Here is a 576716-nt window from a genome sequence, read left to right as displayed (position 1 = left end):
TCTGGGAAGCAGTCCTCTTCAAAGCATTGATTTATTATTTTAGCTAGTAAGTTTGTCATTTTATTGTGTACTACTTCAATAACTTTAGTGGGTATTTCATCCCAACCTGCAGAGTTTTAGTGTTTTAATGCTAGGATTGCATTCTCTACCTGCTTCATAGAAACTTTTAAAAAATTTTGTAAACCTCCCAGAGTTTTCTTGAAGGCCAAAGAGGTTTACTTTGCTGTGCTGATCTACACCCAAGTGCCTGGCAGAGGGTCCATCAAACAACATTCAAGCTAATTCTCTAATGTTGCACTCTTGAACAGTGCACAGGAAAAATAAACAGTAACTCCTTCTGTGTGTACTCAGATTTCTCATATTTTGTTATGATACTCATTCCTCTCTATGTAGATGGGTGCTAACAAAATACTTTCACACTCTGAAGAGAAAGTTAGTGACTGAAATTGTATAAGAAGATCTCGCTAGAAAGAAAACCCATTTGTATTAATGATTACCACTCCAATTCATGTATCGTATCCATAGCACTGTCACCTGTTTCACTGTAGTACAAAATGAGCTGCCCTTCTTTGAACTTACGTGAGGTCTTCTGTCAATCCTATCTGATGCGGATCTCACACTGCACAGCAATACTCCAGCAGAAGATATACAAGTGTGGTATAGGCAGTTTAGTACATCTGTCACATTTCCTCAGTATTCGGCTAATAAATCATAGTCTTCGGTTTGCCTTCCCCATTACGTTATCTAAGTGATCATTCCAACTTAAGTTATTCATAATTTTAATCCGTAACTATTTCGTTGAAACTTCAAACCTTTATATTTTTGTGACTTATCATGTAACCAAAATGTAATGGAGACATTTTAGTATTCATGTGGAGGACCATGTGACTTTTCCTTATTTAGTCAATTCCACTTTTCACACCATACCAATATTGTGTCTAAATATTTTCAATTTGTTTGGCGTCTCTCTCAATAGCTGTCAATACTATTACTTTGAATACAAACCACATTTGGTCTATGCTTACACAGTCAGATTGGAAGATGTGGAGACTTGTCTCTAGGGAAGGCCTCAAGCAAGTTTTTATCTGCTTTTCTAAATAGATATATTGTGCTTTCATTTTTGGTGGGTTTGGATGTTATGGCATTCAGTCTCACTACAGCAACCTTTTGGTCACTAATCCCTGTATCTATCATGATACTCCCTGCTTGCTCAGGATTATTTGTTGTTTAGAAGACAGGTATATTTTTGCAACCATTTACACTTAGTGGGCTTCTGAACTAATTGTTCAAAATAATTTTTTGAGAACACATTCAGATGACATTTTATGGTGACTTCTGACTTTGAGCATGTATTTTTTCACCAACATACAGTATCAAGGGTAGATTGAAGCCACTGCCATCTAGGGTAACTATTTGAAATGAGACTCAAGTCCTCCTCCCCCCCCCCCCCCCCCCCTCCTGTGTTCATGCAAATATTCAAATGTAGTTATTTAAATTATTGCAAGGCTGTAACAATGTGTCACTGTGTGCATGTTTGGGGGGGGCAGAATGTTGTCTGCGCCATTAGTGGAAATTGCAGTTTTAAGAGTGAAAAAAGAGACAACAGGGGTGCTGCTGGTTCTGGATGCTCACCGCTGGACAAAGGGCCAGGCAGTAGAGAATATAATATGCATACAGAATTTATACAAAAATGATCTTTTTTTTATTATGCAAAAAATGTATCCTAACTTTTAAATTTTTGGTGCTTATCTTTGAAAGTTCACTTTTAATTATAGTGTGCGTTCTTTACATGTACATCTGCTGTGTACTTATTTTAACTACAAATTCTGGGACCACCTCTTTTGTGTGATTTTTGGCATAACGCGTGATGTGTTCCATGACACACATTTGTAAAGTGAGGGTATATGGGACTAGAACTGGTTGTGTCTACATTTCAGGCAGACTGTAAATCTGTAATAAACTTTTTACGACAACCTAGAAGACTGAAAGGTGCTTATGGGATTTAAAATAAACATTCAGGACACTGTATTCATTTTTCTCACTGCTCTCATTAGTAACGAAAGCAGTTGATCTATGTTGCAAAAAAGAATTAATCATTACCTTTTGATGTAAGGAGAGCATTTTTCAGAAACATTTAAGTTGGTGTACTGTTCATGTGATTTTGTGATGAAAACATATAATTGGACTAAGAGCACTAATTTAAGAAACATTTGTGGAAACTGTAGAGCTCCATGTGCCATTGATATTAGGCATTTATGTTGACTGTGATGCTGCAGAGAAATCATCAGAAATGCTACACTGGAAACCTGTCTATATAAATCAGGAGATAGCAGTACCCACCCATCACAACAGTTCAGCGTGTTTTGCAGCAGATGATGGTTTGATGAAGAGAGAAGCTATTTTCATCAATCTAATAATAGGACTTCAATGGAAGGAAAAGCTCCATATTGTAAAAACTTTACAGACTACAGTATTTACTCAAATCTAAGCCACAGTTTTTTTCCGATTTTTGTAATCCAAAAAACCGCCTGCAGCTTAGAATCGAGTGTAAAGTAAGCAGAAGTTCTGAAAATTGTTGGTAGGTGCTGCTACAATTAACTTCTGCCGTCAAATATATGTAGCACTACACAAGCACACTTTGCAGGCACAAAGATAAATACTGGCGCCAAAACCTCTGCGGCAGTAAACAAAATTTTAAAAAAATGTGGAAGACGAGCTTTTTTTTTCTCCACCCCGAGTTTTGAACATTGCATTTTCATACATTATCCAATGAAGTAAATACAACTTCCATATTGTTCATCTTCAAATGTAGCAGAATTTCAATGTACTACGAAAATCCAACTGGCAAGACTGTTTGGGATATTTGTCAATATGGCCAACTCTACGTTCTGAATTGTTTCCTACCTGTGAGAAGAGATGGTTGCTAATAGGAGCTTTTATGAATCGTGAATCACTTGCAGTACTCTCTTCACCATAAAAATAATACGAATATAAACATTTTGCCATGCACTCTTTCGTGTTTGCTGCTATCTCATTTAAATCCTGTCTGCCTAATGAACTAGAGCAAAACAACAGCAAATGTGGAAGAATATACATATCATGTCATGTTTATATTCGTATTATTCTTATGCCTAATAGTGATACAATCAGAAATGAAGCACAGCAACTGACTAGATTTTTAAATCTAAGATGACATTAATTTCTGTGAAGAATGTAATGTACTAAAGAGGCGTCTGCAAAGATTTTCAAATGGAGAAAATTTTTCGCTAAACTCTCATGCAGAACATATTTTATCATACGCAGTCTATTATTTGGTTCTTGTTGATCATAATCAAGGAAAGCAGCAGTGTAAGTAACAACAAATAGCAGTCTCTTGCCAGTGTTTCGCTAATGAGACGATTCCCCCCCCCCCCCCCCCCTCTCTCTCTCTCTCTCTCTCTCTCTCTCTCTCTCTCTCTCTCTCTCTCTCTCTGTGTGTGTGTGTGTGTGTGTGTGTGTGTGTGTGTGTGTGTGTGTGTGTGTGTGTGTGTGTGCGCATGTGTAAGCTGCGGTAGCGCGCACAAAAGCAAGCCATGCCGCGTGCGGCAACAGGCCATAAACACTCATTATCAGAATGCGACAAACAATGCATGACCCAATACAGTAATGCATTTTCAGCTTAGAGTGACGTGAACACTTATAACAAAGAGAACGGCACCTATCAGATCAAAGAAAAATAAGCAATCCATTCAAACCAGACGAAGCACATGAAAAAAAGGAGCGCCTGACGCGTAGCATTGGCTACATGGTAAAGCTTAACTGCTAAGCTTATGACTACTGTAGCTGTATCGTAATTCATTCGATCTAAATTGTGTCTCATATTACAATGGACCAACTTTGTTTCACTTTGGAGGTGCGGCCTAAAACTTTTCTCTCCCCTTGAATTTTGGGTCTCAAGTTTCAGGTGCAGCTTAGATTCGGGAAAATTTGTTTTCCTTGATTTCGAATCTCATTTTTCAGTTGCGGTTTAGATTCGAGTAAATACGGTATGCTGTTACTGTTTATGAAAGAACATAATATGGTTTGGAAAGAGAGTTGGAACATTTTTCTGTCTCTATGGAAGAACTACTCCTCTTTTCTGATTTGGTTACCAATCAGTCTCAAGAGCTGTACACTATCATCTTCCCTGAGGTGAGGGATCTGTTAGAAAAACAATACACATTGCCCCATGACTAAAGATGACCACAAAAAGCTGGAAGACATATTCCTCTGGCCCCTGAATTACCTGGTTCTTAACCAAACTAAAAGCTGTGGTACCACCTTGATTGTCATGTTTACTGAATAGATCCTTTTCCACATTGTCTTCAACATCTTTGGGAAACAAAGCAAACATCGCAGGACATGGGATATCCATAAATGTTTGTTTGAGTCTCTACCATCTCATCTAGCTGCACTGTGTGCTGCAAATAATTTTTATTCCAAGTACAAACAGGAATATGTAATTATTTGACCAGTGTTGTGTGAAGTTTCAGTGATAGGAAAGTACATGAGTGTTCTAAAGATTATTTTAAGATTACTTGTAGAGTTGTAGTTAAAAGTTTTTAATCGTTGCAGGAACCAAAATTGATCTCCGTGATGATCGTGAAACTCTGACAGCTCTTGCAGAGCAGGGCCTGTCACCTATTAAGAGGGAACAGGGACAGAAATTAGCAAATAAGATCAGAGCAGTAAAATACATGGAATGCTCAGCTCTAACGCAGCGTGGACTCAAACAGGTATTGATTTTGTCCTTATTTACTGCATGTATACTCTGTGATGTTAAAGAGCATTTTTACAAAGTTGTTCGAGGCTGTTCTGTGTTTTGAAGACCCAACCAGGTAGCCGTGCGTGTTAAAGCGCCACTCCTGGGGCGGGGAGGTGCACCAGCCGTTAATTGAATCCAACCAGCAGATTAATGACAAAGGTTGGTGTGTAGACCATTCCAGAAGTGGTTTTCAGGCAGTTTCCCACTAGTCTACTACCCAAGTCAGTTACACAATCCACAAACATTTCTCAAACTTTCATTCAGTTTCACATGATTAACACTGGACGTAGACAGTTGGGGTACACAGATTGTCGTAGAGAGTAGTGGAGTGGCGACAGAAAGGGCATCTGGCCACGTCGTAAACTACCTATCCCAAATTCGTTAAAAACCGTGTGACCTTGCACCAGTGCAGGACAAAGGGGACAAGAAACAGAAGTTCTTCTGTGTTTGGAAGAGAATTTTTTCATTGTAGTGCATATAAATTGCCGAAAAGGTGTTCTCCACATTCTTCTTAACTTGCATACTTTTTTTTATTTAATACTACTTAAATCACAATGTTAGAGAGGAGATTACTTGCAATTTCCATGTGGAATGATAATTCTGTGCCATGCAGAAAGTAACAGAGTTGTCAAACATCCAGCATTGTTGGCAAGATTGTTGTACTACCTACACGAAGGATACCAGCAGATCTGTTCCTTGAGTCGTCTGCGAAGTGTGTATAAATTCTGCCTCAAAGATGCCAGTTATACGTCTTCAGTGTACTGAAAACTAAAATACTCATCAGACATAATTCATATTTCTGAAGCATCTCCAGTGTTTATATTGTCAAAGTTGTAAGTAAACAAAACATCTTTTTTCATAATTATAGTATTAGAAAATATTTTTCGAAGATTGCTATCATTCGCACAATCCCGAAAAGAGAGGAATGAAGAGAGAACACAACATTTCAAAATGTTAATATCCACAGGCCACTTCACTTCATAAGCTACGAAGAACCAAGTTCCAGTCCAGAAAGGCTACTGGTAGGAAACCATATGCAGTGACAGAAAACGTGGACTCAAAAAGCCATTGAAACTTAAACCAGACACAGCTAGTGAGGCATCAAGAATGTTCACATTGTCTTGCTGTAGTTGAGGCAAAGGTAGAAAGAAGCAGGTTTCCCGCCATGTAAATGACAGAAGCATTGGAATTTACTTGTAAAATAATCTTGTTGCAGTTGAAAACACCTTTTTCCAACTCGCTGCCAACTATTTACACATGGATTGTTTGGCATATTTCATCAAAGTTACACATAAATATCTAGCGAACATAGTAGGATAATCCAGCTCCAATCCTGGAAGTCTGTCGACTATCACTCAGTCACCAAATATTTTCTGGATAGCATTTTACATATAATTGGTGGTGGTGTTTTTTTGACAACACTAGTTATTTGTGGGCATTTGTTTGGCGGTGTCTTGACTGTCATGGAGCAAAACCCTCAGAAAACTTCTCACAAATTCATTTATTTCGTGAATGCAAAACAAAACAGATGTAACTTAAACAAGGGAAACACATTTTATAGATGTGCTCTGCACTACAATAACATAAAGCCAGTTTTGTCTAAGCATTTGCATTTATTACCATCTTGTTCTTCTGCAGTTCAAGGTGTGGGCACTTCTGTGTGTCCAGTCTTCACTTTTCAGTGCCATCTTATTCTGTATCTTTCTGTGTCCCTCCTCCTTGGCTGGGCTTATGCGGGAGTCTCTCTGCACTTATTCTTTGTTGGTGATGTTTTCATAATGTTTTATGTAGTTCAATCTTTTAATTAATATTAAAATTATCTAGTTCATTCCTAATGTCATCATTTCTTGGAGACAACATAGGCAAGTCAAGGATTATGTATGACAGCTAGATGAAAATTGCTATGTGGAGTGCTAGAGGGAATGAAAACAAAGAAATAGAGCTAGACCATAAATTAAGAGATAAACAAATTAATTGCATTTACAATACTATACACAATCAATCTATTGATATCTCACCTGAAATGGCTCATTAGTAATGACAGCAAATGTTTCCCAGTCAGAAAATATGGCTCTGCACCAGTCAGTCATTATGCAAAAGACATTTGATAGACAGTCAAGCATTGCTTTATAGAACTATTTGGCATAAAAGTTTCATTGTTGTTTAGTCTACTACTCAGAGTTCTTGCACTTCTAGAAAACCGAGAAATCTATCCCATTTGATGGCAATTGAGAATTGGATTGGCACTATGTTGTCGAACAGACATTGGTTTTCTCTCTCACTGGAAACACGGGGTTCCACACTGCCATTTTTTCGTCTGGTAGGTCCTGTTTCAACATAACCACTTGACTTATGCCTAGCTATCCTTTTTGGTCTGCCGCATCTTCATACGGATGGTATCAACTCAGGTGTGCACAGTTTTATGACAGTACACTGCCATGTCTGAGGCTTTTTCCTTTCAAGCATTAATGCCGCACTCCGACTCATAGTTAAGGACTTCGGCACATTGAGTTTTCCAGCAGAATGAGTCTTTGTTATTTCTCTAATTTCTTTGCACATACCTATATTCAGCACTGACTGCCAGATATCACAATTTCTTTTAAAATTCAGGTGACAGGCAACACAACTTTCAGAGCAGTTCAAACATCGTCAGGAGAGCGACCAATTGCCAAATTAATGTCGCATTCAGAATCATATTCAATCCAGAATGGAGTATTGCTTAAGGTAATCAAGTGTTACAGTGATTAAACTTCGATAATACCATATGATTATTTCGATAGCCAAAAGACCTGATAGTGCTCAGCTATCAAGAATTAATTAAGATTGAACAGCAAGAACTCTAGAACATAAGTAGAGGCCCTGCCCTTCACACAATTTTGTTAACTTGTTATTGTTATTTTTGAACTCAGTCTTAGGCGTAAAGCAATTAGAAGTTCTCATTCATAAGGCACTTTTTGCATTTCTTGGCAAAGCGTCAGTAGCAGTTATATTGCAGTATTAACAAGTAAGTGATAAAGTATGATCAGAATGGCATGAGTGCTCAGTGAATATGGTGGTGTTACACTGTCAGGGTGTATACGACCCGGGACAACCGGGAGATTTTTATGATTTTGACTGGTAAGAACCAATACTCTTAACAAAGGATATTACTGTATCACGCTACTGCAGAAAAAGAAAAACCTGAAGTTGCAAAGTAAATGCGCTGTATACAACAACAAAACAGTGCTCATACAAGTGTGTGCCAACAGCAAAGTGTGTCAAAGGCTTTATGAAGACTATGTAATGCTTTATAACAACAAATTGCCTCCGATGAGCGTGATGTGACAACTGTTTAAATTAGATTTGTTTGACCTGTTGCGGGCAGGCTCCTGAGCATGCGCAGTTAAGTCGCGTATGAGTAGTACCTTCTCCCACTTCTGGTTAAGTAGTGTGGCTGGGCGTATTATTGCCCCGTTTTGGAAATATAGTAAATCTGGGGCTGATGCACAGAGCAGTCCGAGTTGAGGTGGGTAGTCTCCATGTGACCTGTGTTTATGTTCATTAATTTTGTTGTTTCCTCTTCATTTATTGCTCTCACGTTAAATGATAAAAAACAGCTTTTTGTGGCCAGGAGCTATCAGATGAATTAAAATACGTTCGCATAATTACGGAAGGCTAAAATATGTAATTAGTTTCAAATTTTATTTACACCTTTCTGACAGTCAAGCATTAATCACCTTACAGAACAATGAAGTTATCTTTGCTGGTTTGCTAAAGAGATTTGGCTTAAAATTAATCTTTTCTGCTGAGGCAGTCAATTTATTTGAAACAAAGTGTTTAATTTCACACTAATGACTAGTTTCAGCTGTTCGCTGCATTTCAAGTGCACATATGACACTATGCCATAATAAATAACCAAACATGAGATAATACAGTACTGGTACTCCAAGAAAGTTTAGATACGAATGTGCATTTTAAGCCAAATTATGCATTTTAGTATGGTTAATGAAATTTCAACACTCTTGAAGTATCGTCTGATATCTTGTTTCTTTTATGACATATGTAAGATCTTTTAATGTTTTACATGTACAAACATATGGGCTTCCTGTGTCATCTTAGTTGCACAAGCGCGGTGACGCTCGTTACCTGGCGCTCTTTTGCAACTGCTGAAACAAACCTATTTCTAACAGGTCGCGGGAAAATATTGCGAATGGTGGTTTGAAAAGTGTTACATTCAAAGCAGATTTCCTTTTTTCAAGATGAACTATGTACGAGAATGTACGATGAATTTCTTAAATCACAAAGTGTTTGACTCTGATTTAAAAATCAGCTCTTGAGTACGACCATTTAGAAGAATTTCGAGCCCAGAAGATCAGACATTTACATCGTTATTAAAAATTTTGCTGGAACATTTGTGTGATGTATCTTTCAAGTGTAACACACGAAAGAAAGATCAACATTATATGTGGAAGCTTAGCTTCTCTTCCAGCTTATTAATCTTCGAGACCAATATCATATGTGAATGCTATGTATATTAATTTAAACCATTAACTTTTCTTACTTGTGTGTGCGCGCTACTTAAGAGTGATCTTGCTATTGGATCACTACATCACGTGACCTATGCTGCCATCAGCTGGCGAGATCACATGACATGAGCTATTATTGTCTTACAAAAACACATCACAATCTTGATTTCAATGTTTTGGAAAGGAACATGCTGTGTTGGGTGGAATTCAAATTTATACCTTTGTAATACGAAAATATGCAGCATACATGTTGCTGCACATCAAAGGTATTGCAAAACATGTTTTTCCCTCCTGAGGTTCGTTAACTAAAGTGCAAGTAAATTCTACTCCGGTATATAAAACCATAAACATTCAAACGATTGATGAGTTTTACAGTGCCGAGGAAGAGTATACTGTCACTTAATATGGAAAAAGTGTATTTTCGCCTGGGTGAAAGTTTATTTTTAACCAGGAAATCCGGGAAAAATCCATAATTTTTTTTTTCCTTGTCCATGTATACACCCTGACTGTCCACCTGGTTTGAAAGATGTTAGTGGTGACACACTTACTTTAGCACTGACTACCTGTGTAAGGATAGTTTTGGGGGCATTGGTGCTTCTTACGGGCAACAACTCTGATGAAGCTCTACTTACTTCGTCCTGCTATGCGAGCAAGCATATGCTGTACACAGACTTGAGACTAGGAACACCTGCCTTGCTACAAATTTTCACATTTCCATCCAGAGCAAGCAGAGAATGGAACCAAAACCTCCTAATGTCTGGAAGGAAACACTGGTCCATCTGCTCAATATAATATACGAAGCACATGACTCTTTAGCACCAAGTAGACACAGAGTTGGTTCTTGCGATAACTACATTAATTATATTGAAAGCTCCATATCAGATATTACCGTCTGCTGTGCAGCTGAAATGGCAGTCACTACACGTTACAATTAGTTAGGTAATAAGCTTGCTGCATTCCTGCTTCCATTGCTTTGGCCATTAGTTACTTGACTATATAGGTGTTACACTTTGATTCATGTGTATCTGGTATGAGTTAGAGGCATCACAAAACAATGACTAAGGATGTAGTTAAAGTGTTATCACACAGAAAGCAAGACAAATGTTCACATATTACTATTATATAAATTTCTGTCCAGAAAATGTTCGGTAACTTACAAGAGAAACTCTCCATCGCCCCCCACTCCCCTCATATTTAGTGGTATAAGGGCCCAGTAGATGGCATCAAAAACTGACCATGGATCAAGCATGAAAGCAGGAAGAAGGTGTACTGAACTGTAAAATAGACGCGAAATAGAAAGAGTGAACGATCCAAGCTCAAGACCTGAAACATCGAGCAGGTTCCAAGAATGATGGCTTCATGGTTGAGTGGTTGTGGTGTTGCACTGTAAAGCGGGAGATCCATGTTTGAATCTACCTTGTGCTCCATTTTTTTTCCTCGCAGAATTATCAACTTTCCATCCAGTCATTGATTTGTCCATTCTCCTTCTGTAGACTTAACAATTGTCATACTATACATTAGTTATAGACTATGAGTTATGTGGTAAGACTATTTCCAGTGTCCGTCGCAAGTAAATGTAATGAATGGTGAGAGGTGGCGAGATGCTGCATAGACATCTCACAGAAATGAAAGCAACAAATAAACTGGTGTGGACGATATTGCAACAAAGAAATTCTGGAATCAAAACTTCCAAAATGGGATGCAAGAGTTGTAACATATGGTACTTATGTTGAACAAATAGGAGGTGCGTACATCTGGGGTCCCTTCGTTACTCCTCGCTGTTGCAGACAGACATTGCATTATGGCACAGGCACAAATTTGAATACAATGAACATACATGTTAATGGCCAGAGCGGACAGTTCATAATTTTTTGTGTGTGTGCGTGGGGGGGGGGGGGGGGGGGGGGGGGGGGGGGGGGGGGGGGGGGGGGGGGGGGGGGGGGGGGGGGGCAATACAAACTACGCGATCTAGTGTACAGAGCTATTCATGTTCACTCAATGTGGCATATCTTGAGCTTGGACCGTTCACTGTTTCTATTTTACTTCTTTTTTCACTGTTCAGTACACCTTCTACCTGCTTTCATGCTTGATACATATCCAATTGCCACTAAATCTAAGGGGGGTGCAATGGGGAATTTCCCTTGTGAGTGACAGTTGATGGACTTTCAGGACTGGAACTGTGTTATCCTACTACGTTCGCTAGATATTTATGTGTAAATATTCCAAACAGTCAATGTATAAATAGGTGACAGTGAGTTGGAAAAAGGTGTTTTCAACTGCAAGAAGATTATTTTACAAGTAAACTCCAATGCATCTATCTTTACATGGCAGGAAACCTGCTTCTTTCTACCTTTGCCTCAACTACAGCAATGAGACAATGTGAACATTCTTGATGCCTCGCTAGCTGTGACTGGTTTAATTTTCAACTGCTTTTTGAGTCCACGTTTTCTGTCACTGCATATGGTTTCCTGCACAGTAGCCTTTCTTGACTGGGACTTGGTTCTTCGTAGCTTATGAAGTGAAGTATCCTGTGGGCATTAACATTTTGCAGTGTTGTGTTGTTGTGTTCTCTCTTCAGTCCTCTCTTTTCGGGATTGTGCCAATGATAGCAATCATCGAAAAATATTTTCTAATACTATAATTATAAAAAAGATGTTTTGTCTACTTATAACTTCAGCAATATAAACACTGGAGATGCTCCAGATATGTGGGTCATACCTGATGATGAGTTTTTTAGTTTTCAGTACACTGAAGGCTGAAAAACACAAATAATTGTGACTGTTCTTGATATAGTTATTGTTAATAATTACACTGCACTCCCTAAGCCTAGTAACAGAAATGTGTACATAGTATTCTAAGCAGTTTTCTGCACAGTAGCCTTTCATGATTGGAATTTTGTTCTTTGTTGTGTATGAAGTGTCCCTGTAGATGTTAACATTTTGCAATAAATGCTTTACTGTTGTCTCTTCGTCTCTTTGTTTTAGGGATAGTGCCAATAATAGCAATCTTATAAAAATATTTTCCAATACTAAAATTTTGTAAAAACATGTATTGCGTACTTATAACATTGACAGTGTAAACACTGGAGGTGCTCCAGAAATGTGAATCACATTTGGTGATGAACTACCTATAATCTGTTCATCATAAGAATAAACCCAATGTAAACATTGCACTATGTATTCTTCCACGTTTGCTGGAACGCCATTGGATTTCCATTTCACATGAGACTGCAGCCAAGCTCTCTAGAGTACTGTCAAGTATGATAATAATGGTACATTTTGCACTGTGCGTTACTTACACATTGACTTAGTGATAATATGGGGCAACAGCTTTACCGGTGCAGTTAACTTGGGCAACACTGGTGGTCAACTGGTAAAAGCTAGCCTGCAGTGACGTGGCCAGCTGCAGGTCACATGTAAAAAGAGATGAGCACAGGAGCAACACAGCTTCAAATGTCATCTAATTTTTAGGAAGAATGAAATAATACGCTGCAAATCTCCCACAATACGCTCCTTAGACTAATAGAGGAAAACTGCAACACTTAATCGTTTTTAGCTAATGTATTATTGTAATCAAAAACAAGAATGATCAAAATTCCTGACTTAACCACCAATGCACGAATAACGGTAGGTTCACATTCCATTACGCTACTGACGGCACTACTTGTTCAACATGTAAAGGATTGTCAACTGCATAGTATACAAGGCTGGAAAACTTCGAAGCTGATTATCTCCATAAATTTATGAAAAACATTAAGAACAGCCTATTTCTCGGCACTTTGTGACCATGATGCACCCACGTGTTTCACTACGTTACAGAAAGCAGCCTCAGCCATTTTGATAATGCATATTAACGGCACGACAATCAGAGCACAATGCTGCAGAGCCTGTGACTGTACATGATTCTTGAAATAAAAACTACGTAGTTAAAGCGTGATTAAGAAAACTTTGATGACTTTTAATACACTTGAATATCTTAAAGTTTCATTTAACGTAACTTAGTAATTAGATATCTAATACTTAAGTAGGGCCTGCTTCCAAGAGCGTAACAACACGAGTGCATGTGTGCTACGGCTTCTGACCAGTCATCGTGTTTATGTTTGTTTACATAAAGTTTATGCTTGTAGAAAAACGTAAACAATTGTGACAGTTTTTGATGTATGATGATTAGTTTGCAGTTGATGTATCTGAGTATTTAATAACTGTGCTCTGCTCCCTAAACCTAGTTACAGAAATGCGACTAAGGTTCAGTGGCGTACATTTTTGGTATTTCAGCCCTCAGCAGCTATGTGTTGGAGACAGAATCTGTAGTCACATCACAACTGACTCAAGGAACGTCTCTGATGGTATTCTTCATGCTCATAGTATAACTGAATTAGGCAGTAGTGCTGGGATATGTTTGGCAAGTCTGTAAACAGTGAGTTACTTCCTGAATAACCTGAGTGTTTGTTTCATAAGGTGTGAAATAAAGTTATCAATTACTTTCTAGTTCCACATCTTTTACATCGTGATTTAGCTGTCATAGCCACAACTGGGGCAATAAGGGAGAGAGTAATGCTATAGCTCTTCCCTAACACACCTGTGAAGGAGAGGCTGCTCTGGTTCGCGTTTCCGGTTCCACTGATGGCCTTATTTGTATCGGTTTTGTGACAGAGCTACAGGCAACCAGATCTAAAATTAACAAGAAAACTTTATTTTATTTATTAACTGTGTCATTTCTGTACTATTTAATAGCAACATGGGACAAAAAGTAAACATGGAACGTTTCAAATTTCAGTGTGAGTAATACCTTGCTAATTCCTGATGATATAGGCTCGTTCATGTTACAGATACGTTATATTTTTACAGTGGACTTCTTTTTGAGCCACCAGATGGAAAACGCTGTGTTGAGACTGCCTTTTGCTCAAGTATGTTTCTTTTGTTGGGGCTCGGAGATTAATTTCTTGTTAAGAAGTTAACATAAAGGTATCTTAACACATCACAAGTAACAATATTACTTTGGAATTTTTGGTGAGCGAACTGGTGTTCAAGGAAAAATGCAGCAATAGTCATTCCTTTGACTTTTGTTGCTTTCTAAGTTAGAGCATCCAGTACTCCTACTCCAGACTCCTGAACCTTGCCTATTGAATGCAAATGTAGCAAGACATTTAAATGGTCACAATTCACCACGTAATTCTGTTAGCGAGGCTTCCTGAATGGGGAAAAATCATTCATGCCAGAACAATATTTCTAGAAAGAAGAAAACCACTTTCTGACGTGCTTTTTCCCAAAAGCACTCACCCCACACACAATATAAAGGTTCCAAGCTGCCTCTATTGCCTTAACCCTTTTATTAGACCCATAGCAAATAGTACGTCTCAGATGTTAGGCCTTTTTCCACTTTGACTATTTTGCAATTCTTGAACAACATTTATAAGTTTCTTCTTTGCACAATCCCATATTTGACTGCAAGATAAATACTAGAACTGCAAATAAGAAAATGACAGTTGATAATACAATCGAAGCACCATGCTGCATTAGGCTGGTTGGATGGCACCTGGCATTAGGCGGCAGATGGCATTCAGCTGGTAGCCAGTGCCCGCTGTAGGGAGAGGGAGCTCTTGAATGTAAACTTTCCTCTTCTTGATGCAGCCACAAACCATTTGGTGGAATTGTTTTTTGAATTTTTTGCTATTATTGGTGTGTTAAAAAAAGACTAAGGTCTTCATCCTGCTGCTGTTGGGCTGTTAAGTAGTTAAATGTACAACTTCTTATGTTCTCCACACATCAGTTATGAAGCTGAAGAGGTGTTATAATTTGATTATTCTTGGCTCGCTGAAGACGCATGTGCAACCAATCGCTTAACTGTTTCTGTTACACCATTGCATGGACCTGTCCCATGAGATGTGCATTTTGGTGGAGTTTTGATTTCAGTTCAGTCTGGAAAATTGCCTGTTGTTCTGCAGTGAATGAATGGTGTAACTGAGCTTTTAGTTTTTCAATTAAAATGTCAAGAGATTGTTCTGCTGAATGGGTTATTGTTTTTAAGATTGATCTGTCCGTATGAATCTATTGTTTGTAACATATCGTGAATCAAATTCAGTTCAAACAGTTCATAAATATAATGGAAAATCCATGATGGAATGCATCTACAAACAAATCCGGGGTATGGCCTTGGGCACCCACATGACACCATCCTATGCTAACCTATTCATGGGCTATCTAGAGGAAACCTTCGTAAACACCTAGAGTCCCTTACCTGGTTCAGATTCATTGATGAGAACTTTGCCATCTGGATCGAGGGTGAGGACACCCTATTCACTTTCCTCCAGAACCTCAACAATTTCTCCTACGTTTGCTTCACCTGATCCTACTCAACCTTCCTAGATGTTGACTTCCACCTCAAAGATGGCTACATCAGTACCTCCATCCATATCAAACCTACTAACCATCAGCAATGTCTCCACTTTGACAGCTGCCCACCTGTTCCATACCAAGAAGTTCCTTCCATACAGCCTAGCCACCCGTTGTCATCGCATCTGCAGTGACGAGCAGTCCCTCTTGAAATATACTGAGGGTCTCACTGAAGCCTTGACAGACTGTAATTATCCTTCCACCCTTGTACCAAAATAAATCTCCCGTGCCTTATCTTTTCAGTCTCTCACCACCTCCCAAAATCCCACCGTCCGGCCACAGAGAAGCATTCCCCTCGTAACTCAGTACCACACTGAACTAAAGTTCTGTGTACTGACTTGGCAGAAAATCCTAAGAAATTTTGGTCTTATATCAAAGCGGTAGGTGGATCAAATCAAAATGTCCAGACACTCTGTGACCAAAATGGCACTGAAACAGAGGATGACAGACTAAAGGCCGAAATACTAAATGTCTTTTTCCAAAATTGTTTCACAGAGGAAGACTGCACTGTAGTTCTTTCTCTAAATTGTCGCACAGATGACAAAATGGTAGATATCGAAATAGACGACAGAGGGATAGAGAAACAATTAAAATCGCTCAAAAGAAGAAAGGTCGCTGGAACTGATGGGATACCAGTTCGATTTTACACAGAGTACATGAAGGAGCTTGCCCCTTCTTGCATTTGTGTACCGTAGGTCTCTAGAAGAGCGTAGCGTTCCAAAGGATTGGAAAAGGGCACAGGTCATCCCAGTTTTCAAGAAGGGATGTCAAACAGATGTGCAGAACTATAGACCTATATCTCTAACGTCGATCAGTTGTAGAATTTTGGAACAAGTGATATGTTAGAGTATAATGACTTTTCTGGAGACTAGAAATTTACTATGTAGGAATCAGCATGGGTTTCGAAAAAGACGATCGTGTGAAACACAGCTTGCGCTATTCGTCCACGAGACTCAGAGGGCCATAGACACGAGTTCCCAGGTAGATGCCGTGTTTCTTGACTTCTGCAAGGCATTTGTTACAGTTCCCTACAGTCGTTTAATGAACAAAGTAAGAGCATATGGACTGTCAGACCAATTGTGTGATTGGATTGAAGAGTTCCTAGATAACAGAACACAGCATGTCATTCTCAATGGAGAGAAGTCTTCCGAAGTAAGAGTGATTTCAGGTGTGCCGCAGGAGAGAGTCATAGAACCGTTGCTATTCACGATGTACATAAATGACCTTGTGGATTACATCGGAAGTTCACTGAGGCTTTTTGTAGATGATGCTGTGGTGTATCGAGAGGTTGTAACAATGGATAACTGTACTGAAATGCAGGAGGATCTGCAGCGAATTGAAGCATGGTACAGGGAATGGCAATTGAATCTCAATGTAGACAAGTGTAATGTGCTGCGAATACATAGAAAGATAGATCATATAAAGTTGATCGTCAGTAAAGCAGATGCCAGACTAGATTCATTGGAAGAATACTAAGGAAATACAATCCGAAAACAAAGAAAGTAGGTTACAGTATGCTTGTTCGCCCACTGCTTGAATACTGCTCAACAGTGTGGGATCCGTACCAGATAGGGTTGATAGAAGAGAGAGAGAAGATCCAACGGAGAACAGCGTGCTTCGTTACAGGATCATTTAATAATTGTGAAAGTGCTACGGAGATGATAGATAAACTACAGTGGAAGACTCTGCAGGAGAGAGGCCTTAGTAGCTCGGTACATGCTTTTGTTAAAGTTTCGAAAACATACCTTCACCGAAGAGTCAAGCAGTATATTGCTCCCTCCTACGTATATCTTGCGAAGAGACCATGAGGGTAAAATCAGAGAGATTAGAGCCCACACAGAAGCATACCGACAATCCTTCTTTCCACAAACAATACAAGACTGGAATAGAAGGGAGAACCGATAGAGGTACTCAAGGTACCCTCCGCCACACACCGTTAGGTGGCTTACGGAGTATGGATATAGATGTAGATATATTTTAGGGTTATGAGTATAACACTGGATAAAACTAATAACAACTTGAGAGCTATTTTGAGTTACAGCTTGAAACTTTCATGTTGTATTAAACACACACGGACTAATATTACATTAATTTATCAAAATTTTAAATATGTGGGTTTTTCACAAAAAGTAATTCAAAATTTTGAAAACAAAACTTTTGGTCAAAAATTTGTTTTTGTGAAATTTGAAACAAGCATATAGTTAAAATATATTAAATGCATGTTTGACTATCAGCTCAGTTTTAATTTAAAACTGAAATGTCGACCAGTTTCAGTCACTGACCATCTTCACGGATTATGGTTAAAACAGTTTAGCCCACATCCCATATGTTGTTACTTAAATAACGAGTACGTCTCGTGTATAGGGCCAGGAATTCTAGTATAATACACAGAACTTTGAAGAGCAAATGTATAGTGTTTAATTCTTTGGAATCAGACAATGTACACACACTCACTGTGTGGCTGCCAAGACCAGACTCTTTGAGTCCAGCCTCGGCAGCCAGAAACTCACACTCTCTCTCTCTCTCTCTCTCTCTCTCTCTCTCTCTCTCTCTCTCTCTCTGTGTGTGTGTGTGTGTGTGTGTGTGTGGGGGGGGGGGGGGGGGGGGGGGGTCTAGTTCTGAGAAGGCATTTTTGGCCGAAAGCTTACTCCGCTATATGGTAGAGTGGCTGTCCTTTTCGTAATATTGTCAGTATTCAGTCCTAGATTTTCCATTGTTCTGTTAAGAAAGACGATAGAAGAGATTTCGGTTACTATTGATCAGTTTCACTGCCGATATCATTTTCCAAAATTATTGAGATGATGTTTTCTAGAATAGTATCCCACCTGAGTGACAGTAATGTTCTCAGTAAATCACAGTTTAGACTTCAGAAAAGCTACTCAACCAAGAAGGCCATTTACACATTCATTTGCCAAATTTTACAGGTATTAAATAACAAAATAGTTATGCTTGGTAGGTTGTGTGGCCTACATAGTGCGGCAAATAAACGTGGGCAGTGGGACAAATAAAAGTTGCCCGAAGAATAGAGTTCCAGGGTACAAAGAAATACAGTAGACAAAAGGAAATGCAGTGCTAAGCTGACTTGAGCAGATGTTGAAAGTGACCACCATTTACCCCTTGGCCCTGGTCAGCGAGATACTGAAGTTGGACTGATGGAATTGCTGCAATCTCATTCAAAATGTTCTGCTGCAGTCTTGAAGATTATGAGGGCTGTTGCAATATGCCTTAAGCCTGAGAGCTCCCCACCCAAAGTAATTGCACACTGACAGATCCGGTGACCTGGGTGGCCAGATAGGGCTGCGACCAAACTGATGTCTGTTAACATCTCTGCCACGTGTGAAGACTGTGTAAATATGCTCCCAGATTTGGCTGGCTGTATGAGCAGTTGCATCATCCTGCTTGAAGTGTAACTGTAGGTCTTTTCATCCCCTTTTTTTAAAGCTGGTTATGTGGGTAAATTCATGTGTGATCATATCCACTCATCTGGTTCACTTTTATTTGCCCCACCTCGTATCAAAGACGTCTGACTGTATTGCAGAATTAGTGGAATAGCCAAACAATGGATAATGTCATATCTAACCAAAAGAATACAGGAAGTTATACTTAGTAATTCATCCAGAGTTATCAGGAAAGCTGTTTCCGATTGAGGAGAAATCACTTATGAGGTTCCCTAAGGCTCTACCTTAGGTCCACTATTGCTCCTCGTATAGGTAACAACCTTCCACTAATATGCAACAAGCAGAACTACACTGAAGAGCCAAAGAAACTGGTGCACCTGCCTAATATCGTGAAACACCCCCCCCCCCCCCCCCCCACACACACACACACACACACACACACACACACACACACACACACACACACAACCTCCGAGAGCATGCAGAAGTGCCACAACACGACGTGGCGTGGACTCAGCTAATGTCTGAGTGCTGGAGGGAATTGACACCATGAATCCTGCAGGGCTATCCATAAATTCATAAGAGTACTAATGGGCGGAGATCTCTTCTGAACCATATGTTGCAAGGCATCCCAGATGTGCTCAATAGTGTTCATGTCTTGGGAGTTTGGTGGTCAGCGGAAGTGTTTAAAATCAGAAGAGTGTTCCTGGACCCACTCTATAGCAATTCTGGATGTGTGGGGTGATGCATTGTCCTCCTGGAATTGCCCTAGTCCATTGGAATGCACAGTGGACATGAATGGATACAGGTAATCAGACAGGGTGTTTATGTACGTGTCACCGGTCAGAGTCGTATCTAGATGTATCTGGGGTCCCATATCACTCCAGCTGCACACGCCCCACACCATTACAGAGCTTCCACCAGCTTGATCAATCCGCTACTGACATGCAAGGTCCATGGATTCATGAGGTTGTCTCCATACCTGTACAAGGTCATCCGTTCAATACAATTTGAATTGAGACTCGTCCGACCAGGCAACTGTTTCCAGTCATCAACAGTCCATTGATGGTGTTGATGGGTCCAGATGAGGCGTAAAGTGTGTTGTGCAGTCATAAAGGGTACACTAGTGGGCCTTCGGCTCCAAATCCCTGCTTGTTGATGGCCCAGCATTGAAGTCTGCAGCAATTTGTGAAAGGGTTGCACTTCTGTCATGCTGAACGATTCTCTTCAGTCATCGTTGGTCCTGTTCTTGCAGAATCTTTTTCCGGCCGCATCCGTGTTGCAGACTTGATGTTTTGCTGGATTCCTGATATTCGTGGTACACTTGTGAAATGATTGTATGGGAAATTCTCCACTCCATCACTACCTCAGAGATGTTGTGTCCCATTGCTCTTGCACCAACAACAACACCATGTTCAAAGTCATTTAAATCTTGATAACCTGGCATTGTAGCAGCAGTAACCAATCTAACAACTGCACCAGACACTTGTTGTCTTATAGAGGCATTGCCGACTGCAGCGCTGTACTCTGCCTGTTTACATATGTTTATAATTGAATACACATGCCTATATCAGTTTCTTTGGTACTTCAGCGTTGTTCTTTTTGCAGATGACACTAACATTGTAATCAGTCGAAAAGTACATGTGGCAACAGAAGAAATGGTTAAGAATATCCTTGAAAGTTATTGAGGGTTGTCTTTTTTTTTTTTTTTTTTTCAAAACGGCACAACATACTCAGTTCTGCACATCTATTTTTTGTGCACTAATGGGTACCCTCTTAGTTCCAAAATGACATAACGTATTCATTGCAGCACATCTAGAGATACTACGCTAATGATAAGTTTAACACGTAGTAATGAAATAATGATCAAGTTGAGAACTTCAAAATAGTTAGGTCTTCATCCTGAATGAGAATTTGAACTGGAAAAAACACATTTTGGAACAATTTAGTTCAGTTACATTTGCACTTCAAATCCTTGCAAATCTTTGGGAGAGGCAAATCAGTAAACTGAATATTTTGCATATTTTCATTCAATAGTGTCTTATGGAAATTTGACACAGCAAGTAAACCAAGAACTCTTTATCCAAACACACCATTGTGAAAGACTTTAGAACCATTTGTTTAAGGAGTTAGGTACTTCAGCTATTGTTTCACAGTATATTTATTCCCTCATTAAGCTTGTAAATAATCAATTATAGTTCAGAAGTTACAATGAACCAGAAGAAAAAATGACATTCAGTACTCCATACTAAGCTTGTTGTTAGCACAAAAAAGGGTGCCAAAGCTGCAACAAAATGTTTGATTGCTTACCTAGTGATATAAAATGTCAGAGAATGAAATTAGCTTTGAAAACAAGCAGAAAACATATCTCCTTGACAACTGCTTCTATTCTGTAAGATAATTTCTATATTTGTATTCTATAAAACTTGGTGGGGAGGAGTTACTAACTTACATTTGTAAAAATGGCCAGCATATAGCCATATTTACAAATTAATATGTAATGTGAATGAAAAATGACTTGTTCCACAGCATTACACTCAGTCATACAAATTATCCATGGAACATGAAGAGGAACAAAAATTACTACATTGTTCTTTGAGTCTGAGGGTATTTCACCTGTCATATATCTTGCATACCAGGTGGTATAGTTTTGTCATGACTGGCTCTCCCTAGGATGTTGAAGGAATGTCATGTGTGCCAGGGCATTTTTTCAACTTAGATCCTTCAGTATTCTGTAAGATTCTTCTTGCAGGAACACAGTTCCAATGCCCTTTTCATCTACTTCCTTTTCAATTTGTGTAATTGATGGTTAGAGGAATTGTTCTACCTTGGTTTAGTTACTTTATTTGCAAGTATTTTTATTTATTGCATTTTGCGCCGTTGGTCAAATTCAACTTTGCAGACCATTCTCAAGTGATATAGGTGGCATTACACAAGCAGCATGGCGGCATATCATAGCTCTCATATCAATCTTGGCAGGAGGAACCTTGTCTTCTGCTGGTTTTATGATTTGCTCTCTTTACTGTAGCATTTTACAAAGTTACACATTTAACTTCTAGTATAGTACTGTCCTGTGTCTCAGTCAATAACTGTCTAATGCTCTCTTTGAAACTGTTGACAATTTCTGGTTCTGTTAATGTACCCAGGTCCTATCTCCTTAATTTTCTCCCTTTCTACTCTTTCTTCAGTTTTGATCTGCCAATCTTAAACAATAAATTAAGGCCAGAGATCACAACTGTCTCAGGAAGTGTTTTGCAGAGTTTTTTTCCTTGTCTTGCTCTTCCTACTGTTGATTTCCTGTGCCCCATCAAAATTAAATTTTCATAGTGATTTGAATAATTTCTTTTATTTCAAGGTTAAATAAGAAGGAGTCACTTTGTGGGCTTGGGTTAAGGGAGGAACAGTAGGTAGGATATAGTCAACAGTGATTTTGATTGATTGTCATGGCCCCCTTTCTTGCCTTTCCGTCTTACTTCCTGAATTGTCTTGTCCATCCAATACTCTCCAGATGAAACTGGACTCAAATTTGGGAGGATGATGGTTCAGACCAGCATTCAGCTATACAAATTTAGGTTTTCTGTGATTCCCCTAAATCGCTCCAGGCAAGTGACATGATAGTTCCTTTGCAAGGGCGTGGCTGATTTCACTTCCCCCTCCTTGACACAATCCGAGCTTGTGCTCTGTCTGTAATGATCTCGACATCAACGGGACATTAAAGCCAATCTTTGTTTCTTCTTTCCTTACTTGTTGTATTGTTGTTCTTGTTGTGGTCTTCAGGCCAGAGACTGGTTTGATGCAGCTCTCCATGTTACTCTATCCTGTGCAAGCTTCTTCATCTCTGAGTAATTAATGCAACCTAGGTCCTTCTGAATCTGCTTAGTGTATTCATCTCTTGGTCTACCTCTACTATTTTAACCCTCCACGATACCCTCCAATACTAAATTGGTGATCCCTTGATGCCTCAGTACGTGTCCTACCAACCAGTCCCTTCTTTTAGTCAGGTTGTGCCACAAATTCCTCTTCTCCCCAATTTTATTCAGTAACTTCTCATTACTTACATGATCTACCCATCTAATATTCAGTATTCTTCTGTAGCACCACATTTCAAAAGCTTCTATTCTCTTCTTGTCCAAACTATTTATCGTTCACGTTTCACTTCCATAGATGGCTACACTCCATACAAATACTTTCAGAAATGACTTCCTGACACTTAAATCTATACTCAATGTTAACAAATTTCTCTTCTTCAGAAACGCTTTCCTTGCCATTGCCAGTCTACATTTTATATCCTCCCTACTTCGACCATCATCAGTTATTTTGCTCCCCAAATAGCAAAACTCCTTTACTACCTTAAGTGTCTCACTTCCTAATCTAATCCCCTCAGCATCACCTGACTTCATTTGACTACATTCCATTATCCTCGTTTTGCTTTTGTTGATGTTCATGTTATATCCTCCTTTCAAGACACTGTCCATTCCATTCAGTTGCTCTTACAGGTCCTTTGCTGTCTCTGACAGAATTACAGTGACATCTGCAAACCTTAAAGTTTTTATTACTTCTCCATGGATTTTAATTCCTGCTCCGAATTTTTCTTTTGTGTCCTTTACTGCTTGCTCAATATACAAATTGAATAACATAAGGGAAAAGCTTAAACTCTGTCTTACTCCCTTCTCCACGACTGCATTCCTTTCATGCCCCTCTACCCTCATAACTACCATCTGGTTTCTGTACAAATTGTAAATAGCCTTTTGCTCCCTGTATTTTACCCCTGCCACCTTCAGAATTTGAAGGAGAGTATTCCAGTCAACATTGTCAAAAGCTTTCTCTAAGTCTACAAATGCTAGAAACGTAGGTTTGCCTTCTTTAATCTTTCTTCTAAGGTAAGTCAAAGGGTCAGTATTGCCTCGCGTGTTCCAACATTTATACGGAATCCAAACTGATCTTCCCCAAGGTCAGCTTCTACCAGTTTTTCCATTAGTCTGTAAAGAATTCGTGTTAATATTTTGCAGCCATGACTTTTTAAACTGATAGTTCGGTAATTTTAACATTTGTCAACACCTGCTTTCTTTGGAATTGGAATTATTTTATTCTTCTTGAAGTCTGAGGGTATATCGCCTGTCTCATACATCTTGCTCACCAAATGGTAGAATTTTGTTAGGCCTGGCTCTCCCAAGGCTGTTAGTAGTTCTAATGGAATGTTGTCTACTCCCAGGGCCTTTTTTCGACTTAGGTCTTTCAGTGCTCTGTCAAACTCTTCACGCAGTATCATATCTCCGATTTCATCTTCATCTACGTCCATTTCCATAATATTGTCCCAAGTACATCACCCTTATATAGACCCTCTGTATACTCTTCCACCTTTCTGCTTTCCCATCTTCGCTTAGGACTGGTTTGCCATCTGAGCCCTTGATATACATACAAGTGGTTTTCTTTTCTCCAAAGGTCTCTAATTTTCCTGTAGGTAGTATCTATCTTACCCTTAGTGATATACGCTTGTTTCTCCTTACATTTGTCCTCTAGTCATCTTTGCTTGGCGATTTTGCACTTCATGTCAATCTCATTTTTGAGATGTCTGTATTCCTTTTTGCCTGCTTCATTTACTGTATTTTTATATTTTCTCCTTTCATCAATTAAATTCAATATTTCTTCTGTTACCCAAGGATTTCTACTAGCCCTTCTCTTTTTACCAACTTAATCCTCTGTGGTCTTCATTATTTCATCTCTCAAAGCTTCCCATTCTTATTCTACAGTATCTCTTTCCCCTGTATTTGTCAATCATTCCCTAATGCTATCTCTGAAACTCTCTGCAACCTCGGTTCTTTCAGTTTATGCAGGTCCCATCTCTTTAAATTCCCACCTTTCTGCTGTTTCTTCAGTTTTAATGTACAGTTCATAACCAATAAGTTGTGGTCAGAGTTCACATCTGCCCCTGGAAAAGTATTACAATTTAAAACCTAAATCTCTACCTTACCATTATATAATCTATCTGAAATCTTCCAGTGTCTCCAGGCCTCTTCCATGTGTTACGACTTCTGCACCATTTTTTTAGCAGCAGGCAGAGTGATTGCGCCCAAGACTGATACGGCGTGGAGTTTTACAATTATTTATTGAACTTTCTTTACAATTTATCCCTCATCGTCACTGCCCAGCCCTGCAGATCCCTCCGCCTGGCTGCTGCTGTGTAGATTCTCCAGCAATGCACGCAACACGTGCCGCTGATCGCACTCAGGAGCCTCAGGCCACCAGTGCTCCGCTGACACCAGGATGCCCTGTGGTTGAGGTGAACTCGTCGCTGCTTGGCGCCCCATTACGGGCATGCCCACGGACCTGCGTTACCGTGAGGTCAGCTGCCAACGCCTGCTGCACCGGCGGCTGGGAAGCCGTCAGTCATGGTGTAATACAATGCTGTTAACCAGTTCCTGCAGCAATTTAGCCATTTCCAACTTCCTTTCCACTATAACCATTCGCGTTTGTACCTGTTCCAGATCCGTATTCAATAATTTCTGTGTTTGTTCTATATATGCTCGTAACCCTGTAGCCAACTCACACACCACGCATGTCACATTCAACAACTCTGTACCTAATCCCTGTATCTCTGTTCTATGTATATCCACTAATTTCCCTATACTTTCCTCCCTGTCATGTATAACTGTTAAAGAATTGTTCAAACACTCAATATCGTCTCTATCCGCTGTTCCAAAAATTGTTTTCAGCAGCTTCCCACCTGCATTTTTTACTCTCTTTCTCCTCCCTGGAATCATACTTACGACTTGGCGCAGTTGTTCCCTTATTTCCTTACATGACCTATCCAAAGCCTTGTGCTCTTCTTGCACATCCTGTAATATTTTGTTCTTAGATGCAACCGTTTCCAAACCTCCTGTAGCTGCCGCATCTCGTTCCTTGGCTGTAGGATGTTGAATGCCAGCCGAAGCGTCCCCTCGTGACTCGTGAGGACCACATCTGGTTGTTTCCCGAACAACACCCCACTTCACAACGGCATATTCTGTACCTGGCCAGCTTGTGTCAGCTGCCAGAGGACTACGCCCCATACTATCCACTTGTACCCCATCCTGCATCACCTACAGAATGGACCCCTTAATACCAATAAAATAACTCTAGTCCGTGCGCGAAAATAATACACACATGATAATTACTGCTAACTTCACATCCGTCAAATGAAACTTATATCTAATACCCGGTTTGCCGTCTGCCTCTGGCGCTTCTTTTCGCTTTCTGCCAGAAGGAGAAGTACATATACATGGATCTACTACACCCTGGAATGGCTTAACTCTATTAACGTGAACCACCGTTGTCTTGGGAGGCAATTGTAATTTTACACTGACAGGTGATGTCATTTCCACTACCTGGTAAAGTCCCTGGAACTTGTTTGTGAAAGTCTTGGTTCTCCCTTTTGGAACATACGGATTAGCTAGTAGCACCCATTGGCCTACTCTGTACGGTGGCAACTTCCTCGTTGTACCTCCCATCTGTTCTTGTTGTTCCAATGCTTTCGTGTTAGCTCGTCTAACTCTCTGCCATACTTCCTTAATGGTTTTCACAAATTGCCTTACATGCTTTCCCTCCGCTCCCAGCCTTGAACGAAGCATGCGAAAAGGTGATGGCATCTTCCGCCCATACACCACTTAGTACGTCGACAATCCTATCGACATGCGTACCTTACTATTATATGCACTGGTTACAAATTGCAAGTACACATCCCAGTCGGTGTGTTTACTACTTACATAGAGACTCAACATCTTAGCGATCGTGTGATGCACTCTCTCCGTTTGTCCGTTTGCTTGCGGATGGAATGGACTAGTCCATAGTTACTTTACCTTCAGTAACTTACACAGTTGCTTCATCAGATCAGACGTGAAATTAGTACCTTGATCCAAGATTAAGGACTGAGGTATCCTATACCTGAGTAATCAATTATTAACTAAAGCTTTTGCCACCGCACTTGCTTTCTGATCTGGTAATGGGACCATGACTAAATACCTAGAAAAGTGGTCAGTCACTGTTAACACATACTTATTCCTTGCTGTACTCCTATAAATGGGCCTGCTACATCAATTCTGATTTGTTGCAAAAGTCTGCCTGGCTCTGGTAATCTTTGAAGCTGAATCTTTTGATAGCTCAAGTCCGCACACTGTGGGCATGGCACACTATTCCTGGTGTACTCGTCCATGTCTTGATGTTGTGTCCTCCACCAAAACTTTTCCACTATCCGCCTATCTGTAGGTCTTCTCCCACCATGTCCTGAAAGAAAATCGTCATGTGCCTGTTGCAAAACTTCAGATCTTAACGTTGTTGGTACAACGACGCGCGGGCCGCATTTCATTGACCTGCAAAGTAACCTGTCCTCTACTAGGAACTGCGGTTGCTTTCTGAACAGTTGGGAATCACTATCCATGGCTTGTGCCCTTTTCCACTCATCTTCAGTCACCACTGTTACTTGTAATACTGCCACTTTCCTACTCAATGCGTCAGCATTGACATGTTTCACACCTGGCTTGAGTATCACCCTATAATCGAACTCACTAACAATTCCTTCTCCGTCGTGGAGTAATTTTGTTCCGCCTTGTTAAGTTGATGAGACATGAAAGCAATCAGATGTTCTTTGCCATCAATTTCTTGCCCAATTACAACCCCAAGAGTGTGATTAGATGCGTCACATTGTAGTATAAACTCCTTCGAAAAGTCTGGAAACTTCAAAACTGGATCTGATGTCAGTATCCATTTCAACTCTTGAAATGCTTTCTCCCACTCAGACATCCACTGGAAGGTAACACCTTTTCTTAGCAACTTAGTCAGTGGCCTCGCTATTTCTGCGAACCCCTGTACGAATTTTCGATAATAGCTCGCAAGACCAATATACGATTGCAGTTGTTTAACTGTTGCGGAACTGGAAAATCTCATAGTGCAGAAGTGAGACGAGGGTCTGTCCTTACCCCGTCCTGACTGATAACATGCACGAGATAATTTACTTGTGCTTGCGCAAAATGGCTTTTGTCCAAACTTAATGTTAGCCATGCTGCCTCTAATCTTTTAAACACCTCCTCTAACCGTTCCACATGCTGCTCTATATCTCTTGAAAAATCTATAATGTCATCCAGATACACCATGCATTTTTCCGGTTTCAGCCTGCGGAGGACTCCATCCAACAATCTCTGAAATGTTGCTGGAGCATTTTTTAGTCCAAACGGCATTTTTTTATACTCGAAGTGACCACAATGCATCGTAAATGCTACTTTTTGCCAGTTCTCCGGATATACTTCAATCTGGTGATAACTGCTTCGCAAATCCATAGCAAAGAAAAATTTACACTGCCCTAGGTTGTCTATTGTTTCTGTGATATTCGGAATCAGATATACGTCCGCCACTGTCCATTCATTCAGATGTCTGTAATCGCAACAAAAGTGAAATTTTTTTGACCCGTCCAGTGTCTTCTTCGGGACTAGGACCACGCTACTAGACCAAGGACTATTACTGTGTTGGATTAGCCCATCTTCCAGTTGTTGCTCTACTAATTGCTCTTCTACTGGTTGTAATTGTTTCAGTAGTCTGTATATTTTACGATACACTGGAGCGTGATCCCCAGTCGGAATACGATGCTGTGTTATCGGTGTAGCAGGTAACGCACCCTGTGCTTCAAACAATGCTTTATACTTTAGTAATAATGTTTCCATACCCGGACGATCATTTCCCCTCAAATGATTTACCTTGTCACAAAGTGCAGAAGTGCTGATGGTTTGCTTTACATCATAGTCTAGCCTCGAACTATTGATGTCCTCTTCATCCATTAACTCTACTGTGGCTATTACTAATCCCTTCGGCAGATCGACATCATCCCGCCCAAAGTTATCTAAACTCACCGGAACCATAAACTGCCCGTTAATGTCCGTTACCTGTGATACACTCCTACGAATAAAGCAGTGCTTTTCATCTAAAACCTCATTACTCGGTAGTAGCTCTATCAAGAATAACCCCCTGCTGTGGCTCATCGACATCCACTGGTACCCAGATCAACTGTACCAGTTCATACTTTGTCACACGAAATCATCTTTAATGCACTTGTATGCAGTTTAGTTGGTATCACCTTAGCTATCAGTGCACCTTGCAACTCCGAAACATTTGCAACGGCTGTACCCATTGAGAACAAGTTCCCATAGAGTTCCAGCGTATGTTGCGAAAGGTCAATTTTGGCGTGATGTTGAATCATAAAGTCCAACCCAAGTATCGCTGAAAATCCCTGTCCCACAGTTGACACCACCTCCATTTGCTACTGGAACCACACGTTTCCTATCTTAAACTTGAGCTGTGCTGTCCCTAGCGAATCTAATTTTTTTATCACCTACTGCGCGCAATCTGTATCTCAGAACTTCCAATCCTTTCTTGCCCACGAGGTCCACACTGACAACTGATACATGCGCTCCAGTATCCACAAAAACTCTTTGCCACTTGTATTTTATCCAGACCATCAAACTACAATCCATCTCTTCGTGCACTCTTTGAGTACCTCTTTTCACTGGGAATGCCTCCCGACAGCTGGAACAATCCCTTTTTCATTTAACAGTTTTTTGCCTGCTGTATCATTAACCCGTTTCTTGGCTTTACACTGCCGTGCCTTATGTCCTATTTTCTGACAATTGAAACCCTCCGGTTCCCGACATTGTCCCTTAAAATGACCTTGCTTCCCTCAACAGTACCACTCTTTGGAATTTTCTTGTCATTGCGACTTGTAGTGGTGCTATCCACTTCCTGCAAATGTGTAGTTACACGCAATGCTGCTGCTAAGTCACTTGGATTTTCCATCCGTATCCAGTGTGAAAAATCTGTGTGACCCCTCGCAAAAATGCATCTAAAGCTCTATTCTCTGTTTCTGTCAATAGAACTTCATTTGCACTCGCATCTTGCGTTAACTCATACGTGTGCACATTCATTCTCTTAATTATGTCTGAAAATACTTCTACCGTTTCACCCGTTTTTTACATCATCCTCCCCAATTTTTCTCTAAAAAATCTGGCACTGTTTTGTTTCCTAAACCTTTTAAATAATCCCCCAGCCAACTCTGTGAACGTAGTAGCATCCTTTAACCCTTCGTGGTATGCCACATAAGTCTTTGCGTCTCCTACTAACCGTAACCTCACCATTTGCGAACACATTTCATCCGACCAGCCACACAGTTTAGCCGTACAATGTACGTCACCAATGAAAACATTCACATCCTCTGATGTTTTACCCAAGAAGGAAGGCATCAAATTAGCCCCTGAACAATCTGCCACACCGGAAAAGACAGTACCCTTGTATTGTCCACTATCGCTTCCCGAGCCTGATTGAGTATTTTGCAACAATTGTTGCTCCATCCTCTGCATGTGCTGCTTTTGCAACTTATTTTCTTCAATCATTTTCTTAACTTGCTCTGTCAATGCGAGTATGGCATCACTTGTCCCGGTTGCACGTGTCTCTGGCATTTTCTGTGTGGTATACCTCACCTCACAAAAATAAAATTGTATTACCCAGATGCAAGTTAATTCCTAGCACGTCTAATGGCAAGCCATCTAGACTTACTACATTGCCCCGTTACATGACCATAGAAGCCACACACATCACAAGTGCTTGGTACAAATTTATCGCAAGGAACGACGTGACCTGTTAATCCACACACTACACATTTAGTTGGTACTAAGTTAACGTGATTATCATTCCCTCAAAACTGTCCACAGGGCTGCTAGGCCTTTCAAATGACACTCTCACATCCCGTAATGATACCCTCAACATGTCTAGTTACACAGAAAACATAGAGAGAAGGCAGTTGCTGGACTCACCGTATTCGGTGTTTCTTGGTTGCTCGGCACAGTGCTAGTCAAAGTCGTGGCATGGGTGCACCTGACACCACTTGTTTCGACTTCTGCACCACTTGTTAGCAGCAGACACAGTAGCTGCACCAAGGGCTGAGATGGCGTGGAGTTTTACAATTATTTATTGAACTTTCTTTACAATATCTCCCTCGTTGTCGTTGCCCAGCCCTGCAGATCCCTCCGCCTGACTGCTGCTCCGACAATGCACGCAACGCGTGCCGCTGATAGCACTCGGGAGCCTCAGGCCACCAGTGTTCTGCTGCCCTGTGGTTGAGATGAACTCGGCGCTCCAGTACAGGCACGCCCACGGAGCCGCGTCACCATGTGGTCAGCTGCCCACGCCTGCTGCACCAGTGTCTGGGGAGCCATCAGTCGCGATGTCCGCGAGGCCCCACCATGGACGGACCATGCGCCGTGGGGCCGGGTTGCCCTGAAGTCCGGGCGTCAGTCCCCGGTGGCGCATGTGACCAAGAAAAAACTGGTAGAAGCTGACCTCGGGGAATATAAGTTTGGATTCCGTATAAATGTTGGAACACGTGAGGCAATACTGACCCTACGACTTATCTTAGAAGCTAGATTAAGGAAGGGCAAACCTACGTTTCTAGCATTTCTAGACTTAGAGTAAGCTTTTGACAATGTTGATTGGAATACTCTCCTTCAAATTCTAAAGGTGGCAGGGGTAAAATACAGGGAGAGAAAGGCTATTTACAATTTGTACAGAAATCAGATGGCAGTTATTAGTCGAGCGGTATGAAAGGGAAGCAGTGGTTGAGAAGGGAGTGAGACAGGGTTGTTTCCTATCCCCGATGTTATTCAATCTGTATATTGAGCACGCAATAATGAAAACAAAAGAAAAATTCAGAGTAGGTATTAAAATCGATGGAGAAGAAATAAAAACTTTGAGGTTCGCCGATGACATTGTAATTCTGTCAGAGACAGCAAAGGACTTGGAAGAGCAGTTGAACAGAATGGATAGTGTCTTGAAAGGAGGATATAACATGAACATCAACAAAAGCAAAACGAGGATAATGGAATGTAGTCGAATTAAGTCAGGTGATGCTGAGGGAATTAAATTAGGAAATGAGACACTTAAGGCAGTAAAGGAGTTTTGCTATTTGGGGAGCAAAACAACTGATGATGGTCGAAGTAGAGAGGATATAAAATGTAGACTGGCAATGGCAAGGAAAGCGTTTCTGAAGAAGAGAAATTTGTTAACATTGAGTATAGATTTAAGTGTCGGGAAGTCATTTGTGTAAGTACTTGTATGGAGTGTAGCCATGTATGGAAGTGAAACATGGACGATAAATAGTTTGGACAAGAAGAGAATAGAAGCTTTCGAAATGTGGTGCTACAGAAGAATGCTGAAGGTTAGATGGGTAGATCACATAACTAATGAGGAAGTATTGAAGAGGATTGGGGAGAAGAGAAGTTTGTGGCACAACTTGACTAGAAGAAGGGATCGGTTGGTAGGACATGTTATGAGGCATCAAGGGATCACCAATTTAGTATTTGAGGGCAGCGTGGAGGGTAAAAATCATAGAGGAAGACCAAGATATGAATACACTAAGCAGATTCAGAAGGATGTAGGTTGCAGTAGGTACTGGGAGATGAAGAAGCTTGCACAGGATAGAGTAGCATGGAGAGCTGCATCAAGCCAGTCTCAGGACTGAATACCACAACAACAACAACAACAACAACAACAACAAACCCACTTCTGCATTACCCCTATTTGAGTTTGTATTTATAGCCCTGTATTCACCTGACCAGAAGTCTTGTGCCTCCAGCCACTGAACTTTACTAATTCCCACTATATCTAGCTTTAAACTATCCATTCCCATTTTTAAATTTTCTAATCTACCTGCCCGATTAAGGGATCTGACATTCAACACTCTGATACATAGAACGCCAGTGTTCTTTCTCCTGATAACGATGTTCTCTTGAATAGTACCCGCCTAGAGATCCGAATGTGGGACTATTTTACTTACGGAATATTTTATCCGAGAGGACGCCATCATCATTTAACCATACCGTAAAGCTGCATGCCCTCAGGAAAAATTACGGCTGTAGTTTCCCCTAGCTTTCAGCCATTCATAGTACCAGTGCAGCAAGGCCATTTTGGTTAATGTTACAATGCCAGATCAGTCAATCATCCAGGCTGTTGCCCCTGCAACTACTGAAAAGGCTGCTACCCCTCATCAGGAACCACATGTTTGTCTGGCCTCTCAACAGAAACCCTTCTTTTTGTGGTTGCACCAACGGTTTGGCCATCTGTATCTCTAAGGCACACAAGCCTCCCCACCAACGGTGAGGTCCATGGTTCATGGGGGGGGGGGGGGGGGGCTTTCTTTCCTTATCAGATGAAAAAGTCTAGTTTTACAAAGTCAACGACTTCTGTCAACTTTTGTGAGTTTTTGTGCTTGCCTCTAACTGGTAAGTAAAAAATTGGTCTTGTCTATATTTGATTGAAGTTTCATTTCCAATATTTTTGCTATAGATTTTTATGCTATAATATAAAAAATTTAGTTTAAGGACTACACAGAATATGATAATTTTGTTATTATTTATTTGCAAATGATAATTTAAATGTATGTTTGCGATTTAGCTATACATTAGCCAGGTCAGACCCACATTGTGTGGATCTGTAACTTTTCAAGGGCAGTCATTGGATTTATATAGTACTTGTTTAACACTGGCTATGTGTATCATGTTTTGAAAGTAGGTTACTACTAGTTTATTGTTTCAAAAGAAATTATGGCGGAGAAATTGACTGATTGGGTTGCAGTTTGTCAAACAGCTTGCAGTAATGTACAATTTAGAATGACTCATAAGAAGGGTGTTTATTCTGGAAAATATGTTCCAAAGTGTATGAAGAGAGTAAAGATTCTTATTATTTGGCTTACTATAATATCTATTGTAGCTATAAAATTAATCAGAGTAACTTAGATCATTCTGTGCTATATTTTTCGCATGTATGAATCTCAGTTAAATAATTATGTAATTGAACAGTTGAAAATCCATGATGGAATGTAAGAATATTGTGAAAAGGAAAGTTGCCATTCACCATATAGCAGAGATGCTGAGTCGCAGGTAGACAAACAAAAAGACTGAAGTCATGTGTGCGCGAGTTGCTTTTGCTTGAGTGTGTTTGTCTTCTAATCTTCACTAAGCGCTTACTGGCCAAAAGCTTTATTTGTGACAGTCTTGTTGTTGTGCCTGTTTGCGACTCAGCATCTCTGCTGTATGGTGAGCAGCAACTTCCCTTTTCACAATATAATTATTTAATTTGATAGATAAAATCTACTCACCAAGCAGCGGCAGAACACACACACATAAAAGATGGTTATAATTCGCTGCTTTTGGAGCCAGTGGCTGCTTCTTCAGGCAGAAGGGATGAAGGGGAAGGAAGAGGAGTGAAGGAAAAGGACTGGAGGAGAGATCTAGGAAAATGGATAGATATCGGGAAGGTCACCCAGAACTGCGGGTCAGGGGAGACTTACCGTACAGAATGAGAAGGAAAGACTGATTGTTGGAAACTGCATCAGACGAGATTTGAAAACCTGAGAGATTAAAGGTGGAAGACAGTGTAATATGCAGACAGAGATTACTGCTTAAATATCATGCATGAGTTAGTAAGAGTGAAAAGCTAAGTGCATTGTATGTGACCCGAGGTGGGAGGGGGTCGTTGAAAAAAGATAGATGGGAAAGACAATGAAAGATGTAGAAAACTAAAACAGAGTTAAGCAAAGAGCAGTTACAGTGAAGAAACACTTAAACAGAAAAACATAATGTAAATTAAGGCCATGTGGATGGCTAGAACCAGGTGCATGGTGTAGTACTAGTTCCCACTGCGGGGTTATGAAAAACTTGTCAGGGATGAATCCAGATGGCGCATGTGGTGAAACGGGCACCAAGGTCATGAATGTTATGTTGCAGAGCATGCTCTGCAGCAGGATATTGTGAGTTGCCAGTGTACACCTCTGCCTATGCCCATCATCCTAATTGATAATTTGGTGGTAGTCATGCCGATGTAGAAGACCAAGCAGTGTTTACATAACAGCTGATATAATACATGTAGTTTCGCTGTTGGCTCTCTCTTTGATAGTATATGTTTTGCCAGTTACAGGGCTATTATAGGAGGTGGTACGAGGGGCATAGGCAAGTCTTGTAGCGGGGACAGTCACAGGGGTAGGAGCCATGTGGTAGGGAGATGGGTGCAGAAGGATCATAGGATGTTACAAGAATATTGCAGAGATTGGGAGGGCAGTGGAAAGATTTTCTAGGTATGGTGAGGAAAATTTCAGATAGAACGGATCTCATTTCAGGGCATGATTTTTAGGACGTCATACCCCTGTCGAAGTAGCTGATTAACATATTCCAGACCAGGATAATACTGAGTCACCAATGGTGTGCTCCGAAGTTATTTTTTGGCGGGATCTGCAGTACCAGGATTGGATGTGATGGCCCAGGAAATTTACTTTTTAACTAGGATGGTGCGGTAATTATGTGCAGTGAAGGCTGAGATGAGAATGGTGGGGAATTACAGTAAAGAGTCTGCTTTTGAACAAATACATTTTCCTCTGATGCCAAGGCTATATAGAGGGAACGTTTAACATGGAAAGAATGGCAATTGTCAAAATGTAAATATTGTTGTTTGTTGGTAGGTTTAATGTGGATGGAAGTATGTAGCTGGCCTTTGGTGAGGATGAGATCAACATCATGGAAAGTGGCATGGAATTCGAAATAGGACCATGGGAAATTTAATTGGGAGAGGGTATTCACAGTTTGCAGGAATTTTGGCAGGTCAGCCATACCAAGAATCTATGTGCTAAAGATTTCATCAATGTATTTAAACCAGACCAGGGGCTGAAGACTTATAGATCCCAGGAATGCCCCCTCCAAGCAACCCATGAAAAGGCTGGCATAGAAAGGAGCCATCCTGGTTCCCATGGCCGTACCCCTGATCTGTTTGTATGTCTGCCCCTCAAAGGTGAAGGAGTTGTTGGTAAGTATAAAGTTGATTAATGTAAGTAGGAATGATGTCGTAAGTTTGGAATCAAGTGGACACTGACTGAGAAAATGTCCAGAGCAGACAGACCATGTATGTGGGGGATGTTGGTGTAGATGGAGGTTGCATCAATGGTGACAAGCAAGGTGTGTGGTGGGAGTGGGACAGGCCCGGATTTCAGATGTTCTAGGAAATGGTTGGTATCTTTGATGAATGAGGGGATAATTTTGTCAATAATTGATTGTTTTCTCAGTTAAATAATCGTTGTATTACTCATTATGAAACATGTAACTCAGTGAATGAAATGCTGTGCCTCATACATGAAGGTTAGAATGTTCTAAGTGGATCTGAAAATTTGTGAAGACAATATAGCACTTTTATAACCACAGAAATGAAATTTTACAGAAGTTATGCTAATGATGGCAGGACAAATTACCATGATTTTGCTGTATTTCTGTATGAGTTCCATGCCTTTTCATAACACTAATACACATCATAGTATTTTTCTTTACATTATGACATCTGATGGATTAAGCTGTAAGGATGCCAATGCCGACAGACAGATGCATGCATGTGGTATGAAATGTAGGAAAGAAGTGGCTGCAATTGACTACTGCTTAATATAAAAGTGAAGAGAAACATCAGTGTTAAGAATTTCGTTGAAGTTTTCCATGTTTTGACGTTATGTTTAAACTCTAATGCTGGAATGATTTATAAGGGAACCAGAAGTTATTAGACATAAAACAGTGAGTTTTCTTTGGATTAGGAAATAGGGAATTCAGAGGGCACTGCATGTACACACTTTATTTCTTAGCCACACTTTGCTGTTTATAGTATTACTCATTGTTAATAATTATACATTTTCAGGGAAGCTTACAACCACCTTGCTTGTAAGTCCTCAAATATTTTTGCAGTTACCTTGTACATGTGCATATAGCACTGCAAATTTTTGCAGTGATAATATTATATATCGATACATGAAATTCATTATCATACAACTAAAAATCAGTATACACCCTTTATGATACACTTAGTATTGCTAGAATAACTCATACATATTTTACTAATTCATGACATGCTGTCCGCAGGTATTTGATGAGGCAGTCCGTGCTGTATTACGACCAGAACCTCAGAAAAGACGCCAAAGAAAATGTGCTATACTGTAAAAATTAAGAACAAAAGAACTATATATACAGAAGTGTGTAACTCGATTACACTTAACGGTAAGAGTGTGATAAACGTTTTTAAGGGAAGTAGTTATGTGTTTTAGTTTAAGTGTGCTCTAGAGAACTGAAATGACTTCTAAACAGTTATGGTACTTACAGGAAAAAAGGGAGCAGAGCTTGGCATTCAAACTTGGTCAGTTAGTACAGGAGATTTCATGTGTAAAATTGTTGTGGCCTAGCCCCCGCAGTCTTGAGCTTAGATTTGTTTGAGTGCAAAGTTTATATTGGTGGCCAGTTTGTTGTTCTGTGGCAAAATAAGATTAAACTACTGAATTTAAAAAAAAAAAAATTGTGGTTCACACATATATTAGGGCATGCAGCAGATATGGTAAATCAGGATTAGAATACATTTTTCATGCTAGCAGTGGCATGTTTTCAGGGATTCCTTTGATGGATTTTATTTATAAACTGATGACTGATATATACATAAATATGACTTAAGTAAGTACTGCAAAATGCTATTTGATTATATCTGAAAATAGAATCTAAACACTTTTCACAGCAGGGGACTTCAAAAAGTAAGTTACACACTACCATTGCAGTCACGTAACTTTCATTGAATGCTGTGCTACACACACAAGTGACACAGATACACAACATTATTTTTCAACATAGTCACCAAGTGTGTATAAGCAATGGTCTGAACGTTCTACCAATTGCTCAGTTTCTCAGTGATAGCTACCAGCTTCTTGAACATTTCCCATGTCTGCGTGGCTTTGATCGAATTATTGGCACCATTTCCCTACAGCTCTATGCGACATTGCCTTTGGTCCATTACCCCACCAGAAATTTATGGGGAATCTGTGCAATTTAGATACTTTCCCACAAAAATTGTACTGCCCCTCTTACTTCGACTATGAAGCATGTTTCCTGTTGCTGTTCCATTTATTTCCCATACTGTGATGCATCTGTTGTCCATATGGCATTGTGTATGCAGGAAAAGCAGAACATCTCATCTAACAATGCACAACTCTTGTTATGCAGTGATTTTAGCTTGGGAAGACAAGCATAACTTATTTTTTGAAGTCACTAAGTATATTGTCCATTCTACAAGTTTTCTATGACATTGTAAAAAAAGATACTTTTTTCTGCAAAACAGTGACGTATTTGGCATTCAGCAATCTGCGCAAATGTGAAACTCCTATGTCCAGGAAACACACACGTGAAACAACTTGCTGCGTTTTATTCTTCATCTCGGGTAGATGGCATGGAACAACATTGCAGTTGGTGGTGGCAAAGGCTTTATCTACTGGAGAATTTCCTTGCATTGTCTTTGTCAACACATTCCTCCTCCTCTTCTTCTTCACTCTCTTGTTCCTCTTTTATTCTCTCATCTGTATGTGAAATTACAGGTTATTGTTGAATGCAGACCTAGTGTTGCATTGAAAGTACGTATTGCCACATTGTTGTGAGGAAATAAAAGTAATATAAGATACATTAACTTATTACATCCTATTCTTAACACCTTCTGCTTCATAATTATGAAAAATAAGTAGGTATTACCTTTATTTCTCAAAGCCACGCTAACACTGCAAAAAACAGGTTTCTTCCATCAGATGTGGAAACTTGCTGGGAAATTGCAGAAATGAAAACAAGTGTTGCACAGAAAGCACATAGCGTAAAGTACAAGCTGCTAACAGACACAGTAAGTTTAGTTATGAGTCCGAGCTGGTTGGGGGAATTTGATGTAGCTTATATGCTACATGAGGACTGAGGAGGCTAGACAGAGAAATGTAGAATCCACAAGAAAAGTAATTTTACTTCTTGAATTTTGGAAGTGTGTGTTATGTTTAATTTTTTAATTGTTCATTCTTGTAGAACAAATACTTTCTATGAGGTTATTTGCACAACCCCAAAAGATTATACCATAAGAAATCAAGGTGTAGCGGTATGCAGAGTATATCAACATTTCTCTGTGGGTAATAAGACAATGACATATACTTAAAATTGCAAAACAAGCTAAACAGATGTTTTGGTCAACATATGTACATTTGGTGGACATACGTTCAGTAAAAGGTAATAGCCATTGTGGAGATGCTGATTCGTTTATTCCAATCCAAGTGGCTCATGAAATGTATTTATTGTCTCTTTGCTTACAGATTTGTTAAATTTGTGGGCAATAGTGACAAGAGTATTGTGTTACACAGTTTCCTTACATTCAGATATATTTGTATTGGTGTTGCAGAAGTCAGGACTATTGCACAGCTGGCCACAGAGAGATTTGTTGACCATGGAGACAGAATTAATTTGTCGACCAGGTCAAAGTTCAGAATACAAACAAGGTTATTTGTCATTTAGTGGTAACTTTGCTCAGAAAAAAAGTTTAAATCTGTGCTAGTGCCATAGGTATAAACTTTGATGGAGTAGAAACTAACAGGTTGTTTCAATTCATATTATGCCTGACTTGTAACTAAAAGGCTTGAATGTGTCCAGTTGGTATTAAGAAGCTTATCATTTGTGCATTGTAGGCCAGTTTTTGTTTCTTGAACCTAATCCTAATAGCGTACACTTTCTGAATTGTGGCTCCTCCAAATTTGTTCAGGGCAAGGTGTACTACATAGAAGAAACTGGAGTTAGCAAAAACAGCACCTTTGCTTATGACTGATATTGTCATACCAAATCCAGACTTTTCAGAAATAAGTGGATTATTTCTTATTTGTTATTTTCTTTTAGTCTGTTATCTAGAAGCAAAACAGACCAAATGATGGAGACAAATTAGAATAACTAAGCAATTCAGTGTTTAAATAAAAAATCACACAAAAGTATCTACTTAAAAAATATAAAAATAATTTAAAAGATGGCGGTGGCCATTTATCCTGGTGTACATCTGGTTGGCAGTCATACTGGTGTAAAAAGGTGTGCAATGCTTGCAGCAGAGCTGGTATATGACATGGCTGCTTTCCAATCTGAACTTCCCCTTGTTTGAAACCACAAATTTTGTAAGTTATAATTCTAGACCACCACATAACATCTCACTATATAGCACTACACTACATTCCTGTATTTGGCATCAGAAAAAAACCTACACTTCCTCATTTGTCAGGGTAGTTAGCCTCTGGTATGCTGAGGTGCAACTCAGGGTTCACAGGAGTCGTACTGCAGTGCTACTCAAGGTTGAAAGGGTTGGGGGTAGCTGTAGGAAATCCTTCCTCATTCTTCTCGAGGCTTGTTTCCTGGTTGCCTCTGGAAGGTTGTCGAGATGGATCTTCTCTGGCATTACGTCTCGTTGTCATGATGTGTGGCCTCTTCTTGGCTGTCTCTCGGCTGTGTGGGCTTGCAGCTTGTAAGCTGTCAGCAATTTCAGCTTGTGCCAAAGCTCTACATTCTGTATTATGTTATGCACAGGTGTATTACCAAAGACATCCCTATGTTGGTGTGTAACATGTTGGCTAATGGCACACTACCGAACAATGTGACCCCTGTGTACTGATTACTCCACATTCACAAGTGTTTGTGGTATGCTGTCATATTTTTATCAAGTACCTGGAGAGTGTACCATGGCCTGAATGGTTCTGTGTAGCTTCCTTGATCAAAGGAAGTATGAAATTGTTGATTCTTCTTTAACATTAGGAAGGAACAGGTAGGTTCTCCTTTCTGTTTCTGCCCTATCCCAGATTTCCTGCTTTTCTTTATCAATGCATGCCTTTATTTTGTTATTTTATGCAGCTTTTGTGTCTATTATCTAAGTCATCATATTCAGCCTTCTTGATTTATGGCTGTATGAGCCCCAAATGTTCAACCTTATCCCACAATAGTGATTAAGATTGCATTTTGGTACATTCTTTTTGCACTTAGAGACAACTGGAAGCTTCTTTGGCCATTTTTGCTATTTTGTTCACTTTAATGCCTATCTGGCAAACAATTTCTGTTTGTTTGGATTTTGTCAATACTCGTACCTAGGTACCTATAAACTTGTTTTCTCTTCTTAGAACGGCCATTTAGTCTGATTGTGTGATCTCTTTATCATGATAATACATATAAACTGTTTCGCGTGTTGCTGCTGTTAATTTATTTTGCGCACACCAATTGCAAAGTTATGCAAGAACTTCCCCCCACTATTTTCCCCTAATTTAGCTCTTATGTTGTCAGATTCTATAATTAGTATATTGTCTGCATAGGCTATGCAGCCTCTAGTGTATGTCATAATCTACAGCTGATTCAGTGAAAGCTCTATGCCAATACCCCAGAATTATGGACCACAAACAGAGCCCTGTGGGCAGCCTTTGGTGATGTTTTTCGCAGTTTTCTTTCCGGAATGTTCCAGTTTCACCTGCCTGTCTGTGCAGTAATCTCATATGCTGTTGCAGAAATTCCTGTGACAGTCCATCTGTCTCGGTCAGTGCGGGCCACCATGTGTTATCGAATTCCCCAACTGTTTCAGTCATTATGACTACAGTGAATACTTGTCATCTGATGTGTTCAAAGTATGCATTGTGTGATGTACTGCATCCTTAGTGGGTTTCCCTTTCTTGAAACAGTTTTGCTGGGGGCTCATGCCAGTTACCCATCTGTGATACCTCGGGCGGCAGCACAGAAAATTTTCCTGTGCTTTGGCTAGGGCATTCAGCAGACAATCATTTCAGTTCTTGTGAGTCTTTATTGTACCCCCTTTTTTTAGTATAATGATATTTGAAATTTCACATATTCTGGGCACCCGTCCCTGCAAAAGACTCTCATTTAGCAGCATTGTTAGGTATGAGACAATTTGGTTTACTAGCTGTTGCAACACTCTGCCATAATTCTAACTGGCCAAAGTGCTTTCTTCTTCTTTAACTTCATTATTGCCAGCTCACTTCTTCGTGGACAAATGGAATTTCAATTCTATTGTTCACAAGCTGCTGTAGTAGTCAGAGTGAAGATACTGATGGTACTCTGTGTCTTTCATCATCATATTGCATGGCAATCTCATTAGGCACTCCTCTGGTGTATCCCAGTCTGTCATTGTCATCCCATTGGAGTACCTCAATCTTAATAATACAGTGGGTAATCAAACCTTGTTTGTTGGAAGTTTGTCTGGAAAACCTCATATTTCTGTTACCATTTGTGCTTGATGTATGCCTCCCATTTTTCTACTCTGGTTTGGTGTAACAGTTCTCCATATTGCTGCTTAACTGCTCGATAGAAAGCTGTCTTTGTCATTCTGTTTCCCCTAAGGATCTATGATAATATCTCCTCATCTGCCTCGCTTTGCATCTGAATGACTGAAGGGCCGCACTTTTATACCCCCCTTGCCAGCCGCTGTGGCCGAGCGGTTCTAGGCACTTCAGTCCGGAACCGCACTGCTGCTACGGTTGCATGTTCGAATCCTGCCTCGGGCATGGATGTGTGTGATGTGTCCTTAGGTTAGTTAGGTTTAAGTAGTTCTAAGTCTAGTGGACTGATGACCTCAGATGTTAAGTGTCATAGTGCTTAGAGCTATTTGAACCATTTTTTATACCCTTTTGAGTTCCAAACAAATGCTGGAAGCGCTTTGTTTTAAGCAGTCTGCAACACTTGCACCCAGGTATTGACTATGGCTTCAGCATCAGATCCACTTCCTTGACGTGATTGCCTCTTGAATTCTCCCTTTAAAAGTTCCCAGTTCGCTTTGCATAGATTGTATATTCACTCAGCTGGATGTTAGCATCTTAAGTCATTATCTGCATCTGTAACGGTGAAATAATTGAGATGATTGTCACCTGTTGTAAGTTTGTTATGGACGTCCCAGTTTGCAGTGTAGTCACTGACTTTCAAGTTTGCAAGGATTATATCTATATTTGTTATCACACCTGCAGCATGAGTTTGGTAAGTGATATGTAGCCCAAATTCTTGTATAGACAATCAGATGGTGCACAGTGAGAGCATGTTGGTTACCGAGCGAGATGGCGCAATGATCAGCACACTGCACTTGCACTTGGAGGACGACAGTTCAAACCCATGTCCAGCCATTCAGATTTAAGTTTTCCATGAATTCACTAAATTGCTCCGCGAAAATGCGGGGATGGTTGCTCTGAAAGGGCACACCTGATTTTCTTCCCCATCTTGACACAATCTGCGCTCATGCTCAGTCTCTAATGACCTCAATGTGGATGGGACTTTGAACCCAATCTTCCTTCCTTTTTTCCTTCAGGATATCAGTTTCTTTTCTTTATGGTTCTTTGCAGTGTGTCCATAGTCATGACAGTTGTAGCATTTGATGACAACAAGGTAGTCCTGCACCCTGATTGACTAAAACCCAATGTATATTCTGTTCCGTGTAACCTACTGTGCACTGACCTTTGGATTTACTTACAGTACATATTTTACTCTCAGCTTCCCCCGTGGCTCTGTTTTAAATTTGACTTTTGTTTCTTGTAAGAATCGCTCACGATCTATAGTTATCTTCAAGTTCTGTTTATCTTTTTTTAGCTCTGAAATTTTTGTCAGCTTTCTACTTTCCTTTTCTGTTTCAGATATGAGTATATTGTTTGACATCTTTGTTTTCTCATTTCTGATCTCTTTTTTTTTTTTTTTTTTCAGATCAATTAGCCCTATGAGGTGCACGTGTATTTCCTTTGCATCTTTTTTTGTTCTTAGATTTGATGAATAGTGTGCTACATTGCTTGGCTTGTGCACTTTGTCTTTGATTTTGTGGTGGCCACTTGAGTGAATGGAGCCGTGGCTGCCACACTAATGAATGACCAGACTGTCTTGTCTATATTTTCCTTGCTGAGCCTACGATTTTCTTTTTCAAATTTTTTATATGCTCGGTCAGTTTTGCTGGTGATATTGCCCGATGGGTGAGTTTGTATTTTAACTCTAGTATTTTTGTGGCAGTAACCTTCACATTTACACAGAATTCCTCATCAGTGTATTTATATTATGTCCTCAGGTTTGTCTGATCTACTAGTTTCTGAGTACTCAGAAGCTTTTGTTTTCGTGAAGGGCTTTGCTGCACTATGTGTCACTTTTTGCATCATTCATTTTGCATGGATGAGATGCCAAGGTGTTTTTGTGGAATCACTTAGCTTATTAGTGCTCATGTATATGTATAAACACTATTGTTGCTGAAGCGTCTACTCTGTACACAATCGCTGATGTCTCATGTCTCGTCCATCTGTAAAGGTGATGTCTCCAGTATATGGTAGTATGTCAGCGGTGTGTCAGCCCAGTACTGTTATTAGCCTCCACTCTTTGCTCCATTACTAAATTGGTGATTGATTGATGCCTAAGGATGTGTTCTGACAGCTCATCCCTTCTTTTAGACAAGTTGTGCCATAAATTTCATTTTCCCCAGTTTGATTCTTTGGTGTCACCACCAGACACCACACTTGCTAGGTGGTAGCCTTTAAATCGGCCGCGGTCCGTTAGTATATGTTGGTCCCACATGTCACCACTATCAGTGATTGCAGTCCGAGGTCCGCCACACGGCACGTCTAGTCTAGAGAGACTCCCTAGCACTCGCCCCAGTTGTACAGCCGACTTTGCTAACGATGGTTCACTGTCTACATATGCTCTCATTTGCAGAGATGACAGTTTAGCAGCTACGTCATTTGCTACGACCTAGCAAGGTGCAATATTCAGTTAGTATAATTCATATCTTCAGGAATGTATTCTGAACGGATAATATTGTGAATCTTGTACCGTCAAGAGCAATGTTCATCATTAATGGATTAAAGTTAAGTATCAAACTAATTATGTCCGCTTTCGGAATTCTCCTTCCTTGTCATGTTCCAGACCTCACGTCGGTATAGTTCTTCCCTCCTCACGCCAGCCTGCGTGAGCTAAAACGCGTGCATTTTGGCCTCCACTCGTAACACGGTGTTGGCTCTTCTGCTAACACAAAAGATTCAGTATCGCTTCATTAGTTATTCAATCTACCTGTCTAATCTTCAGCATTCTTCAATAGTGCCACACTTCAAAGGCTTTTATTCTTTTCTTGTCCGAATAACTTATTGTCTATGTTTCACTTTTGTACAAGGCTACACTTCAAACAAATAGCTTCAGAAAAGACTTCTTAATACTTAAATTTATATCATTAACAAATTATTCTTCCTCAAAATTGCTTTCTTGCTATAGCAAGTCTGCTTTTTAAATCCTCTTCACTTTAGACATATGCTAACCAAATAATTCAGCTACTGCTTTTAGTGTTTAGTTTTTTACTGTAATTCCTCAGCATTGCCTGATTTATTTCGATCACATTCCATTACCTTTGTTCTACATTGGTTGATTTCATCATACGACTTGTTTCCAAGATTCTTTCTATTCCATTCAACTTTTATTCAATAGTCCTCTGGACATGTCCAATGAACAGACACCACACATTCATATAAGTTCTGTCTTTTGATTTTCCGTATCAAATGACACTCAGTCTTTCTTCTCCAATGGAAAATCCATGATGGAATGTAACAAAATGTAACATTCTTCTCCAGCCATTCTACAGTGTCATTCTCCCTTCTGGTGCATGTTGGGGCTTTGTTTCACTGATTAATGTAATATGGTACATTATCGAATATCATTGCTGAATTCTTGTCTGTGTTTTGAAGCAAAAAGTGTGTTGATAACTGTTCAAATTTCATTTGATTTGAACAACAATAAGGCATTTGCAACAAACCCACTGTTTGTTCCAACATATGAAAGAATGAGGCTAAGGCCTTTTCTTTCTGGAGCTTTCATTGTTCCTCGTGCAGTCTCATCAGCCCATGGAGTTGGTCTGTAATAACCAACAGTTACCCACATTTTTTCCAACCAGACGATTCTGTGAGCTTCGCACGTAGATACTGCCCTCAAAAAATGGACTAGGCAATGATATCCTCCAGTTCAGGCAGAACTCTTCTTCCAGAAAATGTCTTCCATCAAAACACTATCTTCTTTAGTACCACTGAAGGGACATTTTCCCTACCAAAAACAACTCACTATCTCATAGTGAGAGAAGCAGTTGCTTCTAGGTGCTATATTCTTTCCTTGTGCAACTTGTTCGACAACTTGATAAGAGGCCCATAATTGTCCCTTTCTTCATAAGAATAGCAGCATACATTAAATACAAGCTCAAGATATTGGCTCCTTGTTAGTGCCCCTACTTACTTTCCTGCAGTTTGAGGAAAAGGCCATATCACATAAGTTTGAAATGAACAATATGAGACTAAATCAATTGGTAATTCACAATTGGTGTCAAATGCTTTGCAACCACACAGAAAGTGTAGCACCAGGTGCGACCAAGAGTTGTACAAGTGGCTGGCAACACTGTCACCAAGCCAATGTTTAAGAATTCCAGAGATCAGTTTGGTGCTAAATCGTCCCCTCCATACAATGCACTCCACATGTGTGAAGTGTCAGGAACCTTCTTTTAGCGGCCTAACTAAAGTGTCCAATAATTCTACTGTGGATAGTGGTTGTTACAATGGAATTTCAGGCATGATACTGAAAGCAGATACAGAATACATATTACGTAAATTCAAGGAAAGGCAATTGCTCACCTATAGCTGATTGATGTGTGGTGCATAGAAACACACAATAGAAAGCAGTATTCACATTAGCTTTCAAGCTCTTGCCCTTCCTTTAACAAAAGTGCGATTCACATGAACAACCACATAGACACCCAAACAAACACATGAATAAGTATTAGTTATTGTTTCTTTCAAAAATGATGGATATTATATAGTTCCAAATATCTAATAGTATTATGGTTTGAGGATTAATAATCTGTTAGTACCCCGGGAAAGGAAATTGCTTATATCAATAAAATCTGATATGGAAATTTTAGGATTCAAACCAACTTCTGTTTCCTGAACTCATTTCAGGTGAATGTGCAATTTTTCCTTATTCCTTGGCCAACATGCTTCCCCATCAATTTCCCTGTAATGATTTGATGGTAGATGAGGCAATCCTAAAACTAAATTGTGTCCTTCATAACGTAAATGGTGAATGTTCAAGCACCAAAAATATAAGTTTGCAAATAAATACTAAGGAGGAAAGTTATATTATCACCTCAGACTATAAGGCATGTAAAAATTTCACACCGCTGTTTTTCCTCATTAATGCTGTTAGCTCATCTTGGTTTCTATAGAATTCAAAGCTTCTGAACTGCAGATGAGCTCTAAAAAATTTGGAAACAGAACATCACAGCAACCAAAAAATACATCTCAAGAAGCATTAATACATTTGAAGAAACACAGCTGTTATATGAAACTTGTTAGCAATTTCGTATAACATCTGTGCTTTAGGATCCAGAAATGAAAGTTTGCAATATATTTAAGCATTTTAGAGATGTTCTTACTTTTACTAATGTCAGATCTGGCCTGTGTGACGAGATACACTTTGTCAACAAGAACTTGTACTTCAAACCAATCTGATGTCTCTTGACATATAAATAAGTTTTTGTACTTTAAAATGGCCCAAGACTGAAATTTGGCTTGTATGGCAATAAAATGAAAATTATTACAATCAAATGGTGGCAGCATCATTAAAAAAAAGTGGCTGTCTGTTTCCTTACACCATTAATTATGATTTACCCATGTGTCTGGCAATACCTCATCTTCCTCATTTTTGTGGTCTTCTCCATGGTTTCCTATTACTGTTTCATAGCCTCTTCTATCATTCCCAGCTCTAGCGTTAGAGTCTCCTATAATCACAGACTTATTAGATGTTTCACCATCTTCCAGTTTAGTGATAAACTCGTCCTACTCATCTGTTTCACATCGTATTTGAGAAGCATAAACATGGAGTACATTAAGAATATTTCCTTCTTACCTCGCTTAGTCCGGTTATCAGTATGTTCCTTTCTGTCATCAACTGTCTGATTTCGTGTATTCTTGCATCTTTGTCTAAGGATACAACATTAATAGTGTCAATTCTTTTATGTTTCTTCAGACAGCTCTGTGTTTCACTGGGACGCTGGCAGAGCTGTTCAAAAGCTTTGTCACTTTTGGTATTAGTTTTGGTCCGAGGCTCATTTGATTGTTGAAAGCAGATTGGTTATCCACTTCCGGCTTGCTGGGTCTAACATAGCTTCACCAGAGCCCCGCTGGCTGGCACTTTTCAGGATTCCTGTAGGGCGTTCACAGCTACCATAGCAGTCCTGAGACACACACACAGTCCCCAGATGGAGTGAATGAGGGGTTGGACTTGTGGGAGAATAACTCATGGGCAGAATGGTTCAAAAACAGAACAGAAAGGTGCATAGCAGAGACAGATGGAAATGACTAATCAGGGCAGCAAGGAAAATGATAGCATTGGCTAAGAAAATTTTTGGGGGAAAAAGAGAATTTTAAGGATGAAAAGAAGATATTATACCACACATTAACCAACAGAAGGAAGCAAAAAGAAAATACTTCATAAGTCATCGACCAAGAAGGAAAACCCATGCGGGAAGTTTTGAAAGTTCGGAAAGAATATTTGCAAAAACCATATGAAGGACAGGATGAAACAAATACATGTGATAAAGTAGAGGGTGATGAAAGAAATATGACCATCACAGATGAAATAGAAACAGAAGATCTGCAGATGATGGATGTAGAGAAAGCTTTATTAAAAATGAAAATTGGGAAAGGAATAGATGACATCACAGTGGGAATGATCAAAGCCACAGGACCCTTCGAAATTCAGTGACTATATAGAATAATGAGGATAGTATAGACATACGGAAAGACTGCTCATGATTGGACAAAACCATTTATTGTACCTATCTTTAAGAAGGGTAACAAGATGCTCTGTGAGCATTATGGAGGAATAGCACTACTGTGCCACTACCCGAAGATTTACGAAAAGATATTTTTACAGAAAATCGGGAATAAGATAGGACCACAATTAAGAGAGGAACAACAAGAATTTCAACCTCGTAAGATCAACTGTAGATGCCTTATTTACAGCCAGACAGTTGTAGAAAAGAAATGGGAGTTTGGGAAAGACATCACAATTGCATTCATAGATAATAAAGAAGGCATATGACACTGCTAGAAGGAAAGAGATATGGCAAAGTCAAAGTAGACTGAAGCTGTCAAAAGGAATGTGACTGAAAATAGGAAACATGCACAAGAAATGTCAGAATATGCAGCATGTTAGTTAGGTATTTTATTCCTGACAGAGTTCTGAGTGAGTGAACTGTGCAAATAGTGGGATGGTGGTGGACATTATATAAAAATCTGCTTTCAAGTTCTCAAGAGCTATAGATGAAAAGCACGAGTTGTTTAAATTGCAGGGAAATCAGATTTCTTGTGATATCTTCCAGAATTATAGCAGTAGCACCATTCTACTCTAAATATGAATCACAATTAATTGTAGCTGTTGTATTAAATCATTTAATTCATGTGGAAAATGAGGTTTGTCATTTGATTTTCTCCAGGATATCCTTTGTCTTGGGGAGTAATTGGTAGATGCAAGCTTGCAGGTGTGTGCAATAAGTCTCTGAGATAGTGGATGGTCAGGGTAGTCAAACCCACTTGCAATTTTCAAGTGATGTAGCGTTTCATTCACTGAAGTACGCTGAACTTCATCCTCCTATTCTCTCTCATGGAACAATATTATGAAAAGGGTAGTTGCTACTCACTGTATAGCAGAGGTGCTGAGCCACAGGCAGGCACAATAAAAAGACTGTCAAACAAGTATGCTTTTGCCCAAAAAGGTGTGTATGTGTTGCAGTTTTGTGTGTGTGTGTGGGGGGGGGGGGGGGGGGTGCTGTTGTCTATTTTTGACAAAGGCCTTGTTGACCAAAAACTTATTTTGTGGCAATCTTTTTGTTGTGCCTGTCTGCGACTCAGCACCTCCACTACATGGAGAGTAGTAGCAGCTATCCTTTTCATAATACTGTTACATTCCATCCTGTATTTTCAACTATTCTTTCTCAAGTGCCATAAATTTATTTATATTGCAAGTAGCTGCTTGAAAGTGGGTCTGCGTCATCCACAAACCATATCGAGTACTTGTTTTGTGTCGTGATTAATCAGATATGTTCCAAAGTAGTCCTTGCAGGTGTTGAGAAACTGTTGGTTCCTGAATTTCTATTTTGACTCTTTTACAGCTGCAAAAAAACTCTACATGAACTTCCTGGATGGTGTTTGCAGGAAAGAAAGAAAAGAGAGACTGTAAAATTGTAATTATTTAAAAATAACATTTCATAGCTATTTAAAATGTCTGAATGAAGACTTTTATGCAATTTTGCATTGTTCACGAACATTCTAAAATTTGTTCTTCCTTTCAAAAATAATATTGCCTATGTGTTAATATTGTCTTGTAGTTTAAGATTAAAAGAATCTGTACTTGTAAAATATTCACTTAAATATATATTTCAATTAGGTGATGATTACAATTAAAAGCCTTTGAGTTTTCATCAGACTGTTAAAAACCAAACAGTTTTCTACAGTACTCATTTAGAACAGAGTATGTAATTGTCAAATTCAAATCATTTCCCTTAAAGACTTTAAATGTGATAGAAAATATAAATATGTGGAGTGAGTTCAGTGAACACTGACTCAAAAAGTCACATGGTGATTTAGTGGCAGTTGGTGTATGTAAAATGGAGGTTGAATTCTTTTGCATTGATCTGTTTTTCAGTCACTGAAGTCTGCCACTGGAAGACTGCCTCTTCATCCAGCACCTGCATTTTAAAAATATGTGAAGAGTATGACTGAATTATATGACCAGTGGGACAAAAAAACCATTGTGTTCAGAAACAACTTTTTGGTTTATACAAGTGATTTGTATTTGCAAAACTTGAACTGCTTAGACTAAAGTTTTATTTTTGCTGTTTTACAGGGTGATCTTCTCTGTAGCTCAGGAATTTTAAAGTGAATGTAATACTTATAGGTTAGTGAAAACTGTTTGAAACGCAAAACTACAAGCTTTGCATGTTCATTAATTCTCTCTCTTTTTTTTTTTTTTTTTGGTGCTCTATTCCTTTTTGTATGGGTGAAGAAGAGTGATGCATAGCTGTTACAAGGAGTAGTAAATCATTATTTACATAAATGAATTACTGTGCCTCACACCAGCATCAAGATTGTGACAAATAAATTTCCACAATAACTTGTGTAATGTTTCAACTACTACTTTAAATTAGATGATTGATTGAAGTCAGTATTTAAGTGATAGGTGATCACTGCTGTTGTATAGTTACAGAAATTTTGTAAAGAAAATGTGTTTGATATGCCACTGGCAGTTCTTTCCTCCGATTACAGTAAGTTCTTTGTGAACCAGATGTCATTGTTTTCATGATGGATCACTCTTTTGGATGGCTTACATTACAGATTAGATTATCATCATGAAAGTCGTATTTTCTCTTACTAAGCTTGTTAATTGCAGATAAGAGTGACAATAGATCTCACAGTTTTTATTCTCTTTAAACCCTTTGCATGAGATGTTCAATAATAAATTTCTCAGTTCCATTTTTACGCAATGGGACTTGATGTTTACCACTGTTTGCCGTCCGTGATCACTGTACCTAATTTGGCACCCAAATTGATTAGAGTACACATTATTTCAAATAATCTTTTCATATGATGGAAATTTCTATTGTAAATCGTATATCACATTGGCATTTGGGAGTTTTGTCACACAATATGTGACGCTGTGGCCAGTGCAATAGAAACATTAGCAGAATCTCACTTCATGTATTGTCTTCATGATAATTGTCTGTGTCATGTCTCAATATCTTTGTTTCTTACTTTTTGAAGTCTGAATCATATTGTCAAATTATTGAAGAAATTCGCGCAACATCAAAGATGGAAGGAGTAGAGGAACATATGTGACCTCTTTTCATGAAGTCATTATAGTAGGTCTTCTAAAGTTTAGGAACAGAAACAGTGTGGCAATGAAAGTATTCTAAGAAATTTTATGTGCCTAATGTTTTGAATTTCTTTACTTTTGTTATTGAAGATGTCATTGTTGAAGTAGTAAAGAAAACCTTGTGGCTGAATTATTATTGTATTGTAGTTATTGAAGACAAAGATCTGTAACTATTTGTAGTGTCATACCTTTGTATAAATAAAGATGAATCTCCTTGTGTATGCCGCAGTAGCGTAAATTCATCAAAAATATTTTTCAGTAATGTTTTTACAATTACTTTTGAAACAGTAGTGATCATGTATTACGTTGTGTATAGCACTATTTAAACTCTAATGGGTGATCAACATCAGAACAAAAAGTATTATGAAATATTTGGAATGTGTAAGAATGTTTGTGATCATGTATGGACAGTTACCTTCATTATATGTGCTGCTAAAAAAACTTTTCTTTTCATATTGATGCTTGTTTTTTGGTAAACTTTTCCAGTAAAAAAATTATGCTCTGTTCATTCTTTTAACACAAATTTGGGATATCACTCATGTTAACTTTTTGTGAACAACAAATATAAATCTAAATGTAAAAGTGATCTTGCAGGTTATATGCAGAAATGAAAACTAAATTCTCAGGTCTTGGAATGAAGGCCCCTTTCATTCAAAATGAAATTTTTGAATAAAATTCCTACATAGTTTCTTTCCATTTTGTTTCCTGTATGATGATTTTTATGAAATAAAATGTCATTCAGTATATTTCAAGTTCCCAAAATCTTGTTGCAGTTTCAACAATGCTTAACTTCCTTGAATACAAAATAGAAAAAAAATGTATGGAAGAAATCCATTGTATGGATTTCCTTTTACATGGCTCTCTGATTTTTGTGAGCTTTTTGTGTCATGTTAATTATATATATGTATGTCACACACAGATTTTTTTTTTTTCGTTTATCATTAAGTAAAAAGTAAACAATGGAAAGTTCATGTATAGGGTAAGAATAATAATAATGGTAAGGATAGATTGCAGCTTACCACTTAGAGGAGATGTTGATTTGCAGACAGGCGCAAGAATACTAGGAAAATTTAATCTTTTCGGCAAAGTCCTTCCTCAGAAGCAGAATTCTCACACATTCAAGAAGCAGCAGCAGCAGCAGCAACAAGAACAACTAACAAGTGCTGCTCGAGAGAATGTGGAGATACATGGAGGGGAGGTATAGCATTTGCTGGGGTTGGAGTGGGAGAGGAGAAAAGGGAAGAAAGTAGAAAAGAGGAAAGGACTTGTAGGCACATTGGTAGGATAGAAAGTGAGTGCGTGTACTGTAGCAGGAGTAGGAAAGGGGATAGGGAGGTGGAGGACAGGGACAGCCAAGGTTGAAGCTGTGGGGGCTACGGGAACAAACGATACGTTGTAAGGATATTTTTCACCTGCGCAATTTAGAAAAGCTGGTGTTGATGGGAAAAACCCAGATGCACAGGCTTTGAAACAGTCATTAGTGACTAGCATCTTCCCCCCATCCCTACCCTGCTATTGCCCCACAACCCTTCCTTACTTGCACCACCCCCCTAGCAGATTGCTACTTACATCAGATGCAGTTGTAGCTGGGCCCTAGTGGCCAGAGACAGTACCACGTGTCTGAATAGTTGAGTGAATGTCAAGAATTCTACTTCTGGGGCAGGACTTCGTCCAAAAGCGTAAATGTTTTTAGTATTCTTTTCACTGTGCCTGTGTGCAACTCAACAACGCCTCATCTATGTGGTAAGCAGCACTCTGTCTTTTCCATTGTTATTGTAACAAGCAAATTATTCACTGTCCATGGATTGTGAAACTGTTAATATGTAAAATATAAATAATGTTTGAAAGGTGCATCAGTGTGCTGTTCTTAAACAGCTAAGTTTTGTGTTCAGGTGGTAGGAGTGTTACTGCTGAAATATATAAAGTGAAGAAGGGATACAGTGCACCTTATCTCATAAATAATGTGGCTAACAAGGTCTGATGTGAAAAAGTCTCAAGTTTCATGGAACATCTTGTTGTGCATAACAACTAGGTTTTGAATTTACATTGTTTCTGCCATGACAACCTCCCAACGACTGTATCTCTCCAGTTTGTGAGAACTTGTTGTGAGACACGATTTTAGCCCACTCTGCTTAGATATACTTTATTAATATTGAGTAAACTTTCATGCTGTGACTGTCTTTTCTGAGACTTGTTTGTTAATACTTTTCATATTTCTGTTTTATAGTACACATTACAAATTTATTAGTACAAAGTGCATGTAAAGATGTTTGTATTGTCATTCTCCGTTGAGTCTTGCCAGATTGCAAATCTTGTGATTTTCATGCTCATGAGCCATTCTTGTTGCTATCCATAATCACAAATTGACATTAGCTACAATATGTCCATCTCATGAAAGGAATGGTCTCAGTATCATTTAAGTCTTTTAAGTTACATCATGTAATTCACATAAACTGTTTTTGAAGACTTGTCAACATTACTCCTCATGTCTGCTGTCTCTACGCCATTCTGTTGTTATTGAATACCATTATGTTATTCTGTGAGAGATGTATTGAATTATATATCATACATTTGAAACTGTGTATTGTAGCTTGCTTGTTGTAAGAAAATTCTGTTCATTTCCCTATTGCAAATGGTGCAGAATGCTGTTATGAAGTAGGTTATGGTGTATATTTGATACTGTTTCTTACCTTTCCTAACATAACTATTGGGGACATAAATGTGTGTGTAGTTTTTTTTTCCATGCAACATTGTAATTTTTGTATACAAGAAACCAGAACTATAACATAATCTGGAGGTGCTCTGTTTCGTGCATTAGCAGGGTAATTGACAATTCCATTTGTGCTGTAGTTTATGTGGACTCTGTCTTTAATAATAGCATTTGTGTTTTTGAGTACTTGTGGCCTTAAAAAAGAACTCAATGCATTTATCCAAGTGTACATGACACTGAGCAAAAATATTGATTTTAGTATTATAATCCACCTAGGCAAGAATGAAGCAAGAAAGTATTTGATCTTACTTCATGAACATTATATTCTCGGGCAGCTGTCTTGAATCAGTAATAAGAGTACTAAAAGTGTGCTTGTTACTAATACAGAAATAATTCTTGAGGTGTAAGCAAAACTCTGGAAAATGTTCAAAAAGGGCTACCTAAAAATTGAGAATATTACCAGGAAATTTAAGCCTGTCATGTGACTGATTCTGTGTTTTCATTGCCTTACGAAAGCATTTACATAAACTCTTGAAACGCTTTGTGCCATAGGGCATATAAAAAAATGTCATTTGTAGTAGATAATTCATCTGCAAACACCTGTGTACTTCAGAACACACTTAATATTGAGATTATGGAACAGATATTGTCATTCTTATAAAAAACTGTTTTTGTGTTTTCTTTGCACTAATATCTTGGCATATTTGTTGAAATTTATGCTAAAATCTTGGCTATTGTAATAACAGTGCTATTTAACCAAAGTCGTAATGCCAGACATGGTTGCTGGTGCATTTTTAATATTCTAGTCAGAGATAATTTGCAAGATATATTCTGTAGTGATATTTATCTAGTTTGTGATTTTTTTAAAAGAGGGAGTTGTTTTAAGGTTTGTCATACTATATTAATATTTTTTTATTATTTAAGTTTCGGCTTTCATTATGTAGTGTTTTGTACTCAAGGCCAGAAGAAGAAAGTGATGAATGTTGTACATTTACTTTCATAAATTTTATATGAAACCTTGAGATAATAGTTATTTGTCTGACAAATTTATAACATACAACTGTTTTAGTTTGTGATGTGTTAAAGCAAAAAGAACTAGCAGTCACAAAGCAGCACAAAGTGTAATTATTTTCTTTGTAATTGTATGTGTATGTAAACAAAAAAAAATAGTTACAGCACAAAATTTAATTAGACTGAAGGGCCATTGTTTTTGTTTGTGATGACTTTACTTCTTAGTGGATGATGTTTTTATGGAGAATAGAAAATCTGTTTCAGTGTATAATATCTTAAATATTAAAATTTGCCAGCTCTGTTCCAAAATACATTGAGAGAGGGAGAAAAGAGCATTTAAACTCAATTGTATGGAGAAGTAACCATTCATTTTGTTCAGCAAGTGACACAGTTTGACAGATGTTGGGCCTCATCGTGGAGTTAAGACATTTTCTTTATGTCAGTAGCTCATATTATCTGTAATTGTATGTTATTGACCAAGTGTTTCCAGTTTCCAGTTGGTGGTGGTGCACTAATGTTTGTGAATGTCTGTAAAAAGTGTCCCTTAAACTAATATGTATTTCAGAATATTGAAATTTGAGGAGTATAAAGACAGAATTTGGCCCTGGCACTCAACTTACTTCTGTTAATTGTTTCTGAGCCTTGTGTGGTTCATTCTGAATGGAGCAAAGGACCCCCATGTGCATGAACCAAGCTTATTCTTTCACTTTAATATGAGAGGATTATTTCATAACTAAAATAATAGTAAATTCAGACATCTAATCCTTTCCATTGTAGTGTTTGTGGTTAATGTGCTTCTTGCTTAATTTAAAAACAAATTTGACTGCTCACTCAAGTGGTCTGAACATTGCCTGTTTGACTATTATTCTGTGGTATCTAGAATCAAATTGATCTGTTAATTTATGGCTGCCTTTCTGTTCTTATTGTACACTGTAAATATGCTATAGAGAATTTTGTAATACATATATCCTGATCCCAGTTGACATGTGTTTGCAGTAATTTAATATGAATCTGAAGGACAGGAAAAATGCCAAGAATACTTTACAGCTAAAATCACTCCATTTTCTGTTATTGGGAATAAAATCTTTGTTCTTTATATGGGAACATAAAATGTCAGTTCTTCAATTATCAGGGGTATTTAAATTTTCAAATATATTTCCCAGTAAAATAGACAGCATCACAGTTGCTGCCTCATGTTCTATTTGCTATCCCAATTAGATGGAGTTTGAATTTTCATTCGTCAGTAAATGATGGTCTGCCAGTTGCAACTAGCATATTTTTATAATTCCTTTCTGTTGCCTTTGCATTGAGGTGTAACATTACTCTTTTTGTGTTATCAACTATATAATTGCTACAATAATCAGTTCTATAATGCTGTTAATTTTTGAGTGAAGATGAAGATCAAACTATTTTCCTTCGCATGCATCAAATGGAAACTGGATATAGACATTATTGTCCCCTTTGCGATAAACCCTGTTTTTTCCTTATAGTTAATTCATGTCCTGAAAGTGTCACAGACATAGACAATGGCTCTGTGGAATACCTATGTAGAAAATATAAGTCCTCTCAGTTAAACTTTTCAGATGTTGTTTCTCTGAAAGTAAAATGACTGTTCTGAGTCATCACTGATATTATATATATATGTATATTAAGTTTTGCCAAATTATTTTGTATGATTAAGAAATAAAATTTAAAAAGTTATACTTGCAGTCTTTTATTCAACCATATTTTCTTAACATTCCTTCCGTCCTAGTCAGAACTCAGTGACAGAGATTTTTATGTCTGAAGCTTTTATTTTCTGAGAATTTATGTACACATTTTTACATTCTACAAAATTTTGAAAATATTTTGTATGTCAAGGTGTACACCTGATCATAATTATTAAATCAGAGCTGAGCTCATGACCACATGATTTCCATTATACATCCAGTTGAATGATATCAAGTATTGTTCATGAGAAATCTACGTGGCACCGTAAGGCAGAGCAGCACTGAAGGAGATCTTTAATTTTGAAAGTGGGGTGGGCTGTAAGGTCTTTGGTGGTAGTATGCATACAACATGACAATGCAGATAAAAATGGTCACCTTTAGAGGAGTAAAAATGAGATTAACCCCAATAATGTCCACAGATTTCTAATGTTAAAAGAAGGCAATGTCCATTACATCTGATACTTGATCAGTGGTAGACTGACAATAGACTGAACACTTCAATATGACTTAAGAGTAATGGACATTCCTGGATGGAACAACACACAAAACAAGAGAAAGGTAACCACTCATGTGTAGTGGACTGATATGAAACACACAACAGAAAACTATTCATACTACCTTTCAAACTCTTGCTCTTTGCATAATGAAAGTACACACAGACACCCAAAAATACACTCCTGCGGAGAGACTCTAGTAGAAGTGCATGTTTGTCTGTCTTTATTGTTGTGTGTGAATGTGTACTTTTACATGAAAAAGAGCAAGAGTTTGAAAGGTAGTGTGAATACTGAATAAAATGTTCCCAGGTTTCCAGTCGTGTCAGGTAATTAAAATTGTATGAACTTTCGGCCAAGCACTCCTTGGCCATCCTCAAGTGGTGTGACTGCTGGTACGCCCCTTATATACACTAGCTGGTGGCTGTAATGTTACTGATGCCCATGGCATTGCCATATATGAGCATATGTTCACTGCATTCAAGGCAGCTGCTTCAACCACGCACTCACTAATCCCTACCTGAGCTGCAGGCCACTGTCTCTATTTAGGATGTTTCTGGTCATTTTTAATTCAATGGCTTCGTTAACTACAGAAACCATTTGTGTGAGTCATAGTGGATATTTTGTCAAATTTTATCCAGTGTCTGTTTTCTAAACGATAAAAACCTCTCATGCTTCTTCCTGCATTGTTCCAAGGTGCTTACTGTTTGTCAGATGTAAGGCTGGCCACACATGCAAGGTATCTTGTTGACCCCGGGTGTTCTGAGACCTGCTGCATCTTTTACTGATGTCAGTAACAGGCGGATTTTTATAAACAATCGTGTTGGAAGAACATTCACAACTGCACATGTTACTAGAGGCTGAAAATCTGCTTCAGTTATAAATTTCTTTTATTATCACGACCAGTTTTGCACTCTTATAAGGCTATCCTGATGTGCAACAACTGTGCTGTGGCCTCAAGTGCCATGGTGGACGTGTACTAGGTGTGGTGTGCTACCTATGTGTGCAGAACAGGGAACTCCCTTGATATACATTTGAAAGTTTTGAACAGTCTGAGAGATCGGCAGCATTATTTGCTGATGGCAATCATGACTGTTTGCAATGCTGGTATCATTTTCTTTGTTTGAGAGTAGGGCCAAATCCTTTCAAGGGTTGATTTACATGGTAAGCCTAATATGTAGAGTGATTCTTGAAGAGCATTGTTTAGTTGCTGAAGAGGTAATTCTCAGCATTGTTAATGTGGCAACTTGATCCAACAAACAGTAAAAGTAGAAAACTCTCACATGTATCCCTGGCTTCACAAAAAAAAAAGTGTGCCACCCAGTTACTGCCTAGTGGAGAGTATGAAGAATTACACACCCATTCATTAGATTAAAAAATTTGTACCATTTCACAGCCTTACAACGTAATTCAGTGAGGCTAAGTGGCCTGTATTTGAATTTTAATCAACAAATTACTGCTCTGTGATTTCGTTTTTTACACTTTGCTTTATGCCAGTCATTTCCATCTCAAGTATGTCTACGGGCAGTGCCCCAAATTTGGGTCCGTTGAGCCCCCAGGCGTAGCAAAAATTTTGGATCCCACAAAAAAGTGTGTGTTGTTGCTGTTGTGGTCTTCTGTCCAAAGACTGATTTGATGCAGCTCTCCATGCTACTCTGTCCTGTGAAAGCCTCTTCATCTCTGAATAACTACTGCAACTTACATCCTTCTGAAGCTGCTTACTGTACTCATCTCTTGGTCTCCCTCTACAATCCCCCCCTCCCCTCCTCAAACACTTTCTGCCAGTATTAAACTGGTGATCCCTTGATGTCTCAGAATGTGTCCTGCCAACCGATTCCTTCTTCCAGTTTGATTGCGCCACAGATTTCTTTTCTCCTCAATTCTATTCAGTACCTTCTCATTAGTTATGTGATCGACCCATCTAAACTTCTGTAGCACCATATTTCAGAAGCTTCTTGTCTAAACAGTTTATTGTCCATGTTTCACTCCCTTACATGGCTAAACTCCATACAAATACTTTCAGAAAAGACTTCCTGGCACTTAAATCTATATTCGATGTTAGCAATTTTCTCTTCAGAAATGCTTTTCTTGCCATTGCCAGTCTGCATTTTATATCATTTCTCCTTTGCCCATCATCCATTATTTTCCTGCCCAAATAGTAAAACCCATGTACTACTTTAAGTGTCTTGTCTCCTAATCTAGTTCCCTGAGTTTCACCGGATTTAAATCGACTAGAATCCATTGTCCATGTTGACATTCATCTTATATCCACCTTTCAAGACACTGTCCATTCTGATCAACTGCTCTTCCAAGTCCTTTGCTGTCCCTGACAGAATTAAGATGTCATTGGCAAACCTCAAAGCATTTATTTCTTCTCCCTGATGTCTAATCCCTTCTCTAAATTTTTCTTTGGTTTCCTTCACTGCTTGCTCAATGTACAGATTGAACAACATCAGATATATGCTACAAGCCTGTCTCACTCACTTCTCCATTACTACTTCCTTTTCATTCTCCTCGACTCTCATAACTGCTGTCTGTTTTCTGTGCAAGTTGTAAATAGCCCTTTTCTCCCTATATTTTACCCCTGTTATCTTCAGAATTTCAAAGAGAGTATTCCAGTCAATATTATAAAATTCTCTCTCTAAGTCTACGAATGATAGTAATGTAGGTTTGCCTTTCCTTGTTCAATGTTCTCAGATAAGTAGTTGTGTCAGTACTGCCTAGCACTTTTCTCCAGAATCCAAACTGATCTTCCCCGAGGTTGGTTTCTACCAGTTTTTCTATTCTTCTGTAAAGAATTCATGTTAGTATTTTGCAACCTTGACGTATTAAACTGATACTTCGGCAATATTCAACCCTGTCACTGCCAGCTTTCTTTTAGGATTTTGTATTATTATACTCCTCTTGAAGTCTGAGGGTATTTGGCTCTCTCATATATCTTGCATACCAGCTGGAAGAGTTTTGTCATGGCTGGCTCTCCCAAGGCTATCAGTAGGTCTGACTGAAGGTTGTCTACTCCTGGGGCCTTGTTTTGATTTAGGTCTTTCAGAGCTTTGTCCATTTCTTCTCGCAGTGTCATATGTCCCATCGCATCATCTACGTTCTCTTCCATTTCTATAATACAGCTTCAAAGGTCATCTCACTTGTACAAACCCTGTATATACTTTTGCACATTTCAGCTTTCCCTTCTTTGCTTAGGACTAGTTTTCCATATGAGCTCTTCATATTCATTCAGGTGATCATCATTCCTCCAGAGGTCTCTCTAATTTTCCTGTATGAAGTTTCTATCTTTCCCCGAGTGATATTTGCTTGTAAATCCTTACATTTGTCCTCTAGCCATTTTACAATTCCTGTCAATCTCATTTTTTAGACTTTTGTATTCCATTTTGCCTTCTTCATTTGCTCTATTTTTGTATTTCCTCCTTTCATTAGTTAATTTCAGTACCTCCCCTGTTACCCAAGGATTTCTGCTAGGACTTGTCTTCTCACCTATTTGATCCTCAGTTGCTTTTACTGTTTCATCTCTCAAAGCCACCCATTCATATTCTGTATCCCTTTCTCCTGTTCTGGTCAATTGTTCCTTAATGCTCCCTCTGAAACTCTATAACCTCTGGTTCATTCAAATTATTCCGGTACCATCTCCTTAATTTCTCACTTTTTTTCAATATCTTTAGTTTTAGTCTACAGTTCATTACCAATAAATTGTTCTCAGAGTCCACATGTGCCCTGGAAATGACATAGAATTTAACATCTGGTTTCTGAAATCTCTGTCTTACCCTTATATAATCAATCTGAAATCTTCTGGTGTCTCAGGTCTCTTTCATGTATATAATCTTCTGTCATAATTCCTAAACCCAGTGTTAGTGCTCTGTGTAAAATTCTAGCAGGTGCATGCCACCAAAATCCAGCAACTCCCACTATATCTAATTTCAGCCTATCCATTTCCATTTTTAAAGTTTCTAACATACCTACCCAAGTAAGGGCTCTTAACAGTCCACAGGCCTATCTGCAGAATGCCAGTTTTGTTTCTCCCAATGACAACATTCTCCTAAAAAGTCCCCCACCCGGAGATCTGAATGTGGGACTATCTTTCCTCCAGAATATTTCACCCAAGAGGATGCCATCATCTTTTAACCACACAGTAGAGCTGCATGCCCCAGGAAAAATTACAGATGTAGTTTCCCCTTGCTTTCAACCATTTGCAGTACCACCCCAGTAAGTTTGTTTTTGTTGATGTTACTAGGCCAGATCACTCAGTCATCCTGACTATTGTCCCTGCATCTACTGAAAAGGCTGCTGTCTCTCTTCAGTAACACCATGTTTGTCTGGCATCTCAACAGATTCCCCTCCATTGTGGTTGAACCTACAGACAGCTATCTGTATCCGTAAGACGTGCAAGTCACTCCACCAACCAATGGCAAGGTCCATGGTTCATGTGTAGTAGTAGTAGTAGTAGTAGTAGTTTTATTCATCCGTAGATCTCTTTTTACAAGGATATAGGACATGTCAAAGTATTTACAAGCTTATAAAACAGAAAGAAACTTCCACATGGGAAAAATATATTAAAAACAAAGATTCCAAGACTTACCAAGCGGGAAAGCGCCGGCAGACAGGCACATGAACAAAACACACAAACACACACACAGAATTACGAGCTTTCGCAACTGGCAGTTGCTTCGTCAGGAAGGAAGGAAGGAAGAAGAGGGAAAAATGAAAGGGTGTGGGTTTTAAGGGAGAGGGTAAGGAGTCATTCCAATCCCGGGAGCGGAAAGACTTCCCTTAGGGGAAAAAAAGGACAGGTGTACACTCGCGCACACACACACACACACACATATCCATCCGCACATACCAGGTGTCTGTGTATGTGCGGATGGATATGTGTGTGTGTGTGTGTGCGCGAGTGTACACCTGTCCTTTTTTTCCCCTAAGGGAAGTCTTTCCGCTCCCGGGATTGGAATGACTCCTTACCCTCTCCCTTAAAACCCACACCCTTTCATTTTTCCCTCTCCTTCCTTCCTTCCTGACGAAGCAACTGCCAGTTGCGAAAGCTCGTAATTCTGTGTGTGTGTTTGTGTGTTTTGTTCATGTGCCTGTCTGCCGGCGCTTTCCCGCTTGGTAAGTCTTGGAATCTTTGTTTTTAATATATTTACAAGCTTAGATCAATTTACAATAAGCTAATTCGTATACACATATATTTACAGACTTCTAGTTAGAGACAATCATTAGATTTTACTCCTGGTATACAATAATTTATTTACAAATAACTCATTAAATAATGTAATGCCACACTATTCACTCATATTTCACTATCAGTCACTGCACACACTATACACACATTGTTTCATAACACTTCACTCACTACATACACACACACACACACACACACACACACACACACACACACACACACACACAGGTGATCCTTGGGCCATTTTCTGTACTGCAAGTTCCCATTTGCTATCCTGAAAAACTGAGTCAGCATCCCTTCATAATGAGTGAGATGTTGAGCTCAGAAAGAGGAAGAGGTGTTAGTATTGTGCTATGCATAGCTCGAGGGGAGAGTGTCTCTAGAAAGGAAAAAGAAGAAAAATAATAAAGTGAAGGTGTTATGTGGAATATTGGATGTTTTATAATCATCATTATTATTATTATTATTTGTTTGTATAACATTTTTTTATCAAACCCCTACTCTGCTTTATCTAAGTAATCCTTCAATGTATAAAATGTATTGCATAACAGGTACTTTTTAGCTGCCTTCTTAAATAAGTGTATTTTTGAAATTTCTTTAATCTCTTTTGGTAATTTATTGTACAGTTTTATTCCTTGGTAGAAAATGCTGTTTTGAGTTTTATGTTTATTTTTTCTTGGTAAATGTAAGTTGAGTCTATCTCTTGTTGCATGGTTATGGACAGAGCTGTTTGTGCAGTAATTGCCAATGTTACTTTTGATGTGTACAACTGACTGATAAATGTGTTCACATGGAGCAGTTAAAATTCCCAGTGTTTTGAACAGATCTTTACAATGAGCTCTACTATTTCTGGTTATTATTCTTAAGGCTCTTTTCTGGAGTTTGAAAATTGTGTTCATATTTTGTGGATTTGTTCACCAAAAAAGAATGCCATAGCTAAGAATTGAGTGTACATATGAATAATATGTAACTAAAAGACACTGCATGTTACACACAGATGATAGAATTCTAAGGGCATAACATGCTGATGACATTCTGTTTGCAAGTACCTTTGTGTGTTCGCACCACTTCAGCTGAGAGTCAATATTCATTCCTAGAAATTTTGCATTTGTTACACAGTCTATAGAGGTGCCATCTACATTTAATTTAACATTGTAATTTTTCCTCTTCAAACTGAAGTTCATGGCATTAGTTTTCTTTATGTTTAATGTCAATTTGTTGCTTATTGACCAATCGTAAACTTCCTTGAGAGTTTCATTTGCTTTCTCGGTAAGGAGTTCTCTTGTTCTCTCAGTGACTATAATATTGCTGTCATCAGCGAAGAGAATTTTCTCACCATGAGTAACACTACTGGGAAAGTCATTGATATATATATATATATATATATATATATATATATATATATATATATATATATATATATATATATATATATATATATATATATCAGGAATAGTATTGGTCCTAATATGCTACCTTGTGGAACCCCTATATTAATATGTTTTGGTTCTGATAAGTATTTTACTAAATGTTTAGATCTATTTGAAGTATGTGTTATCTCTACTCTTTGTACCCTATCTGTTAGGTATGATCGAAACCAGTCATTAGCTACCCCTCTTATTCCTAATGCTTCTAATTTATTTAATAGAATCTTGTGGTCGACTGTATCAAAAGCCTTAGAAAGATCCAAAAATATGCCTGTGACACACTCATCTTTATCAAGAGCATTAAGTACAACTTTTGTGAATTCTACTATGGCTGACTCCGTATTTTTGCCACTTCGAAAACCAAACTGTGATTTGCTTAAAAGATTGTATTTATTCAGATAATTCATTAATCTGTCTTTCATAATTGCTTCTATTATTTTTGAGAATGCTGACAGCAGGGAAATGGGCCGGTAATTTTCTATGTCTTCTGCATTACCTTTCTTAAGCAAAGGTACAACTCTTGCCTGTTTTAGCTGCTCTGGAAATGTCCCTGATGTGAAGGATTCATTTATTATATTTGTTAATGGGCCTTGTATAATCCCTATGCATTGTTTCAGTACACACATTGGTACATCATCTAAGCCTTCTGACTTTTTATTTTTTAGCTTTTGAACAGTTTTATTGACTTCATTCTCTGTGGTTGGAAGTAACATCATTGTATCTAGTGCAACAATTTTTGCAGGTGTTATATTTGTTTTGGGGAGTTTTTGCTGTAACTTCTCTGCAATACTTGAAAAATGCTCGTTTACATAGTTTGCTAAGTGTTGTGGATCATTTATTACCTTATCCCCCTCCCTTAGCAGTATGTTATTCTGCGTTTGTTTGCCTCTCCCCGTTTCCTTTTTTATAACATCCCAGACTGCTTTGCTTTTATTCTCTGCATTATATATTATTTTGTCATTAAATGACTTTTTTGCAGCAATCAGCACCTTCCTATAAATCTTTTTGTATCTATGATAGAAATTTAAGAATTCTGGATCATTGTGAATCTTTTTCATGGAACTGAGGTGTTTAAGTGTTTGGGAGGACTTCTTAATACCTGCTGTTATCCATCTGTTTTTGTGAGATGTTGATACAGTCATGCATACTTTTGGAAATGCTGTTTCAAAGTTCAATTTAAACAATGTGGAGAATTTGGAGAATTTCATATTCACATTGGTTTCCTTATACACTTCATCCCAGCTTTGTTTTTCTAGTTCTTTTGAAAAATCTTTTATTTTGATTTCTGATAGATGTCGTTTATAGGCTTGTAGTTTAGGGAATGATTCGATGCCTGATTTTACTGTTGTTATTTGACAGAGATGGTCTGATAGTCCGAGATCTTTTACAGCTACATCACATTTTTCCCTGTCTATATTTGTGGCCACATGGTCAATTACTGATGCAGTCATTGTAGTAACCCTTGTTGCACTATTGACCAATAGGGACATGCCAAAACTTTGAAGGATATTTATGAAGGTGCTGCTGGATTCATTTATGATATTAGTGTTGATGTTTATGTCCCCACACAGAATTATGTTGACCTTTGTACTTGAGACTTTATCTAGAACTTCTGTTAATTTATTGAAAAAAGTGTCCACACTACCACTGGGAGATCTATACACACACAAAATGATTAATTTCTTGGTGATATCGAGCCCTGATAATTCAATAGCTGATATTTCAATGTGTTTGTCTTCACTTACTGTACTGAGGTCATGTCTAGATTTGAACTGTGTTCCTTTTCTGATATAAATGCATGATCCTCCATCCCTTGAAGTAGTTCTGCAGTAAGAGTTTGCCCTTTCATACAATGATAATACTATATGTTGGATTTCTGTGTCTCTACACCAGTGCTCAGTAATACAAACTACTGTGCAGTTCAAAGATTGGAGCTCAACTTCTAATGCTTGTATTTTATTTTTTATTGATTGCATGTTTTGATGGAGGATTGTTAAGTCTGTGAAATGCCCCATGTTACTCTTTCCGATGGTTTGTTTTTCTTTGTGACATCTGGTATGTGTGATTTTTGAAGTGTTATAATCTGTCTTGTGAGTGATTGTTTCAGTATTTTTTGAACTGCTAGAGATACTCTTTAGGCAGGGGAACCTGTTGTCTGGATTTATCCTAAAAAAGACCTACTTTTCCTACCTATGACAACAGGTATTTGACCATGTGTGGCCCGAGATCCACCCCCTATACTTTCATGAATCAGCTGTACCAATCTTCCCTTCCCAGTCCTGTTTAGGTGTAGGCCATGCCTAGTGAAACCCCATCTGTTGATAGTCCCGACGAGCACCAGAGAAACATGAGCAAAGTTGGCCGTCCTCAGAGCCATCCCCAGCCCCACATTGATTCGCCTCACAGCTCCATCAAGGCATGGCTGATCATGACGCCGGAACAGCTCAACAAAGTGTACATTGGTGCCATGAGTCAGGGAAGCTATCTTGTCCAGGTCACCACCTATTTCGTATGCCCCATCCCTGTCCAAACTGTTTCCCGCCCCACCCACTATCACTACATGGTCCTCTTTTGTAAAATCCTTACATAAAGACCCTAGGTCCTCTATCACATGACTTAGCCCTGCATTTGGTTTGAAGATACTGGTGGCCTGGTACGCTGCCCCTAAACTTTCCTGTAACTGAGGGCCTACACCTCGCCCATGGCTACTACCTAGCAGCAGCACTTTCTTCTTCCTAACACTTTGTACATTCCTAGGCTTCTTGGCCTCGGTTGAAGTGTGCTGCACATTTCCTGCTCCTCGTTCTACCTGAGGCTCTTCTCCACTTAACTCTGGCAGTGGCAGATACCTGTTTTTGGTGTTGATGATAAAACTATCAGATCGCGTTCTCTTTCTTCCTATCCTCCTACCAGCTGCCAGTTCCCAACCACCCTCCTCCCCCCTATTTCCCTTGATCCTTATCAGTTCCTTCCTTGCTTCCTCCAACTGTGCCTGAAGGGCACAGATTTTCCTTTCTTGCTCCCCAATCAAAATGTTCCTACTGCATACTCTGCAGTTCCAGGAGAGAGCCTCTTCTGTTCTCCCAACATTCTCCCCACTGCATCCCCCCCAGTGAAAATATTTCCTACAAGATTGGCAACAAATCCCTCTACTCACTACCCTATAACAGCTCCTACATTTCTCACTCATGGTCAGTTTCGAAAGAATAGTTAAGTTTAAAGAATGTTTTAAATTTGTCAAGGTCGCGAGATTGTATGTCTGCAAGCAAAAAAAAACGACACAAAGATCTTATGTGCGGTGGTTGTTGTTTTTCTACTGATTTAGAGATGCAAAAACAGAAGAATGAATTTGTAATTACTTTGCTTTTAGAGAATTTAAGTTATCAGGCGTGTTTGGTCAGGTTTTTAAACGTTTATAACTCGGAAAATTTAGACCTAGATCGCGTCTATCTAACTAGTAAACAATACGAAATGTGTTCGTTAAATACGATTTAGAAATGTTTAATTACACTTTTATTGCGACAATAGACACTGATGAAACTAGTAGCTGTCTTTTTTAAACGATTTTTGCACTATCAAGAAAACTTGAATAGAATTTGTTGTGTTTATGTCACGCAAAATTACGGGTTATGTCGCGATTATCGGGACCTCAGCTAAAGAACAAGTTTTTTCAAGGACAAGCTCTGCTTGGACGCTAATATTCAGTTGTGTGACAAGAACGGACACTACAGCAAGTAATAAAAACAAAGAATATTTAAACTTGGCACTATTTCCTCTTAAATAAGTTATTTTAGCGGACGAAGAAAATACCTGTGATCTCACTCGGCGGCCATCTTGGAAAAAAAAACAATATTTTCAAAGAAGTAAAAAATGCTATGAATTATCAATGTTTTATATTTAGTAAAATTGTAATATATGTGAATAATTTCATTTTCTTCTCAATGTCTGTACCACTTTAAAGGAAGGCCCATTTGTTCACACTTTAGTGTTTACAATCAGCGTTACAAATCTTTGGGTCTCCAGTGTGGACATGCAATTCTGTAATGTTCATTCATTCACACATTGAATTATTTCATGAATGAGAACCTTCAGGGATGGGGAAGGGGTCAGGTCATACATTAACAGGCAGAAGCACTGCTGGCATTTCTGCGAAGTCCACTAATTTCTTTTTCTTCTCAGTGTCTGTCCCACTTTAAAGGAAGGTCCATTTGTTCACACTTTAGTGTTTAGAATCAAAGTTACAAATCTTTCGGTCCCCAGTGTCGACATGTGATTCTGTAATGTTCATTCATTCATTTACACATTGAATTCTTTCATGAATGAGAGCCTTCAGGGATGGGTAATGAATGAAGTTACAAATTAACAGCTGGCTATTTCTGTAAAGTTCACTAGCAAGAAATCATGACTAGTACTAATCTAACAAAACTGATCATTATGGTAATTACTTCCAGATTATTTGACAGGCTTATGTTAGAAGAAAAAGAGCTAGGTAAAAAAAAGGCCAGTTCTCCTTCTCCTACACTACTCAGCTGCTTTTATTTTCTAATACTTCAAACAAAGCATTTTGACTTAACACAGGGCAGTATTAGCTGTCCACACAGGTAAGTCATGAAAACGTAACATCTCTTTTATTTCATGAACTGATCCAGATATTGAAATGGGGTTTTCCACAGTTGATAGTATTTTGAGGACCGCATAATGTTTTGTATGGGTAATGTTCTGAACTCTGGTATCAACCGAAATATTGGAACAAGTTTTTTTTTTATTTTTATTTACTTATTATTATTATTTTTATTGGAACCATATATTTTTCATAACTGCATTCAGTCACTCGTGGAAAGAAGATCACAGTGATGCATCATTTGTTAATATAGACATTACAACCTTTCGCAAAAGAGTCAGAGGAATGTACTAAAACTGGAAACCAATGTGGCCAGAGTTGCCTATTGCGGTGCAATCACTGCTAAGCAGAGCGCTTACGCTGGGATACAACATTATATGCAGCTAGATAGGCCTTTGCCATTAAGGTAAAATATCATTTCCTGTACAATATTGATATAGGGTCAGCTGCGATTTTTGTGTATAGAAATATGGTATTCATGGTGTGGGTTCCTGTAGCCATGTCCTAGTTCATGAACCACGGGCAACGTATGAGTGGCCAAGTGAGTGGTCCCGACAGTCGGGATACCAGTTACTTTGGAATAAGGCTGGGCATTTCGGACATATTCTGAGTCGTGGTCACCTTTGTGCTCATACGGCAAAGACTACCAAATCCACCGATAAGTCCCTCAACCGTTATGGGTAAAACTCAATGGGACTCAGGGCAAGTAAGGCTAGCAACCTGCTTCCCTGGTTCTTTAAATGTGATGCTGGCAACAATCAGAGCAAAATGCCTCGGACCTTTGGAGGTGATGGAGTCCCACCTCTAACTGACAAACCAGGGACTCCTAAGATACGACTCTGCAAACAAATGGTAATGAGATATGGAGCTATTAATATCAATGGGGGCTACTCTGGGAAGAAGGTAGAGCTGGCAGAGGCTGCAAGTAAGATGGGGCTGGACGTTTTAACTGTTAGTGACATTCGGGTAAGGGGTGAGAAAGAAGAGGAAGTGGGAGAATACAAGGTCTACCTGTCAGGAGTCAAAGCAGGAATAGCACAATGGGGTGTAGGGCTTTACGTCAGGAAAGAAATGGAACCCAGCGTAGTTGCAATAAGGTATGTAAACGAACGACTGATGTGGATACATTTGACAGTGTCTAGCAAGAAAATTAGGATTGTGTCAGTATATTCTCATTGTGAAGGGACAGATCAAGATAAGATGGATAGTTTTTATGATGCACTCAGTGATGTAGTTGTTAGAGTAAAGGACAAGGACAGTTTTCTGCTCATGGGTGATTTTAATGCCAGGATTGGAAATCTAACAGAAGGGTATGAAAAGGTTACGGGTAAATTTGGAGAGGATATGGAGGCCAACAGGAATGGGAAACAACTCTTGGATTTCTGTGCCAGTATGGGCTTAGTAATCACTAACTCCTTTTTTAAACATAAGACCATTCACTGGTACACTTGGGAAGGCAGGGGAACCAGATCTGTCATTGATTATATAATAACAGATCAGGAATTCAGGAAGGCTTTGAGGGACACACGTATATTCAGGGGATTCTTTGATGACACTGATCATTATTTAATCTGCAGTGAAATTGGGATTGTGAGGCCGAAAGAGCAGGAGGTCAGGTCCATACGTAGGAGGATGAGAGTGGAGAAACTTCAGGATAAGGAAATCGGGCACAAGTACATAACAGCGATCTCAGAAAGGTACCAGTTAGTTGAGTGTAGTCAATTACAATCATTGGAAAAGGAATGGACAAGGTACAGGGACACAGTACTAGAAGTGGCTAAAGAATGTCTTGGAACAGTAGTGTGTAAAAGTAGGACGAAGCAAACAGCTTGGTGGAAAGACACAGTCAAGGCAGCCTGTAAAAGGAAAAAGAAGGCGTATCAAAAATGGCTACATACTAGAAGTCAGGTAGACAGAGAAAGTTATGTTGAAGAAAGAAACAAAGCCAAACAGATAATTGCAGCATCCAAGAAGAAATCTTGGGAAGACTTTGGAAACAGGTTGGACACTATGGGTCAAGCTGCTGGAAAACCATCTTGGAGTGTAATTAGCAGTCTTCAAAACGGAGGTAAGAAGGAAATGACAAGTATTTTGGACAGGTCAGGAAAACTGCTTGTGAATCCTGTGGATTCCTTGGGTAGATGGAGGGAATATTTTGAAGAGTTGCTCAATGTAGGTGAAAATACGATCAGTAATGTTTCAGATTTCGATGTACAATGGGATGGGAATGATGACGGAAATAGGATCACATTTGAGGAAGTGGTGAAAATGGTCATTAGATTGCAGGGAAATAAAGCAGCTGGGGTGGATGAAATTAATTAGGAACTCATCAAATACAGTGGAATGTCAGGTCTTAAATGGCTACACAGGATAATTGAAATGGCCTGGGAGTCGGGACAGGTTCCATCAGACTGGACAAAAGCAGTAATCACACCAATCTTTAAACATGGAAACAGAAAAGATTGTAACAACTACAGAGGTATCTCTTTAATCAGCGTTGTGGGTAAAATCTTCTCAGGTATTGTTGAAAGGAAAGTGCGAGTATTAGTTGAGGACCAATTGAATGAAAATCGGTGTGGGTTTAGGTCTTTTAGAGGTTGTCAGGACCAGATCTTTTGCTTACGGCAAATAATGGAGAAGTGTTATGAATGGAACAGGGAATTGTATCTGTGCTTTATAGATCTAGAAAAGGCATATGACCGGGTTCCTAGGAGGAAGTTATTGTCTGTTCTACGAGATTATGGAATAGGAGGCAAACTTTTGCAAGCAATTAAAGGTCTTTACATGGATAGTCAGGCAGCAGTTAGAGTTGACGGTAAATTGAGTTCATGGTTCAGAGTAGCTTCAGGGGTAAGACAAGGCTGCAACCTGTCTCCACTGTTGTTCATATTATATATGGATCGTATGTTGAAAACAATAGACTGGCTGGGTGAGATTAAGATGTGTGAACACAAAATAAGCAGTCTTGCATACGCGGATGACTTAGTTGTGATGGCAGATTCGATTGAAAGTTTGCAAAGTAATATTTCAGAGCTAGATCAGAAATGTCTGGACTATGGTATGAAGATTAGCATCTCCAAAACGAAAGTAATGTCAGTGGGAAAAAGATATAAACGGATTGAATGCCAAATAGGAAGAACGAAGTTAGAACATATGGGCAGTTTCAAGTACTTAGGAAGCATATTCTCACAAGATGGCAACATAGTGAAAGAATTGGAAGTGAGGTGTAGCAAAGCTAATGTAGTGAGTGCTCAGCTACGATATACTCTCTTCTGCAAGAAGGAAGTCAGTACCAAGACTAAGTTATCTGTGCACCGTTCAATCTTTCGACCAACTTTGTTGTATGGAAGCGAAAGCTGCGTGGATTCAGGGTACCTTATCAATAAGGTTGAGGTTACGGATATGAAAGTAGCTAGGATGATTGCAGGTACTAGTAGATGGGAACAATGGCAGGAGGGTGTCCACAATGAGGAAATCAAAGAAAAACTGGGAATGAACTCTATATATGTAGCAGTCAGGGCGAATAGGCTTAGATGGTGGGGTCATGTTACACGCATGGGAGAAGCAAGGTTACCCAAGAGACTCATGGGTTCAGCAATAGAGGGTAGGAGGAGTCGGGGCAGACCAAGGAGAAGGTACCTGGATTCGGTTAAGAATGATTTTGAAGTAAAAGGCTTAACATCAGAAGAGCATCAATGTTAGTACGGAATAGGGGATCATGGAGGAATTTTATAAGGGGGACTATGCTCCAGACTGAATGCTGAAAGGCATAATCAGTCTTAAATGATGATGATGATGATGATGATGATGATGATGAATATGGTATTCACTAGCTTCTTTTGTGTCAGATGGGTCTTAGGAGAACTATTTCAAATGTTTGTACATTTCCAGATTTTTGTGGAAACAATCACAGTTTCATCAGGCAGTTTTCAATTTAAACTTTCCCTGTTGCTTCTTACTTGTCAAAGCTGAAAGAGAAATGTCAGTCATTCATATTTCAAAATGATAAACAGCCCTATTCAGGGAAAAAATAAACTACGGTATTAACATTCTGAGATTAAATATCAGCTGTCTTTGCCTGGAGATGCCTGATTGCTTAATAAACTTAAGACACTCAGAACTTTAGTTAGATGAAAGACACTTGATAAACATTTCGTTCAGAATGACTGACAATGTGTCACCCACAAATTAAATACTGTTCTTATTGAAACATAGTTTTATCTTTATTTAAGCATACACTCAAATTTTTTTAACATCAACTGCATGGCATACTTGCAGTCACCATTTGAGAGATATGTGAACAGGTGAAAGTACATTGGACGATAAGCTATTGCATGCTGTGGTGTTTCTACTACCCATATTTTCTGGAATAGTCGGGCTTCATGACAGACTGCATCTTTCATTGTTGCCCATAGACCTAAATCAAAAGAAGTCAAATTGGGGGACCTGGCTGGCCATTGTGCTGCAGCATTCTATCCTGTCAAATGTCCAGGAAACTTTTCAGTCAGTATTTGCATTGCAACACAAGAAGAGTGAGCTGAGCAGCCATCGAGCTGATACAAGAGGTAAGTCTCCTTATCACAAAACAAAAGTTTGTGCCCCTTACCACACTAGCATTTGCCGAAAACCTATTTTGATATCTCTAACTATTCACACTGAGGCTTATCCAGTGGCACCTCTTCTTGAAGAATAGGTAGAATGATCATAAGAAAGTGTGCATACATACTTCCATTTAACACCCCTGGGATGAAGTAAAGTCCCACAATGGAATTTCCTATGATGCTGCACAGTATGTGTATGCTCCACAGTCATTGGTTATGTACCTGATAAAAGTTACTATAGCGCATGTTATGTGAATTTATGTTACTGTGGTTCATAAATGTTAAACTGACAAAATTTTGTATATGCACAAAATCACATTCTCCAAGCATTTGATGCAGTGACAGATGATAATTTGTCCTTGTCCTCTGTTAGACACTGTTGACCTAAAAATTCGTGCAAGCATTTGGTGTGACAGAGAGCGATGATCGGGATAGACATCCCTATACCACTGTACCATTTCAAAAGTGCTTTTTCACTATCATCGTATAAAAGTAGCATGTCTTAACTTGTCCTCATTGGTGTACATGTCGCATGAAAGGAATGTTGAAGCTGAATTGACCTTCCAATAGACCACACAATCCCTGTCAGTTCTGCAGAGCAGACGAGTAAACAGTTGAAAGGCTTGATACAATAACATAGCCTGATATGAGCATGAAACTTCCTGGCAGATTAAAACTGTGTGCCCAACCGAGACTCGAACTCGGGACCTTTGCCTTTCGCGGGCAAGTGCTCTACCATCTGAGCTACCGAAGCATGACTCACGCCCGGTACTCACAGCTTTACTTCTGCCAGTATCCGTCTCCTACCTTCCAAACTTTACAGAAGCTCTCCTGCGAAACTTGCAGAACTAGCACTCCTGAAAGAAAGGATATTGCGGAGACATGGCTTAGCCGCAGCCTGGGGGATGTTTCCAGAATGAGATTTTCACTCTGCAGCGGAGTGTGCGCTGATATGAAACTTCCTGGCAGATTAAAACTGTGTGCCCGACCGAGACTCGAACTCGGGACCTTTGCCTTTCGCGGGCAAGTGCTCTACCATCTGAGCTACCGAAGCACGACTCACGCCCGGTACTCACAGCTTTACTTCTGCCAGTATCCGTCTCCTACCTTCCAAACTTTACAGAAGCTCTCCTGCGAAACTTGCAGAACTAGCACTCCTGAAAGAAAGGATATTGCAGAGACATGGCTTAGCCACAGCCTGGGGGATGTTTCCAGAATGGAAAGTTTGGAAGGTAGGAGACGGATACTGGCAGAAGTAAAGCTGTGAGTACCGGGCGTGAGTCGTGCTTTGGTAGCTCAGATGGTAGAGCACTTGCCCGCGAAAGGCAAAGGTCCCGAGTTCGAGTCTCGGTCGGGCACACAGTTTTAATCTGCCAGGAAGTTTCGTATCAGCGCACTCTGCTGCAGAGTGAAAATCTCATTCTGATATGAGCATGTTTAAAATGCAATAGCTGATTCCAGTGGACTTGCCTTTCAGTTTTATAGTATTTCTTATATTCTTTTGATAAGAGTTTCAACCTTAAAATTAACAAACATTATAGCACTGTACTCATCCTCTGAAGCACTTTCAGATGGCGTTAAAAAAAGTATACCATTCTAATTTTAAAAAATCATACTTTCTTCAATATCTCAACTGATACAAAAGGTAAGTCTCCTTATCACACAACAAAAGTTTGTGCCCCTAACCACACTAGCATTTGTCAAAAACCTATTTTGATATCTCTAACTATTCACAAAAGAAAAAGGGTGTTACATCTTATGTCACTCAGCCTGTATACTGGCATAATAAGGGTCTATCTTTTTCTTGTGCCTTTGTTCCACATCAGCAGAGGGTCGGCATGGTTACAAACAGATTCGGGATGGTCAATTTAATGGGTGAAAATGAGCAAAATTTTCTAAATGTTTTGAAGTCATGTAACTGAGGTGGAACTTGGATACCAGCCTGGTATTCACATAGCAGGATGCGGAAAACTGCCTAAAAACCAAATCCAACTGGCAGCACACTGGCCCTCATTCATTAATCTGCCAGGCAGATCCAATATAGGGCAGGGGCACCTCTCCATCCCAATCCTAGAGGCTTGCTTTAGCATTCAGGTCTACCTGGCTGGGTCATAATCAGAGGAAGAATTAATAGTCCTAAGGCATTCTACGGATCAGAGTGTGGAATGTGAGATCCCTTAATCGGGCAGGTAGGTTAGAAAATTTAAAAAGGGAAATGGATAGGTTAAAGTTAGGTATAGTGGCAATCAGTGAAGTTCGGTGGCAGGAGGAACAAGACTTCTGGTCAGGTGACTACAGGGTTATAAACACAAAATCAAATAGGGGTAATGCAGGAGTAGGTTTAATAATGAATAAAAAAAAAATAGGAGTGCGGGTAAGCTACTACAAACAGCATAGTGAACGCATTATTGTGGCCAAGATAGACACAAAGCCCATGCCTACTACAGTAGTACAAGTTTATATGCCAACTAGCTCTGCAGATGATGAAGAAATTGATGAAATATATGATGAGATAAAAGAAATTATTCAGCTAGTGAAGGGTGATGAAAATTTAATAGTCATGGGTGACTGGAATTCAAGAATAGGAAAAGGGACAGAAGGAAACAGTGGGTGAATATGGATTGGGGGTAAGAAATGAAAGAGGAAGCCGTCTGGTAGAATTTTGCACAGAGCATAACTTAATCATAGCTAACACTTGGTTCAAGAATCATGAAAGAGGGTTGTATACATGGAAGAATCCTGCAGATACTAAAAGGTATCAGACAGATTATATAATGGTAAGACAGAGATTTAGGAACCAGGTTTTAAATTGTAAGACATTTCCAGGGGCAGATGTGGACTCTGACCACAATCTATGGGTTATGACCTGTAGATTAAAACTGAAGAAACTGCAAAAAGGTGGGAATTTAAGAACATGGGATCTGGATAAGCTGAAAGAACTAGAGGTTGTACAGAGTTTCAAGGAGAGCATAAGGGAACAATTGACAGGAATGGGGGAAAGAAACACAGTAGAAGAAGAATGGGTAGCTCTGAGGGATGAAGTAGTGAAGGCAGCAGAGGATCAAGTAGATAAAAAGACGAGGGCTGCTAGAAATCCTTGGGTAACAGAAGAAATATTGAATTTAATTGATGAAAGGAGAAAATATAAAAATGCAGTAAATGAAGCAGGCAAAAAGGAATACAAACATCTCAAAAAAGAGATCGACAGGAAGTGCAAAATGGCTAAGCAGGGATGGCTAGAGGACAAATGTAAGGATGTAGAAGCTTATCTGACTAGGGGTAAGATAGATACTGCCTACAGGAAAATTAAAGAGACCTTTGGAGAGAAGAGAACCACTTGTATGAATATCAAGATCTCAGATGGCAACCCAGTTCTAAGCAAAGAAGGGAAGGCAGAAAGGTGGAAGGAGTATATAGAGGGTTTATACAAGGGCGATGTACTTGAGAACAATATTATGGAAATGGAAGAGGATTTAGATGAAGACGAAATGGGAGATAAGATACTGTGTGAAGAGTTTGACAGAGCACTGAAAGACCTGAGTCGAAACAAGGTCCCGGGAGTAGACAAAATTTCATTAGAACTACTGACGGCCTTGGGAGAGCCAGTCATGACAAAACTCTACCAGCTGGTGAGCAAGATGTATGAGACAGGTGAAATACCCTCAGACTTCAAGAAGAATATAGTAATTCCAATCCCAAAGAAAGCAGGTGCTGACAGATGTGAAAATTACCGAATTATCAGTTTAATAAGCCACGGCTGCAAAATACTAACGCGAATTCTTTACAGACGAATGGAAAAACTGGTAGATGCAGACCTCGGGGAGGATCAGTTTGGATTCCGTCGAAATGTTGGAACACGTGAGGCAATACTGACGTTACGATTTATCTTAGAAGAAAGATTAAGAAAAGGCAAACCTACGTTTCTAGCATTTGTAGACTTAGAGAAAGCTTTTGACAATGTTGACTGGAATACTCTTTTTCAAATTCTAAAGGTGGCAGGGGTAAAATACAGGGAGCGAAAGGTTATTTATAATTTGTACAGAAACCAGATGGCAGTCATAAGAGTCGAGGGGCATGAAAGGGAAGCAGTGGTTGGGAAAGGAGTGAGACAGGGTTGTAGCCTCTCCCCGATGTTATTCAATCTGTATATTGAGCAAGCAGTAAAGGAAACAAAAGAAAAATTTGGAGTAGGTATTAAAATTCATGGAGACGAAGTAAAAACTTTGAGGTTCGCCGATGACATTGTAATTCTGTCAGAGACGGCGAAGGACTTGGAAGAGCAGTTGAACGGAATGGACAGTGTCTTGAAAGGAGGATATAAGATGAACATTAACAAAAGCAAAACGAGGATAATGGAATGTAGTCAAATTAAGTCGGGTGATGCTGATGGAATTACATTAGGAAATGAGACACTTAAAGTAGTAAAGGAGTTTTGCTATTTAGGAAGTAAAATAACTGATGATGGTCGAAGTAGAGAGGATATCAAATGTAGACTGGCAATGGCAAGGAAAGCGTTTCTGTAGAAGAGAAATTTGTTAACATCGAGTATAGATTTATGTACCAGGAAGTCGTTTCTGAAAGTATTTGTATGGAGTGGAGCCATGTATGGAAGTGAAACATGGACAATAACTAGTTCAGACAAGAAGAGAATAGAAGCTTTCGAAATGTGGTGCTACAGAAGAATGCTGAAGATGAGGTGGATAGATCACGTAACTAATGAGGAGGTATTGAATAGGATTGGGGAGAAGAGAAGCTTGTGGCACAACTTGACTAGAAGAAGGGATCGGTTGATAGGACATGTTTTGAGGCATCAAGGGATCACAAATTTAGCATTGGAGGGCAGCGTGGAGGGTAAAAATCGTAGAGGGAGACCAAGAGATGAATACACTAAGCAGATTCAGAAGGATGTAGGTTGCAGTAGGTACTGGGAGATGAAGAAGCTTGCACAGGACAGAGTAGCACGGAGAGCTGTATCAAACCAGTCTCAGGACTGAAGACCACAACAACACAACAAGGCCATGTATCCAGTCCAAGAAAGTAAAAGGAGTCTCCTTCTTAGCTGATTTGTCAGCATGGCTGACTCCCATGCAGAGGGCCCAGTTTCAATTTACAGCTGACTTGGAGATTTTATCCACTTGGGGGCTGACTGTTGTGTTGTCATAATCATCGACACACAAGTCGATGAAGTGACATCAAATAAAAAGATATGCACAAGGTGGCCGAATAACCACAGATGGGATCCCCTGTCCATTAATGCCTTTCAATAATCTCTTTTTTTTAATGTGAAAAGAGTGGCTAATAAGATGGCCTTACTTTTGTATTCAGATATTTCAGGATTTTCAGTTGCTTGCCTGTTGTCCACTGGCAAGCTGTTATCGACTTTTGTACCAGAATATTGAACTCCATTCCGAATCCTGAGAGTACAAAGGGCTGCAAGACTACATTGAAGTTATTTCTACTTTAATATTGTGATTGTAAATTGCTGAGTTCAGCATTACAGTTTTTTAACAGTCCTCCAATGTATCCTGTAATTTGTTTACGTAGGGCAAGAACAGGAGCAGGCCAAGCACCAAACCTTGACACACCATATTCAATGTCTCCCAACTCGGAATTAAATTTTACTCCTTTTATATCATTTGTCCCATTTTCTGTTGTTGAGATTTTAAGATATGGCTCCATCCATGCAAGGGGAAGACCTTTAATGCCATGCAATTTTAGGTTTTCTAATAGACTCATCAACTGTTTACAAAAGTACCTCAAGAGTGGCACTACCAAGTCAGCACTAGGTTTTAATAATTTGGCTGAGATAGCATCATAGCCAGGATAGTTACTGTTTTTTAGTGACCTAATGATTTTTGTGATCTGTCTAATAGATGAGTTGGCACAACCGATATCCATTGGCGGAGTATACATTACTCCTCCAAGTAAGTTTATTTGATATGCTTTTGATGAGGATTATTTGTGCCCTTTTTGTTCAGCTATTGTTAGCAAGAATTCATCAAATTCAGTATACAATAGTTTTAATTTCATGCTTACTAATGATCCAAACTGTCCTTTTCTCTTTCTTAGAATTTTGAATTTTTTGTGCAGAGCTCATAGTCTTTAGCTTTTTTGTGACTCACTGAAGAATTTTGCAATAACACTTATACTGCATTTTAACTCATGATTAGAATTAGTCCTCTGTATTAAATTAAGCTCTGTTTTTGTAGCTCAAGATATTCTGATCGCAGATGTTAGCCACCCTTTTTCTCAGATTTCACTGTAAATATCCTGGAACTATTATAAAGGAAAACTGGCTTCATAATGCATAATGCATTAAGAATAATTTTAGGAAAGAATTACATCTCTCATCTACTGCATGTCCTTGATACACTTCTTCCCATTTTTCACCCTGTACATTTGCTGTAAACGGTGCAAGCGAAACAGCATTTACAATTCTGTGAATGTTTTTTTCTTCCTTAGTTAAACCGGCTTAATGAGGGTGTGTCATTGTTGCCATTTAACATCATGATCAGATAAATAATTTATTATGGGGTTCACGCCTATTTCATTAAAGACAGATGGATTTAGAAATAAATTGTCAGTTGCTGTTAAACTAGATCCTTCTATCCTTGGTAAAGATACCATGTGGATCAAACCAAAGTTGGACATCATTAACTCTAGATCTGTCAAAGATCAAATCTATTGCAATCTTCATATACAATCAGTTCCCAGTTATTTCTACTAATTCTTATTGGTACCCCTTTAATTGCTTAATGAAGCTTAAAACATTTTCTGTTGAGGGCCTACAGAATGTCAGAACTTTTATTTTGAATGGTTCCAAGTCTGTTACTTAAGTACAATAGTCAAACAGGTCAATGAGGTATTCACTTAGCTCTATTGCCTGGGACTTAACTCCTCTTCATTTGTAGCCTGTATAACTTTCCTCCTGTTATTCTATACTACTGTGGTACTTCTGTGTACCTGGCTAGATTCATCTGTTCAATTTCTGAAGTTCAACCAATGTTACGTTATGCATAGCTCATGGGTAGAAATGCCTTTAGATTTTTCAACATCTTGCATTGACATCAGAAGCTCGTTTTTCTTACTGAAAAACATTCTTACATTTTGATAGAAAAGTCCAAATTATTATGAGAATTAAACTTCCTCCTGTCCAATCTGCCACTGCAACTGAATTTATAGTTATCTGGCACCTCTGTCGGTCAGAAATATTTGCACTAAAAAGGCCTAGTGGAAATACTGGAAATTACAGGGATTGTTCACATTGAATGCTACTGGAAATTGGTTGTACAAATTATTGTTGTTGTTTTGTTTTAAGGTGCATAAACAACTAGGGTCATACGTGTCAAAGTCAAAACTGTGAAACACAAAGACAAGGCGAGGGCTTAAACACAACTACATGTAAATCCCAATCAACAGAAGACAAGACAGCTAAAAACAGGGACATGGAGAAAGCTCTATAAAATATGCCATAGAGAAATGGACCTCCAGCACTAAGAATTAAATGGCCTTCACCATACCTCTACAACAGATAAAAAGTAAAATGTGGTTGACAGGTCATACGCCATCCGCTAAAATGGCTGATAACTCAGATGGCAAACACAAACAAGAATGTAAGTGCTTAAAAGTAGAGCATTCCATCAGAAAATGGCAGATCGTCAAAGATGAGCACAATGTGCACAAAGTGTGGGAGAACACCACTTAACAAATGGTGATGGCCATAAAAACAGTGCCCAATATGGAACCTAGTTAAAATGATCTCCTCGTGGAAAGAGGGCTGAGAGGAGGTCGTTCAAGCTGCTGGGAGAGGCTTAATAACACAGAGCTTGTTCCCATAAAGGAAGGGCCCATGGTGGTGCCAAAGTGACACCACGGCAACACACAGGTCATCGGGAGGGAATGTAAGAAATAGTGGACTGAGATATGAGGAGTACAGTCTTGGCAGCAGCATTAGTGGCCTAATTTCCTGTCAGACTCATGTGACCAGGAACCCACATAAACATCACAATGGTTCCATCAAGAGTGATCGAGTAACAGCTTTCCTGTACCCATTGCACTAAGGGATGGAAGTGTACAGCATAGAAGACTTGAAGGGCAATAAGAGAGTCTGAGCAGATGACACAGCTGAAAAGCTTGTGACTCTGGATGTACTGCATGGACTAATACAGGGGGAAGAGCTCTGCTGTAAATACTGAGCATTATTCCAGAAGCCGATATAAAAAAACATCGGTACCAATGACAAAGGCAGACTCGACACCACGGTCAGTCCGAGAGCCATCAGTGTACACAAAGATATTATGTGAAGTTCCATGCAAAGATAGAGAAACTGAGGGCGATAGAGAAAGGCTGGAATAGTGTCCTTACAAAGAAAATTAAGGCCAAGGTTAACACGGGGCACTGCACAAACCCAAGGCGGTGAAGGGAAAGTTGCAGGCAGCGTGAAGTTAATCTGCCGGAGCAAGAGCTGAAAGCAAACTCCACCATACTGGTGATCAAAGGAGTCATCGAAGAAGGAAGCATAGGATGGGTGACCATACAAGGCAGACAAATGGCATGCATATCTGCTGAGGAGAAAGTCGTGGCAGTAGGACAATGGTAGTTAGGCAGCTTCTGCATACAGGCTCTCAATCGGGGTAATGTAAAAGATGTCAGTGGTCAAACGAGTGACAATATGGTGGATGATATTGAGACAGTATAAGAGGGACAGATGTGCAGATGCATAAACAAAGCACCTGTAGACTAGTTTCGAACGGACAAGGGACCATTACAAATGGAGGAGGGTAATTCGATCTGCTCCCCAGGAAGTACCATTGAGGACACACAGGACAATACGGGACTGCATACAGTGGACTGCAAGGCACATGGGAGGACCAAAAGATTTTCCTGTCAAACATGAGCCCCAAGAATTTTGCAGTTTTCATGAATGGTAGAGCAACAGGCCCAAGATGTAAACATGGTGGGAGATATCAATTGTGGCGCCAGAAATTCATGCAAACGGTTTTGTCAGAGGAAAAACAAAAGCCGCTGTTGATACTCCATGAGTAAAGATGATCAAAACATCACTGAGACTGGTCCATGGAGAACTGCAACAAAGAGGACGTTGCTCAGAGTGGAACACTTAGGCACACTGTTTTCCTGGATAAAGGTGTCTGACAAGGCACAGCCCACACATACCTTGCAAAACCAACTCTTTTAAAAATTCCTGAAAGAAATGAGCCATGCGGCCTCAGAAGCCCCACATGTAGAGAGTATGGAGGATACAGGCCTCCAGCAGGTGTCATAGGCTTTCTTCTAATTAGAAGAACAAATACGCCGGGAAAATTTCAGAAGTCACGTCGTAGGCTTTCTCCAAATTGAAAAACATGGCAACAGACTGGGATTTCCACAGAAAACCACTCATGATTTGGGTGGACAAAGTGACGAGATGGTCAACTGCAGAACGGTATGTTCAAAATCCACAATGTGCAATGGTTAGTAAATTGTAAGATTTGAGCCACCATACCAGCTGGATGAATCATGCATTCCATCATCTTGCAAACACAGCTGGTGAGAGAAATGGGGCAGTAGCTGGAAGGAAGGTGTTTATCCTTACCAGGTTTAGGATTGGTATGACAGTGGCATCATGCCAGGATCTGGGAAACGTACCCTCTGCCCAGATGCGGTTGTACATATGAAGCAAAAAATGCTTGCCCACAAGAGAAAGGTGCTGCAACATCTGAATGTGAATATTGTCTGGCTCTGGGATGGAAGAGCAGGATGAAGCGAGAGCATGATCTAGCTAACAATTCTGAGAAGAGAAGGGTATCAACCAAGCCTCCTCCACTAGTTCCCAATGGAGGATGGTAGGGTGATAGTGAGAGGAGCTCGAAATCTCTGAAAAATGGTGGCACAAGGTGTTGGAGTTCGCAATAGGATCCAAGATGACATCGTCTGCTACTGTCAGGCCAGAAATTGGGGAATGGATCTAGGTCCCACAGAGCCATTGGAGATTAGCCCACATGGTAGAAGAGGGAGTGGAACTGTTAAAAGAACTAACGAATGAAATACAGCTATCCTGAATAATGTGATGGCACTGTGCACACAACTGTTAACAATGAATGCAGTTTACCACCGTAGGATGATGGCTAAAAATGCGGAGAGCACATCTCCATGTCTGAATTGCACCATGGCACTCCTCATTCCACTAAGGAACTAGGACATGGCATGGTAAAAAAGAAGTGCGAGGAATGGAACATTCTGCAGTGGTAAGGATAAGGTCTGTAAGATAGTCTACCTGGTCATCACAAATGGGGAAGTCAAGCTTCTAGTTGCCATTACGAAGCTGCCATTTGGGTGTACACGTAGGTGGGGTAGGTGTCAGCAAACAGAAAGCACATGGGAAATGGTCAATAGAGTATGTGTCAGAGAACAGACCACTCGAGATGATGGGTAAGCTGGGCAGTGCAGAAGGATAGGTCCAAATGGGAATAGGTGTGAGTGGAGTCAGAAAGGAACATGGGTGCTCCTGCATTGAGGCAGAAGAGGTTAAGTTGATTGAGAAGGTCAGCCAAGAGAGCACCTGTTGGACATGTTCTGGGAGAACCCCAAAGGGGATGGTGTGCATTAAATTCATGAAGCAGCAGAAAGAGGTGAGGTAGCTGCCCAGTAATCTGCCCTGATGACATCGGATGATGGAGGGATGTAAGCAGTACAAAGGGAAAATGTCAAGTGAGGAAGGAAAAGGCGAGCTACAACAGCATGAAAATGGATAGTCTGGGGGATTGACTGACTATGAATGTCATCCTTTATGAGCAGCATGACTCCCCCATGAGATGGAACACCATCATCAAGGGAAGGTCAGAAAGCACAGGGAAGAAATGTGAGGGCTCATAGCAGTCATGAGGATGCAATTTTGTTTTCTGAAGGCAGAGAACAAGTGGAGACTGCATTTCTAAGAGCAGCTATAAATCCTCTTTGTTGGATTGAAGACCGCGAACGTTCCAATGGAGGAGGGTCACGATGAGGGAAATATGAAGGGACGTCACCTCGGTGGCTGCTGAGTGCCAGCCTTCGAAGACTTACTACTACAGTGCACAGAGGCAGGAGGCTTCTGCTCCATGACATCTGCAGAAGTGTTAGCATTCTTCTGACAGCCTGTGGAGTCCAGGGCAGAAATATGGTTGGTGATGTGCACCGGCAACATGGAGGTCGGTTGGGCAAGGGTAACATGTGGCAACGCCATTGAAGAGGATCGCCAAGTTATCAAATGAGAAGACCGTTGCCTTCATTTGACTTCTAGGAGCCTTTCTGGTTGGCAGAGGAAGACTAAGTTGTTGGTTGGCTGGAGGGACATAGGAAGTTCCTTCTGTCCTTTCCAGCCTGCCAGTTGTGTAGCTGGTGACTTTGCCCCGTGAGGTGAAAGTTTGGTGGCATGTTGCACAACTGGAGGAAGAGACACGGATGCTACCATGATGCTGGGCAATTTCACATCTGTGGTGCTAAATTTGAAGTTACATGTCTGCTTGGCCATGTCCTTCATGGAGCGAGATGTAGCAAGAACAGTACTGCATCCATGCAAGCACGAATGCATGGTTTCCCACTCGCCAGCAACCTACGAGCAACCAGGTAAGGCACTTTTTCCTTCACCCAGATCTCCTGGAATGCCCAGTCATTGAGATACACAGGACTATTGTGGGAGGAGGCAGCATGGTCGCCATTGCAGTATATGCAGCAGGGAGGAGGAGGCAGACAATCACCCCTGTGATCACCCCTACCACAGGTTACACATTTACCTGGGTATTGACAGGACTCTCAAATGTGATGCAACAGACACTGATAGCAGCACGTTGGGTTCAGAATATATGGTCTGACTTTGATTACTTCATAACCTGCTTTGATATTTGACAGAAGGACCACTCTATCAAAAGTGAGAAAGAGAAAGCGTGTGGGCACTAAGGAGGCACCTACTTTTTTCATCACTCGATGGTCTGCAATTACACAATGATCAGAGAGGTACATTTGGATTTCTGCCTTGGCCAAATCATCGAATAGCCTAGCATAAATAACACCACGGGAAGAAGTCAGAGTTCGATGGGCTTCGATACAAATAGGATAGCCATGGAGGAGTGGAGCTGCAAGCAGCTGCTGTGCCTGAGAATCAGAAGTAGTCACCAAAAGCAAAGTGCCATTGTGTAAATAAGAGTAGGATTTCACAGGGCCAGCAATTGCTTCAACATCTCTCTGAATAACAAACGGATTTACCATAGCAAAAGACTGTCTGTTTTCAGTACATGAAACCACGAGCAACCGTGGTGCAGGTGGGAGGCTCTTTGAATCGCTAGCCTCATTTTGTTTATGTTTCATAGCCATTGACTGTGATGATGATTGGCTCATTTTGAGAAAATCCCGTAACTCCCAGCATCTCCAAAGGCACACTACTTCCAACTGGGGGCTCACTTCAAAAGGGACGCACCCACCTTATGTGATTGTTCACACGTCAAGTCACACCTCCCGCATATCTGATAGAGGAACTACCTGGCAATTTGGGAAGGTAGCAGCTCAGGTAATCACCCTTCCCTGGGCCTGGCCTGTACCATGGGGTAAATGTGAACATTACCTGTCAACATGGGGTGGTGAATTACACATTACCCAGTCACCTGAAAAATAAGATTTTGTAGCTAAAAGAGTGGACAATAGTATGGTGTATTGGGATCCTGAGTCAAACCGACCTGCTTGGAGAAAAAAAAAGTGTTGCATTGCCTGTTGAATGCCTCTCATATGATTTTTTGATCTGACTTTAGATTCAATGAGTAGAAGTTAGATAGTGGGGCACAAAACATTGATTGACTCAGGATGATTTTCTGAAACAAGCATTAAGTTTCCTGAAATAAACATCACTCCCTACACAGATTTAAATAAAACTTTCTCTGATGCCTAGTAGAGCATAAATTGCCTATTAGAGTGACAGCATACCAAATCTGCCTACCAGGTTGTCAAAATTGTGGAATCTGAAGAAGGAGATTTGTGTGAAGCAAGCAATGAGTTGTCCTTGCACTGATATCATTTTCTTCATGCAAGTTGTGGGGAAGCATTTATAGATTTCCCTACCTAGTTTTATGACATTTACAAGGCACTCTGTATTCGTCTGCATCACCAAAGCATTTTGATTATAAGGCCAGTTGTTTCCTACTGCCATATGGACCCCATGTAGCTGCAGCAAATGACAGTTCTTGTGCAGTCATTTGACATTAATAATAATTATTTTTATTATACCTTTTCTATCATTAAGTTGTGGTAGATGGAGAGACATAGAAGCTGACCAAATTCAATGAAAGTGAAATAAGGATTTTGTAAATTATATGTTTTTTGATGTTTTTTATGACTGACAGGAAACTTAAATAGAAAGTTCAGAGTTGGTAACAATGTGAAAAAACAATTTTTCAATAGGTTTGCTCTTCTCTGTATGCAATTTGCAATGTGTAAATTTAATAAAAAATTGTGATAGCTACAGTCTAATAAAATCTGTGTAGATTAACTAACTTTCGATTTGAACTATTTTGAAATTTTAGCATGTTGTAGTTTCAGGGTGCTTGTTCTTATTTGGGTCTTTGCTGTCTGGCTTACATGTTGTTAGGTACTGTCTCATCCGCGCGCGCGCGCACACACACACACACACACACACACACACACACACACACACATACACACACACACATTGTTATTTGAAATTTCTTGACAGGAAACTGATTTTTACCTGAAACTCTGAATTACCTCACTGTCAATATAATCCAGTTAATTATGCAACAGAAATTCCAGTCATTACATACCTTCCAGTACTATTAAGTCCCTTGCTTGGGGAGAAGAGAGGGAAGCTTAAAAGTAAAAGGCAGGTCATTCGAGCTCAAGGATGTGAGAAACCCACCTGTAATGAGGGTGAATAATCCTGCAAACAGTTTGGTCTGCTATCTTAAGAAGAGATCACATGGTTTCAAATTTTAAGTCATGCAAGACCTCTAGAACACATGGTAGTACTGCCATATAGAAATTTAGCACCAACAGACTTCAATTTTTGTTTGTCATCTACTTGATTAGCAAAATCTGTGGTTTCTACCATAAATATCAGCATTTGCAGTACTTACATGAAATTTCATAATAGTCTTGCAAAAAGCAAACTCATTTTCTATAAAAATTGCATTCATAGAACATATAGCTTGCCTCCATCTAGCAACAAAAATTCATTAAGCTTATTTAGGAGGACCTAATTTAGTTTGACACCTAAAGCAACTGAAATTTTAATGTAATTGTATGGTTCAGAGTTAAGAAGACTTACTTAAATTGAAGTGTGATATTTTGTTTAGCAAATATGTCTTTAAAATTGCAGAAATGCTCCAGAAGATTGCAGCGAGCGGGTGCGGACTGCAGAGGGAGCACCTGGTAAAGGGGGAAGGCCACAAGCATAAATAGTGGACCAGGTCCACTCGAGGAATAGTCTCAGGTCACACCCGATGAAGGTAACAAGCTACGTTACTGAAAGATCGTGCAAGTACAACGCTGATATCCAACAGAACACCTGACAACCCAAGATGTCATTAGATCACCAGGAAAGCCTGAAGAATTACATTGGTTTATTTTTGTTGATATATAAGTTGTTACCAGAAGCCTTTGAACATATTACTTTGTGCTTTGGTGAGATGACACAGAACTTAATCTTTCTGATATATTCTTGTAACCTAGTGTGTCCAATAAATTGGTATGGACGCCTTCAATACTTATCCCCCACCAGTGATGCAATCTCAACAACAGTAACGCGAATATTGCTTACCACAAGGTTACACACAGCTCAAATATTGTCTTCATTGACACTGATCACACAACACCATTTTTCAACTATATGATGACCGTTTCAAAATTTCTGGACCCATCTGAACATTTAGATTTTAAAAATTTTAATTGATCTCATTTTTGTTGGCAAGCAAATGAATAATAATGTGTTGTGCAACAGACAGTGGTACCTCCCATTCACCCATAGTGATTCCAAAACTGGGAACCTGAGTTAAGACAGTTGTGCGCAAGGTTATCCCTTCCCTTCTCCATTCTCACACCCTGATTTCCCTTTTCACTAGGCTGTTCAGTCACTAAGTAAGTCAAATGAACAAGTTTACAATTTATATCTGAATGATCTTTCTAGGTGTTGGCGTGAACGCCTACTTCATTTTGAGGGAATAAATTTTTAAAAGATACCAACCTATCCATTACAAAAGTCTTCGTTGATGAAAAGCTTGATGTGGATAAAATTCTTTGTGGGAAGATTTATGAACATCACCAACATTGTGGTCATTCAGGCTATCCTGGCAAAATGATGATTTATAACTTTTTGGGTTTGCAGTCAAGCTGTTATCTCTTTACACAACATTTTGACACCTCTAGTTGTATTGAGGGTGGATTTCATTACTTGCTGTTTTGAATTCCAACCCAACTGTGGAAGTAAATGGCTAACTGATTCAAACATTATTCCTTTCTCAAGAAAATTTTTCTGAATTAAAGTTTACCAAACAAGTTGTTATGTTATGTTTGAAGCTTGGTGACTGGCATTCACTTTTTTAATGCTGTCTGATTACTTGTATAGACTTTTCTTGCATATTTCAAAGGACATAGGACATATTTTTCCCAATCTTAAGAATAATACATCTTAATTAAAGCTTCTGATCTTGATACATGTCTTCTTATTAAACTGGAGAGTTGTAAACTACATTTATGAAAAGACATCATTAACAGCTAGTGTAACATGGGAAAATGGTATTGCATTTATAAACAGATTTTCGAACTCCTTTTATAAGTCCATCACTAGTGGAATAGTGATGGTGGAGACAGGTTTTAGTTAAACCTAGGGAATTTTAATCAAAAAATGCTTGTTGGCTGCATGTATGTGAATATTGCCTACCTGTGACACCTCAGGAAACTGTCCTCCATCAGCAAATGGCCAGCCTATCCCATGTGGGGAAAGCCTTAGTAAATATGGGCTAAAGATCAGTGGTCGCTTTTAAGTCTGGCTGGGCATCTACATCCAATGGTCACTGCACTTCATAGTTAAAAACAAAAATATTTCAATGAGAATGACAACTGAACATTAGATATAATAATATGACTTGACCATAAGTTTAACAATAACAGGCCAAAAGGAATGACATCTCTTATTATCCATGATCTAGCATTCCTAACAATAATTGTCACTGCTCTGAGCAAAACCAAGTTATCCATTCATATGAAGTACAGTGGTTAGCTGACTGGACTGTCACTTCGGGAGGATGATGGTTCAAATCCTCATTCAACCATCCAGATTTAGGTATTGTCAAACAATGGAGAGTCCAGGATGAATAGCAACAATATTACAAAAAGGATTGGTACACTCTATACAGAGGAGATGTTGAGTTGCAGACAGGCACAATGAAAACACAGCTATACATTTAAGCTTTTGTCCAAAACATCTTCTTCCAAGGCAGAAAACACACAGACGTTCATACACGCAGAACTCACACATCCATGACCAATGTGTATGGCCACAGTGGCTTGACTGAGGACTGCAACTGGCCACAGCAGCCAGAGACAGTGGTGATGTATGCACGTTTTCTACTTTAAAAGAAAACACTTGGTCAAAAGCTTAAATGTATAGCAGTCTTCTTGTGTTGCCTCTCTGCGACGCAATGTCTTCTCTGTATGGGGAGTAGCAGATTTAGGTTTTCTGTGGATTCCCCAAACTGTTGAAGGCAAATGATGGGTTAGATTCTTTAACAGGGCATGAGTGATTTCCTTTCTCATCCTTCCCCAATCTGAGCTTGTGCTCCCTCTCTAGTGACGTCACTGTTAACTAGACAAGGGTAAGGTCATTACAGTGGTCACAGGTAACACCATATTTTTAAAGGCATTCAATCAATGGAAAAATCCAGGATGGAATGTTGTTTCAGTTGCCTGAGACTACAGTCGTGTGTGTGTGTGTGTGTGTGTGTGTGCGCGCACCCATGCACACATGTGTGAGTCTATTGTTGATGAAAGCCTTAATGGCTGAAAGCTATATTTGTGAGAGTTTTTATGTTATGTCTATGTGCGGATCAGCATCTCTGCTAAATGGTGAGTTTTAAAAGGACTTGTTTTGCATAATCATGTTTTCCACACTGCATGCCCACAAGTCAAAGCTGCCATGTTATAAAGCACAGAAGACTGCATCCCAGAAAACTTAGTAAAAACAACTGTAGGAAGGGTGACCTATAGACCATAAACGATTACGATAGAAATGTGGAAAGGGACAGATAATACTGTTTCACAGTTTTAGTATGGCATCACTAGGAACTTTTTTTTTTGAGGGAGCAGTGTGGATGGACATTTAATTCTATGAAATCCCACACTCATTTGTATCTGTTGTATGAGGCATGGCTGATAGATTTAACAGCAGCCCAGGATGCAGGACCTTTGGGTCCAGAATCTGATGTCCTACCACTTGAACTTTAGTTCCAAGTAAAGCTGAAATAAGAAACAATTATATAAACATAGGCAAAAAGGCTGAAAAATGTGTAAACAATGTGGAAACACCATGAGAACTAAGATAGTAAAAATAGTATTTAAGTCATTGGAGAAAGACAGAAAATGATGTGGTTAAGAGATACATTTTGGAGAGAAGAAACAGAATGAAGTACAAAAATTATGTAACCAGGTAATTGAGAGAATATACCAGCATTATTTTCAGTTGTCATTCCTGTGACAGAAAACTTTAGCTTGGAGAATAAGGAACAATGTGTTTTAGTGATAAGGCAGACTTTAAAAGTTGTAAGATGACAAAACAAAGCCTAGATTTCTTACATATTCTGCACCTCATTGCATTACAACTCATTTGCCTTTGTTTATTGTCATTTTATGTTATACAAGTGGAGAGGGGAGGAAATACAGATGAAAAAGGTTGCATGTGCGGTTTGAAAACTGGGGCAGAAAAGAATAACAAAGAATATGATAATGTAATGTGATTGGACAGATAAAGAAACTACTCACCAAGTGACGGCAGGAGAACACACACACACTTAAAAGAAGGTTATACTTATGCAAATTTTAGGAGACAGTGGCTACTTCTTCTAGCAGAACGGTTGAAGGGGAAGGAAGAGAGTTGAAGGAAAAGGACCTGTCATTCTGTGTAGCTTTCCCAAAATATAACTCTCCAGTCCTATTCCTTTGCCCCTCTTCTTTTCCCTTCTGATGGAAAAATGAACTACTGGCTCCAAAAGCTTGCATAAGTATGACCTCCTTTTATGTGTGTGTTCTCCTGCTGCCACTTCATGAGTAGTTTTTTTTATCCGTCCAGTTGCATTATATTGTCAAAAAATATTAAAAGTTATAGTATTGGAAATAATACAAAATTCCAAATAATTCAAGAGTGATTTTTTTATGCAAGTGCAAAGTAGAATAACTTCACGACTAAAAGACAGTGTCTGAGACAGTGGCTAATTTATTTGAGCATGCAGCATGTCTGTTTGGAAGAACTAGGATAGAAACTCTTGAAATGCTGATAAAACTGTTACCTTTTTGGTATCATGATAGATGTATCTAGTGAGCAATATCTTTCACATATTTGCTATTCAAACTATAACAGAAAAGAACACACACAGCAGAAAGCAACCACACTAAAAATGAATAAATGCTGTTTGTTCAACAGTACTACTAATGTGTAACCATATTTGTTTCTGTGTGAAGAATGAAACATGTTTCACTCAGAATTTCTTGTTGACCTAAACACTAGTGTACAAATATAAGCCCCGACCCCACACCATTTTTCCCCATAGACAACCACATGTATCTCCATTTCTCTCTCTTACAGAGACTTACTCTTTCAAGTAATAATTAATTCATATAAAAATCATAAACAGTTGCTGGCAAGCCGATTGAACTACTCCACTGAAAGAGATGATATCCTGCTAGAAGGAATCTTCGTCACTCAAATCAGTATTGTAACCAAGTTGTTCCAGCCACCAGTCTTTGACTTCCAGTTGCACATTGGACATCTTTGGCATTTTAGCTGTGATGTCTCGCAGCAATCTACTGGGCTCAGGACCTTCAGTCAAATGAGGCAGATTATTTTACTGCCACCTGTGAAAAAATGTGTGTGCGCACCTGTGTTTGTCTGTTGTTGTTGAAGGCCTTAACAGTTGAAAGCTATAATTGTGAGAGACTTTTTGTTATGGCTATCTGCGACTCAGCATCTCTGCTATATGGTGAGTTTTAAAAGGATTTATTTTGCATAGTTGTGTTTTCCAGTATTGTAATGAAACACTACTAGCAGAAGTAAATATGTAAGAAAATAACTTTATTTTTTTTAACAATAAACACATTTCCTTACACAGAACTATTAAACATCACAGTCATTTTTAAGAGATTAGCTATTTTAAGCATGGTCCAAACAAAGTTGTGATAAGAATGTGCATTCTTTTCTTAAAAACAGCCAAATTTGAATTCACAATTCATATAAAATAGTCTTATGATATATTAAAAAGGAAAATTTACTCCTACAGTCATGCTTATGGAGAGTTGGTGGATCTGACCCCAGCAACACCTAACAGGTGTTGGGTAAGTTTACAGACTGGGTGCCCACAAGCCAAAGCTGCCACATTATAAAGCACAGACGACTGCACCCCAGAAAACATAGTAAAAACAACTGTAGGAAGGGTGAGCTACAGACCATAAACGATTACGATAGGAACATGGAACGGGACAGATAATACTGTTTTACGGATTTAGTATGGCATCTCTAGGAACTTCCCCCCTCCCCCCGAGGGAGATGTGTGGCTGGATATTTAATTCTATGAAATCAGATACCCATTTGTATCTGTTGTATGAGGCATGGCTGGTAGGTTTAACAGCAGCCCAGGATCTGATGTCCTACCACTTGAACTTAAGTTCCAAGGAAAGCTGAAATAAGAAACAATTATATAAACATAGGCAAAAAGGCTGAAAAATGTGTAAACAATATGGACACTCCAGAAAATGATGTGGTTAAGAGACACATTTTGGAGAGAAGAAACAGAATGAAGTACAAAAATTATGTATCCAGGTAATAGAGAGAATGCACCAGCATTATTTTCAGTTGTGATTCCTGTGACAGAAAACTGTAGGTTGGAGAATAAGGAACAATGTATTTTAGTGATAATGCAGAATTTAAAAGGTGTAAGATGACAAAACAATGCCTAGATTTTTTACATACTCTGCATCTCATTGCATTACAACTCATTTGCCTTTGTTTTTTGTCATTTTATGTCATACAAGTGAAGAGGGGAGGAAATACAGATGAAAAAGACTGCATGTGGAGTTTGAACATGGGAAAGAAAAGAATAACAAAGAATGTCATAATATAATGTAATTTGACAGATAAAGAAACTACTCACCAAGTGATGGCTGGAGAACACACTCACTTAAAAGAAGGTTATACTTATGCAAGATTTTGGAGTCAGTGGCTGCTTCTTCTAGCAGAATGGTTGAAAGGGGAAGGAAGAGGGGTGAAAGAAAAGGACCTGCAGTTCTGGGTGTCTTTTCTAAAATCTATCCCTTTCCATAAAACTCTCCAGTCCTCTACCTTTACGCCCTTTCCTTTCCCTTCTGATGGAAAATGGAGCCACTGGTCCAAAAGCTTGCATAAGTATGACCTCCTTTTATGTGTTTGTTCTCCTGCTGCCGCTTCATGATTAGATTTTTTTATTGGTCCAGTTACATTATATTGTCAAAGAATATGATAAGTTATAGTATTGGAAATAATACAAAATTCCAATTAATTCAAGAGCGATTTTTTATGTGAGTGCAAAGCAGAATAACTTCGGGACTAAAAGACAGTGTCTGAGACAGTGGCTAATTTATTTGAGATATTTTGGGTGCATTTACCATGTAACATGTCTGTGTGGAAGAACGAGGATAGAAAATCTTCAAATGCTGATAAAACTGTTATCTTTTCGGCATCTTGACAGATGTATTAAGTAAGCATTATCTTTTACCTATTTGTTATTCAAACTATAACAGAAAAGAATGCACACAGTAGAAAGCAACCACACTAAAAACTAAATAAATGATTGTTGTTTAACAATAGTAATAAAGTGTAACAGTATTTGTTTCTGGGTGAAGAAGTGTTTCACTCAGAATCTCTCGTTGACCTAAAAGTGGTGTACAAATATAATTTCCCACCTCGCATCTTTTTTCCCATAGACACACACATGTATCTCTATTTCTCTCTCTTACAGAGATTTACTCTTTCAAGTAATGATTAATTCATATAAAAATCATGAACAGTTGCTGGTAACCAGACTGAACTACTACACTGAAATAGATGATATCTCACTAGAAGGAATCTTCTTCACTCGAATCAGTATTGTAACCAAGTTGTTCCAGCCACCAGTCTTTGACTTCCAGTTGCACATTGGACATCTTTGGCATGGCGGTTTTGTTAGCTGTGATGTCTCGCAGCAATCTGCTGGGCTCAGGACCTTCAGTCAAATGAGGCAGATTATTCTTACTGCCACCTGCGAAAAAATTTATTATTTTTATCTTCATTTACTGTACTATCCACTCCAACTTTTTATCTTTCTAGTAGCATAATGATGTACTGTTGTTGTTGTTGTTGTTATGACATTCTGTTTACACACAATAAAAAACACACAAACACGCACACAAATTTCAAGCTTTCGCAACCCAAGGTTGCTTCATCAGGAAAGAGGGAAGGAGAGGGAAAGACAAAATGATGTGGGTATTAAGGGAGAGGGTAAGCAGTCATTCCAATCCCGGGAGTGGAAAGAGTTACCTTAGGGGGAAAAAAATGACAGGTATACACTCACACACACACACATACACATATCCATCCCCAAATATACAGACACAGGCAGACATATGTAAATGCATTTACATATATCTGCTTGTGTCTGTATATGTTTGGATGGATATGTGTGAATGTGCGAGTGTATGCCTGTCCTTTTTTCCCCCTAAGGTAAGTCTTTCCGCTTCCAGGATTGGAATGACTCTTTATCCTCTCCCTTAAAACCCAGATCCTTTCGTCTTTCCCTCTCCTTCCCTCTTTCCTGATGAAGCAACCGTGGGTAGCGAAAGCTTGTAATTTGTGTGTGTGTTTATGTGTTTTTTGTCTCTATCAACATACCAACACTTTTGTTTGGTAAGTTTCAGTAAGAAACATTCCACATGGGATAAATATATTAAAAACAAAGATTCCATGACTCACCAAACAGGAAAGCACTGGTAGATAGACACAAATAAAAAAAAAAAAACAAAAAAACACACACACACACACACACACACACACACACACAAAAGTTCAAGCTTTTGCAACCAATGGTTGCTTTGTCAGGAAAGAGGGAAGGAGAGGGAAAGACGAAAGGATGTGGGTTTTAAGGGAGAGGGTAAGGAGTCATTCTGGGAGTGGAAAGACTTACCTTAGGGGGAAAAAAGGACAGGTATACACTCGCAGACACACACATATCCATACACACATATGCAGACACCAGCAGACATATTTAAAGGCAAAGAGTTTGGGCAGAGATGTCAGTTGAGGTATGAGTGGCGGCAACTTAAAATTAGCAGAGGTTGAGGCCTGGTGGGTCTGTGTATGTATGGTTGGATATGTGTATGTGTGCGCGCGAGTATATACCTATCCTTTTTTCCGCCTAAGGTAATAGTCCCCCATTCGGATCTCCGGGCGGGGACTACTCAGGAGGATGTCGTTATCAGGAGAAAGAAAACTGGCGTTCTACGGATCGGAGCATGGAATGTCAGATCCCTTAATCGGGCAGGTAGGTTAGAAAATTTAAAAAGGGAAATGGATAGGTTAAAGTTAGATATAGTGGGAATTAGTGAAGTTCGGTGGCAGGAGGAACAAGACTTCTGGTCAGGTGAACACATGGTTATAAACACAAAATCAAATAGGGGTAATGCAGGAGTAGGTTTAATAATGAATAGGAAAATAGGAATGCGGGTAAGCTACTACAAACAGCATAGTGAACGCATTATTGTGGGCAAGATAGATACGAAGCCCACACCTACTACAGTAGTACAAGTTTATATGCCAACTAGCTCTGCAGATGATGAAGAAATTGAAGAAATGTACGATGAAATAAAAGAAAATATTCAGATAGTGAAGGGAGACGAAAATTTAATAGTAATGGGTGACTGGAATTCGAGTGTAGGAAAAGGGAGAGAAGGAAACATAGTAGGTGAATATGGATTGGGGCTAAGAAATGAAAGAGAAAGCCGCCTAGTAGAATTTTGCACAGAGCACAACTTAATCATAGCTAACACTTGGTTTAAGAATCATGAAAGAAGGTTGTATACGTGGAAGAACCCTGGAGATACTAAAAGGTATCAGATAGATTATATAATGGTAAGACAGAGATTTAGGAACCAGGTTTTAAGTTGTAAGACATTTCCAGGGGCAGATGTGGACTCTGACCACAATCTATTGGTTATGACCTGTAGACTAAAACTGAAGAAACTGCAAAAATGTGGGAAATTAAGGAGATGGGACCTGGATAAACTGAAAGAACCAGAGGTTGTACAGAGTTTCAGGGAGAGCATAAGGGAACAATTGACAGGAATAGGGGAAAGAAATACAGTAGAAGAAGAATGGGTAGCTTTGAGGGATGTAGTAGTGAAGGCAGCAGAGGATAAAGTAGGTACAAAGACGAGGGCTGCTAGAAATCCTTGGGTAACAGAAGAAATATTGAATTTAATTGATGAAAGGAGAAAATATAAAAACGCAGTAAATGAAGCAGGCAAAAAGGAATACAAACGTCTCAAAAACGAGATCGACAGAAAGTGCAAAACGGCTAAGCAGGGATGGCTAGAGGACGAATGTAAGGATGTAGAAGCTTATCTCACTAGGGGTAAGATAGATACTGCCTACAGGAAAATTAGAGAGACCTTTGGAGAGAAGAGAACCACGTGTATGAATATCAAGAGCTCAGATGGCAGCCCAGTTCTAAGCAAAGAAGGGAAGGCAGAAAGGTGGAAGGAGTATATAGAAGGTTTATACAAGGGCGAGGTACTTGAGGACAATATTATGGAAATGGGAGAGGATGTAGATGAAGACGAAATGGGAGATAGGATACTGCGTGAAGAGTTTGACAGAGCACTGAAAGACCTGAGTCGAAACAAGGCCCCCGGAGTAGACAACATTCCATTAGAACTACTGACGGCCTTGGGACAACCAGTCCTGTCAAAACTCTACCAGCTGGTCAGCAAGATGTATGAGACTGGCGAAATACCCTCAGTCTTCAAGAAGAATATAATAATTCCAATCCCAAAGAAAGCAGGTGCTGACAGATGTGAAAATTACCGAATTATCAGTTTAATAAGCCACGGCTGCAAAATACTAACGCGAATTCTTTACAGACGAATGGAAAAACTGGTAGATGCAGACCTCGGGGAGGATCAGTTTGGATTCCGTCGAAATGTTGGAACACGTGAGGCAATACTGACGTTACGATTTATCTTAGAAGAAAGATTAAGAAAAGGCAAACCTACGTTTCTAGCATTTGTAGACTTAGAGAAAGCTTTTGACAATGTTGACTGGAATACTCTTTTTCAAATTCTAAAGGTGGCAGGGGTAAAATACAGGGAGCGAAAGGTTATTTATAATTTGTACAGAAACCAGATGGCAGTCATAAGAGTCGAGGGGCATGAAAGGGAAGCAGTGGTTGGGAAAGGAGTGAGACAGGGTTGTAGCCTCTCCCCGATGTTATTCAATCTGTATATTGAGCAAGCAGTAAAGGAAACAAAAGAAAAATTTGGAGTAGGTATTAAAATTCATGGAGACGAAGTAAAAACTTTGAGGTTCGCCGATGACATTGTAATTCTGTCAGAGACGGCGAAGGACTTGGAAGAGCAGTTGAACGGAATGGACAGTGTCTTGAAAGGAGGATATAAGATGAACATTAACAAAAGCAAAACGAGGATAATGGAATGTAGTCAAATTAAGTCGGGTGATGCTGATGGAATTACATTAGGAAATGAGACACTTAAAGTAGTAAAGGAGTTTTGCTATTTAGGAAGTAAAATAACTGATGATGGTCGAAGTAGAGAGGATATCAAATGTAGACTGGCAATGGCAAGGAAAGCGTTTCTAAAGAAGAGAAATTTGTTAACATCGAATATAGATTTATGTATCAAGAAGTCGTTTCTGAAAGTATTTGTTTGGAGTGTAGCCATGTATGGAAGTGAAACATGGACGATAACTAGTTTGGACAGGAAGAGAATAGAAGCTTTCGAAATGTGGTGCTACAGAAGAATACTGAAGATAAGGTGGATAGATCACGTAACTAATGAGGAGGTGTTGAATAGGATTGGGGAGAAGAGAAGTTTGTGGCACAACTTGACTAGAAGAAGGGATCGGTTGGTAGGACATGTTTTGAGGCATCAAGGGATCACAAATTTAGCATTGGAGGGCAGCGTGGAGGGTAAAAATCGTAGAGGGAGACCGAGAGATGAGTACACTAAGCAGATTCAGAAGGATGTAGGTTGCAGTAGGTACTGGGAGATGAAGCAGCTTGCACAGGATAGAGTAGCATGGAGAGCTGCATCAAACCAGTCTCAGGACTGAAGACAACAACAACAAGGTAAGTCTTTCCGCTCCCGGGATTGGAATGACTCCTTACCCTCTCCCTTAAAACCCACATCCTTTCATCTTTCCTTTTCCTTCCCTCTTTCCTGACGAAACAGCCGCCAGTTGCGAAAGCTCAAAATTCTGTGTGTGTGTTTGTGTGTTTTATTCATTGTGCCTATCTACTGGCGCTTTCCCGCTTGGTAAGTCTTGGAATCTTTGTTTATATATAAAATAGAAAGAAACATTCCACATGGGAAAAATATATTAAAAACAAAGATTCTATGACTTCCCAAACGGGAAAGCGCTGGTAGATAGGCACAATAAAAAAACACACAAACACACCCACAAAATTTCAAGCTTTCGCAACCCACGGTTGCTTCGTCAGGAAAGAGGGAAGGAGAGGGAAAGATGAAAGGATGTGGGTCTGCTTGTGTCTGTATATGTGTGGATGGATATGTGTGTGTGCGCGAGTGTATACCTGTCCTTTTTTCCCCCTAAGGTAAGTCTTTCCGCTCCCGGGATTGGAATGACTCCTTACCCTCTCCCTTAAAACCCACATCCTTTCATCTTTCCCTCTCCTTCCTCTTTCCTGACGAAGCAACCGTGGGTTGCGAATGCTCGAAATTTTGTGGGTGTGTTTTTTTATTGTGCCTATCTACCAGCACTTTCCTGTTTGGTAAGTCATGGAATCTTTGTTTTTAATATATATATTCTTCAGGAAATAGGGAAGGAGAGGGAAAGACGAAAGGATGCAGGTTTTAAGGGGGAGGGTAAGGAGTCATTCCAATCCCGGGAGCAGAAAGACTTACCTTAGGGGGAAGAAAGGACAGGTACACACACACACACACACACACACACACACACACACATACATATCCATCCGCACATACACAGACACAAGCAGACATTTGATAAACATATAATACTATTTGTCACAAAAAACAATACATATAGTTTCCTACTGCATTAACAGACAATAAATTAAATGAAACCAACGTGCTGATAAGATAGTTCACCCTGTTTTACACTTATAAATCTTTCTCAATGTGATGGCTCGTAAACAAAATGCTCTTGTATCTTATATCTTTGAATTCACTGTTGTCTTACAGAATAAATATCTGAGATAGTGTGGCAATATTTTTTCTGTAAAAATAAGCAGTAAGAGGGTTGTGCAAAGTCAACAGCCACACTTGACAAAGACTATTTCCAGAACTTGTAATTCTTACATCCAAATGTCAGAAAATTTACTTGTAATGGCTTTTGTGATTATTTGTGAGAGTTATTTTAGGCTGAAACATGACTTAGAAAACCATAACACAAAACACAAAAATAATTTTTATATATAACTTTTGTTACTGACAGATTCTTGGGTTCAGAATAGATTCTCGTGTTCTCGTACAAACTTTCTTACAGGTTTGTAGTATCTCCGAAAAACAAAGAAATATGGATAAGGACATTCAATTATCCATGAAAAAAGATGAGATCAGTGATTTCAGAGAAGGAAGATTCTTTATTGTATTTATGAAGCAAGGAATTAATCATGCCCAGACATTGGTCAATAATTTGAAGGTATTCCTATGTTATCATTCATGCTTGGTAATTATTCTTCAAAATTATATGAATACATGGCTTCCAGCAAAAAATGTCCCATAGAGAACAATAATCACTGTTAAAGTAATCTTCTGTATGTGTTACACTTTAATGATTAGTTTCCTTTATGTGTGTAAGAGTATTTACATGAAGCTGATGTACACAGACAACAAATGAGTAACATAACTGAATAGCTAGGAACTATTTTCAAAACTAGTGACTTTTCAATTACTTGAGTAAAAAGTTCATTCACAGTCACAGTGAGTATAAACAATCAGTATTTTTTCCCTTTGTCGTAGAATCAATATAGATAAACAAAAAGTAACATGTATGTAAAACAATGTGCGAACGAATGAATGCAATAAATATACAATTGCAAAGTTTGATATTGCAAGTTTTGTGGTAAGCATTACTGCACCTTAAAGGTGTCACGTTCATCCCACTGTTCAGTGGGAAAAGTGTACTGCTTCACCAACAGAATATGCATACTGTAAAATTACAAGGAAACAGAGTGGCTGGTCATCATCAACTTTCAGGACATCAAATTTCAGTACTGCTGAGAGACATATATGATGTGAAAGAAGTGAGTGTACATACATACATAAAAAAAAAGTTTTGAGTCACCCCAGTTCCCAGAACTCATGAAGATAGACATTAACTGTGGATATTGTATCACAGGCACAGTCCCTTTGACTGTTTAGAGATGCCACTAAATCTGCCAAAAGATGTAAACAACCATGAATGAGCAGCGCCTATTAGGCGGAGGGGGTCCGACAGCCGATCAGTTCCAGTAGTTCCATGAGGAAGGAGCTACATGGCTCGTGTTGTTTATAGTTCAACCATGCCTAGACTGTCAATACCGTGGTTTGATTGCGTCTGCATTGTTACTTTGTGCCAGGAAGGGAAGTGATATTGTTTGGACATGGAGGCGATACAGAGAGATAGGAACTGTCAATGACATGCCTCGCTCAGGCCACCCAAGGGCTAATACTGCAGTAGATGATGGCTACCTACTGATTATGGCTCGCAGGAACCCTGATAGCAATGTCACCATGTTGAATAATGCTTTTTGCACACCCACAGGACGTCCTGTTATGACTCAAACCGTGCGCAATATGGTGCACGATGTGCAACTTTACTCCCCACGTCCATGGTGAGGTCCATCCTTGCAACCACAACACCATTCAGCACAGTACAGATGGGCTCAACAACACTCTGAATGAACTGCTCAGGATTGGCACCATGTTCTCTTCACTGAAGAGTGTCACATATGCCTTCAACCAGACAATCATCGGATACGTGTTTGGTGGCAACCCGGTCAGGTTGAACGCCTTAGATACACTGTCCAGTGACTGCAAGAAGGAGGAGGTTACCTGCTACTTTGAGGTGGCATTATGTGTGGCTGATGTGGATGCTGGTGGTCATGGAAGATGCTATAATGGCTGTACAAAACGTGAATGCCATCCTCGAATGATAGTGCAACCATATCAGCAGCACATTGGCGAGGTATTCGTCTTCATGGAAAACAATTCGCACTCCCATCGTACACATCTTGTGAATTACTTCCTTCAGGATAACGACATCACTTGACTAGAGTGGCCAGCATGTTCTCGAGACATGAAACCTATCGGAAATGCCTAGAATAGATTAAAAGGGCTGTTTATGGACAATGTGACCCACCAACCACTCTGAGGGATCTAAGCCAAATTGCCACTGAGGAGTGGGACAATCTGGACCAGCAGTGCCTTGATGAACTTGTGGATAGCATGCCACAATGAATATAGGCAAGCATCAATGCAAGAGGACGTGCTACTGGGTGTCAGAGGTACAGGTGTGTATAGCAGTCTGGACCACCACCTCTGAAGGTCTCGCTGAATGGTGGTCCAACATGCAATGTGTGATTTTCATGAACTTCTATTTTGCATCAGACACATTTGTGTTGAGCTTGATATTTGGACTTGGGCTTCAAGTTCCTATGCTGACTACAGAATTTAACTATTCCTACAGCACTTTTGGAACTAGACAGCTGGACAGTTGCAGAGCTTACAATGGACTGGTTGCCCACTACACATGTCTATTGCACTTCAGTGGCATTTGTATTTGGTGTACAATAAAGGAGAATTGAGATTGACATAACAATGCAAAATATCCCAGTTATAACACAACTAAACAATTTTCTGTATGGACTTGGGAGTTTCTCATATTGTGGCAGTGGCAATCGTTTTGCAAGAATTGCAGCTTTACTCTCAGCAGCAAGAGCATTAAGAACATTGGCCATAAATCAATGGTGCCTATCTTTTCATGACTTGATTCAGATCTAAGTCATGATAAGTACAACATAGGTGATTAATTACAACATGTAATTGTAAGAGTGCAAGGAGCATCTATACTTATCATTTATTTGTGTGGTTCAGAGGCAGTATGAAGAATCAGAGAGTTTACACTGCACATACAAAATGTAGCAGACAGCTCACTGTCCCCCACCTTCCAAGTGTCGACAACATTTGGGGTTAAAACATATGTAGCACCAAAAATGAGTGCCCCAGAATCACCCACAGGTAGTGTTTCATTGTTAACTGCTGTCTCTGTACCGGTGTAGGTCTCAACTACAATAAAGACTGACTTGACTGTATCTACATATACTGGCACATAAGAGCCATTGAAGTCAACATCAAATATTTTGTTTTGGTGTGCCAATAACATGTATGGCCATTGTATGATGATTGGAGAGGTTACTGAATGGCATCATGTCAGATGAAATCTTTCTTTGGAGAACTGTAAGTTGCAGAAAACGTGTGGTTACTGGGTTGAATGTTCTTTTCAAATGGCAGGATAGTGCTTGCATATCTGTGAGTGAAAATGTTGCATAAGCCCAAGGCGTCTACAATACTGTTGGATGTATTAGTAAAGAATTCTCTTGATAGTCGAAGGGTCTGACCATACACTACTTTTGCTTTCTTTGAAAGCAACCAGGAGGCCTTGTAGAACAATAAGGATGCTGTCAGTCCAATGCTGTGTGGCATGGCAACTAGGTGAACCTTTTGATTGTCACTGGAGCCATTTCACAGGACCATTAGCAGGATAGGAGTGGGAGGGGGGAGGGGGGAGGGGGGATGGGGTGTCGGGGGAGGGGGAGGGGTAGTAGGCACAGGTTCGAATACATTTCATACTAAGCAATACTGAGGAAGCTTTGAAGAGAGATGACTTAATGTACTTCATGCTTGGTGCGTTGATATATCACAGTATACCACTACATTGGAGCCTGGTATTTGAATACGTCACTGCTATAAGCCTGACAATATTTCAAGGCATGCCTTCAATTTGTAGCCTGCTTCCTCGGCACCGCTAAGTGCTATGAAATCAAGCTCCTTCGTGATGGCGTCAATGAGAGATAATTCATCTGGTGGTCCATCCTGCTCACTATCAACAGGTATCCATAGCAAACTGTACTAAGGAGTCCAAATGCCACAATTAGCATGGTAATGGTTTGTCTCACTCCTGAAGGAAAGTGAACATAAGTAGCCTATGGCCTGTGAGAAGTGTAAAATGTCTATCTTCATGGATGTGCCAAAACGTTTTGGTTGACAAAAACTCTGCATACAGCTCACAGTCATATGTTGACCAATCTGCTAGTGAAAGTGATACTTTTTTGCTACATATAGCTACAGATTTCCAGTCAAGTTACACCGACTGCAGTCACCATGCATTCACCATATCTGCGAGACGTGTGTCCAGAACAGTGTAAGTTTACACAACAGCAGCTTTCACTCTGGTCAAGAATGCTTTTTTTCCACTAGTACACTTGGTGTGTCTCCATGTTAGGTGAATCTTTTATCATCTCATTGAGAGGTACTGCCAAAAATTCATGATTTTGGACAAAACACTGAAACCAGTTTGTGCAACCCAAGAAATGGCATAATCCTCATATTTTAGGGAGCTGGAGAAACTGAGGAATAGCTTCTACTCTGTCTTTCATTGGCAGGATTTCTTGTGCATTGATAACGTACCCTAAGAATTTTACTTCTGTTGCTCCAAAGACAATTTTTTTCAGGTTAATCACTAAACCATGTTCTTGTAGTCTAGTGAACATCTGCTGTGGGTGTATTAGATGCTCTGCCTCACTGGAAGACATTACAAGTACGTCATAAATGTAGACATAACAGAATTATAAGTTTCTAGTTACTCCCTCCATGAAGCTCTGGGAAGTTTAGGCAGCATTGCATTCACACAAATTTGTAAAGTTTAAATGGAGAGCGAACAATGGTTTAGCTGATAGTTGCCACAAGGGCATTACCTGTTACTCTTCTTGGGACAGTACGGAATGGAGATACCCAGCCAACTGTTATGTGAAGGGTGACAGATTTCTTGTGCTAACATGAAAACAACTCTTGCTTTATGGTCTTTAGTTTCTTTGGATGAAGATGGCGAGCCCGTGTGTGATGTAGCACGAAGTGTCTTACCGATGCTGGAGAAGATGATGGACAGTTGACTTTATGGAACTGACGAAGCAGGTCATTGTATGGTAAATCGCTGCAACCACTTTGATGTCAGCATGGTTGGCACTGCGTAAATGTCGATGACAGACAACTATGTTGTAGAGTCAAGCATGCTTCAACTGTGAAGATGTGGGAATATGCTTTAAAATGATAAGAAATCTGCTCCAACAATTGGGTACAGTATGTCAGCAACAACAGGCCTCCATAACGAGTTCACATTGAAGATTGAAGTTTAGATGTAAGTTGATGTAGCTGTAAGTCTTGATGGGTGATCCATTTACAGTATACAGGTAATGGCCATTGGTATTTTTCCACAGAAGACAAGAAGAATGGTAAACTGAGAGATCAGCACTTGTATTAATGAGAAATTGGAGCTTGGTAGAGGGCTCTGTTATTACAGTTGATGGCTGTCTTGGTTTGAAATCAAGTGCCATAGCTGCTGATTTCTGGCAGCATTTCCCTTTTCACAGGATGGCAACATTACTGAGCTGCAACTCCAAATTTTTTGTGATATCAGGAGATATTCTACCCAGTGGGTGACTGCCAGTGTCTGCTGGAAGGGCATTACCACCATGACGCAAGTGATTTGTGCTTGCAGTGCTTCCAGAGAAGTCTTTGTTCTGACGGAGACAGTTGTGATGTCCATTGTTGGATACATCTTGGCTATTTGGTCAGTAATTTCTGTGAAAGCATCAAGGCCACTAGTGAAAACTGTAAATATTTTCGGTGCATCCACAGCAAAGTATGTCACTCAAATATTCCACAGAATCATTAATTGTACTGTTTGTGATTATGCAAAGGTGACAAAGTTGAGACAGTATATGGTTATCAAGTTCTTCAGCGCAACACAATTTTTTAAGTTGCTTATTTCTGACTGCAACAGGTACATGCTTGATACAGATGTATTTTTCAGTGATTAGTGGCAAGGGTAGGATGACTTGTATTTCCATAGCCATATGCTCATTAAGTGCAGCTACCACGTAACTATAGGCCTATTTAGTTTCATCTGAGGCAATGTGGACGGAGACAAATTGGCCCTCAAGTTGAGTGAACCACAATATTGGGTTCTCCAACCAGAAGGGTGGGGTTTTCACTGTAATTGTACTAACGATCATGTTTGTTAATGGTAAGTCAGCTGCTTGCTAGATTCTGTGTGTTTGACACTGTAGGAACTGATTACATGAAGCTGTTGTTATGAGTGGTTCTGTGCAGTGCATTTTATGTGAGAATTTACATAAGATGTGTGTTATGATTCTGGCCTGTGATTCAATTTTTATGACATGTGATGCGATTGTTCCAGCTGTAACATTAGTAGGCATGCCGATCATTTGCCTACAATTGGTACATGATAAGTTTTCTTCCATGTTTGGTGTTTAGTGATGATGCAACTTTCCATTGAAATAGAAAGATGAACCGTCATAATGTGAGAATATGGGGTATGGAACAATCACATGAAATGGTACAACATGAGAGGGACCATCCAAATTTTAATGTGTTTTGTGCAGTTTTACGGAAAATGATGTATGGTCCACTTTTCTTGGCAGATAACACTGTTACAGGAAGCACATATCTTGATATGCTTGAGAACTTTCTTTTCTCACAGTTGGAGACTGAATCAAATGACTTCATTCACCAACAGGATGGTACACCACCACACTGGCAGCTGGATGTGCGGGAATTTTTAAATTAAAGGCTTACTGAATGATGGATCAGTCAAACCAGATCAAATGAGTCAGCCTTACATTACTGGCCTCCAAGATCACAGGAGCTGACTATTTGTGATTATTTCTTGTGGAGGTTTATAAAAGACTGTTTTTTATGAGCCCCCATTACCAACAACAATGAATGAATTGAGACCTCGCAAAACAGCAGCTGTGGAAGCTTAACTCAAGACATGTTCGCTGCAGTGTGGGAACAATTTGAATACTGACTTGACATATGCCACACTTCTAAATGAGGCATACTAAACGTTCATAAAAGTGAAAAAAAACTTTTTGAGTTTCCCATGTATCAAAAAACAAAATTCATTTTATATGTTTATTAGTTTCAGAAACAAATGCTGAACTGGATGATTCTTATTGATACATGCTGTATTTTCAATATCTTTAAAATGACAGAAATTAATATTTCACAGTGAATAAACACATTCACAGTGAACCTCTAAATTCACATCTTTTAAATGCTTTGTGTGATTTTAACATACTACATTTTAGGTGATAAAATTACACTAGAGCTATCACCTCTGAAAGCTTCATATCTGTATCTACTTTATTTCTTGATTTATTACATTTTTAAATCATTTCAGTATGCAAATGTTTGTAAGAAGACTGTCCCCCCACAATCACACAGCAAATGAATACAGCATGAATACCTCGTGTTTTGTCACATTTGTTTATTTATTTCATGAACAATTTATTATTTCACTGAAAACTGTATTTAAATATCAGTTACAACAGATAATACAAAACCATGGTAGTTTAATAAGTGAGCAATTGCATGTGTTAGGTGACACCACCTTTGTAAAAGAGTGCCAAAATATGCTTCTGACAAACAGGCCTAAATAACTGTGTAACCAATATTACCAATAATTCTGTAAACAACGTTTAATGACAATCTGTTGTCATTTATCATGAGCGTATTTGCGCAAGAACTCTGGATTATTTATTTATGAACAGAAATTCTATTTATATTTATCATGAGTGGCCTGGGTGTGACAGAATGTTAATAACATTTCTTTGTTTAAATACTGTTGTAATATATTAGTTTAGTCTGAGAAATGGTCAAGTCATGTCTGTAGAACTTATGAACAATGTATTTTTGGATGGGTCAGCCTTCAACCAGTGGAAAAGCAGACAATGGTGGTAAATTACAAGAGTCAATGGGAGAATGTGACTTTTTGAGGGAAGAGCTGAGCAATTCTTGGCTTATATGTTTGTGCTTTAAGGAGGCAGACCCATGGTAACGAGTGGTATTTGATTGTGTAGGTGATTGATTCTGGGTGATGAACGGCAGCTACCATACCTTAACTTCTGAAGGGACTTATATTTTGAGAGGTTTGAATGTGCTCTAATGTAGGGCCCTAACTTTTCTGCTTGTATAACACAACTGAAGATAGGCGGAATGTGAGTTACTATCCTTTGTACTGCATGTGTCAATTTGTGAATCATCATGCTGATGTCTGGACTGGTTTGACTGAAGAACATTTTGTGTACTGTGATCACCAAATTGACATAGTTTTCGAAACTTCCTGACAGATTACAACTTTGTGCCAGACCAAGACTCGAATTTGGACCTAGGCCTTTTGCGGGCAAGTGCTCTACTGACTGAACTACCCAAGCATGACTTACGATCTGTCCTCACAACTCTACTTCTGCAAGTACCTGGTCTCCTACCTTCAAAACTTCACAGACGTCCTCCTGTGAAACTTGCAAGACTAGCATGCTTGGAAGAAAGGATACTGCACAGACATGGGTTAGCCACAGACTTGAGGATGTTTTCAGAATGAAATTTTCACTTTGCAACAGAGTGACCTGATTTGAAACTTCCTGTTTCAAATTAATGCACACTCTGCTGCAGGGTGAAAATTTCATTCTGGAAACATTCGCAAGGCTGTGGCTAAGGCATGTGTCTGCAATATCCTATCTTCCAGGAGTTCTAGTCGTGCAAGTTTCACAGGAGAACTTCTGTAACTTTCAAAGGTAGGAGACAAGGTACTAGTGCAAGGAGAATTGTGAGAATGGGTTATGAGTGAGACTGGGTCATGAGTCATGCTTGGGTAGCTCAGGCGGTAGAGCACTTGTCCATGAAAGGCAAAGGTCCCAAGTTCAAGTCTCAATCCAGCACACAGTTTTAATCTGCTCGGAAGTTCCATTTCAATACACACTCCACTGCAGAGTGAAAATTTCACTGTGGCTAACCCATGTCTCCACAATATCCTTTCTTCCAGGAGTGCTAGTTCTTCAAGTCCTGCAGTACAGCTTCTGAGAAGTTTCAAAGGTAGGAGATGAGGTACTGGCAGAAGGAGAGCTGTGAGGATAGGTTGTGAGTCATTCTTGAGTAGGTCAGTCAGTAGAGCAAAGGCCCTGAGTTTGAGTCTCAGTCCGGCACAGTTTTAATCTGCCACAAAGTTTTATATCAGTGCGCACTCCTCTGCAGATTGAAAATTTAATTCTGGTGTTAGTATTTGTGTATCTTTGATGATTATTTAGTGTGGGTATTTTGCTACCATTCTTGTAACACTCTCAACCTAACTTTGCTGCATTCAATAAGGGTATTTTCTGTCTGTATTTTAACCGAATATTGTAGGACCACTTCACATTTATTTGAGATGTCCTCTCTTGATTAAATATTATTCAAGATAATTCTCTCTCATCTACAACAATTACAGATGTTAGAATAGAGCCCTTGTTATTAAATTATTCATTTAACTTTTATTTTGTATTCCTGTGTATTTTGTTAACTCACAATTCTAGTCAATACATAGACTCTATTTGACTGCAGGATCACAGCTACAAGTTATTATTTGCAGTGAATAGTTGCGGGGCATGAAAGCTGACATGTGCGGCTCAACCCTATGACTGCATCAAGATATTCTTATTAAACAGAGCCATGCTTAGCCCAAGTACCTAAAGCACAAGAAACACAAGTGAACAGGCAACTGGTTTGCTTGTAAGGGATGCTGTTTGGAAGAGCAACTATTCAGCAGCAACAATTGTTTACCATCACACAGAGCATGATTTGAAAACTTGGGGTCACTGAATGTAGTGCATAATTACAATGTATTTGTTCAACACAAAATAAGTGACTGATTACAATGCATAATCATAAGACTGCAGGAAACATCTATATCTATCATCTGTAGCTCAGAAGCAGCACAAAATCCAGAGTGTGTACATTGCATGTAAAAAACATAGCATATGATTCACAGTTCTTGGGGATAACGAGCTCTGCTGTCATCTATAAATCCCTTTATATATCAAACTGCTTAATGGGTCCTTGTAGAATGCCCTGCTGATACAGCTGCTGGTGATACAGGTGGTGAGCCAGACTCAGATTGAATCTGCACAGTGGATTACAAAATTGGTCTGGTACACAGACCAGCCTGAATGCAGCTTTTAGATGGGTTTCCATGCTTGTTTAGACAAATGCTGAGCTGGTCCCCAATCTACACAAAAAAAATTGATACCCTAATAGTTAAAATACAATAATAACCACAAGAAAGGTTACACATTTCACAGACAGCTCCTGCACACAACTTCCTCCCTTAGGTTAACACGTAACACAGCAAGCTGGAAATACTATACCTGCTATGGCTGCACTTCTGCCAATAGTTAATTTTTTTTAATAATTTTTCAATTTTTGTTCAAGTATTTAGGTTGCACAAATTATGTACTTGAATCTGTGAAAGCATTACTCAAACTCTGCCTCACTTAGATTTATTATTCAGACTACAATTTTTGGTATGCTAATTGCAATACGACATATAGTGTTGTCAGAAACTACATTCATTAAATGATATTAACAATTGAATTATTACTGTAGAATACAATATCTGATTTTCAGTGAGCTAGTACATGATTTTGGACACCACTCCCTAGAGTGGCATTCACACTTCACAGTAAGGCATTTTTATTTTTCCTAAACTCATCACAGAATTAATGTTAAAAGTTTGGAAGTACCTACATTTTTCCCACTGCAGATTTAGCCACTGTACTTGTTATATTCCAGCTTTTACCATTGCATTTTTGCTGCCCCAATTTTTATGAATTGAACAATATTCTTCAATACTCAATTTTCAGGTACTGTTAGCACACATTGTAATATCAAACATGATTTCTGTATGCTTGAAACCAAAGCATACATTTTTTTCATGCCCCGATTTTTGTGTCCAACAGACCATGTTAGACTAGGCGAGTTAGTCTTAAATTTTCTGAATTAATGTGAGTTGTAAAATTCTTTTCATCATTATTTTTAACAGAATGCATAAAGTTATACAAGGTGGTTAAATTTCATTTCTTTCAACAAAATATTACCCACAATACAACAACTCTGCACACAGTCACACTGGAATCAAAAAAGTGACTATATCTCCACCAGTATTCTTTCGACATATTTTAAACATTACCAATGCTCATTGGAGAGATATGAAAACTTTCACAAAAAATTTCACTGAAATCTGTGGTAGGTTAAGCAGGAAATAGGTCTGAAATTAGGCAATTTGACAAGGAGTGACTCCTAGGCTAGATATCAGTATCAAAAGAATGGTGCATGAATGCTAAGCTTGTGCACAAATCAATGTTGCACTACCAAAATCAATTTCCCTCTGCCCAAGAAATCACAACAGTTGCAAGATTGGCTATAAGTTTATTTAATGGGACATCTTTGGAGCCAATACCCTTTTGGTGATGTTCTTAGTTAGAGCAGCACAGCCACTGGTGCTAATTTCATATAGAGTAACAACAGTGAATAGTTGCAGTCTAACAGAAATTTTCTCAAGATCTCATAGCTGGACTCTGCTGGATTTTCTCTAGCCTAGCCCAGCCCACCTCACCCCACATGTCTATGTCTATATAGATATTCTGAAAGCCACAGTACAGTGCATGGCGGAGGGTACCCTGTACCACTAGCAATCAATTCCTTTCCTATTTCACTCACAAATAGAGTGAGGGAAAAATGCCTGTCTATATGCCTCCACATGAGGCCTTATTTCTCGTATCTTATCTTCATGGTACTTGCGCATGATGTAAGTTGGTGGCAGTAGAATCATGTGGCACTCAGCTTCAAATGCAGGGTCTCTAAATTTTCTCAGTAGTGTTTTTCCAGCAATTCCCCTTTGAGTTCCCAAAGCATCCCAGCAACACTTACGTGTTGTTCAAACCTACTGGTGACAAATATAGCGGCCTGACTCTGAATTGCTTCAGTGTATTCCTTAAAACTGACCTGATCCAGATCCCAAACACTCAAGCAGTACTCAAGAATAGGTCACATCAGTGTCCTATATGCGGTCTCCTTTACAGGTGAACCGCTCTTTCTTTAAAAAAAAAAAAGGGTTCAAATGGCTCTGAGCACTATGGGACTTAACTTCTGAGGTCATCAGTCCCCTAAAACTTAGAACTACTTAAACCTAACTAACCTAAGGACATCACACACATCCATGCCTCAGGCAGGATTCGAACTTGCGACCGTAGCAGTCGCGCGGTTCCAGACTCATTCCTAAAACTCTCCCAATAAAATTAATTTGACCATTTGCCTTCCCTACCACAGTTCTCACATACTCATCCCATTTCGTATGGTTTTGAAACCTTACACCTAGATACTTAAATGGCTTCACTGTGTCAAGCAGGACACTAGTAATACTGTATTGAATATTGCAGATTTGATCTTCCCACTCATCTGTTTTAACTTACATTTTTCCCCATTTAGGGATAGCTGCCATTCATCACACCAACTGGAATTTTTTTCTAATTCACCTTGTATCTTTCTGCAGTTACTCAACTTTGACACCTTACCATACACCACAGAATCATCAGCAAACAACTGCAGACTAATGCTCACCCTGCCTGCCAAATCATTTATGTACATAGAGAACAATAGCAGACCTATCACACTCCACTGGGGCACTCTTAATGATACCCTTGTCTCTGATAAACACTCACTGTCGAGGACAGTGTACTGGATTCTATTACTTAAAAAATCTTTGAGCCACTCACATATCTGTGAACTTATTCCATATGCTCGTACCTTCATTAAAAGCCTGCAATGGGGCACCGTGTCAAATGCTTTCCATAAATCTAGACATACAGAATTTACCTGTTGCCCTTCATCCATAGTTTGCAGTGAATCATATGATAAAAGGCAAACTGAGTTTTGCATTAGCAATGCTTTCTAAAACGATGCTGATCTGTGGATGTAAGCTTCTCAGTCTCAAGAAAGTTTAATATATTCAGACCAAGAATATGCTCAAAAATTCTACAGCAAACTGATGTTAGGGATATTTTGGGGTTCGTTCTTTTTCCTTCTTATATAATGGAGTCATCTGTGCTTTTTTCCAGTGGGACTTTGTGCTGGGTGAGAGATTCACAATAAATACAGGCTATGTAAGGGCCTAGTGCCATGGAGTATCTTTGCAAAACCAAACTGCTATTACATCTGAACCCAATTATTTATTTGTTTTCCAATCTTTTAGTTGTCTCTCTATGCCAGAGATGTTAATAGCTGTGTCGCCTGTACAGGAGTCCTTCCGATGATCAAATGATGGTATGTTTGCATGATTCTCGAGTGTGAATGATTTCTTGAACATGAAAGATAAAACTTAGGCTTTCATTTTGCTATCTTCAACTGCCACACCAGACTGGTCAACAAGGGACTGAATGGAAGCCTTAGACCTGCTTAGCAATTTTACATAGGACCAGAACTTGCTTGGGTTCTCTGCCAAATCTTTTGACAAGATGTGATAGTGGAAGCTGTTGTATGCTTTGTGCATAGATATTTTTACAGCACATGAATCTCTACTTATGTTCACTTGTCATTTGTGCATTCTCTTTTGAACCAAGAGTGCAAAAGTCTCTGCTTCCTCAGCATCTTACATATAACATTATTAAACCATTGTGGATCTTACTCATTCTTTATGCACTTACTGGGCACATAACTCTCCAGACCATGATTTAAAATCTGATTAAACTTTGCCCATAATTCCTCTACATCCATCTTACTGGAGCTAAGTGATGGCAGACTGTCAATAAAGTCCAGCGTATTTGTAGCTATAAGGTCTAAGGTACTTTCATTGTGTGTGGGCAGCTGAGCTAGCTGCTCAAGACAGTTTTCAGAAAATGTATTCAGATTTATTTCGCCCCCCCCCCCCTCCCCCGCTCCTTCCCAATGAATCTATAGACATCCCAGTCTATACTCAATAGGTTAAAACTGCCTACAACTAGTATTGAGTGGCCTATGTATTTATGAACTACAGACCATTTGACAGTTTAGAGTCATTGAAAGAAATTATAAACTTTCTTTGAATGACTGTAAACTGTCACAGTGGAACTGGGTGGCCAGCAAAAGCATCCAACAATCAACTTCATTTCACCTACACCTGTTCTATGTGACCAGGTAACTTCCCTCTCACACTCTAATTTCAACCCCAGCAGAGGCAAATATTTTTGTCAGCTGTAATGAACACTCTTTCTCCTATGGCCTCTAATCTGTCTTTCTGATATATGTTCCATGACCCGCTAAATATCTAAGAGCTTTCCAACTTGGGTTTCAGCCAGCTCTTGGTCCCAAGAATAATTTGAGTGCAAGAACTTTTTGGAGGGTAGTAAATTCAGGAACTTCATTACAAATACTTTGACAGTTTACTGATAAAATTTTGACTGTCGAAGTGTCTTTATTCTGAATGCCATACGACTTCCCTTGCTGCGTATCAACTGGTGAGTGTTCATCACCTCAAACCACCGTCTAGCTTAAAAAGCCCTCATGTGCACTTCATAAGTAATCTGCTACCTGAGTAGCTGCTTCCTTTGTGTACTAAAATCCTGACCTATCAAGGGGAGTCCTACAGATCAGCATACAATAAGAGGGACACTGCAGGAGCCTCCACGAAGATTGCGTTCACCACTCGAACAACAAGCAATCGGGCGTCCCCTGGAAACAACCTATTCGGCCAATCCTGCAAATACCGGAGCACCAAAACCAAAGATGACAAAACAACTCTCCGAAGAGACTCAAAAAAGGCCTTTATCAAGACCATCACTAGTGACAACTTCCTGCAATATTGAAGGCTTATCTGTAAATAAAGAAATTTTATTATCTGACATGTGCAAACGAAACAACTGTGATGTTTTAGTGTTACAAGAAACACACAGGGCACCAACTAGCCATACACCAAAAATACAGGGCATGAAATTAGTTCTTGAGAGACCACACGAAAGGTACGGAAGTGCTATATTTGTGAAACCAAACTTAGACATATGCTCCTGTGCTCTGACCTGCGAAGAAAATATAGAAATCTTAACAATTGAGCTACATTCATGTACTGTAACATCCGTGTACAAACCACCCAGTGCAAGGTTCAAATTTACGGAGCCTGGAAATTTCCATTCAAAAAACATTAAAGTTATAGTACGAGATTTTAACTGTCACGGTCTCGCATGGGGTTATAAAGAGACAAATGACGATGGTGAAATGCTGGAGATCTGTGCAGACCAGGCTAAACTGAAATTGATACATGACCCAAAGTTGCCTGCATCATTTAACAGCGGAAGATGGAAACGAGGATATAATCCAGATAACATCTTTGTCTCCGAAAAGGTATCCCTGCAAACTGTAAAGCAAATCGAGGACCCAATCCCAAGATCTCAACACAGACCAATAACTTGCTGCATTATTGCAGTAATCAAATCAGATGTAATGCCCTTCAAGAGACTCTTCAATTTCAAAAAAGCTCATTGGGAACTTTTCACAGAGGACCTTGATAAGGAGATCTTGGAAATTAAACCAGAGATACAATCATATGAAACTTTTATAGACCTTGTCAAGAAAATCTCTCGACGACGCATACCTAGAGGGTGCCGCACCCAGTATATCGCTGGACTCAATGGTAGCAGCAAGGAAGCTCTGAAAAAGTATGAAGAAATGTACAATAAGGACCCCTTCTCAGAGGAAATGATCCAGGCAGGTGAGGAACTGATGTCTGGTATATCCGAAGCGAGAAAGGAAAAGTGGTGTAACCTCCTACAAGAGACGGACATGAAGCACAGCAGTAGGAAGGCATGGAAACTGGTCAAAAGTCTCAGCAACGACCCAAGAGAACCACAACCAAATTACAGTGAAGTTACACCTGATTAGATAGCTCACCAACTACTCATGAACGGAAAAACTAAAAGGAAGATCAGGAATGGCAAAATCAAAAGAAAACTGAACGAGGAGATTAGCTTCCTAGCTAGCCCGTTCTTCATTCAGGAGCTACAAGATGCCATCAACGATTTGAAAAACAATAAGGCCGCTGGCCTTGATGATCTGAGACCTGAGCAACTTAAACATTTTGGACCGTGAGTACAAACATGGATCCTAGAGCTAATGAATCACTGTATTACAACAATGCAAATTCCTAAACTGTGGAGGAAAGCTCGGGTTATTGCGTTACTAAAACCAGGGAAAGACCCAGCTGAAGTTAAAAACTTTCGGCCTGTCTCACTGCTTTGTCATTTATTTAAAGTGCTGGAGCGAATGATCCTCAAACGCATAGCCGATTATGTGGACAAAGTTCTCATTAACGAACAAGCTGGATTTCGACCAGGAAAATCATGCTGTGGCCAAATCCTTAATCTCACACAGTACATCGAAGACGGCTATCAGAGAGGAGAAGTAACTGGGGTCGCATTCCTGGATCTCAGTGCTGCATATGACACAGTTAACCATAAGTTGCTTACCCAGAAAGTGTATAATGTCACTAAGGACTACACCCTTTCTATGTTCGTGAAAGGCATGCTACAGAACAGACGCTACTATGTAACCTTACAATCTAAAAACAGCCGATGGAGGACACAGAAAAATGGACTTGCACAGGGTAGTGTCTTGGCTCCAATATTATTTAACATCTATACCAATGATCTTCCCATCAGCCACCAGACACGAATGTTCATATATGCTGATGATGCAGCAGTGGCCACACAGGATAAAACCTTTGAACAAGTGGAGGAGAATCTCACAGGAGCCTTAACAGAACTTGCTACCTACTACGACGGCAATAATCTTAAACCAAACCCTAGTAAATCTCAAGTATCCACCTTCCATCTTAGGAACAAACAAGCCAAACGGAAACTCCGAGTCACGTGGCAAGGGGAAGAGTTGAAACATACAAACAGCCCAAAATACCTGGGAGTAACATTGGACAGAGCACTTACTTTTAAGCAGCACTGTCACAACACACAAAAAAAAAGGTCTGTGCCAGGAACAACATACTGCGGAAGCTAACAGGTTCATCGTGGGGAGCTCAACCACATGTTTTGCGCACCACGGGTCTGGTGCTGAGTATCTCAGCAGCGGAATTTGCGGCACCAGTTTGGAAGAACTCTGCTCACACTAAGCAAGTTGACGTCGCCGTAAACGAAACTGTACGTATTGCCACAGGATGCCTCAAACCAACTCCCACAGACATCATTTATCCCATCATAGGCATAGCACCACCCACTATCCACAGACAAGTAGCCGCCGAGATAGAAAGATCAAAACAAATGAATGATCCCCGACACCCGTTGCATATGCAGGAGTTTCATTGAAACTACTGAAGAGCTCGCCACCAAGCCCGCCGCAAGGTGGCTATCTCTTTGGGAAGAAATGGTGCCACGCTCCACAATGGAACTACTTGAGGAGCGATCTGCAGGATTTCAACTACCTTTTACAACTTGGAGGTCATTAAACCGGCTGCGTACTGGAGTAACTGGGTGCAAATCAAACCTATTTAAATGGGGTTACAGTGATAGCGATAGGTGTGAATGCGGAGCAATACAGGACTTGGACCACCTACTGATTTGCCCAGATATGTCTATAACATGCACTAAAGATGATATTTTGAAAGTCAATGACAAAGCAAACTACGTTGCTAATTACTGGGAAGGGAAGATATAATTGGTGCCTGGAAGAAGAAGAAGCATACAATAACACAAGTCTATAAATCTACATCCAAGACTATCACAGAGTCAACAAAGCCTATGGTTGAGACTCTCCACTAGGTTTGAAACCAAAGGAACCCAATAAAATCTGGGAAAAATGCTGCAAATTGTGAGTTCTGCTTGTGCCCCATGCATGAGGCTAACAGTCTTCATCACCTCTGTCAGCCATCTGAATGAACTGAGGATGTCCTCGGAACCCATGCGACAGTTGTTGGTGCTGATATGAGCCACATCTTGCAGACGACTGCACCATGCACGCTTCATGGCTCCAGGCAAGACCACCTCCACATCTTCGGTGAGGCCCTTCAGCAGACGTACTGAGTTTACATTGGTTTTCTTTCCAGCAAAGTCCTCAGATACAAATTCCATATTGGGTCAATACTCATGAATATATGCCATGCTAGATATTGACCACCATCACTGGAAGCGAGGCTTGAAAACTCTTAATGGTTGAAGTTGCAGCAAATCAGATGACCCACCACTGTAACCAGTTACTAATGGCATTACACAGAGAATATCTAATGCTGCCTGCCTAGCTATCAGAACTGAGAGCAAAATGATGCTGACTACCACAACATTAATTTACGGCAACCTCACTTCTGTAATATATATGTCTTTGCGCTCACCTTCGCCTGCAATCAGCATTGAACATGGACATTTGGGACACTGTCTCAGACCTAATGCAGACATAGCCTTTGCTATGCCACATCACTCGCCCACAGTGTAACAACTGTGACTCTGCAATGGCAGCCATAGGCTCACAAGATGATACTGAGCATCCTTTCACTTCAGCAGACATATCTTCAATTGCCTTCCCTCTTTCCCAATGACTCAAGCACATACCAGGGCATTACTGCCACTGTCAATCAGTTAAAGAGGGGAGAGATCTTGTCTTTTCACTACACAAAAGGCAATTGTTGAACATGAACTCAGCCTATGGTCTACAGCTGGCATTACACAACTGAGCTTTGCCAGTGGGCCACTGCTGGTATTAAATGATAACTAATCACCAGTGATACTGAAATATTTATGGGTGAGTGAAACTTTTACTTGGTGTTATAATGCTATATGTTAGGCTTGTTATTTGGACTCAATGTTGGGTTGGGTTGTTTGGGGGAGGAGATCAGAAAGTGAGGTCATCAGTCTCATCGGATTAGGGAAGGACAGGGAAGGAAGTTGGCCGTGTCCTTTCAAAGGAACCATCCTGACATTTTTTGGAAATGACTTAGGGTAATCACAGAAAACATAAATCAGGATGACCGGACGCAGGATCTAACCGTCATCCTCCCGGGACTCAATATTTTTACACTGTTTATGAAGGCTAGTTCTTCCTACAGTACTTCCTGAACAACTGTTTGGACAGGCAGCCACAACATTTGTATGAGTTCTTCACCACTTCCCTGTTGAGTTTTAGTGGAGCTAGTATTTCATGGAAAATAAAGACATGTCAAATATGATCCATGCTAACATTTAAAGATTTCAGAAAAGACTGTAGTAAAGTGGTAAATGCAGGAGTGTAAACATAAAAGCTACACTTATAGATGAAGACTATTGCTTGGTCATAATTGTGAACCATGTTATAGCGACACATAATGGTATGGCCCTCATGACTGTCAGATGGACTGCTCTTTCTGGACAGACGATGTAGTGTACTGAATGCTTCTTTCAGAAAATGTTATCAATAAAAACTGAACAGCTCATTTTCTGTCTCAGGTATGTCCAAAATTAGTCTCCATCTCCAGAGAAACCAAAGAGTCCATTCATTGTTGACTGTGTTGCTGCAGAACCTCCATAAAAATAACATTCTGGATGAATTACCAGCACCTAACTTCTTATATTATGTTGTTCAGCGGAAGAACTTAATAGATCAAGTTAGAAAATTGTACCTAAAAATCAGTCGTATTAAGACAAAAATAATATATAAACAGCATATCAAATGGAAACAATAGGAACTAACAATAAAGTCACAGAACCATTTGATGATTATTTACATTTCAGCAACTAGACAGACAACTATAGAAATAAACAGAAAAATAAAAATGGTCTAGGGTCTTCAGAATCAAGCTTCTGATGAATCACAAAATAAAAGTTTGCAATGAGTGTGTATTATCAGTTTTGACTAATGGCAATGAGAAATGGAATTTTCATACAATAACCATTCAAAAATGAATGTTATTCAGTACCCAGGTTAGAGGCAAATGATGGGAATTAATAGAAGACACAGAGAAATCAAAAACTGGATCAGAGAACAGACATAGAAACTATAACAACAACTGCAATGAAAATTAATAGGCAGTGGCAAGAAATGCAACTAGGCAAATGGAAGGTAGGTGGGTCAAAGAAGTTTTTGCTTGATTTCAAGAGCTAAGGAAAGTCAGAGAGAACCTATTGGAAGATAGGGATATAATATTTGAAAACATACAGAACCAACATGAATGTGCACAGCTAAAGACCAAAATGTGTGGAAGAGTGTAGTGGAGATCTTTATCCAGAAAGCTGATGTATCATGTAACTGGCAAGAGTTTTATTTTTAATTTATTACAATGCAAACAGAGCGTTTACTTCTTTTTTAACACTTTGTTTAAGTATTAACATTTTATCAAATAACTGAATATGATACTCTACTTGAAAGAAACTGTTATAACTGAAAGCTTTGACAGTTACAATATGCTAATAGGAAAAACTGAGCACTGATGCAGTTCCAAACATATATAACTTTATTTGGGACTTTTAGGAAGGTTACCATCTTTGATTACTAGTCCAGATTTTAATTTTTTGTTGGTGGTCTGGGAGGTAAGTGAACCAACAAGTAGAAATTACCCTTTTGCATTTATTATTTCTTAGAATATTGCACACTTTCAGCAAATTATTTCCAAAGCAAGTCTTGTCTGAGTTCATTTATTGACTCTTTCCACTACTGACATGAATTCAAATGCCACTGCAAAATGAAAGGGTAGCTACATTTTTGTATCTCTCTCTGTGACATAAACTTGTCTATTATTCTCCAGACCCAATTTGAGCTGTCAGGATAATTTGCCACTGAATATAGTTTCAAAACAATTATTATTTGATTAATTGATAACGTAGTCTAACTTTCCAAATGAGCTGAAATGAATAAAAGCAAGCAACAGTTCATGACTCTTGTGTCAATAATTTAGTGCAGTAATGTGCTGCTAAAACTTACTGTAAAGCTACAAAAATAATGTTTTTCTTACCATGAGGACGACTGTTCCTCTTCTTTGCTCCTGGGCGTTCTTTCTCAGGACGTACTGCTGGATCAGAAAGGGTTGGAGCCAGATATTTGCGACCTGAGCCACTACCAACACTGTCTGACCTTGGGATAACAACACGGTGCCCACGATGTCTAGCACCTTCTGGTTCCTAAAACAACACAAGTATAATATAAAATAATTATACAGTACCATGAATGTTGTGGTACACATCAACAACTGAGTGTAAAAACATTGTGTAGTGCCTCAAAACATTTTTCTCATTTTGTGACTTAACTAATGGGCACTGAAATTAGAGATAGTTGTCTTTTTTAATGATAAACTATCTTTTTTAGAACCTTCAAACAGTTCATTACTCATCTAACATATGAGTGCTCTCCCAGACATGTTGATCCAACTAGTATAAATGACTCTAATTTGTTGAAGATGTGAATGACTTATTCTTTAGATTTTTTTCTTTCTGCATTAAACACAGAAAGTAGATTTCAAAAATGCAAGAATCATGTTTGATTTTTGGAGCACTGCTCTTGGCCATACTCTCTATTCCCATGTACTATCTTCTCCAAAACAGACAACCACAATTATCAACTCTATTTATTTTAATAAACATATTCAGCACCAGGTTGGCAGCTCTGCAGGCAGGTGACTAGCATGAGTGTTGGTGCTCTCATAAAGATAAGTCATTTTAGATATAATAACATTTAGTTTAGTACCAATTATGTGGTAAATACATACATCAAAAAAAGTTTTGCATCACCCTGGATCCCAAAACTCCTGAAGACAGACACTGACTGTGAATATTGTATCACAGACACAGTCCCTTTGACTGTTTAGAGATGTCACTAAACCTGCCCAAAGATGTAAACCACCATGCACAAGCAGCACCTATTAGACGGAGGGGGTCCAACAGCTGATCAGCTCCAGTCATTCCACCAGGAAGGAGGTACACGGCTCCTGTTGTCTGAAGTTCACCCATGCCTAGGCTGTCAATATCACAGTTCCATTGCATCCACATTGTTACTTTGTGCCAGGAAGGGCTCTCAACAAGGGGAGTGTCCAGGCATCTCAAAGTGGACCAAAGCGATGTTGTTCAGACATGGAGGAGGTACAAAGACAGGAACTATCAATGAGATGCTTTGTTCAGGCTGCTGCAGTGGATGACCACTACCTACAGATTACGGTTCGGAGGAACCCTGACAGCAATGCCATCATGTTGAATAATGCTTTTCATGCAGCCACAGGGCATCGTATTATGACTCAAACTGTGTGCAATAGGCTGCATGATGCACAACTTCACTCCTGACGTCCATGGCGAGGTCCATCTTTGCAACTACGACACCTTGAAGCTTGTTACAGATGGGCCCAACAACATGATGAATGAATCGCTTAGGATTGGCATCACATTCTCTTCACTGATGAGTGTTGCATTTGCCTTCAACCAGACAATCGTGAGAGACATGTTTGGAGGCAACACGGCCTGGCAAAATACCTTAGACACACTGTCCAGTGAGTGCAGGAAGGAGGTGGTTTCCTGATGTTTTGGGGTGGCATTATGTTGGGCTGACGTATGCTGCTGGGGGTCATGGAAAGTGTCATAACATCTGTACGATATGTGAATACTGTCCTCCGACCAATAGTGCAACCATGACAGATGACAATTCGCGCCCTCATCATGCACATTTTGTGAATGACTTCCTTCAGGATAACAAAATTGCCTGACCAGAGCGGCTAGCGTGTTCTCCAGACATGAACATGCCTGGGATAGATTAAAAGGGCTGTTTATAGACAACGTGGCCCACCAACCAGTCTGGGGGATCTATGCTGAATCATCATTGAGAAGTGGGACAATCTGGACCAAAAGTGCCTTGATGAACTTGTGGGTGGTATGCCATGACGAATACAGGCATGCATCAGTGCAAGAGGTTGTGCTACTGGGTATTAGAGGCACCGGTATGTACAGCAATCTGGACGACCACCACCTCTGAAGGTCTCACTGTATTGTGGTCCAACATGCAATGTGTGGTTTTCATGAACAATAAAAAGGGCGGAAATGATGTTTACGTTGATCTCTGTTCCAATTTTCTGTACAGGTTTCGGAACTCTTGGTACTGAGGTGATGCAAAACTGTTTTTGATATATGTAGGTGCATTAGTGTGTCTTTTAAGTGTACCATTAAAGGTTTCACTTTTCTTCACATAACATAGCAGAAAATGTGAAAAGGTTGTACAGTCGGGTTATAGTCATATTTCCTTTTTATGTTTTGCCACTGCAAATCTATAGAATTTCATTTCATTGTTCTTACTCTCTCCAGCAATTTAACTGTAGTGTATCTCTTCATTATTTAAGTCACATTTCCGGAAAGTAGCATAAAGCTTAAGTTGTTGTTTCAGAAACTTTGTACTGTTGTTTCTGTTTACATACAGATGCATATAGGCCAAATTTGTGGAAACATAATTTCGTGTATATCTGCAATTAACTGATTTATTCTTAATAAACTATTATGTTTATCATGAGCGAAAAGTGCTTGACTTGCCACAAAACTGTTAGGTTGGGGCTTTGGTGTGACGGGTGTTGTAGTTTTTCCATGTGGGTGACTGTAGCTTAGTGGGAATAGGGGAAGTAAATGAGACTCATCAGTGGCTTTGTAGCATATGTAGTAGAGATAGGAAGATACTAGAACAGGAGGGGAAAATTGCTGCCCTTCAGGCTGAGTTTGATAAGGCCAGGTGAGATCTTGACAGGTTAAGGAGGGAGAAGGGTAAAGAATGGTGGGAAGTGGCAACAGGCAATAGGAAGAACAGACCTAGAACTTTGTCTGACAGCTTCGTGGTGAATGTGGAAAATAGATTTGACCTGTTGGTTCCGTTAGAAGCTGGTGAGCCTCAAGCAGTTGCATGTGTAGACAGGGTACAACAGACTTTCAGCGGCAAATCAAAAAGTAAGTACGTAGGGAAATCAGTAAATAGAAAGAAAGTGTTGTTGTTAGGTAGTTCCCATAAAAGATGTGTTGGCCAACTTTTGCAGGATGAACTAGGATCAGAACACTTGTCACCAAAATTTTTTTAAACATATTGCTGGTCTGGAGCAAGTGACAGAGGATTTAGGGTCATTCTGCAAATATTTCACTAAGGAAGACCCTGTGGTCGTAGTGGGTGGGCCAGGTAATAGTACTGACCGAGGTCCTTGGTACAGTATAGAGTGTGACCTGGCAAAGATTGCATCAGCATCGACGCAGACTAGTGTTGAGTTTGTATCCATGCCATGACCAACTTCATTTGAACTCTTCTGTCAGGAGAGTTAATTTGGAGTCCTCTCAATAGGTGTGATTATACTGGGCATGGCCTTCACCTCAGCAGGAAAGGGTAGGGTAAACTGGCTGGGAGAATAGCAGGAATCTTAAAGGGGGGAGGCACTGTCATGAGTAATAAAATACCACTGATTCAGAAAAGAAAAAGGGTAGGGAGGACAGAAAGAAACCAAGTTTTAAGAGAGGTTAGGATTGAGACAAACCTTCAGCTTGAGCAAGAAACCAAAAAATATAATTATAGCTTATTACATCAGCATAAACAGCTGTTGGTTAAGAATTTTCAACAATCAGAAATTTCAACTCTATCCAATTTTAACTCAGTCAATGTGAAATGTCAGCTATCTTATTCAAGGACTGAGAAATGAAATTAATGAATTAATTATCTGCATAGATGAATTAGAGTCCACAAACCCAGGTGACATAATCTGCCTATCTGAACACCATGTGACCACTGGTATAGAACTTTCACTTATTACAGGATTTAGTTTAGCACCTCACTTTTGTAGAGCAGAAATGGAGAAAGGAGGAGTTGCCACATTCATCAGGAACTGTCATAAAGTTAAGAATATAGACATTCATAAATTTTGCCTAGAACAGCATATGGAAGCATGTGCAACAGAACTAGATTTTCACAAAAAATCCTTCATAATATTAACTGTATATTGAGCAACTGCATAGACTTTAATCTGTTCGTAAACCACCTTGAAGCTGTACTGGCCCATTTAACAACCCAAAACAAAGAAATATTGGTTGCTAGTGACTTCAATGTAGATTTCCTTAAAGACTCTCCCAGTAAGATCTTATTTGAGTTAGTAACACTATCACTCAATTTAATTCCCGCTGTAAAGTTCCCAACTAAGGTAGCCAATTACTCACAAACAGACGTTGATAATATCTTTATAGAAAAATCAAATGAACAAAATTATATTACAAAACCGATAGTCAATGGCCTCTCAGGTCATGACATGCAATTCCTTCTGTTCAATGTTAATACTGAACAGGATATAAAATCTGTTATATCTGAAATCAAAAGGGTAATCAATAAGTCACAGATTGATTATTTTAGGACACTCCTCAGAGACATTCACTGGAGTGATGTTAACAGTGCTCATGGCATAAATGAAAAATATAACACTTTTGCTAATAAAGTGCTTACCTTATTTGAACACTGTTTTCCCCCAAAACTAACCAAGGTTAGAGCAGAGTCTACAAAGAAGCCATGGATTACTCAACGAAACTTGTAAAACAAAAAGAAAACTGTATCTGTCAATCTGAAACAGTTCTGATGTTAGTGCTGTAGGACATTACAAGAAACACTGCAAAATATTAAAGACTGTAATATGGACATCAAAGCAAATACACACTCCTGGAAATGGAAAAAAGAACACATTGACACCGGTGTGTCAGACCCACCATACTTGCTCCGGACACTGCGAGAGGGCTGTACAAGCAATGATCACACGCACGGCACAGCGGACACACCAGGAACCGCGGTGTTGGCCATCGAATGGTGCTAGCTGCGCAGCATTTGTGCACCGCCGCTGTCAGTGTCAGCCAGTTTGCCGTGGCATACGGAGCTCCATCGCAGTCTTTAACACTGGTAGCATGCCGCGACAGCGTGGACGTGAACCATATGTGCAGTTGACGGACTTTGAGCGAGGGCGTATAGTGGGCATGCGGGAGGCCGGGTGGACGTACCGCCGAATTGCTCAACACATGGGGCGTGAGGTCTCCACAGTACATCGATGTTGTCGCCAGTGGTCGGTGGAAGGTGCACGTGCCCGTCGACCTGGCACCGGACCGCAGCGACGCACGGATGCACGCCAAGACCGTAGGATCCTACGCAGTGCCATAGGGGACCGCACCGCCACTTCCCAGCAAATTAGGGACACTGTTGCTCCTGGGGTATCGGCAAAGACCATTCGCAACCCTCTCCATGAAGCTGGGCTACGGTCCCGCACACCGTTAGGCCGTCTTCCGCTCACGCCCCAACATCGTGCAGCCCGCCTCCAGTGGTGTCGCGACAGGCGTGAATGGAGGGACGAATGGAGACGTGTTGTCTTCAGCGATGAGAGTCGCTTCTGCCTTGGTGCCAATGATGGTCGTATGCGTGTTTGGAGCCATGCAGCTGAGCGCCACAATCAGGACTGCATACGACCAAGGCACACAGGGCCAACACCCGGCATCATGGTGTGGGGAGCGATCTCCTACACTGGCCGTACACCTCTGGTGATCGTCGAGGGGATACTGAATAGTGCACAGTACATCCAAACCGTCATCGAACCCATCGTTCTACCATTCCTAGACCGGCAAGGGAACTTGCTGTTCCAACAGGACAATGCACGTCTGCATGTATCCCGTGCCACCCAATGTGCTCTAGAAGGTGTAACTCAACTACCCTGGCCAGCAAGATCTCCGGATCTGTCCCCCATTGAGCATGTTTGGGGCTGGATGAAGCGTCGTCTCACGCGGTCTGCACGTCCAGCACGAACGCTGGTCCAACTGAGGCGCCAGGTGGAAATGGCATGGTAAGCCGTTCCACAGGACTACATCCAACATCTCTACGATCGTCTCCATGGGAGAATAGCAGCCTGCATTGATGCGAAAGGTGGATATACACTGTACTAGTGCCGACATTGTGCATGCTCTGTTGCCTGTGTCTATGTGCCTGTGGTTCTGTCAGTGTGATCATGTGATGTATCTGACCCCAGGAATGTGTCAATAAAGTTTCCCCTTCCTGGGACAATGAATTCACGGTGTTCTTATTTCAATTTCCAGGAGTGTATTACAAGTAAAAGATAGTCATATCAGATAACAAAATAAAGACAATATGGGATATAGCAAAGGAGGAGACCAGTAGAACCAGACACGAAGGGGGGCAAATAGCATTAAGAGTACATGATACATTGGTGACAGATGGTTATAGTGTTGGAAAACTTTTTAACAAACATTTTATAATTGTTACTGAAACTATAGGGTTGTCAGGTTCTGTAGATGCTGCCATGGGATACCTCAGACCACACATTTCAAGTAACTTTCATAATATGAATTTGACCTTCACTACCCCAGCAGATGTAATACCCATCATAAAATCTTTAAAATCAAAGACATCTAGCGGGTATGATGAAATATCAACAAAGTTAATTAAAGAATGTGATTCTGAGTTAAGTAACACATTAAGCTATCTGTGTAACCAGTTGTTTATCAGTGGAATATTTCTTGAATGGTTGAAATTTGCTGAAGTTTAAGAAGGGAGATAAAGAATTAGCACCAGACTTCTGTCCAACTTTACTTTTGCCAGCGCTCTCAAAAATTTTAGAAAAGGTAATGTACAATTGGCTATATAACCATATCACAAATAAAATACTGTCAAACTCACAGTTCGGATCTGAGGGGTTCTGATACTGAGAAGGCTATCGACACTTACAGTGAAAATGTACTCAACTCAATAGACAAAACAGTGCAGGCAACTGGTTTGCTTTGTGATCTGCCAAAGGCATTTGACTGTGTAAATCACAATATGCTTTTACGTAAATTAGAATATTATGGTGTAAGAGGAAATGCTGCAAACTGGTTTAATCTTATATCTCTGGCAGGAAACAAAGAATGTTATTAGGAAAGAGAGATGTAGTAAGCTATCAGGCATCATCCAACTGGGAACTAATTGCATGTGGGGTCCCACAAGGTTCCACCTTAGGGGCCTTACTTTTTCTTGTGTATATCAATGACCTTTCATCATTAACATTACCAGATGCCAAGTTTGCTTTGTTTGCCAATGATACAAACATTGCAATAAATAGCGAATCAACTGTAGTCTTAGAAAGATCAGCTAATGAAATATTTGTGGACATTAACCACTGGTTCCTAGCCAATTGTTGGTCACTAAAGATTGAAGAAACACACTACATGCAGTTCAGAGCATGTAAGGGGTGTGCCATGGGTATATGCCTAACATATGTGGACAAGCATATAGAAGAAGTGGACAGTTAAATTCTTGGGATTACAGCTTGATAATAAATTCAACTGGGAGGAGCACACCCCAGAAATGCTGAAGTGTCTAAACAAATCTCTATTTGCAATGCAAATTTTGTCAGACATAGGAGATACTATGGTTAATTTCACTCTAAAATGTCATACGGGATTATTTTTTGGGGTAATTCATCAAGCCAAGCTAAAGTTTTCCAAGCACTAAAATGTGCAATAAGAGTTATATGTAGTGTGAAATCAAGAACATCCTGCAGAGGTCTGTTTAGGGAACTAGGGATACTAATTACTGCTTCCCAATATATTTATTTTATTAATGAAATTTGTCATTAAAATATATCACTTTTTCAAATCAGCAGCTCAGTTCATGGAATCAATAGTAGAAATAGGAATAATATTCACAAAGATTTAAAGTCACTTACTCTTGCACTAAAAGGTGTGCATTATTCAGGAACAGACATTTTCAATAAATTGCCAGCAGCCATAAAAAGTTTAACAACCAATGAAATTCAGTTTAAGAGAAGCCTAAAGGATTTACTGGTGGCCAACTTCTTCTCCATTGATGAATTTCTCAGTAGAACCTACTGATTTTTATAAAGTACGATCTAACTTCTGCACCATTTCAGTGCAGTAATGTGTTCATTGTAAATAAGTATTGTAGGAGTTCTATTATATGTTTATTACCTTATAAATAAATAAAAATTAAATTTTAAATTCAGTGCAGTAATGCGATCTTAGTAAATGAGTGTTTAAAGTGATCCTTTCATATAGTGCTCATTAAAAGAGAGAGAGAGAGAGAGAGAGAGAGAGAGAGAGAGAGAGAGAGAGAGAGAGAGAGAGAATCATTCCACTTGGGACCTGAGAAAGGTATATTTGCTTATTTGTTTTAATTGTAAATATTTATCATGTATTACTGTTTTTTTGACACGTCATACATCCTGGAGGACCTCCTCACTATGGATCAATTGGAATGAAAGTAAATGTAATCTAATCTAGTTTAAAAATTCAAAAGTTCACCTTCAGAAAGTGTACACATTTCAGATAATTTGTTTCACATTTGGTTGGTGGTGGCAACTTCTGGGATGCTACTGTAATCATCTCTTACACAACAGCAATTTTGTGATTATTTATTAAAAAAGATGATGACTAATGGTGCCTTGAAAAATTTTGTCATGTTGTCAGAAAACTGAAGACTGTTACAAGTGGTACATGACATCAAACGAAAGTTGATAGCTTCACTACACTTTGTTAAGTAAATATGACGGAGAGCACCTGTTGCTATGTGGGGCCATTACACTGCTATTTCTTCAGTTTAAAAACGCCTGCTTTATAAAATTTCTATTATGGTTTGTCTTTGGAACATCCTGTATTAAATATCAATACTGGCAGCAGTTTCTCACATAGTAAGGGCATGTAATATTGTTAATGGTGAATAGTCTGTTGGATAGAGACAATAAGCTTAGCAGCTCCCTTTCTGCTATTCTCAAGAAGAGTAGGATAGGGGACAGCACTGGGTCCCCCCACTCCCTTTTTTCTTTCAACCGTGATAATACAAACATAGCATACACTGCACAAGCACTCATCACATTCATACGACTCAGGTACACAGTTTGACAATTCATGACAGAATGGGGGAAAGCACTTCATTAAGAGTTGGTCCAAGATGGAAAAGTGGGATTTACACACCTGCCACCAACATTCTTTTAATAAGTATGGGCTTGACTTGTAATTTGATTACTGCCTGTAACTTCTCAATTTATTTACAGTTTCTCATTTTAGCATTGTTTGATAATAGTTGGGTTTATAAGTTCTAAAAATATGGCAGTCTCATTATCATAATGAATGATAATTTACCTTAGAGTCTCCTTCACTGTCCCTGTCAACACTGTTCTCTTTTATTTTGTCTTCTGGGTGGTCCTGCACTGGGGCTGTTTCATTGGTGGCTCTTAGACCAGCTATCAGACTGTTCTGTTGTTTCTGAAAATAAATAATCAACCATAGAAATTTGGTATACATACAACAGATACCACTTAAATTCTCTCTCTCTCTCTCTCTCTCTCTCTCTCTCTCTCTCTCTCTCTCTCTCTCAACACACACACACACACACACACACACACACACACACACACACACACACACACACCTTGGCTTAAAAAAATTTAAACTGCTTGCATTAGTAAGGAACTGTTTGTTTGGGAATATTTGTGCTAGAGTATTTTCAGTATTTAACTGATACTTTAAGCATTGATAGCCTCTGCAAAATTTAGTCAACTCAGTGACAGTGGGCTAGCAAATTAATACAGATAGGTCCTTATGCACTAATAAAGTATGAAAAATAGCTCCTCATCAAATATCTGAGCAGCATTGTTCATTTTGTGTGTTTGTGTGATTATTATTATTACCATCATCGTGAAACTCTCACTGAAGTCGAGCCAAGACATAGATTCTCAAAACCATGCAGCTACATTAACAGCTAGCATCAATACCTAATGGTGGTGGTTGTTGTGGTCTTCAATGTGAAGACTCTCTCCACAGAAATCTCTCTTGTGCAAGTCTTTTTATCTCTGAATAACTACTGCATATTACATCCATAATGAGAGGCAAAAGTTAGTACAAATTTGTGTGTGTGTAAAAACTCAATGTGTGAAGCACACAACAACTACCACCGTGTTATCTTAGTGAAAGAGCTTGCTAAGAACCCAAGAAAATTCTGGTCCTATGCAAAATTTCTGAGCAGGTCAAAGGCTTATATCCAGTCACTCATTGACCAGTTCACTGTGACAATAGAAGACAGCAAAAGCAAAGCTGAAGCTTTAGATTTTGGAAAGGACGATCACACAAATGTACCATCATCTGAGCATCACACAGACTCCTGTATGGGGGAGATAGTAATAGGCATCCATGGTGTAGAGAAGCAACTGAAAGAGTTGAAAATGAATAAGACACCAGGTCTGAATGGAATCCCCAGATTTACTGAGCATACTCTATGGCATTGGCCCCTTACTTAACCTGCATTTATCGTGACTCTCTCACCCAGTGCAGAGTCCCAAGTGACTGGAAAGAAGCACAGGTGACTCCTACACAAAAGAAGAGTGAAAGAACGGATCTGCAAAGTTACAGACTAGTTTCCTTAACACTGGCTTGTGGCAGAGATCTTGAACATATTCTCAGTCTGTTTATAATAAATTTCATTGAGACAGAAAGGCCTCTGCCCACAAATCAGCACAGATTTAGAAAGCTTCATTCATGCAAAACTCAATTTGCCCTTTTCCCATGTGATAAACAGCTCATGCAAAACTCATCTTGCCCTTTTCTCACGTGAAATTGCTAACAATGAATGAAGGGCAACAGGCTTATTACATACTCCTAGACTTCTGGAAACTGTTCGACAGGATGCTTCACTGCAGACTATAAATGAAGATAGAAGCATACATCATACACAAGTGGCTCAAAGACTTCTTAAGTAATAAAACCCAGTACAGAGTTCTTGATAGCAACATGTGGGTATTGTTAGGGTGCCCCAGGGAAGTGCGATAGGACTGCTCTTATTCTCCATATACAGGGCGGTTATAATTAAAGTCCCAGATTCAAAACAATGCAAAAAATGAATCACTGTAAAGAATTAAGTCAAAGTTGAATTGAACATTATTGTGGAAGAGGAAAACGTTATGTAAAAAAAAAAAAAAAAAAAAAAAAAAAAATTAATGAAAATTTTACCATTATGTGGCACTGTAAGCGGCAGAATATGAAAAATAAAAGAGGTGGGGTATATGGCTGTGCCTCATTTGCATTGAGATTCTTAGCATGACTGTCTCGATGCAGGATCATGTGCTGCCGGTAAAACTCTAAAGAAGTTATGGACACACTAGGGTACGAAAAAAAGGGTTGTCTGCCATGGGTCTGGAGAAAATGATAGCAACATTTGGAAAGACAGTTTCTTTTGAAGTGTAATGTGCCAGAGAGAGGTAAACAGTTTATCTGATACCAGCAGAAGATGTGGCCACAGTACAACATCAGGGGGCAATGCAATGGCGTGTGAACACTCATTGAATGGGGAATTGTCTGAACTTTGGACATGGCCTGTGTGCACAGCACATAAAATTCTACCAAACATCTTGCACTGCTATCCATACAAAAGTATCCACATTCAGGAGTCGCTTCATGCTGATCTGTCAGTAAGACAAATGTTTGCTCTAGAATTACTTGCTCGAATGGAAGTGAACATTCAGCCATGGGAGATTCTATGGACAGACTAAGCTCATTTCCATCTTTAAGGACATGTCAATACAAAGGATTGCGGAATATGGGCAACGGAAAATCCACCTGCACATCAACTGGTTCTGCTTCATTCTGCAAACGTAACTGTGTGGTGTGAATTTGTCATAGGACCATATACTTTTGACACGATGATTCCTGTGTGTCTTGTCACCTGGTAAATGCCATTATAGTCTTTTGCACACTAATGTCATTCCAACCCTTCAACACTGTGGATATGTGAGTAAGATCATTTTTATGCAAGATGGAACTCCTCTGCACATTGCACAGCCAGGAAGCAGCTGCTGCACTGACATTTTGGAAATGCTGCAATTATCAGCTGCCATTTCCCTACAGCCTGTCATTCAGATCACTTGTTCTTAATCTATGTGACTTCATGCTGTGTGGTTTTCTGAAAGATATTGGTTTAATGCTCTGATTACAAACATAGATGAATTGAAGGCACGCATTGCACAGCACATTTTTGAGCACCACCCTTGAGATACTCCAATCTTTTGTGGAACATGCTGTTCCTCAATTTCAACTTTTGGATGAAACTGGGGGACAGCATATTCAACATGCCTTGTGCCAATCTCACAACAATTAAAAACTGATTTAATTGTTGCTTTTTATGTGATTTTTGGTCTTAGGGCAGTTGAAAACCAACTTTCCCCCATCCAGTGTGGTACGACCTTTCCATAGTAGATGGGATTACCTAACAGTGCCATAACTGTTGAATACCAAACTGGTGAGGTCAAGCACATTGTACAGTACAATTGGTTTAATGTACAACTCACTTATGTTATGATTCTTACAGTGGCACTTAGTGGGAAAAGTCTTGCTAAACTTTTTCTGTTTCCATAACATTTGCCACTTTTTTGATAATATTCTTTTCAGATTTGACATCAGTATGAGGAGTGGTTTTTTTTCAGCATTGTGGAACTGGAACTTTAACTATAATCATACTGTACATACATGATCTGATGGACAGGATGAGCAGCCATCTGAGGTTGCTTGCTGATAATGATGTCGTGTATTTGCAATGTGTCATCATTGAGTGACTGTAGAAGTATACACAATGACGTAGACGACATTTCTAGTTGACACGATGAACAGTAGCTGGCTCAGATAAGTAGGAAAAACAAACTTATAACATTAGAATACAGCATAAATAATGTGTTGCTTGACACAGTCACCTCGATTAAGTAGCTAGAGTAGCACTGCAAAGCAATATTAAATGGAAAAAGCAAATAAGGATTGTAGTAGGGAAGGCGAATGGTTGACTTCTGTTTAATGGGTGAATTTTTTTTTTTTTTTTTTGTGTGTGTGTGTGTGGGGGGGGGGGGGGGGAGGGGGGGTTGGTTCACCTGTAAAAGAGAACATGTGCACAACATTAATGTGATCCACACTTGATACTGCTTGAGTGTTTGGGGTCGCCATCAGGTCAGATTAAAGGACAACATTGAGGCAGTTCAGAGGTGGACGGCTAGAATTATTACCGGTATATTGCGGCAACACAAGAGTATTACAGAGATGGTTTGTGAACTCAAATGGGAATCCCTGGTGGAGCACTACTGAGGAAATTTGAAGAAGTGGCATCTGAAGCTGACTGCAAAACAAATCCACTGCTGCCAATGTACATTTTGCCTAAGAACTGTGAAGATAAGATAAGAGCAATTAGGTCTCTTACAAAGGTATATAGGCAGTTGCTTTTCCCTCACTCAGTTTGCAAGTGGAACAGGAAAGGAAATGATTAGTAATGGCAGAATATATTCTCCACCACTTCCCTTACGGTAACTTGAAGTATGTATGTATGTAGAGGTGGATTTGAATCTGCTACAATATTCAAGCCTTGATCTCTCTCTACAATTTTTACCCCCACACTGAGCTGAATTACCAAAGTGATGGTTCCTAGATGCCTTTAAGATTTGTCCTAACAATCAATCCTTTTTTTTCCAGTAAGATTGCACCTTAAATTTGTTTTATCCCCAATTGATATGGTTCCTTCTTATTAGTCATTCAATCTATCCATCTAATCTTAAGGATTCTTCTGTACCATAACATTTCAAAAGCTTCTATTCTCTTCTTGCCTGGACTGTTTATTGTCAGTCTTTCACTTCCATGCAAGGCTACAGTTCAGGCAAATACTTTCAGGAAAGACTTTGTAATATTGAAATTTATATCTGATGTTAACAAATTTCTCTCTTTCAGAATTGTTTTCCTTATTATTGTCAATTTGCATTTCATATCCTCTCTACCTTGGATATCATCAGTTACTTTACTACTCTACTACTTTTAGTATCACAGTTCCTTATCTACTTTCTTCAGCAGCACTTGATATAATATGACTTTATTCCTTTCTCATTGTTTTATTTTTGTTGGTGTTCATTTTATAACCACTTTTCAAGACACAGTCCATCCTGTTCAACTGTTCTTATAAGTCTATGATATAATTGCAATGTTATTGGCAAACTTCAAAGTTTTTATTTCTCATTTTGTCAATTACTGCTTCCCTTTCATGTCTTTTGATTCACATAACTGAAGTTCAATTTCTGTACAAACCGTGAATAATAGTTCAACACTACCACAACTTTTATCTAGAAGGGGCAGACAATAAAAAAAGACAGAAAAAGTAAGTAAACTGTTCATTATTTCAAAAGTAATTACCATGACTGTTAATAAATCTATCCCACTGTGAAACAAGACAGTCCGTGTCTTGATGTACAAATGTTTGCAGAACCAGGATTGTACCCAGGCTTGCATCTCTTCATCCAAAGCAAATTGATGGCCAAAGATGTTTTTCCTCTGATCTCAAAACATACAGGTATCACATGGGGAGAGATTGATACTGTGTGGAGAATGTGTAAGGGCTTCTCAGTGAAATTTCCACAACATAATTGAAAAAACTGTGGCAACTTGTGAACCTACCCACATGTTCCCAAGGTTGTTTTGACTACATTGCAGAAGTTTTGCTGGGAAGCCCTTACACATCCTCCATACAGTTCCAATCTCTGCCCATGCAATTTCCATACATTTGGAGACCTGAAGAAAGGCATTTGTGGCCACTGATTTGCTACAGATGAAGAGGTACATACATGGATACAATCATGGTCCCACAGGCAGTTGCACACATTTTTCTATGAAGGCACTGACCATCTTGTCACACAGTGGAATAAATGTATTGGCATTTATGGAAATTACTTTTGAATTAATAAACAGTTTACTTATTTTATTCCACATGTCTCATTTTCATGTAATTTCCTCTAATAAATCTACAACTGCTACAGACATAGTTTTACTTTCTTTCACTCATCTTCTAAGATAAGTTGTTGGGCCAGTATTGCTTAACATTTTCTTGTATTTCTGTGGAAGCCAACCAAACTGATCTTTCCTAGGGTTGTCCTGTATCAGTTTTTCCAATCTTCTGTTAATAATTCCTATTAATATTTTGCAACTATGCCTACTTAAACTGATAGTTCAATAACATTGACACCTGTCGCAATCTGTTCTTTTTGGTATTGGCATTACTGCATTCTTCTTGAAGTATGAGGCCATTCTGACTATCTCATATATCCTACATACCAGTTGGCATTGTTTTGTCTTCCAAGGATTTCAATCATTTTGAGGGGATGTCATCTGCTTCAGGAACTTTATTTCAGTTTAGGTTTTCGTTACTTCCTTTTCCCTTTCTACAGCATTGTCTTCATGTTCCATTTCCATTGTATCTGAGCTATATATTCCTTCCATTTCTCAAATTTACCTTCTTTGCTCAGTACTGGCTTGCCATCTGACCTCTTGATATTCATATAGTTGCTTCCCTTTCCCCAAACATCTCTTTACTTTTTCTGTGGGTAGCATCTATCTTTCCTGTAACCAAGCATGCTTCTACAACTTTAATCAATGCACTCTACCACACCTGCCCAGCCACTTTGTTCTTTCTGTCAATCTCATTTTTAGACTTCTGTATTCCTTTTGCCTGCTTCATATGCTTTATTTTTGTATTTTCTCTTTTTTTCAATTAAATTCAGTATCTAGTGTGCTACTCAAGGATTTCTATAGGGCCTTGTCTTTTTACCCATTTGATCCTCTGCAGTCTTCACTGTTTTATTTCTCAGCACTACCTATTTGTCTCCTATTGTATACCATTATATACTGAAGAGCCATAGAAACTGGTACACCTGCCTAATATCATGTAGTGCCCTCTTGAGCATGGAGAAGTGCTGCAACATGACACAGTATGGACTTGACTAAAGTCTGAAGAAGTGCTGGAGGGAATTGACACCACGAATCCCACACAGCTGTCCATAAATCCGTAAGGTTTGAGGGGGTGGAGATCTCTTCAGAACTGCATGTTGCTATATATCCCAGATATGCTCAATAATGTTCATGTCTGGGGAGTTTGGTAGCCAGAGGAAGTGTTTCAACCCAGAAGAGTGTTCCTGGAGCCACTCTGTAGCAATTATGAACATGCGGGGTGTTGCATTGTCCTGCTGAAATTGCACAAAGACACGAATGGATGCAGGTACTCAGACAGCTGACACTATTGTGCATTTCGTGCAACTGTTTCAGCATCATGATTGGCCTCACCTTCATGCTGCTGTTAGGCATGTTAACACACGGCTGGTGAAGACACTGATGGTGGAGGGCATGGCTCACATTGTATTGGTGCCAGTTTCTATCAATATACTGGGTTCCATTAAGCTTGGCCTGCATCTCAGTAGGTATGGGAAGAGCGAGGCTGCAAAGCTTATAAGTGACAATGTAGTGGGTGGTGGTGGGATCGCTCATGAAAAAATTCCTGTAGTAGTTGGTGTTAGAGCTGCACCTTTTTTAGATTGAACTCAGCTGCTTAAAGGAAGTCCCCTTAACAAAGGAATCACTTTCAAAGGAGGCCAGATATCCAAGTAGTACAGGAATTAGCATATTTTATCAAAACATAAGAGGGATTAGAGATAAAGTTAGTGAACTGCTTATAGATATTGGCTCTGACATTATTGGTATATCAGGGCACCACTTAAATGAGGCTTCCTTTACCAGGATACAGATCAGCTGACTGTTTTTCAATGTGTTCTTTGTGGAGCGGGGGTGGCCACTTATGTAAAAAATAGTATTTCATTTCAGTCCATAGATGTATCATGGCACTGCACTGAACAGTAATTTGAATGTTGCACATGGGCAGTTAAATTTATTGAAACTAAACTTCTAATTGTTGTTGTTTATAGGTCCCCTAACTCTTGACTTCAGAGCATTTCTGCTCAAGCTAGAGAGGGTTCTCGGTTCAATTTATTGGAAGTACCAAAAATTAGTTATATATGGTGACTGCAATATTAATTTCGTATCTCATTGTGCAAGAAAAAGGATGCTGGTAGATATCCCAAACTCGTATGATCTTATGCAGACTGTGTTTTTTTTCCAACCAGGATACAGGGGAACAGTAGCACAGCCACAGCCAATATTATTATTCATTCTTCATTACTAGATGAGCATTCAGTCAGTAAAGGAGTAAATGGCCTTACAGACCATGATGTGCAAATTTTAACACTAAAAGGCTTTTGTACACAAACAAATGTTATATATAATTACATAATATATAGGAGGGCAGTGTGGAGGGTAAAAATCGTAGAGGGAGACCAAGAGATGAATACACTAAGCAGATTCAGAAGGATGTAGGTTGCTGTAGGTACTGTGAGATGAAGAAGCTTGCACAGGATAGAGTAGCATGGAGAGCTGCATCAAACCAGTCTCAGGACTGAAGACAACAACAACAACAACAACAACAACAATATATAGGAAAGCTAATCTAATGGCAATAAAGGGTTTTTTAAACCTTATTAAGGAATGAGAGTGGCAGGATTTTTATAGTGCCAATAACAAAAATGACAAATTTAATGCTTTCCTTAGCAGTTTTCTCATGCCCTTTGAGGACTGCCTTCCCTTGGAATGTACTAAACAGTGTACTAGCAGTAAAAGGCAGCCTGGGTGGATGACTAATGGGACAAGGATATCATGTAGAACAAAGCAGGAATTATATCAAAATGTTAGAAGTAGTCACAATCAAGCTATAGTAGCCCATTACAAATAGTGCTGTACAATGCTTAAAAATGTTATTAGGAAGGCAAAGAGTATGTGTATGCAAATAGAATAGCTAATTCACAGGATAAAATTAAAACCATATGGTCAGTTGTGAAGGAAGTATCTGGGCAGCAGCACTAGGTCAATGATATAAAGTCAGTTCGTAGTAAAAATATTTCTGTTACTGATAAGTCAGATATATGTACAGTATTTAACAATCATTTTCTGAGCACTGCTGGTGCATTAAATGTAAACTTAGTTTCTACAGGAAATACTCCTCTATGATATTGACAAGGGGGAGATTGAATCAATAATTAAATCACTGTAGACTAAGTACCCTCATGGATATGATGGAGTGCCTAGCAGAATATTACAGTACTGCACATGTTAGCCCTTTACTTAGCCATATTTGTACTTTTCCTTCAAGAATGGTCAGTTTCCTGAACGATTAAAGTACTGAGTAGTAAAGCTGCTTTATAAGAAGGGTGAAAAGGATAATATCAACAATTTTAGACATTTTTCTATGCCACAAGTGTTTGATAAAGTTATTGAAAAGGTTGTGTTTGTAAGGATAATTGAGCATTTTATATCACATAATTTGCTGTCAAATGTACAGTTCAGCTTTAGAAGTGGTTTAACAACTGAAAATACTATATTCTTTTTTCTATGTGAGGTACTGGGTGGATTAAACAAAAGGTTTTGAAGCTATATTTTTTTATTCAACTAAGGTGTTTGATTGTGTTGACCACAAGATATTTCTCCAGAAGTTGGACCATTATGGAATACGGGGAGTAGCTCACAATTGGTTCACCTCTTACTTTAACAACAGACAGCAAAAGGTCATTATAATGGGTGTGATGTGGGAGGCACAGTCAAACGGGGCAGGGGAATTGTCCCAGGGATCAGTGTTGGGGCCACTCCTGTTCGTTATTAATATAAATCATATGCCCTCTACTATTACAGATAATTCTAAAATATTTCTGTTTGCTGATGGCACTAGCTTGTTAGTAAAGGACGTTGTGTGCAACATTGACTCTGTTTCAAACAGTGAAGTTCATGACAAAAGTTCATGGCTTGTAGAAAATAAAGTAACGCTATATCACATTAAGACTCAGTTTTTATGGTTTCTAACGCATATTTCAACAAAACACGGTTTTAATTTCACATAATGGGCATAAAAATAGTGAAACTGAATAGTTCAAATTTCTAGATGTTCAGATAGATAGTAAACTCTCGTGGAAAGCTCACATTCAGGATCTTGTTCAAAGACTTCATGCTGCCATTTTTACTATTCGAACAGTATCCAAAATAAGTGATCATTTGACATGAAAATTAATCTACTTTGCTTATTTTCATTAGCTTATGTTGTATGGTATTATATTTTGGGATAACTTGGCCCATTCTCAAAGGATTTTTTTGGCTCAGAAATGGGCAGTTCGGGCAATAAGTGGTGTAAGTTCGCAAACCTCTTGTTGAATCCTGTTCACTAGTCTTGGTATACTGACTTCGGCCTCTCAATATATATATATATATTTTGTCTGCTTGTGTCTGTGTATGTGCGGATGGATATGTGTGCGTGTACGAGTGTACACCTGTCCTTTTTTCCCCCTAAGGGAAGTCTTTCCGCTCCCGGGATTGGAATGACTCCTTACCCTCTCCCTTAAAACCCACATCCTTTTGTCTTTCCCTCTTTCCTGAAGAAGCAACCATCGGTTGCGAAAGCTAGTAATTCTGTGTGTGTGTTTGTGTGTTTTGTTCATTGTGCCTGTCTGCCGGCGCTTTCCCACTTGGTAAGTCTTGGAATCTTTGTTTTTAATATATTTTTCCCATGTGGAAGTTTCTTTCTAATTATATATATATATATATATATATATATATATATATATATATATATATATATATATATATATATATATATATATATATATAAAACAAAGATTCCAAGACTTACCACCAAGAGGGAAAGCGCCGGCAGACAGGCACATAAACAAAACACACAAACACACACACAGAATTACTAGCTTTCGCAACCGATGGTTGCTTCTTCAGGAAGGTTCCGATAGTGAAAGCTAGTAATTCTGTGTGTGTGTTTGTGTGTTTTGTTCATGTGCCTGTCTGCCGGCGCTTTCCCGCTTGGTAAGTCTTGGAATCTTTGTTTTTAATATATTTTTCCCATGTGGAAGTTTCTTTCTATTAAAAACAAAGATTCTAAGACTTACCAAGCAGGAAAGCGCCGACAGACAGGCACAATGAACAAACACACAAACACACACACAGAATTACTAGCTTTCGCAACCGATGGTTGCTTCTTCAGGAAGGAGAGGGAAAGACGAAAGGATGTGGGTTTTAAGGGAGAGGGTAAGGAGTCATTCCAATCCCGGGAGCGGAAAGACTTCCCTTAGGGGAAAAAAAGGACAGGTGTACACTGGTGTGCGCGCGCGCGCGCGCGCGCGCGTGCACACACGCGCACACACACACACACACACACACACACACACACACACACACACACACACACACACACACACACACACACATATCCATCCGCACATACACAGACACAAGCTGCTTGAGACTTACAGTAATTTGCGGAAGGGTTGCACTTCTGTCATGTTGAATCATTCTCATCATTCGTCATTTGTCCTGTTGTTGCATAAACGTTTTCCAGACTCAGTGATGCCAGAGATTTCATCTTTTACCAGATTCTTGAAATTCACGATACACATGTGAAATGTGTCACATGGGAAAATCCTCACTTCATCGCAGCCTCGGAGATGATGAATCCCATCGCTCATGCACCGACAACACCACCACGTTCAAACTCGCTTCATTCTTCATAACCTGCCAATGCAGCAGCAGCAATAACTAAACTAACAACCGCACCAGACACTTGTTTTATATAGGTGTTGCCGACCACAGTGCCATATTCTGCTGGTTTACATATCTCTGTATTTGAATATGCACGTCTATAGCAGATTCTTTGGCGGTTCAGTGTATAATCTATCTGAAGCTTTCTGGTGTCCCCAAGTTCTCTTACATATCCCTTCTTCACAATATTTAAACAAGTAGTTAATGTAATTTAATCAGAGCACTGGAGCTCATTGGTGGGGTTTTTATAGCGCCCGTGATTTTGACAGTACAGGGTGTTTAAAAATGAATGGCCTGATTTCAAAACTCAATATTTATTGATAAAAACATACTAGGAACATGGGATTAATTGAAAAATACTAACAAAATCTTAGTTTTAACTACACTGTTACAAATGCTCTGTGTGTTCACTAACAGACTGTAGCGCCTAGAACTGCTTGGCCACTCCGACCGGCTATCTGCTATTATAGAAGTTACAGCAGCCTTTATTCTGTTCTTGACTTCTTCTGTGTCAGAAGGTAAAGGCAAGATTAATGCACTTCCCTTCATATGCCTCCCCCCCCCCCCCCCCTCCCAAGCCCCACACACAATCACATGGGGTCATGTCTGGTGATCTTGGAGGCCAAGAATGGAGGGCAGTCTTGGATTCCCGTGCACCCTGTCCAGCACTGAGGCAGATAGTCATAGGGAAACTGATGTATATTGTTGTGCTAGAGTGGTGGAACTTCATCACATTGAGAAAGAAAGTCTTCAGAGTCCTCTTGAAGTTGTGGGAAAAGCCAATTCATTCCGGTCATTGTGTTTTCCTCAAAAAGAAGGGATCATACACTTTTTTATGAGAAATGGGGCAAAAAATGTCCACTTTAGAAGAGTCTCTTTTTATGCTCAATAATGTCATGGGGGTTCTGGAGTCCCCACAAGTGATTGACCAAAATCACTGACTCAATCTTTGCAAACTACAGCACATGAAACAACTTCTGTTGAGTGGATGCCATCTTACTTCTGACTGATTGGAAAATGAGAAGATGCATTGACTGATATCTAAGGGCAATTTTCTGAAACTCTATACCACAAACTTTCAAACAACACACATTTCCCTGCTGGTACATCCAATGTTTCATAATTATTACCATCCAAAAGCACGTCATTCTGTTTGAAACACTTTGTAAGGTGGACGTATTGACAAGTACATGAAGACACTATTATAAAGTAGGACTTCCAATCGATTTTACATCAGCACAACATCTATGCAAATAATCTAGTCATAAATGGTTAAATTTAGGAATACACGTCTCTCGGGGGTGGGGGTGGGGGTGGGGGTGGGGGTGGGGGGTGGGAACAGAACTAAAGACAATAAGTTATTTTGTGGGCTCTATAAAAAAAAAATTCTCAACAATGTTATTCACAAATGTTTTAGAAACAGCCTTGTTCACAATAAAATATTTATTTACAGTAACTAATGGTTTTGGTCAGATTGTGACCATCTTCAAACCATTTAAGTAGACTTGAGTGTGAATTTACAATATAATTCCTTACACTAACTGCGCGGATTTTTTTAAGACATCCTTCCAACCAAGTTCTTATTGTCTGCTTTGCAACTTCTTCTTCGATGATGTACTCAAATTCTTCACGAGCCAATAGCTCCTCTAACTGCAGAGCTTTTCGTATATCCACAGAACGATAGGACAGCATGCTGTAAAAAAAAGAAAAAAAAAAAGAAAGAAAGAAAGGCAAGGTTTGTTATATTAGAAATAAAAAAAATTGATGCCAAATAAATAAAAATTAGTTAAAATTCAATAATATATGTTTAATTTCAGTTTACAGTCTTACTGGACTGTTATAATGCATTTCTTTGAAGTGTGATGACAGTCCCTTCATTTCTAATAATTGAAACATCCAAGATCCTCAACAAGATCAATTAGTGAGACACACATCATGGATGTGGGATGAGTCAAAGGATAATTTAACAAAAGACATACAACATATAGAAACTTAGTCTTTGAACTGTACTAATAATAAACAGTTGACAATATTGCTTACTGCTATTAGTACTTTAAATATTTAATATCCTTAGTGGTGAAGGATACTGATAACGGATCTGAGGCACTACATTCAGCATCTGTCCAGCACCACCAGAGGCACGATCACAGGTCACGTGAATTGAATTGATAACTGCATGGAGCAAAGTGAGGGCCAATCTTGTTTAGTATGCTGCTTGAGTTCCGTTAAATCTAGCTGCTATTCAGATATCGGCCCTGCTTTGGACACCAACTTCCTGGCTTATTTTCTTGATGTTTATACAGTGCTTCCCTCACAACAGATTTGGATTTGTTCCCAGATTAAGCACTCATGCTCACTGGGGACATTTTAGTAACAACGAGTTATTACCCTACCGTGTTTATGGCAATGTTTTCACCACCGCTTCTTGTGTTATGGACCTCAAGTTCATGGAACTTTGGCAGCAACAGCTGTCACAGCAAGATCAACTACAAGAGCAACAATTTGCAGCTCAAGAGCAATGGTAGAAAGAGCAGCAGGCTGCTCTATTCCATCTCGTGTCTCAGCAGCAACAAATGCAACAGTCAGTGGTCATGGCTATGGCCTCACTGCTGTTCCCTACATTCAACATGTCATTGAAGAGTTGGGAAGTCTACTGCAGTTATTTTGAATTCCACTGTTTTGATTTTATACAAAGTGGTTCAAAAACTGAAATTGCTCTCAGACCCTACTGAACTGTCTTTCAATGATCCCTGTTCTCAGTTAGCCAAACACTGCAGTCAGCATACATACCTTGTTGCAACTAGGCTCCAGTTAAAGCAGTGTCATAAACAACATGGACAGCCATGTGCAGTTTGGGCTGCTGACTTGCAGAATACCACATGAAAATGCAGTTTCATGTGTCAGAACTGTAAAGTCTCCTATGCGGAATCACTGATTTGAGATGTGGCTCTGCACCTCACCCATGCCAGGGATGTTGCCATAAAAGCTTTAGCTATATCTGTTCCTAGTCTTCATGAAATACTTCAGACTGCTAAATCTTCTAGATTGCATCAGAAGCTCAGTAAGGTTTTAAAAACAACACTCATGTCTCCAAGCTTTTAGTCACCCTTACAAGCACATGTCTAATGATTCAAACTCATCATCTTCTACTCCTGCCCCCAAGTCTCACCCAAGTTCATGGACATTTGGAACACCGGTGATACTCGTGGATCCTTAGTAGTTTTTTCATGTATCTTAGAGTTTCTGAGCTCTGCATGGAGCTAAGTTACATAAAGTGACTAACTGTTGATCATAATCTGACAATTGGTTAGCCACCAGCTATGTATGTGTGTGTTTAACTTTGGCATCTTGAATGAATATATTATCTATAAGGGTCTACTATTTTGAGCAACTTGGGCAGGAAAATTTATCTCTGATACCAAATTATAAATGGCTAAAGCACCTGCAGATTATTTTTCCTGCCAGATTCCTTAAAGAAATTTACATTAAAATCAATAAAAATTAATAATTACTAGATTAGATTAATACTTGTTCCATAGATCATGAATACGACACTTCGTAATGATATGGAACATGCCAGGTTAATAAAAGATGTCTGTACAGGATATTACATTACACAAAATATTGCATGACACTAATGTTTAAGTTGGTTTTTTTCCCCTCACTTCTTTATATCTAAAAATTCAGCCAATGAGTAGAAGCAGCTGTCATCTAGAAATTCTTTTAATTTATTTTTAAATGTCAAAAAAATGGCTCTGAGCACTATGGGACTCAACTGCTGTGGTTATCAGTCCCCTAGAACTTAGAACTACTTAAACCTAACTAACCTAAGGACATCACACACATCCAAGCCCGAGGCAGGATTTGAACCTGCAACCGTAGCAGTCGCACGATTCCGGACTGCGCACCTAGAACCGCGAGACCACCGCGGCCGGCATTTAAATGTTGGTTGGCTATCTGTCAGGCTATTGATGCTGTTTGGTAGGTGACCAAAGACTTTTGTGGCAGCATAATTTACCCCTTTCTGTGCCAAAGTCAGATTTAACCCTGCATAGTGAAGATAATCCTTTCTCCTGGTGTTATAGCTATGCACACTTCCTTCTGTTTGGCAGCGAGCACAATAGTTCATCAAACTGTTTCATGGGCATTTGTTGTGTGTTCATCATTTCATCATCATTGACTCACAAGTCACCGAAGTGGCGTCAACTAAAAAGGACTTGCAATATGGCGGCCGAACTTCCCCGCATGGGGCCTCCCGGCCAACAATGCCATACGATCATTTCATTTCATTTTCATGGACATTAATGAGGACATCTGCATGGTTACATGACATTTAAATTTATTTTTAGCTTTATTCAGCATCTGATGTACGTAAACTGCAAAAACTGACAGTTGATATATAATTGTTCCAAAATGTTTGTATACTGGTAAGTATCAAAAAAGCTAGATGAACTATGGTTACTATTTGAAAATTTTGAAATTCATACAATGTGTTGATTCAATCAAGGCCCTGGGTAACATAAATTTTTCTCCCCTGTCCCAACCCGAATGTCTCTTGAAAGACCATTCTCTGCCTCTATTAGCTATGAAAACCGGATCTGAAGGAGGAATAACACTATGGTTGGTAGTCTATTGCAAGGGCATCTTTCCAGAGGAGTAGAAAAGACTACAGTTGTTTATGAACAACTATGGAAAGGATAGATTGCTACTCACCATAAAGATGAGACACTGAGATGCAGACAGGCATAACCACTAATACTCTATTTTTGGTTTTAACCATACTGTTTCCAAGTATTCTTAGAAAAATCTCAGTCATTATTAAGACATCAAGCAGACAACAAGAAGTAAATAACAGTGTGTGATTTTGATATTAATTTTCTGAAAGATACAAATAAAGGAAACATTTTGGAAATGTTACTCAACAAATAACCAGAGTTTTTTCATTAATTTGCTCAAAAGCCTTACAAAAGGAATAAGAACACTAATAGACAACATAACTCTAGATGAACACTTAATTGATGAACCTAAATATTTATCCAGTAGTGAATGGCCTCTATGACTACAGCACACAGCTAACCATATTAAATAAAGTGTATGTGTCTGTGTGTTGTGTTAGTTATCTCTGAAGAAGCAAATTGTCTGAGAGGTTAGGAATGTTTTCTATCTTGTTTATGTGCTTATCACCCACTCATCGCCTCAATTATTTTGGTTGATTAGTACTGTGAATGGTTTGATGCAGCCAAGCATAACTTCCTCTTCTGTGCCAACCTTTTCATCTCAAAGTAGCAGTTACACCCAATATTTTCCATTATTTGTTGGATGTATTCCAATCTCAATCTTGTCCTATAGTTTTTGACCTTTATGGTTACTGCTATGGCTATCTCTAGCACCAATGAATTTCCTATCATCCAATTCGTTCTTCTATTCAGTTTTTTCCACTTATTGATTTCTTCACCAATTCTGTAGAGGACCACTTCATTTATCATCTTATCAGTCCACTCAAATTCCTGAAACCTTTATGCAACACCAATCTCAAATGCTTTCATTTTATCCTTTTCTGTATTTCCCACAGTCCATGATTCACTTCCAGACAATGCTGTGTTCCAGGCAGACATTCTCAGAAATTTCTTCCTCACATTGAGGTCTATGTTTGATAGCAGTGGACTTCTTTCAGTGACAAATGCTCTCTTTGACTACGTTACTCTGCTTCTTATGTCCTCTTTACTTGCTCTGTCACAGGTATCAGAACTTCTTCACTAATTTATTATGTGGTTCCTAATTTTGATGTAAAGTTGTATAAATCATTCTCTTACATTACACATAACAAAGAATTCAAAGAGTTTATATGTATAAGAAGATCTCTAACATATGACATGTGTGTGTGTTGGTCTTCAGTCCTGAGACTGGTTTGATGCAGCTCTCCATGCTACTCTATCCTGTGCAAGCTTCTTCATCTTCCAGTACCTACTGCAAACCTACATCCTTCTCAATCTGCTTAGTGTATTCATCTCTTGGTCTCCCTCTACGATTTTTACCCTCCACGCTGCACTCCAATACTAAATTTGTGATCCCTTGATGCCTCAGAACAAGTCATACCAACCAACCCTTCTTCTGGTCAAGTTGTGCCACAAACTTCTCTTCTCCCCAATCCTATTCAATACTTCCTCATTAGTTATGTGATCTACCCATTTGATCTTCAGCATTCTTCTGTAGCACCACATTCTCTTCTTGTCTAAACTATTTATCGTCCATGTTTCACTTCCATACATGGCTACACTTCATACAAATACTTTCAGAAATGACTTCCTCACACTTCAATCAATACTCGATGTTAACAAATTTCTCTTCTTCAGAAACGATTTCCTTGCCATTGCCAGTCTACATTTTATATCCTCTCTACTTCGACCAACATCAGTTATTTTGCTCCCCAAACAGCAAAACTCCTTTACTACTTTAAGTGTCTCATTTCCTACTCTAATTCCTTCAGCATCACCCGACTTAATTCGACTACATTCCATTATCCTCGTTTTGCTTTTGTTGATGTTCATCTTATATCTTCCTTTCAAGACACTGTCCATTCCATTCAACTGCTCTTCCAAGTCCTTTGCTGTCTCTGACAGAATTACAATGTCATCGGCAAACCTCAAAGTTTTTATTTTTTCTCCATGGACTTTAATACCTACTCCAAAACTTTCTTTTGTTTCCTTTACTGCTTGCTCAATATAAAGATTGAATAACATCGGGGAGAGGCTACAACCCTGTCTCACTCCCTTACCAACCACTGCCTCCCTTTCATGCCCCTCTACTCTTATAACTGCCATCTGGTTTCTGTACAAATTGTAAATAGCCTTTCGCTCCCTGTATTTTACCCCTGCCACCTTTAGAATTTGAAATAGAGTATTCCAGTCAACATTGTCAAACGCTTTCTCTAAGTCTACAAATGCTAGAAAAGTAGGTTTGCCTTTCCTTAATCTTTCTTCTAAGATAAGTCGTTAAGGTCAGTATTGCCTCGCGTGTTCCAACATTTCTATGGAATCCAAACTGATCTTCCCCGAGGTCGGCTTCTACTAGTTTTTCCATTCGTCTGTAAATAATTTGTGTTAGTATTTTGCAGCTGTGGCTTTTTAAACTGATTGTTCGGTAATTTTCACATCTGTCAACACCTGGTTTCTTTGGGATTGGAATTATTATATTCTTCTTGAAGTCTGAGGGTATTTCACCTGTTTCGTACATCTTGCTCACCAGATGGTTGAGTTTTGTCAGGACTGGCTCTCCCAAGGCCGTCAGTAGTTCCAATGGAATGTTGTCTACTCCGGGGGCCTTGTTTCGACTCAGGTCTTCCAGTGCTCTGTCAAATTCTTCACGCAGTATCGTATCTTCAATTTCATCTTCATCTACATCCTCTTCCATTTCCATAATATTGTCCTCAAGTACATCGCCGTTGTATAAACCCTCTATATACTCCTTCCACCTTTCTGCTTTCCCTTCTTTGCTTAGAACTGGGTTTCCATCTGAGCTCTTGATGTTCATACAAGTGGTTCTCTTTTCTCCAAAGGTCTCTTTAATTTCCCTGTAGACAGTATCTATCTTACCCCTAGTGAGATAAGCCTCTACATCCTTACATTTGTCCTCTAGCCATCCCTGCTTAGCCACTTTGCATTTCCTGTCAATATCATTTTTGAGACGTTTGTATTCCTTTTTGCCTGATTCATTTACGGTATTTTTATATTTTCTCCTTTCATCAATTAAATTCAATATTTCTTCTGTTACCCAAGGATTTCTACTACCCTCGTCTTTTTACCTACTTGATACTCTGCTGCCTTCACTACTACATCCCTCAAAGCTTCCCATTCTTCTTCTACTGTTTTTGTTTCCCCCATTCCTGTCAATTGTTCCCTTATGCTCTCCCTGAAACTCTGTACAGCCTCTGGTACTTTCAGTTTATCCAGGTCCCATCTCCTTAAATTCCCACCTTTTTGCAGTTTCTTCAGTTTTAATCTACAGGTCATAATCAATAGATTGTGGTCAGAGTGCACATCTGCCCCCTGGAAATGTCTTACAGTTTAAAAGCTGGTTCCTAAATCTCTGTCTTACCATCATATAATCTATCTGATACCTTTTAGTATCTTCAGGGTTCTTCCATGTATACAACCTTCTTTCTTGATTCTTAAACCAAGTGTCAGCTATGATTAAGTTGTGCTCTGTGCAAAATTCTACCAGGCGGCTTTCTCTTTTCATTTCTTAGCCCCAATCCATATTCACCTAATATGTTTCCTCCTCTCCCTTTTCCTACACTCGAATTCCAGTCACCCATGACTATTAAATTTTCGTCTCCCTTCACTATCTGAATAATTTCTTTTATTTCATCATACATTTCTTCAATTTCTTCATCATCTGCAGAGCTAGTTGGCATATAAACTTGTACTACTGTAGTAGGTGTGGGCTTCGTATCTATCTTTGCCACAATAATGCATTCACTATGCTGTTTGTAGTAGCTTACCCGCATTCCTATTTTCCTATTCATTATTAAAGCTAATCCTGCAGTACCCCTATTTGATTTTGTGTTTATAACCCTGTAGTCACCTGACCAGAAGTTTTGTTCCTCTTGCCACTGAACTTCACTAATTCCCATTATATCTAACTTTAACCTTCCATTTCCCTTTTTAAATTTTCTAACCTACCTGCCTGATTAAGGGATCTGATATTCCACGCTCCAATCCGTAGAACGCCAGTTTTCTTTCTCCTGATAATGACATCCTCTTGAGTAGTCCCCGCCCAGAGATCCGAATGGGGGACTATTTTACCTGCGGAATATTTTACCCAAGAGGACGCCATCATCATTTAATCATACAGTAAAGCTGCATGCCCTCAGGAAAAATTACGGCCATAGTTGCCCTTGCATTCAGCCGTTTGCAGTACCAGCACAGCAAGGCCGTTTTGGTTATTGTTACAAGGCCAGATCAGTCAATCATCCAGAATGTTGCCCTTGCAACTACTAAAAAGGCTGCTGCCCATCTTCAGGAACCACATGTTTGTCTGGCCTCTCAACAGATACCCCTCCGTTGTGGTTGTACCTACGGAACGGCTATCTGCATCGCTGAGGCACGCAAGCCTCCCCACCAACGGGAAGGTCCATGCAGCAATGCCACCAGGTTGAATAATGCATTTTGTGCAGCCACAGGACGTCATGCTACGAGTCAAACTGTGCACAGTAGGGTGCCCAAGTTCACTCCCGACATCCATGGAGAGATCCATCTTTGCATCCATGATAGCACGCAATGCTGTACAGATGGGCCCAATAACATGCCGAATGGACCACTCACAATTGGCATAACATTCTCTTAGCTGATGAGTGTCGCATATGCCTTCAATCAGATAATCGTCGGATACATGTTTAGAGGCAACCCAGTCAGGCTGAATGCCTTAGGCACACTGTCCAGCGAGTGCAGGAAGGTGGAGGTTCGCTGCTGTTTTGGGGTAGCATTATGTAGGGTGTGCTTCTGATGGTCATGGAAGATGCCATAATGGCTGTACGATACGTGAATGCCACCCTCGACTGATAGTGCTTTTGTTAAAGTTTCGAGAACATACCTTCACCGAAGAGTCAAGCAGTATATTGCTCCCTCCTACGTATATCTCGCGAAGAGACCATGAGGATAAAATCAGAGAGATTAGAGCCCACACAGAAGCATACCGACAATCCTTCTTTCCACGTACAATACGAGACTGGAATAGAAGGGAGAACCGATAGAGGTACTCAGGGTACCCTCCGCCACACACCGTCAGGTGGCTTGCGGAGTATGGATGTAGATGTAGATGTAGATATCAGCAGCATATTGGTGAAGCACTCGTCTTCATGGTCGACAATTCGCGCACAGTCTTCATGGACGTCAATTTGCTCCCACATCATGCACTTCTTGTGAATGACTTCCATGAGGATAACAACATTGATTGATTAGAGTGGCCAGCATGTTGTGCAGACATGAACCTTATCACACATGCCTGGGATAGATTGAAAAGGGCTGTTTATGGATGAAGTGACCCACCAACCACTCCAAGCGATCTACGTCAAATTGCCATTGAGGAGTGGGACAATCTGGACCATCAGTACCTTGATGAACTTGTGGATAATATGCCACATTGAATACAGGCATGCATCAAATCAAGAGTATGTACTACAGGGTATTAGGGGAATCGGAGTGTACAGCAATCTGTGGACGACCACCTGTGAAGGTCTCATTCTATGGTGATACAAGATGCAATGTTTGGTTTCATGAGCAGTAAAAATGGCGGAAATGATGTTTATGTTCATCTCTATTCCAATTGTCTGTACAGGTTCTGGAACACTCAGAACTGAGGTAATGCAAAACTTTTTTTGATGTGTGTATATTTCTCAGTATTCAGTAAAATATCTTTTGATGTGACATTCTATATGAAAGATACAGAAAATATTCTCTTTGCAGAATTTTTAAATATTGTAATCAAACATGCTGTTTTCGCATCCCGCAACTACCCTCCCGACCTGGTGCAGAAGCAAATAACCAGAGCCACTTCCTCATCCCCTGAAACCCAGAACCTCCCACAGAAGAACCACAAAAGTGCCCCACTTGTGACAGGATACTTTCCGGGACTGGATCAGACTCTGAATGTGGCTCTCCAGCAGGGATACGACATCCTCAAATCCTGCCCTGAAATGAGATCCATCCTTCGTGAAATCCTCCCCACTCCACCTAACCTTCATAACCTCATAATTCATCCCTATTAAATTCCCAAACCACCTTCCATACCCTCTGGCTCCTACCCTTGTAACCGGCCCCGGTGTAAAACCTGTCCCATGCACCCTCCCACCACCACCTACTCCAGTCCTGTAACCCGGAAGGTGTACACGACAAAGGCAGAGCCACGTGTGAAAGCACCCACGTGATTTACCAACTGACCTGCCTACACTGTGAACCTTTCTATGTGGGAATGACCAGCAACAAACTGTCCATGGACACAGGCAGTCAGTGTTTGTTGGTAATGAGGATCACCCTATGGCTAAACATGCCCTGGTGCACGGCCAGTACATCTTGGCAGAGTGTTACACCGTCTGAGTTGTCTGGATACTTCCCACCAACACCAACCTGTCAGAACTCCGGAGATGGGAACTTGCCCTTCAGTATATCCTCTCTTCTCGATATCCGCGAAGCCTCAACCTCCGCTAATTTCAAGTTGCCGCTGCTCATACCTCACCTGTCTTTCAACAACTTCTTTGCCTCTGTACTTCCGCCTCGACTGACATCTCTGCCCAAACTCTTTGTCTTTACAAATGTCTGCTTGTGTCTGTGTATGTGCGGATGGATATGTGTGTGTGTGTGTGTGTGTGTGTGTGTGTGTGTGTGTGTGAGTGTATACCTATCCTTTTTTCCCCCTAAGGTAAGTCTTTCCGCTCCCGGGATTGGAATGACTCCTTACCCTCTCCCTTAAAACCCACATCCTTTCGTCTTTCTCTCTCCTTCCCTCTTTCCTGACGAAGCAACCGCTGGTTGCGAAAGTTCGAATTTTGTGTGTATGTTTGTGTTTGTTTGTGTGTCTATCGACCTTTTGTCTGGTAAGTCACATCATCTTTGTTTTTAGATATATTTTTCCCACGTGGAATGTTTCCCTCTATTATATTGATATCATTAGTTTTTATATTGAAACAGACATCATACACAGACATGTTCATGCAAATGCAACTCACACACATGACCACTGTCTCTGGGCACCAGGGCCAGACCCGACAACCAGAGACAGTGGTCATGGTGTGTGAGTTGCATTTGTGTGTGTGTATGTTATCTATTTCAGAAGAAGGTCGTTTGGCCGAAAGCTTATGTGTGTAGCAATCTTTCTGTTGTGCCTGTCTGAGAGGCAACATCTCTGCTATATGGTGAGCAGCAATCTATCCTTTTCATAAAATTGTCAGTATTCCATCCTGGATTTTCCATTGCTTAGTTTTTATATTAATAATTTCTTGAATTATACTAAAAACGTCACAGAAACTGTGAAACTTAAGTGTGAGCAAACAGATGGCTCAGTTCCCAGGCCTACTGAGTTTCTTACTTTAGAACATCATGGAAAGTCACATCTTCCCCATTGTGAAGACGGTCCAATTCATAACACATATGCTTGAAGAGGAGTCGATCTTTCTGTGGATCAACCTCAAGCCGGCCTTTCAGCAATCTCAAAATAAATTTCACCTGAAAATAAATGTTACTCATGTTACAACTGCAATTCATGGAAATTAATATGCAAGTCTGTGCTTTTATGACATTTAAATTTATTTTTAACTTTATTCATCTTTTGCCATAAGAAAGGTGCAAAAACTGACACTTGATATCTAATTGTTCTACTACCTCTTCAAACTAAAATTGGTCAGCAACACAGAATGCATATGAACTATGGTTACTATTTTGAAAATTTTGAAATTCATACAATGCTTTGATACAATCAAGGCACCATGTAATTTTCTAAAAATGTGATGAAATTTACAGAATTTTCTAGTAACAAGCATAAATGCTAACAGTAAAACTACAGAGAAGAGTGGAGATGTTTTTATTACTCTCACATTTACAGATTGCAGATTAATATTAATACTGATATTATAAAAAATATTTAGGGAAGAAAAATTTAATAAGGAGCAGAAGGGAAAGCTGGAGATGGAGCAGAATATTCACAATCTATTGCAAAGTGAAACATGCACCCCACCCCCTCGCCACTCCCAACCTGAATGCCTCTTCTGCGAGCACACTCTGCCTCTACTAGCTACAAAAATATGGATGTGAAAGAGAAATAACCACTATAGTTGGTAGTCTATTGCAAGGATCTCTTTCCAGAGGTATGGAAAAGACTACAATTGTGTATGAACAGTAATAGGAAGGGTTGACTGACACTCACCATAAAGATAACCACTGAGATGCAGACAGCACAATGAAAAGACTGTTACACATTAAGCCTTCAGCCAAAGATTTCATCGGAAAAGAAAAACTTGCACACATTCACACAAGCTAGCAAACCTAATACACAAATTACCACTATCTCTGGTACCCCAGGCCTGAGCAGCCAGAGGTAGCAGTCATGTGTGTGGGGGGTGTGCTTGCTTGTAAGAATGTGTGTGTGTTTTTCTTTTCTGATGATGGTTTTGGCTAAAAATTTAACGTGTAACAGTCTTTTCATTGTCCCTGTCTGCAGCTCAGTGTAAAACACACATGCACTGACACAAGAAGCAAGCCAATCCCCCCCCCGACACACACACACATTTTCACTATCCCTGGCAACTCAGGCCTGAGCAGCCAGAGATAGCAGTAGTGTGTGTGTGTGTGTGTGTGTGTGTGTGAGAGAGAGAGAGAGAGAGAGAGAGAGAGAGAGAGAGAGAGAGAGAGAGAGGTGTGCTTCCTTGTGTGACTGCATATGTGTTTTACTTTTCTGATGAAGATTTCGGATAAATGCTAAATGTGTAAAAGTCTCTTCAATGTACCTATCTGCCACTAAGCATGCCATCTTTATGGTGAATAGCAATATACCCCTCCCATAACTGTTGACATTCCAATCTGGACTTCCCACTGTTTGCGAATTGTCTATGAGGTTACTGAAAAAAGATCATCAATGTGACTCAATGATATAAAATAAAGAAAGATTGTGAGTTTATCAGAGACAGAGCTAATGCTCATAGTGTGGAAGGAAATCAGTTGCGTCCTTTTGAATACAAGCATCCATCCCAAGATTTATGGTAAGCTCTTTTTTGGAAACCTAAATTTGACACCCTGATGGAGATTTTAACCAGTATCCTTCTCAATGATAGTTCAAGTCCTTACCACATGGCTAGTAAGCGTGGAGAATCAGTAATGATCTCTGTTGTTACTGATACATAGGAAAACTTTATCCTGGAAGGCAGCAGCAGTTCCTCCAGTAGCCACAGTTTGTAGAAATAAAGGAGAGTGGTACAGAAACTGTGGTGGTACCTGCTAATGTTGTTAAGATGAGAATGACTTTAATGACCAAAAAATTGTGATGTGAATCACCACATTACTTCTCCCTAATAGATGCAATTTTATGTTAAAAGAGTCAACAAGGCCTCATCGTTGGAAAAATATTTAAGAAATCAAATACAGTAATCTACCACATGGATCATCAGATATGAACTACTAAGAAGGAGTTATCAACAGAAAAAAAGAATGTTAATTATGGTGGGCAATATGTGAGTAAATCTCAAAGATAAAAACTGAAAGCAAACAGTTGGAGATTTTAGGAATCAGTGAAACACAAGCATCTGAAAACGTGTTTTTGGAAGGGATATCATAGGCTAATTGATACTGGGCTAGATAACGGTAAAATATGACTAGCAGTTATATGGAAATTGGTAACAGAGAAAAGGGTTATCTGCAACAAATAGAGTGAAGCACCAAATGAATCTTAGCTTTGATGGTCAAAACAAAGGAAGTAAAACTTACTCTTCTTACAGGAATAACCCCTCTCTGATGTATATCAACCACATTCCAAGTGTTCTGAAAATTACGGATGTCGGCGTATGACAAAAGGGCATCTTCTTCATTTGAATAAAACAGTGAGAAATTCTCCATGATGATGGCTGTAAAAGAAAGCTAGTTACCTGTGTGTATCACATTTCAGATTCTAATATCAATCACAAAATATATAATGTCGGCTCTCACCCACCAACTAATAAGTTAAGAACAATGTATGTGATAATAACGTAGAAAGAACAAAAGTAAATGAGAGATGCTGTAAAATTTCCACAGTCAGTTTCCCAATAATTGTCTGCAGGTGTGCAATATGGTGGCTGCACCATGCAATCATGCATTATTTTGTTCCAATCTTCACCAGTGACAATGCGAAATAACATTGCCACACCAGTCACAGGTGAGCCAAAATTTGCTCTTCTGAAAAGATAAAGATGACTTGTAAGATAGACAGTCTTGTTGTATAAATGATTCAAATATTATAATGCAACCATAAATTATTTTTCATTTTAAATTCATGCAGTAAGTAGAATAAATTCTTATTTCTGTCCTTTAATTATTTATTTACTTACTAACATTAATTTTACACAACAACGTCAAATGATACATACATATATATTGCCATTTACACTCCAAGATTATTTATACTACTAAACAATATTTAGTCTATAGTCAGTGTATCACACAACCGCATCAGAATTCATTTGTTTGTAAGCTTTACATTACTGTATTTGGAGCTCTGACAAAACTGTTGCTACAATTTATTTTGATGTCAGTTCTAAAGTGTAGGTTCCTTTAAGAATTGCCCACTGGTGTAGCTACTTTTTAAACATTTGTGAATCAAAATTTTAAGCCAATTTGGTAGTAATTTATGAACTTGGAAAATTTATCATTTACTATTAATGCCAAGTGTGTTAACCACACAAAAATCTCTTCTACGCCCTGTGTGAAAGTAAATTATTTTTCTACAGAATGGTGTGAGTCTGCTTAACATCCTTAGATGGTATCTGATTTAGCCAGAATTCAGTGATTGACTAGGGCTACAATAAATGCAGAAAGTAAAATTTAAGAAAAAATCTGAATGAGTGGAATTAATACAACTTTAATATGCTTCTGTATATGGAAAGTTTAAGATCAAAAACCACTAATAATTAAGGCAAACTTTCTCTGTGCATAAATACAAGCAGTTCTTTTCATTGTAATATATGGAATGATCCCATACTGGTATCCAGACAATTTGCATGAAAATAAATAATGGAAGGAATAAGGACAACAACCAATCATATAGTTGAATTGTTGACAGGCATGACTGAGAACATGGCTCAGATTCCACACAAATCCTTCTTCAGAGCAAACAGAATACACATACATACACACACATACACCTGCACAACTGTATTGTCCAGGCTGCCTACACTGTGCTGGTAACACAGCTAAGTATGCTGGAGAACTTCTGTGGAGTTTGGGGTGTAAGAGAGAGGTACTATCAAAAGTGGAGCTTTGAGGTCTAGTCATGAATTGTGGCTGGATAGCTCTGATGGTAAAACCACACCCCATGAAAGGCAAGTATCCAGGTTTAAGTCCCAGTTGACACACAGTTATGATCTGCTAGCTAGTTTCATTTATTAACCAGTTTCAAGTCAGCTCAGTTCCTACAGATGTGCTGCTCTAGCTTATAACCAGTTATATGGAATAATAAATAAAAATCAGTATTAAATAAATATCAATCTACAGCAAATAATTTCATTTATAAACTGCCTGACAAAAAAAGTGAAGTGCTCAGAAGGCATAGTCAGATATCAATGTAACATTGCACATGTACACGCCACCAGCAGGTATGTAAATAATTAAAGTTGCAATCCTCTGTGAAAGGTAGAATAGCCACCAGAATGTGTTAGTGTTTTAATGTTTAGTGCTGTTACTACGTCTGAATGGGTAACTGAGGGACTGAAGAGCATTAGAAGTTGTGTAATCACTGTGAAGTGATATAGACATGTTGCATACTGTGAGACAGTGTTATCAGCATCTGACAAAGTTTGGAAGGGGCATCATAGTAGGTATCCATTTGGCCAGATGGTCTGTTTGTGCAATATCCAGAATTATGAGGCATTTAGATGTGGCAGTGGCCCAATGCTGGACCACATGGGAATGTGAGTGCAGACACATTCATCATTGACATTCCGGTTGACCACCTATGATCACCACATCATCATTATAGAACATGTTGACCAGCTCAGACATCAACGCTGTCCCTGTGCCAATGTGTAGAATGTCATGGACTGGTTACAAAAATTGTGAGCCAGCTTGCCTCAGTAGATGATACAAGGGATTTATAACAACACAACCAACTCACTGCATGCAACCCTGCCACAAGGGGCACAATGTATTACTGATAAATGGGCTCACACTGACAAGTTGTAAATTTGATTTGATTTTGTAACCACTGCAGTAACATCACATACCCTTTGAACCCACAAAGTTTAATTTCATTTCCTCCTCCCCTTCTGAATGCTCCACATTTTTGTCAAGCAATGCATATTTTTTAAAAATATTACTACAATAAAAACTCCAGGTAGGTATATTAGCAATGCAGGAAAAGAGAGATTTCCACATACAGTAAAGAAGATACATCAGTTTGCAGACAGGCATAATTGTGAGTTCTTAATTGTGCCTGTCTGCAACTTGACATGTCTTCTTCACCATAAGTAGTAATCTGTCTTGTCCTACATTGTTAGTACAGTTTACTTATTATAAAATAATTTTTTTTAAATATTCACTGTTACATTAATTTAAAAGAATACTTGAAACTTGCTGGCAGATTAAAATTGTGTGCCAACTCAGGACTCAAATTTAGAATCTCACTTACATGAGTAATGCTCTCCTCAATTGGGTTATCCAGGCACAACTTAAGATCTGGCCTCACAGTTGCAAATCAGCCAGAACCTCTCTCCTAAATTTGAGAAGTTAACAATCAATTTGATTGTAAACAATATTTTCAGTTTCTTCACCAAAAGTAAGAAAACATAATTATTCTTGAGTAATAACATAAAGTTATGGGTAAATGAAACATGGAATTCTTAAATGAGCTCTACAGTTCATAATAGCCATTTCTTACGATCTGTTGATTTTGACTGAGAAGACACATCTCATCAGAAATTACAGTCTATTAATGTTAAAAAAGTGAGCCATGGGAACAAATGGTCCCCTTGGATAAACAGTAATTCATCTCTTCATTTTCTACAGAAGCGATTGTTCCAGATATATTGATCATTATTTTCACCCTGGTGCTAGTAGCACAGCTGAGAGAGACAGGGGTGAAGAACTACATCAAATGACTGGAAGTCCCATTTAAAGTCAAATATGATGTGGACACACTTGGATCAGACCTTATGTGCTTAGTTACTTCTAAAATGTTTTATAGTGTGTTCTTCTTTCTAAAAACCTCAAAAAGGCTCCACAGAGTTCTGTTCAACTAAAATTGGGATTAGGTGATCTTGGGGCAGCTGCCAAGCAGCCCAGAAGTCCCGAAATCTACTGATTTCAAACTTATATGGACCATGTTTAATTATTATTAGATGATATCTCCTTTACATTCCTTGCACTGTTAGGGTTGTCTCACTCTCAATTTTTTCCAAATAGTGTATTGTGTATATGACATTTTGGTGAAAAAGCTACAGACATTCCAGAGTTGTAGAACTTATACACATACATCCATTAACATACAGGATAAAGCCCACTTATTTAATTAAGATGATGAACATCTATTAAGCATTTTTCTGATATAAACTTGCTGTGGCTATGGAAATGTGTGTACAGGTGTCTGTGTGTGCGAAAGTGTGTACTGTTGCTGGAAAAAGAGCTAGTACTTGAAAGCTAGTGTGAATGCTGTTTTCTGTTACATGTTACTGTGCTCCAAGTATCGATCTGCTGTACGTGAGTGGTTGCCTTTTACTTTAATGTATAGCTCTATCCAGGAATTTCCATTATTGTGATATAAACTTAAAATATAGACTCTTACCTTCCAATCCCTTCTCCATACTTCACAGTGCCAAACAGAATGGTCCCAGCAAGGGCGTAAAAGAATACTAAAAGAAACATGCCAAAGATGATAAAGAAGCTTTTACACACTGAGACTCCCACAGTGAGCATCAGCATTTTCAGTGTCGCATGCTTCCCAGTTATTGTAAAAAACCGAAGAATGACAACCATGAATCCGATTGAGTATGATAAGTCATTCTGAAACGAAAGGGAAAGTTGGAAAAAGAGACAGTTATTTGAAAATAAGCTTCTGTATGCAGAATTAATTTCTACAGGTGGTACAATGGACATAGATGTAGCTGTAACACAGGAAAGTTTTTATGGATTAATCAGATCAGGAGAAACAAAGAGAATTTCTTATTTTCACAATAACTGATATGTGTTCATAGAAAGACAGCACAAAAATAGTGAATCAATAACTATTTTAGGAAAATGTCAAATGGAACAGTCTCAAATATAATTATAAAACATAGATTTCTACTCACATGAAAGAAAACGTAAGCACCAGAATACAAAGGGAAGTGGTAGCTGGGAACAGGGGCCACAGAAAGGGGACAGTGTCTGACAGTTTCCCAATTGGCACAACCAATAGATTTGCCTTGCTGCCACAGTTAAGTAAGGAAGAGGCTCTAGTAGAAGTAGATGTAGTTGAAAGGCAACAGTTTCTCACTAGGAAACCAACTGTCTCGAAAAAAGTAGAAAGTAAGAGGAAAGTTCTGTTGCTAGATAGCAGCCATGGAAGAGGTGTGGGCCACATTTTGCAGGAAAAATTAGGTGACAGGTACCAGGTCACAAACTTTTTCAAGCCAAGTGCAAGTCTTAGCCAGGTGGTAGAGGATATAGGTTCCTTGTGCAAGGGATTCACAAAGCAGGATCATGTGATGATAGTGGTTGGAGTGGGAAACAGTGTTCATAGGGGTCAGAGCTATAGTATTGAGTGTGACCTGGTGAAAATAGCATCGGCAACGACCAATAACAAAGTTGGGCTGGTGCCTGCTTTCGTGTGACATGATCAGCTCCAGTTGAACCGCTCTGTCAGGAGGGTAAATATGGAGTTGGATCAGTTGTGTAGGGCGGCCGTTCTGTCAGACATTGGATTGGTTCCTGTCGAGGCTATTGATGGGGGGATCTCAATAGGAAAGGGAAGGGTAAACTGGCAGGGTTGTTAGCGAAATCCATAAGGGTGGACACTAGTACTCATGGATGTACTTCTTTTTTAGACTAATATCAGTGTCCAATGAGAAGTTCAGGCAGGCAGGTGCTAAAGATATCCAAAACTCACTAAATTCTCACAACAGGAAAGTAAATAATAATGTTACCGTATTTAACCAAAATATTGATGGATTAAAGAAAAAAGTAGATTCTCACAAAAGTAAAGTAAAAAATAATGTTACCATTTTTCACCAAAATATTCCGGAATTGAAGAATAAAGTAGATGAGCTCCTGATTTGTTTAGATGACATTGAATATGATAATGTAATAGATATACTATGCCTGTCTGAGCATCACATTGTGTCTGATATGGAAAAGGTAAATATCAGTGGTTATAAACTAGCTGCACATATGAGTAGAGAGAATAAAGTGGGAGGAGGAGTTTCCATATATGTCAAAAGTTATCACTGTGTAGAAAGCTTAGATATAAAAAAGTTTTGTCTAGAGCAACATATAGAAGCATGTGCCTATCAACTTAAACTGAAGGAGGGCTCTTTTATAATTGTAACAGTATATAAGTCCCCTTCAGGAAACTCTAATTTATTCCGGGAAAAATTGGATGCCTTGTTGTTCTATCAGTCAGATAGGAGAAAGCAAATTATTATTTGTGGGGACTTCAATGTTGATTCACTGAAACAGTATAATAGGAAGAATGACCTGGAAGTCTTGCTCGGTTCTTTCAATTTGACATCTGTCATTAATTTTCCTACTCGGGCAGTGAAGGACAGCAGCACATTGATAGATAACTGTTTTATAGACCAAGATAGGTTTAAAAACATAAATTCTTGTCCTGTTGAGAATGGCCTTTCTGATCATGATGATCAGCTAGTTACAGTATATGACATAGCTCCATTCAGTAATTCAAAACCACCCTCCAAAGTTGTGCGTTCAATTAATGACTCAACAATTAGAAAGTTCAGAGAAAATCTTCAGCAGTTAGACTGGTATGAGATGTACAAGGAACCCGATGCTAATTTAAAATATAACTTATTTCATGATACACTTGTAAGAGAATTTGAAAGCTGTTTCCCAAGAAAGTAGTTAAATCTAATTATAAGAAACCATGCAAAAAACCTTGGCTTACTAAAGGAATAAAAATATCTTGACACCACAAAAGGGAACTGTACCTAACAATAAAAAAGAGTAATGACCCAGAAACAGCCAAATATTATAAAAACTACTGTGCTACATTAAGAAAGGTTATTAGAAAGTCCAGAAGCATGTGCATCATGTCTGAGATTAATACCTCTGATATCAAAATCAAAAAAATTTGGAATATTATTACAAGGGGGACAGGGCAACCAAGAGTACAGGATGACAGCATCACCATCAAAACGAATGGAAACTTGATAAACAACAAGCCGGAAGTCAAAAACATTTTGAATAATCATTTTTTAAATGTTGTAGAGAAAATAGGATCTAAATCTTCATTAGAAGAAGCAAGGCAGTTAATGGAAGAGGCCTTACCCACGCCATTTGATACAATTGAAATCCACCCACCTCTCCTTCTGAAATTAGGAAGATAATAAACTCTCTCAAGAATAAAAGCTCACACGGAATTGATGGCATTTCCAGCAGGATAATAAAAGCTTGTTCCCAAGAAATAAGTGGGATTCTTAGCCACATATGTAATAGCTCTCTGAAGCAGGGTATTTTCCCAGATAGACTGAATTGCCATTGTTAAACCACTGCATAAAAAAGGGGATATGTCTGATGTCAAAAACTACCGCCCAATCTCTCTTCTGACTGCCTTCTCCAAAATTCTTGAAAAAGTAATGTATTGTAGAGTAGCTTCACACCTTTGTAAAAATAAAGTTTTAACAAAATGTCAGTTTAGTTTTCAGAAGGATTTTTCAATGGAAAATGCTATATATACTTTCACTAATGAAATATTAAATCCTCTGAGTAACCGAAAGTCACCCGTTGGGATATTTTGTGATCAATCAAAGGCTTTTGATTGTGTAAATATGGAATACTTCTAGATAAGCTCAAATACTGTGGTATGAATGGGACAGTGCTCAAATGGTTTAAATCATACCTAACTGGAAGAGTGCAGAAAGTTGAAATAAACAGTCCACAGAATATGCAAAATATGGTGATTTCTCAAACTGGCGAACAATCAAGCATGGGGTGCCACAAGGTTTGGTCTTGGGTCCTCTGCTGTTCTTAATATATATTAATGACTTGCCATTCTATATTCACAAAGATGCAAAGCTGGTACTTTTTGCCGATGATACAAGTATAGCTATCACACCCAACAGACAAGAATTAACTGGTGAAATTGTAAACGATGTTTTTCAGAAAATCATTAAGTGGTTCTCTGCAAATGAGCTCTCATTAAACTTTGACAAAACACAGTATATACAGTTCCACACTCTAAATGGAATGACACCATTAATAAATATAGGCTTCGATCAGAAATCGGTAGCTAAGGTAGAATATTCATAATTTCTAGGTGTATGCATTGATGAGGGGTTGAACTGGAAAAAACACACTGAGGATCTGCTGAAACGTTTGAGTTCAGCTAATTATGGTATTAGGGTCATTGCAAATTTTGGAGATATGCATCTGAGTAAATTAGCTTACCATGCCTATTTTCATTCTCTGCTTTCGTATGGCATCATATTCTGGGGTAACTCATCATTGAGTAAAAGAGTATTCATTGCACAAAAGCGTGTAATCAGAATAATTGCTGGAGCCCATCCAAGATCATCCTGCAGACATTTATTTAAAGAGCTACAGATCTTCACTGTAGCCTCACAATATATATATTCACTTATGAAATTTGTTATTAACAATCTGAACGAATTCAAAAGTAAAAGCAGTGTACATGGCTACAACAGTAGGAGAAAGGATGATCTTCACTACTCAAGGTTAAATCTAACTTTGGCTCAGAAGGAGGTAAATTATGCTGCCACAAAAGTCTAATAGCATCAAAAGTCTGACAGATAGCTATATGTATATAAAAACGAAGATGATGTAACTTACCAAACGAAATTTGTTGACATATTGATAGACACACAAACAAACACAAACACACACACAAAATTCAAGCTTTTGCAACAAACAGTTGCTTTGTCAGGAATGAGAGAAGAAGAGGGAAAGACAAAATGATGTGGGTTTTAAGGGAGAGGGTAATGAGTCATTCCAATTCCACACACACACACACACACACACACACACACACACACACACACACACACACGCACACACACACACACACATCCATCCGACACATCCGCACATATTCAGACACAAGCAGACATTCGTACAGGCAAAAAGTTTTGAAAATGTCTGCTTGTGTCTGTATATGTGCGGATGGATATGTGTGTGTGTGTGTGTGTGTGTGTGTGTGTGCGCAAGTGTATACCTGTCCTTTAATCCCCCTAAGGTAAGCCTTTCCACTCCCAGGATTGGAATGACTCCTTAGCCTCTCCCTTAAAACCCACATCATTTCGTCTTTCCCTCTCCTTCCCTCTTTCCTGACGAAAAAAAGCAAAAGCTTGAATTTTGTGTGTGTGTTTGTGTTTTTTTGTGTGTCTATCAACATGGCAACACTTTCGTTTGGTAAGTTACATCTTCTTTGTTTTTAGATATATTTTTCCCGCGTGGAATGTTTCCCCAAAGATGATGTGACTTACCAAACAAAAGCGCTGGCAGGTTGATAGACACACAAACAAACACAAACATACGCACCAAATTCTAGCTTTCGCAACCAACGGTTGCTTCATCAGGAAAGAGGGAAGAACGAAAAGATGTGGGTTTTAAGGGAGAGGGTAAGGAGTCATTCCAATCCTGGGAGTGGAAAGACTTACCTTAGGGGGAAAAAGGGCAGGCACACAAACAAACACACACACACACACACACACACACACACACACACACACATACACAGACACAAGCGGACGGCACAGCCATGGGATCACCACTGTCTCCAGCAGTCGCTAATTTCTTTATCGAGCACTTTGAGGAGCATGCTCTGCAAACTGCGACAATATGCTCGTATTGCTTTCTACGATACGTTGATGACACCTTCCTGATATGGCCTCATGGTGAAGATACACTACAGCAGCTCATTGATCAAAGGAATGGTCTTCATCCCAACATTAAATTTACTGTTGAGATGGAGAAGCAAGTCAAGCTACCATTCTTAGATATTTTTGTTGAGTGGAAGGCAGGAGGCCAGCTTGGTCATTCAGCGTACCGGATATCAACCCACACTGATCGGTATTTGAACGGCAATATTTTCCACCAACCTGTACACAAGAAAGCGGTCCTGATCACGTTGGTAAATAGAGCCAAGATTATCTCTGACAATGACCACCTACAGTCTGAACTGAAGAATTTAAAACCTGTTTTCTGGGAAAATGGATACAGCAAAACAGACATCGCAAACACTTTCAAAGACCACCGATGAAAATGTCTTCTTGTGACTGTGTATGTGCGGATGTATATGTGTGTGTGCGCGAGTGTATACCTGTCCTTTTTTCCCCATAAGGTATGTCTTTCCGCTCCCGGGATTGGAATGACTCCTTACCCTCTCCCTTAAAACCCACATCCTTTCATCTTTCCCTCTCCTTCCCTCTTTCCTGATGAAGCAGCCGTTGATTGTAAAAACTTGATATATATATTAACCTGATGCGTTCCACATCATTAAGAAGTGTCATATTCATGATCTATGGAACTAGTACTAATCTAATCTAATGGAAAAAAATCCAGATAAGTGTCAGAATGACTCATGCACCAAGAGTTCTGTACAAACTTAAGAATATGTACAGATAGTTCAACCATGGCAGGAACTGAAAATATGTGACATAAATGGCTGTATTTTTGATTGCAATGATATAGAAGCTTAAATTTCTTACACTACCAAGGGACCACAGACTTTAGTATGTGACATAAATTTCAACTTGATATGTCTACCTATTATTGAGGAAAAGAGGTTTAACAGATACACAGACAGACAGTTGGATAACATGACAAAAAATTTACTTATTTATTTTTATGTGACATTTACAAATTAGCAATTTCCAGATTTTTTCCTTTGCTTGTACTGTGAAACCTTGCTTCTTGCCAAATTTCATGATTCTAGGACAATGAGAAGTACCCTACAGGTTCTCATGAATACATTTGCAAATATGAAATAAGTGACATACATAGCCATATCTTTTGACTGTGTTGACTTGGAATCTTAAAGGTTTCACACTGCCAGGGAACCATAGATTTTAGTATTGTCATATGTTTCAAAATGAAACATCCACACATCCCTGAGAAAAAGGGGTCTTACGAGAAGGATGGACAGACAGGCTGACAGATAACAAATGACAATTTTTTTTTTTGGTCATGCTACATAATTACAAATTAATAATTTTCAAACTTTTTTCTTTAATTGTACTGTGCAACTTTGCTTCTTGTCAAATTTCATGATTTTATGTCAATGCACAGTACCTTACTGATTCTTATAAGTGTGCTTGTGAGTATCAAAAAATGTAACGTTAATGACCATACCTCTTGAATGTATTGACTTAGAACCTTAAATGTTTTACACCACAGTGGGTCTGTAGACTTGAGTATGTGACATACATGTAAACTGCCCATTCCCGAGGAAAGGGTTCTTAACAGTCAGTCAGACAGACAGACCAGTCAGTCAGTCAGTCAGTCAGTCAGAAGACAGTATGGAATCCTAAAAATGCCATGAGGTTTAATTTTCTGTTCTTTCTTATTAAAACTAGCAGCAGATAAATTTGAGTGATTACCTGTATTCACAGAATGTCCTTGACAGTTAAGAGAAGGTAATTTTCCTTTCACAAAATCGTAGGTGATTGTCAAAACATTATCAGTAAGTAACTAATGGCTTACAAGATCTTTGAGAAAAGTAATGAGACTTACTTGCTGCAGCATACACTTATTTGCAATCTCTGGTCTAACTAGATTCATCTTTTTCCTGAAACTTTCCAGGGCACCCTTGTAAAACACTTGGTTAACAGTTAGTTCTGGAGGAACAAATTCTTTATGCACAATATACCTACTATCAAAAAAGTAAACCAGTACTGTTTCAATCTTTGATTTGCTCAATCGAGGTTTTTTTGATCAAGGAGATGTCTCAGTGTGCCACTCCTCACTTTGCTGCTTTTCTCAGGACCATACTCAGAAAGGATTCATCACCAGTGATCACATGACTGAACCATTCATGGTCATTGCCAGTTCTCTCAAGAAGATCAATGCCCAATTTTCTTTGATTGTCCTTCTGCTCAATTGTGAAGTTTTTCGGCACAGTTTTGGCACAAACCTTCTGTTTGTGCAAACCTTTGGTCAAAATTTGACGTCTGGTGAAAGTGTTTAAGCTCAAAAAATCACTCTTCATCCTCATTGTTAAACATCAGTCTAATCTCACAAGAGCACGTATATATTCAATGTTTTCATCAGTTTTTGAAGTTGAAGCTTTCCCTGAGTGAGATTCATCTTCAACATGTTCTGAGCCTTCCAAAAATGATGTTTTCCAGCGAAAAACTTATTCCCTTGATGAGGAATGTTTTACATAGGCCTTTATCAAAATTTTACAGGTCACACTCACGGATTCCCGAAGTTTAACACAAAACTTGGTGGTATAAAGTTGCTCTAAATTCCGCTATTCCTTTTCAAAACACACACACACACACACACACACACACACACACACACACACACACACACACAACTTAAATGACAGTGCTATCAAAAATGATGTGATGACTATATAGAACTGAAAATTGAACTGAGCATCTGGAAGGGATAAACATACGAGTCTACACAAGTAGAAAAACACAGCATTACCAAGTTTCTTGTAGTGTTGTCAGTCTCATTACTTTTCCCACACAACTCATATACTGCACAGGGCACAGTGGTTTCAAACAGCAAAAATTTCAAGTATGTCATGTTCCACTCTCCAATGGAAGGTCAAATAAACAATGAAAGTAGTTTCCCATGTCACTGTGTATATGAGTTGCTACTTCACTGCTACATCATATTACGGGTTCATAAATACTGTTTCCAAATTGTGAAGGAATAGGTGATAAAACCTTTCTGCTCTTGGATCTCAAATTCTTATTAACTTCACCTAGCCATGGCATTTGAATAATTGGGTTGTCACATGTTGTGATTTAAGATCATTTATTAACAAATTTATTGTATAAATATCCATACTATGTGACACTTTACAACCCTCAAACTTGTCTGTTAAAATCCACACATTGGAAAATCTATTGAGCTTAATGATTAAGGCTTACTGGAAAAGTATTTTCACACTGCAAATATGCTTCTTGGGTTTGCCGCCAGATTGTATTGTGTAACTCGCACGATATTTCATCGCTGCAAATGCTCAACATTATCAGGTGGTGGTAGCTCCTGATGTCACTGCTGCAAGCTGCAAATGAAGATAATCATGTGGCGTCGTCGAAATTTATCATGCCAGGAGCGGAGAATACGCGTGCATCGGAAGACGCTCATAGTTGGAGGAAAGTGATGCTCCTAGAGCCCCCTCCTGGCTGCTGCAGGAAGGCCGTCCACGCATGCTCTATGGGCAATGATTGTGCTGCTGGATGCTCCTGTGGATAGAGGCTGAATTAAATCTCAGTAGTAGGTTGAGTCGCGTGATGAATCGGAAGTTCTTGTTTTCTCTGTCTTGATTTAATGGGACCCAGTGCAGGATTCCAAGCAGTGATTAGTTGAAAACCTGCATCCCTATTGATGAGATTGTCTGCCGTATGGATATGTATGGCCTCCTTAACAACACAGTCCCAAAAAAAGGATGCGGGGATAAAATTTATCTCTTTTCGTAAAACATACGATGTCCCGTGCCCAGGCAAGCTCCGCTTCTTCAGAAATACTCCAGAACTGCAAATTTATCAGGTTGCCCCACGTGTGTATGATGATTGTATTCAACGTAACATTCTTGCATGGATTGGCACGTCTGCCCAATATAAGATTTTCCATAATGGCATAGGATTTCACACATGCCACATTTCCTAAGGCCGTGGTCGTCTTTGACCGAGCACAATAAATTCCTCAGTTTTGCTGGTGGCTGAAAAATGCAATTGATGTCATGCTTTTTGAGCATTTTTTCTATTCTAGAAGACATGCCATTAAAAAACGACAAGAACACCGTTGCAGTGGGTGCCTCCACATCTTACGTCCCACCTTCAAATTTGCTTAGAATGGAATGCATGGCCTATCTGCCTATCGGAATAGCCATTCTGTTGCAATACCATTCTTAGGTGTTATAGCACACCACGTAGACTGTTGGCATCTGGGACCACATGTGTTCTATGCACCAAAGAGTGTACGACACTACCTCATTGTGCAGGGTGATGACAACTTGTGGCCTGCAAATATAGCTCTGTATGAGTTGATTTGCAATAGATGCTATGTCCCACAGTAACATCAGCTTTTCTTCTGACTATGACATCCAGGAATGGTAAAATGCCATTCTTTTCCACTTACATTGTTAACTGTTGAACTTTCTCAGTGAAGCTCATGTTAAAATTCGGAAGGTTCCATACTAATCTCTTCTGCAAAGTCACTGGGAAGCTACAAAATTGCCTGTTTTATGCTAGCTATGATATCTTGGATTGGAGCTGTCTGTGGTGTTGATGCATCTTTCAAACCTTTCTCGAGCACTGCAATAGCTGCGTCATCCAGGATTCTATACGTGAGATTAAACATGGTGCCTTCCCTTCTTACAGTTGGGCCTTGAGATGAGAATACTTTGACATTTGGCAAACCTTTGTCTTGACCAGTCAGCTAGCACGCAGGACAGTTTGCTTGTCACGGCATCTCATCCGTTGTGCCTTTCAGCAATGACAGCAGCAACTACCACCACATGATGATGTCGAGCAGTTACATCGATGAAATATTGTGCAAGTTACACAATATGATCTGGTGGCAAATACGGGAAGTGTGTTGGCAACAGATCTGTTGGGGAAGCATGAAAAGTCATATCTGGTACCTCTATGGGGAGAAGATGGCCAATGACATATGTGAACTTGAAAAGTTATGTAACAAAAGAGGTAGACTGTTGTGCACCATGGCGTTTTTATTGTGATGCCATGACAAACAAACTGTGCCAATGTTTGCTAAATTTAAACGTCATACTAAATCTGCAGCTGCTGTTAGAATTAAATGACAGGTGAGTGCAACCCTAGTGAGAGAGAGGGTAAATCATACAAATCATGAACTGCACATGGTGTCCACAAAATTACTATCACTGTATCTGAAGATCTCTTTGAAACTCTCAGTGTTATCCTGGGATTGGTTAGATAGCACTACCTGGATGCTAGCTGACCGGTCAAAACAACATGCCAAGGTTCGCCAAATGTCAAAGTATTCTCATCTCAAGGCATAACCATCTCGGTGCAACATGTTCAGTCTCACAGATAGAATCCTGAATGATGCAGCTGTTGCAGTGCTTGAGAAAGGTTTGAGCTATGCACCAACACCACGGACAGCTCCAATCCGAGATGTCACGGCTGGCATATAACAGGCAATTTTGAAGCTTCCTAGTGATGTTGCAGAAGAGATTAGGAGGGACACTGCCAAATTTTAACACAGGCCCCACTGAGAAAGTTCAACATCAGCTCAGCAGTAAGGAAGTCTCTGCGAGACTTGAGAGCGAACAAAGTCCTTGTCATTTTTCCTGTCGACAAGGAGAACGCCATCGTCGTTCTCTCACGAACTGAATACGACAGCAAGATGGAGGCCCTGCTCAACGAACTTGCCTATTGAAAGCTAAGAGAGGATCCAACTGGAACAATTCAGAGAAAAACCTTAGATCTTCTCCAGGACAGTTCTATTCCTTCTAAAGTGACTAAGAGCCTATGGCAACAGGCTGCAGTTCCCACAAGATTGTATGGCCTACTCCTCTTGGCCCAATAGTGAGCAACATTGGAGCTCCTACCTATTTTCTTGCCAAGCATCTTTCTACACTGTTGGAACCTCTCATAGGCAAATGTGGTAATCATATCTGGAATTCAGAGGACTTCATAGGACGCCTGGAGACCCTTAAGCTACAAGTGTCGATGTTTTGGTTTGATTTAGCATTGAATCATTAGTTATGAAAGTGCCTCTACAGGACTCATTAGCACTTATCAGTAGCAAGTTTGAGAAAGACATAGTTGGCATTATTTAAACATGTGCTTACCTCAACTTATTTCTTATTCAATGACCAGTATTTATAACAAGTGGATGGTGTTGCCATGGGAAGTCCTCTGTCTCCCATGGTGGCCAACTATTTTATGGAAGACTTTGAGGAAAAAGCACTACAGTCAGCAAGTCTCAAACCTTCCAGCATCTGGTGGTATGTAGACGATACTTTTGTGGTGTGGCCCAACCGAATAGTGACATTACCTGTGTTTCTCTGGCATCTGAACTCTCACCATCCAAATATACAATTAACAATGTAAGTGGAAAAGGATGGCATTTTACTATTCCTGGATGCCATAGTCAGAATAAAAGCTCATGGTACACTGGGACATAGCATCTATTGCAAGTCAACTCATACAGAGCTATATTTGCAAGAACAATCCCCTGCGCAATGTGATAGTGTCTTAAGCTCTTTGGTGCATAGAGCACATATGGTTTCAGATGCTGACAGTCTACCTGGTGAGCTACAACACCCTAGAACAGTATTCCAACAGAATGGCTATTGCGATAGGCAGATATGCTGTGCATTCTGTTCTAAGCAAATTCAATGCAGGGATGTAAATGAAGATGTGGAGGCACCCACTGCAACTGCGTTCTTGTCCTTTTTCACAGCATGTCTTCAAGAATAGAAAGAATCATCAAAAAGCATGAAATCAAGTGCTTTTTTCTGCCACTAGTAAAATGTAGGAATTTACTGTGCTTGGTCAAAGACGACTGTGGCCTTAGGAAATGTGATGCTTATAAAATCCCATGCCATTGTGGAAAAGCTTATATTGGGCAGATCGCCAAACCGTGCAAGAACATTGCATTGAACACCATCATCATATGCACCTGGGGCAACTTGATAAATCTGCAGTGGTGAAGCATTGCCTGGACATGGGACATCATATGTTTTACAAAAAGAAGGAAATTTTATCCCCAGCATCATCTTTCTGGGACTATGTTGTTAAGGAGGCCTTACATATCCATACAGTGGACAATCGTATCAACAGGATGCAGGTTTTCAACTATGTGCACCTGGAATCCACCACTGGCTGCCATTAAATCAAGACAGGGAAAAACAAGAACTTCTGATTCATCATGTGACATAACGGACTACTGAGATTTATTTCAGCCTTTAACCACAGGAACATCTGGGAGTACAGTCACTACCCATAGCGCATCAGCGGATGGCTTTTCTGGAGCACTAGGAGTGCTGCTTTCCTCCAACTATGAGCATCTTCCTGCATACATGTATTTCCTGCTCCCGGCATGATAAATTTCAATGCCACTTGTAGTGCTTCGAGAATTTTGGGGTAAATTCTAGAAACACTTGGCTCCCCACCGTCTCGAACACCAGATATTTTAATGACAAGGGTGAGAGAGCCTTTTTTACTGCATCACACATGTCTGTGTGAACAGGAAGGACAGTTGTCATGCAGAGCCACAAGCTGTGTCAGACAAGTTGTTACAAGCAGCACCCTACAAGTTATATAAAAAAGTCAAAGAGTATTTGGATAATGTTCCATGGTGTGTGGTATCATGAGGATTGTTACAGAGACAGATGAAGCATGTGTTATATAGAGAATTTACTTTATGTCTTGGCTCTTCATTACACAGAACATATGTAACTGTACAAATGTTTAGTAGATTCTGACATTTACCTTGGAACCAGTTGGCTTGCAGGAGTTAGTACAGAATAATTGTTACTTTGACAGAATCAAAAATATATTGTTGTTGAACTGATAAGAGCCTATGAGTACATAATTTATTTCAAGAATATAGAGCTCATTAATAATATTCCCCTTAACCTGATACAGTCTTCAGAGATGAAATGAATGGTGAGAGCAATGTAGCTGATAACCCAAGCAAGAGGATCGGCTGCACGCACGATGTGTAAGTCAACTGGAAGAGACGTGTGAGTCATGCAACCCAACACTGCACTGTCTCTTGTCATCTAATAAAGCATTAGATGCTGTGTGATTATCATCAGTCGCACCTCGCAGCAGTGAAAGCAGCAGCTACCACCACCTGACGATGTTGAGCAGTTGCATCGATGAAATATTGCGCGAGTTACACAATATGATAGGGCAGTAAACCAAATAAGTGTATTTGTAACAGACCTTTCAGGAAAGCACAAAAAGTCATATTTTCACACTGATAAAAACCCTTGAAATGATCAGACCTTGCATAAATTTCTTATTTGCTCCGATGTTAGTTCAGAAGATCTCATTCTCAAGCATTTGGGGTATCAAAGAACTACTGTAGATGACTTGGAGATCTATATTTCCTTCAATGGTGATTTCTGCCCACATAATTGACACAGATACAACAATTAGGATTAGACACACTGTGGTAAGAATTTTCTCAGAAGATGATATGTTGCTAAACTGTACACTATGATTCACCTACGAAGGAAAGACAATGTCATGGGGTAGTCAGTTGATGCTGTGTAGGACATCCTGTATTCTGATAAGTGCAACTTTATTAGAAACTGAACAATTTGGGCACATGACCTCTGAGAAATGTCAAGTCATGTCATTTCAATAGCCCTCACCATTTCTTCATATTTGAATGCACACATTCAAAATCACCCTTCAGGTCAACCCTTCTGTCATCTACTTTACACTGCTGGAATTTCCACATTTTGGAGTCTGTAAATTACCTGGAGCAGTTAAAATGAACTTCATATATCCTTTTGCACTGGTGAACACAGATTCATATGAGATTTTGAAACATTCCATCTATACCATCAGGAGACACAGCCACCACATATAGAATGGGTATCAGTTGCAAAGTGTCTTGATGGAGAACCTTGGCCACATGTCATGTGCACCATAATCATATTTCATCATTAGTTCAAAACAAATAATGTAAGAATTTTTTATGAATAAGTTGCATGTATTACAAAGAGTGAGAGTTGTGTCAATGTGATGGATTGTCAGTTCATCCTTTCACTCACAGTGTGAACAGATATAAATGTGTCATTCCACAATGTCTAAAGAAGTAATGATGTTCATGTGATTATATGGAAATGAACAGTGTTTCAGACAGGGGTTGTGCACCAGCTTACCAACTGATGAAGCAAAACCATAACACATGGATAAGACGGAGGGACAGGCATAAGAGGGAGGGAAGGAGTGAGTGAGTGAGTGAGTGAGTGAGTGAGTGAGTGAGTGAGTGAGGGAGGGAGGGAGGGAGGGAGGGAGGGAGGGAGGGAGGGAGGGAGGGGTGGTAGAGGGAGGGAGGGGTGGTAGAGGGAGGGAGGGGTGGTAGAGCGAGGGAGGGGTGGTAGAGGGAAGGAGGGGTGATGGAGGGAGGGGCTGGTGGTAGAGGGAGGAGGTGGAAGTAGAAGTAGACGAGAGGGAGGGGAAGAGGGAGATGGGGCAGAGATAGATAGATAGATAGAGAGAGAGAGAGAGAGAGAGAGAGAGAGAGAGAGAGAGATGGCACACTGAAGTGTGTCAAGCACAAGAAACCCTATGACACAGGCCTACGATCGGAACATTAAGATATAGGGCTCCCTCAATATAAGATTGACATAGTTATTCCATCTTAAATACTTTATATCGGTAACTCCAGTAAATATAGTGAGTGTTACCGTCTCCAGTTCTTATCGCTATACTCAAACAATACTGGCGATATTCACCTAATTACAATAAGTATATTACATTTACTTATGTTAGAGTCATCTGTCCATCACAGTAATCATCTGCAGGAGTTCCTGCATTTAATATATATTTTCTTGGGCTACCTGCTATGTGCAGATGATGGGATGAAACATAAACATTACTGAAGAGTGACTGACATCATTAATTATACCTATGGATAGCTGCAGTATCATCATATTTTACTACAGAATTTTTAACCATACATTCATTTCCAAGAACAACACACTTTTCTGAATGTTAATGCAGATCTACAAACTATTATAACAATTTATGGATGTGCAGTAGATTACACATGGACTTGAAAATTCATAGCAAATTTTAAGGTTGGGAGACAACATGCTGAAATCAAAATGGTTTAAAACATTGCACTTCCAAGCAGAATTTGGAAACAGCCCCAGATATATTGCACTGCATCAATATTTGTATTGTTTTCCAGTACCAGCAATATCTGTCCCTCTCCTGTTCTTTTTATCATTTCACCTCACTGTTTGCTGCCACTTGCAATAATATTGGAGTGAGTGACAGTTAAATCAACATACTTCACAGAAATTGAGCAGTGTTGACTCCACTTCCTTTTACAAACTGCCTGCTTCACCTGCAGTGTAGAGTGAGCTGTTTACTAGGGGGTGTGGTGGTGGTTGTGTTACAATTGGAGAAGTGAGGTGTTGGCATGTGACCAGGAGTGCTTGGGTGGCAACATCCTCCTCGTCCAATGTCAAGGGGTCAACTGACTTGAATTTGCAATGAGGCATAGTGACTTTGGCAGTGGGAAGTTTACGGAAGTACAATGGCTTTAGTGTAGAGCACACTCAGGTTGTCTGGAACTGATTATTTTGCCATGTGGTAATCCAGCTGTGTGTGGTAGCTGATTCTTGGACAGGGGATTAAGCCCTGTTGTTGGTTGTTTGCCTGGTGTGAATTTTGGATCCGAGAATCCCACTTCTTGTCTGAAAGGGTAGACTGAACTTTCACATGTGAGTGTAATTGTTCCAGCCATGTAAGAGTCTCCCTGCCCCACCCCTCTCATTCTCCATGTCTATGTAAATCAGTGAGGAGCCTAGTTGAGTTGCAAATTTATGGCTATTTAGTTTCTTTGTCCATGCTCAGCAATATTTCTGGGATTATCTTTTTATTCTATCATTTTTTGTGATACCCGCAGTGCTTACATACTATAATGTTACTCAACTGTAGCCTTCTCACTGAGTGCTGAACCTGTGGCAGAGTTGAGAATGCAGTGGTGGCCCGGACTTGGACGCACCTTTAGTCTGTTACAACATCACAAACAGTGTGGTAAGGCACCTTATTGGGCTTTTGGATGATAGTGCCTTCGAAGCTGTGCTTTTACACGCCATGACGGCCTGCACCATCTTTGCTGAGGAGGTCACTGCTCACCACGATATGTAATTTTAATCCATTATTGTTTCATATAATTGCTGTTTTCCTCATTCTAAAGGCCTGAGTGGTCATGGTGGTCACCACACGCTAACTTGCATGACTGTAATCTAGTAACTCTTTTGTGTAACTATTCTATGCAAATTTGGTACCCCTTGTTTTAACAGTGCAGTATTTTTAGACTTGGCAAGATGTTTTAATTATTATGGGAAGTTACTCCTGTCATAACAGCTCATTATTTTGGTTTAGTAGTTTATTTAATGTGGAAGGCCCCTCCCCCCCCCCCCCCCCCCACCCCCACCCCACACTGCCCCATTTTTTTCTTTTAATGTCAGTGGCTTTGATGGCACTGGCTTTGTGGACCTCATTCTTGGTTTGGCCACAGCTGAGTGTATTGCACATGCATGGTGCCTACATGCAAACAGATTGTTTTTAGTTATTCTTTATTTTGTCAGGTCATCGCCCTGTTGTGTTTGTTTATTGTGTTTGGTGTTATCAGTCAAATCGTGTAAAGGGGAAAAGCATATAATCTACATTGCGTGGCTTAAACCTCATGGTGAAGCAATTTATCTCTGCTGAACACTCTGGTCATGCGTTGTTAACTGTGACAGATCTTGTGTGGGGTAGAGTTGCTTGATACTGTGCTCTATTTTTTATCACTGTTCTTCGCAATCCCACATGACCATCATCAGTGAGTATGACTGTGATCTGGGGAGATGTCCCATTCTTCCAATGTTTTTGAGAGGCACATTGGTGTTACTCCTGGCATCATGGTGTGGGGAGCCATTGGTATGACTTCAAATCAGAGCAGGTAGTGATTGAGTGAGTTATGCCGCCACACAAAAGTTATGTCATGGACGTCCTGTGAATCATTTGTCACCTCTCACGTGACAGTACTGAGGTGCAATTTTCCAACATGATAAATCTTGTCCACAAACGGCATGTGCCTCCATGAGCTGTCTGTGTGATGTTGAAGTATTCCTATAGCCAGAAAGCTCCCTAGATCTGTCCCAAATAGAACCAGCTTAGACATCAACTCTGTTCCTGTGCCAACATCTTGGGTATCAAGGACACAGTTGCAGTCCAGCTTGGCTCAGGAGAGGATACAACAGCTTTAAGAAACCTTACCTAAATGAATCAGTGTCTGCATCCAAACAAGGATGGGTGCATCTGATAAGTGTGGCCATAATTCCAAGTTCTTTGTAAATCTGACTTGATTTTGTAATCACAGAAATAAATTCACTTACCCTCTCAATCTGTGAAGTTTCACTTCATTTTCTCCTCCCCTTCTGGTTTCTTTCTTCCCCCCCCCCCCACCCCCCCCTCAGGCAGATTAGTTAGTCTGATCTAGTTTTTGTGGTCCTTACAGGCACATCATGTAGTGTGTTGTGGTATACTTCTAGATTCCACACTACATATTTTTTTCTTCAAACTTTGTATGTAGGCTTCCATGGTATAGTTAGTGCCACTCTTCTAGAACGTTTCAGCTCAAGTTTTACATCATTTACGTAATTTTCTAATGTGAATCAGACAACAAGACAGTCACCTTTTCCCCCTGTAACTAGTCTTTCACAATATCTACATCTTCAGCCATACTCTGCAAACTAGTGTTGAGTGAATGACAGAGGGTACTTCCCATTGCACCAATTATTAGAGCTTATTCCTACGCCATTCATGTATGGATTATGAGAATAATGCCTGTCTGAACACCTCTGTGCAATTGTAGTTAATCTAATCTTGTCCTCACGATCTCGATGGGAGCAGTTTCTAGGCAGTTGTAATATATCTCTGACATTGTTGTTGTGGTCCTCAGTCTGCAGACTGGTTTGATGCAGGTCTCCATCCTACTCTATCCTGTGCCAGTCTCATCACCTCCAAATAACTACTGCAAGCTACATGCTTTTGAACCTGTTTTCTGTATTCACTTCTTGGCCTCCCTCTATAATTTCTTGGTCGCCCTCTAGAATTTTTACCCCCCACGCTACTCTCCAACACTGAACTGGTGATCCCTTGATCTCTCAGAATAACTATCAACCAGTCGCTCCTTTAAAAATGTATGCCACAAATTACCTTTCCCCCAATTCTATTTCACATCACACATTGATTACATGATCTACTCATCTAATCTTCAGTGTTTATCTGCAGCACCACATTTCAAAAGCTTCTGTTCTCTTCTTGTCTGAACTGCTTATAATTCACATTTTACTTCAATACAAGGCTACACTCCAGACAAATACCCACAGAAAAGACTTCCTCACACTTACATCTACATTCAGTGCCAACAATTTTCTATTCTCCAGAAAGGTTTTTCTGGCCATTGCCAGTCTACATTTTACAACTTCTCTGCTTCGGCCATCAACAGTTATTCTGATATCAACAAATAGTACAGATGGTCCAGTCATGCAACAAATGTGCAGAATAGCAAGCGGCTCATAAGAACGCTTTCTTTTCATGGCGTAGCACCGCACAATAATGAGACAGGGTCTGCTTTGATTTTGCTGGCCCTGTTCTCAGAACACATTGGATCGCTGTGATGACAGCATACTCCTGCTTACTTGATACAGGGTGAACAGTAATAAAACCGACAAAGCACAGGGACAGATTCCTGACCAGAAATGGAGGAAAAAAAGGTCCTATGAATGTACGTCCAGAAACAGATGGTATGCATGCAATGACAACAAACCATCCTGTAACACAATACAGAGGTGCATTGCATCCACCTCACAACAGATGTTTGAAGTGGCCTCTAAGGCATTTCAGGTGATAGAGGTGGTAGTGGCTGCAATGCAGGATACATATAACCATACTTTGGCTTACACCATTTTGATGGGCCACTTGTCTGGAGCTTGTACTAGGGTTTGTCTCCATATGCTGTAGAACCTGGTCCTCAAAATCTGATGTATACACACTCCACCACCTCACTGCACGTTCGTCTGTCTGAAAGGACCCATGATCACACAAACACTCAAAAACAGCTTGAAATGTTGTGTGATGTGGTTAGTGTCTGTGAAAGTACTTGTTTTGGTGTAGTCATGCTGCCTCTGAACCATTTTCATCTGCTTGGCTGTATGCAAACACCATCTTGGCTTGTTCTGACATGAACACCACCATCTCTGCTTGTTCCTGACATGAATACTGGACTATTCTGCTGCTTACAGTATGCTGCATCAATTGCACAGCCTGTAACACACAAGGAACACGCAGCATGAGGTCAGAGGAACTGTTATTCGTCAGAGCCACCTACCACGGCAATAAAGCGTTTCTGGACATATGTACATATGATTTCTTTCTTTCATTTCCAGTCAGGAATCCATCCCTTCAGTTTGTCGAATTTTTTAATGTTCTCCCTGTATAGTCAGTCTCAGGTTTACAACATGGAAAAGCACCATTATGGCCTTACAAAAAACGTTTTCCATTGAAGGTCTTCCCCAGAATTTAGTGATGGACAATGGTACTCAGTTTCTACTGCAAACTTCTATGTGACAAATACATCCAAAATGTTTGGCCCCCATCTTTTCTAACGGTGAAGTTGAGTGCCTGGTGCACGCCTTTAAATTTCAAATGTTAAAATACATCTATGACAGTCTGGCCTGTGATGTTTTAACTTGATTTTCAAGTCTGTTACTATTGGTTATCTGCCTTCAGCTGATTGCAGTTTAATTAAAAAGAATTACACCACATGCATATCACATCACTGTTATTTATAAATCATCTTCTATGGTTATTCTGCAAACTGGATACATACATTTGTACATTTTTGGTTGTTTTAGGTTAAAAACAGCAATTTGTTTATAAAGTGTGTGTGCAAGTTACTTACGGTGTTTCTTTACATGTTCTGCTTCTTCCCTCCTTGCTACCAGTGGTTGACATCTAAAGACTTTGACTCACATTTGCACTCGGCAGTTGGCAACGTTTGTCATTCTGCAGGAGTTCTTGTGTTGAATTATTTATACTTCAATTTGGTAAACTGTTTTTTCATTCCACACTGTAACAATTTTGGTGTCTATTCATTTTTTGCCTTCATGTTGTGAGTGTTGCCAACCTGTGAAACTAATGTGTGTGTGTCTCTGGCTCTAATTTTATGTTGGTGTTGGTGTAAGTATTCTGCATAAGTTGAATGATTTGTCCTACATATTCATGCTCTTAAACGTTCTTTGTCTCTGGTATCAAATGTCCTCCTGGTTTGACCCATGTATGTTCCCATCACAAGTATTACATTTCAGTTGGTATATTCCTGATTTCTGAAATAGATCAGTTTTATCTATTGTTTTTGGGAAGTATTTCTGAATCGAGTTGTTGGCTTGGTGGGCTATTTTTATGCCTTGTTTATTGAAAACATTGGATATTCTGTGTGTTTATTTGTAATTGTATGTCACTGTGTATGAACTTTTACTTTCTGTTTCTTTCACATTTTGTGTTGCTCCTATTTTTGTATTTTTTGTGTTTGTTTGTGTGTGATTTTGTCCTTGTGTTGATGACGGCTGGCTGGGTGTTTGTTCTTTTGTGTGTTTTGATTTTCTTGTTCAGCTTTGTTACTAAATTATCTTTGTATCCATTGTTTTTGGCTATTTGTATTATGGTATTCATTTCTTTTCTGTAATTATCTGTACGTAGTGTACATAGTGTTTAGTCTGTGCAGCATGTATCTAAGTGCTGCCTACTTTTAAGAACTGGGGTGTTGTGATGTCTCATGTACAATTGTGTCTGTTTCATTGGTTTTCAGTATATGTCAAATGTGTGTTGGTTGTTTTGGATCTTTATGGTGATGTTCGAGAAATTTAACTGTCTACTTTTCCCTTTTTCTATTGTAAAATGTATCTAATCATGAACAGAATTTATGTCAGTGTATAACTGGTCAATTTTATTGCTTGGTTCATCTATCAGGCACAAGATGTCATCCATATATTTAATCCAGTACAGGATGTTGTACCTCTTTGGAACTAATTTGTTAAATATAGTCTGTTCAAAGTGGTTCATAAATATACTTGTTGTGGTTCCAGAGACTTGGGATCCCATTGGTAATCCTTCACTCTGTAAATAGAATTCATTATTGAACTAAAAATAGTTTCGTTCTGTTACTGGTTCTAGAAGCCTGACTGTTCCTTTGATGTATTTGTGTGTAAGTGTATTGTATGCTTAGGATTTTGTTCTATAATGTTTATTGTTTCAGTTATTGGTGTATTGGAATACATACTGTCTACAGCAAATGACTGGAGGGTGTCTGTAACTTGTGTCTTTTATGTACTGAATCAATTATGTGGCATTTATTATAGTTCTGTCCTCTTTATCAGAAAACTACAAACTACAAGAGGACAGAACTATAAGAAATAACACAAAATTGATTCGGTGCATCAAAGACATACAAATTCCAGACACAGCCATCCTCCTGTCATTTGATCCAAACAATATGTAATCCAATACAACAATAACTGAAACAATAAACATTATAGAACAAAATCTTAAGACACACAGTACACTTACACATGAATACATCAAAGGAATAGTCAGGCTTCTAGAACTGACAACAGAACATAACTATTTTCAATTCAATAATGACTTCTATATTCACAAAAAGTGAAGGATTAGCAATGGGATTCCCAGTGCCTGGAACCATAGCAAATATATTTATGAACCACACATAACAGACTATATTTAACAAAACAGTGTCAAAAAGGTACAACAAACATCCTATACTGGGTTAGACACATGGACAACATCTTGTGCCTCATACATGAACCAAGCAATAAAATTGACCAGTTACACACAGACATAAATTCTGTTCATGATAAGATGCATTTTACAATAGAGAAACAGCAAATTAGACAAATGTCTTGGACATCACAATGAAGATTCAAAACAACCAACACACATTTGACGTATACCAAAAAACAACAAAAAAAGAGACAGTTATACACGAGACATCACAATACTCCAGTTCTCAGAAGCAGGAAGCACTTAGCTACATGTTCCACAGACTAAACACACCAGCTGTGCACTTTCACCTACTGATGCCAGCCCCACACCTGGTGCTAGCACTGCTGGCACCGAAGTTCCATCCAGACACCCTAGTCTGGGCATCTGCTTTTGGTAATTGGAACAGACGGGTCCCGACAGTCATTCAGCAGCAATGGGGTTGCAAGTAGTGTATGCTGAAATTGAGAGACAGGCAAGCTGCCCGGCATCTCAACCAGTTCTGCCTGCACATCGCCGAGCAGCCACTGCCATCAATTGCTCCAGCTGCTACAGCATTCCCCAGCAGATCATTTCTCTCTTGCCCATTTTTACTCGCCTCCAGTCACAATCGTCCAGGAATTCCCTCTTCTCCTCACCTGGCACTGACTGCATATTCTGAAGAGAGATACCTACAAACATGTTCTAGGACTCAGCGGGAGACAATTGACTCAGCTCAGCAGCTCAAAGGGGCCCGACTGCGGCCACCCAACAGCCCTGTGTTGCTGCCTTATACTTTCCATCGACCACGCACAGCGCTACAGTACCTTGGATCTCTGCCTCATGAACCGTTCCTGGCAGCACTGGTGATTTACCCGCTCCGTGGTGCTTTGGGGGTCCCGGTGCACACTCTGTGGTGTTTTGGGTGTCCCAGATGCTCAGAAAGTGTCACTACTGCCAGTGACCCAGCAGGCATCCCACTTTGAGCTCCACACTTGTGTCCTCACAGAGCTTGCCTCCACCTGGGTCACTTATGGCCCTACAGCCTACAGCCTGCAACCTGCAAGCATGGGGCTGCTGGTGGCTCTGATAGCTGACAGTGTCATGTTCATCGTGTTCATGGAAGGCTACCAGCACATAAAGAGTCTCGCAGCTTTTACAGCCATCAACAAGCCTCTCCTCAGGAAGGAAAAATGTGTTAACACTCATATTTTACTGCATTGCTGACACTACTAGGCATCCATATCTTGAGCAGTGACTCCTCCACCAGGGGCTACTGCTGCCTATCTACTCACCCCTCAAAATTCGTGCAATTTACATGTGGCTGCTATTACAGCTGTGCACCAGTTTTGTCTTTTGTGACACTGTGCTAAGTCATCATGACTGGTTAGCTACCCCATGGCATTCATTCTGGAGATGGCCATCAGGAGCAGCACCTGCTTCCCTGTTGTGAGTGTGCAGCACATGTGCACACGAAGATTCTCACAACACGCCTTCTATCACTCATCTGAACTATGGTGGCTTACTTAGTTTGTGGCCAAATCTCCACACTTCACTTCATTTCTGAACCACAGTGATCATATTGTTGTGCTCTGTCCTGTAATTACCTTGGTTCTACTACTGGACTTTGTTTCAGGATTACTCTGCTCAGATTAATTGTTTCACCAATGAGTGCACTTATGGAGTCAATAAATCAGAATTTAACTGTCTTCAAATTATTTCACTGTGCAGTAGTCACTAGAATAAAAAATGGTTTTTAAAACTGACATTATTTTGCAAACAAAAAAATATGTTATAAACTTACCCTGAGAGTTGCATTGATAAACATCCAAATTACTCCAAGAACTGTGACTAGTAGATCATAACGATTTCTTCTCGACTGCCAGTAACCTCTTGGGGTGAAGGCAATATTTTTCATCACAACCTCTACCACAAAAATTAATGTCAGAACTGTACTAACTGTTGCCAGTGGGTCTGTGTGAGATTCTTCTTCCCTCCACTGTGAAGAAGGCATAACAGAGATACTGCAGATAACAGTTACCAACAAAAATTCTAACATATGATTATCAATAAAGAAAAACATGAAATTTAAACTTACAGACACACAAAGTAAACTGCTGTTGAGGAGAACCATGAGAGCAATAAAACGTTTGAAGTATATATTTTGTGTAATATCATAGATGAATGCTCGAAATTTCTTTCCATCAGGTCTTGGAGGTAAATGAAGTGGTTGAGCAATTTTCAATCTTTTCTTCAAATCACACCTATCAGAAATTTATCAGTTGAATGTGAATATATGAATGAAAAATCCTGGCATACTTTTCAAACTACATAGCTACAAATGCTATTACCATCTCCTCTGATCAACTGTAAGCAAGGCAGTCCCCTTATTTTCTGAGTAATTTGCAATTACGACACCAACAAAAAGTGTCAGTCCAATCATACAGCCAAGAAAGATGTAAATGTGAATGTATATTGCATGGACCTGGAACAAAATAACAAAACTGATATACAATCATGAATAAATTCTTCAATTAATGTCTTGACTTTTCGATCTAACATGTTTATTTCATTCAATATAAGTGCTTAATACATTTAACATCAGACACTCACTTCTAATAATATTATAAAATTATCAGCAATGAAGAAACCAACAAAACACACAAAAGTGATAACATGCAACATATGTGTCTTAAATATAGTACATAAGGGCACTTTGATCTGAATACAGAGTATGTTGGTATGTACTGATAGGGGAATCTAAGGGACAGCTGATAACTGATTAAATATCATATGTCCAGCTATAATACCAACTGGGCCAAGGAAATGCATTGAGTAAAGAATAAAACTATGGCCTTTATGACTCAACTAAGATAGTGTCTGGTTGTGAGCACCCAGTATTTAAAGGCAAAGGACTTGTAATAATATCTCTGTAGTTACAGAGTAAATGTCAGCTCAATAAGTCTTGAATCGAGAGGGAGGCAACAACTGATCTTAGAACTGATTCCCTTACTCTATGAACTGATTCCCTTACTCTATGCACAGTATTACTCAGTTTCAACTTGTCACACGCAACCAACCATGGAAAGAACTTGCTTCTCTGGCATATGAGTTCAACATCTAACATAAGTTACATTCAAACAATGAAAAATCCAGGATGGAATGTAACAATATTATGAAAAGGTAAGTTGTGCAAATATCCTTGCTGTTGCCTGAGACAGTAGTCGTGTGTGTGTGTGTGTGTGTGTGTGTGTGTGTGTGTTTGTGTGTGTGTGAGAGAGAGAGAGAGAGAGAGAGATCTATTTTTGATGAAGAGCTTACTGGCCAAAAGCTTTATTTGGGACAGTCTTTATGTTGTGCCTATTTTCGACTCAGCATCTCTGCTATATGGTGAGTGGCAACTTTCTTTTTCATAATAAGTTTACATTCTTAGCTGTTAAAATTGTCAGTTGTATTCCAATACGTGAAAACTATGATAATTAGCACTTTGTTAGGGTCTCTCACCAATTTTTGTTGATGACATTCTTGTGTTTATATATGGTCATACTGTATACTTTTTTTGATATAAAACAGACAGTGATTTTTGTTGGGTGTGCAACAGTGTTTTTGTCTGTTCAAAACATGATAAGAGGGTGCACAATCGCCTCTGATAATGTCAGGATATAAACATTACTCATAGACAGTTAATAATAGTAATGGAACAGCCTACAAGTTACAGTTGATATTGAAATTCTGAGAATGCATAGCCGAGTTGCTTTCAAGCCCCAAAAATGGTTTAATGTAGGACTGAAATTGATTATGTTTAATAAATAATGGTAGTACAGCTGTGTATTTTATAACGCAATTTTTAAACTAAGTTATATTTCCTGTCTGAATTTATTCTAAAATAAGATCTAGAGTATCTGTATATGAAAAAAGAAGTTTGATAATATGGGAAGCAAGCCTCAACCTTGCACTCTTACTAATTAGCATAAATAACATTTTCTTCTCGTTTTTCCCTGGGATATCAGTCTTACACAGTAAAATGTCATTCACAGGCAGCCCCAACTGGAACAAAGGCTGTTTATAGAAGGTCATAAACGTCCACAAGAAAGTGTCAGCCAGGTAGGGGATGGTGCAGGCCTTCTGTAACTATACCAAGACGTAGATTTAGAACTGCTGAAAGTGACAGGATATATTGTGGCGCTTGTAATCACTATATAACTTGGCTTCCTTTGATTTTTAGTCAGTTAATGGAAAATTATGCATTTTCTTGTCGTGGCAGTGGTTTTAGCACTGCCCTGCAGCCAAGGCAGATGTGAAGCTTTACAGTTCCTCTGTGCTTCATATATAAACCCAAATGTGTGAGCTGAAAAGAGAAAATATTTTCTGGACTAGAGGAGAGGAAGAAGGGCCTGAAATTTAAAACATAAGTAGACCTATCAGCAGCAAAGTCAGTGCGATTTTAAATAGTTCTGCAGATGGTAGGATACATTGTGTAAGCAATATAACACAACAACCTGTTCTACAAGTATCAATGCTACTGCACAGTGTAAGGCACAAGACAAGACATTACACTAAATAAGTTTGACCCCAGGGCCACCAGTTATGTGGTGCATCCTTAGAACTGGGCCAGATAAAATACTGGAAATCAAAACTGTTTCAGACAGTGCTTGGGGCTCTCCACTACATTTGGACAGGAAGAAAGTTGGTACATTGTGTCCTTGAAGGTATTACCCAAGCTCAAATGCCAGGACCATTCTAGATACATATCCTATTCCACCTCTTTAAGGATCCCCGTATGCTTTGAGTGGTACAACAGTTTTACGTACCTCGATTGCCACAAGGTCTATAGCCAAATTCCTGTGATATCGCCTTTTGGCTTATTACAGTCCTGCATTCCTGCAAGCCCTATAGCTAGATTTCTGTAGCACTTACGGATGTTCCCAAGACAGCAGTGATCACGTCTTTTGGCCTATTCAAGTTTTTGCACATGATTTTCAAACTTAAAAATGTGGCACAGACATGGCAAAGGCTCACTGACAAAGTGCTGCAGAGACTGATTTTTTTTTATCTCGGCGATATTTTGGTATACTCTGCTGAGGCACAATCACATCTATGGTAGGAAATTGTTGCAATTTTATGAGAGTGTGAAGCACCTCTGTCCTCATGTCAAAGCTTGTCCAGTGACAATTTACATAAACTATAAGCATTCTGGAACACAAGCAGTGCTCACCTTGACAGTTCGGGTACTTCGAGTTTGTTATCCAGTTCACAATGCATGTTCAACATATTGAAGGTGCTGAAAACATAGTGGCCAACTACCTCTCTCATGCATGTTATGCGGTTGCAACTCTGAAGTATGAGGACCTTGCCAAAGCACAAATGGCATATAATCAGCTGCAAGACTTACTGATGGGTCAGCCTATGAGTCTGTGATACCAACAGGTTGAGGTACTAGGTTGTGATGTCAAGTTATGGTGTGACATTTCTCGGCAGGCACTATGGCTCCAATCACACCAAAATTTCACAAGATAGCATTTGACAGTGTGCACAACCTGGTACATCCAGGGGTGAACACCATTGTCAAGGTAATAATAGAATTTTTGTATGGTCTTCAGTTAAGTAAGATGTTTGCAACTGGATCTGCACCTGCCCCCACTGTCAACAGTGTAAAGTGGGAACTCATATCCTTGCTGAGGTTGGGCATTTTTCAGGTATACTGCTGAGATTTTGATGTACCCACCTTGACATCATGGGTCCCCTACTGTCTTTGAAGGTTACAGATGATTGCTTATACTGGTAGACAGATGCACAAGATAGGATGAGGCCATATCACTACTGTAGATATTAGCTGAGTAAAGGTATCTGTCACACACTGGTTGGCATGCTTCAGCTGTCTGCAGCACATTACGACAGACCAAGGCAGGCAGTTTGAATCTACCCTGTACAGTGAACTGGCTAAACAGTGCAGACCCTGTACAGTGAGCTGGCTAAACAGTGCAGATTCCAGTACCACCAATACCAGTTTGAATCTGCCCTGTTCAGTAATCTGGTTACACAGTCCGGATTCCAGTACCACCAAACCACCAGTTACGTCCCAGCTAGCAGTCATATGGTGGAGAGGTGGCATTACATGCTGAAAGTGGTTCTCATCTGGTAAGAAAGTTGAACTGAAGCACTCCCTCTCGTACTATTTGGGTTACAAATAGCTTGCAAGGCTGATATTGGCATCTCAGTGGCTGAGATGATATACAAAGAGTGTTAAGGATCCCAGCGGAGTTTTTCACCTCTGCACTAATGCTAGATCAAATGGACGTGGACAAGATTTGACAAGCACCAGCTGTGAATCATGGCTCACACCCTGTTTTCTCACAAGAAGGCTCTAACAGATTGTTCGCATATCATGCAGTGCACTGATTCTGTGCGGATGCCTCTTCAGCTGCCATATATGGGACCCTACCAGGTTTTGCAGTAAACACACATTTGAGATTCTGCAAATCTAGAAGGCCAGCAAAGTGTCAGTGTAAAGACTGACACAGTATGGGTAATGCTGGCTCCAGCTTCAGACCATGTGGTGAGCAACATAGTCGGAGGGGGGCATGGGGATGATGCTTCCACAACCACACAGCCAGCAGACAACAAAACTAGTTCTGGACAACTCACACTGGCCACACAGAGAGGACCGCTCCACTTTCCAAGTCATTGCACCCAAAGATAGACTGCACAAGAGCTGGCACAACTGTCAAGTTCAAGTATCACTACAGGTGCTCCACACTTTAGGAGGAGGGCTATGTGGGAATGCATATCTCCGCAAGTGAAGTGCAGTAGATACTCTTTGGAGTGTGTGAACAGTGAACTATAATTGTTCTTCGATTGTGTTGTTGTTCCAGATTGCTTTCTGTTGATAATTAAGTCAAGCTCTCTGATACATGGGTATTGTAATTTGTCTACAAACTGTACAGATGAGGCTTCAATAGAGGAAACTGGACTGGGAATTAAATGGAGTATTTGCAGTTTTACTGAAACTCCCCTGAGCTAACATCACTTAAATTAATATTTTTTAATAACTTAATTATAAGAATGCAGATGAAAGAAAATACCTATCTTCATCACATAATCAAGTTAAGATGTTCAAAATTGTTGTGTTCATCCCTTTTTTTATTTAAGAATCCTGTAAACCATCAAAAATCAAGTCCACAGATTTATTCACTTACTTTTACTTTTCATCAATATATAAGCATCATTTCCTACTTTTTTAAAATTCTTTCCATCTTGGACATCAGTATCACTTTTATGAGTGCTGAATTACTAACAAAAACAGCAAAAACATAGAACTGACACTTTCAAATAAGTATAGAGACTTAATACTTGTAATGATGGAAGTCCTTGGAAGTGAGAGCTAACTGATCATACAAAGTGCAGAAAAGTGTCATTTTTGCAGTGTTCACATTGGTAGTAACTGCAAAAATTTAGCATGATGCCTCCAGTATGACCAATAAGAACTACACCTCACAAATACTGCATACAGAGTTCAGCACTTAGCAGGACATTGATGTGTAGTCACTTCAGCCATGGTCAGTGCCATGTCAACCCAATATTAACAGAGAAATTAAGATGTGATGCTGTTACAGGTCACCAACATCATACCACTTGTCCCTATGCTGACTGTTCATCACATCCAGTGTTTCTTCCAATGACTGAAATGCAGTTATGTTGTTAACATATCACACATAATGTGGGTAAATTTTACAACCTAAACAGAAACTATGTATATGAGATAACATGAAAGAGAAATAAAAAGCACAAAAACACAAACCATTTTCTTCCAGAAGTGATGGGTAATATATACTAAAACATAAACAGTACACAACTCTATTATTTTTAACAGTAAGCTCCACAACATGCTATATTAGCATAAACGCTTGAACAGAAATGAACTTACACTCACATATTAAACACTGCATCACACATGCATTATTATTCTCATAATATAATATTAACCAAGCCTTGCACTTTCAAGAACACTTTCTGTTGTTGAAAAGAGCAAATAATAATATGAAAAAATACATTAAATTAAAATTTCAGGAAATATTTAAACATTCTGAAAAAAATCTGCGCATAAAGGCATCTGCAAATAAGGCTCACAGGTTTATTTTCAGTATATCTGTTATTATGTGATGGCAGCAATTTCACAGTGAACTGATTTTGACTGATACAGTTGCCACTAGTTATCATTTAGATATTGCTCTCAAAAAATAAATCATGTGTTCCTCACCCTCCTCTACAGCGTGCATTGCTCTTTCAGAATCTAAATGTGGTAACACATTTCACAGTTGTGACACCTTCTTCGTGTTCTTCTTCCCACTCTTCAGGCAGTCAGTAAATAATAATAATAATAATAAGCTACACATCTTTCACAGAAACCAATCAGCAGTTCTTGTTTATCAAGACAGCTTATGGACCATAGCACCAAGTCTCACAACTTACAAGGACTAGGTCTCCCATAACCATGCCTCTAGTCAGGGGTAAACTTACCTGCAGTAACCAAGCATTTTGCCGAACTTGTGTTCCAAATATCACATGTCAATGCACATGATAGAAAGTTTTCTCTATTATCAGGTTAATTATTTAATTATTGGCTTAGACACACTATCAAGACTTATACAGTTACATGCTTTCTAGGGTGTTTTTGCATTTTACTTAACATGTATCAATATTCTCACTTCCACAGTTTTACTCTTGAAATAAATCAACACTACACTATAAATTTCTTTCACATATTTTTAAAATATTTTTAAATTAATTCTATTTTATCCAGGTGAAAATGATGCTGGCTTTTATTCAAATTGGTTCTGTGTTTCATACAGTCATATAAATAACTTCATACACATCCACTTACAAAAAATAAATAAATAAATAAATAAAATTAGATAATGTCTAAATACCTCACAGAATATATAACACGAAAAAATAGGAGCAAGGGGGGGGAATAACAGAGAGGGTAGAGAAGATGAGGTCAGCCTTCTGAATGACCAGAGGTATATACAATAAAAATGTATATATTTACAGATGCAAAAAACCAGACACTACAAGGAAATAGTGAGTAATGTGGATTTATATGCTGCTAAGACAATAACAGTAGGAAGAAATGAGCACGATTAACTAGAGAGAAGAAGAGAGAAAAGTATTGATGAAAATGCTAGGCCCTAAAAGAGATAGCAAAAGATGGATGCGAAGACTTATGGAAGAACAGTACCGGAGTGTGAGAACAGAAGAAGCATGACTGAAAAGGGCAAGATTTGCAGGACATGAACCAGGATATGATGGACAGAGTAATGACAAGAGAATGGGAAACTATACGGAAAAAAGAGGAAAGACAGGAGGCAGTTGAACTCCAGAATGATTGGTCAGAATGGGGATCAAGGTGGGAGGAAAGGAAAAATGAAGAAGCAAGTACACATCAGCAATTATGCCAAAGATTGATGACAGGAGGACACAGGAGAAGGATACAGAATCACCAGTGGAGCAGACAGAAGAAGAGGATACTGAAGATCTGAAAGAGAGTGGGAGAGAAGAAGAGAAAGAGATTTTGGGAGGAAAAGAGGAAAATTCAATCCATGAATGGGTTAAATGTGATCCTATAGAGATTGTAATGCAAGAAGAAGAAGAAGAAGAAGAAGAAGAAGAAGAAATTAAGATTTTTTTTCTAGTGTAGATAAGGTTTACTTTATTAAACTAGTCATCAGTGAGAATGCCAATGTTACATAAAACATTCTGTACAAACATTACTCAATTTTTTACATTTAGATGATGACAACATGACTGGCAATTACAATCAGAAAATTGCCTCTACTGGTAATACAAAAGAACTCATTGTTGACAAAAACATAAAGTAAGTATGGCTTCTTGGGTGGGTAACACTGGGGATAAGTTAAGCCAAATAATTGGAAAGGTTTCCTTTCGTTGTCTTTGTTAGCACTTTTCCTTATTGAAACAGTTTTGTACTGTAAGAGCATATACCAAGTGTGAGATGCTGTGGTGTGTGTGTGTGTGTGTGTGTGTGTGTGTGTGTGTGTGTGTGTGTGTGTGTGTGTGTGTCTACTTTTAATTATTGCTTATGTTGTCAATGGCAAAGAGAGAAGTGAGAGAGTGAACCCCAGCATCAGTATTTACCTTATTCCTCTTGAATAACACCAAGGGGACTGGCGAGGTTAATGGCCTTATCTGATGGGCAGATCAACATCAACAGTGTCACACATACTTGCTCTTGCCCTACGAGACACTGTGAAGAGACTTGGAATTTATCTCAGGACATTGGTGCAAGTCTGGTGATGATGAACTGCACAGAACCACATCTCCTCCATTTGGAACCCAAATATTTGTGAAGGAAATTCCTTCTGCCACCGAGATTCAAACCAGCTATCTCTGAGTTGAACATCAACACACCAGCATGCATTAGCAATTCTGAATATACAGGACCCACTTCATTCAATCCACTTCATTCCTAACACTATCATCTCCTACTTCATTAACAACAGGGCTACATGTGAAAGCAGACATATAACCTACAAACTTAGCTGCAACTACTAAGCTGCATTCAATGAGAACATGACAACTAAGAATCTGTCCATCCATATGAACGACCACTGCCAACCTGTGGTCAAGAGACAGATAGTCCATAAACTTGGCTGAACATGCTGCCCAATGTGATGTGCCTTGTTTAATGATTGCTTCACAGCCTGTGCCATCTGGATTCTTCACACCAACACTAGCTTTCCTGAATTGCGCAGGTGGGAGCTCTCCCTAAAACATATAATTTGTTCTCGTAATCCCCCTTGCCTCAAGCTTTGCTGGTCCCTGTCTTCCACCTGCCTAGCCCCTATCCTGCCCATACTCCAGTGTACACATGACTTTTGTTCTGCCAACCTATAAGTCCTTTCCTCTTCTCTACTCTACTCCTCTACTCTCGCTCTCTCCTCCCCAACATAGCATAGCCGCCTAATGCTGCACCTAGAACTATCCGGTCCCCACCATGTCCCTGCACATTCCCACAGACAGCACTAGCATCTTCCTCGAGCCTTACTTTGCTATCCCTCCCCCTCTGCACCCAATGCCTCCTCCTTGACTCCCAGTACTCACCCCAGCTGTATTGCTGCTCACATCAGATGCAGCTGCAGTCAGACCTTGGCACCCAGAGACAGTGGTCAAGTGTGTGTCTGTGAGTTGTTGTTGTGTGAATGCTGAGACTTCTACTTCTGAAGAAGGATTTTGTCCTAAAGCTGAAAATATTTTAGTATTGTTTTCATTGTGCCTGTCTGTGACTCAATGCTTCATCTGGGTGGTGAGTAGCAGTCTATCCTTTCCATATTGTTGTTATTCAACCCTGGACTTTGCACTGTTTGTTTTAACACTCACCTGGTTTGATACAATACTTCCAAGATAACAACCTTTCTACACATTCAATTCTTTCTCCATACGGATCGAGGTCTCACTGGCTCAGTGCTCTGATCAATTTCATTATTACTATTTTGTTATTACTTATAATTAATAATAATAATAATAATAAGAATAAGAATAATAATAATTTCATGTACCATAAGCACCAATCACCATCAATAATTTCATGTAGTTCAACAGCCTAATGCAAGTCTTTCAATGGGCGGCATTTGTGTGTCCCTAACTAACCCCAGTAATCCGGACGAGGATATAAAGTTTAACTTGGAATCTGAAACATGTATAATTTCTGGTGAATCTTCACATTATTGATAGTTGGAGGCTAAGTTAAAGGCAGACTAAAAAGAATCTGAGGTCCTGCGACCTATTGGTTTCCAGGCAAATACTTTACCACTAGACCACCAGCCAAATTAACTTGTACTCATTAAATTTATTTGTCCAGCAATGTAATTTTTTCTAAACCTTTTCTTCTGTCTCACCAGATGGCAACATCATTTGCAAAAACTAATTCATTCAAATCTCCAGATTATACAGCTTTAATTTATTTAATAACAACATCCAAGAGTGCAATGAGAAGCAGTGGAGATATGTATGCCTCTCTTTGTTTGGAACCATTCTGATCTACAATTTTCTTTGTTCATTTCTTTCACAATTTTCATACAGCAACTGAATGTTTCGAATCAGAGAACTTGGAACTTCTAGTTTATGCAGACACACTCATATTTTGCTCTTTTTAACACTGTTTTAAGCTTTTTCTATTTCTAAAAGCACTACAATCAGATCTTTCAATTTTTTCCCAGCACTTTTCCATTTGTTGTCTCATGGCAACTAGATCAACTGTTCACCTGTTGCCCCTAAAGCCATGTCATTGTTCTTCAAACTGATACTCTATCCTTGTTCTTAGTCTCTTCAGAATAATCATTTCTTAATCTTGAAACAGCATGATAGCAGGACAATTCCATTATAGCCTGTACAGTTTCCTCTGTTCCTTTTCTTAAACAATGATATGATCAATCCCCTCTTCCACTCATTTAGTATCTTATTTTCTTTCCAAATTATCCTAGTGTACACTGTAGCCACTGAAGACTACACAGATAATCTGGATCCTAATTATCAGTACCACCATTACAGACAGATCTTCACATGACAAAAATTTGCTATCCAGCCATACATGAAAATACTTTTGTTTTCGAGCAATGTCATAATGAATTTTGCACAAATTTAATGAGCAAAGAATACCTAGGCAGTTTCACAAATGGATGACACTGCTACAAATTCATCCTCACTTGCTCTCCACCAAGCTACTGTATCTTTGCAGATACTTAACTCAAACTCACACCACTGTCTCCTATTGTAGCCTTCCCCTTCTCACCCCTCCCCCCATTTCCCATTCTGCTATTTACCAATTTAATGCACATATATACTGTCATAAGGCACATATAATTTCATTTATTTGATTACAGCATTCTCACATATTCATCAGACTGGAGGTAAACCACTAAAAGTTTAAAGGAGCATTTATGAACAATCTATGGTAAAAGTACACAGTTAAAAAATTCTTTCACCACTCATTCACTGACATAAAATACTGCTATGGCATACCCTCTGCCATTTTAAATTCTAGAATATTTATGTGGATGTAGATGTGGACATTGAATATATAGTTAAAAGACATTAACATTATCTGTCCATAAAATTTCTATGATCCACTGCCTCTATTTTATGCAAATTGTTTATATTTGTTTGGAATGTCACCCCAAATAATTGCGACATTTGAGCTGTGCACACTGATAACAAAATCATCATATCAGAGAAACATTTTTGATTAAAATATGGGCATAAAGATGCTTCTCACTGATGTATTGTTGGCCGAATATTGGATGCTAAATGTCAGTAGTTACTTCAGACATTTTTGATTGGTGATTAGTTAATACCATATTACGTCCTTTCTCATTTTCTTTGACTGCAGTTTCTGTTTTGAGGCAGCTTCTCCTATGACAAATCTCCAAGAGAAGTATAACAAGTACAAAAACTCCTAGTTTCTGAACAGTAGTCACTGTTACTGTAAGCTGAAGTTTAAATTCTGAAGAACCTGTCGTTATTTAGTAAAGTCCAAATACAGAATGAGAGTGGAACAGTTTTTGTGCTGAGCAGTGTATGCAGCTTTCACTTCCAATGTAACCAACATGTAGCTTCACAGAAATAACAGTCATGCATGGTTACAAGTACAAACAAATGCATTAACATTACACAATTTTTTTTCATATTTACATAAAAATTGGTATCCTGCCGATGCCAATATCAACCATCCTGAAGTAATCAATGGCTCAGGCTTAGTAAAAGTACTGAATGGTATTGTTCATAATTCCACCAAACTATCCTTTCATTCAGTTGAAGTGTTTTAAGGTGACCATGGTAGTCATAAAATGGGACGACTTTATTAGCTTTTAATTTGCGGAATACCAGCAGATGTGTCCAGTGATATAGATCAGGTATCAGGGAAAGGGATTCTAAAGCTCACATGATAATTTTTAAGTTGTTAAGGCGTTAGAATGAAACTTTTAGTTTTGAAGACTGCTGATTGGTAGGAGAATTGTCACAGTGAAAATCTTTTGTACAAGGACACCAGTGTAAAATGCATCATGTATATAATAATCATACTAGTACCGCAATATTAAACAAATAGTTGTGTGTGAAGTAGGGCCATGTGAATAAATCTAGCCGCCACAGAACAGTCTTCACTTTGTAGGAATGTGGTTTCAGCACAAACCTCAGCTAATAATAATAACAATAACATACATGAATGATTATTTTTTCTGTCTCCTGGGTAGAATCTATCACAACTGTAACACTTTAAATGCAAACTTTTCTTGGTTTTACCAGCTACTCTATTTACAACATTGTTTTACTCATGAGGTATCTTCTTATCAAGGATAAGTAAAAACACATACACATGTTCCTAAATGCTTCAGCGCAGAACAATTAAAGCATGGCTTCTGTATGTCATGCCAATGTATATGATTATTATGCCACACAGATTAAGCACTACAAATGTCAGTTTCTATGGAACATCATGCTCTCATGCCAGGGACCACTACTCTCAGGGAGATTTCCATTTACATGTTACTATTTAACTTACTGGTCCTAACTGTTTAATAAGAACATCTCGGACATCCAACCAGCCTTTAAATGATAAAACTTCAAACAATGCCAACATGGCATCACCTATGTTATCAAAATTGAAGCGTCGAGGGTTTGCCCTAATGAAGAAAAAGAGCAACACACAATATTACAGATTAAAAGAGTCACAAAAAGGAAAGAAATACATAGTTTGCAAGTCTGAGAAATGTCATTATTATCTGCAGCATTTAAAAACAGTCAAGATTAGTTCCTATATTTCAATGAGGTCCACAATTCTTCATCTAAATAACATGATTTATTTTACTATTTACAGCTGAAAGTTTAAATTAACTATTTAAAAAAAATATGTTAAAAATGACGAAATTCCTCCAGCTGTATTAAGGTGTTGGTTTTATTGGCGACTAGTTTCGATGTTGTTACATCATCATCTTCATGCCCATACTTGTTGACAGCAACTGTATGTGTCTAACACTAGTAGTCAGTGGTAGATAGGTGTATTCCATGCGGAAGGCAGGTAGTAACTAATATCAATTCATATCATATCAGTTACTACCTGCCTTCCGCATGGGACACACCTATCTCACCACTGACTACTAGTGTTAGACACATACAGTTGCTGTCAACAAGTATGCGCCTGAAGATGATGATGTAACAACATCGAAACTAGTCGTCAATAAAACCAACACCTTAATACAGCTGGAGGAATTTCATCATTTTTTAACATATATTATACTAACTGACAACCCAAACCATCCATTTCAATTATGGATATACGAAGATTTAAAAAAAAAAGGTTTTGAAGCAGAAATCTACTAACCAGACTCGAGGTACCAGAATAGATGGATATGACTCATTAGCACCAGGCTGCAATTTCATTTTTGTGACAAATACTCTTCTCATAAACACACCAACACAATCTTCACGCTTAGTGATTGTAGGATCATTACATCTTGCTAATCTTCCTCCAAACAGCTGAACACCATAACTTGCAAATACAAACATCAGCACTATAAGAAGAATTGATACCTGAAACAATTACAAAACTTTCTTTACAGTGAAGTACACATGGACAACTTCAAAATGTAACAAATGTAAGAAGTAAAACATGAACAGGTAATATGGACAAAATAGCAAAACAAAACCCGCTGCAGTCATCACTGGGCTGTAGAAACACAAATTAAATTTTAAAGTTCACAAATACAATTAGCAAAAAAGTTATTCTCTCTATCTTTACTTCTTTTGAGATGTCCAAAAAGATGTTCAAATGAATTTAATAATTATATACTTTCCTTTGCCCTTATTACTACTTCAATTTTTAAATGGGAAATATACTATTTTTTAAAGATTATCATTTTTCTTCCCCTATACTTTCAACAAATGTATGTATCCACAGACAGACAGACAGATCAAGTTATACATTTTTTAAACTAGATGGCAATAAACTTCAGGGTGTACAATACTTTTACAATCATTACTGTCAAATAATTCTGAGCCTACCTTTTGTAATTTGTCAGACCAACAAAGTTTCTGATGATAATGCAGTGAAATTAAATTTTTCAGTTCTTGAAGAGTTGTGAACAGTTTATATTAAGCATATTTAAGAGTACACTTTTTTGCCTTTACATCTAAACCTAGAATGTATTGCATTAAAATCCAGCACAACATTGTCAGTATATGGGAGAAGAATGCTGGTGAGAAACAGACAATGTGAGGTATAAAGACAGAATTACAAGTAACAACACATGAAGATCATTCAAACATAAATCAGAATATAGTTGTTCTTCTTGTTGTGGTCTTCAGTCTGAAGACTTGTTTTGATGCAGCTCTCCATGGTACTCTATAGTGTACAAGCCTCTTCATTTCTGAATAACTAATGCAACTTACATCCTTTGGAATCTGCTTACTGTGCTCACCTCTTGCTCTCCCTCTATGATTTTTATGTCCCATATTCCTCTCCAACATTAAACTGGTGATCACTTGATGCCTCAGAATGTTCCCCATCAATCCGTCCCTTCTTCTAGTCACATTGTGCCACAAATTTCTTTTCTCTCCAATTCTATTCAGTACCTCCTCATTAGTTACAAGATCTACTCATTTAATCTTCAATATTCTTTCTTCTGAAGCACGACTTTTTAAAAGCTTCTATTCTCTTCTAGTCCAAACCTTTTATCATCAATTTTTCACTTCCATACAGGGCTACACTCCATAAAAATACTTTCAGAAAAGACTTCTCAACATTTAAGTCTACATTCGATGTCAACAAATTTCTCTTCTTCAAAAACACTTTTCTTAACTGTTGCCAATTGACATTTTATATTCTCTTTACTTCAGCCATCATCAATTATTTTGCTAATCAAATAACAAAACTCATCTACTACTTTAAGTGTCTCATCATGATCTAATGCCCTCAGCATCATTTCATTTAATTTGACTACATTCCATTATCTATATTTTGCTTTTGCTGATGTTCATGTTATGTCCTCCTTTCAAGCCACTGTCCATTTTGCTCAACTGCTTTTTCCAAGTCCTTTGCTGTCTTTAACAGAATTACAATATCATTGGCAAACCTCAAAGTTTTTATTTCTTCTCCTGGGAACTTTAATTCCCACTCCAGAATACAGTAACACAGTTTTATTGGTGACGTATACCATAGTCTTATTAGTGACTTGTACCAATACAGATGCAGCATGTATTTTTCTACATTTATTTATTTTTTTCATCAGTCTTCTGACTGGTTTGATGCAGCCCACCATGCATTTCTCTCCTGTGCCAACCTCTTCACCTCAGAGTAGCACATGCAAGGTACAACCTCAATTATTTTCTGGACATATTACAGTCCCTATTTCCTCTACAGTTTTTAATCTCTACAGCTTCCTCTAGTACAATGGAAGTTATCTGCTAATGTTTTAAATGATGCCCTACCATCCTGTCCCTTCTTGTTGTCAATGTTTTCCATATATTCCTTTCCTCTCCGAAGCTGCACAGAACCTCCTTATTCCTTACCTTATCAGTCGAACTAATTTTCAACACTTGCCTGTAGCACCACATGTCAAATGCTTTGATTTTCTTCTGTTTCTGTTTCCCCACGGTCCATGTGTCACTACCACTCAATGCTGTGCTCCAAACATACATTCTCAGAAATTGCTTCCTCAAATAAGGCCTACATTTGATACTAGTATAATTCTCCCTGTCAGGAATTCCTTTTTTGCCAGTGCTAGTCTGCTTTTGAAGTCCTCCTGGCTCCAACTGTCATTGGTAATTTTGATGGCTAGGTAGTAGAAACCCTCAACTTCACCTATTTCATGACAATCAACCACACTGGTAAGTTTCTCACTGTTCTCATTACTGCTACTTCTTATTACTTTTGTCCTCCTTTGATTTACTCTCAATCCATGTTCTGTACACATTAGACTGTTCATTCAATTCAACAGATCCTATAATTTTTCACTTTCACTGAGGATAGCAAAGTCATCAGCAATCTCAACATTGGTATCCTTCCACCTTGAATTTTAATCCCAGTTTTGAACCTTCCTTTTATTTTCATCATTGCTTCTTCAACAGATAAGTTGAACAGTACAGGTGAAAGAATACACCACTGTTTTACATCCTTTTTAATCTGGGTATTACATTCTTGGTATTCCACTCTTATTATTCCCTCTTGGCTCTTTTAAGTGTTGTACATCACCCATGTCTCCTTATAGCTTACTTGTATTTTCCGCAAAATTTTGAACATCTTGCATCATTTGACACTGCCGAACACTTTTTCCAGGTTGGTAAATCCTATGAACATATCCTGATTTTTCTTTAGTCTTGCTTCTATTATCAACCGCAATGCCAGAAATGCCTCTCTTGTGCCTTTACATTTCCTAAAACCAAGCTGATCATCATGCAACACATCCTCAATTTTTCCCATTCTTTTGTATATTACTCTTGGCACCAGCTTAGAGGCCTGAGCTATTAAGCTGACTGTGTGATAATTCTTGCGCCTGTCAGCTCTTGCAGTCTTTGGAATTGTGTGGACATTTTTCTGGCAGTCAGACGGTATAGAATGAGACTCATACAGTCTCCACACCACCATGAACAATCGTTTGGTTGTCACTTCTCTAAACGATTTCAAAAATTCTGATGGAAAGTTAAATATTTGTTCTGACTTATTTGATATTAAGTCTTCCAAAGCTCTTTTAAATTCTGACTCTAATGCTGGAGCCCCCTCTCTTCTATATCGACTCCGTTTCTTCATCTATCATATCAGACTATTCTTCCCTCCATAGAAGCACTCAATGTACTCTTTCCTCCTATGTGCTTTCTCCTGTGCATTTAACAGTGAAATTTTCAGAGCACTCTTTATGTTACCACTCTTGATTTTAATTTCACTAAAGACTGTTTTGAATTTTTTATAACTCGAGTCAGTCCTTCCAACACTCATTTCTTTTTTTGACTTCTTCACATTTTTCATGCAGCCACTTTGCCTTAGCTTCCCTGGATTTCCTAGTTATTTCATTATTAAGCAGCTTGTATTTCTGTATTCCTGAATTTTCCTGAACATTTTGGCACTCCTTATTTCATTGATCAACTTAAGTATTTCTTAGTTTATCTATGGTTTCTTTACTGTTATCTTCCTTGTAACTACAGTTTTCTTTCCAACTTCTGTGATTGCCCTTCTTCAAGATGTCCATTTCTCTTCAGCCAAACTGCCCATGAGCTACTCCTCATTACTGTATCTATAGCTTTAGGAAACTTCAATGGGAGAATTCCTTAGTACTTCAGTATCCTAATTCTTTGCATACTGATTCATCTTCACTATGACTTGTCTCTTAAACTTCAGCCAACTTTTCATCATTAATAAGTTGAGATCTGAATCTATATCTGCTCCTAGGTATGTCTCACAACTGAGTATCTGATTTCAGAATCTCTGCCTGACCATGACATAATCTAACTGAAATCTTCCCATATCTCCAGCCTTTTCCAAGTAGACCTTCAACTCTTGTGTGTCTTGAACAGAATATTCACTATTACAACCTGAAATTTACTGCAGAACTCAATTTGTCTTTCTCCTCTCTCATTCCCTCTACCAAGTCCATATTCTCCCATAACTCTCTGTTCCACTCCTTCCCCAACAAATGCATTCCAGTCCCCAATAAGCATTAGATTTTCATCTCACTTTATGTACTGAACTATTTGTTCCATATCCACATATACTTCCTCTATCTCTTCATCTTCAGCTTGCAACATTGGCGCGTATATCTGAACTATTGTTGTTGGTGAAAGGCAACAATTTACCTATAGAGGACTGATACATGGAGCACAGTAACACATGACAGAAAACAGCATTCACACTATAGCTTTTGAGCACTAGCCCTTTTGCTGGTAGCTCTTTTGCCAGAAATAGTACACATATTCATGCATGCAACCATACATACACACACAAATGCACACGCCAGTGTCCATGGCAAGACCTGTATGGCTGCTTGTGTAAATATTTGTACAACTGCAGGAAAAAGAGTTAGTACTCTTAAGCTAGTGTGAATGCTGTTTTCTGTTAGGTGTTACTGTGCTCCATGCATTGATCCACTACAGGTGAGGGGTTCCCTTTCCCTTACTTTAAATGTTGACTTTAATTTGATTAATATAACATTTACAACAATGAAAAGCAGTATATGTAACTGTCATGAATTTAATTGATGAGACACAACAATGACCACGTGGGTGAGTCAGTCCACCCGTAACAGTTTTGTTGAAGGTTGTATGGAGTTCGAAGTTGTCAGACTCTCTAAATATAAATGTCTTTTCTGATTATAACGACTACAGTACAAATGAAATAGAAAGTTGTGTGTACGTCATTTCCACAATTACAGTGGTAATTTCCTGTTCCAGTATGCAATATGCGAATGGGCACTGATTGAAAACAGCATGATCAGCAGCCATTATGAATTAAGGCATGAAGGAATTACAGACATTGACTGTGAGTGGGCACATAATGAAATCAAAGCGGAAAGTTAAAAATTTGTGCCAGACCAGGATTCGAACCCAGATCTCCTGCTTACTAGGCAGATGATCTGACCACTAAGCCATCTGGACACAATGGTCATCCCAACTGCACAGACTATCCTAGAACACCTCCTGTCAGATCCAAATTTTCAACTTCTTTGCATACTACTAATGTTGTAGTGCCCCTTGCCCATTATCCTCATTAGTTGTAGCATTTCGCTGATTCCTGTAAGAGTTAGAGCCTGATATGCATCTGTACTGAAGAGATCATTGGCCATTTCAGCTTAATTATATACATAAGTTGAGAATTCGAGTCTGATGGGTGGGATGCTAGGAAAGGCCATGCAGCTGTGATGACCACCATGTCTGGATGACTTAGTGGTCAGAGCATTTGCCTCGTAAGCAGGGGACCTGGGTTTGAATTCCAATCCAGCACAAATCTTCCAATTTTAGTATGAGAAACCAAACAATGGGAAAGACACCAACCATTTGCTCCATTAATTCTCTGCAGTTCCTGATCCTTTACCACCCAGTACTCTGCATGTCAGCATCGATGCCATCTCCCTTTATGCTAATATCTCCAATGCCCTTGGCCTTGCCTCTACTGAACACCACTTTTCCTAATGCTCGAGCGACTCCAAACCAACAACCTGCTTCCTGGCAACCATAACCAACTACATCCTCACTCAAAATTAGTTCTCCTTTGAAGGCATCGCCTACAAACAAATCTGTGGTACAGCAATGGGCACCCACATAGCAACATGTACTGCCAATGTATTCCTGGATCATTTACACACTAACATGAAGTATCTGTGCTAGCAGAATAGAAATGCAGAAAACACAAGTCTGAAAACAATTTATTAGACTCACCAAAATGAAACAATACCTTCTCCAAAAGGACAACAGACTCGATCCCAACCGTGGATTGTCACAAATATAAAATAATAACAGAAAAGACCCAACTCTTCACAGAGAGATATCACAATCAAAAAATTCTACAATGTCAAGATGTTCATCGACTATACCAAGTGCATCTGCAAGGGATCAGCCAGCTAGAAGAGGCTTCTGCTTTGGTTGCCAGAGTGGCAGCTCTGTATACTTCCAAGTGGTGCATCAAACTGCCCTTTGCTGATAGTGCGCTGCCCTGTAAAGCCTGTTTGGCAGATGTATCTTATGGAACTATTTGCAATCACATGCCTGGCATATCAAAGTAGTTCCTGGGCTAGCTGCGACCTCTGGTGAAGCTGTTCTGCATGCTCTGCAAATGGGTAGCAGTCCCTGGTGGCCTCTGGTGGAGACCTGGTGATGTGTTGTGTTGTGGCATATGTTTTCCTGATGAATATATGCCCTGTGATGCAGGCATCCTGTGTTGGTTGGTTGTGAAGTGGGATGCTGATGCAGAAGATGCTATGATGTCTGAAGTGGGCAGCCACAGCATAAAGGAAACCTTCCTAAACACTCAGAATCCCAAACTGATCACCTGGTTCAGATTCAATGATGACGTCTTTGTGATCCGGATGAAGTGTGAGGGCACCCTCCCCACATTCTTCAGAACCTCAAAACCTTTTCCCCATTTGCTTCATCTGGTCCTCCTCAACCCAACAAGCTACATTCCTTCAACTCAGTCTCCATTTCAAGAATGGCTGCATTACTACCTCTGTCCATATCAAACACATCAACCAGCCACCAACAATACCTCCACCTTGACGGCTGGTATCTGTTCCACAATAAGATGTCCCTTCCATGTAGCCTAGCCACCCATGGTTGCCTCATCTGTAATGATGAGCAGTCCCTTTCCAAATATGCCAAGAGTCTTACTGAGGCATTCACAGGCCAAAATTAGACACCCAGCCCTGTCCAATAACTGATATCCTGTACCTTGTCTCACCTGTCACTAACCTTTGCCCACAAACTCACTGTCCAACCACACTGAAGCTGTCCTCTTGCAATTCAGTACCATCCAGGATGGAAGAAACTGAATCACATTCTCCGGCAAGGTTTTGAGTACTTCTCACAGTGTCCTGAAATGAGAAATGTTCTCCCCAACCCAACCCATAATGGTATTCCATCAACCACTCAAAAGGCTCATCTCCATGCAATACATCTAGATGCAAGACCTGCCCCATACATCCTCCCACTACCACCTACCCCAGTCCTATCACAGGCACCTGCAACCGCATCAGAGGCAGGGCCATCTGTAAAAGCATTCATGTGATCTATTAACCAATCTGCAACCACTGGTCTATATTATACATGGTCACAACCAGTAACAAGCTCTCTGTCCGCATGAGACACTATTGCCAAACTGTGGACAGTAGACAGCTGGACAACCATTTGACAAACTTTTTGCCCCACTTTAATGACTGCTTCACAGCCAGCACCATACGGATTCTTCCCACCAACATTAGCTTTTCTGAATTCTACCTATGAGAAAGAATTCTCTCTATAATATAAACTTCAATCCCCATCACCCCCTCCACCTCAACACCCCCCCCCCCCCCCCCCCGGCCTTGATCTTCATCAGTTCCTGTCCTCCACCTACCTTTTCTCTTCCCTGTTCCCATGCTGGTACTGCATACACCTTCTCTCCTGCCAACACTTCTGTAAGTCTCTCCTCTCCCTTGCCCCCCCCTCCCTCCCCCTCCCACCACACCACAACAGAGCTTCATAATGCTGCACCTGGCAGCCATACCCCGTCCCCACCACATCCCTGCATGTTCCCAAAGACAGCTCTAGCATCTTCTCCCATCTCTACCCTACTATCCTTACCTCTTCTCATGCCTCTCCCTTAACCCCACCATCCACCCAAGATTGCTGATCACATCAGATGCAATTGCATTTGGGCCTCAGCACCTCCAGACACTGCTCATACATGTGAGAGAGTGCTCGAGTGAATGTGTGTGAGTTTTCTACTACGGAAGGAGGATTGTCTTCAAAAGCTTAAATACTTTAGCATTCTTTTTCATTTTGCCTTCTGGTTCTTGGTGCCTCCTCTATGTGGTGGGTCGCATTACATCTATTCCATATAGTAGGAATTGTCATAGAACTGTTATGATAGAAAGCTTCCTAATCTGTTCATGGAAGAAAGAAGTTGGCTACCTCAGTAGTCAATTGCACATATACTGTTTGACTGCAGCATTTTCTTTGAAACATTTCCCTCCTGATGTCTTCTTCAGTGAACCAAATATGTGGTAGTCACTTTGGGACAAGTCTGGACTGTAAGGTGAGTGATGAAGAGATAGTGTGTTTTTCACTAATTAAGAGTTGCTCTACAGGGCTGAGAGCTGTCATGCAGGAGGGCATTGGGAATTGGCTGCCAGATATGCAATCTTGGCATCATCCATTAGCTTGCAGTAGTAGTTTGTCATTCAACTGTGCAGGTAGTCAATCAGCAGTACATCTTTTGAGTACCTTAACACAGCTGCCAAAACTTTTCTGGCTGAAAGCCAAGTTTTGGCCTTGATCGTTGCCTGCTCCTCAACTTTCCTCCTCTCCATACTCATCCTCTTGTTCTACGGGGTAAATTGACAGACCCACATTTCGCAGCAGGTCACAACATAGTAATTCGGAAGATGCTGATTGATGTCTTTCTGCACATTCTTTTGTGCCTCGATGAGAAGATGTGGAACATAGTTGCCAATACTCTTTGTTATCCAAGTGTGACCAATAAAATTGTATGGACACTTCCAAGACTCTCTATCACCTGTCATGCAGTCTTGGCAACAGCAATGTTGCAATAAAATTCTACAAGCTCACACATAACTTATACATTGTCTTCTCTGAAACTGGTCAACAAATTTCATTTGTGGCTTTTATTTTATACCTTATCATGACCATTTCGGAACTTCTGGGACCAACTGACACCTGGGTTACACTTACAGTAGCATCACTTTACACTTCAAACTGTCAATTAATTTCTTGTTTTATTTGGTGTTGTTTAACAAGCACTGGTACTTCTGTCCACTTAATGGCAGTACTGAAATGGGGTACATACTTGTGTTGGTTATGTGCTACCCCATCTCCATTCTCCTGCAAGCAATTCCCCAGTCCACTGTGCAGCTCATGTCACTACAAAGTCAAATGAACTTAGTTGGGATATATATTTCACTGATCCTAGTAATATGATACTGGAAAGTACTGGGTGGATTACATTTTGCGGTATGTGTAAAGATAAGGATTCACTGTATAGTTGAAGTACTGGACAACACATGACTCATAAACAAGATTTGGAGCTTTTAACTTATCTTTCATTCATTGCCTTCCAGAGGTAACAAACATTCCCTACACATTGTAGTTGTGAATGACTGTGTTTGTTTCTTAGGTGTGTAGGGGGACACTATCTGAAAGCTAAGCTATAAGCTCTATATCTATTTTTTATGGTTGCCTATCATCCAAATCAACTATAAAATGAATGGTTATCTTTACTCTTTCCATTCCTTACATAACAAAATATAAAAGACAACAAAGCTTTGAGCGGAAAAAGAGGACAAATGCCAAATGGAGAATACTTATCAAATGGAGGCAATGCTAGACTAAAGAGGATAAACTTTTGCTAAAAAGATTTCTTGTTTGCCATTACTGAGATGATCATTATCCTAAATAACCATTTTTGTTATTTTAAAATTTTTGTTTAACAAAAACAAACAAGCTTCATTTTGGACATTTTTTCTAAATACACATACTTTCATCTAAGTTCTCACTGAACAGAAGTCACTTTGAGTTGTCAACAGCTGCTCACAAAAGAAAATGAAAACTTTGCTAGCTTTTGGAAGCTGCAGTACCAGTCCACCCCCCACCCTGCATCAACGCCCACCCTCCCCACACACTCTCACCTGTGTACCTAGTTGCATTGTGCAGCAGGACACACAACACTGAGAATTCTATAGTTGATTTGAGTGGTAGACAGCCAGATAAATAAGATGTAGAACTTGTTGCTTAGCTTTCAAACAATACACTTCTTCTGATGTATGAAACAAACACAGACATGCACATCTAAGCACCACATTCAAAGGATTTCTTCTGAAAGCAAGCAAAGTTTTCATTCTCTTTTGTGTGTGTATGTTGACCACTCAACACTGTTGCTATCTAATGAGTGTTCTCCTTTAGTCCTAAATTTTTCTCATTCTGCCAAAACATTCCTCACTAAACTGATCTAAGTATCAAATTCTATATCAGTTTTTGAATGCATAATTCTGATCATTTATCATGTTTTAACACAAATCTGCAGTAATCACATTCTGAAGAGAAACCTATGCATAACTTAATGAATACAGTACATAAACTTAATGCCTACTAAGATGTAAGAAAAGTACCAGCAAAATTTCTTTGAATCCTCGGCATAGCTCGTAGACTACTTTTCTCATGTGTGGAACAAGTGTGAAAATTCTTAGAGGTCGTACACATCTGAGTATCATAAGAAGCTGTGCTCCTGAATTCGGTGGAACATTCTTTGGCATCCAGCAAAGAAAAACAAGATTCACCTGAAACAGACATATATCATCAGTATTAAATTTTAAATTGTGTTTACTTACAATATAAGACACAATCACATGCGTATGTTAAATGATCTTTGCATGACTCTGTCTGGACTGATATATGGAGAGGAAATGTGGAAATATGTGACATACTTGGCACATTAGTATAAGATCACCATCTTTGTGCATCAGCCATGTAGGCAGATGTCTTATGTTAGGGGCTGAGGATGACACAGCAAACACATACGGATGACATTATGCATGAAATGATCACTGACAAATTAGAGATCAGCCACTGTCAATGAAAGGTGGACAATAGTTGTATGCCTCCAATCATGTCATTTAACAGGATTAAAAAGGAACACAGGAGGGAGATAACTTTCAACAGCAGGAACATTTACCACATACTATTACCAAGTCAGAGGATAATTCTCCTGCTTTAAGTGCTTAATTTGTCCAACAAAAACAATACCTGCCCTAGGTAAAGATTTCACAGTATCCTCACTCACAACTTCTATCAGACTGAACAAGTTTAGTTATACACTCAGTGAACATGTGGATGCATTCCCTTCACAATGGTATCACATAGTTCAATGTATGTAGTGTCTTGCCTTTTTCAGGTATCTCTATGAACAATACGATAATGTCCTGTTCACAGAGTTGCAGTTTAGCCTAGAGGGAGATTCTGAGTGTCAAATCCTTGAGACATGAAACCATTCTGCTAAAAATTGTGAAAAGGAACCAATGTGGTAACACCATTGTTTATTTCTGTGACTGCATCATGTCAGTAGCACATATATGCTTCTATGAGTACTCCAATGGCTGCAGTTACAAGGATGACATCATGAAAATGTGCAGTTGTTTTGGTGCATGTGATGGCTGGTTCCACATGACACATAGTAATCACCACACACAACTGATCTAGTGGATGAGTACCTACAACTTAAGACATAACATATCTACAGCAGTCCATTTACTTCTTGGGAAGCTCTAAACAAAAGTACTATAGCCCCAACACTGTCCCCTCTGTCTACTGCTGACCTCCAGCAATGTTAAGTGTTCCTGAAAGTCATGCTGGATGGCCTGATCTACAAAATTAAGGGGCTTTTTCACGCAGAATTGTCATGTGATGGCATCACAACCTACAGGGACAGTCAGTATGGCTCTGCATGTTGGACAATACACATAGTAAATGTAATCCATTACTCATCATAGGTTATATCTCGTATCTAACATTCGATCACCTGTTAGTTAGTTAGTTAGTTACGTGTTCCATTGATCAATAGCATGGAAAACTGTTACAATGTGGAACGTGTCAAATGCACAAGAAATGCACACAGGAAACAAGTTTTTTATTTTTTCTTTTCTTTTTTTGTTTACATTATAATGTTATACCCAAATATTTCTATTATCTATCCCATTCCCTTAAATGGCACAAAATGCATATATTATACCTCCAGTTTTATTTACTCATATTCAAGATTGATCTACGGTATAGAAGGAGTTGACAAGGAGGTATGACTTCAATTTGTTTTTGAAATATTACTGCTGTCTGTCAGACATTTTATTTCATCTGGTAATTTCTCAAAAAGTTTTATAGTAGCATATTTTACCCCTTTCTGTGCCAAAAATAGGTTAAGTAAAGGATAGTGTAGGTCTTTTCTTTTTCTGGTATTGTAATCATGAAAGTTGCTGTTGACTTTAAACTGGTCCATGTTGTTGAGAGAAAGTTCGTTACTGAGTAAATGTACTGTGATGCAGATCTAAGAATTCCTAACCTTTTAAACAGATGCCTACAAGATATGTGACTATGAACCCCACACATTATTCTAACTACTTTCTTTTGAGCAGTGAATACCTTTTGCCTAAGTGTTTATTTGCCCCAGAATATTATTCTGTATGACATCAGAGATAAAACTTCTGAAATTCAGTTAGCAAATCAGTTTGGCTTGCTATCTGAAGTAGTGGAGGAAGGACCTTATTCAGATGTAGTTGAATGTAGGTTGAAGCAGAATACTAGCTTAAAGAAAAAAACATGTCAAGATCAAACCAGAATAGGAAAAGAAGAATTCTCCTTATAGGTAGCAGTCATGGGAGGAGTGTGGACCAACAGCTTCAGGAGAAATTAGGGACGGAGTATCAGGTCACCCGTTTTGTGAAACCAAGTGCTAGCCTTGGCCAGGTGACAGAAAACGTAGGTCAGCTATGCAAGGACTTTGAGAAGAAAGATCAGGTAATTATAGTTGGGGGAGCAGGAAACAACCTGGCTATGAATCCAAAATATAGTCTTAGGAGTGACCTGGATAAAATACGAGCAGAAACTGGACACAGGAATGTGGGGTATGTGGAGGTCTTTCATTGCCATGATCAGCCCTGGGTAAACACTGCTGTAAGGCATGTTAACACTGAGCTGAACGGGATGCCCCAGACACCGACAAAGTCTCACATGAGTGTAGTTCCAGTTGATACTATTGATAGGTAGGGTTACACTACATATGGCCTGCACCTTAATAGAAAGGGGAAAGAGAAGTTAGCTTCTCTATTAGCAGATACTGTAAGGGGGGCTACAGTCACACAAGGGGTGATCCCTGTGGGACCAGGCAGACAGGTTTTTAGGTTAAAGCCAAATCCTAGACAGACAACAATCAAGGAAAATAGAAGAAAACAAACTTCATGCACAGCAAATAGGGATAAAGCTAAGGGTTGTATCAACTTACTTCACCAAAATATCAGAGAAATAAAAAGTAAAGTAGATGAGCTGATAATATGTTTAGTGTGTGTGTGTGTGTGTGTGTGTGTGTGTGTGTGTGTGTGTGTGTGTGTGTTTGAGGTTTACGGGTGCTAAACAGCGTGGTCATCAGTGCCCAAACGCATAGAAACAGGAACACATGCGGTGAAGAGACGAAGATGGACACCGAACAAGGAGAATGGCTAAAAGACACAGGCCTGACGCAGTTCCAAATGCTCACATACAGAGGCAAAACAAGAGGAAAAGAAACACACTAAAAAAGGAAAGGAAACACAAGGAAATTAGAACAGAAACCAAAGGGAAACAAGGAGGTAATCGTGACTGGCGGACCTCTTACCTAAAACCTGGGTGAGCCAGTCACCCAGCATCACATTAAAACCCTCTCCCTAAAATCCGAGGCAACAGATTGGACAGGACACAAAACCGTAAGACCTTAACCACAGTCGCTGCATCGTCTTGCAAAATAGAGGGCAAATCCGGTGGCAAAGAAACCACCGCCCTCTGGTCAGAGAATAAAAGACAGTCAAGTAAAATGTGGCGGACAGTAATCTGGACGCCACAAGCACTGCAGATTGGGGGGTCCTCCCGCCGGAGTAAAAAACCATGCCTTAAGGGACTGTGCCCAATGCGGAGGTGAGTGAGGAGAACCTCATCCCGCCTGTATGACTGGTAGGACGTACGCCATGGTCACATAGTGGCCTTTACCAGACGCTGCTTATTGTCAGAAACTGCCAGCCACTCCTCTTCCCATTGATGCATAACACAAAAACGCAAAAGGGAGGTTACAGCATGGAGGGGGACGGCACATTCAACAATGTGAGGGAGGGAACATGCACATTTGGCAGCCACATCCCCCAGTTTGTTTCTCCTAATACCCACGTGCCCCAGCACCCAGCAGAAAGAAACCTCCTTCCCCTGCTGTTGCAGGTGGAGTAGGGCATCATGGATGTTCTGGACGACCATATCCGCTGGGTACAAGTGTTGCATGGTCTGAAGGGCACTCAGGGAGTCAGAACAGATGAGGAACTTAAGACTGGGAACACATCTCATCTGCTCCAATGCCCACAAGGTTGCAACAATTCGGCATCGAGGATGGTAAACGCCACAGGAAGTCGTAACTTGACGACTCGATCAGGGAAAACAACAGCACAACCAACAGAGTCCTCCTGTTTAGAGCCATCTGTGAATACAGGTACATGGTCCGGATGCTGGTTTAAAATATCGTAAAATAAGGAGGTAAAAACAAACGCTGGAGTGCAGTTCCTCCGGTTCTCCGACAAGTCTAGAAGGATGCTGGGCCTCTGGAGCAACCAGGGAGGCAGGCGAGTAAAACCTTGTCGTTGGGGGGCCACACGCTCCACACCAAGGGACTCAAGCAAATGCTTGGCACGAATCCCAAATGGTCTCGTTGCCCTGGGACGACTGGAAAAGAGACGTTCCATAGGGTACGCAACGGGCAACGGTAGGGTACGCAGGGGAGGTAGGACAGGCAAGGAAATGACACACCCGTCGCACCATGAGGAGTTTCCGCCGGATGGCGAGCGGAGGTTCCCAGGCCTCAGCACACAGGCTGGGGATGGGACTGGTACGGAAGGCACCTGTGGCCAGCCTGATACCCTCATGGTGTACTGCGTCAAGGATCTTCAGATACGAAGGCCTTGCTGATCCATACATGGTGCAAGTATAGTCAAGACGCGATCGGACGAAAGCCCTATAAAACTGCAGCAGACGCGCCCGATCTGCTCCCCTGGACCGATGGCTCAGACACTTCAAAATATTCAGTGCCTTCAGGGCCCGCACCTTGAGGTCTTTAAGGTGAGGCAACCACGACAACTTGGAATCAAAAGTGACGCCAAGGAACCTCACAGTGTCTCTAAAAGGAAGAACGATGTCCCTCAGACGCAATTCAGGGGAGGTAAAAAGACGCTGAGAACGATTAAAATGAACACACACAGATTTGTCTGCAGAAAAGGTAAAACCCGTGTTTGCAGTCCATGCCTCTAAGTGCTTTATCGTAAGCTGCAACTGCCAACTAGCAGTAACAAGACTGGAGGAAGAACAGAAAACAGCAAAATCATCCACAAACAAGGAGCATTGGGCAGGACTCTGGATAGTGGACGTGATACTGTTAACAGCGACGGCAAAGAGGGTGACACTTAAAACGCTGCCCTGAGGAACACCATTCTCCTGCACGTACAAATCAGATAGCACATTACCAACCCGATACCGAAAGAGGTGGTGAGAAAGAAAGGACCGAATGAAGATGGGGAGATGGCCACAAAAGCCCCACTCATGGAGTTGATTGAGGATAAGGCGGTGCCAAGTAGTGTCATACGCCTTATTAATGTCAAAGAAGACCCTAGACAATGCTGGTTACATAGGAAGGCCTGCAGGATGGCGGCCTCAAGCAGGGTCAAGTTGTCTATAGTGGAACGACATCTCCGAAAGCCACACTGAGAGGGGCTAAGGAGCTGCCTGGTCTCGAGCAGCCAAACCAGGCGGCGGTTGACCATGCTTTCTAACGTCTTCCCAACACAGCTCGTCAAAGCAATACTGCGATAACTACTGGGATGCGTTCGGTCCTTCCCTGGTTTGAGGAGGGGAATCAAAATCGCCTCCCTCCACGAGTCAAGGTACGTGCCAGATAACCATATCATATTGAAACAGTTCAGGAGAACTTCCTTGGATGGCAGCAACAAGTGCCGCAGCATGCTGTACCGGATTTGATCATGACCAGGTGCAGTATCATGAGCCACAGACAGCGCAGAATCCAGTTCCCACATTGTGAAGGGGCAGTTATAGGGTTCAGAATTTAGAGACCGGAAATCCAAGTGACCCCTCTCGATGGCAGTGCGGTAGCGGCAGAAATCTGGATCACAGTTAATGGTGGCGGTAGAGTCCCCAAAATGCATGGCCAGTGCCTGGGCAATGCTCTCGGCGCCGTGAGGAGACATCCCTGATGCAGCAATGCCATGACAGGTAGCAGGCTGAGTTTCCCGGAAATCCTCCTGATGGCTTCCCATACTTTCGTAGAACTAGTGGAGCGAGAGATGGAGTTCAAGAACGACTGCCATAACCGTCGTTTGCTTTCTTTAATCACTCGCCGCGCTCTGGCCCTTGCCACCTGAAAGGTCGCAAGACTGTCAGCTGAGGGACGGCACTTGAAGCGGCGCAGAGCTGCATGGCGGGCTCGGATGGCTGAGCGGCACTCAGTGGTCCACCAAGGGACAGGACGCCTCTTGGGATGACCGGATGACCGTGGGATTGACAATTCAGCAGCATGGGAGATCACGGCTTTAACATGGTCTACCCATTCGTGGACGCTGGCACGGTGTTCCAAAACAGCCAGTTGGCTGTAAAGTGTCCAGTCAGCTCTGCAGAGGTGCCACCGGGGTGGCACTGGTAATGCCACAGCCTCATCCAGGAGGCGAATCCAAAGGGGGAAGTGGTCACTAGAATGGAGGTCAGCTGCAGGCTCCCACAGAGCAGAATCCGCGAGTGCTGGAGAGCAAAAGGAAAGGTCAATAGCCGATGACGACCCGGAAGCAGGACAGAAATGAGTGAGAGCACCAGAGTTGAGGATGCACAGTTCTTCAGACATCATGAGGTTTTCCAGAATGCGACCCCTGGGGCAAGTAGTCGGAGAGCCCCATAAGACATTATGAGCGTTGAAGTCCCCCAGAAGAAGAAATGAGCGGGGGAGTTGGCTAATAAGGTCCGTGAGAGCCTCAGAGTCTATCGCATCCGGAGGCAGTAAATAAACTAAACAGACTGTGAGCCTTCGACCCACAAGAATGTCAACTGCAACTGCTTGCAAGTCGGTGATGAGAGGGAGCTCAGATGATGGGTGTATGTCACGGACAAAAACTGCAACACCACCCTTTGCCCTTTCCCCCGTCAGATCATCTTTTCAATATACGGTATAGCATCAGTGGCCCAAAAATGTGTCTCTTGGAGACATAAGCACAAGGGGCACTCTCGTATAAGGAGTTGTAATTCGGCCACATGCGTCCTGAACCCATTCAGGTTCCACTGTAATATGGGAGCCAGTGATCAGGGTGGCTGAACTTTCACCCTGCCTCTGTGCTTTGGAGGAGAGACCGTACTGGCCGGAGATTTATTCCTGGGGCGAGAAGATCGCCCCTGGTCGACATCAATGTCCATGAGCTCCGATGATGACCCACGGGAGATGTCAGACAGTACGATGGCCTCGTCATCAGACCAACGCTGACTAGTCTCCTCAGGTGGCAAAACCTTCACCTTCAGAGGCTTTGTCTTGGGGGGCTTAGAATGCAGAGCCTTGTCAACAGTTGGAGGTTTACTCGCCTGGGAAGAAGGCGCCATATGGGGAGAGGCAGGAAGTACCCCAATGTCAGCAACCACGGCCTTGTCCGATGTAGCGGGGAGAGCCGCAGGTTGCAAAACAACCACAGCAGCACAAGTGCACTGGCAAGCGCAGGTATTAGTGCTAACACTAGCAACCTCCGTTTGCGTAGCAACAGTGGCCAGTTGTACCGGTTTTTTGAGAGCGGAAGCGAAAGATGTTGGAAACACAGGAGGTTGCATGGCCTTAAAGAGCTTCTTGGCCTCACCATAGGGGATGCGCTTAGATGTTTTACTCTCCTGTACCTTCCGTTCTTCAAGATAGATGGGGCAGATCCGGCTCCAGCCAGGGTGACTCCCAGAGCAATTCACGCACTTCACAGGCGATGAACAATTGGCTCCGTCATGGGCAGGCTGACCACATTTACCACAAGTGGCTATCCCATTGCACCCCAACGTAGTATGCCCAAAGCGCTGACATTTAAAACAGCGCATTCGGTTGTGGTAATATGGCCGTACTGGCAAACGTAAGAACCCCGCTTTAACACGCTCTGGGAGTCTCGGGCAACTGAACGTGAGAATAAACGAGTCAGATTTGACGAGGTCCCCATCGACTCGTTTCATAATATGCTGCACGTCAACAATACCTTCTTCAGCCCACTCAGATTTTAACTCGTCTATGGGGATATCCACCAAGTCCCTATACATCACAACACCCTTACGATAATTCAAAGTGGAGTGGAGCTCGGTCTCGACAGCGTACTCTCCTAGACAGGTTGCTTTCCGAAGGGCAGCGACTTGACGGGAACTAGAAGTCTCAACTAACAGAGTCCCATTGTGCAGTCGCTTTACAGATTTCTGTGCCTGCAATTCCCTCAAGACCCTTGTGGATGTAAAGGGGAGAAACCCTCTCAAAGCTACCCTCCTTCCTTTTAATAATCAAAAACACATTCTGATTATCAGCATGTGTTCCGTTATTACATTCTGTTAAATCTCTAGCAACACCAGGCGCTGGAGGACTCGCAGCGTGTAGCCGCTTTTTCGATGGCCCACCCAAGCCACTGGTAGGGGGAAATGTAGAGGTCGAAGGGACAATTGCGGTCCCACGAGCAGCTAGAGAACTAAAGGTCCGCTCAGACAGAGCCCCGCGTGCCTGAGTAAGCCTTATACAACTGGGGTGCGGCAGGTGCCACAAAGGTTGCCCGCTTGCAACTGTTCCACCCCAACAGCCATGCATCTTCTAGGTGCAGAGCACACCGAAAGATTGAGGGGTTTTTATAGAGGTTGGCCTTCCTTGCAATCCACGCGGTCAAGCCAAGATTACCATTCCCCGCAGCACACAACATTTCACCGCCGCGCCGTTCGGTGGTCGCTGAAGCATGTCCAGGGGTTACGGTGACACGACACTGGCGGCGCAGACCAGTCCCCAGCTCAGGACCCCGGGGTCGCCAAGCCCGTACTCAGCAAGTGAATGCTGAGCCCCTGGGGGATGATAATATGTTTAGATGACCTCAAAAATAAGAATGAGATTGATATACTTTGTCTGTCTGAGCACCATGTAACTGTGGGGATGGAAAATGTCAGTATAAATGGGTATAATTTAGCATCTTACACTTGTAGATCTAGTATGGATAAAGGAGGAGTTGCCATTTTCTTAAAAGAAGGGTATGAATACAGAACTGTTGAAGTAAGCAAATTTTGTGTTGATCAGCATTTTGAGGTTTGTGCATGTGAACTTCAGCTAGATAATGTTGTGTAGATATTAGCAACAGTGTACAGGTCTCCACTAGGAGATTGGGAGCTGATCATAAAAAAGTGTGACTCCCTATTATGCTGTCTGTCAGACAGAAAGAAGAAGTTATTAATCTGTGGTGATTTCAATGTTAACTTTATAAGCAATTCTAATTGGAAAAGTGAACTAGAAGTGTTGTTAACAACATATAACTTAGAATCAGTGATCAATTTCTCTACACGTATAGCTGAGGACAGTAGTACTCTAATAGATAATATATTTGTACAGCAAGAGGATGTAGAACAAACACATGCTTTCCCTGTGGTAAATGGATTATCTGACCATGATGCACAACTGATTAACTTACAAAACCTAACACGGAGTACACTCCAGAAACCATTAAGTAAAAGTGTGAGGGTGTTCAACCCGGTATCTATAGATCACTTCAGAGAAAGTTTAGGAAATGTAAACTGGGAAGATGTATATAATGAGCCAAATGCTAATGATAAATGCAGCATATTTCTTGATAAATTTATATCCCTTTTTGAACATTGTTTTCCAAAGAAAATTACTAAATGTAACACCACAAACTTTTCAAAGATACCTTATATTACTACAGGTATTAAAGTGTCTTCAGAAAGAAAAAGAAAACTGTATGAGACAGCAAGAAATAGTAAAGATCCAGAAGTAGTTTTACACTATAAAAATTATTGTAACATACTGAGAAAAGTTGTAAGGAAATCAAGAAATATGCATGTTAGAGAAGAAATTAACAACTCCAGCAATAAAATCAAATCGATATTGAATGTTGTTAGAAGGGAGACAGGAAAAGTAACCACTGGGGTAGGTAGTATTACTGTTAAAGAGAATGAGACCATCTTAACCAATAGTACACAGCTAGCCAATGTATTTAACAATCACTTCTTAAGTGTAGGAGAAAAAATAGGTGAGAATAGTTCAGAAGAAAAAGGCAGGCAGTACACGGAAGAGTCAGTTTTGAAACATTTTAGTCAGATTAAGTTTCATTTAACCATCTCTTGCCGGCCGTGGTGGTCTAGCGGTTCTAGGCGTTACAGTCCGGAACCGCGCGACTGGTACAGTCGCAGGTTCGAATCCTGCCCCGGGCATGGATGTGTGTGATGTCCTTAGGTTAGTTAGGTTTAAGTAGTTCTAAGTTCTAGGGGACTGATGGCCTCAGATGTTAAGTCCCATAGTGCTCAGAGCCATTTGAACCTTTTTTTAACCATCTCTTGTGAAATACAGAAAATTATTAAATCTTTGAAAAATATATGTTCTGTTGAGTAGATGACATCTCTAACAAGTTATTAAAACAATGTGGAGCAATTACAGCTGATGTTTTGAGTCACATATGTAATGCATCACTGACTCATGGTATTTTCCCAGACAGGTTAAAATATGCCATTGTCAGGCCTCTCTACAAAAAGGGGGAAACTACAGATGTCAATAATTACCGGCCAGTATCCTTGCTTACACCATTTTCAAAAATCTTTGAGAAAGTAATGTACTCAAGAGTGATTAGCTATCTTAACAGTAATGGGATACTTGGTAAATCACTGTTCAGATTTCAGAAATGCTGTTCCACTGAGACAGCAATATACAATTTCACTATCCACATAATAGAGGCTTTAAATAGTAAAATGTCACCGGTAGGAAAACTCTGCAACTTATCCAAAGAATTTTATTGTGTGAACCATGACATTATGTTAGAGAAATTACAATTCTATGGCATAAATGGAACAGTATATGAGTGGTTTAAGCCATATCTACAGAACAGGAAGCAAAAAGTCTCTTTATATGATTCAAGTAATTCAAAGGAGTTTGCCACTTCATCTAACTGGGGTGAAATTACAGTAAGTGTTCCACAAGGTTTCATAATGGATCCCCTCCTGTTTTTGATATATGCGAATGACCTCCCTTCTTATGTGAAACAAGATGCTGAACTGACACTGTTTGCTGATGATACAAGCAGAATTATTAATCCAGTAAAAGAAAGTCCGATAGAAAATGATACAAAGAAGGTCTTAGGAAAAGTTACTCATTGGTTTTCTGTGAATGGGCTTTCTCTGAACTTTGAAAAAGCACAGTACATCCAATTTTCTGCTGCAAAAAGTATAATTCCATCAATAAACATAACACATCAAAAGAAGTCAGTAGCCAGGGTAGAGAATTCCAAGTTTTAGGGTGTACATATGGATGAGAATCTTAATGGGAAGATTCATATTTTGGATCTCCTAAAGTGACTAGGTTCAGCAACTTTTGCAATTAGAATAATTGCCAATTTTGAGGATGTAGAAATTGTTTCCCTTTTTCACCCTTTGCTTGTTACCTTTTCCCAGCACCCAGAGTCCTTTTCCTCCCTTTGCTTACATTATTCCAAATTCGCGATTTCTAATTCAGCCTTAAGGGCACAAATCTTTGCCTCCTGTTCCACGATTTTTCTGTCCTTTCCACATAACCTACACTGCCATGGAAGAGCCTCTTTATCTACCCTCGTTTCCTTTCCGCTGCACTCGCTCCAATGAAACCACAACCTACAGTCTATACAGAACACCCCCTCTTTCAAATTTCTAGGGCAACCTCCACACTTGCAACACATGGTTTGATAGTAAAACATATCAAAAAAGCAGAAAATAACTTCAACAAAACAATAGTTTTGTAACCTGTACTAATACGTAACTAAACACTAATGTAAACAAGCTTATAAACTTGCTTCAGAAACTTTTAATTAACCTGTCAACAAGTTGTGAGGATATCTTCTAGATCGCATGTTAATGCTATGAATTGTGTTCTTTCTTGGGTCCTCAGTGTTTATTAATTTGTGAATGTAAGTGGTTAAGAAGGATAATGCAATGATTTTGAGCAGCTGAAGTGGAAAAGAGAAAGAAATTCAATAATTTAGATTAACTGTATATGTAAATTAAAAGTATAAATTAAATATATTACCATATAAAAGTTGACAATACTTACCACATAAATGAAGACATCCAACACAGAAGCAACATCTTTGATATAGGCTTTGGGTGTGAAGAACAAACCATCAGCTAATATTTTCAGAGCCAGTTCAAGACTCATGAAAATAACAAATCCATATTCAGCGATTTGGAGAGCTGGAGTTTCCATGACTCGATATGTTGGTGTTTCGAACATCATTGAAATGCATGATAAGGTGGTAACACATATCATTACCCAGTCGAGGTATGTAACCAATCCAAGAAAGTTGCTTCAAAAGAAATAACAAGCATTATAATTACTTCTTTAGCCACTGTATTTTGTATCTGCAGTGCAATAATAATAATAATAATAATAATAATAATAATAATAATAAAACTCATCATAATAGTAATAAACATTTTAATGGACTTACTGAAGTCTCTTGTATTGTACTTTCCTTTCCTTTCCTGTCAAAGGATCTTTCAGCCTGGCATCATAGCGAGCATAAACTATAAGCTGACACGCTTTGCGGAATTTGCTCTCTCTTGGGACACAGAACAATGGTGTATCAAAGAAAGGATGATTTTCTCGCAAATCATCTTCCCGCTGATTCCTTAAATGAAAGAAAACACTAATTAAGCTCAAGACATAAAAACTATTTTACATATTGCCTCCTCAACTGCATGATGTTAAATATGGTAAGGAAAGTTCTGGCAGACTGCAAATAATTTAGGAGTAAATGAGACTAATCATCGAATCTGCCGCCTCTCTCTCTCCTGTATTCCTACACTGCAGACCGACTGCCTCTACAAGTAGCCAGTTACCCCTTCCCATCTCCTCCTCCTGCTTGCTGCCTGTTTGTCTTTATACCCATCCCACCTGACACAACTAATCAGCCCAGTCTATGTGCCAAACTGCAATTGCAATCTCACCATTGTGTGTTCAGCCAGCACAAGATAGTGGTGTGTGTGTGTGTGTGTGTGTGTGTGTGTGTGTGTGTGTGTGTGTGTGTGTGTGTGCGCGAATGTGTGCGCGCGAGCGCACATGTGCGCGCGAACGCGCATGTGCGCGATTGCGCTCTCGTGTTTGTACTTTAGTTCGTCAAATGATTCATCTGAAAGAAACAATTTTTCCTTCTTTTTTGAATGCCTCTCAGCAACTCAAGCCTTTCCTGTTTGGTGATTGGACTTTACTCTTAACATGTTGTTAAGTCCCTTTTAAGCAGATAGGTGTAAAATGACAGATTTGTTTGAAATTTTCTTTGTTCACTTACTGATCTATTTTCATTTTCACACAATATTGTATCATCATAATATAGCTTTAATAATTTTGATGAAACGAAACACATCCTCAGGAATTATGAAAATGAAAATCAAGAAAATAAATTCAAGAGTAAATCACTGGAGCAGGTAGGAACAAAGACATTTTCAAATGAATCCTGAAATGTCAGAATGAAAGGCAAACTAGAAAAATCTAGAGAGGAATGCAAGGCAATGTAATCTGTGTGGTAAATTTTTATGGCCAGGAATTGTATAACAAAATATTGCCTGAAAGACTACAGTATACTGTAAGAAGGAACATATATTTAATAATGTTGTTGTTGTTGTCTTCAGACCTGAGACTGGTTTGATGCAGCTCTCCATGCTACTCTATCCTGTGCAAGCTTCTTCATCTCCCAGTACCTACTGCAACCTACATCCTTCTGAATCTGCTTAGTGTACTCATCTCTCGGTCTCCCTCTACGATTTTTACCCTCCACGTGGCCCTCCAATGCTAAATTGGTGATCCCTTGATGCCTCAAAACATGTCCTACCAACCGATCCCTTCCATACATGGCTACACTCCAAACAAATACTTTCAGAAACGACTTCCTGATACATAAATCTATATTCGATGTTAACAAATTTCTCTTCTTCAGAAATGCTTTCCTTGCCATTGCCAGTCTACATTTTATATCCTCTCTACTTCGACCATCATCAGTTATTTTGCTCCCCAAATAGCAAAACTCCTTTACTACTTTAAGCGTCTCATTTCCTAATCTAATTCCCTCAGCATCACCCGATTTAATTTGACTACATTCCATTATCCTCGTTTTGCTTTTGTTGATGTTCATCTTATATCCATTCCGTTCAACTGCTCTTCCAAGTCCTTTGCCGTCTCTGAAAGAATTACAATGTCATCGGCAAACCTCAAAGTTTTTACTTCTTCTCCATGAATTTTAATACCTACTCCAAATTTTTCTTTTGTTTCCTTTACAGCTTGCTCAATATACAGATTGAATAACATCGGGGAGAGGCTACAACCCTGTCTCACTCCTTTCCCAACCACTGCTTCCCTTTCATGCCCCTCGACTCTTATGACTGCCATCTGGTTTCTGTACAAATTGTAAATAGTCTTTCGCTCCCTGTATTTTACCTCTGCCACCTTTAGAATTTGAAAGAGAGTATTCCAGTCAACATTGTCAAAAGCTTTCTCTAAGTCTACAAATGCTAGAAACGTAGGTTTGCCTTTTCTTAATCTTTCTTCTAAGATAAGTCGTAAGGTCAGTATTGCCTCACGTGTTCCTACATTTCTACGAAATCCAAACTGATCCTCCCCAAGGTCCGCATCTACCAGTTTTTCCATTCGTCTGTAAAGAATTCGCGTTAGTATTTTGCAGCTGTGACTTATTAAACTGATAGTTCGGTAATTTTCACATCTGTCAACACCTGCTTTCTTTGGGATGGGAATTATTATATTCTTCTGGAAGTCTGAGGGTATTTCGCCTGTCTCATACATCTTGCTCACCAGCTGGTAGAGTTTTGTCATGACTGGCTCTCCCAAGGCCGTCAGTAGTTCTAATGCGACGTTGTCTACTCCGGGGGCCTTGTTTCGACTCAGGTCTTTCAGTGCTCTGTCAAACTCTTCACGCAGTATCGTATCTCCCATTTCGTCTTCATCTACATCCTATTCCATTTCCATAATATTGTCCTCAAGTACATCGCCCTTGTATAAACCTTCTATATACTCCTTCCACCTTTCTGCCTTCCCTTCTTTGCTTAGAACTGGGTTGCCATCTCAGCTCTTGATATTCATACACGTGGTTCTCTTCTCTCCAAAGGTCTCTTTAATTTTCCTGTAGGCAGTATCTATCTTACCCCTAGTGAGATAAGCTTCTACATCCTTACATTTGTCCTCTATCCATCCCTGTTTAGCCATTTTGCACTTCCTGTCGATCTCATTTTTGAGACGTTTGTATTCCTTTTTGCCTGCTTCATTTACTGCATTTTTATATTTTCTCCTTTCATCAATTAAATTCAATATTTCTTCTGTTACCCAAGGATTTCTAGCAGCCCTCGTCTTTTTACCTACTTTATCCTCTGCTGCCTTCACTACTTCATCCCTCAGAGCTACCCATTCTTCTTCTACTGTATTTCTTTCCCCCATTCCTGTCAATTGTTCCCTTATGCTCTCCCTGAAACTCTGTACAACCTCTGGTTCTTTCAGTTTATCCAGGTCCCATCTCCTTAATTTCCCACATTTTTGCAGTTTCTTCAGTTTTAATCTACAGGTCATAACCAATAGATTGTGGTCAGAGTCCACATCTGCCCCTGGAAATATCTTACAACTTAAAACCTGGTTCCTAAATCTCTGTCTTACCATTATATAATCTATCTGATAACTTTTAGTATCTCCAGGGTTCTTCCATGTATACAACCTTCTTTCATGATTCTTAAACCAAGTGTTAGCTATGATTAAGTTGTGCTCTGTGCAAAATTCTACTAGGCGGCTTCCTCTTTCATTTCTTAGCCCCAATCCATATTCACCTACTATGTTTCCTTCTCTCCCTTTTCCTACACTCGAATTCCAGTCACCCATTACTATTAAATTTTTGTCTCCCTACACTATCTGAATAATTTCTTTTATTTCATTGTACATTTCTTCAATTTCTTCATCATCTGCAGAGCTAGTTGGCATATAAACTTGTACTACTGTAGTAGGTGTGGGCTTCGTATCTATCTTGGCCACAATAATGCGTTCACTATGCTGTTTGTAGTAGCTTACCCGCATTCCTATTTTCCTATTCATTATTAAACCTACTCCTGCATTACCCCTATTTGATTTTGTATTTATAACCCTGTAGTCACCTGACCAGAAGTCTTGTTCCTCCTGCCACCGAACTTCACTAATTCCCACTATATCTAACTTTAACCTATCCATTTCCCTTTTTAAATTTTCTAACCTACCTGCCCGATTAAGGGATCTGACATTCCACGCTCCGATCCGTAGAACGCCAGTTTTCTTTCTCCTGATAACGACATCCTCTTGAGTAGTCCCCGCCCGGAGATCCGAATGGGGGATAATAGGCTAAGTAAATGACAGCAAAAAATGGGTTAAAAATGAAGCAGTAATCTATGAAAAAATGTTAGGATTTAACATCCAGCTGATGGCGCAGCCATGGAGACACAGCATTATAATGGACTGGCATAAGAATTAAATCAGAGAAAGGATGATTTGGGTATAACATACCATCAATGACATGATTGTGGAGATGGAACATTAGTTCAGTTTGGGGTGGATGAGGAGGAAATCAGACATTTCTTTTCAAAGGAAACATTAAGATCCCCAGTAGAAGTCTAGCATCTAGTAATTGTGCCACCTTGCTCTCTGTGAGATGAAATAAGATGTGTCCATTTCTAACCCCCCGCCCCCAACCAGTAATTCATATTATTAGAATTATGGAAACTACTGAAAATCTAAATCTATGTGGGAAGACAGTGTGACATAGTTATCTTAACTCTCCTCTTATTAACATCAATAGGGTCAGATCCATTATTGTTCATCAACTTTATATTAGTACACATTTGTTACACTTCTTTCAACAAGGACTTTAATTGTGAATCCAGCTTATTTCAATGTTTATTATTTCCTGTTGGTTGTAAATCAAGAGTCAAAACTTAAAATTGAAATAAACAAGATTTTCATTTGAGCTTCCATGTTCATGATGAAATTAATTTTAAAACAAATATTATAATTTTTTCAATCAGTTACAAATATTATCAGAAATATTTAGCTGAAAATGACATACTTAATATGTCATGAAGGAAAATTCTTTCAAGTTTACTAATGTGTGTTGTGAAACTAGGGATAAAAAACATTGTAGTGTACTAATACAGCTTGTGGGCCCTATAATATAAATATTAACATAATCATAGTAAGGAGCGTTTAAGAAGAGACAGTGTTGTTATGAAACTGGGTTTTTATTGAATGATATAAATGATACATTTTGGGGAAAACACTGGTTGTTAAAACTTTTCAAATTAAATTGCAATACTACTTTGGTACAATTATCAACATCAAATCACCATCTTTAATATTTAACATTTATTGAAATCTGTCTATTGTAAGAGGAAACAACTACTGTAGTAAAGTCGACAGTTAAAATAAAATTGCAAAAATATAATAAATTTTAAAAATAATGATAAAAGGTTGTTCAAATGCAAAAGCTATTCTAGATGGTGTGGGCAAAATATCAGACAGAATGCATCTCATTTCAGTGCATTATTTTAGAAGTCATAGCCATGTCAGAGTAATTGATTAATACGTTAATGTCCAGGATGATACTGAGAATGAGGTCAACATCATGGAATGTGGCATGAGATATGGAATAGGACCATGTGAAATTTAATAGGGAGATTGTATTTAGAGATTCAAAAAATTTCGCCATGAATCAAGATCAAAACTTTTGAGAAACAAGAGCCTGATAGACGGAGTTCATGGGATCTGATGCTGGACTCTGCTACAGCTACTGTGGTTCATGCTACGCAACGTAAGATAGTGACACCTCAGTTGGTATAACTTTGGCACTTTCAGCCGGGTGCACATGCATGAGCACCAGCCAGCATGTAGAGGCTGCACAGAATACCAAGGCCAGTAGATGTGCAGACAGCAGGGCATGCCTGGGGAGAACGGTAGTGGTGGGGGTTGCAGGAAGGCACTGTAGGGGAAGTGCCATTCTAAACTGAAGCTTACACTTGGATTTTTTTTTAAATATTAAGTGGGACCTCTCCAGGCCAACACTTGTATGGTGACCATTCAGAAAGATGTCATCTCTGATTTGGTTGGTATCTAGGAAAAATTCTGTCAAAAATGCAGCGATTTAGTTTCGCCTGACTTGTTAACCATCTGTAACATTCAGGGAAAAATCAAGAGCGGTGAACTTTGAGTAAAACCTATATATTTCTCTTGCTAGCATCTTAAAATTTGCTTCTTTTGCTAAAATACGGTGGAGTTTACACAGGCTCATATTACTAACACGTTATGCAGAGGCAATTGCATGAGAATTCTGAAACAGTGTTTTATTAATTGAGGGACTGACGAAAAGTAAGGTCAGTATCTTATGAAAGAGCACATCCTCAACACAAAATAAATATGCAATGCCTTCTCTTATGTTGTTCCAAAAGCCATAGAATTTCTCATTTCACCAGGTATCAGTTGCCCTTAAAAATTACATTCTTTCATAAAAAAAAGTCTTTAGTTAGTGGAATAACATGTTAGATCATGAAGTGCTGCATGATGACCATATGGCAAAATACTCTTCTCTTCGGCTTCTATCATTTGCCAAAATCTCTTTTTGATATCTTGAACTGTTTATGTAACATGAGGAATGTTGTTACTCTGTCTTTATCGCTGGTACAGTGCAATCGCAAATGAGAGTGCTACGTCAGATCAATTTTTTTGAGATCAGTAGCAGACCTTCACCTAAGTCTACAGAAAAATTCAATATGTTAGCTGCACTTCAAAGGTAGATCCAGAATTCTGCAACATAAGTTTGTAGCACCTGTGAAGAAGCCATAGAGATCAATGCTAAAAATTCCCTGTTTTTACATTATTCGATTCTACATTCTTACTTGACGTCTCACTTGACTTCATCTTGTTTTCTTCCTATTGATATTTGATGTGACTGTATGAGTTATAAGTGGCACAAAAAAATCAGACAGTTCACACTGTGGGTGATGGACACTGCAAACAGGGAAGACATGAGAGAGGAAATAACGCTGATGCAAACCACAACTGGCACTGAAAACACAACTTGCCACTTTTAGCTTCACCACACAATAATGATAGGTTGAGTACATTTCACACAATTTTTTGCAGGAATTGATGTAATTGTGACTGTGAAGGTGACCAGGAAAGAGGTTATAAATTTGTCTATCGCTATAGCATCAAGTTTATGGATGTGTTAGTGACAGGAAAATCTCATTTGTAGTAATAACACTTTAGGAGATGTTTGTGATTGCACAAAGTGTGAAGTATTTGTGACAAAGAAAAATACGAATGTTATTGCTCATCGTTTCACTTGCAGAAATTTAAGCTGTCCTCTTAGGTTCCTGTCTCACCACACTCTTGAAAATCACCATACATTTGAAAATATCACGCAAATCCTTATTTCATCTTTTGTTCTCTAAGCAGACAGAAATGTTCAACAACATCACATATTACAGAACATATTGTATTATGATCATAACGAAGTGATAACAATGCTAAGTTGAAAAAAATATTGGCATGTAGCAGGATGCAAACCTATACCCTCTAACTCAGCTAACCATGACATTATCCATTATGCTACAGCTAACTCTTCTAAAGGTTGTATTGTGCATTAGTTATCATAAAATATGTTGAAGCCTTACATCGCTGATGCTTTCACATTTAATGATAAGTGTGATGTATATGTGATCTGGTACTTTCAGTGCACCGATACTTTACATAAATATATAAAGGTATACATATGTAACACACTACTAAGGAAATGAATAATTAAAATGCATTCAGTTCACACAGGGGTCATTCACAAGTGCTCACGAAAGTTGACAGTCTAAATCTCATTAGTGAGATCACCACTGCGAAAAGTTGTGTGAAGCTGCATCCGCACTGCCGCTAGAAACATGTTTCCGTTGAAATCATTATTTTCTACAGGGTTTCACATCTGTTTCTGACTTTATTTCTTGTCTTTGTCTCTGTCCACACTGGCAGCAAACGTTTCCCAGTATATTTGCACCACCTGCTATTTGTTATATTGCTTTTGTATTGTCTGCCTTGTCATGTACAGAGATGAGGAAACTGTAATATGTTCTGCTGCATTATTAATATTTTTCATGCAACCAAAATGAAAGGTGATGTCATTGTTCATTCTTTTTTTATTTATTTAGCGTGACTTCTGACTTGAAGGCCATAAATATCTCTCAGTGTTTTATAATTTTACAGAATAAGGTTGAGTTTATCAAAAAAATGTATAATTGTTCTTAAAACTACTACAGTGGAACTCATTTACCAAGCACCTCCCATAATGCGCAGTTCGCATTATGAGCAAAACAAATTGTAAAATAATGACTTGCTTAACTAGTGATGTTTCGCAAAATGTGTATGGCGACGATTTAGCGTGATGTTGGCAGCCGATCAAACATAGCAGGAGAAACATTCAACAATATGAACACCTTTTGTTGTCAGCACTGGCATACGAAGAACATCTTTAGTATGTACTGCAGTCTGGGTGAAGTGCTCACCATCTTAGTGTAGCTTGTGAGCACACATTTTTCTCACCCTGGTTTCACACAGTATTTATTTGAGTGCAAATTTTAATGACCTTCATATAGATGCCCCACCTTCGGAGAAATGTCCCTGAAGATAAAGCCGCAAGAAAAAACCACAAGAGAAAGAAAATGGCTTTAGAAATGAAAAGTAAAATCACTTGGGTGGGGGTGGGGATTAAAGAACATTGTGTTAGTGTTACTGATTAACATACACACACAATCAGTCTACATGAACTATTTACACTACCCTCAAGAACAAGGATGAGATTACAGAGAGGGGGAGCAACAAGAATATCTAAACAATGGTTTCATATTTTGGATGATGTCAAAAGGTTTCTCCTTATATGGATAAATGAAAAGCAATTAAAAGGTGACACTATTAATAAGAACATCATTGGTGAGAAGGCAAGAATGATTTTAGCTGATCTCGTTAAGAAGACAGCAGCATCATCAGTGGCCAAAGAAGTGTTTAAGAGAAGCCATGGGTATTTCAAAAAGTTTAAGAGAAAAACCGGCATCCGCAGCATTTTGAGACATGACAAAGCAGCCAGCTACAACACAAAAGCAGCAGAGACCTTCATCAGCAACTTCGGGATACTCATAGATTCTGTGGGTTATATGCCACAACAGGTTTTTAATTGTGATGAGAAGGGCCTATTCTGGAAAAAGGTGCTGAAGTGTACCTTTATAAATGCAAAGGAAAATGCCCAGCCTGGTCACAAGCCAACCAAAGACCATCTCACACTGCTATTCTGCACCAATGCAAGCAGTGATTTGAAAATTAAACTGCTGCTTGTTCACCATTCAGAAATTCCATGAGCCTTCAAGAAATGTAAAGTCAAGAAGTGATGTGGAGGTCCAACAACAAGGCTTGGGTGACACTTGATCTATTTTGTGATTGTATCAATAAAGTGTTTGGTCCTTCGGTGAAAAGAATTTTTTGCTTGAGATGAATCTACCACTCCATGTCTTGCTTGTTACGGATAATATTCCTGACCGTTCTCCAGGCCTACGAGACCACGTCCTTGAAGAATTTCAATCCATCAAGAAGAATTCCAATTAATCATGATCCAATATCTGCCTCCCAGCATGACTCCATTACTGCACCCTATGGACCAGCAGATTATTTCAAATTTCAAAGCAAGCAATGACGAACGACATTACTTTGTTTTCTACACAATCTTTTTCAGTATTCTACCAAATATAGCAGCAGTTTTCTGCAGAGCGTCTTGTTTTATTGCTGTTCTTGTACTGCTTGCTTCATATATTCCACAAGCAGCCATCAGCCTGGTACAATGATAACAACTCAACAGTCTACTACCTCACCCACAGATTTTTTTCTTTCTCTCCTGGAAACATAAACTTGTGCCATGCATTGGTGACGAGTGGTAGCCAGCCTGAAACATTGTTTCCTTATGAAACTTCCTGGCAGATTAAAACTGTGTGCCGGTCTGAGAGTCGAACTCGGGACCTTTGCCTTTCGCGGGCAAGTGCTCTACCAACTGAGCTACCCAAGCACGACTCACGACCTGTCCTCACAGCTTTACTTCCACCAGTATCTCATCTCCTACCTTCCAAATTTTATAGAAGCTCTCTTGCAAAACAGGCAGGGCTAGCATTCCTGAAAGAAAGGATATTGCGGGGACATGGTTCAGCCACAGCGTAGGGGATGTTTCCAGAATGAGATTTTCACTCTGCAGTGGAGTTCGAGTCTCGGTCCAGCACACAGTTTTAATCTGCCAGGAAGTTTCATATTAGCGCACACTCCACTGCAGAGAGAAAATCTCATTCTGTAAACATCCCCTAGGCTGTGGCTAAGTCATGTCACTTCAATATCCTTTCTTTTAGGAGTGCTAGTCGTGCATAGTTCGCAAGAGAGCTTCTGTAAAGTTTGGAAGGTAGGGGACGAGGTACTGGGGGAAGGAAAGCTGTGAGGACGGGGTGTGAGTCGTGCTTGGGTAGCTCAGTTGGTAGAGTACTTGCCCGTGAAAGGCAAAGGTTCCGAGTTCAAGTCTTGGTCTGGCACACAGTTTTAATCTGCCAGGAAGTTTCATATCAGCGCACACCCTGCTGCAGAGTGAAAACCTCATTCGGGATTGTTTCCTTATATCTGTACAGACACTGCTACAGATAGATGTTTCCATGTTCCAAAAGATGTTTCCAAATGGTGTCCACATAAAATAGCCAGAAACATGTTTCGAGTTAGTGTGTGCTCAGCTTGAAGTTTACTCAATCCAATTAACTGCCACTAGCTACAGGATGAACACACGAACACACGAACACACACACACACACACACACACACACACACACACACACACAAATATTAGATTCCAGCACCTTTCACCATACTTCAGTTTTAGGTTTAATTTGCCATGAAACTTCCTAGCAGATTAAAACTGTGTGCCGGACTGAGACTCGAACTCAGGACCTTCCCCTTTCACATGCAAGTGCTACGCAAGCATGACCCACAACCCATCCTCACAGCTTTACTTCTATCAGCGCACACTCCATTGCAGAGTGAAAATCTCATTCTGTTAATTCACCATGTTCACCAATTTTTGCTTTTTCTGTGTGACACAAAGGAAAGGTGTCAAAAAAAAATGTGAGTTTTGATGTACGATTTGTGGTTGTAGCATATCGAAAAATAGCTTGATTACCTTGTACGCAGATATCAATTTCAATTTTTGAACGATTTTTTACTTGCTGTTACACATTTGTGACTTTTTCACAACTGATGAAATTCATTACCACAAATTATTATGTAAACATGTTATTGTACATTTAATTTTCTTCACTTATACAGATTTTATGCAATGTATTGGTGTGGATTACAATTTTTAATCATATATGCCAATTACATATGTTTTTGCTCATGGTGGGTCTAATGTTTTCCTCGATTCTGCATTTTCCTCAATTTTGTGGTTTTTAAGGCTGGGCCTCAAGAAAATGTATAATAAGGCTTTCAGTGTAGCACATAATATGCATCAATAGCAAAATCATGGTGACTCCTATTTTTCATTGAAAACTTTTTCTAATTTAGCAAAATGACTTCCTTCCATGTAAATATTACAAATACAATTGTTAACAAAATAATGGACACATCATCATGAAGCTGTGACGTACGCAGCTACAAGTAATGTACAAATGATTTTTTTACTGAATAGTTTCTGTAAAATCGTTTGACAAAGATTCCAGAGTGTGCACCTTGATTCAGTCATTGCCAAGCGGCCGAAAGGCAGAGGCACTGTCGGCATCCCGTTCCAAACAAACAAATGAACTCACCAAGAGCTTTGGATCAAAAATGATCACTGCACAGTGACCATCATGTCCTGCTTGGAGTCTATTGTGTCTAATGTTTCTGATGCTCCTGGTCATGGCTGTATTCAGTGTCCGTCAAGGATATTCTTACCGGATGCCATTATACCCAAGTGTCGGTAGCCACCATGTTGGCATGAGACCATTTCATCTCTTTCTTTGTGAGCTCCCCACTGGGCAATGTTTCCGTGTTTCAATCTATGGTGTTGCTGCAGAATGAGCTTCATTTACATACAGCATATGCCTGGGCCCCACGCCATCTTGCTCAGTAGGATTTTGGTGATACCCCTCCGGAAGCCAACTGAGGTGGATCTGGTGTTGCTACAAGAGCTACCACTGCCATATTGGCAGATACAGATGCCATCACAATTGACAATGGAGGATGTAGAATGAACCAGAACTCTCTTAATAGTCTTTCTTCCTTGCTGCAATCCCTGCTTGAGTTGTATAATTTTCATTGTTGGGCAAGAGGGAAGTTATAGCCAGGCTGGAAGGTGGTGGTGATGCTGAAGAAATAATGGAGTAAAATTTTCATTTCTCCATCAGAAGGGCACTGGCTGGACACATATTCCACGGTTGATAACTCCTATGTAGTTGCATACTGTTGTGTATCAGGTAAGAGGTGCATGACAAATACCATGAGATGCTGGCACCACACATGCACACCCACTCACCTGGCACCCCTTAGTTCAGTGCAACAGCCTCCAGATGGCACTCACAAACCTGGCCCTTTTCCTGTTACATGCCATTTTCTTCTGTGTATCATATAAAACCACCATTATAGTGGACAGCTGCCATAGGGAGCGCTGTCAACTGCAGACTACATGGGCGGTCATGGAAATTCTTCCACTGACAGGCACCAAAACACGACATGCCATCAACACGGACAGAGACACACAGATACATGAGGGGATACACATGGAGATGAGAAGACATGGAGACATGAGGTGGGTCATGCACAAGGGGAATGCGTGGTGGGACAATTCGGTTCAGTGCCTGCATGCTGCTCAGTACAGTGCTCTGAAGTCTACCTTCCCACTTAGCATTCACTGTTGATGGAGAACTAAACCCATTAACACAGTGTCTGTATATTCAGTTATTATGACAATGTCATTGAGTGCCAAGAGACAGCAGAGTTATTTAGATTTCACTGAATTAGATATAGGAAATCAAGTGCCATTCATCACACATTATCAAAATAATATACTGTAAGACAATCTAAACAAACATTATTCGTTATTTCTTTTTGTGTTGTCACATTTCTGTTAGAGTGCACCCTGTCTGACAAATATTTATAGCCACAGCGTGTAATAGCCACCTTGATGGAACCATAGACAGGAAACATGATGTTTAGGCTGCATTAAGATTAGCATTGTTACTACAGTCACACCTCATATAGTATTGGCTATATTACATACAGTGCAGAGATTTCATGCGTGTATGTATGGCATAAGATCCTATCTAGTAACAGGCCATAAGCTACCAATAGATTGGGCTCCTCATTATGCTTACCAGACCGCTAAGCTTCTAACAGATTGGGCTCGTGACTAAGGTTATCAGAGAAGACAGAACAAGTTTGTATGACGTGCTTATTGTGAAGCAGATATCACCAATGTTTAAGATGACTGGAATTTTTACCGGCTGTTACACTGCACTTGAAATCAATGGAGTGGCTATGATACGAACCAGGGTTTGCTATGATTGGAATCTCTTCTTTTTGTTTTTGTTACACAGTCCCAGTGACCTTATAGACTAGTTTTATGCAATGTTCTTTAGTAAATAATGGCTTGCACTGATACAAAACTTAAATTTGAGCTACATAGGGAAGTAAGGAAATAGAAGACAGATTGACCTATTAATGAGCATGACTGCTTATTGCACTAAAAGTATTAAGATTAAGAAAACTTGAGACATAAGAAGAGCGTCTACTGCTAAATTTTTATAATATCAACTTAATACTAATTAGTGAACATCTCTTGGGTACGTAGCATTTAAGTCTGCTTCAGCAGACCAAAAATTCCAATAACTGTGGCTCTTCTGAAGAGTCTAGAAGATGCTGCAGACCTCTAAACAGATTCAATTCCAGAGTTTCCTTTTCTCAAGTGATTTTCTGATACAGCTTTAATGCAGGACTCTTGTGGGTTTTTGTGTTATTATCTGCTCAGTTTACTTGTCATGTTATCTTCATGATAATGAACACATGCACTTAGCATAAGTCACTGCTGAAAATTCATGTCTTCCAGCATACAATACATGAGTATTGGTAATTCTGCAGAGAACTTACAGTAGCTATCTTTCTTGGCATCTCAGCAACATTTCTTGGTCCAGTTTGGTTCAACCTAAGATTAATGACACCTACAAAATATATCAAATTCCACTTATTACAAAATACCACTCTGGGTTGGGAACTCTTAACCTGCTATTTTGCAAAGATTATGGCGTCCTTTACTCATGAACTGAAATTACATCAACACTTCCTAAAATAATTTTGAAACTGCTGAAATTGCCTTTTACCATCCACTAGCTCTTCACAATATCTCCACCAACCTACAATAGCCAAAAGATGCATTATAATCACATAATTTTAATCTTCAATGCAAAATTTTATTCATAGAGTCATCCAGCACCAAATAGTCCAATTTATTTTCGCTTTTCTGCCCATTTCAAGTAATCTTTAAACTCTCTGAAAGATAGAAATTCAGTTGTGTTTTCTAATTTGTGGATCAATCAGTCTTCGCTTGGCTCAATTTCAACGAATAAAGAAAAATGTAATATGTAACTCTCACAAAATTATTGAACTCGATGTTTTTGACATGAGCATAGCACTGGCATATTCTCACAACAGTGAGATATGAAAAATGAGATTATAGGAAGATGTTTTCCAATGTTAACTTTAAATTAATGAAAGCTATGAAAATGAGAGGTGCAGCACTTGATGTACTCCACTTACCTTCTCATTTCTGCTTGTTGTCGCTTTGCTTGCAGTAGTTTAATATCCAGGTCTTGAGGTCTGCTACGAGATGAACTGACTCTATTCATTGCTCCAATGTCTCCATTCTCCATTAGGTGTTCATACGTTTGTTTCAACTTTATTGAACCACTGCGAACACTTCTCCTAATTGATCTGAAATGATGTGCCACACACATGAGAACCTCAGTGTATATAAAAGTGAAAAACATTTTACATATACATATACTTTTCATATATTTAAAATATGCAAGCATATTATTATTACATAGCCAAACTTGGATTATTTTTGGGGCATAAAGCAGAATAAGAAATACACACATTAGTATAAAACAACTAACAGTTTAATGCCACATCCTGAATGCTAAGTGCTAGTAATGATCTAACACAATTGTGTTTACAATGGATACATACTTATCTACAGAGAGCTTCATTTATTCTGAGCGATACTGAACTTGCTAGTTTCATATGAAAACTTTCTCTAGTAAGGACAATGCACTGACAAATATTATGGGAAGAGGCAACATAACATTCAGAACATGAAACAAGAGATATCTTTGATAAATCATAACACTCTAGCTTTTTAAACTGCATTCCAAATTTACATCACAGCTACAGAAAAGGAAAGACAAAAGAAAACCAAATGTATATATATATAATCCTTATTCAGATATATGAACAGAATGTACTTCTAAAGCATGCCTCAACATGTAACGGTCTAGAACAACAATATCTGATCCTTAACAACAAGAAGTTCCTATCTTGGAAAACATATAATGACCATAAGAAACACAAATACGTAAAAAATGTCATGAAAAACAGTCACGTGACACATTAGACACTGCTTATCCTCAGAAGTAATTTAAAGTGAAGACCAGCACTAACATCCCAAGTCTGCTGCTGATATTCATGACAAAGTCATTACTCTCTACTGTCAAACACATCACTGATATAGCCAGGACTCCCTAGAGGCATACATTATGAGAATCATGGAACAAAGTGTGTGTATAGTTGATTGCATGAATGAATGAAATGACATTTAGGGAATATAAGCCAATAACATAAAATACTAATTATTGGGAAATAATTCTGTAGTCCCTGACCTGCTTATAACATACACAATACTCACAGATCTTCTATACCAACTATGCTATTTATACACATTACATTCAAACTGTCATCTGACTCATTATTCAAGAATGTAAAGCCTATTTATTTTGAAGTTATGTAAACTTTTAATCTTGAATTTACAGTTATATTGCTGTATAATTGATAACTGCTCTTATCTTTCTTTACCAAAGTACTCAGCTCGTAATCCTGTATTTTTGAGTACTTATAATGTCCAAATGAGCTGAATAACTATAATACTGGTAGATATCTAACATATAAAATCTCTCGGATTTGTGCCATTTACATTTGATTTGGCAGAGAGAGTTGGAAAACTGCCAAGAACACTAAATAATTTTAATTAAAGATTTTTCTTTCCTGTATAACTTTCTGACATAACTTTAAAACTGAACTCTTTTCAATATTTATGTTGCTATTTGCTTAGGTTGAATTCCCTGTACTTCACAAGTTTTATTTATGACAGTGAATATGTATATGTTTGGTCTGACTGAACGCTGTGAAGCAGCAGCATTTGGTAATAACTTCTTATAAAAGAACAGTATAAATTACATTAATCTCCTACTGAGAATCCACAAGCCTTCCAGAATGTAAATACAAATGGATTGCAGAGTGTTATATGAATACTGGTTTCTTTTCAGAGAACTTTCACATAAGGTCCATGCACAAGAAATTATGGCATCATTAGTTGAAACAATGATTCTGACAGACAAATCTCTGACAGCTGCTGCTAAAAATGCGATCCCTAAGCACCTTTACCTTACCCAAGTTTACAGTAAAACTTTGAACCTTTCAGGTGATCTGAGGTATTGCCAAACAAAATTTCCTCATTCACCAAACTGCCTCTTCATACTGTTAGTGGGTAATACTCATCACCTGTATTTATTTTTCTCAACTGAATGTTCTACAATGTTCTACACTATCATTACATTGTCAAATAATACAAGAATTATTTGAGTCTCAATAATAATATTCAAAGCATTACGTTCTGTTGTTTGTCAACAGATTACAGATGTAAAGCAGAATTCTTCATACCATATAGCTGCTGAATTATGATGGACACTGCATATAAAGATAGTCATTTACTGGTCACATGTTCAGGATGAAGAAATCATAACATAATATATAACACACACAACCGTAAAAAGAGCTGCTACAAATAAACCACTGTTAAGGTTTGGTGTTCAGCATTAACAATCACGAAACTGTTTGAAGAATCGCAGGAACACAGTAATGATGTGTGGCATAACTGTATGGATCCCTGCAAGATTCCTGCTTAAAAATGCAGAACAGTTCATCAGTTGGTCTGTGGAACAACTAGGTAACAACAAGCAGGGACCCATAGTCATATCACAGAAGGCACAAAACATTTAACAACAACATACTATTTCTCTGTTATTTCTGCCACTCTCCAGGATGTTAGTGAAACCTGCTTTCAGATTAGTATGACTTTAATAGGGGCAAAGCAGGAGTAGGTTTAATAATGAATAAAAAAAATAGGAGTGCGGGTAAGCTACTACAAACAGCATAGTGAACACATTATTGTGGCCAAGATAGACATGAAGCCCACGCCTACTACAGTAGCACAAGTTTATATGCCAACTAGCTCTGCAGATTATGAAGAAATTGAAGAAATGTCTGATGAAATAAAAGAAATTATTCAGATAGTGAAGGGTGACGAAAATTTAATAATCATGGGTGACTGGAATTCAACAGTAGGAAAATGAAGAGAAGGAAACATAGTAGGCGAATATGGATTGGGGCTAAGAAATGAAAGAGGAAGCTGCCTGGTAGAATTTTGCACAGAGCATAACTTAAATCATAGCTAACACTTGGTTCAAGAATCATGAAAGAAGGTTGTATACATGGAAGAACCCTGGAGATACTAGAAGGTTTCAGATAGATTATATAATGGTAAAACAGAGATTTAGGAACAATGTTTTAAATTGCAAAACATTTCCAGGGGCAGATGTTGACTCTTACCACAATCTATTGGCCATGAACTGTAGATTAAAACTGAAGAAACTGCAGAAAGGTGGGAATTTAAGGAGATGGGACCTGGATAAACTGAAAGAACCAGAGGTTGTACAGAGTTTCAGGGAGAGCATAAAGGACCAATTGACAGGAATGGGGGAAAGCAATACAGTAGACAAAGAATGGATAGCTTTGAGGAATAAAATAGTGAAGGCAGCAGAGGATCAAGTAGGTAAAAAGACGAGGGCTAGTAGAAATCCTTGGGTAACAGAAGAGATACTGAATTTAACTAATTAATGGAAAATCTCATATAAAGATGTGAAACAATTACTAACAAAGAGATAGAGGGGCTGGACAGTACTTACCTCAGCTCAGTACAGCCGATAGAAACACAAAAAACAACCGAAAATTTAAGTTCCTAGCTTTCGGAATAAATGTTCCTTCATCAGGGAGGAGAGAGGGGAAAGAAAGGGAAGAAGGGAAAGTGGATTTAGTTACTCAAAACCCAGGTTATGAAGCAACAGGGAAAGGTTCATAACCTGGGTTGTGAGTAACTAAATCCACTTTCCCTTCTTCCCTTTCTTTCCCCTCTCTCCTCCCTGATGAAGGAACATTTATTCCGAAAGCTAGGAACTTAAATTTTCGGTTGTTTTTTGTGTTTCTATCGGCTGTACTGAGCTGAGGTAAGTACTGGCCAGCCCCTCTATCTCTTTGTTAGTAATTGAGATACTGAATTTAATTGATGAAAGGAGAAAATACAAAAATGCAGTAAGTGAAGCAGGCAAAAAGGAATAAAAACGTCTCAAAAATGAGTTCGACAGGAAATGCAAAATGGCTAAGAAGGGATGGCTAGAGGACAAATGTAAGGATGTAAAGGCTTATCTCACGAGTGGTAAGATAGATACTGCCTACAGGAAAATTAAAGAGACATTTGGAGAAAAGAGAACCACTTGCATGAATATCAAGAGCATAGATGGAAACCCAGTTCTAAGAAAAGAAGGGAAAGCAGAAAGGTGGAAGGATTATATAGAGGGTCTATATAAGGGCGATGTACATGAAGAAGAAATGGGAGACACGATACTGCGTGAAGAGTTTGACAGAGCACTGAAAGACCTGAGTCAAAACAAGGCCCCTGGAGTAGACAACATTCCATTGGAACTGCTGACAGCCTTGGGAGAGCCAGTCCTGACAAAACTCTACCATCTGGTGAGAAAGACAGGCGAAATTCCTCCAGACTTCAAGAAGAATATAATAATTCCAATCCCAAAGAAAGCAGGTGTTGAAAGATGTGAAAATTACCGAACTATCAGTTTAATAAGTCACTGCTGTAAAATACTAATGCGAATTCTTTACAGATGAATGGAAAAACTGGTAGAAGCCAACCTCGGGGAAGATCAGTCTGGATTCCGTAGAAATGTTGGAACACGTGAGGCAATACTGACCTTACGACTTGTCTTAGAAGAAAGATTAAGGAAAGGCAAACCTACATTTCTAGCATTTGTAGACTTAGAGAAAGCTTTTGACAATGTTGACTGGAATACTCTCTTTCAAATTCTGAAGGTGGCAGGGGTATAATACAGGGAGCGAAAGGCTATTTACAATTTGTACAGAAAGCAGATGGCAGTTATAAGAGTCGAGGGACATGACAGGGAAGCAGTGGTTGGGAAGGGAGTGAGACAGGGTTGTAGCCTATCCCCGATGCTATTCAATCTGTATATTGAGCAAGCAGTAAAGGAAACAAAAGAAAAGTTCGGAGTAGGTATTAAAATCCATGGAGAAGAAATAAAACCTTCGAGGTTCACTGATGACACTGTAATTCTGTCAGAGACAGCAAAGGACTTGGAAGAGCAGTTGAACGGAATGGACAGTGTCTTGAAAGGAGGATATAAGATGAACATCAACAAAAGCAAAACGAGGATAATGGATTGTAGTCGAATTAAGTCAGGTGATGCTGAGGGAAATAGATTAGGAAATGAGACACTTAAAGTAGTAAAGGAGTTTTGCTATTTGGGGAGCAAAATAACTGATGATGGTCGAAATAGAGAGAATATAAAATGTAGACTGGCAATGGCAAGGAAAGCGTTTCTGAAGAAGAGAAATTTGTTAACATCGATTATAGATATGAGTATCAGGAAGTCGTTTCTGAAAGTATTTGTATGGAGTGTAGCCATGTATGGAAGTGAAACATGGACAATAAATAGTTTAGACAAGAAGAGAATGGAAGCTTTCAAAATGTGGTGCTTCAGAAGAATGCTGAAGATTAGATGGGTAGGTCACATAACTAATGAGGAGGTATTGAATAGAATTGAGGAGAAGAGAAATTTGTGGCGCAACTTGACTAGAAGAAGGGATCAGGTGGTAGGACATATTCTGAGGCATCAAGGGATCATCAATTTAGTATTTGAGGGCAGCATGGAGGGTAAAAATCGTAGAGGGAGACCAAGAGATGAATATACTAAACAGATTCAGAAGGATGTAGGTTGCAGTAGGTACTGGGAGATGAACAAACTTGCACAGGATAGAGTAGCATGGAGAGCTGCATCAAACTAGTCTATGGACTGAGGACCAAAACAACAACGACAACAACAACATAGAAAAAGATTATTTTCGCACACTCTCATTAAAAAATCACATACTACAATTTGGAAAGATGCCAAACATCCATTTCAAAAAGTCAGGTGTAGGATAAGAAACATGTGCTGCTCAATTTATTGCTGTGGAGAGTGTAGGGGTGATGGGTACAAGCAGGGGATAGCTGCTGAGGATGAAGTATGGTGAGGATTTCGTGAGCCACGAGGCCGGTACGGTAGCCATGATAGCCTCAGCAGAACCCTGAAATGTCATCCTTTGCATGCTGGCCTGGTGACACTGCAAGTAAGTACATACGAAAATGATGAAGTACTTAGAAAGAAAATAAAACTCTAACCAAAAAAATGTGAATGTCGTGTGACTAGGTCCTTTCGTTGGGTAGATTGTTTGCCGGGTGGTGGTGACACCACTTCGGCGACTTGCGCGTCGTTGTGGATGAAATGATGATGAATAGGACAATGCAACACCCAGTCCCTGATCGGTTGGTAGGACATGTTCTGAGGCATCAAGGGATCACCAATTTAGTACTGGCGGGCAGTGTGGAGGGTAAAAATCATAGAGGGAGACCAAGAGATGAATACACTAAGCAGATTCAGAAGGATATAGGTTGCAGTAGGTACTGGGAGATGAAGAAGCTTGCACAGGATAGTGTAGCAAACTGTCAAGAATGTGTAGCTCTCACCGTGCTGAGATGTACAGTATTTTATGAAGTAATAACCATACTGCCGGTTGTACCGGTAGTAACACGATTCACGTTTCTGTCCCACTTCACATGGTGTAGACTGGGAACTGTTTGCTAGGCATGCCCGATGTGAACTGAACTGGGCACGGCCCATGCTGCCTGAGTTGTAGTTGTTCCACCGGCAGAGGTCGCGGCCGAATTCTCGCGTGCCCTCTGGTGGACGGGACTTTACTTGCGGCAACTACTGTCCATGCACCTCCCGAGATCTTTCTGGTGGCTACTGCACACCTCTTCCTTTGGGGGGTGAAGCCACTGTGATACACTGCATCGGAAGGTGCAGTAGCGATGACCTCCACATCCATTGGAAGGCTGGAGTCGGGGGGGATCTGCCAACCCTCGAGCCGGAACCTTCGAATATGGTTGGAAGTGACCCACACGAAGAGGCCCCCGTCACCCCACCACCAGAGCCCAGGACAGAACGGGCAACAAGCCGTCGAACACCGGATCCCGGTCCACTTCGGGAGGAGCAACACCCAGTGGCGGTGACGAAGGAGGACGGACGACCACAGGTGAACCAGCCTCCTGAGACACCGGGCCTGTGAAGGGGTCCGGCTCTCACCGAGGCATCTCTAACGATGGTGATGCTGGTGCTGGAGCTACTGGAGGCTTCCAAGGCTAAGAACCATCACAGTGTGGCGGAGTCACAGGTGGGAGGGGCGGAAGCGTCCCCTGAGAAAACAATACGGTTGACGGCAATGGGGAAGCCGGCGCCCGAGGATGAGTGCCCAAATGTGGACGTAGCTGATTTTGGTGACGAGGCACCTCCCCATCCCCCGCCTGCAAGGTACAGAGCCGGCAGCCATTGCGGCACAGGACCACCGCCAGTATCCAACATGGATTGCGACCAAACCCAGAATGACATACCCGGTGGAAAGCCGGGTACTACGTTTTGCGAAGACTGGCGAGGACCAGGCCAGAGGAGGTGCAGCAGAGTCCTAGGTTGGCGCCCTTGGAGGATCTCTGCGGGGCTACGTTCTCCTATTGGTGTGGTCAGGTATGCCATCAGGGAAAACGTCAATGCCTCCTCCGCAGGAAATTCATGCACACACCTTTTTCATCTGTATCTTAAATGTGCGCACCATGCGCTCGGCTTCCTCATTAGATTGTGGATGAAAGGGGGGAGAACAAACATGCCGAATACTGAAGCATCTACAAAAATCCTGGAAGGTCTGCGAAATAAACTGAGGTCCATTGTCCGATACCAGGGTGACTGGCAGACCTTCCACAGAAAAGATTTTTGCGAGTGCCTGGATTGCAACTACTGAAGTTGTTGAGGGGCTGCGAACTACATATGGGAATCGGAATTAAGCATCAATGGCAATGAGCCAAAAGTCATTGAGAAACGGGCCCGCAAAATCTATGTTAACATGTTCCCGTGCCTGGGTTGCAGGTGGCCATGAAGAGAATGCTGACCTGGGAGATGCCTGTTGACTCACACACTAGGGAACAGGCTGCCACTAAGTGCTCAATTTCTCTGTCAATACTGGGCCAGTACACATGTCTGCGAGCCAAAGTTTTATTACGGGAAACACCCCAGTGCCTCTCATGTAATAATGTGAGGACCTCCCTTCGCAAACTTGCAGGAACAACCATGTGAGGAGCTGTATTCTCGGTAGCCAGAAGGAGAACTCCTTCCAAGACTGAGAGGCAGTCTTGTAGAACAAAATAATTACGAAGAGGGTTTAAGGCTCGGCCTGGAGGTCGATGACCACCCCTGCTGAACAAGGCAAACTACTTGCTGGAGAACCGGGTCAGCTGCCGTTTCCATGGCGACTCTAGAACTAGTGATTGGGAAGCCATCAACCGCTTGGCGGGATGCCACATCCAAATGAACACACATAATCTCCTCCCGATTGAACTTAGGATCCGGGCCCACAGGAAGACGGAAAAGAGCGTCGGCATTGGCATGCTGTCCGGTAGGGCAAAAATGAATATCATAATGGTACTTAGAGAGTGGAACAAGGCCCAATGCTGCAGTCTGTGGGCAGCCCTATCCGGAATCTGCGAGGTGATGCCAAATAACGATATCAACGGCTTATGGTCAGTGATTAACTGAAACTTCGTGCCATACAAGAAAGGGTGAAACTTGGTAACAGTGTAAACAATGGCCAAAGCCTCTTTTTCCACCTGGGAGTAATGGGCCAGCGCGGGACTAAGAGTTTTAGACGCAAACGCCAGTGGCTGCCTGGCGCCATCCACGTTGCAATGGGCCAGGACCACCCCCACCCCATACTGCGAAGCACCTGCAGCCAGGACCAACGGCTTATTGGGGTCAAAAGTAGCCAAACAAGGCACTGACGTGAGGAGGCCCTTCAACGAGGTGAACGCTCGCTAGCATGCCACTGACTGATCAAAAGGAGCACTCTTGTGCAGAAGGCAGAATTTGAGAAAGAGTGTTTGCAGGTTGTGCAAGTGTTTCTTTGTGCTACGGCCTGTGACAATTATGTCATCCAGGTAATTAATACAATGAGAGATTGTCGATGTGGTGTGCTCAAGATAACACTGGAATATTGCCGGGGTACTGGATATTCCGAAGGCCAACCGCTGGTATTGGTAAAGGCCAAACAGAATGTTTGCGACCACCGGCCGTTTAGAGTCCTCATCAAGTGGTATCTGATGACAAGCCTCCGAAAGATTGATTTTCGAAAAATATTGGCCTCCCGCCATGGGCAGAGAACAATTCCTTAGAATGAGGCAAGGGACAGGTGTCCACCACCAATTGGGAATTAATGGTGGCCTTGAAATCGCCACAAAGACATAATTTTCCCAAGGGTTTCCTGACAATAACGAGGGGTGAAGCCCACTCACTACAAGAAATGGGAAGAACGACCCCGAGGGCTTGCAGCCAGTCTAGCTCTGCTTTTACCTGAGGGCGGAGAGCCAAGGGGATCTGCCTTGCACATAGAAAATGCAAGCGAGCCGACGCCTGCAATGTTAAGTGAGCTTCAAAGTCTGAAACACGCCCCAGGCCCTCCTCAAAGATATCCTTAAAGGCAGAGATCAAAGATTCCAATGATTGATAGGGAAAGTCTTCGGAGACCAACTGTATGATGTCTGCAATAGAAAAACCGAAAGGTTGAAAGGCATCCAATCCAAAAAGGTTAGCGGAGCTCGAATCACTGACAACAAGGCCGAGTGACTGATTTGTAAGTAACGTCAGTAGTGAATTGACCCAGTAAGGGAATGAACTGTTTACCATAACCGCATATACGCCGGTAAACTGGGGCCAACGGGGGCGACCTAAGGTCGGAGTAAGTTTGTGGATTCAACAAGGACACTGCCGCACCTGTATCTACTTGCAGTTGTAATCGGCGTGACCGAACTGAGACCTTGATAAAGAGTTTGCGTGCCGATGCGTCGGGAGACAGGCCCGATGAAACTTCCTGAATGTCAACGTCCATGCCCTCTGTACCTGCTTCCTTCAATTCTTTTGAGGCTGAGTGGCAAACTTTAGCAATGTGTCCTTTTTTATTACATTTGCGACAAACGGCCCAACACTGGGGACACGCTGATGATCATGATGTATATACCACGACGCAAAGGACGGTAAAAGGGGCCGACGGACAGAACTCTGTTTACGTGCCATGTGGGAGTGGCCATAATGGCTTGATTGTATCGCTCGCACGTCGTCCACCCTGGATGCAGTGGATGTGGCCGCACTAACCTGAACCGACGTGATGTCACACCACGCTTCCAACCGTTGACCTGTGGTGTGAGAGAATTCATACGATTGAGCAATTGACAGGACTTCCTCAAGGGAAGGGTCTTCCAACTGCAGGGCCGTTGCCGGACCTCCCTATCAGGGGCCGAACAAACAAAGACGTTGCGCACCGTAATGTGGCCATACGACTCTCGCGGCTGCTCCGTGACAAAATGACACTTGTGACTAAGACCATGCAGGGTAGCGGCCCACGCCCGGTAAGACTGATGGGGCTGTTTCTTGCATTGATAGAACTCGACCCTAGCTGTCACAACACGCTTGCGGTGGCGATAATATGAAGACAGCAACGAACACAATGAGTCAAAAGACGAGGACGAGGGTTCCTGCAACGGCGCTAGCTGCTGCAAAACTTGATACACAGAGGAAGATATCGAAGACAAGAAAAGAGCATGACATACCTCCGCATCGGCAACATGAAGCGCCTGGAAATGCTGCTGAAGGCGATGTTCATATGCGTCCCAATCCTCTGCTGTCTCGTCATATGGGGGAAAGGGAGGAGGGAACAGCGCTGTAGCAGATTGCGTGGAGAGCAATTGCAGAAGTACTTGTTTCATGGTTGCCATGAGCTCCGTCTGCTGCTCAACCAAAACTCGCACTAAATCCTCCATGCTGTGGATAAGCTGCGAAACCGGAACAACGCCGCAACACGCGAAAGAACGACCCTACTCGTTGCCAGTTGTGTAGCAACATGATTCACATTTCCGTCACACTTCACATAGTGTAGACCAGGAACTGTCTGCTAGGCATGTCCGATGTGAACTGAACTGGGCACGGCCCATGCTGCCTGAGCTGTTGTTGTTGTTCCGCCGGCAGAGGTCACGGCTGAATTCTCGCGTGCCCTCTGGTGGACTACTGTAGTACCCATTTGCTCAAGTTACACAATGGTAGACAAGGCACACTTGGATTGCAAGCAATGCTTGAGACATGAAGGCTTTTTCAGATGCAGGTTTAATGTATAACTTTACAATACATAACAGAAAATTTCAAAACTAAACTAAATAATTTAAATACATAAGTAGAAATTATTTTAAAGCTATAGTGGTTAGCAGTTAAACTATTTCTTAATTGTAATGCAAAAAAATTTTGTGAAAATAATGGGCTTCTAATGATCCTTACTTACTTTTTTTGGTCTAGTCTTAACTGCTTTGCACTGCTGATAGTTCCCTGTGGCTTAATTTGGCTCTTGCCTGGTACCGGTATAACTGCAGAATCTCCTAACATGAGACGCTGATTGTTTGAGTCACTGAAAAATATTTAAACTGCAGTTATGATTAATACGTATACCATATATACAATTAAAAAACTGGTAAAGTCTTACTTATCTCTCAGTTTTCACATGACACAATGATTAAGTTACATCATAGCCTTCAGACCATTTGTTCAAGTTGAAAATTGAAGAAACACAAATGTTTCAATAAGGAGGGTGTGTATGGATGTGTAAAGACAATAGTTCCCCTCATACAGCATCAGTGAATAGAATGGGAAGGGCAGAGGGAGGGGAAGAACAACACATCTGGTATAAAGTCTTCCATATCACACACACCATGTGGCAACTTGAAGAACTGCTTGGCATTTCTGACAGTTACTTGGCTTCTCCTCACACAAATCATGAACCTTGCCATAGTAGAATGGCTTGTATGGCTCAGCACTACAGGTAGCCATACTCTAAATGTAATCACTTTTGAGGGGTATCTATGATGATTGATGATGAGGCCCAGCAACCTTTTCAGTAGTTGCAGGAACAACAGTCTGTATGACTAGCTGCTCTGTCTTTGTAGCTTTAGCCAACATGGCCTCACTGTGTTGGTACTGTGACATGGCTGAAAGCAAGGGAAAACTACTGTCATTCTATTTAACATGGAAATGCAGCTCTAATGTATGGTTTAATGATGATGGCATTCTCCTGGATTAAATATTTAAGAGAGAAAGTAATTCCCCATTCTGGCTTCTGAGCACAGACTACTTACTCAGGATGATGACGTAACTAGAAAAAATACTGCAACTCAAAGTGTAGAATGTTATATCGACTATCTACCATCATGACCAGAAATGAAGCAAATTCTAATCAGAATCCTCCCCACCTCATCTGAAGTTGCAGTCCACCTCCGATTCAACCTACACAACATCCTGGCCCAACAAATATGATATTTACGAGAGTCACTCCAAAAGAAATGCACAATATTTCTTTTAAAATCCGTCTTTTATTCTACATGTTTGAAAGTTTTAGAGTGTGTAGATACATCCTTTAGGAACAATATTTTCATTTCTCCACATAATTACCATCTCTCTCAACTACCTTACACCATCTTGGAACCAGCGCCTGTATGCCCGCATGGTAAAATTCTGGACCAACCTGTTGGAGCCACTGTTTGGCAGCGTGCACAAGGGAGTCATCATCTTCAAACCTTGTTCCACGAAGAGAGTCTTTTAGTTTCCCAAAGAGATGATAGTCACATGGAACCAGGTCAGGACTGTAAGGAGGGTGTTTCAGTGTTGTCCATCCGAGTTTTGTGGTCACTTCCATGGTTTTTTGACTGGCATGTGGCTGTGCATTGTTGTGCAACAGCAAAACATCCTGCTTTTGCCAATGTAGTCGAACACAACTCAGTCGAGATTGAAATTTCTTCAGTGTCGTCACATATGCATCAGAATTTATGGTGGTTCCACTTGGCATGATGTCCACAAGCAAGAGTCCTTTGGAATCGAAAAACACCGTAGCCATAACTTTTCCAGCAGAAGGTGTGGTTTTAAATGTTTTTTCTTGGGTGAATTTGCATGATGCCAATCCATTGATTGCCTCTTTGTCTTTGGTGAAAAATGATGGAGCCATGTTTCATCACCTGTCACAATTCTTCTAAGAAATTCATCTCCCCCATTCTTGTACTGTTCGCTGTATACCGTTTTTCTTGTTTCCATGTGAGCCACTGTCAACATCCTGGGAACTCACCTTGCACAAACCTTTTTTAACGCCAACACTTTCAGTATTCTGCAAACACTTCCTTCCCCTATCCCAAGGTAGCGTGACAATTCGTTCACTGTGATGCGTCTGTCAGCAGTCACCAATTCGTTAAATCTTTGCACATTGTCTGGAGTGTGTGCAGTACGACGTCTACCGCTGTGAGGACAATCCTCAATATTGCCGTGCCCGCTTTCATCACGTAACATGCTTGCCCACCGACTAACTGTACTGCGATTGACAGCAGCATCTCCATACACCTTTTTGAACCTCTTGTGGATGTTTCCCACTATCTCATTTTCACAGCACAGGATTTCTATGACACCATGTTACTTCTGACAAACATCAAGTGTGGCAGCCATCTTGAAGACATACTGTGACGGCGCCAGTCACGGAGACAGGTTGAACTAAGTTTGAAAACAAGTGGGAAGGATGTATCTACACACTGCAAAACTTTCACACATGCAGAATGAAAACTGTCTTTTTACAAAAAAAGTGTGCATTTCTTTTGGAGCGACCCTCATACATCCACCACTTGCTGCATGGATCATGTCCCTGTGGAACAACCAGGTGCATGATTCACCCACCCTACACAGCATACTCTAATCTTGCTACAGGCTTATCCTATACTACCAGAGGAATGGCCACCTGTGAAGGCAACCATGTCATTGTTGACTCAGTTGCAATTTTTGTGGGGATGACCTCCAAGCAACTGTCCGCCATAATGAATGGCCCCTCTCAAATTGTGGCCAAGAGCTGAGTTGACCACCCTTTGGTAAAAGATGCTACTGACCACAACAAACTTGAGTTCAATGGCAGCTTCACAACCTGTGCCATCTGAGTCCTATCTCCAACACTAGGTTTTCTGAACTACATAAACTGGAGTAATACCCACAACACATCCTTTGTTCCTCCAATTCTCCTACCTTCAATCTCTGTTAACCCCTTGCAGTCACACCCTCTTCCCAAGAGTCTCCATCACCTCTGTTCTGTTGCCCATTTAAATCCATTCCCCTACATCATTATCACCATGTGTTACATAATTGAAGTCTGACATTGCCATTGTGTGTATTGCTGTACAGAGTGCACACATGTGTGCATGCCAGTACTCTAGCTCAAACGGATTAATCTAAAAGCTAGCAAAGTTTTATTCTTTCTTCTTTTGTGTGTGCCTGTTAATGACTCAATGCTTCCACTATTGGTGCACTGTTTCCTTCACTCCTAAAATATTTACAGAATGTTAAATCAGATAGGTAGCCCAGAAAATTTGAAAACAGAAATACATGTGTCAGATTTATATATATAGTGAGATTTAGTGAAGTGTGGTGGCAGGGAGAATGGGATTTCTAGTTTGGTGATTACTGGATTACCAACACTAAATAAGGGAGGTAATGCATGAGCAGGTCTAATAATTGTAGTAGTAGTAGTAGTAGTAGTAGTAGTAGTAGTAGAGGGGTTTTTGGGCGCATGACAGCAAGGTCTGCAGTGCCTGCTCAGTAACATAGTGAGATGGGTGTCAAGAAAATACTCAGAACAGTAAGATAAAACAGAGCATAAAAAGGTCTAATAATGAACAAGGAAACGGGCATGTGGGTACATTGCTGTGAACATCATAGCCAGCATAGTAAAGCCACAACCCTCAACAGCAGTACAAGTAAAAATGACTGCTAGCTCTACAAACGATGAAGAGATTGAAATACTGTATGATGAGACAAAACAAGTTATTCAGTATGTCATGAAAAATTAGAATTTAAATGTGCTGGGGGCTGATATACTACAGGAGGAGAAAAAAAGAGAAGGATAAGCAGTAGAAGACGATGGAGTGGAGAGAGGAAATTAAAAGTAAAGCCATTTGAAAGGGAAGAAATATGCACAGAGCACAATTTAATAACTGAACTGATATAACATTTTACCCTCACTGGTATCAAATATGGTGTAACACTGTGGAAGGGTACAAAGATAGATGCCTCTGAGCAAGAGTCCTTAAAATCAGATAAGATGTTAACCACTGGTGGTAAACTTAAGAAACAAATTGAAACAGAAACTTTTTATATCATTCTATAAATGCTTATACCAATATATTAATTACTAAATAAGAGTGTAATTTTTGTTGTAGACAAAGACAGTAAATAATAAGCTCTTTTAATATTATGAAACATGAAAGCTTCTAAAACATTAACGTAAATAAATAAGTTGAAAGATGACCATATGAACATTTCTCTGGGGAAGAGGGGGGCATAAAGGATTGGGAGGGGGGGGGGGGCAGGAGTGGTTAAAGTAGCATGAGACTATGTCCTTTGTTAGACAGGAGGAGGCAGAAGGTTGCCAGATGTGGAAGCTTTCGTGTGTGTGTGTGTGTGTGTGTGTGTGTGTGTGTGTGTGTGTGTGTGTGTGTTTTAGTGAGCCATAAGATGGCCAATGCAAGTGAAATGGGTACTGTGACAGGGCCCAGCAAAGTAGGACGTGAGTCGGGCTCCAGCTGATGCTGCCATCAGAGGCAATACTTCCCTTGCCATTTTCGAGATTCCATCCAGAATAATGAGCTAAGTCAGCTTGTACTGTCTAGGTTGCATGAGACTAGTCTCAAAAGTAAAGATGGGTGTCACTTGTTGCACCATATATAACAAGGGAATGCACTGCCTCATAAAACAACCCCTGTAGATTGAAAGACTTGCTGAAGAACATTTTATTAACTGACATTAATGCTCCCTTATTTCGTGTTAGTAATCCAGTAATCACCAAACTAGAAATCCCATTCTTCCTGCCACCACACTTCACTAAATGGCTTTTCCATGTTTATTGGGAATATGTAATTCAGAAAAGTTATTTGAACTAGTGACTTTTTATCTCTCTAAAACCATTATAAACCTTCTCCCAAAACATTAAGCAAGGACCAATACCAGAGCAGGTGCAGAGCTGCATGACATGACATGAGCACCCTGAAGGCATCGCAAGTAAATGAACTTTCTGATTACCCTCTAACCATGAACAGAAAGACTGAAAAACATAGACTTACCTGACTTAAATACCTTCTGCTTCATTAATTATGTTGGTGGAGCCACAAATGCTAATTACTTTCAGTAGTACTACAGCAGCAAAATTAATAATGACCTTTTTTAAAAAAATCTCATTTGTATATATATGGAACAATTGGCCAATGAATTGTGTTCAGAGCTTAGGTTGAACTGTAGTATTGGTGTTAACATAGAAATTTTTATTAATGGTGTTAACATAGAAATTCTTTACTTCCCAGTAAGTGTGTTCTGACTGAATGTGTGGGAGATTAAGGGGAAGCTAGCAGAGAGTGAAAGCGGAGAAGACCGTGACCCAATCCTTTGTCAGGGGCAAAGTATTTTTTACTATGGAGTTTACAGTGCCCAGAGCAGTGGGTGCAAGGTGAGCCAACTGGTTACTTAGCGATTGCTTTTCTGTCATCAATAACTTATGCTTTGAACATGCAGATGTCAGTACATTTATCTGACTAAATGCAGTACTAAAATGAAGTCCGACAGTTATAAAATTGTTATGACCTGGGGGAAAAAAGATTGGGACAACTAGCACTTGGCGCATTATACGACTGCAAACACTTAGTTTCAAAACCATGAAAGAAAGTTGTATTCATTTAAGATACTTGAAGACGCAGTAAGGTACTGACAGATTATGTAAGACAGAGATTTTGAAACCAGATCTTAAGCTGCAAAACACCTCCAGGAGCAGAAGTTAAAGAAATTGCAGAAATGTAGAAAATGAAGGTGATGGGGTCTGCATATGTTGAAACACACAAAGGTTGTTGACAGTTTCACAAGGACATTAAGAAACAACTAAGTTAGGTAAAATAAATACAAAGGAAAATGAATGGGCTTTGACTGGTGAAACAGTGAAGGCGTTAGAAGAACAACGAAGCAAACAGATAAGCCCAGTTAGAAATCCTTTGCCAACAAACAAGATATTGAATTTAATTAAAGGCAAGAGAAAACATAAAAACGGAGAAATGAAGCAAGTAAGAAAATGAGAGTGACAGAATGTGCAAATTGGCAAAATATGTATGACTCAAGAAGACATGGAAAACTGTAAAAGTATGCATGTCTACAGGAAAGAGAAATCAGAGAAACCTTTGAAGAAAACAGAAACAGCTATACAAACATCAAGAGCCCAGCTGGCTAGCCAGTACTGAGTAAAGAAGAGAAAGCCAAAAGGTGGAGTAAGGATACAGAATGGCTGTGTAAATATATCAAGGAAAATAACTTGAAGACAATATTATGGAGAGGAAAGAGGAAATGGGTGAAGATGAGATACAGAGAGAATTTCACATAGCACTGTTCAAAACAAGGCTTATGAAGTATACAACATTCACTTTATTATGATCCTTCAGAGGACCAACCATGAAAACACTGTATCACATTGAATGACACTTACAGGGTGTTTAAAAAATGACCGGTATATTTGAAACGGCAATAAAAACTAAACGAGTAGCGATAGAAATACACCGTTTGTTGCAATATGCTTGGGACAACAGTACATTTTCAGGCGGACAAACTTTCGAAATTACAGTAGTTACAATTTTCAACAACAGATGGCGCTTCAAGTAATGTGAAAGATATAGAAGACAACGCAGTCTGTGGGTGCCCCATTCTGTACGTCATCTTTCTGCTGTAAGCATGTGCTGTTCACAACGTGGAAGTATGCTGTGGACAACATGGTTTATTCCTTAGAACAGAGGATTTTTCTGGTGTTGGAATTCCACCGCCTAGAACACAGTGTTGTTGCAACAAGACAAAGTTTTCAATGGAGGTTTAATGTAAGCAAAGGACCGAAAAGCGATACAATAAAGGATCTGTTTGAAAAATTTCAATGGACTGGGAACGTGACGGATGAACATGCTGGAAAGGTAGGGCGACCACGTATGGCAACCACAGAGGGCGACGCGCAGCTAGTGCAGCAGGTGATCCAACAGCGGCCTCGGGTTTCCGTTCGCCGTGTTGCAGCTGCAGTCCAAATGACGCCAATGACCACATATCGTCTCATGCGCCAGAGTTTACACCTTTATCCATACAAAATTCAAATGCGGCAACCCCTCAGCGCCGCTACCATTGCTGCACGAGAGACATTCGCTAACGATATAGTGCAGAGTACTGATGACGGCGATATGTATGTGGGCACCATTTGGTTTATTGACGAAGCTTATTTTTACCTGGACGGCTTCGTCAATAAACAGAACTGGCGCATATGGGGAACCAAAAAGCCCCATGTTGCAGTCCCATCGTCCCTGCATCCTCAAAAAGTACTGGTCTGGGCCGCCATTTCTTCCAAAGGAATCATTGTCCCATTTTTCAGATCCGAAACGATTACTGCATCACGCTATCTGAACATTCTTCATGAATTTGTGGCGGTACAAATTGCCTTAGACGACACTGTGAACACCTCATGGTTTATGCAAGATGGTGCCCGGCCACATCGCACAGCCGACGTCTTTAATTTCCTGAATGAATATTTTGATGATCATGTGATTGCTTTGGGCTATCCGAAACATACAGGAGGCGGTGTGGATTGGCCTCCCAATTCGCCAGACATGAACCCCTGTGACTTCTTTCTGTGGGAACACTTGAAAGACTAGGTGTACCTCCAGAATCAATTGAACAGCTGAAGCAGTACATCTCATCTGCATGTGAAGCCATTCCGCCAGACACGTTGTCAAAGGTTTCGGGTAATTTCATTCAGAGACTACGCCATATTATTGCTACGCATGATGGATATGTGGAAAATATCGTACTATAGAGTTTCCCAGACTGCAGCGCCATCTGTTGTTGACAATTGTAACTACTGTAATTTCGAAAGTTTGTCTGCCTGAAAATGTACTATTGTCCCAAGCATATTGCAACAAACGGTGTATTTCTATTGCTGCTCGTTTAGTTTGTATTGCCGTTTCAAATATACCAGTCATTTTTGAAACACACTGTACATGAGATGGCAAAATATCCTGAGACTTCAGGAAGATGACAGTAATAACAATACCAAAGGAAGCAAATACTTACATATGTATTACTGAACCATTGGTTTGATAAGTCTCAGTTGTAGCATATTAACACAAATTATTTACAGAATAATGAAAGACTACTAGAAGTTGATGTTGGAGAAGATCAGTTTGGGTTCCAGATAAAGACTGGAACATATCAGACAATACTGACCCTACAACTTGTCTAAGAAGACTGATTGAAGAGACATAAAAACACATTTATATAAAACACTTTATAGTGTTTGTAGATTATGAGAAATCTTTTGGCAATGTTGACTGGAAAACACTCATTGCAGTTCTAAAGTTATCAGTGATGACATATTGGGAGTAAAAGGCTCTCTACAACTTGTATAGAAACCAGATGGATATTATAGGAGTTGAGGGGTATGAAAAGGAGGTAGTGATGCCCCGAATTGTTATCTGTCTGTACACAGTGCAAACAAAAAGAAAACCAAGAAAGAGTTTGGAAAAGGAATTATAGTTCAGGGAGAAAAAAAATGAAGACTTTAAAGTTTTCTGGTAACATGGTAATTCTAACATGGACAGCAAAGGACTTGGATGATCAGCTAAATGGAAAAGAGATTATAAGTTGAATACCAGTAAAAGCACAACAAAGGGTAATTCAGTTGATGTTGAAGGAATTAGATTAGGAAATGAGATTCTGAAAGTAGCAGATGAGTTTTGGCATTTGTGTGGGAAAAAGTAACTGATGATGGTAGCAGTAAAGAGGATATGAAATGTAGACTGACAACAGCAACTAAAGCACTTCTGAGATGTTTGGAGTACAGCCATATATGGTGGAGAAACGCAAATGATAAACAATATAAACACAAAGAATACTATAGAAGAATGCTAAAGAGTAGGCAGAAAGATTGTAAAACTAATGTGGAGGCACTGTACTGAATCAGGGAGAAAAGAAATATATGTCCCAGCTTAAGTAAAAGAAGAGATAGGTAGAGACGACACATATTGAGCCATTGGGGAATAGTCAATTTGATAATGGAGGGATGTTTGGGGGAACATATTATAGAGAGAGACCAAGGCTTGAATGTAGTAAGCTGGTTCAAATGGTTGTAGGTTGCAGTAGTTACACAGAGATAAAGTAACTTGAATAGGATAGACCAGAGTGGGGAGCTGCATTAAATCAGTCTTCAGATTTCACGCTCATCACCAGCTTTAAAGCGATCAGAATGATGCTTAAACACCATTTTGCTGCATGATTTCTTGCCACATTTGCATTATTTTATATAATTTCTATAGAGGTCAACTGTCAGACTTTATTCTCAGTTACACTCACTGTATCTGTTTGTGGCTTTGTCTGTTAACTTTAACGCTAAGCTGAACCTCTTCCATTTTTTTAATGTTGTGATAGTTAGTGCTTTCATTTAATATGACATTCTAAGCAATACCTAAATTCCTGTGGAGTTTTGTGAAACCAGAATAACATTTTGGTCTATTTCAAAACTTTGTCAGTGTTTTGGAAGACACAACACCGATTGATAACACATACAGTATTATTAAGAATAACAGGGGAAAATAATACTCACCAGCAGTGAATAGAAGTGAAAGAAATCTAATGGAAAATATGTAGACACTATTATGTAATACACTATCAGTTGAGTGAAAAATTCATATGTTGCAAGAGCTTTGATGTTTTTCCTGGAAAGGTCAAAATATAATATCAGCACTCTGCGTATGATACAATTAAAACTTACTTTATTATTCGTGTTACTGCTGATTTTCTCAGTCTTGTATCAATGCTGCGTACTTTTGGAAAAGTTGTCAGTGTTCTTAATGGCTTCTGTTTACGATATCCTATCTGATGTGGGTCAAATATTTCATTTACTTTTTTCCCTCCTTCTGTTTCTTCATCTTCCACTTCATAGACAAACTGCCTCATAAAACTTTCTCTCACCTGTAACATACAGATATGGTAACCATACACAGTAAAACAATTTAAGCAAAAGCTTTATTGGTAGGTAGGTTATTGAAGAAAAGCAGCTGCTAATATACATGCATATAAAGTACACCATAAAGTATAATGTATGTCAAATGGTACATATCCATCTACATCCACAACCAACCCTGCAAACCACTGTGAAGTGCTTAGTAGGTGGTACTATTAGGGTATCTTCGATTCCATATGAGCACAGATTGTGGGAAGAATGGCCTGCTTAAATGCCTCTGGGTTTGTTGCAATTAGTTTAATTTTATCTTCGCAGTTTCTACAGAAGCAATACACATGGTGCTGTAATATAAGCCCAAATTTCTCATCTAATACTGGTTCTTGAAACTCAGTAAGTGGTCTTTTGTGGGATAGGTGTTTATCTTCTACCACTCCAGGTTTGCAACATTTTCATGATCCTCTCCTGTAAGTCAAACAACCTGTGACCAATCTTCTCAGAAATTTGTCAAGTTCACAAAGGGGCTGATTCTGGCCAGTAAATTCATTCAGAATGGAAATTCCCACTACAGTTGATGGATGGGTGGTTTGAGTCTTATCTAACTAACAGGAAAAAAAGGCTGTAGTTGCGAAATACCTGTGCAGTAAGCAGTCAGTCTTCACATGATTGGGAATTAATTACATGTGGTGTTTCTCAAGAGTCCATGTTGGGTCCATTACTTTTTCTTGTGTAAATTAATGACCTCTTTCCTGTTACATTGCCAGATGCTAAGTTTGTTTTGTTTGCAGATGATACAAACATTGCAATAAGTAGTAAGTCAAGTACAGATTTAGACATCGCTGCTAATTAAATTTTCAATGACATTAATAAATGGTTTAAAGCTATTTCATTGTCATTAAACTTTGAAAAGATCCACTGTATACAGTTCAGAACCTGTAAGAGGTTTCCTTCCATCTTTTGTCTAACATATGAAGACATGTAGACTGAAGAGGCTGACAGTGTTAAATTTCTGGGATTACAACTCGATAATAAATTCTGTTGGGAAGGGCATGCCACAGAATTGCTTAAGTGCCTAGACAGGTCTGTATTTGCAGTGAGAATAACGTCAGATGTAGGAGATATAAATATAAAAAAAAAACTTGCATACTTTGCCTACTTTCATTCTATTATGTCATATGGGATCATATTCTGGGGTAACTCATCTAACCAAGCAAAAGTTTTTAGCCTGCAAAAGCATGTAATAAGAATCATTTTTGGTGTAAATTTAAGAACACCACATAGAAACCTGTTCAAGGAACTTTGTATTCTAGCCACTGCTTCTCAGTATATTTATTCCTTAATGAAATTTGTTGCAAGTAATATATCTCTATTTCCAACCAGTAGCTCAATACGTAGCATCAATACTAAGGATAAGAACAATGTACGTAAAGACTTAAAATCACTTACCTCAGTCCAAAAAGGAGTCCAATATTCAGGAACACACAATTTTGATAACATTAAAATCTTGGTTTCAGATAAAGCACATATTAAACAGAGTTTGAAAGGCTTTTTGATAGGCAAGTGCTTCCACTCTATAGATGAATTTCTTAACAGAGACTGTTAGACCAGCTTAAGTAAAACTGTCTGTTAGATTTCAGTTTTGACAGAATTTGGTCACAACATTAAGATTAGGTATTTTGGGCATGATTAATTTATTAATAGTGCTTAACAACGTTTCATTCTCACAGTGTACTTATTTGTAAATATTAGCAGTTCCAGTTTAATGTAATATACACACATATTTTGACAATGTCCTGACAAGTGATCAGGGTAGTGAGTGTTATATTCAAATGTTTTACGTTTTTTATGTTATACTTTCTGACATGTTCCACACCCACGAGAATCGACTCATTTTTTGTGTGTATGGAATGAAAACTGAATCTGATATAATCTAATCTCTATGTGTCTCTACTACCTGAACTGGGTTATGAACTTCCTGAAGTTAAGTGCTGGCCAGCCCATCTCTCTCTTTGGGTACATACTCTTTGGTTAAACCTAATCTGGTAGAACAACAACATTATGAAAAGGACAGACCACTACTCACCACATAGAGGAGGCATTGAGCCCAAGGCCCTATGAAAAGACTGCTAAACTTTTAAGCTTTTGGACAAAATTGTCCTCCTTTGGAAATAGAAAACGTACATACACAGTCACACAAGCACAACAAACACATACATGGCTACTGTCTCCAGTTGCTGTAGCCCGACTGTGGAATGTGACTGTCTGATGTGAGCAGCAACCTGGGGTGGGTGGTGGAGTAAGGAGGCGGTGTGGGGACGGATAATGGGATAGGTGTGGGGAAAGATGATGTGCTGCCTGGGAGTGTGTGCAGGGACGTCATGGGAACAGGATATGGCTGCTAGTTAGTTAGTTCCACAGATTACCTCAACAATTCTTTTATCAAGATGACGTGGAAAAAATCAGTTTTTAGGAAATGTATACGTGATTAGTGTTAACATTAATTATCACATTATTTTTTTAGTCATGCTTACACAACTGCCACTGCTTGGTGAGTAGTCATTTTATCTGTTCAATTACATTACATTTTCAAATTTGATTATTTCTGTAGAAATGATTTTCAGTTAGTTTTAAAATTTGCTTCACTATCTGTCAGACGTTTTAAGTTATCAAGCAAATGATCAAAACTTTTTGTTGGTGCATTCTGAACTTCTTTCTAAGCCACTAACAGCTCTAACAATGGGTAACAAAGATCGTCTTTCCCTATAGTGTTGTAGGTATGTACATCACTGCTCTTTTCAACCTGTGATGGATTATTTATGATGAATTTCATTGGCGAATACATGTATTGCGATGGTGCAGTTATCTACGTACATGATGTCCTTGAAGGAACAGCACATAATTTCTTACTGCTTGCTTTTGTGCAATCAATACTTTCTTTCTAAGTGATGAGTTATCCCAGAAAATTAATCTGTATCCATTGGAAATACAAAAAAATATGTCAGGATGCTAATACATTTGTTTCCATGGCTACCAATTGTATGAAGAGCACACATAGCTGAACTTCAGTGTTTGAGAAGCTCAGTAATACACTTTTCTAGTTCATGTTTTCATCAATATGCACGCTAAAAAACTTGGAACATTCTGCCCTATTAACTGACTACTGTTCTTGTCCTACATTAGTTGTTGCTACATCTCTCTTTCAAATTCTAAAGGTGGCAGGGGTAAAATACAGGGAGCGAAAGGCTATTTACAATTTGTACAGAAACCAGATGGCAGTTATAAGAGTTGAGGGACATGAAAGGGAACCAGTGGTTGGGAAGGGAGTAGGACAGGGTTGTAGCCTCTCCCCGATGTTATTCAATCTGTATATTGAGCAAGCAGTAAAGGAAACAAAAGAAAAATTTGGAGTAGGTATTAAAATCCATGGAGAAGAAATAAAAACTTTGAGGTTCGCCGATGACATTGTAATTCTGTCAGAGACAGCAAAGGACTTGGAAGAGCAGTTGAATGGAATGGACAGTGGCTTGAAAGGAGGGTATAAGATGAACATCAACAAAAGCATAACGAGGATAATGGAATGTAGTCGAATTAAGTCGGGTGATGCTGAGGGAATTAGATTAGGAAATGAGACACTTAAAGTAGTAAAGGAGTTTTGCTATTTGGGCAGCAAAATAACTGATGATGGTCGAAGTAGAGAGGATATAAAGTGTAGAGTGGCAACGGCAAGGAAAGCGTTTCTGAAGAAGAGAAATATGTTAACATCGAGTATAGATTTAAATGTCAGGAAGTCATTCCTTTAAGTACTTGTATGGAGTGTAGCCATGTATGGAAGTGAAACATGGACAATAAATAGTTTGGACAAAAAGAGAATAGAAGCTTCCAAAATGTGGTGCTACAGAAGAATGCTGAAGATTAGATGGGTAGATCACGTAACTAATGAGGAGGTATTGAATAGGATTGGGGAGAAGAGAAGTTTGTGGCACAACTTGACTAGAAGAAGGGATCAGTTGGTAGGACATGTCCTGAGGCATCAAGGGATCACAAATTTAGCATTGGAGGGCAGCGTGGAAGGTAAAAATCGTAGAGGGAGACCAAGAGATGAATACGCTAAGCAGATTGAGAAGGATGTAGGTTGCAGTAGGTACTGGGAGATGAAGGAGCTTGCACAGGATAGATTAGCATGGAGAGCTGCATCAAACCAGTCTCGGGACTGAAGACCACAACAACAACAACATGTCTCTGTTTGTTGTACAAAACTGAATCAAGTTTAGAGAGAGTCCATTTTCACAGAACCACTTAATAAGTCTTTCAAAAATATCATTTACCAACACTTCAGTTGCTTTTCCGCTAATATGATTTATCATAGCACTAGTATCATCTGCAAAAAGTACCAATATTACTTGTTGACTGTTAAGTGAAATGTCATTCACATGTATAAGGGAACAGGAGTCGACACCCTTTGCGATTTTTTATGTTGCCCATTCACTTAAGTCTTTTATCTTTTCAACATTGTCTGAATTATTAAGCAATTTTTCCATCCATTTGTTAAACACTATTCAAACCAGTTATGTGTAAAGCTGTCAATTCCATAAAACTTAATTTTTTCTAGAAGAGTATTAAGATCTACACAATCAAATGCTTAGGAAAGATCAAAAACAATACCAACTGGTGATACACTATTATTTAAGGTTTGTATTATTTGATGAATGAATCAATACGCTTCTCAGTGAAGCAAACTTTTGGGAATTCAAACTGCAATATGCTAAGGAAAATGTTTCTGCTTATGTGTGTGACTACTTTTCCGAATATTTTGAAAAAAGATATCAGCAAATAAATTTTATGATACTTGTTTAAGTCTGTGTTGTTATCTTTCTTATGAAGTGGTTTAATAACTTCATACTGTATTTTAACCTGCCTGTGCCAGAGATGCATTACATACATCACTAATGAAATTACTTATTAAGTTGGAGAAACTTTTCAGAATTCTGTTTGAAATTCCATCAGCCCCACATAGGCTGTTGCTTTTTTGGAATTTTCATAATTGTATTACTTTCAGTGAAGGACATTGGTGCTACTTCTAGTTGCTTAAAGTTTTGTGGAATGTCATTTTTAATACAAGGGTGGTTTGAAAAGTTCTCAGAATCACCACGAGAGGACAGCACTAGCACAACGAGTTGTTCACCTGATATTCATTGGATTATTGACTGTAAACACGTGCCACGTCAATGCTCTTGGAAGAGAGCTATGGCGGTGACATCACTCAGTTGTTGTTCCCACATAGTGATTTACAGAGATGGAAAAAAATGGAGATTCAAGCAGAGATTAAGTACTTTGTAAAGAAAGGTATAAAAGCAAAGGATATTCATACTGATTTATAAAATACAATGGGGGACTCTGCACTGTTGCAATTGGGAAAATGAATTTAAATTTGATCGAGAGAGCTTAGATGATGATCTGCACAGTGGTCAGCCAAGATGTCTCACTGCTCCATAAATCGTTGCAAAAGTGCACAAAATGGTCATGGAGGATCACTGATTGAAAGTACGCGAAATTGATCATGTTTGCCAGATGTAATCTAAATGGGTATATCACATTTTAACTGAAGAATTAGAAATGAAAAAAAAAAATCTGCAAGACGAGTGCCATTACTCTTGACGCTGGATCAAAAACACATGAGAATGGGCATATCAGAACAATGTTTGGCCCATTTTAGGAGAAACAAACAAGATTTTTTGCACTGGTTTGTGACCACAGATGAAACTTAGGTGCACTACTATACCCCAGAGACAAAACAACAGCGAAAGTCGTAGAAAGTTGTTGATTCTCTGCCACCAAAGAAAGCAAAGACAATTCCTTTGGTGAGAAAGGTCATGGTATCAGTGTTCTGGGATGCAAAGGGAATTCTGTTTGTGGATTATCTCCCCACTGGGCAAACAATTACTGGAGAATACTATGTTAACCTCCTGGACAAATTGCAGCACAAGATACGTGAAAAAAGGCCAGGTTTAGCAAGGAAGAAAGTCATCTTCCATCAAGACAATGCACACCTGCACACGTGCCGTCATTATGGCAAAATTACACGAACTAGCTTATGAATTGTTGCCACACCTGCCTTATTCATCTAACATGGCTCTGTCAGACTTCCATCTCTTCCCAAAACTGAAAATTTTTCTTGGTGGATAAAGATTCACTTCAAATGAAGAATTAATAATCAGAGTTGACAACTATTTTGCAGGCCTGGAGGAAACTCATTTTCGAGATGGGATTAAGGCACTGGAACATTGTTGGACCAAGTGCATTAATCTACAAGGACACTACATTGGAAAATAAAAAAAAGTTTCAGTGATGTAAGTACTTTTTTTCTGTTCCATTCCAAGAACTTTTCCAACCACCCTCATATATTTCTTTGCTTCTGCAACTGTAGCATTTAATCCTACATTTGCTGCTACATTTAGAAAGTGACTGTTAAAAGTACTTTCAACTTGTGAATTATCAGTCACAACATTGTCATTTAGTTTAAATGTTATGGCATCTTGTACACTGACTGGCTGTCCTACCTCCTGTTTTGCTATGTCTTATATAGTTTTAATCTTGTTATTGGCATTATTTATTTCTGCCAGGACAGACATATTTATGGGCATTTCATTGACTTTTCTAAAATACTATAATATTTTCTGTAGTACACAAGTAATGTCAGCTCTAGATTTATTCTGGCTTTTACATAAACTTGCCTCTCCTCTTATATATGGATTAAATTCCCTTAGTTATTCCTTGGCTTACTTGTATTATTATTATTAAGCTTCTGGATAATTTATCAGGAAAACAACTTTCAAATATCCCCACATATTTACTGTGCTAGGTGTGTGTGTGTGTGTGTGTGTGTGTGTGTGTGTGTGTGTGTGTGTGTGTGTGAGGGGAGTGGGGGGGGGGGGGGAGGAAAGAGAGAGGGGAGAAGCACTGAATGGAGAAAGAATAAAAGTGCATTGCTGTGCATAAGGCTGTTGTGTGAGCAAGGAATGAGATAGGTATGTGGGGAACAGGGACTAGCTAAGGTTAAGGCCATGGGGGTTTCCGGAACAAACAATATGTTGTAGGGATGGGTTCCACCTGTGCAGTTAAGAGCTGGTGCTGATGGGAAGACTCCAGATGGCACAGCCTTTGAAGGAAACCATTCAAGACTAGCACCTTCCCCATCCCTACTCTGTTATTCCTCCCATTCCCTGCACCATGCCATGCCCCTAACCCCTACCAACCACACTAGTCTGCTTGGAGTGGGAGCAGAAAAGGGGATAAGTAGGTGGGGAATGGGGAGTACTGAAGGTTGTGGGGATGAAGGCTAACTTGTAGGCACAGTTACCACCCATGCAGCTGGTTTCTAGGAAGGACCACACACTTGCTGAACATGCTGCCCAACTTGATGTGCTTCACTTCAATGACTTCTTCACATCTGCGTCATGTCATCTGAATCCTTCCTATATTTAGTTCCTTCCTTCTGTATCAACTTCTCTGCTGATCCCCTTCAGGGTTTCTCTCCTGCACAATTTTCATCTTTTTTCTTTTTACTCTACCTTGATTAATTTGATGTTTCAGTCTTCCTTTATTCTGGCTTGGATTTCTACTGGTATTAATATGAAAGGGGTTATCGTAGTTACTCGAATCTAAGCCGCACTTTTTTTCCGGTTTTTGTAATCCAAAAAACCGCCTGCGGCTTAGAATTGAGTGTAAAGCAAGCGGAAGTTCTGAAAAATATTGGTAGGTGCTGCCACAACTAACTTCTGCTGTCGAATATATGTAGCACTACACAAGCATGCTTTGTAGGCACAAAGATAAATACTGGTGCCAAAACCACTGCGTCAGTAAATAAATTTAAAAAAAAAAAAGTGGAAGACAAGCTTTTTTTCTCCGCCCCGAGTTTTGACCACTGCATTTTCATACATTATCCAACGAAGTAAATACAAATTCTGTATTGTTATCTTCGAATGTAGCAGCATTTCAATGTGCTACGAAAATCCGTTTGTCAATATGGTCAACTCTACATTCTGAATTTTTTCCTACCTGTGAGAAGAGATGGTTGCTAATAGGAACTTTTATGAATTATGAATAACATGCAGTATTCTGTTCACCATAAGAATAATACGAATATAACCATTTTGTCATGTGTTGTTTCGTGTTTGCTGCTATCTCATTTAAATCCTGTCTGCCTAATAAACTACGAAACTAGAGTGAGACAACAGCAAATGCGGAAGAATATACATATCATGTCATGTTTATATTCATATTATTCTTATGCCTAATAGTGATACAGTCAGAAATAAAGCACGGCAATTTACTAGATTTTTAAATCTAAGATGACTCTAATTTCTGTGCAGAATATAATGTACTAAAGAGGTGCCTGCAAAGATTTTCAAACGAAGAAAAATTTTTGCTAAACTCTCGTACAGAACATCTTTTATCATACACAGTCTATTATTTGGTTCTTGTTATTAAAGAAAGCAGCAGTGTAAGTAACAACAAATAGCAGTCTCTTGCCATTGTTTCGCTGATGAGATGATTCAGCCATGCCGCAAGCGGCGACAGGCTGTAAACATGCACTATCGGAATGCGACAAACAATGCATGACACAGTACAGTAATGCATTTTCAGCTTAGAGAGACATAAATACCTATAACAAAGAAAACGCTGCTTATCAGATCATAGAAAATAAGCAATCAATTCAAATCAGACGAAGCACGTGAAAAAGGAAGGGTCCCGTATCAGTACAGATGGAGCGCCTGACGCTTAGCAATGGCTACCTGGTAAAGCTAAACTGCTAAGCTTATGACTCGAACCAAACAACTGTAGCTCTATCGCCGTTCATTTGATCTAATTGTGTCTCATATTACAATGGACCAACTTTGTTTCGATTTGGAAGTGCCGCCTAAAACTTTTCTCTCCCCTTGAATTTCGAGTCTCATTTTTCAGGTGCGGCTTAGATTTGAGTGCAGCTTAGATTCGAGTAAATACGGTAAGGTACATACTTAGCATGTAGTAGGGGTAGGGGTGTTCCATGGACACACACACACACACACACACACACACACACACACACACACACACACACACACACACACACACACATTGTGACTACAATGTCTTAGCCAATGGCACAATGTAGCTGTGTGTGTGTGTGTGTGTGTGTGTGTGTGTGTGTGTTTTTGCGTATGCGCGCGCGCGTGCGCACACGCATGCGTTCACACAAATTAGTTATCTTATTCGCACAACTTCAATGCCCTATCACACCAATGGAGTTGAGCCAAGAAAAGATCTTCTATATTATAAAAGATGGTTGTAAATAATGATTCCAAGACTTACCAAGTGGGAAAGCGCCGGCAGACAGGCACATGAACAAAACACACAAACACACACACAAAATTACTAGCTTTCGCAACCAATGGTTGCTTCTTCAGGAAGGAGAGGGAAAGAGAGAGGGTAAGGAGTCATTCCAATCCCTCCCTTAAAACCCACATCCTTTCGTCTTTCCCTCTCCTTCCTGAAGAAGCAACCATTGGTTGCGAAAGCTAGTAATTTTGTGTGTGTGTTTGTGTGTTTTGTTCATGTGCCTGTCTGCCGGCGCTTTCCCGCTTGGTAAGTCTTGGAATCATTATTTTTAATATATTTTTCCCATGTGGAAGTTTCTTTCTGTTTTATAAAAGATGGTTGCCTACACTAAACCTATAAGGATTCATATTCAAAATTAAGATTAGTTTCAAATCTAAATAATATTTTAGTTAAATATTTTTAAAGTATGTGTATATATAATCTACACGTAATGCTTACTTTTGGCAGACTGAAGTCTGATGGCACTTTATGTAGGCATGTCATCTGTGGACTGTCAGGGAATTTTTCAAATATCCTTAAGCGGAAAGGTAATGTTTCCTTTATTTCAGCACTCTGTTCACGAAACTTTAATTGCTTCAGTTTCTTTATGTCCTCATCAAGTTCTAAATTATCCAGTATAACAGCAACAAACAAACTCAACACAATCTGAAAGGAAATACAAGATTTTTATTTGGCATATTAGACAATATTGAAGGAATGATCAGGCCTATAAAAAACAACAACTTAATTGTCAGAAAAAAATCTCTAAGTAATGGGTGAAAATTATTGCTATGAGCTGCAGTGCATGCAGTGTGGTGTAGTGATTAGTAGCACTGGCTGGTGAGATGTGGGTTGCCAGTTCAAACTTGACCACCAGCAATTATTTGTTATTTAATATTTATCATTTCTGGAAGGTACTTGAAATACCTTTAGTTTATATATGCTAGAATATTTTATATTTGTCTAAATAACAGCATTCAGGAATAGTTTCTGTCTGTATAAATACCTGCAGTCTGCATCCAGATCAGTTCTATCCTGGGTTGGAAGCACTCTACCACACCAGTGTATTCAAACCAAAGTTAGAGTTTGATCTAGACTTTGGCTGTGGTTATTCATGTAACTGCATTTTGATGGGATGTCTTCAAAATGTAAAAATGCAAGATTCATTGCACCATTGCTTTGGAGAATGAAGGTGCACGTGGTTGCATTTACTGGGATAGCAACTGTCATCATAGTGAAATGCAATTGAAGATCCCTAAGGAACCAATTATTGTGAAAACCAAGCTTTTGGCTAGTCTTCAAGCCCTTCAATATCCCAAGAAGCACTTGGATTCTGACTTTGTTGTCTTTTTTGATTCCAGATCAGTACTGGAACTATTAAGACATCTGTACAATGTAAGAACCAACCATCCAATAGTGCCATGAATCAGGTGTTTCAGATGACAAATAGAGATCAGAAAGTTACCATGTGATGGGTAAAAGAATACCTAGCAATGAAACAGTTGACAAACTAGCCAAAGCAGCCATTTATGATGGAACAGTGGCACACATGGAATTACACTCTAAAGATCTTTTAAACATGATTAAATCAACAATCAGAAAGAAGTGGAATACAAAATGGCAAGAGAGTTCCACATAAGACACAGATTATGTTAAAGTGAATCCAGTGCTGATTCCTAACTTCTGCCACAAGAAAAATCAATGTTCTAGAAGACTCACAAACACTAAAAGGCATCTTACATTGAACTGTGGCTGATACTGAGAGCATCTATAACGTATTAGTCTGACCGCATCGCCATTGTATGACTGTGGTGAAGAAGAGGATATCAGGCACATATTTTTTGGCTGCATGAACAGATATAATGCTGCATGCCACCTGCTGCAGTGTCAGGTCACCAACAATTGGTGTTTGCCAACATGCGTCACCATCCTACTCTGTAAGTTTATGTTTATGATGATGTACAATGTATGAAATCCAATGTGTATGTTGCTCTTCAAGGTGTTAAACCTTAGATGTGTGATGATGGTTGTATGTGTCCCATTCAAATGCCAAAATAAGATAGTAAATAAAACATACTTTCCATGCTAAGTGTTGTATTTCATTGATGATAACATGACATGGCACGACATGACAAGGCATGGCATAGTATGCCATAACAATAACAACAGTGTTTATTTGCTGTCAACTACCAGATGATTCCAGTCAGTCATGAACTCGGCTTCACAGGAAAAGTATAATGATGTTAATTGGTATAATTCAGAGAAGTGTTTGCAAATTCTGAACTGGTCTATGAACTCATCCTCCCACAATTAAGGGGCAGGACTTTATCATAATGCTGTCAAGTCCATGAAGAGGAAGCAGCACTAAAAGTACTTGCAGAAATACTACATTCTTAGATTTTGTGAACAATTTTATTCAGCCTTCCTGTCCCTCTGTAATTTTAAGAATTTTCATGTGCATGTCATACAGTGCCACAATGTGTGGAGTTATTGTTCGTACTTTTCTTGCTCAGTTTATCTATCATTACTCCAACATTTATCTTTTGTATATTCCCAAATCTATTTCCCCTGGGATCCTCTAGGTTTCATTAATCAACAATGAAGGGTTAAATAGAGAATGATGACTCTGGACACAGCACTGTGAATTTCTAGTAGACAATGGCAAAAAAATAGTTTTGCTTACAAGCAGACTGTGTTGAAATGCTCTAAGTTGAGGTATACATGAGGTATCTACTGTTCACCAAGCAATAACATGAATAAATAAAATTATTCAGGATGCATTAAACAAAGCACATAGCTGCAGAAAGAGAAAAAAATATTTGTCTGTGATTATATGAGTACTGTATTTTCCAAATGAGATTAAATGTTCTTGACTTAAAAACACACAAATATTAGAGTATTACTCAGTAAAATGTGGAGCTTATTGAAAACAATAATGCATGTGTTTCACTTGCCAGAGTGACGAATAAATGATACAAGATAAAGTATACAGCAACAAGTGGTGCCAGAGTTTCTCTGGTTCGTAGCATCGTTTCATCCATGACCTCCACCCAAGCTTCTTGCGTCAAGATTTGAAACATTGACATGAAAGCCTAAAATACAAAGAAAGAGATAATATTACACCATACAAGACTTTAAACATCAATAAAGAAATACAGTAAGTCAGAAAACATGTATGTAGCAATCTACAGTTCTTAATCATGGTCTCATTTTAAATGATACAAACTGGAAGTGCAATTCCATAAAAGTTTCCACTGAAAATTGTATTATTTTAATTATATAAGTTCTCTCATATACCAGTACAGAGGTTAGTAATCTATATTACATCATTACTGAATTAAATATTTTCTTACCTCTGGGAAACTTTCAAATTTTGTAAAATCGCACAAAAAGCAAAATAGTTGCATTGAAATGCTGGATGAAATAATCAGGAGACACATGGTGAAAATGATGAGGCTGCCTAGCTTCTTTCCTGGTCCAAATATTTTATATACAAAATCTTCCAACATTGGTGATGCCTTAATTAACCTGACGACGCGAAGAACCTGCAGTTAAAAGATATAAATAAATTAAAAGATCTATCTCCCCCCCTCCCACAGTTCTCTCTCTCTCTCTCTCTCTCTCTCTCTCTCTCTCTCTCTCTCACACACACACACACACACACACACACACACACACACACACAAATTCTTCCACAGGGTGTCTCACTTAAAGAGTTGTTAGCTGCATTTTCACTGGTGTTTCAGCAGACATTTGCAGTTTTGTTTTTGCAAAGTGTAGCTGAAGTTAGCCCACATATTGCTCGTCATGTCTTTCAAATGATGCCTCATGTTGGAGGAAAGCATCAGTTTGTTTCCAATTACTAATAAATGATTTTAAAACAAAATGTTGTGCCAAATCAACAGAGCAGTCCCAAATTAGTCTAGCATTATATTAGTCTTACTGACATGTATGAACAGTTACAGGGAAACATGAAGAATAACCAGTATCCCAGTAGCAACAGCACTGCTCAGGCCTGTGCTGATTGCTATCGACATGTAGCAGGACTGCCCTGTTGCTGGAGATCTTGGTTTTTCTCCATGTTTTATTGTCATTGTTAATAAATATCAATAAACTGAATATTACACTAGACTAACCTGGGACAGCTATGTCAAAAGGGCATGTAAAATTCTGATTTAAGCTAATTTTATTTTAAATGGGAAACAAACTGATGCTTTTCATTGAAACTGGGTATCAAATGAGAGACTTAATGAGCAGAATTTGTTTGGACTGATTCCAGTTATATATTGCAAGAAGAAAACTGCAAATATCTGCTGAAACATCATAAAAAATACACCTGACAACTTGTACAAGAGACACCTGGAATAAATATGGAATCATTACAGTATAGAAAAAGAGAACAAGTTTATTGAGGATATATCCAGGATGTAGAAAACAAGAACAAGTTTATTTAAGATAAATCCAGAATGAAGAAAAAGATAATAAGATCAGGTTACATAGAGGGATCCGAATCAAGAAAAAAAACCAAATAACTGAAAGTCATTAATGATCCGCTGTGGAGCTATGGCCATAAAATTGCTAGCCAATCAACAGTAAGCGTACAGGGGTTTGTCCACTAATTGTACGGGCTTGGGTGTGTTGAGAAGTATGGTTCTGTATGACCAAGCTGCTGATGAGTTACACTGTGGTTGTTGTGGTGCTGCACTACACTTTTTGTGTGTTTTATTACCGATAGTCACCATGAAAAGTAACACTAACAATTGGTTAGCCAACTCCCACATTGCTTCTGAAGCAGTGTGCTGCAGAGTTGTAGATGCAAGTAGTGGTACGATGCAAATTTCTCAGTCATAAGGGTACCAATATCAACAGTTTTAGGGCTGTGGGCCACTGCATGAGAGAAACGAGTATTTTTATCTCCAAAATGACAATTCAAGACATCAAAGCACAGTAATGAATTAAGAATCTAATAGAGACATACTGTAATGTTTCACATTAACATCTACAACCCACTAACGTGTCTTCTTTACGGTAAGTAGCAATGTATCTTTTCAAACATTGTTGACTTTCAAAATATGTGATTGTTCTAGGCTAGTAAATTTTTGCATTCAGACTTCAAGATACTGCTCATGTTCCAACACTGTGAAGTCTCCCTGCTTTATTCTGTTAGTATATAATGCTATTTTCACTGGGGGAAGGAGTATTTATTGAGCAAACCCATCATCAGTGAGTACATGAAAATCCACATTATATTCAAGGGCAGGGTCACCAAGAAAGATTTGTGGTTCATCTGAGGGGTAATCGGTGGTGCCAACTTGATTTGTTCCACCACTATACTAATTGGGCAGAATTATATAGGGTGTCCCACTCAAACCTCCCTGATTTCAAAGACCAAGGAATGAAAAATGCACAACATTGTAGAGCATCTCAAAGAATTTATTTACTTATTATCAATACACTTTACATGTGGACCATTTGTAGCATGAAGAATATCAAGTCTATATTCAATTTCTTGTCAAGTTATTTGTAACATTTCTCTGTTGTTGTAGCAATTGCATTAGGGATATGATGTCGAAACGTAGGAATATTGTCCACTTTGGTCGAACACATGCAGTCCTTTACGGATCCCCATATGGCCAGGCAATGGGTCCTCTGCGTCCGATCCAATGATTGAGAAATTTCCCAAACAGCCATTGATCAATGCGGCAGAGCTCAATCTTGTTGAAAAATGATGTTGGGTTGCAAGTCTTGTATCTGAGGGTACACAAACTGCTCCAACATGTCCAGATACACTGACCCATTCAATGTTTGTTGTGCAAAGAAGAACAGTCCAACAATCATGTCATGCATCAACTGCACCAGACGTTTAGTTTGGGACTGACACGAACGTGTTCAATGACAACATGCGGATTTTCCAAACCCCAAATCAGAACATTATGCCTATTACCCCTTCCTGATAGATGAAAGGTTGCCCCATCTGTGAATAAACATATTTCCAGGAAGCTGGCATCCATATCAATACACTGTAGAATATCTGCAGCAAATAGTTGTAGGCACGGTTTGTCGTTTGGCGTGAGATGTTGCAGAATTTGCACTTTTTAAACACACATATGAAGACGCTGGTGAACTGCATGATGCAATGTTGATCTAGGTACATCAAGTTGCCTAGATGCTTGACGAATTGACTTACATGGGCTTCTGAGAAATGTTTGTCTGATGTCCTCCACTATCTCTTCTGAAACTCTGTAACGTGCACTGCCAGAACGTTTCAGACAACTTCCTGTTGCCAGAAACTTCTTATACTATTCCTTAACTGTTTTCACATCAGATGAATCAAATTCATACACACGACGATAAATTCTTTGCACAGTAACCCACGATTTTGTTACTGCAAACTACACAACTGCTTGCGTGCGCTGCTGTGGAGTCGCCATTTTCACTTCATGCGACCATGCTGCACTCTGGCGATGATACTTGGCACTTCTGACGTGGGAATATAAATTCTTTGAGATGCTCTACAATGTGGTGCATTTTTCATTGTTGTACCTACTGTGGTTTTTCTCTCCTGGGTCCTAGGAATCAGGGAGGTTTGAGTGGGATACCCTGTATATTATTTTTAGAAATGAAATTGCCAAACTGCTAGAAGACATTCTTCTACATGTATGGCAAGAGATACTGTGCCAAGAACATGGCGCCCCTTAGTAGTTAGACACAGGTGGTTAGGGCAATGGTCCCTATAAGTGGTTTAACAGTTTGTACAATTTAACAACACTAAACTTTTTCGGATGGAGTTTTATGAGAGACTACATTAACAGACACCATTCAACCCTTGTGAAGAGCCAGTAACACGAATTTTGAGGCTGCAACAATTATTCACAATAAATCAGGAATTTCTGAAACGTTAGACCAATCATTCTTAATGTCTACTTTTGAGACAGACAAATTGAGCATTTAAAGTAAGAAATGCAATACAAAACATGATAGCAATTAAAATTTAATTTACTGTTACAGATCTACTTATAAGGACAAATGATCATTCAATCTCTCTATATATCAGTAAAAAAGTAAAATACATGGCCCCTATATTTCATTATTAAAACACTGCACCAAAAAGTACCACATGTCAATACTTCATGCAATACCTTGTGCAGTTTAACTGATTATTTCAACAAATTACTGCCATTATGGCACTTCATGTAGTTGATTCAAAAGTCAAGTATTATCTACGAAATTACCTGTGAACAGGAGTTTAAAGCTTCCCAACTTTTAAGAACTTAAACAATACTCTTGGGCTAATTTACCCTTTAACTATACACTTGAAGATAACAGTTGTTAGCTGGGGCAAGTCAGATCACACTCACTGGCGATTGTGGCCATAGTTCCACAACATTTCATTTTCTGACCTATGGTTGATAGGGAAATTTTGCTTTTGGTTTATCTTTCCACTTTTTATTTCCTATTTAATCTTTGTATATCCCTCGGCCCCTTCTATCATCTTTGAACTGGAACTTGCACAGGACCAAAGTACTATATTTGACCCCCTCCCCTCCCCTCGCCCACTTTCTGAAACTAATTTTCTTTCACCTTTATCTTTGATCCTTCTCATAACAGGTGGGTTTATCTTAAACTAGGGTCTGGTTTATGTGATCCTCTGCAGGATTTCCAAACTCCCCTATTGAATCCCACTTTTCTCACAAAAAAACTACTTCAAGATAGGAGTGTTTTTTTTCTTTAACAGTTTAGAACCCAAGAGCACTATTGATGCTGACCTGTCTCAGACAGCTATACAGCTGGGGATGGTTTCTCACTAAGGGAGACCATGGCACCACACAAGAACAAACTGATGCCATCAGAAGCCATAATCTGTCACGTGGGCATGGCCAGCTGTTTTCTGTCTGTGATTAAAGGCCAGAGCGAGGGGAGGAAGAGTGGGACCATGGTAGGATAAGTTCCCTCTTGGTAATCTGCATATTCTGTTTATCATTGCTATCTGCTGGATGGACACAACAACAATGAAAACTGGTGCATTACTTGGTATCTTTCACAGACTTTGCTTGGTTTACTGGTGCTTGTACTGTCAACTTCTCTTGATTATGAACTGGTTCCTAAGCATGTAGAATAGCATTACACTGTTACGTGAACTCAAGTGTTCCATCCCGTGATTTATTGTATCTTGTATTCCTGTAGTAGAGTGTGGTTGCAAGCTGAAACAAAACTGGTGATGGGGTATTTGAACATTGTGTGTGGACAAACAAACAATAAAATGGATATAGAGTTTCTGCTAATGTAGCAATGAGAAAAACTGTCTTGGAAGTACAACAAATGGAATGACAGCAACGGTGTGGAGAAAAGTTGGAGACACAATCTCAAAAATGGCAATTTGAGCAACAGCACCAGCAGGAAGAAAAGAAGGAAATGCTGCAGAAAAAGCTGTGGAAGTTTGTTGTGCAACAGAAAGAACCCCTGACTATTAATTGGCCAAAGTGCAAAGAGAGCAGCCCCCGAAATAGGGAGAGTATGAAGATCAGTAATATTGATTTTGGATAGTTTCTCATGCTAATACGGGATAAAAACAGAGACCAGACTTCAGCTGATAGTGGGCACAGACTAAGCACCTTTTACTACCCTGTCTAAAATAGTGGAATCAGTCAACAAAAGGCACACTCCAGAATAATCAAGCACTTTCTTCTTGCAGTCAGCATTTAGTGTTGCATGAGCAATGGACTGCCATTCGGCAATGAAGACTGTTGGTGCTATGTCAAAGAAGGGCATTTAGAAATTGTGAGCAGTAACAATTAACTGCAGGAGTTCCAGGAGATTAAGCTAATAAAATGGGCATTAACACACTAGGAGCTAAATATTATACAGCTTCAAATCAATACTATAAAACATCTGCGAACCTAACTCTCATTCAATATGTCCAGTGTCTTTCCTATTGACACCAGTGCCAGAGTGACTGTAATCAACTTTGGAACTTATCAATGAATGGGATCTCCACTATTACGCAGAGTTAACCATCATTTGGTGTCATACAACCAACAAAAGATTCCAATTACGGGTATTTTCACAAGTGAAATGAAATACAAGCAACTGACTAATGAAATTCCTCCTCTGGTAGTCGCTCAAGATTTTTGGGATCAATACATTCACGGCTTTTGGATTTATTACACAGAACATAGTAAGTTTAACTGAGCTGGAATTCTGTCCAGTCCCTTAGAAAACTTAAGCAAGGAATTTGAGTCATTATTAGCATCTGGTCTGTGGTATACCAGCATTTTCACAGTGCATTTCACTTTAAAGCCTGTGGTATCATCCAAATTCTCAAGAGGGCATCCAGTGCCAATAGCAGTAAGACAATCAATTAAAGTAGAACTTGAGTGTTTAAAAACTTCATGAGTCATTTAATCTGTGAAGTCAGGTAATAGGATTACACCAACAGTAGTACAGAAAAATCAAGTTGATCACTAACATTGTGTGGAGATTTCAACTCAATAATTACTGGCCAATCATAGATTAATATTCAATTCCCAGATCAAAGGAAATGCTGACAAAACTAGCTAGAGGTAAGAATTTCTTGTAAACAAATTTAGAAGGAGCCTATACACAACTTACATTAGATGAGGAATTGAAAAAAATAATGAAATCAAAATGCCTGATAGCTTGTAAAAATATCTATGCCTACCATATCCTGTTGCAATTGCACGAGCAATTTTTCAGCACTACATTAAGGAACTTACAGCATCAATCCCATATAGTGCAAATTATCTTGACAATATCATAGTGACAGATCACAGCAAAGTCAAGGATCTGAAAAATGTGCATGCAGCATTTTCTCGCCTATGAGAAATAAGTGTAAAGTATAACCTTGATGAACACGTTTTTTCCAAAAAGAAAGTAGGGTACATCTATCATATGCTAGTGTAAAAGGCTTCACTCCCACAGATCAACACTTAGCCATAATTGACACACTGCTGTGCCCCAAGAATCTAGTATAACTACAAGGTTTCTTAATGGAAGTCAACTACGACATAAAATTTATCACCTAGCCAGATGATCTTATGCATCCATTCTACAAACTACACTGCAAAAGTCTCACATTTGCTTGGCTTTTCAACAAATAAAACAATGACAGTTATTCACCAAAATATATAAGGGCTTGTAGCTAAAGGAAATGAAATGTTTGTTCTCTTAGAGAATTCACAAGAAATAAGAGATGCTGATATGTTATGTTTTAGTGAACATCATATGAGAGATGTTCAAATGTTGCAGTTGAGTGGTTACTGTATAGCAACACTTTACTGTAGATCTATATTGGAAAAATATTGTGTTGTAATTTGTGTAAAAAATAACCTATCTTACAGAGGATTAGATTTAAAGAGTCACTGTATAGAAAAGGATATTGAAATATATGATATGGAGCCTACTACACATGAACTTGCCAGTTGTAGTGTTAGCACTTTACAGAGCTCCAACAGGGAACATGAATGTATTTGGGTGGCAGCTAGCGTCTCTCTTATCCCAGCTGTGTTCAAAGTGCAAGAATTTAATAATTTAAGTGATTTATCAATTTTCTAAATGAGAGCAACAGTAAAGCAGATTTAAAAAATCTAGTAGAATCTTTTAACCTGATGACAGTAGTGGATTTGCTGACTAAGATTACTAATAAATGTCATACTCTGACTGACAATATATTTGTAGATAAGTCAAGAGTCAACAATACCAGCGTTTGCCCAATTGTTAATGGCCTTTCTGACCTTGATGGTCAATTGTTTACATTCACTGGCGTCAATCTGTGCGTTCTCGGAAATCTCTTAGAGTAAGAAATGATGAGTCCGTTAAAAATTTCAACTGTAGCCTCCAGGAGATTTACAGGAGCCCAGTTTTCTGTGAAAAAGATGTAAATAAAAAGTACAATATGTTTTTAAATGCATTTATGTCACACTTTGAAGCTAGCTTTAAAAAAAATTAGAAACAACCATGTAGAGCCTGAGAAAACATGGCTCACTGAAGGAATAAAACCATCCTACAGAACAAAAAGGATGCTATATAGTTCTCTCAAAACTTGTAAAGACCTATAGAAACAGCAACATTACAAATTTTACTGTAGCATTCTACAGAAGGTTATAAATAAATCTAACATTATGTGCTTAAAAACTGATATTGAGACATCAGAAAACAACATAAAAACAATCTGGAATATTGTCATAAATATATAAGTCCAGTCTTATGTAACATATTCAGTGCATATAGGAAAGAAGGAATTTTCCCCAGTAGATTAAAACTGGCTGTAATGACACCTCTCTTTAAAAAAGCTGATAAAAAAAGTGTCACTAACTATTGTCCAATTTCCCTCTTAACTATCTTTTCAAAAGTTCTTGAAAATCTTGTGCGCAGATTGATCATCAACCATCTCAACTTCCACAATACCCTCAACAATAGTCAGTATATGTTTTGTGCCAAACAAGCAATATTCTCCTTTAATAATCAAGTTTTGAAAGCCATTAACAAAAAAAAAAAAAATAATAAAAAAAAATCTGTTAGTATTTTTTGTAATCTGAAAGAGTTCAATCATGCAAACCATCAATTTTTTTGAAAAAGGCACAACACGAGGACTAGGTGGTACTGTAGGTTTGCAGCTTGAGTCATACCTAAAGGACCGAAAGCAAGCCATGACGACGAATGGCCCTTCCAGAGAACCTTCCTCATCAGAGTGAGGTACCATAAGTTGTGGTGTGCCCCAAGGCTCGATTTTAGGTCTGCTATTATTTCTGATTCTCATTAATAACCTCCCTCTTTGTTCCTGTACAAAAAGTAATTTTGCTCTTTTTGCAGATGGTAGATCAATCCTCTTTGATGAAATGGCTGATAACAATCTAGAGAAAACTACAAACAAAGTTTTCTCTGAAGTTTTAAACTGGTTTCTTGCAAATAGTCTCTCACTCAATGCAGATAACACCCATTATGTAAGGTTCCTGATGCCACAAAGAAATCTTGAAGAAATTAATATGAAGTGTAGAGACTGCAAGTTAACGAGCATTTCACTCTCATTTAAGTATATGGCCGAAAGAGTCAGCCTACAGGAATTGTGGAATGAACCCTGTTGTCCAGGATCGTGCACCACAAAGGGCACAGATTCACCACAAGATGGGGAAACTCACAGGCGTCTATTATCTATTGAGGCCTAAGTGTAGTAGTGTGTGAGTGAGATAGACAAGAACCTACATCATAGGGAAACCCAGTAAAAGGCTTTTGTGGCCAAGGAGATGTATCGAATATAGCAGACCTAAGATGGGCCATAAAGGGGAACATTTATGAAAACTTTTTAATTCTGTAGTAATGCAGGGAATCAAGCCACAGTAATTTTGATCTGCCATCCTCCATAAAATTTCATGGTGACCCCAATAAAACTTGAATACCGGTCATATCTATAATAGTTTAGGATTTAGTGTTAAAGTGAAATTAACAAGTTTTGTAACAAAGACCTGACTGCTAAAATCTGAACGCTTTGGTTGATCTTGACAACCAACATTTAGTATAGAAGCGCATCATTAAAATGACAAACATTGTAAATATCAGGTTCGAATCCTGCCTCGAGCATGGACGTGTGTGATACCCTTAGTTTAGTTAGGTTTAAGTAGTTCTAGGTCTAGGGGACTGATGACCTCAGATGTTAAGTCTCATAGCACTTAGAGCCATTTTTGTAAATATCAACTCTGTAACTTAATTTGTTTAAAAGACTAGTAAATTTAAATTATCAGTATTTCATGGTGACCCCAATAAAACTTGAATACCGGTCATATCTATAATAGTTTGGGATTTAGTGTTAAAGTGAAATTAACAAGTTTTGTAACAAAGACCTGACTGCTAAAATCTGAACACTTTGGTTGATCTTGACAACCAACATTTCGTATAGAAGCGCATCATTAAAATGACAAACATTGTAAATATCAGGTTCGAATCCTGCCTCGAGCATGGACGTGTGTGATACCCTTAGTTTAGTTAGGTTTAAGTAGTTCTAGGTCTAGGGGACTGATGACCTCAGATGTTAAGTCTCATAGCACTTAGAGCCATTTTTGTAAATATCAACTCTGTAACTTAATTTGTTTAAAAGACTAGTAAATTTAAATTATCAGTATTTACAGTTAAGCATCAGATCATCATTTCCTCCATAAAAAAGACATTGAATGATGACAGCATGACACCTTATTGAATCACTAGGTAATACACTCCTGGAAATTGAAATAAGAACACCGTGAATTCATTGTCCCAGGAAGGGGAAACTTTATTGACACATTCCTGGGGACAGATACATCACATGATCACACTGACAGAACCACAGGCACACACACACAGGCAACAGAGCATGCACAATGTCGGCACTAGTACAGTGTATATCCACCTTTCGCAGCAATGCAGGCTGCTATTCTCCCAAGGAGACTATTGTAGAGATGCTGGATGTAGTCCTGTGGAACGGCTTGCCATGCCATTTCCACCTGGCGCCTCAGTTGGACCAGCGTTTGTGCTGGACGTGCAAACCGCGTGAGACGACACTTCATCCAGTCCCAAACATGCTCAATGGGGGACAGATCCGGAGATCTTGCTGGCCAGGGTAGTTGACTTACACCTTCTAGAGCACGTTGGGTGGCACGGGATACATACGGATGTGCATTGTCCTGTTGGAACAGCAAGTTCCCTTGCCGGTCTAGGAATGGTAGAACGATGGGTTTGATGACAGTTTGGATGTACAATGCACTATTCAGTATCACCTCGATGATCACCAGAGGTGTACGGCCAGTGTAGGAGATCGCTCCCCACACCATGATGCCGGGTGTTGGCCCTGTGTGCCTCGGTCGTATGCAGTCCTGATTGTGGCGCTCACCTGCACGGCGCCAAACACGCATACGACCATCATTGGCACCAAAGCAGAAGCGACTCTCATCGCTGAAGACGACACGTCTCCATTCGTCCCTCCATTCACGCCTGTCGCGACACCACTGGAGGCGGGCTGCACGATGTTGGGGCGTGAGTGGAAGACGGCCTAACGGTGTACGGGACTGTAGCCCAGCTTCATGGAGACGGTTGCGAATGGTCCTCGCCGATACCCCAGGAGCAACAGTGTCCCTAATTTGCTGGGAAGTGGCGGTGCGGTCCCCTACGGCACTGCGTAGGATCCTACGGTCTTGGCGTGCATCCGTGCGTCGCTGCGGTCCGGTCCCAGGTCGACGGGCACGTGCACCTTCCGCCGACCACTGGCGACAACATCGATGTACTGTGGAGACCTCACGCCCCACGTGTTGAGCAATTCGGCGGTACATCCGGTAAATACACGCGGCCTCCCGCATGCCCACTATACGTCCTCGCTCAAAGTCCGTCAACTGCACATACGGTTCACGTCCACGCTGTCGCGGCATGCTACCAGTGTTAAAGACTGTGATGGAGCTCCGTATGCCACGGCAAACTGGCTGACACTGACAGCGGCGGTGCACAAATGCTGCGCAGCTAGCGCCATTCAATGGCCAACACGGCGGTTCCTGGTGTGTCCGCTGTGCCGTGCGTGTGATCATTGCTTGTACAGCCCTCTCGCAGTGTCCGGAGCAAGTATGGTGGGTCTGACACACCGGTGTCAATGTGTTCTTTTTTCCATTTCCAGGAGTGTAGAATATTTGTTGTAAAGTTTAGTGCACAATAGTTACTTTTGTTCTTTATTTATTTATTTATCAGAAAGCACATTGGTGCAAGGCCACTGACTGTGGCATTCAAAGTTAATAAGGAAATTGTACTGGTTTTATGTAAAAGAATTTAATGTTTATTATGTAATGGATATTGTTACTTTATTTAGGACATGAAAGTGGTCAATCTTTGATTATTTAAATATGATAAAATGTAAAATAATGTAGAATAACATATAGCCAATCAGATGGATGGCTTCATGAAAGGGAACTGCTCTAGTCAGTTGAGAAGTGAAACGATTTTAAAAATTTTGCATTGTGTGCATGCAGGACTTAGTATCTGAGCATGAAGTTAGAATTAAAACTAGACCTTTCACTGCTTACAAGTTTTGATAAATATCAATGGGGACAGTTGAAAAATGTGTGCCCTGACTGAGACTCGAAGCCGGGACCTGCTTACATGGCAGGTGCTCTATCCGACTAAGCCACAGAGGACACAGATGATAGTGTGACTGCAGGGAGTTACCTTTAGAATGCTCCCCAAGAGACCATAATTTCCAACTTTTTGTCCATACACTACATTTGTAGTGCCTCTGCCCACATTAACGTAGTGTAAAGACTGAAAGTTGGAAATTGTGGCTCTCACGGGGAGCATGTCAGAGGTGAGTCCCTGCAGTCATACTATCGTCTGTGTCCTCAGTGGCTCAGTTGAGTAGAGAATCTGCCATGTAAGAAGGAGGTCCTGCGTTCGAGTCCTGGTCGGGGTACACATTTTTCATCTGTACCCCTTGATATTTATCAATGCCTGTAAGCAGTGAAAGGCCTAGATTTAATTATAACTTAATTCTTTGAGAGCTGCAAGATCACTGATGATATCTGTACAGATAGCAGCTTCATAGAGTATCTGAGTAGTGAGCAGCCATGTGCCTGGTGTGAACTCTAGTTTTTCGTGTAGTTCAGGAGGCACAGTATTGGACTTGTGTTTCGCGATGAGATTGTGAATGATTAAACTGTATCAAACAGATATGCGCTCGAGTGTAACGCTAACTGTAAATATGACCACTTTCGCTATTAGTTTGCTTTATGAATGAAAATTATTCTAACCAAATCACAACTGTGTGGCCTACATCATTTATGGGTTATTAATTTAGTTCCCAATATTATTATTATATGTTATGTTAACTTTGTATTTCGCAAACTTCCCATCAGCCATACAACTTAACCAAAAGGTCACAAGTGTCTAATTTAGGGTGTGTAATGCGACACATGCTGTTCAACCCCTACATGAGTTTGAGCCAAGTCATTTTGATGAAGAGGAATCACGTGAGAGCCTGAGCATTATGGGATGTTTGCTCGCAATTGGGGACTCGTCCAGGACAGGACTTTGGAAAATGTGAGTTAAGGTATAAGAATCCTGCAAAGTGTTGGAACAGGATTGGATTTTGGAAAGTGTTTGTTGCAGGATATGTACTCTGGAAAGTTTAGAATTGGATTTGAATTCTGCAAAGTGTTTCCAAAAGTATTATCTGAACATCGATAGGCAGGACCTCTCACAAAAATTACATGTGAGATCGGTCCAGGACTGAATATTAGGTTTCTTTAATAGTTGTGATATTACAATTGTAATTCTCACAGTTAACAACATTCTGTGTCTAGGTCCCAAGTCTATGGCAGTTTGTGTAAGGGCTCTGAGCAACAAATTTTGCAACAGTTGTTTGTACTGAGTTTTAGTAGTGGTTAGGAGTGATAAAGAGGCAACATTGAAAGCACATACTTCCAGCCAGCAGTGGCATCTTCAATGGTGATTCATTGCACAGCAGTGGTTGCAGTACCACAGCTGAGGCTACAAGATCTTCAGCGTTGGTTTCAACTGCAACATCAGCAGCAATACCTTAGCAGAAGGATTCAGCATGACAAAGCTAAGTACCTGTGCTCATAGCGAGATTATGTATGGTTCTGTATTTCAATTGCCAATAATAGAGGTTGCTAATATTAAGTAGTTGGCTAATGAGCCGCTTAGCCTGAAGTCGGAGCAGGAGAGCATGATCAGCAGTGAATTTAGTAGTGCAAATAGTATGAAATCAGGCAAGGGAGATGAATTTGGGTGAGACACAAGGTCGCAATTAATGAAAATGATAAGAGGATTGGGATCCAAAGTTGATTCTGTCAAAGCCAATTTGGTATCCAAAATTGATTCTGTTAGAATCGATATGGGTGACATAAATTTAAAAACCATCTCTGTTAAGGCCGATATTGTTGACGTAAATTTAAAAATTGATTTGTTTCAATCCGAAATAACTTTGGTTGTGAAAGATGAAGTAGATAAAATGGCTAGTGGAATCGAGAAATTGATGGATGGAAAATTAAAAACCACACGGGATGAAATGGGCAAAATTTCTGATGAAGTTGGGATACTTGACTCTAAGGTATGTCAAGAGGAGAAAAATTTCAGTGATAAGGTGGAGAAGTTGCAGGCAGATCTGGGAGGCAACATAATAAACTGTATGAGTAGGCAAGATGCTCTAATGGCTGAGATGACAGAGGCTATTAGCAACATATCCATTTGAATAGGTAAAGGGGAGAAAGATGTAGATAAAATAAAGGAACAAGTAGAATCTGGCATTAAAATTGAAAATAGTGAAGTTAAAAAAGCAAATCAATGAAATAAGATGGTTACCAAAAACTTTGCCATGGGATTTAGTGCACAATCCTAGCAACTCAATAGATGAAATAAAACGTGAACTGAACTCTCTAGCTGTACATCAAACCTCTACAGTGATCAGTGTTCCATGGATGAACTCAGGACAGATCAACTGTTTTGCAAACAGTGGGAAATATCACCCAGCATGCAGGGATGGTTTTATAAGGGGAATGTCCAACAAGCAAAGATAAAATCCGTGAAAGGGCATTTGGAAGGTGAGCCACAATCGTGGGCAAATATACATAGTGATACGTGCAGTACCTATGAAATATCTGAAAGCAATTTCCTGAACAAGTTCTAGAATGAAGTGAAGCAAATGTGACTCCAAAATGAGTTTCTGAATGGGCCAACATTTAAATATGGGAACGGGATGATGTGAGAATTTTGTAAATGTGAACTTGCAAGTTTAATGCACGTGAAATGTCCACTGGGAGTGCTTACTAAAATTATGACACTGAAAAGCCGGTTACCGGAAAATTTGCAGTGGGATTTAGTGCACAGTCCAAGCAACTCAATAGACAAATTTTTGGACTTCTTAGAAAAATTAGAATGGGCATTGAAATTTAAACCACCAAGTAAGCAGACAAATAGTTTTCAGACTGGAAATCGTGACTACGGCCCGAGTGATTACTATGAAAGACATCTGAGAAGTTATCAACAAAACGCAAACAGCATTTTTGATAAGGGAAACAGTAACAGGAATACATCCAATGATAAAATTTCATAGGGTTAATGGGAACGGATACTTTTGTGACAGGGACAGACACCAAGAACATAGATTTGTGGAGCGGCACCTGGTGAAACGAACCGGCATGATGGGAGATTGGGAAACTAAGTTTCACCAAATCTCAGGTCTGGAGATGGCAAAATAAACCAGCAATGAATAGGACACGAGTAAACGGAAATGTGATAGTTGTTAATAAATCAGCAGAAAGGTATCAGAATATTGAAATGAAATTAGTAAGAGATGAGAATCAAATAGGTAAATTTTCAAATGAGATCATACGTAAAAGGCATAATCCTAAGATAATGAAAGATAAAGTCAATGATGACGATTTAGGGCTAAATGATTTGTTGTATGAATGTGGGACGAAAGAGTGCGTGAATGGTAATACAATGAATGATTCTATGTGCCAAAAGGAGGCTGAGGTGGGGCTGAATTTGGTGGAGATAGATGGTATAGAAAATTCTTAAGAGGTACTAACCAGCAGTAATGATTATAGTGATGAAGGTGATGATGTTTCAGTTGATATTATGATATTGAAAGTTGGTAAGGAGGTTAATAAGGGCGGCATAGCACTAGTCTCGTCAGCTGTTGATGAATTTGTGTCGTCGTCGGATATTGGTGAACTAATCTTGAAGGAAGGTAGTAATGATGTTTTATGTGCAGAAGTCACGAAAGTTGCAGCTAATGGTATTGATACTTCAGAGGAAGAAATCAGTGTGTGTCTTTATATTAGTGGAGGTGAAACTGAAATTCCGGATGGATCTGTTGATCTTGAATGTTTGTTTGAGAATGAATGTGGACCTGAATTTGATGTGTGATCTGAAATTAATGTGGTGCAGGACTGTGTAGGAGAGAAAAGGGTTTTATGCTCAGGTTTAAATCAAAACACAGTGGAATTTAATGGTACTGTTGATTCTGAAATTTCACGATGCTGTAGCTACAATTTGTGTGAAACAATGAACGGTTCTTATATAGGTGATTTGATGACAGAGGTAAATGAGATACTATGTAGCGAGTTGAATGATGTATCAGTGGCTGTTGAAAGTGCTGTGTGTGAAGGTCTTTGTAATGATGTGGAAGTAAAAGATGCTTTATTTCATGATAATGATGTTGTAGCTATCAATGGCGATAATTTTAAGGGAGAATACAGTGAGTTTGATTCTAATATAGAAAGTGATATTTAGACAGAAGGGTATCTTAAGGAGAAATGTGATTTTACTGTAATTGATTGGCGATGGAATGGTAGAACATTACGATCGTTATGCCTCATTTGTGAACTTGAGAGAAGTTTAAGATAGCAAGAAGTCTAAAAGGGAGAAAAAATGAAATTGGGGTGAAAGAAGCATTTAATGAATTATTTTGGAAGGAATATGAAATTGAGGGGTGGATCAAACAGGATATGTGTACTCTAGAGATGGAAGAGAAGGGAGGAGACATAGAGAATGATTTACTGAGAGAACAGTGTTTAGAGCAAAAATAAATGATTAATGTTCAGCCTATCATTGAAATTAGAGAAAGTAGACGCACTGCTTGATTCTGGAAGTAATGTGTCAGCAATGTCAGAAGGTTCTGTAAATAGGATAAAGAATAAGAAATTAGTTTCACTGCCTGTAAATAGTGTAAAAATTAAAATGGCAGTTGGCGGTTTAAGTAAGTTGATAAGGCAAGAAGTGCTTTTGGAATTCAAGTGCAAGGAGTATCGTTTTAGTATAGCAGTGTAGCGAATGGACTTGTAAAAGATGTGTTGATGGGAACAGATTTCTTATGTAAATATAAAACTTTGCTTCACTGTGTGGGAAGGTGCTTGGATTTTGAAATTGAGGGTGAAAAAAGGAAAGTAAAATTTAAGAATCTTTTGATAGGGGACAACGAGATTGTGCATACCAGAATTATACGTGGTTGGGATGAAGAGATCAATATGTATGACAAGATAAAGGAAATGGTAGAAGCAGGAGTTAGGTGAATTGTTGTGCCGTTATGAGGACATATTTTCTGATCGTCCAGGTAAAGTAACAGACTTCGAATACTCCATTAAAGTGAAGCCGCACGAGCCAATTAAGTGCAAGCCTTATGTAATACGTATTGCTGATTGGGAAGCCATCAGAGCCAGGTTAAGGCAAATGCTAGAATGGAATATTATAGAGCAGTGTAGGAGCGATTATTGTAATCCCATTGTAATTATAAAGAAAAAAAAAGAAAAATTGGTTAGAATCATGTTATACACGCGTAAGATAAATAAGGTAATCGTGAGAGAACTCAACCAGCCTGGTAATAAGGAGGAAGTGTTGCAAAACTTCAGGAACGTAAAATTGATGTCTGGTGTTGACTTGACCTCAGAATTTTGGCAAATCCCATTGGCAGTAGAAATCAGACATTACACAGCTTTTTTATTCGAAGGACAAAGCTACCGGTTTAAGGTTGTACCGTTTGACCTCACGATTTCAGTGGCAGTATCTGTGAGAGTGTTAAGCCATGTCTTAGGAGAATGCTTAATGAGCAAGTTGGTGACCTATGTGGATGACATTTTAATAGCAACGGAACCCTGATACGAACACTGTAAATGGCAGGAGGAAATGCTTGTGGCCTTAAGACGAGGAGGAATGATGTTAAAAATTGCCACATGTGAATTTGTCCGAGCGGAAATTTAGTTTCTATTGAAAATTCTTGGGGGATGGAGGAATGAATAACCCAAATTTATGTAAATTATTAAAGAAAAATGCATCATGGAAATTGATGGAGGAATGTGAAAAGGGATTTCAGAACATAAAGGATAAACTGTGCGCAAGCAAGATGTTCTATTATCCCGACATGACACTTCCGTACTGTCGTCGGACAGTTCAGATTATGGGATCGGCAGCAAAATCTGCCAAGAAAAACAAATCAATGGGAAGATAGAACATCACAGTGTGGCTTTCACCAGTCACATGCTCAACAAACACAAACATGGATCAGTGTATCAGAGAAGGAGCTCCTTGCAATCGTGTATGGATTCAAAAAGTTCCGTATGTATTTGGAAGATAGAGAGGGGACAGTGCTATCCGATCATAAGGCCCTTAGCTTTCTGCAAGACTGTAGAATACTAAAAAACTGTTCGAAGCACTGGGCAATGTTCCTGCAGCAATTTAATTACCAGATATACTATATTAAACGGACTGAGAATTGTACTGCTGATGCTCCATCATGGCTGCCCATTGGAGAGGAAGACAATGACGAGGAGGAGACAAAGAATGAATTTCAGCTGCTGTACATGAAAGGATTACTGGAGGAAAAGGAAATTCATGCGGTCTGCAGGGATATGTGGAGAGCACAAAATGATGACACTGACCTGTAGAACATCAAAATAAATTTTGACAGCAAGGGCTACGAAATAGACCCCACTATTTCAAGATCCACAAGTGTGTGCTGTTTTGCAGAAGAGACGAGAAAACAGGTCACTGGAGACTGTGCTTCCCAGACAAACATGTGGAACAGATGATAGATTACGTCCATGTAAGTCACGGTCATTACGGGGCCCAGAAGTGCACAGAACTTATAGAGCAATACATCCACATTAACAACTTCGCCAGATGAGTACTCGAACAGCTGGCTGCCTGTGATTGATGTCAGCGAGTAAAATATTGCACTACAGCCCAACAAGGGGAAATGCAAAGTATAATACCAACCAAGGTAGGAGAGTTACTGGCGGTTGACAATTTTGGCCTACTGTCCACAAGACATGGCAGTATGAAGTACATATTTGTTCGTTGTGGACCTCGTTTCAAAATTCATTAAACTTTATCCAAAATGGAAAGCTAACAGCGAGACACTGATAGCCAAGTTAGAAAAGGATTTATTTAAAAAAGTAATCAAACCAGAAAGGCTGTTATCTGATAATGGATCTCAGTTTACATTAAATGTTTGGAACAAATTTATGAACGACCAGGATATAAAACATATTTAATGTAATCCTTGCTAGCAGTATATGCGAGAAGTTGGACGACTGTGTGATAGACACTCAAAGTGGGTGAAATATGCACGATCATTTGAGGACGATCTGAACAGCATGAAAAGTAATGCAACTGAATATTCACCCTTGGAGATGAAGACGGGAATCAAACCAAAATTTCTATTTACAGAAATTGTGGAGTTCCCGCAGCTCCTGTCTGAGTCAGCTGCTGAGAGGGAGCAGGTGGTAAAATCCCATATGGAGCAGTGGAAAGGAAGAAACGGCATTATGAGTGGTACAAACCAATTAAATAAAAAATAAGAGACAAAATCCTAGTACATACGAAAGATAAGTCCAGCGAAGTGGATGGAGAAATAAAAAAGTTGTCTGAGCTGCACTATGGGGCATTTGTAGTGGCAAAATGTCTGCACCCTAATGCCTACCGACTCAAATACCCTGTTTCAGGAAAACTTCAATGCTTAAGAAATGTGACAGAATTGAGACTGTACATTGAGAATGGGAAAGTAGGTCACGAAATAAGTTATCTGTGTTTATATTATAAAATTATTTGAAGGGGTAATTTGCAATGTTTTACTTCAGGATTTATTATAGCTTGTTTTTTTTCCCCACAGGGTCTGTGCAGTTATAAAGAGATAGTTTAGATGCACATTTGGGTGGGACAAGGTCAGAGAACTCAATTATTTAGTGAATGGTACCAAGTCAAAAATCAGTGCACAGTATGCATATAAATTAGGTTTTTGGGGATATATAAGGGATTTATTTACGTGTATGAATGTGTTACACAAAAGTTTTTGGAGGTTTTTATGTTTGTTGTAATTTCAAAATTATAAGTTATGGTCACACCAATTGGGGTGCATGGAGGTAAGAGAAATATGGAAAATGAAAATTAATAATGCTTACCTAGGAAGACAGATGTATGTTTATCTACTTATCTGAGAATACATTGGGGGAATAATTTATTGTTGTACAGAGTAATGATTTTTGTACACAGCTTCAGTGCACAGAATTAAATGAAGGGTGAAATTTGTTCATTTTTGTTGTTAGTTTTGAGTCTAGCCACAACGGAGTAACATCTCGCCAGCTGAAAGAGCTGCTCTCCGCAGCCTCAGAGAAGATACTAGCACAGTCGTACTGCCTGCGGATAAGGGTAACGCCACAGTTCTTCTGACAAGGGAAGCCTACAACGAGAAGATATATTGTCAGCTAAATGATTCCACGTACCGCAGAATTGAAAAGGACCCAACAAGCCGAATATCAAGGAAAACTGCTACCCTTTTGAACGACTGTTCTCTACCTGAACAAATTATCAAGAGATTGAGACCACACAATGCAGTACCACCAAGACTCTACGGTCTTCCCAAGATACACAAGGATGGTGCCCCACTACGATTAATAGTGAGTAATATTGGTGCTGCCACCTATTCTACAGCAAAATATCTGGCCTCACTACTAAAGCCGTATGTGGGTAAGTGTTGCCACCATATACGTAATTCCGAGGATTTTGTCAGTCGCTTGAAGGAAGTTAAGCTTAGCAGTTCGGATTTATTAGTCAGCTTTGATGTGGTCTCACTATTTACCAAAGTGCCTTTAATGGAATCGTTACATCTTATTGGTAACTTATTCAGTGCAGAAATGACGGCCTTGTTTGAACATATACTCTCCTCAACGTACTTTCTATTCAATGACGAATTCTTTGAACAAACAGACGGCGTCGCCATGGGGAGCCCTTTGTCCCCTGTGGTAGCTAATCTCTTTATGGAGGACTTTGAGGAGAAAGCACTTGAGTCTGCTGTCTTAAAGCCTACGGTCTTCTGGCGGTACGTAGATGATACTTTTGTTGTATGGCCTCATGGCAGACAGGAACTGGAGAAATTCCTTCATCATTTAAACTCTTTACATGAGAACATCAAATTCACGATGGAGATTGAAAAAGATGGCACTTTACCATTTCTAGACGTGCTAGTATGCCGTAAAAATGATGGGTCATTAGGACATTCTGTGTACAGGAAACCGACTCACACAGATCTGTATCTCCAGGCGTCAAGCTGCCACCACCCAGCACAAACAGCCGGCGTTCTCAGTACCTTAATACATCGAGCGCATGTAATATCGGACGATGAAAACCTCCACGCAGAATTAGAACACTTGGAGAAGGTTTTTAAAGAGAATGGCTACACTTCACGCCAAATAAGAAAGGCCATGCGCAACTGTCATAACAAGAAGCAGCGCACTGAGGACGCTGATGACGACTTTAAATCAACTGCGTTTCTTCCATACGCCGGGAATGTGTCGTCGAAAATAGGCCGATTACTGAAGAAGAATAAAATCAAGGTTATCTTCCGTCCACCAGCAAAGAACCGGGCCCTGGTTGGATCCGTTAAAGACGATTTACAACTGAAGAAAGCAGGCGTCTACAAAATTCCCTGTGAATGTGGCTCTGCATATATTGGCCAGACGACAAGAACTGTCCATGAACGATGTACAGAACATGAAAGATACACCCGTCTGCGGCAACCGTCAAAATTGGCAGTAGCAGAGCACTGTATTTCATTGGGACATTCAATGGAATACAATGGAACAAAAATTTTAGCTCCGGTTTCCGGATTTTGGGATTCCGTAATCAAGGAATCAGTGGAAATACGTCTTGCCGATAATCTTATAAATCGTGACAACGGCTTTCAACTGGATAAAACTTGGAATCCTGTTATTAAAATTATACATTCACAGCGGAATAGACAGCGTCATTCGATACTCAATGACTAGATGATCTTTTACTTTCACCACCGAGGGCAGCACGTACAACTCGGCTATGCCGCGCATGTCAACACGTGCGCGAGAATCGGTATAAATACCACGACTGCACCTGGGCTCTTCAGTAGTTGTGTACTCACCTGATGATGGCCGGACGTCTCTGGGCCGAAATATCGTGGCAGAATGTCGACGGGATCCGGCTGCATACCCGGAAATCATTAGAAGAACAAATACGCCGGGAAAATTTCAGAAGTCACATGTGTTACATATGTTAGTGAGTAGTCTGCTACAATGCCTGGATATGATAAATAAGGTTTATGCAAGTGTTGGCTATTAACACTAAGCCGTCTGGTGACAACACAGTGGTGCAGTGCATGAAATAGCAGTCAACCGCCAACGGCACCACAGTGGGTGTCGCATACATAGTATCGCTCAGTGGCCGGCAACACCACAGTGATGCTGTGTGTGAAAAAGCGGTCAACGGCTGGCAACACATCAATGGTGTTGTGAGCATAGTACTGTGTAGTGGCCGACGACAGCACTTTTGTATCTTTTGCATTCCGCTGGTGTTTTGTTTAGGTGGCAATAAGTTATGCACGCCAACCAGTTTTTTGTTTGTATAAGTACTTGTGCCCTTTCATCATGGTAGAGAAAAGAGACAACCGATTATTTACAATGAATGCGTGGACGTCTTGTCTGAGGTTCCGGATGACTTGGCTGATTGGGAAGAAGACACTGGATATCAAAAAAATGAAAGTGAAGGCTGAATTGTCGGAAAAGAGTGAAATATGTCCAAGAAGAATTCAGCAAACGCTACAGTTGCCAACTGATTCGGATGAATCAAATGAAGAAAACAGTGTGCATTGGTCAGACTTTGGTTTACCGAGGACTAAAAATAATTTTGGAGGATCTCTGGGTTCAAACATATTTCCCAAAGATACACAGAGTGTCAGGGTATCATATATATATTCAAATAGATCATTCCCAATATATAATTCTATATTGGGAATGATCTACTTGAATATATTAGCAATGAAACCAACAAGGACTACAGTCAAAATTGCAACAGAAGAAAACTGGATTTAAAAAATGCCGCATTTGTTGATGTTAGGGAGCCCGAACTTAGAAAAATGGTTTGGGCTTGCTATCCTTGTGGAAATTGTAAAAAAAGCAAGCATTGATGATTATTGGTCAACAAATCTGTTGATAGACACATTGATATATTGCAAAATGATGTCTTGCAACTGATTCCGACAAATATTATCATTTTTACATTTTTCCGACAACAACAATAAACCAGATAATGCGGACTGGCTTTTCAAAGTGCAATTCGTAACTGATTATTTTTCCAAAAACTTTAAAGAAACTTTTAATCTAAGTCAAAACAGCTCAATTGATGAAGGAATGATACTGTGGCATGAATGGTTAAATTGTAAAGTTTACAATCTGTCAAAAGTTACCAAATATGGCATACTCATTTGATTGCTGTGTGATTCGAGTACAGGATACATTTCCTCATTCAGAATATATTCCAGTGCTGGGCAGTCTTTAGCAAAAACAGTAATGGAACTACTGACACCTTCTTATGGAAAGTGGCATCACCTCTACATGGATAATTATTATAACAATGTAGAACTTGCAGAGCAGTTACTTGAAAAGAGAATTTGAGTTTGTGGAATGATACAACAAAATAGACGATTTTTGGAAAAATTAAATTGCGCAAAAGTCAATGTGTTTGAAAGCTTGTCATCAACGGAAAGGTGAAGTACTTGCACAGGTACGGAGAGCTCTGAAAATTAAAACGATATGAATGATCTCTACAATACATAATGTCACTTTTACTGACACTCAAAGAAAATATAGAAAAACCAATTACACAATAAAAAAATCTGAAAGTGTATTAGACTACAACAAATTCATGAAAGGAGTGGATCGGGCAGACCAATATTAGAGTTATTACCCAGTATACAGAAAAACTATAAAATGGTCAAAAAAGGTTTGCTTGTACCTCTTTAATTGTGCACTATTTAATGCATTCCACTCATATTAGTATTTCAATACAGAACACAAGAGTATCCAATTTCATGATTTTTTTTTATTGAAAGTGTCTGATATGAGGATAAAAGACCATGTACCTGCTTTTGAAGAAAACTTGGAAGTTGCCACTACATAGATCCGGTTGACAGAATTCCCGGTCATGTAAAGCAACACCAACTAATACTTATGTTTGAAACGAATAAATGAAAATGAAGAAACTGCCATGTATGATCCAAAAACAAAAGAAGAAGAACAACAAACTTAATGTGCAAGTCTTGTGGAGTTGTGTTACATCTTGGAGACTGTTTTGCTGCATATCACATGAAAAAGAAATACTAACTACCAAAGACAATGCAAATAAACAAATATATGAAACAAACAAATTTTGTATTTATTTATGTATGTATATCTTCAAAATTTCATGAGAGTAGGGGAACAGGGTTGAGAAATAAGGATGAGATCAGTAAAACTTAACAATTTATTATCTCCTGATAATGTCAAGAACAGCTGGCGACAAGCCAAATAATCCAAATTAGTGCTGCCGGTGCAAAGCAAATTAATTTGTACGAGATGTTTGGATGGCAAAGTATTAAGATAAAGTTTGAGTTTGTAATCAGCTTGTCTCTTATTCTGTTGAAAGTAGCTGGCTTAAGTTTTGCATGGCTACAGTCTAACAATGCCTCTTATAAGAAGTGATTCAGGTTACTGAAATTCCATTTACTGTCTTGTTAAACATGTACATTCTGATCAAAAGTATCCAGACATAACTATATAATATAGAACAGACCACTAGATGTCACAAGAGGCAGACCTGCCAGAGTGAAGGGAGGCAGGGAGTTGTGTGTTGTCAGTAAAGTACAATATCAGCAGAATGTGTCAGACAGGAGAGCTCAGTGACTTCAGACATGGACTAGTCATCAGATGTCACCTGAGTACCAAATCCATTAGGGAAATTTCATCTCTTCTAAAGGCGCCCAAGGTGATTGTTGGTGGTGTGACTGAATGAAAAGGAAAAGCCACACCCAAACCACGGTCAGGAAGCCCTCAGGTACTGAGACACAGGAACTGTCAAGCATTGTGGATGGTGGTTATAAAAAATTGCATGAAATCAATGGAAAGAATCATTTGTGAGTTCCAAAGTGCTAACAGCACTCCAGCTAGCACAATGTGTATAGTAAGATAAGAAGAATGGGATACAGTGATAAAGTAGTTCCTCATAAGCCACACATTTCTATAGTCAATGCTAACTGATAGTTGTAAATAAAACAGAAAGAAACTTCCACATGGGAAAAATATATTAAAAACAAAGATTCCAAGACTTACCAAGCGGGAAAGCGCCGGCAGACAGGCACATGAACAAAACACACAAACACACACACACAGAATTACGAGCTTTCGCAACTGGCAGTTGCTTCGTCAGGAAAGAGGGAAGGAGAGGGAAAAATGAAAGGATGTGGTATGTGCGGATGGATATGTGTGTGTGTGTGTGTGCGAGTGTACATCTGTCCTTTTTTTCCCCTAAGGGAAGTCTTTCCGCTCCCGGGATTGGAATGACTCCTTACCCTCTCCCTTAAAACCCACATCCTTTCATTTTTCCCTCTCCTTCCCTCTTTCCTGACGAAGCAACTGCCAGTTGCGAAAGCTCGTAATTCTGTGTGTGTGTGTTTGTGTGTTTTGTTCATGTGCCTAACTGATAGTTGAGGTGATGTAAATAGTGATGCCGCTTGACAGTGAATGATTGGAAACAACTGATTTGGAATGATGAATTATGATATGCCCTGTGGTAATCTGATGGAAAGATTTGCATTTGACAAATGCCTTGAAAATGTTACCTCCCATCATGTGTAATGCCACCAGTGAAGTATGGAGGAAGCAGCTTTGTGGTACAGAGGTTTTTTTATGGTTAGTGTGTGTCATCCTTCTGTACTTAAGAAAATGATAAACATGGAAGTATTTACAGCATTATGTACAGTAAAAGTGGTGATGATTGATTGTATCAGCATGCTGTCACACAGCAGCAGCTGTGAGGCATTGATTTCGAGATAGTAACTTTCCTGAAACGGACTGGTCTGCCTGGAATCTTGACCTGAAGCCAATGGAATGCCTTTGGGATGAGTTGTAACACTGGCTTCATGCCAGACCTGTGTCCATCATCACTACCTTCTCTCAATTCAGTTCTTGAGGAAGAATGGGCTCCCATTCCACCACAGACATTCAACACATGACTGGAAATATCCCCAGTAGAGTTCAGAGCATCATAAACACGAAGGATGGATCACCCCATATTATTGTCCACTAATAATGCTTTTGACCAGATAGTGTATACTGAAAGAGAGAAATGCTGGAATTGAATTTTGAACTAATCCAGCATTTAACCTATTAACTGTCAATAATATTTCATCATCAACTGACTTGAACCATAGTGTTATGCAAGATATTGTTCAGTAGGAGCCAAGAGTCTGGTCTTACATGAAATTCACTTCAGCAACTGCAAAAACATTCTTATTCAGCAAAATGTGGATTGTACAGATCTTAGATAAAAAAAACATTGCATGGATATTCTTGTGTTCCTGGAACTGTCAACAAGTTACAGATAATTTGCTTCATAAACTCTTAACCATGCACATAAAATAATAAAACTCAGTAAAAAACAACATACCTGGAAGTATGTCAGACCCGAAAGATAGAGGGCTGGAATTACATGAAGAGTTGTTCCAATGGCAAGTAGGAGCTCAAATTTATGAATGGAATGTTTGTAATATCCACGCAAACCAAGACACCAAATCTTAAACAGTGTTTCCAAGTCAAGAAACAATGTAAAAGCAACCTGTAAAGAAAACAAAACAATTAAGGCTGACTGATGATAACAGATAACAAATGAAAATAAATTGCATTATTGCAGTGATCAGCTAGTAGTCCTATAGCCTGCCGTATGCCTTGCTTCCACAAAATTACAGCTTGAACAAAACATATAGTTGCAAACAAGGATAGGTCAGTTGATGAAGTTTCAGCTGTGGAACAACTACCATCCAAACATCATATTCCAAAGATTCCAGTTTGAAGAAAGAGTTTCAGGACTGTGCAATGCATCAATAAATCCAGTTGTTATAAACTTTCTTTATGTGCTACAGCATTTGCTATTAGTGCCCTTGAAGAAGACTCTCAGCACAGTGGCAATTGGGTATAGCTGAATCAATGAAAACTGGTTGACATCAACAATGTTAACCATTTTGTGGTCACTATCAATTTTAAATAGCAAACAACACTGCATTTCAACATCTGTATCTATGAAAGTAAATGCAACATTCATTGTTAATGATAGCTGAAATGTTATCTACATCTACTCAGATACTCTGCAAGCCACCGTAAGGTGCGTGGTGGAGGGTACTCTATACTACTACTTATCATTTCCCCTCCTGTTCCACTCGCCAATAGAGCGAAGGAAAAACAATGATCTGTATGGCGCCATATAATCCCTAATTTATCATATCTTATCTTCGTCATCCTTACACGTGATGTATGTTGGTGGGAGTAGAATTATTTGGCAGCCAGCTTCAAATGGCAGTTCTCTAAATTTTCTTAACAGTGTTTCCCAGAAAGAAAGCTGCCTTACCTCCAGGGCTTCTCGTTCGAGTTACCGAAGCATCTCCCTAACACACACGTTTTGTTCAAACCTACTGGTAACAAATCTAGCAGCATTCCTCTGAACTGCTTTGATATCTTCCTTAAATCTGACCCGGTAAGGACCCCAAACACTCAAGCAGTATTCAAGAATAGGTTGCACCAGTGTCCTATATGTGGTCTCCTTTACAAGTGAACCTCTCTTTCCTAAAATTCTCCCAATAAACTGAAGTTGGCCATTTGCTTTCCCTGCCTCAATTTATAGTTGCTCTTTCCACCTTATCGCTTTGCACTGTTATGTGCAGATATTTAAACAACTTGACTGTGTCAAGCTGGACACTAGTAATACTGTATCCAAACATTACAGGTTTGTTCTTCCTATGTATCAGCATTAACTTACATTTTTCCACATTTAGGACTAGCTGCCATTCATCACACCAACTGAAACTTTTGTCTAAGTCATCTTGTATCTTCATATAGTTACTCAACTTCGATACATTATCGTACAAAATGGCAAACGACCGCAGATTGCTGCATATTCTGTCTGCAAATCATTTATGTATATAGAGAACAACAGCGGTCCTATCACAATTCCCTGGGGCACTCCTATTACTTTGGAAGTCTTCAAGCCACACACATATTTGTGAACTTATTCCATATGCTCATGCCTTCATTAACAGCCTGCAATGGGGCACTGTGTCAAATGCTTTCCAGAAATCTAGAAATTCTGAATCTGCATGTTGCCCTTCATCCATAGTTCTCAGTATATCATGAGAAAACGGCAAGCTGAGTTTCACATGAGCGATGCTTTCTAAAGCCATGCTGATTCAATCATAAGCTGCCTAGCCTCAAGAAAGTTTGTTATATTCAGACTGAGAATGTGTTCAAGGATTCTGCAGCAAATAGAAGTTCCCTAACTTCTCAGTCTGAATATAATAAACTTTCTGCAAGTCCATTCTTTTACCTTTCTTATATAATGGTGCCACCTGGGCTTTTCTCCAGTCACTTGGGACTTTGTGCTGGGCGAGAGATTCACAATAAATGCAAGCTAGGTAAGGAGGGAGCCAATGCTGTAGAGTGCTCTTTGTAAAATCAAACTGGGATTCCATCTGGACCTGATGATTTATTTGTTTTCAAATCTTTAAGTTGCTTCCCTACATTAGACTTATGTGTAATTGGATTTGATATCATCTTATTTATTGACATATTATTTGCACTAACTCTTATGTTAGAAAATAGCTGCAGTTGGTAGTGAATCGAAAGTATTCAACAATGGTCAATGAATTTCATTTTCTTTCAATTCAGGTACTCTGATTAGCCACCTTGCTGAAGCTTTTCATATAGAGAGTGTAGAGTATCTACATATTCATGGTTTTATACAACAAAAACCATGTTATTGCAAGAAGGTAGTTCATTCTAATAATTTATTCTGCAAGCACTGGAATAGGAGGAGCTTAATAGTTTCACACTGAAAATATATTTATAATTATGACAAGAATAAGTGTGTTTTTCCCTAGTATTTACAATGACAGAGAGACAGAATGGCTGATCAGTACTTACCTTCAACAGGTAAAATTTCACTACTTTTGATACATTTTAAAAGGAACAGACTAATTGTAGCTTATGGAACTATTAGTTCCATCATCAGGGAGATAAAAGGGTTAGATTTGGGAAGATTACCAAAGAGCAGCAGGTCACTCAGACTCTTGGATGGGAGAGATCCACCTGTTGTGATTATGAGGGGAACAAAGATGTAGGGGGCAAGCATCAGAGGGAGGGAGTGTAGGAGGTAAAAGATAATATACTGGTATATTGTGCAGTCTAGAGGTGATATAGAGCAGACTAAAAAACAAAAGATGGGTACAAGAAGAGTCATCATCATCATCATCATCATCTTGGACAGTTTCCAGTCTCTGGCTGGGTCTGCATGGAACATGGGCCTCTCCATCACCTTCTGTCTTGCCACCATCTCTCCGTCTTCACCTTGGTCCAGTCTTCTCCTTTCTTCTGCATGCATTCCTCTACTTCTTTCAGCCATCTTCCTCTTGGTCTGGTTACTTCCAGTTTCATCTCATGTATCTGCCTGGGTATCCTCTTGTCCTCCATTCTTTAACCGTGTCCATACCATCTCAGCCTTGATTTCTCCTGCAATGATTCCACCTTCATTAACTCTCTCACCCTCTATTTTCTTAATCTGTCTATCTTTGTCACTCCAATACTGTTTCTCAAGAATTTCATCTCACTAGCTTGTACTTTGCTTTTCTCTCTTCCTTTCATAACCCAGGTTTCTGATGCATATGTCAGGATTGGGACATAGTATAACTGGTATATAACCTTTTTACTGATTTGGGGTACACCCTTGCTCCACATCAGGCTTCTGACACTCTTCCAAATTGCTTCTGATTTTCTCCACTGCTTGTTTATTTCTCTGTCATTTTTTCCATCTTCCTGTATCAGGCTTTCTAGGTACTTGAGACTCTCCACTCTCCTCAATTGTTCCCCACCAACTATTATTCCTGTTGTTCCTCTCTCCTTCTTTCTTGTTGTGATAATCATCTCACTCTTACTCATACTAAATTTCATCCCATATTCTTGTACAGTTTGTTCCCATATGTCCAACTGTTCTTGTACTTCCTCCTCCTTATTCCCCAAATCATCGTATCATCTACAAACACCATAGCTTTCATCTTCCTTTCACCAAATACTTGTGCTACTGTACTCATTATATCATTTAAAATACTCCTTTCATATATTCTTGAGTTCCTCCTTATTCTTTACATATTTTTCAGTTTTGTTCATAATTCGAGCATGATCTGTCGTACTGTTCTTCCTCTTACTTTTAATCATCGCATGTAACACCTTTTTTTTGAACCTTCACTATCGTCCTCCATCACTATGGGCCATTGTTCCATCCACTTTCTTCTTTCCTCCGCCACCACTCTTTTTGCTTCTTTCTTGCTTCCCTGATACTCCTCTCTTGTCTCTACTGTTCTCTTCTGGAACCATACCCTCTATTCTTCTTCTGTACTATATCCTTTGTTTTATCATTCCACCAGGGTGTTCCTTTCCATCTCTATTTGTTGCTTGTTGTCCCGAATATTGCTTCCACTGCACTTACTAATGTTCCCTTGAATCTACTCCACTTCTCTTCTACTGTTTTAGGTTCATCCTTTGGGATGCTTTCCTTTACTAATTGTAGGTACTGTAGCCAGCTTTCTTCTTCCTTGAACTTCCATACCCTTATATGCCTTTCCTGGTTTACCTTCCCTTTATTATCCTTAGTCCCTCTCAGGTTCATTATCAGCAAACGGTGCTCACTATCCAAGGCCTCTGATGGTATTACCTTAATGTCAATGATGTTCCTACTCATCTCACTATCACATAAGAAGTAGTCAACTATCAACTTTCTCTTTAAGTCTTGACTTTACCAGGTAATCTTGTGCCTCTCTCTTTCCCTGAACCAAGATTTCCCAAACCAGCAAGCCATTCCTTTGACAGAACTCCAATAGTCTTCCACCTTCCTTATTTCGGCAGCCTCAACCCTCTGGTCCAAGCACACTTTCACAGCCTTGTCTTTCTCTTCCAATGTGTACATTTAAATCTCTCATTACTATCATATTCTTCCTTCCCAACTGCTTCTGCATTTCCTCTTCAAACTCTTCCTTCTCCTCAGAAGTGCAACCCACCTGTGGTGCATACACTTGTATTACCTCTATGGTCATCCCCTTGAGTGGTATCTTGGTCTTCATCATTTTATCACTTATTCTCTTCACTTCCTCTTTTAATCCATACTATTCTGACTCCATTTCTCCTTCTCTCCTCACTTCCACTCCAGTGCAATCGATAGCCCTTTCCTCAGTTCTTTCCTTCCTTCTCCTTTCCATCTCATTTCAGATAACCCCAATAGGTCTAGATGGGTACAAGAAGAGTAATGAGAAGTAAAATGAATGATTACTAATAAAAACACAATATGGCACATGTTCTACAGGATTAATTTATTTAATTAACCAGTTTTTGGGTTGCAAGGCCACCATCAGACTTTAACTGACCGCCGTCAAAGTAGTTGCATTATTTGTAAACAACACAGGAAAATATATTATCTTCTAGAGAGAGACACGAACACAGAGTAAATGTCATCACTGATAGTGTAGTGGTGAAACAATTAAAAAGTTACAAGTTGAACAGTAAATAAATGTAAAGGGAGCAATCAGGGAGAACATAAAGACTAAACTTGATAAACAATGCCTACATAACAGTTCAAAATTACATAAACAATCACAATAAAATAACATTATCACTCGACAAAAGTAATAAAGAATAGCTTCAAGAGGTATCACACGTAGAATGAGAGACAGGAACAGAGTACAAAATAGAATTGACAACTGTAACACTGAAATATGTGGAGTACATAAGCAATGGCAATGAATTGAGTAAATACTGGAAAATGGAGGAATTGTAAGGAACTGACAGTGTGGGAAGCATTGGAGAACTCTGAGGATGAAGTGAAGTTTATAGAAGGGGAAAATACTGAGCTGTGTTTGCTCATTTAATATTAAATCTGGACTGTGGAGATGTTTGTTAATTTCCAGGCCTTCCAACACATTGAGTTTTTCGGTCTCTTATTTCTGCTGCTGCCCCCCCCCTCCCCCCTCCTCCGCTACCCATGAACAATGGACCTTGCCATTTAGCCGTACTGTAGGTGCAACCACAATGGAGGGGTAACTATTGAGAGACCAGACAAACATGTGGTTCTTGAAAAGGGGCAGTAGCCTTTTCAGTACATGCAGGGGGCAACAGTCTGGATGATTGAACTATTCTGATAACAAACCAAAACAGCATTGCTCTGCTGGTACTGCAAATGGCTGAAAGCATGGGGAGACTACAGCTGAAATTTTTTCCCGAGGGCCTGAAGCGTTACTGTGTGGTTAAATGATGATGGCATCCTCTTGGGTAAAATACTCTGTGGGTCAAATAGTCACCCATTTGGATTTCTGGGCAGGGACAGATAAAGGAGGATGCCATTATGAGGAGAAACAAAACTGGTGTTCTACGAATCGGAGCATGGAATGTCAGATCCCTTATCGGGCAGGTAGATTACAAAATTTAAAAGAGAAATGGATACGCTAAAGTTGGATTTAGAGAAGTTTAGTGGCAGGGGAAACAAGACTTCAGGTCAGATGAATACAGGCTTATAAATAAAAAAATCAAATAGGAGTAATTCAGGAGTAGGTTTAAAAATGAATAAAAAAATTGGAACATGGATAAGCTACTATGAACAGCATAGTGAATGGTTTATTGTAGCCAAGATAAGACATGAAGCCCACACCTACCACAATAGTACAAGTTGATATGCCAACAAGCTTCGCAGATGATGAAGAGAATGAAGAAATGTATGATGAGATAAAAGAAATTATTCAGATAGTTAAGAGACACGAATATTTAATAGTCACAAGTAACTGGAATTTGATGGTAGGGAAAGGAAGAGAAGGAAAATATGAATGAGGGTAAGGAATGAACGGGGAAGCCACCTAGCAGAATTTTGCCCAGAGCATAACTTAATCATAGCTAACCCTTGGTTTAAGTATTATGAAAGAAAGTTGTATATAGGGAAGAGACCTGGGGACATCGGAAGGTTTCAGATTGATTATATAGTGGTAAGACAGTGATTTAGGAACCAGGTTTTAAGTTGTATGACATTTTCAGGGGCAGTTGTGAACTTTGACCACAATTTATTGGTTATGAACTGTAGATTAAAAATTAAGATACTGCAAAAAGGTAGGAATTTAAGGAGATAGGACCTGGATAAACTGAAAGAACCAGAGGCAGTAGAGATTTTCAGAGGGTGCATTAGGGAATGATTGGGATGAACAGGAGAAAGCAATACAGTAGAAGAAGAATGGGCAGTTTTGAGAGATGAAACGGTGAAGCCAACTGAGGATCAAGTAGGTAAAAAGACAAGAACTAGAAGAAATCCTTGGGCAACACAAGAGTTACTGAATTTAACACAAGAAATGAGAAAATATAAAAATAAAGTAAACGAAGCAGGCTAAAAGGAATACAAACGTCTCATAAATGAGATCGACAGGAAGTGCAAAATGGCTAAGCAGGAATGGCTAGAGGACAAATGTAAGTATGCAGAAGCATATATCACTAGGGGGGGGGGGGGGGGGGCAAGATAGATGCCACCTACATGAAAATTAAAGAGAACTTTGGAGAAAAGAGAATGACATGTATGAATATCAAGAGCTCAGAAGGGAAAGTAGAAAGGCGGAAGGAGTGTACAGGGTGGAGAAAAACTGTTTCATGAAATTTTAACCACTATGGAAATTTGGTGCCACACACTCTGATTGCCCTGGGATTGCCCTGTTTCCATTCGTCAGTTGATGGGCAGCGCTATGCTTCTTGGTTCACACATACAAACATCCCCCGCCCCATCGCTGCCCCAAAGTGATACACACGTGTCGAATGGGTCTTGCTGTTTGTCTCCACCTCATGTCAGATGCATTCATGGGCAAGCTTCGCTTCAGAGCACACACACATCAACTGCAATTTAGTCATACAGAAGCTTGGTGGGACAGTATTCATTTCAAGAACAACTTGGTGAAACAGGCTCGTTAGCAGGACCTTGAAAACGAAGAGATGGTGCATCTGAAGAGACTGTTCTTGAGCACTTCGAGGCTACAACAAGTATTAGAGTGCATGAGGGTCACTCATTGGTTAGTCTGCGAGGTTTTGAGGGATGATGGCCAGTATCCATTTAGTTTCCACTCTGTCAAGACCTAAATCCTCTGGCAGACTATGAACACAGGCTAGGATTTTGCAGTGGTTTCTGCAATGTGTTGCACAAGATCCTGACTTTCCCGCCATCGTGTTGTTTACTGACAAGTGGACCTTCCATAACAGTCGTGCTGTGTTGGGATATTTAAATGAATGCTACAACGGCCGGGTAATTGGCAGAGGTACTTGTAGGACTTGGGCTCCATGACCACCAGACTAGTCCTGTGGGGATTCATCAAGGTTCTAGTTCACCCACCCAGATGCAAACCACCTAGAAACGAAGAGGAATAAATGGATTGCATTCAACATACCGCCAAACACATCAGGGCAATGCCAGGAATCGCTGAAAGGACTCAGCAAAACACTGTTCAGCATTACCATGCATGAGTCGCATCAGACGGTCGCCAGTTCGAGCACTTACTTTAAGTAAACAATGTCCCAGCAACAAAAAAGGCCTTTTTCAGGGTCAACACTATTTGTAAAAGACTTTCTGCACACAAACTAACAGCTGTTGAGTGGTTTGTTCCTTGTATGTATTATCATTAAACTATAATGGATGTGTCGGGACCCTGTCAGATTCACCCCCAGGGCCCCAGAGTGGAAGGCTGGTGCACTACCATCGAGCGTGCGGGCCACCTTGGATACATTGCGATCTCCGGCAGGCATAACATTCGCGGTCATGTGTTGTCCAGAGCATCCAGCAACAGGGCAACCCCATGGCCAATTGGAGCATGTGTCACCAAGTTTCCATAGTTTAAAAATTGTGTGTTGTAGACCTACACAACATTAGTAACTTTGGTTATTACTGGCATCAGCTATTCAGGGTTAAAATTTTGTGATACAATTTTTTTCCACCCTGTATAGAGGGTCTATACAAGGAATATGTACTGAGGGCAATATTATGGAAGTGGGAGAGGATGTAGATGAAGTTGAGATGGGAGATTTGATACTGTGTGAAGAATTTGACAAAGCACTGAAAGACCTACGCTGAAACAACATTTTGTTAGAACTACTGATAGCCTTGGGAGAGCCAGGCATGGCTGAACTCTTCCATCTGGTGAAAAAATGTATGACACAGTTGAAATACCCTCAGACTTTAATAAGAATATAATAATTCCAGTTCCAAAGAAAGCAGGTGCTAACACATGTGAAAATTACCAAACTACCAACTTACTATGTCACGGGTGCAAAATACTAACGTGAATTCTTTACAGATGAATGGAAAAACTGTTAGAAGCTGACCTCAGGGAAGATCAGTTTGAATTCCATAGAGATGTAGGAACACATGAGGCAATGAAGACCCTATGACTTACCTTACAAGATAGGTTAACAAAAGGCAGCGCTATGTTTATGGCATTTGGAACTTAGGAAATGTTTTTGGCAATGTTGATTGGAATATTCTCTTACAAATTCTGAAGGTTGCACAGTTTAAATATAGGAATCAAAAGGCTATTTACAATGTGTACAGAAACCAGATGCAGTTATAAGAGAAGAGGGGCATGAAAGGAAAGCAATGGTGGAGAAGGGACTGAGACAAGGTTGTAGTCTATCTACAACATTACTCAATCTGTATGCTCAGCAAGCAGTAAAGGAAACAAAAGAAATTTTTGGAATAGGAATTAAAATTCAGGGAGAAGAAATAAAAACCTTGAGGTTTGCTGATGACATTTTAATACTCTCAGAGACAGCACAGGACTCGGAAGAGCAGTTGAACAGAATGGACAGTGTCTTGAAAGGAGTATGTAAGATGAACATCAACAAAAGCAAAACAAGGATCATGGAATGTAGTCGAATTAATCAGGTAATGATGAAGACATTAGAGTAGGAAATGAGATACTTAAAGTAGTAGATGAGTTTTGCTATAAATAACTGATGATGGTCAAAGCACAGAGGATGTCCTATCAGGAATGGTTAAAAGTCCTAATGTTCGGATTTGGGGTTCACAAAATCCACACGGCTCATTGAACATGTTCATTACAGCCCTAAGCTAAACGTCTGGTGCGGGCTAATGCACGACAGGATAGTTGGATGTTCTTTGCGGAACAAACAGTGAATGCGTCAGTATATATGGACATGTAGGAGCAGTTTGTGTACCCTCAGATACAAACTTGCAACCCAACATCATTTTTCAACAAGATGGAGCTCCACTGCATTGGTCAATGGCTGTTCGCAAGTTCCTGGATAGGAAATTTCCCAATCATTGGATCGGACGTTGAGGACCCATTGCCTGGCCACCATGTTCACCTGACATTACCCCGCTTGATTTCTTCATGTAGGGATTTGTGAAGGACTGCGTGTATGCAACCAAAGTGGACGATATTCTTATGTTATAAGATCTTATCACTAATGCGATTGCAACAATAACAGAGGAAATATACAAAGAACTTAGCAAGAAATTGAATATAGACTCAATATTCTTCATGCTACAAATGGTTCACATGTAGAGGTGTATTGATGATAAATAAATAAATTTTTTGAGATTCTCTACAATGTGGTGCATTTTTCGTTGTGGTATCTACTGTCCCCCCCCCCCCCCCCTCCCCCTGACTCTGCCTCAGCATTATTCTTTGTGGCTCGAGGCAGAGCATGCATGGGAGCAAGTGCACATTGACCTTACTACTCTGTTGAAGGGTGCCTTGAGTCTTTTAGTTGTGGTCACACACTCAAATTTACCATATGTGGTACAGAGGCAATCAACAGCTGCTATGTTCTGGGCTTTAGTGACAATATTTGGCATAAAAGACGTGCACAAACCTTAGTTAAGTGCCTGCAGTTCTCCTCATATGCATTCTAGAATTACTGCAGGAATGGAACCACACATCTGACCACTCCCCACTTTCACACAGCAGCAGACTCAGAGACTGAGTTGTTTGTCAAGACATTCAACCCAGAGATGAGGAAAATACTTCTAATTACACCATATGATGGTGTATTGACCAGCTTCTTGGCAATATATTGGTCCAGCCCTGTCAATGGTAAAAGCCTCGCTAAAATCATGCAGTGGCACAGTCTATGGATCGTCTTTGACCTTTTGCCCCCATCACAGCAAGCCTAGAGCCTCTAGCGCAAAACTTTACTGCCACACAGACTCTAGGTCTGGACTTGCACCTTTGATCGGACCTGAAGATGGACTCAATGTACTGTTGTCTGCCATAAGGGTTGGCAAATGTTTGATGTCACAACTGGGGCTGAGCAGTTGGTCTGGTATCACAATCAGCTGTAGCTGCAACACCTAACACTGGATGTCCCCCCATGAGCACTGACATAGGGCAACCAGCAGGTACTACTTCTCTCCCAGCTGGCTGGTATGGGGTGCAGAGACTGCTCTTGCTCCCTTGTACATATAGATATTGCCTAGGTCCATGCTGTCATAAGGTGGTCACATTTCATGCATGGATGCCGATGGAATTTGAACCAAAGCCACCCACGTTACATTCTCAGCACTGTCTCAAACAGGAGAGGGCTCAGCCCCACTTGCAGCAGAAGAGAGTGAGTATCTCACTCTTCTTGATGCCACTGGATGCAGCACCCACCCCTCCTGATTTCATTATGTCTCTTGACTCATGGGTGGGGGTACCGATCAATCCTCCTTATACCCCTAGAATTCCTAGTCACAGGCCTGATCATTACCAGCCTTATGGACCGATTAAAGGGAGAGGTATCATGTATTGCTGCCACATGATCCACTTGATACTAATAATGTCTGTGAGCTTGTGGAGAATCCTTCCCTCACCTCCATCTGTAACAGCGGATGATGGGCTGCGTAAACTAGAAACCAGCTCCCCAAGACCCTCACTGGTCACTTCCATTGAAGGGAGAACTTAGACGGCCAGACTTTCCGCATCCTAGGCACGCCAAACCAGTCTCTTGTTTCATTTTGACGAGGAAACATGCTTTGGCCATGCTCTCAGCAGCCCACCCACACAGTTTCACATGGCCTGCATCGTCACCCACCACATTTTGCCAGGGTATGCATGAACCGCACAATTCTTATCCCATGCTCATTGTCATCATCCTATCACAGTCCGTTTAATAACAGGAGTGCTATCACATTTTTTCCATGCTGCCTTCCAGAACTCCATCTTCTTGAGGCAATTCTACTGACTACAGGAGGACAAAGCCTGATGCCAGACACCTGATTCATCCTCATGGCATCAGCAATTGGAATACTGCATGCAGTGTAGTGCAAATAGTGGAGTGGAGTGCATTGAGCATCAGGACTACCAGGCTAAGTTATTACTATTTTAGCCCCGGTTGTTTTGGCACTCCTTTGGTGCAATTTTTCAAGCCACTGGATGATGCTGAACAAAGGTTGCAAGTCAACCATGGTCTGCCCGGTCCAAACCCTCCTCAATTAAGAGGTGTTAGCTCATTTCAATTGTTACTGTAATCATTAGCTTTGGGTTAATATGTTAGAACCAGCCCGCGTGGCTCTTCCAGGATGTCCCATCATGTTTGCCATTTTCTTAACTAGCACACCACTTAGGCATGTGCACCCCGTAGGTGTATTGAAGGGAACATAAACTCATTCTTTCACTGGTGACACCCTCTAAACTAAAGCGTTGAGTCTAATTACTGAAAAAATCAGTTCCTGTTAGTTTGGCTGGATGCAACCTGCTTGCACCCCCACCTGCTCCTTGCCCTCTCCACTCTCCCTCTCTCCTCCATGCATGTCCCGCTCTCCCTCTGCACGCATCATTGCCCCTGCTTGCACCCCTCCACACACACCATCCATTTGTGCCACAACCATCCCCCTTCTGCACCCCTCTGCTTGTGCCATCCCTTTGTGTGCACCAGCATGCCCATTCCGCAGCTGACGGATGTACGCCAGGACAAGCCACAGTGTAACCATGCAGCGCACTGAACACCCCTTCCCACAACAACACACAGCACAGATTGTATTGCACCGTTCACACTATGCGTGCCCCGCCTGCCTTCTTCTCAGCAAGATTGCCTGCCAGCACCCTCTCGTGTATTGTGAAATGCTGCCTGCAACGTTATGTCGCTATGACTCTGCCACAAGTTGCTAACCCTATGGCGGTCATGCACAACGGGCCCTCTAATTAACAGCCCCTGTTACCACTCTCACCTCAACACCTAAGAGCACTTCACAGGTGCTGGAATTCCGCATGCAACTGTCAGCACTACAGAACTGCTCAACTCAGCTGACCAATGGGGCAGCGTGCCCCACACAAGCCGACTAGGCAGACCCTTCTCCCCCTCCCCGGTCATGCTGCTGCTCATTTTCCCCCTTGAACCTGCGAGACCCACTCCTGTGGTTTGCTCCCATTGAGGCAGCTTGTTCCATCATGAGTGATGCAACAACATTCAGGATGGTTGTTGTCCACCTCGACCCGACCACTGCTGCCCAAGTCTGGGACGTTATTTCACACTCACCCCCCTCTGGCTGCTACAGTAAACTAAAAGAACACATCATCTTCAGCTTCATCCCCTCAGAATGGGAACAGGCGCATAATTTGTTATCATCCAAATGGTGTGACAATATGTGCCCAACTACTCATTTGTGTGCCTTCCCACCCCTATTCAGGCTGTCCTGGTCTCACATGCCCATTTATTGTTAGGCGACACAATGGTCTTGGCCATTCAAAACCCTGAACTCCTTACCCACCCTGGCTGCAACACAGAATGCCACTTACCACCCCGAGGATCTGGCCGGCTATTCACCCACCCCTCCTTATCTACACCAAGCCACGACATGTGCGATGTCACTCGCACCACCTGCTGCTAACGAACCTCTGCCCAACATGCAGGACCCTGACCTCTACCAGATTCTCATGTGCCTGAGCTCCGAGAGGGCAGCATTTACCAGCAGCTTCACTCGCCTACACCTCATGCTCCTGCCGCCAGGTGAGCCCGACCTTACACACACAAGGCTGGCCGAGACAAAAACAGCCGCCCCCTTGAGAATGGTCCTACCTGCCCCCCTGACAACCAAAGCCACTGCAAACTAGACACTGCTTGCTGGTACCACCAGAGGTTTGGCAGGAAAATGACCAACTGTAGACCTCTCTCCCATTCCTGGTCTTCAAACCCCGGCAGTGGCAAGCAGTAGACCCACCTGGTTGCTGTGTTAGTTCACAGCGCATATTCATATGGGATTTGAATGACGCTAATCTCCCTGCGGCACTACCTTATCTACACCATCTCCAACTTATCCATATCCCCCACAAACTAATCCCTACCTAAGGGGTGCATACACACTCGCTCGACCTAGGTTTCCAGTGCGGACCTTCAACGTCATATACGTTGCTGACCCCATTTTGGGTGACAATTCCTAGGCCTACTGGCCGATGCAGTGAAATGTCGTTTAGTTGATGGCACCTCCATCAGGACCATCCAGTGTAGCTCCCACCCCGTACATGCTTCGCCGTGAAACGGCTGATGGTTTCAGGCCCATATGCTCAGCTTCTGGCAGAATTGCTCCTCCTCATCGAGCCATCCAACGCCCACTGGACAGTTCAGCACGAAACTTTGCATTACATCACCACTACCCATGGCCACCCCAGTTTTCTGCCATGCCTGCTCCCTAGCCCCTCACAAATGCAAAATCACACAAAAGGAATTCAAAGAGCTGCTTACTGCCAGTATGCTTTGGCCTTCCAAAAGCCCCTGGACTTTAACTCTTCATTTTGCCCCCAAAGAAGACAGTTCCTGGTGCCCTTGCAGTGATTACCGTAAACTCAATGGCCACACCATCATTGACTACTATCCGATCCCACTCCTCTGCACTTACGATGATGCCTTCTCAGGAGCTAGTATCATCAGTAAGATAGGCAGCATTAAAGCCTACATACAAATCCCAGTCATCCTAGAGGACACTGAGAAAATAGCCATTATCACACTTTTTGGTCTGTTCGAGAGTGCATTCGTGACACTTGGCCTCCCCAATACTGCATAAACATGACAGTGATGTTTGGACAACACCTTCCAGGGCACATGATGGTGTTTTGCCTATGTAGATGATATACTCATCTACTCCAGATACCCTACTGAGTGTCACCAACACCTACGCAAATTTTTTCCTTCCTACAGAAAGCTGGAATGGCTCTAAACTTGGCAAAATGTGTATACGAGTTGAGCGAGATTGAATTCCTTGGACATTTGTCTCTGCTGCTGGCTCCTGCCCCCTCTCAGAGACAGTACAGCCAGTAGTGGACTTTCCATGCCCTACAACCTTCAAAGGGCTCCAGCATTTCATTGGCATGATCAGTTACTTCTGTCACCATCTTAATGACGCCACTGCCACCCAAGATCTCCTTACTGCAGCATTCCTTGGTGATAGAAACAAAGGGAACAAGCTGGCCTTTGAACCCTGGCCATGATCGAGAGCTTCAGAGAAACAAAACAGGACTTAGACAATGTGGCCCTTCTGACCCACCCCCACACCCCTCGCAATAGTGGCAGGCGCGAGCCAGATGGCTATAAGAGCCATCCTTGAACAACATGCGGACAATGTCTGGCAACCACTCACCTTCTTTTCATCCAAGCCCTCTCATACACAATGCCGCTGGGTGCATATGACTACGAGCTGCTTGCATTCCACAAAGCTGTCCACTATTTCTGACATTCAGTAGGGAGATGTGTCTTTATGACCTTCACAGACCACTGTCCGTTCACCACTGGTTTTTGCAGGAAAGACATAGACCTGATCTCACCTCAACAGTTTAGGCTACAGGAATATATCCCACAATTCACCTCCAATGTCCAGCATATTGCTGGCATTGACAACATTGAGGCAGATTGCCTTAGCTGCTCCTGTGCCATCATCCAACCCTTAGACTACAGTGTCCTGGTTGCTGCTCAAGAGGGCAACCTGCACCTGGCCCATTCCCTTCAGAATATGGACACCAGCCTTAACCTCCAGCTAAGATCCATATTCGGCTCCAATCATAAGATCTTCTGTAATGTCCTTGTAGATCCTTCACAACCTGATTGTTCCAATGATTGCCTCCACCCACTCCCGCCTCCCTCCTTCCAAGAACCGGCAATTGACCATGTCCACAGTCTCACACACCCAGGCATCTGCACTTTCCACCACCCTCATGAAATAATGTTTCGTCTGGATAGGCATCCATCATGACTGCAGCCAATTGGGCCCAGTCCTGCATTCCATTCCAGATTACCAAAGTCAGATTGCAATTTCACTCACCCTGCAGCTGCCTTTAATCTGATGCAAGACTGGTTCATGTACGTTCACCTCAACATTGTCGGCCCTCTACCCTCCTCCAATGGGTATCGATATCTGCTGACAATTACTGACAGATTTTCTCACTGGCCAGAGGCCATCCCTTTCTCAGACATTTCAACTGAAACTATGGCTGCAGCCTTTGTTCAGACCTAGGTGTTCTGTTTTGGTTGCCCATGTGACATCGCTACAGATTGTGGGCACCAGTTCACCTTGACCCTTTTCTGATTTCTGGCAGCCACCTGTGGCTCCTGTGTCCACCATATCACCAGATACCACCTAGCAGCTAACGAATCAAATGGCTCTGAGCACTATGGGACTTAACATCTATGGTCATCAGTCCCCTAGAACTTAGAACTACTTAAACCTAACTAACCTAAGGACATCACACAACACAACACCCAGTCATCTCGAGGCAGAGAAAATCCCTGACCCCACCAGGAATCGAACCCGGGAACCCGGGCGCGGGAAGCCAGAACGCTACCACACGACCACGAGCTGCGGACGCAGCTAACGGGATGGTGGAGCAGTTCCACCACACACTTAAAGCCACCTTCAAATGTTATTCTTCTGAATGGTCTGCTGCCCTGCCCCTGATGCCTCTAGGCCTGCAGATCACACGCAAAATCAACCTAGGAACTTTGTGTGCCGAGCTAGTATACGGACTGCCCCTTGCCATTCCCAGATATTTTTTGGAAGTGACACTGCTCCCTCCTCACAGCACCATCCCAGGTTTTGTGCAGCAGCTTCAGGGCTACATGGCCTAACTGCGACCAATACCTCCACAACAGCATGGTGTGCACTGTATCTTCATCCACTATGACCTCACAGCATGCACACACATCATGCTTAGGATGGATACATACCAATAGCCTCTCCGCCCTCGATATATGGGCCTGTACCTGGTATTGTGATGTGGGGACAAGACATTCTCCATTAGTCTGAATAGGGTCGCGAGAACTGTATCCATAGACAGGATCAAGCCAGCCTGTGTCCTAGAACTCCCTCAAGCCAACAAGCAAAGCACCATTGGGATGGAGTTGCCCTCACCTACCATTGGATACAGCAATAGCACCAGCAACAACACATCACATACAACGCATGCCAGCATCGCCCCTTTGATGTCCCTGATGTGCCACTGGCACTGGCTGATGCCACCCCCAACAGCATGTCCACACACCACCAGCCAACATTGCTTATGGTCCACCACCAGCGAATACATGAGTCACATACCTCCCAGTGCCTGGGACCCTGATGCCACCACCGTACTATCCTTTTTGCAGCCTCCAGCCAATGTAGACAGCATCTCACTCTCAAAGGCGTCTGCCATGCTCAACAGAGTGTCTTCACCAACGCCCCTAGCAACTGCACTATTGGAGCAGAGATGCTACTTCACACATTCCAAATGCCATGTGCAGGAGCTGCCCATGCCCCTCCTTTCCCTAGAAATCACAGCACGAGCACAGCAGCAACAACCCATGCATGACCCACGGCAAGCATTGTTGGTCAGCTTCAAACACCCCGCTGCACAGCTGACCAGTGTTTACCCCTCAAAATTGGAGAACTGCGTGATGGCTCCTTCCCTCGCCTCCATCTGTAGCAGCAGACGATGGGTTGTGTAGACTAGAAACTGGCCTCCCAACACCCTCGCTGATCACTTCCACCAGAACAACTTAGGCAGACATACTTTCCAGACACTACGCATTTTGAACCTCGATGGCTGTTCTGGCACTCCTTTGCCGCCAAGAATGCTACTGAAGCAGTTTTTCCATTCCAACGAACAAAGGACATAAAAGAATGATGTAGGAGATTTCTGTTCATTATTTTGACTCTTTTTTTACGTATACATTATCAAAAGCTTGATGAAGCTGAATATCATGGTAATGGGCCAAAAGATGGATGTTCTTTTATAAAGTGTTGCAAACTAATTTACTGAAATATATCATCTGAAGTATTGAATAAAGAGATAATTACTATCAAGTTTTACAAACAGAATGCAGTATGAGGATTTTAAATTATACAGAGAGGATTAACATTTTTTCAAAAAATTGCAAAAGGAAATATTACCTTAGATTAAATACCCTGTTAATTCCAAATGCTCATAGTGAGGAGATCATCAGAGATGTGGTATACATAATAATGTGTTAGCTTAATTACAATCACCAATGCCTTCATGTCCTCACTCTGTAAGTTAACGTGAAACAGCCTACGGTTTAATGTAGTTCTATGCTATTTACTCTGCTGATCAGGAATTTTACATGGCCACTTTTCTCTCATGATCATAATTTGCTTGTCTTTTGCCTGAGTGTCAGAGTGCCAGCCTGATTTACTGATCAGATACTGATGGGTTGTAAAAATTATTATACCTAATTATAAAAGAAACTAACCCAAACAATGATTAAATTCCAACTAAAAATAAATCAGTAAGAAGAAAGTGTAACAAATATCATATTTCACTGAACCATTATTGAACTGCAATGTATGATGACAACTTAGTACATGAGCCACGTCTTTGTGATTTAAAATCAGTGCTTTTTGGACATTTTTAACAACAAATGTTAGCTTGCAAAAAGTATCTAATAATACTTACTTCGATGTAGTAATACTTTTCATAGAAAACATGGCGTGGTCTTTCATCATGTTTAAAATGCATTGTGGCTGTGACAACACCATTTGCTAGGATTATAGCCATTACAAGCAAACGGAAGGAGGCTGATCGTAGAATTACATGGCAGAACTGAGGAGCTGATCCTCCATGTTTATTCTCATCTAGAGTAACCAGCTTCCATCCAGAATCGTTACCAGTTAAAATCTGAACATAAGATAACACATGAATAAGAAATATGTACAACTGAAAAGTGTTTGTAATTAAAGCTCACTGCTGTTGTAATTATTACACTAATCCTAAATGGAAAGATAATGTCACATCAAACATTCTCTTTGAAGAGTTCCTAACTCCATAGCCTAGTGTTACATTGTCTTCAAGACTTCATATGCTGCTTCCAAGTTTACATTGACAATTTTAATGCAAAAGTCACTTTAGGTGTGTGGTGGGGGATACTCTATTTATCACGAACAATTCCCCCCCTTCTCATTCCATTCACAAAAGATATGTGGGAAAAAGATGATCTTTGCATAACTTAGAATAATAAGCATAGGATGTTTCAACAGTTCGAAGACTTGTATCAAACCTGTGTGACAGGGCAAGCTGGGATTATTTTAATTCCCCTCTTGTTTTGCTATCTGACTCCTTTAAATTCGTTTTGTTACTTTTAACTATTTACCACTAGCATACATAAATATAATCTGCCTTTTCATAAAGGAGAAAGGTTGGCCCTCAGTTTTAAAGAATATAGCACCAGATCTAATTTTGTGCTTAGTTTTATGTATGTAATTAATTTTTCTAATTTGTTTTGACTTTTCCTAGTTAGTACCATTTGTTATAGGGAGAAATCAGTGATTGTTTCATAATTTAAATTCTATTGTTGACATATAAACAAGTATAAATTCTGTAATGATTGTAAACATTTGGGAGATGAAGTACTAGTAATATTAAAGTATCTATTTAGCTCTATTCAAAAACATATTAGCAAAACCAACCCTGAATTAATTCCAAAGTAATTAACAGTTTTGTCAAAAGTATTGTTTGTGTAACTATATTTGTTAGTTTTATGATTTAATTTTCGGCCTAAATCTCATAGTAGAAGAAAGTGTTAAAAAGATGCAATTTTTGATGTATTCAGTTAATTTAATGAGTTAAGTTTTAATTGTAATTTCCGTAAATTTAACTTTAAACAATGTGTAGTTTCAGCATCTATTATTATGATGAATGTAAGGGCCTGATTTTTGGTCATGAGACAAACAGTCCATGACCGGGTTTCAGACGAGTAACTTGTGATGGTTAGAATAACAACAATGCTTCAAATTAACTGTGAAATAAGCATTAAACAAGTAGGCCATGTATAAAAACCAATGACCGTGACTGCTCCATATGTACCTGTTTATTCTCCAAGAACTGTGGAATTTGTGGTTAGGTTTTACTGCTGGTAGATGTTCAACAAGAAACTATGGTAGCAGTATGTGGAGTTTCACCTGCAAACTGTTAATGAGGCTTATGGAAAGTTTAAACAATAGTGAACTGGCCATACACACATAACTGTGTAATACAATATTTTAAAGAGTGAAATGGGTGAAAATTGTACTGAAGTGGATAAGGTCATTCAGGTTAAGGAAGAGGGATCCAGTAGTGAAAGTCAACAAGGGAAAAAGTGTACGCCAGATGAAAATTTTGCAACAATGTTACGGCAAATTATGAGTAACATGGAAAGTAATATAATGAATAGGATGGAAAGTAGTGTGAAAGAAGACAATAGTAGGATGGATATAACATTAGTAGTATGAAAAAAGACATTAGCAGGATGTAAAACAAAACTGATAGCATTAGAACTGACATGGTTAGTTTAAAGGATGAACTGAAGAAAGAAATTAAAAAAGAGATTCAGGGAGTCAACTCTAATATTTCAAAATTAAATAACAGAACTGAGGCAGTAGCTAAGGACTGTGATGAAAAGGCAAAGAAGGTAGAGCAGCATACTGAAAAAAAATTAACATTGATGATTAGTAAATGTGTAAAAGAGGGGAAAAAAGCTTTGTGATGACTGTAGTAGGAAGGTGGCGGCTTCTGAAAAACAGTGTAAAGATGAAGTCAAAGCTGCCAGGAAATTTTGTGCTGAAAACAGGGTTAAACTTGAGAATCAAATATATCAGATTAAAAATGATTTTGAACCAGAGGTAGAAACCAAGTGTGCTGTAGAGGTAGAGGAAAAACTGGTAAAAGTAAATATAACCGTTGATTCAAAATTGGCTGAAATAGAGAAAAAGATGGAAGAAGTACAAAATCTAAAGCATAAAACATGTAGTGTGCTAAACAGTTCATTTGTTAGTTGTAAGAAATTTAATAATTTTGAACCATTTGGGGAAGTGAATCCACTGGATTTCATTAGAGAATTTAATGATTTGCCTGAATCAAGGAATGACAAAGAGAAAAAGTCATTTGTGAGAGGTTTTTTGAAGGGGAGATGCTTATGGATGGGCAGCTCAAGTAGCTGATAGCTGTACTTCGTGACAAAGCTTTGAGAAAGCATTTATAGATGAATATTGGTCCAAAGAGAAGCAGCAGAGAATTTTGAGTGACTTTTGGGGAGGAGAGAGATTTGACTCTAGGAAGAATATGGTGAAAGGTTTCTGTCAGCTTTGGATAAACAAACTGAAATATTTGGACAAAGAGCTAGTCAGTGAATCAATAATTATGGGTTTAGAAACTGAGTTCCCTCAGAAAGTTAGAGAATTGCTTGTGCCTGCACTTAGGGGTAATATTAGTGATTTCTTAAACTATTTTTATAAAGTGGAGAGGGTGAAGCCCTCAGTGGAAGATTGTAGGAGGACTTTTGATGGAAATAATCAATCAGGGAGAGAATGTCAGGTAAACAAGATGAACATGACTAATTATAGTAGAAATTCGAGGCATGGTTAGGTGGAGGATAGCCAGAATGAGCACGGAAATGATAGGAGAAATTCAAGTAAAAGAATTGGAGGAGATTACTTTATTCTGGACCAAACCATGTAAACTAGATTATGCTCCAGTTTTGGCTCGCACTTGAGCAGGTAGTGATGAAGAGCCAGGTGCATATAAATGTGCTGTGACGACAGGTAAGGGTAATGTAGATAATAGTAGTAAGATGAGTGTAATTTCTAATTATAGTGACATGTTGAATGATGGAGTGGGTAGCAATGTTTATCCCATACAAGGTGAGGAGGAACTTAATAAAATTAAGTGATGAAACAGAGTGGGTTAATGTTACTCAGGATTTCCAAAGTGTCGAAATGGATTTTAAATTTTTACAAAAAGATGAGGAAATCAGGTCATTTGCTTTGTGGTCTAATACTGGAAACAAGGATCAACTAATTAGCCAAATGTTTGAGGATAGTGAAAATGATAAAGGGTCTAATTCTGACAGTAGTTGTAATGATGACAGAAGTAACGAATCCAGTATTGATGAGGACAAGGTACTTGAATTTATAATTGACAATGATGGCCAGGTGGTAAGTAAAGAAAGAATAGGGGAGGATAATATTAGTCCTAAAGAAGAGTTAGAGATTGAAAGTCGTAATGAGGAAGAGGGACAGGCTATCTTTCATTTGACTGTGTCTGATAATTAATTTGGTAAGCAATATGATAGTTTTTCCAGGGAAAGGATTAATGAGAATCTGTTGTATGAATACGATCACACGATACATAAAAAGGAAGTGTGGCACTCTGTAATAACAGCAAGTGTACAAGGTATACATGTTAAGTGTATATTGAACAGTGGTAGTGATTTGAATGGTATTTCACAGGCATTTTCTGAATCTATTAAGAACACAGAGGGTATAGTAGTAATACCTGTTTCTGGAATGAAAATCATTGGTGCTACTGGTAAGCTCTCAAAAAGTGTGAAACAAGAGGTACTATTAACTGTGGAATTGTCAGGGCAGTTGCTGGAGTGCAATTTCTTCGTAATTCAAAATCTTAGCATTGATGTAATATTTTGGACTAATTTCTTGTGCAAATGTTGTGTAAATATTGATTTTGCTAGTGGTAAGTTTAGTTTTCAGTACAATGGAAGTAGGTACGAAGTATCATTTTTGGAAGATATGGACATGTGTGTGGATACTGAATTAGATTTGCCATTAAGAGTTTCAACCACGGAGCCGGTTACTGAGGAAGAAGAGGACGGGAGAGTAACATTGGATATAATAAAGAGAGTTGAGGATATTAAAGGTATTACAAAAAGTCAAAGGGAGGAATTAAAAGGTATTCTCCTGAGCAACTGTGCGGCATTTTCAGACAGGCCTGGTTTGGTAAAAGATTTTGAATGCAAATTAAAGTTTAAGGATCATGAACCATTTTTCAAAAAACCTTATATTATTCCATTCTCAAAAAAAGAAGCGGCGAGGAAAGAAATTCAAAAGATGGTCTCACTGGGGATAACTGAAAGGTCAAACAGCAGGTATAATAATCCACTTGTGGTTGTAAGAAAGAAGAACAGTGGTGTCAGGTTGGTTCTGGATGCCAGGAAGTTAAATGAAATTGTAATAGGAGAGAATGACAGACCCTCTAACATAGATGAAATTTTGCAAACATTCCATTGATAAAAATTTATGACTTCTTTTGATGTGATTTGTTACTATTTAAGTATCAATCTGGGCTAGGAATCTAGGCCATTTACAGCATTTTTACATGAAGGTAAGTGTTACCAATACTGTGTGCTGCCATTTGGTCTGAGCTTGTCTCTGTGTGTGTTTATCAGAGCTGTTGATAGTGTGCTAGGTGAGATATTAACCAATGAAATAAAGGTCTATGTAGATGATATTCCAGTAGCGAGTGCAGAATGGTTCAAGCACTGTGAGATTCTGAACAAAGTACTGGGAGCTATGTACAGAGGAGGTATGAAACTAAAATTAAGTAAATCTGCATTTATGAAGAAGGAAATTTCGTTTTTGGGTCACAGGATTAACGAGGAAGGTAGACTGTCTGATCCAGAAAAGCTTGGTGCTTGCTGCTATTGTGGATTTCCCACCCTGTTTGGCTTCTACCGAAAGTTTGTATCAGATCAGTTATTTAACCATCCTTGCCTTGGTAATCTGTTGAAAGAGAATGTAGTGTGGATTTGGACAGAGGAGTGTGAGAGGCATTCTAGAGTTTGAAAAAAGAATTGGTAAATAGAAAGATGTTAGGACATCCAAATTTTTCACTGCCTTTCTGTATGAGTACTGATGCAAGTTTTTGTGGTTTGGGGTAGAAATTTTCCAGTTAGTACATAATGAGATAGGGGTTGAACATAAAGCTATTGATTTTGCTAGTAGGACAATATAGGCACATGAAAAGAGCTATTACATTTCAGAATCAGAGGCTTTGGCAATTAGTTTTGGGTTTCAAAAGTTTGAGTACTATTTGTTTGGACATAAGACCATAGTGTATACAGATCATAAGGCTTTGAGTTACCTTCAGAAGTGCAGGGGGTGATGTGATGATGCAAGCTGGGATAATTTTAATTCCCCTCTTGTTTTGTCATCTGTCTCCTTTAAATTCATTTTGTTACTTTTAAATATTTACCAATAGTATACATGAATATAACCTGCATTTTGAAAGGAATGCCCTCAGTTTTAAAGAACATAACACCAGTTTATTTTGAGTATCCCTAGTTAGTATCTTTTGTTACAGAGTGAAATCAGTGATTGTTTCGTAACTTAAATTCTGTTGTTGATGTATACACAAGTATAAATCTGTAATAATTGTAAACAATTAGAAGATGAAGTACTGGTAATCTTAAAGTATCTATTTAGCTCTATTCAAAAACATGAAAAGATGCAATTTTTCGATGTATTCAGTTAATTTAATGAGTTAAGTTTTAATTGTAATTTCTGTAAATTTAACTTTCAGCACCTATTCTTGTGATGATATATAAGAGCTCGATTTTTGGTCACAAGACAGTCAGTCCATGGCCGAGTTTCAGACAAGTAACCTGTGCTGGTTATAACAACAACAATGCTTCAAATTATCTGTGAAATAAGTATTGAACAATTAGGCCCTGTTTAAAAACCAATGACAGTGGCTGCTCCATACACACCTGTTTATTCTTCAAGAACTATGGACTTTGTGGTTACGTTTTACTGCTCATAGATGTTCAACAAGAAACTATTGTAGCAGTATGTGGAGTTTCACCTGCAAACTATTAATGAGGCTTATGGAACGTTTAAACAATAGCACACTGGCCTTACACATATAATTGTGTAATAGTTTGGGGTTGTGCAAAGTGAAAATTAAAGTACCGAAAAACCTAACTGTGCATCTGTCAGCTACATCATTTAAGGTAGGCAGTATCGGAATCCACAAACCCCATTTTTCAGCAATTGTAGCAATTCAGTACGTCGACACGGAGGACAACAAATGAATAATTAAAAGCAGGTGGAATCGCCACAACTGATGAGTCAATATTTAAGACTTACTGCTTTATGACTATTGTCTGGGCTGAAGATGAGTGAATACTTCTGAAGATAGATAAAACTGTCCAAATCTGATGTTTGCTTAGAACACTATAGAGCTTAATTTCACATGGTCCTATTGGGTGCAGTACATCCTTGTTGCCTCTGACCTTCGAATTGACTTACGTAGCCAGTCATAAGAGAACTTGCAGTTTACTGTGGTCTTCAAACAACATGAAAGTGTGGCACTTCCGTATATGTAAATAACTACCAGAGGTTAAAGATGTGGTTACTGATAGAAATCCATCCTAGAGCCTATCATACATTCAGCCCTGAACCTTTGGATGTGTGTCTTGAAACTTATCCTCCAACTCACTGTGTACACTGACTTTTCAGCTCTAACTCTGGAACCACAGATGTCACATTTAGGGAGAAAACAGAAAGACATAATGGTTGGAGGAGGATTTTTGTAGGCTGACTAAGCATAGATAAAATATTATAGTCATAATTTTACAAATATATTAGAAGGTACTGAACCTGGCAATGCTTTGCAACTACTAAATAGGTATGGAAATTGTACGAGTGGAAGTCTAAAAGTAAAGGGACTTTTTGCAATTTCTTGCTGTACGGCTTGATAACACTATTAGTATCCATGGCTGAAGTATAATTGTTAGCAACAACTCTATCAATGTGCCACTCTTATTCCCACACTACTCATTGTATTGTAGCAGACTGGGAAACATGGCAGTTCCATTGCTAATCTGCTCCAAGAAGGAAATGATAGGCAGTGATTTGATTTTTGTCTGCAGAAGGTGTTAAACCTGTGGAAATTATTTGTCAAATGCAAGCACATTACAGTGACAGTTGTTTATCATGAAGCAAGATCTACTAATGGACAGAGCTTCAAATGGCGAAGAATTTCTCTATGTAACAAGGAAATATTGGGCAGGCCATTAACGTTAACAACTGAAGACAATTTCAAAGTCTTGAAGGTATGGTGGTGATGGAAAACAGATGTGTGTCAGTGTATGAAATTGCCAATACTTTTCATGTCAGTCATTTTCAGAAAGTGTGTGCAAGATGGGTACTGAAAGAATTGTCAGCACAGCATGAGATGCAAATGATGGACATCTCTCATAAACATCTGACCTGATGTCATTGTGATGGAGATGGATTTCTATAGCAAATTGTTACTGTAGATGAAATGTGGGTGCGTCATCATGAACCAGAAAGTAAGGTCATGAGCATGGTTTGGAAACACCCATCATCACAAGAATAAGAAATTTAAATATCATCCATCAGCTGGTAAGATTATGCTAACACTATTCTGGGACAAGCAAACTGTGGTAGCCATTCATTTCATCCCAAGAGGTGAAACTGTGAACAGTGAGAAGTATTGTGATGTGTTGAAGACTAAATACAAACCTGCAACAAGATCCAAACACTGCGGAAAACTGCAAAAAGGCATCATCCTGCAGCAAGGTGACACTCAGCCAGTTTTTGCCAAATGAATGGCCAAAACAATAAAGGAGTTGGAATTTGAATTGCTGGGACACCCACCACACAGTTTAGACCTGGCTCCAAGCAGTTTCCATATGTTTGGACCACTGAAGAAAATTCCCAGGGGGAGATTTGCAACCAACACAGAAGTCACTGATGTAGTGCAAAACTGGTTACAGGTGCAACCAAAAAACCTTTCTTCTGACAGAATCAACAAACCTGTGGAATACTGGACAAAGTCCATTGAAAGGTGGGGAAGTTATGTAGAAAAATAACACATGTTTCAGTTTTCTATCATTAGAATAAACATTCCTTTTCTCAAAAGTCCCTTAATTTTTTACTTCCCCTCATATTTACATCCTAATCTCCTTCTCCCCCCTCTCTCCATCCATATCCTCCTCTGCCTCTCTCTGTCCATCTCCTCCTCTTCCCCCCTCTCACTGTCCCTGTTCATGTCCATCTCCATCTAATCCTCCTCCCCCCTCTCACTGTTCATCTCCATCTCTCCTGCCCCCCCCCCCCCCCAAAAAAAATCTCTGTCCATCTCCACCTTCCTCCTCCTCCCCCTGTCCATCACCCCTCTCCATCCATCTCCTCATTTCCTCTCTCTCTCTCTCTCTCTCTCTCTCTCTCTCTCTCTCTCTCTCTCTCTCACTCTATTTATCTATCTGACCTTGAGTCTTGTTTATTGTTCTTGCAAATGAAACCTTAATTGAGAAATGAAGTTACTTAAAATGAATGCGTAAATTGGTTGGGATAATTAATGTAAGGGTTACAACAGAGACCAATCCAGCTGCTGTATCAGTGAGGATATTAGCTTCAATGACAGTATTTCTCACAATTTTAATCTGTGAGTGGCTAGGACTGCAAAGTTTCAGATTCCATAGTAGTGTTGAAATCTTAAGTCAATAAGCCATAACTAGAACACTCCTATTTCCTCTTAAAACTGATGGCGAGGTGGAAAACAGCACACTGTTGTGTAAACAATTTTTGAAACTTCCTGGTAGATCAAAACTGTGTGCCGGACCGAGACTCGAATTAGGTTCTGAGTTTGAGTCTCGGTCAGGCACAGTTTTAATCTGCCAGGAAGTTTCACATCAGTGCACACGCCACTGCAGAGTGAAATTCTCATTCTGTAAACAATTTTTGTTTAAAATTATACGTAAGGAGGAAAAATGTATGTGGAAGAAACAATTTCTCTAATGGTTTACACTGAGGTGACAAAAATGATGGGATAAATCCTAACATTGTGTCAGGCCTGCTCCTGCCTAACGTAGTGGAGCAACTCGACATGACATGGACTCAACATGTCGTTGGAAGTCCTCTGCAGAAATGCTGAGCCATGCCGCCTCTACAACCACTCACAACTGTGACAGTGTTGCCAGTGCAGGATTTTGTGCATGAATTGACCTTTGGACTATGTCCCATGTACATTCGATGGGATTCATGTCGGGAAATCTAGTTGGTCAAATCATTCGCTCGAATTGTTCTTCAAACCAGTTGGGAACAATTACGACCCGATGACCTGGCGCATTGCCATCCATAAAATTCCACCGTTATTTGGGAACATGAAGTCCATAAATCACTGCAAATTGTCTCCAAGAAGCCAATCATAAGCCTTTCCAGTCAATGATCCATGTAAACACAGCCCACACCACTATGGAGCCACCACCAGCTTGCGCAGTGCCTTGTTGACAACTTGGTCCATGGCTTCATGGGGTCTGTGCCACATTCAAACCTTTTCACCAGCTCTTACCAACTGAAATTATAGCTCATCTGAACAGGCCACTCTTTTCCAGACATCTAGAGTCCAACTGATATGGTCATGAGCCCAGGAGAGGCACTGCAGGTGATGTTATGCTGTTAGCAGAGGCTATTGCGTCGGTTGTCTGCTGCCATAGCCCATTAATGCCAAATTTTGCTGCACTGTCCTAATGGATAGATTTTCTGTATATTCCAGAATGATTTCTGTGGTTATTTCATGCAGTGTAGCTTGTGAGGTAATGGGTGAGTTATGGCGCCCTGAAAAAATTCTAAGTTCAGAGGAAGCAGTGACCACATGGGCCGCTCGGCTAGCCGGTGCAAGGCAGCAAACCCGTGGTGCCGAACGTTAGCCGGATGAGATGGGTAGCCCCAGTGCATGGTCCATCGAGCACATGGCTAGGAATTCCTTGGTGATGCTGTGCGCCGGGATGGTCAAATATGGCGGACATTGTAAAACCTCAATGGCAGACATTTCACAGTTCGTGTATAAATTAATAGTAGACAGATGAGTAATGATAACTCAAAAAGAAACATGTACATTACCATCCCCCCCCCCCCCCCCGCCCTTCGCCCCCACCATGAACCATAGTCCTTGCCGTTGGTGGGGAGGCTTGCGTGCCTCAGCGATACAGATAGCCGTACCATAGGTGCAACCACATCAGAGGGGTATCTGTTGAGAGGCCAGACAAAATTATGGTTCCTGAAGCGGGGCAGCAGCCTTTTCAGTAGTAGCAGGGGCAACAGTCTGGATAATTGACTAATCTGGCCTTGTAACACTAACCAAAATGGCCTTGCTGTGCTGGTACTGCGAATGGCTGAAAGCAAGGGGAAACTATGGCCGTAACTTTTTCTGAGGGCATGCAGCTTTACTGTATAGATAAATGATGATGGCGTCCTCTTGGGTAGAATATTCGGGATGTAAAATAGTCCCCCATTCGGATCTCCAGGCAGGGACTACTACTCAGGAGGACGTTGTTATCAGGAGAAAGAAAACTGGCGTTATACGGATCAGAGCGAGGAATGTCAGAGCCCTTAATCCGGCAGGTAGGTTAGAAAATTTAAAAAGGGAAATGGATAGGTTAAAATTAGATATAGTGGAAATTAGTGAAGTTAGGTGGCAGGAGAAACAAGACTTTTGGCCAGATGAATACAGGGTTATATATACAAAATCAAATAGGGGTAATGCAGGAGTAGGTTTAATAATGAATAAAAAAAATAGGAGTTCGGGTAAGCTACTACAAACAACATAGAGAACACATTATTGTGGCCAAGATAGACACGAAGCCCATGCCTACGACAGTAGTGCAAGTCTATATGCCAACTAGCTCTGCAGATGATGAAGAAATTGAAGAAATGTATGATGAGATAAAAGAAATTATTCACATAGTGAAGGGAGATGAAAATTTAATAGTCATGGGTGACTGGAATTTGATAGTAGGAAAAGGAAGAGAAGGAAATTTAGTAGGTGAATACGGATTGGGGGTAAGAAATGAAAGAGGAAGCCGCCTGGTGGAATTTTGCACAGAGCACAACTTAATCATAGCTAACACTTGGTTCAAGAATCATGAAAGGAAGTTGTATACATGGAAGAAGCCTGGAGATGCTGACAGGTTTCAGATAGATTATATAATGGTAAGATAGCTTTGAGGGATGAAGTAGTGATGGCAGCAGAGGATCAAGCAGGTAAAAAGACGAGGGCTAGTAGAAATCCTTGGGTGACAGAAGAAATACTGAATATAATTGATGAAAGGAGAAAATATAAAAATGCAGTAAATGAAGCAGGCAAAAAGAAATACAAACGTCTCAAAAATGAGATCAACAGGAAGTGCAAAATGGCTAAGCAGGGGTGGCTAGAGGGCAAATGTAAGGATGTAGAGGCTTATCTCACTAGGGGTAAGATAGATACTGCCTACAGGAAAATTAAAGAGACCTTTGGAGAAAAGAGAACCACTTATATGAATATCAAGAGCTCCGATGGAAACCCAGATATAAGCAAAAAATGGAAAGCAGAAAGGTGGAAGGAGTATATAGAGGGACTATACAAGGGCAATGTACACGAGGGCAATGTTAAAGAAGGGGAAGAGGATGTAGATGAAGATGAAATGGGAGACATGATAATGCGTGAAGAGTTTGATAGAGCACTGAAAGATCTGAGTCGAAACAAGGCCCCGGGAGTAGACAACATTCCATTAGAACTACTGACAGCCTTAGGAGAGCCAGTCCTGAGAAAACTCTACCACCTGGTGAGCAAAATGTATGAGACAGGCAAAATATCCTCAGCCTTCAAGAAGAATGTAATAATTAGAATCCCAAAGAAAGCAGGTGTTGACAGATGTGAAAATTACCGAACTATCAGTTATCTATGTACATGATGTCCATGAGGGAACAGCACATAATTTCTTACTGCTTGCTTTTGTGCAATCAATACTTTCTTTCTAAGTGATGAGTTATCCCAGAAAATTAATCTGTATCCATTGGAAATACAAAAAAATATGTCAGGATGCTAATACATTTGTTTCCATGGCTACCAATTGTATGAAGAGCACACATAGCTGAACTTCAGTGTTTGAGAAGCTCAGTAATACACTTTTCCAGTTCAAGTTTTCATCAATATGCACGCCAAAAAATTTGGAACATTCTGCCCTATTAACTGACTACTGTTCTTGTCCTAAATTAGTTGTTGCTATGCCTCTCTTTCAAATTCTAAAGGTGGCAGGGGTAAAATACAGGGAGCGAAAGGCTATATACAATTTGTACAGAAACCAGATGGCAGTTATAAGAGTTGAGGGACATGAAAGGGAACCAGTGGTTGGGAAGGGAGTGAGACAGGGTTGTAGCCTCTCCCTGATGTTATTCAATCTGTATATTGAGCAAGCAGTAAAAGGAAACAAAAGAAAAATCAGAGTTGGTATTAAAATCCATGGAGAAGAAATAAAAACTTTGAGGTTCGCCGATGACATTGTAACTCTGTCAGACACAGCAAAGGACCTAGAAGAGCAGTTGAATGGAATGGACAGTGGCTCGAAACAAGGATATAAGATGCTCATCAACAAAAGCAAAACAAGAATAATGGAATGTATTTGAATTAAGTCGGGTAATGCTGAGGGAATTAGATTAGGAAATGAGACACTTATAATAGTAAAGGAATTTTGCTATCTGGGGAGCAAAATAACTGATCATGGTCAAAGTAGAGAGGATATAAAATGTAGACTGGCAATGGCAAGGAAAGTTTTTATGAAGAAGAGAAATTTGTTAGCATTGAGTACAGATTTAAGTGCCAGGTAGTCGTTTCTGAAAGAATTTGTATGGAGTGTAGCCATGTATGGAAGTGAAACATGGACGATAACTAGTTTGGACAAGAAGAGAATAGAAGCTTTCGAAATGTAGTGCTACAGAAGATTAGATGGGTAGATCACATAACTAATGAGGAGGTATTGAATAGGATGGGGAGAAGAGGAGTTTGTGGCACAACTTGACTAGAAGAAGGGATTGGTTGGTAGGTCATGTTCTGAGGCATCAAGGGATCACCAATTTAGCATTGGAGGACAGTGTGGAGAGTAAAAATTGTAGAGGGAGACCAAGAGATGAATACACTAAGCAGATTCAGAAGGGTGTAGGCTGCAGTGGGTACTGGGAGATGAAGAAGCTTGCACAGGATAGAGTAGCATGGAGAGCTGCATCAAACCAGTCTCAGGACTGTAGACCACAAAACAACAACACAACATTACCATTCCAGAATGAGATTTTCACTCTACAGCGGAGGTGCGCTGTGGCTGTGGCTAAGCCATGTCTCCGCTATATCCTTTCTTTCAGGAGTGCTAGTTCTACAAGGTTCGCAGGAGAGCTTCTGTAAAGTTTGGAAGGTAGGAGACGAGATACTGGCAGAAGTAAAGCTGTGAGTACTGGGCGTGAGTCGTGCTTCGGTAGCTCAGATGGTAGAGCACTTGCCTGCGAAAGGCAAAGGTCCCGAGTTCGAGTCTCGGTCGGGCACACAGTTTTAATCTGCCAGGAAGTTTAACATTACCATTATTTGCACAACAATTCTGATGGTGTAATTAGATTTTCAATATTTTTATTAGTTTAAAGTTTAGTATCTGATTGTAAATTATACAAGTAATATCTAGCAACAAATTTCCAAAATCTAAATGTTTCACCCGATTTCATTGATTGACGTGTCTTTAGACAGCTATTAGTGTAAACCTTAATTTGTATAAATTACAGGCATGTAACTTGAATAGTACATGAGTTATTGGAGGTCAAAATGGCCGATTACTATTGATCGCGTCAGGCCATAAGTACTCCACAGTGACACAAAAAAACGGTAGCAGCATGCTTATAAATATATTTATTCATCTAAGTCTTTGTTTATATCTAATATATACTATTAATGAAGATTCTTTTTAAAAGAAAGCACAGAGGCTATAGGCTATTGGCCTACCTTATGTTCTGTTCCTTTGTTCTATGTTCATTTAATTTGTTTATGTATTTAATAATGAGTGTTAGAGTGTGTTTATGGTCCAGCTGCAGGAATATTTATTTAATTTCAAGTTATTTAAATGAAAATCCAGTATTTCAAATGTGTTTCATTATGTTCTGTGGGTGTGTTGGATTGAAGACATGGTGTGAGCACTCTAGCCAATCACAAAGCTCGTGAATGGGGAGACTGGATGGAAGTGAGTTCGGGAGAAAGGACAGTGGTGCAGCAGAGACTTGGAGAGTGGGGAGGCGTTTGTGCATTGTCACGGCAGATAGAAATACTTTGGAGCGCCGACTTGTACACTTGTGAGATTTCCGTGGCTTCTACAGTCAAGACGTGGTGTGCGTTTAGAAGTGAATATCTCACGTGCTATGTTGTTGTTCATAACTAATTACATGCAGTAAGAATCTATTGTTTCCCTGTTATACAGCTTATATTTTACTTAATTTCTGGACCATCAACACCAATAAGCATTTTGCAGAAATATACCGCATTCACAAAAGGACTTCTACTATCGTACTCTTCATTTAAAGTCATTAAGATAATACTTGCAGATTTTATTTAATTGGAATCTCTCATTTATAAATTTATATGTTACATTCATAATTCGCAATTGCCAAGTGACAGAAACCTTCAACCATTCAATTCAAAGTGTGTATTGTTATCATATGCTGTAGACTCAGCAGTACTTGGCGGGTAATGTGGCAACAACGTATCCCAGGCCTTAGACAATGAAACCAGCCAGAACTTTTAATATTGCAGCGTTGAGTCTGAGGGTACATAGTTGAAGGCCACCCCATCACCATTTCATTTGATTTTTGTTTGGTCTGTTAACACTGTCAACTCTACATAACACCACTGCTCTGTCATTAAGTGAAGGCAGTCAGCCACTGCATTGTCCACGGTGAGAGGTAATGCAAGAAATCTGGTATTCTGAGCACATTCTTGACACTGTGGATCTCAGAATACTGAATTCCCTAACAACTGAAACGGAATGTCCCATGCGTCTAGTTCCAAATACTAATCCCATGTGTTTTGTCAACTCAGTGTAAATGCCCTGATATCTAAGTTAAAACTGACTTCGAGAAAGAAAATGAAAGCCTTACATTTTTGGAGCACAGCATTTTCTTTTCCTCAATCAGTTTTAACAGAAAATTTGTATGCTGTCATTTAAAAGAATTTATAGCCTATTGTTGTTGTTGTTGTTGTTATCTTCAGTCCTGAGACTGGTTTGATGCAGCTCTCCATGCTACTCTATCCTGTGCAAGCTGCTTCATCTCCCAGTACCTACTGCAACCTACATCCTTCTGAATCTGCTTAGTGTACTCATCTCTCGGTCTCCCTCTATGATTTTTACCCTCCACGCTGCCCTCCAATGCAAAATTTGTGATCCCTTGATGCCTCAAAACATGTCCTACCAACCGATCCCTTCTTCTAGTCAAGTTGTGCCACAAACTTCTCTTCTCCCCAATCCTATTCAATACCTCCTCATTAGTTACGTGCTCTATCCACCTTATCTTCAGTATTCTTCTGTAGCACCACATTTCGAAAGCTTCTATTCTCTTCTTGTCCAAACTAGTTATCGTCCATGTTTCACTTCCATACATGGCTACACTCCAAACAAATACTTTCAGAAACGACTTCCTGATACATAAATCGATATTCGATGTTAACAAATTTCTCTTCTTCAGGAACGCTTTCCTTGCCATTGCCAGTCTACATTTTATATCCTCTCTACTTCGACCATCATCAGTTATTTTACTTCCTAAATAGCAAAACTCCTTTACTACTTTAAGTGTCTCATTTCCTAATCTAATTCCCTCAGCATCACCCGATTTAATTTGACTACATTCCATTATTCTTGTTTTGCTTTTGTTAATGTTCATCTTATATCCTCCTTTCAAGACACTGTCCATTCCATTCAACTGCTCTTCCAAGTCCTTTGCCGTCTCTGACAAAATTACAATGTCATCGGCGAACCTCAAAGTTTTTACTTCGTCTCCATGAATTTTAATACCTACTCCAAATTTTTCTTTTGTTTCCTTTACTGCTTGCTCAATATACAGATTGGATAACATCGGGGAGAGGCTACAACCCTGTCTCACTCCTTTCCCAACCACTGCTTCCCTTTCATGCCCCTCGACTCTTATGACTGCCATCTGGTTTCTGTGCAAATTATAAATAGCCTTTCGCTCCCTGTATTTTACCCCTGCCACCTTTAGAATTTGAAAAAGAGTATTCCAGTCAACATTGTCAAAAGCTTTCTCTAAGTCTACAAATGCTAGAAACGTAGGTTTACCTTTTCTTAATCTTTCTTCTAAGATAAGTCGTAAGGTCAGTATTGCCTCACGTGTTCCAACATTTCGACGGAATCCAAACTGATCCTCCCCGAGGTCTGCATCTACCAGTTTTTCCATTCGTCTGTAAAGAATTCGCGTTAGTATTTTGCAGCCGTGGCTTATTAAACTGATAGTTCGGTAATTTTCACATCTGTCAGCACCTGCTTTCTTTGGGATTGGAATTATTATATTCTTCTTGAAGTCTGAGGGTATTTCGCCTGTCTCATACATCTTGCTCACCAGATGGTAGAGTTTTGTCAGGACTGGTTGTTCCAAGGCCGTCAGTAGTTCTAATGGAATGTTGTCTACTCCGGGGGCCTTGTTTCGACTCAGGTCTTTCAGTGCTCTGTCAAACTCTTCACGCAGTATCGTATCTCCCATTTCGTCTTCATCTACATCCTCTTCCATTTCCATAATATTGTCCTCAAGTACATCGCCCTTGTATAAACCTTCTATATACTCCTTCCACCTTTCTGCCTTCCCTTCTTTGCTTAGAACTGGGCTGCCATCTGAGCTCTTGATATTCATACACGTGGTTCTCTTCTCTCCAAAGGTCTCTTTAATTTTCCTGTAGGCAGTATCTATCTTACCCCTAGTGAGATAAGCTTCTACATCCTTACATTTGTCCTCTAGCCATCCCTGTTTAGCCATTTTGCACTTCCTGTCGATCTCATTTTTGAGACGTTTGTATTCCTTTTTGCCTGCTTCATTTACTGCATTTTTATATTTTCTCCTTTCATCAATTAAATTCAATATTTCTTCTGTTACCCAAGGATTTCTAGCAGCCCTCGTCTTTTTACCTACTTTATCCTCTGCTGCCTTCACTACTACATCCCTCAGAGCTACCCATTCTTCTTCTACTGTATTTTTTTCCCCTATTCCTGTCAATTGTTCCCTTATGCTCTCCCTGAAATTCTGTACAACCTCTGGTTCTTTCAGTTTATCCAGGTCCCATCTCCTTAATTTCCCACATTTTTGCAGTTTTTTCAGTTTTAATCTACAGGTCATAACCAATAGATTGTGGTCAGAGTCCACATCTGCCCCTGGAAATGTCTTACAACTTAAAACCTGGTTCCTATAGCCTATGTCCTCCTCAATTTAACAGAGAATTGTGTAACAGTTTGAAGTAAAACATTCCAGATTTGAGATTTCCCATTTATACATTACATATATTCTTATACATCACACATATTTAAAAATATACAGTTAATGGCAGTCCAAATTTTAGTTAGAGCATCGTGTAAAAATCTGAAATAAACTGTTCAAGAATTTTTCAAGATATTTGCTACGAATGTTCTCCCTTAATGTATTATGTGCATATTTATTTACTACATATGTTTAAAATATGTAAATTATGTCAGTTTGAAAGTTTATTACAATACTGGTATTGTGTAAAAGTAGGAAATAAATCCATCAAGATTTTTTTGAGATTCTGACTAACAATGTTTCCCCTTTACATAATACATACACAGTTATGTACTACAAATATTTAACACATACATAGCTATGAGTATTGTGTAAAAATTTGAGATTTTTGTCACAATTTTAAACTACAACTGTCTTTAAATAGCATCATAGATGAACATATGTGTCATGGGATTGAGGGCTGGAGGAGGAGAGAAAAACTTGAAAGGCAGCAAGGAAAAGGATATGTAACTTAGAAGTCATGTAATCTAACACAGTTGCAGTCAGCCCTATCTCAAATTGCAGTGAGAAGCACAAGCTTACTGTTTATCTGACTGCAGATACTAGTTTTATCTATGATATCTAAATTCACTAACATACAGTACCTAACCAAAAGAAGTATTTAATAAAATTTCTGTTATTTTAATGAGATAGCCTTTTACATGTTTGTAGGTTTTCCCAGCAAATGTGCTGCTTGAAAATCTCTTGGGCATGCAGCTGGATTGATTGGTCATTGTAGAACACCTTTTGATTGTGTAACTAGCCATTATCACTAGGTTAACCCTGCTGACTGGTTTCCAGAGTCTCAAATCATCTTTTGCTGAACTAAGAAGTTTACTCTTGGCCTGCAGGCAATACACACAGTGGATTGTGTTGCCATAAAATATTGCCAATTTTTTTCGATTTTTTTGCTGGTGTACAGGAAGTAGGCAGCCATATATCACACAATGTGAGAGTGCATAAAAGCATAAATGAGACAAATCATTAATATGTTTCAAGAAAGGTGCACTGAACGTAAACAGCACACTGATCCAGAAGGCAATGAAATTGGAAAGTACTGAACACTGTCTAGAGACTAACAATAAAGTGAGATACAAAGATGCAAAAATTTATATATATATTTCTTTTGGCTTAGCCAAGTGTGTAACCTAGCAGTAAATAGAAAGGTGGGAGAATGTGTAGCAAGACAAAGGTGGAGCGTAGACTGAGGACCACCACTCAACTCCTGAGTAAGTGTCACAGCCATTATCATGACTGGTGTGTCATGCAGCTCATACATCTGAGAGAGATGGCAACACACTCTAGTTCAGCAGTCAGTCAGCTGTAGTAACAAAATGAAGATGCTGTATTGTGTCACCGAAAATTTGTTTTATAATGACAATCAATTCAGCTGCGGGCCCAAGAGACTTTAAAGTTATATATACCTTTTATTAGGCAAACTGCACTCCGAAGTCATGCCATTGCTAAGGAATGTAATGACATAGCTTTGATTCATTGCTTACAGATTGACAACAATAAATTTAAAATGCTATCGGAAGAAATTATAAGAAAATATATGACATGCTTCTTATTTTACCATGTCCTGTATGTATTCTAAAGAAAGTATTGATATTCATTCACTAATTACAGTTTACTTAGTGCCACATACAGCTGCACAAGAGCCACCATCAGCTAACCAGATCTTTCTAACTAGAACACTGAAATGCATTTAGCAGCAAGGGAATACAGCATAAAGTAAAATAAGAAAAGAGAGGGAGTTCAGAATAAACCCTCTGGATATTGTGAATGAGGTACAGGATAGTACAAAATAAATCGTCCTTAAAAATTACATTTTTTATCACTGTACACAGACATAAATTTTCACAAACAAACAACAATTTAAAATTATGCTGTTATATTCAAATGGTTCTCTTTACCTGTGATGTCGAACTGTTTGCAATATGTCCACGCACTCCCCACATCTGCTGGAATTGTACTCTGATCTCATTAAATGTCTCTGTTATCACAGCAATAAACACATTCTTCACTAGCCAAGCAAGGAAGAAGATCATTGTGCTGAAATAAAATACAGCTCTCCATCCAGGTAAACTGTCTATGGCACGATACATAATGAAAACCCATCCTTCTTGGGAGGCAGCTTGGTACACAGTGAAGATGCTTGTTGCTGTTAAAGAAATATAGCTTCAACAACTAAATAACAACTATGTAGTGTAAATAACAAAATCATTTATTGCTTAACAAAAATACAACAACTAAACTAACAATGGCTGCCTATATATTGACAGAGTGCTTTCCATTCATTCATTCATTCATCAAGATGTATGAGACAGGCGAAATACCCTCAGACTTAAAGTAGAATATAGTAATTCCAATCCCAAAGATAGCAGGTGTTGACAGATGTGAAAATTACCAAGCTATCAGTTTAATAAGTCACAGCTGCAAAATACTAACGCGAATTCTTTACAGGCGAATGGAAAAACTGGTAGAAGCCGACCTCGGGGAAGATCAGTTTGGATTCGTAGAAATATTGGAAAACGTGAAGCAATACTGATCGTATGACTTATCTCAGAAAAAAGATTAAGGAAAGGCAAACCTACATTTATAGCTTTTGTAGACTTAGAGAAAGCTTTTGACAATGTTGACTGGAATACTCTCTTTCAAATTCTAAAGGTGGCAGGGGTAAAATACAGGGAGCTCATATTGATAGAAATTCTTAAGGGATGGCGAATGAATCAAATTTTATATTAACAGGCAGAAACAACCACTGCAGGCTACATCTGTTATGTATACATCCTTCTTTAAACTCAATGAAATAACAGGTGGCTGCTTCTATAATGTTTAGTAACAATAAATTGTTACTAGTGCTAATTTACTCACATTAATAACAATGGGAATTACATAAAGGGTTAACATACAGTTTAAGTCTTGCTCCTACATTTTTTATGGCCATATGATCTCTGTGGAAAGTAGTGGTAACAGGTAAAGGGTGAGATGAATCAAGATACTTCACAGGTTTGTTGGACAGCAGAAGAGATACATAACTTGCCTAAAACTTTCCTCAACCTTTCTAAAATGGTGTCCTGCTGTCTGATCAAGCTTCAAAGTATCTTGATTCAAACTACACCTTTGCTGTTCCCACTACTCACCATATAGGTAATATATTCACAAAAAACCTAGGAGCAAGACTGTTACTGTGTATCAAATCATGACAACATAATGTAGCCCTGTAACCAGCACTCCCACTATAAACAGTGTCACCTCTGAAAGTTGCCATGTCACATATACATGCTTTTCACAACTGAGAAGTTTTATCTACATCATACTCTGCAATCCACGTAAGAGCATGTGATGGGACGGAGAATACCTCATACTATTACTAGTCATTTCCTTTGCTGTTCCACTCACAAAAGAATGAGGGAAAAATGACTGTCTACATGCCTCCACATGAGCTCTAACTTCTTGTATTTTCTCTTCAGGGTCCTTATCCGCAATGTATGTAGGAAGCAACATAATGCAGTCAGTTTCAAACACAAGTCCTCTAAATTTTCTCAATGGTGTTCCTCAAAAAAGAATGTCACCTACCCTCCAGCGATTCCCTTTCGAGTTCCCGAAGCATCTCCGTAATGCTTCTTTGTTGCTCGAACCTACCAGTAACAAGTCTAGCAGCCTGCCTCTGAATTTCTTCAATTTCTTCCTTTTATCTGGCCTAGTGCAGATACCAAACACGTAAGCAGTACTCAAGAATAGTTTGCATTACAGTCCTATAAGTGGTTTCCTTCACAGATGGACCACACTTTCCTAGAATTCTCCCAATAAACCAAAGTCAACCATTCACCTTCTTACCACAATCCTCACATGGTAGTTCCATTTCATATCGCTTTGCAAAGTTATGCCCAGATATTTAAATGATGTAACTGTGTCAAGCAATACACACACACTACTAATGCTTATTTGAAAATTACGGGGTTGTTTTTCCTACTCATCTTCATTACTTTACATTTTTCTACATTTAGAACTAGCTGCCATTCATCATACAAACTAGAAATTTTGTCTGAGTCTTCCTGTATCCTCCTACAGTCACTCAACTTCAACACCCTACTGTGCACGATGGCGTCATCAGCAAACAACCGCAGATTGCTGCCCACCCTGCAAACCAAATCTACATCTACATCTACGTGATTACTCTGCTATTCACAATAAAGTGCCTGGCAGAGGTTTCAATGAACCACCTTCAAGCTGGCTATCCACCGTTCCACTCTCGAATGGCACGCGGGGAAAACGAGCACTTAAATTTGTCTATGCAAGTCCTGATTTCTCTTATTTTATCGTGATGAATTTTTCTCCCTATGTAGGTGGGACTAACAAACTATTTTCACAATCAGAGGAGAAAACTGGTGATTGATATTTCATAAGAAGATCCTATCGCAACAAAAAGTGCCTTTGATTTAATGATTGCCACTCTAATTCACGTATCATGTCTGTGGCACTATCTCCCCTATTTTGCGATAATACAAATGACCTGCCCTTCTTTGTACTTTTTCGATGTCATTTGTCAGTCCCACCTGATGCAGATCCCACACCCACAGCAGTACTCCAGAATAGGGCACACAAGTGTGGTGTAAGCAGTCTCTTTAATAGACCTGTTAAACCTTCTAAGTGTTCTGCCAATGAATCACAGTCTTTGGTTTGCTCTACCCAAAACATTATTTATGTGACTGTTACAATTTACGCCATTTGTAATTGCAATACCTAAGTATTTAGTTGAATTTACAGCCTTCAGATTTGTGTGACTTATCGCGTAATTGAAATTTAGCAGATTTCTTTTAGTAATTATGTGAATAACTTCACACTTTTCTTTATTCAGGGTCAATTGCCACTTTTTGCACCATACAGATATCTTACCTAAACCATTTTGCAGTTCATTTCGGTCATCTGGTGACTTTAAAAGACAGTAAATGATAGCATCATCTGCAAACAATCTAAGAGGGCTACTCAGATTGTCTCCTATGTTGTTAATATAGATCAGGAACAACAGAGGGCCTATAACACTTCCTTGGGGAACACTGGATATTACTTCTGTTTTAATCGATGACTTTCCATCTATTACTATGAACTGTGACCCTTCTGACAGGAAATCATGAATCCAGTCACACAACTGAGGCGATATTCGATAGGCACGCAGTTTGGTTAGGAGACACTCGTGAGGAATGGTTTTGAAAGCCTTCTGGAAATCTAAAAATATGGAATCAATTTGACATTCTCTGTCAATAGCACTCATTACTTCATGAGTATAAAGAGCTAGTTGTGTTTCACAAGATCGATATTTTATGAATCCATGCTGACTATGTGTCAATAAATCATTTTCTTCGAGGTACTTCATAATGTTCAAATACAGTATATGTTCCAAAACCGTACTGAAAATCACCGTTACTGATATGGGCCTGTAATTCAGTGGATTACTCCTACTCCCCTTCTTGGGTATTGGTGTAACTTGAGCAATTTTCCAGGCTTTACGTGCAGATTTTTCTGTGAGAAAGTGCTTGTATATAATTGCTAAATATGGCACTATTGTATCAGCATACTCTGAGAGGAACCTGCTCGGTAAACAATCTGGATGGGAGGCCTTGGCTTTATTAAGTGATTTAAGCTCTGCTATGCTACACCAAGGATATCTACTTCTATGATTCTCATCTTGGCATTAGTTCTTGATTGGAATTCACGAATATTTACTTCATCTTCTTTGGCAAAGGAGTTTGGGAAAACTGCGTTTAATAACCCTGCTTTCGTGGCAGTGTCATCAGTGACTTCACAGTAGTTATCGCACAGTGAAGGTATTGATTGCGTCTTACCACTGGTGTGCTTTATGTATGACCAGAATCTCTTTGGGTTTTCTGCCAGTTTTTGAGACAGAATTTCGTTGTGGAAATTATTAAAAGTGTCTTGTACTGAAGTACACACTAAATTTGAACTTCTAAAAAACTCTGCCAGTCTTGGGGATTTTGGGTTCTTTTAAATTTGGCCTGCTTTTGTTGCTGCTTCTGCAACAGCAATCTGATCTGTTTTCTATATTATGGGGGATCAGTACCATCACTTATTAATTTATGTGGTATATATCTCTCAATTGCTATTGTAGAGGGGATGTTGGACAAGGATGGGCTGTCAGGATGTGCCGTATTAAAACTCGTATGAGTTTCCCAAGTGATTTATTATTTCCAGCCACAGTTCCCTGTTCCTCTCAGTCTGCACCACTGGGTCCCGCTATGCTGAGGGCACCACTTCACTGACTGCGAAACAGATTGGCACGAAATGGCTGCCTCAGACCCGTGCAATGCCCAGCTGTGTGCAGAGTTGTGATGACATAGGCTGCACCGGCATTTGACTCAGCAGTCTTCGCCCGTGCCACCTCAGCGCCGCTCATGGGAAGCTGCAGGGCGGCCCACTGCGTGATTCTTTGCCGTCATAGTTAGGATCGTGGTGACAGCAAGCACCTGGGATCCGACAAACAAATCTGCGGCCCTCGCCTCGGGATGGCTCCAGTGTGTGTTGGGAGCCAACAAGACTGCCCGCAGTAGTGAGCTGTGGAGTGGCCCACTGCTGGCTGGCTGCGGACCCCACGTTGGCCTACAGGGTCGAACCAGGGACCGCCATGGACTGGAACGCTCATGCCCCATCTGCTGCTGCCGCCTGTAGCTGGCGGTGTGACACACCCCACCGTCCAGGAGAGCTGTCACACTTGGATGCCTTGTTAGTGCCTATTTATAAACGGCTGTGCGCCTCTGTTTTGCTAATGTGTCATTCTGAGTCCTGTACTCATAAGACCTGGGTTGTGCCAGTGGGCCCCTTCTGCCTGTAACACATGTCATGCAAACCACTGCATTTACTCTTTTCAGCGTGTCTACGGCTCTGTGGCCTCTTGCTCTGCAATGAACTGGTTTGCTGATCTCAAGAGACCTGACTCAAGAGTTTGATTTAAAAAAGGGCAGATTCTGCCTTGGCAAAAACTCTTAAGTTGCTTCTGGGCAGTACAGCAGTGGCTGTGTAACATTAAATTGTGTGACTCCTATTACGTTACACTTAGTTCCATTGATTAAAATTCCATTCCCCTCAAGCTCAACACATTTCACTTCGGCAAATATTCCCTGCTCAAAACAACTTGCTACTACTATTAATTTTTCGTAGGTGGAGAACATCCAATGCTTCCCAACCCATTGCAAGCTCAATTTTGGCTCCAATCCATGATGTCCCTTGAACAGTCTATTTCTTCCCTCTATGGCAGCTGTGTAATTCCTCTCGTCATCTTAGTGTACCGACTGTTAACTGCCGTGATCAGCAATACCTCCTCAGTTTTTACTTTTACAAAGTTGTTCAATGCTCCCCACTTCACTGGATACATGTTGTAACGTACCCTCTCTCTGTTATTGTTTTTTTTTTTGTTATTGTAATTGTGGAGATATGAAATTATTGTAGCGGTTTGCTTAGTCAGCTGTACTTTGGAATTTTTTGACATTAAATGGAGCCTGAAACTTGCATAATAAATACTTCGCGTGAAGTGCGATTTGCAGCAAAAACAAAAATTAATTTCAGAGATGCAATCCACAGAATATTAACAGAAAAACTTTAGAACAATGCACACAACTGACTAGACACATTCATAGGGTATGTACATTTGTGTACGAGTGGTTGCGATCTGATGAGAAAGATCTATCTTAATTTTGTTTGTGTAAAATAATTACTTCATAACACACTCGGAGATTGCGAACGTACAATCAGGGTAGAGGCATGTACTTTCTATCATTCCCAGTGGCCTGGGTAAAAAATTGCAATTATTTAAATTTAAGAATATTTCTTTTTCAATTGGACTCCTATTTTATTACGAAAAGGAAGATTGCAGGTTCTGAATGTCTCGGCAAAAACACAATGAAATTAATCTTAGCGGCCACCAAACGAAAGTAGTAAGCACAATCATGTACCTCTATTGTTGAGCAGTGCCATCGTAAAGATCGTCACCTCCATCTAAAATTCGCCTTCTCGAATTAACAGAGTAATTTGTACTCCAGTGGTATGGGATTTAGGCTTCATCTTGACAGAAATTATAGAACACAATTTTCATCATTTAACACCTTCATTTAACACACACACATAGACATGAAACTATACAGTATGTCTTTACGCCTGCACATCAGAACAAAAAGGGTAGTTAATACTAGAAGTAATAAAAGAATCTTGAAATTAGTCCTTTGTCTCTCAATGATAAAAAAGTTTTTTAGAGTATTCCTCTGGTATGACAGTCACACAAATTTTCTTCTTGTATCTTTGAGATTAAGTTACAACATTTTTAAGTTCCTTTTCAATGTGGACCATGAAACATTGAAACTTTGCATTTTTCCCCATAACTGGGAATTGGAACAAAAGATACACTCATGCGCTGTCGCTCATTACCATTACCATTGCAACATGGTAGAAAAGCAGCAAATTTCACTCGCTCCATTGTTAAATATAACCCTGATGGTAGTTCCTTCTGCACCTTGCACAACCCGCGTAAATATTGGTCCGTCAGTAAGAAATTGGTATTTATCTGGGCTCACAAAGCGTGATGCAGCACTTCATGCAGATTCATTATCACTCCCTCTACATCCCACACACTGTCAACTACCCCCTGCAGAAGTCTAGTTGGCACCACCCGGCTATCTAGGATTTCCAGACACCCCTGTAAGGTTCCCAGGTTACGATTTATTACACCTTCTGACGCCTTAGCGTATTCCACTACCTGGCCTGCAAATGAAAGGAGTAACTGTGTGTTATTCAGGACTTCCCCTTCCAATGTTCCTATCTGGGTTGCGTGCCAAGCTTCTGCTGCTCTGTTCCCCACTGCAAGTTGCCTCACTGCTTCTACTGTGTTGTTCATCTCCTTTATATCGCTTTCGTCCGCAGTTCCAAAGACTGTTTTCAATAATTTCCCCCCCTGTATTCAGCCACCCTTGTTTCTGTCTTACCTGTGGCACTGTTTCTTCCATACATCCTACCTGCTTCCGTAGCGTCTCATAAGCCTCATGCAATTTATTGTACTCCCCAGCTACTTCCTTCAGCATTCCCTTGATCTCTTCACATTGCCTAAGTTCTTCAAACACTTCCTCAAAGCTCCTTACTTAATTCTGAGTTTCCCATATGTTCCAAACCAACCTTAATGCCCACTGGTGACTTGACACCACCACATCTTCCTGCCTCAAGTACAACACACTTCCATCCAGGTGCTGCAACCGCAAGGTGTCCACCCCAATGGTGAAGAGATGGATTACCACCAACACTCCCCTTCTTAGTGACCTGAGGACAGGAATCACCATCACCCTTCCTCCCTCTTCAAAAAGACTGCTGTCCCTAGCAGGCTCACAATACTCGAAAACACAAACAAGAAATGAAAATACAATGCCTAATTAATCTACACAAACCCAATGATACATAACAAAAAACTACAAATACTCCACTACTTTCTGGATCGCAAAGCATAAGGTATATCATGCTGTACTCTACCTTCCTGGTTTTCTCAGCGCTGAACGCCTCTTTTCACTCTCTCTTTCTTCCTTTTCCCTTCCTGTGACATGCCTGGAATCACATCAGAACAACCCTTATATGGCCGCAACCACCCAATGTGTACTATCATTGTTCTAGTTGGCAGCTGAAGCTTAACATTAATGGAGGATGTGGTTTCAATTACTTGGTATGGACCTTGATACTGTACTGTCTCTTGCAGCAGTCTCTCCGCGATATTTTCAGAAATTTTATAAATTATATAACTCAGTACATAGCTCAAAATATCTCTTCTTATCTTACCGATTCCTAAACTTTAATATATTATGATTATCAATGCAAAGTAGTTTCAAGCCCTATTATTCTTTGGTGCGTGCATGTACTCTATGGAATAGCTTCTCTGCTATCTATGTTTTCTCTTATGAAAACAATAATTGAGATCTTGCCAATTAGCCGTGAAAGAACGAAGATGTATTTGTATGTATTGTTGAGCTAGTCGCTATCTTGATGAAGTAAGTGTGTTCGCGTATTATTTAACTGCTTATTATTGACAGTGTCTGCTTAGTACGCCGTGTTGCACAGGATCAGTGGGGAACGTTTGATTTACACTGGACGAACCTGTCGTTTTGTACGCTCAAGATATCCAGTTTATTACTTTCAATAAATGGGCTAACATGGTCTTACCAGCAGATCTCCGGTCTTCCCCATGAGATCACCAAAAGTTAATAATTATTACAAATGTTTTCAGGAGATCGACTGACAATTTTCCTTGCACCGAGACTTCAAAATTGCTTCACTGCCTTTTGGAATTTAAGTTAAGCTCAATTTAATCAGGATACAACAGTATTGACCTGTGTGAATGTGATAAGCCTGCTTTGTGAATGAAAATTTTCCTTAATATACGCATGTTTTTTACTATCCTGATCAGTGAAACTAAATCAGGCCGGTGTGAGAGAGGCTTTTAAATTTCAGATCCCACACAAAATATTAAAATACCTCGTGATGAACTTCTTCGTTTTACCTTTTGGCATGTAGGGACTGGATAGCATTACCAACTGCCCTACTCTATACTGTGGTAAACTTCCTTTCCCCTTCACTGTGTCTTCCTGCCTTTCCAAAGCCTTTGTATTCGCCTTTTGTACTTGTTTTCAAACATCTCGAATTGTTCTTGTGAATTGACAAACAGATTCACCGGCCCTTCCTTCCTGTAGCGTCACTAAATCAAATCGTGACGGCATTTTTCACCCATACACTACCACATACAGAGACAAACCGGTATTGGTATGGACTTTCGCATTGTATGCGCATACAATATGCTTCAAATACTCCACATAAAAGCTCAGTATCTTCTCGATTGTTCTGTGTACCCGTTCTGTCCTTCCATTCACATGCGGATACAAAGTGCTTGTCCTCAACTTCTTTAAGTTCAACAATGTACACAGTTCCTTAATTAAATATGAGATGAAGTTAGTCCCCTGGTCAGTAATTGTATTGTCTCCAGTACACCACACTTCAAAATCCAGTTCACTAATGCTTGCACGACCATTGCTGCCTGTAGATTTGGCATAGCTACCATCTCCACTTACCTCAAAAAATGGTCTATTATTGTCAGAACGAATCTGTTCCCCAATGGTGTTCAACTGATAGGTCCTAAGAGATCAATTCCCAACATAGGAAATGGACATGTCACTTCTGGTAATGGCTGTAGCTGTATCTGTTTCTGACTCAAACCTGCTCTCTGTGCACATGTTATACAATTGTTGACATACTGATCCACATCTACTTTCCTACCTGTCCATCAATACCTCTCCACCACACTCCTATTTGTCGCTCTACACCCACCATGACCAGATAACAGGTGATCATGTGCTTCCTTTAAAACCTCATCCCTCAACTTCACTGGCACTACTACCCTTGGTCCTAACTTCGTTTCCCTGCACAGCAGACCATCATACATATTAAATTGTGGCTGTGTTCAATACAATTTACAATTGTCATCAGCGTCCTGTAATTCTTGGCATACTGCTAGGTCATAACCTATAAGTTCAACTTTTGCCACCTTTCTACTCAGTGCATCTGCATTACCGTGCTTCTTCCCAGGCTTGTGCACCACCTCATAGCTGAATTCACTAAGCCTCACAGCCCACCTAGCGAGTCTAGTGGACGGATCCTTCAACCTCAACAACCACTTCAACGCAGCATGATCTGTCACTACCCGAAATCTTCTCTGATATAAATAACATTTAAAATATGTGATTCCAAGGATTACACTAAGCATCTCCCTCTCTGTTGTTCAGTAATTCCTCTCTGCTGCATTCAACTGCCTAGACACAAAGGCTACAGGATGTTCTTTCCCATCAATTTCCTCACTAAGAACACACACTAATGCTTGATTCAATGCATTGCATACTAGAATTAATTCATTCTCAAAATCAGGAAACACAAGCACCAGTTTTGATGTTAACACTTATTTCAGTTTGTCAAACACTTTCTGATACTCTTCTGTCCTCTCAAATTTCACACCCTTCCGTGACAATCGTGTCAATGGCTATGCTAAATCTGTAAAAACCTTCACGAACTTTTGATAGAAACTGCAAATTCCTATGAATGATTGCACTTCCTTAACTGTTTTCAGCTCCTGAAAATCCCTTACAGTCTGTACCAACCTCGGATCTGTTCGCACTCCGTTCTTACTGATGATATGACCTAAATATTTCACTTGTTCCAATGCCAAATGACACTTCTTGAGGCTCAATGTTAAATGAGCTGCTCTTAACTGCATAAAGACTTCCCTTAACCCTGGCTATGCTGCTACTTGAAAACACTATAATGTCATCCAAATAGATAAGACAATGCCATGGTTTCAAACCCCTACACACACTGTCTAGCAACCTCTGAAATATTGATGGAGCATTTTTCAAACCGAATGGCATTCTGATGTACTGGTAGTGGCCTCCCAGATTAGAGAAAGCAGTTTTTGGACGATCCTCTGGAGCTGCCTCTAACTGATGGTAACCGCTTGTCAAATCCACCAAAGGAAAGTACTGACACTGTCCTAAGTGATCCAAAGTCTCTGATATGATATGTTTGGAATGGGGTATGCATCCGTTACTGTCTTATTATTGAGGTACTGTAGTCACAACAGAACCTGTATTTCTTAGTTCCATCCATAGATTTTTTAGGCAAAATAACAATGTCCGCTCCCCAGCAACTATTTCTATGCCCACTCCCCAGCAACTATTACTATGTTCTATAATACCATCCGCAAGCTGTTGATCAATGAAATCCTCCACAATCGGCTGCAAATACCTGGTATTCTGTACGGTTTATGGTAAACAGGCGCTTCGATCCCTGTTGGTATCCTATGCTGAACTAATGGAGCTGCTGGTAGCAGCCCTCACAGAAAAAAACAAATCTTTAAATTCCCACAACAGTTCTTCTTCTCCTCTTTTCAAATGCTTAACTTTGTTATGCAATGCAGTTCTATCAGTAGTTAGTGGCTGATTGCTACGCCTACCTCTCAAATACCAGTCTTTGTCATCTGGTACATCCAAACTCGCTACTAAAACTCCTTTTCTCAAGTTCGCGTCCATCGCACTAAAATTATCCATGTTAACAGGGACTACTAGCCCATCGTTTCCCTCCTGTATGCGTACCATACTATGTTCCACAAAACAACCTAACAAATCCAAAAATTCATTATCCTGTAATGTTTCAATAACACATACCGTACCCACAGGTAGATTTGACTCTACGCTTACCCAAAGCGACTTCCTGGTGCCACTAGACACACAATCAACCGAATTAAGTCTTAATCCTAATGTACGGAGTTAAATTGGTTTGTTCATTACACTGAACGCCCCTCGCCACAGTTCTGCATCGGCAACAGTTTCTCCTAGCTGAAATAACATTCCACCAAGTTCCACAGTTCATTGTCCAAGGGCAATTTTAGCATGATGATGATGCAAGAAATCTACTCCTAGGATCATGTCATAGCCCTCGCTTACCCATGGTACTACCTCCATGCCTGCAACAAATTCGACTTTCCCTAGCAAAAGTCAACTGTCACTGACCCAAGAGGTGTGACCTCCTTATCCCCCACTCCACACAACCTACAACATGGTGGGTCTAACTTCCTTCATCCCATTAAATTCTTAGTAGCCACTGACACTTGCGCCCCTGTGTCCAACAAAATCTTAAACTTTTTAGTTCCTATGGATCCTACCACTGAACATTCCACCTCTCTATATGTATTTGTAGCATTGAAATTAGACGGGAGCTCCCTTAGGTGGGTCTTGGGCCCCCTCTGCCATTTAATGATTGTCCACCTTTACTGACTCCACTTCTCCATCCTCCACGCTGCTGATTTCCACCCCTTCCTCTATTCCTCCGTGACTGGGTACATTATCTCTGCACATGTCACATACAAGGGTAATTCCAATTCCTATTTTTACGAAGTGAAAGAAGACGTTCATAACTTTCTGAACAGCATGGCGGCAAGCTTGCATGACATGGGCATACAAAAACTGCCACAGCGTCTACAAAAATGCATGAACAGAAATGCTGATTATGTCAAAAAATTAGCTAAATGTTCAAGCTGTAAACTGATGTAAACCATTGTAGAAATAAACAGGTCGATGTACTTATAAAAAATAGAAGACCTTACTTTTGGGATTACCCTCGTATGACCACACTTATAACATTTTATACTCGCTGTAAACACTGCTTGTCTTTCACATACCCCCACTGCCACGTCTATTTCCTCACGCTGAATTGCCAGCTGAATGGCTGCATACAAATCTTTTGCAGTCCCTTCACAGACTTTCTGTGATATATGCACTGGTACCCCCTCAAAAGTACATCAAGTGCCCTATGCTCGGCCTCCTGCAACAGGACACCATTCACTTTATTGCTCTGACCCACCTCATAAGTATACTTGATACTTTCTCTTATCCTGTCTGAAAATTTCTCTACCGTCTCCTGCTGCCTTTTTGTCATTGTGCTCAACCTCTCCCTGAAGTACGAACTGCTATTCTGTTTCTAGTACCTCTGTAAAAGCCACTCCTTCAACTGCTTAAACTGTCCTGCCTTCCTCAATGCCTCAGAACACCTTACATATGTCTTTGCTTCACCCGTTAATCTAATCTTGGCTACATATAACAACTGTTCATCAGACCAACCACTCATCACAGCTGAAGTTTCCAAGTCCTCCACAAATGAACACACATCCTCAGATGCCTTGCCAGAAAATGGAATAATCAAACTCGCGGCAGCTGGATCAATCTCCTGCTGCGGCACCTTAGGCAAAAACTACTGATCCGATGTGGTTTCCCGCTCAGTTATAGCTGTTAATTTACTTCTCAACTGTGTATTGTATGGTGTCAATTGTGCTACCTTTTTCAACAAAATCCGTACCACTTCTGGTTCCGACACACCTCGCATCCCTGACTCTGCCATTGTGTTGCTTTCACTCTCAGTAGCCCCGAAACAAACCATTTAAGTACAAGAATAACCTGACTTCCTACAGCTCCGTATCATCATACTTAGTATCATCATACACCAGTACAAAAGTAATAAAATGCCAGGAAAAAAAAACCATCTTACTGCCCCAAACACACTAACACTTATTCTGACAAAATAATAATAATAATAATAATAATAATAATAATAATAATAATAATAATAATATGCCTATGCAAAACATCTAAAATGGCCTGCCAGGAGCCATACTCAAAACCCAAACAAAAAAGAAAGAAAACCTCCAATACTCAAAAAGAAAAACTGGCCAACACACACCACATTTTGTGACTGTAATGCTCGAACGTCCTACTGTACAGACGACGACCACTATTATGACACTAAACATAGAGGGGATGTTGGACGAGGATGGTCTGTCAGGATGCGCTATATTAAGACTTGTCCGAGTTTCCCAAGTGATTTATAATTTCCAGCTACAGTGCTCCATTCTTCTCGATCTGCATCACTGGGTCCCGTAAAGCTGAGGACACCACTTTCCTGTCTATGAAATGGCTTGGGATGGAATGGCTGCCTCAGCAACCCAGGCAATGCCCGGCTGCGGAGTTGTGATGATATCAAGCTGTGCCAGCAGTCGACCCAGCAGTCTTCGCCCCTGCCGCCTCAGCGCTGCTAGCGGTAAGCCTCGGGATACCTCCAGTGTGCATTGGGAGCCAACAAGACTGCCCATAGTAGTGAGCCATGGCGTGGCCCACTGCTGGTGGCTGCAGACTGCACGTTGACCTTAGAGCACGAACCAGTGACCTGCTGTGGACTGGAACACTGACGCCCCATCTGCTACTGCGTGTAGCCGCCAGTGTGACATGCTCTACTGTCCAGGGGAGCTGTCACACTTAAATGCTTTGTTAGTGAACCGGCGCCTATTTATACACGGTTGTGCGCCTCTGTTTTGCTAACACGCTGCTCCGAGTCATGTACCCTTAACACCTGGGTTGGGTCAGTGGGCCCCTTCTGCCTGTAACAAGCGCCATGCAAATTGCTATGTTTACTCTTTGCAGGGGGATACGGCCCTGTGGCCTCCATTCTACTTCGTAACCACTGGTAGCGTAACTTACTGTCAACAGGCTCGCACCTGGCTGTAACTTGTGCACTCTGAAATATTGCACTGGAGCTAATGTTTTTCCATCTTAAACAGTGTTCCTGCGACACTGTCACGACTATCTCTTTGAAATCATTTCACAACATTTCTACGCTTACATGATCAGATTGGAAGGGCCCCTTCCACACAGTCCCCACTGCTTGTGTAGCTGCCTCCTGTGTGTAGTGGACTCCTGACCCATTAAGCGGAACCTAGAAACCCACCAACTGATGGTGCAAGTCAAGGAATCTGCAGCCTACAAGGTCACAGAACTGACTGAGTCTCTGATTCAGACCCTCCACTTGGCTCTGTACCAGCTCGACAATGCTGCAGATGGTGAGCTCCGCCTTAATCATGGAAGCAAGACTGGTAGTCTTTACCATTTCCACAAGCTGCCCGAAACCAGAGAAAATCATTTGAGTATACAGAGAATAATAGCAGTCATATCACACTTCCCTGGGACACTTCTAATGAAACGCTTGTTTGTGATGAATACTCACTGTCAAGGACAACATACTAGGTTCTATAACTTAAGAACTCTTTGAGCCACTCACATATCTGTGAATCTATTTCATATGCTTGTACATTTTTCAACAGCCTGCAATGGGGCACCGCTTTCTGGAAATCTAGAAATATAGAATCTGCTTGTCGCCCTTCATCCATAGTCCGCAGTATATCATGTGAGAAATCGGCAAGCTGAGTATCACCTGAGCGATGCTTTCTACGACCATTCTGATCTGTGAATATGAGCTTCTCAGTCTCAAGAAAATTTATTACATTCAAACTGAGAATAGAATCTTCAAGGATTCTGCAGCAAACTGACATTAGGGATATTGGTCTGTAATCTTGCAGGTCCATTCTTTTGCCCTTCCTATAAACAGGAGTAACCTGCACTTTTTCCAGTCACTTAGGACTTCGTGCTGGGTGAGAGACTCATGATAAATGCAAGCTACGAAGGGGCCATAGCCATAATGTACTCTTTGAAAAATCGAACTGGGAATGGTAACCACCAACCAGCTGCATACTTCAATTACAGACACTGCCAATCTTCAGCAAGGGGCAATCCTGACCAGCCAATTGCTAAGTACAATGCTCAGCACTTCTCCTTGTACTTACCCCATATTTCCTGTTCCTACTTTTCACTACTCAGGTACCTCACTTTATGTTTTCCTCTATGTTGTCAGCAACCTACTTCCTCCCCCTCGTACCTCTGTGTGCAACATTCAAGGAAGGAAGGAAGGAAGGAAGGAAGGAAGGTAGGTAGGAAGGTAGGTAGGTAGGTGGGTAGGTAGGAATGGATAGGGAAGGAAAGGGGGGAGGGAGGAATGGCTAGAGAAGGAAAGGGGGGAGGGAGAGGGATGGGGAGTGGCAGGAGGGAGGAAGAGGGAGCCAGGTAGGGAGGGAGGGAGGGGGGGGAGAGGGGGGAGAGAGAGAGAGAGAGAGAGAGAGAGAGAGATACTTACCAAATTCATCAAAACCATTAAAACCCATCACATATCGAGACAGTTCAAGTTTCATGCATTTCATTCCGACAGGACATTGGTAGCCAGAATCAGGATCCAACGAGCAAAATGTATCAGGGATTGCCAAGCTGTTAATGGTGATGTACCTAAAATAAATAAAACTGTTGTTAATGAAATTGTCAAACATAACTTAATTTAGTGGTGGCATATATGTGTTCTTCCTATACATCAATAATGAACAAATGTTCGAAGCAAAAGAATACAGCAATTTACAACTTGAAGTTAGATTATCTAAAATGGTTCTAGAAACAGAAAATAACTCAGCAGGTTTTCTTACTCATAAATCATATTTGAATGTTGTTTGTTTGTGAGAAGATCATGCTATGTCTCATCTAACAACAAGGTTGTGGTTAACCAACCTGCAATATGGCTGCTCATATTGGTTGGGATACCACAACTGTCATGTGAATATGGAGCTGATGGGTTCAGCAGGGCTATACTCAATCCCATGCGATTCTCAACAATGGTAGCACATTACTGGTGCTAGAGAGGACAGGCATGCTGTTCATTCAGCCAAGCAGGATTGTGCTGCCATGTCACAGTTACCTCGAGTAAGGAAATTGACTTGTATACAATAAGTCAAGCATTCACATGAATAGTGTGACAATATCTGGAGTATCATGGAGTGTCAGCGTGGTGACCACTGTTGCAACTTTGTTTCACATGGCAGCAAAGAGAGGCACACTGAAAAGTGATACACCAAAGGAGTGGCACCATGTCACCTTTCAGGTAAGTCCTACACAATAAATCATGATGGATGTATTCATGTGTGGAAGGTCCAAGAAGAAGGAACATTGCCAGACTGCACTCATCTTCATCATCATAATGATGACGTATGGCTGTGACACATGGACACTGAACTCATTTACAAAAGGGAAACTTAGGATAGCACAGAGAGCTATGGAGAGATCAATGCTGGGCTATACAAGAAAGGATAGGAAAAGGGCAGATGACATCTGGTCTGTGACGAAGGTTAATGACATCTTAGAGATAGTAGGTTCATTGAAATGGCAGTGGGCTGGCCACGTCGCAAGAAGAAAAGACAACAGATGGACGCAATAGAACTGGAGTGGAGTCTGAGAGAGCACTGGAGGCCTGGAGGAAGACCACCAGACAGATGGGACAAAGTCATCAAGAAGATTGCTGGTAACACCTGGCAGAGAACTGCCCAAGACCGTCCCACTTGGAGAAGACTGCTGAAAGCCTACCTGAATCCATGACTCAAAGAGGCCACATCATTTAACGATTGAATTGACTGATGATGATGATGGGAACAACACCTGGTGCAGTAATATGGTCACTTCTGGTTCACACAGCTGGTTATTTGGTCAGCAGCCATAACATATGTCTTATTCAGAGCATTCAGACAAGGTTGGCACTGGTGGCAACGTCTACAATGTGCTGACATGAGGAAAGTTTCCAACTGATTTCTCATACACAAACAGCAGTTGACCAGTGGTACCTCGTGAAACGTTGTTGTGATGCCTCATGTAAGGAGGAGAAATATGTACCATCATGTTTCCTTTTTGATAAAGGTCAGATTGTAGCCTATCGCGATTGCGGTTTATCGTATCGTGACATTGATGCTTTCGTTGGTCGACATCCGATGACTGTTAGCAGAATATGGAATTGGTGGGTTCAGGAGGGTAATACGGAATGCCATGCTGGATACCAATGGCCTCGTATTACTAGCAGTTGAAATGACAGGCATCTTATCCGCATGGCTCTAACGGATCGTGTAGCCACGTCTCGATCCCTCAGTCAACAGATGGGGGCTTTTGCAAGATCTGCATGAACAGTTTGATGACGTTTGCAGCAGCATGGACTATCAGCTCAGATGCCATGGCTGCGGTTACCCTTGACGCTGCATCACAGATAGGAGCACCTGCCATGGTGTACTCAATGATGAACCTGGATGCACGAATGGCAAAACGTCATTTTTTTTTGATGAATCCAGGTTCTGTTTACAGCATCATGATGATTGCATCCATGTTTGGCGACATCATGGTGAACGCACATTGGAAGCGTGTATTCGTCATAGCCATACCGGCGTATCACCAGGTGTGATGATATGGGGTGCCATTGGTTACACGTCTCGGTCAGCTCTTGTTCGCATTGATGGCACTTTGAACTGTGGATGTTACATTTCAGATGTGTTATGACCCGTGGCTCTACTCTTCATTCGATCCCTGCGAAACCCTACATTTCAGCAGGATAATGCACGACTGCATGTTGCAGGTCCTGTACGGGCCTTTCTGGATACAGAAAATGTTCGACTGCTGCCCTGGCCAGCACATTCTCCAAATCTCTCACCAACTGAAAATGTCTGGTCATTGGTGGCCGAGCAACTGGCTCATCACAATATGCCAGTCACTACTCTTGATGAACTGTGCTATCGTGTTGAAGCTGCATGGGCATCTGTACCTGTACATGCCATCCAAGCTCTGTTTGACTCAATGCCCAGGCGTATCAAGGCTGTTATTATGGCCAGAGGTGGTTTTTCTGGATACTGATTTATCAGGATCTATGCACCCAAATTGCTTGAAAATGTAATCACATGTCAGTTCTAGTATAATATATTTGTCCAATGAATACCCATTTATCATCTGCATTTTTTCTTGGTGTAGCAATTTTAATGGCCAGTAGTGTAATTCAAGAGTGCATGTTGTGCATATTATCGGAACATGTCTTCCTACAGAGTTTTCAGCTGTTTCCCTGACAAGCACATGGTCCAGATCTCTCACCTGCTGAAAATATCTACTCATGGATTGCTGAGAGACTGACACTCCACCACTTGCCTGCCACTACACTTAACAAACTCTGGCACAGAGTTAAAATAGCATGGAGTGACAAATCCCATATCTGCCATCCACGCTCAGTTTGATTCAATGCTAGCCAGGTTAGAGCCATTACTATTGCCAGGGGTGGCAGCTCTGTGTACTTGTTTTCTCACCTTGTACATCCCCAAATCACATCCAAATTTAATCAGGTGTTCTTCCTTTTATATTGGAAATATACAATAAATAAAATTTCATTATATGCTACCATTTCTTGTGTTACAAGTATAATGGCTAGCAGTATAGATATAATGGATGTATGATGGAGACAAGAGAAAGTACATGTTGATATTAAAGGCCAAACAGTAACAAAGAAAATCGGATATAATTTGGAACAGTGTCCTGATGTCTTGTACTGACCTGCTTAGCATCCTCTCAAATATTGTAAAAAGTGATGGGGGTTACAGGTAATCTTCACTGCCTTTCAACTGTGATGTTAGAAAAAAGATGGTGAAAATTTAAAATAAAAATCTTGATTGTTTCTCATTTCCAGGGGTACAAGATATCAACACTGACTTTTTTTTTCAGACAGCACTGTCCTTTTTGGCAAATGTAAACAATATTTAAGGCAAGTATTAAATACAAACCTACAGTTCAAACATAGGTTAGTGATAAACCAAGAAAGACAAAAAGGGTATGTTACAAAGCAACTCCCATTTTACATTCTTTTCTGTACAAAAAAGTTGGTATTTTTCCTGTAGTCGGTTTCCTCACCAGAATAAAATCAAATACAAGTACCTTCCAGAATGAGATTTTCACTCTGCAGTGGAGTGTGCGCTGATATGAAACTTCCTGGCACACGGTAGAGCACTTGCCCGCGAAAGGCAAAGGTCCCGAGTTTGAGTCTCGGTCAGGCACACAGTTTTAATCTGCCAGGAAGTTTCATACAAGTACCTTAATTGACAAAACTTTTATAGACCAAAGTTAAATAGACAGTGTTGCCAATAATACAGTTCTGAATGGACTCTCTGACTTTGATGGGTAGAGACTTAACAACAAACATAAATGTTTGCCAGAATAAATCTATCCCTATTTGCAAAGTTGTTAGGTTAATAATAATAATAATAACAATAAAATTCTGTACTCCAAATCATGCTCGAAGATGCACGCTGGAAACATACCTTCCTGTCCTGGGTGGAAAATGAAGATGTCTACACAGATCTAGTTCTGTAGCTAGCCTATGACAGCAAGGGCCAAGGCATGTTTATGTGCACAAGTCATAAATACGGAGCTGGTTCTGGAATCAGCCAACGACAACTGTGAGGGTGCTTCCCTAATGCTAGTACCAGTACAAGGCGAACACAACAAAGAGGGTGCAAAAGAGTATAGTGTGATCTTCAGGCAACTTGCACAGCACTGTGGTGGTTCTTATGCCTTGGCACTTATAAATGCAGCTCAAAGCAGTTATGGGCACTTTGTGTCCACTTCTTGCCTTGGTATATCTGTTTCAAATATCATACATCATAACTGATATTCCTGTGACTTTGGTTTTGTATTATGGACTACCAAGGCAATAATACTGTGATGGATTTTGTACACTGCTGGTTTTTAAAATGTCTCTTTTGGAACTGTTTGCTCACACTACAAACAACAATGGCTGTGCTTGTATTTGGACTTGGAAACAATGATCATCAACTGAACTTTCTTGAGAGCAATCAAATAAATTTGTTCTTCATAGCTTGAATACATATCTATAGTGAAAAAGATTCCAGTGAAATAGGTTCTGGAGCAGCTGTTGAAATAAATCATTCACCCTTGGTTAACCATAATGCTAGAAGAGGAAGGAGCTGATGTCACATGGCTGTGTGACATTTTGCAAGCAATGTTTATGGAAACCTCTCTTTAATTTTGATTTTGGGATTGCACCCTATGCTAATGGTATTCTACTCAGGAATTTCCAGTATGTTGACTCCCAGTGACTTAGCAACTTATTGTCTGTTTCAAAATATTCTGTTCAGAGTAATGACAGAATTGCTTATACAAAGGATACTGATGAGCAGTGTATTACTTTTATAAAGTGATATTAAGTCTTTTGAGACTGCTGCTAGCATAGTGTATCTGAGCTATAACAGCTTTGCAACAGCAATTGTCAATTCATTTAATGGTGATAAAATTGAACCTACAGCCTGTCTGGTGTTGATAAACATTAATCACTCAAGGGTACACAACTGATTTAAGTTACAAGTAATACAGAAACTTTAACAGAATTCATGAACTTTTTCTTCATATTTATCATACAATTTTGGAATAGTGAAATCTATTATAGATTAAATGAATTTAAATTGACTTGTATCAACTACATGGACATAAAGATCAAGAAAGTAATTTTTAAAGATGTTAAAAAGACAGTGATAGAAGAAAACTACAGTAAAACATATGCTAAATTAGAAGGTCTTGCTTCATAGCTACCAGTATTTGTGGCAATGTCTACATTTTAATCTTATTAATTTCTTGGCTGATTTTTCAGTATTACATTCATTTGCATACATAATTCTTATTGCTGCTACATATATACTGCAATAACACACCAGATTTAACTAACATAAACTATATAAAATAAATGGGCAACTGAAACACAAATGAACATCTACATCTACCTCTTCATCTACATCTACATGGATACTCTGCAAATCACATTTAAGTGCCTGGTAGAGGATTCATCGAACCACCTTCACAATTCTCTATTATTCCAATCTCTTATAGCGCATGGAAAGAGCGAACACCTATATCTTTCCGTACAAGCTCTGATTTCCCCTATTTTATGGTGGTGATCATTTCTCCCTATGTAGGTCAGTGCCAACAAAATATTTTCGCATTCGGAGGGTAAAGTTGGTGATTGGAATTTCTTGAGAAGATTCCATCGCAACAAAAGATGCCTTTCTTTTAATGATGTCCAGTATCATTTCTGTGACACTCTCTCCCATATTTCGTGATGATACAAAATGTGCTGCCCTTCTTTGAACTTTTTCAATGTATTCTGTCAGTCCCACCTGGTAAGGATCCCACATGGTGCAGCAGTATTCTAAAAGAGGACGGACAAGTGTATTGTACGCCATCTCCATAGTAGATCTGTTACATTTTCTAAGTGTTCTGCCAATAAAATGCAGTCTTTGGTTAGCCTTTCCCACAACATTTTCTATGTGTTCCTTCCAATTTAAGTTGTTCGTAATTATAAAATCTAGGTATTTAGTTAAATTTATGGCTTTTAGATTAGACTGATTTATCGTGTAACTGATATTTATACTATTCTACTCAAATTGTGGTTCAATCAAACAAAACTTATGTAAAGCATTTACTTATAAATAATATTTTAGACTCACTTTGGGTCTGTATCATTCAACACACAATGATTCTTCAGTTCACCAAAGAATTGCACTCCAAGAAGCCCATACAATGACATAAAGAACAGGAAGAATAATGTGACATTGTATATTTGCTGGCTTGATCGCCTGATGAAAAAAAAGACAGAGATATGAGTAAAAGTTGGTGACAAGAGCAGAAATTTCCAATATAAGAACATTTCAGTCATTACAATGAAGCATCACATCTTATAATAATTTATAGCTATTAGCATCCATGTGTCAATCATATTTTTAAAAGCCTATCACCTGTTATATGAAACTCATCAATGACAAATGTAATATTAAAAAACCCATCGGAAATGCAATAAATAATCTGCATTGCTTAGTAATATTTCATCAAAGATTAAGAAGTCTTTTAAATAAAAAAGAAAAGCTGAGTGCTTTTTCTTCAAGAAACAATTGACACACATGAAACTATTGCTAATGTGCTCTGCTTAACTGAACATCACCTGGAAGCTACAGAAAGTAATCAGTTAATTTAAATAGTTATAAAATGGGTTTGTACTATTGTACCACCAACATAAGACAAGCTAGGCTGGCAATTTATATTTACATTACTCTTAGCTCACAAATCACAGATGTAACTTAGTTCTGTGTTGCATAGCATTTTGAATTGGTGTGCTGTCAAATCAGAACTGGAAATGCTGTCTCCCATAATAACAGTGTACAGGGCACCTGTGGGAAACATTCAGAACTTCCTTTCTTAGATGGAATCAGTTCGTATAAAACTTTAGAGGAATAACAGTAAGATTATAATTTTTGGTGATATTAATATCCTAATAAATAATAACAGTCATCAATGACTGGAATCATTATTGTCCATTTTCAAGCTACTCCCTATGATCTCTCCCCCAACAAGAGTAGATGAGTACAGTAAGACCTTCACTGATAATCTGCTTCTGGACCACACAGACTAAAGTAAAGTAAAAACACAAGCCATAATAGATTATGGTAGTCAAATGACAACTTTAAAACATGCCAGCAGAAAAGCAGTAAATGGTCACACCCAAGTTAAATGCGTTAGAACATCAAATACTGGATCTTCTAGTGTGTTTAGAAATAGTTACATCTGGAACAATGGAAGGAAGAATACAAGGCAGAGAAAGTAAATAAGAAATTCAACTCATTCTCAAATTCTGAAGCAGATTGAAGCCCACTTCTGACAAAGACAGGTTAAAATGAAACCAACCTTTAGTGGAAGGAAAGGCTGGTTGATGATAGGATTAAAATACCTTGTGCCAAGAAGGGAGATCTAGGACTAGTACAAATCTAGCTGTGAAATTACTTTACAAAAAATAATATAAAAGTCTAACACGTGTAATCAGGCAAGCCAAGCACGTGCACTATGCACAAAAACTTATCAGGTCAAACTGTAAAGCACTAACCATATGGAGTACCATAAAAAGTGAAACAAATAAAAAAGGAAATCAGGACAACCAGGGCTACCACAGTCTCCTGATAATGGCACAGACCTGAATAATCAAAATGTAGTAGCTTCAAATCTCAATAAACTTTTCCTCATCATAGCTGAAAAAATGAGGAACCGTGACAAGCAATCTCCTACAGAAGCTACAGACCTACTTAATCACATGGAAATCACAAATGTAGTGTTCCCTTTCAAATACATAACTCCCAAAGAAATTTTAAAAATCATAAAATTACCTAAAAAGTCCCAGTCCTCTGTAGGTGACAGTGTACCAAGTGGGAGTTTAAAATCATGTGGAGACTTAATCAGTCATATATTGTGCTATTTGTGTAACCAGCTGATGAAAACTGGGATTATTAGAAAGATGCACCAGAAAAGTTGCTTATAATAATTCATCTTTATTAACAACAGACTGTTTCAGCAGTTATTGGCATTGATAAGTATGTCTAGAATGATCTGATGTCAAACTACTGTAAAACTATAATTAAAGCATTATTTTCAATATATTTCAATAATTTACTTCTAATCAAAGCATTGACAGTTCATCAACAACATAACATGGATGTCACATCATCCTAGACATACTTGACAATGGTGATATATGCTGAAACAATCTGTCATAAATAAAGATTAATTATTATAAACAGTTATCCTGGTGCAGCTTTCTAATAATCATTTCATTATCTGACATATATTACGGTGTTGGTCCCAAAGAAGCAAAATTGAAAACGGTGGTATTTCCAAATAGACTAAAACATGTGACAGTGATGCCAATCCACAAAAGTGAGTGAAGAACATAATATTCAATTGTCAGCCCATCTCTAAGCTGCCAGATCTCAAAGGTATTGAAAGAATAGTGTGTGATAGGATTTATGGGCACACTACATGTAATGGCTTACTGCAACTAGACAGTTCAGCTTTCATAGTAGATTCTCCACAGAGAAAGCCTAACAGATGAAATTCTAGTTGAATTCAATTTCAGAAGAAATCGGTATCTTTAGTGATCTTGGTAAGGCATTTGACTGTGCAGATCATAACACACTGTTAAAAAGGTTTCCACACTATAGCATGAAGAATAAATCTTTGGCTTGGCTATAATCTTATATACACAACAGGAAACAAAGAGAGTCCTAATGGAGGCAAGTGTAAGAATAAAATCTGACTGGAGAAATGTAAGATATGGAGTCCCACAGGCCGTGACTCTGAGGCCACTGATTTTCTTGATCTGGATTAATGATCTACCAATTACAATTAATAACAGAGCAAAAATAATCATGTTTGCTGGTATCAAATGCCACAATGAAGGATACAAACCTGAAAATCACTAATGAAGTACACAAATGATTGACATAAAATATCCTAACCCTAAATTTTTTCAAAAACTAATATTATGCAGTTAAAACACAAAACTTCAAGTTCATGAAATGGATAGCAACAATCAGAAAACTAATGAAACCTAATAGAAAATTCTTAGTTACCCACCAGATGGACAGTCAGTGAATTTGGAAAGACCAAACAATCAGCTGGTCAAGAAACATAACTCAGCATTACTTGCACAGAGCGCCATTTCTCACCTTTCCAACAGAGCATTAACGCTGTTGTCATATTTTTTTGTATTTACGTTCTATACTCTCCTACAGTATAACCTTCTGAGCAAATGCTGCAGGGGTTGCAAAAGTTTTCAAGTTTCAAAAACAAGCAGTGAGATTAACATGTGGGATCTGTAACAGAATTTCCTGCAGTGGTCTCTTCAAGCATCTCAGGATATCTCCTACTGCAGGTCAATACATAAGGGTCACCCCAAAAGAAATGCACACTATTTTTGTAAAAATACAGTTTTCATTCTGCATGTGTGATAGTTTTGCAGTGTGTAGATAAATCCTTCCTGCTTGTTTTCAAACTTAGTTCACCCTGTTCCCGTGAGTGGTGCCATCACAGCATGTCTTCAAGATGGCTGCTACACTTGATGTTTGTCAGAAGCAACATGCTGTCATAGAATTCCTGTGCTGTGAAAGTGAGACAGTGGGAAACATCCACAAGAGACTGAAAAAGGTGTATAGAGATGCTGCTGTCGATCGCAGTACAGTTAGTCGGTGGGCAAGCAGGTTACGTGATGAAAGTGGACAAGGCAATATCAAAGATTGTCCTCGCAGTGGCAGGCCTCATACTGCACACACTCCAGACAATGTGCAGAGAGTTAATGAATTGGTGACTGCTGACAGATGCATCACAGTGAACGAATTGTCACATTATGTTGGGATAAGGAAAGGAAGTGTTTGCAGAATACTGAAAGTGCTGGCATTAAAAAAGGTTTGTGCCAGTTGGGTTCCCAGGATGTTGACAGTGGCTCACAAAGAAACAAGAAAAACAGTATGCAGCAAACTTTTGGAACAGTACAAGAATTGTGGAGATGAATTTCTTGGAAGAATTGTGACAGGTGATGAAACATGGCTCCATCATTTTTCACCAGAGATGAAGGGGCATCATACAAATTCACCCCCCCCCCCCCCAAAAAAAAACCTTCTTCTGGAAAAGTTATGACTACGGTGTTTTTCGATTCTGAAGGACTCTTGCTTGTGGACATCATGCCAAGTGGAAGCACCATCAATTCTGATGCATATGTGATGACACTGAAGAAATTTCAAGCTCGACTGAGTTGTGTTCGACCACATTGGCAAAAGTAGGATGTTTTGCTGTTGCATGACAATGCATGGCCACATGTCAATCAAAAAACCATGGCAGCGATCACAAAACTCAGATTGACAACACTGCAACACCCTGACTTACAGTACTGACCTGGCTCCATGTGACTATCATCTCTCTGGGAAACTGAAAGAGTCTCTTCGTGGAACTAGGTTTGAAGATGATGACTCCCTTGTGCACACTACCAAACAGTGGCTCCAACAGGTTGGTCCAGAATTTTACCATGCGGGTATACAGGCACAGGCACTGGTTCCAAGATGGCATAAGGCAGTTGAGAGGGATATAAATTATGTGGAGAAATGAAAATATTATTCCTAAAGGGTGTATCTACACACTGTATACAGGCACAGGCACTGGTTCCAAGATGGCATAAGGCAGTTGAGAGGGATAGAAATTATGTGGAGAAATGAAAATATTATTCCTAAAGGGTGTATCTACACACTGTAAAACTTTCATATATATGTAGAATAAAAGATGGATTTTAAAAAAATAGTGTGCATTTCTTTAGGAGTCACCCTCATATATAGACACTGATGATGTTTTTAGTCAACAATAGGTATTTATTTCTGATAAACTGTGACCTGTCTTATGTTACAGTGTGAACTGTAACACAAGTCAGGTGAAAAATTTCCACCAAGGCTCTGAACTCTCATGAAAGTACACTAGGGACTTACTAAGTCAGGTATAAATAAGCTTCTGATTGCAAGAAAAAAGGAAATTAATAATATACAGGTATTCGAAAAGAAACTAAAGACTTTCCTCGTAGGTCAAACTTTTTATAAAATGAATTAATTCTTAGAGTTATAAAGTATCCTTTAGCGTGAAAATAGAGGAAACCACTCAGTTAAAAACACTCTCTTAAAAGAACAAATGTGATACTTTCACTTATGTCATAAACACAAAATTTTGGACTTTAACTTAAATTATGATGATAAAATGTAAATCTATTTTGATCTAGGATAAAAATGTGTACTTTCATTTATTCTAATATATTAAGCATTCATTTAAAGTTATGCCAGTAACCTGCAGGAAGTAATATTATATGCAAGCTGTTGTTGTTAGAAAATAAGTAAAATAGTGTATATAAATGACATACAAAATGCTCATGTAATATTGTATTATTTCACCTGACTCATCCGCTATTATATGCAATGGGAAGTCCCACTCTCTTCCAAAACACTGAAAATACTTCCACATGAAACTAGGCAAAAAGGAAACATCCATATAGAGCCAGTGAATAACAGCCTAAATAAAACAAGGAACCCTGAATTATGGGAAAGTTATTTATAATAAGCTTATCCCAGAAATTAAATCAATAAATGACCTGACAAAATTCAAGTAGCTGCTAAGGCATGTCTGACTCATCACTGCTTCTATAGCCTGCACAAGTTCCTTCCTGTAGTACATTAAATATCTGTGTTTGTAACTTGGTGATGTTACTACCCCCCAAGTACCTTAATGATCTACCATGCAAATGTTACTGGAATGCAAATATCAATCTACCTCTACAGTATGTGTTCTTTCTGCTTTTACATGATATGTTCTTTTCCCACTTGTATGAGGATGTGCCTGGAAAGTGATGCCTCCAAATTTTTAATTCTGTCCTTAACATCGATTGAGGTATGATATGTGATGCATATTACTATGTCGACTTTACTGCTTCACTGACACAAGTTTCAACCCACTGCCAAGAGAAGGCTCCGAATTGTAGCACACAACATGGTTGTGTGTAACTATGTAGATGCGTGAGAAACAGTACGCTGTAATTGTGTTTCTAACTGCAGAAAACGTGCCTCCAATCGAAACGCATGGAAGAATGAAAGCTGTGTACAGTTACGATTGTATCAATGTCAATAATGTCAACATTGTGCAGTTAAGTATTGTAATGAAGGAAATGGTGGTGATGAGGCTAACTTTAACATGTGTGACAGAGCTCTTAGTGGATGACCAAATATAGTAACCAATGACATTCACTGGAATTGGTTTGATGAACTGAGCAAAGAAAATTGTTGGATAACAAAGCTCTCAGGTAAGTATGGCATATCTTGAGGATGAGTACAGTCCAGCATTGCAGAACTGTGGTACAGAAAACTGTGTGCATGGCAGACATCTCAAATGCTCACTCCTGACATCAGGCCACAAAAACATGAAAGCATCAATGGAGTCTGTCACAGAGGATCACTGATGCCAAAAAAGTTCAAGAGCATGTCACCAGCAGGCAAATCCATGTTCACAGTGTTCTGGGATGTTGAGGGTGCACTGCATTTGAAATTCATGCCTAAAGGCACCATAAGCTTTGCAAGGTACCGCGAGACCCTCAGGAAACTGAAAGCACTCATTTGAAGAGTTCGTCCACACATGGAGCACCCCCTTTTTTAGCTTAACAATGCCAGACCACATGCAAGCACTGTGATATCTGCAACAATCTGGCACCTTGGGTTCACTTTCATCAGTCATCCTCCACAGAGTCACGACAAGGCCTCATCTGATTTTCATCTGTTTGCAAAATTTAAAGACCACATTCTATGACTTCACTTTGATAGTGGTGAAGCACTGCAAGCAGAGGTGAGGTTGGAGCTCTGTCATCAAAGTCAAACATCAGAATGCCAATTTGTGTACTACATGATTACCTGGACCAATAAAGATCTAATCTAATTACCTAATTTACCCCTGAATCCTTTTCCCGAGGTTTAGTCGGTTGAGGTCACAGAATCACACTTAAAGCCTGATCCATCTTCACACACTATAATGGTAGTGTATTTAGCAACAGAGACTCCTAAGGTATTCAAGTATTAGTGACTGGATCAGATGATGTTTCATTATGTTACATCCCACCAAATTGAACTTCGTGTCTCATTGACCTCAGAAGGATGAGACATGAGCTTTGGTGAAGGCAACCATCTCAATTAGGGCCCCTGACAGATCAGAAGATATGATAATCTTTGGTAGGCATTGGTAGCTGATACTGGGTATATATATTAAATGTATTCTTCTCAAAGTACCTAGAACAAACAGAAAAATTCAAGAAATTTGCCACCATTCATTCAGAAGATGGTCAGCTACTTGCATGAATGGTTTCAACATTTTGTCGTCTACAATGGTCACCAGATAAATGATTTATTTTTGCCTTTAATTTGCTGCAAAATAAATGAATTAGGTAAAAGCAAAAGTATTTTCTGTGTTTTTTGTTTTGTTTCATTTTTGTACTCAAATGTGTTGGAATATGCTTTCATATATACACTATGTGATCAAAAGCATCCAGACACCTGACTGAAAATTACTTACAATACAAGTTCGTTGCACCCTCCATTGGTAATGCTGGAATTCAATTTGGTGTTGGCCCACCCTTAGCCTTGATGACAGCCTCCTCTCTCGCAGATATATGTTCAATCAGGTGCTGGAACATTTCTTGGGGAATAGCAGCCTATTCTTCAAGGAGTGCTGCACAGAGGAGAGGTATTGATGTTGGTTGGTGAGGCCTGGCACAAAGTCAGTGTTCCAAAACATCCCAGAGGTGTTCTTTAGGATTCAGGTCAGGACTCTGTGCAGGCCAGTCCATTACAGGGATGTTATTCTTGTGTAATCACTTCGCCACAGGCCATGCATTATGAACAGCTGCTTGATCGTGTTGAAAGATGCAATTGCCATCCCCAAATTGCTTTTCAACAGTGGCAATCAAGAAGTTGCTTAAAACATCAATGTAGACCTGTGCTGTGATAGTGCCACACAAAACACTAAGGGCCCTCCATGAAAAACTTGACCACACCACAACACAACCGCCTCCGAATTTTACTGTTGGCACTACACATGTGGCAGATGATGTTCACCGGGCATTCGTCATACCCACACCCTGCCATCAGATCATCACACTGTGTACTGTGTACTGTGATTTGTCACTCCACACAATGTTTTTCTACTGTTCAGTTGTCCAGTGTTTATGCGCCTTACAAAAAGCGAGGCATCGTTTGGCATTTACCGTCGTGATGTGTGGCTTAGTGGTGGCTCAACCATGAAATCAAAGTTTTTTCGCCTGCCACCTAGCTGTCATAGTATTTGAAGTGGATCCTGATGCAGTTTGGAATTCCTGTGTGATGGTCTGGATAGATGTTGGCCTATCACACATTACGACCCTCTTTAACTGTTGGCAGTCTCAGTCAGTCAACAGATGAGGTTGGCTTGTATGTGTCCCTTCACTAACAGCTCAGAAACAGTGGACCTAGGGATGGGAGTGTGGAAATTCATGTACAGACATATGACACAAGTGACACCCAATCACCTGACCACGTTTGAAGTCCGCGAGTTCCACAGAGTGCTCCATTCTGCTCTCTCACAATGTCTAATGACTACTGAAGTTGCTGACATGGAGTACCTGGCAGTAGGTGGCAGCACAATGCACCTAATATGAAAAATGTATGTTTTGGGAGTGTCTGGATAGTTTTGATCACATAGTGTATAAGGTAGTTCTGTATGTATTTGTTTTATGGCATAACAATTGTTACGACATATTTTTTCTAACTGAGAAGCACCCATAATTGAAAAACAAATGCATGTGACAAATTAATGACTATATGAGCACTCAATGAACACTTTAGATGTTCTGGGCAATGGAAGTACTGAATGAATAAAAATAATAATACTTCGCCCAGTATTGAATGCTTTACAGTTGCTTCCAACTTCAGCTTGCAGACAACTTATGTTTAATGAGTTCAACATATCAATAATTGAGTTAGTTTAAATTCACTTATAACACAACATTTCAGTAATCATTAACTCCACATATCACTTATTGTTTTACAGAATCAGATGCACTGAGCACAGTTTTCTCTGTTAGATAATGTTGCTAACATGAGAAAGCAATAAATACTGCTTAATGTCATTTGATTGCTACGATTCAGCTACTCCCTACAGCCAATGCCTTGAGACTCTTCTGAAAGTGCATGAATAGTATACATTCCTACAAAAGTAATTAACTGTTCGCCTGTTATATACATGCCAGGAGACTCAAATTGAAAAGACTTACTTGAATATTTGGTTTATTCTTGATTTTGGCATAGAAAATTTCAAAAACACTCTGATGAAACGAATCATAATTAGAGGTCTCGGTGCACGCAGAATGGAAAGGTAACTGAATCTTGGCACTATTCCTATCATCTCAAACATTTGCAAAATTACTGACACCCAAAGGAAGAATACCATACTGGCATCAAATTGACACCAATGGTCCTTCAGGTATGGAACTTCACCCTTTAAATGAAAGAAAAGAATAGTTTAGTAAAACACAAAGACATCACAGACAAGGACATCATTTATAGCACATTAATATACAAAAGAAAAGCACAATTATTTCATAATGAAAATCAAAGCAATTTATTCTGCTTTTGTTTGTTTAGAAAAGAAAACCAGCTACATATGAAACAATTCTATGGCGAATGTTACACTGTTTAACTTACAGTTTCACTAAATTTATTGAGAAATTAAGATACTATGATTTAAAAACATTTTTCTTTATTTGTGTAAAAAGCTATAGTTATTTGGGATTAAACTTTTTCAAGAACTGCAAACACAACAATATAAAGTAATAAATTATGTTTTATCGAGCTTATTCTGCATAGCAGATTACACTTCCTTCTATATGATAAGAAATATATGTCATGTCAACACAAAGTGCTGACACAAAATAAATAACATTATATATATTACTAAAGTAGTTTATGAGGAGTTGATAAACTCTTAAACTTAGTTTTGACATATGTCCAAGACACATGCATTCAAATTATGTCAGTATTTCTACAGAGAATAAAATTTGTGGCGATGATTTTCTATTTTCAGCACCAGTGCTTGTATCAGAAAACAATATAACAAAAAAATTACATATTGCTGTTACTTCTCTAATTGTTCACAAGTAACTTTTGTAAAAGATGCATACACATACAAAACACAGAAACAAATACCTTATTATAAGGGGGGATTTCCATTACAGAATAGGGACAAATGACACGATACAATGTGATGCAAGTAGATTAACTGACAGATACAGCACAAATGGATCTTATAGTATGATGTACAACACAGTTCTACTGAGTAAGCAAGTTTTCAATACCACTAACCTTTAGTATACCTCGGATATGCATTTTGGCAATCATTTCTGCAGTAAACAAAAAAGTTACAAAGAGGTCACAGCAAAAGGTCACATACTGAAGGGGTGGATGCTTTTCAAATGTTTTTGGCGTGTTCAAACTGACCGATAAAAGGCTTAATAAGGCACAAAACCTCATTAGCCTTCTAACCCAAAGCTGCAAAATAAAGTGAAGAAACACACATATTAGTATGAAATAACCGACAAATTGTAAAACACCTTAAAATTAAGAAAGATATCTGCAATATAGAAACATTAATAAGCTGTTACAGTAGTTAAACAGGGAAAAAATAATACATCAACAAATGTTTACAGTCTTTGGGCTGACACATAAGCAAATATTGAAAGAAGAAGTGTAACAACAAAATGTTATAATTTCACAATTAAGTGGTTACGTTATAAACTTTGTAGTGCATCAATTACTTAGCAGTTCTTCAATATAAGTTCAACATCAAATCTTCACAATCATAAAATACTTGTTAATTAATGAAGAAAGAGACTGCAATGTTTTAAGTCTTAAGCAGTGTATAAGGGGTATCATAAAGTCTCACTTATCAACTTGAAATTTTGTTTGTTTGTTTATTTGTTTGCAGATGCATGATAAAGTGAAGTATCATGCTGTAACTCATATCCCAGTGCAGATGCTCCCAGCATTGTCAAACATGTACACAAAGCCTCACCAATTTCTATGTACTAAAACCAATCTAGCTACGTCAATTAACGAAAATATAGCATAACTTAGACTGTGATATAATGACATTTTTCACTTGTAAGCAATCACTATGGCTACTCTAAATACTAGGTTGTCAAACAATCACTGCATTTTTTGTGACCCTGGTACACAGGGTGTTACAAAAAGGTACGGCCAAACATTCAGGAAACATTCCTCACACACAAATAAAGAAAAGATGTTATGTGGACATATGTCCGGAAACGCTTAATTTCCATGTTAGAGCTCATTTTAGTTTTGTCAGTATGTACTGTACTGCCTCGATTCACCGCCAGTTGGCCCAATTGAAGAAAGGTACGCCAGTTGGCCCAATTGAAGAAAGGTAATGCCCATTTGATGTATGAATTAGCATGGGGCAATAGCCATGGCGTGGTATGTTTGTATCGAGACAGATTTCCAGAAGGAAGGTGTCCTGACAGAAAGACATTCGAAGCAATTGATCAGCGTCTTAGGAGCTCGGAACATTCCAACCTACGACTCGCGACTGGGGAAGACCTAGTATGACGAGGACACCTGCAATGGACGAGGCAATTCTTCATGTAGTTGACGATAACCCTAATGTCAGCGTCAGAGAAGTTGCTGCTGTACAAGGTAACATTGACCACATCACTGTATGGAGAGTGCTACGGGATAAACAGTTGTTTCCGTACCACGTACAGCATGTGCAGGCACTATTAGCAGCTGATTGGCCTCCACGGGTACACTTCTGCGAATTGTTCATCCAACAATGTGTCAATCCTCATTCAGTGCAAATGTTCTCTTTACGGATGAGGCTTCATTCCAACATGATCAAATTGTAAATTTTCACAATCAACATGTGTTGGCTGATGAGAAACCACATGCAGTTGTGCAATCACATCATCAACACAGATTTTCTGTGAACATTGGGGCAGGCATTGTTGGTAATGTCTTGATTGGGCCCCCTGTTCTTCCACCTATGCTCAATGGAACACGTTATCATGATTTCATATGGGATACTCCCCTGTGCTGCTAGAACGTCCCTTTACAAGTACGACACAACATGTGGTTCATGCACAATGGAGCTCCTGCACATTTCGGTCGAAGTGTTCGTACGCTTCTCAACAACAGATTCGGTGACCGATGTATTGGTATAGCCAGACCAATTCCATGGGCTCCACGCTTTCCTGACCTCAACCCTCTTGACTTTCATTCATGGGGGCATTTGAAAGCTCTTGTCTACGCAACCCCGGTATCAACATAGAGACTCTTTGTGCTCGTATTGTGGACGGCTGTGATACAATATGCCATTCTCCAGGGCTGCATCAGCGCATCAGGGATTCCATGCGACGGAGGGTGGATGCATGTATCCTCGCTAACGGAGGACATTTTGAACATTTCCTGTAACAAAGTGTTTGAAGTCACGCTGGTACATTCTGTTGCTGTGTGTTTCCATTCCATGATTAACGTGATTTGAAGAGAAGTAATAAAATGAGCTCTAACATGAAAAGTAAGCATTTCCAGACACATGTCAAAGTAACATATTTTCTTTCTTTGTGTGTGAGGAATGTTTCCTGAAAGTTTGGCCGTACCTTTTTGTAACACCCAGTATATGTCCGTCATAGAAACAGTCACTAGAGTCAGTAACTTTATTTCTTATTGATACTGAAATTTGTGACTGGATTCAGGATTTATAACAGCAATGACTCTTGGATGAAGGGTCACGAAAGGTGTTACGACCCTTGCTTTTCATGTTGTACATTAATGAGTTGGCCGACAAGACTAACAGCAACCTCAGGCTTTTTTGCAGTTGATGCAGTTATCTATAGTAATGTATTACCTGGTAAAAGCTGAAGAATTATATTGTCAAAAGCTGATAAAATTTCAAAGAATACCAAAGCTTGGCAATCTGCTTTAAATGTTCAGAAATGTGAAACTGCAATTCAGAAACCACAGAATCCAATATCGCATGACTACAGTCAACTCTAGCAAATACTTGTGTCTATAAAGAAAGTTATTTAAAGGGCAGAGTGAGGGGGAGGAGGGGGCAAGGCTCTAAAACTGCATTTTTAATGTAATGAGTTGGTCAGTTTCGAAATGTGTCACTGCAATCAGCCATGTAATGCTAGAATTGGCTAATGAGAGTTTTAGAGAAATCATAGGAAATCACTTCTAGAAGTTTATGAGAATTCTATAATGAATAAAAACTCTGTACTCCAGATTACTATCCCTGCAGGTAACTATGATCTGGATATACCAATATATGTGAATATGAAATGGAAAAATCATGTAGGTTCAGTTGTAGGTAAAGCAGGTGGCAGACTTTGGTTTGGGGAAATACAATCAGTCTACAAAGCAGATTGTTCAGGTGTGTGGAACTCGTACCAAATAAGACTAAAAGAGGACACTGAACACATATAAAGGTGGGCAGTGCAAATGGTAAAAAGTTTTTTTGGGCCATGGACGAGTCACAGAAATGTTGAAAAACATGAAGTGCGTAATACTTACAGATAGTAATAGTAGTAGTAGTAGTAGTAGTAGTAATGGCAGCAGCAGTTTTATTCATATGTAGATCATTTTTACAAGTATACTGGACATGTCTTGGTATTGCAATATGAAAACAACAAAAATTACGTAATTAAACTACAAAGGCATTTACATAGGTACAGGTCTAATTTCAGAAGGATCGGGCAGGTAGCTGGTTATGGCCTTATAGTAGGAAACATTTTGGCATTTGCTAGTAGGAACCATTCTGGCATTTGTCTGAATTAATTTAGAAAAACCACAGAAAACCTAAATCAGGATGGCCGGATAAAGACTGGAGCCTCCAACCTTCTGAATACAAAGCCAGTCTGTTTAAAACAGTGCTATCTCAACCCTAGTGTACAATACTGTTTTACAAATAAGAACACGCGATCTAGTGTTATGTAAAGACTACTGCTATATTGTTCATTCATTTTTCACTCCCTGTCACTGCACACACTACATACACTCTATACTCAATGTTTCAAATTGTAAGATTACATATACTGTCAGCTGATATCAGAACCATAGCAACAATGTTTTGTTTCCATTTTGTGTACCATAACTTCCCATTTTGTAGACTGAAAAACTGAGTCAGCATCTCTCAGTAATGAGTAAGATGTAGAGCACAGAACAAAGACAAAGTGTCAAAGTGTTAGTATTATATACTGCATAGATTTGAGAGTAAGATTTTCCCAAAGGGAAGGGGGGGGGGGGGGATAAAGGGAAAAAATACAATGTGAAAGTATTGTGCAAAATGAGGTATGTTTCATTATCTAAGGGGAAGGGGTAGGGATAGTGGTGCATGGAGGGGGGGGGGGGGGAGGAGGGCAGAGGAACACTGTCTAGCACAATGCCAACAGGTGCAGCATCAGGAGCTTGTGTAGCAAGTAGGTGGGGAAGAAAAGGAACAAAAACGAGAGGAGCAGGGAAAGATGGGTGGGTGCAATGATAGGGGTGGCAAATAAAGAGGCTGGGAGATGAGAATGGATGATAGGACAGAAGGGGTGGAAACTGTTGGATGGAGGCTGTGGAGACAGTATGTTACTACACGTTGAGTCCAGGATAATTACAGGAGCAGAAAATGTGTTTCTAGGACAGCTCCCATCTGCGCAATTCAGTAAAGCTGGTGGTGGAGAGGAGGATCCAGATGATTCGGGTAGCAAAGGTATAATTGAAATCAAGCATGTTATGCTCAGCTGCATGTTGTGCCACAGGTTGGCCTACTTTTAGACAGAGGTGCAGAGAAAGCCATCAGAGGGGAGGAGGTCAACATCTAGGACGGTGGCACACTTGGCTGAGGAGGACCAAGAGAAGCAGATGGGAGAGAAGCTGCTGAGGTTGTAAAGGAATGAAGATATTGCCTCAGGGCCAAGACATCCTACCTTCATTCCTTCATAAGTTCAACAATTTCTCTCCCATCCACTTCACCTGGTTGTCCTCCAGCCCAGCATGTCACCTTCCTATACACTGACCTCCCCTCTCTGATTGCTCCATCCACACCTCTGTCCACTTTAAACTCACCAGTCACCAACAGCATGTGCGTTTGACAGCTGTCATCCCTTTCACACCAAAAAATCCCTCCCACACAGCCTGGCCACCTGTGAACAGTGTATCTTCATTGCAGAACTCCCATGCTCAGTATGCTGAGGACCTCACCAAGACAGGCTCTATTATACAGTCTTAGTCTGCAAACAAATCTCCCATGGTATTCCCTCTCGTACCCCCAATCCTCCCACCATCCCCAAGAACAGGCCACAGAGGACTGGCTCCTTCATCACCTAGTACCACACAGTGTGTATTGGAACCATCTGTGCAATTGATGGAGTTTGAGCGAGGGCGTATAGTGGGCCTGTGGGAGTCTGGGTGACTGTGGGAGTCTGGGTGGATATACCACAGAATTGGGCAACACATGGGGCGTGAGGTCTCCACAAGGCATCAATGTTGTTGCCAGTGGTCAGCAGAAGGTGCACATGCCCATCGACCTTGATGTGGACAGCGGCAACGCACAGTTGCACGCCAAGACTGTTGCATCCTACACAGTGCCGTATTGAGCCACACAATCACTTCACAACTTAGGGGCACCGTTGCTCCAAAGGTATCAGCAAGAACCTTTCTCAACTTTTTCCATGAAGCAGGGCTACAGCCCCAAGTATCATTAGGGCGTCTTCTGCTCATGCCACAACATTGTTCAGCCCGCATCCAGTGGTGTTGCGATAGGTGTTTATGGAAGGACTACTGGATACTTGTCATTTTCAGTTATGAGAGTCACTTCTGCCTGGGTGCCAATGATAGTCATACATGCTCATGCAGATGAGTGCGGAAATCAGGAGTGTATGCAACAGAGGCATAAAGAGCCAATACCCGGCATCATGGTGTAGTGTTGTAATATCCTACACTGGCTGTACTCCTCTGGTGATCATTGAGGGAACAATGAATGGTGCACAGTACATTAAAACCATCATATAAACCATCATGGACTGACAAGGTGATGCGCTTTTCCAACAGATCAATGCACATCCATATGCATCCGATACCACCCAATGTGCTCTTGAAGGTGTATGTCAGGTACCCAGGCCAGCATGATCCCCAGATCTGTCTCCCATTAAGCACATTTGGAACTGGCTGAAATGTCATCTTGTGCAGTCAGCATGTTCAGCCTGAACTCTGCCCTACCTGAGGCACCAGGTGGAAATTGCAAGGCAGGTTATTGCCCAAGACTACTGTCAGCACATCTAAGATCATCTTCATGGGAGAATTGCAGCCTGCATTGCTGCAAAAGGAGGGCATACACAGTATTAGTGCTGACACTGTGCATCCTCTGTTGATTGTACTCACATACGTATGGCTCTTCCTGTGTGATCGTGACTTGTATACATCCTCAAGAATGTGTCAATAAAATTTGGCGCTTCTAGGGCGATGAATGCATGGTGTTAGTTTTTTATTTTCCAGGAGTGCATTTTTGTATGACAACCAACCACCTGTACACCAGGATGAACGGAAAACACAGTGGACAGTGGAAAAGAGCAAAGTAGACCACACTGTAGCAAAATAGGCAGCTGAGCATAACATGCTTGATTCCAGTGGCTGCTTTACAACCCTGATTCATATGGATCCTCCTCTCTGCAACCAGCTTTTCTGAACCATGCAGATGGGAGTTATCCTTACAACACATTCTCCGCTCCTGTAATCATCCTGGCCTCAACCAATGCTAACATACTATTCCCACAGCCTTGACCCAACAGTTTTAACCCCCTCTGTCCTATCATTTTCTCCCCAATCTTGTCCCCCAGGCTCTTTATTTGCCACCTTCTACCAATGCACTCGCTCATCTTTCCCTGCTCTCCTCTTTTTTGGTCTTTTTTTCTCCACCTCTCTGCCCTACAACCTCAGGATGCTGTGCCTGTTGGTGTTCTAGTCCCTGCACTCTCTTCCAGTTCCAGACAGTGTTCCTCTGTCTCTCCCATTATGTACACTACTATTCCCCCCCCCCCCCCCCCCCCTCCAGTTTGCTGCTGTCATCCCAAGTCCCAAGTGACAGTTGCGTTCTGGCTTAATCTGCTGGAGTTGGCAGTGAGTGTGTGTGTGTGGTGAGACAGACAGACAGTCAGAGAGATAGAGAGAGAGAGAGAGAGAGAGAGAGAGAGAGAGAGAGAGGTGTGCTTGCTTGTGTGTATGAATGGTGTTTTATTGTTTCTCTTTCACTGATAAAGGCTGTGGCCAAAAGCTTTGTATAAGTGTCTTTTAACTGTGCCAGTTTAAATTTAATGTGTCTTCTTTATGGTAAGTAGCAATCTTTATTTACCTACACTGTTGACGTCTCTACAGGAAGTTTCCATTGTTTTATTATCGTTATTATTATTTACTTGTGTTACTTTTTTACCAATACCTACTCTGTGTTATCTAAGCAATCCTTTAACATACAGAACGTACTGCGTAACAGGTACTTTTTAACTGCCTTTTCCAATAACTTTGTTTTATTTTATTTATTTATTAATTTCATGTTCTGTAGATCCAGTTAGTGAGTCAATCACAAGGATATGGAACGTGTCAAATTGTACAGGTTTCAATTTAAACTTACAATAAATACAAGGGCAATTCAATGCTAAATTGTACATAGTCTAAGTAAGACATACTATAAATACAGTAATATATACAATGTCAGCTAAATAACATAACAACTATTTAACAGAAAAAAGTTTCAAATAAAGGTTACAAATAAGAGCAAATGGTTAAATCAGACATTAGGCCTACATGAGTAAATACAAGTACAGCCAATTTGTTGTTGCAAAAACTGTGATTATGCTCAAATGCTCAATAAAATCAATTGAACTAGTTCTAGACACATTAAGTTTAGTAATGATGTACACTTTCTTTCAAATATTCATCCACAGTATAAAAAGATATCTCTGTCAGGTAATCTTTGAGAACTTGTTTAAATTTTGGCAGTTCTGTATGAACACATTTGGTATGTAGTGGGAGAGCATTGAACAGCTTAATGCTGGAGTAGTAAACTCCTTTTTGTACCAGAGTGAGACGTTTCATTTCGACATGTAGATTGTTTTTGTTTCTGGTGTTATAGCCATGGAATTTACTGTTGTCTTGGTAGATAGAATAATTTTTGCACACAAAGGTCAGCAAGGAAAAAATATACTGTGAGGCAGTTGTTAGGATACCTATCTTTTGAAACAAGTGCCTGCAAGTGTGTCTTTGATGGACCCCACACATTATTCTGATTGCTTTTTTTTTTGGACGGTGAAAACTTTTTTTGCAAGTGGTTGGTTCCCCCAGAACATGATAGCATATGATATCAATGAGTGGAAGTAGCCAAAGTAGGCAACCTTAATGGCGTCCACTTCAGCCACTGAAGAAATTACCCGTAATGCAAATGTTGCCGAGCTAAGTTTCTTACATAGATGTAGAACGTGAACTGACCAATTACATTTACTGTCTTTATAAGCACCCAGGAATTTTGTTTCATTAATTTCTTTAAACTCTTTGGGCAATTTATTGTACAGTTCTATTCCTTGGCAGAAAGTGCTGTTTTGAGTTTTACATCTACTCTTTCATGGGAAATGTAAGTTCCATGGACAGATCTGTTTTTTCAGTAATTATCAATGTTATTTTTGACATCTACAACTGATTTATAAATGTACTCACATGTTGTAGTTAAAATACTCATACCCAGTGTTTTGAACACATCTTTAAAATGATTTCGACTACTAGTTTTGGTTATTATTCATTTGGCCCTTTTCTGTAGTCTGAAAACTGTATTCATATTTTGTGCATTTATTCCCCAAAAAAGAATTCCATAGCTAAGAAATGAGTGTTCATACAGGTTGTTCAGCAAAGGAGTACCTGATTTCAAATTTAAATGTCTTGAAAACTAAGGTCTACAGACAGGTACAACAAATGGTAAGTTTATTAAGAAAGCTACAAGAATTTTGTACAGAAGTACTGAAGTTTTGAAATAATTCTAAAAGCTGCCAACAGATGACACTATAATCTCAGTACGTAGTACAAATGAAATGACCCAATTTCAAAGGCATTACTGGACTCATACAACTATGATTTTATGTATTAGTCATGAGCAGCAAGTGAAAATTTGTACCAAGGCCGGGAATCGAACTTGGGTCTCCAGTTTATTACACAGGTGTGTCAGATACTAAGCCACCTTGTCACAGCGGTTCATGCAACTATACAGATTATCCCGACAATTTAGAGTAGCGAGAGTTTAAAGCAGACTGTGATGGCAGTGGTAATTTGGATCGAGGAGGGAGGCATGTCAAGCTAATCTGTGCAGTTGTGTGAAGCGCTCTGCCAAGATGGCTTAATGGCTAATGAACCTGCCTAGTAAGCAGGAGGCCCTGGTTTGATTCCCAACCTTGGTACAAATTTTCACTTGCTGCTTCAGTCTCTATTCTCAATACATAGTGCCTATAAATAGTGCACTACAGCTCAGAACCACCATTTCCACTGTTGACACATTAAAGGGGGGTTAACATACTGAAAGAAGTTGACATCATGTATTCCATCAAACAATGTGCTTTTCTGGTACTGGAATACACAATTTAATGTTCCAAAAGGACCCAATACAAAAACCGTTCACAAGCTCTTCATCAAATTCAAATGGACAGGGAGTGTGTTTGATGATCTGGGAGGGATTTTTGGCCTCAGCCAAACTGTAGTTATTCCTGAAAATGCCACCATAGTTTCTATCTGAAGAAATGCTGCAGAGACTTGTTTGAAGCATTCTAGCATACAGAAAATTCTGAGACAGAGCCTACACATGTTTAAATTCAAAATACAGAGCCACCATGCTATACCTGTGCAAGCTATGCAACTAGTTTCTCACAGTGGCTGATAATGAAGGATTTGAAGATTGCAGCATCTGGTTCATAGATGATGCATACTTCCATCTGAATGGAGTCATTAATAATCAAAAGTGGCAATTTTTTAATTCTGAAATTGCCCATTTATGTGAAGCAAAACCACTGTATTCTGCCAGAGCTACTGTTTGGGATATGGTGTGCATCAGGAACATTACTGGCCCTTTTTTTACTTTTGGTTTAGAACAGTTCATAACCATACAGCTAGCACTAAAGGATCAACCACACACCAGGTGATTCATGCAAGATGAGACCATACCACACTGCAGTGAAGAGGTGTTTTGCTCTTGATGGATATTTCGAGAATGGAGTTATTTGCATTGGATTAGCAAAAATCTATTGGTACGGAGACGGATTGGCCTTAATATTTATCTGATTTGATTCCTTGTGACTACTTTTTGTGAGGCACACTGAAAGACACTGTCTACCAGAACCATCCCACCACACTGGACAAGCTTGAACTGGCGAGCTGTGGGTCATCTGAATCCATTTCCAATGATACTACATGATGTGATGGCAAATTTCATTGTTCATTTGTGTCACCTCTGTACTGCGAGTGATTTTGAAGAGATTGTGATGTGATTGAAAAGATTGCTTGCACAGTTTAATTATGCAGGCTGATACTGTACTAGCTGCACAGTGTACAGCACTATCTGTTGAAAGCCTTTCAAATATTTCAAAACTTCTGTGTAAAATTCTTACAGCTTTCAAATTAAACACACATTTTGTTGAACTTCTACTGATCTTAGTTTTCGAGTTATTTCTTATCAATTTTGGAATCAGGGACTCCTTTACTGGCTGCCCTGTATGAATAGTTGGTTGGTTTGTTTGGGGAAGGAGACCAGACAACGAGGTCATCAGTCTCATCAGATTAGGGAAGGACGGGGAAGGAAGTTGGCTGTGCCCTTTGCAAGGAACCATCCTGACATTTGCCTGGAGCGATTTAGGGAAATCCCGGAAAACCTAAATCAGGATGGCCAGACGTGGGATTGAACTGTCATCCTCCCGAACCAGTATGAATAATATGCAACTAAAAGATACTGGCTGTTACTGATGAAAGGACTCTAAGGGCATAACATGCTGATGACATTCTTTATTCACACCACTTTTACTGAGACTCAACATTCATTCCTAAAAATGTTGTGTTTGCTATGCAGTTAAGTGTCATCTAAATTTGATTTAACAGCGTCATTTTCTCTTTTTGAAACTTTATATTCAATGTCACTTTGTTGCCTCCTTGAGGGTTTCATTTGCTTTCTCTGCAAGGAGTTCTCTTGTTTTCTCAGTGACTATAATATTGTTATAATCAGATAAGAGAATTTTTTCCTTATGACGAACACTAATGGGTAAGTCATTTATGTATATCAGGGAAGGTATTAGTCCTAATATGCCACTCTCAGGAACTCCTATATTAAAGTATTTTGGTTCTGATATGTGTCATATTAAAAGTTTGGACTTTTTTGAAATAAGTGTTGTCTCTACTCTTTGTGCCCTATCTGCTAGGTATAACCAGAACCAGTCATTAGCTACAGCTCTTTTTTTCTTAATGCTTCTAGCTTATTTAGTGGAATCTTATGGTCAATAGTGAAGGCTTCCAAAAGATCCAAAAATATATGTGTTTGATAGTCATTTTTGTTGAGGGCTTCAAGAAGCACTTTTGTGAATTTTGCCATGGAGAAGTTGCACTTCTACACCTTTGTAAACCAAACTGTGATTATTTAAAAGGCTGTATTGAATCAAGTAATTTAGTAATATGACTTTCATAAATGATTCTATTATTTTTGAGAATAGCAACAGTGCAGAAATGGGCTATTTCCTTTCTGTAGCAGGACTACAATATTTGCCTGTTTAAATACCCTGGAAATTTCCCTGATGTGAATGATTCATTGAATTATGTCTGCAAAGGGAGCTTGTGGACTGTTTGCTTTGTTTCAACACACCTGTTGGTACTTTATCTAACCCCTCTAACTTTTTATTTTATAGATTTTGTACAGTTTTACTGATTTCATTCTATGTGGTTGGTAGTACTTTAATTGTACTTAGTACATAACTATTTACAGGTGTTATATTTGCTTCTGAGAATTTTTGTTGCAGTTTCTCTGCAATACTGGAAAATAAGCACATTCACATAGTTTTCTAAGTGGTGTTGATCATTTGTTATTTGACCCCTTCCCTTATCAGTTTGTTATTGTATCTTTGTTTATCTCTCCCTGTTTCCTTTTTAATGACAACCCTGTTTGCTTTACATTTATTCTCTGCATTGTATAGTATTTTGTATTGTACATTACTTTTATGCAGCAATTAGCATCCTCCTATAAATTTGCTTGTACCTATGATAGAAATGTAACTACTATGGCTCATTGTGACTCTTTTTCCATTGAAGTGGGGTGCTTAAGGTTTTTGGAGGAATTCTTAATACTTGCTGTTATTCATTTGTTTTTGTGAGCCAATGATACTGATTTGGATGCTCTTGGAAATCTCTTTTCAAACATCAGATCATTGGAGCATTTTGCTTTAACATTGATCTCTCTACACATTTAATAACAATTTTGGTTTGCTAGTTCTCTTGAAAAATTTTGTATTTTGATTTCTGATAAATGTCATTGAAGACGTGCAGTATTGGGAATTTTTTCCATACTAGAGTTTACTGTAAATATTTTAGCAAAAATGATCTGATAGCCCAAGGCATATTATATGTTAACTCCCCCACAAAAGCCTACTTACAAAATTCTGGTAACCAGTTTTAAGAGGAGAATCTAGGAATATATTGCAGCCCTATACATACACTCCTGGAAATTGAAATAAGAACACCGTGAATTCATTGTCCCAGGAAGGGGAAACTTTATTGACACATTCCTGGGGTCAGATACATCACATGATCACACTGACAGAACCACAGGCACATAGACACAGGCAACAGAGCATGCACAATGTCGGCACTAGTACAGTGTATATCCACCTTTCGCAGCAATGCAGGCTGCTATTCTCCCATGGAGACGATCGTAGAGATGCTGGATGTAGTCCTGTGGAACGGCTTGCCATGCCATTTCCACCTGGCGCCTCAGTTGGACCAGCGTTCGTGCTGGATGTGCAGACCGCATGAGACGATGCTTCATCCAGTCCCAAACATGCTCAATGGGGGACAGATCCGGAGATCTTGCTGGCAAAGGGTAGTTGACTTACACCTTTTAGAGCACGTTGGGTGGTACGGTATACATGCGGACGTGCATTGTCCTGTTGGAACAGCAAGTTCCCTTGCCGGTCTAGGAATGGTAGAACGATGGGTTCGATGACGGTTTGGATGTACCGTGCACTATTCAGTGTCCCCTCGACGATCACCAGAAGTGTACGGCCAGTGTAGGAGATCGCTCCCCACACCATGATGCCGGGTGTTGGCCCTGTGTGCCTCGGTCGTATGCAGTCCTGATTGTGGCGCTCACCTACACGGCGCCAAACACGCATACGACCATCATTGGCACCAAGGCAGAAGCGACTCTCATCGCTGAAGACGACACGTCTCCATTCGTCCCTCCATTCACGCCTGTCGCGACACCACTGGAGGCGGGCTGCACGATGTTGGGGCGTGAGCGGAAGACGGCCTAACGTGTTTGGGACCGTAGCCCAGCTTCATGGAGACGGTTGCGAATGGTCCTCGCCGATACCCCAGGAGCAAACAGTGTCCCTAATTTGCTGGGAAGTGGCGGTGCGGTCCCCTACGGCACTGCGTAGGATCCTACAGTCTTGGCGTGCATCCGTGCGTCGCTGCGGTCCGGTCCCAGGTCGACGGGCACGTGCACCGTCCGCCGACCACTGGCGACAACATCGATGTACTGTTGAGACCTCACGCCCCACGTGTTGAGCAATTCGGCGGTACGTCCACCAGGCCTCCCGCATGCCCACTATACGCCCTCACTCAAAGTCCGTCAACTGCACATACAGTTCATGTCCACGCTGTCGCGGCATGTTACCAGTGTTAAAGACTGCGATGGAGTTCCGTATGCCACGGCAAACTGGCTGACACTGACGGCGGCGGTGCACAAATGCTGCGCAGCCTAGCGCCATTCGACAGCCAACACCGCAGTTCCTGGTGTGTCTGCTGTGCCGTGCGTGTGATCATTGCTTGTACAGCCCTCTCGCAGTGTCCGGAGCAAGTATGGTGGGTCTGACACACCGGTGTCAATGTGTTCTTTTTTCCATTTCCAGGAGTGTATTACTCCCACAGGAAGACTTATTGCAGCATGCAGAGAGTAATTTACACTACGTGCTCAAAAGTATCCAGACAACTGGTTGAAAATGACTTAAAAGTTCATGGTGCCTTCCATCGGTAATGCAGGAATTCAATATGGTGTTGGCCCACCCTTAGCCTTGATGACAGCTTCCTCTGTCGCAGATATACGTTCAATCAGGTGCTCAATGTTATCTTGGGGAATGGGCTTTCTTCATAGAGTGCTGCACTGAGGAGAGGTATTGATGTCGGTCGGTGAGGCTTGACACAAAGTCGGCATTCCAAAACATCCCAAAGGTGTTCTATAGTAACCAGGTTAGGACTCTGTGCAGGCCAGTCCATTACAGGGATGTTATTGTTGTGCAACCACTCCACCATAGTCCGTGCATTATGAACAGGTGCTTGATCGTGTTGTGTTGAAAGATGCAATTGCCATCCCCAAATTGCTTTCCAACAGTGGGAAGCAAGAAGGTACTTAAAACATCAATGTAGGCCTGTGCTGTGATAGTACCATGCACAACAAGGGGTGAAAGCCCCCTCCATGAAAAACATGACTACACCATAACACCACCACATCTGAATTTTACTGTTGGCACTACACACACTGGCAGACGATGTTCACTGGGCATTCGCCATACCTACACCCTGCCATTGGATCACCACATTGTGTACCATGATTCGACACTTCACACAACTTTTTCCACTGTTCAATCGTCCAATGTTTATGCTCCTTACACCAAGTGATGTGTCGCTTGGCATTTACCGGTGTGATGTGTGGCTTATGAGCAGCTGCTCAACCATGAAATCCAAGTTTTCTCACCTCCTGCCTAACTGTCACAGTACTTGCAGTGGATCCTGATGCAGTTTGGATTTCCCCATAGACGTCTGCCTATTACACATTACGACCCATTTCAACGATCGGTGGTCTCTATGAGTCAACAGACAAGGTCGGCCTGTATGCTTTGTGCTGTAAGTGAAACTTCACGTTTCCACTTCACTATCACATTGGAAACAATGAACCTATGGATGTTTAGAAGGGTGGAAATCAAGCATACAGACGTATGACACAATTGACACCCAATCACCTGACCATGTTTGAAGTCTGTGAGTTCCACATATCGCCCCATTCTGCTCTCTTGCGATGTCTAATGACTACTGAGGTCGCTGATATGGAGTACCTGGCAGTAGGTGGCAGCACAATGCACCTAATATGAAAAACATATGTTTTTGGGGGTGTCCGGATACTTTTGATCACATAGTGTAGGTCGTTATTCCTCCTACATTCCAAATGCAAGTGGAATGATAGAAATCACATATAACATGCACAATTGGATGTACAGCTGTCATGCACTTCTTAGAGTTTGCAGAGTAGACAGATATAAGTTAAACATCAGAAAATCTACAACAAATTATGAAAGGTGTAGGACCTGCTTGCACAATATTAAATAGTGTGTTAGTCTGCAAGACAGGAAAGTAGCTGAGATACAGGTTGATTATGCTTGCAGCTTTAATGTGCAGTAGTATAGTATGCTCAACAGCCTGAGTGTTGTGTTCAGTGCCTCAAACTCTTTTACGTTTATGCTAAATTGTTCCTTTAGCTTCATTTTATGATGTGTACCTTATATTGTGTAAATATTTGTGCAATAAAGGATTATTATCATTCCATACCACATCGTATCTCAATTATTGCCATACAGCTTCCACACTGATGACCCATGACGACTGTGAATTATGTCAAATACACACGAAACTGGATACTACACAGTAACAATGCAATCTGCATGCAGCCAATGTGTGCACACCATGCCACTGGTTTCATTTCTGGACAGTTCAGTGCTTTGCAACCTATTTTTCGATTGCCTACTGAGATCAATTGTGCAAGTGATGCGCTTCAGTACTGTGGTTCAACTTAACAATGATAGTGCCAAACAAGCGAAAGCAACAAATGATTTACTGTGGAATCTCATTGCAGTTACCATCTTGCAGAAACACCAAGCAACGGCTCATCAGCAACATTCTGTCTGCTCAGATTCATATCTGTCCACCGCTGGTCAATGGCCTTCATGGACAACTAATGAACAGTTACATCAAGAAAATTTCACCGATCATGGACAATGCACTATGGTGTTGACAACAAGGCTGGAAGCCATATGTCACAGTGTTCGACAAACCATCTTTTAGCAGACATCATTTCTGACATCTACCCTCCACGAGTGAACAGCTCATTGACAAAGGATGAACCTACAGCACTGCAACAGCATGAGGCTTCCAGCTCAGTAATCACAGTGCACTAATCCATGACCCTGACCCTACAACATCATTGTCTCATCTCTCAAATGGACATTCTCTCTTAATGACATCATTTAACTGGAACTAGGTGTGGACTTCTCATGCCACTTCTACTTCTCCCTGGTTGTACAACATGCTGTGCTCCTGCCCTTTGACACAGGTTGCTGCAGCCCATGTCATTTCGCTTATGCCCTCAACCCTACCTGGTACATCAATCATTCAAGACAAATGCCAGGAAGACAACTGTACAGCTGCTGGAACACTCAAGGAGTGTGCCTCATTACCTCACGAGCTTTTGGTGGTTCACAAATCCTGTGCTGACTGCTGTACAGCACTGTATGCACTCCATATGAATAACATGTTGCTCCTGCAATGTAAGAATGATAACTGCATAACAATGAGAGTGGGAGCTCATGACTGGCGCCAGTCCCATCAATCAGTCATGGCTACTTAACATTTGACCACATGCACTCTCCTCTCTATCCAGCACCCGCACTGACACCTAGGCATACAGAGAAGCTCAGATCTAATAACAACATGTCCTGCCTCGCCCTCTAGCTGCCTTGCCCCTGGTTTCATCAGGTATGTCCCTCTGGCTGTACACCATACTGTCACCTCATTTCTTCCACATGACTCACCATCATGCAACTTGGCCACCACCTGCTGCTGATCTTCACACGACAACACCGATCACACTGGCTTCATTCACCTGGTTTCACGTCTGACTGTCACACGTCTGACTGTCACACATCTATCACAGGTCTATGACACCCCATGCAGGTCACATCAGATACACTGAGTACAACACAATGCCTTTCAGACCTCTTTCAATCACAAAATTCGAATTACCAGCTCACATTAATCACACTGCCCCTTAACAGATGCCATTTCCTTGATCAGATCAATGTCCCGCTGGCATGTGTGGCCTCGACATGGTGACATCCTTGCCACTGACAACCCACTCCTATCTCTCTGGTCATACCATCAGCATTCTGTGTGAACACACTGGCAGCTACAACTGTATTACCACCTGTTCAGTGCTCATACCACACCCATCACAACTTAAATTATATCATACTTGCAACCATATCACCTCCAGGAAATATAACCTCCACCAGAGCTGATAAAAACATAAAAAATATACAGACTGTGAATAACCAGTGCCCCATTTTAAACTTCATATTTGAGTATGGAGGGTTAGAACAACATACTATTAGTGAACAAAGCTTGAAAGAACACTTTATACCACTTGTTACTTATTATTTGTAAGTGATGTCCTTCAGGTTACCACTATTGTTCACAATGCAATCTTCAGCAAGAGCACACAAACTCATCATAACCTTAGAAAGTGACACTTCCTAAGGCCTCCACTTTAGTACAATGTTGTTTTCAATTCCTGAACATTTGCCAGCTTGTTGGCATGCAGTATTATTTAAATCTTCCTTAAAATGTGCTCCACACTTATTATTTGTCATTTGAGAGACTTTTTTTTACACCAACAAAAGCTGCTATAAATAATACCTTAATTCTGCCTTGTGTAGTTTCAACATAGCATCCATCATCTGGCAGACTTTACAATTCAGAGTAGTATAAACATGTCCATGATTACAATCTCACTGATATTTATTTTTAACACTGGGAAACAAGTGTGCCTGGTGTATTCTACATTGTCATACAGCAAACAGTATAGGGTTATGTTATGGAATGAGTCATTTTACATTCACATTATAAATTAATATTTAATTTGTAAATATGGCTACATGCTGAACATTTTTAAGGTTTTATTTTTTTTTAATATACAGATGTGAGTTATTATTGCCTACCCACCACCTTTCACAAATTGCAATAACAGAAATTCTTCTATGGTATACATGGAATTGTAAAGGTGATTTTTTTTCAAATTTTGCTTTGCTATCTGCCAGACATTTTATATCACTGGGAAAATGGTCAAAAATTTTTGTTATAGCATTGTGCACTCCTTCTTATGCTCGACTAGTTTAATGTGGAGTAATGAATGTAATTTTTCTTTCTGGGATTTTGACTATGCATATCATTGTTCATTTTGAACTATAGTGGATTATTTACAACAAACTTCATGAGGGAATAAACATACTGTAAAGCAATAGCAGAATGCCCAACTCCTTAAACAGATGTATAAAAAAATGATCATGGGTGAGCAGCACTTAGTATTCTCATAGTATGCTTTTGAGCAATAAAGACTTTCTTTGTTAGAGTTGAATTACCTTACAACATTACTGAATGAAAATATTTCAACTTACTGATTTCTCTCTTCCCAAGATCTGCATTGATTCTAAGAGCAAATGTGCCCCAACTAAGTTGTATTAGAAGTTCCAAAACATGCTTTTCCCAGTTCAGATTCTCATCAGTATGGATAACTAAGAACTTTGAAGTTTCCTCACCATGTGTTACACTTATCAATATAGTAGTACCCCAAGATGTGCAGAACTGAATATGCTCTTTATATATATAAAACAGAAAGAAACTTCCACATGGGAAAAATATATTAAAAACAAAGATTCCAAGACTTACCAAGCGGGAAAGCGCCGGCAGACAGGCACATGAACAAAACACACAAACACACACACAGAATTACGAGCTTTCGCAACTGGCAGTTGCTTCGTCAGGAAAGAGGGAGGGAGAGGGAAAAATGAAAGGATGTGGGTTTTAAGGGAGAGGGTAAGGAGTCATTCCAATCCCGGGAGCGGAAAGACTTCCCTTAGGGGAAAAAAAGGACAGGTGTACACTCGCACACACACACACATATCCATCCGCACATACACAGACACAAGCAGACATATTTAAAGGCAAAGAGTTAAGGGCAGAGATGTCAGTCGAGGTGGAAGTACAGAGGCAAAGAAGTTATCTCTGCCCTTAACTCTTTGCCTTTAAATATGTCTGCTTGTGTCTGTGTATGTGCGGATGGATATGTGTGTGTGTGTGTGCGCGAGTGTACACCTGTCCTTTTTTTCCCCTAAGGGAAGTCTTTCCGCTCCCGGGATTGGAATGACTCCTTACCCTCTCCCTTAAAACCCACATCCTTTCATTTTTCCCTCTCCCTCCCTCTTTCCTGACGAAGCAACTGCCAGTTGCGAAAGCTCGTAATTCTGTGTGTGTGTTTGTGTATTTTGTTCATGTGCCTGTCTGCCGGCGCTTTCCCGCTTGGTAAGTATTGGAATCTTTATATATATATATATATATATATATATATATATATATAAATGATATACAAAAATATAAATGATCACACCCAGGTTAAACGTATTAGAGTAATAAATACAGAATCTACTAGCTTGTTTAGAAACAGTTAACACCATGAACAATGGAAGAAAGTATACTAGGCAGATACAATGAACAAGAAATTCAGTTCATTACTGGACTCATTTCTCAAACATTTTGAAGCCTGCTTCCCCCAAAGACATATTAAAATGAAATCAACCTGTTGTGGAAGGAAAGAGTGGTTAACAGCTGGCATCAAAATATCATGTGCTAAGAAGAGGGACTTGTATACAGAACAAAGGCCTAGTACAAACCTAGCATTGAAACTACATTACACAAAATTCTATTAAATTCCATCATGTATAATCAGATAGGTCAAACAAATGCATTATACAGAAAAAATCAGCAAGCCAAACAACATAGTAAAAATCATATTGAACATCATAAAAAGTGAGACAAATAGAAACATAAAATCTGAACAAGTGGGGACTCGACAGTCCTCTAATTGTGGTTCAAACAACAATAATCAAAAAGTTGCATCCTCTGTTTTTAATAACTTTTTCATCACTGTAGCTGAAAGAACAGGGATCCATAATAAACAGTCACTCACAGAAGCCATAGCGCTACTAAATCATATGAGAATCACACCAAATACAGCATTTCATTTCAAAAGCACAACTCCTAAAGAAATTGAAAAAATCATAAAATTACTTAAAAGCTCTCGATCTTTTGGATGTGATAGGATATTAAATAGGATCCTAAAGCCATGTGCAGACTTAATCAGTCACATATTATGCTATTTATGTAACCAGTCAACGAAAACTGGGACATTTCCAGACAGACTAAAACAATGCAATAGTAATACCATCCACAAAATTGGGGCAAGGAATGTATTATCCTATTATCGGCCCATCTCTTTCCTGCCAGTGTTCTCAAAGGCATTTGAGGGAGTGGTTTATCATATGGTTTATGGACAGATGGCACAAAATAGCTTACTGACATCTACACAGTTTGACTTTCGTAATGGGTTCTCCACAGAGAGAGCTGTATTTAGCCTAACAGATGAAACTCTAGGTGAGGTAAATCTCAGAAGGTATCCAATGGGGATCTTTTGTGACCTTTCTAAAGGTTTCCAACTGTGTAGATCATAACAAATTGATAAAAAATCTTTCACAATGTCATCAAAGACAAACCTTTGATGTGGCTAGAATCTTATCTACACAACAGGATGCAAAGACTTATCTTAATGGAGGCAGGTATAACAGTAAATTCAGAATTGGGAAATGTAAAATACAGAGTTCCCCAGGGCTCGATCCTTGGGTCACTGATTTTTCCGATCTACAAATTAATGACAGAGCAAAAACAGTCATGTTTGCCGATGAAACGAGTATTCTCATCAAGGGTCTCAACACAGCAAATAACCTAACCCTATTTTTTTCAAAAACTAACATTATACAGTTTCAGACAGTAAATAAGAAACTCCAAGTTTCTGAAATGGAGATCAACAACCAAAAAATTTATGAAACCACACATACAAAATCCCTAGGCATTCAGATAGACAGCCAGCTAAGCTGAACAGAGCGAATTGATGAGCTGGTCAAAACACTTGGCACAGCATATTTTACCCTGAGAGCTATTTCTCACCCTGTTAACAGGGAAATATTGCTTATGCCATATTTTGAATATTTCCATTCTGTACTCTCCTATGGTATTATCTTCTGGGTAAATGCTATTAGAGTTGAAAGAGTCTTCACACTACAAAAATGAGCTGTGAGGTTGATACGTAGGGTCTCTAACAGAACATCCTGCAGAGGTCTCTTTAAGACTCTCCGGAGAAATCAATATTTATACTCACTGACAATGTTTGTAACCTCCAACATGGAATTATTCCAGAAAAAATGTGACATTGACATTCACAAGCATAACACAAGACAGGGGAAAAATTTCCACCAAGGTAGAGTAATAAGGCATCCTTTTGAGTAAAAATTGAGGAAAGAAAATCTTTACTTAAGCCATAAAGACAAAATTGTGAGCATCTAACACAAATTATAGTCATAAAATATAAATTTATTTACATAATACATTAAAATGTGTACTACCATTTATTCTACAATATTAAAACCCACATCCTTTCATCTTTCCTTTTCCTTCCCTCTTTCCTGACGAAGCAGCCGCCGGTTGCGAAAGCTCGAAATTCTGTGTGTGTGTTTTATTCATTGTGCCTATCTACCGGCGCTTTCCCACTTGGTAAGCCTTGGACTCTTAGGGTGGGGGTAAGGAGGAGGCTGGGGTGGGGAGGGGGAGGAATAGTAGGGTAGGGGAGGCAGACAGTGCAGTGTTGCTATGGAGCGAGCAGAGACAAGGTGGGGACAGGGTAGGACAGCTATGTGCAGTCAGAAGGTTAGATGGTGGATGATGGGCAGGGGAGAGTGGGGCGGGGGGGGGGGGGGGGGGGGGGGATCAGAAAAAGAGAGAAGTAGAAAGAATGGATGCGATGGTGGAATGAGGGCTGTGTAGTGCTGGAATGGGAACAGGGAAGGGGTTGGAAGGGTGACGACAATGACAAATGAAGGTTGGGGCCAGGAGTGTTACAGGAACGTAATATGTTGCGGGAAAAGTTCCCACCTGCGCAGTTCAGAAAAGCTGGTGCTGGTGGGAAGGATCCGTACAGCACAGGTCCTGAAGCAGTCATTGAAATCCTTCATTTCAATGACTGCTTTGCAGCATCTAACCACACAGATGGAGAAGTTAAATATCAGGGGTTATAGACTACTGTTATTGCAGTGTAAACACAGAAAAAGGATGAGTTGCAACATATGTAAGAGTTATACACAGTCAGAAATACTGAAGAAAAAACAGTTTTTGTGTAGATCAGAACCTAGAAGCATTTGCATGAGAGTTGTTACTGTACAATACTTCTCTGGTAGTTGTGACAATATACAGATCCCATCAAGGAAACTTTCAGCTATTCATGAGAAATCTAGATGTATTATTGAGTTACATGTCAGACAAATAGAAACAGTAGTTTGTGGAGAATTCAATTCAGTTTTATTATAAGATACACACAGGAAAAATGAACTGGAATCATTACTTGAATGTTTCAATATAATTTCAATTTGTGTGCAAGAAGATAGTTGTATCCTGAAAGATAACAAAGTTATAGACAGTTTTCAGACTGAAACAATTAAGGTGCATGCAACTGTTGATGGACTATCTGATCATGAGACACAATTAATGGAAATAAACAATACTACATTTTACAGCCCTTGAGACAGGTTCATACAGAGCAGTGAAGCTTATTAATGTGAAGAGGATATAATACTTTAAGAATAAGTTGAAAGAGGTAGTATGGGTCGGGTTGGGTTGATTTTGGGGAGGAGACAAAACTGCGAGGTCATAGGTCTCATCGGATTAGGGAAGGATGGGGAAGGAAGTCAGCCATGCCCTTTCAAAGGAACCATCCCAGCATTTGCGTGAAGTAATTTAGGGAAATCACGGAAAACCTAAATGAGGATGGCCACACGCAGGATTGAACTATTGTCCTCCTGAATGCAAGTCCGGTGTGCTAACCACTGTGCCACGTTGCTCGGTACAGGTAGTATAGGATTAGGTACCGTGTGTATAGAAAGTGAAGCTAGTGTCAATATCAATTTGTTCCATACTCAATTAGTGTTGGTATGTAAGCCATGGATAACTAAGGGAATTAAAATCTCATGTAACGCCTGGATATATAAAGATCTGATGTTACTTACATATTGCAAAAAAATACTGTAGTATTTTAAGTAAAGTCATTAAAATGTCCAGATGCATCCTGACAGAAATAAACAATGGATGTAATAAGATTAAAACTATATGGGATACGGTCTTATGGGAGATTGGACAACAAGTCAGTGTACAAGATACCATAACAATTAAACTAAATGACAATGTTGTGACTGATAATTTACAAGTTGTGAGTACCTATAACAATAACTTTCTAGATGTACCACTAAAAATATGATTGTATGGTTCAGTTGGAGCAGCAAGAGAATGCAGTCTAAAAGACATGGCTCATTTGTAGTTGATGGAATTTCAAACAGAATTCTGAAAAGTTGTTCAACTTAATATGTAGTGCCCTTAGTGATATATGCAATGCACAACAGACACAGGTAATTTTCCCAGATTAAAATTCACAATGGCAAAGCCTTTTTATATGAAAAGTAACAAGAAAGATTTAAATAACTATCATCAAATTTCAGTACTGACATCTTTGTTATAAATATCTGATAAAGTAATGTACTAAAGAGGAAACACACTTCTAAGTGGAAAAAAATTTACTTAGCGTGTCACAGCTTTGATTCCAGGAGAGTTAATGAACTGAGGATACTATTCACACATTCACCCACCAAATATTACACGCCTTAAATAATAAAATATTGCCAGCTACTGTTTTCTGTGTTATTTCCAAGGTGTTTGATTGGGTAGATCATCTTACATTCACAGAAAAACTTCAGTTTTATGAAACTAATGACTTTACACACAACTGGTTTGAGTCATACTTAACAAACAGAACATGAAAGATTGTGCTGGCAAGTTCAAACAACACTAGAAGGTAGACAATTTTAGTTCTGGGAAGAAATCAGAGAGTAAGTCCCAAAAGATTCAATTCTGGGTCCACTCCTATTCCTTGTATATGTGAATGACCTTCCCATTAACATCCAACAAGCAGAATTGGTACTTTTTGCAGACAATACTAGTGTGATGATAAGTTCCATTAGAGAGAAATCAACAGAAGAGATTGTTAATGATGTTTTTCAAAGAATTATTTAGTGGTTCTCTGGAAATGGACTCTCCCTTAATTTTTAGAAAACACACTATACTCAGTTCTGTGCAGCAACTAGAGTCATACCAACAACTGATGTATCAGACAAATGGTAGTCAGTAAATATGGTAAATGCTCTACATTTCTGGATGTACATATTGATAAAAACTTGTTCTGGAAGAAGCAGATTATTGAACTTCTCAAACAATTTAATTCAGCTATTTTGCTCTTCGTACAGTTGTTAGTCTTGGGAACAAATGAATCCACCGCCTGTCACATTTTGCATATTTCTACTCAGTAATGTCTTATGGAATAATTTTCTGCACTCTCATCACTTAGAAAGAAAGTACTGATTGCACAAAGGCTAGCAGTAAGCATAATATGTGGTCTTCACCTGCAGTCATTATGTAGGTACCTCTTCAATGAGTTAGGTGTTTTAACTGCACCATCACAATACATATATTTGCTGCCAAAATTTGTTGTAAGAAATCCATCACAATTTGAGAAAAATAGTGATGTCCACACTTACAACACTACAGAAAAAATTATCTTTATTAACCATTATTAGAGCTGTCAGAGGCTCAGAAAAGAGTTCAATATGCAGTGACAAAATTTTTTGACCATATGCTGAATAACATAAAATGTCCAAAAGCTTTAAATCTAACCTAAAATCACTTTTTCTGGAAAACTCCTTATATATTGTGGGTGGATTTCTATTTAAAAACTGATAGCCTGCAATAAACAAATAGATAAATAACTGTAGTTGCATGAATAGGACTAAAAAAATGTATTAATACAGGGTGTTTATAAATGAATATCACGGTTTTAATGCTTTATAATATTTATTATATTAAACTTACAGTTATAAATGATATGTAAAATGAAAGAGCAACTCAAATAGTTTTAGAAAGAACATTATAAATGTTCAATGTGAGCACCATTTGTCACAAGGCACACCTCAAGTCTATTATAGCCGAGTGCTGGATATGCCGCAAGGGGCCCAATGACAGGGCTTGCTTCGCATGGCTCCATGTTCACCCAACCTAACACCAAGCGATTTTTTCCTTTGGGGCTTCATCAAGGATCATGCGTACATGCCTCCAATTGATTCAGTTGTTTTTGACAATGATAAAAGGCAACATGAGAGGCTACCACATGCGTTTGCTTTTGAAAGTAGACGGACAGAAGTGAGCACATTTCAGCAAAGGACAAAGATGCAGGATCTTTCAAAGGAGCCAATTGCAACAACAACTGATACATTTGAGGTGAAATCCATGAAAGAAACAGAGACTTACATGCTTGTTTGTCCGCGACATGAAATGCCAAGAAGTGCTGTCGAAGACGTTTTTCGTAATCTGACCAGTCTTCCGCCATCTCGTCATAAGGAGGAAAAGGAGGTAGAGACAATGACGAGAGACGCCCCGCATTTGATGCCACGATGAAATCACGAATCGCATTTGTGAGAAGCATTTGCTGTTCTATGAGACCTTTGAATAGTTGCTCTAAAGTAGCCATGGAAACATGTGGGTCAACGATGGAAAAGAAAAATCCCACCCTCATCGCCAATTGTTATAACTTCAACTTGAACAAATATATTTCTAGGAAGACGCAATACATGAAAGTCACAAATAAAGTAAACAGAGTAAGACATGTGTACACTTTAACAGTCAAATCATAACTGAGTCCGAGTCTAGCAGACGCTGGCTGGCTGGCCGCTTAGGTGGCACTGATGCTGCATGGCTGGCAGACAGTGCCGCATGAAGAGGATGCGCGTAACTGCATGGCGGCACAACATATACATATCCTGTGATTCACTCCACATCATTTTGATAAAAGAATCATTCAAATTACCCATGGAACATGTAACTAACTAATGAACTAACTAACAGGCAGGTTCCAAGGCTTCAGACCTCAAAAGAATACCACACAGCACAAATAGCCAACTTAATCCAATACACAGAGGATGGATTTGAAAGACCTTCCATGAATGGAGTTGTTTTTATTGACCTATATTTAGTCTGTTACAGTGTTCAACACTGCATCATGCTACACAAGATCTACAGCATGAAACAAAATCATGGCTTCATGAAAATAGTTGGCACTCTTCAGCACAGTTGAAAGATCTTCACTGAGTTTCAAGGAAGACAGAAGTTGTTGGAGAAACCAAAAGAATGGCTTCACAGGGAATGCTTTGCTGCTGCACTCTTCAATACACACACCAATCACCAACCAAGGCCTAACATTTGACAACAGAAATCAGATATTTTAAAAATGAACAGTGCACATCTCATTTGCAATGTAAAAGTAAATTTATTACAATGACATCTTTATATTTACATGCCACTTGAAATGCATGTTACAAATGAAAGATAATGTCTGATAGGTGGTGTACACTTTCTTGAATTCAGGTTTCAAGCCCGTGCTGAAAATTTGTGCAAGCACAGTACAATAGTTCATGATCAATTGCTTCCTCTTCCTGCTTGATCCTTGTTCTTCAAATCAGTCAAGATGCGGGTTTTATGGGAATACACATGTGATTTTAGGTATCCCCACAGAAAGAAGTCACAAGTGCTTAAAGTGAGAAGGGGGAAGGGGGGGGGGCAGGGATGTGGAGACCTTGGATGCCACCAAAATGGGAAATGACCCTCCCTAGAAACATGTGACGAACCACGTGCAGTGTGATGGGTAGCACCACCTTGTTGAAAATAATTGTTGTTCTTACTGTATAGATGTCAAAGAACATAAGAAATTGTTAAGCATGTGAATGTAATGTTCAATGTTGACAGCCACAGTCATACCATTTTAATCTGGAAAAATATTTGTCCAAAGTTGTTGACATTGCTAATTGCTCACTACATCGCTCTGCATGGAGTGATGTTTCATGGATGATGCACGGATTCTCAGATTCCAGTAACAGAAATTTTCTTGGTAACCTCCCCATTCAAACGAAAATGAGCCTCGTCACTCATGATGATTATCACATTTTCACTGTCTTCAAGCAGCACTTGCATTCAAAGACCAGAGTCCTCTTGTTGCTTGCTCACAATCTGCTTCCTTCCATTGTTGAACACTACACATCTTGTTTGGTTGAAATGTTATCTCTTCACTCAAAATAGTATGCTCTGCTTCACAACTTAACTCTAATTTATGCAAGTGTCATTATGCAGACCGCTCTTGGCTCCAAATCAATGCCCGTCTCAAAATCTTGAAGTTTTTCAGTGCCCTTGCATTCTTCTTAGAATCTGGTGACTTCTTTTTTATAATACTCCCTTTTGTCCTCAGACCAGTAACACATCTGAGAATCGTATTGCAGCTGGGAATGGGACTGCAGATTGAAATGAAAACACACACACACACACACACACACACACACACACAAAAATACATGTCACAAGCAAACGTGTGGCGTGTGGTGCTGTACCATTTACTGTGCCATCACTTCTGAAATGGCTTCTGATAGCGAGAACACTGCTGAAGATTCCCACACTTTACATGCATGAGGGGCATTATACTAGTTACTTCAAGTCATCACCCCCTAAACGCAGATGATCTTGCTTTAGCAACCCAAGCAAAAAAGTCTAAGGAGGCTGAACAAGTTCTACAACAGCACTGAGTATTATGGTAAGAACCACCAGAAACCTAATCCTCAACAAATACAGGTCTGTACTTCCCATCTCTGAAAAAGACAGGCGAATAGAAAACCAAAAGTTAGCTGGGAGGACTGTTTTATGCTAAAATATTCAGCATCACTTTAGACAGGTCTTTAACATACTGTACACATTGTCTCAGCACCAAGCTAAAAGTGTCAGCTTGAAATAAAATCATTCAGAAACTCATTGGCAGTAACTTGGGAGTCCAACTTCAAGTCATCAGAACCTTCACCATAGAATCCTATTTCTCTGCCGAGGAGTCTGCATGCTTTGTATGGTACAAATTTGCCCAGGCAATGCAAGTACATGTTGCACTGAATGAAACTACACAACTTACAACTGGATGTCAGAAACTGACACCTTCAGACAAGGTTTATTATTTGGAAGGTACTGTACCACATGAGTGTGGTACAGTAGCTACAGACATAGAAATTAAAATGGATGAACTAAAGCATTTACACCCTCTTCACAGCCATAAACTACCATGGTCTATAGTGAAATCCAGAAGAAGTTTCCTTACTTCAACAGCAGCATGAACTACGTCTCCACCTGCTGCCAGAGAACAATTGTGGCCAGCTACATGTGACAACTGAAAACATACATGAAACCTGCTGTGCATCTACTGCCTGGAGATTCTTTAGAGTAGTCCATGTGGAGATCACTGAACAGTCTATGTTAAGGTGTAAGCAAATCCACGATCAACTTTGTTTAATGGGATTTTCCAAAGGACTGACAAAATGTGAATGCAGAGAACAGGCAATGCATTACCTGTACTACCTGTCCATGTTGCCTTAAGGCATATAGTGATGAACAGCTGATGAAGGCAGAAGGCACTGCAGTTACTGTTATTCAAATCTGGGTGAATATCATTTAGTTCATTATGTAAACTATGCAAATTTTGTTTTAGTAGTATCCCTTAATATCCTACAGCCATGTGATATAAAGTTCTGCGCAGTTTCTGACTCAGGTGGCTGGGTGGGTGGGTGGGTGGGTGGGTGGGTGGGTGGGTGGGTGGGTGGGTGGGTGGGTGGGTGGGTGGGTGGGTGGGTGTGGGTGAAGGAGGGGGTGAGGGGTGGGGTGGGAGGGGGGGAATAGTCCAAAATGACAGCTTCCTTCTGCACAGGCATATTTCATGGGTTCTTCTTAAACTTGGTCTTACGTGATGTATCTATGTCCTTGACCTACCTTGTTTAATGTTTTCCTCTTTTCTCATTTTTAAGAAGGAACGTGTGGGTATGAAAGATGCACTTATGGATGTATGTTGCTGTAACATATACTGGAAATTGCACCTTCTGAAGATAAGAACTAACAACATCATCTGCTTCTTTATTGATTTAACAAATATCAACACAGGGTTTTCGATTAGAGTTCACAGATTAAACTGCAAAGACTTACATGAATATAGTACAGTGAAGAGCTGTATCAAAACAATTTTGAAAGAAAGATTAGTAATGGCAGTATTAGAATGCAGTGCAACATAAATTAACACACGAGAAAACTAAATGGCAAATAAATGAGAGAACGCCACAAAATTTTAATGTAGCTTGCACAGGTTCAAAAATAATGTCGCACTTCAAGAAACTTTCAATCCATATTAGTACGAGGGCTGTTTTTTAAGTAAGGGCCATTTTTATTTAAAAAAAAAGATACAAATACTTTTGTAAAAAAACTATTATTTTCTGGTTCTACACACTTTTACCTATTTTTCTACACAGTTGCTTTGTTTATTTAAGCACTTGTCATACCGTACAACTAAGTTTTTAATTCCTTCTTCAAAGAATTCGGTCGCCTGCTCCGACAGCCAAGAGTTCACGGCCGCTTTCACTTCATCATCGTCATTGAAGCGCTGCCCGCCAAGATGGTGTTTCAGGTACCGGAAAAGGTGAAAATCGCTAGGAGCAAGGTCGTGGCTTATGGTGCATGGTCCAAAACTTCTCAGCCAAAAGAATCAATAAAATCCTGAGTCCTTTGAGAGGTGTGAGGCCTAGCATTATCGTGCAGGAGCAAAACTCCTTTTGTCAGCATGCCGCGCCTTTTGTTTTGAATTGCTCTGCGGAGCTTCTTTAGAGTTGCACAGTAGGCTTCCGAGTTGATTGTCGTTCCTTGTGGTGTAAAGTCCACTAGCAAAACACCGCACCGGTCCCAGAACACAGTTGCCATAATCTTGCGCTTTGACTGCATCTGTTTGGCTTTGACCTTGATGGTTGAGGTTGTGTGTCGCCATTCCATCGATTGTCGCTTGCTTTCGGGAGTGATATGGGATACCCATGTTTCATCTCCAGTGACAATTTGACTCAACATGTCATCCCCTTCTTCCTCGTAACGAATCAAAAAGTCCAATGAAGTAGTAAATCTCTTCCCTTTGTGGTTCTCTATGAGGAGTCTGGATACTCACCGAGAACACAGTTTCTTAAAGTTTAGGTTTTCAGACCCAATTTTGAACAAAACCAACCTTGAAACTTGTGGAAATTTCAAAGAAAGAGTGGAAATTGTGAATCTTCTGTCCTCACGAATCTTTGTTTCGACTGCAGCCACCAAATCATCAGTGATCACAGAGGGCCGGACTGAGCGTTCTTCGTCATGGACGTTTTGACGGCCATTTTTAAACTCTCTAACCCATTGACACACTTTACCTTCACTCATTGCATTCAAGCCATAAACTTCTGTTAACTGACGATGAATTTCTGCAGCTGATAGGCTTCTCGCGGTCAAAAAATGTATCACTGACCGTATCTCACACGCAGCGGTCGAGTCAATAATCGTAAACATTATAAAGTAGCACAGCGATGCATACACATCAGCTACAGAGCTGAAACTTGCATCAGCGTGAACGGGAAGGATGCCGGCAAGTGGCGCGGTGGCTTGTTGCGGCGTCCGCACGAACTACGGGACTATACGCGCGAATGGTCCTTACTTAAAAAACAACCCTCGTATATTCTTTCTTAGTTCTTATACTTGCTTGTGCATTGTATGAGAACAATACTTATAAATGTTGGGCCAGACAATGTGAAGTATGAGGTTCATACAAATGAAACCTGGTCAATGTGTCTACCTTTGCCTTACACATGAGTTGGCACCACATAACTGTGGGTATGGTGGTGCCAACTATTGGTAGAAAGACTGACACGTGCACACTGTTTGATGTTGCATAGTGCCAGTGTAGTTTCATGTCGAAGAGAAGGTGGTCACATAAGTTATCATCTACTAACGAACATGTAGGCAAGTAAGGAGGAACAACGAGGAGTGATTCGATTTTTGGTGGTAGCGGGGGTTGGAGGTCATGAAATGTATCAACAAATGAAGGCTGTGTACGATGAGTACAGTCTGAGTCATTCAAGTGTTGTGTGGAATGGTGCAAATGATTCCTTGAGGGCTGCAGGTCACTGGGAGATGATGCTTGTCCTGGAGAGGTTTGTCGTGTCATTGCACTGGAAACAGTTGTGGAAGTGAATGCTTTAGTCATGGACAACTGCAGAACCACAATGGACGAGATCCATTGATTACTGGGTACTAGTGTGGGCACAGCTCACACCATAATACATCAACACTTGAACTTTCAAAAAATCTGTGTGCAATGGGTTCCCCACCAACTGACTGCCGACAGTGGCACTGTCTTTGAGTCATCTGCAGTGTCAGCACGTGGAGGAATACGGCTTTCTGTCACGCATTGTCATGGGGTGACGAAACACGGTGTCGCCATTTTGAACCGGAAAGCAAACATCAGAGCAAGCAATGGAAACATGTAACTTCACCACCTCCAAAGGAATTAAAGGCCATGCACATCAGTTCTGGTAAGGTCATGATGTCCTCCTTTTTAGACCACAAGGGCCCACTGTTTGCCGAGTTAATGGACAGGGAACCACCATCAGTGACAAGCGTTATCAAGCCAATTTACAGAACATTACACAAGCCATCAAGTCAATACGCCAAGGCATGTTATCCAATGATGTTATCCTCCTGCACGATAATGCCTGCCCACATACAGCCAATGCGGTGAAGATGACATTGCAGCAGTTTTGGTGGGATATGCCGGGACATCCACCATACAGTCCCAAGCTTTCACTGTGTGACTTTTATGTGTTTGGACCTCTAAAACAATATATTCACAGACATCAATTTGCAAACGTATGACGAAGTGTTTGACTGGGTCCATGCCTGGATCCGACAGCAGACTATTAGCTTCTTCAAGGATGGAACTGACCGGCTAGTGTCACAGTGGGATAAATATGCCAACAGTTTTGACGACTATTTTTGAGTATGTGTACTGTGTATGACTATATTTTTGAGTTAATAAAATCATTACCGTTACTTTACACTAGTGACTGAGTTTCATTTGAATGCCCCTTACAGCCTGTCGTGGTGTGATGTAATAAGTTCTCCAAAGCAGCAGAGAGATGCTAACATCAGATCCAGAACAACCATGGGGTACTCAGCAATTAAGGGGATGTGTCACATCCACTTGAAGCTGCCAATGAAGAGCCACTGCATCATGTGCTGGCCAGATATATGGGATAGGCAGCCACTTGGAAATATCTAATTGGGAACAAACTGAACTTCCTCTGAGCATGTGTGATGACAGTATTCAAAGCATGTTACCTATGTGTATATATCACTACAATCATACTAGGTACAGAGAATTATGATGCTCTGAACATTTCAGTACCAAATTTGTGTCTGCAGCATGTAAAATTAATGAAGATTATCAGGGAGAGGAAAACAATAACAGACAAAGCTATGAAAATTAATTTTCATTTAAAAGAAGGAGACCTACATCTACTCCATACTCTGAATGCCACCATGAGGTACATGGTAGAAGATACCTCCAATTGTACCAGTTATTTGGGTTTATTCATGTTCCATTCACATAAGAAATGCAGGAAAAATGATTGATTGATTGAATGCCTCTGTGTGCAATAATTATTCCAATCTTATCCTCATGATACCTATGTGAGTGATACATAGGGGATTGTAGTATATCCCTAGAATCATCATTTAAAGCAGGTTCTTGAAACTTTGTTAATAGACTTTCTCAGAATAGTTTATGTCAATCTTCAAGAGTCTTCCAGTTCAGTTCCTTCAGTGTCTCTGTAACGCTCTACCATGGATCAAATGAAGCTGTGAACATTTGTGCTGCCCTTCTCTGTACACATTCAATATCTCCTGTAAGTCCTATCTGGTACGGTTCCCACGCACTTGAGTAATTTTCTAGAACCAGTAACATGAGTGATTTGTGAGCAATCTCCTTTGTAGACTGATTACTGTTCCCCAGTATACTACTCATAAACCAAAGTCTACCATCTACTTTACCCACTACTGAACCTATGTGAACATTCTACTTCATATTTCTACAAAGAGTTACATCCATGTATTTGTACGAGTTGGCCGATTCCAACTGACATTATAGTCATAAGATACAATGTTTTTTTCTTTTTGTAAAGCACACAACTTTACATTTCTGAAATTTAAAAGAAGTTGCCAATCTCTGCACCACTGAAATTTTATTGAGATCTGATTGAATATTTATGCAGCTTCCTTAAGGTAGTACTTCATTATAAATAACTGCATCATCTGCAAAAAGTCTGAGGTTATTATTAATATTGTCTGCAAGGTAATTAATATACAACATGAACAGCAAGGGTCCCAAAACACTTCTCTGGGCCACACATCAAGTTACTTCTATACCAGGGGATGACTTTCCATCCAAGATAACATGCTGTGTACTATCAAAAAGTCCTCAATCCAGTCACAAATTTCAATTAATACCCCATATGATCGTATTTTTGACAGGAACTGCAGGTGTGATACTGAGTCAAATGTTTTTCAAAAAACAAGAAATACTGCATCTACCTGACTGCCTTGATCCAAGGCTTTCAGTATGATATGTGAGATAAGTGCGAGTTGGGTTTCACATCATCAATGTTTTGGAATTCATGCTGGCTGCTACTGTGGAGGCCATTCTGTTCAAGACACTTCATTATATTTGAGCTAAGAATATGTTATAAGATTCTACAACAAATCAATGTCAAGGATATTGGAAGGTAGTTTTGTGGATCACTTCTACTTCTTGTAAAAAGGTGTGACCTGTGTTTTTTTCCAAGAACTGGGCAAGTTTTTTGTTCCAGTGGCCTAGATAGATCATAGTTACAAGAGGGGCTAACTCAGCTGCTAATTCAATATAGAATCTGACAGGGATATCACTGGGCCCTGGAGCTTTCTACAGTTTTAATGATTTCAGTTGTTTCCCAACACCACTGCCACTAATAATTATTTCATTCATCCTTTCAGTGGTATGAGAATTAAACTGGAGCAGTTCTCCTGGGTAAAGGAACATCTGAAAATGGAGTTAAGTATTTCAGCTTTTGCTTTACTATCCTCAATTTCAGTTCCTGCCTCATTCACTAGGGACTGGATACTAATGTTGGAGACACACAGCCTTTGCATACAACCAGAATTTCTTTGCTGAATGAGATTTTCACACTGCAGCAGAGTGTGTGCTGATATGAAACTTTCCTGGCAGATTAAAACTGTGTGACAGACTGGATATTGTGGAAACATGGCTTAGCTACAGCCTGGGGGATGTTTCCAGAATGAGATTTTCACTCTGCAGTGGAGTGTGCGCTAATATGAAACTTTCATATCAGCAAACACTCCGCTGTGGCTGAGAGCTTACATTAGTGTCTTTTAACTGTACCTGTCTGCAACTTAAAATGTCATCTTTACAGTAAATCACAATCTATCTTTTCCTACATTGTTGACATGTAATCTTGGAAAGTTCAGCCTAAGGGTATTTGGGGCCCAGCTGGATGATGGAGTGAGGTCTCAGTTTTTGACCATACCAGAATCAGGAGCTGTGTCACTGTGTTGAATTGGCTACACATTTCCATTTTAGTTTAGAATTATTTCAATTTGTGCCCTCAGAATATGTGAAAATTTTGCTGTTGATTCACAGCAAAATTTTATTCACTACATTTGCAAACTTTGGTGATTTACTGTGTTTCTGAGAACTTGTGTCATTTCCTATGGAGATCAAGTTTTTGAAATTTAGCATGCAAGTCAAAATTAAGAATTGTATTTATTTTTGGCTGGTGGATTAGATGGTACTTGTAATTACTGGCCATCATGTTGTGTTGATGGGCCTGCTAGGATCCATGGACTGCGCTTATGAAGTGTCCTTTTTTATTATTACTGGTGTTATCCACAGTTGGGAGTTACATTTATTTTTATGTTGGGGAGAGAAGTGGTGGCACTGGAATATATACAAATATCTTGGATTGAAGATCACACCCTTTATCATTATCTCATGGAGTAAGGCTGTACAATGATGCATCTGTCCAAACTTGGGGGCCCATTAGTGCTGTACAAGAGAAGAAGGCTGTGTGCTGGCTTTGGGCTTCATACTCTTCCTTCTGTCTCTCATGGTGATCAAAAACACAAATGTAATATTAAATTAATTACAGTCAGCTACATCAAACGATTAAATACATAACACATGTCACAAAAGAAATGAAGACACACATCACAAAGGAAAGTAAGACACACACAAACACATATGTTATTAAATTATCCAGCTGATTATATGGTTCTATAAAGTTGCAAGCACAGAGGCAGGGGAGCTATTTGTTGTGGAAATATAAGAAAAAAGTAATGTAATGTACATAAATAAATAAAGTGACTACAAGACTGGCAGACACTTACTTGAATCAGTCACAATCTTTAGGTATTTGAGAGTATGTGCCCAGTGGCAATATTAAGAGGAAGATCAAAATAAATTTAGATGTGGGAAGGTAGATGCCAGACAGATGAATCAGCAGGATTCTAAGGAACTGCAATTCATATACAGACAAAGTAACTTATAAAAACTTGGTTAAACTAATTCTTCAGGGTTGTTCATCTTACTGGGACTTTTACCACTGTGGATTAGTAGAAGGGACAGAAGATTCACATACAAGCTGCAAAGTTCATCAGATATTTATTTAATCTCCATGAGAACATTACAGGAATGTTGAACAAACTGCAAAGGGAGAAGCTACATGAAAGGCATTGTGATGGGCCTTATTCTCAAAATTTCAAAAACCCATTCTAATGTGAGTCAAGAAACACATTACTTCAGCCAACTTATATTTTACACAGTAATCAGGAGGGAAAAAGTAGTTCACATATAGAAAGAAGTAGCAATAATTCCCCTACCAACCCTACCAATAAAATATCTAAAAATGGAACAGGAAGGTGGGAAATGATTCTCGTGCAACATATACACACTGCTACACACCGCTTGGTGGAATGGCGTACAGATTTAAATGCCATGTTAAACCTTTTCTGTACTAGTTTCTTAAAATAGCGGGCTCTATTCTGTTAGATGAATAGAGTTAATAAGCCTTGCCATAAAAATAAGCATTAGTTAAATAAATTGTTCTGGTTTTGAACAAAATATCTGCATATCCTATCCAATATAGAATATACCTACCCAGAAAATTTAACTGAAATTTTCCAGATAATAGCTATTCAGAAAACCTACACAATGTGTTAATGATGATTTTGATGTAAAGCCTGAATCCTAAAAGTCTCATGAATTCAACATAGTGCTTGAACACACAGCAAAAAAATTGTACCTCTACACAATAAACTATGGGTTGTATTCAAAAGAATTACTCTATATTTGAAGCAGTTACTTAGCTTGATTAGCTTGAAAGGTGTGGTGATACATACAATAAAAAACTAAGTTAAATATCAGCTGATATAAAGATTACCATGTTCACCCATTCAATATCAGCGCTTTCATTGAGAGCCTCTTCTGGACCATAGTCTGCGAGGACAGTGTCCCCTTTGAGACTCTGCTTCCTCCCCAGCACCATGCTGGCAGCCTCTGCAATAACGTTATTCAACATTTAGACCAGAGAACAAATTGTGAATTTTGCCTGACAAAGAGTCAAATAAACAGAAGAGTGACATGATGATGAAACATTCTGCATTTTAAATGGTAATACAAATCATTAACACAGAGAGATGGACATATAGCAACAATTAAACAGTGAGAAAAAGTAGGAGGAACAGAGATAGGAAGGGGGTGGGGAGGGGGTAGGGAGGGGGAGGGGGAGGGGGAGAGAGAGAAAAAGAGAGAGAGAGAGAGAGAGAGAGAGAGAGAGAGAGAGAGAGAGAGAGAGAGAGAGAGAGAGAGGGAGGGAAAAGAGGGAGGGGGAGGGAGGGAGGGAGAGAAAGAAATAGAGATTTTCTCATTATTTTCTTCAGTCATTTATCTATGTGTCACGCTGTCATGTATATTGTTCAACTCATTCAGCTTTATTTAATGATTTAATGTGTTACCTGTAATCACTTTCTCATTCCTGTATTTTAATGATAATTACTGTATACGTTAATTTCACAACTGTGTACTACCCTCTTATGTTTAGCTCAGTTCTTCATTCTCAAAATTATGAGAAAACCTAATATTTACATCCTTGCTTCCTATGTGTTTACTTCTTCATTTTCACAATTATGTGCCAATCTAATGTTTGTACCCATGTTTTCTATGAGTTAGTGTCTGCATGAAAAGTCTAAAACCATTACACAGATGTATGTGTTTACTGATTTTTTTACAACATCTCACTCAAATATCACTATCTCATCTATCAATTAATTAGCAATTACTAAAATATTTAATTCAATTTATCATTTGTAAAAACAGAACATCATTTCATCAACAATTTAGTATAATGCACTGTCAAATGAAAATGAGACAGACTACAGACAAAGCATGGCATGGGTGCTGGTAACACAGGAAGTTGTGGAAGTAGGGGTACCCTGTACGGGGAATTAGAAAGAAACAGTGCAAAAATTCACTGCTATGCCAATTGTCTGTTAGACAAGCCCAGATGTGAGGTCAGTGAATCATATGTGTGTCCAGAAAAAAGAACAGTGACGTACAATGTGGTTTTTGACTGTGGAATGAGTGTCAGGTAGTGAAAGTCATGCCCAAATGCCTGCTGTGTATGACAAACACAGTATGGCAGCATATGCACATGCGTTCATGTGCAATAAACAATTGTGAGAAGGCTGGGTGTCACTGAAACACAACATTTGGTCAGGACAGGCCCATCATGTCATTACCCCTTCTGTCATTGCAGCAGTGGATTCTGCCAACAGAAATGACTGACAGTGGATGATGGAAGACAGTTAGTTCATGTTGGGCATCAGTCATGGTACCGCTCACGCCGTCCTGACAGAGCTTCTGGAGGTCCAGAAAATCTGTGTGAAGTGGGTTCCCCACAGGCTGACGGAGGAGCAGAAATCGAACAGAATGTTGACATTACTGGTGTACATGGAATGGTATTACAATGAAGAATACTGTTTCCTGCCCCATGTTGTTGCGAGATGAAACTTGGTACCATCATTTAGAGCCAGAGAGCAAAGATCAGAGCCAACAATGGAGGCACATGGATTTATCATCACCGAAAAATTCCAAAACCATGCACACAAGCTCTCGGAAAGTCAAGATTATCCTTTTCTTTGACTGCAAGAGCCTGCTGATCATTGATTTACTGGAAGAATTAATGCACAACAGCTTGTGGGCACTTTGCAAAAATTGAAGCATGCCATCAAGTTTAAACACCCAAGGATGTTGAAAGATGGCATTGTTCTATTGCAGGATAATGCCTAAGCACTTGCTGGGAAGGCTGCTTCACATGTGCTGCAATAGTTACACTGGGAAGCCCTCACCACCCTCCATACAATCCCAGTCTCTCCCCATGCGATTTCCCTATTTTTGGAGTTCTGAAGAAAAACATCTGTGGCTATTGATTTGCTTCATAAGAAGAGGGGCATGCCTTGGTACGATTGCAGTTTCATAGGTAACAGTAAACATTTTTCCATGAAGGTAATGACCATCTTGTCTCACATTGGGATACATGTATTAACAGTTATGGTGACTAATTTTAAAATAATGAACAGTTTACGTTTTTTTTACATCTATCTCAATTTCATCTGACTGCCCCTTATACACACAATATCATTTGTTGATAAATTACCATACATCAAGCTTATGATTTTCTTATTACTATTTAAATATTTGTAAAAAAGATACAAAGATGTGGTTAAACCTGTGAAAAAAATGCATATTTCAAGCATTGCACATGAGAAGCAAGTTTTTTTCCTATAGAAATTGATTGCTGAACAGCAGGCACTATAAGAAACAACAGCTAACTAAAATTTATCCAGCTAACTATGTAATCTAGAGCCCTATTGAATTCTTTATCATTTATCATGATCTAATAATCAAATCTTGGGAAGTTTAACAATATGCTATACCTACAATGTGGAACTAAGATGCATGTGTTCTGTTCAATATTGTTCCCTTATAGAGGAGGTAAATATTTTCATGTTTCTAAACTTCCTTCAATATACTTTTCATAATTACATTATAAAGTGTGTATCATCATTTTACAACGATAAGTTGGAGCATCCAGAAGGCACTGGATACAAATGCAAGCAAAGGATAACTTTCTTCACAACTGTTAACAAAGTAATTGCTCACAATGCTATTAGGCATGTAATTTATGCTGAGAGTATCATAAAAAACTATATTCCTACTTTATGCCTCTGAGTTATGAAAGTACATATTCCACAAAGGAGTGTGTGGGGAGAGTAAGGAATGTATTTCACTTGGTTGCAGATACTGGATCCTATCATTTAATTTTACCCCCACAGTATCTTTTAATTTAATCCCCAAAGTATCTTTTATTCTCAATATGTCCTAACAGAGTCTATTCTTTAACCAATGAAATGCGCCAGCCAACCAAGACAACAGGCAGGACCTAAGAAAAAATGTAAATTCTTGGAAGATCTGAAGGATGTTCTGTCTGAAAGCCCACATGTACCCTTTTAGTATTCTGGGAAACTTCAGACTCCAGTTGGGAAGCAGGGGAAACTGTAAATGCACGATAGGATTTATGTTGTAACAAACCAACAATAGTGAAGAAAGACTGCTGGAAAAAAGAACTTTTATCTTGGTCATGAAGATCAAAGATTGCAAACATCCACTGAAAAATGTAAAACCTACGTGTGTTCCACTACAAATCTGAAAGTGTTTCAGAAACACCATGTGGTTCTTTCGAGGATTTTTAAAGAAGGCTACAACAAAAAATTACTAAAACATGCAAACCCTGATTCACAACACAATATCACAAAAATCTAACTATAGTCCTTCCCTATTAATACGAACTACGAACAGTATAAGGAAACAAAGTAATTGTTACTCACTGTGATGATGACCCACATTGTTGTAGACAGGCACACAACGAAAAGACTGTTACACATTACAGCTTTCAGTCAAAGCCTTCTTCAGCAAAGAAAACACACACACACACACACACACACACACACACACACACACACACACACACACACACACACACACACACACACACACACACACACACACACAAGCAAGCAAGCACACCTCACACACACATGACCGCTACCACCAGCAGCTCTGACAGGAATGCTACTGTTGTGTGAATAGCAATCTGGAGTGGGATAGAAAAGGAGGAGGGATAACAGGGTGAGGGGAGAGGAGATCAGAGGCAAAGGAGGGAGGATGGTGGAAAATAAGTGAAGCAAGCAATTGGTACCTTTGATGGAAGAGGATAGATTACAGGTATCTGGTTTGAGCTGTTGGTCACTGACGGCCAAAATCCTTTCACCACAGGCACAACAACCACGTACGATGGGGTGTCAAGGGTTATTGGGTTTGTGCATTTTGGAAAGCATGTAGAAAATGGGTGCGCAGGGTGTCACAGAGATGAGGTGGGGCATGGATTCAGAGGGGATGTGAATGCCCAAGCGTATCAAAGCCGTTATTACAGCCAGAGGTGGTTGCTCTGGGTACTGATTTCTCAGGATCTATGCACCCAAATTGGGTGAAAATGTAATCACATGCCAGTTCTAGTATAATATATCTGTCCAATAAATACCCGTTCATCATCTGCATTTCTTATTGGTGTAGCAATTTTAATGGCCAGCAGTGTACTTGTACTTGATAGACATGTAGTTGGTAGAGACAAAATCTGCACCAATGATGCACTGAACAGTTACAGTATTTTACAAGGTTCTTTTGGAACTTAACTTGTTAGTTACTACCTTAATAACAACCCTTGCAACAGAGGTCAAAACACCTACTGAGATATAGTTCAGAAATTGGAAGATATTGTCAACTATCATATTCTGATACACATTTTATGATTTCAAAATATTTTACATTTATTTATATTTGCCAGTTCAAAAAGCTCCTCAGTTCTTAAGCTGTTTTGTATCGATGCCCATTGTAGTTCCATGTGTGTGTCTAGTTGCTCAGTGGATAAGTGCTAGACTAGAAACTTTAAGCCGTCAAATCAAAAAACCTTCAGCTGTCTAAGATTTCCAGTTATTATTTTATTTGTACAACCAGTTTCAGCATAACATATTGCCATCATCAGATCTCTGTGTAAAGACACAAATGATAACAGCATTAAATATACAACAAAAGTGGCAGCACAAGTATTATACAGGGTGTCTCATTTTAATCTATACTGGCTGATATCTTTGGAGCGGCACAATTTTGCAAAAAAAGTCTCTGGTAAAAGTCGTAAGCTTTGAAGTGGTCATGGAGTGGTTACCTCACAATGACCATGAACCTTGTTTTCAAGGTGAAACCAAGGTCAGGTTCATTTTTGCAAATGATAACCCCTATTTTTTTTCCATATTTGTGTTCTACATGAAAAAAATTCGAATTGTTTGTGGTGAACTCCCCCCCCCCCCCCCCCCCCCTCCTCCGAAAAATGAAACGTTAGTCGCCAGGGGGCACTTCATTATAACTTTCCCAAGTTACTAGTATATCAATAACAAAGTGAGATTGGGAAAAAATTTTAATGAAAATCTTGTATGGTTTCTGAATTCTGTCCACTGGTGAAATTTTCTTGAACTTAAAATGCCTCAAAATTCTTCAGTAGGGATTAACCTGAAAGTAAATACCATTGGCATTAGCAGAACCCAATGTTCACCATGTGGAGGTTGCCCAGCAGACTTTGCACATCGTTAGCCCTGGAAAGGCTGATTAACATAGTTCTTACTGGAAATTTAGGATCTCAGATGCTCTATCAACTGCCCATTTTGCCTAATGCACATTTGCACTCTCTGTCAGGAACTGATCTCGATATCATTCAATGTCTGATGGGTGACTGGATGGAAAACAGCCACAATCTTTTCTCTCGTACCTTCTGGCATTGTTGGGGGAGTGGGGTACTCCTTCTACTTCACAGCTCCCCATAAGAAGAATTCCAATGACATTAAGTCTGGTGATCTTTGCAGGAATTCACAAATTGCACTACGATACCAATCCACCTATTAAGGTAAGTTGCATTAAGGTATCTCCTGACAGGTAAGGCCTGATATGCAGGGGCGCTGTCGTGTTGAAACCACATCTGTGCTTGTATGTCTAGGGGGATATTTTCTAATAAACAAAGCACCAGATTTTGGAGAATATCAAAATAGTACAAGCCATTCAACGTTCTGCCATAAAAAACAGGACCTATTGCGTAATCTCCAACTATGCCCCCCCCCAGGCATTGATTGATCACCGTCTCCATGTTCGATGATCTCATTGCCAGCAAGGATTTGGTTCCATCCAGTAGTGTGTGTTATGAAGATTGACTCCTCCCATGTTGTCGAAGCTTGCCTCTTCTGTAAAGAAAGTGCGTGCAAAGAAAAAAGGATCACGATGTATTTGCATATCAGCCCATTGACAAAATGCCAGGTGTCTCAGGATCCCGAAGCTCAATTGCTTGGGCAATATCTAAGCGATATGGGTGGAATTTAAACTATCTTAAAACACGAGATTCCATTGATCGAGGTACACCATGTATTCACTGAATCTTACGAGTTGAAAGGTGCGGAACTTCAGCGATGATAGTACCAACTCCCAGCACAATCCCTCTCTCAGGCTCGTCTTTTGTCTCTGCCTTTTCAAGGTTCCTCTTTCAGCTTGTCTTGCCAGAGACCTAACTGTAACCTTCATGAGATGATGGGCATCGGGATACCTTTTGGCATACAATCTTCACGTGGCTGCATAATTATCGCGACACTCGCCAACAACTTCTATCATTCTCAATATTTCTAAGTGCAAGTAATCACACATTTCAGACAGATTAGAGTCGAAAAATAAATTGTACTGATCACTTTAACTGTTATTGGTTTTCTTAGGTTTTTCATTCAATGAAACATCCAGCAAGTATTCTGCAGGAAAACTGACTTATTACAGTGTACATAGGCCATTTGTTTATGGGTGCTCACTGTTGTTTATGCCACAACGTGAAGCATTCCTATATGATACTACATATGACTTCTGTATATAAATATTTACACACTAGCCTTTGTTTTGTATTTAACACTGTTATCATTGTTGTCTTTACAAAGGGGCGTAATGGCAGTATAATGTAGCCTTGAAACTTGTTGTACAAATAAAACAACAACTGGAAATTTTAGATGGCTCAAGGTACTCTGATTCGACATTTTATATTGAACAGCCAAAGTCCCACTATCACCTGTGTAGAGATATACTTGCAGAGAAATTTTAAGGTCTGGGATTCAATCCTTACTTCGTCCTACAATTTGTTTTGTCACTTATTATTCTTTGACATCTGGAAATGGTCTGTTAATGTGAAAAATGCTAAGCTCAACAGCGGTTTCAAGTGCACGTTAAACAGTAGACCCCTTTATAAATTATTAGAATGTCAGTTCTATGAATGGATGACATCAAAGGCTATCACCTCCAATATGGCCAAGTCTAATAAAGCACTACGGTACAAACACACCTTTGGGTTGGGAACATCTTTACCTTTCAAATGTTTCTAGTATGAGTAGATTTCGTGTGCATCTTGTTTTGTTTTAATTTTATATGTTGATAATGTTGTGAGAATTTGGAACTGTACGCATAAAAACTGGCAAATATTTTTTCAGTAGCTGTTGATGGAATATTGGCTTAAATTAATATAGTAGAGGATAACCTGGAAAGAATACATACAACATTATGAACATAGTTGCTGAGGCCTCTTCAAAGATCTTAGAATTCTTACACTTGCAAATCATTACACTTACTACTTAATGGTATTAGTTCTGAACAATAAAAGTTAGTTTCTGACTAACTGTGCTCTACACATGTCCTTGGCGAGAACTCAAAGGGGTTCTCCTTTTTGTTTCTGCCAGCAGACTTAAAGTAAGAAACTGAGAATCTCTGCAAAATTTAATTTCTTTTTCATTCATTCATTCATTTACACACTACTGGACTGTGCTCCATAAATCCCATCATAAAGGAGAACCTTCGTGAATATGGAATGAGTCAAGTTACACATTAACAGACAGCTGCAGCCACTGTAGGCCACTTCTGTAAACATACACTAATAATAACAACAAATGTAAGTGTACCTTAGTAACCACTCTCGATAAATGTTATCTGGCTTCAAAGATTAATGATTAATGTCAGAAACATTACAGGTACCAATGTTCACTGTGAACAGGCCTCTTTGATAGTAGACACAAAGTAGCTGCTTTTGCCTCCAAAGTTGCGCTCAACTGTTAAAATTTTTCTTTTTGTTTTATACTTTGTAAGTAAAATAAGTTACAGTCATTTAATGAGCAAGAACTGTTTGATTTGTTTATGAGATGTACCTTGTATAATCTGTTAGTAATCCCAAGTTGAAAGGTAATGTGTTAGACATAGATATTTGGCATAGAACGGTCGTTATGGCAATCACAAATTTTGAGGACTGACTTTCCTTGTGCCTCAAGAGTTCTGTGACTGTAAAATGTTGTATGAACCTCTCAGAACTGAGCTACAGCAATATTATGGAAATTTGAACTGTTGCCATATCTACTGCAAGCAACTCTATAACAGCAACAACAATTTCATTATTGCTCCATCCCACTAAGAAGAGCACCACAATAGTGGTGTGCAAGTAAGAAGGCAAATGTGTAATGTGATCTATGCAGAGAGGGACAGGACATACTTTTTGGCAGTACCATTGTGCTCCCTGACATTGTTCCACATTTCTCTCTCCAGCTATTGCTTAACCAAGTAAAAGGCAGCGTTTGAGTAAGTACCACATGGGGGCAATGTTCTTCCTTCTGAGGGAGAGTCATTTCTTAAAGTGATATTTCTAATGTTTGCTCCCAATAATCAACACTACGATGGTTAAGTACCTTCACCATACCTAAACTAGCACAAAAATCACTGTTAAATATTCTATGCACATCCCAAAATGCACAGTACAGTTAGACACTGCACAATGAAACTGTTGGCTGGTTGTCATGTGATACACTGCCTCTTGCCACTGCATATGATCCCAACATCCATCTCATTACATGCATACCACTATAAGAATGGTCTCCCAATTCTGCAGCATAAATAACAATGACTCATTTCTTATGTCATACTTCAGGATGTGCTTTCTTTTATGAGCAGAAGTATATCTATCAACCGGAATTGTGGCAGAATACAGAGAGTATGACACACAAACAAGATCATCAATTTACTGCTTCAGTGACCGAAGCAATAAATCAAAGACTTCGTTTGTGTATTACCCAATTAGTTGCAGTACTTGACTAACTGTCCGTTACAGATTAAGAGAGTTTTATACAGAGAGACTGTGGTACAAATCTGGCACCTCCTTTTATCACAAAATCTATATCTTCCTCAATATTTTAATAGCATCAAAAGAGTTAACCAGTATTACAGCTTTCTTTTTTATGTTTGTTACCACATACAAAACTCATTTTACTAACACCTACAGACATACCTAGTTTACTGAGAATGATGCAAGTCTGCAGGTAGGAAAAGGTGAAGCATATACTGTGTTGTAATCTCAGCTTTTTGAAGATAGTTATTTAACAATAATCCTAAAATGAAAGTGTAGGTTTCAAAATTATTTTTTTTCTCTTCATCCAATTGTGTCTATTGGCTGTACAGGATATTTGCCACCTAAAGGTAAGTAATAGCTAGGTTTTCTGTCTTTTTGTAATTTTAGATAAATACATAAATTCTCCTTTTGTTAAAGCTACTGATGAGATTTGTTTCAAAACTTATGAAGGATGGGAGGTTTAAGTATAACATACTATCCACCCTGAGATCATTACATACAGAGCACAACGGCATATTGGAAAGGTGTCAAAAAGGAAACTGGTATTTAGGAAACCTTGATAAACTTAAAGTTGGTTAGCTGGATAATAATTTGAATCCCAGTCCCTCAAACATGAGTCCTACAGAACATAATAATTATTTTTACAGTCCTTTGTATTGTTATTTACGCTACAAGAAAAATGTCAACACCTTTCAGTTAGTGTATTACTCCACACAAAAAAATCTGAATTCAGATTTAACCTATCCTATGTTTCCTTAACATCATAAAGTAAAACATGAAAATAATCTGCTTCTGACATTGTAATTCTCTTATCAAGTCAATTCATGAGGTTAACAAAGCAACAGTACAGTATGCTATAGTACTGACATGCTAGTTCTGAAACTGGCTTCTCTGATCTTAAAATATATTTACACTGAGATTCAATACACATGTGCCCATGTTGAGAACTTAAAAAGAGGTAAGGAAACATAAACTGACAAGAACAATTGATAAAGTACATGCTAAGCAGTATTAAAGTATCTTAAAGTGTCATATCTCCAGTGAAAAAAGTAACTTGAAATTCAGTTTAAATGGATTTAATGTTGAAAAATAAAAGCCAGTGTTACCATAAATATTGTAAATTTTCATGCACAAAGTGAAAGGATCAGTGAGTTTTCAGAATAGTTAATCAATACTTATCTCTAAATACAGTGTAACACTCACATAATTAATAAAACCAATAAAATTAAAAACAAGAGAATCTACATAGCATCACAGAAAAAAGATGGTGTTCCCCTAAAATTATGATTTTTTTTAAAGATGTCACAATATTATGAGAAGGAAAGTTGCTACTCACCATATAGCGGAGATACTGAGTTACAGATATGCACAACAAAAAGAAGGCTGATGGCCGAAAGCTTTAATTGTGAAAGTCTTTTTGTTGTGCCTAGCTGCAACTCAGCATCTCCTGCTATATATCGAGTAGCAACTTTCCTTCTCATAATATTGTTACATTCCATCCTGAATTTTCCATTGTTTGATTTTAAAGATGTCAGACTCATACAAGTGAGTTGACTATTCTTCTTACACTATCACCATTTTTTAACAATACAGCTACTGCATTTTTTTATCGTTCAGTACATTACTTACAGATTTAAGAAATGTGGAAGTGAAATTTTGAAATAATTTAAATATTTGTCTCATCTACTAGGGAAGAAATAAGACACATAGTTTAACGAAAAATAAGTGCGGTGAGTCCTCAGTTTTCCTGGCACGTGTGAAAAAAAGTTTTGGGAAATTAGCAGCACTACAATGTCCAGCTGGCAGAACATTCTGCCAAGAAACAAAGTTGGTGTTATCTGGGGAAGTAATACCACGAGGAGACAACAGAACAGTCTGCAGCTCATCTTCACAGTCAAAAAACACTCAACTATTCTTTCAATGACATCAAATTTGCCACTGATTGTACTACTTACTATAGTTTCCATATTTGCAATTTAAATCTTTGATCATTTTAAAGTAGTTACAGGTGCTGAAAACAGCAGTAGTTCACATTGGACACACTATGACTCATCTCAGGACTCGTCACATGATCCATTGGTATATAACGGATGGGATTAGAACTGTTGAAACAATTACAATTGCCTACTCTACTATTATTGCTCTCCAAGATGAGTCTCGGCATGGTGGCAGATGGGAGCAGCAGCTGAAATGACAGAAATCAACTGACAATCTAGGAACGATTGATTTCTGAGTGTTGCCAACAATGATTAACCTAAAACAATATGATTAGAGGATATATAATACAAAGCCAGAAGTGACACACGGAAGTAACAATCACTGAAATGTTAAGTGTACTTGAGTTTGAAATAATCTTCTTTACTGGCAAGAAAGATGCACTAAACAATGTTTTATCAGCTACCTACTGTTGGTAAATACCATAAAACATTCAATACTAGTGAATCTATGTCATTTTCTATCAATTCAACCAATCTCATCAGTCATCTTGACAAGAGTCACGTTTCAGTGTGCATATCATGGTGGTCATGGATGTATCTGATCCATTGCTGAGAATCTTGTTAGTGTGTGTGTTGCTGTGGATGCTCCTAGGTGTATTTGATGCCAAGAAAGTTTGGTTATTTGCTAATGTTTTGTATCTTTCAGATAGCACAAGACCAATTTTAATGATCCCTCAATGGATTTAGTTAGTGACCAGAATTAATGATTAGTTATTGGTGACAAAATCTTCTGAGACATTATGCTGCATCAAATTCCTCTTCAAACTTCTTCAATGACTGACGTTTCAAGTCCTTTGGTGGGATGCTCTTCAGGATTCCAGTGGTACCCCTGGATGGACGCCAGCAAAATCCTGAAGATCTCAGCAGACAGATCAACATGCTGATAACTGAAGAAATCTGAAGAGGAATATGGCATGGCCTAACAAAGCAACTCACATTTTATCATCGGAGACATTGAGCACAAAAGCTTGCAGACTTAAAACAATTAAGTAGTTGTTCCATGTTCCAAAGTCATATCAACAAGAAATATGACATATCAATTAGAATGGAACATAAATAGTATAAATTATTTGAAAAGGTTGATGTACTGTAGTCTGTATGTATTGAGGGTGATGCATTATATTGTATATATGAGATATAGAGGTTCATATAAGAACTGGAAATGAAATGCAAAATATGATACAATAATAAATGCACCTCCATTAAATATGAGTACTTGTATTTGTTCCCTCTACGGCATCTGGTAGGCACGGAAATTAAAACAGGTGTGAATATGAGAAGCCAACAGCCTTGCCACAGTAGTAACAGTGGTACCTGTCAGATCACCGAGGTTAAGCAATCTTGGGCTTGGCTAGGCACTTGGATGGGTGACTGCCTCAGTCTGCTGAGCGCTATTGGCAAATGAGGTGCACTCAGCCCTTGCGAGGCAAATTGAGGAACTACTTGATTGAAAACTGGTGGCGCCAGTCTCACAAACTGTCAATGGTTAGGAGAAAGGTGTTCTGACCACTTGCCCTCCATATCAGCATCCAGTGAAGCCTATGAGCTGGGAATGATATGGTACTCACTCATTACCATTGGGCTTTCAAGGCCTGTTTGGATGGAGTTCTTAATGAATATGAGAAATGATTTATTTATGCACTGATAGTATATGCATGAACTGTCTATTTTTCAACATAGTCACTATAATGACTAAAACATTTGTTTTAATGGTGAATAAAAATACTGCCCTTTGTTTATTGAGCTTTGTTGTCGCGATAACCTGCAGTATCTCACATGAGGAAGTTACAGATCTTATACTGAAAACAACAATAAATGTGGCTGCATATTGTGAGAAATAACAAAGAATATTGAGTTGTTGTTGTGGTCTTCACTCCAAAGATTGGTTTGATGTAGCTCTCCATCCTACTCTACCCTGTGCGAGCCTCTTCATCTCCAAATAACTACTACAACCAACATCCTTCTGAATCTACTCACTGTATTCATCTCTTGGTCTCCCTCTATGATTTTTACCCTCCACACTTCCCACCAATACTACACTCATGCTCATAAATGATAAGTTGAGAAAACCGTCCCGAAACACGTGCTTCAAAATGCCACTGTTTCCTGTGCATGTACCCTGACATCAGTATGGGATATGAAAACCATGCATACGTACACAACCGGCACAATGGGTTGGCATACTCTGGATCAGGTGGTCGAGCAGCTGCTGGGTATAGCCTCCCATTCTTGCACCAGTGCCTGCCTGTCAGAGCTCCTGAAGTGTCCTAGGGCTGTGAAGACATGCAGCGATACGTCGACTCAGAGCATCCCAGATGTGCATGATGGGGTTTAGGTCTGTAGAACAGGCAGCCCACTCCATTCACCTGATATCTTCTGTTTCGAGGTACTCCTCCACAATAGCAGCTCGATGGGGCCATGCATTATCATCCATCAGGAGGAAGGTGGAACCTAGTGCACCCCTGAAAAGGCGGACATACTGTTCCTCTGTCAAAGACATGCAGGGGTGTACGTGCACCAATCATAATCACACTCCACACCACCAAACCACGACCTCCATACAGGTTCCTTTCAAGGACATTAAGGGGTTGGTATCTGGTTTCTGGTTCACACCAGATGAAAACCCAGCAAGAATCAAGTGTTCAGACTACACCTGGACTTGTCCATGAACATAACCTGGGGCAACTGTTCCAATGCCCATGTTCTGTGTTCTTGACACCAGGCTTTACTGGCTCTCCTGTGATCAGGGGTCAGTGGAATACACTGCAGGTCTCTGGGCGAATAAACCATATTTGTTCACTCGTCTGTAGACTGTGTGTATGTAGACAACTGTCCGCAGTGGCTGCACTAAGGTCTCGAGTAAGGCTACCTGCAGTACTCCATGGCCGTCTGCGGGCACTGATGGTGAGATATCGGTCTTCTTGTGGTGTTGTACACTGTGGGCGTCCCGTATTGTAGTGCCTAGACACGTTTACTGTCTGCTGGAGTCATTGCCATAATCTTGAGAACACACTTTGTGGCACACGGAGGGCCCGTGGTATGACCTGCTGTGTTTGGCCAGCCTCCAGTTGCCCTAGTATTCTACCTCTCATACCATCATCAATATGAGTTCTTTGAGCCATTTTCAACACAGTCACCATTAGCACATCTGAAAACATCTGCACACTTACTCGCTTCACCGTACTCTGACATGCACCAACACACCTCTGCGTATGTGGACTCCTGCCAGTGCCACTGTGCGACGACCGCAGGTCAAATACACTGCATGGTCATACCCTAAGGTGATTTAAACCTGCAAACTGCCCACCAGAGCATTGTTTCCCCATGTATCAGCATTACCCTTCATTTATGAGCATGAGTGTAAACTGGTGATCCCTTGATGTTCAGAATGAGTCCTATCAACCAATCACTTCTTTTAGTCAAGTTGCACAACAAATTTCTTGTCTCCTCTATTTTATTCAGTACCTCCTGATTTGTTACATGATCTACCCATATAATCTTCAAAATTCTTCTGTAGCACCACATTTCAAAAGCTTCTATTCATTTTTTATCTTAACTGTTTATTGTCCATGTTTTACTTCCATACATGGCTAATCTCCAGACAAACACTTTCAGAAAAAACATCTTAACACTTAAATCTATATTCAATGTTAGCAAATTTCTCTTCTTCAGAAATGATTTTCTTCCATTGCCAGTCTACATTTTATATCCTCTTACTTCAGTCATCATTAGTTATTTTGCTCTCGAAATAGCAAAACTCATGTACTACTTTAAATGTCTCATTTCCTTGTCCAATTCCCTCAGCATCACCTGATTTAATTCGACTACATTCCATTATCCTTGTTTTGTTTTGTTGATGTTCACCTTATATACTCCTTTCAAGACAATGTCCACTCCATTCAATTGCTCTTCCAAGTCCTTTGCTGTCTCAGGAAGAATTACAATGTCATTGACAAACCTCAAAGTTTTTATTTCTTTCTCCCGGACTTTAATTCATACTCCAAATTTTTCTTTGATTTTCTTTACTGCTTGTTCAGTGTACAGATTGAAAACATTGTGGATGCACTACAACCCTGTATCACTCTCTTCTCAACCACTGCTTCCCTTTATGCCCTTCGATTCTTATTACTGCCTTCTGGTTTCTGTACAAATTGTAAATAGCCTTGTGCTCCCTGTGTTTTACCCATGCTAAATTCAGAATTTGAAAGAAAGTATTCCAGTTAACACTGTCAAAAGCTTTCCCTAAATCTACAAATTCTATAAATGTAGGTTTGTCTTTCCTTGACCTATCTTCTATGACAAGTCGTAGGGTCAGTATTGGCTTGCATGTTCCTACATTTATCCAGAATCCAAATTCATCTTCCCTAGGTTCTTCCATTCTTCTGTACAGAAATTGTGTAAGTATTTTGCAAACATGACTTCTTACAATGATAGTTCTGTAATTTTCACACCTGTCAGCAACTGCTCTCTTTGGAATTAATTATTACATTCTTCTTGAATTCTGAGGGCATTTCAACTCTCTCATACATTTTGCATACCAGATGGAAGAGTTTTGTCATGGCTGTTTCTCCCAAGGCTATCAGTAGTTCTGATGGAATATCGTCTACTCCCAGGACCTTGTTTCGACTTAGGTCTTTCAGAGCTCTGCCAAATTCTTCTCACAGTGTCATATCTCCAACCTTGTCTTCATCTACATATGCTTCCATTTCTATGATATTGCCTTTAATTTTATTTCCCTTGTATAGACCCTCTATCGATTCCTTCCACTTTTCAGCTTTTCCTTCTTTGCTTAGGACTGGTTTCCCATCTGAGCTTTTGATATTTATATGGCAGCTCCTCTTTTCCCCAAAGACCTCTTTAATTTTCCTGTATGCAATATATATCATTCCCCAAATGAAACTTACTTCAAAATCCTTGCATTTATCCTCTAGCCATTCCTGCTTAGCCATTTTACATTTCCTGGCAATCCGATTTTTTAAACATTTGTATTCCCTTTCACCTGCTTCATTTTTATATTTTCTTACTTCATCAGTTAAATTCAATATCTCTTCTGTTATCCAAGGATTCCTGCTAGGTCTTGTATTTTTACCTATTTGAAGCTCTGCTGCCTTCACTACTTTATCTCTTAAAGTTACCCAGTTGTTTTCTGCTGTATTCCTTTCCCTTGTTCTAGTCAACCATTGCCTAATGTTCCCTCTGAAACTCGCAGCAACCTCTGTTTCTTTCAACTTATCCAGGTTCCATCTCATTACTTTCCTAACTGTCTCCACAATTTCTTCAGTTTTAATCTACAGTTCATGAACAATAAATTGTGGTCAAGGTCCACATCTGCCCCTGGAAATGTATCACAATTTAAAACCTGGTTCTAATTCTCTGTCTTCCATTATATAATCAATCTGAAACCTTCCAATGTCTCATGATCTCTTCCACGTATACTACCTTTTTTATGATTCTTGAACCAAGTGTTAGCAATGATTACATTATGCTGTGTGCAAAAGTCTACCAGGTGACTTCCTCTTTGATTCCTTTTCCCCAGTCCCTATTCACCAACTCCTTTTCCTTCTCTTCCTTTTCCTACTATCGAATTCCAGTCCCACTACTAAATTTTTGTCTCTTTTAACTATCTGAATAATTTCTTTTATCTTGCCATATATTTCTCCAATCTCCTCATCACCTGCAGAGCTGGTTGGCATATAAAGTTGTACTACTGTGGTGGGTGTGGGCTTTGTGTCTACCTTGGCTACAGTAATGCTTACATCACTATGCTGTCCATAGTAGCCTATCCACAGTCCAGTTTTTTCCTTTTCCTTTTTTTCCTTTCCTACTCCTGGCTTACCCCTACTTGATTTTGTACTTATACCCTTTATTCACCTGATCAGAAGTCCTATTCCTCCTGCCACTGAAGTTCACTAATTCCCACTACACTGAACTTCACTCATTCCATTTCACTTTTCAGATTTTCTATCCTACCTGCCCCATTAAGGGATCTGACATTCCACTCAGCAATGCACGGAACACTAGTTTTGTTTCTCCTGATAACATCATCCTCAGGAGTAGTCCCCAAGCAGAGATCTTAATGGGGCACTATTTCACCTCCACAATATATTTCCCAAGAGGATGCCATCATCATTTAACCATACAGTACACCTGCATGCCCTTGGGAAAAATTACACCAGTAGTTTCCCCTTTGTTTCAGCCATTTGCAGTACCAGCAAGGCAAAGCCATTTTGGCACATGTTACAAGGTCAGTCATCCAGACTGTTTCCCCTGCAACTACTGAAAAGGCTGCTGCCTCTCTTCAGGAACCACACATTTGTCTGGCCTCTCAGCAGCAGATACCTCTCCTTTGTGGTTGCATGCATCTGTATCGCTGAGGCATGCAAGCCACCCCACTGAAGGCAAGGTCCAAAGTTTGTGGAGGGGAGCAGGATCCATTCAAAATAAATGAAGAGGGATGCTTTTGTCAGCTGGTTTACTGCTGTGTAACAACTTCTGACTGCAGACTGCTTACTGCTGCATAAATTCAACAGTTTTTTCAATGAGTGAAATAGAAGATCATGGATCATCATCATCTGGGATTTGCATCATGACTTATTTTTTCAGAATATATAGGTAGATGAAGGAATGGTTAGCCACATGTTGTTTCACTTCAAATGAAAAACTGCAGAATGCCAAGATGAATGTCTTGATAGATAGGCGATAATATTTTTACACAGGAGATAAGAAAGATGATATACTGTTATGACAAATGTCTGAACTGACGTAGGAATTCCAGGATGAAATTACGACAATATTACACAAAAGATAGTTGCCACTTATCATTTAGCAGAGATGCTGAGTCACAGACAGGGATAACAAAAAGATCTTCAGCAAGTAAGCTGTCAGCCAAAAAAGTCTTCATCACAATTAAACACCACACACACACACACACACACACACACACACACACACACACACACACACACACACAACTCACACACATATGTATCATCAGGAAAAGGAGACAAGTAAAAAGATTATAGGTGTGTTGGTGGACTAGAGGGCTTTGTAGTGCTGGAATGGGAACAGGAAGAAGCTAGGTGGGTAAAGGACGACAACTACTGAACGTTCAGGCCAGGAGGATTATGGGAATGTAGGATATACTGTAACAACAGTTTCCACTTGTGCAATTCAGAAATGTTGTTGTTGGTGGGAAGGAGCCAAATGCCACAGACTGTGAAGCAGTCGTTGAAATGAGGAGGGTCATGTTCGTCAGTGTGCTCAGCAACTGGGTGTCCAGTTGCTTGCTGGCCATAGTTTGTTGGTGGTCATTCATGTAGATAGCCACCATGTTGATTGTCTCGCCCATGTAGAACACAGTACAGTGGCTGCAGCTTAGCTTGTAGATCACATGTCTGGTTTCAAAGATAGCCATGCCTTTGATGGGATAAATGCTGCTTGTGACCGGACTGCAGTAGGTCATGGGGGTGGATGTATGGGACAGGTCTTGCACTTACGTCTATTACGAGCATATGAGCCATGAGACAAGGTGTTGGAGCAGTAGTTGTGTACAGTGAACAAGTATATTGCGTAGGTTCACTGTGCTGCAAAATACCACTGTGGGAAGGATACTGGGTAGGACATTCCTCATTTCAGGGCACAACGAGAATAGCTGAAAACCTGGTGGAGGCTGTAATTAAACTGCACCAGTCCTGGGTGGTTTTGAATCATGAAGGGAATGCTCCTCTGTGGTAGGACAATAGGACTTTGGGAGGTGGAGGGTGACTGTAGAGACAAAGCTCGAGACATCTGTTTTTGTATAAGACTGAGAGGGTAATTATGGTCTGTGCAGGCCTCAGTGAGATCCTTGGTGTATTTCAAGAGGGACTGCCCTTCACTACAGATGTGATCGCCACAGTAGCTGGGCTGCACAGAAAGGACCTCTTGGTATGGAATGGGCGGCAGTTGTCGAAGTGACGGTATTTCTGGTGGTTGGTATGTTCAATGTGGATTGAGATACTGATACAGCAATCTTTGATGTGAAGATTAACATCAAGGAAGGTGGCTTGATGGGTTGAGGAGAACCATGTGAAGCAAACAGGGGAGAATGTGTTGTGGTTCTGGAGGAATGTGGACAGAATGACCTCACCCTAGACCCAGATCACGAAGATATCATCAAAGAAAGTAAACCAGGTGAGGGGTTTGGGATTCTAGGTGACTAGTAAGGATTCCTCTAGATCGTCCATGAATAGGTTAGCATAGGATGGTACCATGCAGGTGCCCACAGCCATAGCCCAGATTTGTTTGTAGACAATGTCTTCACAGAAGTAACTGTGGGTAAGGGTATAGTTGGTAATGGCGATTAGGAAGGAGGTTGTAGGTATGGAATCCACCAGGCTTTGGGGAAAGGCAGCATTCAATAGCAATAAGGCTATGGACATTGAGGATGTTAGTGCACATGGAGGTAGCATCAACAGTGAGGAGCAAGCCACCATGTGGTACATGAATGGGAGCTGTGGAGAATCGGTAGAGGAAATGGTTGATATTTTTTGTATAGTAGTGTAGGTTGCTGGTAATAGGCTGAATATATTTATCTACAAGAGAAGAGATCGCCTAACAGCAATTATTCTTTCATAATATTGCCACTGTCACTATACTGAAATATAGTCCATGTATGTATGTAGTTTATGTGCATAAATACTATCTCATGTTCATATTGGTATCATTTTTGGCCCTTATAGATACTGGAAAAAACTTCATATGCACAGCATTCCAAGGAAGTTTTTTTCCAACATTCTGAAAGAATTTTACTGTGGGAAACTACAAAGCTGATTTTATAGTGACAATGTAGGTGTGATGGATCTTATGTTATATTTTGCTTTAAACTTCCGTTGATTCAAAGCAGTGCAACTACTTATAGAAATGATTTTTACAACAGGATGTAGTGGATATTCCAAATTAAATGATGTGAAGTGCTGAAGATGTAGCTCGATAAATTTTCTAAGTTCAAATAAATATATATTTACATATAGTTAACTGATGCTCTTCTTTTAATGGAGATGCAAAAATGCTTTAAAAACTTGAAATGGAATTACAGCTGTTTGCAGTTTATTATTAATTACTTAACTTTTAGACCCTATTTCTCTCCCATTTGCTCCTTCTCTCCTTTTCCTATATTTTTGCCTCATTGTTACTCTTATTCGTGTACCTCCTATGCATCACTCCTTGTAAAGACCATGAGGACAAAATTAGTCCAATTAACTATGCACAGAGGCAACCAATTGATTATTCTTCCTGTGCTTCATATGCAATTGGAAGAGGAAGAAATTCTAATATGTATTACCATGCTAAAGGACCATTTGCTGTCCATTTCACAGTGGTTTATAGAGTATGTATTTAGTTGCAGATCTCTACTACCCATCATTCAAATTGTTGCAGGGTTCTTATGTTTTGCTCTTGGTGGATGAAGAAACTTCTGGTTATTAAAGATAGAATTTGTGCCAGATAGTGATCATGTTTATGTCTGCTACATTCAGCTACGTAGAAGTTTGAATCTCAAAGGAAGAATGCTTTTTCTGCTCTTCTACTTCTCTATTGTTGCTGCAATTTTGAACTAAATTTGAAGTGCTTCTGAGAACAATGGTTTACAAATCTGAGTACAACAGAGTAGGCTGTTTAAACATACGCATTCCACATTGAACAGATGAAGGAAGAAAAAATGGTTTAAGTGGTGGAATTTCACAGAGCTTTTAAATTCTCACATAATTTGGAAAGATTAGTGAGTTGCACCAATTTCTTGAAACTTCTTAAACCATAGCATCATGGTGGAACATAATCCAATAACAGCTAATTTCAACCCCATTACTGTAGAGAAGTTTGAGAACTCAAATTAACTTTACAAGGTAAATGAGACTATGTTCACAACGAGTGTCAACATTTTCTACCAGAGTCTGTACCTATACATATGTATGAAAGAAGGACGTAAGATGCTATCAATGGTGATTCACCTGAGAAGCTGGATGTTAAGTGTGGTAGTTTATTTGTTCATTCTATAATGAAAGAGTTACACGAGCCTCAAGATATCATTCCCTCCCTCCATTTTAATATTTGTCCTCAGTAACTGAAGTGTAACATCACAGTTACCCTGGCACAAGTAATTACCTGCCTTTCTCTATTTGGGAAAGAATTTAAGTTTGATAACTGAGCTACTGAAGAAACTGCAATAAGGTGGGATTGTAAGGAGATGGGACCTGGATAAATTGAAAGAACAAGGGGTTGTTGAGAGTTCAGAGAGAGCATTACGGAATGACTGATAAAAATGGGAGAAAGATATACAGTAAATGGTTGCTGACTATGCAGCTATGTTTAAAACTTTAACAGTAGAAGAAGAATGGGTAGCTTTGAGATATTAAATAATGAAGGTAGCAGAGGATCACGTAGGTAAAAAGATGAGGATTAGTAGAAATCCTTGCATTACAGAGGAAATAATGGTTTTAATTGATGAAAGGAGAAAATACAAAAATGCAGTAAATGAAGCAGGTGAAAAGGAATACAAACATCTCAAAAATGAGATCAACAGTAAGTGCAAAATGGCTAATTAGGGATGGCTAGAGGACAAATGTGAGGCTGTAGAGGCATCTATCACTAGGGGTAAGATGGATACTGCCAACAGGAAAATGAAAGAGACCTTTGAAGAAAAGAGAACCACCTGTATGAATATTAAGAACTCAGATGGAAAACCAGTTCTCAGGAAGAAAGGGAAAGCACACAGGTGGAAGGAGTTTATAGGGGGTCTATGCAAAGGCAATGTACTTGAGGGCAATATTGTGATGGAAGAGGATGTAGATGAAAATGAGGAATTTGACAGAGCACTGAAAGATCTAAGTCAAAAAAAGTCCCCGGGAGTAAACAACATTCCATTATGACTACTGAAAGCTTTGGGAGAGCCAACCATGACAAAACTCTACCATCTGGTAAGCAAGGTGTATGAGAGAGGCAAAATACCCTCAGACTTCAAGAAGTATATAGTAATTCCAATTCCAAAGAAAGCAGGTGTTGACAGGTGTGAAAATTACCAAACTATCAGTTTCATAAGTCATGGCTGAAAAATACAACACAAATTCTTCACAGACAAATGGAAAAACAGGTAGAAGCTGACGTCGGGGAAGATCAGTAGTTTGGATTCTGTAGAAATGCTGGAACACGCGAACCTACATTTCTAGCTTTTTGTGGACTTAGAGAAAGCTTTTGACAATGTTGACTGGAATACTCTCTTTCAAATTCTGAAGGCGGCAGGCGTCAAATGCAGCGAGCGAAAAGCTATTTACAATTTGTACAGAAACCAGATGGCAGTTGTAAGAGTCAAGGGGCATGAAAGGAAAGCAGTGGTTGGGAAGGGAGTGAGATGGTTGTAGCCCCGAGACCCTTGCTGAATTTCTTCATTTTAAATGGTGTTATAAACCTATTAGTTTCTGATTTTAAAGTTCTGTTAACTTTTACTTTCTGTTGTTTTCTATTAGTCTTTCCATTCAGGAGCAACTGATGAGCCTCTTGATTAGGTGTTACCATGGTAGACTGTTTGGGATCATTTGGGTCTTCGTCAAGTTTTTTTAATAAGATTCCAGGCTTATTTGCTGCTATGTGTCATATCCATTCACTCCAGGGTCTCCATCCATCTACAGCTCGGCGAAGTAGATGGACGGAGATCCTGGATAGATGTGTTGTATACCACCATATCCTTCTTTTAGGAATGTAAATTCTTTCCGCTGTCTCTTGTCAATTTTATTATGCCCTCCAAAAATTCAAAACTGGAGGTTCTCTAAAATATTTCTCTGTCTTGAGAATGTTCTACACATTTGAGTACAATATATTTTACTTCTAAATGTCTTGTGGCTAGCGGAAACTGTAGAAGCAAGGTCATGTGTATATTGTGAGGTGAGATGCACAAGCAACTTATAATAATGTTAATGCAGTTTTGTGGTGATGATGCCAGACGAACCTGTTGACACACTGCCCTAGTCAAACAACTCTTTTTTTTTCTTTGTTAAGTGAAAGTGTGTTCCCTTCTGTTTCTTGTTAGACTGATACAATATTTTAATTTTTGATTCCCCAGCTATCACTTTTCCTTTTTCTAGGATGTCTATGAGTGCTACACCCTTTATATCCCTTAAAATTGTCACCACAACTTTTCTTTACGATGGCACTGTCTTAACCTTCTACAGAGCATATTTACTGGAAGCAACCCATTTCTTTGACCATTGCTTAGTTTTTGGGTTTCAATGATACGTCCAAATCTCACAGTGGTAATGACAACTAGACCACAAAGCCCTTTGGAATTTCACTTAAACTGCTCCAAACACACCTATGAATATGACAGACGCACCCCGCTGTACTTATTTTGCACTTCAGCAGTCGCAGCACCTTGTAAAATATTATTTACTTTTCCTGTCGACACACTTCTTATGGTCTTTGTTACTTCATTCAAATTTGTTAACAATAAGCAAGAGTCAAGGTGTTAACATTTTCAAAGATTTCTTTGGTCGTAACATCTGCTGGACATTCTGGAAACTCCTAATTAAAATCAGATGTTTGGGGCAATTTAAATTAACTGGGCCAATATCTATCTGTTCTCCCTGATTGTGAAGAACCACAACAAAGAGCATCAAATTTTATTTTTATCTCATAACACATTTACCCAAAAGACTAGCAAATCCAAATTAACTATGGAACAGTGTCCTTTTTGTTTCAGCTTCATCTAAAATTGAATGTGAAAGACTGGAGGAGGAGCCAGAGGTTAGACCATTTCCATAAAATAAATATGCTACACTGCAAAAACTCTGTGGAAGATTTTGTATGCTAGGTAAAGGGAAAAGGGAGTGGAACAATTTAGCAAGAAAGATCTCAAATCTCTGGCTTGACACACTAGAGTGTTACACAAAAAGACTGAAACTAGGTGCACTGAAAGATTAAATGAAATACCGTTCATCATCATCACAAGTTGTTGTGCTCACTGTTGAGCATCATGACCCCATGAACCATGTGTCTCCATCCTGGACTGTTACCAGCTTCTCTTAGAGTCTGCTGAAGATGTAGAGCAGAGATCTTTTTGATTTGATCAATTCATCTATTCACTGCTCTTCCCCTCAGTTTCTTGACCTTAATCTTCCCTTCCAAGTTTATTTTCTATAGGTTTTCTCCAACTCTCTTCTCACAATATGACCAAAGAACTTGAGAATTTTTTTACTGACATCAGAAGAAAGGCAGGTAGAGATACTGAGTTGTTCAATAACGGACTCATTTGTCATTCTTTCAGGCTATTATATGTACAGAATCCTGCGACAGCATCAAAGCTCAATTGCTTTGATGCACTGTTTGCCTCTGGCTTTGAGGGTCTATGTCTTCCAACTATAAAAGAACACGAAAAACATGAGAGTTTCAACATGCTGGACCTTTTTGGTGTTCATTATTGTTCTGCTTTGCCAGATCTTGGCGAGTTTCTTCACAACCACTCATCCTAGAGTGATCCGTCTTCTTATCTCCTCTCGACAGCTTCCCCTGTCACAGATGGTTCACCCAAGATAAACGAAAGAATGGATGACTTTAATTGACCTGTGAGTTAAACCTGCACTTCTCAATCAATTACCATAAGTTTGGACTTGCTGAGATTGAGTTCCAATCCTTGTGATAGACTAATGTCCTTTACTTTTGTTAACATCTCAGAAAGTTCATCCTCATTGCTGGCTAAAAGCATGGTGTCATCAGCAAATTGAAGGCTGTTAACAGTTCTATCAGCAATTGAGATGCCTTTAGTCCAACCACTAAAAGCATTCCTAATTACATGTTCTGCATAGATGTTGTACATTTTTCCGGGGGGAGGGGGGGAGGGGGTAGAGGGCTGAATACAACTATGTGTGACACTTTTTGATACACTGAAGGAATCAGATGTGTCAACATTTGTCTTCGAAGCTGTGACGTGATTTTGTATAGACTTCTGATAAGTGCTGTCAAATGTGGTGGGACACCAAACTCTGCAAGGACCTGCCACAAATTTTGCCAGACAACACAGTCAAAGTCACTGAAGTTCCTGTAGTCAATGAAGTAGATGAAGATAGGAACATATAAGTCTCATCATTTCTCAGTTATTATTATTATTATTATTATTATTATTATTATTATTATTATTATTATTATTAACAACAAATCATCCCAAAGGATGGTAACACCAATTTGTGTCTTCAAACATGGGTACTTATTGAACCACCTCATACTGGTCATGGAAAGTCTCTATTTATGTCAATGACAAAATAATGTAAGCATGAGAAAGCCATGCTCACTATGGTGTCCTGGATGCTACTGACAGAATCATGTGTTCACTCTGCAATGCCTGGAGGGTCAATATGTCTGCACTTTCTTCACAATTACATTGGCTAAAACAATGAGGGATGCATTCTGATGATAAACTATTTTTTACCTTAAGAAGGGCAGCCTGTTCCTGGATAGAATTAATTCCTACACATATTTGAAAAGAGAAATTGTGGTAGGGGGAATGTGGGACAGTTAATATATAGAATGAGCTGTATGGAGAAACAGAGAACAGGTGTGCATGAAAATTAGAGGAAAACTGTCTTAAAGGAATACATGAGCAATGATACTTGATATATAGGTAAGGTAAATGAACACAAGGGAAAATAAAATTCTTGCAAAGCATAAGCAATAAGGCTAACTGAGAAAAGAAAAACTGAGTGGGAAGGAGGATGTAAGGTGACAATTGCAAAGAATGGAAAAGAAACAGCCGGGGTGGTTAAGAACAGCTCAGCTGAGTGAGGAACAAAGTATAAAGAATATACAGATAATATGCTGTTAAAATATACAGATAAATAAAATGGCAACTCTTTAACAATAAGTATATCAACTGTAAACATACTGCAGATACAAGAACGTGAAGGAAAAAAAGGTCTCCAATGGAATAAGACAAATGTTAAACATAAGGCAAGAATTTCAAGCAAATGGTAACAGTGACACGAAATAATAAGCTGAATTAAATACAACAGTGTGGAAATGTCTTCAAGAGAATGTGTAAAGATAAACCGAAAATTTGATAAGAGTAACACCTGGAAAAAATAAGACAATGAAGAAAACAAAATGGAAACTTATGTCAGTAAATGTCTCATTACATCAGTCGAGATGGCACAGTAACTAACAAGAGAAGAAAATACACAAACATTCAAAGCCCCCTTTAAATGGATGGATGTATAAATAGACAAACTGAAAACACAGATAGTTAGTAATGAAGAACGTGGTTTTAAAACATATGAAAAGCAGAAAAGTGCATGGAAAGGGTAGCAGCTACAGAAAATATTAAAGCACAAGGAAATGCTAAACAAATGGAACTTATTCTCTCCAGAGGTAGATACTTGCAGTACCTAAAACTTGAACTATTTTGTTATTTTTATTTATACATACTTTCTCACCTCCCAGAACAATTTGTTGGAAACTTAGGTCTGATAACAAGTATCTTAAAAATCTATTTGTCAGTCTCTCCTCAAACAACCAAAACAGTTGTCCATAAACTTTTAGACTTCTGTTTATGATTGACTGAATTAATCTTTCATTTTCTTGGTATAGTTCTTCCCTGCTACATAATCTACACTGCCATATCCACAGTAGCCTGATACTGGCTGAATGCAGAAATGGAGGGAGTGTAGGCGGGAGAGTCGCCTGTGGAAGAGTAAATGAGTGTAATGGTATGGAGAATGAAATGCAACAGACAGACTACGGACAAGACAACAACAAGGACAAGGATAAACAACTTTATAACAATAAGGCATTATGCAAAGAAGTCACCACAATGATGAAAATAAAAACAGAGCAGTGGAGAGACAAATCCCAGACACAACCAGAGAGAGTAACCAGGTGACCTGTGAGGTAGGTATCCAACAATTCTAGTACAGCGAAGATCGATCCATACGAATAAAGTGTAAGCACTCAACTGACTGGTTGTGCACTGTCTGGCTGCCTAAAAACCGGCCGTGAGGAACAGTATTGGCCAGTGGATCCACATGGCGAGATGGTGGCATGCTTGCCATGTGAGCACAGCGTGGCCACAGTGGCCTCTATTGGCTATCAAAGTCCATCTCCTTTGGTGGGCATTTGACCTCTGTGACACCATTTACCAGATATACCGTTCAGTCTTTTGAACCAATCATCTTTCTGAGGATATTTCTCTCAAATTTCTGTTTTTCTTAGTCACAACAATTCTGGCATTCACTAGTTTCTTCACTATATTTCCATGTTTTAGCTAACTTCCTGTGTGTAAAGGATGTATCTTGCAAAAGAATCAGTGGGCATCTTCTCTTGCCTGGTGTTGTTGGTATTTCTTTCCCTAATTTCAGTTACTATGTTGCAAGATTGTTAGCAAATGCAAAGCAGTTGAACTGCATGCTGCCCTTGGATCCCCCCATGCATACTTGACTGAGCAGCTCCTTCCTGTATAGTTCTTTTTTGCACTGATTGATGAACTTGAAAACACAGCTGATGAGATCCAGAGGCAGCTTATCTCCCTGATTGACCCTGGCTCCAATAACAAGGTTCTTTAAGAGCTTCACTATAAATTTTATCTGTGAATGGGCCACTGTTACTATCTGCTGGGTAATTTACATTGTTTTGGCATCCACTCTGAATCCTATCAGTATGTCAAACAGAACTTTCATTTAAGCTGTTTTTGAATTGTAAACATTTTTATGTCCATAAAAATTACCACCAGTTTTTTGCAGAAATAATTATCCAGTATTCTCTTCATGTTTTAGATCTGCTTCACAAATGTTCTTCCTGTTTTGAAGCCTATTTGATCCCCCCCAACCTGATAATCTATTTGCTCTACCAGTTTCACCTGCAGTGTTTTGGACATTACTTTATTTGTTATGAGAATGATTGAAATGTTGTAATAGTAAAGGGGCTCCAATCTATCATCTTACTTAGATATAGGATAAATCAGAGCAGTTGTCTGGTGACCATAAATCACTTCAAATTCACAGGTCTTTTCCATTCCTTGCTTTTAAGCTGCAATTGTGATTGAACCAACACTTTTCACCAACTCTGCTGTAACAGCTTTCCTTAAGGCTTTATTATTCTTTGGTTCTGCAACTATTTAATACAGTTACCTTTCATCTAGTGGGACTGGATCTAGTTCTGGTCTTATTCTTGGTCATTTATCAGCTTCTTTAGAAATTAAAAATTTCTTGAAGTAACTGGTGAAGGTCTCACAATTTTCTTCTTTGTTCACTGCCAGCTTTTTCTCCTCCTCTTTTTGAAAACTCAGGCATGGTGGTTGATGCTCATTTAAGTGCTATTTTGCAGTCTTGCAGAAAGTTGTATTATTATTCTCCTTAAATTATTTCTCAATTCCTTGAAATTCTTGGAGATGCAATTTCTTTTGGCTTGCCATAAGATCTTAACTGTCTTTTTGTCCTAAATTTTTCTTTCCGTTTTTGCAAACATTACTTTAATACGCCACATACAAAGGTTTATGGGCTTCTGCTCTATTGTCAATTAGCTCATTGCAATTTTTTGTTCACCACCACTATATGAGTGTTTACTGTAATGATGCAATTTACTTGACCGTAGTAGGCAATTTTTCCAGATTATACTTCCTGATTTCCAGTTTTCTTTTTTATAGTGGCCTTTGAAACTCCTTTCTTTTTTCTTGCAGCTTTATCAGGGTTTAACTTTAATATAATTGACAGATGCAGCCTTTTTTGTTTGTTTTATTTAATGGAATAGACCTGAATTTTGTGTGTGTCAAGGAGTATCCGAGTCAACATAAGTATTTTCTGAACTATTATGGTCACACTTTCTCTGGAGTTTCATGCTGAGAAGGCAGTGTGGTCCGGCTGACATCCATTGGCACCTTGGGTGCCCATCACCATGTTTTCCTTTTTCGTGGAAAGTTGCTTGAAGAAAGTAAACACAAGTTTAAGGTCAAAGGCTCCACACAGTTGTGGAAGTCTTTTACTATTTGTTTTTTGTTCTGTGATGAGTGTGAAGAAGCTAACTATTTTTCAAAACTGTCATTCTCTTCTAATTCATATGTTGACACCACCATTAGCAGTTTTACTATGTTGCTTGGAGTTTCTACAGTTGAACCTAAATGATCCCCGACACACAATGCTTCCACCTTCTTGAGATTTCTTTAGTCGTCTATCTTTAAGGAATCATTTATGTTGAATAATGTACATCTTTTGTTTGCACATTTCAGTGTCTGAGTAGAATGGACAGCTTTTCAGAAGGAGAACTAAAGTTAATTCCAGGGTCAGTTCCTTGCTTATTGGTACAGAACACTGTGAAAAGTTTCTGCAAATTTCTTCTGGCTTATGGTTCGGGTTTTCTTCTGTAGTTTTCTGTCAAATATTTCTGTCATGACATCATTGTTAAGATATTCTGCTTTTCCATTAAATACAGAGTTCATTTCAGTTTTCTTGTCTATAGTACAGTCTGTATGTTGATAGTTTTAAAATAATGACACTTCATGATGCACTCCATCTGGTGGCAATAATTGCCATGTCTGTTTTTAATTCATCATTGATCTGGCTACTACATGGCTCTTATTCCTTCCTGCATGCTGGTACAGAAATCAAAGTCCTGTGCTTGCCACCTGCAGTGATGGCCGATTTTCAAAACTTGACACCATATGAGGTAGTTCTTTACAAAAGTATTACCTCCATGCCTGCTGGCAGAGACACATATTCATTATTAAAATTATGCCTGTGAGCCACTAAAGTTCTTCCGCATCTCAGCTATCGGCAAACTTCCTTTTCTTCTTATACAGCCATTAACTGCATTTTCCTTTGCCTCGATCAAACTGCAGCTGTTTATTCTGGTAGACCTTATACACACATGCCCTCTATATCTAAAAAAGCCCCCCCTCCCCCTCACCCCTCCACCATCAAACATTGGAAGGTACTGTTTAAATGCTGAGGGCCTTCACTCCTGTGTCTCCTAGTCTCCCACAGAGTTGTGTCTTGCCATTAGTACAGAGCAGGACACCCGTACAAGCTGACTGGACATAGGAATAATGTTTCAGTTACTCCACTCAGTAAGAAAGGACACAGACAGGACATAAAAAAAATTGTAGACCTGCCAGTCTTCTCTTCATAAACTCCAAGATATTCACTACAGTTATCATCAACAGGGAAGTAAACAAATAAATCAGGAAAGAGTTTGGAATGGGAATGTAATTTTGGCTACAATGTAAATGATATGGGACATGACAGGAACTTGTAACCAGGTGTATGAATTGTAATAAGGAAGTTTGCTACTGGTTTCCAAGAAATAAGAGAAGTCTAAGACTAATATTATGATCTAATAACAATAATTTCATGTGGTTCTATGGCAGAAGCAAGTCATTTGGTTGGACACCATTTCAGTGACTTGTGGATCCCTAATCTACTCTATTTATCCAAGCAGGGAAAGGAGACCATGTGTCACTCCTGGCAACTCCCCATGTTGTTGAGAGGTGAAGACTAGCAGGCTGAAAATTTCTGTGGGCTGACAGGGATTTGGCCCAGTGATCTCTCTGCTTCCATGCATGTGCTGCATCACTAGACCATAGGCCTGACCAAAATTTAATTGACAATGGACAGATGATATTAGAAAATACAGGAAACCCATGGAAAAGCTTACAAGAGGCCTTCACCCTGTAGCGAACGTCAAATGGCTGCTGCTGCTCCTGCTGCTGATGATGATGATGAGGCTGATGATGATGAGGCTGATGATGTAAATGATTATGGTGACTTGTAATGAGTAAAAGTGGCCAAGAAGAAACAATAACTTCATGTTTGTTGAGCTGCATGGTAGGTCTTGAAGTTAAATGAAGTCTCATTTAATTTCAGACTATGTAGAAAAACAGTAAACTCAGAAGGGACATAATCAAAGTCAGAAAAACATACAGTTCCACATTGCAAAAACATACTGAATGTGCTCGATATACAGGTGCTACTTCTTCATCTCTTATGTTCTTATGCCACAGATTATAGCTCTACGCAATGGAATTCACTTTTAAGCTTTACTCCATTCTATATATAAGTCTTTCTATTGTTATTCTGTTTCTGTCAGATTTTCTGACCCAGTTTATAAACATACCATTTCCTGAATGAATCTTTCACTCTGTAGTGAACAGAGCACAGTTTCGAAACTTCCTGTCAGATTAAAACTGTGAGCTGGACCGGGACACAAACACTAAATCTTGACAATCACAAGAAATGCTTTTGCTGGTTGTTATTCAGGCAATGTACATGACCCATCCTCAGAGTTACAATTCTACCAGTACTTGTCACCCATTTTTCAAACTTCACAGGAGCTTTCCTGCATACTTATCTCATCTAGCACTCATGGAAGAAATATCAACAACGTAGTAAAGGACAGATTGCTACTTACCATAAAGAAGATATGTCCAATTGCAGACAGGTACAATTAAAAGACACTCACAAGTAGCTTTTGGCCACAGCCTTCATCAGTAAAACCCACACACACACACACACACACACACACACACACACACACACGCGCAAGCAAGCACACCTCATACACACGTGACCGCGAACTCCAGCATTCGGGCCTGAGATGCTGGAGATGGCGGTCGTGTGTGCATGCGGTGTGGTGTGTTTGCTTGCGTGCGTGTGTGTGTGTGTGTGTGTGTGTGTGTGTGTGTGTGTGTGTGTGTGTGTGTGTGTGTGTGTGTCTGAAAGCCTGAAAGCTACATGTGAGTATCTTTTAATTGTGCCTGTCTGCAATAATTTGACGTGTCTTCTTTATGACAAGTAGCAATCCGTCTTTTCCTACATTGTTGCTATTCCTATCAGGAGTTTCTGTAGTTTGACTCATGGATGTTGCAGAAGAATGGCTACACATTTGTCTCCTGATTGCTTCCATAATGAATCTTTCATTCCATAGCAAAGTGTATGCAATTTTGAAACATTCTGACACATTATAAACATGTCCCAGACCAGATAAGAACAGTGCTTACAAATTCCAAAGTTTTGGATTCATGTTCAGTTTAATCTGCTCTTTCAACGCATCTCCTCTTACTACTGAACAGCAAATACTGAGAATAAACACAGTTTTCCAAAATTCCTACACCACAGAAGACATAGTAAATGATCCATAAATCAAATCCTACACAATAACATGAATAACTTGTAAGTTGATATCCCCAGTGTAGCAAAGCAGCTTATATCAGTCAATAAAGGCAAGTCCTCCAGTCAAGATTGTATACCAATTAGGTTTCTTTCAGAGTATGCTGATACAATAACTCCAAACTTTACACTGATGAAAGATATATATCTAAAAACTGGGAAGGTGCACAAGCCACATCAATCCCAAGAAAGCTAATAGCAGTAATCAGTTGAATAACAGACCCTTATCACAGACATCAATTTGCAGTAGTATTTTGGAACATATATTGTTCAAACATCATGAATTACCTTGAAGAAAATCATATATTGTCAAATAGTCAGCATCGTCAGAAAATATGGTTCTTGTGAAACACAACTAGCTCTTTATTCACAAGAAGTAATGAATGCTCCAGAATGAGATTTTCACTCTTCAGTGGAGTAGAGCACTTGCCCATGAAAGGCAAAGGTCCCGAGTTCGAGTCTCGGACTGGCACACAGTTTTAATCAGTAATGAATGCTGTTGATATGTGGTCTAAAAATGATTTCACATTTCTAGATGGCTTTTAGCACTGTTCCTCACAAGCTATTTCTAGTCAGACTGCACATCTATGGAGTACTGTCTCAGTTGTGCAACTGGAGTCATAATTACCTGTCAGAAAGGTCGCAGTTTGTAGTTACTGATGGAAAGTCATTGAGTAAAGGACGATTGATATCTGGCATTCCTCAAGGAAGTGTTATAGGCCCTTTGCTGTTGCTAATCTATATAAACAATTTAGGAGACAATCTGAGCAGCCCTCTTAGATTGTTTGCAGATGAACTGTCATTTACCATCTCATCAAGTCATAAGTAGATCAAAGCCAGCCAATCCCAAAACGATTTACACAAGACATCTGTAAAGAGGGAAAAGTGGTAAATTGGCTCTAAATAATGACAAGTGTGAAGTCATCCACATGATTACTAAATGAAATCTGCTAAATTTTGCTTACATGATAAATCACACAGATCTACAGCCTATCAATTCAATTAAATACGTAGGGTTTACAGCTATGAATAACTTAAAATTGGAATGACCAGAGAGATAATGTTGCAGGAAAAGAGAACCAAAGACTGCATTTTATTGGCAGAACACTTACAAGATGCAACAGGTCTACTAATGAGACTGCCTACACTATACTTGTCCATCCCCTTCTAGAGTATTGGAAAGCAGTACGGGATCTGCATCAAATAGGATTAATGGAAGACGTCAAAAATGTTCAAAGAAGGGCACCCCATTTTGTACTATTGTGAAACAGGGGAGAGAGTGTCATGGATATGATACACGAGTTGGGATGGCTATCATTAAAATAAAGGCATTTTTCATTCCAGAAAGATCTCTTCATGAAATTTCAATCACCAACTTTCTCCTCCGAATGCGAAAATATTTTGTTGGCACCCACCTACATAAGGAGAAAAGATCATTGTCATAAAACGACAGAGATCAGAGCTCACATGGAAACATTTAAGTGTTCATTTTTCCCATGCACTGTTCAAGATTTTCAAAAGCAGAAAGATACAGAAACAGCTTGAAAGTGGTTCGATAAAACCTCTACTAGGTGCTTTATTGTAGTTGCAGAATAGTCACGTAGGTGTAAATGTATGATGCTTTTTGTAACTCCCTTTATTCAATTTCATTTAGTCTTTATCTGTCTTACCACTAGCCACCTTTCACCACAGACCTTACTGATTGAGCTAACTCTTGTGCATGATCAGATGATGTGCTTTATATGGACTAGTGCCAAACTTGATATTGCATTACGACTACTGCCAATCTTGTTATTGCATTAAGAATAATTAATTTTTAATAAACTGTTTCATTATTCTGTTTACTATAATAGTCATTATTCTGTTAATAATTTTACATACAATCAAATATTGCTGTCATGTCTTACATTAACCTTATTCTCCTTGAAAATGGATATGAGAAACTCAATAGTTTTAGTCTTACGGTAGCTCCTATATGAAGATCTAAATAACAGCAAATAAATCATTTTGTCCCAATAAAAAGACATTGGAATGTTATAATAATCAAAGATAATAAGGTTCAGGCCTTGCTCATCAAACTGAAAGGTGGAATGCACATGAAAGAAAAGTAAGAGGCTCTATCTACCAACATAAAAGACTGAAGTCACAAATCAAGTGATGTTTTGAACTAAATGCCTTTCTTTAATAGGCTTGTTCTCATAGTGGAAGCAGGATGTTAGTACAGTTTCCAATTTTTCTCCCTCCACAATGCCCTGTCACTTTATTCACACTTTCCTCTCTGCTTCAGAGGCAGACATTTGGATTCAGAAACCTTACGATTTAACAACTTTTTTTTATTTCTTGCTGTTATGCTGGTGTCACATTTTATGGGAATAATTAGAACTTTTATTTAATTTTAATAAAAATATTATTTTATTTTTGATTACTGTTTTGAAAAAATAAATATCCTTTGCTTTCCCACTCCACATATGGATGGAGTGTACCCACTTGTCCTAAGAGATGATTATTTGTGTTTGTGTATGTGTATTCTTTTAAGTCTCATTAAAAATAAAGGTACTCATTTGGTTGCACAATTTCACAAACACATTTCTTCTTATTTCACAGTCATTCTCTACACGATATTTCAACTCCTGTTCTCAACCATTAAAAATGTTTCATGAGTATGCAAGCACAGTGCGCAGTAATCAAAACCTACTGTTGTATAATTTTCATCCTACTTTGTATTTTTCAGTGACATGTAAATTTAAAGTGACAAGCCTGAATTCTGAAAATATTTGAAGTCACATAGAATAAGAATTTTATTACCCGTTCAGTCACAGTTGTTCATCAATAGATTTAAAGCATTCTACTTATACTATATTCATCTTGGTGTGCTCTGTACACTAAAATAAGTGATTTTTCAATGCCAGTGAGTCAAATCATGTACCCACCTTGAATTTTCATTGGTTTAACATACAAACGCACACACAAACAGAGAAAAAGAAGATAATAAAATGTACATGCAGAAAGGGATTGAAGTGCAGAGGACTAGTGCAGATAATAAAACTTATGTTCATAAATATCATTTTGTATTACTATTCTGAAACACAGGACAACTGTTTAAATGCAGAGCCAAGCTCTGTGTATCAGCAGTTCTTTATTGCAGAAACTAAAATTTTGCAATAAAATGAAAAATCTGATAATGAGTGTCCTGAAACTCTCCTGATCCAAGCATTTGCATTCGTTAAGAACAAACACACACAGTTAACACTTATCCATCTACTTGCCTGCTGCACAATTGCTATGAGACGTGAATACAGCTGTCAGCATATTTGTTGTGTGACAACTGCTATACTCTGTGGATTGCCTGCAACTTTCTCAGAGACTATTTCATCAGCGAGAATGACTAGAACCTACAGTAACAAAAAGTATGTGAGAAGTGCACAAAATTATTTCCGAAAAAGACCAATGAATAAAAGTTCAGAGATATGGGAGACTTTTATAGTTGAGACAATACCTTTAAAGTTGAAGAAAAACTGTACAAACTAATTATGATGTTGCAGTCTTACTAGATGGGTACATTTCTTTTTTAACAATAATTGTAAATGTTGGTTTGTCCCGAGATACTGAAGCTACAATTCTTTTTTTTTCAAATGCTGCAAAGTTATTTTATGTTGTATGTATTTTTATACAATACATTTGACATAAAATACCGCAACACATTTTACACTTTTAAATGCAGCAGACCTACCCCCCCCCCCCCCCTCCACACACACACACACACACACACACACACACACACACACACACACACACACACACACACACTCTCTCTCTCTCTCTCTCTCTCTCTAAGCTGAAACTCACACACACACACACACACACACACACACACTCACTCTCTCTCTCTCTCTCTCTCTAAGCTGAAACTCTTACTCCTCTTACACTCAGTTCACTATCTAGCACCCTACCATTTCTAACTGAATCTTACTGTTCAAGCTTGCAGTTTGTTGAATTCTCATCTTTAGTTCTTCTGTCTGTTAAGTAATTGAAGGGCCAGGATTCCCGCTTCCTGTTCGATTTAACAGCAGTTGAGATCAAGACCAAAACTCCAAAACTGAACAATCAAAACACAGATGTCAAACAATAAAGACGTAGGAATGGCATGCTGGGCATAATGATTGCTAACTGAGTGTGCCACCAGGTTGTTAACTTCTAACATAATGCCTTTTCTGCCTCTGCAGCTAACAACAGAAATGGTGGAGGAAGATCACAGCTATAAAGTGAGAGCTCATCAGCCTCCCACTGGCAGTCTATCAGTGTGCGTGTGTTAACAGTTCTTTCTCTTGTTGAAATATTAAGTATGTCAGATAAAATATTCTGGCAGCAATTTGTCCAAGAACTCCTCATATTTTTATTAGCAGCATATACTCAACTGGAAATTAATATAAACTTTGTCTGACATCTTATGAAAAATGAACTTTTTTATAACAAAAGTGAGATTTAGACATATGGGTCAACTCATACTGAACAGAACCATGGAAGTAAGTATTATTTTTTTTCTAAAATAAATTGTATCAAAACTATTGTTCTTAAATGTTGCATGGGGGAGGTGACTTGAAGATCTGTTTTCCTCATTTAAGAGGAAATAATATTACATGCCTACATGGTGAAATGTTAAAACTGCAATGAAAACAGAGGAGCAGATACAAAAGGCAGCATGGATATGTCATGAAATTGTGTTTGGTATTGGTTTAGTAACACATCTTTTGTGAACACATGTAGGAGATATTTTAACAACTGTGTCTTGCATTGGTACTCAGAAAGACAATAGTGAAGTTCTGATGTGCCAATTATGAAACCACACACAACCATGAACTAAAAACCTTTAATTATCCATTTATTCCTTATTAGCTTGTCAAATCAAATATTTCTGTCCAGTGACAATTCAATAATTTTAACCTACCACTGCATTTATACATACTACTTTTCACACAATAATTATTGATTCCTTATCCAAGAAGTGTGTTCAGAACCACCCCCTTCTCTCTCTCTCTCTCTCTCTCACACACACACACACACGCGCGTCTCCCCACTCCCTCCCCATGCACACACACATGGCTGCAGTCAATTGTGAAGGTAGGAACTCTCCCTGCAGCATATCCTTCAGTCCCGTATCCTACCTGTCCTCAACCTTCATTAGTCCCCATCCTCCACCTGCTTCTGCCCCAACAGCCCTACACACTCATTCCACCATGCCAGCAGCAAACCTGCACAGTCCTTTCGCCTTCTGCTTTCTCCCCTCCCCCAAGCACAGCCTCCAGATGCTGCACCTCCCACAAGCAATGGTAACATTGTCTCCCAGCCCTTCCCAGCTATCCCTCTCCCCTTCTGGTCCACACCTCTTCTGAACCCCCACTACCTACCCCACCCAAGATTGCTGCTCCCTCAGGAACAGTTGCAGTTGGATCTCTGTGCCTGGAGCTGAAAGGGGCCGTGTGTGTGTGTGTGTGTGTGTGTGTGTGTGTGTGTGTGTGTGTGTGTGTGTGTGTGTGTGTGTTTTACACATGTGTGTAATGTGCATTTTGTATATTTCTGATGAAGGTCTTAGTCCAATAATTAAATAATGTCTAGCAGTCTTTATTTACTGCACTTGTCTGCCACTCAATGCCTTCTCTATGCGATGAGTAGCAATCTAGCCTTTTTATATTTTTGTTATTCCATGCTAAATTTTTCTTTGTTTAAACTGTATACTTCTCTTTCATGTAAATAGTGTTAAGATGATGACATCTCTGAGAAAATCAGCACCTGATGGAATCTGTGGGACTACTAAACCTCAATGAATTTTTTCTCAGTAACATGCTGCATTCACAATTATAATTTATTTCTGTGTGGTCTAGCAGTTTATACTTACTTTTTATTTAAATCTAAATTTTTCAAAACTCTCTAGAACAGCTCTAAGCATTTGGGAGGTATCTGTAGGTGGAAGACTCCTTCCCCACACAACTTCTCTACAGGGTACAGAAATGCATTTTTGCCTGTCCATCTAGTTTACCTGGTGGAACAGATACTCTAATGGCACCTGTAGGTTTATAATTATGAGATTATGAATATTAACAACTGCTTTCAAATCTATTTAATGCTCATCATTGTTGGATACCATATAATTGTGGACCTTTGCTCCATACTAAAGATATCTTCACAGTCACCCAATTTATGAACACAGTTTCAAAAATAAAACACATTAAACAGTCAAGAAAGTACAATATCAATAGTGTTTTCTTGTTTTTCACTAATTTTCAGATGGTTCTAACCACAGAACTACATAACTGCAGTTTGTTTTATTGCAACTACACAGTTTTTGAAGTTTTGCAGTTCAGTGTCTGATCACAGTAAATCAAAAGCTAGAATTTATTATCTGAATGTAAACCACAGAACATGGTATCTGTAAACATCAAATCATAACCTACAAGGGAAAAGGGTGTAAAATATATGCCACGTACTGCTGCACAATTAATGAAAGCATCTCCTACAAACTAACTATCAACACTTCTCCAGATGATGGGACACTGAAAAACATCTGACAAGAAAAGTATTATCATTTGACAAATAAACTAGAAAATAAGCTGTTAGTGTAGTTCATAAATGATAAATTCTTCAACCAGAATGGTAAATTCTTTGCATAGCGGACTAGAAAAATATTCAAGCTTAGATGTATTTTAAATTTATAATGTTTTAAATTTTTCTTTGTGACTTTTAGTACCTTTCTTATATAATTCACAAATGGGATTTGCATTTGAAGGGTTGAAATTTCCCTCTTATTGCAGTATTTGTCTCGCACCCTTCAAGAACGTTACTAGTGCATTATGTGTTGTTTACCTTCTTAGGTGTTAGTACGTGGCAAAATATGAAAATGAAAATAAAGTGTTTCAAAAATATGTTGTTCATAGAGGGAGAGTCAGTTTCAGATTTGCTAGAGAGCTGTTGAACAATAATGTTAAAGAGTGACCAGCTCCTAAAACGCTGACCTACACATTATTGGTTAACTGAGTGAATGTGTTGATTATATGGCTATTGTGCTCACGTAACTCATACCAGCTGATCACCTTTGCTTTAATAAGAAGTGTTTTAAGGGATCTGAAATACATGATATCATGATAAAATTGTTGTAACAGTACCTTCAACACCAAACTAAAATGACTCATAAAAGATTTCTTGCAAATAGTACACAAAAACTTGTTTAACAGAAGCAGGCTGAAGTCAATTATATTCACACAGATGCACTAAAATTAGAAGAAAATTCCAAATTTTATGCACTAATAATTCTTGAGTAAACCTTGAGTAAATAGTGACTGACGGCTGCAAGCATCAGCTCATTTGAGTTATGTTGTACTATTAATGTGCCAACAACAAATCATCAAAGTGAATTTATACCTTGCACCTCCAGGCGGGATGTAAATTAACATCACCATAGAAGTCACGAAGATTTTAATGCAGTAGGATAATATAAGATAGCAGAAAACAATACAGCAAAGACTAAAGTATAGAGCGATGATTCACAGACATATCTTTAAAATGGATCCAGTGTTAACACTGATGCCATTGTGATAGAATCAGAAACCATGTGTATTAAAAGACTTTTTGGTTTGGCTGCTTCATTTTTAATGTCAAATTGCTGACTTCCTTGTAACTAAAATACTGAATGTATGGAAACAAAATGACATTATTCCATGACTTCATCAAAAACATCTGTTTTGTTTACATTTTTGAAAAATCTGAAATTTTAAAATAATGTTTCTACTGAAATGCCACAAAAAGCTGCACTAAGTCTAACTTTTCTGAAGCAGCAAAAGTTTCTAGTCACAGGTTAAAACATAAATGAATATCTGAAGCTTGCAGTAAGTGATTCTTACAACCAAATAATCTAGTACATTATAAGCTTAAAAAAAAGTGGTAGGATACATTACACAAATCAAGTTTGAAAGTTATGGTACATTTCACAGCAAGTACATACTGTTTCATATATACAATTAACCTGCAGTGCCAACTACTTTAACAAAACATACATATGACCCCATACTAAATGAATTTAATAGACTACAGTACTTCATTTTGACTGACCTGGACTTACGACAGCTATTGGATGGAATAATAGCTGACGTGGAAAAGCCGATGTTGACGCCAACTTTAACAGTTCATTTCACAACAGGGTCAAATAAAAATTATCACTTCCTTCTGCAGGGTGTAGATGAGCCGGGTGTCACCTGTAAACAACAATCAATACATAGATGTGCTTCCTGATAACTTCACATGTGTTTCCACATATGCACATCACCAGAATGAAATTGTTTTGAATGTACCTCTACTCAGTCACCGTTACCATTATTAGAAACCACAAGTTTCAGTTTCAAATGTTTCACTATGGAGAGTATGTTTGTATAAGGTTTCCAAGGAGCATTAAGACACATGAGACTCTTACATACATATAACCTAGGTTGTGTGCCATGACGTTTTTTGAAAAAGCATATTTTCATCTGCAGTACCTAAATGTTTCACCTAAAAATCACTTTCAACTCAAATAAAATCACTCCAGTTTCTACAAAGTCAAATTAAATGTGACCGCTGAACATGTCATTATGCATGCAACTAGGATGATTTATGTCACAACAGTCTAGATGGTTAAATGAGGATTAAATATTGATTTTTGCCTATTGCTTATATACTGGTTGCACAACAACTCCCTAGAATGTTAAAAATGTTTTCTGTGTTACTGTCGATTTTCGTTGTTCTCTAACTTCTGCTGCTATATTTCTTGTCATATTTATGTGTTTCTTTTTCTTTTAATGGTATTGAAAATGCAAACTTCTCTCATGTAGCATGCATTACTTCTAATAAAAGGTTACAATTAAATCCTAAATGTTTTTTGTCCATCTATATTGTAAATTGGTTTTTATATTTTGAAATGAAATATATCTGGTGTGCTACTGAGCTTGAAAGAAGAAATATTCTCCAATGAAACTGCTGAATAGTTCCTGTCCATCTTCTACTGGGTAACAAATGTCTTAGATTTTTCTGTTTTCACTCACATCCTCCTAGACAGCAGTCCACATTTAATTATTTTTAAAAAAGCTTAAAACATCTGAGAATTACAACTAATGATCTCCTCACTGTTGCTGTAAATAAACTATGATTTCACTGGTATCTTGGCTGTAACTCATAATCCTCCATAGTTTCTGCTTTCCATCTAAGCAACTACCTACCACAGTGACTGTATGGGTACTGCAATGTGCTGCATTGAAGCAGCCTAAATAATTGTCATGCATTACAAAGACGGGGCCATGGAAAAGTGAATTATGGAAAATATAATTACCACACTGATACTTCTACTGGATGCTAAAGAAGGCAGCAGACTGAAAAATTTAGTTTCCACAAGATGAATGATTCAGTGCATTCCCAATCTTTCAGGTAACCCGGTACTGGTATTATTGTGAAAGAAAGATGGGAAAAGCGTGAGTTACAGGTAACACATTGACTAAATTATTATTCTGATAATGAAATATAACCAATATTAAGAACCACTGTGCCAGCCCTTGTCACAAGCTGATGAGGAGGGAATACGGGGAATACACAGGAAAACACATATATTGATAAATCGTGATAGGATATGGAAATTTAATGACAGCCAAAGCAGAGGGATAAACACCAGAGATAAATCAGGAAATACTCCAGCTTATGCAGGAAATAAGAAACTACGAAAATCCTAGGGGCACAACAGGGAGACAGCAGCATTGACAGCTTAGGACTTGAAATTAACAGGAAGCGCAAACAGGATAAAGTGGAATAGACACGAGACACACATAAAGCAACTTGGATAGAGTAGCAAGTAAAGGTGGTGTTCTATGAAGTATACCTGACAATCCTCTTTTAAGGGTAGATAGACTGGAAGCAGTGTATCAAATGTCTAAATGATGAAGAACAACTATTCTGAGAGGATGAAGGTGATGTGGAACAAACAGTTCAACAAAGTGCTGAAACAGCAGGACACGGTTAAGTAACTAAGCATTTCTAAAATCTGTTGAAGCTAAAGAAACCAGGGTAGGCATTATCATCACATCTCCTAAGATAGTGTGAGCAGATAAAATTGGGAGCAACCAGGCAATCAATCTGACATGTCACACTTTTGTTTAAAATAATGTACAAGAGAGAAAGAACAGTTTTAGAGGTATTGCATGAAAATAAGTTTAGTTTCAGAAATGGAAAAGGCATCTGAGAAGTAATTTTAACTTTGTACTTGAAAATGTAAGGAAGAAAAAAGAAAATTCATGATAAAATCAGACAAAGGGAAATCTGGGCTGGATTAACAACATGAAAAGAACAGATTGCTACTTACCATATAGAGAGGGTGATGAGAGGCAAACAGGGATGTGGAAGAATGAGCGCTAAATCAGTCTGCCACTCCATGCCTCCTTTATGTGATGAGTAACAACCTATCCTTTCCATGTTGTTGAAAATTGAAGATACTTCCACAATATTTGTAGGCCTAGAGAAAGCATTTAACCATGCAAAATTGAATAAGATGTTAACAATGCTGACAGAAGGGGAGTCAGAGAATGCACTGGAAGTACTAAATGTGGGTGATTGAGAAAGATAAGTCACATTGAGAAAATCACACAGTTTATTAACTTACACATCAAAGAAGCAATGAAGTGAAAGAATTTCAGAAGAGGACTACAATTGCAAAGAAAACAGACACCAATGTTAAGCTTTGCAGATGACGTACATCTTTTGGCCCAAAACAAGGAAAACTTAGAAGACAGTTGGATGGCATGGACAGCATACATTGCATAGAATATCAACTAAAGATAAAAAAAAGTGACAAAGTGGAAGGTTGGAGGATTTAATCTCCACTAGGTAATCATGAGTCAGGTTTTCTGTGGTATCCCTAAATTACCACATATAAACACCAAGATGGTTTCTGTCCCACCACTGTTAAAACTAGACTGGTAAGTAAACAGTGATATCATGATTTGTCCAATGATTTTGCAGAAGTGAGCACTGGACCAAAAAATCTGTCACACTACTTTGACCTTGATAATGGCCTCAATTTTCCAAAGAAGAGAGCCCATAAGTTTCTTCAAGATGCCTTGTCGAGTGGACACCAGTCACTGATGATTAAATCCTGCATAGCTGCCAGACTGGGGAAATGTTAATTTCCCAGAGATTTTCTATGAGATTAAGAGCACTTGATTTTGCAAGCTGGTCACGGTGCAATATGACACTTGTGTTTGTCAAACCAGTAATGTTTTCATTCAACACTTTGATCATAGATGTCACATTGGAAGAGAGGAGTGTTCACAACACACTTGTCATTAAGATGTATTAGGAAGGGCATCACTGGTCACAAGGAACATTAAAATAAAAATCACTGATAATTTTCTTTCTTGGCCTAAATGTAGCTGTTATACTGAACTTGACTTTACTGTTGTTGTTATTCTTGATATCACTCATAGAATATTTGTTCAAAGCATAATTACATTTATTTTTTGTATTCATAGTGTAAAATAATTACAAATATATCTGGTTAGCTGTTAGTGACGTGACAGAGGAACTCCAAAGTTTCAAAGCTCCTAAGAAATCTGAGATCATTCAGTGAGTTCTGTGTTTCCGTGAGGATTTTGCCAGTTGACACAGTTGCAGTGTGTTTTGTGAAAAGGGCTGTTTGAAATGTCTTCTGACTGGGGCCACAGGAGAGTGAAGTGTGCCGAGTATTTGCATACCCTTAAAAGAGTTATATACAAGACAAACAAAAACAGACTTTGTTAAGTTTGGGAATAAGTGTTCTCATTTGAAGACTGTTTCAAAGTGAAGATGTTTCCAGTGACGACTTTTTGTGTTCTACATGTACTGACAGAATAACAACAATGACAGTATCTGAACAAGATGAAGCCTTCCATGGTCCAGATTTTGTATCAATAGAGGAAGAATTAAATACCCTGAATCAGTCAACGGCATAGGTAGGTGTTAGACCTGTTAAGAAACCGTGGTCAGTGAAGTTGAGTCATAAGCTTTACGCATCAAGAAAGTGCAGAGAAATTACTATAGCTATGGATGAATACAATGAATACACTACAGCAAAGCTGACCACACTCTTCAAAATAGAAATTCCATCTTTAGAAGAAAATGAACCAAAGAACTCTTTCAGCAATTTTTTACAAATATCAGTTCAGCTGTTGAATATTGTGCATCCTACAGTGAAAAGGTGCAAGTTTGAACTATTATTCCACAGAAATTTTCAAAGAAAACAATTTTTAACCACATTCCATCAGTATCAAAGTACTTGGTAGACAAATCAATAAATTTGAGGTCTGTAAAAGGAGTCTTTGGAAGATCAGATCTTTATTATGGTCATCCTATAGAGGCAGCTCAAGTTCAGATAGTGCAGTCATTTTATCTGGAAGATAAATGGGACTGTTCCCGTCAGAGTGCCAACAAAAAAAGACACTATAACTGTAACAGTTGAAGGTCAAAAAGTTGTGCAAGTGAAGAGGTACACGACTCGCAGTATTAAAAAAACTTTTCTAGTTTATAAGAGCAACTATACAACTTCACATATTGTAAGATCAAAATTTTATGCACTACAAACTAAGTGGGTAGCTCCACATCCACCTAGACATTTTATGTCTGTTTAGTTGTGTACTGGGTGAATTTTGAACTTTGTGTGGTAACTTTGAAGAACTTATTGGAGCACATGACATAGACACCTTGGTTGGGCATGTGAAGTCATTAGTAGTCTGTGACGTAAAGCGAGAGACTTGTTTGCTTCAAGGATGTGGTGCCTGCCCTGGAAAGGGAGGGCTGTCTCTACAGACACTTGGCCTGGAAGACATAGCAAATAACTCTGCAGAAATTATGCATGTGACATGACAGGAAAATAAACTAATTAAGAAAACTGTTGCCTTTGACAGTTTCATTGATCAACTTGGTAAATAGTCAGTGACAGCAGTCACACACCAGCATCTGCGTCTGAAGAAATTGCAACAACACATCGAAAAACTGAAAGGGTGTGAAGAGGTTGAAGAACTATGTTTAGTGCTTCACTGTGATTTTGCTGAGAACTGGTCTGTAATTCCCCCGCAAGAAGTACAAGGGTATAATTGGAGTAATGACCATGTTTAAATTTTTACAGAAGTGACATATTTTCAAAACATGATCACAAGTGTTGTAGTTATAAGTGATGGCACAGGACATGACTTAGCACATGCTTTGCCGGCAATGCGCAAAATTCTTCAACTGCAAACAGGGGCAGAAAAGATCATTATTATTTCTGATTGTGCTCCTAGTCTTTTTAAAAATAGTTACCAGTTGTTTGAATTGAGTAAGTTGCTTGTGCCAACTGACTGGGTATACTGTGCTACTGGTAACGGGAAGTGGGCGTGTGATGATGTAGGAGGCCTCCTGCAGCACCATGCCACAAAACATAAGCTTTCCAGACCAGGTACAGCTGTGATTCAGAATGCTCGGGATTTTATAAGACACGTGAAATCTTACACATCTACAGGCCTCATTCTTTTGTCCAAAGAGGAAATCGAAGAATTCCATGAGCAGAAAAAAGAAGAATGGTCGAAACAAACTACTACTGTGAAAGGAGTTCAGAAGACACATTTCCGGACTCAAAGTAAAGGCCAAACTCATGTTGCACACACTTTAAAGAACAAGAAAGAAGAAATTTTATTCGTTCAGCTAACACCGCTGAAACATCGGGATAATATTCAGATTCACAAACTGAGGAGGGGTGTGTGTGTGTGTGTGTGTGTGTGTGTGTGTGTGTGTGTGTGTGTGTGTGTGTGTGTGTGTGTGTGTGTGTGAGACTGGTGGATTGCAAAGATTATATACACCAGTTACGAGTTAAACAAAATTGTAGTCAACTTTATGCTACCACATGGACCAGCTGCTGGATATAGGTTTCCCGCTGAAAGACTGCAGCAACACCATCAGTGCTCACTTCCTGTTCACACTGTTTTGAAGACTGTTAAGTGCTCCAGTTCCTATTGGTTCAATGGGAAGGTATCACTCTATATTATAGGAAGATATTCAAGCAGTGAAACACATTTTTAGTTCACTGACTGGCTAATTTCAGTACAAAACAGAGTGCACAGAATGAGTCTCTTACTCATCTTTCAAAACTAATATTATGATGTAAATAAAATAGAAAGAAACTTCCACATGGGAAAAATATATTAAAAACAAAGATTCCAAGACTTACCAAGCGGGAAAGCGCCAGTAGACAGGCACAATAAAATAACACACAGACAAAATTACGAGCTTTCGCAACCGGCGGTTGATTCGTCAGGAAAGAGGGAAGGAGAAGGAAAGATGAAAGGATGTGGGCTCTAAGGGAGAGGGTAAGGAGCCGTTCCAATCCCGGGAGCGGAAAGACTTACCTTAGGAAGACTTTCCACTCCCGGGATTGGAATGGCTCCTTACCTTCTCCCTTAGAGCCCACATCCTTTCATCTTTCCTCCTCCTTCCCTCTTTCCTGACGAATCAACCGCCGGTTGCGAAAGCTCGTAATTTTGTCTGTGTGTTATTTTATTGTGCCTGTCTACTGGCGCTTTCCCGCTTGGTAAGTCTTGGAATCTTTGTTTTTAATATAAAACTAATATTATGTTAAATAAGGCTAGGTTTTGATTTTTATGAGCCTGTTATGTGATAATAAAACAGGTCTTACGTATGTCAAAAATTTCAATTGTTTATAAAACCTGTTTAACCTAAAAGTGGAAGCTCTTCTTTTCAGGGAATGTAGAACTATATGGTACTAATCAACAGAAAAAAATCAAAATTTCATTAATTGGCATTCCTGAAATTTTTTTTCCATAAATTATAAAAAAAAGTTCAGAACGCTATAATAAAAGAACTTTGACAGATAAGTCCAGATGGAGGATTTCTTTGTAATCATAAAGCAATTATCTTTGAAATAAAAAAATAGAAAACTGGAACTTTTCCAGAGATGCAGCATTTTAAATTTTTTCCAAAATTTGCATCATCAAAATGCTATGCACTGTGTCATCTTTGGAGAGCTGTACCTCAGAGCAGAATTTTCTTTTTTTAAAGAAAATAAAATAATACATGATCCTTTCTCAGTGCTTCATTTTAACATATGCTAAATTCAATACCATCCAACACTATGAAGGTAAAATTTTTTCCTAGCCTGTCTGAATTGACATGGACTATGCCTCAGATATTATCAGATAAAGCTTGTGCAATATATGTAAAATGGACTGCATTACTATAAATTGTGTTTAAAATATGAAATACAAAGATATTTTTTCTAGATTATTTATGTTACTAACTGATCTGGTAAATACAGAATACCTTCCTAAAGTAAAATCATTCACATTTTTTTGCAATTGAGACATAACAAATTGTCATACTGATTGTGTTGTGTCTGTATGTAAACATGTTGAGGGTATTTGTAAGTCTGCCAGATATACTTTCTACAACATGGCACAGCTCCCAAAAGGGGTAGAAACTATTTCTCCATTGAATGCTTTATTGAGAGTACTCTATGAAATGGGCCACTCAAGTGAAATCTGAGCTACAATTAATTCTGGCAGAAGTGTATAGCATCTTCCAATTGTGACTATGTTTCTATTCTCTTAAAATGTCTCAAATCGGCTGCTAAAAAACTGTCATGACCTGCTATTCATTTCACTACCTGTCTACGAGAATACGCAAGGTAGTGAAAATATTCTTAATAACAAATCTGAAATATAATTTCCTTCACAATTCATTCTTCTTCAAGGAGAACGGCATAAGTTCAGAAAAAGAGATAATACTACTCTCTTACAAAGAATAATGAAGACTATATTTGAGAAAAAGTTTGTAAACCAACATCTAACAGATGGAGACCTGAAACAGTCATGGCTAGTTATTGCAAAAAAGATTACAGTAAGCCTATTATAAGGCATAACACACAGTATGGGATTTGTGTCTATGCCTGTTGACTACTGTTAATATTAAGTTTTCTTATAACTTTATTTGACTGTAGTTTCATCGATACAATATACTCCATGTGACATATGAATAATGTAGAACTATTTTTAATTGAATTATGTAATGTGTAATGATGCTAAGAATTCTGACACATTTACACAGCACATTCAATCATCTGAGAGCTAAAAGAAGTGTATTAACAATATCTACAGAGAAAGAGAAATTTGTATCTTGTATGGTATTTTAGTAAAGTAAAGCTGCATGCCCTCAGGAAAAATTGCGGCTGAAGTTTCCCCTTGCTTTCAGCCGTTCGCAGTACCAGCACAGCAAGGCCGTTTTGGTGTGTTACAAGGCCAGATCAGTCAATCATCCAAACTGTTGCCCCTGCAACTACTGAAAAGGCTGCTCCCCCCTTCAGGAACCACATGTTAGTCTGGCCTCTCAACAGATACCCTTCCGTTGTGGTTGCACCCACGGTACAGGTATCTGTATCGCTGAGGTACGCAAGCCTCCCCACCAACGGCAAGTTCCACGGTTCATGTTGTGATTCTGTCAGAGACAGCAAAGGACTTAGAAGAGCAGTTGAACGGAATGGACAGTGTCTTGAATGGAGGAAATAAGATGAACATCAACCAAAGCAAAATGAGGATAATGGAATGTAGTCGAATTAAGTCGGGCTACGCTGAGGGAATTAGAATAGGAAATGAGACACTTAAAGTAGTTTTGCTATTTGGGCAACAAAATAACTGATGACGGTCGAAGTAGAGAGGATATAAAGTGCAGACTGGCAACGGCAATGAAAGCGTTTCTGAAGAAGGGAAATTTGTTAACATCGAGTTTAGATTTAAGTGTCAGGGAGTCATTTCTGAAAGTATTTGTGTGAAGTGTAGCCATGTAGAAGTGAAACGTGGACGATAAATAGTTTGGACCAGAAGAGAATAGAAGCTTTTGAAATGTGGTGCTACAGAAGAGTGCTGAAGATTGGATGGTTAGATCACATAACTAATGAGGAGGTATTGAATAAAATTTGGGAGAAGAGAAATTTGTGGCGCAACTTGACTAGAAGAAGGGATCGGTTCATAGGTCATGTTCCGAGGCATCAAGGGATCACCAATTTAGTATTTGAGGGCAGCGTGGAGGGTAAACATCATAAAGGGAGATCAAGAGATGAAGACGCTAAGCAAATTCAGAAGGATGTAGGTTGCAGTAGGTACTGGGAGATGAAGAAGCTTGCACAGGATAGAGTAGCATGGAGAGCTGCATCAAACCAGTCTTTGGAATGAAGACCACTACAACAACATGCTATTTTAGTTGTTACTTCTTTCTTTTGTGATGCTTTGTCTTTAGACAGGGATTTGAGTACTTAGCTCTGTTTGTAGTACCTATATATATTGCTACTCCCTACTTATTTCTGGATTTTACATTTGTTTGGATTGTTAACTGAAGCAGTCCACACAAACAGTTAACGCTGACCATGGATGTTGTCGAGATGGCGGACATAAACAACTTTTCACAATCAAATGTGCACAACGTACACATCATATGAAGAATTATAGTTTTTATCATCATGACATCAAATTCATCAGCTTCATCACCTCATAACCAAACTGCATGTTTCAATCAAATCTAGACTACAATGAAACACAGACATTGGACTACACTGCTACTCAGTCTGGTGCCACAATCTACATTCCAAAAGGTAATGTACAGGCAAAACAAGTAACAACATTGATCTGTTTTCTTTCATATGTCACATGCCACAACGTCATTGTAACATAGGTCAAAGACAATGTCCAATATTGTTAGGTTTAAGTAACTCTTCTATGTCTTAGAAGCGGCTGCATCAAAACTTCATTTATGTCAGTAACACTTTTATTACATAGAACACTGGTAGCACCAACAGACTTCAAATATAACTCTGCATTTTTTTATGAATACATTTCTTGAAACTATGAATGTGTAAACAACTGAATGATGTGTCTTGCAGAATAATGTTAGATGGTCACCACTATCATTACCACAGATGGACTTCCACAATATTTGGAATTAAATAATTTTTTTTCAGCTCTTTTCTGTAGGCTAAATATTAAATACTTCAGTAGATACGTGTGAGAGTACAAATTATAATGTCCAAGTTTCAATCCATGTTTTGCCCCTTGGACTTTTTCTGTCACTGATCACTTCTGACAATGATTTCTTAATGTGACATGCACAGTTGCACCATGTTTTGGGGTCCATATTACACTATAGTTTCCCCTCTAACTAAGGTGGCTCAAAGGTCAAAAGAAAGCAAGGCATACTGTCTACGATAAGAACATTCCTAATAAAGCACTGTGATATTCTAGATCTACATTCATAATATGCAAAATACTTTTTAATGCATGACATACATTCAACATTGTAACAAATTAGTTCCAATTCTAAATGGAGTGCAAGAAGAATGGTTGCTTGAATATCTCTGTGTAAATTATAGTTAGACTAATCTTGTCTTTGTGTTCACTATCGGAGCAATACATAGGGGGATGTAGATTATCTCTGGACTCTTCACTTCATAAACTTCATATGCATGCTTTTGCACGATTGTTGGCTTGTATATTGAAGTTTCTGCCAATTCAAATATTTCAGCATTTCTGCAACTTTCTCCTGAGAGTCAAGAATGTGATCATTTGTGTTGTTCTTCTTATTCTCAAAATTACTTTGTGACTGACAGATTGCAGTGGCTGAGAAGAGTGTTGTCAGCAAGCAGCGAGCATTACTTCATTAGGTGCTGCGCATACCTACAAAACAGGCAATGCGGCAAGCATGTGATGCTTATGAAAGAACTGCGATTGGATGGTGTCTGGCCCCTACCACTCGACGTGCTGAAGCATCAGTCACAAAGTGATTCTGATAATAGTACAGAATATACTCAGTGTCCCCTTTTAGTCCTACGCGGTACAAGGCCACGCACACTTGAGGAATAATCTGAGTTGGGACACAATCCATTTGCTGCTGGTCACTGCATTTTTCTGGTACCTTGCCAATAAATCGAAGCGAAGCCAAACATCCAAGTTGAGGAAACAGTCATGTTTGGAGCTCTCCATAATTGGAAAGTATTTCAAATTATGGGTTCTATTATATCAAAATTCCAGTTACTTGAGTTTAACTATTTCTCATTGAAAAATAGTTTGTTTACATTGGTATGGATGTGACACATTATTACATTTAAACATTTTTCCATCCAGTACTGGTTTATTTTCATGTTTAGATGGCAGTATTGAAGATAAAGTCCCTAAAACAAATCTAACAAGTTGTATACTTTGGATTAAACTACACAAGAAAGCTACACCTAGGAAGAAAGAGTAATTTGGGGGTGCAGGAACATAAGGGAGGAGGAAAATAGACACAAAATTGGTGTAAAAAAACAGTATGATTATTATCTGAGGCGCTTTTTCGTAGATACAACTTAAATCTACAGCTTCAGAACCTTACCACAACAGGAAGTCTGTAAACATAAATGTACTCATATATGAATATTGTAGTCAGCAAGCTAATTGACTTAACTGCTGAAATTATGAAAATAGCTGGAGACAATTGAAAGTATTTAGAGTTACTGGCATCGAAAGTATTTAGGCCTAATACTATTACAATGCCGGATGATTACGAGTAAGCAACTGACAATAATGGTGCAAACATGGTACAAAGAACTGAAGGGTACCTTGGAACTAAGTTAATAAAAACGGTCGGAATCAAATTATATACACCGTTTATCCGGATTTACTGAGAATTTAAATCGAAGCAGATGGTGGTTAATGTTGTTTGCTGACTTGTCCATATCGGATACGTGTCATTACACTTAACAATGGCAAGTTTATAAGCGCCACGTATATTACAAAAAATGCGCAGATTGGGGTACAACTTAAGTTATTATAGAAAAGAGAAGTGTAGGAAGCAAAGAGTGGATTAAATTAACAATTATAATATAATCGAAAAGCGGGACAAAACATCGTAAACTTGCAGAACCAACACTTTCAGCTAATCTATATACTGATATCCAGTAAGTCACAGGTTACATCTTCAGTTTTAAAATTCTCTACTAACAATGCGAAAATATCTTTCTTTTAAGCCAACTAATTGATTCATGCATTACAAACAAATGCTTTTACTTCGGACAAACACCGGCGACTTCACTTTGTTTATTTACTATCTGGCTTGACAGTTCCCATTTTGCTTGTGCCCATGTCAAAGCAATTCATCTACACATATAATCCACACTTCGTTCGGCAAGGGCAAAGATGACTCTTCGAGTTCACTACCAAATGCGTATCGGGACAGAACGACAGCTCGCCCAGATTGGATTGTTGTTTTCTGCAGTATGTATTGGAGCTTCTACACAACGTCGCATCGCTCAGCCCCACTCTGAATCCAAAGCCAACTTCTGACAAGCCAGAGCCTCCACTATAGCAACATCGCATGGCCACAGTTTAACATAACACTTCGCTTCAGTTTTGTTGCCTTCTGAGCCAGCAGTGTGCCAATCGGCCAGTAAGTAAATCTGTTAAGTTCGGCGCGATGTGAAAGCGAAAAGTAGTTGTTTATTTTGGTTTGCACAATTGTTTTTAGAAACTGTAGCGTCTGTAGCGCAATAAATTGCAGCAATAAAAAGAAGAAGACACTGCATCTGTCTTTTCGTTGGTTTTCTAAGGACGTGAGAGGTATATACCATCATGTTATTAAAGTGTATCGTCGGGATTCGCTTGCAGACTACGCGTGTGTTAATGATTAATTTTTCGTTTTAGGAGCAGAAAATGGCTAATGAATAGCAGACGAGAAGATCTTATTAAAAAAGATCCTGTTTACCTTTTTATATAATGTTAAGTTTTGTTTGCTGCACTTCAAATAAAACCAGTTCATGAATGCAGACAATAATAAACTCATACTGTCTGACGTCCTAAATAAACCACCTCAGCTGACGACGAGAAGGAAACTGCTACAAAAAGTTCTGCAATTCGTCTGAAGCTGTAAAATAGTCCTATGGCACAGAACCAGCCATTTCAACTCTCTATATCTCAGTGTTAGATACGTCTGAGTCGTCAACACAGATCTGCTTTGACGATGAAGTGGTTAGATTAAGTGCAACTAATTGTGTCTTGCAAAAGCGTGTGAAGTGTGAGGATGTGCAGATCGCTAGACTTCATGCAAAAACATGGGAAGTGGCTATCATTTTAAGTACAAGCAGCATAAGGATCAAGTGAAGAAGAACAGTCAAATTTTGAAGCCTATAGGATCCAGATATTTGAAAACAGACTTCCTTGACTTGTTGTTAAGCCAGATTTGCATGCCACTGAAGGAGAAACGTGCTGAAGATGGAAATACGAAAATAAGCTGTTTGCTCTAAATTTATTATATTACAACCCTCAGGCATACAGGTTTTGTTAGAATGTTTTATGCTTCCATCACTGTGTACATTACAAAGGTATGTGGAAGGCACGCAAATAAAATGGGGGTTAGTGACAAATTACAGCTTTTAAAGTACAGCGATAAACTAGTGAATATTTCACTGGATGAAATGTGTCTAATGACAAAGTAAACATATGGCAGCGTTTCTAACACTGTTATTAGCTTTCAGAACTTGTGATTTACATACACTTCATATTTCTCCCACTATTTGGCTGTTGTTCGTCCCACTTACAATAATTTAAAGATGAAGGTCGTACTAGTGGCAACAGGGGACAAGGGCTAAGACACAGTACGCCTACAGAACGACAAATGACGTGTCGATCCATTTTGCGTATATAGGTACATGACTGAGCTTCTTATGTGTGAATCTATGTTTTTTTATTCCTTTTATATAAACGTGGTAAGCTGCAGTTCTATCCAATTTAACAAGTGTGTTTTCACGGATGTGTTGTAGCTTGCCACTGGATTCATGATTTTTGTCCCAACTTGTGCATATTTTAGAATCATTTTTAGAAACATCTACGTCTTCTGATATTACAAAAACTTTGGGAGGCAAGAAAATAATTCAAGTATTTCGTTAATCACGTATAAAGAGGATGCAAAGCAAACACTGTGCTTACGATGCATCTGACATTCTCCTTTCTCACCGTTTGGAGCGCTAGTGTCACACAAGCTGTCAAACTGTGACAACTTTTACATCAGTGATGTCGCGACTGTTTTATCAGCCTGTGGTGTTGCTGTCAAATAAATGACCAGGCTTGCAGAATGGGCTTGTAATTACTCACTTTGACCACAGACTACTCTACACAAGCTGGAGCATTCAATATGGCAACACCACACAGCTGTCAAATAGACGACCGGACTTGTAAAAATGACGTCTTATTTTACGTTAAAACAACAAAGCAATTTTACTCTCTAATACGTGCAGGTGTGGGTTAACACTTGTACAAAAGAGCAACTCGCCGACATCTTCCCACTTAAGTATCCGCAAATGCAATTTTAACATTTGTCGAAAATTATGAAACACGAAAACGGAAAATTGTACACAATGCAGAAGTTAAGTATTGTATGTAACAGGATGTGTCCTGTGCTCATACATGAACGTGATTCTACTATAGCGTCTCACACAAGTGTCTTCATGTGCTAAATGTTCGCATAGTGTTGGTGGTTCAATCTCACATGATGTTGTCAAGTGAACTGTGCCTGTCAAAGCAGTTCCACACCCAGCCTCCAGGGGCATTTCGTTTTTTGCGTGTTTTATACTTACTTTACACATTTCTTTTATTCCTTGTTTTGTCAATTTTCCTGTCCTGTAGTTTTCTCCTTGCTGTCTACTGTTACCCTTGTTAGTAAGGGTGTCAGTAGGCAATGCACCCACAAGAAAGTTCTTTCACCTCTAGACGAGTGGCTACGAGCACGTCCAACCGAAAGTTGGTCGCCAAATTTGAGGCGAAATTGACAAGTGATGAGCTTGATGTGATATGGAGCTGATCTGTGTCGAGTTTACGGGATGTCGGAGGAGCCAGCAATATCAAGACGAACGGTTTGCTTGCCTCCGTTTTAGCCCAATAACCCAGTCTTGTGGTTTGCACAGGTGGAAGCAAATTTCTTCTACACCAGAGTCACTGCTGACGGAATGTCGGAGGAGCCAGCAATATCAAGACGAACGGTTTGCTTGCCTCCGTTTTAGCCCAATAACCCAGTCTTGTGGTTTGCACAGGTGGAAGCAAATTTCTTCTACACCAGAGTCACTGCTGATGCCTCGAAGTTCGCCCTTATAATCAACCAATTGGAACACCACTCTGTGGCTGTGGTGCAACACGCCGTCACTGTGACTACGCAGGCGAATTCCTATGAGAAGCTCAAGGTGGAAGTGCTACGGAGAGTCGCTGCCTCACAGGAAGGTAGAATATGCCAATTTTTTTTACAAGAGGATAACGTAGATAATAAGCCATTACAATATGGTAACATATCTATGCAGCAAGATAGATACAATCACCATACTGGCCAACTCGTTGCACACTCTGTGGATCAGTGGACTACCACCACAGGTAAAGACAATTGCGGCATCTCAAACAAACACATCACTTGACGCTGTGGCAGAATTTGAGACCGTTTACAGCAAGCCATCAGCTCGGCCTAGATTAGACCAGTTGCAGCACAGTGCAGCAGTATGATGGCCACAGTGACAGTAGTGTACAGCAAATACAACTTACTCGTGGTGAAGGTGGAAGTGTTGTGCTTACAGGTTGGCATGCTTTTGTCATAAGGCGGCAATGGAAACACAGACATTCAAGGAGTCAGTCTGCTAGCAATGCTATGTCTTCTCAGGTTGAGCAACCTGTGTGTTGGTATCAGCAGAGATTCGGCACAAAAATGTATGGCACCATGCTTTCATTCAAATGCCGGCGATGGTCGGCCATAGATGCAACCGACTGTCCATCATCATCTAGTCGCCTATTCGTTAGCGACGGAAGTTCTGGCCTGAAATTCCTGGCGGACAATGGTTCGGACCATGATCTCGGAAGCATTGCTGCAGGCAACCAACTACCTTCTATTAACTAACAACAATTCGACTATCACTACCTACACTCTAGGGGAATGGACTTGAACTTAGGATTACGCCATCCATTCACTTGGAATTTTACTGTTGCAGGCATCATCGAAGCTATAATTGGCCTAGATCTCTTGGCACATTATGACCTCTTACCAAACATGGCAAACACCTGATTAGTGTTACCAGGGTAAGTGCAGTTCGTTTTCATCACAGTGCAGCCATCCACAGTTCAAAGTTGACATAGGCACAATAGGTTTCTCTACTAAGTCAATTTCCAAACTTGACCATACCACCAGGAGTACATAATGAGCTACCACGCAATACGGTACACCATATCGAAAAGATTGATGGACTGCCAGCGTTGTGCAGATCTAGTCATTTGGCACCATACCACCACACCATTGCTCGAGCAGAGTTTGACATTATGCTGTAAGAGGGCACTATCAGGCCATTGAGCTGTTTGTGGACCTCTGCTTTAAACCTGGTACCTAAGAAAGGTGGATATTGGTACGTGGTGATTATCGTACACTTAATGTGGGAACAGTTATCCTCTTATCCTGTGCCATTGTTATGGGAATACAATTAAGCATCACATGGTGCAATGGTTTTCAGTGTATTGGACTCTAAAATAGCTTATCACAGCAGCAGTGGAGGAAGAAGACATTCTGAAAACTGCATATGAACGCCATTCGGGCTGTTTGAAAGCATGTATATTACATCAGGATTATGGAATGCAGTGCAAACATGGCAACGGTTTATTGACTCTGTCCTTTAAGGCCTTCTATTCTGTTTTGTGTACCTGGGAGGTGTGCTCGTGTTTTTTGGTCACCCCACAACAACACCTACAGGAAGTATTCAACTGTTTGGAGCATGATTGAATCATGTTGAACAAGAATACAGAATGAGATTTTCAGTGCAGCAGAGTGTGCACTGATATGAAACTTCCTGACAGATTAAGACTGTGTGCCAGACCAAGACTCGAACTCGGGACCTTTGCCTTTCGCGGGAAGCAGCGCTCCAATGGGGCGTGAGTTATGCTTGGGTAGCTCAGATTGCAGAGCACTTGCCCACGAAAGGCAAAGGGGCCGAGTTCGAGTCTTGGTCCAGCATACAATTTTGATCTGCCAGGAAGTTTCAACCTGAGGACACCTTACTGAGATACAGAATTTCATCTGTGGGCTCTATACCTTTAAGAGAGAAGGTTGAAGCAATTCTGCAGCTACCACAATCAAGGAACTGTGTCGGCGAGGCTGCGAAACAGAGCATAGCTGACGCAGCACTCCTTGCACTTCCCAAACTTGATGTGCCCCTAAAGTTAGTGGTGGACGCAGACCAGATGGCCATCAGTGCAGCTCTACAAGAATGGTTAGAGAGCTCATGGCTGGCATATACCTCTCACAAACTGTCCTATCTCAGACAAAGAGGTCTTGGCCTTATCCGAGGGTGTTAAATACTTTCAACTGCAGACTGAGGGGTGAGCGTTTACAATATTCACTGACCATAAGCCGTTGATCTATGCATTTAAGCATAACAGCGTCAACTGCTCTCCTCACCAATACAACAGTCTCAAATTTACAGCTCAATTTACTGACATTAAGAATATTATGGGCACTGGTAACGTGGCGGGTGAATGTTTTTCGCATATCAACAGTGTGACAAGCCCTACAGACTTTTCCACATTGGACCAGGCACAAAAAGATGATGAAGAGCACTCGACGCTCGTCAACGACGCTATGTCAGCATTATGATTACAACTCATCGACATTCCAGGTGAAGATGCCAGGCTGTACTGTTGCGTCTCCACGATAAGAATTCGCATGCTTCTTCCATCAGCGTTCAGAAGACAAACTTTTGACAGCACCCACAACATGTGCCTTCCAGGAATCAGTCCCACCCTTCGTCTGATGTTTCAACGCTTTGTTTGCCCGGGGATGCAAAAAGTCTGTCGAGAATGTGCATGAACAAGTCTACAATGCCAACGGTGTAAGGTGTCCCGGCACGTGCATGCGCCAGTCGGTGATATTCCGAATGCAGCCGTACGTTTCGCGCATTTTCGCCTTGCTGTAGAGGGACCACTTCCTCCGTCGAATGGTCAACATTATTTATTGACCATGGTAGATTGTTTCACCTGCTTGCCAGAGGTGGTGCCTATCGATGGTGCCCATTTGACAATATTGCAAATTCATCGACGCTGATGCCCTGCATTCATCTACACACGACCAGCCAGAATTCGAACATCATCTGAGGGATCATATCGCTCAGACTCAGCCTTCGAAGGCTTCCTGTCATGGCTCATCACCTCTTTGCATTCGTTAATATCTAGACAGCTGTTCTCATGTCATGCTCTGTACAGGCAGCGTGAAACCATTAATGCAACCTCTGTACACTGGCTCTGTCGAGTGTTATGAAAAGTGTGCGTCGATGTTGGACATCTTGGTGAATGGCAAGGCAACTACCGTTTCCTTCAACAGAGTGAAACCTGTGTAGATATTCCACAAGACATTATCATCCGCAATCCTAGGAGGACATCAGAATCTGCTATAGTCTGAGACCCAGCCAGAAGTACTGCAGCCGCTGCAAACACCTGATGCAGAAGAACCACCGGCTTGGGCAACCAGTTCCGGATGTCGTGTTCATTTACCTGCTTGCTTAGTTGACACCGACGCTCCAATTCCGCTGAGGCGGCTGATAATGGCGTCGAAGTGGCATTACCAACTGTACTATGGGTCTCTGCAATATGCAGGCCAACAGATGGGCCGTTTGTTTATCGCTGACTGAAGGGGGTGCTTGCGGAACTCGGAGTCGCCGGGAATTGAAGGGAATTTGGGCGGTATCTGCCGTCTTGTTAGAGCGAACGGATCTCTGGAAGTTTCCAACGTTTTAGTTGGAACATCATTGTGGTAGGTGGCTACAGTGGCAGCTCTACAGGTGCTGGAGTAAGTGACCGTGGCGGAGGTTTCTCTGCGTGTGCCAGTCGTAAATATGAACATGGTGGACGAATGAGTGGGGCGCCCAGTAGCCTAGGTGCAGGGCAGTATTTTTCGACCTATTCGTGTAATAAAATCTAGGTGAGGTGGAGATTCGGGTGTTGGTAAGTTGATATTGCTGATGTAACTGTATTATCCATATCTTGATTCCGTGACAGTTTCCGGAAAGTTTTCCTTTGAGATTTGCTCTCACAACGTGGTTCTAATTGGGGGAAATGCATGTGTTGTCTCCGGAAGAACTTCGTATGTAACGTACGCAGGAGTCCCTCTCTCAACGGAGACTGTTGTGTCTTCGCCATCTTGCAGTATTACGATGATGTGCAAGCCATATTGCAGTAACCGACATAACCCAGCCTAAGAAGGAAACAGCGGCGGCCCAGTTGAGTCAATACACAACCAAAAGTGCGAAAAGCTCTGTAACTCTTTGTGAAAAACATTTGCTTGATGCCATGATGGACTGGTGCGGCTAGAGGAGTCACTGCATTGTGTGCTGCAGTGTTTGTGCGTACTCATGAAGGATGTGGGCAGAGGGTGTCGTCACTTCTTACTCTAGGTCAATATCTGTTTTTGTGGTCCAGGCTCTTTCGCGGCAGACGAGGGCTGCTTTGAGCTACACGGTCGTTCTGCTACCCCATTACTCATGGGATGGTAGCTGGTGGTTTGATCACTGTGGCCAGAACTAAAAAAAGGCCAGGTGCTGGCGATTTCTTTAGCGGCCAGAACTAAAAAAAGATATGGTGATCCAGGAGCTGACGATTTCTTTAGCCACTGTCACTGCAAATATACTAGTAACTGGCATACCTTCAAGCTAGCTGGTAGAACGGTCTGCTATTGTTAACAAGTATTTTTACCCTCTGGAGAAGGGAAATGACCCTATTATGTACACAAGCACATACATATGTGTTGTTGAGGGGCAGTGGGGGGAGGGGGATGGGGTAATTATATTGCCAATAGCTGCGAAACGGCGACTGACTTTGTTTTGTTGACGAAACAAACAGCTCTTGCCAGCTGACAGCTCTGTGTTTTGGCTCCTGACCAGGTAAAGCATTAATTCACAGCTTATGGGGGCAGACAAGCGAGGGTGGGACGGGGCATCAGCAGTTTGGAATGAATTTTCTTAGTGCACCACACGGATGTATGGTTGTTGTTTTCCTTTGGAGGGGTTACACCATACGGCGATCTGCAGTGCTGGAATGAAAATCTCCTTCAGTTTGTAACTGAAGTTATCGCGAAATAACGTTTATAACTGGATCTGTGCACAGGGCGTTCGCTATGTCTGGCCATAACACTCCGCTGATCGCATTACATACCTACGAGAGACAATCTATGCCAATATTTTTAAAGCTCTTATATGGCTAATTTCCATGGTAGATTCAAAATTGTTAAGGCTTTCTTGGCCACTTGTTGACAAACTGCCTGTTGGATTCTGTCTCGAGTTCTTCGGCTAACGTTCGTCTCATGATTTTTCTGACGTTTCACCAGCATGAGTGGCTGGCATTGTGAAAGTTTCACCCTCCACTTCTGGTTGTGGACTGGAGCCGAACTCGCGGCCACGTACTATATGTACCTGGCGAGCCAACGTCCAAGCGCTTCTCCGCGATCGTTTCCGTTGCAGGCCTCTTGCTATATGCGGCGGTCTTTCGCTGCAGCACGGGAAGCCAGGATCCGTTTACCTTGAATCTTTCTTCTTTTTTGTTGGAGCTGTTCTTGTGTTTGTGTATTTCTACAGCTTCTCTGAACAATCGGGCGTGATAGTCTAATCTACAGCCAGAACTTCTGTGTCGGCGAATTTTATTACGCGGTCAGTCTCACACAACGCGTCCTCTGCCACGGCCGATTTCTTCACCTGCCTCAAACTGCAATGTCGCTTATGTTCTGTGATCCTGGTGTTGATTGATCGTTCATTCATTCCAACGTAAACATGGTGCATTATATTCTCGACATTGCAAGTGGGTCCCTTTTCTTCTTTGCAGATCTAAGATACTCTTTGATCTTCTTTGTCGATTTGTAAATAGTTTTTACGCCGTGTTTGCGCAATATACTGCCGATTCTGTCCGACACTCTGAGAATGTGTGGCAGAAGGGCCGTACCCGACAATTCTTCTTGTGATTTGTCACTTCGCCCAAAGTTTGGCTCTGTTGTTCTTCTAATATAACTTGTGGAGTAACCATTGCTCCTCAGAACACTTTCTAAGTGTTGTATTTTGCGTCTGAGGTGCTGCGGCTCAAATATTCGTCTTGCTCGCGTTACGAGAGTATTAATCAAAATGTTCAAATGTGTGTGAAATCTTATGGGACTTAACTGCTAAAGTCATCAGTCCCTAAGCTTACACACTACTCGATCTAAATTATCCTAAGGACAAACACACACACCCATGCCCGAGGGAGGATTCGAACCTTCGTCGGGATCAGCCGCACAGTCCATGACTGCAGCACCCCAGACCGCTCGGCTAATCCCGCGCGGCAGCGTATTAATCATGCCTCTTTTCTGGCTCGGGTAATGATGTGATAGTTTGTGCATGTATCGGTCCGTGTGTGTCGGTTTTCGATACACATTGTGTCCCCCTTGTGCTGGTCACAAAGGATGGTGAAAACCTGGGCTGTGCACATATGCGATCCACCACTAAGAGCAGCTAACAACTATTGTGACCAGTGGGTGTATACGACGCGTCTTTTGTAGTACTGATAAAGGGCTTGCTTGGATCTCTACCAATCACTGTGCAGTACCAGGTTGTCAAAGAAGAAACTGAAGGAAGAGATAAAGACTGGTACGCCTGTAGGTTGTGCCATCCACAGCGGATGTCATTGTTACACACCACGATGCCACCACAGTGCAACGAGAGATTCAGCTATCCCACAGCATCACTATCAAGAAGCAAGCCTGGCTTGCTACCACAGAGTCATGAGCTGCGCTGCTGTTAAGGATGGAGCAGAAGGAAGAAGAAGGGGTGTGTCATCCACAGTGTCTGTCAGTGACACACTAGCTGAGAGTATCACACAATGACATGTCACCAAAACGAGATAGCGTACCCTCATCAGTCCATCTGACTACTCCAATCTGACACTTTGCCTGGTGTGAAGAAGATCTCTGTTGTGTGCCAATCGGGTGAGATGGAGAACCAGTGCATATTGCCCTTACACTTGTGATGATTCCCAGGTGGAACCATCTGGCATGTGATACTGCTACCCACCTGCTGCATCTTTGCACATCGTCGTGTCCTGTGGTGTGGCCGAGATGAGCTACATAGACATTGTTTGGAGGAGAGTCCGAGTTAGGAACGTAACTTTAGTCTCAGATGATCCATCTTCAGTCACTGACAATTGCAACATTGAGCCACCCACATACCCTACACTTAAGGTCCACCAAATGTCCCACTGCCCTCAGGAGTGTTTGTAGAGAAGGTGCAACGCAAAGTGCAACGCATATAAAAGATAGTCTGTGCATGTTCTTGTACAATATAATGGATGTTTTAGTTTCTGTGCTTGATTTCATTAACATACGACTGTGCGTTTGGCAAACTTTTGTTATTTCAACCAGTTGAATTTTCAATTGAGTGTAGCTTCCTGGCAGGTTAAAACTGTGTGCCGGACCGAGACTCGAACTCGGGACCTGTGCCTTTCGTGGGCAAGTGCTCTACCAACGGAGCTACCCAAGCACGACTCACGCCGCCTCCTCTCAGCTTTACTTCCGCCAGTACCTCGTCTCCTACCTTCCAAACTTTACAGAAGCTCGCCTGCGAACCTTGCAAGACTAGCACCCCTGAAAGGAAGGATATTGCGGAGACATAGCTTAGCCACAGCCTGGGGAATGTTTCCAGAATGAGATTTTCACTTCGCAGGAGAGCTTCTGTTAAGTTTGGAAGGTAGGAGACGAGGTACTGTCGGAAATAAAGCTGTGAGGAGGCACCACTTCGGCGACTTGCGCGTCGATGGGGATGAAATGATGGTGAGTAGGACAACACACCACCCCGCCCCTGAGCGGAGAAAAATCTCCGACCCAGACGGGAATCGAACACGGGCCCTTAGGATAGACATTCTGTCGCGCTGACCACTCAGCTAGCGTGGGCGGACAAACTCGAACTAAGACTTGAAGAATTTAGATGGATTGTGGACTATAGAGACTCTGCAAGCAGAAATCCAAGGGACGCCAGTTTGAATTCAGCCCGGAGGAAACATTTTTAAGCTGCAGCTCGGAAGGACAACTGGTACACAAGCTAACGATTATTCTTCGCGCAAAGTTCGTCTTCACCGTATTGAATCTTCAACTGGGCGACGGTCAACGCAAGGAGGAGCTCGAAGCCTTTATGTGCAATGAGACCATTATGATTATTCATAGAGACAAAATGAGTGATATATGAATGATTGATATTAATACTATAATTAATTAAATTTTGGCCGCGATGCAACTTACATGTATGTTTTGACTACTAAAGGTTTTCTGATACGTGGTATTATATTGTAATCTGTGGTGACAAACCAACTTGGAAAATAAAAGTAAACAGGAAATCCAGGCTCGAAGCCCTATCTGGCACAAATTTTCAACTTTTCCGATTGGTTTCAATCAATGCTCACTCGCAGCCAATGTAAATAATTCCTTTGTGCCACAATTCTTAATGGCTGCTGGATCAAAATGGTATCTGTTCTTTCGGACAAGTCCGAAAGAGCAGACACCACGCACATACGATATTAAAAACTCTCAATAAAGAGAAGAGAGATACCCTACAACGGAATAACATCCGCGACAAAATATGGCTATACTACTACCAAACTTATGGGCAGGGAAAGAAGAAACTATTGTATCGGCTCAGTTAGACGTAAATGTAGATATAGTCTCCTTGGAAGAACTGGAAGATGCAATGGGCTCCACGAGAAACATACAGTGCTCAATAGAAGGCAAAATAAATTCGGAGCTTTTTAAATACGTGCATGAAAATCGATTCGGTGAGTCTTATCTTCTAGCAGTTTTTTGTTGTTACACATCTTTTCTGGCTGTTCTGGGACGTCGTGTCGCCCTACCTTGGCTGAAATAGCAAGCACGCTCAATCAGCAGTGCACGACAGCGTTTGATATCAATATGTTCCAAACAGCCGCTCGCAATAGTGCCGTTTTCCAGGGTGTCTTATCTCGAATTCTGTGGATCACGGAGATAAGAGGTCAAGTGTTTTGAATAGCCCTTGGCCTAACGACCATTTGTGAATTATCGGAAGAACGAGCATACTGTACTTATTCTGCAGTAGAGGGTAAAATTTAAAAGTTACACAGTTCCTCTCGCCCAGGCAAATTGAACGAATCGGTTGGTTGTTTTGCATTAGCTGTAGTCTATGCTGGACCTTATAAAAGCACCGTTTGTTCATGGGTGGTTCCCGAGAAAACCGCAAAATCCGGTGCTTAGCCACTGTTTGCACAGTGGACCGAAATTATCTAAATAACTAACCATGGCAAATAGCTCAAATTATAACTTCATATTCTTCATTTGTCTAGAAATGCCATTTTCCCGTTTTCGATACTATTTTGTTTGTTATCACACAATGGTTTTGGGTACCAAAAGTATCAGTTGTGGAGATGCAACTCCTGTAATTTATACTCATGACCAACCATCGAAATTTTACCACATGTGCTTAAGATCATGTTCTCGGCGGAACCTTGAACCTTTAATCGATTTCATTAGCAGTTAGCGAGATCCTGAGATTCAAAATTACGGTATTTATGCACATAACATATGCACGTAATATTCGGTTTGAGGTGTAACTGCAGTTTTAGTGGACACAGTGAACACATGGAAAGGGTTCCGGACTCGTCTCAAGGGTTCTGAGGTCACCAAACTCTTTTCATTCAGAGGTTTTTCACCAATAAAACTTTATGACGTGGTGTCATGTGTATGGGGCCCTTCACGTCTATATAGCGTATATTGAGTTGGAAGTATTCGATGGTGCTACCTGGAGGCTTCAGCATCTTAAAGTTGTACAAAATTCTTTGTACTCGCAAATCAAACACCGCATTTTTTGGTACACTGAAGATGTAGCCTAAAGACTATAACGCTAGTAAAATAATTCTAATAATGTTTTTACTCTTTTAATACAGAAATCAGAAGCATTCCGCTTTCGATGAATTGCGATCGATGAGCAAAGTATGCAGAAAAAATGCAAAGAAAACTATTTTGTGTTAACTTTACTCGTATATAACACGTTCTTATTTGTTGTTTATGTGTGTCAAAGTATATAACTGTGTCGAAGTACGTATATGAATAAAATGTGAAAGCTTTACTGACCAATAGATTTCATTTTATAAGAAAAAGGAATCAGCAGAATATGCTCTTGTCGCAGCACAAAAAGGTAAATGTGTTCCTGTTTAAAAGACTCTTACAGAAAAATGGGGAACCAGCTACCTCAGTTCTCATTCCGCTTTCCTCACCAAAAATGTTGGCATTCAAGTTTATCCGCTTATTTGTCCTGAAAGAGACCAGTAGAGAGACAGTAAGGGTGAAAGAGAGAGGAGACAATTTGGCTAGAGAGAAAGGGAGAGGAGATAGTTCAAATGGTTCAAATGACTCTGAGCACTAAGGAACTTAACTTCTGAGGTCATCAGTCCCCTAGAACTTAGAACTACTTAAACCTAACTAACCTAAGGACATCACACACATTCATGCCCGAGAAAGGACTCGAACCGGCGACCGTAGCGGTCGCGCGGTTCCAGACTGTAGCGGCTAGAACACCTCGGCCACTCCGGCCGGCAGAGAGGAGACAATGTAAATGAAAAATATAGATGAGCGGAGGCCATACATGAGTTTTGGGGTGGGGAGAAGGGGGGGGATGTGGAAGCTCCGAGACGGTAAAATTTAACACGTAGGTATAGGGAAGACCGCTTTTTGGACCGAAATTGGAAGAGACAAAATCAGTTGGACCACCCCAGAATTTTTGACACTGCCGAGGTACAGTGGAGACAGTGATAGTGGGAAAGAAAGACAAAAGTAGGCACAGTAAGTGAGAGAGCAGACAGTGGCAGCGGGATATATTGTAAATGTAGGAGATATTGTAAATGAGTGGAGACGGTGGCAGTGGGAGAGAAAAGCAGAAGAAGCCAACCACAGGCACTTGATTTCATCAGTTGGCCTGAATGATCTGTTTGTAAGTTACCTCTCTTCAAATGATACGATTGCCTTATAATGAAATGAACTGTCGTGTTTCGAAGAAGGAGGAGGTACATCTTTAACTTCATGTTTATGTGTAAACGTTGACTCTGCATTCGATGGTTCTTGGTCCCATTTCCTGTGTGTCAAAGTCACAGAAAGTTATACGAGGGCAAGGCAGTAGGTTAGCACAGGGCATTCAACAAGATACCATTCTTATCACATCTGGTGTCAGGACACGCATCCGGAGTCATGTTACGGGGAACAACCGGGAATTGATAAAGGTCTGCCAGAGGAATCCCACAAGCCTTAGGCAATTGCGTAATAGTGGTTAGATGATATGAAACTGCTGGAAAGCCCTCTCTGAAGCTCTCAGCCAGTGGGAGGACAATAAAATGGAGGGAAACCTAATGGACCAATAGGTATCGAGCTCTCTCTTTTGCTTCCCTTGTTTTATTATGAATCTTGCTGACCAAGCTCCCCCCTCCCCATCCCCCCCCCCCCCCCCATTTATAGTGTGAGGACGATGAAGTACCGGCAGCTACAGTAACCAGCAAGTGCCGCCAGACACAAGAGGAAGAAGACTGAAAGTAAGTGTGTCACATAATAATATATTTATTTCTTTTATTATTAATGTTCCAGTGTGCATTACGTATTTCCACCTCTCACCATATGAGAGTACGACAGGCAATGTAGAACATGATCGTTTTGAGGTCCAGGTGTTGCATTATGGTGAGGCGTAATGTTCCAATGTGGTACTGACCTCCAAATCTTTGATCGTGGTACAGTTACCGGTCAACGTTATTTTAACACTGTCTCCTTCCCTCTTCTTTTCAGGAGTACATTCGGCTCTGACTTCACTTTTGTGGATGACGATGCGCGACCGTATGGTGTTTTCTTGATGTGATTTATGTAAACTGGAATCAGGATAGCCATGCGGGAATTCAAATTCTGTTCCTTCGCGAAACAAGGACAGTATCATAGCGACAGCATCTTTGCCTATTGGGGCGATGGTTCCCTTGAAAAAGTCACGGCCGATATCCTTTCCTACCATGTCAAGTACAACATGGTGTTCACTCTCTAAATATCTCGTCGCCAACAGGAGTTTACATCCTAAATTATTGTTCCTTACAATACACATTTGATAATTCACCGTGGAACTCGAACCAGTGTCGTACTTCACATTTCTGGACTGACGTATCATTGACAGCCGTGAAAATCACGTTGAGTGAAAGCAGGGGAAAAATCCTGTAATGGAATGTCACCTCATATTGCGATTTTGGGGTTGATAATTGAGGACTTGCCTAGATACCAGCAAGGTACAAGTCACACAGAAAAAATAATAGGGACTGTACTCACTTTGTGGCCATGGCTGCTAATATACGCTTTTGTGATGGCACTCGACTAGTAGGTTGTCGTTTCAAACCTTGGAGGTGAAAGAAATTTTCATCAGCAGTATTTGACAGGCAAGGTAATGGGGGATGATTCCATACAGTTTCCCATCACCAGACTTTGCATCAGTGGCCTGGGTTAAATTCCAAACCTCTCCACAGTGTCTCGTTCATACAGGGAGCAGGCCGGTGTGGTCGTGCGGTTCTAGGCGCTTCAGTCCAGAACCACGCGGCTGCTACGGTCGCAGGTTCGAATTCTGCCTCAGACATGGATGTTTGTGATGCTCTTAGGTTAGTTAGGTTTAAGAATTTCTAAGTCTAGGGGACTGATGACCTCAGCTGTTAAATCCCATAATGCTTAGAGCCATCATACAGGGACCTTGAGCCGTAGAACCTTTCCTTCATCTTTGGCCCTGGCAGTGTGTTGGCTCGTCCATCTGATTGGCCTTTGCTGTGGCGTGATTGGCTGCGTGAAGCTTGAAAGGAGCGGCCTAGGACGGTCATGTGGTCGGTCGATTTTTAGCAAGGTTGGAGGAAGAGTTACGGGGACGACAGGGAGAGGGCAGTACGTCAGTGTGCCAAGAGGTGTAACGGAACGATTGTGGTCGGGGCCAGGGCCGGGGCCGGTAGGCAGCTCTGCAGAGGGGGTGAGGGGGGGAGGGGGTGTCTGTTGGCTGGACGTGACGCAGAGGGGCGACACAGACAAAAGGGTCTGCGTGGCGTGTGAGGCCCCCTTCGCATAGCGGAACTGGGGTTGGCAGTGTTTGCAGTGGAAGTCCTTGCTGTCCATGGACGGTTTACACCTGGGCGAGCCGTGACCTATCCTTTGGCATCGCGCGGTGTCTTTAGCCTCCTCACTGCAGCCTCCGACTGTGCACCTTCTTGCGAGTGTGCTGTTTGATGCTACTGTAAGTACTGTTCCCCGAACAATTAAGTTTTGTCGGCCCATTTCTTATTAGAAACCGTACCGTGCTGTAGTGGCATCGTCTTACTGTTCTGGTTCAGCAGTGTCCAAATTCTGTCCCTCCTATAGTGCTGCATATGCTTAAACTGGTTGTGCCTGTTGATGAGGCCAGTGTTAACGGTTGTGCCTTTGAAATACTTTGGCAATCGTAGTGGGACGCATGTACTACTTAAGGTGTTCCTGTGTGAAAACAATGCAAGTTCTAACTACCATAATTATGCCGTTATTCCTAAACCAGTTCTAATTCGGAAGTGTCATTATAGTCACTGTAAGATTCCAAAGCTGTCCTCTCAACCTCATAGCAAATTGGTGCTGCTAAGACTAGTCTATTTTTTTTTTAATTGCCTAGCTCTTCGGTGAACTGTGTTATGTAATTAAGAACTGTTACACGGTATGCTTTGGATGTAGTTATGTAAACAAGGCAGAGTAGTGGTTTCAATAATTTTTGCTTTCCTGGGTGATAGTTTAGAGATAAAATGATGTCGCTCAAATGAAACGTAACAGCTGCCTGTGCCGAGATTAAAAAAAAAAATATATCCTTGCTTTCACTAATTGGTTAACGTAAATGTTCACTTATGTTGATGCTTGTTAAAGTTTGGTGGCTCGGCAAGTATCGTCACATTTGACCGTGAATTTATTGTTTGTTACGTGTTGTAGGGCGGGACTTATTTGTCTCTGTTGTGATGAGCGCTTCCTTAGGCGTTGTCGCCGTCCGGTGAAATCAGGCGCGCCATGAACTCTGAAGGGTGCCATAGTGGAATGGCACCATAATTGATGTATTGTACGCCCCAAAGAAAGCGATTTCTCCTTAAACTCTTACTGTTTAAAGTTAAAAGTATAAAGAGTCCTTAATCTTTTGGGCCCACCTGGCCGGACGTTTGATGAATTAACCTGCTCCCTAAAGAATTTTCTCGGCATTGATTTTGATAACAAACATTTTGGAATTGTGTTTTGCTTAAAGTTAATCTCTTCAAAGGGGTTGGTTGACTCTTTGCTGCTCATTTAGCATATGATTCATCAAATAATATTTAATGTTGTACTACTTAAATTCTAAATTTAGTTTGAAATATCATTCTAGTTGCGACCCTCCCTGTTTGCATTGAAAATGTCTGCGAATGATTGCTAATTTGTTTTTGATCTGAGACATATGTTCTAAATTCATGTTTTGATATGGTGTATTTAAAAAATAATATGGGCTAAACACCGGCTTTTTTAATCTGGATGTCAATGTTTTCACCAGCGTGCAATACTATATGTTTTGGTAAATAAAGTATATTGTTTCAGTGTATCCTCAGTTGGTTTTGGACCTTACACTCCAGCAGCCCTGTGCCCTGCTATTACCTATCAGACGTCAAGAGCGATTTCTCCCTTGTCGTTAACAACACAAGCAATATAGTTAATGAACATTTCAGTACAAAATCAGTCCAGAACAGACAATAAAATCATTCAGTTTCATTCCCTGACACAAAAAGTGAAGTACATGGAAGAAATAGTCGGATGTCAGTGTAACTTCGTACACGTGTACACCACCAGTGGATATGTAAATGATTCTCTGTGACATAATGAACAAAATGATCTTCCCTCAGAATGAAGCAACAGCGTTCACGAGCTCTTCATCACTGCATGACTCACGGCAGCATGGACAGAAGCATAGGTGACTCTTGTCCGTTCTCCTATGCAGTCACATTGTGTCGGTCCTTCCAAAATTCCCCACAGTGCGTTAGTGTTGTTGGTGTATGCTGTTGGTACCAGACCAGACAGGTTAAGTTATGAGCGTCAACGACGTCAGAAATTGAGTAACGACCGTCAAGGACAAGGAGATGACACATATATGTGTGAAACAGCATTATAAGAATCAGAATTTCTCTGTGGGTCTCCAGTTGGCCGAATCGTCCATATCTACACTCATGCTCATAAATTAAGGATAATTGCAGAATGTAGTTCCACACGACGTGGCACTACACAGAAATGGCGCTAATAGCATAGGCACACAGGGAACACACACGACACAGAGCTGTAAGTCCACGCTATTGGTGATGTTGAGAAAACCGTCCCGAAACACATGTGCTACAAAACGCCACTGTTTCCTGCACATGTACCTCGACATCAATATGGGATATGATCACCATGCACCCGTACACAAGCCACACAAAGGGTTGGCATACTCTGTATCAGGTGGTCGAGGAGCTGCTGGGGTACAGCCTCGCATTCTTGCACCAGTGCCTGTCGGAGCTCCTGAAATGTCATAGGGGTTTGAAGACGTGCAGCGATACGACGACCGTGAGCATCCCTGACGTGATCGATGGGGTTTAGGTCTGGAGAACAGGTAGGCCTCTATAATCGCCTGATATCTTCTGTTTCAAGATACTCCTCCACTATGGCAGCTCGGTGGGGCCGTGCATTATCATCCATCAGGAGGATGGTGGGACCCACTGCACCCTTGAAAAGGCGGACATATTGGTGCCAAATGACGTCCCGATACATCTGACCTGTTACAGTTCCTCTGTGAAAGACTTGCAGGGGTGTACGTGCACCAATCATAATCCCACCCCACACCATCAAACCACGATTTCAATACAGGTCCCTTTCAAAGACATTAAGGGGTTGTTATCTGGTTCCTGGTTCACGCGAGATGAAAACCCGGCGAGAATCACTGTTCCGACTATACCTGAACTCGTCTGTGAACATAACCTAGGACCACTGTTCCAATGACCATGTACTGTGTTCTTCACACCAGGCTCTACAGGCTCTCCTGTGAGCAGGGGTCAGTGGAACGCACCTTGCAGGTCTCTGGGCGAATAAACCAGGTCTTCTCAGTCGTCTGTAGACTGTGTGTCTGGAGACAACTGTTCCAGTGGCTGCGGTAAGGTCCTAAGCAAGGCTTCTGGCAGTACGTCGTGCCCGTCTGCGGGCACTGATGGGGAGATATCGGTCTTCTTGTGGTGTTGTACACTGTGGACGTCCAGTACTGTAGCGCTTGGACTCGTTTCCTGTGTGCTGGAATCGTTGTCATAATCTTGAGCTCACACTTTGTGACACACGGAGGGCCTGTGCTACGACCTGCTGTGTTTGACCAGCCTCCAGTCGTCCTAGTATTCTACCCCTCACAACGTCATCAATATGTGTTCTTTGAGCCATTTTCAACACACTGTCACCATTAGCACGTTTGAAAACGTATGCACACTTACTCGCTGCACCGTACTCTGACATGCACTAACACACCTCAGCGTATGTGGACTGCTGTCAGCGCCACCATGCGAAGACCGCAGGTCAAATGCACTGCATGGTCATACCGCGAGGTGTTTTAAACCCACAAACCGCCCACCAGAGCGTTGTTTCACCTTGTATCAGCATTATCCTTAAGTTATGAGCATGGGTGTAGATTTGAGGCGCAATTGGATGTGACAGTGACTCTGTGTTAGCCTTAATGGGAACGTGAGAGCAGGCATACTCTGAGTCAATGTTCCGGTCGACCACCACAATGGAGGATCGTCGTATTGTGTCACAAACACATCTTAGCCCATTCTCATCCGTGTCTCCAATCCAGGAACAAGCAATGGTCTCCTTGAAATACTCTGTGTCATCCCACACCATTAGTAGAAGACTAGCAGCAGCCAGGCTAGGGAATTACTGTCCCGTGCCTACACTGCCGTTAACACCACTACATAAACGGCTGTGTTTGGAGTGATGTCGTGATCGGGAAGCATGAACTGCTGACGAATGTCGTCGCATAGTGTTCAACGATGAAATGCGGTTCTATACTACCCCAGATGACCACTGTCGGCGAGTTTGACGACGACCTTGGGAAATGCCCCACTCTTCCAGTATTTTTGACGGTGGTGTTACATTTGACATCATGGGCCGGCCTGAGTAGCCGAGCGGTTCCAGGCGCTTCAGTTAGGAACCGCGCGACCTCTACAGTTGCAGGTTCGAATCCTGCCTCGGGCATGGATGAGTGTGATGTCCTTAGGTTATTTAGGTTTAAGTAATTCTAAGTTCTAGGGGACTAATGGCCACCGATGTTAAGTCCCATAGTGCTCAGAGCCATTTAGACATCATGGTCTGGGAAACTATTATGTGGGACCTCCTGTGTTATCTATCATACGGTAGTAATGTGATGCCACTTCCGTGGCATGTGTCTCTATGAACTATCTGCGTGATCTTTAAGTACTCCCGTTGTCAGAGTGTTACCCTGACCAGTACCCAATAACATGAGTGGTACCAGCTCAGACGTCAACTCCGTCTCAGTGTCAGTATTCAGCGTGTCAAGGGCCAATTAAAACAGGCGTGATAAATCTAAAAGTCAAATGTGAGGGACTGAGATGGAGAAGTGCTTTCTCCATAAATACGTTGGTGTCACTTTAGATAGGTCTTTAACACACAGCAAACACTTTCTCAACACCAAGCTAAAAGCGTTAGCCCGAAATAACATCATTCGAAAAATCAGTGGCAATAACAGGGCAGCCCAACGTCAATTCATCAGAATCTCGGCCTTGGCACTCAGTTTCTCTGCGGGGCAGTACGCATACCGTGTGTGGTACACCACTGCGCGTACAAAGCAAGTGTTCATTGGACTGAATGAAACTGTACGATTGACTACTGCGCGTATGAAACCAACACCTACATGCAACAATAATTGCTTCGCAGGTGTTGCATTACTGACATACGTCGTAAAGTAACTGCAGACGTTGAAAGGAAAAAGGTTGAACTAAATCATCTATACTCTCTCCTTGGTCATCAACCACCAAGATCAAATTGAAATCGAGAAGTAGTTACCTTAGTTCGGCGTCAGCACTAACTATATCTCCACGTGATGCCAGAAAACAACTGTGGGCAGTCGGATCTGACCAACTTCACAAGCAGGTGAAACCTGCTGAGTGCCTTCCATATGGTGGTAGTTTGATTGGTCCACCTGCGGAGCATAGAACAGGCTAAGACCAGGTGTTGGTAAATCGAGGGACAACTTTGTCAGATGGGGACTTTCCAAAAGACCGGCACAATGTGGCTGCATAGGACTTAACGCCTCTGTGCATGCAGCACTGAGTCATGCCGTGACGAAGGGCTGATGAAGGTTGAAGGCTGTGCAGTTGGCTGTTGCTCAGTTTTGACGAAGATAGTTTTATTGAATATGTTATTTACATAAACTGAAAATTGTAGAAGTGATTGTGTAAGAAGTATCCCTTCATGTTGTAGTACATTCCTGCAATGCAGAGCTTTGTATGGCTTCTGACTCGTGTAAATAAATACAACAGCTGTGGGCCGTTCATCTCAGGAGAGGGTTCAACGGCTTTATGACACCCTTCCTAACAGAATCAATGCATGCATTCAGGCCAGAGGGGGTGCAACGTCATACTTATGAGTAGGCTCATACTGTCAAGTTGTTTGTAGATTTGACTAGATTTCGTGATCATTGGAAAAAACGTCCTATATCTCCCCCCCCCACCCCCCCCACCCCTCCATGAACCATAGACTTTGCCGTTGGTGGGGAAGCTTGCGTGCCTCTGCGATACAGATAGCCATACTGTAGGAGCAACAACAACAGAGGGGTATCTGTTGAGAGGCCAGACAAACGTGTGGTTCCTGAAGAGTGGCAGCAGCCTTTTCAGTAGTTGCAGGGGCAACAGTTGGGCTGATTGACTGATCTGGCCTTGTAACATTAACCAAACCGGTCTTGCTGTGCTGGTACTGCAAACGGCTGAATGCAAGGGGAAACTACAGCCGTAATTTTTATCGAGGGCATGCAGTTTTACTGTATGGTGAAATGATGATGGCGTCCTCTTGGGTAAAGTATTCCGGAGGTAAAATAGTCCCCCATTCGGATCTCCGGGCGATGCCTACTCAGGAAGATGTCGTTATCAGAAGAAAAAAACTGACGTTCTGCGGATTGGAGTGTGGAATGTCAGATCCCTTAATCGGGCAGGTAGTTTAGAAAATTTAAAAAGGGAAATGGATACATTAAAGTTAGATATAGAGGGAATTAGTGAAGTTTGGTGGCAGGAGGAACACGACTTCTGGTCAGGTGAATATAGGGCTATAGACACAGTACAAAATGAAATACGGGTAATGCAGGAGTAGGTCTAATAACGAATAAAGAAGTAGGAGAGCTGGTAAGCTACTACAAACAGAACAGCGAATGCATTTTGTGACCAAGACAGACACGAAGTCCACGCCTACCAAAGTAGTACAAGTTTATATGCCAACTAGGTCCACAGATGTCGAAGAGGTTGAAGAAATATATCATGAGATAAAAGAAATTATTCACACAGTGAATAGTCTCGGGGGACTGGAATTCGATAGTAGGAAAAGGAAGAGAAGGAAAAGTAGTAGGAGAAACAAGTTCTAAGCAGATAAGGGAAAACAAAGGTGTAAGGAGTATACAGGGTGTTACAAAAAGGTACGGCCAAACTTTAAGGAAACATTCCTCACACACAAAGAAAGAAAATACGTTATGTGGACATGTGTCCGGAAACGCTTGCCTTCCATGTTAAAGCTCATTTTATTACTTCTCTTCACAGCACATTAGTCATGGAATGGAAACACAGCAGCAGAACGTACCAGCGTGACTTCAAACACTTTGTTACAGGAAACGTTCAAAATGTCCTCCGTTAGCGAGGATACGTGCATCCACCCTCCGTCGCATGGAATCCCTGATGCGCTGATGCAGCCCTGGAGAATGGCGTATTGTATCACAGCCGTCCACAATACGAGCACGAAGAATCTCTACAACACTTCGACTGAAATGTGCAGGTGCTCCATCGTGCATGAACCACATGTTGTGTCGTACTTGTTAAGGCACAAGTTCTAGCAGCGCAGGTAGAGTATTCCATATGAAATCATGATAACGTGCTCCATTGAGCACATGCGGCCCAATCAAGACATCACCAACAATGTCTGCCCAAACGTTCACAGAAAATCTGTGTTGATGATGTGATTGCACAATTACGTGCGGATTCTCGTCAGCCCACACAATTTAATCACGTTGGAATGAAGCCTCATCCGTAAAGATAACATTTGCACTGAAATGAGGATTGGCACATTGTTGGATGAACCATTCGCAGAAGTGTACCCGTGGAGGCCAATCAGCTGCTGATGGTGCCTGCACACGCTGTACATGGTACGGAAACAACTGGTTCTTCCGTAGCACTCTCCATACAGTGACGTGGTCAACGTTACCTTGTACAGCGGCAACTTCTCTGACGCTGACATTAGGGTTACCGTCAAGAGCACGAAGAATTGCCTCGTCCATTGCAGGTGTCCTCGTCGTTCTAGGTCTTCCCCAGTCGCGAGTCATAGGCTGGAATGTTCCATGCTGCCTAAGACGCCGATCAATTGCTTCACACGTCTTCCTGTCGGGACACCTTCGTTCTCGAAATCTGTCTCGATACAAACGTACCGCGCCACGTCTATTGCCCCGTGCTAATCCATACATCAAAAGGGCATCTGCCAACTCCGCATTTGTAAACATTGCACTGACTGCAAAACCATGTTCGTGATGAACACTAACCTGTTGATGCTACGTACTGATGTGCTTGATGCTAGTACTGTAGAGCAATGAGTAGCATGTCTACATCTACATCTATATCCATACTCCGCAAGTCACCTGACGATGTGTGGCGGAGGGACAACACAAGCACCGAAGTCAACATTACTTTCCTCCAATTGGGCCAACTGGCGGTGAATCGTGGAAGTACAGTACATACTGACGAAACTAAAATGAGCTCTAACATGGAAACTAAGCGTTTCCGGGCACATATCCACATAACATCTTTTCTTTGTTTCTATGTGAGGAATGTTTTCTGAAAGTTTGGCCGTACTTTTTGTAACACCCTGCATAGAGGGTCTGTAGAAGGGCGATGTACTCGAGAGCAATATTATGGAAATGGAAGAGGACGAAGGTGAAAATGAAATGGGAGATGTGGTACTGCGTGAAGAATTTGACAGAGCACTGAAAGACTTAAGTCGAAACCCGCCCGGGAGTAGATAACATTTCATTAACTACTGATAGCCTTGGGAGAGCCAGCCCTGGCAAGACTCTACCATCTGGTGAGCAAGAGGTATGAGACAGGCGAAATACCCTCAGACTTCCAGAAGAATATAATAATTCCAATCCCAAAGAAAGCAGGTGTTGACAGGTGTGAAAATTACAGAACTATCAGTTTAATAAGTCACGACTGCAAAAGACTGATACGAATTGTTTACAGAGAAATGGAAAAATTGGTAGAAGCAGACCTTGTGGAAGATCAATTTGGATTCCGTAGAAATGTTGGACCACGTGAGGCGATACTGACTCTACGAGTTAACTTAGAAGACAGATTAAGAACAGGCAAACCTACGTTTCTAGCTCCCTAAATAGAAAAACTCATCTACTACATTAAGTGTCTCATACCCTAATCTAATTCCCTCAGCATCACCCGACTTAACTCGACTACATTCCATTATCCTCGTTTTGCTTTTGTTAATGTTCAACTTATTCCCTCCTTTCAAGACACTGTCCATTCTGTTCAACTGTTCTTCCGAGTCTTTTGCTGTCTTTGACAGAATTACAAACTTGAGGTTTGCCGATGACATGTAATTCTGTCAAAGACAGCAAAAGACGAGGAAGAACAGTTGAACAGAATTGACAGTGTCTTGAAAGGAGGGTATAAGTTGAACATTAATAAAAGCAAAACGACGATAATGAAATGTAGTCGAGTTAAGTCGGGTGATGCTGAGGGAATTAGGTTAGGAAATGAGCCACTTAAAGTAGTAAAGGAGTTTTGCTATTTGGGGAGCAAAATGACTGATGATGGTCGAAGTAGAGAGGATGTAAAATGTAGACTGGCAATGGCAAGGAAATCGTTTCTGAAGAAGAGAAATTTGTTAACATCGAGTATAGATTTAAGTGTCAGGAAGTCATTTCTGAAAGTATTTGTATGCAGTGTAGCCATGTATGGAAGTGAAACATGGACGATAAATAATATAGACAGGAAGAGAATAGAAGATTTCGAAATGCGGTGCTACAGAAGAATGCTGAAGATTAGATGGGTAGATCATGTCACTAATGAGGAGGTACTGAATAGAATTGGGGAGAAGAGGAATTTGTGGCACAACTTGACCAGAAGAAGGGATCGGTTGGCAGGTCCCGTTCTGAGTCCTCAAAGGATCACCAAATTAGTAAAGGAGGGCAGTGTGGAGGGTGAAAATTGTCGAGGGAGACCAAGGGATAAATACGCTAAGCGGATTCAGGAGGATGTAGGTTGCAGTAGTTACTTGGATATGAAGAAGCTTGCACAAGATAGAGTAGCACGGAGAGCTGCATCAAACCAGTCTATGGACTGAAGACCACAACAACAACAACCCTTCAAACCTACGAAGTTTCCTCGTTCGCTCCTGGGTGCCTCGCTTTTTTCGCCAGGTAGTGTGTAAATTGATCGAAATGAATGATCTCAATAGTATTATCATAACAAAGTCATCATTATGGATAAAAACCCATCTCTATCTCTATACGTTCCGTAGCATTATGGTATTTGGCTATACGTATGCATCTTGCGTCTGCGTATTTTTTTTTGATGCCATCTACCGGTCTTCCATTGCGTTATCGCCTCAGTCTTTTTTATTGATTTCTGGTTTCTAATTAAGAACTTTCTGCCTCCATCCACTATCTATTCGTCTGGCGAAATGTCCTCTCCTTCTACATTTCATTTTCTGTATGAGTATAATCACACCTACCACTCCAGCCCTTTGGTTGATCCATTGATTCGATTTCCTCTCTCTCTCTCTCTCTCCCTCCTTCTCTGTCTCCCTCCCTCCCCCCCCCCCCCCTCACCTCTCTCTCTCTTTCCAGTGCGAGGCCCACAAAAATACAGATTAATGTCCTTGAGGACGGTTTCCTGTACAACTCTTAAGCATATTCTAAGTTCGAATGGAAAAAAATTCCTTGAGGTAGAATAGCTTTTGTCTAAATATTGGGTGCTAATTTAGAAAACGCCGCTCGTGCGAAACTCAGTTTGACCTTTTCTCACACTACGTCCTGTGAGCTGTGAACCATGGATGGAGGGCAACAGGCAGATTCCATATTTCTACATTTCCGAAATGCGTTTGACATGGTGTCAGGGACTAAGATCACAGATATGTGAGTGGCTTAAGTAATAGACCCCAGTTCGTTGTCCTGGACGGCAAGTGTTCATCAGAGAGAAGGGAATCGTCAGGACTGTCCCACGGAAATGTGACAGAAACGCTCTTGTCCTTTATCTACTCGTACATAAACTGTCTGTCGTTTAGGGTGAGCAGCTGTCCACGACTCCACGACTGTTCGCTGATGACACTGTACCGCTGTACTATACGGGAAAACCTCATCGTTGAGTGACAGTACAAGGATACAGGATGACTTAGACAGAATTTCTTTTTTGTGTGATGAAGGGCAGCTTTCTCTAAACGTATAAAAATGTGTATTAAAGCTGGTGAGTAAGAATAATAATCCTTTTATATTCGAATTTGGTGTTAGTGGTGTGCTGCTGGACACAGTCACAACGAGCAGCTTTGTAGGCGTAACGTCGCAGAGCGATATGAAATGAACGTCGCAGAGCGATATGAAATGGAACGAGCAAGTAAGGACGGTAACAGGGAAGTGGAATGGTCAACTTCGCTTTACTGGGAGAGTTCTAGGAAAGTGTAGTCCATGTACAAAAGAGACCGCTTATAGACTACTTGTGGGACCAATTCTTGAGTGCTGCTCGAGTTTTAAGGCTTGCCAAGATAACGGATTAAAGGAAGACATCGAAGCAATTCAGAGGTGAGCTGCCAGATTTGTTACCAGTAGATTCGATCAACAAGGGAGATGTTACGGAGATGCTACGTGAACTGAAATGGGAATCCGTGGAGGAAAGGCAATGTTCTTTTCGCGAAACATTATCGAGGAAATTTAGAGAACAGGCATTTGCAACTGACAGTAGAACGATAAGATTCTACTGCCGCCAACGTGCATTTCGAGTAGGGACCGCGAAGAGGAGATGAGAGAAATTAGGGCTCGTATGGAGGCATACAGGCATTTAGATGAATGGAAGAGGAAACTAAATGATTAGTAGTGGCACAAAGTACCCTGCTCCACGAACCATACGGTGGGTTTTAGAGTATATATGTAGATGTAGAGTAAGCTCTCCAAAACATTGGAAGAAAGAGACCTCTCCCCTGGTAGCCGCTATGCTTGTCAGCGATCGTGATTAGGGGCAGTGCAGAAGTCTGATTCATAGCTGGACACAACGCAACGCCAATCATCAGCAGTTCATTCATCCCGGTCACAGCATCACCCCAAACGCATGTGACGATGTGGTGGTGTTAACGGTAGACTACGCATCGTACGGTAATTCTCTAGTCTGGCTGTTGCCTCGACTACGGCAAGTAATGTGGGAGGACACAGAATGTTGCTGGGAGCCCATTACTCGTCTTTGGACGACTGGCACAGATGGGAAGATGTTATGATGTGGCTGGTGCAAACTGCGGTGATCCTCCCTTGTGGTGGTCATACATGTATGACCGGAACGTTGACGAAAAGTATGCCTGCTCTCGCTTTCCCATGCAGTCCAGTATCGGGCCACCGTCTCATATGAATGCCCCACAATCACAAGAAATTACGAAATGGGAACATACGGATGATATGCGGAGATTTGTACCTAGTATCATCCGAATACCAGTCTGGTGCCTTGAGATCTGTTCAACTCTCTCACTAATATTAAAAGTACATTATACTCTATATGATGCAAGTACAAATCCTAGGTCAAGAGAGGAACACATTTGTACAGTTCTAGATAGCATAAGGACATTAAAAATTGAGTGTAACGGATAGTGGCTACAAGTTACGTAAAAACTATCTGGGTTTTAAAATCGTCAATTTTTCAGTCGAGATACCCAGCACAGAAGCAGTGAGTGAGCCACTATATACTTCCTCGCGTCGTCTTTCACGAATTGTTATGTAGTTTCGATACATGTATAAGGAATTGTCATTGACAATGGGAGAAGAAACGACGTCAGAGCACATTTCCACGGAAACCACGCGTTGCATTGTCATTTTTCTATATAAGGAAAGACGCTGAGAAGTTAAGGCAAAGTTTCAAGGACAGCCCGCTACGATAAACAGCATGTTGGGGAACTGAACATTACTGGACGACGACGACGACGACGCCGCCGCCGTGTACAAGTCACTGGAACCACAAAAGCTGAGGGGGTGGCGGCGTCGAAGTTGTTTGCGTAAAATGAGAAGGTATGTCGTAGTGTCTGAGCACATACTAGCTCCCACGACTCGCACTAAGCTCCCATGACTCGTAGTAAGCTCCTGCTCATTTACTCTCTTTTTTCTTTCAGAGGCTTGCATTAATTTGTGTACAATGACGCCACCGCCGTGTACAAGTCACTGGAAGCACGAAAGCTGAGGTGGTGGCGTCGAAACTCTTTGCAAATGGCGTGAAAGTAAACAGTCTTCGGCCATTACATGAATCACGACATGTGGGAACGGTGGAGGACCAATCTAACCGAAGTGCACTTATAAATGTAACACAATAAAATCTTGTAAATGAAACAATAAAATAAAGCAAAACTGAAATAAGTTGAACTGATTTTATTCTAATCTCTATAGTGGTAGACATATGTGGATACACTGGTTTAAGGCTCATAATTTTCACCAGAGACTCAGAAGTATTTAGCCTCAGGCTCGTAATACATACAGCCAGTACATAAAATATTTTAAAAGTATTTTACCTTGAAATATGATGTGTGGTGCTCAACTGCGCTGTCATCAGCGCCCATACAAAGTCCCAATTTTTACACAAATCAATCTAGGCATTGTCAGAAATGATGATGAAAACACATACACCCAGTGCCCGGACAGAGAAAAAAAATCCCCAACCCTACCGGGAATCGAACCCGTGACCCCGTGATCCAGAGGTAGCAACTTTAGCAACTAGACCACGAGCTGCATTTCCCCTTTGTTCCACATTCAATAACGGTAGAAATGTGCCAGTAGAAGTAAGTTGTCTAATTCCTTATTCTGAAAGTTTCCCTTAAGAGTACAGAAAGCTCCTTATTGCTCAGAACTATGTCTCCCATAAAGAAGCATCTCTGATCTTGCTTATATCTGCCTCATGTAAATCCTGTGCCTTCTCCTTCACTGCAACGAAAGATCGCTGACACAGTCTCCCTCGTGTTCAGCTAGTAGAGCGGACTGCAGAACCACACCGCCACGACAAAGTGTTATCGTGTTATGGGTAATGGGGAACTACGATATAAGAGTAAATGGAAAGGTCGACGTCCTCTCACTAAGGAGGCTACTCACCATGGGACAAAAACATGTTTTCGTGCTCCGTTAACATACCATATTAAAGAGGTGTCACCGGAAATCAGACTAACAAGTAGCACCTAGTCTATCAGTTTAGGATAAAGATTAGGTAGATACAGAGCAAAACACCACTGCACAGACACTGCACAGCAGTGGTACAACTTTGGGATGCATTTTCGACTCCTTTTTCATCACGGGAGATTCACGTAACAACCAACTCGCAGTGGACTGAAACATACCTGTATCATTTTCGGCTGCCACAGGTTAGCGCGCGCGTGTGTGTGTAAAGACCAAACGTTGCTTCGTGAACACACTGTGGCGGAGAGTAGATAAATAACTAGATCCCATGATCATCAAAAGCTAGTATCTGCACATAACAATATGTTGTTGAAATACAGCTACTTTTAATCTACTCCACCATCTACCACCATTTCAATCGGACAGTTACTGAAATCTCGCAAATCTGTAAACTACACGGGTGAGTGAGTTTGCTGACACAGGCACTTCGTTCCTTTCTGATCCATCGTTCGAAGCACGTCGGCAACAGAAGCGTATTTCCCTCCCTCCCCCCAACCCCACCCTCTCTTACTAGGTTGTGGCGTTACGAAGTGGGGCGAGAAAAGGATTAAAGCTTCTGTTAGGGAGCCCGAGTTTAAATCAACGATTTCTCGAAAAAAAATCTCTGAAAGCGTCAGTGGAATTATCACATAAGCATTATAAGTGAACCACGAGGGGCAGTAATTTTCCTTTCCCAGCACATAGATTGAACTTTCATTTCAATATTTGTGTTTAGATTATGTAAATCTTTAAAACAAGTGATCTTGTCATGTGAAAAATTCTGGTGTGATAGAACAAATTATTCAGATGTTCAAAATAAGTGATCTTATATGTGAAAAATTCTGACATGATAGAACAAAATGAAAGAAATTTTCGGAATATGCACTTTTGTGTTTCGATTATTTTAATAAGTGACTTTATCGTAAGAAAACTTCTGAGGTGATAGAACAAAATGAAAGCAATTTCCAGAATATGTATTTCTTGTACAGCACCTGTTATTGACAAATCATTTACCAAAAATTTTCAAAATGCGGGCTTGTGTAATCTACACTACACAATACGATTAGAGGAGCACTTCTTCGAAACTCCGTAACTTCGTCCCGCCCTGACGTACAAGTTTAAAATTTTCTCAGTGGTGCCTACAGCCTTCCTCCATAACGCTGCAAAAGCGTGGAACCCTGCGACGTTACCCTAGGGCTGAACTACGCTGCACATAGCAAGGTGTCGACACATGCGAAAGAAAAAGGCCAGAGCTCAAAAGATCACGTGACGTGTAAGGTGAGTTAATGATGCCACATTGGCATCATATTTCACCATAATGCTCTCTAGCACCACCATGGACGTGTAACACGATGGGAAGATCGTCACACCCTCTCTTACCACGTTTAACTCCTTCTTTTAACGCCTCTGCAATGGAAGTCACGTTGAAAAGATTTAAGACACCCCACCGCTCAAAACAGACACGAAAAGGATTAAGGGGATGACATACAGCGCGTCACTGGAACCTCCCCTTTCCTCGCCGCGTCCATTTTCGCACATTTCGCGGGTCGAAATCGACAGTTACCCGTGCAGTGGGCAATAGGTCAGTCAGTGACCGTGATAAGCTTTGATGTTGCTACACCCCGGAAGTTTGAACCCTGTTTGAGGGAACTGTGAGGCTGCATCCCCGTTGAACGTGATCGCATCCCTTTGCCCTCGTGCACGGTTTGGAATTACTACGGACCATTCAAAATTATTCGAAGACATTTTTACGGTGACATGAAGCAGCAATGGGTGCTTACGCATTTTCAGCTCTGCTATTTGAAGCAGCAATGGGTGCTTACGCATTTTCAGTTCTGCTGTTTCACACCCTCCAGTGGTATGATCACAGACGTGTACCACAATGACACTTGCATGACTACAGTAGCAAAGTGTCCTTAGATCCTTGGTGGCACTTAACATATATTGAGAATTTTAAAAATGTGCTTATACACAGAAAACCTGCAAAGTAGCGCTAAATGCCTACAGGCAGGCTGCTGGAATCGGAGGGGTGCGCAGTGGATGCCTGGCTGCAGACACCTAGGGCTGTTTCGCACGTTTTCTCTGTAAAGGCAGGTGCTCAAATGGCTCTGAGCACTATGGGACTTAACAGCTGAGGTCATCAGTCCCTTAGAACTTAAAACTACTTAAACCTAACTAGCCTACGGACATCACACACACCCTTGCCCAAGGCAGGATTCGAACCTGCGACCGTAGCGGTCGCGCGATTCCAGACTGAAGCGCCTAGAACTGCTCGTCCACACCGACCGGCTAGGCAGGTGCCAACGAGGGTATTGCCAAACTTGAGGTCTTACAGAGACCGTTTACCCCTGTGTTCACGCATGTGCATAAGCTTCGGATCACGTTCAAATTTCGTCGAATAATTCAGAACTGTACCTAGTGGTTCCAAACTGTACACGAGAGCAAAAATTGTGGTCACGCTGCACTCGAAGCGGGTGCGATTACGTTCAGTGAAGACGAGGGCCACGACGTCTTTAGAGAGGAGCAGATACGCCCGGGAGTGTCAGTAGAGTTCATCACACTGAGAAAGGTCGTTTTCGACGCGAAATGTAATGAACGCCGCCAGGAAAGAGGTGGTTTCATTGACGCCCTTTATGCCACCCCGCGAGGCGTTTTCGTGTCCGTTCAGAGCGGCAATGTCTCTGAAATCTTTTCTTTGGCCACGGTGTACTTTCAGCGCTGGGTGTCGCCATTCTGACTTTCATCGCAGTCACATCGAAAGATGACATGGAATATGAAAGGGCGCCGGGTCGACTTTCCCATAGTGTTACACGTCCATGGTGGCACTGAGCAGAATTGTGATGAAATTTGGTGCCAATGTGACATCAGTAACCCACGTTACACGTCACATGATCTTCTCAGTTATGGCTTTTTTTAAAAAGTCCTTCAATAACTTTTTTTTTTACATGTTTCGACAGCTTCGCGTTTGACGCGTCGAGCCGGCCGTTCTGGCCGTGCGGTTCTAGGTGCTTCAGTCTGGAACCGCGCGACCGCTATAGTCGCAGGTTAGAATCCTGCCTCGGGCATGGATGTGTGTGATGTCCTTAGGTTAGTTAGGTTTAAGTAGTTCTAAGTTCTAGGGGATTGATAACGTCAGATGCTAAGCCCCATAGTGCTCAGAGCCATCTGAACCAGAGAGGCGTGGAGCCTGAGCGTGACGTCGCAGGCGCCACGCTCTTACACCATTATAGTGGAATACATTAAATGTATTCGCAGTTGCGAACATGAGCTACCATCAGCTGCATAATGGAATGGTGACAATGAAAATATGTGCCGGACCTAGACTCGAACTTCGATTTCCTGCTTATCGCGAGCGTTCGCCTTACCATTTGGCTATCCGAGCACGACTCACGGTCTGACCCAAACTTCCATACGTCGTCAGTTACGTGTCTACATGTGGCTCCATTATACAGCTGATGGTAGCTCATATTCGCAACTGCGAATACATGCATACATGTCCGAAGGAACTTTACAACGTGATTAAAAGTAACACAGCCACTGCAATATGATGTTACAGAGGAAGGTTGTAGACACCTTTGAGCCCAATTTCAGGCTTTTACATTGCAAATGGGAGACAAGTACGGTGTTTCAAAGGCGTGTTCCTGTAATTGTGTTGTGCAGTGTGTGTAGCGGTTTAGATGACGGTTTGCTGTGTATGTGACTATGCCGAAACAATCAGAACTCAGAAGCACCAGACATACTCCTTATGTGAAGGGCTTTGATCAAGAATATATGTGATGTATATACTATACCTTTCACATAAAGAATATTGTCCATGTGGATTATTTATATGTACCTTAACGCTTAAGAAACTACTACTAGATTTTAGAACTAATTTGAACTGTTTCTTAAACGGTCTTAAAGTTTTTATGTTCTTCATTTCTTCAGGCAACGGATAGGATGTTAATTTATGTTGTATAGCATAATTTTCTGATATAAGACCTTGGTACGGACATCATCTAATCAAAAGTATCTGGACACACATTAGTGGTCGTCAGTATGGAGTACTACCACCCTCTGCCATAATGCCGGATGGAATTCTGCTGGGAACACTTTCAGTGAGGTGTCTGAATATCTGTGGACGAATGTCAGCTCATTCTTACTGGATGTTGCAAACCAGAGTAGCTGTAGTCTGGAGCGAAGTTGACGTTGTAACTAATCCCAGAGGCGATCCAGTGGCTTCATGTCAGGACTCTGGACAGGCAAAACCATTTTACGATGTTGTCGTCCACTGCTTTATTTCAGAGTGCATTATCATGCGGATACATACAATCATCGTCTCCGAAACGCGCGTCTCTTGTTTGCTGAGCACAGTTCTGTAAAACGAGTTCACATCCTTCAGTTTTTTGTGTTTTCTTAACCTCAATAAGGGACGCATACCCTATCCACCAGAAACATGTTCCCAGGCATCCGACAAACCCAAAACTTTCCATCGCATTGCCATATGGCATAGCTTGATTTCTCACTCCAAATCACTCGTTTCCAGTCATCCACTGTCCACTGGCGTCGCTCTTTACACAATCTCAAGCGTTGATTAAAACTGAGTACAAATACGTGCTGCTTATGAGGAGCTGTTCGACTATTGTATACCATTCTTTTTAATTCCCTAGGCACAGTCGTTGTGCTAGACGGGCTGCTAGCAGCACTTTGTGACTCACGAGTAATTCCTCCCACTGATTTCAGGCGATTTTATTTCAATCGCCATCCATTCTCGTCGGTACCAGTCCGACACTACATGGGGCCTGCCTGACCTTGGTTTATCTGCGGTTGTTCCTTCCCGTGTCCACTTCATAATCACACCCCCAACAGTCGACTTCGAAGGCGAAGGGCAGAAATGACCCTGATGAAATTGTTACTCAGGTGGCATTCAGTTCGAAGTTACCGAGCCTTCCTGACTGACTCATTATGCAATTACTGCTTCCCTGCTGGCAACATAGTACACTCCCCCTCCTTTTATAATGGCGAATCTCTCTCTCGCAACGTCTAGTGGTCAATTCCGCATTCCATTTTGTTTGCCTTGTGTTCGTCTTCTCCCTGTGTGTGTCCATTTCGCCTTGTCCTTTTGGGCTGGACATTTTCGTGTGTTGCAGAATGGTTGGTTCATCTTCTTTTATTCTTGTGGTCAGCAAGCCCAGACCATCTGCTCTATGGTTTTAATACCTTCCTCTGCTTTTCCTTGTGGTGTACGTTTTCCCTCTTTTTTGTTCTTTTCTTTCGTTTTCTCTTCAGTATGTTTCCCCATTCCTTTTACTTCCTTTTGCTTTTCCAAATTTGGATGTTGTTTTACCTTGAGTCTTGTTTGCGCCAGGAAAAAGGGACTGACGACCCTGTAGTTTGGTCCCTTTATATGCCGAACCAATCAACCAACCAACCTTACTGCTCGTTTCTCAGTTCTACTAAACTTGTATTTTTCCAGAACTAAACTTGTATTTTTCCAGAGCTAAACTTGTATTTTTCAAGAACAATAAGTCGTATCGTAAGTGACTACACCAATTTGCGCAATGGGCACCTAGTACAGCTTCAGCAGTATAGTAGCCCTTTACCATTCTTAAGGTTGATGATCTAACAATGTTCTTAATTACTTTGAGTCAGATGTTTCTTCAGAGCTGAAGCCCCGTAATTCTAGGATTGTGATCGTTCTTATATTTGTTCTTATACCTCTATAGTTTATCCACACAGTATTTCTATCTCATTTAACATCCTTCAATTTTCTTTAAATAACGTTTCTGCTTCTTCTGTTGTCAACGGGCCTGTCTGCAACAGTCAGTTTCATTGTGTCCCTAATCATCAGACTTTTGTTTCTATAGGGTGCAAAAAAATGCCGCATTTGGCGGTCGGAATGCGACAGCTTATCCAAATTGAAGACAAAAGTGTGCCTAGCTAAACATAATGCCGCCAATAATTTTAATAGAAATGTGATTTAAAGAACGAGGCTCTAGCAACGCTGTAACGCTGTAACTGCTCATCTCCAAAATGAAGTATCTTGTGTATTTCTTTACTTTGTTTCATCCGTGACACAAATGACGCCAATGGAAAATAATAGTAGCTACAGTAACATTACCTGTATGTAACGAGGAACAAAACCATGGTAAGCTACACTATATTGCACAATAAGCTGCACACAACAATTCCATTCCGTATCTTTTGACATCGAGGCTTATCTTCACGAAGTCGGTAACCACATGTGTGAGTAGTATTAACTTTAGAGATGTTCGAAGTGACCCTCTTGAATTTACAGACACTTCGCCACTCGCTCGATTATACTTTCCAGGACGCTACGCAGTACATGTACGCTAGCTATTAGGTCGTGTACATCCTTGGGTGGAGTACTGTAAACTTATTCCTTTAAGTGTTTCCACAGATAGATGCCTAGTGGATTAAGGTACAAGAAACGTGGAGGCCAGAACATTGGATCTACGCTACCAATCAATTTTCTTGGCAACGATTGATTTAAATAAAAACGCACATTCATTCCAAATAAGGAACACAGGCACTGCAATATCGTCTTTATACGCGGATTTCTCACGTCTATCTTCAAAAGCCACTTTGTGTACGTATAGTATCCCGTGTTGGTCCTTTTTGGTACGTATCCCACACACTAAAGCAGTGTTCTAGGATGAGTTCCACGAGTCTTTTGTAAGCAATCTACACTACTGGCCATTAAAATTACTACACCACGAAGATGAAGTGCTATAGACGCGAAGTTTAACTGACAGGAAGAAGATGCTGTGATATGCAAATATTAGCTTTTCAGAGCATTCACACAAGGTTGGCGCTGGTGGCAACACCTACAACGTGCTGACTTGAGGAAAGTTTCCAACCGATTTCTCATACACAAACAGCAGTTGACCGGCGTTGCCAGGGTGAAACGTTGTTGTGATGCCTCGTATAAGAAGGAGAAATGCGTACTATCACCTTTCCAACTTTGATAAAGGCCGGATTGTAGCCTATCGCGATTGCGGTTTATCGTATCGCGATATTGCTGCTCGCGTTGGTCGAGATCCAATTCCTGTTAGCAGAACATGAAATCGATGTTTTCAGGAGCGTAATACGGAACGCCGTGCTGGATCCCAACGGCCTCGTATCACTAGCAGTCGAGATGACAGGCATCTTATCCGCATAGCTGCAGCGGATCGTGCAGCCACGTCTCGATCCCTGAGTCAACAGATGGGGACGTTTGCAATACAACAACCATCTGCACGAACAGTTCGACGACGTTTGCAGCAGCATGGACTATCAGCTCGGAGACCATGGCTGCAGGTACCCTTGACGCTGCATCACAGACAGGAGCCCCTGCGATGGTGAACTCATCGACGAACCTGGGTGCACGAATAGCAAAATGTCATTTTTTCGGATGAATACAGGTTCTATTTACAGCAACATGATGGTCGCATCCGTGTTTGGCGACATCGCTGTGAACGTACATTGGAAGCGTGTATTCGTCATCGCCATACTGGCGTATCAGCCGACGTGATGGTATGGGATGCAATTGGTTACACGTCTCGGTCACCTCTTGTTCGCATTGACGGCCCTGGCCATCACATTCTCCAGATCCCTCACCAATTGAAAACGTCTGGTCAATGGTGGCCGAGAAACTGGCTAGTCACTATACGCCAGTCACTACTCTTGATGAAATGTGGTATCGTGTTGAAGCTGCATGGGCAGCTGTACCTGTACATGCCATTCAAGTTCTGTTTGATTCAATGCCCAGGCGTATCAAGGACGTTATTACGGCCAGAGGTGGTTGTTCTGGGTACTGCCGTCTCAGTATCTATGCTCTCAAATTGCGTGAAAATGTAATCACATGTCAGTTCTAGTATAATATATTTGTCCAATGGATACCCGTTTATCATTTTCATTTCTTCTTGATGTAGCAATTTTAATGGCCAGTAGTGTAAAACCTCACCAAGCCCCGGCATCTTTCACTCTCGGGACATAAACTTGATCACAAAACAGAAAGAGTGTGAAAGAAGGCTCATCGTATCAAATGACTTCCTTCTATTGCTCCACTGTCTAGATTTTGTGGATGTGGCGCAGCGTTTTTTCTGTTTCGTGCGGTTGCATCTCTGATCTGTGGTTTTGGAATTCCAGCTCGCCTTGCAATTCCCAGCTTATGGCGCTCCTATCATGTTATTTTGGTGCTGATATGGATTACCAGTGTGACTTTCAGTTCTGTGGTGATTTTTGCGGTTGTAGCCCTCTCATTCTTCTTCACAGTCCTCCTCAATGATCACCTGTCATTATCACTCAACATAAACTTTCGTCCAGTTGTGACTTAGAAGATAATGTTTTAACGTTTTCCCGGTATGCGGAATAAATCTCGTTATAGTGCCTCTTGAAACATCGAACACTTAGACTACTTTGTTTACGGGAGCGCCCATCATACAAGCACCAACAATGTGTCCAAGTCAGAACTCACTTCTCTCCGACCCATTGCGCTCACGACTCCACAGAACACTGTTCTGACCTCGGCTGACACTTGCAACGTGTTGAGGGCACTGCACAGGTGCCGTTAGTGGTCAAATACAATAGCGCAAGCTTCAGACTCGGCAAGTGTCAACATTTATGTTCAAGCATGCATTTCTCGCTGCGTTTCCGTATTTTTGTCCAACTCCTGTACATCACCATGACTAAAGACCTGATGACAATTGGTATTGTCTGCTAGGTCAATGACATACAACATAAACAGCAAGACCCCCATCTCACCCCACTATTCACATGGTTCAAATGGCTCTGAGCACTACGGGACTTGACATCTGAGGTCATCAGTTGCCTAGAACTTAGAACTACTTAAACCTAACTAACCTAAAGACATCACACATATCCATGCCCGAGGCAGGATTCGAACCTGCGACCGTAGCGCCTAGAACCGTTCGACTACTCCGACCGGCTCACCCAACTATTAATGGTGGTGTACCACACACCGAGGCTGCCATCTGCTGTTTGTAGCCGGCCTGCTCCACACGTGTTTCCTCTCTATGAGGCGGAGAGACAGCGCGGTGCAGCGCGTATCGTGTGTCCCGCGACACCGGCGCGGCGTCTGCGTCTGAGACGCCAGTTAGTGGACGGGCATTCCGCAGTCTGCATAACACCATCGCAGCCTCCGCCATACCGCAGAGGCGCTCAGCAGCCACCTCCGCGGAATGAGGATCGAAACTAGGGAGGGCGCCCTCGATGTCACTGTCCACCTAAGCGTCAGCAGTAGTCAAATAGTCTCATTTTATTTATTTATTTTCTCTTTTCGTTTAGTCTGCTATCTAGATACAAGAGCTCGCCAAATTTCTCACGTAAATTGGTGTATATGAATTTAACACACTGCATTTTAACGTGATTTTAAATGTACAGTACAACTAAACATTATGGTGTTTAAGGAGAAAGGTCTGCATAATCTACTTTAAAAAGTAATATAAATAGTTTTAGAAATCTTTACATACCACTGTTTGACCATCTGACACACACACACACACACACACACACACACACACACACACACATATATATATATATATATATATATATATATATATATATATACTCCTGGAAATGGAAAAAAGAACACATTGACACCGGTGTGTCAGACCCACCATACTTGCTCCGGACACTGCGAGAGGGCTGTACAAGCAATGATCACACGCACGGCACAGCGGACACATCAGGAACCGCGGTGTTGGCCGTCGAATGGCGCTAGCTGCGCAGCATTTGAGCACTGCTGCCGTCAGTGTCAGCCAGTTTGCCATGGCATACGGAGCTCCGTCGCAGTCTTTAACACTGGTAGCATGCTGCGACAGCGTGGACGTGAACCGTATGTGCAGTTGACGGACTTTGAGCGAGGGCGTATAGTGAGCATGTGGGAGGCCGGGTGGACGTACCGCCGAATTGCTCAACACGTGGGGCGTGAGGTCTCCACAGTACATCGATGTTGTCGCCAGTGGTCGGCGGAACGTGCACGTGCCCGTCGACCTGGGACCGGACCGCAGCGACGCACGGATGCACGCCAAGACCGTAGAATCCTACGCAGTGCCTTAGGGGACCGCACCGCCACTTCCCAGCAAATTAGGGACACTGTTGCTCCTGAGGTATCGGCGAGGACCATTCGCAACCGTCTCCATGAAGCTGGGCTACGGTCCCGCACACCGTTAGGCCGTCTTCCACTCACGCCCCAACATCGTGCAGCCCTCCTCCAGTGGTGTCGCGACAGGCGTGAATGGAGGGACGAATGGAGACGTGTCGTCTTCAGCGATGAGAGTCGCTTCTGCCTTGGTACCAATGATGGTCATATGCGTGTTTGGCTCTGTGCAGGTGAGCGCCACAATCAGGACTGCATACGAGCGAGGCACACAGGGCCAACACCCGGCATCATGGTGTGGGGAGCGATCTCCTACACTGGCCGTACACCTCTGGTGTGGTCCATTGATCGTGACTGGGCCAAATATCTTACGAAACAAGTGTCAAACGAAAAAACTACAAAGAATGAAACTTGTTTAGCTTGAAGGAGGAAACCAGATGGCGCTATGGTTGCCCATCCAAATGGCGCTGCCATAGGTCAATAGGTCAAACGGATATCGACTGACTTGTCTAGCTTGAAGGAGGATATCAACTGCGTTTTTTTTTTAATAGGAACCCCCATTTTTATTACATAATCGTGTAGTACGTAAATAATTATGAATGTTTTAGTTGGACAACTTTTTTCGCTTTGTGACAGATGGCGCTGTAATAGTCACAAACATATGGCTCACAATTTTAGACGAACAGTTGGTAACAGGTAGGTTTTCTTAAATTAAAATACAGATCGTAGGTACGTTTGAACATTTTATTTCGGTTGTTCCAATGTGATACATGTACCTTTGTGAACATATAATTTCAGAGAACACATGCTGTTATAGCGTGATTACCCTACATACCACATCAAAACAATAAATGTTCAAAATGATGTTTGTCAACCTCAATGCATTTGGCAATACGTATAACGACAGTACTCTCAACAGCGAGTAGTTCGCCTTCCGTAATGTCCGCACATGCATTGACAATTCGCTGATGAATGTTGTCAGGCGTTGTCGGTGGACCACGATGGCAAATATCCTTCAACTTCCCCCACAAAAAGAAATCCGGGGACGTCAGATCCGTTGAACGTGCGGGCCATGGTATGGTGCTTCGACGACCAATCCACCTGTCATGAAATATGCTATTCAATACCGCTTCAACCACACCCGAGCTATGTGCCGGACATCAATCATGTTGGAAGTACATCGCTTTTCTGTCATACAGTGAAACATCTTGTAGTAACATTCTCCCATAATGCCGCACCATACATTAACCCGCTAAGGTCGCTGATGTTCCAGCCATCGTGGATTTTCCGTGGCCCAATAGTGCATATTATGCCGGTTTACGTTACCGCTGTTGGTGAACGACCCATCGTCGCTAAATAGAACGCGTGAAAAAAATCTGTCATCGTCCCGTAATTTCTCTTGTGCCTAGTGGCAGAACTGTACACGACGTTCAAAGTCGTCGCCATGCAATTCCTGGAGCATAGAAATATGGTACGGGTGCAATCGATGTTGATGTAGCATTCTCAACATCGACGTTTTTGAGATTCCCGATTCTCGCGCAATTCGTCTGCTACTGATGTGCGGATTATTCGCGACAGCAGCTAAAACATCTACTTGGGCATCATCATTTGTTGCAGGTCGTGGTTGACGTTTCACATGTGGCTGAACACTTCTTGTTTCCTTAAATAACTTAACTATCCGGCGAACGGTCCGGACACTTGGATGATGTCGTCCAGGATACCGAGCAGCATACATAGCACACGCCCGTTGGGCATTTTGATCACAATCGCCATACATCAACACGATATCGACCTTTTCCGCAATTGGTAAACGGTCCATTTTAACATGAGTAATGTCTCACGAAGCAAATACCGTCAGCACTGGCGGAATGTTAGGTGATACCACGTACTTATACGTTTGTGAGTATTGCAGCGCCATCAATCACAAAGCGAAAAAAGTGGTCCAACTAAAACATTGTTATTTCTTTACGTAGTGCACGAATATGTAATAAAAATGGGGTTCCTATTTCTAAAAAAACGCAGTTGATATCCGTTGGACCTAAGGCAGCGCCACCTAGCGGGCCAACCATAGCGCCATCTGGTTTGCCCCTTCAAGCTAAACAAGTTACGTCTTTTTAGTTTTTTCGTTTGACGCTTATTTCGTGAGATATTTGGCCTGGTCACTATTAATGGACCACCCTGTATATATATATATATATATATATATATATATATATATATATATATATATATATATATATATATATAGGGTGGTCGTAAATTCTCGTTACAGACTTCTAGGACTTGTATAGGGGAGTGAGTACATCGCATTTTGAATAGGAACCCATGTCCGGAAACGTCATCTAAGTCGACTACAGAGCGTCAAAGTTATGGGCGCGGGCGTCTGTAAATGGACGTATACACGGGGTGATTCCGTGATGATGTTACACACTTTCTAGGATGGTGGGGAACGATAAATGTATTAATTTGAAGTAAGTACCCTGTACCGGAAACAGCACGGCGTTCCGTATTACCCTCCTGAACCCACCGATCCCATATTCTGCTCTGGATTGGATCTCGACCAACGCGAGCAGCAATGTCGTGATACGATAAACCGCAATCGCGATAGGCTACAATCCGGCCTTTATCAAAGTCTGAAACGTGATGGTACGCATTTCTCCTCCTTACACGAGGCATCACAACAACGTTTCACCAGGCAACGCCGGTCAACTGCTGTCTGTGTATGGGAAATCGGTTGGAAACTTTCCTCATGTCAGCACAGGTGTCGCAACCGGCGCCAACCTAGTGTGAATACTCTGAAAAGCTAATCATTTGCATATCACAGCGTCCTCTTCCTGTCCGTTAAATTTCGCGTTTGTAGCACGCCATCTTCGTGATGTAGCAATTTTAATGGCCAGTAGTGTACTATATGTAGAACGAGTCGGTGCGATCTCCGGATTGTCGTTGATATTGTCCACAGCTTCCACCCACAGTCTTTTTAGACGATGGGGAAGTGCCCTGCAGCGTGTTAACCACACATGAGCCGAGACAGACGCTAAGCCCGGAGGCCGGCGTCGGCGTCGCGGCGCTCATGCGCTGCTGGCGGCGCCGGCTGCGCCGCGGGCGCGTGTCCGTGGCGGCGGCGTCGGGCCGGCAGTCGCGATGCGCGCCTCCGCGCCGCTGGGGCCGCCGCTCTGCCTGCTGCTGCTCGCCTCCGCCGCCGCCCCCGACACGCCGCCCCCGGCCGCCGCCAATGCCGCCGGCGCAGTCGCCGGTAAGCAGTATCCCTTCTGCACGCTCTGCCGCGCCACAAGTGGGCTTGTGACTGCATTGTGGTGTTAAATGTTGCAGTGTCAAGCCGTTGTAGGTGCCTTTGTTCACGGTCAGGCATCGGGACGACTTCTATCGAAATCGACTACGGTCGTGGAAGCTAATTCATATACAAGTGTAGCTTATTGTGGTGTTTCTGCTTCCAAACAATTAATCACAGTATTAAATACCATAACCTGTCGACGTGCTAGTTCGCCCGTAATTACGTTATGCTATTGACACGAATGCATTTTACTAAGGAATTTGAACGTGCTTGTTCTAGCATTACTTCATTATCGATATCTTTTTCTCTAGCCCCATTTGACGAATGAGAATGAAGGTGCTTAATTATCTTTCAGAGCAGTGGCTCCCAATTACGACCGATTTCGACACATCATTTGTTCCTCTCGGAACTTGACTGCATTCTGACTTTGACTTCTCGGATCCCGAACATGATTGTTAAATATTCACCTGTGCAGGTGTCTACATTCTACCACAATGTTATTATTTTGACAAATTATGATTAAAAATTTCTTTATACTTATTCTCTCTATTATTTATATTCCATTGGCGGAAGTCCAAAACCGTTAACTTTCACGTGCAGCACGCGTTGCGTTTACGATGTCTCGTATTTGTGTCTTACACGTACACGTTATCAGTCAGAAATCAACAGCTAGTATGGCTGTTAAAGCATGTCAGATGCGTACTTTTATAGAAAATCTGTTGCTAATGTTCACAGAACGGTAAAATATGTTGCTGTTATTTTGTTAACTCGTGGCTGCAATTTAATATTCTGATAATTACATTACGAAGTTCAGTACGCACGAAACGCGACTTGCTAGTAATCGGTGAACTAGTGATTTGCTTGACAATTGCTACAACTGCACTGAATCCGTAAATAACCATTTTCTTCAGTCGGTATCAATCCTATATATGTGCAATGAGTACTGAAAAAGTACTTTTACAACTGTTACCCGTGTGACATCAGCTTCAGACTACAATCACCTTTAGTCATAATCTACTTATGAAATGGTGCTCAGTTTCTATAAATTTATCGTTTTGTTGACAGGAAACATTTGTTTATAGTGCGAAACATCTTAGCAACTATTTTACACTTTTTTGTTTCTGTGAAATTGGACGCAGCATAGTGACTCCTTCAAATACAAACTAGATATTTTAGTGGAATATCTGAGTTGATAGATCAACAATTCTTTAACAAATGAACATCATTATTAAGTAAAATACGTATGTGAGTGGTCTCTTGGAATAATTGTAAAATTTTGCTTTGAGAATTATATCTTTTTCCAACTTATTGTTTATTTTCGGACACTTCTTTTTTGACTATCGATAATTGAAATCAACGCTGATGAAGTCTCCTAGCGGAGTCGCTCGAGTAACGGCGTCGTGTTCGAGTGCGTTTCAACAAATTTCATTCATTTGTTTCTTATTGTTTATCTTTATTTACTAAGTTAACAATCCAAACTGGATGTATAAATTTAGCTGAGAGAGTCTTCATTCTCAAAATGATGTTTTTCCAGGAGGAGAAATGGAACGCTTCGTAGGAATTTTCGTTTGTCACTGGATTCTGAAGATAAGATTTAGAAAGGACTTGCATCATTTTTTTAACGAGCATCGTAGTAATGTTTTGAGATGATGGTGAAGCATCTACCTTGAACTAATGACGGGGAAGTTAACTTAAAATTACTCTTTTATGGGTATTCCTGCCATTCTGTTCCTATTTATTTTAAATATTAAAATGTTTGGATATTGTATATTTCTATAAGATTTGCTAAGAGGCGTCATCGTCACCCTCCTCTGTTATTTTTAAAAGTTTCTGTCTTGGCCTTGAGCCATTTTCGAGTGGAGCAGAACATAAATTTCATGTTTTAGCATACTACCGGTAAAAGAACAAACGTTTCGCTGTGTTCCATTTGAAAATTTATTTATTTATTTATGCATTTATTTTACCTGGCAAGATTAGGGCCTTCAGGCCCTCTCTTACACCTAACCAGGCATACTCAGATTGAACGAGTTACAGTTACTAAATAACATTAAGAACATTTAACGTATTATGCAGTATTGATGTCAAACGAAAAAAATTTGAGATTATAACAGTAGTACAATGATAGTTATAACAATAAAAATAATTATAACAATCAACGATAATAATGATAATAATAATGATAATAGTAATAATAATAATAATAATAATAATAGTGACTAAGTATATGAAAGTAAACATACATTTCTTTTGTGAATGTCAGTTAGTTGGGAATTTTCTCGTTATATTCTTGCAGCTTGTGAGTTATTCTCATCGAACAGAGACATAAGACGATAGAATGGGGTGAAAGAGATATATAAGAGGTAGATAGGTTTGAGGAAGAGAAAAAGAATGGTAAAATTCGAAGCTGTGATGGAGAGAAGAAAGAAAGAGATGTTAGGGGCACAACAATGGTGGCTATACCGTCCCTAATATGTAAGTTTTGAGTTCCCTCTTGAATGTTGAGTAGTTCTGGATAAGACGCAGATCACAGGGGAGTGCGTTCCATAGTCGTATGGCTGAGATGGAGAATGACACGGAGAAAGATTTTGTGTTATGTAAAGGTACAGCCAAGATGATAGACGTATCCGATCTGGTATTGCGATTGTGGAATGATGATAGATGTTTAATGTGAGAAGATAAGTATTGAGGGCACCAGTGGCTAAGAAATCGATGAAGTAAGCACATCGTGTGGAGATCGCGTGCCTTATGTGGGCGTATCCAACCTAGCTGGGAGTATGAAGGACTGATATGATCATACAACCGAATATTGCACACGTATCTGACGCAAGCATTCATCACTAGCTCGAGGCATCTAGAATTTTCACTATTCGTGCCGTGTTGAACTACATCGCAGTAGTAAAGATTAGGCAAGACTAGTGTTTGGACTAATTTTTGTTTAACATGGGTTGGAAATATTTTTCTAAATTTTTGAATTGCATGTAGGGAGGAGAGCGATTTCCGGCAAGCTGTGACTGTTTGTTCTTCCCAGTTTAGGTGTTCATCCAAGATTATTCCAAGGTCTTTTACTGTTTTTTGGTATGGTAGTTGGGTACCATTGAGGAGTATTTTAGGGACCGTTTCGCGAAAGTACCGGCTGATTAACTTTGGATGAGATATAAGTGTGACCTGGGATTTCTTGGGGTTTAGTTTCAGACCTAGGTTCTGTGCCCATCGAGAAACAGAGCAAAGATCTGCGTTCATACTCGCTACTGCATCAGCAATGTTTTTGGGACTTGCACTTATGTACAGTTGGATGTCGTCAGCATATAGATGGTAGCTGCAGGAGTGAATCACTGAAGAAATATCATTAATATACAGTGAGAAGAGTAGTGGACCAAGGACGGAGCCTTGGGGAACTCCAGAGCGCACGCTTTTCCATGATGACTTTTCCGACCCACAAATGACTTGTTGACTTCTGTTTTTGAGGTAGCTGTCGAACCAGTGTATTGCGCTGTTTGAGAAATTCAGCTGTTTCATTTTAATTAGTAATATATCGAAGTCAACTGTGTCAAAAGCCTTGCTAAAGTCAAGCAGTGTTAGGATAGTAGCTTCACGTCTGTCCATAGCATGTTTAATGTCATCAGTTACTTTGATTAATGCAGTTGCTGTACTGTGGTGCTTTCGAAAGCCTGACTGATATTCGTCATGGATGTTATGAGTTTTGAGGTAATCCGTCAGCTGTTCATGGACGATGTATTCTAGGGCTTTAGATATTGCAGGTAGTATGCTGATCGGCCTGTAGTCACCTGGCGACTTAGGGTTGTCAGTCTTGGGTATAGGCTGGATTAAACTTTGCTTCCACTCAGTAGGATATATACTACTGACAAGAGACAGGTTGAAGATGTCTGTGATAATTGGAATAATAGTGGCTACGACGTTTTTAATCATGCCAATGCTCACTCCATCATTTCCTACTGCCTCGGAAGAGATTCTCATAATTGCCTTGTGTACTGTGCCGGTAGTGACATGTTTTAGGAAAAACTTGTCTCTCAAGAGATTGATATCTTGGGGCTGGTAATTTGTCGCTGCGTGGCAGATTACAGCTGTTGAGAAGAAATCGTTTAATTCTTCTGCAGACGCTTGATAAACAGCGTCATATCTTCGCTTCCCTATACCGAAACTGCGCAGCTATACCGAAAATGACAAAAGGCTGAAATTTCAAAAGTGGATTTTAAAAATAAATAATCTTAACAGTCGAGTACTACATAGACGTATTTTAAGACGCTTTATTTGATTGTGAAGTGTATAGAAATATTAAATTTTTTGTAACAAATTGTTTTTGAAGTCTTAGTTGGCTAAACAAATAATATTCTTGTAAGCTTTTAGCTTTTCCCAATGTAAAGACTGTCTGAATAGTTTACGATAATGACCGACAACAGTGGATATCTCGGCAGGCTGCCTTCCCATCACAATGAAGACAAGAATATTGAGTATGGAGTGCAGTTTCTGTTTTACTCGAGCACATTAGCACAAACTGTTCCAATTGAAGGAATATGATCAAAACGGACTCCACACGTTAGGGTGTATGTGTTCCACGAGGCTTTTCTTCAGTCACTGATAAAGGAAATTTAACTTGATATGACTGTTGGCGTTTGGAGAAAAAGAAACTTTACTGCAAGTTTATTTAGCAACTACGTCATACTCCGTATTCAACACTGTTCTTGCGTGTACATGTACATATATGTCAGATGTGTGGAGGTGCTGAGATGCTGTCGTCTCAAGTGAATATTTGTCCAACCTAAGAAAATGAAAAACTTAAGAAGTAAACTAAACAATAACGAATCATTGACTCTACTAACAAATTGCTTTATAAAGATACTTGCTGATAGACTGAAACTGACTGTCGCAGCTGGCACAGAATCCAAGCCTTGCCATTTGCGGGAGTGTTCTTAACCGCTGAGCTTTCAGGTACACCTCTAAACCTAATGCAAAGTGTATCTCGTTACTGTCTACGAAATGTGAGGACTTGGGCAGCTTCAATCTGGAATATCGCTTCTCTAATAGACCGTGAAAGGCAAGTGTCAGAATCTGATAATAGACAGGTGCATTTCACTGTAATTAAATTATTTGCAACAGACCTAATCAGGGGAAGTACTGATAGACGTAAAACTGAAGTTACTCAAGACTTTGAGGTCCAATTGGTAAATCCCATAGTTATGTTTGTCAACGCATGCAACAACGAACAGTTGGCGACAATTATATCAATTTCAGTCGAATTAGTTATTTATGGACTACTAGAAATAGCATTCTAGATTGTTGTTAATACAAAGAAAACTTTTGGAGCTTTTTTTTCGGTTTCGTCAGCAAAGGTTTCAGCCCACTAATAGATGTTTTCTCTCAGAAACACCTTGACTTCGCACTGACTGCCACAGGCTGTTTTCGAAGACGGTGGCTATAAAGAAAAAACTTTGCCGTTAATTATCTCATTATTTTTGTTTGGATGACGTTTAATTATTGCTTTCTGACTAATCGTCGACAAAAAAGAAAGAAGAAATTTCGTCTGCAAATCATCTGTACTTTGGCAGACAACGTTTCCATATATACATCGAGAAGTATAAGTTTATACTGTTATATGTATACTGACACGTTGTTATAAGTGGATCAACGTTTTCATCTTTAACATTCATAAGACATTTTCGGAGGCCTCTGAAATGTGAGGCACGTAAAGTATCAATCAGATGATCTTGATGACCAGACGAGGTTTTTCTAAAGCGCAGTAATCATTTGACTGGCAATGCTTCGAAAGTAGTTAGTGAAAAGCGTATTAAAATCCATATAGTTCCTGAGATTAACCTTCATTTACAAACAGAAAAAAACTTTAATTCACGTAATTCAGCCAAATTTCACGAAATATTTATAAATTATATATACAAACTTTTTTCTACCTACTAGTAAAAACTGTACCAAAATCCCCAAAGTCCCTATGGTAGTTTCTGAAATTAGCCTTCCCAGACAGGCAGAAAAAGCAGCGAGGGACATTAAATTATAAAATGTGTATATTCTTTTTAAATTTTGGTCAAGCTTCGCTGCTCGCTGAGTTGCGGTGGCAGTTTAATTCTTTTCCTGCCAGATATCGCCTCTTCTACAGTTGAACAGCTCTCATTTCCCGTCACTGCCACGAGATGTCACTCCAAATGCCAATTAAATATGGAATAGATAGCAATATATGTGTTACACACTAATCACGACTATAATTACAAATTACACACACAAACCTTCCTCGTCAATCAGACTGTCTATTAGTGGAAACCTTTTCAGAATCCTACAGTAGTTCCCGAGATTAGACTTAGCATAGAAACAGAAAAACGCGACGGGGGACTTTAATTTAATAATATGTCCTTGTTGATCACTGTACAAGGCACGGTGTAATCACGTTATCTCTAAGAAATTCGACATAATTTCACTGAAATCGGTGAACTGTAAATTTCTCGACATTTGTCTAATAACTAGTTTCGTTATCAATCACAATAATTAGACGAAATATTTATGTTTGGTCTCCGACAGGTGTGGTGCCTTTCATGCCGCTGAGCGATAGTAACGACCACGTTCATGTTTGGAAAGAGAGTATAGTGAAACTTGGAATGGTCTGTATACAAAGAGACTTTCTCGGAGAATCTCGATGATGAAGTCTTTTCGGGTTATCAGCTGAGGCAAGGTGTACGCAGAACGACGCACTGACTTGGCTGATAACCCGAGAAGACTTCATCATTGGAACGGTCTACTGAAATGGATTATATAAATTTGTTTTAAGTCACTAAAACGCAAAAAATACCTTCTGTTTCTAGTGGCACGACGCAAGTGATCACATTGTCGACGAAAATCACTTTCTATCCCTCCTCCGTCCAATGTAGTAATAGACTAAGTTGTCTGCACGTTTCGAAACACTTAAGATTATTTAGTGCAAATTTAGTGCAAGCAAATAACATACAAGCAACGAAACAACGTGTGCAAATGTTTTTGGTGCTGGCAGTTATTCCTTTTGTACCAGCTTACACTTGCCGAGACATCAGCTGTCTTTTTTTCAACATGATTTCGCAAATATTTCTCGAAATCGGACTGCAGCGACGGAAAAACTGCTTCTCCATTAGGTCTGTGTGTTTCTGAGCCAGAAACGGAAAGTTACACTTCTCTTTCGAGCGAGCAGCCACTTGCAGTTGATGTTGGAAAAAAATACGAGTGGGAGAAAGAGGGACCTTTAAATGCTAATTTCCGGTGTGGAGCGGGTTAACTAGCCTCTGTTTGGACTGGATGCAAATGTAATAAAAGCCGAAGACTCAAGTTGTTACGGCCACAGAGAACAGGCAGCGACAGAAGGCACGTGTGCTTTTCCAATGCACGCCACCTCTGCCGAGAGCTGACACGCTACGCAGCTGTCAGAATTTAGATTGATGTGATCCACTGGAGATACCGTCGATTTCCAGTGCCTATTTTCGTCTGATACGAATTCCAGATCCTGTGGTTGGTATTTTACAGCTGTTCCCCATATCGTTTCACTGAGGACGATTGAGACTCGCGTTTGGCTGTTTGATACACATGTTTAGAAGGAAATAAGGTGAGTGAAACCAGATAACTTCGTTTGGTATCTTGATTATACAAACATTGCGATAAACAGCAAGTCAAATGCATTTTTAGAAAGAGCTGTTAGTGGAATTTTCATGGAGGTTAATAATGACTTTACAGCCAATTGACTGTCATTACACTATCAAGAACTTTACTACATGCAGTTCAGAACCTGCAGGAGATTTCCACCCAACATACATACGAAATATGAGATCGTACGGGTAGAAGACTGGCAGTGTTGGAGTTAATACAGATAATAAATACCAGTTCGGTGGAGCATGTAACAGAACTACTGAAACGTTCAAATAAATTATCAACAGGCACAGATGGTTTAGAAGGAAGAGGTCTGGCATCCTTTGATTACCTTCATTCCGTAATTGAATATGGTATAACATTTTAGGGTTATCATGGAACCATGGTATTCGGGTTCAAAAGCATGTATTACGAATTATTTGTTGTTTGAATTCAAGAAAATGTATGTTCATAAGGATTTAGTCACTCATTTCGATCTATAAAAGTGATCATCACAAGTTTCTAAGAACTTGGTAGTGACTATAATTGTTTGACTGGTAATAAAGTCATTTTAAGGGAAGACTATAGGATTTATTGGTCGCCAACTCCTACGTCACTGATGATTTCTCAACGGAACAAATTGGTCAGTATATTATTAACTATATTACGTAAGATGAATGTTCAGGGAAGCTCATTGCAGTAATGCAGTCTGTGTAAGTAAGCCGGATGAACTCTTTTGATTTTGATGATGCTTGGTTACACTAGTGTAGGAATTATCTTATGCACGTTCTTAAGTATAAATGTAAATGTTTCTAGCAGATATACACGTTAGTAAGTACACATTTAAATATTTCTGGTAAGACATATTGTCAATGTGTAAACGAAAATATTAAATATTTGACTAATTATAATAAATCATATGGCAGATAAGTGTGTTGTTCCATCGTACTCAAATAATTGCAAGATTTTCTATTCCATTGATCCACCTATGACAATGTCGACCAACCCAGCTTCATTTGGTTTGTGCTGCAGATACATGTTCCTTGTTGTAACAGGTAATGTGAACAGACTTAAACAGGCTTTTTCCCTCCCAAGCTCGCCACATCTTAACTGGTCAGTTATATTTTTAAAATTTCTTCAGCGCTAAATATTTAATTTTTATTTTATAGTTTTAAAACTACTGTATGCAGGTGCTCCTAAAATTTGCTGTGCTTCGCATGTGCTTATCCAGAAAATTGAAGCTGCATACTAGAATTCAGCAGACTTCATTGTTACTGTAGATTTTTAAGAAACTCAATAATTCTACAGTAATGTTTCTTCCTTCGACAACAGTGTGTATATCTGCCAGCATAGTAGCACACTTCCCTATATTTTTCTTCTTCTTCTTCTTTCTTGTTTGCTTTAGATCATAACGTAGCTCCCTCGTTACTTTTTTTATTTCTTCCGTCCATTTCATAGTAGGACGAGAGTTTCCTGTATCCTGTGGCACTCAGGAAGACACTAAGTTCGACTGTCTACGAATCTTGTAAGTCAAACGGCTATTACTTTTTAGAAATGCTGATGTATAGCCAGAAAAACATTCATCTAGTTGGATGAGAATACTGCCGAAAACACAATAGTAGCTGCTCTGTGTTTTGGACTACAATTTTTAATTCGATGAGCACGTTCGGTGCTATGTTCCTACATCTATTAGGTAGGGTTTAACGTCCTACACTGTGTTGCAGCCTATGCCGAGAACGGTAGAGGAAAACTCAGCTCCATAATCCCGTATTTTCCTAATGCCTGAAAAAAATGAAACACCCAGAAGGGGAGGAGGAAACGAATATTCAAGGGTTGTGGGGTTATGTGATATTATTTCAGTGACTATAAAATCGATCAAAGTTACAAAGACCTCAGCAGTGTGAACCCACTTCCCTGTAGGATGTTGCACCCGCTCTGTCCTGGACGCATGCACTGATTCGGATGGGAAGGATGTCGTAAAGCAATTGTATACTCTCCTGAGGAGCTTTGTCCCACAACTGTTATAACTGGTCCTTGAAATCCTGGATGCCGGCATTGGGACACAGCTGACGTCCGAGCTGTGCCACACATGTTCTATCAGACACAGATCTAACGATCTTTCTGACCTCGGGAGTATTTAATTATCAAGCCAACAGTCCACCAAGACATGTGCCATGCGTGGATGAGCATTGTTCTGTTGAAAAATAACACCACGATTCTGTCCATGCCGAGGACGCATGACGTCCGCCACGTAACGATGTGCCTTCAGAACTCCCTCTCTAACTACCAGCTCTGACCCGGGTGTGACCTGAAGTCGTACTCGACGACTCCCCACACTACAAGCGCTGTGAGTAATATCGCTGTGCTTCTACGAAACATTGGAAGAACGGGACTTCTCCCCAAGTCTCCGCCATACACGCCCCACACCCACCGCATGAGCTGACGACAGTCGTAGAGGGTAGTGTAGAACAGCGATTCATCGTTGAACACAACGTGACGCCATTCACCATCAGTGCATGCTACCATGTCACAGCACGAGTTCAAAGGCACCCACTTGCGATGTGCTGTTAACGGCAGCCTACAAGTGATGATAGTTCTCTAGGTCGGTTGCTGCTAGCCTCCAGCCAATGGTGAGGGATGAACAACGTATTGCAGTCCATTATTTTTTGTCTGATGGCTGGCACAGAGGTGAAGGGGTTACGACGTGCTTGGTGCACAATACGGTGGTCCTCCCCTGTAGTTGTCAGTCGTGTTTGGCTTCAACCTTGACGACGAATGTGCCTGCCTCCAAGTTCTCATTCAGTGCATCATCAGACTACTGTTACATCCGAATTCACGACAAATATGGATATTTCACGATTCGGCCAGCCGGCCAAGTGGAGTCCTCAATGAGGCCCCTTTCATACTTTTTCAACTGCCCATAACTCTATCTTAGACAAGTATGCGACTTCTTCGTCGCCTGTAAGCAATACTGGATGATTCCAGAATAAGATTTTCACTCTGCAGCGGAGTGTGCGCTGATATGAAATTTCCAGGCAGATTAAAACTGTGTGCCCGACCGAGACTCGAACTCGGGACCTTTGCCTTTCGCGGGCAAGTGCTCTACCATCTGAGCTACCGAAGCACGCCTCACGCCCGGTACTCACAGCTTTACTTCTGCCAGTATCTCGTCTCCTACCTTCCAAACTTTACAGAGGCTCTCCTGCGAACCATGCAGAACTAGCACTCCTGAAAGAAAGGATATAGTGGAGACATGGCTTAGCCACAGCCTGGGGGATGTTTCCAGAATGAGATTTTCACTCTGCAGCGGAGTGTGCGCTGATATGAAACTTCCTGGCAGATTAAAACTGTGTGGCCGACCGAGACTCGAACTCGGGACCTTTGCCTTTAGCGGGCAAGTGCTCTACCGCAGGAGAGCTTCTGTAAAGTTTGGAAGGTAGGAGACGAGATACTGGCAGAAGTAAAGCTCTGAGTACCGGGCGTGAGTCGTGCTTCGGTAGCTCAGATGGCAGAGCACTTGCCCGGAAAGGCAAAGGTCCCGAGTTCGAGTTTCGGTCGGGCACACAGTTTTAATCTGCCAGGAAGTTTCAATACTGGATGATGTTTATCGAAGGTCAGCATATATTTTGGCGCATTCGAGCTCACACTGTCTTCATGAAATGTGACACGCTGGTTGAACGAAGGCACCGCTTCGTGTTAAAAAATATCAGATGTCACAATTACACTCTAAGCGCAGGACTGTACTGAAACTGGTACGATGTATCCAATGGGACCCCAAAAACACAACACTTTGCGTATTTCTTCTGTGCTGCTCAATTACATATGCTACTGTAGCGTTTAAGATGTATGTTGCTATTAGCGAGCGAGGTGGCGCAGTGGTTAGCACACTGGACTCGAGTTCGGAAGGACGACGGTTCAATCCCGTGTCAGGCCATCCTGATTTAGGTTTTCCGTGATTTCCCTAAATCGCTCCAGGAAAATGCCACGATGGTTCCTTTGAAAGGGCACGGCTGACTTCCTTCTCCATCCTTCCCTAATCGTATGAGACCGATCACCTCGCTGTTTGGACTCTTCCCCAACCAACCCAACCAGCCCAACCATGCTGCCATTGTCGTAATACTCAAGGTGAAGTCGTCTCAAAACACTAGTTTTTTTAGCTCGTATCGCCAGCAATGAAGATCAGGCGCCACTGCTATTTAGAAAAGAACACAACTGCATGCATACTCGCAGATACGACGTGGAGATGTCGATGTAGATGGGCCCAAAATTGTTTCAGCTTGGGAGCAACACTTGGGACAAGAATGTATAGTCTGTTACGCCCATAAGAAGGAGATAGGGTGGTGATGATTTCGTTTCATCGCCATGTTATAGGGTCCTGTGGAGCATTGAGACAAAGGACCACCTTCTATACATAGGTTCCAATCTACCCATCAATTACGAAAAACTTAAATTGGAACGATCACATAAACAATGTTCTGGGAAACGCAAACCGAAGACTACGGTTTATCGGAAGAACACTTAGAAAAAATAACAGGTGTACTAAACAGACTGGTTACACTACGCTTGTCCGCCCCATTCCCGAGTATTGTTGTGAGCTGTGGGATCTGCATCAGATAGGACTGACGGAGGACATCGAAAAAGTTCAGAGAAATGCCGCCCGTTTTGTATTATCGAGAAATAGGGTAGAGTGTGCTACGGACCAAATGCGCGAGTTGGGGTGGGATCCATCAAAACAAGGGCGTTTTTCGTTGCGGTAGTTTTTTCTTAAGATGTTGAATCACCATCTTCCTCTTCAGAGTGTGAAAATATTTGTTGGCGGCCCCCTACACAGGGAGGAATGGTTATCAAAACAAAATAAGCGAAATCAGAGATCTTACGCGAAGATTTAAGTGTTCATTTTTCCCGCATACTGTTCGAGAGTGGAACGGTACAGAGATGACTTCAAGGTGATTCGATGAACCCTCTGCGAGGCACTTGGTTTGATTTGACATATGTAGGCGGAAGCGGGGAGTGAAAATTTGTACCAAGGCTTGGGAATCGAACCCCGGCCTCCTGCGTACTAGGCAGATACGTTAACAACTTTTTTTTATTAAATCTCATTTTGTTCGCCATTGGTCGTTGTATTTGTTCAGGGTGGACGTCCCATGAGCTTGTTCAAGTTCATCGTTGATCCATTCACTCAGTTTTTTTTTTATATTACAGAGGGCAGGTATCCCTCTGCCGAACACACTGAGCAAGCGTGCCGGCTCCAATATACCACCTTGGCACAGTGGTTCATACAACTGCACGAATTACCCTGGCACGCCTCCATTCTCGATCCAAATTCTCACTGCCACCCCAGTCTGCTTTAAATTCCCTCTTACATCAACATCTACATTTATACTCCGCAAGTGTGTGTGGCGGAGGGCACTTTACGTGCCACTGTCATTATCTCCCTTTTCTGTTCCAGTCGCGTATGTTTCGCGGGAAGAACGACTGTCTGAAAGCCTCCGTGCGCGCTCGAATCTCTCTAATTTTACATTCGTGATCTCCTCTGGAGGTATAAGTAGGGGGAAGCAATATATTCGATACCTCATCCAGAAACGCACCCTCTCGAAACACGGCGAGCAAGCTACACCGCGATGCAGAGCGCCTCTCTTGCAGAGTCTGCCACTTGAGTTTACTAAACATCTTCGTAACGCTATCACGCTTACCAGATAACCCTTTGACGAAACGCACCGCACTTCTTTGGATCTTCTGTATCTCCTCCGTCAACACGATCTGGTACGGATCCTACACTCATGAGCAATACTCAAGTATAGGTCGAACGAGTGTTTTGTAGCCCACCTCCTTTGTTGATGGACTACATTTTCTAAGGACTTTCCCAATGAATCTCAACCTGGTACCAGCCTTACCAACAATTAATTTTATATGATCATTCCACTTCAAATCGCTCCGCACGCATACTCACAGATATTTTAGAGAAGTAACTGCTACCAGTGTTTGTTCCGCTATCATATAATCATACAACAAAGGATCCTCCTTTCTATGTATTCGCAATACATTGCATTTGTCTATGTTAAGGGTCAGTTGCCACTCCCTGCACCAAGTGCCTATCCGCTGCAGATCTTCCTGCATTTCGCTACAATTTTCTAATGCTGCAACTTCTCTGTATCTTACAGCATCATCCGCGAAAAGCCTAATGGAACTTCCGACACTATCTCACACACGAACAGGCTGGGGCGGCAGTGAGAATTTGAACATTTTTGGAAGGTGACTACTAACAGTCGTCCAGTAATGTATAAAATGCATGTTTGTGCGAACCGCTGTGCCTAGGTGGGTTAGTGGCTAACGCACCTGTCTAGTAAGCAGGAGACATGATTTCAATTCCCGGCCTTGGTACAAATTTTCATTTACCACTTCAGTCTGTATACGTAATATCATATCTATATGAGACCAGTAAAGTCTGTGAAATTGTCAGTTTACTCAGTTGTGAACTGCAGAGTAATCATGTAGACGTAGATGTACATGTAGACGTATCATTACCATAACAGTGTAGCCTGTACGAGTCGAAATGTCATGGCATGGTAATTCCAATTCCCAAAGACCTATCGCTCTGCTCCGAACTCGCATGTAAATTTTTGTGTGCTGCCGAAGGTGGCAGACACGGATTGATTGACGATTCCCAGATAGTTGACGTAAAACACTTCATTGGGAAAATTCAGCACGACTTAGATACCGATAGAAACTTAAGGATCCTTCTGATCTAATAGAAATATAAGGAGATCAATGTCATTTCTGACGTTACTATTAGGCATGAGTTCACAGTACGAGCTCCACAGAGAATGCCGGTTCGTTGGACAACGGGTCTTGAGAGAGGCAATGTCTTACGAGGCTTCTGGGGCCGATGGGAGACGCAGGTTCGACCAAACGTGCCGCCTGAAGCGCAGGCTGACAGGGTGATGGCTGGCAACTCTGTGTGTAGTGTGGCTCCTGTGACACATCTTCCACAGTAGCTGCTCAAGTACTGTGTCGACGAGGTGTAGATTCAGAGGATTGAGCTCGTTTGGACGGGTCGCTGGCGCGACCTACGTAATGCCTGGAGCATGAGCTCGACTGGAATGAGTTGACTGGAATGAGTGGCCCGGCTGCGTCTCACATACAGCGTGTAGAAGGGTATCCGCGCGGTACAGGGCGAGCACTTGACTTGCTCAGGAAGATAGGCCCTGCGATTTCAGTGCAGGCATTGAAGTATGGATGGCATCTCTGGTGGCGCCTCCTGGAAAACAGCTTTCCAACAGGCGTGCTTGTAGAATGAAATTTTCACTCTACAGCGGAGTGTGCGTTGATATGAAACTTCCTGGCAGATTAAAACTGTTTGCCGGACCGAGACTCGAACTAGCCATGTCTCTACAATATCTTTTCCTCCAGGAGTGCTAGTTCTGCAAGGTTCGCAGGTGAGCTTTTGTGAAGTTTGGAAGGTAGGAGACGAGGTACTGGCGGAATGAAAGCTGTGATGACGGGGCGCGAGTCGTGCTTGGGTAGCTCAGTTGGTAGAGCACTTGCCCGCGAAACGCAAAGGTCCCGATTTCGAGTCTCGGTCCGGCACACAGTTTTAATCTGCCAGAAGTTTCATATCAGGCGTGCTTATGCTGACGTCCGTGATGTTATAAATCGTTTTCTACACGCGAACCCCTTCAGTAACGATTTGAGTTGGGTGCAACCACTGATTTTTAAATACACGTACAATAAACATGCATAAAATTTAATTACAAGCAACATGTTTAATAACATTAAATTAACTTAACCCTTAACGGTTAAAACCTAAAGTTACTCCAGTGACGGCTTAAAAGTTACACAACGTTAGGCCTATCTGCAATAATAAATAAAAGCGTTCTTTGTAATGACTGACCTTTTCCTTGGAATTCAGTGAGAAAGTTGCGCCTGCTTTACAAGCCATAGAGCTTTGAAATCAGGAACCAGAAAAGTTAATTGACGTCTCAAATCACTTTCAGCACAAAGTCTGTTTCTGTATTTATATTTCAAAGAGGCATAAGAAGAAAACAACTTCTCGCACAAATATGTTGATGAAGACGCTAATAAACCCGTTATGACTTCAGTCGTTAACAATGGGAACTCAAATGCGAACATTTTTAGGTTAGGCTTTACCGTGACTGTTATTGACATTAAATGAAACAATAAGTTTACTGTTACCAGTCACTGTTTATTTGTTTCCACGACGCGTTTCAAAGGTTTAAACCTCCATCATCAGGTGGATATACATCAGTTAATACGGCATTTGTGTGTTTGTGTTGTGTTACGATTTCTTTGGAGGAAGTTGTGACACTGTCTAGTGGAGAAAACAAAACAGTATTTCAGAACTTGGCCTGTTTTGACAAAAATTGAACTTGTATCTAGCAGTGAACATAAATTAAGCAAGATAAAGTACCTCCAGTGGTCACAGGATCCTTTCACAGTCGTAACACATCACATGAACACTATCATATTGTATAAACAAATATGGCGTCATAATCTATTAGGTGCATGGATCGTACAGCAAAAGAGAAAACGTTCTCACAAAGTCCAGAGAATATACGTCCTAACGACATTATTACAGAAAACTTTTTTGAATGATTTGGAGGTGTTGAATACATTTGTTGGAGTAAATACTTCAGGCAGTAAGTAAATACGATTTTGACAGCTTAAAATAGCATAAAGTTCATACTCATTTATACAATAAGGTGAGGTGTTAGAAACTTTAAGTACGATAATCATATTGGCTACAGTGATAAAATAAAATAAAATAATACACAATTGACCATTCTTATAGGGGTTCATAGGTAGATATGAAAGGCTGGAGGCAGAGGTGAAGGAATATAAAGAGAACATGAGAGGGAGGGAGAGGGTGGAGAGAGAGATTGTATGACAGCAAACTTTACAAGGCAAAGGATCTTAAGATTATATCTGTTGCATGTATTAACTGTCTAAAGGTTGTGGTAATACATTGGTAAATGCTTAAAAAGTGCACATGGATGTGCATTTGTATCAGCAGTTGTATACATAGTTTCAAGCTGACAAGGGGTACAAACTGTTGGTGTGATTGTATATCTGTAAATGAAGTCAATCTCCTGTACACTCAGGGCTGTTATGGTAACATCAATAAATATTAGTGGTAATTCTTAGGGTCTGTGTGTGTGTGTGTGTGTGTTTAGCAATTTTTAATGATGTAGGCAGTTGTTGAAAATGGAGATGATACTACTGTAAATATTGTCATTTTTGTCATTTAAGATGCATTCAGGTTGTTTAGTTTGATGTTTGTATATTTGGAGTGTTTCAAGGATGTCTAGTTTTCTGCCTTTTGGTTGGATGTGTGTGCCAACCAAAAGGCAGAAAACTAGACATCCTTGAAACACTCCAAATATACAAACATCAAACTAAACAACCTGAATGCATCTTAAATGACAAAAATGACAATATTTACAGTAGTATCATCTCCATTTTCAACAACTGCCTACATCATTAAAAATTGCTAAACACACACACACACACACACAGACCCTAAGAATTACCACTAATATTTATTGATGTTACCATAACAGCCCTGAGTGTACAGGAGATTGACTTCATTTACAGATATACAATCACACCAACAGTTTGTACCCCTTGTCAGCTTGAAACTATGTATACAACTGCTGATACAAATGCACATCCATGTGCACTTTTTAAGCATTTACCAATGTATTACCACAACCTTTAGACAGTTAATACATGCAACAGATATAATCTTAAGATCCTTTGCCTTGTAAAGTTTGCTGTCATACAATCTCTCTCTCCACCCTCTCCCTCCCTCTCATGTTCTCTTTATATTCCTTCACCTCTGCCTCCAGCCTTTCATATCTACCTATGAACCCCTATAAGAATGGTCAATTGTGTATTATTTTATTTTATTTTATCACTGTAGCCAATATGATTATCGTACTTAAAGTTTCTAACACCTCACCTTATTGTATAAATGAGTATGAACTTTATGCTATTTTAAGCTGTCAAAATCGTATTTACTTACTGCCTGAAGTATTTACTCCAACAAATGTATTCAACACCTCCAAATCATTCAAAAAAGTTTTCTGTAATAATGTCGTTAGGACGTATATTCTCTGGACTTTGTGAGAACGTTTTCTCTTTTGCTGTACGATCCATGCACCTAATAGATTATGACGCCATATTTGTTTATACAATATGATAGTGTTCATGTGATGTGTTACGACTGTGAAAGGATCCTGTGACCACTGGAGGTACTTTATCTTGCTTAATTTATGTTCACTGCTAGATACAAGTTCAATTTTTGTCAAAACAGGCCAAGTTCTGAAATACTGTTTTGTTTTCTCCACTAGACAGTGTCACAACTTCCTCCAAAGAAATCGTAACACAACACAAACACACAAATGCCGTATTAACTGATGTATATCCACCTGATGATGAAGGTTTAAACCTTTGAAACGCGTCGTGGAAACAAATAAACAGTGACTGGTAACAGTAAACTTATTGTTTCATTTAATTCATTAAATGGGAACTCATTTAAACTTAACCAAAAACCAAGATTTATAACTTTTCTGTAACTGAAAATCAGTTAAAATTTCAAGATCTGCTCTTTTCATTTGCGTTTAAAGTGGATTCTAAAATTGTTGACTCTTCGAACGGATTGCGTATACAGTTGTTGTTATTCGTCGTAGCAGATAAATACTCACTAAGGTTTTTGCAAGAGCCTTCAAAGGTTCTTTAACCATGTTCTTGACATTTTCGTCCAAAGAAAGACTATTTGCCAGCAGGAAGTCGTGAAGGGTATCAAATCACTCGGTTTGAATCCTACTGAAACACGTTTGCCAAAAAGTAAGTTTTTTAATGTTTGATTCGATAAGGTCTTGCACATTATAAAAGTTTATATTTGACCCCTTGAGTGGCAAGTTTAAACTTTTAATTTTTGAGAAAATGTGTACCAAGTAAGATTAAGTCTAAAACTAGATTTCATCTTCCATGCACTTTGCTTTTTGAAAGGCATGAATGATGAGAATGTCGTTTTTAAACTCATACAGTCTCTAAATAATTGTATCTTGAGATAGCCAACTAACTTCACTGTGAGACAATAAACACTTACAAATGCTTCCCTTTCCCTCACAAAGCACTGAAAAGGTGCGGGAATTTGTAGCGCGAGCGTTAATAAAATTAAGCATTTTCACTGTATCGTGTAGCACAGATTTCAATCCATCAGGTATGCGTTTAGAAACAACAGCCTGTCTATGAACGCAACAGTGTGTCCAAGAATCATTCGGCGCTATCGATTTCACTTTGGCAACAAACCTACCATAACAATCTGTCATAAATTTCGCACCTTCTGAACAAATGCCTACACAGCGAGTCCAGTCTACTGAATTTTCGCGATAGTATTCGTCGATTAACTTAAAATTGTCTCCTTCAATAGTCTTCTCTTTCAAGGGTCTCGAGAATAGTAGCTCCACTTCTACAGACTCCCCATTAATACAACGGACAAAAAACAAAATGACTAAATTAGCATCAGTCGATTCGTCAAGTTGAATCGCAAAAGAAGGATTGGCACAAACTCTTTCCAAAATTAAATTTTCGACGTAATTTGACGTCTTTAATCCGGCAGTTGATCACATTGTCTGACAATGGTACCATACTGACATTTTTGTGAAAGATTTTCCTAGCATGCACGCACTACTTCATTCATACGTGGCCACACTATATCTTCAGCTATTGAATGAGGCTTTGCAGTTTTCGCAGTTGTGTAGCTAACGCGGTAAGACGCCTCAAGAGTATGCTCATTGTCAGTGTTTGCAGCGGGTGCAAAACTGGATAAGAGATTTTTCTATTCGTATGTTTTTAGTTTAAAAAAATCTGCAGATTTGTTTACACCGGTGGGGTGCTTAGTTTCTAAATGGAGTTTAAGTTGAGCAAGAGTGTCGCCACAAACAACACGCTATGGTCTTTGACAGACGTTATCACCTATTTACGAAAATCCAAAAATATTGTAATTATCATCGTACTTTCTTTTCTTTACATACGTTTCACTTTTGTCGGACCAACATCACTTGATGTTGAATCCAGTTGGTAAATCCCCAACGTGCGATTTTGTTAAACCCTGTTACCCTTTCAAACTTCTACTTTTCAACCAGTTATCCGTTTTAATGTGTTCGGAAACTATTTTGATACACAGATGACAACTTCGTGCATTCGCCGGATGAAAGAAGAAGCAGGCTATTGTTGAAAATCAAAGGCCTGACCGCCATGTGGGGTCGCTGGTGCTGTTGTTAATATTGTTAGAACACAAAGAAGTTGGCAGACTCAGTTTCCATCGTAGCGAATTCAAATGCATTCACAACGTCGTTACATAACTGTAAACCAGGCATTCTCGGTAAATAGCAATTTATTGTCGAAATAATACGATAAATTCTTGATGTTATACATACGTAACAAGGGTAATTATAGGATTAATTTAATTTTAAAATTATGATAGTAATAATAATAATAATATATATTATTATTATTATTATGACAATGCCACAGAAACTAAGGAAACACTAACAGGCCCAACGTCGAAGCCCGCCATTATGGAAAAGCTTTGGCCAACCGATTTTATAAAGCATGCGGAACGAGTGTGGCAGTATATTGGATGGGTCGACCCATGTAGATCTCTGGCAACAGACGCCTGCAGTACCGAAGCGCGCGACTCGCTGGCCACGGGTGTAGTGCGGCAGCTGCGTTGCAAGCGAAAAACCTGATACCATCCTCCTTCCCTTTTTTGAAGTTTGAAGTTAGCTCCAGATGCTGCATCATTTCCCTCGTGGTGAGGGTGGAGCGGAGCGGACGGTGGGAGACGACGGAGACAATCCGATGAAGCAAACACTGTTTAGGCGGTGTTGAAGCTCCGCTGGGACTTCGGCTGATGTCGGCGGCCGATGGGAAGCAGAGCCTTGAGGAACGGCAGCTGCCCAAGACGCGACGATGCAGAGGGGCCGCTGAGGCGATCGCGGGGCGCGCGGCTGATGGCAGACAAGGCTCGTCCAATTGCGGCATCCGGAAGTGCGAAAATATGTTGGCGAAGAGTGGAAAGAAAAAGAATGCAGGAGAAGTGGCTAGACAGAGGCGCGACCTGATGCAGGCTACCTGGTGGTGGAGAGCAATCCTCGATGGCGAGACAGCTGCCAGGGAAAAATCAGCAGGTAGCCCAAGAAGGCAGTCCTGGTGAGCAACGGTAACCGTTCAGTGAGGTATGTGGTGTCCTGTGGGCGGCGATGGAGCCATCACCATCAGACGGAAAAATCAGACCGAAAAATCAGACGGAAAAACCAGAAGAGACTGACGCAGAGTGTCGCAGGGTGCAGACTCCAGTCACCAGACTGTGATGTCTGGGAGCTGAGGTGTCACCAGGTCTCAACCAATGGCGGTCGCCCAAGCGCCACTATGCCGACAAGGCGTCGGCAGACGATAGGAGATAGGCTCTACCAACAGCGGTCGCCAAAGGCATTACAGTGCTGGCTGGACTTCTGAGCCCGATGGGAGGCTGGGCTCGACCAACGATAGCGGCCGGAGACGCGGTGGAAGAGAACCATTTTCGGCAGTGGCCACCAACAGGAAAGTGTGATGCGGTGTAAAGAAAAACGAGGGGGGGGGGAGACCTTGCCCTGAGGGAGGAGAAGGCACCCCGGGCGGCGAAGGGTCCACTGTGGACGCCGAGAAATGTCTGATGAAGGACGAGCACGGAGGGCGTCGGTGGCCGATGGAAGGCAAGGAAGGTTCCACTGACGGCGGCCACCAGAGGCACAGTGGCCGAATGGAATGCGAAGCGTGCACAGCAGCGCGCGGGTAGAATAAGAAAGGGCCAAGCAGGAGGCGCGAAGAGGCGGGAACCACGTTACCGGGGATGCGGAGGGAGTAGGGGCACGGTATGTGCACCTGAGGTAAATAAAGCCTTTGTCCAGCGGAAGTGAGCAATAAGAACGCTGGATGATAACCGTACATCCTGTACAAGGCCTTTTAAGGATTTTGGTATTTTAGATTCGCTTCTTGATACGTGTACACTGTAATGGGTTTTTTAATTGTTGATAATAAAAATAAGTTTCGACTGAACTGTGATGTACACAGTCAAATTGGGTTCAGAACGAACCTACATACGCTGCTGGTAAGATATTCAATAAGTAACACAATGCAAGAAATTGAGAAGAATTACCAATTAAAAAGAAAACTAAAAACATATCTCATTAGCTAATATTTCAACGAATTATCCGAAAATATAATGAAATATTTTCTTTAAAAAATACCATTGTAGTCACGTAAATATTTAGCTACCAATAGCAGAGAAACAGCAGATACGTCGCAAATTGAGGTTGCAGCAGCTTTTTTCAAAGAACAGCTTCCTTATTAATTTGATCTATTAATTTTAGCCATAAATTTCAATAGCATTAATCCGAGTAGTGCTAGTTTCTTTGTTAATACAGTACAGAAATTAAACTGCTATGATTTTTCTGTCTCATATCCTGACTTGTTGCTCATCCTTAAAGGCTCTCCTTGTTAAAGGGATGCACGGAAGGCGGAATATGAATGAGTGGAATGTTAGGGTGTAATATTCTTCCGACGACGAGGTCTTTAGAAACGGAGCACATTTTCTGGTAGGACAAGGAGAGAGAAGGAAATAAGCTGTGTCCTTTTCAAAGGAACCAACCTGCCATTTGGCTTGTCCTACTTAGAAAAACCATGGAGAAACTAAATCTAGATGGCCATCCAGGAATTTGAACTTCATCGTCTTAAGTGCTAATATAGTGCCTCAGCACTGCAACACCTCGCTTGAAAAGAGGTCATGGCAAGTATAGATAGTTATTCCGCAGGTTTATCGGATTACCGCTTCAGGGACGGTAAAAAGCTGGAGAAGAGATTTTACATAAAAAGTACGTACCGTCAAAAAGAAATGTAATGAGTAACCGGAAAACACAGTTTTGAAACTTTCAATGCTGAAATCTTCACTCCTTCTCCACGTAACTATAACTGAATGTTAGTTGACGTCGCATGGTTTGGATCATTTCGAGAACTTTACCATCTTACAGTCGGAAATAGCATTTATTCTAAGTGGGTTATTGTATTAGCGTGGATGGTGTGTACATTAAATTCTTCTTTCCCGGTTCATTTTACATCTGGGAGAAATCACAAAGGGAGTCCCACAGGTTTCACTTTTGGATATACTACTGTTCCTTACATATTAGACTTAAAATTCAATAAGCAGAAGTGTTACTTTTTGCAGACGATACTAGTTTTATAGCAAATTTAATTAGAGAGAAAACGACAGAAGAGAGTCTCAGTGATGTTTTTCAAAGAATTATTAAGTAGTTCTCTGAAAATGCACTCTCCCTAAATTTTGAGAAAACACACTATATACAGTTCTGAACAACAAATAATCATAACAACAGCTAACGTAGCACATGAAGATGAGGGGAGAATGCTCCAGATTTTTGGTTGCTTATACTGATGAAAACTGAAACATGAAGAAGCATATTACTGTTATTCTCAAACAATTAAGTTCAGCTAATTTTGCTCTTTGTGTAATTGTTAGTCTCGGACAACAAAGGAATATTTCCGTCCAATAATGTCTTAAGAAAATAATTTTTTGAGATAACTACCATTTACAAAGAAAGTATTGATTGCACAAAAGCGAACAGTAAGAATAACATATGGTGTACATCCGCGGTCGTCATGTTCAGAGGTGGTCACAAAAAGGTCAAGAAAAAATTACCTTTATTGCCTATTATTAAAGCTATTAATGACTCAGAAAAGAGATCAAAATGTAGCAACAAAAATTGTTGACCATGTTCCCAATAACGTGAAATATGTGACACGTAGCGGAACCAGTTTTAAATATGTACTGGTAGGTTCAAAACTAGAAAAAAATAAAGAAAAAAATCGTAGTTTTGAAGTGTAGTTGCATGAGTGGAACTAAAAGTGATGTATGGAACATGTAAGTAATTAATTATTACATTAATGACGTAAGAGACAGTTTTAATTGTAATTCTATCTGGTAAAAATTGCTATAACATTTAATTAGATCTCGCTAGAATATCAGCCTGAGGTAAAGTTGTGGAACTTGTTCTTAATGTAGGGAACTGTAAAATTATACACCTCACGAAAAGTGGTATCCTTTGGATTAATGACTCATAATGGCAACGAGTGATGCCATAAATGAGTTTAGAAGTAACAGAAATATGAGGTGCAACGACCATACGGGTTCAGTTTTAGGTGAAACAAGTAACAGGTTACAATTCAGTTATTCTGTAAACTAAACTGTATACAAAACACTTACATGATCCTCTTGAATGCTGTTGAAGTACATGTGAGCCATATTAGGTCGCACTAACGGAGGACAACGAGCGTATACAATCAAGGCTGTAATTGCATTATTAGTCCAAAAGTATGTGGAGACCCCTATGTAATGCGAAATTGACCACTAGATGTCGCCAGAGGCGGACCAGCCTATATATAAGAAAGCGACGAGTATTATGTTGTTAGCAAAGAATCAGGAACAGAAGAATGGATCAGGCACGAGAACACAAAGACTTCGAACATGGACTAGCCACTGGACGCCGTCATCTGAGTAACATGTATATTAAAGGAGATTTTATACATTCTAAAACTGCCGTTGTCAAATTTAGGTTGAAGCGGAAACGCGAAGAAACACCCACAGATCAACCAAGACCAAGCAGACGTCATATAATGACGGACGGGGACCGTTGAGCAATGCGGAGGGTGGTTGTTAAAAATCGCAAGAAATCAGCGGAAGGAATTACTTGTGAGCTCCGAAGTGCTACCGGCAGTCCAGCTAACACAGTGGCTTTTCGCAGAAAGTTTAAAAGAACAGGGTACAACCGTCGTGCAGCTCCTCATAAGTCACACATTTATGTAGTCAGGGCTAAACGACCCTTGGGATGGAGTAAAGAGCGATGCCACTGGACAGCGTCTGATTGGAAACGAGTGTGACTTCTGAAATTTTCCCGGCGTATTTGTTCTTCTAATAATTTCCGGGTATGCAGCCGGATCCCGTCGACATTCTGCCACGATATTTCGGCCCAGAGACGTCCGGCCATCATCAGGTGAGTACACAACTACTGAAGAGCCCAGGTGCAGTCGCGGTATTTATACCGATTCTCGCGCACGTGTTGACATGCGCGGCATAGCCGAGTTGTACGTGCTGCCCTCGGTGGTGAAAGTAAAAGATCATCTAGTCATTGAGTATCGAATGACGCTGTCTATTCCGCTGTGAATGTATAATTTTAATAACAGGATTCCAAGTTTTATCCAGTTGAAAGCCGTTGTCACGATTTATAAGATTATCGGCAAGACGTATTTCCACTGATTCCTTGATTACGGAATCCCAAAATCCGGAAACCGGAGCTAAAATTTTTGTTCCGTTGTATTCCATTGAATGTCCCAATGAAATACAGTGCTCTGCTACTGCCGATTTTGACGGTTGCCGCAGACGGGTGTATCTTTCATGTTCTGTACATCGTTCATGGACAGTTCTTGTCGTCTGGCCAATATATGCAGAGCCACATTCACAGGGAATTTTGTAGACGCCTGCTTTCTTCAGTTGTAAATCGTCTTTAACCGATCCAACCAGGGCCCGGTTCTTTGCTGGTGGACGGAAGATAACCTTGATTTTATTCTTCTTCAGTAGTCGGCCTATTTTCGACGACACATTCCCGGCGTATGGAAGAAACGCAGTTGATTTAAAGTCGTCATCAGCGTCCTCAGTGCGCTGCTTCTTGTTATGACAGTTGCGCATGGCCTTTCTTATTTGGCGTGAAGTGTAGCCATTCTCTTTAAAAACCTTCTCCAAGTGTTCTAATTCTGCGTGGAGGTTTTCATCGTCCGATATTACATGCGCTCGATGTATTAAGGTACTGAGAACACCGGCTGTTTGTGCTGGGTGGTGGCAGCTTGACGCCTGGAGATACAGAATCCTGTTATTAAAATTATACATTCACAGCGGAATAGGCAGCGTCATTCGATACTCAATGACTAGATGATCTTTTACTTTCACCACCGAGGGCAGCACGTACAACTCGGCTATGCCGCGCATGTCAACACGTGCGCGAGAATCGGTATAAATACCGCGACTGCACCTGGGCTCTTCAGTAGTTGTGTACTCACCTGATGATGGCCGGACGTCTCTGGGCCGAAATATCGTGGCAGAATGTCGACGGGATCCGGCTGCATACCCGGAAATTATTAGTGGAAACGAGTGATTTGTAATGAGGAGTCACGCTAAACCCTGTGGCAAACAGATGGAAGAGTCTGTGTTTGGCGAATGCCTGGAGAAGCGTGCATGCCGTAATGGGTAATGCCAACTGTGAAGTACGGCGGAGGTGGTGTATCGGTATGGGGAGTTTTTCGTCATTAGGGTGCAGTCCCCTTACTGCACCTAAGAAAATGCCAAATGCGGAAGGATATGAACACATTCTACAGAACTGTTTGTTGCGTACGGCGATGACGAGTTTGGATGCGATGACTGTATCGGCGTGACAATGCACCCTATCACAAAGCAGCATATGCGCGGTGATGATTTCTTCACAATAACATTCCTGAAATGACTGTACTGCACAGAGTACTGACTTGAACCTTTGGTATGAATGAGAACGTCAATTTCGTTGCAGGTCCCAGTGTCCACTATCACCATTTCCTCTGGTTTCGGCTCTTGAGGAACAATGGGTGCCATTCCTCCACAGGTATTCAAACGCCCCACAGAAAGTGTCCCAAAAATAGTGCAAATGGCACTAAGCACTATGGGACTTAACATCTGAGGTCATCAGTCCCCTAGACTTAGAACTACTTAAACCTAACTAACCTAAGGACATCACACGCATCAATGCCCGAGGCACGATTCGAACCTGTGACCGTAGCAGCAGCGCGGTTCCAGACTGAAGCGCCTAGAAGTGCTCGGCCACAGCGTCCCAAGCAGAGTTTAACCATCATAAAGGCGAACCACGTCCCATATTAACTTCCATTAATAGGTATTCGGATCAGACAGTGCAAGTTGGAAAATCTGACTGGCAGGCACTGAATAAATGATGCCGTAAATTTCATGAAAAATTGGTTACAAAAGGTCATGAAATGTCATTCAGCGCAGCAACTATGAATGACCTTTAATCTCCTGCATATGGTATCTGCGCAGTAGAGATCGTGGACGTAAAGGTAGGCAAATAAGAAGCAGACTTTTTACCCAAAGTTCATTAATTGGAAATGCCGTGTGGCTAGGGCCTCCCTGCCGATAGATCGTTCGCCTGGTGCAAGTCTTTCGAATTGACGCCACTTCGGCGACTTGCGTGTCGATGGAGATGAAATGATGATAAGGACAACACAACACCCAGTCCCTGAGCGGAGAAAATCTCCGACCCAGCCTCGAATCGAACCCGGGCTGTTAGGTATGACATTTTGTAGCGCTGACCACTCAGCTACCAGGGGCGTCCCAGTCCATTCATTGATGGAGTGGGAACAGACCGGAGCAAGTTACAGCTAGTCGCCGAGTGTAGATACAGATCTACGTAACATAAATGGTTTAGCTGCATATGATAGAGTGCACTATTTTCATCGACGACACTACGCTGACTCACTCACGTCGATCTCCTGTGAAAAATCAAACTTTCGAAAGACTTCACCTTGCTCCATCAAAAATTTACTATGGAAGCCGGTACTTTGACTCCTTTTGTTAACACACTCGTGCTTCGCAATAATTCTTCTTTCATATACAGAAACGAGTTATCGTTATGTTGTATAAGATCTACGTGAAATTATTGACCTTCCTAATCCTATCAGTACAGTGAAATACAAGAATATCTGTATCAGTCTTTCTCTTGTTGGTTAAGAGGTATTTGCCTATTTCGTTGCTCCCTAACTGCCTTACTCTGACAGTTCTCACCTATTGATTTCGAGGGCAACAGCAAGTAGAAAAAAATATGTAGGCCACTAAGAAATGTTACTGCCAATTAAGAATTTTTGAGCACGCTTGACTGTTACTTTTAATAGTGACCTCACCAGAGCTATTTTATGTTTTGTATTCGCTTAATATCGTCATTGTACCCATTTAGGGAGACGAGCGTTCTAAATTTCTTCCTATTACACGTGGCTTTCGCTGTCTCCAGTTTCGTGGATTAGATGCTTCGTCAGGAGGAAGTAAATGATACTTCCTTCTTGTGCTACATCATCATCAGTGGACATATAATTTTTGTCATTTAGTGCTTGTCCAAAGGCGAGATGAATGTCGGTGTCAACCGTAGTGCGTTCAGCTGCCGAGTGGCATAATTCTACAGCAACCTGACATTTCCACCGTGCGGCGTAGGGCATGGATTCCCCATTAACGTCATATATTATTTCGTACGGACAACTGAATCGGCAATTACGGACTAATGTGTGCTTGGCCTGCACGTCCGCATTATTTAATCGTGGTGAGGGAACTATTAGCTTATAGCTTATAGCGGGTACCATCGATGTCGTTGATGGAAACAAACAGGATGTACAGTAAGGCAGTGTATGGCATTTATTAACCACTCAATACCGTGACGTATCGACGTACCTGGTGTCTAGCAAAGGATCTGTTTGAAAAGCAGCAGGCCTGAAGTGAGGTAGAAAGCTAAGCTTTCGTAGCACCAATGTTAGTGCAGTCATCCAACCTTCTGTTGCCTGTAACAGCATTTTTAAATTTACGCCACTGTGAGAAATAACCGAATTACTCTATTTTTAAATGAATGTTAACGAAGACAATAACAGGTATATGCATCACGATAAAGGTTAAGTGGAATACTAAATCAGTGGCAAGACTACGTTCATGTACGTAATCAGGGGGAATAAACATAAGCGTCCCGAGGCAAACAGTGTGTCATTCCGTATAGTTTGAAGCGCTGAGCTGCTAAAACTGCCGCCTACTCCGTCTACACCGAGCGAGGTGGCGCAGTGGTTAGCACACTGGACTCGCATTCGGGAGGACGACGGTTCAATTCCGTCTCGGGCCATCCTGATTTAGGTTTTCGGTGGTTTCCCTAAACTGTTTCAGGCAAATGCCGGGATGGTTCCTTTGAAAGGGCACGGCCGATTTCCTTCCCAATCCTTCCCTAACCCGAGCTTGCGCTCCGTCTCTAATGACCTCGTTGTCGACGGGACGTTAGACACTAACCACCACCACCACTCCGTCTACCAATTACTGCCAATGTCGATTCTACCGCACAGTTTATTTTTGTTTGCGCAAAAAAGGCATGCCTCTTGAACAGTGATTACTAACGCCTCAAATCGTTCCTGAAACATGACAGAAACGTACTGCAGTCTTGCTACTGATATGTTTTATAACAATGTCGGTTAATGTGCGGTACCATGTTCACTTCCTAGACGTGATATCTACAGTGCGTTTCGAAGTCTTTGTATCTACATCTACATCCATACTCCGCAAGCCACGTGACGGTGTGTGGCGGAGGGTACCCTGAGTACCTCTATCGGTTCTCCCTTCTATTCCAGTCTCGTATTGTACGTGGAAAGAAGGATTGTCGGTATGCTTCTGTGCGGGCTCTAATCTCTCTGATTTTATCCTCATGGTCTCTTTGCGAGATACACATAGGAGGGAGCAATATACTGCTTGACTATTCTGTGAAGGTATGTTCTAGAAACTTTAACAAAAGCCCGTACCGAGCTACTGAGCGTCTCTCCTGCAGAGTCTTCCACTGGAGTTTGTCATCTCCGTAACGCTTTCGCGATTACTAAATGATCCTGTAACGAAGCGCGCTGCTCTCCGTTGGATCTTCTCTATCTCTTCTATCAACCCTATCTGGTGCGGATCCCACACTGGTGAGCAGTATTCAAGCAGTGGGCGAACAAGCGTACTGTAACCTACTTCCTTTGTTGTCGGATTTCATTTCCTTAGGATTCTTCCAATGAATCTCAGTCTGGCATCTGCTTTACCGACGATCAACTTTGTATGATCATTCCATTTTAAATCACTCCTAATGCGTATCAGTAGTCTAGGGGTGATAGATCACCTCATGAGGAACAACGTCTGTTAGAAAACTGTTTTCGAATACCCTTTGCCAAAGAAGACGAAGTAAATATTACAGAATTCCAATCAAGAACTGCCAACATGAGTAACTTTGAAGTAGATATCCTCACTGCAGCGAAGCAGCTTAAATCATTTAATAAAGGCAAGACTTCATGTCCAAATTGTATGCCAGTCTGGTTCCTTTCAGATTAAGTTCAAACAATAGCTCCATACTTAGCAACCATGTACAACTGCTCGTTCATCGAAAACTGGAATGTTGCACATCAGTAACAATAAATAAAACAGGAGTAATTCGGCGAATTACAGACCAATACCACTAACGTCGATTTTCTCTATTATTTTGGAAGATCCACTGTATTCGAACGTCATGAGTTACCTCGAAGAAAAAGATTTTTGACAATCGACACGGATTCAGAAAATATAGTTCTTATGAATCACAATTAGCTCTTTATTCTAATGTGCTATCGACAGGGAATGTCAAATTGATTCACTGTTATTAGATTCCCAGAAGGCTTTTGACATCCTAGCTCACAAGGGACTTCTAATAAAATTGCGTTCCTATAGAGTATCGTCTCAGTTGTGCGACTGGATTCGTCATTTCCTCCCGGATAGTTCACAGTTCGTAGTAACTGTCGGAAAGTCATAGAGTAAAACAGAAGTAGTATCTAGAGTTCCCCAAGAAAGGCCCTCTGCCGTTAATAATCTACATAAATCTATCAATCTAAGTACCCCCCTTAGATTGTCTGCACATGATGCTGTCATTTACCGTCTTGTAAATTCATCAGATGATCAAAACCGAATGCAAAATGATCTAGACATGATATTTGTATGGTGTGAAAAGTGGCAATTGACTAAATAACGAGAAGCGTAAGGTCATCCACATGAGTACTAAAAGAAATCCGCTAAATTTCCATTACACGATAAATCACACCAATCTGAATGCTGTAAATTCAACTAAATACTTAGAGACTACAATTACAAATATCTTAAATTGGAACTGTCGCATAGGTAATGTTGTGAGGAAAGCAAACGAAGGACTGCGATTTATTGGCAGAACACTTAGAACATGTAACAGGTATAGTAAAGAGACGGCTTGCACTTCGTTTGACCGCCCTTCTCTGGAGTACTGCTCTGAAATGTAGGATCTGCATAAGCTAGGTTTGATGAAGGACATCAAAAAGGGGCAGCTCGTTTTGTATTACCGCCAAATAAAGGAGAGAGAGCCACAAATATGTTATACGAGCTGGAGTGGCAATCATTAAAACGAAGGCATTTTTCCTTGCGGCAGGATCTTCTCATCAAATTTCTATGCTCTTTACACTCATAGTGTGAAAAAATTTTGTTTCGCCCTCCTATTGTTGTTGTTGTGGTCTTCAGTCCGAAGAGTGTTTTGATGCATCTCATATGCTACTCTATCCTGTGCAAACCTCTTCCTCTCCGAATAACTACTGCAACTTACGCCCTTCTGAATCCTCTTACTGTATTCATCTCTTGGTCCCCATCTACCATTTTTACCCCACACATTTCCCTTCTTTACTAAGTTGGTGATCCCTTGATGTCGCAGAATGAGTACTATTAACAAATTCCTTCTTCTAGTCAGATTGTGCCACAAATTTCTTTTCTCCTCAATTCTATTCAGTACTTCCTCATTGGTTACGTAATCTACACATTCAATCTACAGCATTCTTCTGCATCAGCATATTTCAAAGTCTCTATTCTCCTCTTGTCTAAACCGTTTGTCGTCTACGTTTCACTTCCATGCATACAAATATTTTCATAAAAGACTTCCAGTACTTAAACCTGTATTCAGTGTTAATAAATTTCTGTTCTTCAAAAACTCTTTTCCATCAATTGCTAGTCTACATTTTATATTCTCTATTTCCGCCATCGTCAGTTATTTTACTTCTGAAACAGCGAAAGTCATCTACTAGTTTCAGAGTCCTGTTTCCTAATCTGATTGCTTTATCATCATCTAATTTAATTCGACTAGATTCCATTACCATCGTTTTTCTTTTCTTGATGTTAATCTTATATCCTTTCAAGGCAATTTCCATTCCGTTCAACTATTCTTCCCAGTCCTTTGCTGTCTCTGGTAGAATTATATTGTCACCGACAAACCTGTAAGAGTTTTTATTTCTTCTCCCAGAACTTTAATTCCTTCGCCAATTCTTTTTTGTTTCCTTTACTGCTTGCTCAATGTACAGATTAAATAACATCGAGGATAAGATACAGCCCTGTCCCACTCCATTCTCAATCTTTGCTTCCTTTTCATGTCCCTTGACTCTTATAACTGCCGTCTGGTTTCCGTACAAATTGTAAATAGCCTCTCGCACTCTGTATTTTACCACAGTACCTTCAGAATTTAGAAGATAGATAGGAAGAAATGATCATCATAATAAATTAAGAGAAATTGGTGCTGGTAAGGAAAGATTTAAGTGTTCTTTTTTCCCGTGCGCTGTTCGAGAATGGAACGGCAGAGAAACAGCCTGAAGGTGTGTTGTTTGAGGCTTTCCCGGCGCTGCATCTGCTTGATAGGTTCACGGGAATTACGCCGGATAATATTGTAGAAACCGCACAATATTTCAGCGAGACAACTGTCCGCCATCTTCAGGTGCTACTGTCGCGTCGCTGAGAAGCTCGCCAATTTATATGCCGTACAACGGAAGACATCCGCTCTCCTCAAATCCAGCAAACTTCCTGACCATCTGAAGAAGAGTTTAAGAGAACGAGCACCAGTTCCGCCACGACTTTGTGGCCTGCCAAAGATACACAAGGAGAATGTTCCGCTTCGCCCTATCGTCAGTAATATAGGTGACCCAACATATCACCTAGCTAAACATCTGGCTTCTCTTCTGAGTCCCATGGTGGGACTCCTTATTCGAAACTCAGAAGATTTTATACGGCGACTGAAGAACCTGCGCCTTGAATCTACCGACTTACTAGTGAGTTTTGATGTGGTTTCTTTGTTCACACGGGTGCCTCTGATGGACTCGTTACTACTCATAGGAGCTAAGCTGGAAGAGGACGTCTTACACCTTTTCAAACACGTGCTTACCTCGAATTACTTTTTATTTAACGACTAGTATTTTGAGCAGACTGACGGTGTTGCTATGAGTAGCCCTCTGTCTCCCATAGTAACTAATCTTTTAATGGAAGATTTCGAGGACAAAGCACTTCAGACGGCGGTTTTGGGTTTTGAAACCCCAATGTTTTTGGAGATATGTAGATGATAAGTTTGTGGTATGGCCGCATGGGACAGCAACGCTTCCGTCTTTCCTGCAACATCTGAACTCCCTCCATCCAAGCATCTGCTTCACCATGGAGGTAGAGAAAGATGGTGAGCTCCCGTTTCTGGATGTTTTGGTTCGTAGAAAAGGAGACGGCTCCTTGGGTCACAGTGTGTTCCGGAAGCCTACGCACACAGACTTGTATTTACAAGCTACGAGCTGTCATCACCCCTCACAGCGCAGCGGTGTATTACGGACGCTAGTGCATAGAGCTAGAGCTATCTCAGATCAGGACAGCTTATCGGCAGAGCTTAGCCATCTCCGCTCTGTGTTTGCCCAGAACGGGTACTCCGAGAAGCAGATCTGGAACGCATTTCGACCAGCACGCTTCAAACCTCAAGAAGAGCCTGAAGAAGCAAAGAACACCACGAGGTTGGTTTTTCTACCGTATGTCGGTGGCGTGTCTTTTAAGATGGGCAGAATTTTTAAGAAGTACCGGATTAAATGTGTTTTCCGGCCTCCAGCACGAGTGCAATCAATGCTGGGCTCTGTTAAAGACAACCTCGGCCTGAGAAGACCAGGAATATATAAAATCCCGTGCCAATGCGGGAAGTCTTATATTGGCCAGATGTGTCGTACGATCAAAGACAGATGCGACGAACATAAACGTCACACGAGGTTGGGTCAGCCAGAGAAATCTGCGGTTGCTGAACACTGCCTTGACACGGGACACGGCATGAATTACGAAGAAACCAAGATCCTCTCGCATGCTTCCACATACTGGGACTCCATCATCAAAGAGGCGGTCGAAATACGTATAAACAGTGACCTAATAAACAGAGACACGGGGTTTCACCTGAGCAAAGCCTGGGAGCCAGCCTTGGCGGCTCTAAGGAATCGTCAGCCGCAGAGTGGCAACCGCACCGAATCAACGCAGATGGGAAGCCTTAGCGCAGATGTTTAAATCGCGCGCCAACACCTCGCGCGCGCGAACGGAGTCGGTCGCTCCCGGCCGCATTTTCCCGCGCCGCGGCGCGCTTTCGCAAACCGCGACCCGTTCTCCAGCAGAGGGCTCTTGTTTTCGACGCTGTCTACGATTGGTCTTCGTTGACGTCATGCCCCGCTGGCGCCTGCGCTGTTGTAGAAAGCCAGCATATAAATAAGCGAGCTTCTCAGCGACGCGGCAGTAGCACCTGAAGATGGCGGGCAGTTGTCTCGCTGACATATTGTGCGGTTTCTACAATATTATCCGGCGTAATTCCCGTGAACCTATCAAGCAGCCTGAAGGTGGTTCGACAAACCTTCTGCCAGGCACTTTATTGTGAACTGCGCAATAATCATGTAGCTGTAGACGTAGTTGTAGACACAAAATGTTTTGTGGCCTTCCCGGCAACGCTAGGCGTCCTTTTAGTATTCGGCAACTCTGAGTCGACGAGATTTCACCGAATTAACTGTGTCTACTAACTATACTACCCACCCCAGTAAACTGATGGGGTCATTTTCTACAAGAAAATCTTAATAAAGAGTGACTAAGCAGAGAAAGATATTTTAGGAGCGAATCAGAAACTTTAATTTTGCTGGGAGTACCCCGTTTCACATGGAGAAGACGACTGGAATATAGGCAACACACAAGGCAGGGGCCTGCGAGAGATTGATTACGTCCTGCCACCTCTGAGGGGACATAACCAAAACAAAAGGACACGTTACGTCGCTGAGAAGTGTCAGTAAATATTTTATCTAACACAAGTTGTTCGCCATGGTGTGGGCTGTCAGCCCTACACGTTTGATGCAAAGACTTTGCAACACCATACGTAGTGCACAGCTCACGAAACAAGTGTGCTTATGCTCCAATGCAATATTTCTTCGAGATTCACAAGAGACATCACTGAAATCTTAGTAAAATTAATATACAGTGTAGGAAACCATTAGTTGTGTGTAGGCTGCTGCGGCCAGAGCTAGTTAATATGACTCCTTTCTTGGTTTGGTGCTACATAAAACTGTAAAATAACTGTCACTGAATGAAACGGCATTACTACCACGATGAAGCAACTTCCCAGAGGTCTGCTGATACACTGTGTGTCGATTGCATGAATACATTAATGAACCCAAATGTTACGACTATACGGTTAATAGCGTGTTGGTTCAACTTCGAAACGCAATAGAGCAGCGATTAAGAGTGGAATGGATACACTATATCCCCTGGCAGCAGCTTAACAGCTCATGCATCCAAGCTACTGATGAGAATAATGTGCAGAAGAATGGAAACGAAAATTAGATGACGATCAGTGTGACTTTAGGGCACCAGAGAGTTAGTTCTGATGTTGCAGTTGATAATGGAAGCAAGAGCAAAGAAAAATTAAGACACGTCCACAGCATTAGTCGATCTGGAAAAAGTGTTCGACAGTGTAAAATGGTGCAAGATGTTTGAAATTCTAAGAAAAATAGTGGCAAGTTAAAGGAAAAGACTGATAATATACAATCTGCTCAAGAGCCAAGAGTGAACAATAAGAGTGGAAGGCCAAGAATGAAGTGTTCGGATTACGAAGAGAGTAAGCGAGGGATATTGTCTTTTGTCCCCACTATTCAAAATGTTCATAGAAGAAGCAATTTCGGAAAGAAAAATAAAGTTCAGGAGTGAAACTGAAATTTGAGGTGAAAGGATATCAATGATAAGATTCACTGATGACATTTCTACCCTCAGTGAACTACAGGATGTGTTGAATGGAATGAGCTGTCTAATAAGAACATAGTATGGATTGAGAGCAAATAGAAGAAAGCCGAAAGTAATGAGAAATGAGAACAGTGAGAAAATTAATATCAGTATTAGTGATCACGGAATAGATGAAGTTAGAGAATTCTACTACCTAAGAAGCAAAATAACCCAAGACAGACGAAGTAAGGAGGATAAAGAAAGCAGACTAGTACAGGGGAAAAAAAGGGCGTTCCTGGTCAAGACAAGTCTACTAGTATCAAATACAGACCTTATTACGCCGGCCGTTGTGGCCGAGCTGTTCTAGGCACTTCAGTCCGGTACCACGCTGCTGCTACGGTCGCAGGTTCGAATCCTGCCTCGGGCATGGATGTGTGTGATTACCTTAGGTTAGTTAGGTTTAAGTAGTTGTAAGTTATAGGGGACTGCTGTCCTCAGATGTTAAGTCCCATTGTGCTCAGAGCCATTCCAACCATTTGAAGACCTTATTATGAGGAAGAAATTTCTGAGAATGCATGTTTGGAACACAGCAAAGTATGGTAGTGAAACATGGAATATGGGAAGACCGGAACAGAAGAGAATCGAAGCATTTTGGATGTTGTGCTACTGGAGAATGTTGAATATTAGGTGGACTGATAAGGAAGGAACGAGGCGGTTCTCCACAGAATCGATGAGGAAAGGAATATATGAAAAATACTGACAGAAATAAGGGACAGGATGGTACGACATTTGTTAAAACATTAGGGAATAGCTTTCGTGGTAGTGGATGGAGCTGTAGAGGGTAAAAACTGTAGAGGAAGATACAGATTAGTCCTAGTATGGGATACTAGACAGCTTTGCGCACGTCATACAACTCACATAAATTACAGGTGAATGGTTTAGGGGCGCTGAGCTGGCGTCCAGGAAGGATACATCAAAAAATGGTTCAAATGGCTCTGTGCACTATGGGACTTAACTTCTGAGGTCATCAGTCCCCTAGAACTTAGAACTACTTAAACCTAACTAACCTAAGGACATCACACACCTCCATGCCCGAGGCAGGATTCGAACCTGCAACCGTAGCGGTCGCGCAGTTCCAGACTGCAGCGCCTAGAACTGCTCAGCCACTCCGGCCGGCAAGGATACATCAGGGTAATTTGCTAACCAAGAAATCAGCGAGTTCATTATGACATTTCTCAAAGCCATGTGGAAAATTCCGGTCTTGTGGCACGTATCACAATAATGTTCACGTAGTCCACATCTCTATACACATGTCCCATGGAAGCCCAGATAAACACCACATACATTGGTGCAAAATAACGCAACACCAAAAATTAATTACTTTAGAATAATGAAATTTCGGGAATACATATGTCTAGGTAACATATTTAAGTGATTAACACTGCAAGATCACAGGTTAGTGTAAACATGAGATAAGCCACTGCAAATGTGTAATTCTGGTACATTAATGATGGGTGGCAGAATGATGAATGCAAGCATTGTATTATACAGGTGCCAGATGTCAGTTTGTCGAATGGAGTTCCGTGCCTGTTGCACTTGGCCGGTCAATACGGGGACTGTTAAAGCTGGTTATGGATGACGGTGGAGTTGTCCCATATGTGTTCGAGTGGGGACAGATATGGTGATGGAGCAGGTCAAGGTAACAGGTCGACAGTCTGTAGAGCATGTTGGGCTACAACAGTGATATGTGGTTGAGCATTATCCTGTTGGAAATAGACCTGGAATGTTGTTCATGAATGGCAGCCCAACAGGTCGAATCACCAGCAGTCAGAGTGCGTGGGATAACCACTGCTGTCATACGAAATCGCACTACCGATCGTAGCTGCAGTGTGTCCAGAAAGCAGACAGATCGTTGCAGACCTCAGTTGGCCTTCTGCTAGCAATACACGGACATCACTGGTACTGAGGCAGATACAGCTTTCATCAGAAAACACTACAGACCTCGGCCCTGCCCTCCAGTGAGCACTTGCTTCGCACCATTGATATGTAAAATGGCAGTGGTTTGACTTCAGTGGAATGCACATTACAAGGCGTCTAGCTGGGAGATGTTCTTGAAGTAACCAATTTGTAAAGTTCAGTTTGTAACTGTGGTGCCAACTGCTGCTCAAATTGCTGCTGCAGATGCGGTACGATGCGCCTGAGCCATACTTCAAATACGATGGTCTTCCCAATCGGTAGTGCCAAGTGACTGTCTTTTTCGGACCGTACATTCCCATGACCAACGCTGCCATCAAACACGTACAGTGGGACACTCCTGCCAAGTTTTTCTGCAATGTCAGAGAAGGACCATCAAGCTCCTCGTAGCTCTATTACACGACATTGTTTAATCTCTGTAAGGTGTTGATAATGGCGTCGTTATAGCCTTAAAGGTACTCATGACTAATATCAATTCACCAAGTCCAATCTCAAAGGTAACTAATGTTTACGATCGTTACAGCGTACGTTAAAAGCAAACCTGATTCGCATCCTCTTATACGACTGAAGCGGAATTTGAATGGACGTCATCTTACAGACGTAGAAACACGCCTACCAAGTTTCGCTTATGTCACACAACTCTTTCTTGGTGTTGGGATTTTTTTTCTGTCCGTATAATTATTGCGTTAGGACCATGGCAGGATCGTCCTGACTTCACAATTGCTCCAGTATCGCTTTCTATGTGCATCTCACTGCGACTCCATATTTTACTCAAGCGCTTCGCGCACTCCTGTATATTAACAATAAATTGCACCAACAAACGCGATACTTGTAGTCTTCCACAATTTAAAGATCGATTTTTTTTGAAGTCGTCAGTCTTCTGACTGGTTTGATGCGGCCAGCCACGAATTCCCCTCCTGTGCCAACCTCTTCATCTCAGAGTAGCACTTGCAACCTATGTTCTCAGTTATTTGCTGAATGTCTTCCTCTACAGTTTTTACCCTCTACAGTTCCCTCTAGTAACATATGTCTCAGCAGATATGCTATGATCCTGTTCCATCTTCTCGTCAGTGTCTTCCCGCATATTCCTTTCCTCTCAGATTCTGCGCAAAACCTCCTCATTCCTTACCATGTCAGTCCACCTAATTTTTAACATTCGGCTGTTGCACCACATCTCAAATGCTTCGATTCTCTTTTGTTCCGGTTTTCCCAGAATCCATGTTTCACTACCTACACAATTCTGTGCTCCAAACGCACATTCTCAGATTGACTTACGTCAACAAATTAATCAGTAGTTTCTAATGTCAAAAATTACATTCGGATGATGTTATGATGCTGGTAAAGTGCATAGTTCAATTCTACATGTTAAATGCTTTCAATAACTCTTACATCGGTAGGACGTAAGTTGAAAAAATTACTGCTAGGCGACAGACCTACTCTGAAATGAATGGGTTAAATTTTTGAAAGCATATAGTTGTCTTCCATTGCGACGCAGCTTCACGGTATCCCAACATTGCTCTGTTAAGGCGCAAAAGCGTGACGCCTCTCGACTCACCCTTGGACTCAAGGACGCTTCAGGCAGCAAGGGTTCGACACATGCTAATACAAAAGTCAGTGCTCAGAAGATCATGTAAGGTGTACGCTGGGTTATTGATGTTACGTTGTCATCAAATTTCACTAAAATTCTGCCCAACGATACTGAGGTCATGTCACACGACGGGAAGGTCGTCAGACCCCACTTACCCACATCTCAGCCCCTCTCCTAGCGCCTCTGGGATTGAGGTCAAAATCGCGACAACCAACTTTGAAATCATTCATTTTGCTGTTGGGTGGCGGAAGAAAACATTTCAGACACATCGACACTCAGAGTCTAAGCGCAAAGGTCTCAGGAGGTAGCTTACAGGGCTTCAATGTAATCACTCTTTCTCTTGAGGCGTGCATTTACACACATTTCTTGGTGTAAAACGACAGATTGCATTGCGATGTGCAACAGGACGCCGCTCTTGACTACTTTGTAGACAACCTCTGGACGACTGAATCCTTCTCTAAGGACATCGTGACCCTGAAACCGCACTGATGGTGGTCTGACCCCTATGGAGTGCAGTGTGATCGCAATTTTTGCTCTCGTACATAGGCTGTAACCACTGAACACCGCTCAAAACCATTCGACGAAATTTGAACGTGAGCCGAATCAGCATTGAGTGTTTATTTTTCTCAGCCCTCTGTTTCGAGCCGTCATGAGGGCTGACCACGAGGGGGGTGGGGGTGGGTGGGAGGGGGAGGGGAGGGGAGGGTATTAGTTAAGCGATGTAGTGCTATTCAGCTCTGGGGTGTCGCCACAGAAGACTGTAAAACGGTAGGGTGGAAAACGGAGCCGGCTGGAATAGCCGAGCGGTTCTAGGCGCTACAGTCTGGAACCGCGCGTCACAGGTTCGAATCCTGCCTTGGGCATGGATGTGTGTGATGTCCATAGGTTTAAGTAGTTCTAAGTTCTAGGGGACGGATGAGCACAGAAGTTAAGTCCCATAGTGCTCAGAGCCATTTGGACCATTGTTTTTGGAAAGCGGACAAATAACCTTTGCTGATTTAGATCACGTTCAAGCTTCGTCGAATGGTTTTGAACAATCACTAGTGGCTCCACCCTGTAAACTACTGCAAAAACGGCGGTCACACTACGCTGCAAAGGGGAGCGATCATGAGGGGATGCTGTCCAACGATGTCCTTAGAGACCGATTGAATCGTACGGGAGGAAGGGGTAGTGTCAAAGGTTGCCAAGAACTTTGGCCTGCTGCTCATCACACTCCGAATTGTCGTTCTCTACCTCGAAATGTGTGGAAATCAACGCCCAAAGGAAAGGGGTGGTTTTATTGACACCCTTTATGCCACCTCCTACGGCCTTTTCGTGTCGACTTTGAGCGGCGGTGTGTCTGAAATGTTTTCCTCTTGCACCCGTACGAAAACTATGTGATTTCAACGTTGGGCGTCGCGGTTCTGACCACCCATCTCAGAGGCGTCGACAGAAGGGGTGAGATGTAGGTAGCTGTGGGTGTGACTGCCTTCCCTTTGAGTGACACGTCCATTGTGGCGTTGGGAAGAATTCTAGTGAAATTTGGCGCCAGTGGGACATCGTTAACGCCAGTTACATCTCACATGAACTTCTGAGCTCTGACCTTTTTTTCACATGTGTCGATTCTTTACTGCTTGAAGAGTCGACGAGCCCGAGGGTGATGTAGGAGGGTACTACGCTTTTGTACCACTACCAAGGAGGGCTGTAGGCAACTTTGGGCCAAATTTCAAACTTATAATTTGCAATGGGAAACAATTATCTCATTTTAAAGAAACGATCCTTTAATTTTGTCTCGGAGCGTACGTACACTGGTAAGCGTCCGATAGTGTCGGAAGTTCCATGCGGCTTTTCACGGATGATGCTGTGGTATACAGAGAGGTTGCAGCATTAGAAAATTGCAGCGAAATGCAGGAATATCTGCATCGGATAGGCACTTGGTGCAGGGAGTGGCATCTGACACTTAACATAGACAAATGTAATGTATTACGGATACATAGAAAGAAGGATCCTTTACTGTATGATTATATGATAGCGGAACAAACACTGGTAGCAGTTACTTCTCTAAAATATCTGGGAGTATTCGTGTCGAACGATTTGAAGTGGAATGTTCATATAAAATTAATTGTTGGTAAGGTGGATGCCAGGTTGAGATTCATTGGGAGAGTCATTAGAAAATATAGTCCATCAACAAAGGAGGTGGGTAACAAAACACTCGTTCGACCTATACTTGAGTATTGCTCATCAGTGTGGGATCCGTACCAGGTCGGGTTGACAGAGGAGATAGAGAAGCCAAAGAAGAGCGGCGCGTTTCGTCACAGGGTTATCTGGTAAGCGTGATAGCGTTACGGAGATGTTTAACAAACTCTAGTGGCAGACTCTGCAAGAGAGGCGCTCTGCATCGCGGTGTAGCTTGCCGTCCAGGTTTCGAGAGGGTGCTTTTCTGGATGAGGTATTGAATATATATTGCTTCCCCCTACTTATACCTCCCGAGGAGATCAAGAGTGTAAAATTAGAGAGATTCGAGCGCGCACGGGGGCTTTCCGGCAGCCGTTCTTCCCGCGAGCCATACGCGATTGGAACAGGAAAGGGAGGTAATGACAGTGGCACGTAAAGTGCCTTCCGCCACACACCGTTGGATGGAGTATAAATGTAGATGTAGATACCTTGTGGCAAGCTTGTGAACTAATATTACTCGATATTGACGGGCGAGTAATATGAAAATAATGTGGCGGAAAGGTTATATCCCAAAATATGTGGCTATTTCGGTATATAATTCAAGAAGTACTTTTGCCTTCGCTCCTAATATTGCCCACTATACTATGTTGTCTGTGCGGTAGGATATTTACTAATAAATCACTGTAATATGGAACGAGTCAAGTTAACAGTTAAACATTTCTTTCTCAGTAAAATATATAGCAATATGGTGGCTGATTATATCATTTTCTTAAGTTATGCTTTTGCAGCTTCTTTTTACATGCAGTGAATGATTTGAACTTAACTATGTTCAGTCCCTCTCTTTCTATCTCTCTCTCTCATATAAATATGCACATCCCCAATTAGACACACGCCATGTAATTACACATTCAGAAATTCTTCAAACTCTTCCTTCGCAAACATGTCTTTTGGAAATAACCTCCTCACATTCCCATGTCCGATGGGACACGATTACGACGTTATTTGATAGTGTGAAACTCTTTCACAGCAAATTCATTTTCTGCGCTACTCCGCTATTACGAGATAGCAAAACAATATACATGATGCAGCAACAGTCACGGTCAAGATTCAAGCTTTCAAAATATATTATATTGAACTGTTTTCTTTTCACTATTAGCTGGACCTTTACGACAAACATAACAACTCCTCATCATGTCTCGTGTTTGCTCAGTTGATAAGTAACGGGCAAAAGTAGTGGTAGGATTATCTTTGAAATTCGCTTTATATCTGACACGCTAAAAAGTTGGTGTGCCTTCGGGATGTATAAAAGATGGAAACAGCCGCGAGCTATTAGAAAAATAGGAAAATACAAGTTCGGACGCAGGTACTGGAGCTAAGTATCGCTTAGAATTTCGAAGCTTGAAACGGCTCTTCATTTAAGTCAGAGTTAACAAGTTTTGATATTCCAAGGAACTGAGAGCATACTTAATTGCGTGAGACTGCAATTCTCAGGCAGGGAGTTACTAAACACCGACATACGTTACGCACGGCGTAATAGTTGCTAATTGAGCCGTGCGCTAGCGCACTGCTGACCTATGCGTAAGAGAAGCGATGTGAGTGTTGTATAGCTCGAACCTGTGGCGAGTGATGTAATTAGCCGATAGCGAACTGCCTTGAATGAGATTATATGGCTGAAATAATAACCAATTACGTTGTACTGTGAGCAACGGCGCGGAGTACTCGGGGGTGAGTAGCTGTTAATTTAGGCGTCAGTCGGTTATTAGACAACTTTATGCCACTAGGAGCTCACATAACACTACTTCATTGCAGTGTAGCAGACGCCGGTTAGGTTGAACAACAATATCTCTAGCTGAGACAGCACGAGATTATTTTATTTTCATAGCCGTACGTACACAGAGTGCAAAGAAATTTCAGCAGGAAATCGTATTTATGATTATCTTCCAGTTTCGCAGCAAATACACTGCCTGGCAAAAAAAATTAATCACCCTGAATGGGAGGAGGAAATGAAATGAAACTTCTTGGCTTAAGAGGGTAGGTGATAATATTTTATTAATTATCAAGTAGGGTCACATTTACTTGGCTGTTTTCTGTATTAGCTCACTTATCAGTATAAAATTCATCAGCGCTGGAGACACAGACATCCGGCATAAGAAGTCACCCTCATTCTGCCACCGGCCTTGTCAAAGACGGCGAAGGAGCGGACAGAGGTTCAGAGCACTCTTTTGCCCTAGGATGGGAAACTTCCTCTAAAGGCGGAAGAATTAACGATAATCAACGGCGTGAGGATGCAGAAGGCAATGGAAACGTCTTCATTAAAGAGGCAATGTGTATGGAAAGAACATGGGGTCTGCGTTTCAAAAAGTGTCATCATGATCTTACCGTTGGTAAAAGATTTCGTAATAGTCTCCCATTCGCTTCTTCGTGAGGGGACTGTCAAGAGGGAAGTGACCATGAGAAAAAGACTGAATAACAAACGAAAGGATAACGTTCTACGAGTCGGGGAGTGGAAAGTCAGAAGTTTGAACACGGTAGGGAAGGTAGAAAATCTGAAAAGAGAAATGCTAAGGCTTAGTCTAGATATAGTGGGGATCAGTGAGGTGAAATGGAAAGAAGACAAGGTTTTCGGGCCAGATGAAAACAGGTTAATAACAACAGCAGCAGAAAATGGTATTACGGGAGTAGGATTCGTTATGAATAGTATGGTAGGGCAGAGAGTGTGCTACTGTGAACAGTTGAGTGGTAGGGTTGTTCTTATCAGAACCGACCCCAAACCATCATGCAACGAGTTTTCAGGTGCACATGCCGACGTCGCAAACGTGACACGAAGAGGTAGAGAAAGTATATGGGGATATTAAATGGGTAATGCAGTTCGTAAAAGGAGATGAAAATCTAATAAACATGGGGGACTGAAATGCGGTTGTAGGAAAAAGAGTAGAAGGAAGGGTTATGGGAGAATATGGGTTTGGTATTAGGAATGAGGATTACATAATGGTCAGGCAGAGATTCCGAAATCAGATACTGGATTGTAAGGCGTACCCGAAGGCAGATGGTGACTCAGATCGCAATTTAGTAATGACGAAGAGCAGGCGGAAATGTAAGATATTAGTCAGAAAGAATCTATATGCAAAGAAATGGGATACGGAAGTTCTAAGGAATGAAGAGATATGATTGAATTTCTCTGAGGCTACAGATACTGCGATAAGGAATACCTTCAGTTGATGAATGGACATCTCTAAAACGGATGCTGCTTGGAAGCTTAGCTCGTGTCCCCCTGGCGGAGCCTGGAACAAACGGCGTATGAACATACTGGTGTAAACAGCATAGTGCAACGACGTGTGATGTCCGTCTTGTGTGAATACACTCCTGGAAATTGAAATAAGAACACAGTGAATTCATTGTCCCAGGAAGGGGAAACTTTATTGACACATTCCTGGGGTCAGATACATCACATGATCACACTGACAGAACCACAGGCACATAGACACAGGCAACAGAGCATGCACAATGTCGGCGCTAGTACAGTGTATATCCACCTTTCGCAGCAATGCAGGCTGCTATTCTCCCATGGAGACGATCGTAGAGATGCTGGATGTAGTCCTGTGGAACGGCTTGCCATGCCATTTCCACCTGGCGCCTCAGTTGGACCAGCGTTCGTGCTGGACGTGCAGACCGCGTGAGACGACGCTTCATCCAGTCCCAAACATGCTGAATGGGGGACAGATCCGGAGATCTTGCTGGCCAGGGTAGTTGACTTACACCTTCTAGAGCACGTTGGGTGGCACGGGATGCATGCGGACGTGCATTAGCCTGTTGGAACAGCAAGTTCCCTTGCCGGTCTTGGAGTGGTAGAACGATGAGTTCGATGACGGATTGGATGTACCGTGCACTATTCAGTGTCCCCTCGACGATCACCAGAGGTGTACGGCCAGTGTAGGAGATCGCTCCCCACACCATGATGCCGGGTGTTGGCCCTGTGTGCCTCGGTCGTATGCAGTCCTGATTGTGGCGCTCACCTGCACGGCGCCAAACACGCATACGACCATCATTGGCACCAAGGCAGAAGCGACTCTCATCGCTGAAGACGACACGTCTCCATTCGTCCCTCCATTCACGCCTGTCGCGACACCACTAGAGGCGGGCTGCACGATGTTGGGGCGTGAGCGGAAGACGGCCTAACGGTGTGCGGGACCGTAGACTAGGTTCATGGAGACGGTTGCGAATGGTCCTCGCCGATACCCCAGGAGCAACAGTGTCCCTAATTTGCTGGGAAGTGGCGGTGCGGTCCCCTACGGCACTGCGTAGGATCCTACGGTCTTGGCGTGTATCCGTGCGTCGCTGCGGTTCGGTCCCAGGTCGACGGGCACGTGCACCTTCCGCCGACCACTGGCGACAACATCGATGTACTGTGGAGACCTCACGCCCCACGTGTTGAGCAATTCGGCGGTACGTCCACCCGGCCTCCCGCATGCCCACTACACGCCCTCGCTCAAAGTCCGTCAACTGCACATACGGTTCACGTCCACGCTGTCGCGGCATGCTACCTGTGTTAAAGACTGCGATGGAGCTCCGTATGCCACGGCAAACTGGCTGACACTGACGGCGGCGGTGCACAAATGCTGCGCAGCTAGCGCCATTCGACGGCCAACACAGCGGTTCCTGGTGTGTCCGCTGTGCCGTGCGTGTGATCATTGCTTGTACAGCCCTCTCGCAGTGTCCGGAGCAAGTATGGTGGGTCTGACACACCGGTGTCAATGTGTTCTTTTTTCTATTTCCAGGAGTGTACATACAATCGCCAGAGGAGTGACACTTGGAGGATTCGGCTAGGCATCTCCGCACGGCAGAGGAGTAGGACTGGCAGCGGACATATACGGCCTTCTGCCTATAGAGTATACAACAAATGATAACGCAACAGAATTGTGCGCTGCCTTTTTGGAGGCAACTGGGAGGGTTGTGTCGACCCACATAGTAACAACTGTGTCCATACGATGTAGATATCTTCTAGTCGTCTATTACGATCGAACGGATAATCCCTGTCATCGGCGTACGCGAGGAAGTTGGGTAAGGGAACATCTGGTATTGGTACTTCGAACAATGTCGTAGACGATTGCAAGATTTGTCGTCTGCCCGATGGCCGTCGTAGAAGAGTGTGGAGGCAGTCAATGCAGCAGCCCCATGGATTAAGCAGGGAGAATGGTTAGTCGCCTTTCGGGCTGGTGCGGTGTACGCCTGTCACTATCATAGTTACACTGAGGACTTTCCAGTATCGGGACATGTTTCATAAACCTTGAGTGGGTAAGATGGGTTGCTGACGCAACTACCTAGGTGAATTGTACATTTACGTTCTATTTTATTCTTATCTACTTATTGTAAAATATTTGATGGTATATACACTCCTGGAAATGGAAAAAAGAACACATTGACACCGGCGTGTCAGACCCACCATACTTGCTCCGGACACTGTGAGAGGGCTGTACAAGCAATGATCACACGCACGGCACAGCGGACACACCAGGAACCGCGGTGTTGGCCGTCGAATGGCGCTAGCTGCGCAGCATTTGTGCACCGCCGCCGTCAGTGTCAGCCAGTTTGCCGTGGCATACGGACCTCCATCGCAGTCTTTAACACTGGTAGCATGCCGCGACAGCGTGGACGTGAACCGTATGTGCAGTTGACGGACTTTGAGCGAGGGCGTATAGTGGGCATGCGGGAGGCCGGATGGACGTACCGCCGAATTGCTCAACACGTGGGGCGTGAGGTCTCCACAGTACATCGATGTTGTCGCCAGTGGTCGGCGGAAGGTGCACGTGCCCGTCGACCTGGGACCGGACCGCAGCGACGCACGGATGCACGCCAAGACCGTAGGATCCTATGCAGTGCCGTAGGGGACCGCACCGCCACTTCCCAGTAAATTAGGGACACTGTTGCTCCTGGGGTATCGGCGAGGACCATTCGCAACCGTCTCCATGAAGCTGGGCTACAGTCCCGCACACCGTTAGGCCGTCTTCTGCTCACGCCCCAACATCGTGCAGCCCGCCTCCAGTGGTGTCGCGACAGGCGTGAATGGAGGGACGAATGGAGACGTGTCGTCTTCAGCGATGAGAGTCGCTTCTGCCTTGGTGCCAATGATGGTCGTATGCGTGTTTGGCGCCGTGCAGGTGAGCGCCACAATCAGGACTGCATACGACCGAGGCACACAGGGCCAACACCCGGCATCATGGTGTGGGGAGCGATCTCCTACACTGGCCGTACACCTCTGGTGATCGTCGAGGGGACACTGAATAGTGCACGGTACATCCAAACCGTCATCGAACCCATCGTTCTACCATTCCTAGACCGGCAAGGGAACTTGCTGTTCCAACAGGACAATGCACGTCCGCATGTATCCCGTGCCACCCAACGTGCTCTAGAAGGTGTAAGTCAACTACCTTGGCCAGCAAGTTCTCCGGATCTGTCCCCCATTGAGCATGTTTGGGACTGGATGAAGCGTCGTCTCACGCGGTCTGCACGTCCAGCACGAACGCTGGTCCAACTGAGGCGCCAGGTGGAAATGGCATGGCAAGCCGTTCCGCAGGACTACATCCAGCATCTCTACGATCGTCTCCATGGGAGAATAGCAGCCTGCATTGCTGCGAAAGGTGGATATACACTGTACTAGTGCCGACATTGTGCATGTTCTGTAGCCTGTGTCTATGTGCCTGTGGTTCTGTCAGTGTGATCATGTGATGTATCTGACCCCAGGAATGTGTCAATAAAGTTTCCCCTTCCTGGGACAATGAATTCACGGTGTTCTTATTTCAACTTCCAGGAGTGTATTTGTTTTAGCTCTGAAGATGATCCTGAGTGAATGAAACATGTAATCCAATTAAAAATGTGCTACTGAGAAGGAATAATAAACGAGAATCATTTTAAAGGCTAAAAACTTTGCTGAAATGCGAACACCAGCAAAGACTGTAGCTTGACCGTATGTTTTACATTGGCCAGCTGCGGTTGACTTGTTGGGTTGCACGAGGCATTACTTATTTAGTGTACTCAAGCAATCTGTAGCGCTTGTTGTTGTCTTTGGTCGATGATAAATTAACCGTCATTTTATGATTGTTTGGAAAGAAACGGCTTTTCAACCTTTGCCCAGTAGGATCTACCCGACACAGTCGCATTATTCAAGAATGGCAGAAACACAAGTTGTTACGGTATAGTGTCCTCTTTATCTTTATTGTGTGCTATTACAGCGTATTGTTATCGGTGTTTTCCATCGATGACTTAATTCTTGTGTTAAACTAGCGAAACCCCTTGCTGTCTGCAGATTGGTTTTAGTTTCGTAAGGCTTCTTTCTTTTATTTCCTGTGCAGTGATACTTTGATTCATGACCACGCAGCTGTACATGTGATAATGAGGCAATATTATGTGCCTGTAAATAAAATTTTAACAGTCAATTACGTGAGCAGGGGTAATAACAGAGGAACTACAGGCGCTAATTTGGCCACACATGGCTCTTAGTGGCGTGTTGTGGCGGTTGTGCACAATGGTCACTTCTGGCGAGAGGTACTGGGAGTGAAGCCGATAAATTAAAACTCGGTGGAGAAGACAAAGATGTCAGTCGCAGACCTCGTGCAAAATTTACCTTGTCTGGAAGCCTGATAGAGAACAATTCTACTGTCTTTCCTGAGGGTTGAGCGCACCTACAAAGCCAATTAGGCTGGCATCATGGAAGAGCCATTACAGGAAATTTTCGGAATTCGACCACCGAAGAAAGGCCAAAGGTTTTCGTGATTGACAAGAATTCACTTCTAGACTGGCAGTGTTAGGGTGCAGACTTACGGCGGGGCTGTCTCTGTGAATGATGAGCATCTGCTTCCGACGGTGGCTACTCGTGCCGTTAACGTTACTGTCACCGCAGCGAACCACTTTGCAGCATACAAGTAAAATCTCCATGTGTAGCAAAAATATTGCGCAATTGTTCCTTTGATTTTTCCCAGGCTCAAAGCAATTCTGTGCATTTTTATTATCGTAGCTTATACATTGAAAGTCATTAAGAACGCATGCAGCTTTTTCCTGGATTCCAGTGTTTATAATTTCATTATCATGACCATCCGAAATAACAGATAGCTTGCTACTAACTACCCCCATCTTGCAACTTTGTAATTGATCCATAGTCGCAATACTGCTGTCCAACTCTGCAAGTTGGACGGTACCAACGTCCTTTTAATCCAGAGCATATCTTTGAATACTGCAGCCGGCCGCGGTGGTCTCGCGGTTCTAGGCGCTTCAGTCTGGAACCGCGAGACCGCTACGGTCGCAGGTTCGAATCCTGCCTCGAGCATGGATGTGTGTGATGTTCTTAGGTTAGTTAGGTTTAAGTAGTTCTAAGTTCTAGGGGACTGATGACCACAGCAGTTGAGTCCCATAGTGCTCAGAGCCATTTGAACTATTTTGAGTACTGTAGTAGACTTAATGGTATAGTAGACCCTCATTTATTCACGATAATACGGACCCGAGACAGCTCGGATAACCGAAAACCACGGATAATTCAAAATACACATGTTCTTACAGGAAACGTATATTTAAAAAACGTCTATAAGCGGCAGTCAAGTGAAAACGAGACAGATGGAGTAAAGTAAGTAAACTGTTTACTGTTTCAGAAATAATCGCCAGAACTATTGATATATTGGGCAGTTCAAAAAGGAGGAACAAATTTCAAACATTTATTTCTTCCAAACTACAAAAGAGAGAAACACTATTCCAACGTCCCTGGAAAGAGAAAAGTTCAAATTTTTATGCCATTTGCAATTACCTGAATGACACCATTCCAGGACGCTGGATTGGAAGAGGAGGGGCAGCAGAAGATGAACTTCATCCCCAGTGGTCTCCCAGGTCTGCTGACCTCACACCTTGTGACTTCTGTCTGTCGGGTTACGTAAAAGGCCGCGTTGTTATCCCCCATATGCACGACAGTTTTGAAAATCTACGATATCGCATTATTGAAGCGGTGAATAGCGAGAGACCAGCTGATTCGTGTGTGGCAGGAAACGAGCCACCGTTTTGAGTCGTATTTGTCGTGTAAAACGTGGTGCTCACAATGAATGCAAAAAAATTTGAACTCTTTTCAGCAACGCCGGAATTGTGTTTATGTCTTTTGTAGTTCGGAAGCAATAAATGTTTGAAATCTGTTTCTCGTTTTTGACTAGCCCTGTACTTATCCCACTGTGAAACAAGACCGTCAATGCTATAATGAAAAAAATGTTTGCGGTTGCCTGCAGAACTATGGCCGTAACTAGCCGTGCACCTCTTCTTCCGCAGCAAATCGACGACCATGGGTGTCTTTCTTAAGGGCTCCAAAAATATGGAAATCGCTTGGAGATACATAGGAACTACATGGACGAGTGTTACGGCTTCTTAACGAAACTTATGTATTGTAATCGAAACAACTTTGACAACACGTGGGTGGGCATTGTTCTGCAAGAGAATGTTGCTGTCCTCCGTAAACCTTCCTGGGTGCCTGGATTTGAAGGGACGCTTCACGTACCGTTGTTTGTTAATTGTGGCGCCGAGTTCCAGAAAGTCAACGGGAAGCAAGGCCATTTGCAGTCAAAGAAAAAGGTTATCATGACTTTCTCGGAGCTGGCGTGTACAGATTTGGGCTTTTTCCGATGGCGATGAGTTTATGTACTTCCATTGCTCGCCGGTTCAAAATGACCGTACCATGTTTCATCTGCCACGACAATAAGAGACAGGAAACAATAGTCTTCAACGTGATGCCGTTTCTGGTGTTGTAGTGACGTCGACATTCTGTTTAACTTCTGCTCCTCTGTACGATATTTTTGTTCAAGAAGCAAGACTAAATCTACAGCTAGTAACACACAGTTGCTCTCGGTGTGGCCTTTCTTCTTGACGAAAGTTATCGCACACAGTTATTATTGTTAAATTTTTTTTACGTACTGTAGTGGGCTTAAAGAGCAAATTACTTTTGTTAAATTGTGGTTTAACTTTTCTGCCATTTATGTCAGCTAAGCTTGATAATGGTCGTTGACTAAAACTAGTAGTGAATTGTGCAAAATAAATGACAACTGAAGGCTTCACCACGAATTTTAACACTTTTTGGTGGGTGAATATCCCCACCTGCAAATATACATTTGTTGGAACAAACACTGGACGTTTTAAGTCCGTGTGTTTGGGCGCCTTCGGTTACGCTGCATCGTGATAAACACAGGTTCTGACTGTCTATAGTGTTAAACTTTCGACATAAAATTATACGTCTTAATGAGTAGATCATGATAGCATCTTAATTTTTTAAATTTGGTAAGTAATTGCGCGAACTGAAAGCAGAATTTTTGTTGCCAGTACGCTGCTACTGGTTCCGGGGTAGCCTTTTAGTAACACTAGGGCACCCGTGCAAAACTTTCTCACTTTTGTAGTTTTTAACAACGACAGGTTTTGCAGTTGTGCAGTAGCTGGGATACGAGTGGTTGTGGGAAAGAAGAGTTTACAAATCAACCGAATGCAGTGAAATAATAATCATGATTTTGTGATACGGACCTGCATATAGATTTACGTGTGTACAAAAGTGGTCTTCCATTCTAAATGTTCGTCCCGGTTTGTACGATGGGCGGAGATCAGCGACTCTCAATAGATCTACATAACCTGTAAGTTTAACTTGACAAGCATTTGTAACGCAGTAAGCACGTTAGGCCGTATTGGCAAAGGGTAAATCACAATTCAAGGCGACAATGACTAATGTATTTGTCATTTCGGAAAGTATATTCATTTAGAAAAGACAGCTTGCATGACCGTCAGAGATAATGGACTACCTCATGGGTCTCGGTTATTATCTATGACAGTGTTGTCTAGTTCATAAGTACCTGAAATCGGATAAAATGGTATTTGTATAAGGTGATACGGAAAGGGAGGCTCTTATTCGTGATTAATAAGTTATCTTCACAAAATATAGGTTTGATAGCGAAAAGTCACTCATTTAAGTTAAAATTTTCCACAAAATTTTAATTTTAGCACAAAATATGTATGCAGTTCCAGAAGCCGGTTAAAAAATCTTGCTAATGATACTTCGTTCATCCCTGTACTACTAGTATGTGTTAAGGGATGTTGAGGTGAGAAATAATGTATATGATAGAGCACCAAACAGGGATGCAGGGTGCTACCCCTTTCTGTTCTAGCTCCACCGGACTTCCACTTATTTGGAGCATGAAATATTAGCATTCGTGGAAGACATTTTGAGCACGACAAGGAAGTAATTCGCTCAGTAAAGAAACGGGTTCGTGAGCAGAATATGGACCGGTCTCCACAGCGCATACACACCCTTGTTGTTTTGCTGGAGGAAAGCAACGGAACTGGAAGGAGATTACGTGAAAAATTAAAGTATGTAGATAAAACCCAATTCTTTCATGGATGCAATTTTCGTTGAGTGGAATAAATAACTGTTGAAGAATTTCTGAGCAAGACTGGACTAAGGATTGCTATGTGGACAATTAATCGATGCGCTGATAACGACTTTGCGGAGACTTTCTGGTAATATTCTTCCATAATCAAGTTTGCTTGCTCACTGTGGCACAGCCCGTTCAGGTTATGCGAACTATAACTTTGTTCTGTGATAATTTACTTGTTAATTTGTAAAGCTGTGCCCACTGATACACACGAAGCAAACAAGCATGTACAATCCACGATCTACCACAAAGTTTAGACTCAACAAATATTAAACTGAGAGAAGTAAAAATAAAAAAAGTGCTTTTGTTTAATTGAGAGCAGTTGCTCAGCGTGATGGAAAGGAAATTATTTCTGTCTCGACTAGGGGTCGGCGCACACAAAGTTGTTGGGCGCCAAGGCGATAAACGCGGCAACCGGCTGCACGCAACAGTTGTGCGAAAGGTCTCGAGGCGGACCGGCGAGTGGAGAAACAAAGTAACGTCGCGCACAGTGGCGCCGAAGCTGACTGCCTCTGCTGCTGATGGCGGCCGAGCAGAACCTCGCGCCATTAGCGTGGGCCCGCTACCGTTTGCGGCCTCGCACCGTCTCCTTCTCAAGGGAAGCTAACACGCTCGCACCAGCCCGGACCACTACCTTTCGCTTTCTTTCATTACTTTCAGGCAAAAATTTTTTTCAGACTGCGCCAAGAAATGCCAGTACAGTTGACTTATTTTTAAACGGATCCGTAGTTTGCGCGCGAACCGACAACACTGGATTTCGTCTTTCCTTTCTTTTTTCCTTGTTATGAGGGATGCAGTGCGCCGCGAGAAGGCGCCAGTGGTGCTTAAGAAATCTCATTCCGTTTCTGCTGTTGTGCACTGGTGGTCATTAAAACTGCAACATCAGGAAGGATAACAAAACAACGAGATTTTACATACTGTACGTACACACTATAGTTGAAGGAACTCACTATTAAATTTGTACATGATCTGCACGTGTATAGGGTCGACATTTAGTACACAGAGCAGCAATAACTATTCTAACATTAACATTGACTCGAACGGAGCTTGGGTGTCAAATATGGGTACATTTCTTGCTGCTTCATCTTTGTGCCAAGGTTCGTAAATCGTACTACGAGGTGTCTCAATAACAAATGCAACACGTTTTTTTTTCTTGGTCAGTTTCAGTTGAAAAAAACATGGAGTTTGTTGTGGGACATCGTAGAATACTCACGTGTTGAGTGGTAAATTCGAGGGCGAATTTCTCCGAAGAGTGGAGGAATGTTGAGTGGTACTTAAGATAGGTAAATAAATTAGTGAAATTAATGTGAAGTGAATTAGAAATTAGAAAATAAATGAAAAACGTAGTTTAGCTTAGAAGAGTTACACACTGGCAAACAGCGGGCCACATAAGCGGAAGCTGTCGATTCAGCCGTCAGGGCATCCCCCGACTGGCTCGCGTGTTTCTCAATTGTCACACGTGATCAAAGTCCCTCGCCTATATTCCAAGAGCCAATGACCGACGTTCAGAAGATTCTTCGAGAAGCTTTTCAACGTGACAGAAGAGGCAATGACCGGCACACGTGTTTCTCAATTGTCACGAGTGATGAAAGGCCGTCGCGTACATTCCAAGAGCCAATGACCGACGTTAAGAAGATTCTTCGAGAAGCTTTTCAACGTGACAGAAGAGGCAATGACCGGCACACGTGTTTCTCAATTGTCACGAGTGATGAAAGGCGCTCGCGTACATTCCAAGAGCCAATGACCGACGTTAAGAAGATTCTTCGAGAAGCTTTTCAACGTGACGGAAGAGGCAATGACCGGCACACGTGTTTCTCAATTGTCACGTGTGATCAAAGGCCTTCGCGTACATTCCAAGAGGTAATGACCGACGTTAAGAAGATTCTTCGAGAAGCTTTTCAACGTGACAGAAGAGGTAATGACCGTGAAGTCGTTCACCTCCAGTGAACTGAAGTGAATAAATATGCGAGACGCAGTGGTCCCGAGAGGAGAGTAGTTTTCAGTCCAGTTCCAGTACAGTTCAGTCGGTACTGAAGAGCGCCATGCAGGAAGAGACTATACCTTACACAGAAGCACCAAGTCCGCCGCTGTAATGGAATAGCAAGCAGCAGCGTCGTCGCCAGAAGACAGAAGTTAGAAGGTATTTGAAGACTGATTTTTACGTACCCGGGTGACTCGTGAGGACGGGAAGGAGACGACCTCACATCAGCAGTCACCTGTGAGCTGGGATGAAGATCTGACAGCCGAAGACTGGCAAGCTGGAGTCCGTTGTTCGAGTCCGGGACACTGGCCTTCCCCCGCCGCGCCGCTCCTCTGGCCGACGCACAACACTGACATACGCGGCCTCGTAGAGAAGAGGAACACTGGGAAGCCACATCCAAGGTGTCACCATCCGATTCACGACTTCGTTCTCAACAATTAAACGGGCCACAGCACGATGCGCGTCTCCAGTCGACTGGGCGAAACGGCGACACAAGATATTCACCGCCAGCGGTAATTACACGAAGCCGCTGCCGAAGGCTTCGCAGACGACACAGCTGCCGCTCTCCCAGCCAGACAGTCCAGTAAGGAAACCGTTCTACAAAACTTTCAATAAAAGTTATCTTATGTACAAATGCTGTTTCTTTCTACCTCATACCTGAGCCAAGGAAGAACCCACACTGTCCACATGGTGTTAAGAGAGAAAAAGTAATTTATTTGGTTTTTTTCACCCTGCCATAATGCGTTAGAATCAAATGCCCTTTGCACTAATGCTCATCCTGACAACTGACTAGCATCGAAAGAGAAAACCCAGTTACACCCGCTTAGCCCCTATAGTTTCATGAAGTTCCGATAGGTGGTGGTGCTGTTATGTAACCTTGAAAATGGCGTCTGTAACTGAGGTACACTGGTCGTTGTGGCCAAGCGTTTCTAGGAGATTCAGTCCGGAACCGCGCTGTTACTACAGTCGCAGGTTCGAATCCTGCCTCGGGCATGGACGTGTGTGATGTCCTTAGGTTGGTTAGGCTTAAGTAGTTCTAAGTCTAGGGGACTGATGACCTCAGATGTTAAGTCCAATAGTGCTTAGAGCCGTTTGAACCATTTGTAACTGAGGTGCGTTCCAAGCAGACAGCTCTTACTGAATTTCTTTTGGCAGGAAACCAGAGCATCACAGATATTCATAGGCGCTTGAAGGATGCCTGCGGAGACCTGACAGTGAAACAAATGCACTTAAGTCGTTGGACAAGGTGTCTATCACCATCAGAACAAAATCTCCCAAACATGACCGATCTCCCGCGTGCTGCAGTGTTGGAACATACGGACACCCTCATTTATGGTGATCGACAGATCACATTCAAACACCTAGATGCACAAATGGACGGACGTCTTTGTTAGTAGCGCTGAGTCACTCTTCCACCAGCTTGGTGGGCGCTTCAGTCTGGAACCGCGCGACCGCTACGGTAGCAGCTTCGAATCCTGCCACTGACATGGATGTGTGTGATTGTCTTAGGTTAGTTAGGTTTAAGTAGTTCTATATTCGAGGGGACTGATGACCTCAGATGTTAAGTACGATAGTGCTCAGAGCCATTTGAACCATTTTTGAACCTGTGGGGTACTCGCAGGTGTGCGCCCGCTGGTTTCCTCGCCGCCTAATAGAAGGCCATTGACAGCGAAGGACCATGTGAGAGGAATTACTTGTGTGTCACGAGAGTGATCGTGACAATTTTTGGTCGAACATCATTACATGCAATGAAACATGGGTTCATTACTTGGAACCAGAAGAAATGGCGAATCACAGAATGGCCCCAAGCCACCTCTCCTCCTAAGAAAAGTTCAAAGCTGCTTCATCAGCAGGTAAAGCCAGGGCGACGGTCTTCGGGGGCTCTGAACGGGTTATTCTGTTTGATATCAGAATCCACTCATCTCTCATTGTGCTTCTCTCATTAAATCAAAGAAAGATCTTCAACGTGTTCATTGCCACAAAAATGCAAACGAACCTCTCCTTTTGCATGAAAACACAGCGCCTCGCCCAAGTCTGCTAAAGCGAGAGGAGGTAACAATGCTTCATTGGGAAGTTCTTCCTCATCCACGCCACAACCCAGATCTCGTACCCCCCGATTTCCATCTTTATGGCCCAATGAAGGATGCTTTCCGCGAGAAGCAGTATGTGGAGGACGGGGAGGTTATTGACGCAACAAGACATTGGCTCTGTCGTCGACCAGTAGAGTGGTACGATGTGGACATACAGGCCCTCCAAGTAAAGTGGCGTAAGGCTGTTTCACTGAACGAAGATTGTATTGAAAAATAGCTTTTTGTAGCCAAAAAAGTGGGGAAATAATATGGTGTGTTAGAATCCTGAATAAAGCCTACCTGCTTTTAGAAAAAAGAAACGTGTAACGTTACTTATTGAATCACCATTGTAGATGGCGAGTGGTGACGTGCCCGTCTATGATTACTATGGTCACATAATCGAAATGGGTGGGAATTCTGGAGAACGTGTTGCCCAGCTCATCACTTGAGCACCCTATGTAGGTCTAGACAGGACATGCAATATGTTGTCTTCCGTTATCTTGTTGAAAAATAACATCATGGACGGCACGGATAGCACCTCTGACACGTCAGATTACTGGCTGTGTGAACTGGATGTGATCGTGTCGGGTGCACTATGGCTATTTCATACATCACTCCAGGTGAATGGATTTAATGAGTTTGACGAACATGGTCGTCCGTAGAAATTTATGCAAGAGGGGGCAAGATTCGAAAAGTGTCATTTTTGATATGAGTTATTAGTTTGAGAACGTGTCAACAAGTCGAATCGTGGGTCTCGTATTTTTTTAAACATCGTTAAAGATCGCTGTGTGTATGTGAGACTTTGAAGAATTTTCCCCACCATGAGCGTACGTATGCTATCTTTCAACAGAATGGGGCTACCTGTTACACTTCACGCGAGTCACTATCACGATTTCAAGATTCACAGAAGAAAGAACTATTAGCAAAGGGCTATAGCCGAGGCGTTCACTGGACCTAACCACCTGTGACTTTTATCTGAGAGGCAGTCAAGAGGGAAAAGTGTACTGAAATAGCCCAATAACGTTAGAAGACATGAATGGCAATATTCCTAATAAAATTTTGCGTATTGATGCGGCAGACTTGCGCAAAGTGTGTATTAACATGTTAAGGAGCGCGCAATAGTGCATTGAAGCACAAGGAGGTCATTTTCAGCACTTAATGTAATATAATGTAAAAGACAAGATCAATTCAGTAAATATAGACCTCTGAATTGGCTTACTTGTTATTTCTTTATCAGCTACTTATTACATGTTTATCTATTTGTAGTTGTATTTGCTCGTGGCGGCCAACAATTTGTACGTAACTCGTGAGCGGTCTGTTCTTATGGCCGGTTTTTCGTGCGCCGTCCTGTATCTTAAACAATTGATAGTTATCGAGTCAGTGTTTGTTTGATGGTAGATTACTGTTGTGCGCTAATGGTAAGCAATTACTTTAGTATATATTTTTATGTTATTAATATGAAGATAGACGTATGCAACCTTCGAAAACAATCATCAAACTGATAGATAGACTCAGTCTAGGACTGGCAGTGTAGCATGACCGTGTTATTCAAATTCAGCTGCAATCTCTCGATCGCGAAAAACTGAATGAAGTTTCATCAAGCCATGACGGCCAAACGCAAACGTACTGTTGAGATTAAAATATTTAATAGGCGAAGCAGCTGTTCTAGTTGGAAATGGGGGCAGGTGTTGGGTTACTGTAGCATTTACCTACTTTACTGTAGTTCGTTAAGGGCTACTCATGGAAGTAACAGAGACGAGATCAGCAGTGTTATGTAAAGATTCACATACTCTAAAATTGCAAAACAACGCCGATACTGCCGTCACGTTTAGAAATTAGTATGACTTACCCTCGAAAAATCTGATCACCAAACAGTATAGTGCTTATCAAAGGCGCAGTGTTTCCATTTGTATTCGACAATGCTAAGTTGAATAGTTTCTAGAAACGCGGGAAAATTCTGATATTTAAAGAAAGTCTACCACGGAGTTCAGGAGGTGAAAAGTACCGTCTCTTGCCCACTTGCCCTCCTCGCCCCTCGCGGACGGCTATGATAAGGAATGCAGTCTGTCAAGATTGGTTCTCCTTGCAGCTCCCACACGCGGAAGCGGCCACTTTAACGCTGTACGCAGAAGCAGGACTTTTCTGGAAAAGCAACTTGATACCAAGTGTGTATTCAGATGGACGCACCACTGTTGGCCCGCGTGACTGTGTTACCACATCAGGTGAACTCACAACAGTGATCGCCGTGCTGACCGCCTGTGACGCTGAATAAGATCAATTAAAGCAATAACAGCCCTCCGTCGCAAGAAAGAAGTCTTCTGAACTAGGTTTCGGCACTACTATGAGTACCTTCATCAGAAGTAAAACACACATCTTTGAGAAGCCTATAGTGGCTTGCCTTCAATGCATTCTTGAGCAAAATTTTGTGATTAAAGCTTTATCGCGTGATCTTTATTTTATACATGACATGCCATTTTGAGTGTTTTACTTCTGATGAAGGCACTCATAGTAGCTCCGACACCTAGGTCAAAAGGCTTCTTTTTTGATATCGAGGTCTGTTATTGCTTTAATTTTACTTTGTAAACGTTCGCTGACCGCTCAGCCATCTTCAAAATTTAGCAAGTTCGTCGAACGGGCCGTGCGGACAAATGAACTGCTGCAAACAAGTCCATTTGCCGACTCAGGGTGTATTAAGCGACTGTACTATCCTCCACAGCCAAAAAACAATAAATGCATCCTCTCGGGTCTAGTCGCACAATCCCATTGGCAGTTTATAATGTGGCGTTGAGTATGACCCTCCAGAGACCATCGATTCCATATTCACATGACAGTTCTCCGACCCCGACCATTACGTGTAGCAAAATCTCTGGACGATGAACAACAATCTCTATAAGCCACGGTCCTTGCCATGGCGAATTCCGACATGGGCTGGTAGACGTTTCTTCTTATAGGGTCATAATACGATATTCTCGTAAACAACAAATTAAAATGGAATTTCTTGATGGGAAACAAGCTGCGTAATTTCTTCCTATATATAGAATGTACATGGTATTAATTCCAACCACTTATCATTTGCACATTCAATTTATTTTATGCCCTCCTCACACTGTTTTGATGGTCATCTGTGCACTTTTACCTATTTCTTTTATTTCCCAGTTTTCGACAGGTTAATGACGGCTCATTACAGTCTCCCCTGTCACTCTAACCACCAGTATGACATCTGACGGCATATCAATCAGGTCGCTATAAACATTTGAAATAGTCTGTAGGTACACTGAAGAGCGAGCAGGAGGCTTCCCAGTCCTTCTACCCAACGACGACACAAGGATCTCCTAAAATCTGTTCCCAGAGTCGTCATACTGGCCTTTCTGCCCTGTGCCTTTTTGATGAGTGGCAACGTAGTGCTCAGACCCGCCTGGGATAGTTTATTTTTCACTAAATGTATTTGCAACATACGCAATACAGAAATTAACCAACGAAAGGAAAGCGCATCGACAGCATCTACGTAAATCACGACATGCTGCACTGCATAGGTAGATGGGCAAGTGATTCTTAGTCATCCTCTGCGGCAGTTAGGTGTTTTGCAGGGGAAGGTCGCTTACCCATAGCCGGCCGGAGTTTCCGTGTGGTTCTAGGCGCTACAGTCTGGAACCGAGCGACTGTTACGGTCGCAGGTTAGAATCCTGCCTCGGGCATGGATGTCTGTGATGTCCTTAGGTTAGGTTTAATTAGTTCTAAGTTGTAGGCGACTCATGACCTCAGAAGTTAAGTCGCATAGTACTCAGAGCCATTTGAACCACTTACCCATAACAAGCACTACTCAATCTTCAGTTAACCAACAGACTATAGCTGATGTCGTAACCACGGTATTTCGCTTTCATTGCTCACACTCCGACTTGCAGATATTTGAGAAAACTCCAAACAGATTAAAATCACTTGCACTTTCCTCGTGATGTCCCTGCAGAAAATAGCGTATCTCGGCATAATGACACTGAAATTAATAGATTGGTATGAAACTTCATGGTAGGTTAAAACTACTTGCCGAATCGGGACTCGAAACTAGAGCCTTTGCCTTTAGCGAGCCAGTTTTCTTCCGAGCTATCAAAGCACGACACACGACCTGCGCTCATAGCCTTACTTCCGCCAGTATCTCGTCTTGTTTCAAACTTCGCAAACCTTGTGGGACTATCAAGATTGGAAGGTGGGAGATGCGGTACTGAGGGAACTAAAGGTGTGAAGGCAGACCGTGAATCGTGCTTGGGTAACTCAGTGAACCCATGACGACTTTCGGCTGTGGTCGCGTGCGCTCCAGATCCGTGCAGCAGGCGACTGATTTGGTATTTGTGTTCTATAGCGTCCGTCAATATTGTACTCCATGGCGCACTCCTACCGCCGAGCGACATTTAAAGTTATATTCAAAGCTGAACATGTACGACCACGCTCTTATGAAATCGAACAGTTCATTCTCCGAGATCTACACCTAGATCCCTAAGAAGTAATAGCTATTCACTTCTCTATCACCGGCAGCATCGTCTACCTTAAAATGACGACGGATGTAGCAATCGATGACATAGTTCGGCAACACGCACACGTACGAAGGTTCAAACATTCTGACGGGCGTATTGGAGAGGTGATGGTAAATCGCCCTGGTTTTGGTATCCGAAAAATTCGGGTGTTTAAGCTCCCTTTCGAGCTGCCCCGTGGCATGGTCGTGGAAGCCTTCCCACCTTATTACAACGTTGTGGGCCACTTTTCGAAAAATGGTAGACGTTCACGACATACCACGTGTTAAAGGATATCCGAAGGGTGAAGATCGAACTGTTGAAACTCATACCATCCTATCTGCTGATTGGAGTGCGCGAGCCATCGTCGTGTACAATGGCCAGCTGCAGACACGGGCAGATGTGCACAAGAGGACATGTCAGGTCCGATTGCCTCCGTCGCTGTTCGTACCAGGTCCCGTCCAGTGACACAGCTCCCAAAGTGACAGTCACGTCTTTACTAGACGCCTACTCCTCGGCCGTGCACAACCCAGACGCGTCACTTCAGGTTGGGCCTGGTCTCCCGTCAGCTCTCCTCCTCAGGTAGGACGCTTTGGAGGAGACCTCCCCAGGAGCAACTCCTATGACGCCGACGAGACCAACAACTCTGAGCTCGATGAACGGCCCGCTCTATGCGATGGACATCGAATCGAGTGTGGTGCCTACCTCTGCTTTCCTCCATATGGGCACGACGTCTGACGACGAACGGCCGCATTCCGACACGGAACAGTGTCTCTAAAAGCAGCGGTCGTCCCGAAAACAGAAGAAACGAGGTCTAATGCCCTCCAACAACGCATTATTTCATTTGGCAATACGGTAGTGCACCAGATAGCAGCCAGTAATCTCCCTTCGAGGTCACTAACGACATAAGTGGCTGATCACAGTGTCCCATTTGAGGAGCGTCCTTTCCGACAACTGCGGATCCGATAGAGGGAGGTTCCACAGACGCCAGTAGAAGCGTCACCACCCATAGCCCTCGATGGGTGCGAAAGTCGCCCACCACCGTTTTTGATCTCCTGGGCTGACGATGATAGAGCAGACTGATATACTAGCCCACCCGTTGGAGAGTGCCCCTTGGTGGCGCCTGACCCAACTTCCACTCATGGATTTCAACTGTCGTGGCTACTTTGGTTCAAAAATGGATCAAATGGCTCTGAGCACTATGGGACTTAAAATCTTAGGTCATCAGTCTCCTAGAACTTAGAACTACTTAAACCTAACTAACCTAAGGACATCACAAACATCCATGCCCGAGGCAGGATTCGAACCTGCGACCGTAGCAGTCCTGCGGTTCCGGACTGAAACGCCTATAACCGCACAGCCACCGTGGCCGGCGTGGCTACGTTGCATTTGTTTCATTCCAACTGGACAACACCGCAGTATCGTCCGTGCCAGAACGGTGGGAGGTGGGGTGGGGTGGGGTGGGGGCAGGTGGGGGGGGGGGGGGGCGGGGCGCACGTCGTCCACAACATTGCCGCATCGCAATAATGAATATGACCACCATTAACTGGAAATCTGGAAATGTTCAGAGACACAATTAACGCTGCTGAGGTCAACATGCACTTCTCCAAGAAGTGATCGTCGCTGATTTCTACACTCCCGGCGGCTATACGGCCAAATATGCCATGCCTCTGACAATAGTACCCAAGTAACCAATGTTGGAGCTCGCGCTGAAGATATACACTACTGGCCATTAAAATTGCTACACCAAGAAGAAATGCAGATGATAAATGGGTATTCATTATAGAAATATATTATACTAGAACTGACATGTGATTACATTTTCACGCAATTTGGGTGCATAGATCCTGAGACATCAGTACCCAGAACAACCACCTCTAGCCGTAATAACGGCCTTGATACGCCTGGGCATTGAGTCAAACAGAGCTTGGATGGCGTGTACAGGTACAGCTGGCCATGCAGCTTCAACATGATATCACAGTTCATCAAGAGTAGTGACTGGCGTATTGTGACGAGCCAGTTGCTCGGCCACCATTGACCACACGTTTTCAGTTGGTGAGAGATCTGGAGAATGTGCTGGCTAGGGCAGCAGTCGAACATTTTCTGTATCCAGAATTGCCAGTACAGGACCTGCAACATGCGGTCGTGCATTATCCTGCTGACATGTAGGGTTTCGCAGGGATCGAATGAAGGGTAGAGTCACAGGTCGTAGCACATCTGAAATGTAACGTCCACTGTTCAAAGTGCCGTCAATGCGAACAAGAGGTGACCGAGACGTGTAACCAATGGCACCCCATACCATCACGTCGGGTGATACGCCAGTATGGCCATGACGAATACACGCTTTCAATGTGCGTTCGCCGCGATGCCGCCAAACACGCATGCGACCATCATGATGCTGTAAACAGAACTTACATTGCTAAAAAGTAGTAGTCAGGATTTTGAGCAGCTATGCTCAAGTCGTAAGACAAAACGTTGTAGCTTTCGCCACGTTTACTCAGCTGGGAACAACATCAGCATGGGGACAGACAGAGTCTGAAACTGTTTCCAGCTGGGTACAAGTGGCAAAAGCTATACACGTGGCAAAAGCTACAACGTTTTGTTTTTACGTTTGACATGAGCACAGCTGCTCAAAATTCTACTGCTTTTTAGCAATGTAATTTTACGATTTAGCAACTGCTCATTCTGATGAAGACACCCCTAGTAGGTGTCGAAACTTAGGCCAATGTACCTAACGTTTACGAGCGACCGGTTGGCTGTTTAATCTTGTATTGAGACTTTTTGTTTATGTGATTGTATCTACATTTGTGAAAAGTATAACACGTAACCTGTGCAACCACGCTCGAATCAGAATGACACTGATTCTAGAAACAATAATTATCGCGATATGCAGCAGATGCAAAGAACTCCGAATTTTTGCTCGTACTTGGTGGTACGCACTACTGGCATAAGATTGCCTGGAAATGGAAGGACCGGGAAAAATAAGGATTTTTGTTAACACTCCTCAGGAAAAGCGACTTTACCAATTAGATCAACAGGACGCTGACATAGTAAGACATAACCATCCAATTAGATAAAACAATTTAAGTAAAATTACTGATAATCAATAAATCAATCTCTTCAAATATTCTTTTCCTTTGTAACAAGGATAAACAGTTAAGTACCAAACTCAAGAATGCTCCAAATAAAAGCTTTTTTTAAAATGATAAGTAAACAGTCTTCAAAACAGGCAGACAATAAACAACTTTAGAATATGTTTGAGTAAAATACAACAAATAATACAGCTTTATCTAAAAGGAGGTCATTAAAAGGAAAGAAAAACGATTAAAGCTACTTGGTATGAAACCACGATACATCGTATGAAGCGTTGCGGACGAACGGCCCCGAAATTACTGAGGGCAGGCTCGATGGGCTGTTTACCACACACCTCATTGTCTAAGCAACCACTGTGTACACGCCCAAAAGCACAAACATACAATGACAGCCTGATGAACAGAGAGGATACTTTTAAGCAAAACGAGCAAAAACTTAAGTCATCAGATGAAACACTGGCAGAATAGGTAAAACATTTGTGATAATTCGCTAAAAGATAATGAGGTAACTAGCCAAGGCAATCACCCCACTTATACCTGATTGTAAACTTCAGCGGCCAATCGAGATTCAGCTTCACCTACTTCAGCCTACTGAGGCACAGTAAATACTTCACTGTTACGCGGGACAGAAAACGTAGGTGGATGGAAGATGCGAACGGTTGGCTGATGAATCTCACCTACATTAAACACAAGCTTGGCTTGAAAGTACAGCCCAGCAAAATACGTGCAACAAGATTTGCACCCGTAAGACGCATAAGCTTGTGGGCTCGAAATAACTGGAGAAAGCGGCTTTGCTTACCAATCCGCTGCTCGTGATCTAGGGGCTACCGTTGCTGCCCCGGGACCACGGGACCCCCGGGTTCGATTCCCGACCGGGTTGGAGATTTTCTCTGCTCGGGTACTCGGTGTTTGTGTTGTCCTCATCATTTCATCATAATCATCATTTGTGAGAGTAACTAGATTGCATTGTGAAAAGAAAATGGACTGTGTAAAAATTGGGACTTTGTACGGGCGCTGATGACCGCGCAGTTCAGTGCCCCACAAACCAAACGTGGTCACCATCGTCATTTGCATACCACGCAAAATAATTTGAACGTTAAGGATAATGACACATTGAACATTAAAAAATACAAAATCTCAGTAATTTAAACACAATCAAATTACAACCCTATGGCATTTAGCAAATGAAGCTATTACATTTTCATACGAGCGACACGCTCCTCAAATCACCTGGCGAGACACAGGATCAGGGAACAACAAGAGGATGCTGAACCGAGTCCGGCATAGAGGCAGCAAGACACAAGAAAGCGCAGGAACCAAACCAGTCACAATTATCACGCTCATAGCGGGGAGCGAGGTCAGTCTTTACGAATGGCACGTGATCTCGCCACCAAAGCAACGAACCAATAGTCGCTCAACGAGCATCCAAAGTGGCTATATGGTGTCAAACAGTGGTAACGCTCGGAGCCGCATGGACATGCGTGAATGACGACGACCCACCCACGCCTCCGAATCTTGTCGGCCAAAGGAATAATAAACCCATTCCCGTTTCCGGTGCACGTCCGCCGTGTCCAGAAGTTGCTCAGCCTTACAAACTTGGAAGTCATACCAGTGATGGAACAAACAGCCAGTAGTCAGTTTCCCCGCAGACCTCGCTGTCCATGCTCCTTCTCACACTGCCTCTTTTGGAAAACCGTCTCAATGGCACTCGCGGCAAACGTGCCACGCCAATTTCACGCCAAAGATCGTGTTCCAGGAGACGTAGCGCCAGCTATCGATCGTGCAACGGTTCACTTGGATTTGTTCAATGTGTATGTTGCAAAACTAAATTGGTATATTTTCTAAACAGTTCTCGATCGTCACAAAATTTCGTAGCGTACTACGCATATCGAGGCATAGCACCGAATATCGGTGCAGATGAGTCACTAAAAGAAATAGTGCCGGCAGCTAGATTCGATCCAGAGATCTTGCACTTATGAAACTGAGCACTTACTCGCTCGTATGGGGACACGTTGCCTATTACCGACCATAAGAAATATGCAAGCAGGCCTAAAATTTTCAGACTCGATTTTCTCGAAAACGTTTAGAGCTGCGTCTTCCTACTTATGCATTCTAAAGTCCTCGTCATGCCCTACGTACCCTATCAATACGTAGAAAATCAGTGAGCCGAAGTTCGTTCTGTCCCCTTATCAGCTCTGCAGGACTGAACCGGCATATACAACCTCCCGTCCACACAGGATATCACACACATAGCGGCACTATTAGGGCTAGTTGCACTACGGTTCCACCTTTTATCTACGCGAGGAAGCAATGGTTCCGCAGTCGCTCTTCTCTCTCTCTCTCTCTCTCACACACACTGTCTGTCTCTATCTTCTCCCTGTGTCTGTCTTACCTCTAGTGCCACCGTGCGCGCCCCTTTAAGACTAGGCGCGCCAGAGTTCCTCTGACACCCGAGCTGCAATTTAACGTGCGATATCGAACACCGATCAAAGCTGAAGCACACTACTGCACGTAACTATACTAATACTGTCGCACTACAGACATTTTCACTGCTGTATATTGCAACTATATTTACTTTTAATCAGTTGTAAACAGAGACAAAAATAGATTTTGTGCGTTCCACATTTTACCGATATTGTATTCAATCGCTCAGTGATGCTTAGTGCCGTATCTTTGGGGGCCGCGGAGGGTACTGTAGTCTAATCTGTGTATGCTCTTTCTTTCTTGGCTCCCAGGTTGCAAGGGGCGACTCACCCTTTCCGAAGGCGTATTATTGTTGTATTGAGGAGCTGCATCCGGGTCCCTCCGAGTTCCTAACGTGACGACGATTCGCTGAGGTCCCGCACTGAGGTTGCAGTTACGTTCCCCTGACCAAAGTGTTAACTGTCCACCTGCTTCGCGTGTTGACGTCAAATTTCTACGCTGCGGTGCTTCCGTAGTACAGCGGTCGAGAGTTCATTGAGAAGTCGTTCGGTGACGTAACGTGTTTTGATTTGGCGTTGGTGATGTTATCTTAATTTTATCTCGAAGGGAAGACATCAGGTCTTAGGTGTCCAGTGATGCCAGACATTTGCAAACAGTATGTTCCTGTATGTCTTCTTCTCTACGAGCATCTTCGTATGTTTGTCTTCTCCATAGTTCAGTGTCAGTTGATGATATAATAGTCTTTTTGCATCAAAATGCGCCTTGGAACTCTTAGATGGACAAATGCCGTAGTCCCTCTTTATATTAACAAACTATACGTTCGGCTTGCTTTATATGTACTGTTCCAAAGAAGAAGGCTATGATTTCGTGCCTCGGGATGGTAAGTCTGCAGATGTGTATTGACGAAATTTAATGCTTTTTTATTTTGTCCGTCTCAGTTGCATGAATATACAATAACAAGGTATGTACACTCCTGGAAATTGAAATAAGAACACCGTGAATTCATTGTCCCAGGAAGGGGAAACTTTATTGACACATTCCTTGGGTCAGATACATCACATGATCACACTGACAGAACCACAGGCACATAGACACAGGCAACAGAGCATGCACTATGTCGGCACTAATACACTGTATATCCACCTTTCGCAGCAATGCAGGCTGCTATTCTCCCATGGAGACGATCGTAGAGATGCTGGATGTAGTCCTGTGGAACGGCTTGCCATGCCATTTCCACCTGGCGCCTCAGTTGGACCAGCGTTCGTGCTGGACGTGCAGACCGCGTGAGACGACGCTTCATCCAGTCCCAAACATGCTCAATGGGGGACAGATCCAAAGATCTTGCTGGCCAGGGTAGTTGACTTACACCTTCTAGAGCACGTTGGGTGGCACGGGATACATGCGGACGTGCATTGTCCTGTTGGAACAGCAAGTTCCCTTGCCGGTCTAGGAATGGTAGAACGATGGGTTCGATGACGGTTTGGATGTACCGTGCACTATTCAGTGTCCCCTCGACGATCACCAGAGGTGTACGGCCAGTGTAGGAGATCGCTCCCCACACCATGATGCCGGGTTTTGGCCCTGTGTGCCTCGGTCGTATGCAGTCCTGATTGTGGCGCTCACCTGCACGGCGCCAAACACGCATACGACCATCATTGGCACCAAGGCAGAAGCGACTCTCATCGCTGAAGACGACACGTCTCCATTCGTCCCTCCATTCACGCCTGTCGCGACACCACTGGAGGCGGGCTGCACGATGTTGGGGCGTGAGCGGAAGACGGCCTAACGGTGTGCGGGACCGTAGCCCAGCTTCATGGAGACGGTTGCGAATGGTCCTCGCCGATACCCCAGGAGCAACAGTGTCCCTAATTTGCTGGGAAGTGGCGGTGCGGTCCCCTACGGCACTGCGTAGGATCCTACGGTCTTGGCGTGCATCCGTGCGTCGCTGCGGTCCGGTCCCAGGTCGATGGGCACGTGCACCTTCCGCCGACCACTGGCGACAACATCGATGTACTGGGGAGACCTCACGCCCCACGTGTTGAGCAATTTGGCGGTACGTCCACCCGGCTTCCCGCATGCACACTATACGCCCTCGCTCAAAGTCCGTCAACTGCACATACGGTTCACGTCCACGCTGTCGCGGCATGCTACCAGTGTTAAAGACTGCGATGGAGCTCCGTATGCCACGGAAACTGGCTGACACTGACGGCGGCGGTGCACAAATGCTGCGCAGCTAGCGCCATTCGACGGCCAACACCGCGGTTCCTGGTGTGTCCGCTGTGCCGTGCGTGTGATCATTGCTTGTACAGCCCTCTCGCAGTGTCCGGAGCAAGTATGGTGGGTCTGACACACCGGTGTCAATGTGTTCTTTTTTCCATTTCCAGGAGTGTAGTTTGAGAATGGGTGTGTCAGCCTGAAATCGGTAACCACTGCAGCAAAAACGGTATATTCGTGCAGCTGAGACGGAAAAAATAAAAATAAAATTATCATGACATCTCTGTTTTCTTTCCTACCTGTTAATCCAATGGAAACATTTCGAATGTTACGAGCATCATATTATGTGACGCGGTTCTCATAGTCCGCTTCAGCTGAAGACTTGTCCAGCGCTGCACCCTGTGAACTGTCAATGCTGCGGTTAATGAGTAGCATGTGCCCCAAGAATTAGCCGCGAGCGCAGTACATCATTAACGTATGCAAGATGGCACCATTATTAATTCTTACTATTCGCTTAGAATGATCGTGGTACAACTGTATAGGCTAATTACAACATTAACTGAGCCTTGATTGGTTCATGATAAGCGTTGTTTTAAACGTTGATTGCTATTCTGTGTTTAGTCTCCCGTGGTTATGGCGAATATGCTGTTATCCTCTCTCTCCGCGAGTGGCAGCAGCGGTGTATATCGATATTTGCACCTTGTACTATCTTTGGCCTGGGGCTGTGCTGTGTGCGAGCAGTTGCTCGTTTGACGGGGAGCAGCGAGGAAATCTCCGCGGCGCGTAGTTTGGCCGAGGCCGCTAGCTTCGTCCACGAGTGGTCGGAGTGTGTGGTGCTGTTCTTATTGCTGCAAGGTCCAGGGCTCACCGATCCTGAACACGAAAGTTGATTTGTGACTTAATCTACCAGCAAGTCACGACGGTTCACATTGCTCGTTTGGATTTCGCTGTCGGCTGTTGGGACATTCCCGCGAGCAACAGCATGTGTTTTCAAGTTGGCAAATTTTAGCCGTCCTCCGGTGAAGTTTAACTGTACTTGGTTATTTTCAATTGAAGTGCACCATCGGAATCTTCTGCCCTGTGGCCGTTAACGTTCCGGTTACCTGCCCTGGATGTTGACGTAAATTCAGGCAACGCATTTTCCTCATCGTGTTGTTGCTGTCCAGCACAGTGTTTAGTTTGACAGCTCAATGTATAATTGGTTGTAGGCACCAATACCTTCTACGTTGTACCATTGAACATTCTGTTGTGTGCTGGTCGGGTGGAGCGGAAGTTAGATTGTCGGCGAGTTCGTTGACTGTCTCTCAGTTGGGTTGTCGTTGGATGGAGAATGGTTGGGCCAACTGCCTGTCTCACCTAAGCGAGCGTAGTGTTCGAATGCCAGGCCGACCCTCGAAAACTTGGAGGGCCGTTGGGTGTACTGTCCTTTCATATTTGTTCTTGTTGCTTGCATTTGTATGACTTCTAGCCGATTTTTAAATTAAGGTTGTTTTGCCCTTAAGGCGTAAGATTGTTTGAGCCTTCAGCCTGATTTAAAGAACTGTTTTAAGGTAAGGCCTTTTGGCCTTTTAAAAATTTATTTTGGTTTGAGTCTTAAGTGATGTGCCTTCAGCCGTTTTTTAAATTAGAGTTGTTTTGCTCTTAAGGTGTCAGATTGTTTGGGCCTTCAGCCTACTTAAAGGTCTGATTTAAGATAAGGCCTTCTGCCTTTTAAATTTATGATTTTGGTTTGAGACTTAAGTTATTGGCTTTCAGCCGATTTTATATTAAAGCGATCTTACCCTTAAGGCATGAGATTGTAAGGCGCATTCAGAAGGTAATTAAGTTCCAAAAATTAATGCTGTGTTTTTTAAAAATTTTCTTGGCTCTTGTAATGTTTGGTCAAGTAAATAAAGTTGTATATTCGAATGTAACTGACAGCCGCTTATTTTGGCCCCATTCCACAATTTAAACTACCTGTACTGACATGCGGGATTATCAGGGCGTCTCATTAATAAATTATGTTCTTACGTTTTCTTCTGCGTATGCACTGAAGGCTTTCCTGTCGTTCAAAGAGATTTCAAGAAACTAGTAATATTCTTTTAATGGATCTGTTGTCAGCTTCATGAACAGGTTTTCTTTCGTGATTCTTCAACTTCTCACGGCGTAATTCATGACGAAACAGTTCACTGGTGAACGGTCGGATGTCAGTGTGTCTGTCGGGCACAATATTTTGGCAAGCGACCACGAAGCCGTCATCACATGCGCTGACAAGCTGATTACCGTCGAACTGGCGACATGCTTATATCTCATCTGACTTTTCACTCTGTACGAAGGCCACGCCTAGGCGCGGGTGTTCGTCCTTTCCACCTCCTGCTGTTCCTGAGGTTCGCGCTGAGGACCGCGTGCTGGCGGCGTCTCCGGTGTTGCTGTGCGTTCCTCCGGAGACTGTTCGTTGTTATGGTGGGATACCTTTTTCCACTTCGTAATCAGACTCAGCATGGGCTCCCAGGTCTCACTACGGATGTAGCCACTATCATATTTGATCAGCGGTTCCCTTACGTTCCTCGAATCTCTATAGATACCTCGATGCCAGAAGCTAGACGTCCGTGTAAGAAGCTAGACGTCCGTGTAAGAACATTACTATGACCGTAATTCGCTCCGTGTAGTTCTGACACGCAATGTCCCGTGACTGGTGACGTATTAGGCTGCTGGAGCCTGGTATGCCGTTGGTGTCCTCGGCAACGATATTCGACAGTACCCACGTGAGGTTGTGCCACGTGGGTAGGAGATCTTATAGACCCTGGATTCCCGTAGTCAGAGGTCATCCGTGACACTACTAAGCTAGTGGGCGGAAGACCGTCTTCATTTGGGGTTTAAGCAGAATTCGTCTAGTATTTCCGGTTAATACGCCACAAAACAGAATAAATACAATAGCCGCGTTCTCCTGAGCTTCCTCTTCTGTTTCCATCCGTTACACAGTCGTTACAGGACGTAGTGTTCTTCGAATTCTCAGTTCTGTGTAGCCGTTTTCCCGGAACACCGTCCTCGATATTCAAGTTCTCGACTGAGCGTCTGACTGTCGGAGACGGTGCGAGCCCTAAATACTAATTTTTTGAGCACGCCATTCCTCTGCTCTGCACTGGGTTGTGACAACTTACTGTTCGCGAGCAAGTCTAGCTCAGTGTTCATTTCTTTACGGTAAACGATGTGGTCCAACGTGCTGCCAGTTATTCTTTTTACCGGGCGATCCAGAAAGAGGACTTACCCACTTCGACTTTCATGGTAAAATAGACGTCCTCACGTATGGAATTGAGATGTATGAGGAATTCATTCATCTTGTCTCTTCCTTATGACCATACAGGCTAACAATTATTGAAGTACTTAAAAAACCTAAATTAGATACAAACTACGGCGTGCAAACGCTTTATTCAACATGGAAACGTCACTACAGATATTAGAATTTATGTTATGACATGTTAGATATGTCTGCCATCCTTGGCGATGATGTGTCGCACACGAATAGCGAAATTCTGCATGACCCGCTGAAGTGTCGGAACAGTGATGCTGTCGATGACCTTCTGAATGCTGTTTTCAGCTCAGCAATGGTCTTTGGGTAATTGCTGTACATATTGTGTTTAATATGGCCTCACGAAAACGTGTCGCATGTGTTCAGATCTGGAGAATATGGCGGTCAATCGAGGCCCAAGCCCGTGGCCTCTGTGTACCCCAGATGCGGCCCCCAAGGTGCTCCTCCAGCTCATCAGACACTCTGCTGCTTCGATGGGGTCGAGGTCCGTCTTGTATTAACCACATCTTGTCGAAATCAAGGTCGCTTTGGATAATGGGGATGAATTCATCTTCCAGAATCTTCACGTACCTTTCGGTAGTCACTGTGCCATCAAGGAATATCGCACCGATTATTCAGTGACTGGATATTGCACACCTCACAGGCGCCTGTTGAGGGTGAAGAGACTTCTCGATCACGAAGTGCGGATTTTCAGTCCTCTAAATGCGCCAATTTTACTTATTGACCAAACCATCCAAATGAAAGCGAGCTTCGTAGCTAAATGAAACCATGCTAATTCCCACCATACCCCGCTGCCAGCCGTGCAGTTTGAACGACCTAACGCAAATAGTTGAAAAGTTATGACTATTTTACTTCATATAGTTCAATAATTGTTACCCTCGATGACGAACGTATCGCCGACGTACTGTTAGGTTTCCATTAGGCTGATTGCAGGGCTTCCTCCTCGAAATGTTCCATATGCACGTCGCCGAAAACTGGTGAAAGTAGTCTTCTATGCCTACTCCTTCCCACTGTCGAAAAGAAATTATGTTGACATCGATACATACCTAAAAGGGTTAGTTATCTCTATGTCAAATATCAGGTCGATAAGTTCCGAAAATTCTTATAAAAATACCCTGGTGAAATGAGAGATAACGTCGAACCTCACGAGGATGTCACAGTCACTAAGCTTAATGTTGTTAAGGCGTCCAACCAAATCTGAGATGTTGGGAATACGATGTGGACATTTCACGATGCAAGAGCTAAGCATGGCCTTCAGGTATTAGCTAGTGAGTATTTTGGCACCAATGTTGCCAGCAGCGGGGCGTAAAGACACCGTCTTTATGAAACGTCGAAAGTCCATGAAGTCTCTTCCACTTCAGAAGCACAATACCCTATCTTCTTGTCATCGGGAAAGTGTGGGTCCATATGTGTTTGTGCCTGCGAGCGTCATTTCTCTCTCGTGTTTTAGATTCATTGAGAATTTTACCTACTGGCACACGGATTTACGTGGGGCAGTCATAAACCTTGAATTTTGAGCCCGAAAAAATCAAGTTGCGACCTTGTAACTTGGTGATAGTTTAAGTCTTCTACGTACTCAGCCTTCAGTGCGTCACATTTTTACAACAGTCGATGTCTTGAGAGACATCTGCATTTTTGTTGTTCAGGAAACGTTCCAACTAGAAAATCATCTCGTTGTAAGTCTAGGCAATAGTTTTTTCGTCCGAGAAAAGAGACAGAAGTCACAGGGTTTCCTGTTAGGAGATTACAGAGGGAGGGTGGAGGGGATCGGGAAAATCTGACAGCCCAAAGAAGCGGCGTGTGTGACTGTCCCCTGTAGCTGCGGCGTTGTTGTGGAACAGAGACACCTCTCGAAACGGTTTCCCCGTATGAGCATAATCTGTTATTTCCAAAATAAGCAGCCCCCCCATCTCCAAAAAAAAGCCCTCCACACCACCTTGGCCGATATGACTTTAGCTCAACCTTATTTGCTTATTTGGCAATGGTGAATCGACGTGTTTCCACTGCTTGCTATGCTCTTTTTATCTGTGTCTCGCACCGATACATCCAGCACTCGTGCATGGTGATAGACAGCTAAAGAAGGCATATGCGGTGGTCCGACACGTTTGCAACATTACCGCTGCTGCCTCCGATTGGTTGGCATCTGAATGGGCGTGAGAAAACACGGAACTCAATGAACGACATTCTTCGTTACGTTCAAAACGTCATGCAAGGTATTTAAAACTGATTCACGACTTAATTGCACGTTTTTCGTCGCGATACTGATACGCCGGTCTTCCAGCACTGAGGTCTACAATTCATTTGCAGTTCCTAGTGCTTCATGCAGATATTACCGGACCATCTCCCACTTTATCAATTGGTTGCGCCACTTATTTTGGCTCCTCTATTGGCGAGCTACGGTACTGTGACGCATGGATTTCAATGATCAGTGGCTGGACAAAAACATGGAAACACTGCGAGAAACACATTCATTGCGCGGTTGTATTTCACCACGAACGACACTTGCGCAGTATCCTGAACACGTTGATGTGGTCAAAACAGTGTTCTGTGCAGTTGTGAGTGCATTATGTCGGAGCTAAGTGTATTCGAACACTGGCAAATTTCTCGTGCTCATATGGTGTTTCGAGAGATCCCACATACAGATAAAGCCAAAAAACATCATCCGCTAAGTCACAACGCGACGAAAGTGTGTTGAGTGATCAGGATGCACGGTCGTTGAAGAGGGTTGTGACGAGAAATAAGACGACGATAGTTGCAAAAACCAATTCAGAACTGAATGTCGGTCTAGGGAACGCTGTCAACATCATACAGCACGACTGGAGCTCCGTAAGAGGGAACTGCTGTAATTCCAAACCCACCCATGAGTGATGCGAATGTCCGTAATTGCAAACGTGGTGCCGATGCCATAAAACCTGGGCTATGGAACAATGGAAGAAAGTCATTCGGTACCATGAGTCTTGTTGCACACTGTTTCCAAGTTATGGCTGGGGTTCGGTGAAAATTTGGGCAGCCATATCGTTATACTCCTTGTACCTCATTGTTACACTGTAACATGCATTCCTCCAAAGGATTATATGTTCATTTTAGCTGATCAGGTCCATCCCACGCTACAGTATTTGTTACCCATTGGCGATGCTGTGTTCCAAGGGCCCCTGTACACAAAGGTCGCATAGCCTTGAACGGGTTTTGTGAGCACGAGATGAATTGTCGCTTCTCACCTAGCCACCAACAGATCTCAACACTACCGAGCCTTTGTGGTCTAAGTTGGAGAGAAAGGTGCTTGGTCGCCATCATCGTACCTATTTTGCAGGAGAAATGGTATAAGATTCCCTTAAAAATCGCACAGGACCTGTATTTATCTATTCAGAGAAGACTGGAAGCTGTTCTGAATGACAATGGTTTTTTCTATGCTTTGTTAGGTATGGTACTGTGTTGGTTTTGGTGTTTGCAAGTATTTGTCCATCCTGTGTATATCAGGACTGCAGACAAGTACCAGAAAACAAACAGTAACAATTATTTCAAAGTGATAATTGAAACTTTATTATTACTTGTCGCATAGGGAGTAACCCGGGAGTAGAGACGTAAATTCTAATCCTTGTTTATCTTATGACTGCTTTTGGATTGTCCATGGCAACTTGTATCGCTCTCACAAATACTTGAGTCTCTAGGTCTACGTTGTCATCGACATCTACCGGGATTGGGCTGTGGAAAAGACATCTTATAGTCTAAATAATAATAGTCTCTCCATTTTGACTGTTCTTTTATTTACTTTTGGACACTATTGTCATTTCCAAGCCATTGGTTGTTATTCTACGTTAATTAGTCACATTACATGCTACAGAACATGCCAAGAACATCGTTTGGCACATCTAATCACGTAGCGCACAACATGGCAACTCCACTTAATATGGTAAATGAAAATCAGCATTTGCATGGAAACAAACCGTCTTTGTTATACAAGAACGAATTACACTACGTGAATTAACAATGATGAGAGTATAGCCATGACCACAATCATAGTGATAAGGTCACCGAACAAAACGAATTCTTTACAATTTCCAAAAGCCACAAATGTAGAAAAGTTACCCTTGTAAGAAACTGCTGACAATAATTATAGTTAACAATGTGTTTTTGCATACTGAAGACATATTTTTCCAAAACGGAAGTGAAATAACTGTAGAACAGCAAAGATATTTTTATTTTCAGTTAATCGCAAGCCAGTAACAGTATGCATTATCAACTGTGAATAGTGTTTAATAGAGAAACTAGGTAAGCTCTCACTCCCAGCGGATGTCTGCAGCCGTTCGCTGTTTTGATCTCGGGATTGGTACAACTGGGTGAGATTTCGTGTTCACTGATGATTTATGGTCACAAAATCCTAGCTTTTTGTTGCGAGTGCAGGAGCCAATGAAACCAGTTCAATGTGCGAAAATCAATGGGTGGAGGGCGCACCTGGGATAACCACAGTGCTCTCATACGTTGATAAATTATGCAAATCAGAAAGTAGCTGCTGATTTCCAAAGTAAAACGAGAATTATACAAACAAACAAGAGTTTACCATTAAAGACATTTACTTTGACATATATTTTACTGTTGAACTGTTGTACAAGAGAACATTCGCTGAACGGAGGACTGGACTCTGCCACATTTAAAAGTCATCTAGTTTCTGAAAACTAATTTTTTCGTTTTATTTTTACATAATAGTGAAATGTCATTGAGAAATTAGGCAGTTCGGTCCTCGGAGTACTTTCCCCGGAACGAAACAGTAAGGTAAAGCCATTCTGCATATCGGTAGTATCAGAGACCGGCAGTAGCTATAGTAACAAATCTTACACGCAAGTACAGTCGTTAGCAGGTCAAAATCGAGCTCACTCTCTTTAGTATTCATTTGTCTACCCTGCTTGTTCGTCAAGACTAGTTGAAGGATTCGTGTTTTGGATAAAGAAAGTTTGTAGAAACATCTGTTATTAAAAGATGAACTTAATGCCACAAGAAAAATGGCTCTGAGCACTATGGGACTTAACTTCTGTGGTCAGCAGTCCCATAGAACTTAGAACTACTTAAACCTAACTAACCTAAGGACTTCACACACATCCATGCCCGAGGCAGGATTCGAACCTGCGACCGTAGCAGTCGCGCCGTTCCGGACTGAGCGCCTTAACCGCGAGACCATCGCGGCAGGCAATGGCACAAGAACTGCATAACATAGTGGTAAGTGGCTGTAGCTATTGACACTGTAGGTATTTCTTCGGTGGCTTTCTACGTATCCAGGCGTCTTAAATGGGAGCATGAGCGTCGGGTTGCGAAATATTACAGTACATTCATCACTAAATAGTGATACCTATTTACAGTACAACAAGACTTGTGTAGAGTTATAAGGAACATTTCTACTTGCCATAAAGGTAACGAACTTATCAATCTCTGAATCTAGATATTCAGATAAATTGTAAATGAAAGTGCCAATGGATTCAAAACCTGGTAAAACGCTAAGAGGCCTTGTGTGTGACACAACTTCTGAAATTCAAATAACAACCATTCGAGCTAACCAGTGTAGGTACATTAAGTAGTCAAACTAGCCTCTGTCCGACTGACTGCGGTTATTAAGCGGCGTGAGCACACAATTAGTCACTTCCGCTTTTACGATTTGAAGCTTAACAGGTTTCCGTGGTACTTCCGTTCTCGTTTTCCTACATAACTTTACTTTTCTCCTTGTCGATTATAAATGTATATAGACAGTTAAAACTGTTGCGAAGAAAATCAAATTGAATCAAGTACCATATACCAATCTCAAAATTTAAATTTTTGTTAAAGATTAATTCACAGAATTAAACAGAAAACATATAATAATTATTCTGAATAGGTAGTGTCTCTGTCGTAAGAACTATAGTGTTACATATTGAATATGGAACTTCACGAATTCAGTTTAATGGTCGGAGCGTGGACTGTCAGGTCCGTTAATCGGGTAGATAGGTTAGAAAATTTCAAAAGGGAAATGGACAGTTTAAAGCTATATATAGTGAGAATTAGTGAATTTCGGTGGCAGGAGGAATAAGACTTCTAGTCAGGTGAGTACAGGGTTACAAATACAAAATCAAGTAGGGGTAATGCAGGAGTAGGTTTAATGATGATTAAAAAAATAGGAGCGCGGGTAAGATACTATGAACAGCATAGTGAACGCATTATTGTAGCCAAGATAGACACAAAGACCACACCTACCACAGTAGTACAAGTTTATATTCCAAATACCTCCGCAGACGACAAATAGATAGAAGAAATGTATGATGAGATAAAAGAAATTATTCAGATAGTGAAGGGAGACGAAAATTTAATAGTCATGGGGGACTGGAATTCGATAGTAGGAAAGGGAAGAGAAGGAATAGTAGCAGGTGAATATGGAATGGCGGTAAGAAATGAAAGAGGAAAACGCCTGGTAGAATTTTGCACAGAGCATAACTTAATCATAGTTAACACTTGGTTTAAGAATCTTGAAAGAAGGTTGTATACGTGGAAGAGGCCTGGAGACACTGGAAGGTTTCAGATAGGTTATATAATGGTAAGAGCGAGATTTAGGAACCAAGTATTAAATTGTAAAACATTTCCAGGGGCAGATGTGGATTCTGACCAAAATATATTGGTTATAAACTGTAGATAACACTGAAGAAACTGCAGAAAGATGAGAATTTAAGGAGATGAGACCTGGATAAACTGAAGGAACAAGAGGTTGTAGAACGTTTCAGAGAGAGAATTAGGGAAAGATTGACAAGAAAAAGAAGGAAGAAATACACTAAAAGAAGAATGGGTAGATTTGAGAGACGAAATAGTGAAGGCAGTTGAGGATCAAGTAGGCAAAAAGATGAGGCTAGTAGAAATCCTTGGGTAACAGAGGAGGTATTGAATTTAATTGATGAAAGGAGGAAATATAACAATGCAGTAAATGAAGCAGGCGAAAAGGAATACAAGCGTCTCAAAAATGAGATCGTCAGGAAGTGCAGAATGGCTAAGCAGGGATGGCTAGAGGACAAATATAAGGATGTAGAGGAATATATCACTAGGAGTGAGATAGATACTGCCTACTGGAAAATTAAAGAGACCTTTTGGGAAAAGAAAACCACTTGAATCAATATCAAGAGCTCAGGTGGAAAACCAGCTCTAAGCAAAGAAGCGAAAGCAGAAAGGTGGCAGGAGTATATAGATGGTCTATACAAGGGGGTTGTACTTGAGGGCAATATTATGGGGATGGAAGAGGACGTAGATGAAGATGAAATGGGAGATATAATACTGCGTGAAGAGTTTGACACAGCACTGAACGATCTAAGTCGAAACAAGGGCCCAGGAGTAGACAACATTCCTTAAGAACTAATGATAGCCT

General features: G+C 40.5%; 3 protein-coding genes across 4 annotated transcripts in view; 2 read left to right on the top strand and 1 right to left on the bottom strand.

Annotated features, from left to right (window-relative positions):
- Positions 1 to 57327, top strand: part of LOC126276397 (ras-related C3 botulinum toxin substrate 1) — a 101286-nt gene extending 43959 nt beyond the window's left edge. Inside the window, exons 5-7 of one of the 2 annotated variants that reach the window (XM_049977273.1) lie at positions 4594 to 4754; positions 37033 to 37167; positions 50677 to 57327. In XM_049977273.1, coding sequence (XP_049833230.1) covers positions 4594 to 4754; positions 37033 to 37110 — 239 coding nt within the window. In that variant the 3' untranslated portion in view covers positions 37111 to 37167; positions 50677 to 57327. Of the gene's footprint in view, positions 1 to 4593; positions 4755 to 37032; positions 37168 to 50143 lie in introns of both variants that reach the window. The other variant, XM_049977272.1, reaches the window with a different exon arrangement.
- Positions 57328 to 92989: 35662 nt separating this feature from the next.
- On the bottom strand, positions 92990 to 454097 carry LOC126276364 (sodium leak channel NALCN). Its single transcript, XM_049977270.1, has 32 exons — positions 453988 to 454097; positions 441971 to 442113; positions 401794 to 401909; positions 365216 to 365401; positions 364129 to 364352; positions 354938 to 355066; positions 348721 to 348866; positions 333036 to 333283; positions 313421 to 313642; positions 294886 to 295053; positions 268752 to 268943; positions 268353 to 268490; positions 265858 to 266064; positions 255853 to 256052; positions 246289 to 246411; positions 235000 to 235173; positions 220595 to 220774; positions 220198 to 220450; positions 208244 to 208411; positions 197761 to 197969; positions 196942 to 197062; positions 184718 to 184851; positions 184465 to 184630; positions 184171 to 184365; positions 160247 to 160464; positions 156425 to 156648; positions 156202 to 156338; positions 153815 to 153951; positions 143270 to 143426; positions 130394 to 130516; positions 121234 to 121399; positions 92990 to 95179 (listed from the first exon to the last, which is right to left on the bottom strand). Exons 3-32 carry the CDS (start codon positions 401896 to 401898, stop codon positions 94998 to 95000), a joined length of 5232 nt encoding a protein of 1743 aa, XP_049833227.1. The 5' UTR covers positions 401899 to 401909; positions 441971 to 442113; positions 453988 to 454097; the 3' UTR covers positions 92990 to 94997.
- Positions 454098 to 496913: 42816 nt separating this feature from the next.
- The window catches only part of LOC126310273 (lachesin-like), a 1180447-nt gene continuing 1100644 nt past the window's right edge, over positions 496914 to 576716 (top strand). The window contains exon 1 of the mRNA XM_049992111.1: positions 496914 to 497026. Within this exon, the coding sequence (XP_049848068.1) occupies positions 496915 to 497026 (112 nt within the window). The 5' untranslated portion in view covers position 496914. The remainder of the gene's footprint in view (positions 497027 to 576716) is intronic.

Source organism: Schistocerca gregaria, chromosome 1 (assembly GCF_023897955.1).
Source record: "Schistocerca gregaria isolate iqSchGreg1 chromosome 1, iqSchGreg1.2, whole genome shotgun sequence".
Lineage (NCBI taxonomy): Eukaryota > Metazoa > Arthropoda > Insecta > Orthoptera > Acrididae > Schistocerca > Schistocerca gregaria.
Note: the sequence above shows the minus strand (reverse complement) of the source record. Positions and strands in the feature narration are given on the sequence as shown.

Coding starts and splice junctions, on each gene's coding strand:
- LOC126276364 (XM_049977270.1), bottom strand. CDS start 401,898: ATGGTGCTGGGGAGGAAGCAGAGTCTCAAAGGGGACACTGTCCTCGCA. Junction 364,353..365,215: donor ATATCCGAGGTATACTAAAG/GTTAGTGGTATT, acceptor TTTCATTTAAAG/GGTGAAGTTCCATACCTGAA. Junction 143,427..153,814: donor ACTTTCCATGATGTTCTAAA/GTAAGAAACTCA, acceptor TTTTTTTTACAG/CATGCTGTCCTATCGTTCTG.